Source organism: Mesocricetus auratus, unplaced genomic scaffold (assembly GCF_017639785.1).
Source record: "Mesocricetus auratus isolate SY011 unplaced genomic scaffold, BCM_Maur_2.0 Super-Scaffold_100015, whole genome shotgun sequence".
NCBI lineage: Eukaryota > Metazoa > Chordata > Mammalia > Rodentia > Cricetidae > Mesocricetus > Mesocricetus auratus.
In genome coordinates this window covers 25320130-25896845 of record NW_024429198.1, presented here as the reverse complement: position 1 = coordinate 25896845, position 576716 = coordinate 25320130, and the positions used below count along the sequence as shown (strand labels likewise).

The window sequence follows — 576716 nt, the reverse complement described above, 5'->3', positions numbered from 1 at the left end:
ATTTTCAAAAATATATCCACATATATAACATTAAGACCAACAGAGAAAAGAAAGGAATAATACTGTAAATCGAGGCAGCCACAGGAAAACAACTTCAAAATGGCTGAGAATTACTTCATAACAATGAAGGTACAAATAGAAAGAAATAAAAATGAAAAGGCTATGTTTCTTGCATGTTGCAACAGACCAGGCAAATAAACAAAAATTGAATTGAAACAGCGAGTGTAGGCTAAAGGCAGAAGGATGTGCTGTGCGGTCTCTGTTTCGTGACAAATACAAGGCAAACATTAGCTAAGAGTTTGAGCTTGATCTGGGCAATATAGTAAGATCCCAGTTAATAGAAGGATATGGAAAATCATCCTGGGTTCTACAGTTGAAGTCAAAAGACAAGGAACCATGTGAACAAATAAGCGAGTGAAGACACCTGTCCTGTAACTGTCTATCCAGAGACACTGGCTAGACCATAGTGAAGATAGAGTACATTCTCGATTATCAAAAACTGAAAACATTCACTGACACCAAACTTTGCTAAAGTATTCTGAAGGGCATAGTTTTTTAAAGAAAGAAATTGAAGAATGTACATCCCAACCAGTTTCCCATTCTATGTTGGCTACACACATTTACTGTAGTGCATGCATGACTTCAAACAAAATTGCTTCCAATTGCAAAAGAAAAGGTCTGGTATTTGGCTGAAACAATCACATTCGTACATTTCCCATTACATTGACACCATTTGTGTGGAATTTTTGTTTTTAAAAAGTCTGTTTCTTTTAAAAATAGAAGCTAGAAGTTTCTTGTGCTCAAAACTTTATAATGGTGATTCCTCAGACACACGACCTGGTCGATCTGACCCATCTCCCAAGTTCCATCCCTCCATTCCTAGGGACCTTAACATCATGCCTCCCAGCTTTCATACCTCATATAGAGTGCTGGTCACAGTTATCTTTGGCCACCTGGATAGCAATGCTGTGCAGTAATGAACCATGGAAAGCAATAAGTTAGGGGAGAGAATAGAAATAAAAAACCTCTGGGGGTCTAATTACAGAAAACAACAATGACTGTCAGCACTGGTGGAAGGTAGAGTTTAAAGAGATGAAAGATGGACTAATCTCCTGAAGATAGATGGATTCCCATTCCCACCTCCTGCAGACAAAGAAGAAAAACATTTGTGGGAATTGACACCAACCAGATTAACCATCTGGATTTACAGAACCCAGGGTCAAACATCCTACCTAACAAGGGATCTCAAATAATGTGAGGGTGGAGATGATGTCAGCTAAGGCTCTGGTACCCAGTTCTGTGAATTCAGGATGAGTGCAGGAGTCTGGATGCCTTTTGTTTTTCATCGCTTTTTCATAGTGTGTGAGCTCCAATCACAAGAGAGACATGCTAAGCCCACTCACTTGACTAACTCACTCAAGAGCTCAGGGTTAGGGAAAGCTTCTGGGAGAGATCTCAGGTGTGATGAGTGCTCCCCAAACTTGGATACCAGCCTAGTACACTGTGGAAACCCTCAAGAAATGTGTAGAACGAACAAGTTTACACACACAAAATATCAATACATGATGCTACAGAGTCTGTATTGCTACACAACATGTGCCTTGACAAAAACAGTAGCAGAGTTTTTTGGAGGCTAAAAATGTAACTCTACCTAGGAACCAAAATCTGTGGCCTCAAAGCAGATGAGACATGATGGGGAACTAGAATTGATTAAGAGATGACTGAGTTTGCTTTGAGATGCTGTATGTGCCATTCTGAAGGTATCTTATAATCAAGGACAGATATTATCAAGTATTCTCTCTGTAGCTCTTGGTCCACACATCAATAATTAAATAATTTAAGAAAATGAAGAAGCAAGGTAGGCCAGGTATGTGGCACACACCTGCACTCTCAGCAATCATGAGCCTGAAGTGGGAATGAAAGTGTGGGTTAGGGAACCATCTGAGATACTTAGGGAGTCTAAGGCCAGCTTGGGTCACATAATAGTGAATGGTTACTGCAAATAATCCTAGTAGTAACTGCTGCAAAAAATCAATGCTTGTCAAGTACAGTTCCAGTTAGTAAAATACACTTGATATGATTTAACAGGATGGAGTAGACCTTGGGGTATAAATCTCTATATATTTTTCAGAGAAATTCAATAAGACAAGCATATGTATGTATGTATCTACTATCTATTTTTCTATTATCTCTCATTTTCTATTTATTATATATATAATCTATCTTTCTATCATCCATCATCTATATAACTATCTACCCTCCACCTCTATCTGTCTGTCTGTCTGTCTGTCTGTCTTCTTTACAATCATCTATCATATCACATCTCTTTTTTCAGGATATTATTTTTTAAATTTTTATTTTTAAATTTAAATTAGAAACATAGTTGCTTCACATGTCAATTCCAGGTCCCTGTCCCTTTCCCTCCCCTCCTCCCACACCTCCTCACCATCCCCCAACACCCCCTCATTTCCTCAGGGAGGGTGAGGCCCTCCATGGGGGTGTCCATAGTCTGTCATTTCATCCAGAGCAGGGCCTAGACCCTCCCCCAAGAGTCCAGGATGAGAATGCATCTCTTATTGTTAGATGGGCATCCCAAGTCCATTTGTATACCTGAGATAAATACTGATCTACTACCGAAGGCCCAATAGATTACCTAGGCCTCCTCACTGACACCCACGTTCAGGTGGTCTTGATCAGTCCTATGCTGGATTCCCAGCTATCAGTCTGGGAATTAAGAGTTAACCTTTGTCAGGTCAGCTGTTTCTGGGGTTAAACCAGTCCAGTCTTAACTCCTTTGCTCATCAGTCCTCCCTCTCTGTCCCTGGGTTCCTTGAGTTCAGCTCAGTGTTTAGATATGAGAGTCTGCCTCTGCTTCCATCAGCCATTTGATGTAAGTTCTGTTTCCCAGACTCTTTGGCTGTGGGATTGTAGGCTTGCACTCCCCAGATCTATGTTTAAAATCCATATATGAGAGACTACATACCATGTTTGTCTTTTTGTGACTGGGTTACCTCACTCAGGATGGTTTCTTCTAGTTCCATCCATTTGCCTACAAATTTCAGGATTCCATTGTGTAAATGTACCATATTTTCTCTATCCACTCTTCAATTGAGGAGCATCTAGGTTGTTTCCAGGTTCTGCCTATTACAAATAATGCTGCTATGAACATAGTGGAACAGATGTCTTTGTTATATGAATGTGCATCTTTTGGGTATATGCCTAAGAGTGGAATTGCTGGGTCTTGTGGTAGGCTTATTCCCATTTTTCTGAGGAACCTCCATACTGATTTCCAAAGTGGCTGCACGAGTTGGCACTCCCACCAGCAGTTGAGGAGTGTTCCCCATTCTCCACAACCTCTCCAGCATAAACTTTCATTGGTGTTTTTGATTTTAGCCATTCTGTCAGAAGTAAGATGGTATCTCAGAGTTGTTTTGATTTGCATTTCCCTGATGGCTAGGGATGTTGACCACTTTCTTAAGTGTCTCTCAGCCATTTTAGACTCCTCTATTAAGAATTCTCTATTTAGTTCTGTAGCCCACTTTTCAATTGGACCCTTTGGTGTTTTGGAGACTTGCTTCTTCAGTTCTTTGTAAATTTTGGACATCAGCGCTCTGTCAGATGTGGGGTTAGTGAATATCTTTTCCCATTCTGTGGGCTGCCTTTTTATCTTGTTGACTGTGTTCTTTGCCTTACAGAAGCTTCTCAGTTAAAGGAGGTCCCATTTATTAATTGTTGATCTCACTGTCTGTGCTAGTGGTGTTATGTTCAGGAAGCTGTCTCCTGTACCAATTCATTCAAGGGTACCACCCACTTTCTCTTCTAAGAGGTTCAGTGTGGCTGGATTTATGTTGAGGTCTTTGATCCATTTGGACTTAAGTTTTGTGCATGGCGATAAACATGGATCGATCTGCATTCTTCTACATGACAGCCTCCAGTTATGCCAGCACCATTTGTTGAAGATGCGTTCTTTATTCCATTGTATAGTTTTAGCTTCTTTGTCAAAGATCAGATGTTCATAGGTGTGTGGGTTAATATCCGGGTTTTCAATTCGATTCCATTGGCCTACCTGTCTATTTTTGTGTCACTACCAAGCTGTTTTCAGGACTATAGCTCTATAATAGAGCTTGAGGTCAGGGATGGTGATGCCTCCAGACGTTGCCTTGTTGAACAGGGTTGTTTTAGCTATCCTGGGTCTTTTGTTTTTCCATACAAAATTGATTATTGTTCTTTCAAGGTCTGTGAAGAATTGTGTTGGGATTTTCATAGGAATTGCACTGAATCTGTAGATTACTTTTGGCAGGATTGCCATTTTTACTATATTGATTCTTTCTATCCAAGAGCATGGGAGATCTTTCCATTTTCTGATGTCTTCTTTAATTTCTTTCTGTAAAGACTCAAAGTTCTTGAGATACAGGTCTTTCACTTGTTTGGTTAGTGTTACCACCAAGGTATTTTATTTTGTTTGTGGTAATTGTGAGACTGACGTGCTGCCTACTGCGCTAACGAGGCACCTTTGTTTGTGGCAATTGTAAAGGGTGATGTTTCTCTGATTTCTTTCTCAGACACTTTATCATCTATATATAATAGGGCCACTGATTTTTTTGAGTTAACCTTGTATCCTGCCACTTTGCTGAAGGTGCTTATCAGCTCTAGGAGTTCCCTTGCAGAGTTTTTCAGGTCACTTATGTAAACTATCATATCATCTGCAAATAGTGAAAGCTTGACTTCTTCTTTTCCTATTTGTATCCCCTTGATCTCCTTTTGTTGTCTTATTGCTGTAGCTAGAACTTCAAGTACAATATTGAAAAGATATGGAGAGAGTGGACATCCTTGTCTTGTTCCTGATTTTAGCGTTATTGCGTTGAGTTTCTGTCCATTTAGTTTAATGTTGGCTGTTGGTTTGCTGTTTATAGCTTTTATTATGTTTAGTTATGTTCCTGTTATCCTAGATCTCTCTAGGACTTTTTTCATGAAGGGGTGCTAGATTTTGTCAAAGGCTTTTTCTGCATCTAGTGAGATGATCATGTGATTTTTGCTTCTCAGCTTGCTTATATGGTTGATTACATTGTTGGAATTTCGTATGTTGAACCATCCCTGCATCCCTGGGTTGAAACCTACTTTATCGTGGGGAATGATTCTTTTGGTATGTTCTTGGATCCAGTTTGCCAGTATTTTATTGAGTATTTTTGCATTAATGTTCATGAGGGATATTGGTCTGAATTTCTCTTTCTTAGTTGTGTCTTTGTGTGGCTTGGGTATCAAGGTTATTGAATACTCATAGGAAGAGTTTGGCAAAGACCCTTCTGCTTCTATTGCGTGGAATACTTTGAGGAGAATTGGTATAAGCTGTTCTTTGAATTTCTGGTATAATTCTTCACCGAGGCCATCTGGACCTGGACTTTTTTTGGTTGGGAGACTTTTGATGACTGTCTCTGTTTCCATAGGGTTTATCTGTTCTTGATTTAATTTTGGCAAGTGATAGCTATCCAGAAAATTGTCCATTTCCTTTAAATCTATCATGTCACATCTCTTAACTATCATCTATCTTATCTGTTATCTTCCTTATCATCTAGTTGTTATCTATCAGTCACATCAGCTAGTGTCCATTTTCAGTTTATCAACTATAATTATGTCTCCATATTTTTCTTGTCAATTTAATTATAGTCAGGATTGCTATCAATATAAGAAAGGTCTTGTTTAAGACACAAGACCAATAGTATGTGCAATAGGGAAAGGGAAAAGATTTTCCTCTAATGTTGAATACAAAGCAAGATGTCCATTCTTTTTTTAATTTTTTAAAATTATATTAGAAACAAGCTTGCTTCACATGTCAATTCCAGCTCCCTCTTACTCCACTCCTCCCCACCCCCCTTGAACTCCCCCACCCAATCCCCACTCCATCTACCAGGGAGGGTGAGGCCCTTCATGGGGGATTTCCCCACCCAATCCCCACTCCATCTACCAGGGAGGGTGAGGCCCTTCATGGGGGATTTCCAAAGTCTGCCATTTCATCCAGAGCAGGGGCTAGGCCCTCCCCCCAGGAGTCCAGGCTGAGAGAGCATCCCTCATTGTGGGATGGGCACCCAAAGTCCTTTTGTATACCAAGGATAAATACTGATCCACTACCTAAGGTCCCATAGATTGCCCAGGTCTCCTCCCTGACACCCACATTCAAGGGATCTGGGTCAATCACCTTCTGGCCTCTCAGCTATCAGTCTGGGGTCCAAGAGCTCTCCCTTGTTCAGATCAGCTGTTTCTGTGGGTTTCTCCATCTTGGTCTAAGTTTCATATGGTTGTACAATTGTCATTGAGAGTGTGCTTAAGTATTTGGTAAAGAAACCTTTTAATAAGAAAGAGTTAAATAGTCAAAATAGCTAAGCATTTTTAATAAACTCACAAGAACTATTAAAATAACTCAATATTTTAAATAAGCTCACAAGAAGTAGGTAACACAGTAGGATGAGATATACCATAGTAGAGGGAGGCATTATAGGTTTGAGGAAAGGTCTGGCACTAGTGAAATTTCTGGAGATCTACAAGGATGACACCAACTGGCAAACTAAGCAATAGTAGAGAGGCTGTCTTAAATGCCCTCCCTGATAATAAGTTTGACAACTTATATTCCATCCTAGAACCTTCATCCAGTGACTGATGGAAGCTGAGGCAGACACCCATGGCTAAACACTTAACTGAACTCCTGGAACCCAGTAACAGAGAGGGAAGAGTGATGAGCAAAGGGTCAAGATGTCCATTCTTACCACTTTTATTCAACATGCAATTGGGAATACTGGCATGGCCTATTAGATAAGGGCAAGAAATAAAAATCACACAAATTAGGATGGGCAAAAGGTAAATCCATCATATATGCATCCTTAATGCATAATAATAATAATAATACATATTATTATATAGTAGTGATTTTCATTTACAAAGTTAATGTGACAACATGACTCTTCAAAAATCTTCTGAGATATGTAAGACATTCTCCCAAATGTGCCCATGTGTGTATGCTGTGTACATTGTTACAGTCTACAAAGATGTAAGTTTATGTTTACTTTCCTATGTTTGTTTATGTTTACTTTCCTATGTTTTAATTTCAACACTTGGTTGCTGAACTCTTACCTCTTCTCTCAAACGATTCATTTTAACATTGTATCGAGTATGTGTATATGTGTGTTTGTATGTTATTTGTGTACATATGTGTGTGTTGTGTATGTGCAAGTATATGCATATGTGTGTATATATTTATACATGTGTATGAATATGTGTGTGTCCATATGTGTGTGTGTATACATGTGTGTGTTCTTGTATGTACATTAGGGCTTCTCCATGTGGAACTACTGACATTTGGGATTGTATTATTTTGGGGTGTTTCCATGTATGAAGCACAGAATGTTTAGAGCATTCCTCCCCTGTACCCAGTATATACCAGCATATGTTCTACTTATGTCAAACAAAAGTGTTTGGGGGACACTGTTCTAAATGACTTCCCAAGAGACATCTTTTACCTCTTTTTCCTTATTGTCTACTTTACTTCAATAGACAGTGGCAGCATGAGACTCTCCCACTTCCACTCCCAGGTTCTGAATTCATCACGCTGCTGTGATGGTGACAAGCCAGGGAAGGCTCCTCAGTACCATGCTGCTGCCTTATAATGCTTTGTAGTCAATACTGAGAAATTGCAACACTGCCACACTGGGGTCAACTCCATGACCCTCACCACCCACTGTTAGCTCCTGCACATGCGCCTGCCAGCTGAAGCTGTCAGTCTAGGGACTTAGTTTGCTGTAATCTGCTGGAGATGAGTAATGAAAGAAACATTTCCTAAGGAATCTAAAAACATTGTTTGCCCCCAATCAGTCACTTTCTTATACAAACTGAAAATAACAAATCCACACATTTTCATGGGAAGTCATTTGGACAACCTTAAGTACTTGTACATTTTGACCCAGACATACCTTGTGGAAGAAGTGTGTTGATACTCTTCCACACAGTGCATTTTATATGTTAAACTATAATCAATGAAGCACAGCTTCTAATGGTAAAGTTTAGAGGAGAAACAAAAAAATTCTTAACAGGAATAAGTAAATAGATTATATCCATAAAATGTGGTGTTACTAAAATTGCACCCTGTGGCATACCCATTCATATTTTATGACCTAAAAATGTGTGAATATGCCATTCAAACCAAAGATAAGTATGAAGAATCAATCCTTAAGAATAAAAAGAATATCTGATTATGTACCAAAAGCCATAATGGTTGTAATCATTAATATAAAGAACATACTTCAACTCAAGATATATGATAGATTACAATTATGTCATAAAATGTTTTCAATTGGAGTAATTGAGAACTTAATTTTAAGTAAACTGGTACTGTGGAAACTCCAACACCACTTCCCCTGGGGTGTGGTTTCTGTTATTGTTACTCTTGGAAACAGTGTAATGAGAGCAGTCTAGAGAATCAAAGGTAGAAATCAAAAGTGCATACCAGACCAATCCTTCTGACAATTACCAGCATTTCATTCTGCCATGGGTGGATTAATTACTCATGAATATGTAGTAATGTTTAATGCAGTCTTAATTTGTATCTCCCTAATGAATAATTACTTGGGGCATCTTTTGTTCCCTATCTGAAATACCTTTTATAAGTTCACTTTCACAGTTTTGTTTTGTCTGTTTGGGGTTTTATTTTGCACTTGGCAGTGGATGACCAATTGTTTATTAGGAAAATAGTTCCAAAATATTTTCCCACAGTATGCAACTATTGAGTTTTCATTTACCTACAATATTTTCCCCAAAAGACATATATACTTTTTATGAATTTAGTTCAGTTTTTTCTCTTATGGCACATTCATATTTATTCTATACAAGGAATGAATGTTTAATTACAAGTCATCAGCGTGTCCTCCTGTCTCCATGTAACATCGTCATTATTATAGGCTTGTATTAGCTCTGAAGGGGATTAGAGGAACAAAGGTAGGCGGGGAAGGTAAAGGAGACTCCTGAGATAGTGGCTTCTTGTTTCAGAAAATGTTATGAGGTGAAATGCTGGGAAGACATGGGGAAAGTATTTAAACAGTATAAATAAGGGAAGGGTCGGGGCATCCCAGAGGTGCTGTAAAATGCCCAAGTCTTTCTTCAAGTCCAGTCTTGATAGGTCCTGTCAGGTAATCACCGCTGCAGTGTGTTAACATGTTGAACCTCTGTGTCAGGTTGGAAAGATACACCCCTCATCCTTTGACTTTTATGATTTTTTTTCTCTTCTTTGATGGTCATTGAGCTTATGCGGAGATAATCTAGACACTTTATTTAGGGGAATACCCCACAGTCAGTTTGGATAGGCTCAAAATTTTATCTAGTTAACATTAATTGCCACCAAGTGCAAAAACAAAAACACAACTCTTTGATCAAGGCTGAGAAGGGCATTGATTTGTGGATAGGAGCATAAACATTTAGAAGGAAGTTTGGCATGATGTACATTTAACAAACTCACTTTAGTAGCTCTTTCACTGGACCTGACTTCTCTAGCCATAGACTTTCAAGCAGGTCTGTAGCACCACGCATGAGTTCCCTCCTGGGGAGCATGCCTCAGATGCAATCAGGAAATGTTTGGTTACCTTTGTAATGCCACTATTACACCAATCTTGTATCTCCCAAAAACTTACGTAGTACCTTCTGAAACTATGAAAGCTAGCCATCAGGGAGGAAGTTTCCTGCTTAGATATAGTTTGTTTTCTCAGAGTCCTACAACCCAAGTATATGGTGTATTTAGTCATTGGGTAGATTGATCAAGGCTAGAGAAATGACTCAGCAGCTAAGAACACTGCCTTCTCTTCCAGAGGACCAGATCCCAACACCCACGTGGTGGCTTAACAACCATTTGTAAATCTACTTCTAAATCTGACACTCTCTTCTGGACTCCTCAGGTACTGCACACATGTGGTATACAGACATACAAGCAGGCAAAACACCCATACACATAAAAATAAACAAATTTAAAAATTACAATAGAGTTTTATGTTCTAGTCCTTGTGGGAAATCAAGTTATAAGCCACTTGAGCAGGAAGTAGGAAGAACCAACCCTTTATGAGATGGGCACAGGAGCAGACTTTCCAACAGCACTCAGAGAATGGGGCCAACCACCTACAGATGGGACTGTATGTTTTCTACTGCAAAGGAAGCTGTCAACTGAGCAAAGAGAAGGTCCCCATAACAATAGAAAACCTTTGCCAACTATACACCTGACAAGGGATTAATATGTAACCTATATAAAACCTCAAAATCTAAACATCAAGCAAATAGACAACCCAATCCAAAAATAGGCTATGAAGCCAAACGGAGTTCTCAGAAGAACAAATAGAAATGGCCATAAAGGAATTGTAAATTGAAATTATACTTTGAGGTTGCATTTTACCCCAGTCAGAAATGACTGTTGTGTTGATAAGATAACAAGTTAGAATAAATTCTGGCAAGGATGTGGAGACGGGGGACACATTCACTGTTCATGGGAGGATAGAGCGTGGAAAGCAGTGTGGAAGTCTCATAGAAAGTTAAAACTACTTTTCATTTCTGTCGCGTCTGCTGCGCGGCCTGTGTCCGAGAACACATGCGGAGGATGTCGGGGATTGACAACACAGAGACTTGTTCAATGATGTAAAGAAAACTTTAAGCAGGCTCCAAAAAGGTTCAAGAAAACTTCCTAAGAAAGGCTCCCACCAGAGAAGCTTCTGCTCTCTCCTCTACCCTGGCTGGTTCTCCTCTGACCCCAGAAACTGATATGGGCGTGGCAGAAGAGGTGGTTAGTCTTTGGACAAGGTCGAGGTCAGGGTGGTTTCTGAGGGCAGGCCTTTTCCAGGAACTTAATGCCCCCAGGCATTGTATTGTTTTTAGTAAACATGTCTTACAGCTGCCTACTCCCAGGCAGAAGGGGAAGTGGGTCTCTGCTCAAGGTCTGGTGTTCCCACAATTTCTCTCTCTGTCTCTTTCTCTCTTGCTCTTTCTGTGTGTGTGTGTGTGTGTGTGTGTGTGTGTGTGTGTGTGTGTGTGTGTGTGTATGCCATGGCCCGTGCATTAAAGTCAGAGGACAGCTCCTCTCCATTATTGCTCTCCCTAAAATGGGCACAAAATGCCACGCCCCTTTTCTTGTTAGCATAGGAATGAAATAAGTGAATGCATGTAAGTGCTTGGGACAGCAGTGCATGTGTAGTTAGAATCAGAAGACCATTGTCATTGTTATTTCCCAGTTGGAGCTACAGTCCCTAAGGGGAGATTGTGGAAGAAAAATAAAAGCAGACGTTTTAAAGACATCGGCTTATATAATAGAGCTTTAAGACAGAAAGAACTCAACGTGGCATCTAATTCAAAATCCTCACTTTGTAACGAGGAAAATTGTTTTGTTCTGCATATCCTGGCAAGTGGCCAGAGAAGCTGTAAAGATAATGTGCCAGAGCACACAGGTTAGTGTGGTCCCTGCCACACAGTAAGCACGCAGTGTGTGAGGAATCTTCATCCAACATCTGACTGAGTAATTCACTTGCAAACAACCGAGGGAAGAGAATACATCAGCTTATGGTGCGTGTGTTGGGTGGGATAGTCTTGCTTTTCTTTTCTTCCTGTAGCATGTTTTGAAAATTTCTAGTTTTCTATTTATGATAGAAACATAGGATTCCTGTGCCTGCTGCTCCAGCTGTGACATTGCCCAAATTCTCTCTAAATATCTTCAAATCTCATCTCTGGAAAAGAAAGGCCCTCCACTATGTGTCACGAAAAATCGCTACCCCCAACAGCACACCAAGCTGTGACAAGGTTACAGATACCACAAGAGAGACATTCTTGGCTTATCACTTAGGCTCCCTGGGTCTCATGGACTCTTGAAAACCAGTTAAATTTCCTTCAAAAAGCAGAGCACAGAAAGACAGCCAGACAATAGAACAGATGAACATGCTGTCTTTTAGGCCGACACCAAGCGTGTTCTAGATGAGCAGCCACGCGTTGAGGTCAGAGGTCGTCAGGAGACCCTCTCCAAGATCCTAACTCTTTAACAATCTGAGAAGTCTGTTTGTCTCTAAGGAAGCTGAGGAACAGAGGAACGGTTATGTGCAGGGCTGGCCTTCCTCAGGAATACAGATTGCCTTTAGGCAGAGCAGAAATACCTCTCTGACCTCAGCTTCTCCCAGGCCTGTTGTCTTTAAAAGTCTAGCCTCCCCTCTGTCTGTCAAATGAGTACTGAGACTTTTCCTGCCCTTTCTTTTCCCATCTCTGCTTCCAATAACGGAGCCACAATTGGGTATGTTTGAACCCCTGTGCTCTCTCTCACAGCTACAGGAGTACGTGAGATAGAGCCCCTCACTCAGGATGTCTCAGAGGGTCTCAAGACCATCAAACAGCAGACATGAGGGCAGTCTCAGTTCAGGACACAGCGAAGCACAGGCAACATCGAGTTACCAAGTACACAGAAACACAGACTGACTAATGGCCTTTAAGAGCCCATGCTTTAATGGCAGACCAGCTGGAGCCAAATTCTGCTTCTGTCCCCATGGTTCACAACCCAGTAGAAGCTGGTTATCCATATCTAAAGAACTCATTTTATTCTCATTACATCAGGCAATAAAAACCATAATAATCACACATGTTATGAAAAAAGGCAAACAGTAAAAAGAGAAGGCATATTAGAATCCTTGTATGCAGCCTTCCACAACCCCATCCCTGGAAACACTCTGCAGCTGAGTGTTACGTTAGTTTCCCACATTGCACAGCGCTACCTGGGAAAGGGAAGTGCAGCATGGTTGTTCACTTCGTTTTCAAGTTAATTTAGCTATAGGAACAGGACACTCAGTCCACTAATTTTCATCTCCTTGACATCTGTTAAGGGTTATGACATTGACATTCTTCAGTGGCTTTCCTGTATCTCTTATGAACATCTTCATATCCTTTGTGAATTATTTAATATTTCTTTTTTCTGTATTAATTTTTAGAATGCTGTAACTGGAAATATATTTTTGCCTCATTCGTATTCTGTTATTTACTCTAGAAAATATGATTTATAGTAAATCAAATTTGATATGTGGGTCTTAACTTTTCCTTTTCCTTTAATTTTTTTCACGTTTGTTGATTTACTGGGTTATGTGTGTACATGCCCCCGTGCATGTGTGGAGGTCAGAGGATAACATAGATTTCTTCTTCCATCGTGTGAGTTTCAGAGATAGAATTCAGGCTGGTAGTCTTTATCAGTGCCTTTAGCCACTATCAATCCATTTGCTTTGATAATCATTTAGATGTTTAGTTTTTGTTCTAGGGTTCTATATTATCTTACCCCTCAATGTCTGTGCATCTGTCATTATGTTATTTTATGTGTGTGTGTGTGTGTGTGTGTGTTCTTTTCCCACTAGAATATAGAATTTGTATGTTTTATCGAGTATTGTATATACTATAAGGTCATGAATTAGCCTTATGCATATTCTGTTTTATAAATTTTATTTAAGTCAGAAACAATCTTATTTTACATACCAATCCCAGTTCCCTTTCCCTCCCATCCTTCCATTCTCCCCACTGACCCTCCCCCCATCCCATCTCGGATCTACTACCCAGGGAGGGTGAGGCCTTCTATGAGGGATCATCAAAATCTGTCAAGTCATTTGGGGCAAGGCCTAGGTTCACCCCTGTGTATATAGACTAAGAGAGTGTCCCTCCATGGGGAGTGGGCTCCTCAAGTCCGTTCATGCACTAGAGATACATCCTGGTTCCATTGCCAGAGGCCCCATACACTGCCCAGGCTTCCTAGCTGACACCCATATTCAGGGGGCCTGGTTTGGCCCTATATTAGTTCCCCAGCTGTCAGACTTGGGGTTCATGAGCTCCAACTTGCTCAGGTCAGCTGTTCTGTGGGTTTTCCCAGCATGGTTTTGACCCCTTTGTTTGTCACTCCTCCCTCTCTACAACTGGCTTAAATGCCATCCTAGAGCCTTCATCCAGTAGCTGATGGAAGCAGAAGCAGAGATCCACAGCTAAACACTGAGAGTCTTATGCATATTCTAAGCACAGAAATATCAGTAGAAGTATTTGGTCAACCTCATACCTCATGTGACTCATACAAAAAGGCAAAGAAAGGTAATTTGGGGTTGTGGCAGATGTCACAGTGATGCATGAAAAGTGTAGCTTCACAGCACAGGACTCTTGGTCTTCTGACTCATCTTCTGTCGCGTCTGCTGCGCGGCCTGTGTCTGAGAACGTGCGGAGGGTGTCGGGGATTGACAACACAGAGACTCGTTCAACGATGTAAAGAAAACTTTAAGCAGGCTCCAAAAAGGTTCAAGAAAACTTCCCAAGAAAGGCCCCCACCAGAGAAGCTTCTGCTCTCTCTTCTCCCCTGGCTGGTTCTCTCTGACCCCAGAAACTGATCTGGGCGTGGCAGAAGAGGTGGTTAGTCTTTGGACAAGGTCGAGGTCAGGGTGGTTTCTGTGGGCAGGCCTTTTCCAGGAACTTAATGCCCCCAGGCATTGTATTGTTTTTAGTAAACATTGTCTTACAGCTGCCTACTCCCAGGCAGAAGGGGAAGTGGGTCTCTGCTCAAGGTCTGGTGTTCCCACAATTCACCCCTTTTTATTTTTAAATGAGGCACTCCTGGCTTAGGTCAAGTAGGGTCACCCTCCCTTTCCCGTCCTTGGGGGACCTTGAACCCCTGTCTTAGGCGGGAGGGGGTCTTCCCCACAAGTTGCCCGTCGTCGGAGACACCCCAACTTTAAATCATCTGTAACCAACCTTCATGGCTATTGGGATTGCCATGGGCTAGGCTAAGCAATACTTGGTTACGGATCTCTTGCCTCTGGAACAAGGCACGTTTGAGCCCGGCATAAAGCCAGAATGCCTACCGCCATTGCCACCATTCCCAGAACCCCATTGACATAGCGCCTCTCCATCACCCTTCCCATCACCAGATCTGGGCCATAACATTCTACCAGCCTTCATCTGTTACAAGGGTAACATGTACGTGATTTACATTCTGTTACAAGGGTAACCCGCATGTGATTTACATTTACAATTTGATAAAGTTTACAATTGTTCCAAGATCTGCTCAGGAAAGCATTTAGAAAGTGCACTTGCACAGATACATTAGGTACAATCATTGATGTTACACATGTAGCATTACGAAAAATATGAACAATAGGCTTGTTGCACTATCCACAGAGCACCAATTTGTTCCTGTGGTGGTGCAGTTTGTTGATTTAACGTCAGCTGATTATGCGACTTGAGTCAAAGTCTCCTTTTTGTCGCATTAGGACAAGTTGAATCTCTCTAGAAAAATACACTGGCCTAGTCGTGATTCCAGAAACAGGAACCATCAAGTCTGATATTTCAAGTGACCATGTCCTGTTCAATTACTGAAAAGAGGCTTTTGCCCCTCATCACAGTCCATACGAATGTCCAAATGTTTTAAATGGGTCCTTTTTTCTCTGTTGGCTTCACGATGAAAACTCATGGGTCCGGAAGGTTGATGCAGCAGGTCTGTTGAGAAACTGGAAATCTCGAACCGACTGTTTTCTTTCTTTCTTGGACTCTAGATTCGATGACAGCAAGGGTCAGGAACACTGATTTAGGAGATCTCACTCAAACTGGCTTAGGTAGACTCCCATGGTCTCAGGTCCAGTTTTTCTCTGCTCCATGCCGAAGCTTTTATTCTTTTCCTACAAGAAAACACAAACATGCCCTCGACCCCAAATTAGGGTCTTCTCCACTGTTTAGTGCATGGATGTCTCCATTTGACCTGAGCAATGGTTGTTCAAGTTCCATCATGCCAGAATCTGTCTGAAGCTCACTGGCATTCACATTATAAAAATTTTAAATGAGGAGTGTATTATTTGATGAGTCATATGGGGACTGGGGACATTATTCCCCCTTTTTTATTTTCTAAAAAAATTTTTTTGAACTGTTGCAGCTGGACCATAATAGTAGAAGGATTTGTCTACCCTCCTTGGTTGACTATCTAGGTAAATTGGGATTATTACTTAGATTATTTGTAGATGCCCATTAAAAAGGACATATCCATTAAATATTTCCCAAAAACTTCTGAAAATCACTCAAAGATTGTAAACTATAATGTGTCCAAATAACTTGTGAAAATTATTTGAAGTCTGTGAGCAGTCTTTCCCAATCTAACCTGTAGAGCTCTCACTAGCTGACAAGGCCTCATTTGCATCTTAAATTTTTCTGTAAAAACATTAACAGACTGGCTGGATGTTCCTTTTGTCTATATTTAAAGCAATCTAGGTAGCTTCTTAACTATTTTTGAAGGGATTTAAGTATCCTTTTAATCATATAAGCAGTTCACACTCATGCATTCACAATCACATTTCATACATACCGGTGTGGCCACACCATACATTCAGAACATACATGCATCTTTCAGTCATCCTTTTTCCCTAGGTCATGATTAGTCTGTTGCAATGAAGCTTCCTTAATTGAAATCTATGTAAAAGAACAACTCCAGCCAATCCTTGAACTAAGAGGTTAAAAAGTCCTATATGTTCTTTATCATTCCTCCATTTGAGCTACAGTCATGGGGTACAGCCGTACCTACTCCTTGTAACTCTGTAGATGCGAGGTGGAGAGGTCAGGCTTTTGGCCAAAAGTTTTTAGAGATGACTCACAAAATAGAATTTAAATGTAAACAACAATTTTTCATTCCATATACCTTTGTCTTTTTCTTTTTCTTTACTTAATACCAGTACCTCTTTACTGTTACAAATTTTTTGTTTCACCCATTTTTTTTTTAAATCAGGGTTTCTCTGTATTGTTTGAGGCTGTCAGTCCAGCCTGGCCTCGAACTCACAGAGATACGCCTGCCTCTGCCTCCCCAAGTGCTGGGATTAAAGGCGTGTGCCACCACCGCCCAGCTTGTTACCAATTTTTTTTTCTCTGTATTATTTGGAGGCTGTCTTGGAACTTGCTCTGTAAACCAGGCTGGCCTTGAACTCAAGAGATCTGCCTGCCTGCGTCTCCTGAGTACTGGGATTAAAGGCGTGTGCTGCCAACGCCCGGCTATTCACCCATTTTCAATCCAACTTTCAACCCAGGATGTTCCCTCATGCAAAAAGCCTTAAGATTTACACAATCCACCCTCCAATTGAGGGCAATCTCTGGGTTCCCCTTTTTTCCCCCGACCTTAGTGTCAGGCTAAGGCCTAGAGATTTAATCCAATCCCCCCTCCAACTGAGGGCAATCTCTCAGGGTCCCCTTACTTTCCTGACCTTTGTCAGGCGAAGGCCTGGAGATTTAATCCGGTACCCCTAGCTTGGTACCCCTTTTTAACACATCCACATAGCCTTACTGGCTAGCCTTTTAGATCTCTCAGTTCCCCTTTACTTTCCTGACCTCAGTGGATCAGGCAAAAGACTGGAGATTTTTTATTTCTTATTTTACCCTTTTTTTATTTCTTTTTTTAAATTTTTTTCTTTTTCTTTTTTTCTTTTCTTTTCTTTTTTTTTTTTTTTTTTTGAGACTGGGTTTCTCTCTATCCTTTTGGAGGCTGTCCTGGAACTCGCTCTATAGACCAGGATGGCCTCATTCCTTCCTATCTCTGCCTCCCGAGTGTTGGGACCAAAGGCGTATGCCACCAACACCCGGCTCTTTGAATATCATAGCAAACATCCTCCCAATCTGGGACATTTAAGCCTTCCCCACTAATGAACCATGGGCTCCCTCGTTCAATCCATTTTAAAAAGCCTGCCATGGTTGTAGTCCCCTGTTCTTCAAGCAACTTTTTTACGTGATACTGTAATTTAAACTTCCAGGGACTATTTCCCATTGTTTCTTTTCCTATTTTCCTCCATCTGTCCTTGGCTGGCAAAAGGGACGACCCCGTCCACTTACCTCGCTTTCACGATCTCGGTAGGACCTCCAATTGTCGCGTCTGCTGCGCGGCCTGTGTCTGAGAACGTGCGGAGGGTGTCGGGGATTGACAACACAGAGACTCGTTTAACGATGTAAAGAAAACTTTAAGCAGGCCCCAAAAAGGTTCAAGAAAACTTCCTAAGAAAAGCTCCCACCAGAGAAGCTTCTGCTCTCTCTTCTCCCCTGGCTGGTTCTCTCTGACCCCAGAAACTGATCTGGGCGTGGCAGAAGAGGTGGTTAGTCTTTGGACAAGGTCGAGGTCAGGGTGGTTTCTGTGGGCAGGCCTTTTCCAGGAACTTAATGCCCCCAGGCATTGTATTGTTTTTAGTAAACATTGTCTTACAGCTGCCTACTCCCAGGCAGAAGGGGAAGTGGGTCTCTGCTCAAGGTCTGGTGTTCCCACAATCTTCTTTTCAGCTCTTTGGAGAAATTCAGTAGTATCTTTCCCTCAACAAATACTTCTGCTGATGGGACAATAGGACAGGGGAGGTTTATATACCCACCTCATCACAAGAATAAGGAGGTGAGAGGTTGTAGAAGGTTCGAAATGTGTAACTGTGTGTGTTTGAGTGTGTGTCTATGTGTGTGTGTACATTCGTGTGATGGGTCTGTGTGTGCTTGCATGTGACTGTGAGTGTAACTCTCTCTCTCTCTCTCTCTCTCTCTCTCTCTCTCTCTCTCTCTCTCTCTCCTCTCTCTGTGTGTGTATGTGACAGAAAGAGACAGAAACACAGAGAGACGGGGGAGGGGGGCAGATGAGATGAGTGCACAGGCATGAAGGGGCACATTTGTGATTCTGCAGATGTTGGGGGTGGTGAGGCTGTGAGGATACACCTGAGTGAGTCAGTATGTGTAATCTCCAGCATCCGAGAGAGTGGGTGTGGCAACAGGACCTGTACAAAGGGAGTGTTGGTGTGTGCTTCAGCCTGAAGTACAGCAGGATAAAGATGGGGTGCAGTGCTTTCCTAGGGAAATTCAGGGACTGAGTTCACAATGCATGTTTCCTGCTGGAATTTCATACTTCCTCGGGGGAGCCTGGGGAAACGGTGTGGAAGTCTGCAGACTGCACGCTGCAGTTTCGCTTTGTGCTCTCCCTTGTCCTGCCCTGTGTGCAACTCGGCTCTGAGTTCGCGGTCTAGAGTTCCCTCATCTGTGAAAGATCTCGGCTGTAACAGTCCCAAACATCTCCGCTATTTCTTCACTTCCCAGTTTGCCCTACAGGACCCCCACACTCTCATAAGATGCTGAGACATCTGCGGGTTACATCATCTGCTGACGGAGCTTCTTCAGGCATTTTGAGCAACAATAAAGGGGCCCTTCACTGTGCGGCCTCTGCTTCATCCTGCAGAAGCTTCCCATAACCGGGCATGCGCAGTTTGGAAGGCTGGCAGGAGAGATTGGGTGAATTGTTCCCCTCCGCTGAAGAAGCGGTCCTTTCAGTCAAGGCTTTGGGGGGCTCCTATGGAGCAGTTCAAGGGCAGCCGTGGGAGCCCTGTCTTCTGCTGAATTTCTTGGAGGGAACAAGAGTGGCAGTGCTTAACCCCCAAGATTGTCTCTCTTCTACCAGGACTTCTCATAGAGATGCAAAAGGCATTCCTTTGGGGATAAGGCCACCTGCACAATAGGAAGGAAGACAGACTGGAGCGAGCATTCCAGAGATAAGGAGCACAGAGAAGACTTGAAGCTTCAGTTTTCAGTTTTCCTGTTAAATGTTCAAACTTTGAAATCTCATAGCCCCCAAACGAAAAGTGCTATACTAAAATTTTTTGAGTCATCCTTATTCACAACTCAGCACGAGAAAGCCCGCGAGCTGCAGACACGATCTGGACCAAGGGCGTTTTTACCTGAGTCTGTTTCCATGAGCCTGAGGCTACCAGGCAGTCCTAAGCACCGGAATGAGACAATTCCATCCCTGAACGGTCCTCTGGCTTCGTCCTTTCTGTTGCTGTTCTTGTCCTGGTAGGTGAGGTGACCTACAAAGGGGAGCATTGGAGCTGAACCTGGGAACTCATTTCTGGTTTTCTGTGGCATCAGCTGCTTTTCCTTTTAGGAAAAAAAGCAGATAATGTTATTCCCATATGAAACATATTCATGATTTGTTTCTGAATTAAATGCTCATTTGTGATCTTCATAGTTTCAGATTCAGGCCAGAGCAAATAAAAAAAAATACCCAAGAAACTATGACAGGCATTCAGTCTTACCCAGCATCTTAGGGGCCAGGGTGTATTAATCTCACCTGCAACAGAACTTTATCCCCTGACCTTCTCATGCTGATTTTAACACACTTAGATTTAGAAGGACAAAAAGAGAAGGAATGAAATCCTTGCATTGATCATGAGTATTTTTCACTGGTCAACTACATTCAAATGATGAAATATCTATAACTTCTAACTACATTTTTATATCCAGTTAAAAATGATCTTCTTTAGCTATAATAATTGTTTCTATTTAAGCAGTTTTCATTTTAAATAAAATTTCATTAGAAACCAGATTGTTGGTTTCTAGTGCTAAAAGCCCAAGCAGAAATGTTGTATAGAGAAAGAAGTGTCACATTGCCAAGATGGTGTACATTCCATTGTCACAGGATAAAGTAAGTGGAGTACTTTTAGAAAACCCAGAACTAATGCTTTTTTTTCCTTTTTTAAAAATTTTAAATTAGAGACAAACTTCTTTTATCTGTTAATCCCAGTTCCCCCTCTCTCCCATCCTTCCCTGCCCCCCACAGGCCTCCTATCCCATCCCCTTTCTGCTCCTCAGGGAGGGTGGGGCCTTCCATGGAGGGGATCTTCAAAGTCTGCCACATCATTTGGAGAAGGGCCTAGACCCTCCCCTGAGTGTCTAGGCAGAGAGAGTATCCCTCTATGTGGAGTGGGCTCCCAAAGTCCATTTGTGTCCTACGGATAAATACTTGATCTACTACAAGGGGCCCTATAGATTAACCAGACATCCATACTGACATTCACGTTCAGGGTGTCTGGAACAGTTCTATGCTGGTTTTCCAGCTAACAGTCTGGGGTCCATGAGCTCCCCCTTATTCAGGTCAACTGTTTCTGTGGGTTTCTCCAGCCTGGTCTTGACCTATTTGCTTATCACTCCTACCTCTCTGCAACTGGATTCCAGAGTTCAGCTTAGTGTTTAACTGTGGGTGTCTGCTTCTGCTTCCATCAGCTACTGGATGAAGGCTCTAGGATGGCTTATAAGGTAGTCATCAATCTCATTATTGGAGAAGGGCTTTTAAGGTAGCCTCTCAGACTATTGCTTAGATTGTTAGTTGGGATCAACCATGAAGATCTCTGGACATTTCCCTAGTGCTAGATTTCTCTTTAAACCTATAATGGCTCCCTCTATTATGGTATCTCTTTTCTTGCTCTGCTCTATTCTTCTCCTGACTCAATCTTCTCGTGTCCTCCTCTTCCCCCCCCTTTCTCTTTCTTCTAACTCTCTCTACCCTCCTATCATACTCCTAATTAGCTTAGGAGATCTTGTCCCTTTCCCCTTCTCCAGGGACCATGTATGCCTCTCTTAGGGTTTTCTTTGTTTCTTAGCTTCTTTGGCGGTATGGATTGTAGGCTGCCACTCCTTTGCTCTAGGTCTAAAATCCATATATTAGTGAGTACATACCATGTTTGTCTTTTTGTGACTGGGATACCTCACTCAGGATGGCTTCTTCTAGTTCCACCCATTTGCCTGCAAATTTCAAGATTCCATTGTTTTTTTCTGCTGAGTAGTACTCTATTGTATAAATGTACCACATTTTCCCCATCTTTTCTTCAGTTGAGGGGCATCTAGGTTGCTTCCAGGTTCTGGCTATTACAAATAATGCTGCTATGAACATAGTTGAACATATGTTCTTGTATGACTGTGCATTCTTTGGGTATATGCCTAAGAGTGGAATTGCTGAATATGTGGTAGACTGATTCCCATTTTCCTGAGGAACCACCATACTCATTTACAAAGTAACTGTACGAGTTGGCACTCCCACCAGAAGTGAAGGAGTGTTCCCCTTTCTCCACATCCTCTCCAGCATAAACTGTCATTGGTGTTTTTGATTTTAGCCATTCTGACAGGAGCAAGATGGTGTCTTAGAGTTATTTTGATTTAAATTTCCTGATGGCTAAGGATGTTGAGCACTTTCTTATATGTCTTTCAGCCATTTTTGATTCCTTTATTGAGAATTCTCTATTTAGTTCTGTAGCCCACCTTTTAATTGGATTGTTTGGTGTTTTGGGGACTAGTTTCTTGAGTTTTTTGTAAATTTTGGAGATCAGCCCTCTGTCAGATGTGGGATTGTTGAATATCTTTTTCCATTCTATGGGTTGCAGTTTTGTCTTGTTGACTATGTCCTTTGCCTTACAAAAGCTTCTCAGTTTCAGGAGGTTCTATTTATTAATTGTCGATCTCAGTGTTTATTCTACTGGTGTTATGTTCAGGAAGTGGTCTCCTGTACCAATTCATTCAAGGGTACCACCTACCTTCTCTTCTAAAAGGTTCACTGCGGCTGGATTTAAGTAGAGGTCTTTGATCCATTTGAACTTAAGTTTTGTGCATGGCAATAGATATGGATCTATTCTGTTAGAACTCCAGGGACTGTCCAGTATAGTTGCCTGAATACTAACAATGGGGACTAGAAAAGCAATGAAAACAGGAAAGTCATGTACAATATCAGTCATGATGTTGACAGGTGATCCGTGGTAGGAAAACAAAACTGGCAGTTAGAATTAACTGAATTTTGAATGAACCTCCTGTACTTAGAGCTGTGTTTGAGAACTGAAGCTAAGGACAAGAATGGCTGCCATGTTTCTCCAGATGTAGCTTAGTCACTCTAGTTTTGTCCTCAATAGACTTACACCTGAGACACAGGAAATTTCGTATGGTCTATATTCTGAAATGAGTAACTGAACTGGAAACTCATGGGAAAGCATTGCATCCATGCCTGCCTCAGAAAAGCCAATCAAATTAGTTTTTATACTGGATCTACTTACTTAAAGCCCTTGTCTACACATATCCTGAATATTTGTTATATGCATAAAACAATATACAGCAAAACATGCAAATGTACATATTAAAAGTATAATCACTAAATAATTAATACTGAATATTCGAATCTTTAATGAATCATTGCTTTTTTGTTCTCTGATATTTGATGCTTGTGGCTTTGTTCATTTACTTAATGATTAACATTCATTACCAGTTATTAGCAAAATTGCTAAAGGCAGTCTCATTCTGAGAAAAATAACTGCTTAAGAAATATGAAGCCGGCTCTTCTCTCTTATCTGTATTTTCCCCTAAGATATAGCGGGCTCCATAGGCTCTTATAAAATGTCATACATTATATTATTATATTGCAACTGAAGTAGACTTTAAAAGGAATAGCTCAATTTTTTTAAACCTTTACATGCATTGATATGCTTCCTAGAGGCACACAGTTTTGCATACAGATAGCTTCAAAGGTAGGGTCAGATTTCACTCCTCCATGATTATGAATAAGGAGTGAGAATGCACTCCCTTGTATTGCATATGGTGTTGACCATTCTTGGAATACATAAAATCTCAAACTAATCAACAACTGTCTTTGTTCTAATAATTCATCACAGTTAACATGCCAGTCTTAATTTCTAAAGAAAACAAGAAAACCAGCTCCCAGTGTTATCAATGCTTGTTGCATTATGGATTTTTCTTTTAAACAAATCCACTTTTCCCAGTACACCTTACACAGTTTCTAATAAAAATGAAATGTTGATCTTTAGCACAAATTTTCTGATACAAGATAAATACAGAACAAAACAAATTGAATTCAATAATTGTCTTTCACCCATTCCTCAGCGACAAAGATTCTAGAGAAACAAAATTACTGTGCTAAAGGTTATACAAAAAAAGAGGACAATAGAAATCAAACAGAAGAAAATCTGCCCTGAATAAATATTGCTCAATGATATCTTGGTATCTTCTCACTTCCAATGTTAAATAATGAAAATGTTCTACAAAGTGCCTTTACTGCTCTAAAAGCAAGTTAAGGACGCAGACAAAAGAGCAGACAGGTGAGGTGGCTACAGCCTTTGAGACTGGCACCAGCATTGGCAGGATAAGTCCTGTCTGTTATCTGCCCTGAGTCCAAGTGCGCTTCTGTGTGTTCTGTTCAAGGTTCTGGGTCTGGGAGTAAAAGCATCATCTGGACTAGGGCAGATGTGTCTTCTGTGTCAGCACCACTTTCAGGATGAAGAGACACACCAGACAACAAACATGGCAGAGAATGTCCTCTCACTCTAGAGTAGGCAATGGCATGATGGAGAATCCAAGGCTGTGGCATCTGCACCAAGAACAAGTCTAAGATATTGGGAAACGAATGACAAGACAAACTTGTTTGTGCTAAAAGAATGTATCTGCCGCCTTTATTGCCAGGAGAATGCATGTATGTATGTGCCGCATCTGTATGTCTGCCTGTGTGTCTGCCGTAAGGAGTGAGCAGCCTTATATACAGACTTACAGCACAATGGAGAATCCCCAGGTGTAAGAGCTCATGTTTTCCTCTTGCTAGATATTGATGCAGGTGGGCAAGGCCTGGGCTGTAAGTCAGGACTAGGGAACAGGATGCACCTGTGGTTATCAGCAATGATCAGAAATATGTGGGAACTGGGACCCAACACAAGGGTTTCAGCCTTACAGGCATACTCAAAGCTCTGCTTGAGTTCAGGGGATAATAGGCAAACCCCTCCCTGGAGCATCATCTATTATTTTTTATAAGGACCAATTGGAGAACAGAGGCTGGAATAGAGGAAAGTGTCCTAAGTGAACAGTGAGCCAATGATGCTCTACTTCCACCCAGATCAAGGTATGATCCTATGGGCAACCATGCTCTACTTGGCATATTGTCCTAATGGGGACAGAATATAGCTGAGTACACCCAGCCTCTTCCTCCCTGAGTTCTCCCACAGCCTTCAGGAGGAGGAGGGCTAGAGAATCCAGAGATCACTCAAATGAGTCATAAATCTGGGGATGAAAGAATTAGGTTGCCCAAAGCATCCCCCACTCACATTTGCTTTAGAGTTGGCTTCACCTGACCTTGACTACAGACCTCTATCCATTTAAAGGACAATGCTTGATACCCAGAGATCCTGTCTCCTTATAAAAAGTTAGACAGGGAAATTTAGTAAAGGAGCATGAAATATATAAAATACTCAATAAATTCTGAGCCACTAAGAGCTAGTACAGGAACTATCTCTCTGAAACAAATTTGTACCTAGTTCCCAGCATGTAAACATCTGCTGGTTACAGTTCCCACCACATTCCTACTGCATCCTCTCCATCTGTGGTTACTTGGATGGAATCTAATGTCATGAGCAAGGATGATGGCCTGTCTGCAGTTAAGACAAGCATGTGAACCATGATGGTGCCCTGAGCCAAGCTGTTAATGCTAAGATTAAACCTGGAGGACCCACTTGCTGAATTCCTCTGGACTCTTTCCTCTTGAGATTCCTCTCCTGAGGAATCTTCCTTTTAGGTCTGTATTGTGCTCCTCCTCTGCATGGTAGACTTGTCAAGCCATCCCTTTGATTTTACCCTAGTCAAGTTTGACTACTATTTTGACTTTCTTAAAATTATTTGATATATTTTTATATTTTAAATTAAAATATAATTACATCACTCCCTCTCTCCCCTTTCCTCCTTCCACCCCCTCCCATGCTCTGTCCTTCCAAGTCCTCCCATGCCTCTCCCACTCTCAAATGGAGAGCTTCTTTTCCTTTGGTCACTGTCGTTACCTGTGTGTATAAACCACTAGGTTCGTTTTACTTGTGCCTATGACTTCAGAGCTGGTCATTGTACTGGGTACCTAGGGGAGGGTAATTGTTCTTCTCTCACCAGTCACTAGTTGCCTTATAGTTCTTGTCTAGGGGTGGGGCCCTATGAGATTTTCCCCTTCTACATTAGTGTGTCCAATTACATTGTCCTTGTTCAGGTCCTGTTTATATAACCATTACTAAAAGAGACAGCCCCACAGCAGACCTCTTGATATCCTGGCTTTTACATTCTGTATGTTCTCTATTCCTCAATGGTTCCTGAGCTGTATATGTAGGAGCTATGATACAGATGTATCCCCTAGGACTGGGCTACCCACAATATTGGTCTTTGCATTGTGTCCTGTTGTGGCTTTCAGTGATAAATCCATTTGTTGTAGTGAGAAGATTTTTTTGATGAAGGATGGCAGCTGCTCTGGACGAAATGATGAAGACAGTCCAGTCTAGTTTCTGAATCCCGGTCTACTCATTACTTGGAGCAAAAATGGCAGTCCCCGAGGGAGTGCTCCATCCCAGAGCTGCACCCTGCTAGGTACAGGCAGTTTTCATTTAATGTTTTCACAGTGTCCAGTCTAGACCAACAGTCTCAGAATCCTGAATCAAAAATGAACATTATCAACTGAATATTTGCTTTGTATGCATTTCCTTCCTATGTCCTGCAGATCCGTGTAGAAATAGGACAAGCATGTAATCGAAGTTGAGTTGCCATGCATCCCAGGGCCCAGGGAAAGAGAACACCACTGTCCCTATGTCCCTTCAGTCTTTTGACTTTACCAAACCTAGCTTTACTAAGTGTGGCTTCTTCCTCTCAGTTCTCCTGTTCCTGACTCCACTACTTCATACAAAGCAAACCCACTCTTATCATCAACTGTAAACGCTGTCCATTCCAGGTTTTCTCATCATTTCTCTTCCTCACACAGTTGAATGATTGCCACATTTTCCTTTGCTTCAAATTTCTGTAATCAAACTTACACAAAGAACCATGTCTCCATTCATTTTACCACCCATTCACTGATCAAATGGTACCTTTTGTTACTTCCTTGAAACCATTTTGATTTTGTCACATTCTTGGAATTGCATCTGCCAAGGTCAACAGTGGCTAAGGGTTTATTAATGGGACTTTTCCTGTTCAAGATTACAGTCTCTAAATAGCTTGTCGGAATGGTGGTAGTGGGGCATTGTTTGGCCTTTGGCAAGACCCATTCTCTCCCTTGACCTCTTGCTGACAGCTCATCCTCCATCTTGTATTTAAGCTCTTGCTCTTCTACTCTTTCTTATCTGGTATTGCTCTTAAGTCTAATGTGAGACCAAGTTCTTTTAGCCTTCCACTTTAGCACTCTGACATTCCCATATATTTCCATCTCTTTTGGTACCATTGACAACTTCTAGACTTTTCTTCAACTATTGACTTTGTTCCTAACTCATACAAAACATTTTCCTTGTTTTTCTTTAAAAAATCAGTTTATTATAAGCTCATACAGAACTTTCCATAAAAATATTCTAAGACAATCAGTTTAAATTACTAAAACCCTATCTCATAATCAACAATCACTCTTATAACTCCTGTATGGAAACAGGATTTAGATGTGGGCATTTCTGCTGTTACAGAATCTTGTAGTGAGAGTGTTTTCTGGTTTGTTTAAAACTCTTGAGATGGGTGCTGATTGAGGAAACTACATTAAAAAGATGGACTTAGTAAATTTTTGACATCAGAATTTTGTGATCTTGGGTACATTTTAGAAGGAAGGAAAAGAATAGTATCTGAGTGGGGGAAGAGGAGACCACTGTAAAATGGGGAGCTAGGGTGCAGCCTGATCATCAATGTGTGGGAAGATAGAAGAAAATCTTAGTCTCTGTACGGCATCATGTGTTGTGCAAGGCAAGCTGAGTGTTGCTGGTTAAGTATTTTCTATCTACTTTAGCAAGTGTTTTAGAAGAGGGGAATAAGGCATGATCTGAAAAGATACCACAGCAATGAGGTGAGGCCTTCCTTGAAGTATACAAAGAAAATTGAATTCACAGAGGTAATAATTTGGGAGTGAACACAAAAAGTTACAGACCTGGTTTGAAGTTAGATTTATGGAGACTTGATCTTTCTTGAACGTTAGATGGCCAAAATATTCCACTGCAATGGGTTTCCTCATAGTGTCTAGTAGCAATATTCCTCTCCCTAGGCTGAACCTGTTGATGTACTCTCCTCATCCTTCCCCTGCCTTTCTCTTTGTCACAGGGCTGCATTTCACACCTTCATCTTGACAAGTAGTAGCTAGAAGGGAGCTTGAGTGGGAAAAAAAAACATCTAGAGAAGAAGCAAGAAACTCGGGAATTTCTTTCCTTCTCTTATACTTCAGTAGGGCCCAGCAGTCAGATGGAATGCTGTGCTTACTCCTGCCCCCAAGGATACCTTTTGCCTTTCCCCCTCAACCCAAGGGACAGCACTTCCTTGCCGTGGCCCTACAAATCACAGCTTACTTTGATTGTGACTTTTCCCGTCATGTGTGTAACCAACACTGTTGAATTTTTCTGTTTAGAACGGTTTTAAAACTCACAAAATATTCTTGTTGGATGCACAGTGATAAATTACTCAGTCCCAATGCCCTCAACAGTGAGGAACTTCACTGTAGATAGTGTATTCCAGCAATACCACTCTTTGAATATCATATGAAAAGGCTACCTAGAAAATTAAGTTCGACTGTATTCTAAACATGTTGAGTATGGAATAGCTTTGGAATATAAAATGTTTTATTTAATACTTGGAAAACCTGGGGGAAAGGAATGCAACTATTCACTCACTCATCTCTCTCTCCATTGTTGCCTCCATTTATTTAGTAAACATTTAGTAGTGCCCTTCACGAATCAGAAAGAATTCTGTTCTGTTCTTCAGGGGGAGGATGTGAGTAGGGATATGTGATATTAAAACCACAAGTAACACAACTTGTTTCTGCCTCTGAGGGGTTCAGATTCAATTGCAGAGAACAAATGCTTTCCCTGACTGGTACCTCCTCCCACAAGGTTATGCACAGTGTGCATATTAGTGCCAGCTAGAGACAGAAAGATGACATAAGTAATTTTTCTTTGGAGATACAGAAATGTGATTTCAAATAAGCATCATCTTCCATATGGCTACTATGACTGCAATTCCATTTTTCCATATCTTCTGTCTGACGCAACTAAGCCTGTTTGCTGCTCACCCTGGATGCCTTGCATTTCCACAGCTGGTGAAGGACTCAAGCCTATGTTTTTGTGTTAATTTCATTTATCAATATAGGAAATGAATGTATTCATTGCAAAATACCAGAGCTTCCACATAGCAAAACCTATTTTTAAATTGACTGACTCATACTTCTTCTCTCCAACTTATTGAATATTTCCCAGAGCAGGAATACATTTAAGTTTGACATTTCACAGATTTATCTGTGTGACACCAAACATGCTACCTCATTTAATTTAAAATTAACTGCAATCTAAGCTGAAATCCCACATCTTTTATGGAATGCTGCAGCATGAAGCAAGTTTTAGAGAACCACAGGCTATGATTGATGGTCTGTGAATCACCTTTACATCTGGGGACACTGGAGAGCCAGAAAAATCCCCATGACCCATAGCTCTGACTTAATTGAGAAGCAGAGGGCACAATGACATTTTTAGAACCAGTTATTAAGACATTGGATGTCTGAGTGGATAGTGATAAGGCCACAGACAGAACCAGACACCTGACCCACAGTCTGGAACACCCAGCCTGGACATCGACAGATCTTCAGTGGCAAGTCTAGAAGTCAGTGTGCTCTGGGGAAGTGAAAAACCAGACCAAGGACCTTAAAAAAGAACCTGGGGTGTCAGATCTGCAACAACTGAGCATAAAGGGCCAGAACTTGACAAAACCCCAAAACATTCCTTAGTTTTCACTCCCCTGTCCAATTAGAATCAACAGGAGACAGCCAGATACATGCCTGTAAACATCCCATAGGGCACCTATATGTGGCTGGCCTGCCTGCAACCCTCTACTAGTAGCTTCATGTCAGCCTCTTGCAGAACACGCCCTGTCTCCTGCCACAAAAATTTCCCTCCCCTCTGCCTGCTTTTGACTCCTTGCCAAACAGTGCTTAGCTGTCTAGCTGTATACCTGTCTGTGACAGACAGAGGATCAATAGCTTTTGTTCCTCTTGTTGGCTTGCTTCTCATTTGTTTCCACGTGTGATTAATCTGATCTCTCTTCCGACATGCATCCAGTTTGCTAGATCTGACACTCAGTGATGATTAGAGCTTCAGCAAATCACTTCTGAGAGAGGCTGTGGAATGTCTTAATATAGAGACTTAGCACTCAACCAGAATATGTCTAATAAGCCAAATCAAAGTGCCAAAGGAGGTTCCTATTGAGCTTAGATCATCTATGCCAAGAAGACAAGCACATTCTTATGAAGAAAACAGGTAAAGGAATGAGTTTAAAATGTGTTCAGAGAGGAATCTACCATCCAACAGACATAACACAAATAAGTACAACACCTTCAAGGAAGTAGACTGGGCATTGGAGCTGTGCTCAGGGTCAGGGTGCGGGGAGTACAAATAGAAAGGACTAGTTAAAGCAAGTGAGCGCTAGCTTCCATCCAAAGCAATGAGTAAAACAGCCATTATGGCACTGCCTGCATCCAAGCACTCAGGAGGAAAAGCATAAGAATCAGAAGTTTGAGGTCATCCTCAACTACGTAGAGAGTTCAAGTTCAGCCTCAGGCACCTATTAAAAAAAGAAAAAACTACAGCTTTAAGAAGAAGGGAGGGGAATGACCTTTGTCCATCAATAGCAGAGGTTACAGGATATCTCAGTCTCCATCACAGATGTATGGCCTGGGAGAGAGGAGACAGGAGATACTTTAAGTGATGTTCAGAGGTAGAGAATGTGACCAAAATGTGGAACAAGATGGAGAAAACTCACAAACCTCTTATTCCCCTGCTGTTATTTTAGTACACCATTGAGATGGCTCAGTAGGTAAAAGTACCTGCCACCAAGACTGAAGACCTGAGTTAAATTCCCTGAGTCATGGTTATGAAGAGAGAAGTGAATCCCACAAATTGTCCTCTGACATCCACATGCACTTGGCCCATGGGAACACAAGTGCACACTCATACACGAATACACTTTGCTCAGCCTGCTCAGGACCACAGATCAGACCTTGGATCCTCAGGAACATGTGCACAAGAGATGCACTGAGCCATCATGTGAAGATGAAGGATGGGGATAGAAGGAAGTTAACATCCCTATCACCAGAACAGGCAAGCCAGAGGAAGACATATATATTCCTAGAAGAATATTCGGTAATTCAGTCATTCTCAAAACTGACAAGGTCATCACAAACGAGGGGAGACTGAAGAACTGTACTGACCAACTGGAAGGGGGAGAAGCCTAAGTGCTAAGTGTAACATGGCATCCTGGATGGGAGTAGGAAAGGTTCTTTGGGTATTCTAGTTACCCGTGACTGTCATCCTGACAGTCTAGTGTCACCTGAGATACATAGCCTCAGTCGAAGAATTGCCTAGATCAAGATGTCTGTAGGACATGATTCTAACTACTGATTGATGCAGGAGGACCCAATCCACTGTGGGCACTACCATCACTTGGTAGGATGTCCTGAGACGTTTGCAAGAGCTAACAATGCATGAACCTATAAGTTAACCAGAGAGAAAGAAAGAGCGTGCTAGCAAGCAGAATTCTTCTGTAGTGTCCACTTGGGGTTCCTTTCTTGGATTCCTGCCCTGACTTCCTTCAATGATGGATTATGACTTGAAAGTGAATGCCAAAAAATATTTTTCTCCCAAAGTTGCTTTTGTTCAGAGTATTTTGCCACAGCAACAGAAAAGAAATTAGAACACTGGGTTAAAATATTAGAGAGATTGGAATAAAGTTTGGAGTTACAATAATATGCAACACGGACACCATGCTAATGTCAAAGGAAGTCATGGAGAAACCATGTGTTGTCTTCTCCATCAGTCCTTAAGTCTAAGAATATAGCATTTTGCAAAGTAGTTTAAAGCACAGAAAATGTTTCCTCATAGGTTTGAATTCATTTATCATTAGGTGCCTGAGGCACAGATATTGCAAAGAAGCGGTAATTCTCCTTCCTTGTCCCTTGTAATAACATTTGCTTACCAACCTGTGCAAAAGATGCTGACTCCTCATTGGAAGTGCAGCTGCTCACCACACAAAATACTGCTCAGTTGTGAAGTCACAGATCTCTACTAACAGGCAATATTTCATCTGCTTAGGCTGGGTCTGAGAAGAAAGTCCATCCTGAAGCAGATAATACTGTGAGAGCCCAGTGAGTGCAGAGGAGTGCTGAAGAACTGAACACATTTCCTGAAACCCAGGAAATAAATCACTCCTCTCCACAGACGATGAGGAATGAAATGCAGCCAAACTAGATGTCTAAATGTCTTTAGACACAGTCAATACTCTGACAGTTCTACCATCACTGTTTAAGAATGATGTAGGGATTCTTATCACTGCAGTGTTCTAGAATATTGATAGTGGAGCATGGCAATAATAGTGAGAAAGAATACAGATAGTTCATCAGATGCAGGCTCCCGCCCTACTTACTGGGAGTGTGACCAGAGCTAAGGTATTCTATCGCACAGTTCTCCTGGTTTGGTCCTGATATTTATTTTTCTGTGCAACTGAGATGCAAAAAGCAACTGCCTCACAGGTTTGTTGTTTTGCATTTATCATAATTTCAATTCTAAACACATCTAGTGAATTTTTAAAGTTAGTTTCATTATTTTAAGTTAGTTTTGAAGGAACTACAAGAAGAACAAATCAATCATTCACTTACCCTGTAAGCCATTCACAGTCTCCTCCTGGATTCTTAGGCTTATAGATGGCTTCCTTTCCCTTCAGTCTGAAATACAGCCATTAATGTTTGCAGTGTTCACTGGCTGCTAACACACGGCCACAGTCATTGTTAGAGCGAAGATGCACAGCTTTTGTTATTATGCAATGACTATTTGCTGTGGTTTGAATCCTACTTGTTCTTCAAAGGTTCCTGGGACAGCAGCTTGGTCCTCCATGTAACAATGTTGTGTAGAAGTTTTCTAGGTGATGAAATTGGCAATCTTGAGGGGAAGCTCCTCAAGTCAAGGATGTTCTAAGGGGATGGGGTGGAGCATTGCATCCTTTAGGGGAGCTTGTTAAGCTTAGAAAGTAAGCAACACAATAGCTTCCAGAGCTTCCCCAAACTGACCAGATTCACCAGGCCCCTTCTTCCCCAAGTATATATAAGTTGTAAGACGTGCTGAGGTTCCTGGAAGAGGCAGGGAGTAGCCATGTTACCTAGAAGAGGCTCAGATACCTGAGTTTCCTGAAGGAGACTCTCCAACCAGTCAAGCTGACTTCTGGTTGCACAGTATGCTCTGGATTTCCAGGGTTTGTGAGCCATTGCCCATGGTGATAATATGGCTATCTGAATCATTTCTGTCTCTGTAAGTGACTCCTCATCCACCCTATTAATTAGTTAACTCTATAAAACGCATTAGTTCACCAAGTTGGACTTTGGTGGTATCCTTACTTTTGGTCTGTGGTGGTTCCCTATCAGGGTTGAACAGACATGTTTTCATGTCTCTCCAGGAATGCTGTCCCTCCACAGTATGTCAAGACGTGAAGGAGGACTGTAATGGGAGGGGATATCTTTGGTGCTGTGCTTTGAAAGAACAGAATGTTTCTTGCAGATTCTTCTTAGTTCTCAAGGAAAGGTTGTTCTAGGAGAACAAGACTGGACCCTCCGGGTTCTCTGACTACCTGTCTTGGAATGTGGCCTGCCTCCCTCACCTGCATGGCTGGGGTGATACTGTTATCCAAGATGGGTAAGATATGGGAGCTCCCAGTCTTTCTGGGAGATCAATGCACATACTACTCTCAACCTTTAACACTGTCAGCCAAACTGAGCACTTTTCTTCATGAGTGAGGCATCCTAGGTACTTTTTTAGCTGGACCGGGGAAGGAGAAAAAGGGGAACAGTAGCGTGAAGCCTAGAAGCCATTTACTCAAGGGCATGGTATGGTAAGCCAGGATCATTTGTTTGCATCAGGACAGTGAGGTCCAAAGAGCATCTCAGAAATACAAGGCACTGTCCCTCATTCCAGACTCAGAGGCTTAGCAGCGCACGATGGCTGCTGGGGACCACTGAGAATTCTCCACGGCCCATTGTACATACTAAATAGGATTTTGGCTCTCACTGAAGCATTCCGTCTCTGTACCTGTGGTTTAGCTGGGCCCTAGCAGATTACCATGAACTTCCTATTTAAGTATATGCATGGATATGGGACAATATGCACACATGTATTGATAGGATGCTGTCTTCTCATTAAACAGCACAAACTCGTATATGTGTTTTAATGTGTAGGAGGCTCAGTTTTTCCATTTTTCCTTTATAGATGAATTTCTGCAGTAGGCAGCAGTGCCCTTCTGTAGAAGTGTCCATGCCCAGCTTCCTGCCTCATGTATCACATCCTCCTCTGCTCAATAACATGGAAGAAAAGTGGCACTTGGTGCTTCCAAGCTTTGCTGTCTGCTCTGATAGACCCTTCTCCATGTTCTGCATTTTATCTGTCCTCCGGCATTCCAGAGAAAGATGTGCACCTGGCTGGGCTCTGGCATGAGCATGGCAAACACGCAAGGATAGACAATGACCCCACTGAGGGGTGTGCGTGAGCTCTGTAATAGGGTGTGGCAGTCCTTTGTTTTAAAGTTAGCATACCCTGATGGATACCTTGGTTCGCATACAGATATATTCATCAGTTTCAGAAGACATCATCAGATTTCATGACATTTTACTAGATGTCGAGGGGGAGTTTACTAGCTCATAGAATAATTCAAAATAATAGACACATCTATGTTAATGAATCTTCTTCAGGCTCAGAATCTGTCTTTCCAGTTATGTAAATCTTCCAAGGGGCCATCCAGGGGCATTTTCATTTCTGTTACAGCATAATTTACTGCAACCTTTTCTTAATGAACAGTATGTAATTATTTCTATCTTTAATCTATTAATAGCAGAGTACTGAAAATATTTTACACAAATATTTGCCATGACTTCTAATTATCCTTCATTATAATTGCATGGAGCAGGAATACTAAATTAAAGTTAATGATGATCTTGAACCTCCATCATTTTCAAATAATACACTAGAAAGATTGTGTAGATTTACCACTGGCAGTGTGACGTATGCTGTAATTTTAATGCAGTCTTACTCATATTGAAATTTATCTTCAGTAAAATGTTCAGTGGATAGACAGTGACAGAGACAGACAGACAAGAGAAGAGACAACATGTGTTAATTTGTGTATTCATGCATTTGTATGTGTGTGAATGTATATGCACAAATATGTATGTATGTATGTATATGTCGGTAAAACATCTCTCCAACATAGATATAAGATTTAAACCATATATTTAAACCTACACAGTGAATGTACAGACCTATACTTCCATGAATTTACATGTTAGTATAGACTTATTTTTTGGCCACAGATTTCTAAGGGCATTAGAATCCAGGGGTTTTGTTTGGTAAAGTTTGATGCAATTAACATGGCTAATTTTGTAGAGCAGAACAGTTAATTTCTCCTCAAGCTCTCTTTCAGCTATGTCTCAAATGTCCTGATCACTGATGGAAAGGTTTGAACATGTAAGTAGGTCACATTGCAACTCAGGACACAGTGGTATGACTAGTCCTTCTTTTCTTCAGTTTTTTTTTTGTTCATCTTACTATTTCACTTTTCCACATGAAAACATAGTTTATCAAGTTTAATTTCAAAGCATCAAAATTTATATAGAAATATTTTTTAAATGTACAAACCAATTTGTATAAAATTAGCACGTTTATTTTGGTTGTTCCCAAATCTCTCCATTGTTTTCACCTTCTTTTCATTTTTACTATCATTTTATACTTTTTTCTACATGTAACTTTCACCTTTTATGATTTTTTTCTTAGTGGGTATAAGTGAAATGCTCTGCTTCTTCAAACTCCTTCTTTTTTCCAGAGACACATCCAAGTAAGGTGTGTGCATGAGATTTAATTCTATCAAAGACAGTCAGAAATTTTTCTTCTTTTTGTTTGCCTATTTAAAAACAAGCTCCCTTTCCCCATGATCCTAAATATTTCATAGCAGTGATCTGTGGTCTTGTGGACGGTTCTGGAAAATGCGGTTTCCACATTTCTGAAAGCTGATATGAAGTTAGGATCTGAAGACATAATCATACTTACAACTGACAGAGAGCCAGTTAGGAGGGTGTTGGTGTAGCATGATTTGTTTTCATCATCTCAACATTGTACCTTCCTGACTTTTCCATTGTTGTGAATGTGACCCCAGCATTATTACCATTATCACTGTGTGATGTAATAAAATAATTACTCATAGGTCACAGGAATAAACTGGGTGCTTGGATGATCCTTTAGTAAGCACACTATAAAAGTCTTTAATACCAACAACCAACTTATAGATGCTAATCAACTTTCTATGTAGACATTAAGCCTATAGAAAAAACAATTCTGATTTCTTCTTTTGCAGTTTCCATAGCACTTACACTGACATCTCTGTGCATTGGAAGGAACAGTTCATGAAATATGCATACTTGTCAAATATCAGGATGCTAAGGGGCAGTGAGGTTCTTGATTTTATTCTTTGCTTCATTGAATGACTTATAAACAGTAATATGGTAATATGAATAGAAATATGATAGTTTCTTTTTCTTTTTTGAAGAACAACCGTACTTCAAATTATGTCTTTCAAAGGTATGACATCCCATATGTGTCTGATAACTAGCCCTTACCAGGTAGTGGAATTTTCATTTTATTTAATAAGATTTATTTCTTATGAGTGATGTTAAAGTCTATTAGGTATTCAATATAGCCTTATCATAAATCTAAGACTTAGAATGTCTCTTAATATCAGGGATTCTTTGTATGTATAAATCCTTTGCACTTCCAAACACAATTTAGAGTAGGCTTAGTGTTTCTACAGCAAAATTGAGATGAAGGAAACCTGCTGGGATTTTTAATCCAAATTTATTTGTAGGGAGTCAGTAGAAAAGTTCTTCCCAAAGAGGACCCATCCCTTGTCAGGTGGACTTGATGTCAGTTGACCTCCAGACAATCGGGGGAGCTGACGATGGTGACCTTACATCAGTGTTCTGGTTTCCAACAGTTGTAAGCTCTGGAGTTATTTCTGTTCTGGGCCTGCTTGTGTTAGTCAACTTAATGTCACTGTGACAGAATGCCTGTGATAAATTTTGTAAGAGGAGGGAGGTCATTTTGCTCATGGTCTTGGGTTTCAGCCAAGGCTGCCTCCACTACTGTAGACCTGAGGATGGCAAGCGGCAGGATCATGTGATGAAGCAGATCCAGTTGTCTCATGATAACCAGGAAGCAGAAAAACAGAAAAGGATTAGGGACATCATATGCTTCCCAAAGCCATTCCCCTTCTCCCAGTGGTGTACTACTTGAAACTAAGCTATGACCATGTCCCATTCTGGTATGAATGTGTCAAGTCAGTAATCCGTTAAGGAAGAGACTCCGTGATCCAATCACCTCTTCACCTCTCAGAATGCCATCAGCAGGCAACCAAGACTGTATAATCTCTGAGCTCTGATGGGGACAGTGTTATCTCATAACAGATCTAGAAGGACACTGTCTCTGATACATCATGGGAAAGCAGCTCTCCTTCTAAGCCAGACTTTGTCAGCCCGATACTCAGGAAATGCAGAGAGATACTGTCTGCTTATAGACAGGAATGTCTCAGAAGCTTCACACAAATGCAAACTCTATGGCTTTTTATTTTCAAAGCAGAATCTTATGATCTATAATTTGAACCAAGACCCAGGGTCATACCCTTTTCAGAACTGTCAGATACCCTTAGAAAAATCACATTCAGCACACATTGAATGAAGGCATCTTTGTCCACACAGAATGCCACTTCAGCTATTCCTTTACCTATGGATTATCTTTTATTTTTATTCTTTGGCTTTATGTGATGAGTTTCTTGTTTTCTGATTTACGTGACAGAGGTAACAGTTTGTCACTATTGCCTTCTGTTAAACACAGGAAGTTGATAGCAATTTGAAATTAAGCATTTGGCAATTGCCCAGAATTGTGTTATGATAACTGGCCTTTTAGAGATTTCTGAGTTTTGAGGTGAATATGATGATTGTCAGAATTACATAATTCATCGATACTTTCAATGTCAGCAGAATAGAGAAGCTCACGGCTCTCTGTTTGTGCCATTCTATGACTCACTTTGTTTAAATCTTCATTCTTTTACTTGTAACTAACCAGCGATTTATTTTATTGGCTTAAATATATAAATTGCTTTTCATCTACTTTCAATTTGCATTTAATCTCCAAATTTTATTGTATGTCTTTGCTTGAATGACTTTAATGTCACCTTTGTGATTTTCTGTCACTATAAGTGAATTCTACTGTATTAGTTGCTTTCCTTGTTGTCATTACAGAATACCTGAGAAAGCCATGTAAGGAAGCGAGGGTTTGTGGTCACACTTTAAGAGTACAGACCCACATGGTGGGAAAGCAGAGAGAGCTGCTCACATTGGATCTACACTAAAGAAGCAGACAACAGTGAATGTTCAGCTCACTTTCCCCTTTTTCTCCAGACCAGGAATCCAACCCGAAGAAGGGTGCCGGATCTTCCAATTTCAAGTAACTCAGTACAGAAACTTCCTTACACCAATACCCAGAGGCTCTCTTGTAGGTGGTTTTATATCCTGCCTCTTAATGTTAACCACAAGTCTACCCCTTGTCAAATTGGCACCCAAACATACCACCGTTCCTCAGGAGGCTGTACAACAATTGTGTGTCAGGTAAGGAAGTGTCTTTCTCAGGAGGGGAGTATGTATGTATGTATGTATGTATGTATATATGTATGCATGTATGTGTGTACATATGTATGTATGTACGCATGCATGTGTGTATGTATATATGATTGCTTGCAAGCATTATTTCAATTAAAGGCCCAGAGTTGTGAGCCTGATACCAAGTCACTTGGTGGTCAGAAAGATGATCTTGTGCTCCCTCAAAAACTCATAAATGTGCTCTGTAGAGCTGAAGGAGGTTCCGGCTGAGGAAGAAAGGTGCTGCACTCTGAACATGTGTGGTAGCTGATTACAGTAGTCACTGGGGAGACTATCCACATGATCCCTCCTCAGTAGTTGATTTCTAATCAAGTGCTTGTCCCATGCTGCCATCTCTTCATACACATCTCAGGACACTTGTCTGACATCTGTCTCCAGAGAATCCATGTCTAGGTCAGAGGATGAGCAGAGAGATGGCCTTTGATTGACATGTTCTCATCTTTGGAAACATGTTAGAGTTCTTTCAATGCTCCAGTTGTTAGGTGGCTTAGATGGTTCTCAGGACTATCAGGCCTTCCTTTCTGTTTATCCCACCTTCAGCTTACCAGGCCTCTCCCCTCTGCTTCCTTTCTACCCCTCCACCAAACTCCCACGGGCTTCCTCTCTGACATAACCCGACATCTCACTCACTCATAGCACCCCTCCTCTGTGAGCCACCGTGTCCCTCTTTGTGGATGCAGCAAGACGCCGTTCCTCTACTGGAACGTTACTCCCCATATCACAAACCACCCAGCACTCTATCTATGGCTAAGAGCGTGCTCACACACTTCATGGTCTCTCCTGATCATTTGATGATGGCCCTAGGATAAAGGAAATCTCTCTAAACCTCTGATGAGTTGGGCTTTTCTAACTTTTCCATAAGCAACACTCGATTCTCATAGTGTGAGTGTGCTCCATAATCTTCCCATTCTGCCAGAAGTTCATGAGTCAGTTGTATTCTAGAAAGCCCCTCATCTCTAGGTTGGGCAGATGTGAGCCATTGTTCTCTGTATCTGGCCAGATATGCTACTAAGATAGTTCCTAGACCATCCAAAAACCTTGACAAGGCAGTCACTTTTGAAGGTTTAAGACATGATTTTCTAAGTTCTCCTATGATCTTTCTGGCTATATGTCTTACAACTGCTTTCTGTTGATTAAATTAGAGTCACCATTTTTCTTTATCTTGTGCAATGCATTTATGTCTTTCCTCTTGTCAGGAATAAAACGCAGGGTCATAGGAGCCTGCTGATCGCCATGGGTTACTTTTACATCATCAGTAAATAGTTGGAGCCAAAGACATTAAGAGAGCCATGTTCAGGTCTACCAGCTGGAGTTCTCACCACACCCCACGTGGGTTCTCAGCCTCTGTGTGGAGCATAAAGCACCACTTTCTTTTTTTTATCATTTTTTATTTTAATTTTAAATAGCTTGTTTTACATGTCAATCCCAGTTCCCTCTCCCTCCCCTCCTCCCGCACTCCCCTTCCCCCCCAAGCACCACTTTCTTTTGTGATGACATGTAGACATGAGTCAGTACAGGTTTGTGATCAGGGTAATAAGGGTCAGGCAGGACTTCCCAGCTGCTGTGTGCAGCAGAGGCTGCAGGAAACAGCAGAGCTGCAGACTTCTGTAGTCATGAAGCAGGCTTAGGGCAGCATAATGGTGGCTCATCTGAGACTTAGAAGGCTCACTGTAGCTTCTGATGTTGGCATTGAAGTGACATGCTATGCAGGCTGCCCAGATTGCTGTGAGCAGAGGAACCACACATCAAGGCAGGGAAATACATCCTATGGAAGCCTTGACTGCTCACTTCAGCTCATATACAGCTGCCCTGCTACCACGAGCTCCAGCAAGTCATTCAGACAAAGACCGCAGACCTCACGTGCAATGGTAGCACCTGTCACAGGTTCCTTACCCCAGTGACACTTGACAGCTGGCATTGCTAGTGGTCCTTGATGCATATGGCCTGGCCTGTCGCTGGTGCAGTGTAAAATCAAATACAATTATGCATTCGTTTGTCTGAATCTGGGCACCTCTACTCATGTGGGGATTATAACATGGCTATTGACTAACTGATGTCAATGAGTGTCACCTCTTTGTCACATACTCATAGTGGCTCTGTGGTATACTTTTTATTTTTTTGATATGAACTTTAGTTGTAACTGATCAGGCTGAACAAAAACCTATTGTTTGGATTTGGCTTTAAAATGTGGTCCTGGGAGTCAGTGTCATACTCAGGTAGCCTCTGTGAGGGGAATGTGACCCGGCTAATGGCTTTAATATATTTGTTTGCAGGAAGCTAAATAATATTCTGGGGGGTGTTTTCTATGAAGTGATGATTGTGGCTTGTTTGTGAACTGAGCAAGGTAGTTAGGATTTTGTTGTAGCAGAAAGGCATATGAGCTATGAAAACTACTAACAGGCTACTCTTGAAGTCAGGGCTGAGGTTCAGTTACTGTGAAGACCAGAAACCTCTCGCCTAGAATACAGTTATGTTGATTAATTTGATGGCTCTTCTTTCAGTCTTTTGATAGGTAACACAGAAACCATATGCGCAGAGATTTGCACCAGAAGCTCAAATCATGATGGAGCATTCCAAGCTCCAGTGGCTGTATTCAACCCCATGGTTTTCATTTACTTATTTTGAGGTCTGGCATAGAGGTTGGAATGCTAACTATTGTTAGCAAGGGTTGTGGACCCATGGTTTCAGGTAAAGTGAATATTGAGTAATGAATGGTTGTTCCAAGATTCTGCCTTCATAATACTAAGATAATTCTTTTTATATAAATTTTTCTGATTTTCTCTTATCTTCAAATGAATCCACTTTCTGGATTAGTGAAATGCCCTTGCCTTTTTCCTTCTCTCTGAGATGAGTTACTTTACCTAATCAAGAAGAAGAACTGAGGAAGTGAAAAGACAAGAATTTAAAAAAATATCAGGAGTACTATGGACATCCAAAGGCTGACCATAAGGGTGGGTCTGCCCCCTTCTTGTAGGTTTTGACTTACTATGGGAAGAAGACATACTGGCTTATCAAGATGTTTCCTGTCCATCTGTGTTTTCTACCCACAAGGAGTCTAGTGGCTTTTTCACTACACAGATTTAAAGGCTTGAGTTCTCACGCTCCCTCCTAGAGCAGTACAGCTGCGCCTTCCACCCTTTCAAGGTGGGCTGGCGTGTGAGTGCATTTGGACTGGGAATGGGGATGACATGACCTCAAGTAGAGTTCTTTACAACAAGTGTGTGATACCCCATATCCTCATTCACCTCTTTGGCAATTGTGGTGATGTGTCCTCACACAAGACTTTTATGAGTGTGGACATGGAAAGACTACCACAGTCAGTGTTTACTTGCCAGACCATGTTCTGTGTACAAACATTTTTTTTTCGAGACAGGGTTTCTCTGCAGCTTTGGAGGCTGTCCTGGAACTAGCTCTTGTAGACCAGGCTGGCCTCGAACTCACAGAGATCCCCCTGCCTCTGCGTCCCAAGTTCTGGAATTAAAGACATGTGCCACCACTTCCCGGCCTGTGTACAAACTTTAGCTGTGTTAAACCTGAGGTTTTGGAATTGTTAGAGCATCTGTATCTATACAAGCTCATGAAACTCCCCTGGGGACATCGAAAGTATCTTACACACTACCTTGAGTATATCAGTCAAGGGTAGTGATAATCATGAAAAAGATTATTCCAAAGGAGTTTCACACACACACACACACACACACACACACACACACACACAAAACTGTTGTTAACATGTGACCACTATAAAACAATGACTTCTTTTGGCAACTTCTAGAAAATGTGAATTCCAAAATTTTCTGAAACTGAGGTCATAAATGAGCAGTTATATTTCTAGAATTATTTTCAGGATGTGGACTTTAAACAGCACACAGCAAAACAATCAACTGAGCTGCTGTTGATACAGTTTTGTGGTGGTCAATGGTTTAGACACTGATGGTGATAAAATCTGTAGGAGGAACTTCATGAGGATTTAATATACCCCTAGTGATTTTATCTTGTCAAGTGTATTGCTTCATGTTTGAAACTTATTATTAGTATATACTTATAACAATTAACTAGGTAAATCGCTTTCAGCTGAAAGTCAAGGTTAAAAAATTGCATGGAAAACAAAATTATGAGGTTCATCTTAGACACCTGCTTGCTATTGAATGCTGTACTAATAGGGATGTTTATCCTGTGGGAGGAACTTACATTTGAGGCTGCAGGAATATAGGTGGGTAAGCTAAGATAGAGAAAGGAAGAACTACTGCCAATTAAATATCAGGTATCTTCTGAACCTCACACGCTACCTTGGGATGTTTTGTTCATTGTGTAATGAGGGAACACACATTTGGCTTCTGGACAATGCCACCCTGAATTAATATAAGTTGAAAATTGCCATTGCAAGTTGAACAATATGCCAGTCATCTGAAAAGGAAACTCTTATATTTTTGCTTGATGTATTCCAAAATAAGGTGATTGCTGTTTGAATTTGGAACATTCTTAGACCAAAACCTTAATCAATGCCATGTTTTTGAGTTGGGGCCTTTAGGAGACAATTGGCACGGGAGGGCTCCTCCCTGACAAGTGGATTGCTGTTTTGCAGGAGTTGAGTAGATATTCTGAGGAGGCCTTTTCTAGAAGAGGAATACCCATTCCTACCCTCTCATTCCAGGCTCTCATCAGGCAACACATATGCCTTAGCCACTCTTCCCTTGTTGTGAAGAGACAACTTAACAAAGGAAACTTTTATAAAAGGAGGCTATTGACTGGACAGTGGCGGCACATGAATTTAGTCCCAGCACTCAGGACGCAGAGGAAGGCGAATCTCTGAGTTCAAAGCCAGCCTAGGTTACGCAGTGAGTTCCAGGACAGCCAGGGCTTCACAGGTATAACCCTGTCTTGTAAAACAAGAAAAAGAAAGCATTTAAGTGGGGGATTTTCTTACTGTTTCAGAGGCTTAGTTCACTATTATGGCAGAGCTATATATACATCATGATTTTCAGGCAGACCCACAGATGGGGATGGGGGGAGAATAGAGGATACTGTGTCTGGCAAAGTCTTTTGAAGCCTCAAAGGTCACATCCCAGTGTCACACTTCCTCCAACAAGGACAACCTCTTAATCCTTCTAATCCTTCTCAAATAGTACCTCTACCTGTTGACACAGCATTCAAATATATGAAACTATGGAGGGCATTCTCATTCAAACCCCTGCAACCTCCTACCACAGTGTTATAGAGTAAGAAGGCCTCAACTTGCACTGTCTGCAAGAAACCAATCTCTATCCCATATAAATTCTCAGGTACTGTATGTTAATAGACAGAACTAAAGAGGTAATGGTAGAGTGAAATCTGCAACAACACTGTGATCTCAAGTCTCACAGCAAAATGCACCTCCTGTTTTTCTCGCCTTCTTCTGTTACACAGCTCATCCACTGCTGTTTCCCAGAATCAAAGCCAAGCCTGTCACCCATTGACAACCAAAGCCATGCCTTTGAGGGCATCACATTGCATTATGTGTACGTGCCTGATAGAAGTGATGGATAGAACTGAAGGGAAAAGAATCCCTTGAGTATTCTCAGGAACACTTTTCTGGGCATCCTGCACAGCACAGAACGTAGAGAAATTGCATCGCAGGTGCTCCGAGGCTGGAAGCAGCAGAGTACAAGGGAATGAGGCCTGGAGGGGACATCAGCCCAATGAACAGGGAGAGCCAAATGCCAGGGAGGACACCCAGCCCCAGGACAATGTGCTTCAGAAGCTTGCTTAACTGTAACGCTATGTCATGCACTCTTCGTTGCTCAAACAAAATGTCTGGGGAACTCTAGAGAGAGTCTAGCAGAGTCTTCTCATGATTTACATCAACGGTTTTCCTGTAGCCTTTGAGTATTGCCCACAGTGTTGTTTGAATGCGGGTTCTGCCTTCACAGCAGTGTAAAGGGTGCTTAAATGCTGCACCAGCTCATTAAGCTTATTTGTTGTTTACCTATAAGCTAAGAGGAAGAATAAAAAAGATAAACGAGGGTGAGAGCTTTTATTAAAGGAGGTAGGTATGTTTATTCCTAGAGATTCAGGTTTTCTTTCCTTTTATGGCTTCAGCAGAGGTGCCTCAGCGTGCCTGGGTAAGCTCAGTAGAAGACCATACTGATACCATCCAGCTTACACTTCCTGGTAAAGCAGCTATTTGGAACACTCCTTGGTGGTCTTCATAGGTGTTCCTTACTTCATGACCCCATAACGAAGCGGATCACACGAAGCATGGAGGTGCTTTACCCTGGCAGATTGCCTGTGTAGAGACTAAGATGTAAGACAGAGATTGCCTGTGTGGAGAATAAGATTGCCTGTGTGGAGACTGAGGTGTTAAGACCGAGAGAGCAAAGAGGTGTGTGTTGTGTGCTCTCCTGCATCTGTGCTCTTGAGGTAGCCGTAGTAAGCCTGACATTCTGCCTGTATCATAAGCTAGAGATGCCTGAAAATAAGCCCCATGCCAGTCAGGAGGGGTACCAAGAACCAAACCACCTACCCAGATAGTGTAAAAATGAAACAAAGGCAATGTGTTTCTACATTACAGATGAACAGGCATTGTGGCCTCTGCATTCTGAGGGGCCGCTTCACAGACGATAGTCATTGCCATGGCCATGAAGGTGGAAGAGAACATGGATAGAGGCAGAGAGATGCATTTGGCTGACAGCATGGATGTTAGGGCTTGCACAGTTCTTGGATGGGGAGAAATTCCAAAGGGCTAAGACTTCAGCACTCTGTCAAGGTTGCCTTAGGCACATAGAATGAAATATGGATTGGTTTATACCACAGACTTCCTGAAAATCCCACACCATTGAGGTAGGAATGGACAGGAATTCCTGAAACACTTAGTGACATGGACCTGTGATCCTTTAGAACTTTCTCTCTTCTTTCTAGTCTCTCAACTTCCCAGCAGACATATGTACCCTAAGGAGAGATCCCTGAGCTCCTGAAATCAGCACAAAGTATAATAACCAAGTTATCAACATTTTTTTTGGTTTTACAAGACAGGGTTTCTCTGTATTGTTTTGGAGGCTGTCGGTCCAGCCTGGCCTTGAACTCACAGAGATCCGCCTGCCTCTGCCTCCCGACTGCTGGGATTAAAGGCGTGCACCACCACTGCCTGTCTACAAGTTGTCAACATTAAAGGAGGGGAAATTACTGTTCTATAAAATTTCTAAGAAAACACCCAAGTTCACATACCAGGTGACTCTTACAATAATGGCGTAGCATGGCATTCTATGGAGGACTGTCATTTTTCTAGGGAGCTTTCTGATGTTCATCTAGCAAAATAAACATTAGGAAGAAATTAGAAAGCTCTCTCAGTTGCTTCTTCATAGCATTTTTTTTCAAAAACACACAGTACCATCAATCTAAGCAAAGAATTTGAGTTAAAAAAATCTCATAGATTTTTGAACGAGGGTTTTAAAAGTGTGAGAAAAGGTAAAGATTGTAAACTTAACACAATTCATCTTGAAATATCCTACTTTCTTCCTATAGAGCCCGAATTGGCAAAAGGGCAGATTTTCACATTTAATTAAATGTGGAGTTCATCCTTTTTACCTCTGCTCTCACTCCAAGTGCCTTCTTTTCTTAACACAAAGCTCATTTTGACCTTCTCAAATAGCCATGCCCAGTCGCTGGAGGAAGGTCAGGGAGCACAGTATGATGAATGTCACAGGTTGCCAGGGGAAATTCACTTCTGGTTCTCTGAATCTGGGTAACTCTCCATCGTGGGAAAGGACGATGGCTGGGTAAGACAGCAGACTAGAGGCTGTCTGTGTGTGAACCAGTAAAGGACGGAATCAGAACAAGAGAGTGTAGACTACATCTGAAAGGGACAAGGAGGAAATGAGAGGAAGGAACAGAAAAAAGGTCAACACAGTCTCAGCTGCCGCGTGTCCTAGGTTAGAGGAAGGGAATCAGCGGGCCTTCTTCAGGCTGCCGGTGAAGAAGGTTCTACGTAGAGAGCGTGAGGGTCCCTCGCCCACTAGGCCAAGTGTGCCCGTTCAAGCTGGAAAATGAACTCCAGAAGTGCGTAGGGCAAAAGAACTCACCTGCAATGGGCAGACAGATCACATTAACTGAAAGCTGGAGTTTCACAGCTCGGGTTCCGAGGCCAGTGTGTGGATCAGGGGCACCTATTCGTCCTTCATGTGTGTAGAGTCCAGGAACTCCCGGTTCCAGAGGTGAACACGGCACTACAGCTGTGTCCTCCAGCAGGATTGGTGAACTCTGGGGCTCTTGAAAGTGTGGAGATAGATCTTCCGCTTGTCGGGCTCTTAGAGTAGTTGTTCCCAACACTCCTAGCATGTGGCTAATGTACCACTCAGCTAAAGTATCAGTGCCCGCTGGGGGACGTACCATCTGGAGAACCTCAGGAGACGGAGATAAACTGAGGAGCCCAGACGGGTACTGCAAGAGGAGAACGACAGTGGTGGAGAGGGATCTGGCAGACATGAGATTAAATACCCGATACAGACTCAATGACACATGAAGAATGCATTCCTTCCTCGTCCTGCAGAGAACTGGTGTGCTCTCATCTCCTAAGACCTAGAGGAAGCTTTCCCAGCACCTGGTCACTTTTGTACTTCGTGTTTTATACCTCCCTGCTCCTTTTAAACTACACCTTTAGCAGGATTTCTACTTTGCTCTGTTTTAAAAAATTGCTTGTGTTTTTGTTATTCCCCTTCATACAGACATCTATTTTTGTTTGCTTTTTGCTCCTTCTTTGGGAGGCATTATATTTTTATGTTTTCCTAAATTTTCTCTTATTTCTCTCTTGCTAGCTATGCTTTATCATGGCTGCATTTAGTAAAATGTTGTGGTTTGTGTGTGTGTGTGCCTGCATTTGTATGCATGTGTGTATGTGTGCATGGGTGTGGACATGTATATGTGCGTGTGACTTGTGCATGCATGTGCGTACACATGCATTCATGTGTACGTGAACATGAGCGCATGCTTTTGCACATGTGTGCACGTGCATGACTTCATGAATGCATGTGCACATATGGAAATGTGTGTGTGTGTGCACATGAGCTGTGCATGTATGTGTGCATTAGTGTGTATGTGTATGTGCTTGCACTTGCATGTGGACACTGGAGGACAAACTATGGTGCCATTGCTCAGGAGCCATCCACAGTTCTCTTTTGAGTCTGGGTCTCTCTCTCGCTTGGAAGTCACCAAGTAGGCTGGGTTGCTTGGCCAATGAGCCCAGGGTGGCCTTCCCAGCTCTGGTATTTCAAGAAAACACCACCATGCTAGACTTTTTAAACATGGGCTTTGGGGGTCACACCAAGGTCTTCATGTTTGCAATTCAAGCCCTTTATTAATTGAGCTATGGCCTTATCCCTAGTATTGTTTTGACTTTACATTATTGTTTGAAATATTCATATTTTATTTTTATTGTGCTTGTTATAATTCTATGTTTTTTGTATTGGGAATACTTAGCTTGATTTTTCTTTCAGGTTTTCCAGGCTCTTAGTCTTTTTCTCTTCTAGTTCATAACAGTTCTCTCCACTTTTCTTCCCTCTCAACTTCATTTACTTAACCTTTACCTGCTCTGTTTCTCCCCCTTTCCTGTTTCTGTCTTTTATCTCATTCAGTAGGTATTTCTAAAATTGTGATAAACCATTCTCAATTTTATAGGCATTCTATATCAGTTTTCCAATGGCCACTGGTGATGTATCAGTTGGCTCTAATTCTTGTAAAATGAATTTCTATTTCTTTTATGGTTTGATGCTGTTGCTGACGCAGTAGTAGTTTTCTCAGCAGTGAATGATACTGAGTATTGATTCTTCAAGACAGGATGCTTGATAAGAAATTCTCTCTCCAATATAGAAGAAATAACAAAACCAATAGAGCACACATCACAACAAAGAAATACAAGAAACACAAAAGTTCAGGCCACACAACTTCTGCAAGGTCATCATAAGGCCTCAACTGATAAAGTCAAAGATCTTGAACTGGATTAAATGCCTAGTGAAGATTTCAAAAGTTTTCAGGTTAATAAAAAGATCAGTCAGTGAGGAGGCCTAGGTAATCTATTGAGCCTTGGGTAGTAGATCAGTATTTATCCTGGGTATACAAATGGACTTTGGACTCCCATCCAACAATCAGAGATGCACTCTCACCCTGAACTCTTGAGGGAAGGTCTAGGCCCTGCCCTGGATGAAATAAATGACAGACTATGGACACCCCCATGGAGGGCCTCACCCTCCCTGGGGAAATGAGGGGATATTGGGGGGGTTGGTGGGAGGGCAACGGAGGAGAGGAGGGAAACGGAGAGGGACCTGGAATTGACATGTGAAGCAACCTTGTTTCTAATCTAAATTTAAAAATAAAAAAGTATATCTATAAAAAAAGATCAGTCACCTAGGGAGGATACAAAGAAATGGATAAATTCAATAAAGGTGTGGAGAGGAAACATGACTAAAGATGAGTCAGAAACATAGAATAAATAATCAGCAAGAAAACTGAGATTTTTTTGATAAAATGTGTATTATGTATTTATACACATCGATTTTGGAAAGAAAAAACTCAATGAATCAAATACAAGCACAGTTGAAACCATGTCGAATAGACCCATTCAAAGAAAGACTATCCATGGATTCCTCACAGGACAGATAAAACACTACATTCAAACACTGGTAAGAAAAAAATATAAGTGAGACTAACCACAATGCTTAGAAACACTTGAGATACTGTCAAAATAGGTATTACCAAACGAGCAAACCTACAGATCTGCAAAGAAGAAAAAGGAGGGGAGAGAAACACTACAGGCACGGAGAATCTATTCAGTGAGACTACAGCAGAAAATTCCCCAAACCTAGAAAGAGAAACAGCCACTCCAACACACGAGGCACTGGAACCACAGACACATGAGATCAGGGAAGAGCTCTCCTTGACATTTCAGGGAAGCAAGAGAGACATGCTGTGCTAGGGCTGAGGCCTCATTATCTGCTAGACCAGGGTCTGTCTAAGTGGTTAGACCCTTGACCCACCGTGCGTAGCACAAGACTCAGCCCCTCCCTACCATCCTGAGAGGGAAACCCTGTCTGCTGAAAGAATCTTTGCTAAAAGTTGCAAAAATACAGTAATGGTTAAATAAAATATCACCACTTAAAAGCATTGTTTTGGAGAGCACTGATTGCACACTGTGGACTACGATATTATTAGTTCCTGTTGCTGTCAGTGGAAAGGCGAATAGAGTAGTGGTCAGTATTTGGATAATAGAGAAAAGAAGGGAAAACAGAAAAGTGCATAGAAGAGGGGAGATTAGAAACAACATAGGAGAGAATGAAGCCCTTTACTAAACATAAGCAGAGGAAAGGATTGGGGATGAGAACAGAGGCGGTGGTGTATATGGTGGATGTGGAGGAGAAACTGTGGCCAGGCTGTAAAGTAAATAAATAATTGAACAAATAAATTTAAAAGATAACAGTAAAAAGATGGGCCTAAAGAAATGTGGTCAGGTGAACTAGAAATGATCCCACACTTCGCAGCTGGCACACGGAGAACCCCAATCAGGCCAGCCTGAATTCTGTGGAAAAATCAAAAGGAAAAGTGAGAAAGAAAAGAATAGAGGAAAACGAAGCAGAAGAAAGGACGGGGGAGACAGAGAATGAGGAAGGAGCAGGACAGGGCTGGGCAGAGCTGGCATGTTAAATTGACATTGGGCATTAAATAAAAGATGGCCGAGAGTGCAGAAGAAAGGTCTGCGTGAGTAGGGACAGAGTCTGATGCAGTGCCTTGCTTGCTTGCTGGTTCCAACATTAGCCTTCCATACTCTTTTATTGGCTTCTACGTACTGGTCACCATAGTGCTTTTCCTCTGAAAGCCATTAAATTAGAGAAAAGTGCCCTCTCTTCATGTGAGTGTAAGGTTGGGTAAGGGACAATGGGCCAGCCGTAGGAGTTTCTTCCCAGTGTGAATTGTGAATGTTGGTCCTTCTGCTGGGCAGTCCTCCGCAGCTCACAGCTTCTTCCCTATGTTCATGCTCTCCTGAAGATTCGAACCAGGTTTGCATATCACTGAATACTTCACAGCTCTGACCCAAAGTTTCTTCCCTTTGGTTCAGAGATTTTCCACTGGCCAGGTTTTTGCATACAGTCCCATGAGGATGAGTTTCCGGAGAGTACAATTCATGTAGGGTCTAAGGCTAACAAGCCTGACTCAAGTAGGGACCTTTGTTAAAAAATATGTCAATTAAATTTTAATTTTTTTCATTGTTTGGGGATGTAGTTCAGTGATGGAGTACACTGGACCATGACTTCAATCCCTTGCATTATCGAAATAATTTCCTTTCAAACAAAAATATTATATTCAAATCAGTCAATGATTATAAGTATGGGGAAAATACATATTATTAAGGTGTTAAGTTCTTAAATGTTCCCTCCTTGTTCCTTTACATATGGCCTATTCATACAAAGGCAGTGTGAAGTCTATTCTTTGATGTCAACTTAGGGCTAGAGCAATACACCTCTGTGTGTGTGTGTGTAATAGATAAACAAATTCTGAGGGTCTGTGACCTAAATTGTGAATGAATCCTATGATGCATTATCCCGTGGTAATTATGGCACTACTGGAAAATGGTACAAGTAGTGTAAATAGAAAGTAGGGTCCTTAGAGAAAGTGGGGCATTGGAATGAATCTTTAGGGCTGTATCCTTCCCATGATCATTGCCATAGACTCCTTTTCTGCCTTGCTGTGTGAAATTGTGGCGGTTTGAATGAAAAATGTCCTGAATAGGCTCAGGTATTTGAACATGTGATCTCCCGTTGGTTTTGCTATTTGAGGAGGCCGTGGAAGCTTCAGGAGGCAGAGCTTGCTGGTGAAAGTATGTCACTGGGGGTGGACTTGAGGATTTATATCCTGGCCTTCAGGCTCTGTTCTCTCTCTGCCCCATGTGTGTGGATGGAAATGTAGCCAGTTAACTCACTGGCTCATTGCCATGCCATGTTTTTCCTGACACAATGGGTTCTAGCCATCTGGGACTGCGTGCCAAATGAGGTCTTCCATTCTCAGCTTGCTTTTAGTCATGCTATTTTATCCCAGCAACAGAAGAGCAACCCATATATTGATGTAAAACATCTTTTCACCATGCCCTCCCTACTATAGTGGACTGACACCTCCCTGTAAGTGGCTTTTTCAGTTATTCTGTCATAGTGACACAATGCTGGCACTAATGGCATCTACTTCCTACATACATGAAGGGAATAATAATGAAAAAACCCTGATTTTTCAGGGTCTTTGAGTTCAACAGTGTAGGAAAAGGAAACACACTTTGTACTTGAACTTTCTTGAGTGGGTACAGCCTCTGAGTCATGTTTAACCTAACTCCCTGTGCTGGCATCGTGAACTCACCCTCATCTTATACAATCATCAAATAACAGTCAAACTTTTTATACACTCACATATGTAAGGGAACATATCAAACTGGACTCAGGGCCACAGTGACTTTCCAAAGAAAGTCATCACTTTAGAGACAACTACACCCTCTAACATGTTACACTGTTGCTGTGTGACTGTCCCCTTTACATTTGACTGGTCAGTAAACAAGTAATTTCTGCCTTCCATATGGACCTCAGGTGAAATCACTACATACACTCTAGGAACAGTCCAATTGCAGTAACTCTGGTAATGTGTGACCATCAGCCCATGTGGCTCAGGACCCTAAATTTAATTTTTCAGGTGAAGTAATGGATAAGAAATAATTATACAGTCACATTCCTGGTTCCAATCTTGCAGCTAACCCATATTTGGATGATTTTAGTACCCATTTTAATCTTATGCCCCACACAACTCCTGGACATCTGTTACATTGTGAAGCTGTGACAGGAAGTCTTGTTCTGTGTTAATAGGGAATGCAAGGAGAACAGGGTAACTTGTAATTCCAACTCCTTTCAAAATAACACAAGACTAAGAAAGAAATTGACACATAAAATAGTAGCAATGTCCTCTGCATATGTTTCCCTCAATAAAATGAGACAGATTTCAGGAAGATTTGTGTTTAAACACACCGACTAAGAGCAAAGTCAATATTGGCCTTGAAAATACTATATTGTTTCTTCCTAAGAAGATTTTTCAAAAGTAGATTTCAAACCAACAGCAGTAAGGAACAAGCCAATTTTATTTAACCACAGAGGAAGTTGAGAGGTCATACAGAAGCTGGGGTAATGAGACAGGAATAAAGCCATTTCCCACCTGTGCAAGTCCTCACCCCCAGGCCTGGAACTCTGGAGCTGCAAGGCAGAGTGACCTCCTGCTGAACTTTCCATCAGTGTGCCCTGGAGCATGCTGTGTCCCTCTTCATTTGTGTGAGCTACACACCCTCTTACAGTTGAAGACACTATGTAGCACCGGTTTCCCACGAGACGGCTCTGTGCTCTAGTATTTCTAATTGGCAGGACTGCTATGGATCAGGGAACGATTTGAAGGCCCGTTCCCTTTCTGAGAATTGATGTCCATCAATCTTTCACCTTTGTATGATGCTGCAATCAAAGGAAAGATGCAAAGCACCAGCAAATTAAGGGACTCTGAAATCTGAACCCCTGCCAGGTTCTGTCTGTGCAGGTGAGATTCTTTGTTCTCCACACAAGATAATGAAGGACTTTTAACCAAGTGGGCAGATCCTAGTGTTCTTGTAACTGATAACAAACACATTAAAGATAGACTGCTTAGCTGCTACATTGTGTAGTATTGGAATCTTATCTGCATATACTGTGAAGCTCTTCAACAAGGAAGGGATCAACATTATGAGCAAGGAAGTTAAGCATAGTGCCATGGAAAAGCCAAACAAAGCAATGGGAAGCTATTTCTTGCTTTAGTTAATTGCTCTAAGGATGCCTGCAATTGGAAACAGGGCCCAGAAAAAGACCTGGCTCTTGAGGTCACTTCATCCTGAAGACCTCCAAGCTACTGAGAGGGAACAGAATGGAGGGTCTTCCCCAGGCTTTTGAAGATCAGGTCAGAAAACAACGTGAACATCACTTCCCCATACCCAATTGGATGAAAGTCAGCCATGTAATTGCATCGACAGAAACATAGGCATCAGAATAGTTGCACTTTGGAGGTTATGCTTGGGTCTTTGGTGGCTTAAGAGCTGTCTCTACCATAGACACCAGAGCATTCTCAGAAAATTACATGCAGGACTACTAAAACAGTATCTTGTTTTTAGGAGTCCAACCAGAAAGTCAAAATACCCCCAGATAGTTAGCTTTGATTATTCAAAGATCAGCTTCTACAAGTAATTACCATTGGAATAAAATTATTCCTCATATTAAAGGAAGAGCAAAAAATAAAATGTTCATGTGTATGTAAATGAATGTGAAGAAAATGCAGGAAATGTCAGTATTTATTAACAATGGATCATCCTTAGTTAATTAAGTTCTTATGTCTGTGACTGAGATGTATAATGTATTTTTTATGAAGTACCTTCTTTACCAAATGTGATATGTAAACTTTGCACAAATCTTAAGGGCTCATTTCAATGACTTTCACAACTGTGAAACCAGCCCCCTGACCCAGGAAAAGGAACCATTAATCACCACTCGGTCTTATTTAGATTTCATGGGCACAGCATGTTATTGTTTCTCCATCATTTCTAGAAGACACCATCTCATTGCAAACATCCTGGTCTTCTGGCTCTTACGACCGTCCCAGCTCCCTCTTCTGAGATGTTCCCTGAACTTAGGTTGTATTACAGATATACTAATTGGAGGTGGTACTCCATAGTTGTTAAATCCTCTACATTTTGACCACATGTAGATATCCATAGTGTCCTTCATCTACTTCAAAAAGAACGTTTTTTTTTTAACCAGTTTTTAACCTCTTAGAATCCAGAAGTTTGAGATAATGCTTTCTCTCTGCAAGGTTTCCTATACTTCTGCTTGGTGCTATATTCTCACATATACACCTCAGCCAAGACTTCTGCTAATGACACCTAGGTCTATTTCATAGACACCAAATCTATGTTCTAACTTCAGCTTCTTCTTCAGTGGGGTGTGGCCCTATAACTACATTTAAATCAATGGCATATGAGACTATATAGTGTCTAACACCTGCAAAAAATGATCTGAAAAAATCTCTTAAAATTCCCCCTTATTTTTTTTCTGTCTGCAAGTGCAGCACCTTGGAAGCCACAAAGTTCAAAATGATGGAGGCAAAAATGAAGAAGAAGCTGGGCTCTTGAGCCACTGCTTGGAGGAGGACACCTGTCAAAGAGGAGCACCTTCTCAGATTTGTGTGAACATGAAAAACAATATGGCCATTTACCTATGTTTCAGTATGCAAACATGTTGGGATGGTCTACCTTGCTAGAGATTATTCTCTCTCTCTCTCTCTCTCTCCCTCTCTCTCTCTCTCTCTCTCTCTCTCTCTCTCTCTCTCTCTCTCTCTCTCTCTGTCAGCTGAAGCTAAGGTCTCCTCTACTATTGCACCTACCTCTGATGCCTTCACAACTGTGTGGGTTTCATAGGCTTTCTGAGCAAGCCAGGTCCAGAACAGGTCCTATTTCTCTAGCCCAGTAGTTCTCAACCTATGGGTCATGACCCTTCGAGGGTTGGATGAATCTTTCACAGGGGTTGCTTAAGACCAACAGAAACACAGATATTTACACTATGATTCACAACTGTAGCAAAATTAGTTATGAAATAGCAACAAAATAATTTTACAGTTGGGGGTCATCACAACAGGAGGAACTGCATTAAAGGGTTGAAGCATTAGGAAAGTTGAGAACCACTGCTATGGCCCAAGCCAGTCTATTCCACTGCACTAACGGCATGACCTGAAAGTCAGCCTGGAGCCACTCCGATGTTCTCCTTAACAGATCTCCATATCCCCTTCTCATGTGATGCCCATCAGTGTCGATTTTAAGTAGTTATTGTCTTTCATCTAAACCTCTGTGTTACTTTTGAGCTTCTTGTAGAGGAAGCAGTTTCTATAGTAACAGTCTGAAAAATCATTGTGAATTCTTTCAGTGGTCCTTAATTTCCATGAAAAATGCAAATATGTGAAGCTGGGATTTTTTTGTAGCACATACAGCATCACCTTTGGACACATCTCTTAGCACTTTTCCAGGACTTCATCATGATGTCTCGATGCAAAAACCAATGACCTCATTCTGTGACCATTCATATTTCCTGCACATGCCATCACAACTGCTTGGCCTGGGATTTCACATACTAGCATTCTCTGCTTGGCATACTTCATGTCAATTTCTGCAGAGTTACATGTGATTCTTCCAATAAGGAAACCTAGATACTGCAGGCTGAACCGTGTCCTTCTAAAATCCATACATTGAAACCCTAGTCCCCAGAGCCATGATGGTATTTGGAGAGGAAGCCATTGGGAAATAATTCAGAACATAAAAGGTCACAAGGATCAGTCTTGTTGACTTTATGTAAAACAAAAACAAAAGGAGACACCAGAGCCCACTCTTCTCATTATGAGATGTACAAATACAGTCAGGACATCTGTACATTTCAGCTTGTAATCAAGGACAAAGATTCCTCAGTGGGAACCAACCATACAACACCTTGGCATTGGACTCCCAAAGCCAGACTGTGAAAATATATCATCATCATCATCACCATCATCATCATCATCATCATTCGTTTATCAAGACAGGATTTCTCTATGTAACTTTGGGGTCTATACTGGAACTAGCTTTGTAGACCAGGCTGGCCTTGAAACTCACAGTGATCCCCAGTGATGGGATTAAGTAAGTTGTCTATGATGTGTTCTTATGATGCCCTAGGTTAGAATACTGACAGGTATATTACATAGTGCTTAAAATACATTTTTTATAGAAGCCTGCTTTTATCCCTCATGTGTACTTATCACCTCATTTGTGCTTCACTTTCATGGTAGAACTAGACACACTACTATAAGCATACCATGGAAGATAATTTTGATGTCACTGTCAACCCGGAGGACCTGCTCTTTGTGTGCAGTATTGTTTTCTGAAAGGCCCCTTTATCTTGCAGGGTTTGTAGACGTAAGTGTTTAGTACAGCACATCTGAGAACTATGAACTGTGTATTAATGGGCCTTGAATGAAACTTTAGTTTACACATTGCCCTCAACCCTGGAGCAAGATGAGTGACACACCAACAGCACCCGCACAGCATTTGAACTGGAGGATTTGAGTCAAGCCAATTGCTTGAAAACTGTGATGCTCAACCAGCAACAAAACAGCAGCATTGGTAACATGGCCTTTCTACCCTTGAGTCCTTTAGATACCCTACTAGCCCAAGGTGAAGAAAGACACCATAAACACAAGATGGAGCATGGGGAAAAAGAGCAAAACAGTGGTGATTAGTAAAATCAGTTACCTCACTGAAGCCATGTGCTGTCTAACTGAGCCTGAAAGACAGCCATAGATTGCGCCATGGATTCAAGGACTAGCCAGAGTTAAACTCATTCCAGGCTATCTAAGGCACCAAGTACATAGCCACAGGAGTATGGAGATGCACTTCCTTCTGATTTTAGTAGCTATTATTCTTTAGTTTTTATGATTTCATAATATATTTGATGTAGTGAGATCATACTCATGTTGTTATTCTCTCTGGTCCCCCTCCCACTCCTGAAGCTCACAACTTTTTCCTGGTACCCTCCCCACTTTGATGTCTTGTACATGCATGTGTGTGTGTGTGTGTGTGTGTGTGTGTGTGTGTGTCTGGCCTGCTGAGTGCACTAATAGCATGAGTGTTAGAGATGTAGTTTAGATGCCAAATGTCACAAGACCAACCCTTGAAAAGGAAGCCAGGGTTCACTCGCAGAAGAGCATGGTTGTCAGTGTTGGGGATTTCCTCATACACAAATCTGGGTTTCTTCCACAGACTCCAGAGATATCACACATCTGCCACCTCTGAGTAGACTTGTATCTGAGAAAGCAGTCACTTTTATCCTGCAGAAGAGTAATGATGTGTGTGTGTGTGTGTGTGTGTCATTAAAGAAAAGGAGTTCAGAGGCTAGAGGACACAAATTGGAGAGATAGAGCAAGGAGGGTATGTGGGAGGGACTAGAGGGAAGGAAGGGAAAGGAAGAAAGGATGTAATTATATTTTAATTTCAAAGTTCAAAAATTTTTAATTTTAAAAATTAAGTCTCCATGTTGAAAATGTCTTGTTTTTTTTTTCTTTTCTTTTCACTGTACTCTTATTGTCTTCTTCCCCTTTCTATCCCAGTTTCAGCTAGGGTCATATTGCTTCCCAAGCAAAGCTTGGATGGTTCTACCTCCAAAATTATTCTTAGTCAGTAGTCCCTAACTTGTGACCTAGTTGCACTAAAAGCATGTCCTGCCTCGAGAATCCATGAAATAAGACAAGCATATGCCTTTGGTGGCTCTGTAAGTTGCTCTTTTGTTTGCAATTATCTCTGCCCACTGGTGTAGCTCAACCCTCCTTCCTGTATCCCCAAGTCACTGTGCTCTCATGGCAGTATCGAGGAGTAGTCAGTTTCACTGGTGAGGTGTATGTTTCCTTCCTTCCCTGGTTTAGCAGTTAATAGGTTTCAAACTTAATGAACCCATAATTCAATATAAGTAATGTTTCATCTTTTACATGATTCACACAGACTCAGATTAATGAAATAAGTCTAATATTTTTCTACCTCATTACTGGGTTTATTTAGATAATTAGTTTCCAAGAGAAAGGCTGGTTTTCTACAGGGTACATTAACTTATCTTTATAAATTAACCTTGATGTTGTCTGTTTAATTTTTTAGATGCAGAATGTTCTGTGTATTTCTCATCTAAGTGGTATCATGATATTATAGAACTGTTCACTCCCAAATTATAAACTACAGAGCCAGTACACGATGAGGAATAGCTAAACACTTGTCACATCCACCACACACACACATACTATTAAAAGATAAAAGTAAGATATTCATCTCTGTATTTATAAAAACATGTACATACGCCCAGTGATAGAATCACCATTGTCAAAACAGACAAGCTCTAAATTCTGATTTTTCTTGTCATCTCCATTCATGGATTCACAGTTTCCATTTCTATGGTCCTATATCATGCACAATGGTGCTTGAGTTCAGGAACTTCCTTCACAGCCATGAGCAGATCAGTGGGTCTTGAAAGATTATTCAGTGGCATCCCATATCCCAACACTTGGCAGCCAAAATGAATGGACAAGAGGTGGTTTACCAAATACTTGGTTATGACTGTGATGTAAGTGTAGTACCCAAAGAGCATGATGTTTAAGATGATACAATAGATAAACATCATATTGTTGTGTGTGTAGATAAGTATCTATGTGTTTGTTCAAAGACCATTGCATCTTGCAGTCTTCCTCACAACCATAATATTTGAGTCTGGAAAGCAAGTGTGTATGAAGTTCACATATGGCCCCTACCCCAAAGTTTTCCTACCAGCTAGCTGAAAGATACTTTGCTTTCAGGGCCTGAGAATGGAGTTTTCAGTTCAGAGGCCCCCTTTCCCAAGGGCCAACAGTGTTACACAAATACAGCAATGGTTCATCAAACTGTAAAATAAAACTGCCATCTGGACACTTGATCTTACATCTCTGAACCAAGACATAAGATGAAGCAACTGGGCTGCTTGGAGGTTATGACCCTGATAATTGAGGGAAAATCCCATCCCTGCTGTACAAGGGAGGGCAAGAGAGATGTGCCTCACATGTGGAGCATTGCTCCCTGATGGTGTTTGGCACTCCCACATCTGATATTAACAGTTAATGCAGAATTATAGTAATTCAAGAAGAACTCTTGAAGAATTATGGTTTGGATCCCCTCACTACACAGAGAAAGCTAGACTGCTTTGATTATTACTACGGAGAAGAGAAACATGAAAAGACTAGTAGAAGATACACACAAAAGTAAAAACTTGAGAGACATCAGTTACAAATGAGGCTGATTTTAGGAATGTGGATCATAGAAAATTTCTAATACTTATGTTGTATGTTATCAACATATTTTATCTTTCACTCTTAAATCTGTATTATGTACAGGCAGTTTGAAGGAACTTTGCACATAGAATTTACACATGGCAGCTCTAACTTTTCAGACACCGAGTCATGTGAGCATTCATTCAAGTTTAAGGACACACACAAGGGTGCAGATGCAAGGCAAGCAGCCAGGGAGGTTGTCTTCTCCACACTGATAATTTACCGGCCTTGGCGCAAAGCTCATCCTCTTCTCTCATGATTCTGGATCTGAGTCTTTTAAACATTTGTTCACTGACCCAGAGGGTACTGAAGGATGACTGTAATAGGAACAGAACAGGTTTCTGTCAGGGATGCCCAGTTCTGTCTCTAGCAGACTGCATGTGGACCTCGGGAATTCCTGGCCAGCCCTACCCTATGACTGCTTGGAAAACTGCGCCGTAAGTGAGTTGGGTTGTCTGCTTGTGTTGTGTCCCATTAGACAGAATGAATACCAAGTCACAAATAAGTTTTGTCAACAAAGTTCGGCTCTCAGCCCTGGGGAGCATGGCTATTAGTCCTTTCCTTAGATAGTTCCCCGTAGTCCCAGCCCTTCATTTTCAATAATGCATGAATCAATTAGATAGGCAATCAAGGGTTAGGAGATTTAAAGAGGGAGACAGCCCCATGTACAGAAGGAGTTTTTAGGATAGGTGATGCTAGGCATAAAACAATTCATTGAAACCGTACACCGAAAGACTGAAATGTATTTTGTAAGCACAGTGAATGAAAATGAGAAATAAAAAGTTTTTTAAAAGTATATTCATGTTTGAAAATTAGATAAAGTATTCATAAATATTTACCAAGATGTCACAACATATGCTTAAGTGCTTTGTTTAGAGTTGATTTGTGTGAAGTAAGCATCAAACTTTTATCATCTGCTGTGGACATTCAGTTTGCCCAAAGTATTTATTAAAGTTCTCACTATTCCCACAATTGAAATCAGAAAACACTTGTGATGATTGTAAGGATTCAGGCGTTATCCTGGCCTGCCTCTGTCACCTGGCAGAATGCAGTCAGGCAGAACCCTGGTCAACCCAGAGTTCCATGACTACTGTAGTCTGCACAAGGGTGCAAAGGACCCCTTTAAAAGACAGACCCCGCCCACTTACGCTCTTTCCCTCTCCCTCCCCCCTCCCCCGAAGATCCCCTGGGGCAGACAGGACTTATCTTGTCTCCCTCTTCTGTCATCTCTCTGTCTCTTTACCTTTTTTCTTCCACTTCCCTCCCCTTCCCTTTCTAATAAAACGTCTCACTCTGTCTGCCTGGCATGTTTGTCCCCACCTCGGTCACCCTCGCCTGCCATGGATTCCGCCAGGGGCCCACACAAGGTTCCCTCCCCTTGGGCTTTATTCATAGCAATGATAACATGAAATTGAGCAATTGCAGCCAGCAAAGGCAAATGTGAGCTGTAAGCACCACTATTAAATGATGGTTCTCGAGGCCACAGCTTACATTTATACCTTTTTAAATCAGGAGAAGATGAACAAACCAATGAAAAGCAAACAGAAAGTAAAAAAAGTTCTTTTAAATGAGAGCATAATTAACCTAGAAATAAAAAATATTGAAAAATTAACAAATTTGTTCTGATCTTTAAATATGTTTGGTCAGCAAGGTTGTTTTGGTATTAAAAACAAGAGAAAAAAATGTTTCATTTTTATCTTATTGTGTTTAGAGTCTGACTGTAACCCTGGCTGGCTTGGAACTCACAATATACACTATGGTGGTTTCAATGTATTATTCTAATGTACTACAATAGGTTCTACTGTATGCAAGGCTGGATTTTTTTTATAAGAACTATCCATTTAGCACCCTTTTTAAAGTATAAAACTGTTACATAAACGCTTCTAAAGAATGAAAACATTTTAAACATAAGCGGATTATTTGAGTAGGCATCTCTCCAAAAAAGATATAAAACTAGGTCATAATAAGATACTCAGCATCATTACTCATTAGGAAATTGCTGATCAAAACTATAATGAGATACCAGTTCACATATAATGACTGTAATTTTAAAAACTGGGAAATAGAAAATGGTTATCAAATTTTTAAAAATGTCAGTACCTTCTTGAATTCTTGGTGGAAAGGTAAAGTGATAATTCTCTGAGTATCAACTCCACTCTTCACGGATATTACCATGAGCGGAAAATGTGTATCCATTCACAAACATGTATGTTAAAAATACAATTTTTCAAAACACAGGGAGTCAAGATGTAACCGCCATAGGGATAAGAAGCCCGGAAACTTCTCCTGTAAGAGAAAATACTTAGATTAGCAATTATGGAATAAATACTTAAGTCAGATCTAGCCAGTAAGAAACAAGCAAGGCCAACAGCTTCATAATTAATACAGTGTCTTGTGTGTTATTTGGGGACTAAAATGAGGCAGAGCCCAGGTGACTGGCGGGTGAAAACCCAAGCCCCCAAGCCGCTGGCAAGAAAAAGGCTTCTCTTTACATAATGGTGTCAGAGCAGGATTGAATTTCCATGTAGAATGACAAAAGCTTTAAAGGAGTTTTAGAAACAAAAGAATGGAGAAAAGCATGGGTTCTTGGTAGCAGCATTTTTCTCAGGTGGACTCTGTTTTGCTAGTGACAAGCAAAGACTCATGTGGCTTGCTTAAGGGAGTCTTCCTGACTCAGCATTAAAAAAAAAACAAAAACAAAAACAAACCAAAAAAAAAAAAACAACCCAGTAAGGTTCTTTTAAAAGGCTCTGCTAACAATTAAAAGGTGTGTACGTACAGCTGGAAATGGTAGTGACCACATCTCTAAACCGACAGCTTTTGCTGGATGTCAACATAGACTAAGACTGTCAGCTGGAGTCAGGCTTATGCCTGCCATCTTGGAAAAACTGCAGTTTAAACTGCCACGGTTTTAACAGATAAGACACGTGGCCAGAAAAACATAAAGATTTACAGTAAAGTCAGACATGGATAAAGAAAGACCTCTAAAGGTTTACAGTGTGTTTAAAAATATATGTAAGATTGAGAGAGAAAAATAAACGGCATAATGGTAAATAAGTAGAGAAGCCGGCTGTGGTGGCACATGCCGGTAGGAATTGCTCCAGAGGCAGAGGCAGAGGCAGGCAGATTTCCAAAGAGAAACCCTGTATTAGAGAAAAATAAACAAAAGTAAAAGAAATAAAGTAATAACAGATAAATAAATAAGCCACGTAAAGACGGAAAATACACAAAAAGCCTGGATACTGTATGCTATTGTGTTTTTCAGTTTTTTGATTGCTAAGGAAGGAACAACTGCTAAAGTACACTTGATTATAAATGCTGCTGAATTAATTCAACTTATATCTTTTGAAAATGCCTTGACTTCAAAATTTAAGTTTAAGGATATGTTACTTTGGAAAGGAGTTATTGTTTATGTTTCTACAGAAAATAAAAAGCTGAGCATTCCTTCCAGGCTTCTGTGGTTTGATGAACCAAGACCCCTGGAATCAATGGCCCAAGTGATTCAACATCTAAAACAGCTAAGATGATGCAGTCTTACAGACCCTAAAACTAAGGACTTATACAGGTTTCTGAGTTTTGTCATGATCCCCATGGTATGAACAGTGCCCCCTTCCAGCACGAAGCAGTTTGGAATGAGCGACATACTAATTCCCATCTTGTTTATAAATCTTTGTTTTCATTTAAATGGGATTGTTTATAATTGGTTAATGATCACAACCAATCTCTTTTTATAGGAAAAAGGGGATTATGGTATGGAAATGAATGCTTGGTATGGGTATGGTTTTTCATTTATTGATACAAATCCAAGGTCAGTTTTGTGATATGTATATTTCTCCTCTTGATTAAGTATTGTGCTTATACTGATCTTTTAAAATGTAATGCATAATTGAATACAGACTATAGATAGTTACTTATAATAGTCAGAACTTATAGTTAGGTAAGTTAGGTTTTCTAGATATACAGAAATATATTTGAGATAGATAGTCTTCAAACCTTTCAAAGACCTTCAGATAATGACATTTAAAATGGTTTAGGGTTTTTCTTGACAATGGGAAATGTCTGCTCCTGGCAGCACCAATTAGGTCTGAGAGGAAGATGGGCATTGAAGAAACTCATAATGAAGTTTGCTTTCAACATGGCAAGATTAGCCATTTGGGCAAGAAACTGCTCTTTCCTAGACTGCTTGACTGTTGCTGTAAAACTGGATATGCAGGACCCACAGGAAAGTGACTGCTGAACTCAAATAGTCCTTCAGGGTTCCTGCTTCATTGAAGAGTCTACAAGACTTTCTGCAGGACACACAGAAAAATGACTGACAGACTGCCAATGCAGATGGGCAGTTTGAAATTTTCTGCTTTGCTGAGAAATCTTCTGGACACATTGTGGCCTATGGGCTGAAGATGGATGCCCCAATGTTACAGAGGAACTTCGGGTGACTGTCCAGGCAGTTAGATGTCTCTGTCAATCCTAGTGTTTATATATTATCCTTCTGTGGTCTTTGATAGAGTTGAAGGCAGATAGTTATAATTATAGTTTTTCTTAGTTATGATAAAAGATAAGCTACATATAGGACTTTGGACTCACAAGGATGGGATGAATAATATTTTCTTTAAATCTTGCTAAATGTTAAGAGACAAAATATTGTAACTGTGCTCTTACTTGATAACTGTTCTGTTATATATAATTTGACTATGTTAAAGTTTAGAACTTTCTTTTTGTTTAGACAGAAAAGAGGAGATGATGCGGAAGTCCTGTGTATATGTCAATAAAGCACTGTTGGCCAATAGGGAAGCAAGATAGGTGGGACTAGGAGTCGAGGAGGACTCTGGGTAAAAGAAACACAGGGAGTCAAGATGTAACGGCCATAGGGATAAGAAGCCCGGAAAATTCTCCAGGAAGAGAAAATACTTAGATTAGCAAAATTGGGATAAATACTTAAAGTCAGATCTAGGCAGTAAGAAACAAGCAAGGCCAACAGATTCATAATTTAAAAAAATACAATTGTTCATATCAGTGAGAAAATGAAAACACCTTAGATTTCTTTCAACTGAACAGTAAAGAAGTTTGATATATTTTCCGCACGATGAAATATTGTCCAGCTGTACAAAGGAACAATATGCTGGTACATGCTGCAAGCAGAATGAATGGAAACTATTTTTGATGAGAGAAATTGAATACAGAAAACAGAGCTATGTGATTCCATGACTGTGAAGAGCAGAGGAGCAACATCCATGGGGCAGAGGTAGGGCATGTGGTGCCAGGGGCTGAGGTTGGCAGAGAAGGTGCGTGGAAGTGTGTGACCCCTGGTGGGATCCCCGACCCGCGGAGATGAAGTGATGAGGGCCGCTACTAATTTGGTGGGTCTCCACGAGCAGATCCAATCTTAAAAAGCAAACTTCAAGAGGTTAAGGAAAACAGACTCAAGACAACTTTTGCTGATCAAGAGCGTTTATTCCTGCGGGCGAAATGGTTTTTATAGTAGAGAATCTCAGGGGGCAGTACAAGCATGTCAATCAAGTCTCAACTCAAATATACACCAAATAAGGTAAAGATTAAGCTGTAATTTTCCATCAGTTGCATTCCACAAATGCTTGTCAGTGTAAGCCAGGTGCAGGAATTAGGAAGGGGTAAAAGGTATTCAAAGGAACTCATTAACCCTATGCCAACAAAGGCAATTGTTCTATAAAGGTTACTTCCCCCTGGCTAGGCGGGTAGGCTGCCCTGTGTAAATTTAACTTTTGTGTTAGCTTTTTTCCTTTGTCTCAAGGGCATGTGTGCCTGCAGTCACGTAGGCAGAAGGCCAAGAAATGGTTGACAGACTCCATTTTGTTCAAGGTTCTTAGCAGTCCCCAACAGAAGTGCATGGCCATAGGGAAGGCTGTGTGCAGGGACACAGGAAGGGCTGCTTGCAGTGAGTTGGGAGACACATTTTAGACACATAGAGACAGATGTGCTCAGAGAACATGGGGTTGAGAGAACCCCAAGCAGTTGGATATTTCTGCCTCCATTTCAGTATAGCTACTTACACTGCAGATATTATTTTACCACTATAACTATGTAATTACACTTTTATGTCTCTTAGAATTATATATATATGGTAATCATACTGATTAACCAGTCTTTATTCTGAATATATTGGCAAATAAAGTTAAGTTCAATAATCTCTTAAATATAATAATGGATTTTAAAATGTTGTGAAAAATATTTCACTAAAAGCGATTCGTTATTATGATTATGCAGTGAAACTAAGACTTAATCCATCACTGTGGATGAGTGTAATTGGTAATATTTTTATTTCAAATTTTTTATTTAAAAGTTTTTCATCATTTTACAATCCAATCACAGTTCCCCGTCCCTCACTTCTCCTGCTCTACCCCTCCCCACTTTCCCCTCATCCAATCCTCAGAAAGGGTAAGGCCTCCCATGAGAATTCAACAAAGTATGGCATATCAAGTTGAGGCAGGACCAAGGCCCTCCCCTCTATCTAGGCAGAGCAAGGTATCCCACCTTGGGGAATGGGCTCCAAAAAGCTAGTTCATGCACTAGGGATAAATAATGGTCCTATTGCCAGTGGCCACACAGACTGTCCAAGTCATACAACTGTCACCCACATTCATAGAGCCTAATTAGGTCCTATGCAGGTTTCCCAGCTGTCAGTCCAGAGTCAGCTGTCTCTGTGGGTTTCCCCAACATGATCTTGATGCCTTTGCTCCTATAATCCCTCCTCCCTCTCTTCAACTGGACTTGCAGTTCTTAGCTGTGGATCTCTGCATCTGCTTCTATCAGTTACTGGATGAAGGTTCTATGATGACAATTAGGGGGGTCACTAATTTAATTAAAGGGGAAGGCCAGTTCAGGCAACCTCTCACAAACGATTGGAGTCTTAGATGTGGTCATCTTTGTGGATTCCTGGGAATTTCCCTGGTACCAGGTTTATCCCTAACCCTATAATGACTCCATTTATCAAGTTATTTCTTTCTTTGCTCTCCGTCTCTGTCCCTCCCCTAACTCAACCATCCCATTCCCTCATGTTCTCTTCTTCCCTTCCCTTCCCCCTTCCCTTCTCCTCCTACCCTCTCCCACTCCCAGTTTACTCGGGAGATGTTATTGTTTCCCCTTCCCATGCCATCCATGAATGTCTCTCTTAGGGACTTCCTTGTTACCTAGCTCTTAAGGGTTGGAGATTGTAGCCTTAACCAGAGTTCTTTAACTCACCAATGAGGTCTTCAATTTGAGGCAAGCTACATGAACTCCAAATTCACAGAACGTAGTAAAATAAAAGAGCCTTAGGCAATCAAGGGGAACAAATATGGGCATTGAGAATACAGAAGACAGGAGCTATCAAAGCCTTGTGTTATCCCCACACCCATTGCTTCCTAGCTGCCTCTCCATACCGTGTTGTACAAAGACATCTGTCTGCATGCTGGGGCGAGGTAGAAAATGCCATTTCAGAGCTCTTCCTTGCCCCAGCAGCAACATATGTTTTAAATCTCCAAGATGAGTGTTAGAAACAGTGACTGCTTCGGGGAAGTGCAGGAGTCTTCTACAGTGAGCAAAGTCCCTGTTGACTAAATTTTCAGGGCAGGAAGGAGGAGCTCTACCATCATTTCGAGGAAACATGTTGACACCATCTTTGTGTGCATGGTGGACAGTCTTCTTCGCATTTGTGTGTATAAAAGAGTGGGGTGTGACTTTTGCCTTGCTCAGGCTAATCTGTTGCTTCATCCCTCTTGGGTGCCCTTATGTGAATTAGCAGATAATTTTATGCAAGGTCACTGAGTGATGAGTTAAGATGGAATGAAAATTTTTCAAATGCATTTTGTCATCTTACTATATTAAAGAGAGTCGTTGCCTTTATCTAAAGCAATGGCAAGGAAAATATGGGCAACATATATTCCAGGACAAGTGAAACTTCCACATATCAATCTTTTAAAAAAAAGAACATAATGCTTTATGCTATAAAAATGAACTATTCATTGAAAATAATACTATTGGAATAAATATTTAAATTGTTCAGTAGGCTGAAAATCTATATGGAAAACATCCACTTTACTCTGAGTTTAGATATTCTTCCTTCCTATAAAAAAGCCACTGTATCTAACACCTGGGTTTTATAAACAATAAATGTAAATTTTTCAATTAGAGATTGGAAGCACCATGTCTTGGGAGTCATTAGCATCAAGGCCATTTGTCACCATTACGCAGGTAGTAAAAAGAATCTTCCCACTTTCCTACTAAAAAGTTATTGCTCTGCAATAGAGTAAGAATGACATTTACAGGGGGAAATGTGTGGGTAAGAAGAGACCACTAATCTTGGGATTCAGTAACCTGAGCTCAAATTACTGCCAAAGTCACAAGCTACTCAAGACAACACTCAATTTTCTCATTCTTAAAATGGTTCCAAGATTTAACAGAGTTCTGAGCAACCTGAAGAAATATGTGTGGGATCTGGAGCAATGAGGAGATGACTTAGTGGTAAATTTGAGCATTAGGACCTGAGTTCAGATCCTCCAGCACTGACATTTTCAGAAGCCGGGCATGTGTGCACCTGTAACCCAGTGCTGGGAGGTGGAGGCAGGTGGATCCAGGAAGTTCTCTGGCAGACTAGTCTAGTGATACCCATGGCTTCCTGGTCCAGTGAGAGACCCTGTCTCAAGAAATAATGTGGATGAGCAATTGGGAAAAATATGTTAACATCACCTTTTGGGTTCTGTAAGTGCCCATATAGCAACCCCCCTGCATATACATACAAGACACATATACAACACACACATACAACACACACACAACACACACACACATGTGATAAAATACAATAGAAACAGGTGAATCCCCTGAAAGGTTGTTTTGAGCAGAGAATAGGATGGTGTACTACTCTGAACACAATAATGTTCTTTACAAAATTTGTTAATTTGTTCATCAGAAACAAGGAATGGAATGTGGTCAGGCATTATGTTCTTTTCTGGATCTGACTGAGAAATTCTGTCACACCTGTGTCACTGAGAAAATGTGTCACATGGAAGATCAGATGACACAGGCCTCTCTCTTACCTAAGTTTGCTATGATCCTCATTTGCTTGGTAACTTCAAAATTCTACTTCATGCTCTAACAAAACCAGGCATGACGGCGGATCTAGGCTGAGCACTGCTGCCATCTTGGAGAGACATACACAAGAATTCTCTGGGTTACAATCAGTGGTTTCACTCCCCTCTGTCACTTGTGTCTTTTGTCAAATTTCCATCACAATCCAGCCTCCTTCATGTGTATATTTCCATCAGACTTCATGCCTACTGAGCAATCATAGGGTGTTGGGAGCCTGCGAGCCCTCTAGAGACCCTCACTGGGAGACAGTCACCTTTCCCATGCTGAATCAGGAATTCGGTTATCTCACTCTTGCATGTATCTCAAAGGTAACGAAAAGGCCAGGACGGTGAGGTCAGTACAACTACAAAACAAAACCAAACCCTTTTCTGACTCTGATATCCACTTCCCAATGCTCAGAAATTTAAAAGCCCAAGGAAGAGAGTCTCATGAAACAAATGATACATGAAGAAGGCGCCTTGTTCTTTCCCGATGATGGCTTGGCTCACTACCACCTCGTCTACTACCTCCAACCTCCATCACCACCTCCTCCACCAACTCCATTACTGCCTCCACCCGCCCTTCTACCCCCTCCACTCCGTCCACCACAAGAAAGGAGAGATTCCCAGTGGAGCGAGTCTGGGAAGTTTACTACCAGGGAACTGTTCCCTTTTAATTAGAGGAAATCCATTATTTCCCCTCTCTGTACATTGGTCTTTACTCTGCTTTAATGCTCAAATAGGTAGGAAAAACTATTCCCTGGGACTTGATGAATATGCAAATGAATAGCAATACCAACATAGAGTCAATTATAATTAAATTTATCATGTTCCCAGCATGGTCTGATTCATTACGAGAAGGTAAGTTTTCAGGCAACCTTGAATTAATTCTAGAAAACAATTTTGGCCTCCTTTTCCTTCCCTAGAAACACTATTAGGAGTCAGCCGGTGGCTGTGATTTAAAATGCATTTGGTTTGGAAGTCTGACAAGAAGAACTCGCCCACAGAAGTAAGAGGAAATATTTGGCATTTTCATTGGCTTATTTCAGATGCTTAATCAGTGTGACCCCTTGAAAATGCATCTAAAATTAGCCTTCAAATCTTGGTACTTCTGCGGTCACATTTGCAAATAACTTATTGAACTAACATGCCTTCCAAAAGTCACACAAGTATCTAAACTTTTGACAGCCTGAGAAATCATGTAACAGCGGAGATCAAAATGCTAAGCGTGGAGGAGAGAGTGTGTGTATCTCCCACAGGGATAAACATACCTGTGTTAATATGTGTGAGTGAATTGGGAGCATTGTTTACAGTAGCCACACCTTGACTCTTTCTTAGCAAGGTGTTCTTTTTGTTTTCTTCTTTTCCTACTCACGAGATGAAAAATAAATGTCCTTTTGTTGCATTAATCCATAAGCTTTCCAAATTAGCTCCAGTGCTACCTTTAACTTCACTGTAAACATTGCCCCAAAAATGTCATCCTTCCCTCTGGAATCTTCTGTGACACATTCTCTTGTATTTGTTCATTTAGTCCTTGACAGATTCATGCATGTCTGCATTTAATCATTTTCACCCCTATGATCTCATCACCTTCCACACTCTTGCTGAGCCCGTCCTTCTGATCGAGTTCCCTCCTACGTCCCGGTCTTGGTCTTTCTGCTTTGTTTTGCTCGTTTGTGGCCCACTCTGTTTTGTTAGTGCTGCTTGCATGCACATAGGCAGAGAAAGCTTTTCCCAATGCTGGCCACCCTGGTAACCTCCAGAATGAATGTGTACTGTCATGATGACCTTCCCTTCTTAGGTGCTCTGTGCTTTACCCTCCCCAGAACCCAGCATCTCACTGGAGCAACTCTGGGTTGCTTTCCTTGCTGAGTATCCTTCCTGTCCTGGGAGCCTGGACGGCCTGTTGCAGGAGAGTCCTTGGGGGAGGGGTGAGAAGATGCAGCACCAACAACTCAGGTATGGGGAGTCAGTGAGTAGCAGAGCATGCTGCAGACTCATTTATTAATGAAATTAGACCTGCCTTAATAACCCCTCCCAAGGTCCCATTGGCTCATGCGACTGACTATGCTGCATTGTCCTTTCCTCACTGGTGTCTCTGGGCCAGATGTCTCTCTGTCAGAAGTCTCTGGGTATTGAGGCAGGCTTGGCAGCTTGGCTCAGGAAGGAAGTGCCTGCCCCATGTGCACAGGTGGCCTGGCATGGGCACCGGGGCAGGGCGATTGTGGCTTGGGTAGGCTGGCCGGAGTTTCTCCACTACTGCACACAACTGCCCACATCTGCTGTCTGGAGGGTTGCCCGGCTCCTGTTGTTTGACTTCCCCCAACAACTGCACATTGTATTTTCTGTGAGCCTGCACAAATTAATCAATTTTGTCGAGATACATTTTGAAAGGTGAGCCTTATTGCTTCAGGGGACCTGTTCTCTCTCAGGTTTCTTTAACAGGACACAAGAGTTATAGGATGTCATAGCTAAGGATGTCTATGGTTTGCCTTCTGTACCAGGGAAAGGAGCTAAGAGGGTGCAGCAGTAGCTACATGGTGCAGTTCCTGCTTCTCGTGGGTGCTCCAGGAGCTAATTAACTCTGGACCTCTGTTTTGTCATATGAGAAATAGAATGATGGGACCAACTTTCACAGTGCAGAGGTAATGATTTAATGTAACACGGAGACTGGGACTCCTTGGCTGAAGATAGTGGGGCTCAGGAGGATGCTGTCTGTCGAGAAAGGAGGCATCAGAGGGCACATCTGACATGAGAAAACTTGCCCTGTAGGCCTCTGTTTTCTGTAAGCATTTATTGTCGAGGCCTTTCTGGGGTCAGTCCAGAGAGACCTTTGGTTTTGCCTTTTCCTACTATGTGCAGTGGAGCGTGTAGACAGGCCTCAAGGAGAAGAAAGATTAATGTAATTACAAGGTCTCCACTAACCTCTACAGCACTCTTCCTGTAGGAGGGACCCCTGAGAGCCAGTAGCTTGTCAAACACAGAGAGAGTGCCCACCGTGCAAGGCTGCTGGGTTGAGCATAGCTGTCTTCAAAAGTCCTGAGCAGGTATGGCTGAGGATAGAAATAGCTCACATCTAGACACCTCAGCCAGCAATCCTTATCGTAGGCTGGGATGAAGTGTAAGATTGCGAGAGGCAATGGTCTGGATTTGGTTTAAGTGTGTCTTCTCCCAAGGTTCCTTTTGTGGGTCCCAGAGTAGCAGCAATTGAAGACCACTGTAGGACCTTTTGGGAGAGGGGCCTACAGAGCAGGCTGGCAGCATAGTTCATTGAAGAACAGCTCTTAGAAGGCAAGAGCTCTTCCAGGGACCAAGTTGACCCTTCTGATGGTGACCTCACTGTGAACTCTCCCCTATACTCTGCTGTTTCTTTCATTAGGCTGCAGGTCACAACATGCCCCCACGCTGTGTGTGAACTTTCAGCATCTGAAACATGAGCCAATGAACCTGCTCTCTGTGAGTTACTCTACATCTAGTATTCACTGTGTGTGTGCAGGGTGGGGGGCAACCTAGACTTATTTTTGTTCCTGTACTCAGGATCTGTCTATTGTCATCAACCTTACAATGACTCTCTTCAGGAACTTAGACCAACCAGGGAATAAGAGCTAGCCAGGGAACACCCAGGTTCCCAAGGCTCAGAATTACTTGACAACTGGCTAATTGGAGGAGACAGTGCGATGAAATGGCCTCTCAACTAAGCCACTGAAAGAGTAAAATGCTGCTCTCTCTGCCACATGCCATCACAGCCTTTGTCAAAACATTTCTAAGTCAAGAAAGCCATATGTCCTTTCAACAGGGCTTCCCTGCTGCAAAGACGGAAAAGGATATTTATCTAGTGAATGGGAAGCTACAAAATGGAACAGGAAATCAGCCAACACAACCACACTCACTTCAAAGTTCGTCACAGAACAATTAAGGCTATTCTGCATTGTCAGGTGGTACTGTGAAGAGAAAATCCTCTTCCTCTTTTAAGTCTCCCCTTCACAGCATGCAGTTGTTGGCAGCCATGATAGAATGATTTGTAATGTAGCCAAATAGTTCAGAAGTCCTGTTTTGATAATGTGCAATCAAAGCCTGGATTGTTGTTAAATATTGTGCTTCCAATGGCTCGCACATCAATACTGACAGCAATCTCGCTATCGGTCCATGGTCATTAAACATTTACTATTGAATTACTGATTTAAATGCATTTAAGTTGTATGCACTGAGGGCCATTTCTCATAAATGGGGAAAAGTAAACTCTGCCAAAGTCAGATATTATAGCATAAACACACTGATAAGTCTACATGAATACTGTGATTTTTGTAGAAATGACATTTTAATGTCACTATAAATGGTGAATACAGTATTTTGGGCATGTTTTATTGGGGTGTAAATGCCTATACATTAATGTAGGGTATTGGAAAATAGATTACAGGAAGAAAGGCCAAAGACATATTCAGAGAAAAGTGATGGTGCAGGAAACACGAAACTGTTGCGTCTGCTACGCGGCCTGTGTCTGAGAATGTGCGGAGGGTGTCGGGGATTGACAACACAGAGACTCGTTCTACGATATAAAGAAAACTTTAAGCAGGCCCCAAAAAGGTTCAAGAAAACTTCCTAAGAAAGGCTCCCTCCAGAGAAGCTTCTGCTCTCTCCTCTACCCTGGCTGGTTCTGCTCTGACACCAAAAACTGATCTGGGCATGTCAGAAGAGGCGGTTAGTCTTTGGACAAGGTCGAGTTCAGGGCGGTTTCCATGGGCAGGACTTTTCCAGGAACTTATTGCCCCAGGCATTGTATTGTTTTTAGTAAACATGTTTTTAGTAAACATTGTCTTACAGCTGCCTACTCCCAGGCCGAAGGGGAAGTGGGTCTCTGCTCAAGGTCTGGTGTTCCCACGCGAAACCCCGTTTGTAAAAGTCAGACAGATGTGAACTTCCTGGATGTGAGGCCTTGCGCTGAGACTGTGGCATGGCCATTCCATCTGGTCTTCACACTTGCTCAAGAAAGGCGTCATGATGCTCAGTGCCTGGAGAAACACCAGCCTGAGTGTGATTGCTCCCATCCAGACTGTGACTAAGTTGCATGACATTCTGGCCATCCAGAAAAAAATCTGGAGTGAAATCACTTTCTTTTCTCCTTCTCTCTTCCCCTCTTTTCCTTCCTCTCCTTTCCCTTCCTGCTTTCTCTTTTCTTGAAGTATATTTGGTGGAAGTGTTTCAAAATTAAAATTTTGTATTTACACTTAGTAATATATTATCCTAAACTATAAGATTATTTATTTACCTCAGTTATCTTCATGTTTAAGCACTAAGCATTGACTTCAGAAGATATTTTAAGCTTCAGATTCTCAACCTATAGAATTACTATGTCCTAACATCACAACAAAAATAAAGAAAAAAAAGAAACTGAGGTAATAGAAACTGCTGAGTCTTAAGAGAAGGGATCATGTTAAGTACAAGCAAACATACACATAAGAAATTAGTATGAAAACAACCATAATGCTGGTGTATAGATATTGCTAATTTACCATACCACTCTTATGAAGTGGAAGATTCTTGACAGTTTTATGAAGTCAGGTAAGTTTTATTACTGTATTGAGATCAGATTTTCAGAGCTCCTAGAAAAATGGAGTAAATGTGCTAGCCACAGATTCGGTGTGTTCTTGAGATGCGTGGTTACAGAATTCCATATTGAGAGGAAGTGGTTAACAACACATCTTCCAGGTGACTATCATCTGGGTAGCTGGGGGGTGTCACTGGAGGATGAGACACCATCTGCCTTTTTAGCAGGAAAGTGGTCCTGGTTTCCCTTGCATGTTTTATAGTGTGGGACACATGGTGGCAGAAATGTGAGTCAGTTGGACATGGAACATCAACCATCAGGGAAGGACTGGGGGAGTGCACAGAGAGATGCACACAGAGCGACAGAGAGGCAGGGGATTACTCATACTCGGCTAGCTTTTTCTCTTTTTGTGCAGATGAGGACTGCATTGTTCACACCTGGTCTGGCTGGGTTCCTTGTGGGTTTGTTTATTATGCATGACAGTCAGATGAGTGAGTTCACCCACAAACCCTTAGTCAAAGCAGTGCATACACAATCTGCTCACTTATGTGTGCTCTGCATTGTGCAATGATAGAGACTGTCCACTAGGCAGCAAAACACATCTCATTCATTTCAAATATTAACCAGGCACTTCCTGTTATAAGACACACACACATACACCCTACCCCAGTGGCAAATAGACACCCATCACAGAACATTATTGTCTCTGTACATCATGAGCTCTGACATGGTATTTTTCAATTTGTATTTTACTTGGAGGTGTAATTGGATCCCATGGAATTGTGCCACCCACACTTCAGGTGGGTCTTCCTACCTTAATGAACTTGGCCTGGGAGTCCTAGATGTGTTCAGAGGCTTCTAATCTTACAAGTGCTAACCCTGCAACTGTTGCACTGGCTGTTGTGCTTACAGGGATCCAATCTGTTGGACACCAAATGATAGGAAACATTTTCTTCCAGGTGGAGATGCTGAAACATCCAAGTTACCAACTTCTTTGAATCTTGTGGTTCATCTATCCCAGAATAGTCACTTAAGAGAGACACTTAAGAAAGTACTCAACATTCTTAGCCATTAGGGAAATGCAAATCAAAACACCTCTGAGATATCATCTTACTCCCGTCAGAATGGCTAAAATCAAAAACATCAATGACATCTTACCCTGCAGAGGATGTCGAGAAAGAACACTCGTCCATTGCTGGTGGGAGTGCCGACTTGTACAGCCACTTTGGAAACCAGTATGGAGATTCCTCAGGAAAATAGGAATCAGTCTACCACAAGACCCAGCAATTCCACTCTTAGGCATATACCCAAAAGATGCCCATTCATACAATAAGGCTATCTGCTCCATTATATTCATAGCAGCATTATTTGTAATAGCCAGACACTGGAAGCAACCTAGATGCCCCTCAACTGAAGAGAGGATAGAGAAAATGTGGTACATTTACACAATATTCAGCAGAAAAACCAATAGAATCCTGAAATTTGCAGGTAAATGGATGGAACTAGAAGAAACCATCCTGAGTGAAGTAACCCAGTCACAAAAAGACAAACATGGTGTGTACTCACTCATATATGGATTTTAGACATGGACCAAGGGAGTGTCAGCCTACAATCCCATTGCCAGTGAGTCTGGGAAACAGGGATGTTCGAAGAGAGATATGCATTATAACCCAGGGAATTGAAATGAGGCAAGATCTCCTGAGCAGAAAGGTTGAGTCGGGGTGAGAATAGAGTAGAGCAGGATGAGAGCTACCTTAATAGATGGAGTCATTATAGGCTTGAGGAGAGAGCTGGCACTAGTGAGATTTCCAGAGATCTACAAGGATAACACCAACTGGCAAACTAAGCAATAGCTGAGAGACTACCTTAATAGCCCCTCCCTGATGATGATAAGATTGATGACTACCTTATATGCCATCCTAGAACCTTCATCCAGTGACTGATGGAAGCAGAGACAGATACCCACAGCTAAACACTGAACCGAACTCCTGGAATCTAGTGACAGACATGGAGGAGTGATGAGCAAAGGGGTCAAGACCGTGTTGGTGAAACCCACAAAGACAGCTGACCGGACAAGGGGGAGCTCTTGAACCCCAGACTGATGGCTGAGAGGCCAGCAGGGGACTAATCCAGACTTCCTGAATGTAGTTTCAGTGAGGAGGCCTCAGCAATCTCTGGGGCCTTGGGTAGTAGATCATGTTTACCATGGTGTATGAATGAACTTTGGGATGCCATTCCACATGGAGGGATGCTCTCTCAGCCTAGACACATGGGGGAAAGGCCTAGGTCCTGCCCTGGATGAAACAACAGACTCTGGAGATTCCCAGCAAGGAGGGCCTCACCCTCCCTGGGGAATGGCATGGGGATTGGGTGGGGGGCTTTGGAGGGCTGGTGGAGGGACAAGGGAGGAGGGGTGGGGGAGGGATCTGGTATTGACATGTGAAGCAAGCATGTTTCCAATTTAAATAAAAACATATATACATATGTATATATATGAGATATATAAAAGATATTTTACCTTAAAGTTAGAAATGTAATAATTGTGGAATTAACTGCAGTTGCAAACTATATTAGCTTATTTTTCTGATTAGCATTCTTTATATTTGAAAGGATAGCAAATTATGCTATTCAGTGCAGATATTTGGCAAATATTTTTTAATGAACTATTAGCATAGACAGAAATAGCTGAAAAATTGTGTCCTCTGCTTTCTGTGTTGGAACCTGGTATTTTGAATGAAGAATTAGAATTTAGATATGATATTGATTGTCAATCCAGAGCCACTGCATAGCCAAGTCTCTAAGCAGTCCTTTGAGTGGGTTTCTAGATAGGGTGAATTAAGGGTAGGAATCCACCCTAAATATAGGTGGCACCATCCTATGAGAGAGTTAATTACTAACACAAAAAGAGAGAACTAGGTGAATACCCACATGCATCTGTCTCTGCTTCCTGACTGTTGATGCCCCAAGACCAAATGCTTCATGTGCCAGCTTCCAGGCCTCTCCCGCCAAGATGGGCTGCATAATTGAACTATGAGCCAAAGTAAACTCATCCTTCCCTAGGTAGTTTCTTATTAGGTGTTTTGTCACTTCCCAACACTTAAGAAACATTTCTTATCAAACTGGAGGTCATATTGACAAGTATGGTTCTTTTTATGTGTATGGCACTTGTAATACTACATGCACGACTAAGTGCAATACTTTTAAACAAAATCATTTCTGGAAAAACACTAAATATTTTCAGAGTATAATGTAGTCCTGAAACTTTCTATTTTGATAAAACTGAAACAGAAGTAAATAAATATGTAAGTGCCACATATATCAATAAGAGTAATTTTCACTAGTGGAGACCCTTAGCCAAATTTAAGAAAATTATTCTGACAGCCAACAGTATTCATGTAGGGAGCCATTTTAATATGAGTATTAAATATTTAATATGAGTAGATCCATACAATGTAAACCGAGATGATACAGGCTCAGTATACCCTAGAGGGCCCACCCTGGCACAATGAATGGGTTCTGGAGCAGTTTCAAGCCATGATTATGAAATAAGAGACATATAGTCTCTGTATGTCCTGGCTCTGCTGCTTACCACCAAGTTAAGTGACTCTTGTCAGTTTCCTCGCATTTAACGTTGGGGTCATGACGATGCCTACAGAGTGATGCAGTGCCATGATGGGAACACGAAAGGAGAACTGATGGTTGACAAGTTCTCCTGCTGATGACTGAGGTGGCAAGTGAGTTGTCATAAAGTCCTCTCTCTGGCATCATGGGCCTCAAACACACATGCATTCAGAAACCTAGGAAGCACACCTGAGGCCATTTAGAAATCCAGGCCTGCATCTAATCTAGCCATATCTTCTACAGCATTGTGAACAGACTGGGATCTTGGTAGTACCTTTCCAGCTGTTACACCCTTCCATGCCTATGTTCCACACAGTCAAGTGCCACATCCTTTATATGGCTTATTTCGCTTAATGTTACTTCCTACAAGTTCACGTATGTTGTCACAAACAGTTTTTCTTCATTTGAAAGTTGTTTAGCACTTCCCTGAATACATACACCACACCTTCTTAATCCTTTCCACCTCCACCATCAGTGAGTACGTAGGTTTCTACTTCTCGACTATTTTGATTATCACAAACAACACGAGCATGCAGATTGTGTCAATACACAGGCATTACTTCCACCAGATGTGTCTAGAAATAAGATTGCTGAGTCATGTAACTGTTTTTCTGTTTTGTTTGTTTTAGAAAACTCTATACTTCCCTGTAGTGGCTCTGTCATTGCACGTCTGCCCATTTCATGCTTGGGTTGTCTTTCCTCCAAGCTCTCATCAGCACTATGATCTGTACCTTATTCTATGATAGCTTTCCAATAGTGCAATATCGGTTGGAATTGGTGGTCAAAGGATGCTAACTTGGAGTTAGAAAATGCACAAGTTCTGGGGACCTAATATACATCACAGGTATTATGGGTGGGTTCAGTAATTTGATGGGGCAATCATTACATAGTGAATATTTCTACCAATCACCACCATGGGACTCCTCAATCTCTTTCAATTAAATCCTTTAAAGAATGAGACCAACCGTGGGGGATTCCCAAAGTCTGCAATTTCGTCCAGGGCAGGGCCCAGGTCCTTTCCCAAGAGATCAGGTTAAGAGAGCATCCCTCACTGTGTGAGGGGCACCCAAAGTCCATCTGTATGCCTGGGACAAACACCAATCCACCGCCCAAGGCCCCACAAATTGTCCAGGCCTCCTCACTGACACCCACATTCAAGGAGTCTGGATCAGTCCCATGCTGGTCTCCCAGCCATCTGGCAGGGGTTCAAAGCTCCCCCTTGTTCAGGTCAGCTGTTTCTGTGGGTTTCACCAGCCAGGTCTTGACCCCTTTGCTCATCATTCCTCCCTCTCTGTCCCTGGGGAATGGAGTGGAGATTGGGTGGGGACCTGGGGGAGCTGGTGGGGAGATGGGGAAGGAGGGGATGGAGAGCTGGGATTGACATGTGAAGCAAGCTTGAAATTAAAAAAAGAAATAATAAATGAGTGAAAGTGTGGTAAAACAAGCAGAATGTTATGTATATGATATCAGGAAGCCTCCTTCCCAGACACTGTTCTCTTCTATGGGCCATCATTGCAGAAAGAGGCTCTGTTATTCAATTATTTGCTTCATACATGTCAACATGCCCAACACAGTACTTGACACATAGATGCCACTCTTAGAACTAATTTCTCAATGAAGCTGGGAAAATTCCTCATTATAATGATGTATGACCACAAAATAGGAATAATTGGTTTCCTTGGTATTTAAAAGTGCTATTATGAAAATGAGAAATATATTGCAAGAAGTCATATACTATATGATGGATGTGGGAAAATATTTTAGCAAGCAGTCATGCGCTAGTGATGCAAGTGAGAGAACTGATACATCAGTAACAAGTGGATTCTTCAAAAGAATAATGGTTTTTTAATTCATACAAACTTTCCGGGATACCCTCCAAACTACGATTAAAGTAGAAACCTATATTATCGTGACTAAAATCGGGAGCTAGGAAGTTTTCTACAGGGCATTTCTTTTATATCCATGAAAGCTAAAAAATTGGTCACAGTACTGGATCATTCTTTCTTAAAAATAGGCAGCAATGGCAGGAGGGGTGGGAGGGGAGAGCATGATAGGAATATACTGTATGAAAATATTTCACTTAAAAATAAACATGGAGGCAATAAAAATAAATTTAAGTTCTCAAAAATAATAGGAAGCAATAACCATAGCAAATATGAAAGTCACATAAACAGAGATAAATCTTTTTAAGTTCCTTGAATTGATAAAGTAGATGCCATGGATTCATCTTCACTTCTCGGAGTAAAAGGAAGAAGCATTTTGCTTCCCAGAGGAGGTATATTTCTGTAGACATCAGTGGTTACCACAAGTTTCGGGGAGAGAATTGGCATTGTACTGGGTAGAAGGCAAAACTACTCTAAACATTGTTACACAGGCAGCCTTCTTCTATAAATGACTTTATGGCCCGAAATATCTATAATGCTGAGATTGAGAAAATGAGATATAAAATACCCGTTGAAGATTGACTTGGGAAGAAATTTGAGCACATGAATGTATTATCCTACTGACAAGTTTACAAGTAGTCTTAAATTCAATAGAAATGAACCCTGAAAGATACATAAGAATTTCATAGTGACATCATTTATAATGGGAAAAAATGTGAAACTACTTAAATGGGCTATCAAGAGTAGATATCTAAATAAAACATAGGCTATTCCTTTAAATTGTGGGATGCTACTTAGCAGTCATGATCAATACACACACAGAAAAAAAAATAACCTAAGACAGCCTGACCAACACAGAAGGAAAAAGGCACCTTGAGAAATTTGCTTTATGATGGTCCTCATAAAAATTTCAAAAAATGGCTGAAACAGAGCCAGAGTACATGAAAGGAAGATAATATTTTCTGGCTGAAGGAATGGAAAGAGAAGGAGGAAATCGCTAGTGCATAACTGTATTTGTGTGAGCATTGCAGAGAAAGCCTCTCTCTTGACTGTCCTGAAGCTATGCTTTCTAGTCAGTTTAGCTAGATTAGATTTGATGGATGTTAAGAAAAATGTCTCAGAATTTAATTTACAAAGAAGAATGTCATCGTTTACATTTATGTTGTTGTCAGCATTATTTACTTAGGAATTTATGTTCCTTAGAAGAATAGTCTATGATCTTCTTTTATGTTTTAATTTATAAATTAAAATGTATACTTTATGGGATAGCATATACTCATATACTTAATCACACGTGTAATATCTAATGTTCACGTTGGGATAAGATCTTCAATCATTTATCTTTTGTTTGTCATGAAAGCATTTAAAGTCATTCACTATGCTCTCCTGGAATACTCTGTGCATTGCTACCAATGGTCATCCTACTATTCAAGGGAGAGGCAAAACTCACTTCTAATCGTAGCGCAGCATCCATGGTCCAACCTGCTATGATCCTTCATCCTCTTGTCTCATCCAGATGCAATTTATCATTTATCTTATCATGTAGCATTTGTCTTTCTGAACAAGTTTTATTTCACATAATTAATACTCTTAGAAGCTAGCAGGTTGTTTTGCATCAGAAAATAAACTGACAACATAAATTTTCCTTTTGCACAGTATTTCTGATCTGAGTAGGTCAAAGCACACCAGTGTCCTCTCCCACACCTGCTGCAGTGTTCCTGATAGAGTGGTCAGAGCACACGTGTGTCCTCTCCCACACCTGCTGCAGTGTTCCTGATAGAGTGGTCAGATCACACCTGTGTTCTCTCCCAAACCTGCAGTAGAAAAGCGCTCCTTCAGGAAGCTTCCTGCTGCCCCCACTGAGCACACCAGAAAGCCTTTCCCTCTTCTTTCCCCCACAATGAACGTGAGCTCAGTTTCCCTGGCACATCCTTTCATACATTTAACTTTAAAATACATCCAATTTATTCTTTACCTAAAATGCTCTCATAGAAACCACGATAACTCCTGGGACTCACCACTGTATTTCATGTTGACAAGAAAATTACCTGTTTATATGCAGAACCCATATCTAAAATACATGAAACGAGCATCTCATTCTTTAGAAGGCAATTTAGTTGTACTGATTGTGAGCAAGTGGCTCTATACACTTACAAATTGGCTTATGTGTATTTTAATCTTCAAATAATTTTCTATGTCCCCTGACTTTGACTTTGGTGAAAAGACCCTCCCACTTCCTGCTTTCTTCATTTTTTTCTTCACCATGGAGAGAAACTCAGTGGCGAAATTCCATTTGTATCACAGGCATCGCCGTTCTTACTCCATTCTCTTCCTGAACAGATTGATGTCTCCTGGCAATCACCACACTCCAGGACCAAAAGCACCAACTAATTTACAAGCTCCCTTGTAGAAATCTGCTTTGAACTAGCTTTACAATCAAGAGGCTAAAGATATATTCAGGTGAACTACTGCCATCAATTGTTGATATTAGGTTGACACCACTTAAACAGACGATTAAAATAATATTCAAAGATTTGTCTTTTCTTTTACTTTCAAGGTAGAAGAAATTATTGCAGGTTTGCTTGAGTGATAACAATATTGTCATTAGATGATCTTTATCATTGTGGCAGTTGGTCATGAGGGGATGCTGCATGAAGGGGATTTGAGGTCTGGTCACATTATTTGAGGTGGGAAATCATCATCCTGGAAGTAAAGGCAGTGTGGTGAGGGTGGAAAGGCCCAGTCTGAGTGAGTACTGTCTGGAATTATGTGTATCAGGATTTCACCTCTGTAATGTGGAGGGATCTTAATGATCCCCCATGAAAGAGCTATTGGTAAGTCTACCAAAAATTAAGATCAGACGAAAGAATTATGAGGTTTCCAGAATTTATTACTGAGAAACCAGGAAGGATACACAGTGTGCTAAAGCCTGGGGGGGGGGTCAGGGAATACACATTGGTTAATATGATAAAAAACCTAAAAGCAAATCCTTCAGAAAGATAGACAAATCATTAGATTTCTCACATAGTACTAAAAAGTTTTTTTTGTATGCAATCATTAGGAAGTTGAAGAGACTCACCTATTGAAGGATCCACGACAGTTTTCCCAGAATATTACGAGAAGCCTGAAGGATGAGAGAAAGCCACTGGAAGATCCCCATCTGAAAATCATAGTGCCCTTCAGTGGCTCTGTGCAATTGGTGCCTGAGAGGAGGACACAGATTCCCTACGTGGTTATTCAGCTATGTAAGCTAACTAGCTTATAATGAAATAACACAACACAGCACAACATAGCACAACACATCACAAACAAAAACAATATTTACCAAGAAAACAAAACTTATGCTATGAATTCCAGAAGAGGTCATGTCTAATGACTGTAATGGAATGAAAACTATAAAACATAAGTTGTGTTGTACTGTACTCTGATACGACTTTGTCTCCTAAGGCATTAATCCACTCTTCAACCAACAACACGGTTGTCATTTTACTGCCGGTATCCACAATACTTACACCATTTGTCATGAGTCATCCCAGGGAATCTGGGAAGTGATGTCATGGTGTCTTATTTAAACAGAAAATATTCTGAGTCTTCATCCATTTATCTAAGCTCAACTCACACACCAAGAATAGTGTAGACTGTAATCGTGATGGGCAGGAGGCAAGCTCAGCATGGTTCTAGATCCCTGCTGCTCTAACTCCCCATTGCTCATCACTTGGAATATTCTGAAGCTGAAGTCTCTAATCTGCTTCTACTGAAGACTTTCTTAATATAGTCTAGAAACTCCTCCCTCTGGGAGTGTCTTTCCACTAAGATACATTTAAATCAACACTTGTAATAAGGTCAGCGGAGAAATGTCCACACAAACAGGCAATAACCACATGTGAATTCCTTGACTATAAGATGATGTAACAGCAGCGTGCATTGTACACACACACACACACACACACACACACAGACATATCACACATAATACACACACAAATCATACACACATATCATGCACACACTACACCACACATACACACCACACACACACACACACGCACACACACACACACACACACACACACACACCACATTGCACACACATCAACTCAGGTATTTGAATTAACAGTGAAATACAGAGCTCATCAAAATATAGATTGCCGTTGCCTATGCCAGAGGAGCAGCGAGTTGCAATTGAAGTTCCAGGTGTCAGCCTACCAGAAGGGAATCTTCTGATGGGCCAATCTCATTTAGGCAAGGCCACAGGACTACAGACCCTGAAATGTCTTTCGTTTCTTCTATGACTTTACATGTTTATTGCAGCTCTCTTTCTCTGGTATCTAGCACGGTGTGAATGGACATGGAGAGATCAACATATTGTGGGAAGCCTAGGCACAATGGCTACATCTACATGGCAGCTCGGCATCTATAGCTCTAGAAAGATTATAGAAGCCAGAATACCAAGAAATCTGCGATGAAATGGTCTCTCTGAGAAATGGTTGCAAACAAGATGTGAACAACGGCAATATCAATGCGCATATTAACATGGAAGGAAGAGAGTTTCAGTTGGTCCCACCCACCTCCAGACAAAGGACTATAGTCAAATGATTACTGCTGGCAGAGGGAGAATTAATGTCTCCCAGGAATGAGCCCCTTACCTGTTTTTCCAGTGCAAAATGGTCAGCCCTGAGACCCCATACACACAGATAATAAAAATTAACTCAGCTTGCTGTATTTATGGATTTGTATATGCATATATGTACACATATACACATATGTAACAATAAAGAAAAATTCTATCAATTTGAGAGTGATGGGACATGGGAGGGGCTGGGAGAGGTTGTAGGGAGAAAAGAGAAGAGGGTTAGCGATGTAATTACATTTCAATTAAAATGTATAAGTTATTGTTAAAAATAAAAACAAAAGAGTATCTTTTTGAATAAGTGGGTGCCAGGGAAATATTTCAAACATTTCAAAGGAAAGCTATTGGAGTGGAATAACAAAAGTGTATTATAACAATGAGCACCAGTGGAGAAAAATTAACAATGTGAATAGTTCCAGTGAGACGCATTTTTGAGTGCAATTACTGTTATAGAATTCTAAACTTTCAAAGGTTAAAACCCTTTGTTCTCATTTGATGTGGACAATCTAAAAATGTTACAAAGTGAAAAATTGGATTCCAAAATGATTTAATTTATGCTAACTAGGTGAACATTTAGAATCTATTCTTCAGCGTGCTTACTGAGGAAAAATTAATAAGTCTAGCACTATGGTTCATCTGTGTGAGCTGACCATATTCTGGTGCTAACTAAAGACAGCTGGGAAGCATATTTCCAGCATTGGAGAATGTTAATACACATTGTAAATATAGACCTGTGGTTGGCATGTCCAGGATCATGGGAGTGTCTTCCCAATCATGATACAAGTACCTCTGAGAATCACTGTTTAGGAAGCAATCTTTTATTAATTAATCTTGTGATTTGACAATTATGTAATGTATATTTTTTATTACTCTCCCTCCCATCTCCCATCCATCAGTTCCCTTCTCTGCAGCTCTTAGAACAATAATTTTATTTAGACTTTAGATTCATGTTTCTGCCCCTGTGCTGCCAGCAAAGACATTACGTTGATTACATAAACTCACCTAAGTTTTCTGTAGATGGTCAAAGGGAGACATATAGGTAAGGCTCTATACAGCCATGTCTGTGATAGCTATTCTTGGTTGTCAACTTAACTATATCTCAAATGAACTGTAATCCAGAAATGGAGGGCATATTTGTGATCCACATCTTAAGGTGGGAAGACCAACCAGATCTTGAGGCTGGAAGATACAGGGTTTTGAGCTGGATCTTGAGGCAGAATGACACAGGCCTTGAATCCAGATCTTGAGGCTGGAGGACACACCTTAATCTGGACCACAACTCCAACTGGGGGCCTATATAAGGAAGATGAAAGAAGGAAGGCTTCCTACTTCTTCCCCTGCTTGCCTTCTCCTTGTCAGAGCATCCATCCCTTGACTGATATTGCAGCAGATACAGAAGACCAGCTGAGAAATGAAGCCTTGTGAGACTGAGCAACTACTATATTCTTTCCTCTTTTTTTACACTATAAGGTTTTATTAATTTTTGAGAATGTTACACATGCATATTATATATTTATATGATGATCACCTGCCCACCCCTCCCCTTACTTCTCATATCTACCTCCAACTCCCACTGGCCCCTAAATGTGAGTTCTCTTTTTGTCGTTTTTTTTTTTTTTTTTTTTTTTTGTAAAAACCACCAAGTTCATTTTGCAACTAGTAGATTCTTGGAGTTTCCACTCACAGCTAGTCATTGTGGGACTGCCTGTAAGTCATTTCAATAAATTCCCAAATATGCATGTGTGTATATACATGTACACACACACATATATGCAGAGAGAGATTAATTCTATAAGTTCTGTGACTCTCAAGAAGTCTGACTAGTACAGATTTTAGTACCAGAATGGTACATTGCTGTGACAGATCTGACCATGCTTTTGTTTGAAGGAATACGGACCTTGGGACAGTGAGTTAGAAAAGCAGTTAAACACATTAAGTGCTGCTTAATGGGCCATCCAGATAGGAACATGGAAGACAGTGGTGCTGAGTGCGATTTGAACTGTGGGTGCCTGGATCAAGAGGTTTCAGAGGAGAAGAATGTTAGTATGTGGCCTAGAGACTGGTCTGGTGATATTGTGATGAAGAAAGTGGCTGCTTTTTGCCCTTGTCTGAAGACACTGTCTGAGGGTAAAGTGAAGAGTTTTGGATTATTTCCATTGGCAGGGGAAATCTCAAAAGAGCCAAGTGTAGACTCTGATGTGTCGTTATTAGTGGCAACTCTGATGAGCATTTAGAAAGAAAAGGAGCAAGCTGAGCAGGGTGAATTACAAAGTGTAAAATTTGAGAAGAAACGGAGCACCGGGGAGTGGAATGGAGCTAAATCTTTTGTTTAAGGAGATACACAGATTGAGACACAGAATAGAGGGAGTGGTGACCTCAGGGTAAATTGTGAAAAGGAATTAAAGAAAAGCTTGGAGCCAGGTGTGGTGGTATACACCTTTATTCCCAGCCCTGGGAAGGCAGAGTCTGGGGGATCTCTGAGTTTGAGGACAGCTGGGTCTATAGAGCAAGCAGAACCAGAACGGCCAAGCTTTTTTATTTTTATTTTTAAATTTAAATTTAAGTTAGAAACAAGGTTGCTTCACATGTCAATTCCAGTCCTTCTCCCTTTCCCTCCCCCTCCTCCCACACCCTCCTACCAACCCCTTTAATATACCCTCATTACCCATGGGGGTGCCCATAGTCTGTCATTTCATCCAGAGCAGGGCCTAGACCCTCCCCTGGGAGTCCAGGGTGAGAGTGCATCTCTCATTGGTGGATGGGCACCTAAAGTCCATTTGTATACCCAGGATAAATACTCATCTACTACCCAAGGCCCAATAGATTACCTAGGCCTCCTCACTGACACCCACATTCAGGGGGTCTTGATCAGTCCCATGCTGGAATACCAGCCATCAGTCTGGGATTCAAGAGCTAACCCTTGTCAGGTCAGCTGTTTCTGGGGGTTAAACCAGCCCAGTCTTAGCCCCTTTGTCAGTCCTCTCTCTCTCTGTCACTGGATTCCTTGAGTTCAGCACAGTGTTTAGCTGTGGGAGTCTGCCTCTTCTTCGATCAGCCATTGAATGAAGGTTCTGTTTCCCAGACTCTCTGGTCATGGGATTGTAGGCTGGCACTTCCCAGATCTATGTCTAAAAATCCATATATGAGAGAGTACATGCCATGTTTCTCTTTTTGTGACTGGGTTACCTCACTCAGGATGGTTTATTCTAGTGCCATCCATTTGCCTGTAAATTTCAGGATTCCATTTTTTTCTGCTGAATAGTAGTACTCCATTGTGTGAATGTACCACTCTTCAGTTGAGGGGCATCTAGGTTGCTTCCAAGTTCTGGCTATTACAAATAATGCTGCTATGAACATAGTGGAACAGATGTCCTTGTTGTATGAATGGGCATCTTTTGGATATATGCCTAAGAGTGGAGTTGCTGTGTCTTGTGGTAGGTTTATTCCCATTTTCCTGAGGAATCTCCATACTGATTTCCAAAGTGGCTGTACAAGTCGGCACTCCCACCAGCAGTATAGGAGTGTTCCCCTTTCTCCACATCCTCTCCAGCATAAATTGTCATTGGTGTTTTTGATTTTAGCCATTCTGACAGAAGTAAGATGGTATCTCAGATTTGTTTTGATTTGCATTTCCTGGATGGCTAAGGATGTTGAGCACTTTCTCAAGAGCCTCTCAGCCATTTTAGACTCCTCTATTGAGAATTCTCTATTTAGTTCTATAGCCCACTTTTTAATTGGATCCTTTGGTATTTTGGAGACTTGCTTCTTGAGTTCTTTGTAAATTTTGGAGATCAGCCCTCTGTTAGATGTGGGGTTAGTGAATATTTTTTCCCATTCTGTGGGCTACTTTTTTGTCTTGCTGACTGTGTCCCTTGCCTTACAGAAGCTTCTCAATTTCAGGAGGCCCCATTTATTAATTGTTGACCTCACTGTCTGTGCTACTGGTGTTATGTTCAGGAAGCTGTCTCCTGTACCAATTCGTTCAAGGGTTCCACCCACTTTCTCTTCTAAGAGTTTCAGTGTGGCTGGATTTATGTTGAGGTCTTTGATCCATTTGGACTCAAGTTTTGTACACAGTGATAGACATGATCTATCTGCATTCTTCTACATGCCAGCATCCAGTTATGCCAGCACCATTTGTTGAAGATGCTTTTTTTATTCCATTGTATATTTTTAGCTTCTTTGTCGAAGATCAGATGTTCATACATGTATGGGTTAATATCCGGGTTTTCAATTCGATTCCATTGGCCTACCTGTCTATTTTTGTACCAATACCAAGCTGTTTTCAGGACTATAGCTCTATAATAGAGCTTGAGGTCAGGGATGGTGATGCCTCCAGATGTTGCTTTGTTGAGTAAGGTTGTTTTGCCTATTCAGGGTCTTTTGTTTTTCCATAGAAAATTGATTATTTTTCTTTCAAGGTCTATGAAGAATTGTGCTGGAATTTTAATCTGTAGATTGCTTTTGGCAGGATTGTCATTTTTACTACATTGATCCTACCTATCCGAGAGCATGGGAGATCTTTCCATTTTCTGAGGGCTTCTTTAATTTCTTTGTTTAAAGACTCTTGCGATACAGGTCTTTCACTTGTTTGGTTAGTGTTACCCCAAGGTATTTTATGTTATTTGTGGAAATTGTAAAGGATGATGTTTCTCTGATTTCTTTCTCAGCCCTTTTATCATCTGTATATAGTAGGGTTACTTATTTTCTTGAGTTGATCTTGTAGCCTGCCACTTTGCTGAAGGTGTTAATCAGCTGTAAAAGTTCCCTGGAAGAGTTCTTTGGGTCATTTATGTAAACTAGCATATCATCTGCAAATAGTGAAAGTTTGACCTCTTACTTTCCAATTTGTATCCCCTTGATCTCCTTTTCTTGTCATATGGCTCTAGCTAGAACTTCAAGTAGAATATTGAAAAGGTATGGAGAGAGTGGACAGCCTTGTGTTGTTCCTGACTTTAGCAGAATCGCATTGAGTTTCTGTCCATTTAGTTTGATGCTAGATTTTGGTTTGCTGTATATAGCTTTTATTATGTTTAGGTATGTTCCTGTTATCCCAGATCTCTTCAAGACCTTTATCATGAAGGGGTGTTGAATTTTTTCAAAGGCTTTTTCTGCATCTAGTGAGATGATCATGTGATTTTTGTTTTTCAGCTTGTTTATATGGTAGATTACATTGATGGATTTTCATATGTTGAACCATCCCTGCATCCCTGGGATGAAACCTACTTGATCGTGGTGAATGATTGTTTTGATGTGTTCTTGGATCCTATTTGCCAGTATTTTATTGAGTATTTTTGAATTAATGTTCATGACGGATATTGATCTGAAGTTCTCTTTCTTAGTTGTGTCCTTGTGTGGCTTGGGGATCAAACTTATTAAAGCCTCATAGAAAGAGTTTGGCAAAGACCCTTCTGCTTCTATTGCGTGGAATATTTTGAGAAGAATTGGTATAAGCTGTTCTTTGAATTTCCGGTAGAATTCTGCACTGAGGCCATCTGTACCTGGGCTTTTTTTGGTTGGGAGACTTTTGATGACTGCTTCTATTTCCATAGGGGTTACAGGTCTATTTAAAATGCTTATCTGTTCTTGATTTAATTTTGGCAACTGATAGCTAGCTTAAGTGGTGGGAAAAACCTCTAAAACACATAGCTGGTAAAGATGAAATTGAACAGGAGGGGCATGTTCTAGACCCAGCAGGCAGCAGAGCTTGGCAGCTTTGGCCACATGGTTCTAGCTTTGGAGTCAAAGATTGAAGAAAGGCACTGAGGCCAGGTGTGTTTTAAGGGTGTCCCTGAATGGAGGCCTAGTAGAGACGCCATTTTGTGTAACTGTGAAGGTGAAGCCTGGATTGCCTTGGAGACCCCCCAAGATGTTGGAGATGCCAGGGCTATGGGATACCTGTTGAATAGAGCTGCTAACAGGGAGTGGAACCAGTCCAAGAGAAAAAGGTGTGTTACAGTCAATAACACTGAGAGGAGTTGGAAATCTGAAGAACAGTTTGACATCAAATGTGGAGATGCAGAGTTTGGAGTGTTCCCAGCTGGTCTTTGGTCTTGCTTTAGTCCAATATTTCCCCCATTATGCTTTCTGCCTTATGTTTTAGAATGGTAATGTATATCCAGTGCCATTATATCTTGGAAGTATATTATTTGCTTTTTGTTTTTTGACTTTATAGAGGACTACAGTTAAGAGATTGCATCTCAGAAGGAACTTTAGACTCTTAAATAAGCTTGAGACTATTATAGACTATGGGGATTTTTAAAGTTAGACTGATGCATTTTTATATTATTATATGACTACAAGTATTTGGGGGCTAGGGAGTGGAATGTGATAGTTTGGAAAAAATGGTTTCCAAAGGCAGTGGCACTTTTAGAAGGTGTTGGAGAAAGTGTGTCACTCTGGGCATGGACTTTGAGGTCACATATATGCTCAAGCCATGCCCAGTGTCTCAGAATATTTCCTGTTGCCTGTGAGTAAAGATGTAAGAACTCTCAGTTCTTTCTCTAGCAACATGTCTGCCTGCATGCTGCCTTGCTTCCTACCCTGACAGTATAAGAGCTGGCATGGTCGTGGTGTCTCTTCATGGCAATAAAAATCCTAAGACAATCTTCATATGGATAAGGGTATGAAACTATTAGAGGCTGTATTTGTAAGTCAAGGAAAGTCAAAAGTTGCTAGAAAATTAGAAGCTATGAGTGGAATAAGTAGAAGTAACTCGTGGGCTTTGACAGGGGCACTGGAGCTTCCAGAATCATGGGTCCAGAACTCTGCCTCCTAGAATTGGAGTGCAATGATGTAAAGCATGAAGTTTGCCAGGCGGTGGCGGTATACGCCTTTAATCCCAGCACTTGGGAGGCAGATGCAGGTGGGATCTGTCAGTTCGAGGACAGCCTGGTCTACAGAGCAAGTTCCAGGACAGCCTGCAAAACAATACAGAGAAACCCTGTCTTGAAAAACAAAACAAAACAAAAGCATGAAGTTCATGGTACTTTGTTAAGGAAGACTGAGGGTGTGACTAGAAAGAATAAAAAGAATAGTCAGCAAAACAACTATGTTCGACCTGTCTGAAACATTCCAACCTTCTGTAATTACTTTTAGTGAGAGGACTGCATTTGTTGCTCTCATGTAAATGAAGCGAGAAGCATTAGTGCTGCATTCTCTGCCTCACATCCAGCTGGTGTCAAGGATGTTTTTCTTACCTTAGCTATGTGTGAATGGGTCCCAAGGACAGCAATGAAAAGAAACACAGTAGACTTTATTCACTGTTGGCTATAAATTGGTGTAGCAACTGTGGGAGTCAGTGTGGGGATGTCTCAAAAACCTTAACATAGATTTTCCATATCACCCAGCTATGCCTCTTTTGAGCACATATACAAAGGACTCTCTATATGTTGCTTTGGTGATTTGGATAAGAATGGCCTCCATAGACTATTAGATTTGAATGCTTGGTTGACAGGGAGTGTCACTATTAGGAGTTATGAACTTGTTGGAGGAAGTGCGTCACTGTGAAGGTGGGCTTTGAGGTCTTAGATGCTCATGCTGGGCCCAGGGTCACTCTATTTTCCTATTTCCTGCTGATCTGGCTGTAGAAATCTCAGCTACTTCTCCAGCCGGATTGCCTGAGTGTCACCGTCTTTCTCACCAGGGTGGTAATGGACTAAACTTCTACATTGTAAGTCAGCCCCATACAATTAAATCTTTTCCTTTATGAGAGTTGCTGTAATCAATAAAACCCTAACTAAGACGACTACCACACAGAGACTTTCATATCCACACCTATTCTTTCTCTAGATCAAGAATTATAATCAACTTATATGTACACCAGTTAATAAGTGGATAAGAAAAATGTGGTACATATGAATAATGTAATTTTACTCAACCCTAAAGAAAAATAATAATAAAAATTGCAGAAAATGCACAGGCCTGGAAAATATTACATCAAGGTTAAACTAGGGCTCAGGAAGGCCATGACCTCATTGTCTCTCTCATATGCAGATCTCAGCTTCTAACGCTTACAGTGTGCATTTGTGCAAGTGTTCAGGGGTAGAGGTCAGGAACTGAAGAGATCCTTGGACAGTGGAAGAAGGGTAATGGAACACATGTGACATGAAAGTGGAAAAGGGAGCACTGAGGGAGGAGGATGGAAAGAGGAGGAGGTGGGAGGAGGAATCAACCAAAACTAAGTATTATAAAAATGCCATAGAAAAACAAAACCCTGTTGCTTCTCGAGCTAAGTTAGTGCAAACTATACATAAAAGTATTATTAAATGCAACAAATGTCAAGCAACACATGATTGTACTTGATTAATGCTTACTATTATAAGAAGCAAAGTGAGTAGAATAATATGAGGTACCTCTCACGGTCTTTGAGATAATATAGAGCATGGGCATTTATTTCAAGTGCAGGGACCTGCTTGCTTGAATCTTCATTCAGACAATCCATGCGTGAATAGTTAAGCTTCCAAATGACCCAGGGTAGTGGGCAGAAATGCAGGTAAAGAGAAGGTACGCATCACTCAGAGCTATGGCTGAACCTTGGATAAATACATTTCTTACTGGCTTGAGAAATAGACACAAGATTCTAGGTTAACATGGCAGCTAGAAAGTGAGGAGGGAATCCTAACGTAATGGAGAGGTGCCAAATTTTGTTCATGAACTTGGCAGCCATCTCTAGTCAGCTATTTAACTAGCCACATGCAGGAAAGAATAACTACATTGAGGTCGGTGAAGAGAGCAGAAATTATAGCTGATATTCATTCAGTGAGAAAAGGTGGGAATATTTTATTAGTTGACAAGAAAGAAGAAGACATTAAGGAATATATTATAATTTCATTTCTACAGTGGTTCAGTCGGGATATTTGAAATACATTTAAAAAAGCAAGCCATAGAAGAATCATAGACAGTGAGGAAAGCTGTCAACTGAGCCTTCGCTGCCTGCAGATGCTATCAAACAGAATGCGAAGAAGAAACAGGCTCAGTCACAGCCCTGGGCTCTCTTGCCAGCCTGTCCACCAGCCTCCCTTCTCATTTTCACAGGCCCACCAGCACTCTGTGGTTCTTGCTTCTTTCCCTCTTGGATTCACACATGTGTGTTGACTATGAAGGCAAGGGCAAGGAGCATCTGTGGAAAACAACCAGAGGCAGGGAGGCAAGCTGTTTGATATCCTCGGTATCTGAGTCCTTTAGCTCCCCCAGTTTGATGGTTCAGGGTTTAAGGGAGCTGTTTGGAGAAGCTCCTGGGCTATGATGTTCCCACAGTTCATTTGTTAGACTTTTGTAGGGCTGAGGAAAGAATGTAGCTGTTCACTTGCTGAAATGTGTGCATTGTCTCCACTCACCCCTTGGAATTACTCTAGTTATTACATTGATTTGACTCTCCAAGAACTACAGTGCCCTCAGGAAATCAACAATTTCATTTCCATTTTCTAAGAATTAGTTCCAGAAAGTTAAAATACACAGAGAAGCTTAGCAACACGCCATGTCATGACTCCCAGCTCACTGTGTTTTACACATCTACATCTTTCTACCAATTCTGTTATTAATAAAGTTAATTTTATCATATACCCACAGGTTCCAGGAATTGCTCAGGACTGGAAGTATGTTAATAAGCATGACATAAAAGGCCACTGCCTTCAATTTGTACTTGCTGTTTTGTCTTGGAAGCTACATATCTTCCGATCTGGAATTATAATAAATTAATATGCACATCATAATTTTCCTTTATGAGAAAGGCATTCCATTTGCTGATTTTCCTAACCTGCTGTTTCCCTAAAGACAAATGTCTGCTGACAGTAGTGACAACCAGAGTCACTTCCAACCATTACTTTCTTCCATTTATAATGTCGCGGTCTGTCTTCCACTCTTGTGACAACCGACCCATGGGAGCAAACTTCAAACTATGCATGCTACGTTCTACAACACAGTTTATATTCCAGAATCATTTAGACATGTTTTACCCTCTGCTCTGTACACAAGAGGGAAAAAATAACACAGGAGAACAGCATTGGCCACTACTCTTCTTTTTAATTTTGCAATGGACTTCATCATTATCTAATAGAAATTAATTTCTCAAAATTAAAAGTTTTATATTTATTTTCATGATTATTTTGAGTAATTCGTAACACTTAGTACTTACTATGTACAAATATTAAAACTTTATACAGCTAAATTCTAAGTTCTGACAGGAACTAAAATCATGTGATTATCATTTTAAACTGATATGAACAGATACTACACTTGATCTTAGCCAAAAGTCTGAGAAGCGATGTTTATTGTTTTAAAGTGAATGATTTTTAAGTGTGAATTGTATTTATGTATTATATCATTAAAATGAGCTAATGAGTAAAATTAGTACTCATTTATTCCTAAAATTCATGTATTTAAATTTGGTCTCTTGTGCTATTCAATACTCAAAATCCAAAGATTCAGGATAAGTCGGGCAATACTTCAAATGCCTATCTATCATACGTCTCTTCAATATATTTAGAAGAGGCTTGTTAATGAGGCACTGTTGAATCTACCAGACTGTTAATCTGCATAACAATAGATGCAAGCCATTTCTTAGCAGGTTTAATCAAAAGCCAAAGGCGATTTTAAGATTCTCTTTAAAGATTCCCATGCTTTTACATTTCTAAAATAATTCGTCATTTCTGACAATAGAGATCTAGTCAAAAGAGCAGAGTGTACCCAAAGCATCTTCCATTTGCTCAGAAGTGGGACTGAAAATGAGGATTAAACACTCAAATTCCCAAATAAGGAAGGTACATATATTCACTAAATGAACCCAAATATTTGTGCCCAAAGGACACTTGAATTCGGACAAAAGTTAGAGAGTCAAATGCAGCCTACTTTTCAGCAGAAGCAACAGGATACACACACTTCCTCTAGAACACAAATGAACTCCCTAGAACTTGAATTTTTAAAGACAGAAATGACAATTGCTGGTTCTTGAGGTGTCATCGGGGAGTAATCTGTTTCTCATGACAGGGGAAGAACCAAAAACTTCCACACAGTAGGGCCAGGATTCAGTCTGAGAGCTGGCTCCAAGAGAGAGCAGAGAGGTACCCTAGGAGGAGTCCCAGAGTGGTTAATACAGGAGTTGGCTCTGCTCCAGAACAGTGCTGCCTCAACGTCCCCAGCAACAGTGAGCATGAGAAAGAAATGGAAGACGTCATGAGGTATTGAGGAAGATTAACCTACACAGGATAGAGATGTCACATGATATTTTATTAGGAGAAATCACTTACATGAGAAGTACTAAGGAAGATTAACCTACACAGGATAGAGATGCTGTATGATGTTGTATTACAGAGAAATCACTTACATGAGAAGCTGAGAAGCCAAGGCAGTGCTCCACTGTTCTCCGAAACCTGACTGGACCCCCAAGAGAGAGCGAGTCCCTTTCCTCTCAGCTCTTTATCTCCCCCACTCCCCACCCCTGCATCTTCTGCTTATCTGTGACCATGCCCAAACAGGCATAGTTAGAGCTACAGGTACCTAAGATCTCTTCCTACAATTCCCATTTTAGTCTAAAGAAAAGATTTAGACTTGAAACAAAACTAAATTGTGTCAATATACAAAATGTCTCAAACATATATAATGCATATGTACATAGAAGATGGTAAGGATATTTATGCATCGAATGTCATGAATGGAAGTAACACTTTACACAGTATGATGAATTATGATAAACAAATTATGAATCAACAGAAGATATAATAATCTACCTATATCCTATCTTAAGCATATCTATTCCATCTAAACCCTAAACTTATCTGAAAGAGATGCTCAAGTCTGAACATCTCCTTCCAGTCCCAACCCTATACAATTGAAAACAGTTAAACCAGCGTAAATTATACCTTAATGTCAACAGTAGGGGAAGGGGGCGTAGTATTCTCAGAATTACTTTCTGCTGAAATTGGATGATGGTAACCACATGGGATCCTGTAGGAAAAAAAATGTTAAAGTAGTGAAAGTCTAGAGTGGACTAGCTACATTTCTGCACAGTCTCTGTTTGGTGGTAGATGCTTGATTGAAGTTCTTATCTGAGGCTCTGGCCAGAGTATAATAAGAAGGTAAACCATCTCAGTTAGCTAGTCTGGAGTTGTCTTGAGCGATGTAGTCCCAAACTGGTTTCAGGGTGGTAATTGTCAGTTGAGATGTATCAAGTTGTATCAGATGGAATCAATGAAGTGGGACCCCATTTTCTTTCTGTAGTGTTCGAAGACTGGTGTTAAGAAATTCTTTGTTCTCTGTGGAGGACTTATACATTAATGTTATCAAAGAAATGCCAACTTTTATGGGTATGCATACTGGGAAATGCAACAATAAGGAAAATAATAAATATGAGGGAAATTAGGCTTCCAGAGAAAGAACCAAGTATGAACAAATGACAGTTCCTAGATTTTGTTTTCTTCTGTTTTACATCAATTGACTTATTGACATAATACAGAGACTCCGAATTTATTTTAACAACATGCTTGGATTTAGAGGAGGAGAGCCAGGTCCAACTCCAAAGCCAGCAATTGTTTCTGTGAATTGGAACTAAAAGAGTACTAGGAAGTAAAGAGAAATAGATTTTTGCAAAGATATAGGTTAAGAGAATTAGACATTGATACCAAATATCAGATTCTTCTTTGTTTGATGGTTCTTTTTGGCTAGCCATCCTCTTTTCTTTAGGTATCTACACGTTCAGTATCTTCTTGCTGTTTGGAGATTAGTTTTCCTGTTAAGACAACGCTTCCCTTTCCTTTTGTGAAGTCTCCATGCACCACATGGGATATGACTTTGTGGATGACCTGTCATCTTTCCTCACCATGAGGTTTCTCCTATTTGGATCGAATCTTTATCAGTTTTGATGGAATCCAAAGCTTTTCTTCTGCGGAATCAAAGTGAAACCCCTTCCCCAATGTAACACATGTCCTGGTTTCCAAACTGAGGTCATCACATCCTTGAAATACATTGGCTGATTTAGTTAAGAAGTTTTTTGCTGTTGTCCAGTGTCTTTCTGAAGCTATTTGTCCTTTCTCATTAGCATTAAGAAAGTTTAAGGTTAATAAAGCATTATGTAATCTGTGTTTGGGCGTCTTTGATCCCCCTGGCTGTTATGGAGCATTTCTTTTAAGGTACAGTTAGATCTCTCAACCGCTGCTTGTCCTGTGGGATTGTACGGTATACCAGTTATGTGCTTGATGTTACACTATTTGAAAAACTGTTCCAATTTGCTGGAGATATATGCTGGAGCATTGTCAGTTTTTATTTGTGCAGGTATACCCATAATGGCCATCACCTCTAAAAGGTGTGTGATAACAGAATCAGTCTTTTAAGAGCTAAGAGCAGTGGCTCATTGAAATCCTGAAAATGTGTCTATGATATGGTGCAAATATTTTAAATTTCTAAATTCTGGAAAGTAAAATACATTCATTTTCCAAATTTCATTTCTATGTATACCTTTGGGATAACTGCCTGCTGATAATGGGGTTTGATTATAGAATGAACAGGTAGGGAAGTTTCTTATTATTTCCTTGGCTTGTTGCCAAGTGATGGAAAAGTTCTTTTTTAAGCCTTTGCTATTTACATGGTGGTTTTTTATGAAATTCTGAAGCTTCTAGCACACTTCCTATTTAAAAAATGAGCAGTCTCATCACTACCTTGTGCTAGAGGGCCTGGCAGACCTGTATGGGTTCTGATGTGTGTTACATATATAGAATGAGTTCTATACCTGATAGTTTCCTGCAATTGTGTAAACAACAAAGTTAATTCCATATCATCAGGAATAAATTCAGTGGTTTCAATGTGTAAAACGACTCTTTATGCATATTGAGAGTTAGTAAGTATATTGAGAGGCTCTGTAAAATCCATAAGTATCATGAGAATGGTGTACAACTCTGCCTTTTGTACAGAGTTATAAGGGCTTCAAACTACTTATATTTCCTGATTTATATCTTGTTTTTCCTGATTTGCTTGCATCAGTGTAGAATGTAGGGACTCTAGAGACTGGTATTTTTCTAATATGTGGAAGGATTCAAATTGTTTTCTTTGTGAATTTGATTCTCTCTGTTTTAGATAATTGTTGCTAATCGTTCCCAAAAAGTTACTGCAAGCCCTTTGCCAATATTCATTATCTTCCATAAAGAGGAAATTTCCTCATTAGTTAAAGGTACTATAATTTCTTTTGGGTCCTTTCCAGTTAGTTGATGAAGCCTTAATTTTCCTTTCAAAATCAAATCAGAAATCTTTTCTATATATCATCAGTTTTTTATTCTGTTTATGTGACAGAAATATCCATTCTAATATTATATCTTCCCTCTGCATCAAAATTCTTGAGGGGTATTCTCTACATGGTAAAATAACCAGAATACAGTCTAGTTTTTGTATCCACACAGTTCACATGTGCTTCTAGTATCCTCTTTTCTATCCATTCGAATTATTTTTCAGCTTCAGCTGATAATATCTGTGAACTATTTAAGTCCTTGTCCCACTTTAAGGCCATTTTTAGGTGTTTTAAATCATGTCCTTCTACTCCAGTAATTGTGTGTAGTTGAGAAATCTCTCCTAGTAGTTTTTGACGATCATTAAGAGTCTGGTAACAATCTTTCCTGATCTGTACTTTCTGTGGTCTAATTTTTTGTAGATCTATTTTGTAACCAAAATAATTGATAGAATCTCCTCTTTGTATTTTTTGGGGGCAATCTGTAATCCCCAGCAAGGTAAAATTTCCTTTACTGCCTCAAACATCTTTTCCAACGTTCCTTCCTTTGAATCAGCCAACAATATATCATCCATATAATGGTAAATTATGGATTGTGGAAATTGTTTATGAATTATTTCCAAAGGTTTTTGCACAAAATATTGGCATAGAGTAGGACTATTTAACATTCCCTGTGGCAAAACCCTCCACTTGTATATCCTAACTGGCTGAGAATTGTTATAGGTAGGCACTGTGAAGGCGATATTTTTCTTGTAAAGGTATAGTGAAGAAGCATTCTTTTAGATCAATGACTATCATAGGCCATCCTATAGGTATCAGAGAAGCCAATGGCATCACAAGCTGTAGGGAGCCCACAGGCTGAATTACTTTATTGATGGCTTTCAGGTGTGTAAGCATCCTCCATTTACCAGATTTCACTTCGATAACAAATACAGGAGAATTCCATGGACTAGTATATTCTTCAATATGTCCAGCACTTAGCTGTTCCTGAACCAGCTTTTCTAAAGTCTCTAGCTTCTCAGAGGTCATAGACCATTGCCCTACCCAGACATGCTCACCTGTTAGCCATTTTAGGGGTAGGATTTTGGTTCCTCTGTAGGTTTGGCACATGTATTCTGACTATGTACAGCCTGGGTAGTTGGCATCTGTTTTCTGTTGTGAGTTCAGTATTTTCCTGACATAGGGAGAATGAATACCATAAGAAACTATAGCCTCTTTGATTCTCTTCAAGTGTTTCATCTGTATTGGCTCCCACTGATACACAATGAATACCTTTGGGTGACTTTTTTGTTGCTGGTTTTTCAATCTTGGATATTGGGAAGACCATAAGAGAGGGCATAACAACCCAAGGAAGGGCTTCCTGGTGTCTGAGAGGTGTAGGTAAACCTCTTTCATGACCTGTTGCTTGTATCTATCTACCATTGTTTCACTGAGTGCTTGAACTTCTTGTGTCAAATAAATTTCTAATGACTTCATAGAATTGGACAATTTTTTTTGATTCATTATTTATACATGATTCCAAACATTTAATATTCTCATCCTCAGATATTATCTGAATGGCATGTAAGTTGCCTTCTAGAAACAGTGTTCTGTCTGCTAGCTGGTCAGTATCCTCAGACACAGAATGAATTTTTTCTGTAAGTTTGCCATCTGAAGTTTCAGTCTTTGAGTTTTATTAATCAAGTCATCAGACATGGAACAAGTTGTTCCTGATAGCCTGTTAATGTCATCTTGAATTGATCCTATTTTGGTCATTAAAGCAGCGGTCATGGAACTAATCCTGTCTTCTAGGTGGCCATTTTTACGTTCTAAGTTGGTCACTCTGTTGGTCATTTCCCCATTGTCCTCAATATTCTGAATCCTTCTATCTAATTTACCAATAGTTTGCACAACTTCCTTGTCCTTTGCCCTATTATCAAACCCTCTCTTGCAGGATATGAAGCTAATCATTAGCATGAGATATAGATAAATTTTGGGCGGGTCATAATCGTCTCCCAGGATGTCATCCATATAAGAAGCATAAAGATGCCTAACATTCTGCATTGTAGGATTATCTGCTATTGGTATAGAATAGTTAATCTTATTTATTATTGCCAGCTTAAACTACAGGAATGCAATGTTTACCTTTAGTGATTTTCTAGTCTCAGACTGAGGTATGGATTTTACTTGCAGTAACTATGTTTGGCCAGCAGGTGGCACAGGTGTACCTCCAAACACAGTTCCGACGACCAGGATGATTGTTAATGTTCCAAGTGGAATGTGAAAAATTCTGAATGAATTTACAGAAATTTAGCAAGCAGGATTTTGTTAAAAGGGGGCTTGAAAATGAGCCCCGAAATCACATGCAGCAGGGTGCTAGCTTTGCAACACTGCCAGCCTCTGGTTTTTGGTGGCGGTGTCCAGGCAAGCTTCTGACGGTGGGACACACACCATATAAGCCATTGGTTTCTGAGCAGCTGGGTGTGTGACCACTGGGAGGGAGGCTGGGGCCCACGGAGCGGTGATGCAGGTAGGCTGGCAGCAGGTGGTGAAAGCAGCAGCGGGAGTTGTGCTGCATGGGGCCAGCAGTTAAAGTTACTGCAGGGGTGGTGGGTCATGAGCTGGGCATGCTGGCAGGGCAGAGAGCACTCACCTCACCTGGATCAAGTGTGGGGACTGAGTGAGCTTACTTCCCTTCTGACACCAGATATTGAGGAAGATTAACTTACACAGGATAGGGATGTCTATGATGTTGTATTAGGGAGGAATCATTTACATGAGAAGCCGAGAACCCAAGGTCAGCGCTCCGCTGCTCCTCGAGACCCCACCAGAACCCCAAGAGAGCATAGTTCCCTTCCTCTCAGCTCTTTATCCCCTCATCTTCTAAGTACCTGTGACCATGCCCATTTGGGCGTGATCAGCGCTACAGGTACCTAAGATCTCTCCCTACAACGAAGAAGAGAATGGCATCCATAAAAAGGACTGGATTTGAATATTAAGTCAGAAGACATAGGCAAATAAAGTAAACATGAATTGAAAAACGGATGAGGGTGTTCAAGTAGACACAACAAAGAATAGTAATAGAGAGGAAATGAGAGGGGAAGCGACAGAGGGAGGGGGAGGGAGGGAGGGAAGGAGAGAGGGAGGGAAGGAGGTGGGAGAGAAAGCTTCCAGTAGAAGACTGAATAAGATTTAAAGGCCCACCTACAGTCCTGAGAAGTTCAAGAAAGAAAGGAATTGCACAGCAAATGGGAGCAGAGAAAGCAAGCAACAGAGAATGGCTTAGAAGTCTTCAGAATAGGTTTTAAACCAGATTTAAACATAGATAAAACGTCAGCTGTTCTTCCTAAAGCATCCGAATCTGTGGCTAGTGAGGAACTGTCTCTAGATACCAATGAAATGAAACAGGTAGTTATAAAACCATGGTGATGTCTTTTTCACAGAGCAAGGAGCTCCTAGCTTCTCCACTACAAGGCAGAGGCCAGCTTCAGCTACAATGGAGGCTTGCATCTTCTATGTGTTTAAGGTAAATGTTTTTCTAGCAAAAAATGTTAAGCCTAGCCTGCTAGGAGGAAGGACCTGTCAAAAACAGGCTAAACCCCAACCACTTGTATTTGCTCATCTATGACGAGGCACTTTTATTGTCTGTGGGTATTTTTATTTTATAATTCAATAATCAGTTCAATAGTTAGTTGACATTTTCCCGGCTTCTCACCATCACACAGACTTCAGGTGAGTAAGTCTCCTCACAGAGCATCTGAATATGGCATTGTAGAAGGTGCAAGCCTGGGCTGCAGTCTTCTCTCTCAACCCAGTCTGGTGCCATGTGGTACTAGACTTGCCCTTAGAAGCCAGCAGCATGTTTTAAGGAGACCCCGGCAAGTCTGCTCTCCAATCCCTAAAACTAAAAGACCAAAAGGAGGGGGTCTGCCTTCAGTTCTCAGCTGAGAGCTGAGAGCTGAGGAAATGAATTCTCAGACAACTTTGACCCTTGGTCCTTCTGTAGCGGGACCTGGATATTGTGCAGTAGAGACCTGGATATTGTCCCTGATGTTCTTGGGTTGAATTCCATACTTGCAGAATCTACTTTTTTGGAGGGCACTTTCCCATAATTGTGTAACTATTTGTGATTTATATCTCTTTATAATTTACATAACATGGATTATTTTGGCCTCAAGTATTTAGGACAATAATAAGATTTATTGCTTTTCTTCCAACACTTTCTTCTCATCAGGGAATAATTTTCCAATGACCTTTACTTTGGCATCTTTTGGCGGAATACATTTGATATTTAACTTCATGTAAATAAATTGTAGGCATTTTTCACACCCATGGTTTGTGGGGATCATTTTTCATTAAGATTTATCGTATCTACTAAGTACAGCTGGAGCAGCATTTCTTCTCATTTTATACTCAAGCCCAGGGTTAATTCACTTTTGCTTTCTGAAGGCGGCTATGCACTGATGCTCAGCCTCCATCCTTACAAAGTCTAGTCTCCAAATAACTACATTTCCACAACCAAAGCCAAGCACTCCAGTTATCACCCAGACACAGGGAATTAAATGTGAAGTGAACCCCAGACTGTGTACATGAATACTTAAAAAAGTCTAAAAACTTATTTAAAAGGAGGATGTTGCATAAATTCTAGTTCTATAAAGAGCCATGGCAAGGTGGTTTGGGCTGGTCTTACTTGTAAGAACAGATGACTAGAATTTTGTTTCCTATGACATCTTTTCTGAAGTTTGTATGACAGATGCCGGCATCTAAACATGATATCATCTGCAGCCCCATGGCTGCTGCTCACGGCTACATCACACCAGTTTTTCCATTTCATGGACTTCTCTCTACTTCGTTACTTCACACGTCAGGGACTTCTTATTTCCTCACCTGACCTGTCAAGCATGCATTTCCAGACACAGCCTAAGTGCCAGTCCTTCAGGGGAGGCTTCAGGTGGTAAATTTTAATGCTGTGCTTCAATTATGAACTCTACAAGTTCTGCTGTGGTCAATTAAATTTCTCTGCTGTAACTTAATTTCTTTGCTAGAAACCACGACACAGAATTAAGATGTGGTTGAACACCTGGGGTACTAATCAGACTGATGAAGATGAGGCATCAAGATGAGATTGGTACAACAGAAGCCTGGACGGTTAATTCCTCAAACTCTATGGGGAAAACTTTTCTCTAAAGCCCAGTAGTATTCTTTCTTTAGTGAATAATTATGCATTTCCCCACAAATTCTCGTCATTTGTAATACAGCTCTAGCTTCTTGACAAAAAAACTGTTTCCCTGTCCCTTTGTACCTTCAAGTATGTTTTCTTCTCCCCTTTTGCTCTCTTGAACAAAAACTCTAGAAACAGAGTTTCGTTGTCCTTCCTAGTTTTAGGTTGACTTAACACAGTCTAGAATTATCTGACAGGATAAATCCATGTCTCAATTTCGCAATTGAGAAAATGCACTCCCATAAGACCCAGATGTACCAGTAACTGATGGAAGTAGATGCAGTGAACACAGGTAATTACTGGGTTGAGCTCCTTGAGTTCATCTGAAGAGAGGGAGGAATGATGATATGAACAGGGGGGATCAAGATCATGATGGGGAAAATCACAGAGACAGTTGACTTGAGCTAATGGGATCTCATGGACTACGGACTGAGAGCTGGGGAATCTAGACCCTCTGCATGTGGGTGACAGATATGTGGCTTGATCTGTTGGGGGGGACTGGCAGTGGCACCAGGACCTATCCCAGGGGCAAGAACTGGCCTTTGATACAGGGGGGATGGACTTGGTATGCCAGACTTTGTTGATTCCCCAAGGAAGGCCTTACCCTCTATAGAGAATGGGAGGGGGAGTGGGAAGGGGAGAAGTGGGGGGAGAAGGGAAGGGAGGTAGAACTGGGGTTGATATGTAAAATGAAAAATGAATTTAAAAAAAGATCCAGATACACAGAATTTTCTTCATTAGTGTTAATGGGGGGAGGGCCCAGCCCATTGTGAGTAGTGCTATTCTTGGACTGGTGGCCCTGGGTTCTATAAGAAAGCAGGCTGAGTAAGTCATGCGAAGCAAGCCAGTAGGCAGCACTCTTCCATGGCCTCTGCATCATCTCCTGACTCCAGGATCCTGCCCTGTTTGAGTTCCTGTCTTGACTTCTTTCAACAATGAACAGCAACAAGGGAAGTTTAAGCCAAATAAACCCTTTCCTCCCCAACTTGCTTTTTGCTCATGGTGTTTCATCACAGCTATAAAACCCTAACTGTGACAATTACCATAGGCTTTCTTATTTACAATGGAGGCAGGTGCTGCCAGTTATTTCAGTGCTACCCAAGTCATGGCATCTGTGAGATGTGAAGTACGCATGATAGCAGACTCTAAACCTGCATGCTATGTGTGTAGTTCATTATGTGGCACATGCAGCTTTTACATTATAATGGCATAACAAAGGTTCTATTATCAAAAGTGTTTTAAGACCTATAAATTGCCTTATTAAGAACTAGGGAGATGGACTAGTGAGCAGTGGTCCTTGCTGAAGGCAAGCATGAAGACCCGAGGTAGACTTCCCAGCTCCCATTGGGGAAAGAGCCAGGAGTAGATACATGCCTCTGTAGCTCCAGAACAGTGGGGGACAGAGACAAGAGAACGCCTGAGAATTGCTAGCTCCAGGTTCAGTAACAGGCTTGCCTCAAAGGGTTAAGGTGGAACATGACAGAGGTATCATGTCTCTGCCGCTGTTCCACTCAGGGGCTGACTATGGCATCTCTTAGGGCTTATTTTAACCTTCTTCCTATCAGTACAGACATCCTTTCTTGATCCTGACATCTCATTCCTCTTGGGCACTAACTGAAATAGCAGACACACGTCAATTTTCTGAAATTGATGACTTACAAATAGCTGTAGTTTGCTGGTACCCTCATTCAGGCAGGTCCTTGGACAGCATCAATTTAAAGGCTAGAAGAACACTCACAGCTTTGTGGGGAATATCAACCATGGTCTCAAGGGAGATAAATCCAAAGCACATGTGCTGTCATGTTTTCCTTAGGTTCAGACTTTGTGTTGTTGTCCTCTACCTACAAAGTTTGTGATAACTGGTCCTCTCTGTCTGGCTATGCAAACTGTTATATCAGGAGTCTCCAGGAAAGAATGCACTTAAGTATATTCTCCAAGGAACCATGCAATTTAAAAACAGTTCATTAGCAGCAGAATGTTAACTAGGATATTAAAGAAACATTTCAAATTATTGAGTGTACTCACTGTCTCTTAAATTATGCCAATAGAAGAAAAGTCAAGTCAATGGTTTCTCTTATAACATAATCAATTATGGCCCATTTATAGACCTGAAAAAAATCAGTGAGTAATAAAAGTTGAAAATGTATCTGAGAAATATTTAAGGAAACATTTCACATTTGTGACCTCATAATTTTTACTAACAAGGGCATGTTTATGTGTTGTCACCACAGGGAAAAACAAGCTACGTAATTCTGAGCACTCTTTCTCTTCTCTCACTGCTGAAAGCTTCATATTCCACAGAAGCACTCTGAGCTTGCTAATTCCAAATGGATTAAGGTCATTGTTAGTAATGAGGCATCTGTACTGTCCTGTCCTTGGGGTTCTGACAGGATACGCCTTCAGCTGCAGTCACTAAGAGCACCACCTGTGCACATTCACTATGTTCCCTTTTAAAAGGGCCCTGCCCACCTCCCATCTCTCTCTCTCTCTCTCTCTCTCTCTCTCTCTCTCTCTCTCTCTCTCTCTCTCTCTCTTTCTCTGTTCTCCCCTTTCTCCCTCTCTCTCCCCCTCTTTTCTTTCTCCTCCCCCCTGCTGCTCTTGTCTCTGGAGGCTGGTCTCCCTGCCTCCCCTTTCACCTTTTTATGATCCTTTCCCTAATAAAAACCCTCTGCTTGAACCCTCTCCCATGATGTCTTTCTCTCATGCTCCCTGTTTATTAAATTACAACAGTCATGATATATTAAACTAAGTTAGCAGGTACTCTCTCTCCCCCTCCACCTAACTCTTGCTCCATTCCTTTGAAGGACTACTCACCTCATGGCTTGCCTTTCTGTAAGAATTTAACATGTTTGCACCTATAATTAGTATTTCTTTAGAGCAGAGGGAGGAAATTGTTGAGGACAACTTTTATATGTGTTCTCATGAAACGCAGAGCTCAATTGTTTTGGGGAGAGGGGGCAGAGCAGGATGTGTACAGGATATGGGACCACATAGAACCCTCTATACTACCTAAGAGCCCCTGTTTACTTTTCTCTGAAATAAAGTCCGGTATGGCTGTAAAAGAGAAAAATGAATTTTGAGTCAACCAGGAGCTCATAGGTTCAGAAGGCAACAGAGGGAGGACTCAGATGGGTAGCACTGACTCTAGCGTTCCCCAGAGTTAGACTGCTCAGTGAAACATGTACTTCCTGTCTTTCTGAAGAGAAACCTGATCTAGTGCTTCTAAACCTTACATATACACACACACTCTCACACACACATACACACAACACACAAACACACACACACACACACACATTTTAAGGACCCATTGCTTTCCTGTTGGTAAAATTATTTTAAAAATTGCTGAATTTTATGTATGCATTTAGTTTGCAAGCATGTTTGCTATAGTATTTTCTATCACTTCCTATGTATTTGAAGACAGAAAATGATTTTACCACTATTCAATATTTAATAAAGCACTGGAATTTTACTAGATTGTCAAAAAAGGAGAACACAAATGAACATGGTTTTTAAAGTGTTCTGCATGCTTTATGTAACTTGTGAAACAATGCCTGGAGGGATGACCTCTACAAGCTAAGCAGAGGTTTACCCAGGACTGTGACAGTGCTTGCTTTGGTAGCACACAAACAAACAAAACAAAACAAAACAACAACAATAACAACAACAAAACTGGGACAACACAAGACTGTGAGGAGTTAGAAGTAAATACATTGGCAGGCTTCTCGAGGTGAGATGCTAAGGATTTATTCTTGGTCACTATCACAGTCACTGCTGTATGTACTGATGCTGACGTCCCTGCATTGATACTGTGATTCTTTGGGCTTCAAAATGGTGGCTTCTCACAGGTTGGCTGGTCTTAAAAAGTGTTGCCACAAAGGTGAGCTGTCATTTGTAACTAAAACTGATTCTGGTGGTTGCTGTGATCACAGGGCCAGTCATACTCCCTGGAGAGTTATCACAGGGGCCAGTCATACTCTCTGGAGAGTTAGACATTGGTATTCAGATTGTCCCTTACCCAAAGTTACATCCACAGATACTGATTACTGCCCGTGCTTATCCTGAGTGTTGCCCCTCCTTTCCCACCACAGTGGACTCTGTTCCTCTGGAACCATAAGCCTGAATAAACCCTTAAGATGTTTTTGTCAAGGTTTCCTATCACTGTTGGAGAAATGTAACTAATACAGCATGATTAAGTACAGGTCAAATCACATGACTGAATTAATTTTGTTTGTTGTATAATAAAATAATAGGCTTTTTCTAGCTAATTCTATCAGCCCACCATTTGTTCATGATAAGCAATTCTTAGAATAGCCTTGATTGAGATATATTTTAATAGCTTTAGTTGTTTTTTAAAAAAATAACCATTACCTGATATTAGCTAACCAGAAAGAGGCAATGTACATGACAGTTCTTAAAACTTTGCCCATGATATCTATGAAACTATGAATTTGAGTTTTAGTGACCTGTGGAAAAACCCTTGAGTTAGGTAAATTACTAATATTTCCTAAAGAAGGGGTTAAGAGAGAAATAAATCATATCCACTGCTAAAAGTTGTGACCTAAGCAGTCCTGAAGAAGCCTGCTCCAGGCATGTAAGAAAATCTGTTTCTGAGAACCTCAGGCACAAGTGGTTTTCACACAGTTTCCTGTTTGTCTGGAGGATCTTTGGTTTTTATCCAATTTGCAATGGCCATTTGCTTCCAGGATTCCTTAGAGATCCTAGATTCAGATCGCCATTTACTGGACATGTATCAAGCCACACATGTTTATAGTTGTAGATCAGCGCTTGTCTCTAGTCCAGTCAGAGAAGTTTCCTTTTTCAGTGGACAGTGGTTCATGCAGAGACACATGACTGTCAACAGGCCAGGAAAAAGATGACAATGGTGAAGTGTTTGCCTCTAAATTGAAGCTAGAGGATGGGAAGGATGTTGTAAAAGAATGTCTCTTGGATATGACCAGCTTCTGTCCTCATGAATCCTCAGCAACTGTAGCTGCCTGCACAAAACTTGAATAATTCATCAGGATGGGTAGGAGCTCCCTGAGAGCTATTGACAGTTATTGATTTCTGGAGAAAGCAAGAGATGTTCTTCATTGGTGCAGCCACTTGCAAGTTGCTCATGATCCCCTGAGTAGCCTCCCATCCATATTATGCAGGAACCCTAATCAAACTCGGTGGGTCACAAAGACATACTCAAAAGATGTGGAATTAAGAGGGGGACTTGCTTAGAAGAAGACAGCTTCAGCGGGGGTAGGGAGGATGAGACAGGGCAATATGATTATTCATTACGTAATGTAGGGTGACTCTGAAATAATTAAAAGATATATCTACTGTACTGTCCCCATTAATATTTGAGGTGTTATTTGTTTATTTATTCTAATATTCTCTCATATATTGCATCCTGGCCATAGTTTTACTTCCTCCTCTGCTCTCAGTCCCCTCCACATGTTCCCTCCCAATGCATTCCCCCTTCTTTCCCTTGAGAAAGGGCAGTCCTCCCAGGGATATCAACCAAACATCGCATATCAAGATGCACTAATACTAAGCACCCCTCTTCTCCCAGTATTAAGGCGGGACAAGGCAACCCAATAGGAGAAAAAGGGTCCCAAAAGCGAGAAAAGAGTCAGGGACAACCACAGCTCCCATTGTTAGGAGTCCCACAAGTAGACCAAGATACACAACCATAACATATATTCAGAGAGGCTAGGTCATCCCTTCGAGATGTTATTTTAGTAGAAAAAAGTAAATAAAGATCAATTTACAACATTTAAATGCTTACAGAAAGCTGTGGGATTTTGTAACTACACCTGATTTAAAAGGCCCTGGAGTTCCAACCCAGGACTTTGGACATATTACACAAGCATGTGAACACCACAGCCTAACCATAACCACACTGCACTGCTTACATCATCCCCACTGAGTGCTACTGTCTGGCAGCCAGCCATCCTCCTTCCTCACTATCTTGACCTTGTTTGTTTCAAGGGAAGTCTGCTAAATTGTTCCCTACTGCTGTTCCCTAATTGCTCCTTTGATCATCATTCTCAGGATCAAATGTTGCCAGGAGTTCCCAGTTTCAATGAAAAACTGGTGAATTGAGGAGGAACCATAGCACACTGGCTTCTTTTCAACTTCCCTGCCCTGTTTCATCCAGGGGACTCCCCACATTGTCCACAGTGTTCCGTGTTATAAGCAATTGAGTATCCTTAGTCCTACTTTCTCAGATTCCTGTCACTCTCAGCTCCATGAAGAGGACTCATCTGTGTTTCTGACTCAAATAAAGCTTTCTAATTATTGTTCCTGTGATGTACCTCATCACCACTCACGCCTCTGGATAGCAAGTGCACAGTGGTGCATTGGGAGGAAAGGAAAACTTACATTTCTTCCTTCCTGACTGTGCTCTTGGGTGATCCGATTTTATGTCTTTGTTAGAAAATTCAGGATTCAAAGGGAACGTCTGAGAATGAACCGCGGAGGCAGGGAAGCACCTTCAGAGGGCCTGCTTCTCTCTACACTGCTTTGTGGTATTGCTCTCTGTGCAGCATCTCTGGCAGATTATCACCCCTCAAAGAAAAGACAAAGAAGCCACACACCCTTCAATCACCTCACAGAGCAGGGTATGGGAGCAAAAGTGCCTCGTTGCAGCCCTCTGTTGCTGAGATGGGCTTGTAGAAGAATATTGAATAAAATAAAACCCTGCTAAATCTTATGCACATCAGCAACTTTAATTTACAAGTCAAATATTTGTTTCCTTTAAGAAAACTTAATTCCAAGTCAGCATTTGTAACATTAGGAAGAAAAGATGTCCAAAGAAAACTCAGCAAAAGGGAAAGACATTTTTTATGGTTCAAGGGGCAACTGTGTGGTGAGCATATATGGATAAAAGTTTTTTGATTCTGTGGCCTTATGATTTTTCTCCTGGATTTCAATCTAGACTAATATAATTTAAATGGATAAAAAATCCTCTTCCAGAGAAACAAATAAAACAGCCACAGTACCACATCCTTATTTCCTTGGCAATAGCTGCTCAGTGATTCTTATGAACACCTTCCTAAAACGGCTTTCCACAGTAAGATCTGTGCTCTCTTTTGGGGACATTCTGGGTCATGCATCATGGAGAACTGAGGGCAGCTGTGAATTACTGCATCTTAACCCCTACCCTAGACATAGGAACATCCTCCAGTTGCTTAAAAACTGTAAACTCTCAAATATCTGGTAGATATCAAGACAACCAGTGTTTGTTGCTAACAGTGTGTGTATGTATGTGTGTACATGTGTGTATGTGTATGCATGTGTGTGTATGCATATGTATGTAGGTGTGTGTATAATGTATGTGTGTGCTTGTGTGTGTGCATGTGTATGCAAGTGTGTGTATAATGTATGTGTGTACTTGTGTGTGGCATGTGTGTGGTGTGTCAGAGGATGGCACCTCATGCCTTCCTCCATTGTCTTCCATTTTGTTTACTTTTCGGGATGGTGTCACTGGTCCTGGTGCTCACTGATTCTGCTAATCTGGCTTCCCAGTGAGCGCCTATTAATCTGCTTCCCCCAGTCCCCACTGCCATTGCTAGGTAGAGATGCACACTGTCTCTCCTGGATTTTTATGTGGGTACTGGAGATGCAAACTTGGGTCCTCAGACTTCTACTGCAAGCAGTTTACTAATTGAGCCATCTTCCTGACCTGTGTTTCTGACATTTTGATTGATGAAAGAATCAAATTTAAAGCACTCTTGTGCCCGATGTAGTTACCTTTCCTTCTCTCTCTTGCACGAGGAGCAAAGTGACTTCCCAGAGTCAGGGCTGGCACCTCTGTCTTCCTGATCAGCAGAATTTCCTCTTCTGTCTTAAAGGCATATGATGACATCTCACATTCGGCCTATCAGCCTGTTTGTGCAGACCTTCCCTCCAGTGTTGCCTCTCACATCTCTTAAGTGTCCTGCATCCTGCAATGTTACAGATGCCTCTTTATCAGGACCTGTCATCTGCACATCTGTTGCTGACATACAAACCCATCCTTTTTTCAGGATTAAGGAGCAGTATTAACAGTTTATGGTGTACTGTTACATGATGTTAGTATGAGGTGAATATACAATAAATACACATGTTTATTTATTCATATAAGTATGCAGTTTATGTGATGTTTATGTATATATGGAGACAGGGGAGGGAAACAGAGAGGGAAAGGAGAGGAAGAGGGAGTGAGGGAGATAGATAGATAGATAGACAGACAGATAGACAGACAGATAGATAGGAGAAACAAGAGGGCTAAGAAAAAAAGGAGAATTCTTCAACAGAAGCTAGTATTCTGGCTAAGCATGTCTCTAGGGCTTAATTTTGAAAATACAGTAAGAACACCTTTTCACACCCTGGAAAATGTTGTCTCATTAATACAGCAGGGACATGCATGGGCTGCTATTACCCTGCTGCTGATAGAGTTGACAATTAAATGTCTCTGAGGCTTCTGCAGTTATTTTATTCTTTTCCTATCCAGTAACTGCTATCAGGATTTCCCATGGGCAACATCCTTCACCTCAGATAGGAATTATGTCCTCCAGGATTTCATCATTTGTAAGCATTTTAGTAAAAATTCATGGGGAGATATGATAAATCCGACAACAGTGGTTGATGTTACATCCTAGTTCAGAAGACAGGAAGCCATCTTCCTTGGAGATTCACAAGGAGAAAAACAGATGGCCACATCTTCATTTCTTCTTAAGTCTTGTTAGTATCTTACTAGTAAGGGCCAACTCTATACTAGGGGCACTCCTACCAGTCAAGATAAAGAGATCTTCATGTTTACACGGTGTCACAAACATAAATCCATCCTGTTCCATAAAAGTCAGTTTTTCACTTGACTGTGGTCACCCCCCCAGTCTGAAAATAATTATTCCTGTGAAAGTCTTATAATAAAAATTTGGTTCTTAAAATATTTTAACAGATTTAAAAAGGGATATTAATTTTTAAGATTATAATGTTAAGGGGAGTTTGGAACAGTAACCTTGATTTGTCTTACTGAATCTTCAAACATGTAATTCCTCCCATGCTCCTATGAGAGTCTTTATTCCTTCTTCATTATGGGTCCTTATCATGCTAAACCTCAGAGTTACTATGGGATGTAGAGACATGAAGGTACTGAAGAAAGGAGATGCGCCAGGAAGTTTTACCACGGATTGTTTATTTCTCTTTAGTTAGCATGTAATTTTCTCTTTTAGATTGTGCATTTATAGACAAAACCACTCTACCTTATTTTCATATCTGTCATATTTAATACACCTGGGCTAAACAACAGCCTTTAGATTCAAGAGGGTGGGGGAAATGACTCAGTGAGGGTTAGAATGCTTGGTAAGCAACCAAGAGGACCCAAGTTTAATTCTAAGCACCCACATAAAAAGCAGGTAGGTCCTGTAACTCCAGATCTGGGTTCAGAGATGGGTGGATCCTAGGAACTTGCTGATAGCTAGAATAACCAAGTAGTGACCTTAAGGTACAGAAAGAGATAGTTTTCAAAAAATAAGGTGGGAAACTATAGAGGGAGATGCCCAGTGTTCTCCTCTGGCCTCCACATGTCATGCACGCATGTACTTGTACACCATGTGCCTATACAACACACCCCCAGACATACCCCTTCACACACATCTTATTTATTTTTCTATTTGGAATCCCTTTTCTCAGCCTGTCTCTGTGCAGTATATTCACCATGTGTGTTTCCAGCCATAGATACATGGCAAGGTGATGTGAACTGCTTCCACACTCTAACCAGACAAGTGCAAGGCACATTCTATACAAGCTCTAACCTTCAGTGATGGACCATAGTCATGGCCAACCCATGCCCGGTAGGCAGCAGAGCCTAGGAAGAAGTACTTACATGTCATTTTCATCTTATTACCCAAGCTGTCCTAAGCTTGGACTCAACAGAGCAACATGAAGCAGTCCACAGAGGTTGTCTGTGAAGGCATGGCACAGTGAAAGGGGAAGGAGCAGATGGGGCATGCATGTGCAGACCTCTGGCTTCAGGGTTCTCTTCAGAGGGAGTCCTCAGAAGGCAGAAAGGACATAGTCTTCCCACTGAAACTGTCAACTTCTGGAGGCCAGCTGCCTCTCAAGCACTTCACAACTGCCTTGTGTGACTGCATCAGGAACAGAGGTATCTCACTACTTGGTATTCTTTCAACACCCTAACAGATACTGTGTATCCACAGCATGCACTAGAAATGTGTGCTGGCTGAATACATATCTAATGTACTGGCATCAAAATGCTCAGTGTTCATGTTATGAAAGGCTCTGTGATCCACTGAAGAAGAATAAATGTGTTCTTGCAGACATGCCCCTGGCATTGTGTTTGTTTCTGGTGACAGTCTCACTCTCGTTTTGCATTTGTAAAACAGCATCTATAGAGCTTCCAAGGCACAAAATCTTGCTGCGTTTATGAGTACAAAAATCTCTCTGTTGTTTGCAACTATGATTTGTTCTTCATAAAAAAATGACAACCTATAGAGAAATTGGTCAATGATGAAAGATCAATCCATACCCTAATTTTTCTTCTGAACTGGCCATAGAGCCACAACTCTTTTCCAAATATGGAGATGTCCACTTGGCCATTAAGTCTACTTTTATCTAGTGTAATAGAATATTGGTTAAGATGTGCTGCATTTGTTTATGCTGTGGAATATTTGTTTAATGATGCAAAGATATGCTGCATTCTTTGGTTGTGAGCCTAGCCTTTAACGGCTGAGCCATCTCTCCAGCCCGATATGCTGCATTCTTTATGTTGCATTTGTTTAACTCTGTGAAGCTATGCTACTTTGCCTGTCTAAAATACGTGATTGGTCTAATAAAGAGCTGAACAGCCAATAGCAAGGCAGGAGAATGATAGGCAGGGTTGCCAGACAGAGAGTATAAATAGAAGGAAAAAGGGGGAGAAGAGAATAAATAGGAGAGAAGAAGGAGAGAGGACAACAGGGGCCTTCCTCCCAATACACAGCAAGCCACAGAATAAGAAGTAGAGAAAGGTTTATAGAATGGAGAAAGATAAAAGCCCAGAGGTGAAAGGTAGATGTAATAATTTAATTTGATAAAATCTGGCTAGAAACAAACCAAGCTAAGTTCAGGAACTCACAAGAAAGAAAAAGTCTCCAAGTGTTTATATGGGAGCTGGGTGGTGGGCCACCAAAGAAGACAGAGAAAAAACCCTAGCAAACTAGTTTCTCTAAATTAAAATAAGATTCCTATTTGGGAAGGTTAACACTGTATTCATAAGACAAGGTGTTAAAAAAAAGCCCATTTTCTTCATATGCAGTGCTGGTGGTCTTCCTGGCTGCATGGTGTTCTTAAGGTCTGGGTTCACTGGTGATCCCCATTTGTGCTTGTTGAAAAGAACATCTATCCATCCCCCTCCCTGCATCTCTCACTTGGCTATGTCTACAGAGTTCTCTGCACTACTTCACAGAAAATCAAAATCGGACTGTCTCCTTGAAAGTGAGATAAAGAGCTGATCATACTATAACTGTCCACAGCTGACACTCTACATGCTTGGGAGAAGTGAAGATGTGTTTAATTGCATTCTCTCCTCACAAATGCCCATGGAGTGTGTCAGCTTGAAAAAGGTGGTGACCATGAACTCTTAGTCTGAGTCAAGCCCATTCCTGTTGTGTGATCATGGGAATTCTTCTTGTATTGGATAGTGTAGAATCCTTCTTTCTTATAGAACCCAGCACCACCAGCCTAGGAGTGGGCCCACCCACAGTGGGGTGCCCGCCCACATCCATCACAAATTAAGAAAATGCTCCACAGCCTTGCATACAGTCAGTCAATCTATGGGTGGTTGAAGTTCCAGGTATGGAGCCCACAGACATTCAGACAGACTATACATCCTTATTCATGCATTACATGGTAGGAGATGTAGGGGCATTTTTGTTGAGCTCCCTGCCTCTACTTCTGGCATAATTCCAGCCATGAGTTCATAAAGAAAAATACTCTGTTTGGGACCACCCTGGCCTTATGTGGAAAAAATAATGCAGAGAGCTCTCTTCCTAGAAACAGCAGAGAGCAGAAGAAGGACCGAAGGAGTCTATCCTGAGCAGCTCTGTGCTGGCCTTGGAATGGCAGTTTTCAATTTTCTTCTGGGAGACGAACAGTCTCTTGTTACTTTAAGTCGCCTTTCTTTACAAATCTGGGATTACCTTCCATTCCTAACTGGCTCATTTTGGCTAATATCAAAGTGCAAATCCATTTGAAAATACATCCACAGGCATATGCCTGTAATAAAATAGTTCAGAACTCATAAGCGGCGGGATGATGTGTCTAGACAATCCCCAAGAGAAGATTAATGAGTGCTGGCTGGCTGACTCTGGCCTCTCGGATGCCAGCCTCTGGATGGCATCCCTTCCCTTTCCAGGAAAGCAAGTAATCCAAGTCAAACATCCCTTACCATTAGACCCTCCCCCTTGGGTTTGACTGCTTTGGTCCATCACTTTCCCCCTGCATCCAATGCCTTTCTCAAAACACAACCTGCACTTCTCACAGTAGAACACGGGGATGATTCTCCTTCTTACCTCTTAAATCCCATCTCTGGATCTGAGCTTCTGGAAATTAACATCTGGCCTCTCCTTCTTCCTCTGGTCCCACCCATTCACTGTCAAGAGTCTTGTGACAATACTCTTGAAGTGGCTGGTGCACTGTGACACTAATCTCTTCTCAGGTCCTTCACTTGGGACCACAGTTCTTCCCTACCCCACCCTCCATCCTCATACTCTGTGTCCGTGTCCTTATTTTCAAAAGGATTTGTCACCAGTCATGCCAAAATACACACATTAAAAGTCCTTAAATATCTTTAATAAAAAGCAAATTTTGATACTGGGAGAGATGACTGGAATTGGGGGGCATTTCAGGGGCAAGGTATAAACCTAGTACAAGAGAAAGGCCATGGAATTTATGAGAGTAACCCTACAAAAGATTCCTAGTAATGTGGGGCATGGAGCCTGACCCTCAAGTGGAGGGATTGGGACTCCAACCCAGCCCCAAAACCTTCAACGTACAGCTTGTCCTACCTTCAGAGTGTTCTGGGACCAGGGTCTAGCAGAGTCCTCGTCAGAAAGACCAGAGAGATTTCATACAGCAGCTGATGGGCTGGATGCAGAGTCCCACACTAAAGATAATTAGGCATAGCTTGAGGAGTCCTGTGGAGGAGGGAGAGGACCCAGAGGGGACACCACAAGAACATAGCCCACAGAATCAAGTGATCCTGAATCATGGAGGCTCTCAGAGATCAGGGAGACTATAGGGACCTGACCTAGATCCTCTACATGTATGCTGTGGCTGAGTAGCTTGGTCTTCTTGTGGGACCAAATGGTGTGCGAGGGGTAGACCTCTGACTCTTCTGCCTGCCTGTGGGACCCTTCTCCACCTACTGGGTCACCTCTTCCAGCCTATGGTGGTATGTGCCTGGCCTTAATGTAGCATATTATGCCATGTTCGCTTTATGACCCTATGAAGCCTGTTCTTTTTGAGGGGAGATGGGGGGAGGGGGGGAGTATGTGGGGGGTGGGGGTGGGGGTGGATCTGAGAAAAGTGGAGATGGGGCTACTGGGGGAGGGGAGGAAGGGGAAACCAGTCCAGATGCAATATATGAAAGAATATAAATGAATAAATAAGTAAATAAGTAAATAAAAATTGAAAGGGATTATATACATCATCTAAAATCCCTTTGCTAGGTTTAACTTCTAAGCATGTAACTTTTTCTTGTCAACCTAGTGGGCTGGGAATAAAAAACAGGCATTTCTGTGAGCTTATTAATTATTCTGGCTATTTCTAGGAGTAATGTTTGGGAGTCAAAGATGTAACCTGAATAGTTTGAATGCCTTTTTCTGGAAATACAGAACTACTTCAGGAAGTATTGCACAGTTATGTCTAAAATTTGGAAAACATTATCCTTCAGATTAAGATAAAAAGAATAATGCTATGAGGGAAGGAGAACGTGTCCATCGGCTGACTGTCCTGACAGTTCACACATGCATCCAAGCACCAGAGTGTCCGGCGTTTACCTTCTCTCTGCCCAGCTGGTCTCCCCACAGGAATACCTTCCACACTCAGCCGCTGAAGGCTGAAGTGCGTTCTCCTCCAGCCACACTGACTTTATTTAAATTTTTTTATTTCAGTGGGACTGGAGACTAGTCATGAAATGGCTTTCTTGACAATTGTCTTAGTTAAATTTTGCACATAGGATCAGCATCTTCTGTAAAAGTGTCACAACATCATTTTATCTTGTCACAGGAGGACAAAGGAGAAGAGTCTCGACAGTAATGGTGACTCCACAGCAGTAGCAGTCAGTGAGTGAAGAATGGAGTGACCAGATAGGCTCACTGAGGGTCAGCAATGTTTCTAGAATCTCAAATCATGATTTCAGCATCTCAAGGGATGTCTCAGAGGAGAGACTTGGATTCTTCTTGGGAAATGTTGAAACTTTTTGTTGGTTTCTCTTCCATGCATGAACTCCAAGAATACAAATAGTAGCACTCACAGGTGCTTGACAGCACAGATTCAATAAATTTTCAGGGAATTTTTGACCTTGAAATGTTCAAAGACAACATGGAAACTGGCACTTCAAGGAACAATGTTTTTTTCTAGTAAAGTTATTTGATTATTTCAAAAGCAAACTCTGTAAGTTCAAGTCCTCTTATGAGTAAGCACCATTGGAGCCCCTCATCTGTGAGGATTCAGGGAAACCAACTTACTGGCTACACAGCAGTCTTGAGAGATGCAGCAGTTAATTTTTAGAAGCAGTGGCATGTTTAAATTCTGGAGACTTGGGGAGACATTATAACATAAAACATTTTATATCTGCTAAGGTAAGCCTTAACAAATAGACATCAAATTTTATAGTAGCTCAAACACCTTCCATATTTGTTTGTTGTATTGATACTGCAAACCCACAAATGAATCTGGAGACAATTACGTTGAATCTTTGGGTCCCCTTGTTGGTCACTGGGTAGCTCTCAAGGAAACAGAGGGCACCTCCTGGTAGCTGCAAGTCTCCCACCAGAGACACCAACATCATGTCCTATTGTTCACACTTCTTTACCCGGTCAGTAATTTGCCTCCTCCAACCTCTCTTATAAATGGAGTATCAATGTATGATTGATATTGTAGCACCTTTTATATTTTATGTTCAAAGTTATATAATTTGTTCTTTCGTAGCTCACACTCTGGCATTAACATATGCCCCAAGTTTTCTCCTAAATGCTTTACTCTTTCCGCCAAATATCTAAGCCTTTTTTATGTGATGGACTTTGATGGGCTCCCGTGGAGGGCTTCACTATCCTTGGGGAGTGAATGGGGAGGTGGGTTAGGGGTCAGTGGGGAGCACGGGAGGATGGGAGAGCGAGGCAATGGGGGGATTGATATGTAAAAAGGAGTGCTTCTAAAGTAAAAAAAAATTAAAAAATTAAACCGATGTAAATCTACTTGAGAAAGTCCAAGATGGTGCTCAGACTGTTTCATACGTTGCTTCCCAAAGCTTATACTCTCATGTTCACTAGTCAGTATATGCTAAAAACTTCCCATTCTTTTTCTCATCGACTCTAAAACTTCATGATTTCCACTGGTGCTGCGTGTGGCGTCTTCCTTCAGTTCTAGCTGCTAACCTCTGTCTTCATCACTAATTTCCTACTACTACCCAAGGCTTGTAGAGATAATTTCCCAGAAATATTTGTTTTTTTCCAGATTTCAATGGTTTCTTTTAATTACCCCTTTATAATTTCCTTCCTTTCTGCCTGCCTGCCTTCCTTCCATCCTTCATTTTTTAATATTTTTGTGGCATTAGTGGTTGAATCTAGGGGCTCAGTAATGATAGACAAATATCCTATCAATGAGCTACATTTCCAGTCCACACCATCATTTCTTTGCTTACTTTACAGACTGCACCCTTCCTCTTAACCAAACTTACTGCTATGGTGTGATGCAGCTTGTGTCCTGCTATCACCCTCTGTGATTAATTGCAACCCCAGGGTGGCACTGATGCCAGGCTGTGGAACCTTTGGAATGTGGGACCATCTAGAAGGCCCTTGTGTTGTAGAGGGTCTGGGGTAACTTGTGTGCAGCAGCTTAGGAGAGGAGAGTTTATATACTGGTTTCTTTCTGTTCAGAGTCCAAACAATTGGGACTACTCAATGATGGGGCTTTAAATTTCTACCCTTTGGTTTTTTATTTTTACTTATTTTTTAAATTAAACCTAATTCCCCTAATGTCTCTTATGTCTAATCCCAGATACCTGCTCAAATTGATGACTAATTTTCTTTGACTATTATATATGAATAAATATATAAATACAGACTATTGAATCTGTTTAGTGTTGCTTGTATGCATTTGATTTCAGGGCTGAGTACTTGTTATTGGATAACCAGTTTTTTTGCAGGGTTGGGTGCTCCTCCCTGGAGAGATGAATTCCTTCTTTGTCATCAATAGTCATAAGATATAGTTCTTTGTCTAGGGATGAGACCTTGTGACATTTCCTCCATTTGAGATAGCATGCTTATAGGCATTGGCATTTTCAAGTCTTATTTAGGCAGTTGTTTTGTGGGGATATCACGGTTGTAGCTTAAACATCTAACATTTTGAACTAGATCTCTTTTATCTTTATAAGCTTGCTGCTTCATGTATTATTATAGTAACACAAAGATAACACATTTGTTTTCAGTTTTTCATAGAATTGTGGTTTCAAATTATATTAACCAAAGTGATCACTCTGAATCTTTCCAAGATAGATGGCCTCCTTTTTCCCTACTTCAAGCAGAGGCTGTAAACCAGGAGACAATTTGTTCTATTTGGCAGAAATTTCTTTATTTTGTTTATGAAGGAATAGTCTAGACTTTTTCCTTCTTCATTTTTCCCCCTTCTTTAGGACAGGACTTCATTTTGTACCTGTGGCTGCCTCCAACTCACTGCTTATCCAACTCTTATTTCACATTCATAATCCTGGTTTCTCAAGTCCTGCTGGGGTTGTAGGTAAACAACAGCTCTCCTAACTTCCACCTGTATTGCTGAAATTTACAAATAATACAAACTAAAATGTACAAGTAAATTTTAAAATAAATTTAATTTTGCCAGTTTAAAAATTATAGCTGTGACAGCCTAGTTCTGCTACGGAAAACATTTCCATGTAGTTCTTGTGAAGAGACAATATACCCCCTCCCTCCCCCCAATTAGGCAGGCCAGATTCTCTTTTTCTGTCACCATAGTTTTCTCTCTTTCAGAATGAATAGAGTCATGAGGCATACCGTTTCTTCTAAGGGAGACTGGCTTATTTTACTTGGTATAATGCTCTTGGCTTCATTTACATTGCAGTGTCTGCCAGTATTTTTTCCTTTTATTGCCAAGCCATGTTCCATTTTACGGTATACCACAATCTGCTTACTCATCCACTAATTGCTGGACATTTGGACTCCTTCCAGGCTTCTTCTACCATGAATTTTATCCTATGCATTTGGCGTACAAATCTTCCTGTGGACATATGTTCTCGTTTCTCCCTGAGTAAATATTTAAGTATTGCAGAGCTATGTAATAAACATGCAGCTTGATAAGAAACCGTAGAACTGTTTTTTAATGTGGCTGTTCCATTTTGATTATCACCAAGTTTGCATTTCTCTGAGATCCAAATCCTCCCCAACCATCAGTATTGTCACAGAGTTTAAGCACTGTAGCAGAAACACAGCGGTATTTCAAGTGGCTTAATTCACCTTCCCCAAGTGAATTAAGAGAGAGGAGAAAGTGATGATGCCAATCACTTTCTCCTGTGTGTGTGTTCCACGTGAATGTTTTCTTTGGTGAAGGCTATGTTCAACTCTAGTTGTATTAATGAGATAGGCTTTTTAATACAGCCTGGCACAGAGTATTTATACTGAGGTTGTTGTTGTTGCTGCTGTTTTTTCAGAACATGGCTGACTTTTCACATCACTAACGATGTTTTTCTGGTGCTGACAAGATGGCTCAGGGGTTAAAGGAACTTGCTGCTTTGGAAAGGACTGAAGTTCAGTTCCCAGCACCAACAAGAGGCAGCAAACAATTATCACTAACTCCAGCTCCATGTATTAACACATATACAAACATAGACACTTAGATAATCAATGAAATGTAACAGTACCTTTCCTACAGCACAGATGTTTTTTTTTGTCATAGTTTTCCTTTATGGATTATGTTTCCTGTATCGTCTGGCATCTTTGTTTCCCAAGGTCACAAAAATTTTAGTTTGGAAGCTTTATGCTCTCAACTTCTTACTGTAGATAAGGTGATTTCTGAGTTAATTTATACACATGATCATTGTATTATTATTATTACGGGTTTTTTTTTTGGTTTTTCGAGACAGTGTTTCTCTGTGGTTTTGGAGGCTCTCCTGGAACTAGCGCTTGTACACCAGGCTGCTCTTGAACTCACAGAGATCCGCCAGCCTCTGCCTCCCGTGGGCTGGGATTAAAGGCGTGTGCCACCACCGCCTGGCTATTATTATTACTCATTTTGGTTACTGTGATCAAGTATCCTGTCAAAGGCCACTTAAGCGAGAAAAATCTCTTTGGCTCACAATTCCAGGTTACAAATGGACTTGAAGGAACTGGTCACACCCCATGCATGGTAAGAGCTGTGGTAGCCTGTCTGTATTGAATCAATATGTACATGTTAGTGCGGAGATCACATTCTTCCTGCTCATTTCAGGGTCTCCTGTTAAAGGAACGGTGCCACCAGTTAGGGGAGGGGGCAGGGAGCGTCTTTCCATCTCAGTTGGCACAATCGAGTTAGTCCCCACGCCATAACCACAGTTCAACGTGATCTAGACAACACCTCCTCCGACTGGAGCTCCTTTCTCAAGTAACTCTAGATGTTTCAATTAAAATGGACCACAATTTTGTTACATGTTTTCCCATATTGATATATCTAGATTTTTCCAGATTCATATTTGAAATATGATCCTTATATCAATAAATCACATCTAATTGGCAGAAAACATTTACTTTAAGATGCCTTGAGCATTTCGGAGGACTTTCTGAATGGTGCTGTATTAGGCAGCACTTCTGTCAAGGTATTTTTTTGGATTTAGCTTTGGTGTGAGCAGTGTGGACGGTGGGGCCAGCAGGCAGACATTTACAGTGCAGTGGACACAGCCCTCAAGTAACAACCAAGCACTGTTTCTAGGAGAGTTCCTCACGCACACACCTCCTTGTTCAAAGACTAACCCAATGCAGTATTCCAGCCTAAATCTATTCTGAGTTACAAAACACAAGCTTGGTTTTTTTGCTTTATGCTTCAAGAATTTTGTCAATAGAGGTGGGTGCCCAGGGCTGGCACAGTATGGCTGTGGGATTGAGACCAGCCACAGATTTTCCCCTAAATGTGTTTCCTCTGTTGTTTCCATCAGTCTTACTAACCTCGGCACGGTAGTGAGCTGTCACCCCAGAGGTTGCTGGAAATAGATTCAGATGCATGTCTGCTGAGGCAAGGCGAGATCTCATTGTCTCACGAAGCCCTGCACGAGCCCCAAATGTCATTATACTACGCAGCAAAGGGGTTTGTTGTTACCATGGTTTTTCTTTCACTTTTACTACCCTGTTGAAACTTAGAAGTAACCTGACTAAATTACAGAATGTACAATGATGAACTTAAAAGTACACCAGCTCATCACTAAGCAAGATAACCTCACCATATTCTGATTTCCTGGATTATCTAGCTGACTTTGGCTGGACTCACTGGCACAGTGTTCAGAGCCAAAGTGTCAGGCTCCTGACCAAGGGGCGTTACTGTCTTGGCACACTTCTCCTGTCTTCTCACTCTGTAATGTTGTGATAGGCTGTGGTTACACATCCGGGCCTGTGAATGAACAGCCTCTCCCACTGGTGTCCTGTCAGGTGGTGATTCCTCTAATTCGTGAGAGGATTTGGAGGTTCTATGGATGATTCCAGCCCCTGCCCCGCATCATTGTTCTGAAATATCCCTCTATACCTCCATCTCTTCATGACACTGGCCATGGTAGGAGAGACCTGGTCACCAGGGGACACATGGCTTCTGTAGGGGCTCAAACAGATCATGTAATGTGCATGTACTAACAGGGAACAGGGGGTGACCCAGCAGCTCTTAGGTGGAAGAGAAGACAGTGCAGAGGCAGAAAACTACAATGAGTGCTTATACTTCATACCGCATTCAAAGGAAATCTAGCCTGTGGAACATGACCGCATAAACAACCTGAAAGCATACCTTCACAAAAACCTGACTCACTTATGCCTGCATGTAGATAAAAATCACAGTTCGGCTGTCACTCTGCATTTAATGTCACTCTGCATTAAAATATGAATAATATTCCTTGATACTAGAGATTTCCTGGGAGTTCTGGTTGATTGCATGGGGAAAAGCTTAACATGGATTATCTCCAAGCTACCTTTGTCCTTATCTGTTTGTAACACGCAGACTAGACTTTACAAATGCAAACCTGTAGCTCTGTTCCTAGCTCTGGGATTGCTGAAATGGGGCAACAGCTTCAAGGGAAACGTACAAAAGGCAAATTAAAGAAGGAACTCACTCTCTGGCATCATTTTCAATGTGATTTAATGAAGGCACCACTTAAAATAATAATTTCAGGAAGTGATACTTTCAGAGACTATTTTAAGGTTAATTTGCTCTTCCATTAACTATTTAGAGCTATGGAGGCCATGCATTCCATTATTTCTGCCATTCTTTTTCAACTAGCCTAAAGAGGCACTTTAATAGAAAATTACATTATAAATTTCTAGGAGATGCAGAGTTATTTAAATCCTATTTCAACTTTAGTTTTTAAAGATCAAATGAAGACAATTCTAAGAGAGTGTGAATACATGAACAGTGTGAGACTATCAGAATATGTATTATATGTATTATAGATATCACAAATGATAAAAAATGTAAAAAATAAAATTGAGCAACAGTATATTGTTCCTACTTAAAAAAACTAATAGCTAAATAGAAATTCTTCATGGGATGCTTTAAAGTTTTGAATAGCTTATTACTTGGGGTCAAAGCAGTTTAATCTTTATAACTATTGATAGCTTAAATTTATATAGCTTTATTGTATTATGTTCATATTTGACCTCTATATTAACTGATCTGTTTTGGGGTTTTTGATCCATTGAAATATATACACATGTTTATATAAAATAATTGGAGCTATGTCTGTTTATAAGTACATGCCATATGTGCACATATAAGATACATAACTACATGCACCTAATTTAAATATGTAGATAAATATAAATATACTGAAATATTGTATGGATATTGAAATATGAGTATCTAGCTATGTTTGTGCTCTCTGCATGTCATCGGTTCATTCAAAAAGACCTCGTTAGGCAGCCGCGAGTGAGTAGCATCTGATGTCAGTCAACCACTGTATATACTTCTATCACAGTCAACACCTGATGCTCACACCTTAAACAGAGGATTGGATTGGCTTTCCTTACCACACAGCTCCAAATTACCACAGGAATATTCATAAAAGTTGGTTGCCACATCTGCGTGAGTCTGCGTGGTTCTGTTCTGTGCATCATCAAGAGACCCAAGAAGAAGGTCAAACAAGTGAGTTGTGCAGGTTCACCTAGAGGGTCATCCGTGCCCTTCTGATGAAATCTGATCCTCCAAGTAGCCTTACCACATTTTGGGAGGCGATGGAAAGAAAAATGCAACTGATTGTTTCCTAAATGGCAGAGTTTATTTCAATACTCACATACAACTGAATGAAGCAAACTATTTACACAAAACATTAAGTACAAAAAATATAATACAATTTATCTGTACATAATTACGACTCTCTTAGTTTCCACAAAATGTTGGCAGAGTGGGATTGGGAGGAGGTTCTAGGAAGGGAGCAGTGTTGTGCTCTTGGCAATATGTAGGACCATTTCACGACTTCATTGTTAAAAGAGATGAAGAAAGTGGAGACATAGATGCTGGGAATGCGCCTAGGGCAGTCATACAAGATGACATTTTCACTTTTATAATAAGTGCAAGTTTCACCTCATTAATATGTTTGGTTAGACAGGTGTGAGTTGGTTTTGGCTAATTGTTTGGGAAGTGCCCCTGCCTGCCTCTTTTCGGAACTTCCATAATTGGTTCAGTGATAGACAGAATGCGTTTCCTGCCTGGGTTGACACAATTAGGGTCTTAAACTGATTTCTGAAAACAAGATATCTGCCAGGTATCATAAGCAACAATTTGAGGCAAGGAAGAACATAAAACCAGTGCATTAACGAGTGAAACAAAATGATGATGATCACAGAAAACTACCAATGCATACTCTACTGAGCGTTCAGGAGAAAAACTGACAGCCAGACATAAAGACCGAATAGCATGGACTGCCCAATGTCTGAGGCAGAAAATAACCCAGGTGCATTCCCACACATACCCAAGTGGCTGCTTTCTGTTAGGGAACTGACCGAGGAATGCAGAGCTACTTCACTCTTGAAATGGCTCTGTAGTAGCTAATACATATTACCTTTGAAGTTTAAATTTTAAGATTGGTAACAGTCTGCAAGTTTACCAAAGGCTGAAGTTGGCCTAGGAGAAATTTAAATGAATGGGAAATGAAACAATCCCAAACAGTTTATTTTGTATCACGAAACAGACAAGGAGGCATAGCAGGTATAAAATCGAACCAAATGGGGTAGCACACGTTTGGTCCTATGTTTTGCAGAATCTTACACTGGGACAAACCGGTGTGTCTTACAGACAGATGAGGTGAGCATTCTGGTGAGTCGGTGGTTGGAGGCTTTCACCGCGCATCTTTTGAAGCAGCAGACCTTGAAGCTGGATGTTAGTCCACAGTGATGGTGTAAGAGATGAGTGGTTGGCTTTAACATAGAAGACACTGATAACATTTTAAACCAAGTAGAAGGTATCAATTTTATTAATTTATCAAGCAGTTCAGATACTGGAGTTGCAAAATAAGACAAAACAACCCACAGGACATTCTGGTTGGTTCTCATTCCACATTCTGTGTCACTGTTGGTAACCTGCATCTGTTTCCCTTGTACCTGTTACCCTCCCGAAGGGCAACAGAAACAAACCTTGACTTCTACACACACCAAGTGGACTTTCTTATCAAAGGACAGGATCTAGCATGTTTCCATGAAGATTTAAAAATTAAAGCAATGTTTGTTTGTTTGTTTGTTTGTTTTTGCAGACTGGAATAGGGTCCCCTCATCGGGACACACCCTTGTTCCTGTTCGGAGAGCAAAACCACACCGGAACATGAAACATTTCTCTCTCATTTTCTGTTCCTAAGTTCAAAGACACACACAAGTAGTTTTCCTCAAAGTGTATACAACAAACCCTCAGCTTCTGATTGGAACGATCAATAACCAGGAGAAACAACAGTGCAGAGCTTACAAAAGGCACTGGCAACTTTGTAAGGAAAGTCAATCACCTCCTGCAGATAACAGACCTCCTTTAATGTCGTGATGGAAGAACAGTTTCTGCTTATCACAGCCCAGGCTTAGCTTTTTGCTTGCATTTATCTAACATTGGAACCATCTGGTATTAAATTACCAAAAAGCTGGGAAAGATAAGGATTATGTTTGGCCTATCAGTCTTAGGTTCTTGACTGATTATGAAGGGATGGAGATTTTCCTGCCCAGCTTACATTTTAGTGATTTCCATCTCTGACTTTCTCTTTCTGATCCAAGAGTATCCTTGATTAGTTTAGTCAATTTTTCTCAGTGAAGCATGTCTGCTTGGGGGCAGAGCTGATATAAGGTCTGGTCATGGAAAATAAGTTTAAATGGCAGAAGATCATGTTTTGTGGCTGGGATCTCATTATGAACTATACTATTTGTGCCAGGCTCCAGATTGGTGCTTGGGAGACTGCACATTCTTTGCACATTCTGTTTTAGGAGACTTGTTTCCATCAATGATGCTTCAGTAACATGCATCAAAATTCTGATAATGTAACATTACAATGTGAATGCAACTTCAATATACATTCACAAGGAAGTGTGACTTTTGCAACTTCTGTCAATGGTTTCAAACTATGTATTATCCACTGGGTTTCAGTTTCCCAAAGGGAACTGCAACAAACTGGAAAATAACACATTTCCTTCCTTTCATGGGATTATTCATAGACACAACCTGAAGGCCTCAGCTTAGTATTTATAGAGCTGTGGAATCTCCTTACATCATTTAAATTAATGATAACAGCTGAAAAGATAAGCTGGAGAGACAAATGATTTCTGGGCTCTGGGCATTAATCTCTCACACAGTATTCCCTATGGTATGTCTCTTAGGTCAGCAAGAACATTAACTTAGGTTTTCCCATCTCACATGCATTTCTCAAAAAAGCAGAGCACTCAGGATGTCCTAGTGTTTGATAGTAGATAATATCAAATACCCATGGCTAATAACAGGTTTTGAGAGATTGACAATGATGTGTCAACATAAGGTTCTAGATGCTCCATGAAGTAGTGAAGGTACAGGAATGAATGGGTGAGCTGGGCATGTTCAATACCATCTTTAGGCTCCAGTAAAACAGCAGAGTTTGCAAAGGAGTTGATCTATGTTTACTGTTTTGAAACCTCCATGGGCCTCAAGACTCAGACATAGCCTGTCACTTGAAAAGGAGTTTGAGCTGATGCTGACAGAGTTCACTATATCACCCATTGGTAAATGGTATCTGGAATTTCTGGTTGGGGATCCCAAATTGTCTTTTGAGACAGTAGTGCTGAACTTAGTGGACTCCAAAATGTGACTTAAGACATGAAGGACTCACTGGAGAGTTTAGGTTACATCAAGGTTAAAAAAGTTGATGACCCTGTGGAAAAATTGATAAGGAATTTGGCTTGACCTATTGGGAATTATTTGTGGCTTATTCTAAAAGCAAGAAAATTCAGCAAAGAAACGTGAGTATATACACATATTCATATACCAGTAGGCTGTATTTAGACGAAATGAGCAAATGCAAACCTGATGCATCTTTATAGTAACATCTCTTGGGCTATCCAATCATACAATAACGTATCCCTTAGGCGAAATCCTCTTTGATGAAAAATTGTCCACAGTATTGAAGGCAAGATTCCTGTGGAACATTTGCTGACAGCTGTGTCAAACTGGGTCATTTTCATCCCTTTGTAGATAACCCTTGACTAAGACTCATGCACCCAGAAAATATGATTATAGAAGAGTCCAGATGTCAGGATCATAGTAGTTGGTTGTGGGCCAGATCCTGTTCAGGGCCTATGAAGTGTATTCAGTAGAGAGTAATATAACCCTCACCTTTTCATCTCACATACCACAACTGTTTGTCTTTTCTTCAGTATCGCCTGTGAGTCAACAGCATTCACACCTAACTATGTTAATTGACCCTTCCTAGTGACAGAGGCATCTCAATGGCATATGCCCTCACAAATATTTACTAATTATGGCTTATCTTCAATTCCTTTACCGAAAGGTCAACGTCAATTCTCGGTAGAATCTTCTTTAACATGTGTGTTGATGTATCCAAGAGGACCAGGGATGCTTGGATACCACCAGTAAGTTTTAAGGGGCAGAGACATAAAGATGCCTTGCTTGCATTGGGAAGTTTTGAAGAAAAAGCCTTGAACTATGACGACAAAAGCTTGTGTGTGTGTGTGTAGCTTAGTCTCACCCAATGTCCCAGAGTTCCTTAGAACTCAAATAGTTCAGTCAGTGGCAACAGAGGCCCCAGTTCCAAGAAAGTCCCCAGGGTATTTGGAAATGTCTCAGTATGTGCAGTGGGCAAAGATTCTGCAGAATGTCAGCACATAGCAGGATTGACGATGGTCTAATCAGAGAGAGAACTCTAAAAAACATCAGGACCAACTCCCAAAGTATGCAAGCATACAACTGAAGCCAGTTTCCTAATGAAAACCAGCCAAGCGTGAACCCAATCTCTAGAAAATAAGCTGATTAATGTCATTTGACAACAGGTTCAGCCAGATGTAGCTTAAAAATATGAATTCCTTCATGTGTTTCTTGTATTAAAGGGCAAAAGGAAGCAAGGAAGAATGAAGGAATAAAGGAAGGCAATAAGGGTTAGAGGGAGGAATGAAGCAGGGAGGAGGGAAGGAAATGAAATTGCCAGTCTGGAATTTAAAACATAACCCACAGGTTGCAGTCTAACCACAGACAAAGAGTCCCCAGGTAGAGCAGATCTACTCTGAAAAGGGGGTCACAAAGAGGGTGGCAGGTTCTCTGCATATCGTGTGTGTGTGTGTGTGTGTGTGTGTGTGTGTGTGTGTGTGTGTGTGTGTGTGTGCTAACAAGAGGCCTGGAATATAATATGGCATGCACTGTACCAGGAGTAGCAACAATGCACCTTCAGAAAAGAAGTCACATCACTGGAGGTGAAAACCAGAATATAGCTGTGGCATTCCTAAGCAATTGTTCCAATTGTCTAGCTAAATAAGAGCAAATGCCTGGTGGTTGGGGATGGAAATTTGAAGAGAACAAGGAAGTAAAAAATGAAGCTTTAAAAAGGCAATAGTAATGTCAAAATATTGTCTTGTTTCAAACACGAGAATTCTGACTTGGGGTTACAATATCAAACTGATACAGACCAGACTGGAGGCCATTCAGAAAGCATTATCAAGTTTAGCAACAACTTCTTGAAACATTTGCACCCTCCTTCCCAGCAGAAAGAAAATGGTCTTCCAAGTTAGAGAAATACTCAAGAAGGGAAGCTTATTTTTAAAAACAAGAAAATTTAGTGCTACACCAGGAGGATTTATTCTTTTCTTAAGAGAAAGTAATGAGATGAGTTGAGGCATTCAATGAAAATCTGCCCCAGAGACAAGGAATAAATCATCTGACACATCTATTTGTTGAGTGTGGAGTTTTCAAATGTGTGTGCAACGGAGGCCATGTACACTGTGGAAGAAGTGTGTGAAATGCCACACGATGTCCCACTGGGATATTCCCATATGCCATTTCTTCACAATCTGACACATCTCCCAGAGCCCATCTGCTGCTTTAATTTCAGTTTTAACACAGAGTTATGTCTGAAAAATGTGTTTAGATGAGAATAATTCGTGATTAGTCATGGGATTTTCAGGGGGAACATTTTCTGAGATTTTATATTTGATAGGGGAAAACACACTCATAAGACCCTGTAATCTTTACCCCGGTGCTATACATTTGCATAGGCATGAAAGTTTATTTACTTATAAGAACACGTATGAAGGCCTACTCAGGCCTTTATCATAGTGTCTCGTGGCACAGACAAACCATTTTGTCTTTGCTTTTAAAAAGCATTAAATCGGTACCCATATATCAGCTGTTAATGGATCTTCTTTACTCCTCTGAAGACCAAGGAATGGCCTCACAACATTCCATCACGAGTGAGCGCAGAGGGTTCACTAGAGCCCTGACCTTCTAACCTGCTACCTCTCAAGGTACCTCTTGACAGCTACTGCCTCAGGTGCAGAAGTGGGTCCGGCTAGGCTGGGTGAACAGGAAGGCAGCACTGAGGTAAAGACACCAGAGCCTCTCCCTCCTCTGGCCTGGGAGCAGCAGGGGACAAACAAGGGGACCATGGTAACTGCAGTGTCACTCCAGTGTGACTGTGCTGAGCTCTAGAGGAACAGCTTTACACTCCTTTAATGCTCTTGATAGGGGCCCATTGATGTACATTAGACACATCAAAGATGCTAAATACAAACAATGCGTGTCATTAAACATTAGTTCATTCAACACTGCGTAACACAAAAAATAAAAAATAAAAAAGAGTAGCTTTCAGTTACAATTTGGTACTTTCATTGTTTTCCACAACTGGCATCATAATGTCCAAGAATATTCTCTCCAGGGAGGGACAGAGGGATGTGGAGTCTACCCAAATGCTAAGATTGGCTCTTCAGCATATTCCCACTGCCCAGGCAGGTGGCCTTCAGGCCCACAGCATGGCAAGGAGCTCCCCGGAATGCCATGGAGTCCGAAAGTCAGAGTAAGGCTAGTTTCACTGCAAGCTGCAGAACACTGCTGTGTGTCTCACTGTCTGTTCTCTGTTTCATGTGTTCACCACACGATGATGACAATCACTATCCCAGGGCACAGTAAAGGGCCTTGGTGGACCATGACTACAGGTCCAGGGCAGGTGGGAAGGAATCACCCCAAGTGCAAACAAGCTCTGTCCAAGAACAGCGTTTGGGGAGTTGGTCATAGTCATATCTTCATTCTTTGAATTACTATAGACCTGTGGGGGAAAGGGATCTCTCAGATAAAGTGCCTGGTTTTGCTTCTTTGTTTTTTAAATTAAAACATCATGAAGCTCTACACTCAAAAGATGTAATGTTTCTGAAGACACCTATCTAACGTGGTTGGCACATTTATGAAATAAAACTCATGAAACAATAGACCAGTTAGAGTTTTTGTTGGACACAATACAAAACTTCACACCATGGCTCACTGAGCAACAATCAAATGTTTGCTACAGACCAGATTGTCACAACACCACATTTAGGTGTTTATGGGTGTATGGTTTTGTTTTTGTAGCAATGGGAAAGTCCTGGCTTGAAATGCACTTGCAATGAATCCACACATCATCTTCGAAGCCTCAGAAATAGGGGTAGTCATGGAGCACGGCTTCGAGGAGCAGAGAGCTTATAAGGAACCAGAAATAGAAGAGCGGCTAGTATTCATCATAATTGTTGAGATCTGTAAAGTAGGCGTTGGAATAGGTCTTCCCAGTGAGATGTGGGTTGAAGTATTTGTTTCTCTCCTCTAGGATCAAGTTGTTTTTGTTAAATGCCTGCAAAATATGTTTGAAAAGATTTAGAATGTTCAGTAAGTGGTGTTTCTAAAGGGGAAAAAAAACCTCAGGAGATGCTATGCTGAATTTGAGCTCTCTCTGAAGGCTCTATTAGTTTGGAAGGTGTCTTCTCATTTACTGCCTTCTCAGCTCATTTGCCTCAAGGAAAACTTGGCTAATAGCTGGATAAGGCTGGCTGTCTTCCGTAGCATCTGGCCTACTTTAGCACTTTAATCAGGAAGGAACCAAGGGAGACAGGACCAGAAATCCAAAGTCTGAATGTCTAGAAAGCCTCTAAGACTCATACAAATTTGTGTATACTTCCCAAGTTATTTTCCATACCTGGGGATATACTAATATGTGTCTAGACTTCCATGAAGAGCTACATACATTATGTTGATTTCACTAATTCTTTGAAAATTTTATAAATGTATTTTAGTCATATTCACATTCCATCCCTTCCTATTCTTCTTTCAGATCCATTCCTACCTACTAAACCCTCACCTTAATGTCCTATCTTTAATCTTTTAAAACAGATAATCCAATGACTCCAATTTATGCTACCTCTATACTCCTGGGTATAGGACCATCCCCTGCAGCGTGGAGTAGGAGTCACACTCTTAAAGAAATCAGTCTTCCTCCTCCAGATGCCATCAGTATTTATCAAAGAATATAGAGCTTCTTTAAGTAAGGGCATCTGTCTCAAATGCCATAGTCCATTTCCATTCTGCACTCATTAAAACATGTCCGCTGTGGCCATCTGTGACACAGATGCCCTACCTCATTAACTGTCATTAAAGTCACATGTAACTTCAAAGAGATAAATTATACCAAGTAGAAAGTAAATACTGAGAAGGCCAAGATTAAGATGAAACAGGGTAGGTGGACACTAACTTCAAATAATTAGTTGAATAAAGTTCTTGAAGGATTTGTTGTAGACTAGGCAGACACTGGTGTTTTTTCTTCCCCTCATGGCAGTAACATTTCTAATATCACCTCAGAATGGGAGACTACCTGAGGCAAGAACACAGACCAGCTCAGCTACCTACTGCTGATTAAAGTAGCAAGACTGCAGACATGCTGATATGTTGGCATCAAGCTATAGGGGCTCTGCAGTTTTGTTTGGAAAGCCCGCAGCTCAAATTTTCTGATAGACTATGAACAAGTCCTCTGTCTTTCACTTTATTCTTACTCCATCATCTAAAAGGTGGGAGCTAGTGATAGATCCAGAGTTCTGGTTCAAGTTGAGTTTATAGGTTAAGCAAACAAACAAAATGAACCCACCCTATCCCTGTATGAGTGGCAGAGAAGGAAGTGAGGACCTTGAGTTCGGGGTCATAAATCTGCTGTCTGAGTCTGAGAAATCTAAATGTGATATACATTCTGCTTTTTTAATTGTGGATTTCATTGCGTTATTTTTTAAAGACTTGATTTTTCAAAATTTTGTACAATTAAAGCAATCACACAATGAAGTATGCTATCTATTCTCCCATTTCCCATTCCACCTCCTCTCATATCCCCCAACATTTTTCTCTCCAAGCTTCATGTTTGCTTTTTAATAGCAGACTAAGTCTGGTTAATGCTGCCCATGGGTGTAGGAATGTCCATGGGAGCATGGAAAACCCACCATGGACCATATCCTCAGTAGAGTGATTCTCCATGTTCCAGCAACTACCCACTGCCAGTAGCCCCTCAGGATAAAGTAGGACCTTTAGATCATCTATGACCTATCTATGCCTTGATCTTGTGCAGGTAAGCACAGCTTTGGTGAGATCCTGATTGTGATGGATAGCCATATCATATCCAGATGACTACAGCACAGCACTCCTCTGTGTCCCATGGTTTTTACATTCTTTCTGCCCCCTACTCCACAATGTTCCCTGATCATTGGTGTGGCACATAATAATATTCTTACAAAAGGGAATGCTGTTGCAAAGTTAGTTATCATGACAGGGAGAGAGGCTATGCCAATGTTCACTAAATTGGTTACAGGAAACAACTAACTCAACAGGAACACAGAAACTTAGCCTTGGCTTGGGAGACTTCCCTTCATGAGTGTGGAAAAAAATGGAAGATGGGTACAGCAGACCAAAGCCCCTGATGTAATTCTAACCCCACCCTAACTTCTCTTACAAACACAGTAAGAACAGCAGCTAACATGCTAGCCCACATGGAAGGTCACTGAAATCTCACAACAACATGGAGGTATGTGCTATCATACCCATTTTATAAAGGGGTATACTGAGGTGATAGGAAACTCAGGTCTCCCTGAAATGGACATGAACATCTGGGTGCCATAATGCAGCTTTTATATTGCTGCTTACTTATTCATTTGGTCGTATGCTGAGGGCTCTTTGTGGAATGACCTATCTTCAAATGCAAGAAGCATAATTGAGGCATAGCTAGACACTGTCCAAGACTCACTAGTTCCCAGAGTTTTATATATCATTGTTTTCCTTGAAGACTTTTGTTTACAATAGGAATAAGTGAACAAGAAAAGCAAAACTCCAAAGACCTTCCTTCCACCCCCAAAAGTATCCAGCCAATACTTGTCGACCTCCTACAACTACCACAGGGGATTCACCAACACCTACAGGTTGTCTACACTCACCAGAGAGCACCCAACCAACACCCAAAGGTCGGGGGTACCCCAGCTCTATCCACCAGTGAGTGCCACCACCAATGAACCTCTCTGGCAGCTCCAGCATCACCTGCCTTTGGGGCCTACCTGGTGGCAGCTATCACTGTCCATTTCTTACCTTGATGGCCTCCACTGAGTCATATTTGTCCAGTTTGTTGATGTGGTTAGTTATGCTGCTGTTGAGAGCGGCAGGAGAGACAGGGTGGATGACAGTTGCATCATGGGACTGCTGCTGGTACCGCTGGCAGTAGGTGTAGACAAGCAGGGTAAGGAGGCAGCCGAGGATGGAACTGCTGAGCCCCACGGCCATCATGTGGAACATGTTGAACTCTGTGAAACAGGGTCAGTGTCATACTGCACTTGAGAAGAACAGGCTACTTGCCTCTCAAAGTGCCCCAGTGAAAGGAAAGAGAAGAAGAGGAGCTGCACACTCCAAGGTACAGACAGCACAGTAGTTTTGTTCTTAGAAGTGACAGGGCCATGTAAGAACTTCCCCTTACTGAGCAGCTTAGTTCACATTGGTGTTCTTACGGATTATCATTGTTTCCTCAAAACCCTTGAATATTGTTTGTTTTGCCCCTGAAACACATTTGCTTTCCTCTGAAGCCCCCAGAGAGCCTTCGAGAGCACAGTGGCCACTGGCCTGAGGGTTGTCCGTGGGTGGTGTGTCTGGGGAACTTAACAGACTGAGCATCCATCTATCCACCGTGACTGCAGCCTATGAGGGAGAATTCACCTGGGGTTCTCAGTTGTTGCTTTCTCTTTGTTTCATTTTATTTACATTGTTTTCTATGTACATGAATTCTGTACTTTTGCAAATACAAATTTTGTTCAATAATTGAAACTTTTGAAGATTATGAAGCAGATTCTCTTCTTCCTCTAGTTTTGGCTGTGCTTTTCTAGAGATAATGCAGACTTATTCTCTCTCGGTTCTAAGAATGCAGATACCTCACTGGGTTCCCTGTCAGCAACAATCAATACATACTCCTAAATGAACAGATAGTGAAGGTCCTACCATAGATTTCACAGAACTAATGGCTGGATAATCTATAGAGAACATTCTAGAAGAATCTGCCTCTTCCTGACAATTGAGTGAAGAATCACCTCAATTCTTCATTGCTAGCTCCATTTGTTCAAAAGCAAGATCATAGAGGGACATTACAAACCTTGGATGTGTCTTGCTTTGTCATAGAGACTGTGATGGGGCAGGGCTCTCAGCATGTGACTGTTGTATAAGTCATTCTGCACCCTTTGCAACAGCAAACACTAACATTGTGCTGTTTTTACGGAAGATGGAGGCTGTAGTGAAGTAAAGCAAGGCTGATTTCATGTGAGCTCTCCTTTTTCTTTATTTTCATTGCTAGGACTCCCCGGAGTTAGTGCCACACACTGCTAAAAATACTTTCTACTGTGCTGATAACTCATATTTCATTGCTGCATATGGAAGATGTACAATGGTCTCCATATGCAGATGTGCGTCATCAGTCACATGAATTATTCCTGCAGGTGCCTGGGGAAGCTGTGGCCAGCTGACATCTTTATGACGAGATTACTCAGTCTTTGTGTCTCCTGCAACTAAGAATAGCTAAGCTTAAAGATCTCAACAGGAGGAAATTCTCTGCAAAGAGAAAAGCAGTGCCTATTAAATCTCTTGGGATTCTGTACAGTGTGGCACTTCCCTAAATATATGCATTATCTTTGTAACATTTACTTGTGTGTGTGTATGTGTGTGTTGTGTTGTGTGTATGGTGTATGTATGTGCATGTGTGTGTATATGTGTGTGTAGTGTGTGCATGTGTGTGTTGTGTGTATGGTGTGTGTATGTGCATATGTGTGTATATGTGTGTGTAGTGTGTGCATGTGTGTATGTGCATGCGTGTGCTGTGAGTGTGTGCACATACACATGGGCAGGTAGCATTACATGTACACGGAGGTGAAACAAGGACTTCAGGAGTCAGTTCTCTTTCTTCACTACATAGCACCTTGGGATGGCACTCAGGCCATTAGTCTTGGTGGCAGACATGTTCCCCTCCTAATTCCTGTTATGAGCCCATTTTTTCCTGGCTTTTGAAAAATAAAAGCTAGAATAGACACTAACCATTTAGTTGGTTCAGTTGAATTGATTGATTTTTTAACTAATGGAGATAAAACATCTAAACCTCCCTAACATTTAGCTACACAATCAGTTATGCTAAACTTTAGCTTTACCCTAGGATCCATCTTACTTGCTTATGCTGGAACATCAATGTCAGTAGCTTGAAGGTTAAAACAATCATTTTCCTAACAATGCACAGTAATTACAGTTTATGAGATTTAGCCAATAACATCACCAGGTTAGATGCTGAACTTGTTCAAGGCCCTTAAAGGGCTTGCACAGACCCAGCTATCCTGCCAGAGGAATAAAAAGTTGAGAGACTCTGGTAGCAAGTCTGGATGGCCAATCAGTTCCACTGAGGTGCCACCTATGTGACCCTCAGGTTTAGCTTGACCTCTCTGAAGACAGAACACAATTTCTGCACTGTTGCTTCCCTAACCCACAGCTCCTTAAGGTTAGCACACAGTCTGGTCTGAATCCTGTGCTGACCAAGAGTATGACCCAGACATGGCTGCTGTGGAAGCCCCCCCCCCCCCACATCTCTCAGGGATCTACTGGGCCCCTTTTCCTATGGTGTTTTTAATGTAAAACTCCTGCCACATTCCCCGAATCCCTCACTTATGACACATGCCGACCTGAGGCAGTAGCCTCACTCACCTCATTGAGTTCCATGGTCCCCACCTATTCAACACAGATGAAAACTGATGCCTACTCTCCCTTTAGTACAACGGCCAATATAAAAATCTTCGGAAACGTTTATTCCTTACTCAGCTGGCAGAAGAAAGTGACAAGCTGACTCCTTGGACCCAAATGCGATGACAGCATTGCTAGAGAGGCTAGTTCTGAACAGCACTAGGGCCTATGGTGGTTGAACAGTATTAGTCTATGCCCTATGTCTCCCAACTGGGATCTGAATGTGTTCACTTCCAAAGCCTGTCTCCAAGTGTCTCACACAAACAAGTGTAGACGGTGGTAGCTTTGTGAGATGCTGATAGGACATGTCTGTCTCTAAAAGCATTTAGTGGCATGTGTGGCATATCATGACCAATATGAGCGGGTGTTCAGGGGCTTTCCTGCCCAGCCACACATGCCCAACAGCAGAACACCCCTGGTAGAGGAAGGTGGCAATTTGTTAGAGTTCCAACAAGAGCTCCATTACACAGGAGAACTCACCTCCACATCTTTTCTCTTCTACGCTGCTGGATCTTGCTACAGACACTTCTGGAATAAAACAAAACAAAACAAAAAACAAATCATTATGCACCTTGGAGGTGGGAGGAAAACTTGTATCCATGCTTCATTTACAAACACTAATGACTGTGAATTCAATATAAATCCAAGGTTCAAAAACTTGGTTAATTATCAAATTTGTTGACTGTTGCTTTGTTTTAATAAACCTGAGGTGGATTTGACTATATCATCTTGACTAGGAGATTATCGTATTCAATACCAATAAAGAAAATGCCATGGTCCCTCAGCCTTGAAAAAGAGCCAAGTATTGATTTCTGCTATGACATGTCTCATTAGCTAGGGAGCCCCAACCACATCATCCTGTATTGTTTTCCTGGTGTTGCATTCTTTAAGAACTGAAGGTTGAATCATCAGAGTTCAAGGAAAACTCTACTCAGAAGCCCAAGTATTCCCTTTCTTGTGACACATGTGAAATCCATAAGCAGGATGTGAATGAGATGGTAGGTCTTCTGAGTGTGTTAACACTACCAGTGTTTGGAAATGCCAGACTCTCCCACACTGACTTTTCATTTGATAAGAAAAACTAAAAGTATTCTAAACAAAAAGTAACATCACTCACAGGCTGTATTCGTTGAGGTGCCTTGTAAGGGTAGGCTGTGAGTGTCAGCGAGAAGGCCTGGGCAACCTATGGGGCCCTGAGCTGTGGATCAGTGTCTATCCCTGGAATACAAACAGTCATCGTGTGCCTATAGCACAAAGAGGGATGCTCTCTCAGCCGAGACTCTTAGGGGAGTGCCTGGGCCCTACCCAGAGTGAAATGACAGACTCTAGATATCCCCTATGTGGAAGGATTTGGCAATAGGGTGGGAGGGTGGGGGGAAGGGGAGTGTGGGAGGAGGGGAGGGAGAGGGAACTGGGATTGACATGTAAAACAAGCTATTTAAAATTAAAATAAAAAATGGTAGAAAAGTTAACAGTTCTGTGTAAAATGCTACTATTGTTTCCACAAGTCAAAAAAATGAATGAACTGTGCCTCTATAATTTAATCTCATTTTTCACAACAGTTTACTCTTGACTTTATTCCCACAAATCCAGGGGGGATGGTTGTGTTCAGGGAATTATACATAAGTAGAATATCACCCTCTGGAGTCATTGCAACAAGTTATTGTCCCCTGTAACAACTAAATGTTGATTTCCCATAAAAAAGGCTGTGGCAAGAGGAGCTGTCAACCTTATTTTCAAGGTAACATTAAGGACAGGCATCCACATGCACCAGTACATTGAGAGTTACACGAAGACAATGACCCCTTTCTCTGTGCAAACAAGCACACAACATTGCCATAGTAAAGTATTTATACTGATATAAAAACAAGCAGTCAGCTGCCAATTTGTGCAATGAAATCCTCACACCACAGTAGTATCAATAAATTATATAAGACATTGTACTAAATTCCAGTCTAAGTCTACAAGGACCTGAGAATCTATATCCCAGTCCCCTTGAAAACACAACAGTTGATAGGAACATTTTTAATTCAGTAAAGGCAGCCTCAAAGAGCAAATAAAAGTCTGACCCAAGGGGTCATTTCCTCTCTGGATATTGCAATGACTTTGTTCACCCTGATAAACATCTCTGCCCTTACCTGGGATGAAATTAGAGTCAAAGACACATGGCCGACTCTCTGTGGTATTTCCGGAACACTGGCTGCCCACAGGAAACAGAAGAATACACTGCCGGGCACGGACCTGGATGCCAGAGGCATCACACACGGACCAATCGGACCACTCTGACCAACTCTCTATAGAGACCAGAAGAGGGGGAGAGGTGGGATTACCTGATGATATCAACCAATCACAGTCAAGTCACTCTGAACTTTTAACTTTCACATTGTGTTTTTAATGGCCCTATGCATAAATAAGATGTGGTCATAGTTTCTTAGCAATCCAGTAAATAAATCCACACATGGATAATTAATAGTGCTAAAAATTTTAATCAGATAAATTGTTTTTAAAGTAAGTGTTCCAAGTCTCAGATCATTTCAATTCTGTAAATGATGTTATGTAAAATAGTCAACAAGGTAATTCTGGAGACAAACATGAGCTCTGAGAGTCAGAAATTATCACTGCAGACACCATTTCCTACAGAGTAGCTACCCTCCACACCCTAAAGAGGCACTCTGATTGTTTCCTGGACATTAACCCTGGATCCTTGTTAGCTAGCACCACATGCTAAAATCCCTGGTTTCTGACTGGGAATATAAAACATCACTTTTTTTCTGCAATAAAACCAACTCTGCAAAGTCACCAAAGCCAGGCCAGTCAGGCAGAGTTCATCTTACTCCAGGCCTACTGACATGAATAAAGTTGAATCCTACATTCTTGGTCAAAGCCAAAAGATGAGCAATGACAGGAACTTCTTCCCTAAGGTGAAGGACTTTCTGGAATGCCTTTCAACCCATCCAGGTATACAGATGTTCAAAAATAGGCCTAAGACTCTAAGTTAAGGAATGAACTCTCCATATTATTTATTCACCGATATAAGGAGGTCATTTTCTTTTTTCAAATTTTATTTTTTTTAAACTTAGAAATTCAAGTTGTGCATTGATCCACACAAATGGAATAACCATTTCTCTCAAAGACATAAAAGAGTGGTTTTTTTGAATGATTTGTCAGAATTTGTTTTTGAGGACCCATTAAATATAGATGAAGTTTTCTAGAAAGATCTGTGCAAGCACACTGATAGTTTTTCACTGTCAAAACTAAATGTAGAAGGGTAACTCTTTTTTACCCCATGAGGTCCTGTCTGTCAGAATTCCAGGTTACCTCTTGGGTAAAGGGCGATCTGGAACATCCTACATCAAACACAGAGCTCAGAGCTCCCCCATGCACAGTTCAGAAGAGGCTCACTCCCTGCTGTCACCACTCCAGTTGCTTTGCTTTGATCCTCTGATAGCTGACTGGACTTCTGCCCTGCCCTTGAGAATAGTCCTGACCCTGAGAAAAGTGGCCTCCCACAATGCCCACTATTTTCCTCGAACGTTTCTGGGATAATCCAAGCATACAACAAGTGCTGTGCCCGGACAGGCTGTGAGACAAGGAGCCACAGGTGATTTTCTGTGCACACCAGGTGGGGGCTCTACAAGTGTTTTCTTCCTTTCCACTTCCTTCAACCTTCTCTCTCTTCCAGCAAAGCAAGATGCTACCTGAGAGTCATCAATGTTACTCAGTGAGGTCAAAGGTGAGTTGGGGTGTAGTTCCCACATAGGTAGTCTAGACACTCCAACATGTATGCACTTTCCCATTTATGATGAAAATGGAGTACAGTGTGAAAACCATTTTGTTGTAGAACAAAGTGCTATTAAATCACATTGGGCAACAGTGTGAGATTGACTTGTCACCCTTTACTCTATTTTCAGTATCTACTGTGACTTGCCATCTTTAACTTCATCACTCATAATTAAGAAAGGTGAGTTTGCACTAAAGCTGTACAGTTCCCAAGGCTTTGTGTACCTGGACAGGTCTGTGTGTTGCAGACTGCCTCCTCCGTGTGCAGTCCCAGGCAGATGTCTCCTCCATAGGCTGGGGCTGGATTCGTACACGAGCGGGTCCTCATGTAGTGTCCGCCCCCGCAGGTTGCTGAGCATTTTGACCAGGATGACCAACAAGACCACATGCCATCCACTGGAAAAGGACACAAAAACATAGCACATCTGAAGTCCCCACCAGACCAATATGACATAGCTAGAGATAAGATAAGCCACATACAAGACAGCGATACATACACCAAGAAGCCACTAATGGTGTGGGGACATCTGTGGTTTCCTAGATACAGATTTAGAGAATCCTTCCAGAGTCCTTCCACTAACTAGTTCCCTTGTTTGCTCTTCAGAAAAAATATTTCTAAACATATGCTGGTAAGCATCGGCATGGCATAGATGTTCAAAGTATGTGACTTGAAACTTCTAGCTCAGGAACCATGAATTATGTGCTGTAAAAATTAGTATGAAGCACCCGGCTAGGCCTCACCATGGCTGGTTTTACTACCTAGTTGGCTTGAAATGACGTAAGCTAAGAATCAATAGCTCAGGCAACAGACCTCCCTACAATCCACATCATGTCTGACATCCATGTTGGATTCTGCCCAGGGTTTGAATCACCATTTAATGTATTCTAAGTAAAACTGGCTCATGAGAAGATCAAACACCCTGAAGCTTAGATGCTTATTTCTTCCAAGGGAAGAAAGCAATTAGTTACCGAGAACTACTTGTGCTGAAATGAAATTTATATATTAAGTATCTCAATGGACAAGGAAAGAAAACCCTCAGTCTTGCAGTTCTAGTTAGAAACTCGACTGCTGCAATAAGATAAAAACAGCGGTGAAGTCACAAGATAAAGCTGCATGACTAACCCCCAAATACCAGTCACACTGTGGGAGATCCAGTGGACAATGTGGAGCATTTACAGCCTCTCAGCTCATGGGAACATATGGTGATGATTCCTCAGCCTGCTGAGCCGGAACCTCACAGGTCTACACTGAGGAGGAGCAACGCTTTTCCTCCTCTAAAGGGACATTGAGAAGTCTCTCTGTCTCCCCCTGTGGAAGCCCAAGGATACTGCAGATAGAAAGCACACTGTCCTCAGGGTCCCATGGGTTTCTCTATTGTTGCCTGGAGAGGCCACACCTGCCAGAGTCCCCAGTGTGATTCACTGTGTCCTTTCCATCATATCCTTAGTGTTCCTTTTCCCTGAACCTTGTTCTTTACAGAAGAAAGAGAAATGGAATGCGCCGAGTTAAATCGGATCAAATGAACTTATGTTACGCTGGGTTTTATGGGTGACGAAGTGCAACTCTAAGTTGCTTTTGTCTTATTTGAATACACATGGCAACAAAGAACCAGCTGTTGCCTTTAGCTTTGCCAGCTAAGGTTTGCAGTCTTGGGTCTTTACTGCTGCATCAAGTGTGTCAGGAGAAAAAAGTCATGATGAGAAACAGTCACGTGGCTCTCAGTTTTGAGATAAATCATGCAGGGGCAGGTTCAGAAGGTGAAGAAGAATTGTCTTAGCAAGGGCTTGTCTTTACTATTATATACTTACTTCTTTACTTAAGTTAGTGCCACAGGCAGAACCAGAGTATCCAGAATTTGAGATAAGCACTCCATTGCTCAGCTGTATCCCCAGCCCAGCTAAACCCTCATGGGCATGCATACAAAGACCAGAGTAGGAAACTGGGTGTCTTCTACTACTATTCTCTATCTTATTGTCTTGAGGCAGGGTCTCTCACTAACCAGGGTCTCTCACTGAACCAGACCACCATGCTGGCTAGGCTCACTGGTGAGGGAGCTTTTGGGAACTGCCTATTTCTGCCTTCAATGTTGTTGCTACAGGAACATGCAGCCATGCCCATTTATGTGGATGATGAGAATTCAAATGCAAATCCTCTTGTTTTCATAACAAGTACTGTGACCACTGATCTGCTTGCAATCTCTGAGAGTATTTTTTTAAAAATGACAGTGCACCCTGGTGGTAGTGGTGCATGCCTTTAATCCCAGCATTCAGGAAGCAGAGGCAGGCAGAATTCTGTGAGTTCAAGGACAGCCTGATCTACAAAGGGACACAGAGAAACCCTGTCTCAAAATATCAAAAATAAATAAATTATGGTGCTTTTTGTAATAGTTCACTAGGAACCTAGTACAGTTGAAAACATCACTTTATTTTCAAGAATATGCTCTAAGTTATGTAAAAATTACCCTAAATATGGATTCCTTTGGTCATATAGCTCAACCTCCACAGTGCAGGCGGGTTTCCCACCACCTCATATCTGAGTTACAGACTATGACATTTTTAGAGTTTTATGGGTGGTAGATGATAAATCTGATGCTCACACATTCAACCTTGAATTTGCCAGTCCCTTGTGCAGAGACATGAACAATTCTACAAAGGAATCTTGTTTTTTAAAAGAAAACCAAGGACAGAGTTATTTTTAAGATATGCAGGCCATGTACACATAGTCTTGGCTCAACAGAAAGTCAACAAAAAAATTTTAACTATCCACAGATGATTCTATCAGAGTGTCCTAAAGATGGACAAGAACATTTACCCTCAGGGACCAGGACCACATCCAAGCATCTCTAGGACTCCACATGGCTACTAATGGACACAAGAAACTAAGCTTGGAGTCTAGAGAAGACAGAGTGATGGAGGGAACTTTACATTCCTATGTCATTCTCCTTGGCTCCAATTCACAGCCCTGATTATTGAGATATCGCCCACGCTGCCTCCAAGCACCCTGGGGAGGAATCTTTCCACATGGGCTGTGGGAAAGAACAACTCTGTGACCTTTCCCAGCATCTTAGCTTCAGTTTGGCTGGGAAAGTTGTGTGGTTTGAAGAGGAATAGCCTGAGGCTGGAGAAATTCAAGCATAGAGGCCTCATGGGATCAGTAAGTTGTAGGAGCAAAGACATCGTTGAGAATCGCTGCTACAGGTAAATGGAAGGAACTAGACAACATCATGTTGGGTGCTGTAACTCAGACCTAGAAAGTCAATGTTGCATGTTGTCTCATGTCTGATGTTCTTAGCTACAAATTGTCAGATGTGATTATATAATCTGCAGTAACTATAGAAACCAGGAAAGTAAAAGGGGACCATCATGGAGTGGTTGTAATGGGGAGCAATAGAGAAGGAGATCTAGAGTACAAGTGATTGAGGGGAGTGGGAAATAGGGACTTTAACAAGGAGAGGGGAGGAAGACAAACACAGAAAGAAGGTAAAATAACAGTAGGGTGTCTGAAAAACTCATAAGGAATCGTAACTATTAGCTATGTACCTACAGATATCTATAATACATATAAGTATATATACATAAAATGTAAACAAAAATTTCCCATATGGGCTGACAATATTCCCCCAAGAGCCATAGACTATCTAACAAAAACCCAGTGACAGGTCTAAAAAACACTCTTTTGAGTTGTTGGTCAGGTTATCCAAGATAATTTTCAAACACTATAGATTATTTTTGTTGCCCCTGGTTGCCTTCTAGAGAAGTAACATAAGTCCCTATTTCTGAAAATACCCATTTACTTTAGACACAGGGTCCACAGGATCTGAGCTGATCTGACCCAAAATCCTGCTCCCTGAGGACTAGTTTTTATGATACCCAGAAGGTACAAGGGAAGTTTCCAAAAGAGACAAGTAACCAGTAGTCTACTCATCTGTGATGCTACTCATCTGTGATGCCTATGAACCACAATGAACATCATGGTTCTCTAATTCTACGGGTACAGTAGTTACACACACTTTAGCAGTTACCAACAGCTCTCTCATTGGACTTCAGGCTGACTCAACAAGAGGGAAATCATACCTGGTATTGGAAAGCTAGCTAACTACCTCGGACTAGTGAAGTCAGGGATCTTGGAGGATAACATACAACTGTTAATTTACTAAAGCAGCACAATTGCACAAATCCCAACCATATTCTAAATATTTATACGAATAGCCATAGATGAGTATAGTTGCCTCATCAAGAGTATTTCTCTTTGTAACAGACACACATTATTACAGCACACCACAATAGATGAAAATACAGAATTGTGGAGCTCAGTCATAGTGGATAACATCTACAACACAAATATGCACTCAAGGCTCAGGTGGAATGGTGAGGAGGAGTAAAGGCTGTAAGAGTAAGAACATCGGGAGTTAAGTGTGAGATCAGGGAGTTAAGTATGTCCTAATAATTTCACAAATTACATCCATTAAATCTCACCAACAAAATGGTGTGCCCAGGGACAAGGCTATAATGGCTTTAAGACTCTGTATTAAAGAGTCTGAGACTATGAGAACGCCATATGACACACAGCCCTACTAATGACCAGAAGAGAAGCCTGTCCTTAGAGGGTTTCATTCATGAGGTGGGCCCTCTATGCAAAAGGTGAGATGGAACAGAACTGGCTGGTGTCTCTGTAACATTGTTGCAGCCATGACTCTATGGACTTGGTAGAGGTAATATTGGAAGGGTTGGGTCTATTTGCATCCTGAAAGTGGCTAACATGTATTTTGGAAACAACACATATTTCTGCAAGCTAGTGACTGGGCTTAGATTGTAAGACTGGCATATGTCCTGCATAGTTCGATGTCAGTTTGATACATGCTAAAGTCATCTGAGAGGAACCTCAATAAAGAAAATGTCTCCATAAATTCCAAGTACAGACATGCCTGCAGGGAATTGTCTTAATTAGTGATCAATAGGGGAAGGCCCAGTCTATCATGTGTGGTGGTACCATCCAGAGGATATTAATCTTGGGTTTTATAAGAAAGCAGGCTGATCAAGCCAGAGGGAGCAAGCAAGGAGGCAGCAGCAGTCCTCCATGACCTCTGCATCAGCTCCTGCTTCCAGGTTCCTGCCCCATTTGAGTTCCTGCCATAGCTGCTTTTGATGATAAACTATTATATGGAACTATGAGTGGAATATACCCATTCTTCCTCATGCTATTTTGATCATGGTGTTTCATCATAGCAATAGTAAGCCTAAGACAAAGTGGTGTATGGGGATTTGTGGTTTCTTGCAAAATCGAAAGAAAATAGACATTAATCATTCTACCTTGTGTTTGTCTTTGTGCCAGGAAATATGGGAGGAGAACCTTGCTAGGACTAAGCTAGCTGCATGCATGCCTAAATAGAGACTAGAGGAAAATTTTAAACTAGTGGGAATGATTTGGGACTAGACAGCTAGGGTAGGTTAGGAATCCAGGCCTCTTCAGTTATACCTGTTTCTTTCATCCTGTCTATTACCAAGAGATACCACCATCACCCCACACATTTTCTTAAGAACATACCATATATATATATATATATATATGTATGTATGTATGTATATCCAGTAGCCTCCAGTGGCTTTCAGTTCTTAAAGGCTACAGGCATATGACTTTCCCAGTCTTTTTAATACTGTGATCTACTTACCTGGGCAAGGTAAAATGTTGCATTCCTGGAACTCCAGGGATGGGCCAAGGCATGGCATGCCCCCATACTTGGGTTCTGGGTTGTTGCAAACACGCTTCCGGTTCCGAATGCCCCTGCTGCAGTCTCGGCTGCACTGTGACCAGGAAGTCCAGGCTGACCATGCCCCGTTGACGGTATGGGCAGAGTATCTGCCTGCTCGTAGAAAGTCTGCAGAAAGTCCTGCCAAGGAAACCCAAGATGTGACTTGCAGGAGTTTTTACTCCTGTACAGGCTGTGTGCTTCATGTCTAGAAATACCCAAATATTCATCTGAACTCTTCACACCTCTCTGTAGCAGAGTGGAAGCCTCCTATAACTCAAGCCTGTTTCCTGCAGCTGCTATCTGATTAGGATGCGCATGGTACTTTATCTGAATGTGCTAACACATTTGCAGCCAGTAAATTCACACTGGTAATTCTCCTCTTTGTAGACACCTCTAAAGAATGCCCCTGCTTTACTTCCCTTAGGAGTTCTACTGAAAACTGTCCTCACCACCATGGGGCTGGTGCTACAGGAAGGACACTCATCTGGAAAAGGGGACACAGCTTAGACCTGTTCCTTTACAGTTAACCTTTTCAGTGTTAAGTCACACTGTAAAGTGATCAGAGTTAATCCCTCTTGATTCACAGGCCATGAAGACAACAGTTTGCTCCTGAGAGATCACCCAGATCCACCCCTGAAGAAGCTTGCCACGCATCTTATGATGTTGCAAGTATGGGTAGGGAGTAGGGGTGCTGGTGGGGGATGGGGCAAGGACAGATGAGCATTATAAGGATACATGAATTATTTTTGAAGATGCCTTGCATGTCAGGCCTGCTCTGAGCATTTTAACTTGTTCAATCAAACTCAGTCAAAAATTTGCTTGAAGAAGATACAGCCTGACTTGCAATATTAAACCCATTCAGTTAGTGTCTCACAGACAGTGATGTCTTCTCAAACACCTTGCTAGCTCTTTGGTGAGGCATTGGGCAATTGCTCTTCCAAGCAAGGAATACCCAACACCCACAGCCATTCCCAAGCTACTCTCTGGTTTGGTGAAGTGCGAGCAGGATGATCATCTGAGACAAGGTATTAGGAATAGCTTTCTGAACCCAGCCAGTGTCTTGTGGGCTATCAATAAACAAACAATGATGGGCAATTGAGCCTCCTTTTGTGTGATCAGAGGCACATGAATTCAATTTCCAGTTTTCAAGACATCAATAGCATTATGTGAGGATTAATAAGAACTCAAAGTCAGCAAAACATAAGACTGTTTGCATGTCTGTGTACCATGGGCAATGCTTAGGGTTTTAATAAAATAGAGGCTATCTTTTTATAAATGTGCTTTTACAAAAATGTATACATTTTTATAAAATAAATTTTTTTCATGAATACTCTATACTATTAATATTCAAACACACTAGATTTGATTTTATTTGTATCTCAGGATGGAAAGAATAAAGAATTACATGTTCGTAGAGGAAAATAAAGTCAATTGTAAAGATATATCATGTTTCATTTCAACATTTCACTTTGGTGGTACAGTAAATAAATGTCAGGGCCTGTACATAATAAGGATGTAAGTAAATTGATAAAAAGGTTGCCATACCCAACAATAAAATGAAGGAAGATCAGCTAAATAACTTAAGATGAACAATTAATAATATTTTAGGATATGTGTTTTCCACTTAGACTTCAAAAGACTTCGTAGGGCATAGCAGTATTTAAGACATTGTATGTGATATGATTTAGATATTATTTGGGATATAATGGGAAAAACTGAAATAATATCTGAAATTCATCTTTGTAGTCTCATATTTTATCCTACAATCCTGACTAAAATGAGATCACCCTTTACAGAATATACATTTTTCAACTGGACCTCCTGTTACCCTTCTCTTGGAATTTCAAGTAAATCTTTTCTTCCAGCAACAGCAGGTTTTTATAAAAGAAGCCAGAGTGGCTGTTATTTGCTGCTCCTATTTCATGTGATGGTTTTAGTTCTAAGTAGTGCATTTATTTTCACAATACCCTTCTTCAGAGTAGAACCTTTCCCTCTTAAGAGACACCTGTATTCTGTTGTTAAAACAACTGTGTCTTGTTGAACTGTAGGCATCAGTGATCTGAGATATGTTCATACCTGCACATATAGAGGATGGATGGAGAGGGGTGCTTTGGAAGTGAATAATTCTCAATAAAAAATGTTGCTCCTCAGGTATCCAGGCAGGCTCCCAGAGAAAGCACGGGGATCTGTGACACAGGGTGGGCAGTGTGGCCCATCCCTTAGAGCTTGACTGGAGTCCTCTACCAATGTGACATATCTAATCCGCCCTGTGTCTGAAGTCAGCCTGTGAACACCAGCACTCAAGTTGGGAGAATCAAGGAAGATCACACTCACAGGGCTCTAAGAAAGCTCGTGAATGTTCTGTTACAGATGTAACTGTCTTTCTCACGACGCCTTCCTCTGGACACTCCTGTATGACTGTCCCTTTCCTTTTAAGAACTAGAATATATTCTGTACAATTAGATAAAAGTATTTTAAAAAGGGAAGAAGAAAGCATATAATGAAGCATGGGGAAAAGGCTCAAACATTCCTGCAGTGTCCAGGAGTGAATTCCAGGGAGAGATCTGCCAGAGAAGCTGTCGTGGGCAGTGTCCGGGCCGGGCAGAGCACAGGACTGGATCTGCCTTGGCTCTCCACACCCACATTCTAAGCATTCACAAAACCACTAGTACAAAGAACTATCTATCAGCGTAGTTAGATCCAATGTTCTATTTAACAGAAAAATCACTTTATAGTATAAATAAGGAAATGTGCTTCTAATGCCTCTGTCTACTTTAGCACCCTCTCACCTGCCTCCAGAACAGGGTTTCTTGATGTGACAGCCTTGACTGTCCTAGAACTCACTCTGTAGACCATACTGGCCTTGAACTCACAAAGATCTGTCTGCCTCTGCCTCTGCCTCCCGAGTGCTGGTGTTAAAGGCATGTGCCACCATTTCCTGGCTTTTTAAAAAGGGGAAAAATCTAATTTTCAGCTCCGATTTTTATGACAGTTATTCCTTCATCATATTCTCTTATACTAAATCAGTCTCAAAAAACTATTCTGAATCCACCATAGGCATAACATTGTTTGAACTGGGGCTCCCCCTAGTCTTCCATTGCCTTAGAGACAAGGTTAAGGGCTTTGCAAGGAGTGGCCCCACCCACAGAACCTCCTTACCATCCGTGGAGCAGCCGCTGGTCCCATCACTAGAACAGTACCGCATCTCAATCCTCTGCCTCCCCACTTCCAGCAAGTTTGGGTCTGGTAGGCGAGCTTTACAGGTGTATCTGAACCGCTGCTCATAGTGACCACCATTGTCCGAGATGTTGACAGGTGTCCATGGGGTCCACGGTGTGGTCTTCTTCAACTCTGGGCATGCATTGGTGTTACAAGGCTGGTACTCCTGGAGGAGAGGATGGATAACATGTCTTACCGTCCCCTCCACTGCATGCAGTACACAGCTAGCTCAGGAGAGTCCTTTTAAGGTATGCCCTTGGTCTTCAAAACTTTGGGGCCTAAGACACTTGAAGCTACTTCACAAAATCAAAACCATATTTATGTTAAACGGTCACTTAACAGACACTTAATTTTCAAGTTACCTTCAAAAGAATCCTGTGGTTTCTCCTATATAGACAATGAAATTGAGAAAACAAACAAAATTGCATGTGAAAAAACCATGGCAACTACATAAAATGACATGTTCCTTTTTCTTAAGAAGTTATTCACAATGCTGTTTATCTTGGTGTTAGTTTAGCTATCTTACTAAAACCTTAGAACCAGAATATGCTGTTTAGACCCCAGAAGTTTTAGTTTGAGAATGATGGACACTAGAAGCCCTGGTAGAAGATCCACATCATCAGAGTGGGGGAGTATCCATATGGCACAGGGCATGATGTCCGGCTGGTAAGATTTCCCCTCTACTCCCCCTATGAATCTGTGACACTACTCAGTTTCTCCTCCATCCTGCTGTACCCACAGATAACCACAGGTTGGAAGGTTTGGGATCTCAGTAGAGATGTGAAGATCTATAAAGTGAGACACACTGTCTGGGTGGTGTGTAAACAGGACACAGGTGATAGAAAGGTGTCTGGCACACTTACTTATGTACTTTGCGATAAATACTATGCATACTGAATGCATAGTAAATAGTAGACCCTTGAGATAGTTCTGTGTCCCAATTCCTACAATTAGCATTAAGGTTATTTCACCAGGAAAAAACTAAAAACACAATGCACCTACTCATGAACATACTGTAAAATTTCAAATTTATGCTAAATCAAGTATAAAGCAGGAGCTACGCCATTTTCAGGACACAACAGCAGCATTGCACTCACGAACTCACAGTGGCTGTGGCTGTGTGCATGAAACCTGCACAAGATCAAGCCAGCGTGGATAACAGAGAGGCTAATGAAATCCTACACCTACCTAAAATACTATTGGCAACTGACGACTGACAGGGGGAGTCAGTTTTATTCAGGGATGTGACTCTTGAGAAGCTACCCATGTTCCTGTGGATACTCCAACACTCAGACATTTGTAGCAAAGTCCACACTAAGTGGACACAGCGGGCTTTCTAAAAAAAAGGAGCACATGAAGTTTGGGGGCAAATGTGGTGGGGAGATGGGAGTAAGTGAAGGGGAGGGAATTTGGGGTAGATTAGAAAAAGAAACATATTCCTGTATGAAATACTCAAAGAAAAACCAGTGGAAAAGCAAGCATAGCTATATTGCATGCTCTGTATTTCTGTGCTAGGCCTTTTTTTCTTTTTTCTTTCCTGTTGGGGAAGTCATCATTTTTCTTAGATGGCTTCCTGTTTGCTGGAGTAAATCCTGTACTGGCATTCTTAAGTAAGGTCGCCTTTAAGACAAACACCCTCACATAACATTTTCATGTGTTAATCTATGCGTAAACAATCCACATGTGTTCAGATATTGGTAGAGATTTGAGGTCGAGAATGAATTTCCTTCAGAGAGGAACACTTCTTGTGTTCCTATGTCCCAGTGACACAGCTGAAAAGTGCAATGTTAGCTGATTAGCTACCTGCGTTTGCATCATTTGCAAAACTATTTTAACTTATAAATTGATTTTAACTTATAAAGCCTTATAATTTTTCATGTTTTAGAAATTTTCTTGATGGCTTTGACATGAGATTTCTATCCCCCTCCTTTGTTCTTGTTGAAATTTCTATCATCTATATATGATCTCTTGGTTCAACTTTGATTATCTCATCTCTTATCTCTCTCTTTTTATTTCATTATCCCCTCTTATATTTCAGGGGAGTTCCAAATTCATTCCTTTTTCTATTGTTTCCATAAATAGTTTGGGAGTACAGAGACAACTTTTATGCTCAGCCTGGAAATTCCTGAAACACAATTTCTAAATGCCAACCAATACCAATAGGCAACTGAGAAGCAGGTCCCTCTAAACCTGACATCTGGGTTGGTGGCCATGTTAACTCTTTTCTGCACAGCTCCATCTCTGTCAGTCTAGATTCATTTATGTTTTCACTGAAAATAATGAAGCCTTTTCTTATTTTTTCTGTGTTTCTGGGGTTAGAGCTTAGCAAACCAATCTCCCTAATATAGAACTAGTGAGTTTTTAGTAATGGTCACCCCTGTGGGCCCGTGACAGTAGCTTAAACTGAAAGGCTAATGCACTATTATCTCATCATGGTTCTAATTATTCCAAGTAGTGCTCTCATAATTTTCTTCCTTTTTTACAGTGAGAAATACTCAGGAGGTATGCTTGTAACACAAGAGGAATTTAACACAGAATGTGTAAAACCACTATAGGTGTTCCTCTGACTTGATATTTGTAATCATTCCTACCAGTTCACATCAGCCTCACGCCAACAAAACTAGAAAGATGTGTGACTTCACTTTTCCCTGCGAACAGAAAAGTTTGGATGCTGCCTCTTAAATAGAAGAATAGACCCAATAAATTCTATAAACCCACTTGGGTGAGGAGCTGGATGCAGCATGTGCGTGTTGTCTTGCATAGAGGCTGTCAGACAATGGGGAATAAGTCTCTATCTTAAGCCTTCATTGCCTATTGTTAGGGGTTGCTGGATTGAGAGAACCATACAACACTATTGTCTGATGCCTCATGTCAGCTTGGCTGGGCAAGCGTTCAAGAATCATCTTGACTTAAAAAAGCCTCCAAGGGGTTGACTCATGAACTGTGTAGTTCTTAAACACCAACAGCTTCCATGTTGCTTGTAGAACAGTTGTGGTTTTCTACCCATGAAATTACTCCCAATCAATAATTCCTATCTTCTTTACAGCAGATGTTATCCGACCTTTGAAATCTGTGCCTGGAACTTGCATTGGAAAGTAGGTGCCAGTGTCTGGGTTGGCATGGTGCAGAAGGACAGAATGACACACATCCCTATGAGTGAGTATAGCTGCTCAGTTTGGATTCATTATACCCAGGTCTCCAACAATGCATCTGTCTCCATGTTTGTATCACCTCAAAAGTTTAGCAGGCAACTCAGAACTTGGCTCACCTGCCTCTGAGGCTGGTTCATGCTTTGCATTTTGTGTGAATTATCTGATTATGGCTAGGAAACAGTGAGACCAATCTTTTTTGTCTTAATTCCCCAAATTAGCCAGTAATTCAATTTAATTGTAACCCTTAGATGGTTTAACTGAATCTGTATGCTACAGTTTACTGTTGCAAAGACTATCCAAATTTGAAGGCAACATGAATGGCCAGCATGCCATGAAACAATAAAGAGATATTGACTGTTAAAAAACCATTTTAAGGAGTTAATTGCTATTATTGGCCACACACCAGTCTTACTAGTCTGGTAGAAATTAATAGACAGGAATATCTACTAACTCAATTTTAAGAAACTCCTCCTAATGTGCCCCCATGGATTCTCCGAGTCAGCAAGGATAAAACCATCCATTTAAAATTTTAATGGAGAAATCTGTGAGATACTCAGTTGCCCTCTGCCCACTTGTTTGCTAAGTCCCGTACGAGTAGCCTCCTGAGTTCATTTCCTGGCCCCATCTTAACCACCTGTCTTCTCTTTCAGAAGACAATGGCCATCACTCATTACACCAGGCTCCTGTTGGAGAAACAAGGCATGCACTCCATTAATCCTTGATTATCTGTCTAAATTCCACCTCCATTGCTACACTGCAAGTTTTCATGGAAAAAAAGAACCTTAACATTTTTATCTTACACCATCAGTTTCAAGCAGTTACACAATTTGCTTGGTGAATGGGCAAACCATATTGAACATGGTTCGGACAAGCCTATTTAAGGGGAATTTGCATACATTTGGGGAGCAAATACAGATGGTTAAGTGGAGCCTCATGCTTTGCTGTTTACTTTTTCTTTGAAAAATCTAAAACAGCTTACAGATTAAAAGTGAAGTAGAGAGATGGAGAAGATCCAAGAAGCAGTTTCATGCTGTATGCGCAGCACAATGCGGGAGCAGCATCCTTGACGTCATTGCATCAGGTGCTGAATATACAAACCAGTTTATGCTCATGTAGAATACTTGTGGTTTCTGTGTGCATCTATCAAGCTCTCATTCAATAACTTAACTTGGCATGCAGAGACAGAAAGCCAGCCTTCATAAAAGAAACAACAAATCAATCCAATTGTGTTAACAAACTGCCCATTGCGGGTGCCTCTGCAGGCCAATAGACCCAAGACCACAAAGAAAAGATTAAAAGGGAGTTCTGAGAATTAGTTTATTGATACCTAGAATGGTAGGCAAGTAAGGAAAGTCATTGATTCAGACAAACATGACCATGGAGTGGCCAGATCACCACCAAAATAGAGCAACAGAAATTAAGTCTTTTGTCAAAATAGTCCAAGGTAACATGAAACAATTTTTGAGATGCTAGGTATGGGTGAATGTGGGAATTATTACTGCATGGTGATAAAAAATGGAAGGAACTTCAGGTGGACAGCAACAGCCCTGAAGATGTTCCCATACAGGGGCCCAGGGAATGGAAAAGAGTCTCAGGTGTCACACCTGAAAAGAAGTGGAGGATATGGAGTTGGGATCTGGGGATGCTAAAATGGCTTTAGCCAGAAAGGATAGATGTGCCCAGGAAAAACAAAACAAAAACAAAAAGCAAAGCCAACTAACCGAAGAAACAAAAACCCCAGAGATACAGACAGTTCCTCCTCCAACTATTCATTCAGATGAATGAAAACGAGCAAACAGATGCTAAGAAAGTTCACAGAAAGCTGGGCGGTGGTGGCACACACCTTTAATCCCAGCACTCGGGAGGCAGAGGCAGGCGGATCTCTGTGAGTTCGAGGCTGGGCTGGACCGACAGCCTCGAAAACAATACAGAGAAACCCTGTCTTGTAAAAACAAACAAAAAAAAACAAAAAAAAAAAAAAGAAAAAGGAAGAAAGTTCACAGAAGCCAGGAAGACCTAAAACACTATACCTGGGAAGGAATGGCATATCCACAAAGATCCAACACACCTGACAGGCTGCAGTGCCAGCTCCCACAAGCAGGGCAGGACAAGTTTTGAATCCTAAGGCTATTTAGGTACTAAGGAGAACTTCTCTTTTTTTCAGCGAGGAAAAGTTCCCAGAGACAAAATGTTGTCCTGCTTTAATGAAGAGCTGCAAAAGGAAGAACCCAAACCATCACATTGGATTTACATAATTCAACCATATCCCAGCAAAGGACTCTGGTAAATTTTTCAAATAACAAACAGCACAGAAGTAGGTCAAACTTACAATATTAAGCATCCATTCTAAAAATTACGGTTTAAAACAAGTTAAAACCCTACAACCTATTAAGAAAAGTTGACACTGATGCAGAAACATCACAGGCGACAGAAACTGCACTGGATAACACTGATGGACTTTTAACTCTGTTCTACATGCTTCACATGCAAAGAGAAAGACTGCACATATTAAGCAGTGAGCTGAAGGGTATGAGGAAGTGTGACGGTGGCATGGTAACTGCTTACAACACTTGCAGATTACTGCAAAGGATAGAGTGAACCCTGGCTTACTTCATGAGAGCAACTGTAATATGACATCAAAACCAGACGAAGAGTCTGCAGAGAATGAAAATTCAAGCACACATCATCAAAGATGCAGACGAGAAAGTTCTTAATAAGACTTTACTAAATCAAATGCAAATGTGCATATGTCTACATTCTGTGCACATACATAGCAAGTCCTTGCACATGTTGATATCACAGTATTTTTCATGTCTTTAGTACTTGGATGTTTCCAACTGAATAGACCCATTAAGTCATCATAGGTAAAGGCTTCATAAGTGTAAAGTCTTGACTATCCTTTCCACTGTCACTTGGACACACCTTTGGTGTGTCTTGTGTATTCCAGTGATAATATCTGACTTTACACAAGTGGCACTGTTTTTTACCACATAATCAGCCAGCACGGCAACTTCCTGCCACAGCACGTGTGTGTATGTGTGTGCGTGAGTGAACACATTCCTTCTCCTTTAAGCTTACATAATTCCTTTGTAATCAGTTTCATTGTCCACCTTCCATAGGAACTGGAGCGGTACACAAGTCCCTGAGAGGAGGTACAAGAGCAGGCCTCCCAGTAAGTTCTTACTCCATGTATAATCTTTCTGATATCATTAGACACCTGGAACTCCTCATCACCTGCCAGCTGAGGACTCAGGCATGTTGGTCTCCTACCTAGATGGATTTACACACCAAATCTTAGGTTTGAACAGCTGTTCCAAACATGAAGTGCATGCCTTTACATGGGGCTCAAAACATGAAAGGAGACCCAATGATCAACACTAACATTAAACCCTGTGCCCACTGGTCACATACAGTGGTGATGTACAGATCCTAAAGGCTGTTCAAGTTTTCTTGCTACACTGTTACTAGCCAGAGAAGCACAATGGAAAACAAATGAAATGTGAAAATTGCATCGAGGCAGAAGTCCCTGTCCCTCAGAGTGGCATCAGTTCATTAGCATCCCTCAGGGTTGCAGTATACCTTATGAAGACTCATAGGCTTTATAACTTAAAATTAGCCCGCAGAGTGTTAGGTGTCATGATGGCATTCTCAAACCACGTGTGATTAGTAAATCCTCCACCCTCACCCCCGCGCCTACCCCATTTGTGTCTTCCCCTAGTCTCAACTCCACTTTTATTTCCACGGCAAACCCATAGTCAACATTATACTAAACAGGGGAAACATAAGCTGTTTGCTTTAAAAGCAGGAAAGAGAGCGGAGTGCCCACTCTGATTTCTCTTATTCAATTTAGTGGTTGGAGTCTTAGGTAGAGCAGTAAAGCAAAGAGAAGACTGAAAGGAGAAACAAAAAGGGGGTTTGCTGATGAAATCATTTTACTGTCAAGGATTCCACCAGAAAACTCTTGAATATAATAAACATTTTCAGTAAAGTTGCAAAACAACACACAACCTATACCACACACTAGCCCTGCTAGGTCTTCATTGAGTCGTTTATCTGCAAAGCAGTTTCATGGGTCTGTTAGCTTCCATGGCACAACTGAGGGGAGATGAGTATTTCAGCTTTAAAGAGGGAATTGAGCCTAATAGCTCAGGGGTTTCCATGGTAAAACCTGGGAGTGATGGGCATTACAATGACCCTGAAACGGGACTGAGCAAGCCTAGCATTCACTTCCTACCACCTCCCCAATCTGGATTCTTTCAGGTGCAGAATAGCAATAATAACTGTGCTTTCTTACAGAGAAAGGATGTAGACTGTGTGTGTGTGTGTTTGTGTGTATGTTTCTGTGTAAAGTAGAATATATATGTATGCATATAAGAGTAAGCTGGTTTTCCTTCTCTCAAGATGCTTTAGACATTCTTTTCTGTACTGCTGTTGTAGACATATCAAGAGAATACAAAAATCAATGGTGTGCTGGAATCCTTCTTTATTGCTAAGGCTGTGATTTGTAGGTACTTTTGCCTCTGCAAACTTACATCTCAAATGAGAAGATCTATCTATCTACTTTATTCTCTCAGTGAAATGGCTTTAAATTCTTATTCTCCAGGAATGAAAGGCAAAGGTGCAGACATCTTGCAATTAGATAAGAAAGTCCTTATGGGTAAAAGTAAAAGCCACCCTGGAGGGAAGTAATTGGTGACCTTGAGCTCAGATGCCCGTCCTTTCCTTGGATGCATTTGTTCTTTCAGGGACCATGCTACACCCACTAGAGAGCCTGCACAAATTTTAATCATTCTTAGGGTTTTGAGGGTTTTTGAACGAGATAAGGTGAGGTTGTCTTAATGAGACAGGGCTTTGATAGGAATCTCTTGGATCTTGTCTTTAAAAGAATACTTGGGAACCATTGCCCCAGATTATAATAGGGAAATAAACAAACCCAGACCAAAACAAAACCTGTGTAGTTTCTTACCAGAAAGAAAATGTTTGTTGTGCATGCTTCACCATACTTAAAGCCTTCTTCATTTACAAAATTGTGAACGACTGTATGTTTGGATGCAATGGGCTGGGCACTCTGACATGAAACCACAGAAACAGCTTGTCTATAGCAGTTCACCTGGCATAGGCCCCTTGACAACTTGATTATGGTGCCACAGCTCTGATCGTAAGAGAGCTTTCATGGTGAGCAGCCACTCACACACAGGGAGATGCAGGTTCTAAGAAGCCTTCAGGATTCCTCTCCCATAGGCCCTACAGTCTGTATGACCCTACTCCCTCAAATGTTGGTGAGATTTGTGATAATGATGTTGGGTACTAATGTCCTTTATTAGGTCACAAAGTCTATGGTCTTCTAAGAGTAGACAAGAGGGAGATCGTTCTGCTCTCTGAAGAACCAAGATTCCATTAACAAACCTTTTCCTAATTTGTGGCTGTATACAAAGCTAATTGGTGCCACGGAAACACTTAAAAAGATTTGCTTTTCTGACTTTATTAGCATTTATTAGTTGTAAGAAACATTTGGCTTCATTATAGACATTTAATACTATACTCTTACCATCTTAAATCTCCTATTGTCATATCCTGTCTTCTGCCCCAGCTGGTCCCCTTCTTCTACCTCCAACCCCCCCCATATCCATAAAGACAACTTTTGTCAAGAAACATCAAGAAACTCTGGCTTAAAAAAAGATATGTGGAATTCTTAAAATGAGAAATAACAGAGATGGCACGGGAACTGTTCTCAGAAATGTCCATCAGGGTCAAATCAGGACCATGACTCCAGCAACTCAGCTAAGAGTCCCCAGACATGATGCTACAATAGGATAAAGAAGTTCTCCAAGGGACCAGTGATGCTGTTGTAGGGCTGGTTCCACAACTGATTTCATTGACTCAAACAAAAATCAGGACTATAGTTCTAAGGACTGAGACTAATGGAAGTAAGTGTTTTCCACTAAATACATGTAGAATTTCAATATTGAGAATGGAGTCATTTCTTAATAAAATTTGTAGTCTATTAGATGAGGAAGGTCATCTAAATCCTCTTCTCCTTCATGACTTCCCAGTGAGTGCTGAATGTGCAGGGAAGTGGTACTTCATGGTCTTTTCAACCAATGGGTTTTCTCTTCTGAGTAAGTTTATTCCAGTTTGCCAAAGAAGAAAGGTTGGCCAGTCTTTACTCTGAAATTTTGTTCATGCCTAAGTTTATCTGTGACAAGCAGGAGAGCCTAGCAGGTTCCATCCAGTGCTCTATTCCATTAAAACCTCAACATCATAAAAAGAACAATATATTTGTGACTTGTAGTTGCCAAGTACAATAATGAGTTTATACTAAATATCAGACTTGTGGTATATACGGCGCCTTTGTGCTGCACAGCTGCCTGGAAGCAGACACATCACACAGAACGTGGAACTGCTGGGTGTTCTCCAGACATGGTGACTACAGAAGCAACTATCTGTATAGTTGGGCTACATATGGCATAATGTATTTATCTAGCTGAGAAAGCAAGTTTAAATTTAACTTGCACCCACATTCTTATGAGAATCATTTCAGTCTATCTGTGATGGGATCATGTGGTAGAAATTGATTGTCTTCTAAATTGACTCTCATCTTGGTTTACATAAAGCTGTCTTCTTACAGGCTCATAATTCAAATAAAGATTTCATGCTCTAAGAAATAGCAGTAGGAATATTTATTTAATCTAAAAGCCCACATCATGAATCATGCATCTTGAGTATACACAGCTAAGGTCAAGGCCTTTTTGCATTTCATTTCATTGTTGGGAAACACTTAGAACTTTTTTGATGTTTTATGCTAGATTAAATTATTTGGAAAATTAAGAACATACTTTAAAATTGACATATTTCCCCATTAAAAATCCCATGGAATGACATTCCTTTTTGTTCTTTTGGAAATTATACTATGGGAATTTTACTATGTTCTTCTTAAGAAAGAATATTTAAATGACCTTACTTTTATAAATGGCATTGATGAAATATAATCCTATAACATAGGCAGTCTTTCCTGCCAGGACTTAGAGATAATGATCTAAATACATAAGCTTAAGCTTTTATATTTTTCAAAGTAGAAGCACAAGCAATACTGCCCACATAATACTTTGTTTAACAACACTTAAGAAAATAAAAGTTCATGCTTTCCAGGAATTGATCCACCATATGTCTCTCTTTCACTGTTTTGGGAAACCTCTATTATGACAAATGCTGTACTGCATACTCAAGGATTTCTAAATATTAACAATAAAATTTTAAATTATGCAGGTGAACTGGCCCCTCTCCTTATCTGCCCTATGGTGGTGTGGGCTCGGGGAGAGATGCCCTCCACCCACCACACCTCACCATCTATGGCAGGTGGGAGAGATGGCCCTGAGGTCATAAGAGTGGGAGAGCTTCCCTGCCCCTTGTCAGCTGCAGTATTCTGGTATTGGTGACCTTGAGCTCAGATGCCCGTCCTTTCCTTGGATGCATTTGTTCTTTCAGGGACCATGCTACACCCACTAGAGAGCCTGCACAAATTTTAATCATTCTTAGGGTTTTGAGGGTTTTTGAACGAGATAAGCCTGTACCTTACCCATCCTGATTACACAGTCACCACAGAGAGTTGTGGTTAATTCTAAGACCACTGTTCTGGGTGGGGCTCCCTCTCCACATCTATGAGATTAGAGAAGATTATCTGCTAGCAAGAGATGTTTTTTCTTGATACCAAGTAGACTGCTTACAGAAAATGACATCATAATAGAACAATTTGAACATTCTGGATGGAGTTGCTTCTAAGTGTGCATTTTTTATCTCTCCACCGTAAATTGTTGTGGCTACCCTGGAATTGAGTATTCATTCCAGCCATTCTTTAATAACCACAGGTTCCACACTGCATATTGAATATATTATAAAATGTACACTTTTCACAGCATATGACATGCTGCCTTTGTGCTTGTCACTAATTCTCAAACAACAAAGTGTAAGTGTTCATGGAGTAATCACAATGGAGTAGATACCGTAATTAACCTAGGGATTTTAAAACATAGAGGAAGATATGCATAGGCTATATGCAAACACTATGCCATTTCATTACAGAGATGTGGGTAACTTTGGGTTTTGGTATCCAAGGGGTTACTGCTCTTTAACCAATCCCCTTCAGTTACATAGGAAACACTGTACTGATACCATTGATACATTGGATTGCTATTCATTTTTGCTGCATCCTATTCTTTTCACATGTTGTGACCTTACTTTCATTTGTTTTAATTTGTCAGGTAGCATTTTTGTGGTCTCACTCTCATGGTCTTCTCTCTATGCCCATCTGTGTGTAGTGTATCACTTACTTCTCTGCTGATGTGACAAAAATACTATGACCCAAAGTAACTTAGGGATGATATAGGTTTATCCAAGCCTGGAGCTCCAGAGGAGACAAAAGTCCTCCGTGGGAGGAAAGGCATGACAACAGGAGTGTGAGTCTGGTGGGCATTGAAGGAGCAGAGATATCCATTTCATCCCAACGCAGCAAGCAGAGAGAAACAGAGAAGAGGGAGTGGGGAAGGGCTACAAAACCTTAGAGTTAGACCTTGGTAGTGCTTTCTCCAGCAAGGTTTTGTCTCCAAGAGGCTCTATGAGCTTCCAGATAGCAGCAACAGCTTGGATCAAGGCTTCAAATCCAAATCTACAAGGAAGAGATTCCATCCAAACCACCACGCTAGGAAATAGATGCTTAAGTCTACTGGAGGAAGATTCAGAAGGAAAGTCAGATAACCAGATGCGAGGGCACCTGTTGAGTGAGTCGGCAAGATCCCTGCCAATCACCTGCTTCCCTCACTGAACTGATGACAGTTTGCCATGTTTGATGCAGCTGCTTCCCCAGCGAGGATGCACCATACTTAGGGTGCTCAGGATGCCTCACTCGGATTTATAAACTGAGAGCTTCCAGACTTTAAAGCAGTCTGCGTATGACGATGATATAGATCAGCTTATTGACCTTGACATTTTCTATGGGGTAATTGTCCAAATTAGTGTTTACAGGCTATTCCAGACTACTTTAAATAGGACTTGGGAATCTTTCCACTCTATGCTCCTAAAATATTAAGTGGTGATTAAATAATTAAGTAAACTTCTAAATCCATATGTCAGTCACAGATATCTAAATGCTTGCTTTAAGTATGTTCCTAATTTTCACATGTATAAGACTTCTCCCTTTACACACACACACACACACACACACACACACACGGAGGGGGTGATACATTATTCATGAATTGAATGTAATACATGGCAGGCATTGGTGTCACTATTTATACATCTCTGTGGCTTCATACTATTAGTGAGGCATAACCCAAACTGCTAAATAATCCAGATGTTTCAAAATGTCTGCTTACCTACAACCCAGTCATTCCTGTCCTCTTGACCAGTATGTGCACTGCTACTACCATCAAGAGCTATAGGAAATGAATGCTGCGGTTTCAGGCCTCTGCAACTCTGCTGGTGTTGCTGTCTTCTCTGTACTCCATCCCTTGCTTACATTAACTCAAAAAGATTGCATCTTCTGCACGCTGCCACTGCTGTCTAGACCATTGGGAAGAAACGCCGCTCAATGATCTGTCTGCACAGGCATCTCCTTTGTGGATTTCGAGATTCAGATAGTGACAATCTGGTTCTCATTCCTTTAGTTCTAGCCAAGCATTACATACTTGCTGCTTATCGGCAGACACTTGGCAAGCATCAGTACTCACAGCCCTCCCTTCCTCAGTCAAACATGGCAGTAATGTGGTCCAGACACAGGAAGACAAACCACAGTTCAATGGGTGACTTATGATGACTTCACAATGGTACCCACCAGCTTGGGAAGCACTGAGTAACTCTTCAGATGGTCAAAGGAAACAAAGATAAAGCTCCAGTGGGTTAAATGGGAAGAGTCAAGAAGCCCATCCATCCAGAAAGCCCTTACAAACTGTGACCTGTTGAGGCTCAGTATATTCCTATTCACCAGAGACTGTAATATAGAATGACACATGGCATCTAATGAACAGCCATTACCTAACACTCTTTGGCCTTTTGGATAGAGGTTAGAGAGCTTGTAGGAACCTCTTGGATACGCTATGCCCACCTATCACATTCTTACTCCTTTTAGTTTGCCTTGACGTACTGAGTTGTCTGTGGTCTCCAGTGTTAGCAGTAAATACTGCCAGTGCTAGCAGGAAACATCACCTCTCTCTCTGCTTGAATTGAAAGGCTTCTATTGCCGTACACTTCTCATGGGCATCCTTTAAGTGGTAGGAGAAGCTGCTTTCTCTCTTATTGTGCTTCTTCTTTGTATGTAACTTCTCATGAATGAGTGTTGAATTTTATCAACTGTTTCCTCTGTGTTTATTTAAATTACCACAGTATTTTTCCTTTCTTATTGTTCTTACTAGAAGATATAGTCTTCACAATAGAATCCATTTGTCTAGTTGGTCACCATAAATATATTGTGACTATGAATACATGTGAAATGTGAACATATTCTCTCTGTGTGTACACAAACATACATACATACATACATACATACATACACGTACATGCGTGCGTGCGGTGCGTAAGTGCATGTGTGTGTGTGTGTACGTGTGTGTGTGTGTGTGTGTGTGTGTAGAATCTGGTGAAGTGAATTTGCTTTGTACAAGAGATCTAAGTCTGTGCATTGCATAAAAGGAGATCCGTGTGGAGATACGTGAGAGGGCAGGAGCTAGAGAACCATGAGACTTATGCATTTGTGTAGGGCTGTGTGCACTCACAGGACAGGGCATTTAACCTTTGTTCTAGAACATGCTGACTGTTGACAAGACCTAGGCCTGGGGTGTTGGGATGCTTGGCAGAAGAGAGACATTTTAATATACAACCTTGCAGATTAGGTGTGCTCCTGGCCATGTCTCCTTTTAAACCCCTGGCCCAGCATTATTTACTTAATTCCTGTCACCCAGTCACTGGCCAAACCAACACTTGTTATAGAAGCCTTTGCTTTCAAACACAATTCTCTCTGCTCAGACTCCTGCAGCTAGTTTTGTTAATTAGCAACACTAGCTTTTCAACATCTAATGCATTAACCATAGTCCAAAGGTGACCAAACAAAGGCTCCCAACAATGTAAATGAGGCAGCTATTCACATACAGTTTAAAACATTGCAGCAACTGCTGCCTGCAAGCCTCCTTACAAAGGCAAAGGCTGCTCCCATACTCTGAAAAGACAATGGATTGGTTTTACTGGTCCTACACATGGGGCATTTTAACCTTTACTGGAATGAGGTCACCTTCTCATTTGACCCAATGTGCAGTTACCTCATTCTGGGAACTGGGTGTTAAGTGAGCCATGGAGACCAGATACTTGCACCTGGGACCCTGAACTCTTCAAGTGTTCCTCACCTAGTGGTGAAGAACATTCCAGCTTTCTGCCCTCTCCTACCTCCTGTATCTCCACTTTCTCCAGTGAACTGACCTGGAAACAGTCAAAGGCATAGGGCTGTGATTTAGAACTTACAAGCAAATTCCTGTCATACAAAGAGCCAGGCTGGGAAAAGCCCCTGTTATAATGTCACCTTATTGATGTTCAGGTAGAAAGCCCCTCCCCTGCCTCTTCTTTCACTAAGTACTTACAACTGACTTTAACTCAGCTGCCTTCCAAAGAAAAGCAAGGAAGGTGGAAGGGCAGTAAACTCAGGTATCCTGACAGACCCCCTTACTCAGAGGCCTCTCCTTCAACACCAGTCAACAGCAACGCCATTTGCTTAAGTCAAGTAACAAGGTCCATCAGTTACATTTTTGGCAAAAACAAGACAAAACATAACAAAAATCAACCAACCAACTAACCAACCATCCAAAACAAAACAACAACAGCAACAAACAAAACCCCCAGTCTGGAAAAAGCATCAGGCAGTTGGCAAAAGTTTGCACAATTACTGCTGTGTACCATTGAAAAGGGCATTTCCTCACCCAATTCCCCTGGCCACGCTGTGACTGAGGCCCATTGTAGATCAGGGAATCTGTGAGAACTGGAAAAAAACATCTAAGTCCCAAGGGCCTACGGTGGAACTGCATCTGCTTGGTGGCATCAGATAGCGTGGATTACAGAATACCAAACCATTCCCAATGGGGGTAGTATTTGTATTTCCATTTTAAGCACTAATTTGTTAAATTCTGGCTGAAAGACATTTTGTTATTTGTTTGTTTTCAGCAAGACGAGCAGAGCATGGGAAACCTTCAGGAAAATTCCTATTCTGTAAACCAGAGGAGTTTCTCAGTGAACCCTGACTGGACCTGTAGAGGCAGATTACCCTAAAAGACTCCTGGTGGAATATCAGTGATGCAACTACCTGGTTTCCAGTATCTTGGGGGGCACCAGACACCTGAGCAGAACATTGAATGAAAGATCCTGGGGAGTCCTTGTAGGAAAAAATCTCAGCCGTCATGTAATGTAACAATGGGACCTGCTTTCCCAGGGAATTCGTTTTGGGCACTGTAAACGTGGTGAAGGTACTAACTTGGTCCTCCTGTCCTTACCTGAGAACTGTGACCTGCATTGTCCCATGATGTTCTCAGTGGGTGTCCCTTTCCCTGAGACCCTGTTATTCTTCCTGTTCCTTCAGTAATGACACCTTCAGATCAGAGTTGACCTGCCATACTGCAAGCTCAAACACAGACAGGCTAGGACTTGCCCTTTGAGGGGACCATGTAGGACAGGTTGGGTAGCTGTGTATGGACAGCAGTGAGGGAAGGTGTTTGACGAGTGCAGAGGTGATGCTCCAAACACATCTCAAGGCTGCTGCATTTAAAGTTTGTTTACAAGGAAGGGCTCAGACACTAGGATGTGTACCACTGTGAAGGGCTAAGCCGGATTTTACGGGACACTCTGTATTACTGATGCCTACTTAAGTCTTGCCTCTGGGGGTCGGATAAAAATCTTGGAAAGTCACCACCAAAACCAACTACTATCAAAAGCAACTTTAACATTCTAAAAACAATAGCTATTATCAGTATTATGGGATGGTCCTCTTTGGAGTGGGACTAAATTCCACTGCACATGACACATGCCAGAAGAGTATTTACCTTAATTGTTTTTCAATTTTCAAAGTACCTTTTGAGGAGGCAGAGATAGAACTTGTAAGTGAAGTTAAAAGGATGGCAGAGATACAGTGCATATTGCCTACATGTGTGTGCACACACGAAGTACACATTGATTTATGTGTGCAGACACTGAAAGTACATATGACTACATGTGTACACACACACACACACATTTGATAGGTTCTTTGAAATCCAACATGACTTTGTAATTACTAAAATTACATTAAAGATAACATAGCTTGCATACGCTGAAAACATGGAAGAAGCTATACTCTAGAAACACTAAGCAGGGAAAGCTCCAATGGTGTAACTGCAAGAGCACCCTCGGTGTGGGCAGGCAAAGAGCCTGCTTGGTACCTTCATAAATGTTGTGAATGACTCTCCAAGGTTGAGCATGGCACATCCTTTTGTGTATCTCAGAACTGTACATGGCATGCTAATAGCTCATGGCCTAAATCTCAGTATGGACAGACCCTGCCCACCCACAGGGTCCTTGACTCTTCAGGCATAGGAGGTCCATCCCTCTTAGCTCTCACGCACCTCTCTTAATTTTTCCACTGCATCTGTGACTTCACTTTTTTCAAACTGTTTGACTTGTAATCTTTTCTCCTAAGCAGGAAAGGAGGCTTCTCAATGCTAAATAACCTCCCTTTATCCACCTGCTTTGATCACACAGCATCAATTCTTTACAAAGAGTAGGTCTAAGGACTCTCCTGGTGATTAAACACAAAGAGGCTGATCTGAACATTGTGCACAGCACAGGGCCATGGCAGGCGTGAATCCATCGTGGGGGATTTCGTTTTCTTCCTCATGGAATACTATTTATAAGGGAACAGTAACAGGGGAGAACACTCTAAGGAGTAGATAATTTAATTTTCAAATAAGAAACACATAGCAGGCAGAGTTCTTTTCTTCTTTTTCAGTTTCAGATGTCAAGGACTTATCACCAAAAGCTCTTAGCAGTTACAAAAAGATAAGAGAAAGAAATCCATTAAGTAAGCCTACTGAAACTGCCTGGCAAATGTGAGAGGTTTCTGCTTGGCATCTGGATTCTCTTTGCTGCTACTCTGCTACTCTTGGCCCTTACCCTGTTAGCTTTGAGAAGCTCTGGTGCATAAGCTTCTGGCTTCAGAGGTGTAATAAAATTCTGGAAAGATTCCAGAATTTCCTTCCTGAAGCCATAGCTATTTTTTTTCTCCCACAAGATGACAACAGTGTTCCTTCCTTCATGGACTGTTTTCTAATAGTCTCACATTGAGCAATTCCTGGGATTAGCATAGCCTAGGGCAGATGTAGAATATGTCTCACCTCATAATAGAAGCAAGATGCCACGTCAGCAAGTCACCTTGTGTGGATGTTCCCATCTCACATGGTGTGGTTTGTAAGACAACAAACAAGCAAGAATGTGATGTGGAGTGAGCCAACTCCATCTCCAAAGGTCTTTGTTGCAGCTGTTTCTTTCAAAGAAGAACATAATGAAACCTTGCCAGTAAGGCCTAGAATATCATGGTGTGAAGTGACATAAAGAGACACCTGATCTCAGAAACTCGGGTATCATGACACACCACTGGGCCAAAGAGCAGGTCAATTAATCATTTGGGTTTTAACTGACAAAGTTTAATTGCTTCTAAAGGTTAACAGGGTATTCCAACTCAAAAATATTAATGAAACAAGTTAAATAGAGCAGCTGTTGTTAGACTGTGTGTGTGTGTGTGTGTATGTGCTTGTGTATGTGTATGTGCTTGTGTGTGTGTGTGTGTGTGGTATATTTGTGTTTGGTGTGTGTGTGTGTGTGTGTGTGTGTGTGTGTGTGTGCGGGCGTGTTCACATTACAAGTATTTGGTAGCAGGCTTGGGTTGTTGGGATGCTTTAGGATTACTAAAGTGAAGCATTAAGAAGAGACGATGGCATCTGTGAAAAATATTCAATGTTTTAAAGCATTTTTTCATGCTCCAACATCTGTTGCTTCCTTCTTTAGTTAATTATAAGTTGCTTTGAAAATTATTATGTATGTGAATTACTTTTAACAACTAAAATTATACATGTTAAATAGTAGCACAAAAGGCATGGAAATGAAATAAAAACAAAGATGAAAACCTTAAGCAAAATACATATTAAAGTGTATTGTGGATATAATTAAACATTGAAGTTACTTCTACAACAGAAGAGTGGTCTGCCAGGAGCCAAAAGTAGACCCATCTACAGTGTGACCAAACTTATTCTAAAATCCTCCAGGTCCACTTGCATTTATGGGGGCAATTTTGTAGCATAACCTCATCTTTACTTATCGAAACTAGTGCTAACCAACAGTACTCACAGAATCCCGTCAAGATCCTACTGTCCCTTGGGGCACTTTGGTTGAAGATCATGAGTGGGTATTTCTCTCTCATTCACCCTGGTTTTAAGACCTCCCATTTCTGGGCAGATGGCTTAATATTTATTGTGTGAATGACAGAGAGAACATGGGGAGGAGTCACACTGCTTAGAATGTAGGCATAGGAGCATGAAGTTCAGGCAAACATCTACTAGGATTGGGAGACACACAGGCCTTTCTGAGAGGAAATTGATACAGACAATAATGCAGGCAATACAGTCTAACAAGGGGTAAAGAAACTCTTATCAGAGGGATGGCTGTTTGCTTTGATTATTCTTGGTCTCATAGAAATGTGTCCACGAGGTGATATGCTGGCCCCTACAGCTTGGACCTAAAGAGGTCAAAACTTTCCTTGTCTTTACCTTTCCTATACATTGGTTGAGCAGTGTCAGTATTCACATCTCAGATGGGACCACACTGTCCAGGCTACCCTACAGGCATGAAAATTCAGACTAGCATCTGTGAGTGTAGCAATAGGATGTAAGGAAATATTTAAAGATGTAGTCTATTGAAATTCAGGAAGTATCCTCCATATTATTAACAGGACTTCCTGTTCTTCTGGACTATCCACAAGAAGGGCACCAGGCTCTATTAACTGGAGGTCTACTTGTGATACATGACATCTTCTTACAAATATGTACCAGAAGAACTGCAAATGCAGGCTTTTAATTTAATTAACAAATACCCAGTAAGGACAGAAGCAGATGAGTTGAAAAAATAGGCTACCAACTTGGACATGAGACATCCAATTGACTAAAAGGTCCAGTGAGTGCTCTACACAGATCATCTACAATCAGTGTGATACCAGCAGGGATGTCCTCAAAAAATGGAGGACACAACTGGAAAATAAGATAATTTGAAAGTGTTTAAAATAACTTCTTCAAATTACTTAAATATAGAGCAAAAACACTTCACCTCCTCATGTACAATATTCATGAAACCTCACTCCTTGTTAAAAAGCTTTTGACAGTTGATGGTTGCTATGACAGAGAGAACACTCAATTTTTTTAAGAGTGTGGTCCTTGGTATGGTAGGTCAGTCATGTTCTAGTGGATGGCCTCAAAATCACACAAGGGGGGGGTGGCTAGTAGAAGGAGTTAAGGGAAGAACTGGATGAATATGATCAAAATATAGTCTATGCATGCAGGAATTAATAAAATAAATGAATAAAGATTATCTTAAAATAATATGAATTCACTTTAGCTGAGAATTGTATTTGTTATGCCTTTATAAGAATCTACTCACTCTGTAGGTACTACGTATGCACTAGACCTAAAATGGTACTCAAACATGAGGAACTACTGTTGCAGGGCTTCTGCAACTGAACTTTAGGCATTTTAATATTAATTATTAGAAAATATCACATAATTCATTGATGAACTCTAAAGGGAAGGTGTGTGTGTATGTATGTGTGTGTGCTTGTGCTCATGTGCACATGCAAATGTGTGAATGTGTATTTGTGTATGTGTGTGGTTTATATCTTATATGTATTGGAAACATTTTCACTATGAAATTCTTTTTAATTAGTTTTGCCCTCGCAGTATTTGGATCATGGAAGACAGAAAAGAAAAAAAACAGCATTTTTCTTTACAGAATAAAATCTGTGCAACAGAGCTTTTAACTCTATAAATAAAACATTTTTTTGTGTGTGAAATACTCCAGATCTCAGAACCAAAAGCAATTTCTGAGACTGTAGATGATTATTTATATGTCCTGCAGAAAGAGTTGTGATGGATTAATTCCTGTTATCCATCATTTTTCCTTTTCTCTCCATCTGTATTATGCATCATTCTTAAACTTGATTGCCAAACTTTGAATGCCAGATTTGAGAAAACATATACTCCTGTGGCCATTTGCCCCACCACTCAGTTTTGTGTATGCACAGTAACTTTTACAAAATGCTCAAGCCTCTTCTAACAACAGATGGCGATTTCATTCTGACAATCTTTCAATTCTTAGGCTTTTAGCTGAGGCATTCCATAACAAAAGGAACCAAGTTTTACATTTCCATGCTAAAGAAGATGTAATTTTCAGTTTGAGCTAGGGATGTCAATCATTTCTCTTGGGAAGAATACTTGCAAGTATAAGTGAACTCCCTTTACAAACAGTACAATGGAATAGTCCGTCATCTGATCTTCACGAAGGGCAAGAATATCCGTTTGGCTTCCCTAATAACACATCACGTGAAGATCCTTAAACCAGCTCATTCAGTTACAGTGGTTGTGAAGGAACCACATGCTTTGTCTTTTCAGTTATTAAGTGACATTAGAAGGGCAGCTTCTTTTAAGGGAAAGAAAAGGACACAGCAGTTAAAATGAATTGGATTCAAACCAGCTGAAGCCATGAAACGCTTGACCTCATAGGTCAGACTTCATCCTGTGCATAGCTAGGCCAGCTTCTAGGAAGAAAAGCCCCTTAAAACCTGCTGTTCCATCCTGGCTTTGCTCTTGACCCATTCAGGATGTCAACGAGTGGGCAGCAGCTACAGTTCAACTTTCTGGTACCAGAATAAAGGAGCCTTACCTTCGTGTGTCTCTTTCTAAGACCAAAGTGACCTTGTCTGGAAATTCTAAGCAGCTTTTGTTTTCCATGTAACCAAGAAAAGAAACAGTTCCAAAGGATGGAGAGAGTCACTGTGATGCACAAAAATGTCTGCTGGAAAATGAAATGATATGGCCTAGTAGTACATACTCACAACTCTTTGATGGATGGAAATTTCCCAGGGGCCAATGGGATGTTGCAAGGCAGGAGGGCCCCAGTATACTTTAATTCCAACCATTGGATGATAGCTTCAGAACTCTGTTCTCATTGGTTTGTTCCAGCAAAGTTGGAATTTCTTTTGATAAAGTCAGATGTGGCACGTAACTTGATCTCTCTTTACTGCTTCGGAAAGGCAGTGTGTAGTTTATATCTACCCTCACCCACTGGAATACAGGTGGCTCTTCATGTTGGGTTTTCTCTCCAGTTCCAGGAGACTGTGGGATGCAGCCTGGTAGCATCCTTCACTCAAGTGATCCATGAATGCCAGTAACTTTTAAGAGGCACTTTCTGGCTTCCCTGCTGCAAAAGGCAATCAGGTCTTTGTTGCCTACATCAGTGACCTCAATAACAGGTTATTCCTCTCTCCATTTCTCTCTCCCTCTCTGCTGTAATTTTATCTCTCAAATAATCTTTTTCTCTAAGACCTTGTCTGGTCTCCTGTTCTACTTTACACAGAGCTCAAGCTAAGATGTGATGCTTGGTGCCTCCAGTAGCTAACTGTGAATCATAATAGGATCATAAATAATGGTGAGGCCAAGATGTTTCTGAGGTTGTGAAGAAGTCAGAACAGGACTGGAGGGGCACCCTTGCACACCGCCCATCTTCGGAGTTATGTTAATGTCATTGTGATATGCAACACCTCCTTAGAGCTATGTAGTGCACTGCATGCCTGATGCAATGCAGTAGCTTCAGGGAGACTGGGGAAGTCCTGACATTGGTGCTTTCCCCAGGAACCCCAGTTATGCAGATGCTCTTTAGCCACTGTGTGTTTAGTGGTCTTTCAGTGTTTCACATCGCTCACCTCACCTCATTAGGTGTTGATCATACTCAAGTAGCCAAAGTTGACTTCTCTATGTTGGATCCAAGAGGAAACCCAAGTTCTTCCTCACTCAGTTACCTTTAAGATGTTAAGTGAGGTCACGCAGTGCAGAGGAAAAACATGTGGGCTGCCAGCTCAAATAGCTGGTCTTGAGCCTGTACACATAGCAGGACCCAAGCCACCTTTCTTTTTTGGTGCCAGGCTTCAAAATACATAAGATAGATATTCTAACATGAATTCCATGTCTCTGAGTCATTGAAATAAGTAATAAATTACCTTGCAATTCCATTAGGCAAAACCCACCAATATTATTATTTTATCTATAATTTTTCTTTGAATAGAATTAGAATTAACTCGTTGATTGTAGGTATCAAACTTTAGGAAAAATATCTTTTTACGTTTATAAAATGGTGCTGTCCCAAACAATAGATAAAATTTGTAATATCTAAACCAGAAAGGTCTTTGGCTTGATTAAAGAAAAGCTTCCAAACGAAGCCAATGGCAGCTCCTGAGAACAGCATAGACATGCCGATGCTTGTGAGTGAATTTCTGGGGCAGCAAATAAAAATTCAGAAGTTGATCTAGTTCCAAAGTGTTGTCATTATCAAGTAACCCACGCATATAATGTAAAGTGGTTGCTGGAGGGCAGTGCTTGCAGTGTAGGGTTCAGTCTGTAAAGGGGATCCAAGCAAGCAAGAGTGTAGAAGAACACTTGCCATGCACCTCCTTACAGGGCTTCTGCCGTGCAAGTCAGCACCAGGGTTCCCTGGGCAACCACTGATCAAGATGAGAAAGCTTCCAGCATCATACAAAGGACTCTAACTGTGCTCAATTTCTGTTATTCCCTGGAATAATCAACTGACTCAGAGAAAGGGATTATGTTAACTCATCATTTCAGAGATTTCAGAACCTCATTAGTTAGTCACTCTATGCCCCGAGGTGAGGCAGTATATCCCAGCAGGGCAAACAGAGGAGCAAAATCCGTGTTATGGAGAGGAGGTAGAGGAGAGAATAAAAGAGGGGTAGCCAGTATCCCCTTCAAGGGTGCAACTCCATTGATCTAACATTTTCCCATAAGTCTCACCCCTTAAAGGTTCTGACTGTGAGTTTGGGGATGAGTCTTCATTACACAGACAATTTCAGGGTACTTAAGACCCAAATTACTATACTGAACTCACTAAAAGGAGCCAACCAAGCAATGTTCAAACCCTGTTCAAGTGTATAAACCTCAGTTTCCCAAGTTCTCTTCCTATTTGTGACACAGAGAAGTAGCACTTTCCTATCTGAAGAAAAAAATAGATAATGCTGCAAAGAAAATGTTGTAATCTGATGATATTTTAGCCCCAAAATTTAAAAAGTTTCTGCCAAGCATCGTAGCACTCTAGGAAGAAGGAATAGATTTGTCTTAAAATGGTTATTGACTTGCCTGCACAACACTATAATGTTGCTACCTGATCCAGATATCATTGTCCCTGATGTCAAAATTCTGTCAGAGTTTAAGAAACTATACCAAAAAATTCTTGGAAAATATCTGATGAAATATACTATAAAATATTCAATTCATACTATTAGATTATTTACACCCAGAAAAAATGTTAGTAGTGTCAGAAGTTGGGATGAAAACATTTTTAAAAACAAAATTATGAAGATGGTCTCTAGTGTCCCTCAGAATATTGTCAACTTGCAGACAGTAAATTTTTGAAATCACCTTAAATTTTTGAAAACACAGGAGCGAAGGGAGAGGCACAGCAGGTGGCCTTGTTCTGAACCCTACCCCTGAACCAGCACAGGAAGACAAAGCTGGTGAACAGGCAGCACTGTGTGCACCTCAGACTTAAAACTGAATCACAAACATCTAAAATAGTTTCTGCCCTGATAATGGGGCCCCTTAAAACTGACCTGGATTATACATTTCTGGCCTGAGTAAAAGTCTATGGACACACTAGAAATAAAAACTCGAGTTCAAGGCAAATATAGAATGTGTCTATTTAGGCTCCTTTCCCTGGGCTGGTGGGGTGGGGGTGAGCTAGGAGCTAACACCCCCATCCCCAGCCTCAGTGATATGTGCTCTGGAAGGACCAGCATGCACAGGGACTACTCAGGAACAGGGTAGAAACGCTGAACAGGATCTTTCTCTCCCATCTACTGGCTTTCCATGGTTCTTGATTTTCTCATTTGGGAAATAGCAAAAATATGAGGTGTGTTTTTGTAGATTCCTGTGTGCTAACACAAAAAACAAGGGGATATGTAATCCTTCCATTATTTTGTCCATCAAAACCTCCCTAAGTTCCACTTGCCAATTTCACTAGCTTCCAAATGTATTCACAGTGTCATTCCTGGATAAAAACACACCTGTATGTGTTCAGCCATCTCTGATTAACTGTCACAGAATCTCTTTGGATGGTATTGATTTCAAGGTCTTTCTTCCTGACATTACTGGGCCCTTTGTGACCCCCTCTTACATCTAGGACATAAATATGTCCTTTGTTCCCTGTTGATATTTTAGATCAAACTTCTGGTCCATTGCTTCATTCTTTGTGTGGTATTCCAGTAAGAAATACAATGCAGACAACATTCAAGTCTATTTTACTCTTTGAATTATTTTTGCTGTATGTAAGGCTGCCTTTACTTCTCCATTATAAAGCACTTACTGCCCTTTCAGGGGATTTGGGTTGCGTTAACTTAGGAAGCAACCATACTCACACAATACAGCCTTTGGCACTTTGTAAATTCTTTCTTTCCTGTGTTTTAACCTTTAACCAGACCATCGGATTGATATTTTTTTACATGATTTTGTTTCCTTTTCGTTTTATTCTCAGAGTAATCTCCTTATAATGTTTTCACGGTAGGAAGGGAGAAGCAGGACACTATTATTACTAAACTCAAGAGTGTCTAAGGCATGGAGTTATTGGAAGTGGGTAGTTACTGGTAGTTTTCCCTTACTCCTGTGGATGGCGTCACACCATGCACACATGGGCAACAGTGACTGAATTTAGTAGGCTTCAAAAACAGGACATAATTTTGAGAAACGAGGTGTATTAGGGGATATAGTAACAATTGGAGGGGATAAATAAGGGGTATATATTTTGCATTGTACACATGGGTGATATTCTCAAAATAAAAACAAATAAAAAAACCAACAGTGCTTATAAATGATGGATCAAAACATAAAAACAAGACAAAAAGTAAAAAAAATGCTTTTCTTTCTTTTAAGATATGGTTCATAATAAATAAGAACAAAGAAAAGTCAGGTTTTTTCTCCAAAACATTATGTAAATGAAGTCTTTACATTCTATTTATGTCAGAGCATTAGATCTGGTCTAGTAATCTACTGATTTACTGACATCTTGTTATTGGACAGGCTCATTAACTTTTCTCAAGTTGAGCTTTCTCATCTCCCAGGTAGAGGCATTAATGAAAACCACCTCTCCTAATACAGCAAAATAGAGTGCATTTTATTTACCTTTAGTGCAATGTATGATATATGGAAGGTGCTTAGTAAGAGAGAACCATCTTATTATACAGCAAGAATTCAGGCTATCACTACATTCTACATGACCCCAATGTGTAGAATGTGATTCAATGTACATAGTTACCATTTAATTCAACTGTGCCCTAGTTACCTTTAGCTGTCAACTCAGCACAAATCTAGAGTCACCTTGGAAGAGGAAACCTCATCTAGGAAGAATTGCCTAGATAGGACTGGTCTATGGCTATGCCTGTGTGGTGTTTTCTCAATAAGTAATTGAGAAAAGAGGGTCCAGACACTGTGTGTGGTACAGGCAGCACTGGACAGGTAGGACTGAGTGGTAAGGTTTCTGAGAAAGCCAAAAGAAGCAAGCCAGAAAGCAGCATTCCCCCACTGTCTCTGATTCAGTTCCTACCTTGGCCAGGACTTCCATCAGTGATGGAGTATGATCTGGGAGTTGTGAGAGGAAACATTATCTTATTCTCCCCACGTTGCTTTGGCCATGCTGTTTATCACAAAAATATAAAGCAAGTGGGAGTGTACAGTAAGCTGAACTTGCAAATATAAACTAAGATATTGTGGTTACTACTTATTATGAAAACAGGTGGACATAAGGATAAATACGGGAAAGACAGTCAACACAAACTACTATTTGTATGTTAGCAAAGTATTTATATGTATATTATACTGAGATAATTTAAAATGAAATGACATATAAAATGTGTTCTGCTGTTATATTTTATTTCTTTTCTGATTAGGTGTTGCTGCCAATAATGGTGATCACATTACTTTCTATTTGATTAATGGCCACGTTGGCTTTGGCACTAGACAGAACAAATGAAAACATAGTGTATTATATGAAATCAAACCTCAGTGTTTCTCAGATGCTAGAGGCCTATGGTTCAACAGAAGATGTCTACCTGAATGTGTACACAGCAGCACTCAATCAGGTCTCCAGGGAACACAGAAGCAGAGCCTGGATGGGAGGGGCTCTACACATACACCTAGCTCTCTCACTTGCCTTGCAAAGAACAGGCAATTAGAGAGGAGCCCAGGAGCCCCAGTGATGCCTTGGTCTGGAGTAGGGATCTAACTGCTTCCTCTCCTCATTAAGTATCCTAGTGTCGAGGTATGTCACATTCCGAGTTCTTCAAAGAGCTGAGTCATCAGGGAGGAACACTGTTGGGCATGGTCAGTCATTCAGTTGAAAACATGTGCTCCAAGGTCCATAGAAGGGGTGCTGGAGTCACAGAAGATTCCAGACACCGACTTGATCCTTGAGGATACAGGAACCCAGAGGCCAGTGAACATGACTCAGGTGCACACATGAGGTGTAGGTCTCCTCCGTGTGTCAAAAATTTGTTCCTCAAATATGCTTGAGTTTCCATGACCACCATACTGTGCCATACAAATAAACAAATGCCAACATTTTGGAGAGCCTTCAGTATTTGTATTTGCAATCAAACCTATCACCTTCACAGGAACCTTCACAAGGGACATGCTTCCTTTCCATTCACAGAACTTTCTGAGGATCAGTCTGTCTGTTAATGTCATTATTGGCTGTACACTGCTTTCTGAGTTCTTGGGTCTGCAACGTGTTTAGAGTGCAGTTGTATGATTAACTCAGGGCACTCCTTTCATGCTTTTCTACAGTAAATGTTAGGTGCAAGGACAGAGTCCACATGGATGGCACAAGAGGAGATGAGTCAGTTCAGCAGTGAGTAAAGGGTTTCCATCAGATGAGCAAGTCTTCAGGGATTGTATACTCATCATCTGTATCCATCTGTCCTTCCTTCCTATCTATCATCTATCTATCTATCTATCATCTACCTATCTATGCAACTTACCCATATTATATGAAAATTTTTATGATCACAAGTGAGCTCAGGATCACGGATGTATTGGCTAACAACACTACAGTAGCTTTACCACTGTGAGGACGAAGAAACTTACTAGCAAATCCTAGCCAGCAAAGCCTCCTTGTCTGGTCTAAGACCTGATACAGCACCTCATAACCTTCTGCCTGTTCCAAAGTCCCATTGACTCTCTGGAGTTTCTCTGGTTATACATTTCACAAAACAAGCTTCACAGCAGCATAAAAGATATTGGTTAGCCTCAGGAAACGAGGGTGGAAGTATCAAAAACCTAGTTGCAAAGGTCACTTGGAGAATGTCAAGCCAGCACGTCCCACGGTGAGTGTCTCCACCCAGCACTCCCCACCCCGCCTCACCCAGACTGTGGCCAGCATGGGCTCAGTGCATAGCCACCCTAAGAGAAAAGCAGGGTGCACAACAATGGGCCTTTGGAAAAACATCCCATGCACGTTGTTTTATTTGTCAGCTTAAAATGTTAAAAGAAATATGTGCTACTAAGGCAGAAGAAAAACAAAACCAGTAAGTGGTCTTTTACTCCCTCTGATGTGTGCCAACTCACCTTGACAATGGTGCCAGTTTCTCTGTCACCACACAGTGTCACGTCCACATTGTATTCTGTGTGCCTGGGAGCCCAGCACAGGGTAATCATTCCTTTCCTTAGACCAATCAGAGTGACCAAAATTTGCTAGGTGCAAGATTTTGCCACAGCTCCTTAGAACTAGAAGATTTCTCAGTTTATTCCATATGTCAATACTTAATTCAGGTGACTTTAAATTTCCACCATGCCCTCCACATTCTCATTAACAAGAGGTACTTGTACACGCTTTAAAGTCTCACAGCCTGGGGGACTGGAACAAAACAGATCTAGTATTTACAGAACATTTGATGTTCATAAAAGGTATGGTGTCTGCAGCAGAATTGACATTTAAAGAGGAGCCGGTGTGTGAGATCACAAAAAGGAGCATTCAATGTCTGCCCATTTCATGTCTATACAACATGCAGGTTCTGTAGAGCATAAAGATTTGCAGGCTATCTGGTGTAAAATGCATCAGTGTTCGCCGTGGGTCAAGTGTGAGCATAGTCACTATGAGTGCACATGGCCTAGTGCTAACGTCTATTAAGAGTGTTGACCTTCTAGTATGCTGGGAGCATCTTGCATGCATAGAACTTCCAGGGGGTTTTGAGTCTGGGTACTGGGCTCTGGATTGTGGGTTGGGAGTGAGGTGGTAACTTACCACATTACATCCTGCACAGTCAGGCCCATTTTCACAGGTCCTACGGCGGGCTTGAATGCCACCCCCGCACTGGGCCGTGCACCGTTCCCATGGTCCCCAGCCTGTCCAGAACACGTGTGGTGGGCAGAGCAAATGCTCATTGCAGTATCTGTAACAAGGAAAACCCAGAGGAAAAGGAGACTGTTGAGTGCCACAGGAGGCCACCGGCCATGTTGTTTCCCATCCCTGTGCCAGATGTTGGACAGATAGGCATGCTCTGCATGAAGGGCTTTCTGTGTCTGGAGTGCTTGCACCATACAGGAGGCAGAGGGGTGCTGGCCATGCTGAGTGTGCACAGACAATGGGATTCATGGCAGACAGCAAAGAGAATGCTGAACTCACAATGCAGGATGGAACTTCCTGTGCAGCCAAGTAAAGGAGAAACGAGACAGAACAAAACCCTTCAATAGACACCCCAACATAGGTGCAAACAGAAAATATCGAGGTAGGACATTTATCTGCTAGGCATAAACATCAAAAGATAGCGTAGGTTATGAATTCAAAGTCAGCACAGCTTCACTTGGAGTTTCTTATCTTTCAGTCAAGTAAGTTGATAATCTTTTGAAGACAAAGACTTAAAGCATTAGCTTGGTCTGAAGGCTCACAACACTGGCTACTGAGCTTATGTTTTTAAGTTTTTCGTTTAGTTTCTCAGAACAACTTTAAGTGATTTCCAGTTAAAAGAGCACAGATGACTAAATATCTGATTACTATATTTTTACAAACGTTAGAACTATTTTACAGATGCTAATTCCTGTACCTATATATAGACATTCACTTTGCCAGTTTTGAAGTTAAGTACCCCTCTTCTTCTCTGGCCCTGTGATGACTTAATTTCTCTGAAGTCTTTACAATTGCATACGAAATGGAGTGAAGTGAAAGAAACAAACACAAGAGGAAATGGACTGGCATTCTACACGTGGTAGCACACATGGAGGAAGAATTTAACTGTGGAATGTAGCCAAATTTAATAGCAACTTTGGTGATTTACAGGACTATTTACATTCATTTGTCTGCCTACTGAGTCTAACTTACCATCTCAGGAGTATCAAAACATAAGACATTTTCCCCACAACTTTCTCACTTGCAAGGCCATCTCTTCCTTAAGAAGTAGCCAACAGAGCTTCAGACCTTTGGGCCTAAGCCAGTGACCCTCATGTCACCATTGTGAGTAACAACTGGATTTTGTAGAGTGCTCAGACCTTTGGGCCTAAGCCAGTGACCCTCATGTCACCATTGTGAGTAACAACTGGATTTTGTAGAGTGCTGTGCAACGTGAGTCACAGAGGGCTTCCTGAATAGGTGCTCACAGTCTCAGATAAATAACGAGAGCAGACACACTCTCTAAATGTGCACAGCATAAGACACCATCATGATTCATGGTGATACTTTTATCATTTAATGTACATTGAAATTGAACTTGAAACTCCGGCTAAAGTGAGTTTAGAAGCAGAAAAGATGAGGAATGGTGAGAATAATCCTTGGAGAGGAACTGTGTGATTTCTCAATAGATACTCTGGTAGGGTTAAGCTGTCTTCCATAAAATGGACGGGAGCCTGATGGAGGACGGGAGACCTTGGGAATGAGTACACGGTGTGTGGAGGAAAGGTCAAGGTCAAGGTAGAATATGATGCTGGGATGAGGTGTAGGGAGTAGTTGCTGGTGTTTTGGATGTTAGTTAAAGGCACAAAGGGAAAGGCAAGCAAGGAAGGGTAACAGTGTTGAAAGGAGAACAGAAAGAGATGACACGAGATGGAATGATCCACCTTTGCCAAATACCAAAAAAACTAAAGAAAGCCTCATAGAACTCCGCAAGCCAAATAGAACCATCAGAGTGAGACTGAAGGCTCCTCCTTTATGGCTGGCACCTCATCCCACTGGTGGCCACAGTCCCAAGACTTGAGAAGCCCTCTGAGTTCATTAGGAGCCTGGACCTCAGGGGAGGTCACAAGCAGGAAGTGGTAAACACTAACCATTGGAGTCTGGGTTGCCGCAATGAAAATGAGAAGCACTGTAGGTTAGATAGGGCGGTGTGGACAGATGGAGAGGACGAGAAATGGATGGCACTGGGCATGGTGGAAACATCATAAAGCAACTGTGTGAATGAATGCACAGAAGAATAAGCAGTGGGCTCCAGAGTCAGCATCTCACTTCCAGGGAGAGGCAGAGGACACTGCCATTCCCGGAGGAGCCTCTTCATACTTAAGTATTACCCAAGATAGCAGGCTAGCATCTACACACTTTGACATATCAAATAGCCAATGGTTCTGTGTATTTGTCACTCTTTGTCTTTTCAGTATTTACCACAGGAAAAATATGTGGTATTGCTCTAAAGAGGGCGGCACATACTCCTGATGCCTGGGCTCCTAGGGTCAAAGACACTGGATACTCTAATGTGTCCATCTGGAGAAGGGTTTATTTAAACATGGGGGAGAGAAAAACAGAGGGAGACAAACAGACAGAGACATACACACACACACGTGTGTGTGTGTGTGTGTGTGTGTGTGTGTGTGTGTGTGTGAGAGAGAGAGAGAGAGAGAGAGAGAGAGAGAGAGAGAGAGAGAGAGAGAGAGAGAGCTCTGGAGTACAGTAAGTAGATTTTCATGTATATGCCAGTTACCAGTGCTTGGAGAGTTCCAGGAAGGAGCAGCTATTTATTTTGAGAACAGGTTTTGAGAAGTCAAGAAAATTCAGAACATTGCACATTTAATTCAAAATATCCACATGTAGCTCACAAGAGGGCCAGCAAGAGAAAGAAGACATCTCACATTCATAAGCCGACTGATACTTTAAATGTATGTGTTTTTCACACTGCTTTCCCCTAGTTTCCATTTTCAGTGAACACCGATGTGGGTGCACACACACACACACACACACACACACACACACACACACAGGAGAAGGCACAGGAAATCCTACTAAAAATGCCTATAAAACCCTTGACTTTTAATAAAGCGCACAGTAGCAGTGCTGCCACATCCCCAGAGCCAAATAAATCAGTGTGCACAAATACTTTCTTGTATTCGCCTGCAGCAGGCCACCTCTGAGAGCGCTCAGCTTGTTATTACAGTTAAAATCTCCGCAAGGTTAACTGCACATGCAACTCTGGACTTTGAACCAGTGTTAATCAACTATCCCTTGGGCTGGGACTTACGGCCACCAACAGCCCACCTCACATTTTCTTTCATTCTCTCTCCACAGTTCTCCTGTGAAACAAGCTACGTGGAGATTTGTAGAGGTGATGTCCCTAATAAGGATGGTCAGAAGGAAACAGAAATGGCTGGGCTGTCTCTTTATGCAGAATTCCAAATTAGTGTGGTTGGTTAGAGTCTGGACCCTGCCAAGGCCCTCAGTCTGGATTCTATTCCGTGATGTGAAACACACTTTCTTTCTGAGCCCCCTTGCCTAACCCATGCCCATACATATAGTCTCCTTAGTGAATTGTACAAGCAGCAGTCATACTGGTATCTCTGGTTGTTCAGACCATTGTTAATTATGGATAAATATTTGCCCAATGGGCCAGCATTCAGTTCCCATTTCTCCAGTCTTCTGGCTTTTTAAAAAAACAGGCTAATGCCTTTAGCATATTACTGTCTCTATTGGGTCTTCAGTGTCTGAAAGTCACAGGCACATTTTATGACGCATTAAAAATTAAGATTTTAATTTTCTCATGATTGCTGTTATTTTACATTTAAAAGCTAACTAATAACCTAACATTGTCTTCCTATAAATCATCCAGTTTTCCACAAACCTACTTTCTCTAAAAATACTGATATTCTATAATCCCATCGAGGCTAGATTTACAGCACTGACTGTCTTATCATATTTCCTTCTAATCTAGTTGAGACTATGCTGGTTCCTCATGACAATTTGCTAGCCCCACCTAACGGAGGCCTATGAGGGGAACTGTTTTTCTTGCTTCATATTTACTTGGTTCACAGAAACATACCAGAAAAATTAAGTCTTTTATGGCACCAGATAACTAGATACCTATTAAACACACCATGTTTAAGACAGCACATAGGAGAGAGTAGAAACTTCCATATTACACATCACTGAGCAATAACATTTCCAGTAACATTAGAGTCAGATACAATCTCCTTAGCCCCCGAGACCCTTAACTTGATAACATTTTGGACAATCTCTGATATGAGCCCATGCTCTTTACCTTTAGGAAATCACAACTCATGAACTCCCCTGAATATGGGTGTAACTTACAGGGATCAGGACAGGCAGGTGTCCCTTCTGTGGTTATGACACATAAATGTTGAAATAGCTTTATTTCAAGAATACCTACTCTTCTGACTTTAAAGAAGCAAACAATATGGTAAGTCAGGGGCCTGATGGTGGCCTTGAATTCAGATGCACCAAGAAGCTGAGGTCCCCAGCCCGATAGCCCTTCAGACAGGAAGGCTGCCCACAGCGGCACAAACACAGAAGCAGACCCTGGTCCAGGTGTTCCTCAGGGGACAAAGCTGTGACTCCTTTATTGCAGCCTCCTGACAGATTGCTTCCAAAGAGGTAGGAAGATTGTGTCCAGGCTAGGAACTCACAGATGCACAAGCAATTTACACCATCAAGTTTGTAGTCATAATGTGCACTCTGAAACAGACCAGGTACTGTGGAACCCAGTGCTAGTGTAAGAGGCACCAAAAAAAGTGCTGGAAAGGCTCTGAGACCAAGAAATAGGTGGAAGTGAGAATTCTGAGAAGCAGAGGCAGGGGAAATTCTAAATCACTTCAAATGACGTATTAGAAATTTACACAGGAAATAGAATGAGGAACTACAACAGAACAACAAAAAAGGTAGCTCAGCTAGAAAGTAGGCAAACCAGAGGAATGGAGACATCTTCCAATCAGATGTATAGTAAGCACAGGAGAGGATACTCAGCATCATGTAGATGCTGGTGGAATCCAAATCCAAACGACTTCTTCATGTCAAGTAGGATGGTACAAACCCAACCCGGACATAATAAGCATTGGTAGGATTGTGGAGAAGCCAAAACTCTTGTGCTCTGTGGTGGGAATAGGCATGGCGAAGCTGGAGTGGACAGTAGCCTGACATCTAAAACAGTACATACAACCATCACTTCCACTCATAGATATTTGCACACAATAACTGGGACAGAACTTCAATAAGCCAGTGTTGATACTAACACAGTTTAAACAGGCAAGGGAAAGAAATGCCGTGAGTCCATTCATGGACAACTGAACAAGGGAAATGCAGCTGTGTGCCATGCAAGAAAAGGGACTCAGTTCTGATATAAGATGCAACACTTATGGCTTGAAAACATTGTGCTAAGTAAAGCAAGCAAGACACAAAAGCGTAGGCATTACAAATTTCCAAATACATAAAATACACAGAATAAGTAAATTAATGGGTTGAATAGTCAGCAGGGCTTCCAGGGGGCTGGAGAATGATGGTATGAAATATTATTACTTAGTGGTAATGAGAAAGTTTTGGAAATGGGGAGTTATGATGTTTTTGCACAGTAATGCAAGTTTAATTAATGTCAATGAATTCTTCACTTAAAACTGCTAAGTGGCTAATTTATATTGTTTATAATTTACCATAATAAAAAATGTAAAAAGAAAATGGAACAGTTTTTTTTTAAGTAAGTAGTTAGTAGAATGTGCCTATAAATTGTCATCTATATGGATATGAGAAATAGGACATAGAAGTATGGAGGAAGTTACACAGATGAGGACATTTCAAATCAAAGTGTTAAGGCATTACTGGATTCTTGCAGCTCACAGTACCGAAAGATTAAAAAAACAAGGGGTAGATTGTGAAAAGAACAAGGGCCAGGTGGTACTTGAATTAGATTTTTCTGATGGCAAAAAAAAATCTAAAATTAAGAAATAGCTCCCAAGCACTCAAGTGTTATGTCTTAGTCACTGTTCTGTTGCCAGGAAGAGACACTATGACCAAGGTAAATTATAGAAGAAAGCACTTAATTGGGGTTGGCTTACAGTTTCAGGGATCTAGTCCATTACCATCATGGTGGAGAGCATGGCAGCATGCAGGCAGGCATTGGAATCATAGTTGAAAGCTACATTCTAATTTATAGGCGAGAGAGAGAGAGACAGAGACAGAGACTTGGCCTCGCATGGGCTTTTTAAATCTCAAAGCCCACCCCCAGTGACCAATTTCCTTCAACAAGGTCATACCTCCTAATCCTTCTAATCCTTCCAAAGAGTTCCACTCCTTGATGACTAAGCATTCAAATATAGGAGTCCACAGAAGCCATCCTTTTGCAAACCACCATCTGATGCCAAGCAAAGCTGGGGCATGCCTGTTTAACTTCTTGAGGAAACATGGGCAAGATTGAAGAATGGGGGCCAAGTGTGAGCATGCACAAAGAGTCCAAGAACAAGGGTATGACTCAGGGACCATCTAAGTCTCACAGAAGAAGCCCAGCAAGTTGCCAGCTGTGGTGTTCTAGCCACTTCAATAGGACAGCAAGGCAGAAAAAGGCTGTCACAAAAAGACTGTGTCTTTGGTTTAGAAGAGCAAATCCCGAGGAGGCTTACCTAAGCCTTTTAAAGTTAATCAGAGAGTAATTTCAGCAACATAGATGGAAAGAAACAGGAACTGCGAATGAAGCTCCATTTGGTAGCTCAAATCTACTGAGAGGAATGAGGCTGATGCAAGTTTCACCAGTTTCAAACATCTGCCTTTATGGCAAAGGGAAGATATTTCAGGAAACTGATCTAAGAGCCCACAAGGCTGACCCAAGGTCCATGGAGCAGGATACCCATATCATTAGCAACTCCCAATAGTCACCTGTCAACACTGCAGGATTCCTGTGGATAAAATGTTTAGTGACTCCCACTTCCATTTTTTAAAAGGAATAGGCGTAGCTGTCATCTGTTGGCCACCCCGACTGCTGTATAGTGTGAATGCTGATGACAGGTAACTTATCTTTTTGGATGGAGATTGACAGACAAAGAAGTGCTACAACAACCTAGCCTCATGTACATCTTTCTTAGGCAGTGGCTCTTTGAGCTTTGGGAATATAATTTAACGGAGTATGACACCAGGAGCCCTGTAAATAGATGAGCAGCATTCTGCAGATGGGAAGGGTGTCAGTGACTTGAAGACAGAGAATTGTCCACGATAGATACATTCTAAAGTGACATTAGTGAAACCAGCTCCATTATGCTACAATCCCCTGCTCTGCAGTGTGGGCAGAGCGCATGATCTCCTTCTTACTAGGCCATTATGGCCAGACAAGGCTGTGTCTTGTGAATATGGTAATTAGTCCAGATGTTCAGTTTGAGGTGAGATGGAGGCCATGCTAGGAAGGCTAGGTTGTCAAGGGCTTGGGGTAGTATCTGGCTGACAACTTGGAGACCTTGGCGTGAGGCTCCTCTGACAGAGTGGGGCAATAACTGCATGTTGTTTGTGTTTGAGTCAACAGAGCCACAGTGACAGAGCATTAGAAAACAAACTCAACTGCACTTTTATGCTTGTACCAATGTCTGTTTCATCCCATCTTGTTGCTGACCTCTGGAAAACCGGTACCTACAGTAAGCTCTTGCTCTTCAAGAAACCCATTCCAAAGAAACATCAAAAATAAAAAGAGTATTCATATATTGTCTTGCACATGTTAAAAAAAGAGATGTGAAAAGCCAAGGAGATTTTTCTTAAGGCTAAACTCGCTGTAGATTGAGTTACACACTGAAAACTTTTTGTATAAATCATTAACTTTGTTGCTGGCATTAATTGAATTTGTGGAGAGAATTGATTCATTTAGATGTTGCCATTCTGGGCTTCTTTGAATTTAATGCTATCTAAATACCATAAAATGTATTAATCATTTCTTATGGCTGTTCCTGGAATCCTGTACCCTACACTCCCTTAATCCAATAATCAATTATCTCCACTGCCTGGATCAGGATGAAGTTTCTCTGATGTGTGATCTCCCCATATAACAGGGCAAGAGATATAAGAACTGCTTGTTTAACAGAGACCAAGGTACATCAAGTATTTGGCTTTTCTGCAATTCCTGGTAGTTCTCCAGAAAGCATAGTTACAGAGAGGCATCAGTTTATAAAAACAATACATACTCCACATTCTTACTATCTATCTCTTTGTTATTCGAAGTAAAAAGCTTTCCTCTAGTAAACAATCCATTATCTAACACCCCATAATATGCCTCATATAAATGAAGAACATGTTAGGTGTGAGACACCCAAACACATTAGTCATAACTTTTAAAGTCCTTTTCTGAAAGTGACTTTATGAAGTCAGGCGTACAGACAGAACATGGTGTGTTTGGCCACAGAGGTTGGCTGCCTTGTCCTTCCAGTCTGTTCAGCCAGGGGAAGGAGAGGGTGTGTGCAGAGTGCCTAGATGCCATAGAAGTGTTTGTGCACAGCCTGAAGTGACTTTGCCCAAATGGGATACACAATGTGACAATTTAAAATCCTTCTAACTAGTTTAAACTCTTACAAGCCTAGGGAAAAGTACAAGGAATATTTCTCTATGTTCAGCTTCCTCACCTATCAACTGGTGCTACATGGAACACTGCAGACCAGCACAAGACTGTTTCAGGGCCACTTCAAAAGTGGCAAATCCTTTCTGTACCTGACAGTGGCCTTCCTCTCTTTCTAGTCAAAAGGAATGAAATCTTAACTAGTAAGAAAGACACTGGGTGGAGGAAGAAGCAAAATGGTCTTTCTAATTGCTTTCAAGATGTATTCAAGACCTCAAAACTGCGTGAAAACAAACCAGTGTGTCTATCCTCTGTTTACAGAAGTACATGGCCACATAGGAATAAGGCATTTTTAGGGGACTCCCTGAACCCATGACACTGAGCAGGAGTTCACATTTTTTATTAAAAGGCACTGGAAGCCATTCAATTGGATGGTGTGTGTGTGTGTGTGTGTGTGCGCACGTGCGCGCATGTGTACATGTGTGTATGTGTGATGTCCTAAAAGTAACGTGAACTTCACCTACAAGTTTTCACTCTCAATAGTGTCAGAATGGGATACGCATTCAGTAGGCAAGGGAGAGAAAAAGAACAGAGAGTAGATTTTGGAGTTAAGGCAAAATGGTTATTCTATAACAAAACAATAAAAACACCTTGTGGCAGTCAAGTCTAAGGTGAAACGTCCTGATAGAGCTCTAGACAGTGAATGTCTTCATGGAAAGCAATGTCCACTGTGGCTGCTACTGTCTGCAGCTCAGGTGGGATGTTTATTCACAGACTAGAGGGTAGAGAGACACAACCTTCCAGGTGTTCTCGCTTTCCTGCACCTCAGCCCGATCGGAACTTCTTTATCTTACCTGCCCTATCACCAGGACCTGCTGGGGTTTGCAGTCACTGACACAGGACTAACCTACTATCTCAACAGCCATCCTCCAGCAAGCTCATGTTCTGGATGCACAGAAGCCCAGCACACAGGTGCCTTTGGCTCCTGAGCATCCAGTGACTTGAGAACGGATTCCCTGGGCCAGTTGGAGCATACAGGGACACAGGACCAGAACTGAAGGATGTCAGAAAAGTAAGGTACAGGTTAACCTTAACAAGAGAGGAATGCCATAGACAAACTAAGCTAGATCCCAAAGTGAAACTGGCTGGACTGGGATGGCGGGAAGCATGAGGATGCTGGCATAAGAACATGACTGGCACCTACCTTTCCTCCCGGTTTTGACCCACACACACACGGCCTCCATGCCTGGGGGTGGGGTTGCTGCAGGAGCGTTGCCGCACCTGGAAGCCAATGCCACAGGTGGTACTGCAGGGCGACCAGGAGGTCCAGGGAGTCCAGCCTCCATTCCTGCAGGAGAGGAAATGATTCAGCATTTGGTCGAGTCAGCTCAGATTCTGAGCCCTGTCTGCTCCTATTGCAAACAGCCCTACATACTGTCAAAGTAACTCGCTAGATTATTAGAACTTTACAACTTAACTTCAACCTCAACAACATATTTCTGCTTTTAAATTTTTTCTACCTATGAAGACAATTGTTACATAACACAGAAACACACTGATTTTAATATTACTTTTAAAATTTTAATTTTCTAAGCTTTAAAAATACATGGAGCTTCATGATATATGTGATTTATAATTTGAAGACCATGTTGCATATGCAAAAGTAAGTAAATAAAAGTGTCTAAAACTAACAGGACTATCAGAAATTGGGAAATAAGTGAGGCAAGCTTCTAAGTAAGTCTTTATTATATGAGCTTAGCTTTGCACATTTCTGGAAGCTGCTGAGATGCAGTTGCAGGTAACCACAGAGCCCCATGAAGTAATGACAGAGAGGATGGCAGAGGCTTACAATGGAGTCAGTACATGGCCACGTGCCTACACTTCCACAGCTTCACTGAAGCAGGCCGACTTACTTATGATTTTAATCTGAAATAAGACACACTGTAAGCTTGTTTAGAGGGTGATCTTCCAACAGGAACTGCAGGCTAAGGGACAAACAATTTCAGCCCAGAGATCCAGTCTTTTAGTAATGAAACAGCAAGAAACAGAATCCTTGTCATCTTCAAAATAAGTCCAGTAACCTACGGCAGGCACTCATGGAATCCACCTCCTTGAATAGAAATTATGTGGAGCAAGATACAATATTGACACACCTGTGTTCTCTGTTTTATTATACAGCCTTATCTTTGTGGCCCTCCTTGGCGTCTTTAAACTGTATGGGGGTAATTGGACTCACCCTATGAAAACAGCTGACAAAAACAAGCCTTGCCTTCTTTTTGTCTGCACATGCTGCTCTGACCACCCTTCCCGGGCATGTTAGGTCTCCCTGCCTTTCATGCAATTCAATTATCCCAACCTATCTTCAGCTAGTGGCTTCGTAGGTAGTTTCCCCTCATTGTTTCTGCATTTTAGACTTCTGAGAAGCATGTAAGATTTTAAGAAATGGCCTGTTAATAATCAAGTGAGGAAGGAACTTGGCAATGGATTCAAGAAGCTCTCCTGATGACATGGTGTACAGAGGAAGCAGGCAGGACGAGCAAGTGCAGTGAGAAACGACCATGAGGCAGCTCAAATGACCTCAGTGGATCCTGACATGCACATTGTTCGGGTTACCAAGGGTTTGAAGTCGGTAGAGCTGGGGTATGTTGAGTTCTGATCTACCACTGCATAGAGCAAAGATTCCTTCTAGATAATGCATCATGTTCCACCAGTAGGGTTTTTTTGGCCACATGTTTCAGAAAGATATTAGTTACAGGTCATTTCCCTCAAAGAAGCCAATTATATTGAGTAAATTAGTAATGTTTACCTATCCAATTGTGAGCTTATAAGCAATTTTAGTTTACAACGTAACTTACAGTTTAAAAATTTCTTCCACAGATGATTTAATAGTTAAGTGATGGGTATCCCTCCCTTTCTGCCACCTTCATCTGCTAAACGGATGGCTTGTATTAAGAGTGACTGCCCAGATCTCACCACACTCCGAGATGACATGTGACTGCACATTAGAGGGACCCGAGGCACACACCTGGAACAGTTGGCGATCTCCATTCTGGGTCCCTCGCACTGCCATCCACCACACTGTGGAGCTGGGCTGTCACAGGAGCGGGACCGGCAGAGGCAGGATCCCACAGCAGGGCCATCCGTGTGTGTACAGGGTGTCCAAGGAGACCAAGGGCCAAAGCTCCCATCCACAGTGAGATTTCTGGTCTGGAAGGCAAACACAAGCAATGGTGTTAGAAAGGGTAAAGCTGCCAAAAAACAACCTGAAAACACAAGATCCCATCCCAAGCGGCAATCATAACGTTTTCAAAATATTTAAAAAAATTAAAACTGGCAGTTTGTGTGGGAATATTTTAAAGCCATGCAGCGTAGCTCACTGCTAGAGATGACAAGAAGGATGGAGTAGAGAAGAAGAGAGAGAAAAGGAGGGAGGAATGAGGATCAGGGGAAGAGGAAAAGAAGAGTAAGAAGAGGAGGTGGAGGAATAAAGGCTAATGACTCCGGAATGAGGGTTTGGCGGAATGAGCCACCAATGTGGGAAACCTGAGGAATAAGAAAACTCCACAGATGTACACATCTGGTGGATGGTTTTACACACCCTAAAACAACAGAAGTCCAAGAGGGATTTATCCTGGTTTGGCCCAAATGTTATTTGAACATGACAATGGTTGATGTCAGGCACGTCCATCTAAGTGGCTCTGAGTAATGAGACTGCTATAGTTCTCAGGCTTATTCTGGCCAAGGCTATGCTGTAAGCACCACTCAGAGTTTATATGCTGGCCAGGACAGGCTTGGCATATGCTTATGACCATATGTGACAGCTACTAAGGGCACTGGAGGACTGTGCTGCCAAGGATGGACAAACTTGTAGGGTACTTGTGCAGAGCTGTTCAGAGTGGAAAGGGACGGGTAAGGCATCTGGATAGGACCCTTGATGCCAACAACAGCTTTAGTGATTACAGAGGAATACTTGTGTAGGAGGATCACATGACTGGGCTCTTTCTTGTCACTGAGAGTCAATGGCAGGTGCTTTGTTGTCATTGTGGATATAAGGAGTTCAAGGCAGTGACACCGAAAAAGAGCTGAGTGCACAGTGATGGAGACTCTCACACAGTGATGGAGACTCTCACACAGTGCTGGAGACTCTCACACAGTGCTGAAGACTCTCACACAATGGCGGAGACTCTCACACAGTGCTGGAGACTCTCACACAGTGACAGAGACTCTCACCCAGTGACAGAGACTCTCACACAGTGCTGGCGACTCTCACACAGTGCTGGAGACTCTCACACAGTGACAGAGACTCTCACCCAGTGCTGGAGACTCTCACACAGTGACAGACTCTCACACAGTGCTGGAGACTCTCACACAGTGGCGGAGACTCTCACCCAGTGCTGGAGACTCTCACACAGTGCTGGAGACTCTCACCCAGTGACAGAGACTCTCACACAGTGCTGGAGACTCTCACCCAGTGGCAGAGACTCTCACCCAGTGCTGAAGACTCTCACACAGTGCTGAAGACTCTCACCCAGTGCTGAAGACTCTCACACAGTGCTGGAGACTCTCACCCAGTGACAGACTCTCACACAGTGCTGGAGACTCTCACACAGTGCTGAAGACTCTCACACAGTGACAGAGACTCTCACACAGTGGCAGAGACTCTCATACAGTGGCAGAGACTCTCACACAGTGCTGAAGACTCTCACACAGTGCTGGAGACTCTCACATGGTGGTGGAGACTCTCACACAGTGACAGAGACTCTCACACAATGCTGGAGACTCTCCCATGGTGGTGGAGACTCCTGCAGCTCACTGAAGGCAGAATGCTGGGCTCTGGCATCATCTGTCATGTGGTGATGGGTTCCCATGTGGCCTGGGACATCAGTGTTTGAACAGTGAAGAGTGAGTAACTTTCTGATGCCATAAGAGATCCCTTGAGAAGGGAGACTCATGGGGCCAAAGGTTAGGCTCCGTATCCAAGGACTAAAGTCCCAGCCTCTATTTTAGTATGAAGACAGATGAGTCTTCATTTGATGAATTCTGATGATGAGCACACTGTGTATTTTCTCTTTGCACTCTCTGACTCCAGACTGTCTTCTCAGCCAGTCATTACGTGAAAGGCACAAGCCTCAGAAGGGACAGCACTTTTGATACAGAATTTCTTTAAGTACTATGGGAAATATTTGCACATTATTGTGGTGGTTTTCTCTGATATGCTGGCTAATTACAATCTATTGTAACAGAAATGGCTCCGCAGTGTGGTTCTCTATTCCTTCTCTTTTTCTGTCAACATTAATGGTTTTAATTTCCTAAGGTGGGTGGAACTGAGCTCTCCCTCCAATCTCCATTGCTTCTGTATTGACTGTGGGCCGAGGGAGGATGTGGAGGTGCCCTATCTGAGAGCAAGTTTGAACATGAGTAGATAAACAAAGGCACATTTCCCAAGGGGAAGCTCCTTCCTCCCCAAAGTCCCTATAACACTCCTGGCCACAGGTCCTACTTGGACCATTGGGTTCCATGGAAACCATGCACTTCTGAGGAGCACCATGCCTTGCATGACAAGATGATTCAGACCTTTGAGCTGACAGACTCTCTTGCTAAATCAGCAAAGGACCTTCTTTGGATATCTTTCACATTTGTGTTCCAACCTCCTCCTGGTACCTATCCATTATGTAACTAGGTCTATGATAAGAACCATATACAGTCTTTTGCCGGCTACATAAACACTGATTCTTGTTATCAATGTAAAAATCCTAAGTCTCTCATTCAGGGAATGAGAGGTTACGTGTGGTGATTTGTGTTATTTCTATACACATAGCCCACACTATCCTGACTATTCATATATGCCATTGTAGGCATTGCTAGAAGGTACTGACTTCTGAGACTGGTGGAGATTCCCTGGGAGTCTGCAGAGTCAGCTTTCTCCTCCCCTGTGCCCTAGGGCATTGAACAGGAGTGAACATCTCACTAATTCGGCCACATGCCTGCCCAGGTGGGGAGATTCCAACAAAGAAATGAGAAGGGATAGCAACTATCTACCTGTGGGGTATTCTGGGGGCTAAAGGAAGAGGCACATGTGTGTTTGCATGGCAATTAGCCCATGGCTTCCTTGAGCAGTAGACACATCATCAGGATGAACGCTGCTGTTCATCCTGGATGTGCAGATGAATGAAGTGTACATGCTTCTGCAATGGCATTTTTGTGATCATCAAGGCAGAGTAGATCTGGATGACAGAAAACTCTTCTCAAGTGTTTACAGACCTGGCTAGAGGGCATTTTCTGGGAAAGGGAATCCAGGACAAAAACTGATACTATGGGTAAGATAAAGGAGGGCCAAAGCTATTGTGGGTGTTTTCACATCGGAAATAGTGGATAATTTTAGAAATCATGGATAGGTTTATACCATTGGCTAGCATTGTTCAGGAGTGAAACAGGAGGCCTACAGAGCAATTGCTGAGCAGATAAAATGCAAAAGAAAGGCCTGTTGAGCCAGAGCTTCATGATGCCTGCTGGGGTTCTAAGACTGCTCTGAGCATGACAGACCAATGCCTGGCCCATTTGGAAAAACCAGCTATACATGAAAACAATATGTCACACTTCTTCAAATCTGATGCAAAAACCTAAACAGTGAATCTAAGCAAATGTATAAATCAAGACAACTCGAAAAGCTCCAAACAGTAATACACAGAGCACCAACATCCAGGCAGTTTAAAACATTACCCCAAATATAAAATTTTATATAAAAATAGCTCTTCCTTGTATAAAGCCTATTTTTCCATTTATTAGACCCTGACCTAGTCCTGTTGTGGGAGAAGGAACCAGAAGCCTCCAGAATATTAGTTCTGTGTCAGGGAAAAGCAAGCCTACAAACAAAATGAACAAACAGAAAAGCCTAGTCATTGGGGCATCACACTGAGAAATACACACATGAGACGTCTGTCATGACTCTGCCAGGAAATAGAATGACAGTCTGTAGGACTGTGCAGGGAGGTGACAAGACCAGAGAGCTTTGGGAAAATATCAAGAGACGATGCAGAACCAAGGGACCAGCTGGGCAAGGAGACCCAGCTGTCCTAAGCTTGAGGGTTAGAACGTGGGTAGCACTGCTGGAGCCAGGTGGGAGACAGAGCTAGCTAGGTACCATCGTGTATGCATGGCCTTTGTCATGGAATCATGGAACTGCTGGCAGGAAAGCTCTGAGCTGAAGAAGGGGCAAGGGAGATAAACCCCATGCTCCTTCCAACCGTCATGACACAGCTGAATCCAGGCCAACAATACAATGCTACAGAAGTGGGAGGAACAGGCTGAACACCTGTACCAAGGAAGGGAAGGCCTTAGCATGGACAGCTCATGGAAGAAACTGAGCTCCTTTATATGGTTAGTCACTTGAAACATCTTACTTCTCAGTGAAGGAGTAAAGGATAATGTAAGTTATGAATGACCTTTTTCCTTTTTTTAGGATATCTGAATCCTCTAAACATTAATCAGAAACTCTGAGAAGAAGAGATGATTGGAGGGAAATTAGGAGATTAGGGGTAAAGAAAATTCTTTCCAAGTTCATCTCCATTGTGTTTCTCCTTGAAAATACAAATACAGAGCAATGGCTTGGATAGTTATCTGTCTGAATGCTACATAGAAAATTCTAATGTTGTGAGACCAAGAAGAAACCAAGAAGAAATAGAGCATAACAGTAACAAAGAAAAGAAAATGGAAAAAGAAACCACCCATAGCTCTACCCATGTGCTTCCTTGAAATGTATCTCTTGTTCTGTAGGGAAAATGCAATTCTCAGTTTTGCAATCCAAGGAGCCCTGGATAGGAATGCCACTAGAGTAAATAAGTTTTATGCAAGAAACACTGAACAAGAAGGGCTTGGAACTCCTTACATCAACTATTGTCCAACATTATTCAGGGCAAACACTAGCATTTAACCCCAAGGCTATTGGTGGATCCTAATTGATCTAAGACAGACTAGAAATATTCCAAAGACTTGCATGTTAAAAACTTGGTTCCTAGAGTGTAGCACTATTGAGAAATGAATGGATGATGAGGGCAACATCATTACTAATGGATCACTACAACAAATTTAGTACTTGATGGGCTGTGAGGTGGTAGGACCTATTTGGACAAAGTGAGTCATGGGTGTAGGCTGTCCTATCCCTGGAACTCTGTCCTCTTCCTATTTGATGACTTCCAGAAGGCTGGCAGCTTTGACCATGCAGTATGTTCTCTGCCATCAGGGTTAGTCTTATCTCAGGCCCAGAATCAATGGATGCTAATGACTGTGGGCTAAAACCATGGGGCATAATACATTTGTTTCCTTTCAAGTTTGCTTTCACAGTTACTCTATAACAGCCGTGAAAAGATAAATGACACACAAGGATTTTGTGACTTTAGTCAGTACTGGACATTCAGATGGAATTCTTGTGAAAGACTCAACAAGGAGAGTTTTTGGAGCATCTATAAAAACTTTTTTCCTCCAGCTAAGAGAGAAAAGTGTTTCTGCTTTTTGAATTCTTTCTGCTTTGAGTACTGTCTTGTGAAGGTGGAATGTAATAAACATTTACCTTGTATGTCATCTTAAAATGTCCCTAGGTATTTCTTGGTGTCCCTGGCAACCATCTCCCTTTATGTCCTACCAAGATTCACTACACTAGACATTCTTTGTTCTTTCTGACATCAAAGAGGGATTTAGGCAGAGAGATACCATTAGAATTTCCTTCCTAAATATATGACCAAAGCAAAGATGAGCTGATAAGAATGGCATAGAAGACAGGGTGGTGGTGGCACATGCCTTTAATCCCAGCACTTGGGAGGCAGAGGCAGGCGGATCCCTGTGAGTTCATGGCCAGTCAGGTCTACAGAGTGAGTTCCAGGACAGGCTCCAAAGCTACATTGAAAATCCCTGTCTCAACCCCACCCCCCTAAAATAGGTGGTATAGAAAAGTGGGGAGGTTTACTTCATATAAGTGACAATGAGTAAAGACCAATGAAACATGGTAGTCATTTCCATAAAAAAGTAGAAGGGGAAGGAGCGGCAGCCACGGGTCGGGAACACACAGGAGGTAAGAATGCAGCTACAGCGACTAACGTGCAGAACGAATATGGCTTCAGCTCTGTCTAGCAATGAGGAGGCTGAAGACAGGAGAGGCATCTTCAATCCAGAGTTGTTTAAGTTTGTCACAATACATTCTGGAACCAGAAGAATGTGCAAGCCTCAGGGTAGCATGAGAGCAGTGAGCAAACTCCCTGCACAGCAGTTAGCCACATGTCTGGTTGGATTCTGGATGCCTAAGATTGAGAATCTGCCTAGAAGACAGGACTAGGAAGAATGGTGTACATGCTGGTCTTAAATTTTGAAATTACGATATTTTAAGATTTTCATAACTTTCTTTAAAAGGGCACAAGTGCTGGTGGTTGGCCCCATGAGCAGATGCTTGGCTAGCATAGACAAGGTCTGGGTCCCGCTCCAGCACTGGTAAATGTGAGGTGAAAGAAAGCACTCTAGAATGAAATGTCCAACTTCTCTCTAGCTTTCTCCCAAGTGACTTTCTTCTTAAAGCCTGTGCTTCATGCTATCAAATACTAAGTCAGAGTAAAATATGCACCAGTCATCCACAGGATGTGACAACCACGGGGAATTCATTGTGATGCTTTCTTGAATCCTCATCATACCCCAAGTGAGATGTGTCTGTAAAAGATCCAAGAACCAGTGCGAGAAAATTGGTTGGGGAACCTGTGCTGTGCTATCAGCTGTGCTTCGGTAATATGGTTTTGTTTGTCTTTTTTCTGCAAGAGCCTCCCAAGAGTCAGGTGCATGCAACTTTACCTCTCCAGACACAGAAGAAATAGTTTCCAAGAATTAGATAGAGAGGATCCATTTTTGTTACTGAGAATTATCCTTTCATGTTGACTCATTCATTCACCAGGTCTCCAGTGACCCAGTGTGCATGTGTATTAGTTGAGAGCACAGGTACGTCTTTACACTCTTCTTACATTTGACCAATATTCTTTATTAAAACATTTAGTTCTGTGCTTTTATTAGTGTGTGTATGTGTGTGTGTATGGCGTGTGTGTGTGTGTGTGTATCCATATGAGGCCAGAAGAAGATGCTGTATCATTTGGAATTAAAGTCACTCATTCAGACATTGGTGCTGGGAACCAAGTTCACACCCTCCTGAAGGGTAACAAGTGCTTTAACCACTGAGCTACATCTCCAATCCCTCTAACTACTGTCGTTTTATGACTAAATTGGCCTTAAATGTTTATCTGGACATGTTTTCTTCAGAATTACTAGATCTTTCCTTATTTCCTCAGTCTTTGATATCTACTTCCAGTGTCTGCATGAAGCAGGATATTGGATAAGCTCCTCAGGAAGTTTTGGCTCATGTTATGACATCAATTTAATATCCACCCCAAGCTTATCTCTTCAGATGAGTTATAAGGAAAGACTGTACCTTTGCAGAGGATGCCGCTGCAGTCCTGTGTGGCATCTAGTGGACTAGGGAATAGGGGCGATCTCTATCTGGTGCCTGTGAGTCCCAGTTAGTTCATCACTAAAATGAAACAATAGTGCCCATCCATGGACATCACCATGGACATGAAACAACCCACCAGCCAAGTAGGAAGTAACACTTGCAGAGTCAATAGCACAGATCCCAGAGGTAGAATGACACTTAAGGGACATCCCTTCTCAGGAACGCCATAAGAGATCTCCATATCTTGGGGTAGTGAAAGCTGTGAAGGAGCATATGGATCCTGTCCTGTGGGTTATGCCTTAGAAAAGGCCATTAGTGAGAAGTACCTTTCAACCTTGGGTGGGATCAGAAGCCTGGCCCAAGCTCAGGCATAAATAAAAAGATGGTTTACATGAACAAAATCCCCTTCCTTGTCCAGGAACAGATGTATCTCTCCTCTCCTCTCCTCTTCTCCTCTCCCCTTCCCTCCCCTCTCCTCTCCCCTTCTCATCTCCTTTTTCTCTCCCATACGAATTTTTATTGCAAAATGCAGAAACGATGTCTCATCTACTCTCTGAATATAAAGGGCAGGTTTGGTCATTCTTCTCTTTTTCATTCCGTCATTTAAGAAGAGGCAAAAATGTGGGAGGTCAGATTCCTCTAGATTAGATCCTGCCAGAAACTCAAAATATGAAGTCTGGCTTCTTTCCTAATAGTTATAGACCCCTAGGGAAATATAACAGAAGTTCATCTGTTGCCATCTAAATGTAGGCTTTGGTTCCAGCCACTGCCTAAGTACATTTTGATCTAAATAGCTAATTACACAGTTGTCCTAAGTAGAACCATCAATGGGAGACACTGAGATGCTCATCTGGTCCATGGGTTTTAGTGGTTCTTACAGGGAATATTTTGAAATGGAGATTCATTGTATTGTATCACATGATATAGTGCATATACACCAAAGGACATAAGCGAAGCCCAGGTAGATTCCTAAGACTACAGGAACCCTGGTTCATAACATTGCAACTCAGGAAAAGACATGTACTTGACCTTGGTCTGTATATGCCTGTTTATGTATATACTCAAGCACCACAACTCTCTTAACTGGACAGAGATACTTTTAATTATAATTCTTAAGGAAATAGAATATTCTACAGCATGGAAGCAAACCATTTTACAGTCTTCTAGAGTAAAATGTGTAGGCATTTTAAAACTGGTCCTCTTTAGTGGAAATAAGTGTGCTTTTCAAAAACTAAAGCCCTAGAGAATTCCTGCTATGGTTTGAAGTGCCTCTTCCAAACTTCAAGTGTTGCCATGGTGATAGCATTAAGAAATGGGTTGCTAAGAGCTGATCAGGGCATGAAGGTTTCTCTGTGGAGGGTGTGCTACCTGCTTTTTCTAGAGGAGTACCAGCGTGACCCTGGCTCCATTGCTCTTCTATTTTTTCCCCATGTGGGCACCCAGCAAGGAATTCTCATGAGAGCAAATGTTGGTGTCTTGATCTTGCACTGTTTGGCTTCCAGAACTGTGTGTAATAAATGTCTGTGTGTTATAGATGACTTGGTCTCAGGTATTCTCCTAGAGAACCGCAGCCAAGCTAAAACAGCTGTAAATCACACGCAGTATGTGGAGTTTGACTGGAACATCCGTGATGGGACATCCACTGTTGACAAAGTGATTTTTCAAGATTTATGTATTTTAGTTTTAGTTATATATGTGTCTGTGGGGCGGGGAGTACAGGTACCCATATGGGCCAAGACGTGATGCTAAGGAAGTTGTGGGCCTTCTAATGTGGGTGTTGGGAACTAAATTTGGGTCATCTGCAAGAGCAATGTACATTCTTTAACAGTTAACCCACCACTCCCGTGCCTGACAGAGGGGTTTGGAGATGTATTTCCTAGGTGGGTTCATGTAAGTGTGTCTGGGGTGTTACTTCCTATCAAGATGCCTTTGACTCATTGGATTCAATGTAATAAGATCATTTTTCTTTCTTTCAACATGAACTTTTACATAGACTATGAAATGCTTGTTTTTCTTTAAAAGGCTTCAACTTATATAGAAAGTTCTACTTGCTGTGTGTAACGATGGAGGCAAGCATCCTACAGAAGGAACTGTGTCTAAAACAAACTGGCATCTTAGAAAGCATTCAAGACTGCACCTGCAAGGTCGGACACACCCTGATGACACAATGCTGGCCTAGCAAGGTTTAGGCCTCAGTATGGGAAGTTCAATTAAAGAGACTGCATTAAAATGACAGCAATGTATAAAATACACACTTTAGAATCAATATCATATCAAAATCATGAAATGTGGATATCACTGATTTTTCTAATGAATGTAATCTTTCCTTTTAGTGAGATAAAAGAGCAAATAACATAGACATACTATTTAAAGTAAAAAGTTAAAACCTAAGTAATATTATTGCTGGTCTTATTTTTTTCCTTTTAATATTCTTCACTTGCCAAATCCATTGGGAAAGAGGATGGGATTCTATACAATAGACACACCCATGTCTAGGAAAACAGACCTTGTTATGTATAACTGACACTAGGAATGTGGTCATATTTTCGGGCTGTGATTTAAGTCCATGCTGTCTTGTGGATTTAACTGTATCACTTTGGTCATGTCTTAAACATTGGAGTCTTTCATTTCAATATTTTTCTGCTGTAGAATACCCAAGACATGCATCTGTTATAAAGCAAATGCATGGGGTGAATTTCTCTCTGCATAATCATGCTAGCTCAGTTGCTCACATATTTAGTCATAGGTGCAGGAGAAATGTTCTAACCATTAGGACAAACTGCAGTTATGTTATATGCCTCTTACACCCCTTTTAACCATTGAAATGGCCAGGACAAAAGTCTGCAGGAAGATGCACTGACTGTCTATGAGGACGTCTATACAGACTGACACTTGGGATGCCGCTCATTGCATTTTTGCCTTCTACATAAAATTTAAGTTGACTGCCTTTACACTCCTAACATGTTTAAAACTGAGAAAGGATTTCCTCAGTTCATTGTTTTTTCCAAACCATTTTCAAGAGATATGGAAGAGAAATTCATTTTAAAATTCAAGACCTTGCACTACGAAGCCAACAGGTCTAAGTCAGTGGTTGTAAAACTTCCTAATGCTGTGACCCTTCAATAACCAAAAAATTATTCTCATTGGTACTTTATAACTACAGTATCACTACTATTATTAATCGTAATGTACATATCTGATATCCAGGATATGTGATATATGACTCCATCTTTTGACCCCTGAAGGGGACTCAACCCAGAGACTGAGAACCACTCTTCTAAAATTAATCCCTGTTGGGAACACTGGACACCTAGATTTGATGATGTCCACCCCAACTCCTTTGTGTGAAGAACTCATCACCCATAGGAACGTTTGGGAAGGATGCTTCCAAATTTTACTCTGCTTCATTTCTTTACAAGTAGAAGGAAGGACAGGCTTCATTAACAGGTGGTTTAGATAGGAAAGGGACACTTTCTGGAATTTGTATTGGCAACTCAGAAGCCTGAGGTGTGTCTAATATATCCAGGGAAAGCAAAACCCCTGCCTTGCAGAGTGCTCACAACCAAGAGGCAGAAACCCACAGCTGTATGACACAGAGTGAATAACACACTTTGAGTACATTAGTCTTGGTAGTTACTGTTCATATGCTAGGACATCAGAAAGAAGAAAGAAATAAAGGAAAACTGGTTTCTCCAAGCAGTGATCCAAGCAGACACACTGAATAAACAGAGAGATTTGCTTTTCTTGGATTCAGAGCTTGGCTGTAAATATAGGCCAGTTTCTCTTCATTCCTCAGGGTCCCATATGGGAATGTGCACAAGTCTGCTTCTTCCAGGCCTTCCGTTGACCCTGACCAAGGTCTATGAATTTGCTCCACATGGGGCCACAGTAATATCCTTTAACTTATTTTTCAAACCTTTACTTATGTCAACTTCTGGAATTACAGCCCCCTAGGGGAATGAAGGGGTGCGGAAGTTCACAGTTTATTGGTGTAACAGGGACAAGCGTCCACACGGAACTCTGTACCAAAAAAATAAAGATAAAAATTGTAAAAAGGAGGATCTTATTATGTTCAACCGTGCTGTTGAATCTTTAAATCAATGTAAAGCAAGTAAGATTATCCTGCAAGCCAGGAATAGAAGAAAATTAGAAATCACAAATTTGCTTCCGGTTTGCAAAAGCAGATCCACTTGCTTTTGGAAGCTGGATGGGGTGGGCACATACCGGACAGGTGGAGATGCTCTGCTCCCACTGTGTCATGCTCAGACTCTCCTCCAGGCTTGTACACTTCTTCATTACCACATCCCAGCCACAGTAAGGGTCCTGGGCGCCAATGCAGGCACTGAAAACACACATGAACACGTGCTGACTGTGTAGATCATTTACTGTAGGAACACACCCACAGGACATTTCTGAGGATATGGACATCTTTCAAGTGTGACCTGTGAATCAGACATAGGTGAGATGGGGATCTAGGGAGGGACTGAATGACTCCTGCTTCCTACTTTGACATTGCCTGGCTGTGATAGGCTAACTGGTGCTGGGAGTGAGCTGGTATTGAACTAGTTCAAGGTAACACATTTCTGCTTGTAGTCCTCAAGAGAGGCCAGCGAGTTATTCCTCATTGACAGAACGGCACACCAAGCATGCGCCTCACCTTGGGATCTGCTCTGTCTGTGACCCCACTTTCACCATTATGGGTGACCACAGCACAGCCACAGTTAAAGAACCATTCAAAGGGCTCAGGTTCCTTCTTCGTCTTCTGTTGTTGTTGTTTTTAGTAAAGTAACATGACCACCAGGTAAAATCCAGCTTCCCTAAGGGAAGACATCTGATGGACTTCCTCTTCTGCTCGGGGCCTCCTATCCTGCAAAGCCACTTGGGGACAAAGCTTCTGTACTAGAGTGAAGGGTTGGGCCCTGAAACTCCGCCTGTAATAACAGTTATCTTTCTACAGGGCTGAGGGTTCTAATTGTTTCTAACGTTCCATCTCTTTACATATTACAACTGTGGTCCAAATACAAATACCCATTCAGCAGAAAGTCACCAAATTATAATTTCCTCCTCTTCGATCCTAAACCGATCACTATGACATTATTTTTGGAAGTTGGATCCTTCAAAGAGGCTATATGGTAAAGATGAGTTTCTGATGGGTGTAATGAAAGTGGCATTTCCATTTTAAATTTTCATTTCTTTACTCTTTAACTCAATAAGAATACAAGAATAAGGATTAAAAAATAATGAGTTTGAGGTACTTGCTTGGAAACAATAACATCAACATGGTGAAAAACTTGAATAAAACCAACTATTAGTATGACTTTATCTGCTCTCTTGACAATAATTGTGTCCCTTAGGTTGAAATAATTGCTATCCTAAGACAAAATATTAATATTTAATATACTACAACATAATCTTCAAGTGTAGAATTGTTACCAGGCCAAGGAATCTATAGTAGCAGAAACATTTTAAAATAGTTCTGTCAGTTATGAAAATAGCATCCTACTGTTGAACAAAGCCATTTTCCCAAAATCTTTTTTTTTCTTTTATTTTCCAGTTTAAATTTAGATAAGAATCAAGGTTGCTTCACAAGTCAGTTCCAGGTCCCTCTCCCATTCCCTCCCTTCCTCCCGTGCCCTCCCCCCCCCCCCCGTTATCCCCTCATTTCTCCAGGGAGGGTGAGGCCCTCCATGGGGGTGTCTATAGTGTGTCATTTCATATAGGGCAGGGCCTAGACCCTTTCCCAAGAGTTCAGGGTGAGAGTGCACCTCACATTGTTCTATTGGAGTCCAAAGTCCGTGTGTATACTTGGGATGGGTTATTATTCCTCACTACATATAAAAGACAGGAGATTCTGGCAAAAACTCACTTGGGAGGTGCTCATGTGGATGGGATAAGAGAGTTTGTAGCAATAGAGGCTAGTCTCTAAAGTCTGATGGAGTATCAGAGTTTGAAGCAATAGAGGCTAGTCTTTAAAGCCTGATGAGATAGCAGAGTTTGAAGCAATAGAGATTAGTATCCAAAGCCTGATGGGATAGCAGAGTTTGAATCAATAGAGGCTAGTCTCCAAAGACGAGGACCAAATCAAGAGCTTTTGAGAACCATTGAAGACTTCCCTGTAAATACTACACACCTCAAAGGGCAAATGAAATGCTGAGAAGAAAGCACATTTCTAGCACACATTGGAGTCTCTTTATTTGCTCAGAAAGATAAAGCGCTTGGTGAAGAATTTGTGGCACAGAGCAGAATCTTATACACTGGGTGCAGCTGTGTAAAAGTAACCTATGAACCTGTCAATTCATCTTCAGTTTGCTTCAGCCTGCCCTAACTTACTGTGCCTTATTTGTTTATGTGTTTTAGTTTGTCTGTACGTAGCCAAGCCTGATCTTGAATTGGATATCCCACTGCCTCAGTATTCCAGGTCCGGGGACATTAGCAAACACTGCCACAACCAACTGGAGTGTTTATTTTTTGACTTGTAGGTGGAAGACAGAAAGGTTTTGAAGCCAATTTTCAATGGAGTGTTCCTATAGTACAAAAGATCACTTGTAGGCAATGTCATTACAGAAGGACCTATGCTAACTGACAGTAACACTTCATCAGGGAAGAAAAGGAACCCTGTTGTACTGAATTCTTATCTTGTGCTAAACTATTGTGTAATATCAGTCTCTGCTGTCACTGTTATGACCACAGACCCAGAGAGTCAGAGTTCTTGCTCACGGTCACATACTGATATCTTCACAGGGTCCCAAGTTCATAACGTTTTTATACGTAAAGGGTTTTCATGGGAATGGTTATTCTTAAAATCAGGAGTTCAGTAAATTATACAGCAATAAGAAACCCTGTCTCAAAAAACAAACAAACAAACAAAACCAAAACAAATCTTAAGGGGAGCTCGGTCACTGTTGCTTTTGGAGCAGGTTGGAAGCCAAGGATGCTACTGCAGATGTGGTTTTTCAAGGGACTGTCTGCACAGCTAGAACCTGAAGCTCAAAGGTAGGAGGGAACCTGCGCAGCCATTGAGTAGACACCTGCATTCTTAGTAAAACCTTTCAGCTGTGTTTCTCCACTGATGTACAAAACTACCTAGCTGACTGGTTAGAACTCACTGATTGCTTAGATTTCCATTTAGACCAGCATCACCATGTCTTTATTTATATAATTTTTTGCATTTCTTTCTTATTAATTTTTTACTTATTTTACATACCAACCATAGCCTCTCCTCCCTCCTCTCCCTGTGGTCCCTCCCCCCATCTTCTTCCCAATCCCCATCTACTACTCAGAAAGAGTAAGGCCACCCATGGGAGTCAACAAAGCAGGACATATCAATTGAGACTGGACTAAGCTCCTCTGTCTGCATCAAGGCTGAGCAAAGCATCCCACCACAGGGAATAGATTCCAAAGAACCAGCTTATGCACCAGGGACAAATCATGGTCCTACTTCTAGGGGGTCCCACAAACAGATCAAGCTACACAATTCTCACCACATGCTTATGTCAGTTCCATGCAGGCGCCGTAGCTCTTAGTCTAGAGTCTGTGACCTCAGGTCAGCTGTCTCTGTAGCTTTCCATGTCATGATCTTGCCCCCCCCTGTTCACATAATCCTTCCTCTCTTTCATCAATGGACTCACAGAGCTCAACCCAGGACTTGACTGTGAATCTCTGCATCTGCTTCCATTACTTACTGGGTGAAGGTTCTATGATGACAAATTATGGTAGCCACCAATCTGATTACAGGAGGAGACCAGATTAGTCACCCTCTCTACTAGAGCTGGGGGGGGTCTTAGCTGGGGTCATCCTTGTGGATTCCTGGGAGTTTCCCTGGCATCAGTTTTCTCCCTAACTCATAATGTTCCTCTATATATCAAGATACCTCTTTCATTGCTCTCTCTCTCTCCATCTATCCCCCATCTTGGTCATCCAAATACCTCATGTTTCCATCCCCTTCCCCTATCCCAGTTCCAGTTTATCTGGGAAATCTCATCTAATTGCCCTTCCCAGAGCATCTTTAAATATCCAACAGGAAAGAGAACCCCAAAAGATTGACAAGCTAACGCAACTAAGGGAAACTGAGAACCTATAGGAGTCAATTTTACCTGTATTTTTAGAACACTTGACTGTTCTTAGAAACCTGTTCACTGTCCCCACCACTGTAGCAGTAACATGATCACACTAAAATCATCACAAATAAGAGACAGGGAAGAAAATCACTTGTGATTCAGAGACATAGGGAGGAATTCATGGTCCTGGAGAAGACGGGTAGACCACAATGCCTCTATATGATGCTGTGCATACATTTTGTTTTTACTGTGAACCTGGACCAATATTTGTTATTATTGCTGGAGGCAGATCCATCATGAAATGGAGGCTCACTTCATGAGACCCAGTAAGGTGATCAATCCTAGGGATTTTTCATGTATAGCATTACATTACCTTTAGTGAGATGCCTATTAACTAGTGCATGCTTCATATCCTGTGTACATTAAGCCTGTGTCTTTTCCCAATCATTTACACAAGGCACAATAAGATAATGTGTAATTATTAGCCCTGGTGGAGGTCAGAGAAGTTTTTGTTCTGCTTTCTAAAACATTTTGGAAACTTTCTCTTTACTTTGGCAAGGTTCAAGTAGTGTTACAATAATGCTAAAAAATATTTTGTTCCAGCATGAGCCCACCTGAGATCTCTCTTACAGAGAGCTTTGTACCACTATAAGTAGCATGTGGGTACATACGATTTCTCTCCCCACTCTTTATTTAGACAGTTACAATCATTGCAAGCACGGAAAAGTGCCACAGTCACTATTTAATGGCTTCAGAGTAATCTACTGTGTGAAAAATCCATTGAATCTGTCTGTCATGTCCTGGTGCTTAGTTCTAGAAGCTGAGAAAAACCAGTTATAATTCAGATATGGCTTAAAAATAATTGGACATCAGTTGAGAGGATTAATTCCTGGCATGGTTTAGGATCAGGTCTAATGATAAATCCATTTTGGAATAAAATGTAATACAACCCCAAGAACTTTGACTCGGTTTTACATTAGATATTCAGATAATTTTATTTATGGCAGAATTTCTCATTAGACTCGGAGCCCTACACAGGCAGGGTCAGGGATGTAACATCTGTCATCATACACTCAGGAACTGGCTTCGTGTTTGGAATGTAATAAATGCTATCAATACTTGTGAATGAACTGATGAAGGAAACACAGACTTCACAGGCCAAGCGAATGAATTCCACTGTAGCTAAAACTTCAGGACACTGAGACTTGGAAACCCATAAATTAATTGCAGAAGGAGAATATTTACTTTCATCAGAAGGTCCTCCTGGATGCTTGTACGATATGCAACCTGTTCACTGAAGATGTATCACTAGGCCCATGGAGGATGCTGTTATTTTCTCTGCTCGCAATAGGCTTTCCCATGGTGCACATAGTGTCTTCAGAGACCATTTAATTAATAACGGTGACAACCTATTAAGTCTCCCTTTGCAAACGTTGCCCTTTAAAGAAACGAGTGTCCTATAGTATTTAATTTCCCCACTAATTTTCTTAATGAGGTATTAATCCTTTAGCTTAATAACACTATTACACACTATCTGAATTAATAGTGACTAGATACAAGCTCTGCCCAGTGAGGCCTATGACTTTTTCTTAATGGTTCTATCTTTCTTTCTAGTTTTATCAAATACAATTCTAGAGGTGTCCGTTTACCTTTTTATATATGGGTTGTGTCTGTTCCTGGACTGGCTTTTCTTTTCTCCCCAATTATGTCATACAACAGAGGGACCGAAGGATAATGGGCTTCCACTCTTCTCGCTGTTTATATCACCATACCTTTCTACAATTTCAGAAAACATAACCCCTCACCCACTAGGTTATGAAAAGAGCAGAGGAGGCAGAAGCAGGGTCTATGTGTTAATTCATCAAATATGTACCGAGACTCTTTTAAGGTGCACATAGCGCCAGAGGCCAAAGGAACCTGGAGCCAGAGACCTATCAGGCCTTCGGGTCAGGCCTCTGCAGCAAGACAGAACCTGTGCTGTTCTTAGTTTCTGCTCTAAGACTGCAATCATTGCTGCTTACACACGTTCTCTTTGATTCAGATGGACCCCTCATATACAGAATGCAAGCTCTATGGCTGGTGGGCTAATCTTTTCTCACAAAGTGCAGAGTGTCAAGTAAAACAAAAACAAAAACATTACATGAGTTTTCAAAGCATAGGAATTCTACGAGATTCAGAATATATTTGGTAATGTATCCACAGCTTCATAATTTATTTACTAAGTTTAGTAACTTATACTCGCATGTATGTAATAGAAATACATCCAGTCAAAAGACATATTGCTTTAACTGAGGAATTATTGAATAAAAGTCTATAGACCACATGTACCCTGCTGTGTTTTACTTAAACACAACACCCAGAGGGACATTTTTCACTCCAGCACCCTGATGAACATTTATAATCCCATCCAAACCATCAGGTATGGCTCAGCGGCAATGGACCATCATAAACTTTGGTGGAATGCCTCAACATTGAAATCCTAGAATACAGTGGTTTCCAGGAGTTTCTGTAGAGCCATGTATCCCCTTCCTGCCTCGCTCCTCTGTGAAGTCTAGGGTTGATCTCATGCATTTGGTCCTCATCACTCTGCTCACCTCTTTGGGGTTCTGTAGAGGCGCTGGCTTCCTGTCTTGCTCCACTTAAGGAACAGTTGCGGGTTCTTTAATGGTTCAGCTTCTCAGGGAACCCCTTTGGATCTGCAGGCACCTTGGCTGTCCTGTAGCACTGGACCCTGGCCCTTTATGCTTTGGTATCTTTCTGTGGAATACTGTGTTGAAGGCCTGAAGTTCTTTTCTGGTCTCGGTTGGTTGAATAAGTCAAAAATTGAAATCTAAAGCGGCTCATGTATTTTACCTGTATGTTCATTGTCAAGTTTTTCTCAGTCCACAGCCTTGGTTCAGCAGGATGGCCACACACCATGGTGAAGCTCCTTCCTTGCTACAGAAATTTTGTGCTTGGAATATTTTCCCTTCTTTTTGCAAACAGAGTTTACTGAACTCTGGTTATGATCCAGTCAGGGCACACTCCTTTAAATGACTTCCACAGTGTGTGTCCTACCATTAAGCCCTCCCTTCCAAGCTGTCATTTGCTGAGACCTGAAGAACTGTAAGTGTCTTAGGATGTGCCAGACAGCCACAGGTGGGAAGGAGATAAAAGCCTGACTTCTAGATACTACTGGGAAAGCCTGAGTCTTTTGGTCAAATCTGCTTCCTGACATGGTGAAATGGGAAGTCTCCAAGTCCAAGGGTCAAGTCTAGCAACACTCTAATTGCCAGGTTATGCATTTGCTCTGGAATATAAGCCAGGCAGTGATTTCGTTACTGGCTTTTCTGTCTGCTCCATCCTGTGCTCTGCTATCAAGAACTCGTTTTTTTTCTTCAGAGGTCACATTCTGACACTGGCAGTGTACACCAAGAGCTCAGGCGGTGACACTCATGAGGTACTGTCAAACACTGATTGACACCTGGGATGCTAGATCCCAGGTACCCCAAAACCCAGCAAATACCAGCTCAGGGTATGAAGTATATAAATATATGTGATCAGTTATTGTAGAAACAAAAGGACATTTAAAGAGATGACGTCAACTCCAAAGCCCTGGGTTTGTCTCCACCATCTTCGTGATTATCTATGCTGTTTATTAAGTGGCAGCATCCAAACATGCTAACATGAAAACAAATGCATTTACTCAGGTTTGTGATAACATTTGACTAAGCTATAAGCTTAAGGTATTTTTCTTCTAAAATAACTTCTAGAAAAGTCCCCATGCTACCATGCTCTTTGTGAGCTACAATGAAGATGAGTCACATGTAGGATCATGCTGAGAGAGATGGGAGCAGATACTCAGCTTGAGGTACTTTGAGGAGGTGCCATATGGCAGATGGAACCAGCAGATGAGGAAGCTGATAAGAAGACCTCACTGCTAGCACGTTCCATGTTCCTGGTCCTATACTATCTGTCTTCACTCCAGCAGCTCCACAGGAGATCCAACCCTATCTGTGGTGACTTCTCTGCACCAAGAGCAAACCTGTCAGTATAACATGGATTTGGGGGGCATACAGGCTGTCCATGATCTCTGTGTGTCACTGAAGGAAGTATGTGTCTTTAAGCAGGGCACTGACATGTAGACTTCCATACCTTCATCTGAACAATGGGAATGGAATAGTACTTTACTTTCAGAGTTGGCTCAATAATCAAGGAAACTGTTAGAGGAATGCAAAAACCACTGTGAAATTGTCTGAATTGTCTTTGGAGAACAGAGAACCAATGAAAGGAAAAATATAAAGATTTTGTGATGCATATTTCCTCTTCAAAATGTCTTATTTACACTTCAGGCACATTATTTACATAAACTTACTTTCTCTTTTTAAATATTGCAAGATTTCATTTCTGAAATTGATTTCCTAAAGATAAAACCAAATTATTGATACTTTACTACAGAATGACATTTGGCAAAGAAATTAATCAGTGTGCTTCATTAAGCACATTTTTGGAAATTAAATTTTTTTCTAAAAACATTCTATTTTTTCCTATAATTTGTTAAAAAAAATCCCAAGCACGTAATGTTTACAAAACAGAGACTTCTTGTGAGTTTTAACTGGGTAGGCTTTCTCATCCTTCCATATGAAGAGGACCCTTAGAGAAGCCCATTAGAAGATACACAGAGGGATGCTTGGTTCACAGTCTTGAGTTGTCTTCTCAGATGGAATACTAAGAAGCAAACACAAGCCTCCTAACTGTGGCACACAGAAGCCCAGTATATCAGCTCACAATGGAACTGTGCTCTCTTGCTGTTTCACTCTGAGCAAGTGAAAAATAAACAGAGGAAAGACTGAGCTAAGAGAGACTGAGTGTCACCTCTCCTGTGGGGGCCAATGAAGACATACACGTGACCTTATTCTCCTCAAAGCAAGCAATAACTGCTCACTTCTGGCATCTGCACCTGGTGGCCCAGCCTCTGAGGATTCAAGATGGTGCTGATGGACCATGGCATGAAAGACAGTGGGCACCGTACCTCTCTTGGTAATAGGACTGTCTTGTTAAGGGTTTTAGTGCTGTGAAGAGACACCATGACCATGGCAACTCTTATAAAGAAGACATTTAATTAGGGTGGCTCATTTATAGTTTCAAAGGTTCAGTCCATCATCATCATGGCAGGGAGCCTGGCAGCCAACAGGCAGATATAGCTGAGAGTCCTACATCTTGCAGGCAACAGGAAGTCAGTTGAAACACTGGGCAGTATCCTGAGCATAGGAAACCTGAAAGCCACCCCCTACAGTGACACACTTCCTCCAGCAAGGTGATACCCACTCCCACAAAGTGACACCTCCTAATAGTACTACTCCTCGTGAGATTCAAACTACCACACTGACCCATGATTTAGTTTACTGAGTCGAAGAGAGCTGAGGTGACCTACACTCAGATGACCTGAAAGAAAGTGTAGAAAAAGCAATAGATTGTGTCATGCTTTGCAGCTGTGCTCCTATTTAGTGCCAGATACATGTTTTCCTGTCCAGACCCAACAAGTCCCAAGGAGAACTTCGCTCTAACCGAGCAAGCAAGACTTGGAAAGCTGGTGTCCTTCCAGCCATACTCATCTAGAATATTGCTCTGGGCTATTCCACAATGTCCCTGTTACCTACTCAGGAAGCAGTGACATCTGCCTCAGACTAGACTTGTGGAAATATACACAGGGACATGTTTCAGACAACAGTCATTGGTTAAAGTTAGAAACCAGACTTACACAAAAGAGGGTGACTAATAAATGTCACTATCCACTCACAAGGTTGACGATAGACTTACTCAATAAGAGTACCCCGATAGTATTCTCTAGGTCTTTCTGATACCAAGGAATGGCATACGGATTTCATTTTATAAAATAATCCTGGATGGAACTGTGTAATAGTTACACATAAAAATAAAGAAAGAAAGAAAAACTTTCCTTCTACATAAGAACATGCAAAGACATTCTGATTTTACAATGTATATGTCATCCCATTTGAATCTATAGGAATTTACATGTGTGAGGTGAGACAGTGAGGCTAAAGTCTACATCAGGTATGCTATGAATTTCCTGCCTCAGGATCCCTGTATGGAAACAGAATGAACTGTACATGGCAGAGTCTTACAAGTAGTACAGTAAAAATGTCACTTCTACATAAATCTTTGGGTATGCCTTACTCAGGGGAATGGACATGAATGAACAAGGCTTCTAAGCCCCCCTAGAGCAGAACTGTGTTAGAGGCCAGGATACATTTCCAGTTTCCAACACGGCAAACATTACAGTACTAGTCAAGTTCACAGAGTTCACAGTCCCCTCCATTTCCTAAGCACCTGGGCCTGCGTGTTTCCAAACTAAACTTCAAAGCACACTGTGGTCAACATTGGATACTCCTTAGAAAATAAGAGGCCAGGATAGTGGGCGTGGAGAGCCCTGACAGCACTTGGCTTCCCCTGTACCGCCAGGATCTCCTGGAGTGTAAGATGCATATAGATGTACGTTCCTACACACTTCCGGCTGTAGGATATTCAAAAGGCTTCTTGGCATAGGTGTTCCCACCCTGGGGATTCCTCACCTGCGTGTCTGGTGGAAGTGGCACCTCTTCAGGGGGATCTTGGCCACATGCTCCTGCAGCCCCACGAACAGGACACTCTGGCTATGGAGGATCTGCAGGCTCCTGATGGGCTCCCTCCTCCTCTCTGGGAAAAGCTCAATTTCTTCCAGCAAACAGCTGCCCGAGGTCTGACTCAGGGGAGCCCGCACTTTCTTAATGGTGCCATAATCTGCAAAGACAAGACCGGAAGGAAATAAGACTTGTAGGTAGCACAGCCATGCTCGGATAAGCGAAGTATGTGCAAAGCACACAGGCATGGTGACCAGCCCATAACATCATTTGAGCATCTTTCAATAATGCAAAGTCCGCTTCAATGGGCTGAAAGCAAGGATGTAATGATATCACTAGACCCAAGATAAATGATAAGGGTGTTTATTGGGGACCAATTACACAGAAAAATGCAAAGAACCTCCAGAGCTTTTCCTGTTCCTCCTACCAGATCTGCTGACCCACCAGGAAGAGCACTCAAAGGAAAGCCACGCCTTAAGCTCCTCTCTTTCCACTTCTGTCCACCTGAAGCCACACCCAAAGGGGGTGTGGCCACTGTTACAGGTCCACAAACCAGCTGCCTACCATGGGCCCCTCTGGACAAAGGGTTCAGGCACCCGTTTGTCAAAACTCCGCAGTGGTACAATGCAACAGACTTGAGAACAGCTCATCTACCACTGGCCTCCTCAGTAGCAAGCCCAGGAACTAGGGCCATGCTGACCCTCATTGCCGATTAAAACAGCTGCAGAATACCAGGAGAGAAAAATTACAAAGGGACAATCCAGGGTCCCTGCTGTGAGTGTGCTGACTGCTGCCCACGCATGGAAGATACAAAGTGACTGGAGACTCGGAACGTGAATTCAAGGTCATTTTTTGTGAGTTTGAACTTGATCCAAGTCTGAACTGATCCAAGTCTTCCTGACCCCTGGTTCAGGCATGGCAAGGGTCCTCTGCACCACGCAGACTCTGCAGATAAGTCATAGTGATGCCAAGCAGGCTCCTTTTAGCTCAGTGGTTGGCAAACGTCCTAATGCTGTGGCCCTTTAATATAGTTCTTCACGTTGTGGTACGCCCCAACCATCAAATTATTTTTGTTGCTTCTTCGTTACTATAATTTTGCTATTGTTATGACTCCTAATGTAAATATCTGATATGCAGGGTATCCGGTATGTGACCCCTGCGAAAGGGCCATTTGATCCCAATGGGGTTGTGACCCACAGGTTACGAACCTCTGTTTCAGCTCACTCATCAAGGGTTAGTGGGGATAAATATCCCTTGTCACAGAGATGAATGGGAGCTTGAAGGCCACTGCTTCTGGCTTGCAAAATGTCCAGATGTCTTTAAGCACCTCTAATAAGCATAACTGATAACTGTAGTCATCTTGAGTGCAAAAACTGAATAAATACACCATGGTTTCAAGTTACAAATCAGTGATTCTTAGTCTATAAACACAGAACCAGCCTTAGACATTATTTTAAAACAGAAATGAAACCAGGAAGCTTTGGCTTGAAGGAGCTTTAAACGAATAAGTAAAAAAGACTGAAGGAAAACTACTTTACACTTTTTACCTTTATGGAAGTCCTTGGAAGATAAGAATATGTACATTTAAAGAGAAAACACATGTACACATATATATTAGTGTAACCTTACTTAAAATGTAAATCTGAAATATCTCTAATGAACATGTTCCTAAAAACTGGCTACATAATCACGTATACAGTATTAGTAACAACAACAACTAGCTGGTTAAATATATTACTTTTGAAAAATATCCATCATACATGGAAGACTGAAAGGAATGTGTCTGTGTGCACTAGAGAATGGGCAACCGTGTCCATTCAGAAAATTCATGATTCACAAACATAAATATGAAAGACCATTTTGATAATGCCTTTATTCTATAATAAAACTTCTTTCTGACTCGATGATCAGAGTTCAGGGCTTGTGAAAATTCAGTCAGCCTTGGTGATTGCAGTTCTCTCTGCACAGGGCAATGGAGAACACCAGTAAACAGCACGGAGGCCTAGGCAGGGTACCGTGGGAGCTTTGGGGACAAGTGGTGATTTGAATTCGGACTTCTCAGTCATAGATCTCTAAAACTTCCCAAAGACACTGGCAGATGGAGCTTTCAGCATTCCAGGGAGTAACACAGCCTTCCACTCCACTGTGGAACATAACGGCAACAGAGGGGTGTCAGTTTAAGTCAGTTCTCTACTGGGGAACATCACAGCAACAGGGGTATGTTAGTTCAAGTCAGTACTCTGTTGTGGGATATCACAGGAACAAGGGGATAACTTTGATATGTGACATGACTCAAATAGTAAGAAATCACTAGGGTAAAGCAGAACCTTCTAGCCAATTTCTGAGTCAGTGAGGGACAGGACAGGTAAGAGTCCAGCAGCAGAGCGACCGGAAATACTTTGTGAATGTGGAACCCCAGCACCATGTGCAAAGCAGAGGTTTAAACTAGAACATAGTCAACATTTAAACCAAAATCCCTTCTACTGATGATTTGTATTGTTTATGAATTAACAACTATGAAAAACCTGCCAGAGTTAATAACAGCTCTGGAGTCAACCTCCTTGGTATTTAAAATTATTACAAATTTGCAGAAAGAATCAATTTTTATAGAGATTTAGTAATTTGATTCCAATAAGCCACCAATGTTTTAAAAAAAATTCAGCACGTTATTTTTTTTTCCTTTTCACACTCTGTACCCAGTGCTCCAGACAATGGGATCTTAGCATTTGAGTGAAAGATGGTAAGCAAAGATTTAAATATTGGTATGACCCAAGGTTCTGCTGTCTCTTTTTAGCTATGGGCATCTAGTGATACGATGATTCCATTGTAAATTGTCATTCTCTTGGTGTCAGTATTATTATAGGGTGATTCTGAGCCACACAACAAACGCTTAAGTCCATAACCTTCCTCCCGTGACTGAGTCTCATCCATGCTCTGTGCTCACCCACTTCATCATGGTCTTAGTGTCTCATAGTGACCTTGAGTAGGACACCAAAAGGTAAGAAGCCATGTCAATTCCCTGCACTTAACTTAAATTTTATTTTTGCCTCTTAAGCATCCACTTTTCTCCATTTCCTATGCATTATATTGACCTTTCTTTAGCTTTAAAAATTTTTTATGCTTTGCTCTCATCCTTCTGATGTTTATGTACTTTTGTTTTCATATTTCTCAATATTATTTAGTCACTTTTACCTGCTGTTCTTTTCTTACCTACTTCATGGCATTCCTATCCATTCCATTTGAGTACTAATTGTTTGTGTTTTTTTTTCTTTCTCCATTAATATTGCCCTTTATTTCACTCAATTACTGTAACATGCATTCCTCCCGCCAGCCTGATCCTAGAGCTGCATCAATCCCAAATAACACACAGAGACTCTATTAGTTACAATGCTGTTGGCCAATGTCCAGGGCTTCTCATTGGCTAGTTCTGTCTTAACTATTAACCCATGAATATATATATATATATATATATATATATATATATATATATTTGAATTATATTCCCATCTATCTTGCTTCCCTATTGACCAACAGTGCTTTATTCATCAATCAATAAGAGAGATATATACATAGAAGCACTTCCCCCATCATCTCCTCTTTTCTGTCTAAATAAAAAGAAGGGTTTAACATTAACATAATAAAATATATAACAAAACAGTTATCAAGTAGAAACTATAGTTACAATATTTAGTTCATTAACATTTAGCAAGATTTAAAGAAAGTATCCTATCATCTATCCCTTCTGTGTGAGTCTAAAGTCTTATATGTAGCTTATCCTTTATCAAAACTAAGAAAACTATAAATATAACTATCTATCTTAACTCTATCAAAGACCACAGCAGGATAATATATAAACACTAGAATTGACAGAGACATCTCGATACCTGGACAGTCACCCAAAGTTTCTCTGTAACATTGGGGCATCTAACTTCAGCCCATAGGCTACAGTGTATCTGGCAGATTTCTCATCAAAGCATGAAATTAAAACTGTGTGTCTGCATTGGCAGTTAATGTTTGAGTTTTCCACAGAGAGCAAACAATTTCCTAACAGCAATCTTCAAACACTCCAGAAAAAAAATGGGGCTCTACTTCATCGATTCCACCTGATGGACTTGATGCATCTGAACTAACAAGTACCACCCTCAAACTGGTTTGGGACGACATCACTCTACACAACTCCAAACTAATTAACTGATATGGTGCAACTTCCACACTCTGGTCAGAGCTTCAGACAAGGGCTCCAATCAAGATTAGAACTTCAGTCAAGAACTTCAACCAACCATCTCCTGCCAAACAGAGATGGGTACAAATGTTGTAGCCAGTCCACTTGAGACTTTCAATACACTAACATTTTCTTACCACAGGATCCCATGAGGTTATCAGCAGGAAGTAATTTTGAGAATACTATGCCCCCTTTCTCTATTGTTGATATTACAGGATAATTTATACCTGTTAGTGTTAGTTTTCAGTTGTTTAGGATTGGGATTGAAAGGCGGTATTCAGACTTGAGCATCTCTTCCAGACAAGTTTAGGGTTTTGATGGGATAGATATATTAAGGATAAGATATAGGTAAATTATAATTAGTTTATTATCTTCTATATATATGCTGTATATGTGTTTGAGACATTTTGTAGATTGACACAGCTTAGTTTTGTTTCAAGTCTAAATCTCCTCTTTAGACTAAAAGGGATCTCATGTACCCTTAGCACTGGCCATGCCCATTTGAGCATGGTCACAGGTACATGGAGGAGGCAGGGATAAAGGGAGAAGGTACATTTGGCTCTCTCTTGCTGGGGATTCAAATCAGGGCTCAGAAACTGCTGAGACCAACTTGGGTTGCTGGTTTCTCTTGTAAGTACCTTCCACAATAAATAGCCATCCTTACCCTTCTAAAGCGTGCAATTCATATTTCAGGAACAAATTACTAATTTTATTTTCTCTTTAAATAATGTTTTTATAAAATCATTGAGCATTTCATACAGTGTTTGATTATATTCACATCTCCTTCTGCAGTTCCTCCCAGATCCACCCTCCTCACCCTCATGTACCTAACCACCGAAATTTGAGTTTTGTTCTTTTATTTTTAACACATTGAATATGATTTGTGTTGCCCAACTACTCTTGGAAGTGGGTATAGAATATGGTTGATCTACCAGGATTCATATCATTAAAGAAAAACAGCCCTCTTTCTCCCAACAGCTATCGAATGATAATAGTCCTTCAGGAAGTGGTGGGATTTTGTGCCATCTCTTCCCTATATAACCTCCATGCTAGGATTTTGTTTGACTTGAGTTTATACAGATCTTGTGTGCACTCTCAATTGCTGTGTATTCCTGAGTACAATGCCCTGTTGTGTCTGGAAACCACCGTTCCCTCTGACTTATTTCTGGCTCTTACGATCTAACATACTGTCCATTATCCATGCTGTTTTCTGCCCTCTGCTTCATAAACCAACCAACCACTCAAGTGGCAAACACAACCACAACTTTGAAGAGCACTGAGATATGATCAAGAGAACGCATGTAAAAATCTTTGGTGAACACATAGAATACCTAGTTACTGAAATTAATGCAGAAATCTTTCAAGCATATGGAAATATAAGTATATATAATATTTTAACATGTATATATAACACTTATACATGTACAATATATATATAATATAAATAAAGCTTTGAACTAAAAATAGATGTGGTTAGGTCTACATGACACATTATGGTTAAAGTTGAAAGACTACAGAACAAAGAAAGAATATTAAAACCTACAAGAAAAATCCCTTAAGTTTATGAAGACTAGCCATCAGAATAGCATCAGATCTCTTAGCAGAAGCCCTAAGCACAAGCAAAGCTTGAAAGAATAAAGACATGGCTCTGGAAGAAAGTGAAGAACTACCATCCAGGATTATCACCTCCAATGATGCTGTCATCTGAAACTGATGAAGACATTTCAAGAAAAGCACAAACTAAAGCAATTCATGATCTACCTGACACTGCAGAAGAAAAATAATTCATAGGAGGAAGAAAGTTTCAATCTTGGGGCATTAGAAGAAATATATTCTTTAATAATAATAAAAAATAAATCAATCACAACCAAATCAGCAAATTATAAAATTGCTCATAAGAATGTTGAAGAATGGAAGCAATATATGTTTGTTTGGAATCTTTTTACAGAGACTGAGTGCTTGGCCTGGATTTGTCTAAAATGTTTTTGTCCTGAAAGTACAGGCAGAATGGTAGAGACTCTCTCTAACTGTCTGTAGGTCAGCTGCAGCATGGCTGGTCAGTGAATGCCAGCTGAGAGTGAAGAACCTTTGGTGAATGGTGACTACTCGAGACAGATCTGAAGCTTTGGTTTCTGGACCTGTGCTTGTCTTCCAGAACTCACTACAGGAAGAGCCAGCGCTCCTGTGATGCCAACCCCAGGGCATGTCTGACTAACCCATGAGCAAATGAAGTAAGCAAAGCAAGAAAACCACTTCACAAAAGGAAACAAAGAATAACAGCAACACCCCAAACCAAAGAGAACTACTTCTGTGCCATTGTAAAAAATCAAAGACTTAAAGATTTGTATAAATGCTAAAGTTTACAATAAAATACGGCCTGTGTGTAACTGTTTGCTTTGATACGTAAGGTTTAATGTACAAAATTTAATTATCAGTGACTGAGATTTAATTGTATTTTTTACTTTGGGGGAAAATAGCAGATCTTTTCTAATTTTCAGTAATTCCAACAAGATTCTATTTTTCACTTAGACAGCATTAGTCAATTTAAATATAATCATTTGTAACCATCTCCCCCTCATGAGCAAGTGTGGCTTTTAATAAGTCAGGGACTGCTGCTATGAACTCAGCTGCATCCACCCAAAGTGACTGAAGTCTAGGTTCTCTGTACCTTGGGATGCAACTGTGTTTGGAAAGACAGTGTTTTAAAATGTAATTGAGATAGCCGGGCGATGGTGGCGCACGCCTTTAATCCCAGCACTCGGGAGGCAGAGGCAGGCGGATCTCTGTGAGTTCGGGGCCAGCTGGACTGACAGCCTCCAAAACAATACAGAGAAACCCTGTCTTGTAAAACCAAAAAAAATGTAATTGAGATAAATGATAAATGTGGTCAGTGTAGGTCCTTATCTGATGTGACCAGTGTCCTCACGAGAACAAGAGGCCAATACACACACACAGAGAGAGAGAGAGAGAGAGAGAGAGAGAGAGAGAGAGAGAGAGAGAGAGAGAGAGAGAGAAGAGAGAAAGAGAGACTCACAAAGATGAAGGCATTTACAAGCAAAGGATACAGATGTACAGATGTGGGATGAAGGAAGGAAGGAAGTCTGGAGCATTTCACTATTGACCTTGGCCCGCGCAGTTGTTGCCAGAGTTTCTAGGATTAGGATTAATTCTGGTGATCCCAGTAGATTCATATATATACACATATATGTATATATGTGTGTGTGTGTGTGCTCACGTTTGTGTGCAAATGTATACACACACACACACACCTGTGGCATAGAGAAGTTATAGAAGGTGGTATAGGACAGGTATAATTTTGATAATGTGTTTGGTTTAAAATATAATTATTCCCTATAGAAAATGTTATTGATCAAACCTTTGTGTTGATGTCTCCTGGGCTTTGGGGGTAAATCAGTACTAAATGAGTATTCACCAGTGAACTTTGAAGAACCTGAGGAAAATGTGTGTTTATAACATTCATATACATGCATATGTGTGAGACAGAGAGGGAGTTGCATTGTGTGCATGTGTGTGTGTGCATGTGCGTGTGCTTGTGTGTGTATGTGAAAGAGAGAGAGAGTGAGAGAGAGAGAGAGGAGGTGGGGGTGAGACAGGGGTGTGTGTGTGTATGACAGAGAGAGGAGTGTGTGTGCATGTATGTTTGTAAGAGTGGGTATATGCATATATGTGTGTGTGAAAAAGAGGGTAGGGTGTGTATATGTGTGTGTGTGTGTGTGTGAGAGAGAGAGAGAGAGAGACAGAGACAGAGACAGAGAAACGGAGAGAGAGGTATAGGTCAGCAAGTTCATGGGCACACATGCGGAGGAGGCTATTAGGGAAACAGCTCTATCCCTGTCTGTTTGCTTTCTTGAGTCAGGCACAGGGTGTCTCACTGAATCTGGGGCTAGGCTGGCAACCACCAAGCTTGAGCACCTCTCCTGTTTCACTTATTCTTCTGCAGTGAGGACTCCTATCTGGCTAAACCATGTCCCCAGCACTAGACTGAACTTCTTAGGACACAGCTTCTAGGATTTAGTTTTGCAAGCATTTCAAAAGTAACATAAAACATATTTTGCAGCAAGGGGATGAATGATGGAGAGGAGAAAGGTAAGGAAAAGAAACAGTCAACAAGCAACATTTGTTATCACTGTGTGGAAAGAATTCTTGCCTTTTATTATTTGGGGATGATCACATAATCTTCAACTTACTGCATCTTAACCATGATGAAATGGAAAGCTCAAGACATACATGAAAATCATACTTTATGTGAAAAAATTGACTAATCTTAATACACCTACAATGAAAGATGGCTCAGTAAATTTAATATATTTTAAGAACAGCAGCCAAATATTCTTCCTACACATAGGATACGCATGTTTCATCTGATATGTAATAATGATTTTAGAAGATGGAGATGTTCAAGACACAGATGCATGGCTTCACTTTGTAAGTAAAGGACAATAATCCTGCCAACAAATAAAGGTAAAATTCCCCAGGAAGATGGATAAAGATGGAGGTATTATCACAAAGTGCTAAGTTCATTATTTGTACTCTGTTCTTTATCGCATCTCCAAAGTCTGCCATATTTTAAGGGGATGTTTTCTAGTCAAGTGTCCATGAACTGAATACATAACAGAAGTAAAGGCATGAACAACAGACACCTGTGATGGGCAGAGATTCTCTGTGGACTCCAGGACACTCACCCAGGAAGCTAAGTGACTTTATTTCTCATTGTACTCTAGGCTCGGCCTACTTTTGTGTCACTGTGATGCAGAGGCATTTTTGTCTGTGTTTGTTTCATCGACCCAGTAACTGCAAAGATGTAGAAAGCCTTTGTATTTGCATCAGCTACCATCCAAGCATTACCAGTGCAGTAATGATGAAATACCTCCTCCCACTCACTGGGCAGCCTGTTACTATAGCAACAGATCATTATATAAAGATCATTAATTTAGCTAGCTCTTATCCCAATGTGGCAGACAACTAATACATTCCCGAAGTTCTTTCTCTTAACTTGAAATCTGAGCAAATAGATTAAATGGCTCTGGGCACTCAGAATCAGCATTGCATTTATATAGCAAAGGTGAATTCAGGGCAAAACCATAGGTCTTGGTGGCCAGTCCTGTAAAATCTGTCTAAAAAACAGATTTTAATTAATACTTTTTTATCAGATTCAGATTATTTTTCCCTAAAAAGAATATGATCACCAGCTGAGGCATTTCAATCATGTATTACATGCAATATTCTTTAATTTCAAAGAATTCTATTCAACCACAGTCTACAAAGCCAGATGGCATAGCACACAGGCTGCCTTGTTCATTGTATCTTTGCTGACTTGCAGAACAGTGTTTTACACACACAGTAGGTACCCAGTAAGTGCACACAGTTCATAGGTGTAATAGAGACTAACTGCCTAGACCAGTCAGCTAGCTCTAACAATTACAAGCTGTGTAACCTCCGTTTCTCAGCCAGTACCCATTCCACAGTGATGGGTCCACTAAGTGGATTTATAGAGAACACGGAGCCATCGTGCCTTTCTTGCTACTGCTTGGCCTGCAGGGGAACATCCAGCCCAGCCAGCTTCCTAACTCCATTAGTACTCACTCCACATAAGGAGAGGGAAATGATATTTCTTTTATAGCAACTTTGATTGCCTTGCAAAACACAACTTCAATGGCCCTTTCAGTAGGCTGAATCATAAGCTGGTGCTCACAGGAAATTTACCACTGGAGTTTCCTGTGAATAAAAACCATATTACATTTAAAACAAGAGTGCAATTAATCGAGTCCCATGGGTATCCTTTCTGAAGCTCTCATCTAAGCTCACAGCTTAAATCTAACTCCAGCCATTCTGTTAAGGAAGCAATTCGGTTTCTAAGAGGAAATTACTTGCCTTGGATTTATTGTATCTGAATTACAAAACAACCACCCAGTTGGCAGCCCTTGTCTGACATGGACCAGACAACACTGCAGTCTAAATTATCCCCTCACCCCCAGTTGTAAGATATACACTCTGTCTGTTCCCATTAGTTATCGATTAAGATAGTTAAGAAAATCCGTGCTAAGCGCTTTTGCACCTATGAAACATTAATTTAAAAGAAGAATGGTAACTCTATCCTCAACGAAGTAGGAAAATTATTTTGTCATTCTTTTCAGTTGCTTCATTATGCCCATTACATAATAATGCATTATGAACCAAGCTGTTTGAAAGCCCAAGTCTGGGATCTCTCTTCAAGCATGTTTGTATCCATCTGTATATCTATAAGACAAGCGGAGTTCTCTACTACTGGACTAGAACTCTCCACCCAGGTTTAAAGAATTTGTACCTCCCGCTGAAACCTAGCATGCACAACAAGAACTCAGGGCACAAAATGGAACTAAGGGTCTCCTCTTCGTACATAACCTGTCTCAGCACCAGATATCAAGGATTTGTGCTAGGATGAAATGCTCATTTGGGACCATCCCAGCCCTCAGCTTCATCTCCTTCCTCCCCAGCCACAGCCCCAGTGGTCTGATTGCCTTAGCTCAGCTTCTCAAACATGCAGACCCCTTCTCCAGCTGCCTGTATGGTCTATTCTGCACTTTCTCCCGAGAAGACCCTCCCTCCACTCTTCCTCAGGGAGCACCTCTAGGAGATGGTACCTTTCACCTCTACTCCAAGCTGCTTTTGACCTGTAATCTGGGCACCCATGCAAGGTAATTCTTGATTCAATGCAGGCAGTCTGTGAGATCAAACCACAGAACAAACATCTATATTTTTATATGGTGTCAGCTTCCCTTGACATCAAGTGGTAACCTTCTTTCTCATCCCTGATATTCTGTCTGCTGAGCACACAATAGGGTGCCAGGTGGGATTTACTCAACGAAAGAATCTTCCAGGTTTCCTATTTCTGCCCTAGAAGACATTCCTCTGAGTTCAGCTTAGAACTTCTCATACTTCTATTGTTTGTAATCCTGGATATCAGCAGAGAAGCACGTAATTAAAATTCTGCCATTTGTTTGAGGAACTCGGGTAGATACATTGTCCATTTATTTCTATGCACCTCTCTTGCTATATTTTTTCTTGAAACACAGCAGAAAGCTAGAGGGCTGATAGAATTAGGGAACCGGATTTTAGAAAGGAAGTTGTGGTGAGAGCAGACCTCTATGTATAGCAGGCTGGTTCCCAAGGTTTATATTATCAGAATGTATATTCAGCTTTTCTTGAAGTAGATATTCCCAGTGCAGCCCTGGAGACTAGAATTCAGGGGGGATGCAATATGGAAAAGACCAAAGTAACTAATGCCAACTTCAGGTGGACCTACACAAGGAGTCTAAGACATAACTAGTGATAAAAGGCTATTGATTTTGGGCCATATCACCATGGATGGCAACAAGAGAGTCATGGAGTAGAGAATAGGCTTCTAGAAAAGAGATTTCTTAAACATCCCTGTGCTCCCAAGGATGCATCACATAAAGCACTGGTCTCAATTATTGTACCTTCTGTACATTAGCCATAGTCGTGACACTGATGACGGGGAGGAGGAGGGCACCAGGGCCCTATTGCAGAAATAATGTCTTGGATGTTAAAGCTCCCACAGAAACAGGAAAGAGCAGTAGGCAGGGTGTGAACATCTAGTTGTGGGTGGCAGGAAATGGACAGGCATCTCTTCATTCTAATGAGAAACCATGCAGCAAACAGTGTGCTGTGGATATCACCCATAAACTTGTGTGTTTGAACAGTTGGTCCCCAGCTGGTGGCACAGTTTTTGAGAAGTTGTGATATTGTTTGGATATGAGTCCTAGCTGGCAGACATAGGCTTCTAGAGGTAGAACTTAAAGGTTAGAGACAAGCTTCATTCCAGACCAAATCCTCTCTCTGCTTCCTGGCTGCCACAGGGTCTCCCAGATACTTGAACTGTAGCTCAAGCCTCATGCAGATTTGAGAGTTTTTACTTTTTTTAGGTATTTTGTCACACAGTGGTTACAGCACTTCCCATTGTCCTCTGTCTCATAAAGGTGAGGGATAAAGTTAACTCAACATATGCTTGAAAAGCAGGCTAAAATATTCCTCCAAGCCATGTTGTTCATTTCTTTTTTATAAAGACCTCATTTTGTACTAATCTCCTCCATGTGATGAGGTGCATTAGCCAATATCAGAAGAGTTGTATTTAGTGTGGATTTGACCCATTATTCTTAGCAACTCAGCTTGCAAATTCCTTCAAGTCAAGGGCCCAGTCTTCAGTTATACTCTGTTGAAGACTTACAACAATAATTAACCGTTGGCAAAAACCCAAAAGAAAAGGCAACAGGCATACTCATTAGCTTGATGGTGCAATTTCACAGTGCACGGTGTATATATACATGTCAGAGTATCAAGTGGTGCACCTTACACACGTGTTTTTCTAAAGTGCTGCAATGGAACCTAAGGTCTTAACCGTGATATTAGCACATTGCTCTGCCACTGCCCCAGATGTCTAATACATATAAAATCCTTAGGCATAGAAAAAGTTCACTCTGTAAAAATGCTTGCCATACAAGCATGTACATTTGAGTTGGATTCCCAAAACCTACTTGAGAAGCCAATTGCTGGCCAGCAAGCCTCTTTTAACTACCAAGTTTCAGGCCAATTGGCTTCTCAAAAACAGAGTAGATACCACTTGAGGAAGGATACTGAAGTCTGAAATGCGGCACGTACTTGCATGTTCATGCACACACGTATACAAACACAGATAATTCTGACATAAACATACACACATGTATGTACCCCACATGAACACACATATACTGCTTAGGTGTGAACTCTGATCAAGACTGGTAGTCTAGTTGTCACACCTGTTAGTATTTAGGCATTTGTACTGGCCTGTCTTTGGAGACCTAACAAGATAGGCCCTGGGCTGCAGCCACTAAGAGCACCACCTGTGCCTATTCAATATGTTCCCTTTTATGGGCCCAGCATGCTTCTGCTGTGCCACCCTGCTTACACAGGGTGTAAGCTTTTAAAAGGGCCCTGCCCACGTCCTACCCCCCTCTTTCTGCCTCTCTTTCCTATTTCCCGATGCTCCTGTCCCCAAAGGCCTGTCTTCCCTCTCCCCATTCCCCCTTTCACGATCCTTTCCCCTTAATGAAAACCCTCCACTTGAACTCTGTTGCATGGCGTCTTTCTCTTTCCAGTCGCTTTTTAAAAATTACAACACCCCCAGGAAAGGACAGCACTGTTCTATAACAAAGGACCTATAGATTGCTCAGCTCCTTAAGCCAACCACTCAATATTGGCTCATCACCAGACACTGCCCAGTTCATTTCTGACTCAGAATGGTCAAGCATTTGCATTATACAAGAATCAACCAGTTCATTTGTTTATTTACTGATGTCTGGGATCATGCAACTGCTAAAACAAATTGAACTTTCAGATACTTTCTGTTGTTTGGACTCTCAGGTCTGTGCCTCCTGATTTCTCGGAACGAAGAAAGGTATCACCTGGCAGAATTACTTTTCACGTGCTAGCACTGTATGTGGGAGGTACGAACCGCAGTACAATAAATGTATTAGATGGCAGTGTGTGGGCCAATAATGGAGCTGAACAATTTTTATTGTCTAGTCCTTCTCCAATAGTTTCTGAGGTTCAGATGAACAAATAGTTCCATATAAGATATGGGTTGGGATTTCATTGTTGTCTTTCTAAGAGGAACAGGACAAGGGAATGGAAAAGGAAGGAAATAAAACAAGAAAAATGGCAGACAGCTACCCATCCCTTAGGAAACCCCAAGTGGTGAAGGGCTGAGCTTGCGTGTGACCTTCAAAGAAACACCTTTACCAAATATGCTCAGGATTAGTGAACACAAACAAGAGGCTTAATTAGCACAAACTCTGGGGAGTCTTGTGCACTTCTAGGCCTGGAATCAGGAGTCAGGAGCCTGCTGGTGTGTGTGTGTGTGTGTGTGTGTGTGTGTGTGTGTGTGTGTGTGTGTGTTAGAGGTGGGGGTCTGAAATGAGGATCTGAGAGTCAGGAAAGCCATATTGCTCCAAGAGTACAGGCATGACACATGAGCTTAAACACATCACATGTGCAGAATAGCTCTAAATTGTGATTCCATTACCAAGATGAAAATCTGGAATATTCAGTCACTCACGATTCACCCCAGAATGGACACAATTTCCAGGGCTCTTCTGGCCACTGAGTTCAATGGTGATTTCCAATCTGGCTCTGTAAATCTTTCTATGACTGTAGGCTTATTAGTAGCTCCAGTATGTGACTCTCTAAACCAGGAGCACTTAGAAGGCAAGTTACAAATTCTTAGCCAAATTTGCTATATTTTAACCAAAATTTGGAATTTGGGTGGGTGTATAAGTACCTTTGATCCAAATCAGACACATCTGGTCATCTTAAGTATCAAGGAAGAAATTGGACCAGGAAATAAGATGTAAGGGTCTAGAGATGGGACAGAAGGGGTGGCATTTCCCCCAGGATACAGGAATGGTCCTCTGCTAACTGACATGGGGTGAACCGTAGTTAGAAGAACAACATTCAGTGCCCAAGCACAGAATTTCCCACAGGTCCATAGGACACAGGGCAGAAGTCAAATACCAGGTCACTGGAACTGGGTAAGAAGTCAGAGATGAGCAAAGACAAACATTGAGTCAGTGCTGAGTCTGACATCTACTGCATACTATACCCTGAAAGCCAGGAAGGTTCTAGATTCTGAGAAACTCGGCTGTAAAGACCACAGACTCCCTGAAACCATCTGCCAGGACCTCTGCCACATGTCAGGTCTTTAATAAAACCCAACCTAGTCAGTTCTTAACTCAGTCAGAGGAGGGTGAGCCTTCCAGAGATGCTGTAAAGTGCTGACAATATTTGACCAACAGGATCCTGAACCAAAGGGGAGAATTATACTTCATTTCAAAAAACAGCCGCTTGTCGTAAAGCCTGGCCTTTACAGGCCCAATTTGCCAAACAAAGGTAAGTCCAGACCTCTGCAATGGAAACTATTTCCCTCCACTTTCAGCCTGTGCTCTGATAAGTGCAAGGTCAGAGCTTTAAAAGTAATCAAATGATCATATCACTGAGGGCCCAAGTGAAGCCCTGAACCTAGTAATTAACTTAGATATCTTCAAATGCTGTGAGAATTCCTTGGGGATGTGCAAATATTCAGATAATGACCAGATTTTCATTATTGTCTTAAATAGATGGGAAAAGTCACACGAAAACCTCTGCTCAGTTCACAATGCAAACACTCAGGTATTTGTTGTTGTTGTTGTTGTTGTTTGTGTTTGTTTGTTTGATTGTTTTTCTGGGCTTAACTAGGACTTTCATGGACTCTTAGTAATTGATGTCCCTGTAGTAATAACGCTACTCCTATACTTCTGAGTTCTAGAAATTTCTTTACTCACTGGCAACTCTGACCCAAAAGTTTTAGTTTTGTCTTTCCATTCTATCACAGCAACAACAAAAATAATGAAGAGTTTCTTCCATTGTTTTCCCAATTTGTAACACCTTTTTGTCTGATAAATTTTTACTTTGTCTATAGGTGTGAAAATACCTATATGGCTTAAACATTTGCTTGTAACAAATCATGATGATTTTTGGAATGTAATTCCTTGGTATACATATAATTCTCACTAGTTATTAATTATGAAAGTAAAATTTGCATAAACGAGTTAGAAATGCTTGTTTATTTTTATATAAAGAACTAAACTACAGCTGAAATTTTTTGCTGCATCTTCATTTCCTCAGATATTTTGATTTTATAATTATCCATTTCTAGAACATTGCTTCTCATAAATATGCAGTACAAAATGGAAGAAGTATGTTTAGAGCCATTTCAGAAATTATATTTTAATGGTTTCTTATGAAACCCCAGTCAACAACTCAAATAACAGTTTTTCAAATATTCTCTTACAATACAAGCTAAAGATGTACTGATGTGTACTGAAGAAGGCCAGTGGTAAGAGAGAGTTAAAATAATTTGCTTTCCATAATTAAACCATTAGGTTTCTATAAGGTCAATACATTTCATATATATAGCAAGATCACTATAATTTATAACATCTAATATTCTCGAATCTATGTGGCAGTGTTTTGGGCAGCATTCATGGTTGTATATGGCATGACGGGCAGCAGCAGGCATAGTGTACAGCTCTCATGAGACGTGTTTGGAGCCCAGGCTGTATTTAAGCTGTAAAATGCGACATGGCAAGTGCTGACAAAATGACTCAGGCTCACAGAACATTTGATTTTAAATTAAATTTTGATTGCATGTGCAGAAAACTTTTTATCATCACAGCACTTTCTATAACACCTACATTCAATTCTAGGGTGCTACTTATAGTTTAAGAAGCTAGAGTCTAGCCACAAATCAGGAAATGGAGAGCGAATGCACCTCTAGAATGTACCTCATCACTTGGAATACACAAGGCTCACCTCTTCACTAAAGAACCAAGTTCAGATTGAACAGAACTATCCAGTCAAGGTGATAAAGGCTTGCTTCGCAGGGCTTGGGTCTGGGAGTGATTGTCATTCCAGCAGCAACAATGACAAAGTGACAGAAGCTGAGAGAGGAGCCAAGGAAAGAAATGCTAGATTCATTGGAATAACAGTGCTGGAACTCTGTTTGGTCAAATAAACAGACATGTAAAAACTGAAAGAAAAAACACAGAGCAGAGATGGGGCATGTATGTTTTTGGACATCATTGTTCTACAGAGAGTTGAGGATGTAATTACTACGGTAAAAGAGATAGATGGGTGAGCGTATGGTTCCCTTTCCTGGCAGCTTGGGTGGATGGGGAACTGGCTGGGGAGGTGGAAGATCTGGCTTTTGAGGACACTCCCACAGGGGTCCTGAGGGCTTTGACTAATCTCCCAAGGAATTCAAGATACCACTAGTGTCCAGGGGAGGCAGTGAAAAACAGGAAGTAGGGTATGGAAGATGTTTGTCAGTAGGGGAGTGTCCTTGGGACTCCATCTTGCCCTAACTTTATCTGTGTTCCCTGTTTCTTGTGTGCCAAGAAGTAATGGGCAGCCTCCATTTCAACAGGGCATTCTGTGTGTGCTTTACCTTAAAGATGCTGTCATCAAACTATGCCATGCATTCTCCCATCTGATCAGAGGCCTATCCAAGGGAAAACAAAGCTTGAGGTAATTTTTAAGACTTGTCGATATTTTCCACCAAATGCTGACCATGGCAAATGGATTGACAGGACCTCTCACTGGGTAGTCCCTGCTACCTATGAGAACCTATATTCTCAAGAACATGAAGAATCCTTTCATCATATTATTTTGTGCATCTGTCACTAAGTTAATAGTCTGCTGGGCCTTCTCTGTGAATTATCCCAGGATAAAACACCTGGTAAAACTTATCTGTAGTGTCTTGCCATATGGACTCCAATAACTGGTGTGCCACAATGGAGCTACTTCCTATAGTTTCCACAAGAAAAGAGTGTAGAACAGACTTTCACAGAAATAGAGGTCTATATTAGGCACATCAGGGCACAGGGTGTGGGGAAGGAGTAGGGGGAAGAAGTACTGGGACATTGTGTGACATTTTCTCACATAGAAACACAGCCTACTAATAAGGTGTGTTAATAAGCCAGGGACAACTGCAACTGTTTGGGAAACAGGAAACTACCCCCTTTCTAATGCTTAATTTATATCAATTTTCAGTAAGACTAAAGGGGTTGTATAAAACTATCTACCAAGAAAGATCCATAGGAGTAACAATTTGTATTTTGATTTTTTGGTTGTTCAAAGACCAAAATCTTTACTACTTGAGGCAATATTCAATCAACATTGATCACATGAAACTTGAATGATGCCAAGCACCTGCTGCCTTAGGCCGATCTGAAGTAAAGAGAGGTAAAGAGGGAGAAAGTGTACCACAAAGAAAATAGTAAAAATGCCTTCTCCACAAAGGTAGACATTATCTACATCCCATTTAGAATGATACACTGAGGAAATTACTAACTCATAGCTGACAACTTAATATTATTCTGTTGTTAGGAAACTAGCATACGCTACCAAAATTATACAGGAAACATGCTTGAAAATAAAACCCTAAAATAAAACAAGTAATGTCTCCATATTTAATCAAACAAAACAATTAGCTGTTTACATAGTATTTTAAGTTGTTTGGCATGTATTGCATGGTTTTCAGTAGTAGGGTGTTTTTTCTAATTGGGCCTAACACAAACTAATTTTGTTCACTGAGTGTAGGGCATTGAGCAATTGTAGAGTGTAGTTTTCCCCACCAGTATCCTGGGCCCTGCTGTGCTGTAGCAGTCCCCAAATAACACACAGGACACTATATTAATTATGAAGCTGTTAGCCATTTTCTTGGTTTCTTACTGACTATCTCTGAGTTACGTATTTAACCCATAATTGTTAGTCTAAGTATTTCTCTTACCGGAGAAAAGGGTCCGGACCTCTTACTCCTCTTGCAGCCTACATTATGTCTGCCTTTGTCTCTCTTTCCCATAGTCCTCCTCAACTCCCAGTCCCACCTATCTTGCTTCCCTATTGGCCAACAGTGCTTTATTCAACAACCAATAAGATAAGCACATACACAGAAGGACTTCCCCCATCAGAGCAATACTATGGAGTAAAGAGGAAAAGCTAAAGGGGAACAGCCAGGGGGCAGGTTAAATTTGGCTCTAAGGACAGATCTAAAGTGGCTGTCTTCATGGACCTATCAGTCTTAGTTTTGGTGCTGGGCAGATGGCTCTGCAGGCACATTAAGCACTTGCAATGAAATCGTGAAATCATCAGACCTCAGATTCCTAGTCTGTTTGTAAGCCTAGTGTGTGCAAAATAGAGGTGGGGTCCCTGAGGAAGATGGGAAACTTAGCCTAATCAGCAAGCTCTGGGCTCAAGGGAGAGATCCTGTGTATGAGGGATGGGGGAAATATCAAGGAAGATACCTCATGTCTCTGGTCCCCACTAGAGCACCCAAATGTACACATGGCCCCCATATGCAAATATGCATACATACCCATTTTCATCAAACACAAGCAAAACATACCAAAGACAAACATATCACATTCTGTGGTTGTTAGGGTGACAGGAACTTTCTCTCACAGTTCTGGATGCAATGATCTGGAAATGAAGTCTTCAAGGATCCATGTGCCTTGGACACTGCTAGTGTTCCTGCCCTATTCCTGGGCCACTGTTGCTTGAATTGTGTTGTCTGGCCCCCGCTTATTGTGTAAGCAATCCAGTCATTTTGGATTAGAGGAAACTAAAACACATTTAACCTCATGTTGGCTTAACTAAGAAAATCTTCAAAGACTCCATTTCCCAATGCGGTCACATCAGAGATTGTGGGAGTAACGAGTGTGTGTGTGTGTGTGTGTGTGTGTGTGTGTGTGTGTGTAAAACAATTTGATTCAGCCCTTTTTTACTAGGTTTCTTTTTCTGTACTATTACTAATTGGTGAAAGTATTCTCAATAAATTCAATCTTATTTATAAAATAGACACTCACACCAAACAGTGTCTTCTTTTAATTGGTAGAATCTCTTGCATAAAAACCCATATATAATACAAATTACTTGTAGATTTAGAATTTCTAGTGCAAAGGATAGAATTTTTAGCCCCTTTTAGAAACTAATTTCAGGATGACTGTTGAACAACACAAAAACTCATTTGTGCTTATTAAGTAGTTGTCAGTTGCTGATAAATACTGAGAGTTCTCAGCAGTCATAACAATAGTAAGTGAATTACTTAATTTCTGTTACCCCAAAAGAGAAGGGAAGTGAAGGGGAGAGAAGGGAAAAGGGAAGGGAAGGAAAAAGGAATGGAAGAGAAGGGAAGCTTCTCTCCAGTGAGGCTCAGGCCAGTCAGAGCTACACAGAGAAATGATAACTCAAAAAAGAAAAATAATGCATACAATGGTCATTTTACTAACCTTGCCTGGCAAACCCACTTCCTCCCGTATTGTTTAGGTGTGAAATATTCTTGTTCACTGTCTTGTTTTCATTATCCAGTTTGGTACAGTTACATCTAAAGTACCTATTTATTTTGCATAATATTATAATATTATGGCAAAATAGACTGGCAGACTAGAAAATACTCAGAAGCTCTATCCCACAGGTCACCTTGTATCTACACTTACTGTTCTTCAACTCTTTTCCTGGAGATTACAACAAGAAGTTGCCAGACTCTTTGTTTATAAATTCGTCAGTTATCATTAAACTTGGGTAAAAATATAAGCTTCTCATCATGAGTGTAAGGCATATGCATTCAAGCCTGTTCACATAAGACGCTATGCCACTCTACAGGGCTGCATGACTTCTAGCCATTTCTGGATCCCTTATTGTGACTACCTGTTGCTGTCCCAATATGAATGCAAGCTTAGTGTTGTATGAATGGAAAGAAAAGGGACAAAGAGAGAATGGTGAGTGATGCTACGTGCGAGTATCCTCCTAGACACTCTTCATGGTGAGCCACAAGGAGGCATTCCCATGGGAATCTTGACTCAGACCACACCTTGGGAGAAAAAGAGATGTACTTTCTGGTCTACCTATCATTGGCTCAAGATCACCTTACAAGGAATTCATCCATGTCTTACATATCCCATGCCCAGTGCTAGGGTGTTTCATCCTTGGTCAAGATATAGGAAGAAAAGCCAGACTTCTGGAGACCAGCTAGCCAGCATCAGCTGGAGAGGTGTCATTTTTCCCCCGGCCACAGCTGAGGCAGAACAAATAGCTGAGGGTTAACAAGAAAGGGATGGAGAGAATCTGAGGACACCGTTACAGTATATCTAGTGAGCTATGCTTGACTATGCTTCTATGTGCATTGTAATCATGCCAGCCTGCAGTCATGATATAATGCAACTCCTTACTTCTTTGTCAGATGCTAAAACAGACTCTCAGCCACCAGCCATCTCCCTTCCTTCCATGACTTAGTTGCTAATTGTTGTTGCTATGTTTCGTCTAGAAGCAGAGACTTCCTGGATTTAAAAGCAGTTATAGGACAGGTGTTATGTCCATAATTTCTCAGTGTGTATTTACTTTTGAAAGAAAGATTAGCTTATAATAAATCACTTGAGAAATGTTCGTTTCCGTGCTTTGAAATGTTCTGTTCTGCTTAAACTCTGGGGCTCAGTTCCCTAGTCTTGCTCTCAAATCTCCGTCTCTGGCTGAATTTATCCACTAATTAGTCTCGCTTCATGTTCCTAAAGATCCTCGATACTGCTTTGTTTAAAATTTCATTTGCCTTCCTGTTGTCTTTATTCTTGGGGTGATCAGAATATTTTCAAATCACACTTTAGTTTTCTTAGAAAAATTTTTAGATGTTTCATGGACTTAGGCAGCTGCAGAATATTCAAAGACCCCTCTAAACGGTTTTTCATATTGGTAAGAATTTTATCTCTTAATATGTCTCTAATTCTTTACCCTTCGAATTTGAAAAGCTCTTCATTTACTGGCTCCCAATGTGAATGGGTTTTTCAGTCCAGAGAAATGATCTCAGCATCCATCTTCACGGTTCTAAAGCAGTGAGTTTCCCTACTACACAGCAAACAAATGTAAAAGAATAAATAGCAAGTAGCAGGCAGGAAGATTGGTAAGCAGACAGTTGTCACTATGGAGATGGATTTGAATGAGAATGTCTCCCATAGTCCCATATATTTGAACACATGGTCCCTAGTAGATGGCATTTTTGGGGGAGGCTTAGGAGGAGTGACCTTGCTGTAGGAAGTATGCCACCAGAGGCAGGCTTTGGGAGTTTAAACCAGTGGCTCTCATGCTTCCTAATGCTATAACCCTTTAATACAGTTCCTCATGTTGTGGTGACCCCCAACCAGAAAATTATTTTCATTGGTACTTCATAAGTGTAATTTTGCTACTGTTATAATGTAAATATTCTTGGAGACAGAGGTTTGCCAAAGAGGTTGAGGAGCATTGGTTTAATGACTCACTTCATTCCTAGTTTGCTGTCTCTGCTTTGTGTTTGTGATTCAGAGAGTGACTTATCAGGTTATACCTCAATCACCATGACTGCCATCTGCTGCCCCTGCTCCTCCATCATGACTCTAATCCTTGGGAATCTTAAACCCAAATAAACTGTTCTATACATCATGGTGTTACACCACAGCAGCAGAAATGTAACTCATACAATCACAAACCAGGCACTCAAAATATCCATCAGAAGTCAAGTAGGGAGGATCCATTAAAGCATTCAGCTCTGATTCCCCATAGAGCAAGTATCAGGCATGGTACAACATCCCCTTAGGTTGTCCCAAGTAAAAAACAAAGAGCAGCAAGGGACACTCTGTGGAAAATGGTTCACTTTCGAGCTGCTCAAGGGTACATGTTTTATCTCTGCAGCTGGTCTCTCCTCCATTTCAGAGTTATGAGGGAGGACCACCCATCCTCAGACAAGGTCCCTTAAAGAACACGTAAGGACAAATGTGCTGAAGTCTGAAATGAGGGTGGGGCAATCCCACCCCCAGAACCAGCTTCTCAGGAAGTGCAAACAGCACATGACAGTTTGCAACGTCTCTGGGCCAGGCACACCGACTGTTCTAATGGTCTGTATGTCCTTCCTGTCTAGAGTCTGTGTTATTTCTCAGTGTATGCACTCACTCTGGTCATCTTCCCCTGTGCTTCAGTTGCCATGGTGTTAGGACAGAATCACTTACCTCCACAGTAGACATTTCACTATTCCCTTCTCTCTGTGAGTTTTCATCATCTCCTCCTGTATGCTTTATCATTCTATTCATGGTTTTTTCCCTCTGTCACCCTGACTTGCATATTTATCAAAGTAAATTTGTGGCCAGTAGACTTTCAATCCTTTAGTGGAGGTTTTGGTTCAGCCTATTTTTCCATAGCCTGTTGAACTCAGGTTTTCTCTATTAAAAGTCCTGGGCCAGATCTGTTTTCTGGGACTTTTTAATAAAAATTTCATTGTAAGATAATAATCCAAAGCTGGAGAAAGCAGGATTATATTGCTGGTACTCAGCTAGAAGCATTTAAACTTGGGGGGAGGGGCTTCTTCATGCCCATCTGTCTCCTGCTTTGAGTTCTCTAAGGGAATTCTGCAAGTTCATAATGTTAAAAAAAAAGTTTGACAATGTTTGTTTTTTTCTTTATTGGTGGCTTTTAAATAAATGCTTGTGAATAATCCATTAATGGAGTATAATTTGTATGCCAGGAAATTGACTCTGATTTTCACACTATTCTGAGATGTACAACAATCACTACAATCTAAACTTAACCCATTTTAGAGTTACATACAATTTAGCTTCAAATAATTTCCATACACCAGAACTGAAGTTAGATAAAAATAAAATGGCCACAGCCAATCCTAGAAGGAAATGATAAACTGTGAGACTGGGCAGGAATGTGGAATAAGAACACCCACAGATAAGCACTGAGCTGAACTCAAGGAACCCAGTGACAGAGAGGGAGGACTGATGAGCATAGGGGTCAGGACTGGGCTTGTTTAACACAAAGAAGCAGCTGACCTGAACAAGGGGGAGCTCTTGAACCCCAGACTGATGTCTTGGAATCCAGTATAGGACTGATCCAGACCCCCTGAATGTGTCAGTGAGGAGGTCTAGGCAATCTATGGCGCCTTGGGTAGTAGATCAGTATTTATTCCTGGCGTACAAATGGGTCTCTCTCAGCCTGGACTCTTGGGGGAGGGCCTTGGCCCTGCCCTGGATGAAATGACAGACTATGGAGAGCCTCCATTGAGGGCCTCACCCTGCCTGGGGAAAGGAGTGGGGATTAGGGGAGGGGGTATGGAGGGGATTGGTGGGACAGTGTGGGAGTAGGCAAGGAAGAGGGAGAGGGACCTGGGATTGACATATGAAGCAACATTGTTTCTAATTTAAATTTTAAAATAAAAAAATCGATCCCCCTCCCCCAAAAAGAATACCCATAGGCCAAGGCTGAAGCTGAGCACCAGATCAGCATGAGACAAAGGAGACTAGTGAGGTCTGCAAAGTGCCTTCAAATAGTTGAGTCATGTCAGGATGTGTGGGGTGCTGGACGCCAGGGAGGAGGGGATTCCAGACGACTGCATCCAGGGGGAAGGAGACTCAGACTACTGTACCCAGGAAGGAAGGGGACTCCAGACTACTATGTACCCAGGGGAGGAGGAGATTCCAGACTACTGTACCCAGGGGGGAGGAGATTCCAGACTACTGTACCCAGGGGGGAGGGTATGCTAGACTACTGTACCCAAGGGAGGAGGGGATTCCAGACTACTGTACCCAGGAGGGGAGGGGATTCCAGACTACTGTACCCAAGGGAGGAGGGGACTCCAGACTACTGTACCCAAGGGAGGAGGGGATTCCAGACTATTGCACCCAGGGGAGGAGGGGATTCCAGACTACTGTACCCAGGAGGGGAGGGGATTCCAGACTACTGTATCCAGGAGGGGAGGGGATTCCAGACTACTGTATCCAGGGGAGGAGGGGATTCCAGACTACTGTATCCAGGAGGGGAGGGGATTCCAGACTACTGTATCCAGGGGAGGAGGGGATTCCAGACTACTGTACCCAGGAGGGGAGGGGATTCCAGACTACTGTATCCAGGGGAGGAGAGGATTCCAGACTACTGTACCCAGGAGGGGAGGGGATTCCAGACTACTGTACCCAGGGGAGGAGGGGATTCCTGATTACTGTACCCAGGAGGGGGAGTTGCTAGAATACAATGTTCAACTGGACTTGGAGCCTGATATATTCAAGATTTAGCCAGTTAGAGAGTCCTGTCACAAATGATCTAAAGGATCTGCCATCAGAAATATACCCCAGCTCCAACTCAGGCCACCTCAAGGAAGCAGCTTGCCATCCAGTCAGGCTTCACTTTGGCTGAGACAAAGAAGGAAGAGATGAAGACACAAGAAACAGACTATGAAGGAGCCTGAGGTGGGAGGCAGGCAGCGGGGAAATGGCATGTGCGATGTACTACTCAGCATCAGGAAACTCGGTGGATCTCTGTGGATAGCATGATGGGGTGAAATGAGCCAGCTTCTCAAGTGGCCACTTCCAGCAAGTGGTCTATTCGCAAATATGAACTTCCACCAATCAGAGTCTGTTCTCACGTGAAGGAGGAACTCGGCATCAGCTCCGCTACTGTGAGTGGAGTCGCCATGCTCTGCCCTTGAGAATCTGCGGTCATGGTGAAGTAAGGGGAAGAGTGTCCTTGTCTTCACACATGGGCAAGGCATAAACAAGACACGAGATATGCATCAGCCTGGTGAACCAGGAAAGTCAAAATCACTGTTCCTTACATTTCAGACTATCAGGAGTCAGCTATATCTGTGCAGCATTAGTTAAAGGCAACCTGCAGCTTGCTTTTTAAAATGGTATTTCTCATAATTCATTTATACACTGCATTACCATAGAAATAAGAGTAATAGCACACTGGAATATTAAATTAATTTTTATTTGAATTAAAAATTTTGAAAATACATGGGCATACTGTAAGAGTTAACAAGCCTTCCCAGGGGTTAATGGAACATCTTTGCAATTCATAGAAGTTCCAAAGCTAAACTTGTCAAGCTAATCTAAACAGACCTTTAACTTTTACTGGAATGCTCTATGCTCATGTCTGAGTTGTGTGCCAGGCTTAGAGCAGGACTCTCTACAGGATCCCATCATTTCAGCCTGGCTTCTTACTGTAAAGGGTCTTCAGCCATTGAAAACTCCTTCTGAGAGAAGCAACTTAACTACTGTGCAATGGACACTCTCTAAGGTCAGTTACAGATAATGGTACCTTCATCTACCAACAGGACCTGTGATTGCAAATAGAACAACTTGGTTACACATGAGGACTGGGCATTTAAATAGCAACAGATTAAACGGAAACAAAATGTTAGGTCAGTAGAACAAAAAGGTCATCACGGTGTGACTCGTTTGGTACAGAGGACTACACCTAGGCACAGAGTCAAAGCCTGGGCTTTTCTGCAGCCCACAAGACTAAGCTAACGCTAACATGCAAAGCCCTGCGAGATATTATGGGTTTGAGTCCAGACAATTCAATAAGGAATGCCACAATACAGCAACTCATAGACTTGTATTGCACCATAGTCTGATAAGGGTACAACAGTACTTGTCTTAAAAATGCACAAGCTTAATTAAAACTTAATACAATGCTGTTAATCATATGAACTGTGAGAACAGATTCACAGGTAGACTCATTCAAAGCAGTACCGCCAAAGATAATCTATCTGTGGGTGTAAAGTTAAAATGCAATTAAATGAGGTACATTTATGACATGGGGGTGGTGAGGGCTGGGAGTAGCAAAACCAGGAAATCATTCAAATTAGACTTCTGTGTGAAAACTTCTAGAAGCAGTACCAACTACTTTTAAACCCATTTAAAAGTGTTTAATAACCAAGTGATGCTGGTTATGGTTTCATCCCTGTAATTTCACCATTTGGACTATTTTCATTGTTGTTCAAAGATGTTATTTGTAATAAAGATCCTTAAATATTATACTCCTATAGGGAGGGAGTTCTCTGTGCCACCTGAATTCATGTTGATAGTCTCAACCCTAAAGTGATGACATTAGCAAGTAGAGCCTCTCAAAGTAATCAATTCATAAGGGTGAAACTTTCATAATCAAACCATTGCTCTTTTTACAAAAAGATACATCCTGGACTCTGGGAAGCTGAGGCAGGAGGATCACAAGTTTGTGGTCAAGTGAAGCTATCCAGAGAGTTTGAGGATATTGATATATCCAGACTATTTTTCAAAACATTCAAATAAATAGTCACAACACAGAACTCTCTCTCTCTCTCTCTCTCTCTCTCTCTCTCTCTCTCTCTCTCTCTCTCTCTCTCAAGGATGGCACAAACAAGTGACCATCTATGAACTAGGAAGAGAGCTCTTCCTGGACATCATCCAGCTGAGACCCAGCCTCAAGAACTAGGAACTAAGGGTTCCTGACATTTGCCCTCCCCTGTCAGTGGTTCCCTGCTCCAACCAACAATCTGAAATGATGGAGGCACCCATCACAATCACAGTGGGATTCTTTCGAGTTGTCGACAGAGCTCACAGATGACCATATCGAAGGTAAAGAAAGAGAATAGGTCAGAATCGCTTCCTCTCGGGGGAAGAGGACAGGAGGCTCCACCCTTCAGCATCCCCTACCTCAGGGTCAGATGAGGACCTCAGCTGTCTCTAGAAGTCCAAGGAGAAAATTCCCCTATGTCACATTATCCTGAAGCTTTATGATGAAGAAACTAGGAACACCTTTGGGAAGACCCAGCCCACTTGCTCTGCACATCTACCATGTGTCAGGAAGTTTTCTGTTTTTAATGACAAACAACACCATAAGGAAATATAATCCCTCAGTGACAAGGAATTTCTTTTACTCTCTTAAAACGAACATCAAGAAGAAAAGAATTCTTCTTGACTTCCCATGAAAACTGGGAACCTTATCAGTCACCCTCTTCTGAGTCAGTTCTGCAAACTGCTGCTCCTAGCAGTTATGTCACATGACTTTCTCCTTAAGATCCCTCTGCTACCCCCCAGTCTTCCTTCGACTGGCCTCTACCTATCCATGTCCCCATCCAATGGTAGCATCTCTCTTTGCGTTAGCAGGACTGATCCTTGCTAACCAACTCTACATCTCCCAGTGTTCACAGTTTCTCCCTAAAGTGTGCAGCATGTAATGCTTCTGGCACTGGGGGACACTGTCTCCCCAAGAAACAGGAGCCTTTAAGGAATATCCATCACCACACCCATCTCATTGACTCTTCATCATTTTTTGGTGATGCATTTTACTTACCTGCTTGTCCCTTTAAGAATGTGAGCCCTGAGAGAGCAGGCTGCTCTCTATGTACCCCCAGTGTGCCAAATTAATTCAACAGACATTGGGAAAACAATGAGTCATTACAATTTCATGAATACAATAAACCAAGTGATAAATGCACAATTGCAAATTGAGAAATCCTGCAAAGGAATGATACAGTATTCATAACCACATAAAAAGGTAACCACGATTTGTGAGGAATTGCCAAGTATACCTCATGCTATACAAAGAATCGGAGGCACCCATTCCACAGTGAAGTTACGCTGTCTGGGCTAGGCAGGTGGAGCTGAGACAGCCCCTGAGGCAGGGCTGCACACCCTGCACTGTCAGAGTCACGCAGTGAGTGAGAGCGTGTTGCTATTTCTCACTTACTTTAAACTCTGAAGAAGTCTCCTAGTTATCTACAGTTTGATAAGCACCGTGGCTTACCCTACATATGAAATGCTGTGCTGTGTATGCTCTGTTCCTCAAATGTTCCCACGGACCTTTGTCAGGAACAGCTAGCTGGCTAGGAGCACTGCTGTGCACCAATCAGAAATCAGCATGAAAATCTCTGGAAAACATTTCATCCGTCAGTATCTTCTAACAAAACTTCTGTTGTCTTAAATTAGCCAAATATAGATAGATGGTCATGCCAAGAACCATTGGAGAGAAAGAACAGCTAAGAAAGAATTGCCTCTCTAGTTAAAATTCTAGCAGCACAGAAAGAATGAAAGTAAGATTTCTGAGAGGACTTACATAGGTTGACAAGAATAAGCATACATCATGGGTTCTGCTTGTGACAGAGTACAGACACATGACTGTGCTTGAAGGTGAGTGTTGGACTTTAAGACATGGAATGAGAAGATGGCATTAAGAGTTCCTACCTGTGGCCAGATAGATGATGTGGACGAGTGTGTCCCTGCCCTGCACCACGTCGACGGCCACATGGGAGAAGCGGCTGTTGTCCTCCATGAAGGAGGGCACCGTGGTCACTGGCTGTACCACCTCATGCATCAGAATGAACTTCTGAGCGTCCTGTAGGTTTCTTTCTGTCAGGTTTACATACAGGCCCTGGTCCACGGTGCCACACTGTAAGGGAAGACAGGCCATGTTACAAAAGCTGGCTACCCAGATGCTCACAGTTCATGTGCCTACCAGATAGAGAGGTAGACAGACAAGCTAAAAGACAGAGTAAGCCATGATGCTTGAGGGAGTGTGCAAGTCAATCTCCCTTGACCTTCTCATCTCTCCTGTTCTCCCACTATAGATGGAAACTCATCACATTTGGAATTTCTCAGTGGATGGCAAAGAGAATATGAGACATTCTAAAATGGAGTAGGCACAGTTGTTGACTCTAATTTGAACAGCGGGTGCAGAGAATCTCTTCATGGTCTGTCGAGTCTCTTGGGAGATGTCCATAGAATTGCGATACAATAATATCTGGTGGGGGAGGGGAACTGACATTGAATATGAAGCTGGTGAGCACATATAGATGTGTGTATTTTCTTGCTATCACAGTGGGCTCATAAGCAACCGTGAGCTCCATGGCAATGCTCTGGTATTTATCTTAATCTGTAAACAGTATCAGTCACATGGGCTACACAAACAGTGTGACTTGTCTAAATGTATTTGAATTTCCTGTTAGAGGAGAGTTTAAAGGGCTAGGTTAGAGCCTGAGAATTTGCAATACAAGATGGTAAGTTGGTAATGGGAGAAGAAGATATAAGCAGTGAGGACAAAAGGGGTGAGAAAGGTGGAGAGAAGGGGAAATGGAGAAAGAGGAAAGAGGGAATAGTCTGCAGGGAGGGAAAATATCATGAAGATGATCCGGTACACACAGCAGAAAGGGCAGGTCAGAAAGTTTTGGATTTGATCCCTGAGTTGTGCTGGAAGGAGGCTGACAGGTAAGAGGGCAGGTGGGAAAGACAGCACGGCATTCTCAGAGTCTAGCTCAGAATCAGAAAACTGCCACGGCCTTTCTCAGTTCCTTTATAAACCTTAAGTCTGGTACAAGAAGTGAGGCTTCTTAGCAGCACTTCATATAAGCAGAGTTGATGGGGTCCACACGGCCTGAAACGACCATTTACAACATGTCACTCCCAATACTTGGTTTTTATAACAGGTTAGAGGTCCAGAGTATAAGGTAGAAATTGCTTTTTTGAAAGTAAATTATGTTTTTGTAGCATTTGATAAAATACCCTATATGCCATAAACTGATAGGCCGATTGTGGAGTTAGAGAAACCTGGTGTTAAATGGACTGCACTCAACTAGCCTGGTGATTAATTTAATGTTACATTTGAGTTAGAAGCAGCTGGACATCATGTAAAGGAAGTGTTCATGGTTATGTAGGGCCTGCAGCAGATGACCTGTGCCCTCAAGGGAGGCCCGGCCTCTCAGCTTGTCTCCTCAAATGCTAAAGGGTTGCAACACACCAGCTCTGCTCCCGTCTCCTGTCTCCTGATGTGAAGACTGAAGTAATGAGTGGAAGCAAAACATTCATAAATTAAGTCCTTGTAAATGCCAGGAATAAGACAACATTCCTGATAGTGCACAAGCTATCCAGATTGCAAATGCGTTTTTCTAAAAGCAGGCAGGATGTTCATGGTCTGTGGAGCTTTGGTGTCCAGTGGGAAATAAGAGGATAAATAATGGGACAGAAAAAATGAGCAAGTAATTCTACATGTAGTTGTTTGGGGTCTGGGAAGACTGTACCAATGGATTTTTATATAAATAGTATTTAATAATAATACTCTAAGCATAGACACATTGCTTACCTGGAATATGGGGTTTTGTTTTTTAATTTTTTTAATATTTTAATTGTTATTACCTTTAATTGTGTGTGTGTGTGCATGTGTGTGTGTGTGTGTGTGTGTGTGTATGTGTGTGTGTATTAGTGCAGGAGCCCAGAGAGGTCAGAGATGTCAGATCCCCACTGAAGCTGGAGATACAAATGGGCAGATGGGTGTTAGCTACTTGACAGGGCTTCTGACAATCAAACTTGGGTCCTTTATAAGGCAGTGTGGGTTCTTAACAACTGAGCCATCTCTCCACACCTCTAGGAACATTTTTTAAAAGTAAGAAAGATGATTACCTGGGCTTGGTCTGAAACCTCTCCAGGCAGGTGCTAGTTCTGAAGATGACTGTGTGTGGTGGTCAACTTGTACTGACATCAAAGGCAACACTTGAGGGATGGGTGGAGACAATGACCTACTTGCTGACTTCAATTGCCTAAAGCTACTGTGTATATATGCTGAAAACCTGGAGGTATACTCTCAAGGCAATGACCTCCTGCTGCCCTTAAAAACAGATATAGGTGACCCAGGGGGCACTTAGAGTGGTAGGATAGACAATCTTTTTTACTATACACAACAGGCCATGCTTCCTGTATGTTGTCTGTCTGTATTGTCAGGAACTGTATTTGAAGTGTTTTCCACCATTCTTTCCTTTTGCCATCCTATAATGAATATCTCACCCAAGGATTCTGTTTCCAGTATTTTGAAAACTATTCAGATTTACTGGATGTATTTCTTGCAGAATAGCAGCTCACTAAGCTCCCTAAGGGCTGTAACTTCTCTAGATGAACCTTCTACATACTCTGGTCTCCCTTAGTTACTGTCAGATTCTGTGCTACCCTGGGGACCATGTACAAGAAGAAACCACAAAAATAGAAAAAGCATAGCTTGTGTCCTCATAGGGCTTACAGCCTTCAATAACTGTCATGCCAACGCATGTTCAAACAAGATCAGTAATTCTATTAGTTGTTAGGAAAATAATAAATGCTTGTGTATTATCTGTTTCAAGCACAGTCCATCGATCCCCATTCCAGCACAGCAGCACTTAGCGGACAAGCTTAAAATGGGCTAACTCTACCCTTTATTACCTGTCTTCCATGGTGTTTCTGCACACTGGTTCCCCTGCTCCTACACAGCTTGCTGCAATACAAGCGTGTATTCACGGACCCTCAGGATGCAGCTACATTTCAGCCTGCATTTCCCAAGCAGTCTTCTTACCTGACTGCTCCTGCACTCGCATGTTTCCATTTTGGCTGCATCATGTCTGATTGTTGATAATAAAACTTGTAAAAACTTTTGGAGCCTGTCACCCAGCTGTTCTGCTGCAGCATCTACTGTGTTTTAAGTGGCTGAAGATCTTACGGGGCTCAAGATCTCCTGCCTCTATCAGGGCAGACAAATAGCACTGAGGGTGTGGAGACTGGGGGTTGTTTTGTGGGTTTTCACAGGGATTTCCACATATGATGTATTTCTCGACTTGAATCAGTGACTGCAGTTAGTTTCGTTTTCCTATTGTACATGTGCTACATAAATGCTAATTGTCAAGAGGAATACCAAAATGGAAAACAACAATAATGTTAGCAATAATAAATATAAATATTACCATTGGTTATTGTCAGTGTTGGGACACTTACATACGTCTAATGTAGGGATCTTTGGTACAAAATGAGCTCGCATTCTCTGCCAGTCTAGGTGAGAGCTAGAATATCAGTCAGGCACCCATGACAATGGGCCTATGGAGCACAATCTAGAAATCAAAACCTATCTATCTATAGTAGGAGATGGGGACACACACACACACACACACACACACACACACACACACACACACACACACACCTCACCACCACCACCACCACCAGAATTATAACTTCAGTTTGCTGGAAGTTTTAAAACTATGCCCAGGGGATGATGTCAGTTGAGCTAGCTTCTTGCCTGGCATGTGTACCACCTACCTCTACACATGCTTCCTTCACTATTCATCAAGGATTTATTCTATCAATAGAAGAAAGCAATCCACTCACGGTGATGTGGGCATTGTGACACTGGGACATGAGGGGACTTGCTATGTTATAGATGTATCTAGATGCATAGGCTAAGATACACATTGTCTGAAGTATGTAAAGGATTATGAAGCTGCCTGACTCACTCAGTTTATTGTGAAGAGCTGCAATCCAACACTATAATGCAATGGAGGGTGTTATAAATATAAGCACCTTTGTTTTTCAGTGCTTCAGGACCTAAACACCTTTTATAAAGGGACAATATATTTCTTCTTTATATGAAAAGGAAGAAAAACAGTCAAAATATATACAATTACTCAACATGGAGGACACAGAAGACTCCGGAGTAATGGCTCCCAAGGTCCTTCCAATCAAACGCTCTGTACAGCGATGAAACACACTGATACATCCAAGTTTATTCATATCTCTCCTTCCCCTTTCTATCAAGGAAGCCATGAGAGGATGCCAGCACTTCACCCAAAGAAAACAGTAAAAGCCAGATATGACATGCAAAGTAGTTATCTTATACTTAATCCCATTATCTGTCGAAAGTCTTAAAAATACTGAACAAATGAAAAAAAACAGGTTCAATTGCAATTGATCAATGCTTACTAAAATCTAAGTGAAAAAGTTCAAACTTTTTCTTAAGTCCCCTTTCTTTGAAGTCCTCGATTTGATGATGTGGGATGATAAACCAACCGGATTTGGAAAGGCTCAGTTCTATCACTGATCAATGGTTACTATTAACAGGAACTCGGTTGGGTGAGATCAGGGTTTTTCCTCTGTTGGTAGAGATAGATTTCACATGTGAAATCTCTTAGGATGGCAGTAGCTGAAGACAGGACCCCTAGGAAGCTTTCAACCTCATAGGAGTCATACACTGACCCGTGGGATGGAGCAAAAAACACTAGGGATGTTTCTTTCTTTCAAGGGAGGCAGCAAGGAAATCTGGCCATCTTCAACAGCTCACCAGAAGAACAATGATCCTGCTGTCATATTGCTCTTGAAGATGTAGGCTACAGAACTGTGATAAAATATGGTTCTCTCACATGGCATGTACTCTCTCATATATGGATTTTAGACATAGATCTGGGGAGTGCCAGCCTACAATCCTATGGCCAGAGAGTCTGGAAAACAGAAACTACATTTAGTGGCTGGTTAAGTACTGAGCTGAACTCAAGAAAGCCAGTATCAGAGAGGGAGGACTGATGATCAAAGGGATTAAGACTGGGCTGGTTGAACCCCCAGAAACAGCTGACCAGACAAAGGTTAACTCTTGAATCCCAGGCATCAGCCTGGGAATCCAGCATGGGACTGATCAAGACCCCCTGAATCTGGGTGTCAGTGAGGAGGCCTAGGGAATCTATTGAGCCTTGGGCAGCAGATCAGTACCCATCCCAAGTATACACATGGACTTTGGACTCCCATAGAACAATGTGAGGTGCACTCTCACCCTGAACTCTTGGGGAAGGGTCTAGGCCCTGCCCTATATGAAATGACAGACTATGGACACCCCCATGGAGGGCTTCACCCTCTCTGGGGGAATGAGGGGATAACGGGGGGTGGGGTGGGGGGAGGGCACGGGAGGAGGGGAGGGAAAAGGAGAGGGACCTGGAACTGACTTGTGAAGCAACCTTGTTTCTTATCTAAATTTAAAAAAAAGAATAAAAAAAATAAAAAAATATGGTTCTCTCTCTGTCTCTCTCTGTCTCTGTCTCTCTGTCTCTCTCTCTCTCTGTCTCTCTCTGTCTCTCTCTCTCTGTCTCTCTAAGCTATGGTATTTTGTTACAGTAGCCCAAGCAGATGAATACACCCACTGTCCAGACAAACGAAATAAATAGCCTCATCCCCAGATCTCTGCTGCTCTGGACATGGGAGCTGGGATGGTTCATTAAGGCCATTGCAGCTTGGCCATTCTTATTGGGTGACTGAGAGATGAATCAATACCAGCTAGGCTTCTTTTCTCAGCAGCCACTGCCACAATCCACCCTTCCCAACAGGGAGCCTCACCATACTTGCCAATTAGAGCTCTAATTTTGTTTGTCAAGACCCATTGCTCTGTGCCCTGGGCCCTATTCATTGGGACATCATTCATTAGGGATCAGAGATTTGGGGGACATAGTACATCATCATTAGCAGTAATTGAAGCCTGAATTCCTAGCCCACTGCAGAAGATTGGCCTTTTTCAGTTAATTATCACTCATCACAGCTCACAAAAGGCCCCCTTTTCTTGTCTAGGCACCATAGTCCACAAAAGGCTGTGTTCTATTGACATTAGCTAAGCCTAGGGAGGTGCTCTCCCCAGGAGCCAGGAGACTACAGCTGCAGTGCATGCAGCCAAGGTTTAATTGCTCAGACTTGTTATGCTGGGTTTCTACATTCTTAATAGAGAACACTCACAATGCAGTCTTCCTGAGATTACCTGAAAATTGGGGTTGGGATTGGGATAAGGCAGCCAGGCTGAGCGAGAGTTCTCTTGGTACTTGAAAGGTCCATTGAAGGCCTGTGAGATAGCACTCAGGTTGAAGACACACACAGCAGAGGCCGCAATGCTGTTCCTGGAGAATGAGAAAGGTGAAGGAACAGGTTGGTCAGAGCCCATGAGTGACCACTGACCTCCATTGATCACAGAAGTAGCATCTACCTTTAGCTTTTTCAAATTCAAAACTCATGTATATACCAAGGGGTTAGAGTCAGGCCAATACCCGGGGCTGCCTTGTGATTTCTTCATGTAAAAACCAAACATTCAGATAATTAAATAAGGTAAGTAGCAGATATGACCCTGCCAGCCGCAGAATGAATTCACTCAGCTACAAAAGAAGCAATTAGGAATTTTGAAAAGCTTCCTGAATTTTCAGTTCAGGAGGGAAGAGGTTTTATCTTCCAGTGGGCGGAGCCATCCATTCATCTTGCATGACTTCCTCTTTCACATATCTATCCGGTTACTTAGGTGGCAGCAGCCAAACATTTTTTTCTTCTTAAATCTACAGGTATTTGTGTTTGTCACTCTTTACAAAAATAATAAACTGAACGTATTTGACAAGGAATGCCTGTCAGATTCATCTTATTTATTATTTTAAAAGAACTGTAAATCTAAAGGGTCAGCAAGAAAAAAAAAACTAAAAGAGCACTTACATGAAATTCTGAAGCCTTAATTTAGAATTCACGTTCTACTAGAAAACTGTAGGCAGAAAGCTATGGAAGGTCAGTGCCCTTTGACTAAGCACAGGGAGGGCAAATGTTTCTTCTCAAATTTGCATTTCAAGTTGAGCTATGGTTCTCAAAGGAAACTGTAGATCAAATGAGGGGTGGGAACATATTTTGCATATTAATGCTCCCATCCAGTATTTTGTCAGAAAAAAGTCAGTGTTTTCCCTACATCATAGAGTAGAAAGGTCACAGGGCTTCTAAAACTTCACCTCTAACTTGTGTTTATCTGGCAAACAACCAAGAGGGAAGGTCACAACCCTACAGACTTCCCTAATCCCAATACAGTCTTAGAATCTTCAGGGTAAAAGTCATGCCTGTGTAGGAAGATGAAGTCTGCTCAATGAGATCCTGATGCCTGGCCATAGATGTGGGGAAGCATCCTGGCTACTTTGCAACAAAGATCTGGATTTGAGTACTTTGTGAGAGTTTTCATAGATGAGAAGCAGAGGGCACTAAAGAACATCTTATAAAAGGAGAACTTGTTCCTAGGAGTCGAGGACTGAGAACAGAGTTCCATGTGGAACCCAGCTGCTTCCACTGCAGGAAGTTAAAAAGAAGTGGGTGCTCAATGTGGGTGTACTCATTCTGCCGCCTTTTCCTTCTTCTCATTGTCTTGGGGGAAGCAGAACATGAAAGTCAGCTATGTCCCTGTCTGTGTGGGGAGAAGCTGATGCTGGGGGGCTTCTGACACAGAGGATACTGGTGATCCAGAGGACCACTGACACACTTTCACTTCTTTCTAAGTGGCTGAAGTATAGTACTTAGAACTTTTGAAATGGGAGCTTTTGCTGCTGTTATTTCTGGCTTAGAGCCAACAAACAGACAGCTAAGTAAGCCAAGCTCCCATTGTGTCTAAGATTGATGTCAGCTGAGCAACCAAACATTCCTCTTGTACAGCCAACACTATCTCTTAAACACAGTTTTGGGGAGAATATCAACTTTAGAATCCATAAATTGATTTTTTTTAATGAAAAAAATCCTCAAGTAGTCAAAACGACCTCTGGCGTGGAAAAGCAGATGTACAACAGGAATGGCCACCATGAAGGGAGTGGTGGCAAGCTATCTACACTAAACAGTTTCCTAACTTCATGCTGAAGGAAGACAGTACACTGAATGTTTATATCCAGTGAGCATGAACACTCGTCAGTAGTGGTAAGAGTAGAAAAAAAGAAAAGCCATTATATAAGGGACTCTTCAGGGATGCCATTTATAGGCAGGTTTCTGATACCAAAGTGATATAAGCAAAGGAGAGGCTAGAGAGATGGTTTGGTGGATAAAGCATTTGCTGACCTAGAATGAGGCATGGAGACTAGAACCCTGGAACCCATGGAGAGCCAGGCAGCCCTGGTGGCCACCTACAATTCCAGCACTCAGAAGGCAGAGACTGGGATCTCTGGGAGATACTGGCTAGCTAGAGTGCCTAGGAGTAACTAGTTCTAAGTTCAGTATGAGACCCCCCTCAATAAATAAAAGATAGCAATGGAAGAAGATGTCCAACATCAACTTTGGGCCTCCAAACTCAAACTCAAGCACATACACACAAAGGAACACATATGTACCCACACATAGGTGAATACATATGTGTGCATGTATACATATATATCACACATACATAAATATTAAAGGAAAATGATGGGAGGCCTTTCGTCTATATGTATCTTTTATTGGCTAATGAATAAGACACTGATTGGCTGATTATCCAGGCAGGAAGTGACATAGCTGGGCAGAATCAGAATATAAGCAGGGACAAATAGGAAATCTCTCTCTGTTCTTCTCTGCAGACACTCTGAGCAGTTGCCAAGCAGGACACCAGAGGAGTAAGAGGTCCCTGGACTGTTCTCTGGTAAGAGAAGACTACAGGGAAATACTTAGATTAGCAGTTATGGGTTAATAATTAAGTCATAGAGAACCAATAAGAAATCGTAGCCAATGGCCAACAGTTTCATAATTAATAAATGGAAAGGATTGCTTAACCTTTGTCTAAATTTTTGGGTTTCTAGGTTGGTTCTCCAAACTGGAACCTGTACTGTAGAACTACAGTGGCACTGCTAACAGAGGAGTACATCCCAGCATCCCCACATGGTCCCTAGTTCCCAGACAGTCAGGAGATGCTCTTGGGAGGTTTTCTCACAGTAGAATAGCCAAGGCCTTGGAAGTCAATGCAGGGTCCTGAGACAGTCCACTTAGGAAAGACTGAATGAGAGCTCTGGAAACTCCCCAAGCTTTGCTAAATCATACAATGTCTGTTGTTGAGGCTAGGAGCATCTTCCCAAGAAAACACAAGGTACTAAGAGGGGAAAACAGCAATTGCATTGCAAGTAAACGCAGAGGTCCAGGCAAGAATGATGTGATTGCAAAGCTTAGCCTTTCCAGACAATGCTATTTTTATTATGCAAAAATGTATGGCTTTTCCTACAGAAAAAAATGCATCTAACATGTATCTGCACTTCACAAGCAAAGAGCAATTCATAATACAATAATTTGATACTACTTTTTCCTGAGGACAAATAAAAAATATTTTGAATTAGCTTTCCTGAAGTAAGTCCCACAAAGCATGTATCTGTACTTAACATTTAATTCATGCTGAAAAGACTCTTTCTGTTGTGCTTTGGCTGGTAGCCCAGGAAAATAAGAAAAACTTTCTCTAAGGCAACTTTAAACCCCCAGAGGTCCAAGAACAAAAGACTCATTCAGGAAAAGTGGAAGAGAAGGGAGAGAGAGAGCAGGTTGGCTACAACTACGTACACGTTGGTGGTGAAGATGCCATAGATCAGGTCCAGCTCTGGTAGGAAGAAGGTGCCCTGCAGCTCATTGTAGTAGAAGGGCACCTCACCGGGCCGGGAGCAGTTGAGGCGAGCCTTCATGAAGGTGGTCCAGGTGTCTTCCAGGAGAAATCGCCCCCCAATGTCGTTCTTGCAGACCCGGGCAGCCCTGGAGAACACAGTCTTCCCACAGTCGTGCTCCACAGCATTTTCTCGGAAGAAGAAGTAGGTGAAATTGCCAATGTCATAGGAAGACACAAAGTTTGGCTCTATAAACAAGAGGAGAGAAGAAAACATCAACATCATAAGCCACGCCTCTCTTGGAAAGTCTCATCTGAGGATTCTTTTTGACGACAACTAGTCCTCACTAGAAAAAAGAGAAACATGGGAGATTCTGAAAGCAGCTGACTAATGAGTGCTGCAAGGAAATACACGGCTGTGCTTGTGTCTTAGTAAAGGTTCAACAATGTGGTTCTACTCTCAATCACCCTGCTAAATCTACACTCAAGCTCTCAAGGCAATAGCGCCATTAAAAGCTCATGTATTTAGGAACATATACATATATATGCACATACATAGGCAACAACAATTAATGAGAAAAGAGGCCATAGATTTAAAAAACAGCAAGGCGGGGACAAATGAAAGAGTTCACAGTAAGGTAAGGGAAGGGGGAAATGCTCTGATTGTACTATTATCTCAAAAAAAAGAAACAAAAAATTAAAAAAATGAAATAGACAAGTGAATAGAAGAATAGGTTCTCAGATCAATGAGGGTTCTTCTGTTTGAAAATCCTTAAACTTTAGAAAAAAGAAGAAAATAAGGTACAGAGAACAGAATGTGTTGGGGCTTTAACAGCATATGAAACTGAACCATACTTGCATGTTACTGGACATAATTTACATGCTTTCACTAATGTCCTTAAAATGATTTTTGATAGCAAAAAACTGAATCAAAACCTCATATGGCAAGGTTGATACCCTGAATTAGCTTTAGCATCCGCTGTTACTATGGTGACCCTGCAACTGTGACAATCAAGCCTTGTTTTCTGATTTCTAGGTCACCAAGGGAATAGACAGAGAGGGACAATGAGTGTCGAAACAGAGTCTAGAAGCTTTACGGTCTCACAATCAGCTGAAATATAGGCATGTAGAAATGTTCAAATCAAGGCAAAGCCTTTATTTAGCTGTCAGGCTTATTAGGACTTTGGGAATCAGAATTTTACGCTTAGCATTTAAAGAGTTATCTTCTTAATTTGAGACTAAGCCTAATAATGGAGATGCTAGGTTTTCACACGCTTACATGCCCTAATTCTATTGCTTAAAAACATCAGCAAGCAGTTCCACATCTGATTCCTTTATCTATTTCCAAGGCACTCAGTTCATTCAGTAAACATCTGAATTTTATGGTGTGATTAGGACAATTATGGCAATAACCTTTGATATTCAGAATTAATAGGAGGACACAGCAGCTACATATACAAGGATCCCTTTTAGGGATGATTTGCTTTATTGTGGGGCAACTCACCTGGCCTTGTGCTTGACAATAACTTATTGATTGCACCAGTTTGCCTTCTATTGGCAGGATGGCTGAGAGCAGCCCTGCCAGCAATATAAGTGCTAGGATGGTAATAGGACACAAAGCAGCTCACCCAGGATCTGGGACAGTCCGGACACAACATCAGTGCTGACCATACCTTTAGTATAGCCAGGAAAACTGCCACCAACTTTCAATCATCTCTCTCATCAAAAAAGTCCTAATATGATCTCATTTTAAAAATAAATAAATATCATAAGCAGCATTTCTATTCTGCTTTTTCCTCTAGCTTTCTATAGTTCTCTTATGCTAATTAAGTAAATCAAAGGATACATAGAAATCTTGACAAGAAATTATTATAGTTTCAGTGCCACCAAGCTTTTGTTTTCTAGGTCACGGCTGCTTTAACCTGAAACAGACATATTAGAAATAAACAGACTGAACTGCACTAGAGCATATGACCTGGATAAAAGATGTGTGCGCAGATACTGTACACTTCAGGATCCTGGAGAGACACTCATTAAGTCAAGTGTCTGCACAGGACACAAATAAAATAATGAGGAATTTTTAAGTGATGCCAAGTAAGGATCTCTAAGAGAGAACTACTGCAGACACAAACACTAAAATGAAAGACAGGGGCCGATGACAAAACTACATTCAGTGTTTAAAGAGTCATCTGTATGCAGAGCTTCATGGAAACGGCCTCTAAGTTATTTCAAAAATGTATCCTGCACCCAGCTTAAATGGCCAGCCTACAGTTGGAGAGGTATACTCCAAACAAGAAAATCACTCATCACCACCCCCATTCCCACCACCACCATCACCACCACCACCACCACCACCACCACCACCACCACCACCACCACCATCACCACCACCATCACCACCACAACCACCACCATCACTACCACCACCACCACCATCACTACCACCACCACCACCACCATCACCACCACTATCAATAACAGCAATAAATCCTGTGTTAACTGGAGGAGATGCAAGGTGAAGAAATGACCTAGCACTCTGCTCTTTCAGAAGGTCCAAGTTAAGCTTCCAGTATCCACATCACGGAGCTCACAACTACCTGTAACTCTAGCTCCAGGGACCTACAACCCTCTTCTGGACTCTATTACCAATGCACTCACATGTAAACATCCACACTCATTTGCACATAATTAAAAACAAAATGAATGTTAAAAAATAAACTTGATAAAATACAGACAACACTAGAACAGGCTAAGGTTAACAGTACTCAACTGGAAAGGGTGTGGTAGAATTCACTGAGATTTATCAAATATCCTCACAAACAGTCACTTCAGCTGTTAATAAGGGATAAATGTGTGAAAATGCATGCTGTATATTTTTAGTACATGAGACTTGTGAAGAAGTGGAATAACTACAAAGGAAAGGCTCCATCCTGTTTATTGCATTTGAGTTTATAATGAAAATAGCTGCACTCAAAGGAACTAGTTCTTGAGCTAAGCTGTGTCTGTGCCACTAAACTCACAAGGACCAGAGAGATGGGTGACATAGTAAGATGTTACTTCATAGTGGAGAACACTAAAGGTTTAACAACTCGGTCAAGCTTACAGAGCAACACTGTGGGTGATGAGACAGGAAGCCAGGAATCAGGATGTCTAACCTTAGAACCTGCATATTCATTCATATTCATTTATAGTTACAAAGGAATGAAAAGGAAACACTGTTAAAAAACAAAACATAATATTCTATCAGCTCTTCAAAATTGGATTGGGGACTGAGGAGATATCTCAGTGAGTAAGAACACTCATTTTTAAAAGAAGAGGACCTGAGTTCAAATCCTATTCACCCACGAAACAGTCAGATATGGCTGTGTGTGCATTTGAGGGAAGAGACAAATGGGTTCCAGGAGCTCACTGGCCAGGCTGTCTAAACAAAATGTTGAGTTGCAAGTTCATGGATAGACCCTGTTTTAAAAACTAACGGGAGAAGAAGAGAGTAAGACATTCCAGGTGTTTCCATGACCCCTACATGCTCAAATGTAGACCTGTGTAGCTCCACAGGTATGTGCACATACACTGCACATGTAATGTACAAATACACACACACACACACACACACACACAATAACAGGAGTGGATTTTTGGTCAGTGCTCTTGTAGAAGAGCCACAACCTTCAACTGACAGTGCTAAGTAGGTTTACTTGGGCACAAACCGAAGAGGATTTTGAATGGACTAGAAAAGATGGTGAAATGGCTAGAGGAAACACTACCCCTCAGCTCTCAGGAACATTATGATGAAAAAGGAACAAGGAAACGCGTGAAGAAGAAGTCAGCTGTTCAAGGGCTTCATGAACAAGAATACCATTGGTAATGAGTAAGCAGCCCCAGGGTTGCAGGTTTCAAAGGAACATCTCCGGCTGGCCATTAGGTGCTCTGCTAGCACGCTGTTCTCTAAGTCTCATGCAGTTTTCCCATAGGAAATGTAAGCATTTTGGGCAACAGCTTCACTCTCCCACCGAAACCCCCACTAGTATTCCCAAGCCTAAATGGCAGTGATGCCTACCAGTAGAAATGCTCAAATGTACCTTTCTTTCTCATTTGAGGAAACAGAACTTGTGCTGAGCCTGTAGTAACTGTTGCTCTTAAGTTTGCTACACTGCAGGTCATCTGGCATGAAGACTGAGTCTGTTTGGAAACAGGTCCTGCCTCCCTACAGCGAACCTGGGGACAATGATGGGCACCGCACCGTGTGACCAGCTGCTAAATTAGGAAGCTCAATTTCTTGGAAATCAGGTCTTTTGGAATTCATCTAACATCCTGTTCCTTTCCCAAACACAATGGGAACACCAAAATACTGATCAGAGAGGCAGCCAAGAATCCTCTGTGTGTGTAGATGAAGACACCAACCTCAGCACGAAGAATTTCAAGGTGCACATTGTTTTTCCCACATTATTTGACCCTTGTCTCGTTTTAAAACACAATTCACTGCAAACTAGTAAGTATCATTCTTTTTTTTTTTTTTTTTGGTTTTTACGAGACAGGGTTTCTCTGTATTGTTTTGGAGGCTGTCGGTCCAGCCTGGCCTCGAACTCACAGCGATCCGCCTGCCTCTGCCTCCCGAGTGCTGGGATTAAAGGCGTGCGCCACCACCGCCCAGCAGTAAGTATCATTCTTGAAGGGAGTGAACAAGCCACAAGTTGGACCTTGCTGCCTTATCTATGACGGGTATTATAAAGACTTACCTGAGAGATCATTTACACGTCATTACTATTAGGGCTACATTACAGAACAGAAGTTTTCCCGCTGGCTCATGCAGAATAGAAGGAAACATGTCTCAAGGTGAGCATGTCTATAAATATGCAAATGGAGAAAGTGACTTTTCTCATAACTTTAAAACATTGAACTGCAGATTACAGGATATTACACAACATATGCCAGACAAATGAAGAGGGTTAGCCATCATGATATAGGAATAGTGTTACATCTTACAGAATGATGACTGTAGCAAGAAAAGACTCTGAGTATAAACATACATGAGTGGTTAGAGGCATGCACAGCAACAAGCATCACAGATGAGCCCGGCCGTGGAAAATAAACAGTGACTGTCTGGATGTCTCCTAATTTATAATCCTACTCTAATGCACTCACAAGGGAATGTAGTATTCCCAAATGGCATAATCTGGGGACTGCTACCCTGGTAGTTACTGACATAGAATCAATGAGAATAGATATGAAAGAACTCTAATTTTTCAAGTTTATGAAATTACTACTTGACTCAAAATCCATGAAAACCACCACTTGTAAGCAAAATAACTCTCAACAAAATGAATGTCTAAGCAGAGTTGGCATAACCGGGGATATGTTGTGGGGTACTGCTCTGGACTAAAACATTGTCATGTTACATGGTCTGCCATCCCTAATGACTACTGAGGGCACTGGAGACAGGGTCTGGTACTTAGTGAGATCACAATAAGTGGTGGCCAGTACTATTGTACCATCCTTTATTCTTGCTGTTCCTTTCAGACTAATTTGTTTTTGACAGCACTTCGAATGACACTAATAATGAATGAGCAAACATATCCCACATGTATTAAGCTTAAAGATGATAAGGGTATGAGAAGCATAAATGCAGTTAGGCTGACTTTTACCAACACGGGGCAATTTCACAATTAGGAAAATGCCTTAATGGAAACACTCTTTACATGTGACATAGCAGATAGTCCTAATCTATAGGTGTCACTCATTATGAAGCTATTTCCATACCATTTTTAGACACACCCTTATTTTTGACTTTTCTTCTTTTGTCATAAGTACAACAGAACATCCTGCATAAACTTCCATAATAAAATTTAATTTTTTAAACGTATTTAGACCAATTTCATGTAGGTACTTAGGTAACTCAAGTAAAACTTAGTTAAATGTTCTTTTACCCTTAATCAGTGAATACAGCTCTTTTCCTGAGATTTCATCTAAATCACAGATAGATAATTCATGTATGACACACATCTGTATGTATGTACAGTACATGTAGGTGTATGTGTGTCACATACATGCAGCACTGAGGCATATGTATACTCAGCTCAATACTTCCACCTACTGGCTGTACAAACTTTTTTTCAACTTAGTTAACCATTATTTTCCCTGATTTAAAATGGCAGTAATGATATACCACTTGAAATATCATTGTGAGATTCAAAGGGAATGTGTATGCCAAGTGCCAAGCACTTGGTTGGCAACACAATCAAAATACAGGATGGAAACCATAACTGTCTCATTATGTAGCTGAATAAACACATACATCAGTGAACAGATCATTTCTATTCACTTGTCAGCCTTACTCATTAAGCAACCATTTTGCTTATGAAATTAGGCCCCCGCTGCTTCCAATTAGTCTGGGGCAACATGGTGGCAGGGACTGTGCTGTACATGGAGCCTTCAGTGTCAGCCGTAGCATACCTCCCTCACTAGCCTGTTGAACAGCTCCTATACTGTACAGAGTAATTCTGGGATCCTCTGTAAAGAGATAACAATGCCCACGTTCTAGAACAAAGCCAAGGAACCAGCAAGCCAGAGCCAGGTGAGTGATTACAATAGCAATGGTAGCTAGGACCCTGAATATCAATAGAGTACTATGAAGTCAAGGATTGGCCAGAAGGAGTTAGGGGAAGGACAGGAATGAGGTCAGAAACAACCACAGACCAAGAGCAGGGTGAATATGCACACCTGAGTGAAGGAACAGCTTGAGAGAGGATGGTGAGGGTAGATAGGAGCCAGTGTCAGGACAGAAGGTTTGGGTCAGAGAAGCAGGACTGACGAATAATCCAGATCAGAGGGTTGGGGCTTTAGGTTCATGTGGGACTATTCCGATTTTTGTGGACTTTGAGCTGTCAGTAAGGTATGGAAGCTCAGAGCCAGCATATCCTTTGTTATCCTATCTAGTCACGTGACCATTGCCACCGCAGGAGCCCAATCTCAGAAAGCAAGTCAGAAGAGAGGTGAAACTCTTCTCTCCCCCTCTTGTGGGCAATGTAACCCATTATAATACATCCTCTGCAGGGTTTTGCTGGTTCCAGGAGTGACTGTGCTGCCTACTCACTAAGGAAGAGTCACACACACCTGGGGCCGGCCATGAGAAAACAGCTGCTCCTTCTGGGATTTCCCCTTCTGGTGCTGATGGGAGACTCAGGATCTGGGGATTTGCTTTTTCTCAGAGCACAAAGCCAGTGAGGTCCATTGTGCATCTACCTTCAGTCTAGGCTCATAGCCTCTGGAGCCTTCATCACAACCCTTATCACAATCCCCAAGCCACGTGTTTCCAAGTTTCTTACCTAGAACTAATTTCATGAATAGTTCTAAGCACTTAAAGTTGAAAATTTCTATTCGCAATGTGCATTTTGTTTCTGATTATTTTTTTTGACATTTTGGGTTCAAACTTAATCTGAATTTTTTATTTGGAATGCTTAGTTGAATTAAAAGACAATGGGAAATATGCCCAAAGTAAAACACATGAAATTAATTTGGAAGATCATCTCTGCTGCAACAGTGTGCGTTTTTTTTTGTTGTTGTTGTTGTTTTTATCAAATTTCTTCCTGACAAACTACAACAAAATAAGTAAAACCATATGATGGCTTTGTGTCCTGGTTTGGTTGGATCCAAGGAAAAGCACAAACAAAAACAAAGATAAAACCACAGAGGTTCAGCTGTCTGCTACGTAGCTATGAGTGAACTAAAGTAAGAAGCCATTCACTAGGGAAAGCAAAATCCGTAACACAATGAGAGACAACTCACAGATGTATGCATCTTACACCGAGAAGTAACAATATGATTTGGATCAAGAAGACGGTCCAAAGAGGGACCCTTAGTAGATTAGAAAGGAAGCAATATTTACAGTCAGCAGGGGAGGAACAGGAGACCCTCACAAGGAAGCTGCTACGACTGCGAGACAATGAGCGTGCAACATTTCTGTGATTTACACCCATGCTAGTAAATGCCTACATATTTTCTCTGGAGAGAGATCTCTTTCTTCCAGCGTGGATTCTAATGCGGAGTCCCATGTAAATCAGCATGCACTGTTTGTGACTTTACTGAAATACATCCCCCTTTCTCCTTTGAGATGTGCAAATCAAACCCACAGGTTCTAAGTGACTTGTTGGCAAGTACAGGAACTCCCGGAGCAGGCAAGGACTCTGAGACTCCTCAGCTTTCAGACACTTGGTGCTCAGTTAATGTCATATTATTTTCAAAAAGCAGTATCAAATTGATTTCTTACATCCCATAAAGGACTGTGTTAAATCAACCTGCCAGCTTGTCTTCTTGGTTGGGTAATTTCAGTTCATTACATCTTTTTTCTTGCAATGATTCAGCAATAAAGAAAATTCTCAACCTTTTCTCAAAGTACATATGCCTCTCTTCCATGGCAGTTTTGCATGAAGATATATATATATATATATATATATATATATATATATATACACACACATATATATGTCACTGGAGAGGAAGAGCCCATTTATGATGCTAGTATTTCCTAATGTGTAGTCTAAACACAAAGGGGGTTGGTATCATGTGGTAGGGTACAGGCTATGAGGTGGGATCTGTTTTCACATGTGAGGTTGTCATTGGGTGTGGTTCAGGAGTCGTTTCGACATAGAGGGCCAGAATCTCCTTTGAAGGTCTGCAGGGAAGACTACCAATGAGAAGGATGCAGGGTGTCCCTTCTTATATTTTTGGTTGTGAGCCTAGCCTTTAACGGCTGAGCCATCTCTCCAGCCCAGCGGGGTGTCCCTTCTAACTGGAGTGTTCTACCCAGTCTTTGGGATTCTCCCATATTCCTACTGTGGCATCAAGTCTGAAGCAGGTGCACCAACATGCAGGTTGTGTGGAAATAGAATTTATTAAGATATTTTTGTATGTTATAAAGATAATCATATATAATTTGCAAGAATTTCCAAAATAAATGGATTCTGCACAGCACGTTCATCCTGATACATCCATCTGATGACTAAGATTAGGCACGAACATTAGAAAAATTCATTGTACTGTTGTGTGTCACATATGTGGCATACTTTGAGACACTCTCTACCCAGTTTAAGTTTCAGGAATCATATGGGTAAAGAGAAAGCCCTGTTCACAGCAAGGACAATTTTAAACCCATAGGCATATATTATCAACTGTATAGGTGACTATGAGATTTATTTTTATTCTTGCTTTATAGTGTTTTTCTTTCCCTTGACAGTAGCTTGGATTTTTCATTTTAATTTTGCCTATCAAGCCCTCTTTACCATCATGTTCCTTGGTTTCTATAGTCTGCTCTTTTGGGGGGAATTGTTAGCTGCAGTCAGTAATGATAATCTAGATGAACCAAGGAATTTCCCTCATTCTAACACTTCACTGTGTAGACACTACAAGGCAGACCTTCATTGCTCTCAGAATGGAGTCCTGTCTAGCCACACTGGCTACCAGGAGCTGGCACAGACTTTACAAGGCAGGCATGGATCCTTTCAGGGGAAGGCAGAAACTACTACTCTTTGACATATGTACACAGATCTCCTCCCCCAACAGAATTATCTTTAATTAGTAAAATTTAATTACCATCTTTAAAGTCTCCAGTGGGTCTCCTGAAGGCTTGGTAAGCATCATAGATATATATCACAATGGGGAGCATCACGGATATATACCAAACCGGCGTGGTTCAAGTAGGTCACCCAAAAAGTTTTCTGCACTAGAAACATGACACCTCACAGAATATGATACTTTCACTTTGAGGATGTTTATGGCTCTCAAGCGAGTCCTCCAGGGGCAGCAGGCTTAGTTATCTGAGATTGGAGGAAGCTGAGGAATTTGCATGTCTACCAGCTGGGGCAGGCAAATGGCTCTGCAGAGGAGTAAAACCAGCAAGTCCCTGGGCATTAATATGATAACATCCACAGGGAGTCTCCTGGTGGCTTTTCAAAGTCCACTCAGGGGTTTGTTATCCATGTTGTCACAGTGGCACTAAGCTCCACAGATATACAACTGGCTCAGTTTACAAACACAATCGTACGCATGGTATTCTTTTGGACATACCCTCTCCTTTTTTTCCCATTGCTTTTCTGTTTCTGCAAGTTGACAGTCACTTTCATGAAGGCAAGTTTTATAGCTTCTATTTTAAGCTTTGGCTATTAAACATTTATTGCCCTGCCTTACAGTAATCATTTAATAAGGGTTAGTAATGATTAATATTTTAATGCATTAAAGCTGTTAAGAAATTTCTCTAAACATATAAATTTGTTTTAAGAGTAATTTTGGCACAGAGGGAAAAGAATCTGGTTTTGAAAAATCATGTTCAGTATGAAACACATAATTCAATGTTCCAGATGCCTGCATATTGTTATTCAGCCAATTACACTGGCTATGATAAGTGAAGACATAATGACTGAAGCAGAGGCAGAGGAGATGTGGGTGAAAAGGAACATCTTCGAATGTTTGTGGCTGAGCCACTTGGAAACATACAAGTCTTGTTTTGGTGGTTGTTGTTGTTTTGTTTTGAGTTTTTGATTTCTTTATGACTGTGGGTTACAACTGAGATATGTTGCCTATGTAACAGCACCATTCCTTGTTCTTCTCTTTGTCAAATGTTCTTTTCTCCTACTAATTCCACAAGCACTGACTAAGCCTGAGGTACTGAGGCCACAAAGGCAACTCTTACCTAACCCTGTCCCTGAAGAAATTCACAAACTAAGCAGGGCATTGGTGGTACACACCTTTAATCCCAGCACTCGGGAGGCAGAGGCAGGCAAATTTCTGTGAGTTTGAGGGCAGCCTGGTCTACAGAGCGAGTTCCAGGATGGGCCCCAAAGCAATACAGAAAAACCCTGTCTCAAAAACCAAAAAAAATTTGAGGGAAACAAAAGTCAATTATCCCCTGTTTGTGTTGCTATGGCAAAAACACCAAGTGGCATAGTATAAAGAATAGAAATTATTTTCCCAAATGTCTGCATCTAAACACTACCAGTCAAGTTACCAGCATACTCATGATGGATGAAGGCTTACTTCCAAGATCTCATGTGATGAAAAGGTTAGAAAGCTCTCTGCATTATAGTTTCTTTTAAGAGGGCACATAAACCTTCATGAAAATCATCTTGCAGACATTTCACATGGGGGGAATAAGATTTTAACCTGTGAATTCTAGAACATAGACTATGACATCCATTAATTTATGTATTCAGATATCATCAACCAAACATTTATTACATAAACTCTTCAAGTGTAAAATAAACCAATACACAAGAGAGATTAACTCCAATGATTGGTAAATGCACCTTTTGTTGAAAAATGGAAGCAAATGGTAAACATTAAATAGTGGCTAAGGCTAAAAATCGGACACAGTAAAGAGTCATGAGGGCAAGAGAGGAAAGGATGCCATTTTAAAATAGCGTGGAGAAGGTGATGTTTGAAGAAAGACTCGTATCAAAGCAGCTGACCAGTAGGAAAAAAGTTAGTTGACTTTTAACTCTGTAAACTTTAGCTAGTAAAAATTGCCAATACATAGGAAAGCAACTTAAAGACACCCCAACAAAAGCTTCAGGGACAAGAGGGGGCTGTCCACAGGGAGGACGTTGGTTAACTTGAAATAATTTCAAAAGAAGGAGAATGAGGGAAGTTCAGTTACTGTTTCGGTTTAGAAAATTATTTTCATTGCCCCTTAGAAACAGTAGAGTCAACCAAGCAGCTAGAGGCAAAGTGACGGTGGCAGGGCTTTCCTATGGGGATGTTCTAAAGACAAACTGTGATGCTCGGCTTGACTGTATAATACAACAATTCCTTGTGAGAGATAAATGGCAGATGGATGATAGAAAGATGATGGATAGATAAGTGACTGGTAGATGATAGATGCACACAGACAGATGGACATTAGATATTCCTAAGTAAAAGTTAATAGTTCTCAAGAAGAGACAATGTCCCCTGGGCAATATTTGAGAACGTATGTGTTTACTTTTGCTTTGTAATTTATAGGGGGGAGGAACAATTACTAGGCTCTAATGGGCAGAGATCACAAATGACAATTAACAACATTCACAAAGACAATGCCTTTCCCATAAAAAGAATTACCTGAACACACAAGTAACATCAGTGAGAGGGAGAGGGACTCTTTTTTATAGTTTCTCAAGACAGGGTTTCTCTGTGTAACTTAACAGTCCTGACTGACCTCGAACTCACAGAGATAGATCCCCCTGCCTCTGCCTCCCAAGGCTGGCATTAAACATGTGTGCCACCACCTCCCAGCTAGAGAGGGACTCTTATTTACATGTATAATTTGTGATGGAAAGAAGGCCACCAAATCTTCAAAGATTTCAAAAGAAGTATTATACTAGCAAAGTCAAGATTGCACCTTTTTGCAAACTGTCAAATAAATGCTGAGGTGATGAATTACACAGTGTACGAGACACCGCTCTTGTGAATGTGGCCACATTCTCATACACAAGGAGGGTTTTTGCTAGCACCCAGGGCTTTCATACAGTGACCCACATCTGTATAGCTGCCTCTCTTCATTCTCTGGCTGTCTAGTTAATAGGTGATTTGTTTCTTGCTTGTAATTGACTGGTCCTTTCCCTTAGCTTCCACTTTCTTAAAAGAGAAATAGACACAACTGTGGTGCTTCTCCCAGGGGATACTGCCACATCTAGAAATAGGTTTGAGGTTATAGTTATGATTCTGCATCTGTGAGCTGAGCAGAGCTGCTCTGATGACCAACTTGTCATTCTGTGGTTGGCAGAATCTCAAGTGACAAGACTTGGGTCCCGATGAACTCTCAAGGCATTGATTTAAATTTTGAAGATGCTTGCCCCAAAGTGATAGACACATACACCGATGGCAGTTTTAAAATTGTCAGATTATTTGGAGTTACTTGCAGGCAAATGGGTGCTTTATACTGTCTGAAAATGCCATGAATTGGTACTAACTTCTGGTTCAAAATATATTAAGTAGACATTAAGAAAGAATACATATGAGACTACACATGTCTATTACATAGCATTCAATTTCCTATTTTCAAACAGCAACATAGGCAGAAACTGCTTAACACTGACGAGTCCTCTTGTCAGCATCAACTGACAATATAGGCCTATTATTGTGACTTATAATGTTGGGGATATCACTCCTCCTCCTACTACTAAAGAGTACACTGCTAACTATCAGTCCTAAATGTCTTATACCTTGAAGATGAAAATTTTGTTCTTCTTTATAAAGCATAACTATATTTTTAAGCAACAATTATCCAGGTATCTTAAACACAGCCATGGGAGGTTGGGTGCATGAACTTACCGTTCAGCCATTTGGAGTTGTACTGTGCAGTTCGAAGAGGAGGTAAAGTGCCCAGACTTCGGTAAATGGCTGGATCTCGCCCTGGGAAGTCCATGGCCGTGGCAGCATAGAGCTCCCCACTTGCTGTGAGCAGAGCTGTAGAATTGTGCTGGGGGCTGTAGGGACAGCGGGCCATGCCACTGATCTGATCATGGATCTCAGTCAGGTTACTTAACTATTGGTGAAAATGAGAGGTAAACCAGTTATCCTTGGGAAATCCATTGAATGTAGTCATGTCCTTCACCTTATGCTACTGCCAGCCAAGTGTGTCCCAGGCACACTTTGGGTTGTGTGAGATGAGGAAAGCTTTTCTAACTCTGACTTTATAGATACAGTTCTCTGCAAGCTTGGCCAGAGACTCCATTCCTGTGTTACAGAACTTCATAATTCCAGTGATACTATATGTAGCAAGATTATATATATATGGCTTCGATGTAGGATGTGTATTGGCTGTTTTCTACTTTAATGAAGAATCTAACTTTAATATTTATAGATTTTTGAATCATAATAAGGAACCATCTTCACGATACTAGTCTGATAGTTTAAAAAAAAGGCTAGCCTTAAATACTAGTGATAAGCATATGCCAATATTCTGTACGACGCAATACACATTTCTTTTTCTCTTTTTAAAAAAATTTCCCCTTTTTAGTCTTGAGAAAGCTGAATGTATGTCAAGTGTCTGTTTGGCTTGGCAAATGTTGGTTGCCAACAAATACAATATGAAAAGAGTTGTTTGTTTGTTTGTTTGGTATTTTGATGTTTTGACAAGGCTCAATTTCAATTTGGTTCTTGACTTTTAACTGAGTTAAAAAATAGTTAAGATGACTTATGCTCACGCTGTCCTCTGCTGTTGGAAACATGGTCCTGGGGAAGTTACATAAAGTCTTTATATCTCAGAGTCTTCCCTTTTCAAAACTAACCCCCAAAGTAACAACCTTATGTTGTACATGTTGGGGATTGGGTGTTTATAATGGGGTCACATGCTGACAGCTGCATATGGGCAGTAGGGAACTGTCTGTGACCACCACTTAGCACTTTCCTCCTGCTCTTTGTGTCCAATAACTGAATACAAATTTTAAAATAATAAACAGTAAGCCTAGATGATAAGTTAAGGTTTTAAGAGAAGTTGTACTATCCATAAATTAACATAATGGTGTTTCCTAGTTATATTTCTCAAGGAAGATTAAATTAATATACTGAATTAAGAAGATAGCATGCATGTCTAATGACCCTGCTATGCTTCTACAGTGGGATTTGTTAGATGAAACTCCCTGTATATAATAATAGTTCTGGCATACCTACTATCCAGCTTATATACATTTTCTTCCTATATGAATTGTGATTTTAGAGCATTTTAGTAATTGATAATATTTCAACCACAATGAAAATAAGAAAGAAGTACATGTTTGTGATTGGTGATAAAGGCCATTCATTGAGAAAATGCTGACTGAAGTAATTTCAAAGCATAACTAAGTACACAATATACAATTAATTTCTGTTTCTTCATATACATGACAGAAGACAAATCAAGCATTTACTCAATGGAGCAATGTTGCCAAAGGTGTTTGCCTTTGGTATACAGTGACACTTTTACATGGGGCTTTGAAGGCATCATATTTGGCAGCTCCTGGCATAAGTTTATGGAAGTCTAGCATGAACACCTTACCGAGCGGATGGTACAGACAGGTGTGAAAGCATTGGTCCCGCAGGTGAATAGCCGGTCCCCGCCCACTAAGAGCACTCTGATATAGTTCTGACATTCCTCCTGAAAATCAAAAGCATAAGGAACACATTGAGGAGTGCTGAAGGCAAGAGGGATGGTGAACATGGATATACAATGAAAAAAATTAGTCCTTCCACAGTGTTGACTAAAGTCAGCAGTGAAACTATTGACCCTAATATTTGCTGAGTATTTACAATGGTAAGTGTGCATCCTATTACATCTTCCAAAGATGTCTTTTGACAAACATTAATTCAGTTTGAATTTTACTACAAACTTAAATTTTACTGGATACATAGAGGAAAATATATAAAATCAACCCATTAGATGCTTCACATGAAAACACTAGCTGCCTTATAAAGTTCAATCCTATGCAAAGAACTTTATGCAACCAAGGAATACAGAGAGAGGGAGAAATAGTCTCCTTAAGAAAGAGCATAGCAATTGGTTGTCTGATACCAAGTGGTCAGTCCTGAACACATACATGCCAGTAACATTACATGGACTCTGTAAGTGGTATTTATGTATTTAGGAATATACTCACACACAGACACAAACACACACACACACACACACACACACACACACACACACACATATATATATATATATATATATATATATATGAATGAGTTAATAAAAACTGGCCATGAATTTGAAAGAAAGGATGGGTATATGTGAGAACTTTCAACTTCTTTACAAGTAAACATATGACTAGCAAGGAGGTGTTGCTCAGCACGTTTGGGACAGAGACTTGGGCTGAAGAATGACCTACAGGGGCACAAATCTTTACCTTGAGCTTTCCTAACAAAGATCATCACAGCCCCACATCAGTGACACATGTATGAGCAAGTACTAACTTAACAGAGTTAAAGGAACAAGGGAAGAGGATAGAATATTATTTCAATTGCACAATATAAGATGGGACTGTCAATAAGCAGGGTCATGTGATGGACCCTTTACTATGCACTCACTGTTTTGAACCCCTTTTGCTAGAAGTTATTGCTTTAAACAGGAAAGACTAGGACCATAGCATTATTCCAAAGATATCCACATGTTGTAATGATAACATTACTGCATAGCTGTCCACGTACTGTAATAATATTCACTGCATAGATGTCCATGTGCTGTAAGGATAATATTACTTCATAGATGTCCACATGTTGTAATGAGGAAACACTGTCTCTACTGCTCTAAAGGGGAAGGCAGACAAGTGTATAAGAAGATTTCCTGGGGAGGAAGTTTAATGGAAGAACGCGATTTCTTGGGGTTACCAGGTAGAGGTGCATGTAGGAGCAAAACCTGTTTTTGTTCCCAAACGGAACAGGTTGGGAGAGTTCCATGGAGCAAAGAACAGCACTAAAGATTTCAAAGAACCATCCCAGGGGTGAAGGGACTAGGGCATAGAAACCCAGGAATTTGTAACAACAGGATCAAAGGGAGGACTAACACAGGAAACCAAGGCATCTCCAACAAGACCTTCTAGAACAAAAAGCCTGAGTGTCCTTGATGGAATTAATGGATATACTGTCATGATAATAACCCTATAATAAAGACTGGGATGAAAAATTGCAAACAGTGTAGAGGGTGGACTGCTGCCTTTTGAATTCTTTCAAGAACAAGATAAGATGTAAAAGAGATTTTCTTCTTGAAGCAAGTGGCCACCCCAAGGAGTAGTGTCTCACTACAGGAAACTACTCTGCTGTAAAGAACAAGCCAAGGGAAGATTGTTGCAACTGAGGAAGAGACCTGATCCACTGCTAGTTCCTGCAGACCTGTCCAGAAGAAAGCATGCAATCCAGTCAATTATGAAAGAAAAGGCAACAACAGAGATAATACGCAGTGTTTATGCAAATCCCCCAAATCTAAACACACTGCTAGTGAGACAGAAGGCTGCCACCTTCTTCAGACTGAAGGCCTGTCGCAAGCCTGATGGGGAAGCAGCATGTCAGCAGGGTGTGTAATGCAGAAATAAGTAGAGAGGCATAGAAATCTCAAGTGGCTCTTTAATCAAAGAAATGAGGATGCGAGAGCACAGGGAATTAGTTCAGTTGGAGCAGAAGGTAAAGGAGTTTGCTCTGATAATTAGAACTTCGAGAATTCACTAGGCCTTGACTAGTTTCCCCAATTAAATGTTGGAAAAGAAGGGAGTCATGGAAGGCCCAAGGTGGTCAGAGGAGGCCAATACATCATCTCTCTGACAAGACTGAAAGATGGACTTAGCCCTTAGCAACCTCAAAGGGCTTGTGATGAGTGGAACCTACTGAGGGTAGTATAATACATTCTAGAAGACTCCAGTCATATGGACTTCCATCCTGATGGAATAGAAAAAGGTCCGTGAGTAGTTACCAGTTGGACCAAACCAAGCTCAGTTCACCCATAGGTTCTTCAAATGTGAAACCCAAAGGAAGTTACTGCATATCTTCAACACTTTAAGACCCAAGTTCACCTGTGGTTTACTGAGCTCAACTCCTGACCTCGCTGTGTGCCTCCCTTAATGATTCTCTCCTCTTTGATTCACAAACTGCCACCTCTGATTCGAAAAGAATTGGGTGTGAAAAACGTATTCTTAAAACACCTCAAGTTCAAACAAAATAAAATGCAAAAAAAAAAGAGGAAGGAACACAACAGAGATGCTTAACTTTGGGGCCTAAGACACATTTCAGGATTAAAGAATTGAAGTCAAGAATAGACAAGTTGGCTAGCGTGACAGGGTGATAACAGTTGGTCCTGTGACAATGATTCTAAATCATAGAATCTTGATGTTAATGCCAGTAGCAAACTGTTTTTTATAAGTTACTTGGACTTGCTCAAAACAGTGCTTCAGATCACCACTTTGAAACATGGCAGATGTGTGGGTAGAAGACACTTCAGGGGGTTATTTTAACTATTTCTCTTACAAATGAGAATATTGAAATGTCTATGATTTCTATACTTCACCCACTTTCCCCCTTTGCTCCATTTCTGTACTGTGAAAACAGATGGAGATGACTTAATGAATCCCAATTCTCCAGCAGTCATAGGGCACAGCTCTGATGCCCTGGAAGCCAGCTGCCACATGGCCTTGTGGTTAATAATGACAGTCATCTATCTATGTTTGGATAATTCCACTTCAACACTAAAATGGCCCACATGTGTCCGTGGCCCACAGGTGGGTCAACTTGTCCTTCACTTAAAGAAGATCCTGTTTCAACTGATAGCTGAGAAACAAAGTCAAGTTGCAGAGAGACTTCCTGATGGCAAACAAACATTATCTATTGTTACAGACACATCCTCCAGCCTCCAAGAAAGAAAACACACGCTGCATTTTAGGGCATTTCCTATTTACCTGGTTTTGCCTTACAACATTTCATCACTTCCTCCTCCCCTATCAAATATGTTCTGTTTATCAAAAATGTGCAGCTATGTGCAGATATGACTGTTGAGCAGGGTCGACCTGCTGGTGTCTCTTAGCTGCATCATGAATTTCAAAGAGGTGAAAACAAGTTTGGGAGGTTGACAGTTTTATGTTACCCAGAGTGATCCTGGTAAAACATTGTGTCTTCCTTTTAATGATACATTGCCTTTATGCACATATAAGGTGATGAGGAGGAACAATATATGTGTGTGTATCTATATTGGTGTGCATGTATAGATGAGCATGTATACAAGTTTATGATACAATCCAGAATAAATCCCATGGTTATATGACTCTTCTTAGCCAACAAAATATAAGGATACTCAAAACCCTCATACAGAAATATGTAGTATTTGCCTCTAAGCTGTATATATTTTGCTATATGTTTTTCATTATCTGTAAGTTATTTATAGTACCTATAGAATGCAAATGCTATGCAAATAGATCTTGTATTATTTGGGGAATAATGTAAAGAGAAACTTTTAATTAAGAAGACAGTCACACATACACACATTATCTGGTGTGCATATTCTGCAGGAGGTGCCTTGTCTAAGATGAAGGTTCAGAGTTCTGAGAGCAATGGTGCAGCAGGCAGGCACATCTAGAGCATTCTTTGCGAGCAGATAAACTCATTCTAAACTTTGACGTTATAGGTAAAAATGTCAATCTTCTGCCCTCCAGGTTCCCAGGCAGACGGTGCCATGCATTTCTTTCCCCAGTCACTAGAGTTGACCTGTTTACAAGCATAATTTGGCAGTGGGACCACAGGACACATAATGAACAATAATACACAGAGCCTTAGATTCTAATCCAAATTCTCCCACCAAGTAGCACAATAATTCTAGGAACTTCATGTCAAAAGTACTGAAATGAGATCATGAACAAGAACATTTTGATAATTGTGAAATGTCATAAAAGCACAAAGCAACTCTTTCATTCCTTTAATAATAACTTATGCTTCCTTTGTGTGGTCCCTAAATAGCATGGGGAGGCAGCTGAGTCCAGACAGAAGAACCAACAACAGACAAGGCACTCTTGTTAGATGCTGAAACAACTAGCTATTTGTGTCTAAAATAATATTTATGTGAAATGTATTTAAAGTAAGAGTTCTAGAGTTTGATTTCAATAACACATATTTCAAAACCAATGAAATGTAATGGATCTTGTTGTACTGCTTTTGCATCAACAAAAATGGATTCTTTCCCTGGCTTTAATGCATGTCAGCCATAGTGGGTAGAAACATCTAGAAGCAAGTTAAAACCAGACCTCACTTAGGATCCTTAATCTCAGCACCTATTTTTCTTGCAAACCTTGATCAAAGGTTTTGGTAGCTTCTTGTGTCCTTGAGTCCCTAGGTTATAAATTTTATGTCCCCACCACACAAAAGGATGTGTTTGCACTTGACCCAGTAGTAACACAGGAGGAAAGTTGTCACGTTTATTATCCTGAGCTCTGCATCCAGTGAAAGAAAGTTGTCACTAAACAAGAAGTGGGTGCAGGCAGTAGCCCCCCTTTTGGCTCAGTCACCTCATTCCATGCATCACATCTTAATGGCCGGGCAGCGAAATGCATTGTACTGTATAGAACACACAACTTTCGGGGACAGTAGGAAAGAACTGAGATCAGTTAAAACGCCTGCATTGTTCTCATTTTTAAAATGTCACATTTCTGCATTGTTCTTCTCATTGCAGCGAGAAGGGAGACTTTGTAATTCTGTGCACATTCTCAGAATACTACAGCACAAGCAAATTTATTAAGTATTTGAATTTTTCTCATAAATTCATGACCACTAAGGAAAGCATAAATCCATTCCTCCGAAGAGACACTCTATTCTAGTCAAACTGAAACATTACTTGATTTGGATTCTAGGAGCTGTCAGCTTGGGGATCTTTGGAATGTCTGAAGTCTGAATTCAGGGTCTGCCTGTTTTCACCACTTTTGGTGTGCTTTTTCCTGTTCTCACAGACTGTCTTATTCTCTCTCTTTTAGGTGTCCCAGGAGCTGGGCTTGGGTTCCCCACTTGATGGTAAACATGCCAGTGCCCGTTTGAGGGAAGAACAAGAGATAGGAACTAAGGAAAGAGGACTTCAGGATAAGGCATCATTTGCTCTCACCTCCTGGGCCAGGTTACAGTGTTATCCATTCTAACACATTAGTGAAGCTAGTAACTCACTTTATAAAAATGAGTTCCTACTGTCCATAGTTCCTGATGTCTTGTTTTGTTTTTGAGATATGGTCTCACTGTTACACCAGGCTGTCCTCGATCTCTAGGACTTTAGTCATCCCACTGACTTAGCCTCTCCAGAAATTAGAATCATAGGCAGAGATCAACTCAATGAGCAGCACCATAAACTAAATTCTATTTCAACGGAACACTGCTTTTTAAAGCTCTAGGTAAAATTTATCATTATACTTAATGCAACCTAAAATAAAATGTGATTTATCTTGCACACAATATATGGTGTTTGAAATTTATCTTCATTTGTTTTAATATATTAATCTTAAAGATCCAACACACAGAGTTAGAATTAACTTATAATTACCAAGATTTGCCATTATTCCTAGTTCATTAAAAACCCAAATAATATGAGCTATCAAGAGATGACTTAATGTGAGAACGTTTGTTCCCTCATTCCTCAACTTAGTGTATTGACAATTTGTTCCTTCATTGGATCAGGGGTATATTATGTACTGGGCATGGATAATACAATTGTATTGAATTAATTCCTAAATACAAAATTAACCAAAGGTCACAGCTTGAGGAGAGATGTAGATTGACAGGTTCAGTCGAGCAATTTCCCCAGTAGTAATAACACACTAGGAAAACAAAAGCACCAGGATGCTTTGATTAAGGGTTTGTAATACGCTACAGAGAAACCTCTGGATGGCTAAACAGGTCTTGTTGTTCTAACTTACAAGGACCACAAAGAGCTAGAAGTCCAGGAAGACAAATGGAGTTAACTTTTCTTAAGTCTGGAAAGGAAATATGTAGATACCTTCCTGGTGAAATACAGAAATAATCTCAGGGATTAAAAAGTGAACAATGTAAAAATTGCCAATGCATCTATCACGATAGATTGAAGCACTGATTCTCTGGAAATGTCTGGAGCAAATTTGGTTATTATTGATTGCCATGCTATAGTGGACAGAGGCAGGTAAGCTGCTAAACCTACTGTATGAAAGAAAGTCCCCTTAAAAAACATCCCAACCCTACCATCAAAAGGGGCGAGGATGACTAACTTACCAGATCCACTGGAGTGAGCATAGTGTGTTCATTCACTCATACAGCACTGCCAACCTCCACCCTGTGTGCTTCCGGAGGGCACTATAACCATACAGAAACCATTGGCACAGCTCGTGGTCCAGGGCTGGGTAATTTGGACAGTATGAAAGGGCATAGACAGATGGCCACAGGGGCTTTCCAAGATGGATAACTGATGGAATGAGGGTCAGAATACATCAGCTGTGCCCTAAGAGTTGAACAAGGCATGCTGGGAACAGTGGTCATGTCAAGAGCACAGTATTAAGGGGATACTCTGAGGTCCGAGGTTAACAAAAGCTAAAACAAAAACCAAATTTACAGACACAGACTCTGTGACAAGCGTCAACACACTTCATTGTAGGGTATTTGCTTACCAGTGCAACTACAAGCCACAGGAAATAAGAACATAAGTGAGATACACTTGCCAGAAGCAAAGGTTAAGTAAAAAGGGAAGGGGAGAGGAGGGGAGGGTCACAGCCCAATGGAGGAGAAAGAGCATCCAGGTTACCAGCCAGTCTGGAAGGAACTATGTCACCAGGCCAAGCACTGTTAGAGCTGAAGCCCTGGAATGCAGCCCAGTGTGTCCCTCAGTGAGCAGTGAGTCTTCCATTTCTCTATTATTCTCCAGACTCTGTGTAACCTGCCTCCCTCAGTTTGCTGCTCAGGGTAGGGGGCGTTCAGGGAACTTTAGGAAAAGGCACCTATCTCCTAGAGATTGTAACTATCCCTATTCATGATTCCTCCTTGCAAATGATCTCTCACTCATGCTCCTAAAAGTAAATTTACTGGTTCACAAAGTGCAGTTTGGGTGGAATCATTTCTTTTGTCTGTTGATGGCTCTCTGTCTAGGGTGAACGGATGTTTGTCCATGACTCCTCAGGAAAAACCACACAGCAGAATGTTGTGTCCTCTGAATACATGGCTGCTAGCAATAAGTAAGAGTGTTGGGATGCCTTCAATGCAGGGAGCCTCTACATCACAGAAGGGCAATGGCAATGGAGAAGCCATACCTCCAAATCTTGCTATATGTTTTACAGAACTCACCAAGCAAGTTAGAAAGTTCTCTGGTATTTTTTATTTATATCATTTACACTCATTTATTTGAGAGTATTTCATATTCTGGTTCTTTGAAACCTGGAGCTGCCAGTATTGTTTGATACATTTTTAAGTATTTAGCTCAGAGGTATTTTTGATGATTAAGTACCTTTTGGTAAACAATGTCTTTGAATTTCTGCATTCTCTCCTCTCCTCCCTCCCCCCTCTTGTCTTCCTCCTTTTTCTCACTCGTTCTTTCAGCCCTCCCTTCCCGTCTGTATCCATGTGTTTCACCTTAGCTAAGTTTGTGATTTAGTGCCCCTTCTTTCCTTCCACACTTCTGAGATCTGCATCATCACCCAGTTCTCAGAACCATTCTCCTCAGGGGCAGGGAGTAAGTTCTAACCCCTGAGGAAAAGACAAACCATCACACTCGTTATCAAGTTATCAACACACGGATGAGGGCTCCCTCCATTTGCTGTTCCACAGGCTCTTGGCCCTGTGGCCAACGCTGCTCAGCAAGCTTCCTCCACTCCTCTGCATGTACCAGTGTTTCCCCATGGACCAAATTGCAGTCAGCATTGGGAAAGGTGCATGTTCCTCTTTCTATTAGTGTGTTCTGCCTTTGCTGGCATGTAGACTTTTGCAATGCTCACTGCACACATGGAGCATCTGCAAGGGAATTTCCTCAGGGAACAAAGGACACATTTCCTAAAGACAGACAGAGTTTCTGGAAAGATACAGTCCGGTGTGTTGCCAACTTGTGTGAAAGGTCTGTGTGTGAGTGCTAGTGCACACCCCCATCCTCAACCATCAGTGTTCTTTTCAGGAGACACTGGGAGTATAGAGTTCAGCATTGACACAGATAGAGCAAATCACAAGGGCATGCTAAGAACATCAAGATTACATCTCATGTAATTTTGGTGCAGTGATTATATTGGGTAAGTGTTGAATATTTGTTTAGTATGTACAAGACCCTGGGTTGCATTTCTGCTACTGCAAAACACAAGATAATACAACTACTGAACAGCCATCTGTAGGCAACTGCAAAACATAGAAGAGACAAATTAAATGCCATTAAAATTTTTTTCCTATATTTTTCTAACCATGTCATAGCTAGTTTGTTTTGAAATTTATAAAGTGATTCAAAGTACAAATTAGGTCTTAGTTTACTTTCTGACGCTTTGTGAAATGACTGTTTCCTGTGACTCATTTTCACTGAATGATAAAACATGGAACATTTATCTTCACATACATCTCACCTTGCAGGAAACCCTCCTATCAGGAATCTAATGTTTTATGCACAGTTCCCAGCACAAGGTGGGGTACCTGTAACCCCTGTTCTCCTTACCTTCGATTTGCCCTTGCTGTAACAGGCCTTCTTGGTAGCTTCATCACACTCCCACTCCACAGCCTACAAAGAGAACAAATGCAAACCTTTAGGGTTTTGAGGGAAAGGGGAAAATAGGAAGGTAATGGTAGTTAGATCAGATCACTGGTGTATCCATGTGCCAACCCCTTCATAGTGGTATAGAATAAGCACCAAATATAGGATGTCAAGTCATGGGCCTGCATTTAACTTTAAAATTAAGACATTTAAGAGATTTTCCATTACAATCTGCTTTATAGTCAAAACAGCAGGACATTCAGATGCAGTTACTGGTAAACAAAACTTGTTACTAGAGGGAAATAGCCAGGGTAAGCACCCAGCTTAGGAGATATTCATCATTCAAATCCACCATGAGTCATGCATCAACACTCATGGATATTACCAGGCATGACTCTGCATATTCTAGCTACAACAATATGTACAATATGATGGCCAGGATATGATTGATTCAGGCACAAAGCACTGTGACTATTTCCCTTCTCTACGTGGCTACTACCTCTATTAAGAATCATGATGATTAATATTTTTCAAACTTTTCAAACCTAACCCATAATCAAGTTGACAAATGTGTTAGCACATCTAGTCACAAAGAGAACCTGTGCCTGTTTCACAAAGAGAGGTGATTCACAAGCTATGCTTGCAAGTCATTTAGCACCAGTTTAAGCACAGAAGTATTGTTCTTTTCTACTACTTTGTGGTGTATAGACTTTCCATGGAAAGTATTCCCCCTCTTTCTTTCATATCTCCTTGTTGTAATATTTTTCTAACTACTAAAAATTAGATTTCTGAAGATTCAGAGTTGCAGGCCAGTGAAATTATTATTAGAAAAACATGTAAGGAGCAATCTTGTTATGTCAGAAAATGTCAAATAATAAACTAAACTAAACTCAGTATAAAGTAAAGTAAAATAATATGTAGGAAAATACTGCCTCTACACACTGCACACCAGGTAGAGTTGTTTCCCAATTCTCCAAAATGTAGGTGAATATACATACAGTCAGGCCATTGTTGTTAAACACTGCTGCACAACAGGGAAGTCATTGTAACTATGTGCCTGAAAGCTTACCCTTTTGATAAACATGAGACCATGAGAACATTATCCACAGAGAACCACCCTGGTCTTCCCCCAACATTAACAGTGTCATGTCTGTTTATGATTGTATGGAATTGAGAATTTGGTCAATATTGACCTCCAATAAGAGGATGTGACACTTCCCTGGGTCAATGTTGGGTGGGGGCAGTGAAGGTACAGTTAATCCATGTCTATGCAAGTAACTGCCTGGAATGCATTCTGGATGTCAAGTATTTCCATGAAGACATCACACAGGCAAGAACTTCACACACAGCACATGTGACATGCAGATACAAAGAATGAAAATTTAAGCTTATATTACCAAAGGGGTTGGTCTTACTTAACAGAAAGGGAGGTTACAGTCATGCAGGGATGAGCACATCTGTACAATGGAACACTTTAACTGAGGAGGTGCTGTCAGTGGCTCTTGTTGACTGGTGATATTGTTAAAAGTTAAATTTTGGGGAATGGAGTGACAGCCATGTTAGTAAAATGTTTTGTATGAATCACAAGGACCTGAGCTTCAGTATCATTTTTTAAAAAATGCTTAAGAAGTTCAGATCTGAGGAAGTGGAAGTGGAACAGGAAGGACCCTGGAGTTTGCTCCCCAGATGGTCTAGCTTCATCAGTGAGATTCAGGCAAGTGAGAGACCATGCTTAAAAAGAACCAAGATCCACCAAACTAGGCCTCGCTAGAGAAATGATAGAACAGGTTGACTACACACACACACACACACACACACACACACACACACACAAACACACACATACACACACATATTCATATGTATATACACACATATGTATACCTGCATACATCTGATTCATGTGCACACCAGAGGCACACAAGACTTAAACACTAATATACATTAGGCAGAAAGGATCATGAGGTTCTGCTCTACCTGGGCTGTATAGGAGGTATGTTCAACCTGGGTAATATAGTGAGTCCATAAAACAGAGAGCCAAGGATGGAGCTGCTGCCTACCAAGTGGAAGACCTGAGATTCAATACCCAGTAACGCAAGAGAAAAGGTAAAGTATTCATAGTTTGAATAAGCATAGGAGGTCTGGGTAGCAGGGTGAGCCCCAGGATTAAGGGAGAATATTAATCAAATGCCAGCAATGTTGTTAGACCTTACTGCTGCTGCCAGTAAACAAAAAGCTTCCCAATTCCACCTGGTGCCCAAGTAGCCTTCACATTCTCAAGATAAATATTGGCCAAGGACCAGGAATAAAAAGAAATATAAAAAGGAGAAGGAGTTTTCATAAATATTTTATTACTTTATTCAGAACACTGAAAAACAGCAACTGCTCACACAAGTTTATTAGATCAGTAGAGAAGCAGTCCACACATAACGTTTCTATTATTTGAAGTAGAGGAGTGACTTTTGGAGGCATTTCATCTCTGTATCAATAGCATGGCAACCATATTCAAATCCAAAATTAATTTAAAATTGTGACTGTTTAGCTTCACATTATTCATGAATAGAGGGAGAAGGAAATTACATACTAATGGTGGGATTTTACCAAGAGAAGACAGTGAGAGAAACATTGCTAGGCATTGCAGAGCTATATGAGAAATGCATTGGTAAAAGAGACTTTTCTAGATTTATGTGAGAATTAAGAGCTCTGGATTAATCTAACAGCGTTTTCCTTCTCATCCACCAAAGCAGACTGCCTTGTGGGTCTTCTAGCAGCTATGAAAACATGTTTCCACAAGAGAAAACCACAGGGGTTAATGGAATTATCTCGCATTAGATTTGACTTTTCAAAGTTTCTACTCTTTTGTTCAAGCTCAGCTTTCTTTTGGACTCGTTTTTAATGTCCTTTGTGTAAGGAACCACCTTTGTCAATGAAAGGCTTCTGACTCAAACTTTCTATCTAGTCTCACTGAAACTGGTTATTTGTACCTGTATCGTTATTTTGGAGCAAAACCCACAATTGGCTTAGGAAGTGTTCTATGTACTTGTCTTCACATTCATTCTACATACTTTTCTACCCACTCAAATCTATTTTTTCTGGCAGGCAAAACAAATGCAAAGGCTCTATACATTTCTAATCTCAGTACAACTTAGTCTTATGTCCTTAATTAAAAAAATTAATCTTTACTTTTTTGTTATCCTTTATCTTTTCTACTACAGCAGAGAAAAAGAAAAATGATTACTCTATTATTCTACACTTAATGCTCAGTAAACATGTCAGAAAAAAACATAAAACAATAATAGTGGTTACTTGAATCTTCAATGAATCAATGACTTTTGTAGATAAATCAATCTAAGTTAATAAAGAATAAGATTCATACATATAGCCCATTCTTCTATAAAGACACATAAATATTTTCTGTGATATTAAATAGGTTTTAAAAGTTTTGCTACAGTTTTTATATGATGCCTTTTTTCATTTAATATTTACTAAATATCTCCTAAGTGTAATGCATTGTTAGACAACATTTGATGGAAGAAGATAAAGAATAATTACATACATCAAGTATTAACTTCAAATAAGAGTATTTTTTCAATATCTTGAAATAAAATCACTTCAAAATTTGAAAAAGTGTTTACTGCATGGTGGATCAGATCACACAGGGGCACATGTACTCTTTTCCTGGTATAGTAACTTCATGGTGGTGCACTTCAAGTCCAATTAAATGCTTGGACATTCTCAATATTTGGCATGTCACAGTGCTACAGACACATCTATAAAGAAGCATACAGGAGCCAGGCGGTGGTGGCGCACACCTTTAATCCCAGCACTGGGGAGGCAGAGGCAGGTGGATCTCTGTGAGTTCGAGGCTGGGCTGGACTGATAGCCTCCAAAACAATACAGAGAAACCCTGTCTTGTAAAAACCAAAAAAAAAAAAGCATACAGGACAACAGAACACTGTTTTTAGATCTACAGAGACCCAAGGATGTATGGGACTTCTTATTGTTTCTCAGAATATACAATGTATGCCTCACTATACTGCAGGGGAACATGCTCTAGTCATGACAAATGAAGCTGTGATCTCAAGAGTAAGTCAGATGTTGGAGAGAAAAGAGATTGGCTCTTTTTATGTACTTGATGCATATATATAAATCCACAGTTCTCAGAAGTGTGTAAACAAAGCTGTGTATTATCACATTCCACAGCAAGAGAAGTTAATTAGGTGGGGACTAGCAGTGGCGGATGCTTTTCATAACAATGAAGAGAACAACATTCCAGGCAGATGGGCCACTGCTCTTTCAGCAGATGGCTCTGCTAATTAGATACTGGCAAAAGATAACATTAAAAAAAAACTAGTTTAATTACACAGCACCAAAAATTAACAGCCACCTGAGGGCTTTTGTTTTTTTTCATATGTTTGCATTTATACTCTTATGTCATGTATTTCTGTGACATACGAAAGTGTTACATTGTCACCACCATTATAAACAAATTGTCAGGGAATGTGAGGCCATATCTTTGTTCAAGAAAAAAAAAAGGCAAAACTCAAATGAAATCTGAAACAAGTGGAGATTTCACAGTATTTGAAAAGATTGTCAGTCTAGACAGTCTTGAATATGGCTGTCTTCACTAGGTATCTTTATTTGGCATTCATGTCTGCTACAGAGGGACACAAATCTCATTGTTCAAAGGGAAAATATTTTAGTGACTTTGGGAAATCTACTTAATGCTCATCACCATCTTTATGTCTTATGCTAAATGCAATTGTTCATTTATCATGTATCCACATGTGCAGGATACCTGCCTTCCTGACTGGTCAGAGACTCCAGTTGTGTCCTGTGGGCAGTCCCTCAAAATCACTAGGCTAGAAAGAAACTTCCTCTAAACTTAACAATGCATTTTTGTGGTTTCTTTTAATTCTTTCTATACTAACACCAACATGTAATTCAGTTATATACCTTAATCTTAGAGAGCCAGTAAGTCTTAAAATATTTATAAACACTATACTAAGACCTATATTCTTTTCACATAATACCAAAACAATGCCACTTTGGCTAAATGCATAGTGGCTCCAAACATGCTTAATGTCTTTTGTATATTTGGATTCTTAATTATACTAGATAATGGTGTAGTTTGCTAGGGCTGTATGACAAACTGTGATTTTAACAAAATAAATTTATTACAGATTTTACCCTGTTCACCAAACAATGTCCGGAGGCATCACCATCCCTGACTTCAAGCTTTATTTCAGAGCTATAGTCCTGAAAACAGTTTGGTATTGGCACAAAAATAGACAGGTAGACCAATGGAATCAAATTGAACACCCCGATATTAACCCATACACATATGAACACCTGAACTTTGACAAAGAAGTTAAAATTATACAATGTCAAAAAGAAAACATCTTCAACAAATGGTGCTGACATAACTGGATGTTGACATGTAGAAGACTGCAGATAGATCCATGTCTATCGTCATGCACAAAACTTAAGTCCAAATGGATCAAAGATCTCAACATCTCAACATAAATCCAGCCACACTGAACCTCTTAGAAGAGAAAGTAGGAGGTACCCTTGAATGAATTGGTACAGGAGACAGCTTCTGAACATAACACCAATAGCACAGACTGTGAGGTCAACAATTAATACATGGGACCTCCTGAAACTGAGAAGCTTCTTTAAGGCAAAGAACACAGTCAACAAGATAAATAGGCAGCCCACAGAATGGGAAAAGATATTCACTAAGCCCACATCTCACAGAGGGCTGATCTCCAAAATTTACAAAGAACTCAAGAAGCAAGTCTCCAAAACACCAAAAGATCCAATTAAAAAGTGGGGTACAAAAATAAATAAAGATTCTCAATAGAGGAATCTAAAGGGACTGAGAGACACTTAAGAATGCATTCAGCATCCTTGGCCATCAGGGAAATGCAAATCAAAACAACTCTGAGATACCATCTTACTCCTGTCAGAATGGCTAAAATCAAAAACACCAATGACAGCTTATCATGGAGAGGATGTGGAGAAAGGGGAACACTCCTCCATTGCTGGTGGAAGTGTCGACTTGTGCAGCCACTTTGGAAATCAGTATGGAGATTCCTCAGAAAAATGGGAATAAACCTACCGCAAGATCCAGCAATTCCACTTTTAGGCATATATCCAAAAGATGCACATCCATACAACAAGGATGTCTGTTCTACTATATTCATAGCAGCATTATCTGTAATAGCCAGAACCTGGAAGCAACATAGATGTGTCTCAACTGAAGAGTGGATAGAGAAAATGTGGTACATTTACACAATGGAGTACTATTCAGCAGAAAAAACAATGGGATCTTGAAATTTTCAGGTAAATGGACAGCATGAGGATAAACCATCCTGAGTGATGTAACTCAGTCACGAAAAGAGAATCAAGGTATGTATTCACTCATACATGGATTTAGGCATGGATCAGGGGAGTACCTACAATCCCACTGCCAGAGAGTCTGGGAAACACCTGAACTTTGACAAAGAAGTTAAAATTATACAATGTCAAAAAGAAAGCATCTACAACAAATGGTGCTGACATAACTGGATGTTGACATGTAGAAGACTGTAGATAGATCCATGTCTATCGTCATGCACAAAACTTAAGTTCAAATGGATCAAAGATCTCAACATAAATCCAGCCACACTGAATCTCTTAGAAGAGAAAGTAGGGGTGACAGACACCCACAGCTAAATACTGACCTGAACTCCTGGAATCCAGTGACAGAGAGGGAGGACTGAAGAGAAAAGGGTCAAGACCAGGCTGGTTTAACTCACAGAAACAGCTGACCTGAACATGGGGGGAGCTCTTGGACCCCAGACTGGTGACTGAAAGGCCAGCATGGGACTGATTCAAACCCCCTAAATGTGGGTGTCAGTGATGAGGCCTAGGCAATCTATGGGGCCTTGGTAGTAGATCAGTATTTATTGCTGGCATAGAAATGGACTATTAGGTGTCTATCCCACAATGAGGGATGCTCTTTCAGCCTGGACTCTTGGGGGAGGACCTAAGTCCTGCCCTGAGTGAAAGGACAGATTCTGGAGATCCCCCATGGAGGGCCTCAACCTCCCTGGGGAATGGAGTAGGGAGTGGGTGGGGTCATGGGAGACCTGTTGGGGTCGTGGGGAAGAAGAGGAGGGAGAGGGAGCTGGGATTGTCATGTAAAGCAAGCTTGTCTCTAATTTAAATAAAAAATATTAGAGATTTGAAGGCTGGGTATCTTAAATCAGGGCAGTAATGGGTAGCTCCTTTTGAGATAGGAGGACTCTATCTTGGCCTTTGTCTCAGTCTTTAGCAGGGAAAGATTTTTGGTATTCCTTGGTTTGTGCTTATAGCAATCCTCAGACATCACAAGGGCTTCTCCTATATTTGAAATAAAATTCCCTCTTCCTGTAAGGTTACTAGCTACTGGATCAGGGCCCAACACAAACTGATGGTAACAACCTAATTATAATGCAATACTAATTATAATATACATACAAGACTTATTTTTATGGTGATATATTGTTTATGATCTAGTAATGCCTACCTAGAGATCAGAATGCAAAGATAGCCACAGCCATAGAGGGCAGGCAGTTGTAGCACACACCTTTAATCCCAGGACTCAGGAGACAGAAGCAGATGGGTCTCTGTGAGTTCAAGACCACCCAGGGCTACATAAGAGTGAATCACTCTAAAAGAGAAACAGAGCTCTTGTCTTCAATCCCAGCACTAGGGAGAATATAAGGAGCTCAGTGCTATCTCCAGAACAGACTGGGGTTTTCGGTAGAGAGCAGTGCAGTCTGGAGATGCAATCTGAGGACACGATCGCCCCTTCACTCTGAGCACTGTTTGAGGTGAGAACTCTCTAGTGACTACCTGTTTTACTTTTCTGATCTTCAGCTTGAACCCCAATATGTGTCTCTGCATTTTTATAATTCATGCTACATATTTCTAAATAAAGCCACAATTTGAGATTCATGGTGGGCTTGACTAGGATGGGCAATAGTAAAACCAGTACTGTGTCACATTTCAACTGACAATGGTACACTAATAACAGCTATTGTTCTGGGTGAAATTAATTAGAAATTAATCTAATGCAAAAAAGACAATTCTTTGAACTTGGATGTACTAGCTACAGTAGCAAGTTTTTTGCTTTTGTGTTTGTTCCCACATTTATCTTACTTAGCTGTCTGTAATTCATGTGATAAGTAAAATTACTGTAAGATTTTGGTTGAAGATAATGTCTGGGTATTTGCCAAAGCCCCAGTGATTTCACATAGTTCACTAACTCTGAAATGTCATGGCTTAGATTTGCGCCTGTCCTATCCTGCTGCTAAGACGACAAAGTTAAGTCCCTCTTGGCTACTTGATTCTTGTGGTTTCTTTGTTTCTCTTTGCTACAATTCTGAAAAACACATACCGGAAGCACACAGATTTGTACGTGTCCAAGGCCAGAGCTGTTGGCATTCAGTATATTATTAATCACAAAATCCATTGATTCACATGTCATGGAAGGTATTCATTTTTAAAACTCTGGACCCACTCACAGCCCAAGTATTGATTTCAAGCAGCTCGTGATTCATGTAGTGCAACAGCTGCACAGACAGGGTGTGACCTGCGAAAGCTGGGCTGGTTTTGAGAATTCAAACCCAGTGTGATTTCTATGGAACAGTAGAGTTCTATTTCTTTATCGATGCCAGGTGACACCATTTCTGTGCCCATTCCACCAGCAATAAAAGACAAAGATATCTAGAACATTCTATCATCTTTCCTACTGCCTCTGCTGACTCTGTTTCAGGAGGCTTATGATGTTTACCATGGTCATAAATGCAGACCTGATTTGGACGGCCTGGCATGTGGCCTGTGGATTGCTTAAGAAGCCAATATAGCCAATGCCCATGTCTCCTGCACACCTATGCTCAACTGTTTATAACCATATGTGCAGATTTCTGCCAAGATGGAGGATTTAGCACAGTGTCAATCACTTGTGCAACTTGTGAGAAGTCTTTAGTTCCTTTGGGAAAATGTCAAAAACAAGCCCGAAATCCCAAAGACAAACAAAACTTGCCTCTCCTGTCTCCCAGTAACCAAACTGGAAAGGAGGCCAGTTGCCTGGTTTGCTTACTTATAAGTGGTCCATAGAACAATGATATACACATAGAATCAGCAAACACTTCACAGTGGTGAGAAAAATGAATGGATATCAAATGTTCTACACCAGTGACAAAGCTGGACCCAGAGCACCCCACCAACTCCCAACTTCCACCACGAGGAAAAGGCACTTGGGAATGGAAGCCTGGGAGCTGGCTGAGTGAGTTCATCACATATGGCCACGCAAACAGTTCCTTCTGACTGTGGGCAGGGAGCACACAGGTAGCTGCTGCATGAAGAGGGGGCGGGACCATGATAGAGCAGTCGTTGCTGTTATTTAAGTAACATTATAAACCACTCACAGAAACGGAGACAATAAAGCTAGGATAAAGGTGTCCTGTATGCATTGTGTTACAGTAAATCTCTGGGAAAGTGGGAGGCTGAGTCGGCAGTTTTGTGCCACTTTGCACTATCCACTTACCAGTTTGCTTTGTTCTGACTGACTACTCCTGGAAACATACACATTTATACCCCCCAAGGAGGAGGAAACAATGCCACCTTGAATGTCTTTTGTGTGACAGTGAGATCTGAGGTGGTATTAGATCCATTTTCCACAGGCAGTGCAGTAAAGAAAGGTCCCCAGTTAATGTGACGACAACTTACTGAGGGATGCCTAAGTGAAAATTCTGTACAAGTCATACACAGGCACTCTTGGAACTGTAGGGTCTCAGGGAGCACACGTGATAAACCAGGGCTCTTTGAAACAGATGCCTCTGGTGACTGACATCAAGTCTGTGGACACAGGACAGGAGACAGAGGAACGGAAGGATACAGGGTGAGTTCCACAGACTCTCTCCTCAGCAGGAGTGAACCTCCTAGGGTGGTGCTGTGAAGGAAAGTAATACGTAGGTAGCCCACATCAGAAAATCTTACACTCTCTAGAATAAAATCTGACGTCATGGTGGACAGACATGGTGGCATCAAACAGATGTTGCGCTTCAGAAGCAGTGCCATTCGTGAAAGCCATATTTGGAGGTGAGGATGGCCACAGCAGTGGCTCTTGGCTACAGTTTTACAGAAATACTTTTGGTTCCAGAGTTTCAAATAAATTATTTCCATAGATTCAAGTAGGGCTGCCGTGAAATATGGCCTTGTCCATTCTGTAAGCTTTAATTTAGTGAAAAATCCAATTGCTAGAGGAACGAGTAGTTTTTATACATGAGTTCCTGAAAGTATTAATATAACCCAATGGGAAATCAATCAAGCATGGATAAAGTACTGACATCACAGGGACTGCTCTGCTTATCTTAATAGTTCCCAAGTATATCTGGTTGTAGAATCATAGTTTTTAATGCTTTCTCTTAAAACATTTAACTATGCCCTGTGTTACAGATAGTATAACTGTCATATTTATTAGAGACTAGCAAATGAAAACTATGTTTTATCTGAAATACTATTCTGTTTCTATGAAGAGGAATCCTGAAAGGATTAAGGTGTGCAACTACTGAGCATAGGTGAGATTGATAAGATGATCTGAATGCGACAAGGGACATGTTCACGAGGCCTCTATAACAACTGTTAAAATTTTTCCAAAGCAGCATATTTGGATGGGCTACTTTTAGGGACAAGTAACTTGGTCCAATGGAGCCTGGATCAGGGTTGTATTCACAAGGGTGTTTGTTGTGTGGTTTTTGTCAACAGTTTCTTTCATAAATCTGATGACTATCAGCAATCCTAAGCTAACACTGTTGAGAAAAGAAGTAGAAATAAACCACTTGAGCCATGTGATGAGATTCATTTCAGACTGACTAAAGAGTTCTAAAGGGACTATATCTAACAAGAGATCTGAAGGACCCTTGTTGGGAGGCAGAACGAAGCAGACGTGGCAAGGGACATAAACAACGAACAATGCGGGGACAGGGAATGCTGCAGGTGTCCTGCCCGCCATTGTCTGTCTTCATGACTTATTTTACTGATGCTATTGGAGTGTCTTGCGTTTTCAGAAGGACTGTCTAATATTTCATTTTGTGTGATCGTTTCTCAATTGAAATGTAAAGTCACCAAAGCTGTGGTCACCAGTTTGGTTTTTATTATCAAATATCCTGGCTAAATCCTAGCTAAGTACTTCTGTCGTGAACTCTCAGATCAATAGCCAATATAGATGCAAATATATGGGGCTTTGTCTCCAGCTTTGCTGTGAATCTCCTATATTCTTCATTTTGTCTTTGTCTGACACTGGCAGCAGGCAAACAAACAATTCTTGAGATCTTATTAATTTTCTCTGGAGATCTGGGGTAGAGTGGGCACTCCACATTCACCTGAGTGCCTATAAAGACAAAATTATGCAACCTTGCTGGGGAATTATTTTATGCTTAGAGAACCACTCAGAATTCATTATTCAAGTCCCACACACATGCTTTTTGAGACGCATCTTCTACAAAGATTGACTTTACTTCCAGCATGAGAACATATCGATCTACTTGTTCTCAAGATATTTGCAAAGTCTCTCTCATGAGCTTTGCACTGCATTGTTCCTATTTGCTTTCAGCTAAGAGACATGAACATTTAAAGGTGTCTTCTGGTTATATTTGGCAGACACATTTTACTCATTTTTTAAACAAGAATGCATAATGAACATTTCTGTTCAAGGAAAGCATTGGCTACAATTCTGTAACAATGTAAAATGAGAACTTCAGGACAATTGTGGACATATCTATTACCAAGCCAATATTTAAAAAGTTGATGAATATTCACTTAAGCTTTCTAAATCAAATGAGTCAATTACAATTAAAACAATTTTGTCAGTTACTTTATCAAACATTCTTTCATTTATATTGTAACCTGATTACTTTTATACCATGTCTTAAAATATTGCTTCTACTAGCAATTTTTTTCAAAGAGCACTTAAAAAACAAAACTGTTTGAGTCAAGGAAATTAGGAATTGGTGATTTTTTGATATTCATGTCTATTTTACTCCTATTGACAATACATACACTTTTGTTAAATTCAACCTCTCGTTCCTTCTAATTTTTAGTAGCTCTTTTCTTATGTGATGGGTCATATTTGGCAATTAATTGTCAAATTTCTCATCCTTACCCAATCTCCCATGAAATGAGTTTAATTTTGGGGTAAATGAATTGTATAGTTTAATGAATTTTGGTGTATGTGCAGGAGTAGACTCTTAACGAATATTTACCTTAGGATCTGAGAGTAAAATTTTGAGTTAAGTTAATGTCTTCCCCACAAAACACCCCACCAACAGCTTGGGTCTGTAAATGGTACTGAGAGGGAAAGGGAAGGCTTTGCAGATGGATTAGAATACAGATTTTGAGTTGAGTCAGTGAGGAATGTAAACTGCATACAGGAGAAGGCCGTGTGGACACAGAATGGAGTTCATATAGCCACATTCAGAGAAGTCTGCCAGGCACCCAAAGCTAAGAGAAACCAAGGAGGTGCTCTACTGAAATCTCTGCAGACACAACCCAGCTGCCACCTGGGCTTTTGTACCAAAAAAAAAATCATTTCTAAAGGTCTACTAACGTCTACTAAGAATGAGTTCATGTTGCCATGAGTCTCCAAGTGTGTGTGATTTGTTACAGCCTCTCAACATGTGTGCTACAATCACTTTGGAGTCAACCAACCCTTTCCAGAAGTCACCTAAGACCATCAGAAAGCATAGATATTTACATTGTAGTTCATAACAGCAGTTATGAAGTAGCCACAAAATAATTCTATAGTTGGGGTCACCACAGCACAAAGGACTGTATTAAAGGGTTTTATCATTAGAAAGGTTAACAACCACTAGCCTAGTCACTCATATAGGCGTAGACCTTGAATTCCATACAATGAGTACTAACATTGCTTTAAGGCTACAGAGTAGGTGTGTTTGTCTTTGTGTTTCTTCCAAACTTCAATGCTACTAATTAAAACACATCTCCCTGAAGCTGTGCCTCTTTGGTATGAGTATTATTTTGAACTGGATATTTTGGGAAAAATTGAGAGGAATTCTGAAAGCAGAGAAACTGTTTTTTTTTTTTTTGGTAATAAGGACTTGTACATATAGAGAGTCGGCTCTTTGCTGGGTTTAGATGGAGACACTATCAAAACTCCAATCCTCAGCTATCTATTCAGTTACTCTTTCCAGATACCTACCATGTATACATGAGATACGCTTGGTGCTAACCTTCTTTTTGCTGCTGTCTTACAATCTTTATTTTATTATAGGCATTCCAGCCAAAATCTTGGAAAAGTAGAAGAGACTTTGTACTTTTCTTACTTACACAATAAGTATGAAAGACAAAGTCACTGGTATGGAGAACTCCCAGAGAAAGCTTTGTCATGATGTTGAGATACATGAAGGGGGTATCTAATGCAGATGGGAATATAGCAAATGGTTAGAGGGTAGTTTTTTCCCAGCAAGTGTGATGATTAATCTCAATTATCAGTTTGATGGGATTTGGAATCATCATGGAAACCAACCCGGGGTTTATCTAGGATTACCTAGATTAGACACTACTGTGAGCTCTCTCATTGCACGGATTGTGGTCCCCGAAAGTTGATTGTCAGCTTCCGTTACTCGATGCCCCCTAAGTCTGACACACTGCTATCAGATGCTTGAAGCTCCTGCTGCAGTGACTCCCCCCACCCCATGATGCACTATACTCTCCACCTTAACCTAAAATGAACCCTCCCTTCCTGTAGTTGTTTTTGTCAGGTATTTTCTCGTATCTATAAGAAAACTAACTTACACAGCAATAACCAGAGTGTCCTAGTTAGGTTTCTAGTACTGTGATAAGCACTAAGAACAGCCTGGGGAGGGAAGGATTTGTTTTGCTTGTAGCTTGTAGTTAGGAGAAGAACCTGGAGGCAGGAGCTGATGTGGAGACCATGGAGGAATGGTGTTTTATTGCCTTACACGTCCTGGTTTGCTCAATCTGTCTTCTTATAGCTCCTAGGACTACCAATCTAGTGATGGCACCACCCCTGTGGGCCCTTCTCATCCGCAGTGAATATCAGCCAAGAAAATGTACCGACACAAGCTTGTCTACAGGCCAGTCTGGTGGAGGCATTTCTCAACTGAGGATTCCTTTCTCAAAATGATTCTGGCCTGTGTGGAGCTGACATAAAGGCTAGCCATAGCAGGTTTTAGAAGATCTAAAGGACCTGATCAGAGAGTAAATAATAGAAGGGAAATTGTTTAAGGGCAGCAAAGAATACAGCTAGTGCACTGGTCTGAAAGAAGCAGTATAGTGAGACAAAAACCAAGGGTCATTGGGATGAGGAATAGCCAAGATGTGCCACCACAGGCAGGCATGTAGCCTGGAAGGAGTTGCTGGGCCACTCAAGAAGTAAGGTGTGTATGTGTGTGTGCACGTGTGTGTGCACGCGTTGTGTGTGTGCGTGTGTGTGTGTGTGTGTGATGTGTGAGAGATGTGGGTATGTGATGTGTGTGATGTGTGTGAGGGATGTGTGTGTAGGAGAACCTGCTGACCAGCCCACCCAAGCCACAGGTCAATCTGCATGAGCATGCGAGGCAGGCACTTCCTTCCTGAGCCAAGCCTGCCTCTGTGCCCAGAGACTGCTGATGAAGAGACACCTGACCAGAGACACCAATGAGCAAAGGACAACTCAACAGAGTCAGCTGTCTGAGCCAATGGGACCTTAGGAAGGGGTATAAAAGCAGGTCTAATTTCTTTAATAACTGAGTCTGCAGCATGCTCTGCTACTCACTGTCTCCCAGTGCCTGAGTCGTTGGTGCTGTGTTTTCTCATCTCCTCCCCCAAGGGGTGCCCAAGCAGGGTCACCCGAAATGTGTGTGTGTGTGTGTGTGTGTGTGTGTGTGTATGGAGGAGGACAACAAGAAGGGGAATAGTAACAGACCACCAGGTACCTCAGGGACAGAGGGAACCGGATTTTGAAAAGTTAGAAACATGGACAGAGTAAGAAAGCTCAAGTCTGGCCGACATGAATTCCCACCCCTCCCAAGCCAGCTCTGTAGATTGAGTCTGAGTGGCAGGCATACTATGCCTTCCCTCCCCATGAGTGAAACACTGCTGGTCATAAGAAACCATCTTATAATTGGTTCTAAAGAAAAACATGACAGGAAGGCAGACCTACTTCCAAACTGCTTAACTGAAAAAGACCAAATTCACACATATCTACCACACCTTTGAACAAACACACTTTAGAATTTAGTAACACATTCTGGTTTTCAGGGGAATGAAAAACCATATTAATCACATGACAGGTACCTCTAACATCGCAGGAATTCAAAAGAGTTCCACACAAGACCTTTTCTTCAAAGTCATGCCATAGTGATTTATTTGCTTGGAATTTCATGTCTTAAGTCAAGCAAATGAGATGATATAAAAAATGACACAAACAGAAATGAAAAATGAGGGGAAACTTGTAACTCGCCATCTAGGACATATAGCAAAGCTAAAGAGGTTGGAATTTATGAGCGGAAAAATAAGGAAAGCCGAGCAGCAAATTATATTTTACATCTGTGAGTCTTGCATTTCTCTTAGAATTCTGAAAAGAAAATGTTACTAAATGCTAATATTACTTTCTTCTGCCTCCAATCTACTCAGGAAAGGGCATTTGGCCTTGCCAGCCAAAATCACAGCTCTCACTAGAATTCAGGATTTCAGCTAAAGTATGTCCCCGTTGACACTCCTGAATGCCAACAACAAAATTCAATGCTAGTTATGGTCCTGGGAGTTATGCTGACTCTCAAATTTGGACTATGAATGGAATTTACCTCTATCAGCTTTCGCATAAGCATTATGGATTTAAACAGACTCCACATACAGATGTGTGAGACAGAAACACCTCCCTTGAAGACACCCTGCTCTAAGGGCAAATGGTGCAGGGGAAGCAAAGGACTTACAGAGGCTGAACGCCAAGCTAACAGTCCAACACCAGACGGGACTGGAGGAAAGATGTACTAGAGAAATACTCTAGACTGCCCTTGTACCAGACGACTAGAAATGACATTGTGTCCCTCTGCCCATCTCCATATTGTACCCTCCAAGTCATCCATGGCTCTGGCATGAGTATTCCATTCCAATGATGCCTCAAGGCGACTAGGCTACTGTCTGAATAACACAGACCTGCGACTGAGGCCAGCCTGGCTCCAGGATCTGTTAGCCCACATGCAATCGTCTCTTCATCACTGAATTGCCTGAATATGCTTTGTTCCTAGGTCCCTCCCATTTTAAAGAAGTCCTGTTGAAAGGTTGGGTGTGCCGGCTATGAATGAGCTATAATACGGAACACATGCTGCTTTCTCCTTGTAGTAAAAGAAAGACAGACTCCAGCTAAGAACGTGGCTAGGGAGACATCTGCCTCCTCATGCTTTCATGTCTGAGATTTTGACAAAATGGTGGTGATGCATCAATGCTTATTCCTCCCCCACCTAAGTTCTCAACATTTATGTAAAACCCAAAAGTAAACTTGACTGAGATCATTTTGTGATTACAATCCTATGCACTTATCCAAAACGACTTGTAGGACACCCAGCTCCAAGACACAGGGAAGCTATCACTGTGGCTTTGTGGGATAGTTTAGCTTATTCCCTCTAATGTAATGTAGAAATTCAGTTTGGGAATAGACTTCGGTCCATATTTTCTGTCTTAAGTTTTAAAATCTTTGCTCAGACATGACAGGTCATCAGATAGGGTCCATAATTGGAGTTAGAAGGATGTCAGACAAAGACAGCCCACTGGAGTTCCAAGATCAGATCCTGAGTCTTTGTATTCTTACTATATGGTGATGTCAAGTGTCTGCATCCCCAAGGGGAAGATGATAGCCACACACATCCTCCCACAGCACAGACCTTTGATACCTTGGTGCTGGTGCAATGATGTTCTCTGAGAAGCATCTTTTTCCTCTAGCATTTGTAGTGTTTCTGCTGTCCTCCACACTGGAGAATCCCTGGCTATCATGTGGATGATCTCTTAGCACTTTGGGTAAGTGCTATACTCTGACAGGGTAGCTTGGAGACCATGCAGGAACCCTAAAACTCTCTAAGATCTCTTTAATGCAAACATCTGTTTGCCACATTCCCTAAGTATGGCAGTCTGATTAAGATGGATCATTACGAAAATCTGCAAAAAATTCACAAAAATAAGAAGAATATATGCATATATTTTTTTTTTGGTTTTACGAGACAGGGTTTCTCTGTATTGTTTTGGAGGCTATCGGTCCAGCCCGGCCTCGAACTCACAGAGATCCGCCTGCCTCTGCCTCCCGAGTGCTGGGATTAAAGGCGTGCGCCACCAACGCCCGGCGAATATATGCATATTTAAAAAGCTAATTTATATGTCCAAATAGGATAACTTTTCTTCCATATGTTTACATATATGTTTTCACTCCATAGGAATGATTTAATGAATTTTGATGACAGATAATTAGGTCTCTCAATTATACGTAAAGAATGCCGTAGCTGTGAAAATCATACTTCTCATACATAGGATTAAATATCAGTTATAAGATATTTAATTGCTTTTTAATTTGTTTTCTTTATTTTAAGAACATCATACATATATTCAATGAACTATGATCATGTCTGACCCCATTCTCCTGTTCTACGTCTCTGCCTGCCCTACATCACACTCCTCCCAACATCATGCCTTCATGATGAAGAAGATGCTGATGATCATCTGCTTAGTCCAGTTAGTGCTGACCATAAGTGCACGTGTGGAGGACCAACCACTGGAGCATGGGCATGCATGGGAAACCTACTGGTGACCACAAACTCAAGAAAGAATCATTCTCCCTCTCTAGCAGCTATCCACTGCTAACAGTACTTCAATGAGGCATCAACCCTAGACATTGTCTACCCTGTCTGTGCTGGAATTGTAGATGCTGTGGGTTTATGAAGGTCTTGCGCAGCTATCACAGCTGCTGTCATGTCATGACTGAGACAGTAGCATCATGTGCAGAGACGGGACTTCACAGCACTCCTCCCTCCCCCATACTCTGGTTTTAACATTATTTCTGCCTCCTCTTCCACTGTGTTACCCAAGCCTTACGGTGTGGTAGTGTTACTACAGAAGTCTTTCCTAGGGCTGAACACTGATTCTCCTAGTCCTAGAGTTCCCACCAGTTAAGCATCTTTCCACTGACTGTTGTCTACTGCAGAAGGAACCTCCTCCGACCAAGAGTGAGAGATATTCCAGTCTATAGGCCCAAGCAAAAAGATTTAGGGAACCATTTAAAAGTGTTGCTGTTTGGCTAAATAACAATAACAGGTTCTAGCCTAGAACCTAAAACCTCCAAAACCATGGGCTTTAACCAGAATTATAGATCCAGGCATGAAATTGCTTCCTGTGGAGCAGACCTCAAACCTAATCAGAAATCAGTTACCTCATAACAATCATGCCACTACTGTACATCTTACCTGGAGAATTGATATTGTTGCGGAAGGGTCAAGCGCTGGGTAATGCCCCTCCCCGCTTTTTTATGCCAGCAGCCTACATAGTACCTTCAGGTTCCGTAAAATTAACCAGCAGGGAGAAAGTTCCAAGTCAGTTTGAAGTGACTTCTCTGTGTCTCACAAGCAAAGGGTGTGGTGTCTCCAGTGGAAGAGTTTTACCATATGCTTACAGTAGGCAAGTCAGGGCAGTGGCAATAGCCTGTTATGTTTTGGAGACCTCTGAGTCCTTTAGAAATGATGTCTGGCTTTGCAAATTATCTCAGTCTTCAAAGTTTTCAATGGTTTTCTTTGAACAAAGACTTTCCAAATTTGTAACTATTCTGATAAGTCTACCTTTTATGGTGTTTGGACAAACACCATTATCATCTCTTAAATTTATAGTCACACTAATATACAATCCATATGCTCAATTGCCCAATTTTAAATGAAGCTATAAAATAGAGATCTGGAAATTCCAAATGTGGCATTAGGAAAAAAATACATCATAATCTCACCTTCTTTGGCCATCTCTGTCAATCTCTGCATGTCCTTTAAATAATCATGGGTCTCAGAGAAATAAATTCTTAACATGACAAAGTGGGTTTGGCACTGCATTTATGTCAGTATTAAAAAATTATTATAATGTAACATTGCTAAGTTGTAAAAGCAAATCTAAGCTTTTCCACAATAGCAATAAAGACATTCCTTGAGGCCCATCTATGTTTAATGTTAAAATAAACTATATGAGAAATAAATAAAAGCCTATGCTGACCTTATCCTATCATTTTATCAGTTCTATGCTGAGAAAATATCACAAAACAGGCATAATGAATACGGAAGTGTGTGTGTGTGTGTGTGTGTGTGTGTGTGTGTGTTCCTCTTCAAACTGGAAACTGCATTCAACTGATATTTACTGAGGTCCTATTATGAGAAATGATTCAGGATTTTACAAAGGCCATCTAAAGCCTCCTGCATTTTAGAAATTCTCAGCCTACTGGGTGTAACAGATAAGAAATTCTAATACAACTTGAAAGTAAAGAGATAGCTCTGTCCTTTGGAATCTGAGGCAGATGGATTCCAGATTCCCCATGAATATCCAAATATGCAGATGCCCAAACCCTAGATAAAGTAGTATCATAGTGTCATGCAGTCACATACTTTCCTTTGTGTTTCAAATGATCTGTAAGTGACCGGGAGCATCTATGGGGTTGTAGTAATTGTTACAGTACTTTGTTTAGGGATTAATGACAACAAGTCTGCACATATTCAGAATAGACTCCCTTCTACAAAGGTGCTTTCAACACTCAGTTGAGTCTACTGGTGCAGATCCCACAGACACGTGGCCTGGCTGCATTTCATGAACACATATCACTCTGCAGGAAGAGATGGCAGATACCATAAGCAATCCTAGGATGAAAGTCATCTGAGCAGGAATGGAGGGACAAGGGATGCTGATAGAAAAAGATTGCAGATGGCTGATGGAAATAAGCAACACCATGGGTAAGGTCTGAGGAGCAGAAAAATGTGTTATATCCAGAGAAACACAAAGGATGTCTCTGATTGAAGCTCAGGCAGGATCAGATAGTGGGTGTATCAAATCTTGAATCTGGAAATCATAAAACAGGAGGCCTGAATATCTCTTACATGATGTACTACTGTAGAATAAGATTTTAAAAATTGTGGGTTTTAAGCAGTAATGTGATAAAAAACAATTTTCATATATTAAGGCAGTAAACACTTTGTAAGGAAGGAGAAACTGAGGAACATTGCACACAATTTTCTGGGTCAGAAAGTACTAGAAAGAGCCAAATAGCAGCAGAAATTTGTAGGGAAAGCACAGAATACAAGAAACCTGCAATGCAAGTCATAAGCATCTGTAGCTGAAGTTCCTGGGGATAAAGTGTGAAGCTGAGTTCAAGAAACTTCAATGGGGTGGATCGCATGCAGGCTGGACAGAGGGGGAATAAAGGCACAAAAGGTATCATGGGTTGCAAAGACAGCTGGCAAAGGCATCTGGTGTTCCAGACAGGAGGGTCTGAATCCCATCTCAAAGGTTAGTTTGAAGTATTCCATCCAAATAGGGTGCAAGTTAAATTAGCCTGTTGTTTAGGAAAGAAGCTGAATAGAAAATAATGATAAGCCCTGGATTCTCTTCATTTTACTTGTACTTTTGCTTGAGAACAAAGTCTACTGATGTACATATGGCTCTTGTGTTTATTTGGCTTTATGTTTTGCTCATGTTTGGGGGAGATGGAAAAGGAAAAGAAGTCAGTCAGAATAGCTCACAGATGGATGAAGTTGCACGCACATGGCTGGTCAATATATAAGCTTTACATCAAGGAGCTGCCTGTATCATATATATAAAATTAATCCAAAAATCTCATATGAAACTCTTGGTCACAGGAACAAATGATTTATCCAAACATATAACATTAAGAAAAAAATCCATTAGCATCATCACCATCATCATTTTTTCGCTCTCTGGAGAACAGAGAACGATGTGTAACCTAGCATTTGACTACTAAATGAAGCTATTTATTAAGGATCTCTTAACGATGCCATCTGCCTAGGTTTTCTTCCTCATCCTCAGATGCAGCTTCCCAGCCTCCTTGGCCTGTGGCATGCCCCTGTATGTGCCCAGGACCATTCTTTTCCACTCTTTCTCTGTGGGGAGCATCTCTTAGTCTGCACTATCAATTCCAACTCTCTCTTGGTACGTGTCCCAAAGCGTCCCAGTTATTAGCTACCAAAATCACATGTTTTCCCTCCATGCTCCAACTTGTCTCTCCCCAGAGTTGATTAGATAACCACCCCTTCCCCAGTGGTTAAACATACCCTAATAATTCTTGATCCTCTTGTTCTCACACTGCCAGCATCCATTCTACCACCCATTCTGATGACTATAGCAAGGAAATAAGCTAACCTTTCTCACACCCTTCTTCCATGAAAACACTTTTGTACCTTCAATTATGTCTTGTGGATGGAAATTAAGTGATGTTCAATGCCTTCTAGCAACTCGCCACCATCTTAGAGATGAAATTCAGAGGCCCCAACTTCATTCACAAAGCCTCATTTCTCTGTTTTATGGCTTTCTTCTGCCACTTCAGCACAATGAAGGAGAATTTCAAAACCCTTTAGATGCTTTCAGACCACCAGATTCTTTTCCTGCCCTATCTTGTGTATTTACTCATTCCTTCCCCCAAAGGGTTCTTTCCCTCATCACTGCCCAACTCCCTATCATTCAGACATAAGCTCAAAAGCCACATACTGAGAGTAGCTTTGCAGCAGGAGCATCTTTAAAAGATACCATGGACATTCCTGCCTCTTTGCATTCTTGGCAGCATGCTCACACTCATCACTCATCAATGCTTTTCTTAATTACTGGTAATTGATTAAATGTTTGTCTGACTATACAACTTCTCACAGAAGAGTCCTGTAATGTAATTCAATAATTGATTATTGAGCATTAAAGATATGGCTGCCCCAGAACACAGCTTCGTTAAAACCACTCTGAAAGAATGGCAAATCTGGTAGCATAAAGGGACCATGAATCGCTTTCTGAAGGTGGGTGGCACAACCTGAAGATTTGAAACTGAGAGGTCCACCACATTCCTCAGTGACAACACTGGGTTTTAGAGCTTCCACTCACGCTGGCTGTGAAGTCTGGGCGAATCTACTTGCATTTCTGAACTCACTTGAACTTCTACAGAGCAAGAATAAAGCCTGCTCTTGTTTCCTAAAGTACTAGGCGGACTTATCAGTGTGCAACTAGTTATACTCTATAAACTCCAGGCCGGTATAGCTCAGGAGGAATCGTTTGACCTAGAATCTTTTGTGCTCAGCAACTGAAAAGTTCCATAAAGGGACCGGCTGATCTGCTTTTTGTTTTCAATGGGCAAATGGTACACTGGGGAAATGGCCACACACACATAGCTCTTCTGCCCACTGGACAAAACAGTTCAGACTACTTATACACTGTCTTTACTAATCCTTCACCAATTTTCTTCTAAATATTCAAATATGATATAAACATCATGCTCTTCACTGAAAATACACACCTGTACAGCTGTGAGTGGGGACTCTGGGGATCTAAACAACTGATACGTCTCCTCACTGCATAGGCAACCACTGAATAAGAGTGAAAATAAACAAAATTCTTCTCACTGCCTTACTCTCTTTCCTCTCTGGTGAGTAGCATCACAAGTAGTTCAGAGGTCAGTTCTAGAATTAGGCAGCAATATGGGGGTGGCTAGTGTTAGGATTAGGGTTAGGGTTACATATGACAACAAAGATAACAACAAAGAGAGGGGTACAAGAACAGCTTGGAAATGAGCAAGGGAGGGGTTGCCCTAGAGAGCTCCAGAAACCAAGGCCCTGGGGACAGCAAGAACCTTAGGACGCCCATGTCAGAGATTGCGTCTCCATCAGAGGCTGCAGATGATCCAGGGGTGCTGGAAGCCAAGCAAGAATTGGAGTCCCTGACCTGCAGACTGTTTATCTGGATTGAGCATGGAAAATGAACTGTGAAGGACTAAGAAAGGGTATTGGGGAGATGAGATGCCAAGCAGATGTTATGTTACTAATGGAAGCTAGAAAGACTCTTATTGATCTGCAAGGATTATGAAAAGGAGAAGTTATAGACATTTCCATCCTCTCTTCACATATCACTAGCTGAAAAGCTACTTCGAGGCATAACCACATTTTAATGTACATTCTTAAACTAAAAGGCTCATCAAAGCAAAATTGTACTATGCCATAAAAATTTTGGCATCTCAGATAAAAATGCATTGATCAGACTTGTGAAGTCTTGGGACTGGTTTTACATTATCTAATGAAGATGGATAAACAATTGGGCAAGTTGTTGATAAGGAAGGCTTGTTAATCAATCATCTCCCTTTCAGGGTCAATAGCCAGACCACTAGCATCCTTGGGGACTTGACATTTATAAAGGACATGGGAAAAGAAATGAGACCATAGGACCCTAGGGTGACAGTGGGTATGGAGAGCTAGGCTAGACACTAACTAAAAGGATTAGTCTGATCTTTTTGTTTTTTTTTCTGTTTCCCTCACTGTTTTCTTATTGGCTGCTGGAAACAATACATAGCAATGACAACAAAGTGTCTTGCTGAGGACTAAGGAGACTATACTTAGCATCTAGTACAGGGTCTATACAGAGTAAGCTTGCAAAGTTGTTAACCATGTAATTACTTTAATTGTTTAAAGAAAAGCCCCCTTTAATCCCATTCTAATCTTTTATTTTATCTGCCTTTAACTTGGAAGCACAGTGGGAGGGAGAAATGCAAACTGCTACTGGGAATGATTTGGTTTTAATATTCACAGAAGGTCCATAGTAACAATATCTCCACACGTGTTCACTGAAAAATTAGTCTTTGCTTTGAGGGAGCTTTAAAAATAAAATTCCAAATAAATGCCTGTGTGATTCCAAATGACTTGAAAAGCTAAATCCATTCAGTCAGGAGGGGGTGGGTATACAGATGTCTGCCAACCAAAAAAAATCTGTTTGGAATATTAAGTTCCTTATTGCAATATTTTGAGAAAGCTGGAATAATGCCACACATTGAGAGTTTCTAAATTATTTGCTGCCCATGAAAGGAATAGAACTGAACTGAATGCTGGCTTTCTTCTCCATACCCAAGGTTCTAGAAGTTATTAGAAGGCTGTATTATATATACCCTCCCCCCCAGGTGTGTGTGTGTGTGTGTGTGTGTGTGTGTGTGTGCACAGGTACACATATTTGTGCATCTTGAAGCCAGAGGTCAAGCATGGGTGCCATTCTGTAGGAGCTAACCTGTTTTTTACAGTCTCTCACTAGCTTGAACCACTGCAAACAGATGGATGCTCTTGCTTCTATCTCTCCAGAGTGAGCACTATGAGAGCGCACCACCACAACTAGTTGGTTTTTTCTTTTTTCTTTTTTTTTTCAGTTTTTCGAGACAGAGTTTCTCTGTATTGCTTTGGAGCCTGTCCTGGCACTCACTCCGTAGAACTGGCTGGTCTTGAACTCACAGAGATCCACCTGCCTCTGCCTCCCGAGTGCTGGGATTAAAGGTGTGAGCCACCGATGCCTGGCCACTAGTTATTTTTTTATGAGGGTGCTGGGAATCAAACACAAGTGCTCATGGTTGTACAGGAAGAATTTTACTAAGTAAGCTACTTCCCTAGCCTCCAGCTCAGTCTTTACCTATGACTTGAATTAGGTAGTAGCAAGACACTAGAACAGGATTCTTTACCACCAGTGACTGCTCCAAATGCTTACATGATCAGATTGAGTCATCTTCACAGAGGACCCTTTGACTTTTAACCATCACAGCTGCTCTGAAACAGTGGCTTCCCTCAGACTAAAAGTCCCCTATTTCTGGTGGTGATTTCTCTGTATGTGTCCTTTTGAAAAAGTGATCACAACCTGTAATGATTTATCTTTTCTCAAACACATTCTTGCCTCATCTCAGAGGCAAGAAGTCTCCCCTGCAGAGTGTGATAAGACCCAAGCTTAGCTGGCCAATCTATTTTTGTGGTTTCTGTCTGTTAAGCTAATTTAAAACTGGAAACTCTCAAAGAGTGGCTTTGTGCCTAGTTTCCCTTTAGGAAATATGGAATTACAATGGCAGATATAAACAAACCTAAACAGAAGACTATTTGGAAGAACCAGGTTGTACAACCTGAAGAAAATAAAACATAGCACTAAAAAACCATTACTTTCAACTTGATTCCATTGTCCCCCAGTTAAGAATGATGCACATTTGTGCAACACTCCATCGACTAGAGTAACCCAAGTTTTAAGACCACTAAGAACAAGTAAGGAGAGAAGAGTTTGGGATGAGCAGCAGGAATGGATATAGCAAAAGGAACAGGGTTCAAGAAATTTGTGAAAACCTCAACTCCTCTCACCTCCAGTGAGACCCACAGTTTGCTTCAATAATATTCTAGGTAAATCCCAGAACTGTACCCCAAGGTCTTGTGATTAAAACAAGGCCATTTTATTTTTTTAAAAAAGGAAATGGGTGTTTGTGCAAATGAAAACACCCTGAAGTGTTCAGGTTTGCAGCCCTAGAGTGTGGTTGCGAATGCAGTTTCCTCACACTGACACTCACACCGTGGGTTTAGCTCAGGTATGCTCAGTACAGATCAAGAATGGAATCACACAAAAAGAAAGCACATATCCGAGTTCCTACATCTGAACATATATTGACAGTCAGGGAAATCTAGATATAGCTCTTAGGTAACACACCTAATCATTCACCATTACCAGATGTGTGATCTCCTGTAAATATTTTCAGCTTTGGGCACGGAGAAGCACAAACCAGGATTCATGCAATGTGGGAAAGAATCGTGTAATGCTCCTAATTTTGAGCCCTAGAAAAGGAAGTTGCAAATTTCCTCATCTGAAATTCTTTCTAATTTAATTCTTGGGATTCTTTTTATATATGCATGTGAATGTCAGGAAGAGACGGGGGAAGCACTCATATGTGAGCCAAGTAACCGAAGCTGTGTCTGTTATGAATGAAAGAAGCCTACCCCCCAACCCTCAGCGCTGTGATGTGTGCCTAGGATTAACTCCCACTGCCAGGTGCTGCCTCAGACCTGTGAGAAACCAGAAGGAGCTTAGAGCACTGCCCTGAAAGTCTTTTTATCCTAACACTTATTTCCTTTGCGTTGGTGGAGTCTGCTGACCAAGTAGTTCTGCTTTCCAAGGGACAAAGTCCAGCTGATTTTATTCATAAGTAGAGAGCTTTGGTCCTGACTAGCCTGTGGGACTTCCCTGAACAAATGAATTACATCTCCCACTGGAAATGAAGGCCTGCTCACAGAACCTCCTCTGCAGCTCCTGGTTGTTCCCTGCGTTTTCAGGTATGACCAGCATGGATCCATGCATGATGTAAATCCTATTCCTGCCCCAGAACTCCAGTCAGTGTGACTGATTAAATGTCCATCTTACGGTTCAGAGTTGGAGGTCAACTCATTCATCCCTGTGACCTGATGCGGGTGACCATCCCCAGATGACTGGAGGATCGAGGTCAAGTGAGCTGCCTGCTTGGCTTCGTCTCAGGTCTTCACAAGACTGCTATCTACCTACCCTGCATGCCCAGGATCCACACACAGGCTCCACGGAGGGGTAAGGTTTGCCTGGTAGGCTGTGAAGCATTGGTTACAGTGCTGTGCTTTCATGTTCAGGCCTGGCATCTGAGAAATGCTGGTAGGAGAAGGGCAGATTTTTGTGGAGGAAGATTAAAGAGGAATTACTAAGTTTTAACATTCTTTGCCCCACCTTCCAAACCACTCCCACATCTCCTACCCCCACAAAACATCCACTTAGTGCACACTTGCCAAATTACGAACAAAAGGCGCTAGTGCTCCTTGCCACCCAGAGAAAGCTCTACATACCATGGCTCACATCTGCCCTGGGGGCATCCTAGGATACTGGAGATCTCTATGCGGGATGTAAGTGTAGGTGATGCTGCTGAAGGACAGAGCCTGTGTGTGTTTCTACATTTGCTCTGTTGTTTCATACAACAGTGAATGTGAGATGATGAGGACTCATCTTGAAGCACATGGGCTCCTCTCCTTCCTGAGGATCCCGTATGCAGAACGTCTGTGCAAACCTCTATCTTGAGGCCCTATTAATAAAGAGAACTCACAGAGATGTGATTCTGGAGAGTGCTGTGTTATTTGTAGCAATCTCCAGAGGGCTGTGGTTCCACAGATTTTAAATGTCTCTGTCATTATAATGATGTATGCTTGGTTGAATAAAACATCATTGTTAGTGTAAAGTTATATTAAAATAGACATATTTATCACGTCAGTTAGGATAGTACAAGAAGACAATGTTTTCTTTTTTTAAGCAACCCCTTCCTTTAGAAAAAGAATGCAAGATGCTTATGAGATATGAAATAACTACGACTGTTCTCTCTCAATGGAAAGGGGTTGGCACAGTTCAACTACTTTTACTCGTGTAATGAGGAGATCTCTATCTCAACACTGCACCTCTAGCATTGCAGAATAAATTCATCAAAATTCATCCAGACCAAAGGAGTTTTAATGTGCAGAACATGGGAGACTCCAGCTGTGAGCAAACAAAGGCTGAGAGACACCTTGAAGCACCAACTATAGCCCAGAGGGAATGAGGGAGACTTTAATTATTGCTCTTAATTTAACCTCCAGACAATTCCTTAAAAATCCCAATTACAGATTAGGAAGTTGAGATTCGTTGAGCACTTATGCTTCACTGAACTGGGGCGGTGCTGAGCTGGCCCTCAGCCAGATCCAGAAAAGTCTCAAGGTTATTGGCTCTCGTTCCAGACCCTTCATGCAGCACTGCCTCTACACCACAAAGATGAAGGCTTTTATATGATTTTAATATTCACAGCATTCTAGATTCTTCACTTTTATGAAAACTGAGGACTTGAAGCTGAGCCAGGAGATTGCATGATCAAGGCTTGACTGGGCTTCAGTGAAACAAAGACTTCTGGGCAACTTATTGAAGTTTCATTTAAAATATGTGATTTGGTTATCCAATACCAAATGGTCAGGCCTGAAATCATATATACAAGTAACATTATACAGACACCCTGTGTTTTACTTATTCATGTATAGATATATGTATATGTATAATATATATAACAACAATTAATAAAAAGGAGCTATGAATTTGAAAAAGAGGAAGGATGGGTATATGGAAGGGTTTGGAGGGAGAGAGAGTATGGAAAATTATATAATTATATTATAATCTGAAAAATTAAAAACAAGTGATATATGGGAGAGGATGACTCTTAGTAGGACTCATTAGGAGCTGACTCTTTTACTGGCTTTTGAGACCCTATTCCTCATACTGGGTCGCCTTGTCCAGGTTAATACATAGAGAGATGTTCAGTCTTACTGCAACCATGTTTTGTTGATATTCACGGGAGTCCTGTCCTTTCCTAAACAGAAATGGAGGAGGAGTAATTTTGGGGTGGGGACAGGGCATAGTGGGAGACTGAGTGGAGAGGAGGGAGGGGAATCTGTGGCTGAGATGTAAAACAAATAAATAAATACATTTATTTTTCAAAACTCCCAGTTATTTGAAAGCACCAGTTCATCATTACTTTCCATCTTTTTTTTTTTGATTTTATGAGACAGGGTTTCTCTGTATTGTTTTGGAGGCTGTTGGTCCAGCCTGGCCTCTAACTCACAGAGATCCGCTTGCCTCTGCCTCCCGAGTGCTGGGATTAAAGGCATGCGCCACCACTGCCCGGCTATTTGGCCAACCTGATATAAGCAACTGTTCCTTACACAGAATTGGTATTCATCTCATACTTTTTACTCATGATTTCTCTTCCTGTGCCTTGGAGATATGGATGAATTCTTTACCCACATCCATGTTAGTGCTCTCTGCTCATCTGTGTGCCCTCAAATCATCTTCTGTCCCTCCATCTAAGTACACCCAGCTTCTCGTACCACATCACTGATTCCTGCACCTGTCCTGCCTCCTTCAATCTGATTGCCTACACTTTAAAGTACAGAGGCCAAACACACAGTAAACCAAGCAATGCCATGTCATCAGTGATGTGTTTCTGGGTAGCTGGGGACCAAGGGTGTGTACAGAATTGCGGCCAGATTTGCAAAATATGACATTGACAAGATTTTTAATTGACTGATGAGTACATAGAGTTTCAACATAAATAATATTCATTTTACTTCTGTGTACATATTTAAAAATAAGTAGTTTTTAGTGTGTCATTCAAAAGCACGAATGATCCTTCAGCTATGATAGGTTCTATTATAGAATGTTAACATAGCATATTCAATATCATAATAAGGTACTTTTTGTATGTATAATGTGTAGACAGAGCCGGTTTTATATGGAGGATTCTAGGACAAACAGTGATAAGCCCACCCATTCATTGAAAAAAATCAGAGAAAATGGGGTCCCAAGACTCCCAGAAAATGAAATATAAAACATGTTTTATCACTTCTATTTTACAACTTAGTCTAGACTCTGTCAGTAAATGGTAATATGACAGTAGCATACTGAAATGTGAAAGGAGCTTAATTACATTGGGAGTAAAAATGTCATCATAATAAATATCATTGTCCCCAGCAGTTAGAGTCAACACAAAAGTAAGACATATTGAATACAGAAGTGAGAGAAAGATAATTGGCTATTAATAAGGAATTTATTTTCCTTCAACTACAGTGAGTTTCATTTACATCACACTTCATAAATAATCACCTCCAACACTTCAAAGATTACAGCAATTTATCACAGATTTTGAAATGCTACTTAGTATAGATAATTAATCAGCCACAACAGATTGATCCGTAACCATTTAATAAGTTAAAGATAAATTTTGTTTGTGTTTTAAGCACCATGATTTATTTTTAAAGAAGGTGTATTTCAATTCATTTAAGAAGTGATGGTGACTTCACTGTAAAGGAGTGAGTACAGTGTGCATTTATATCTGGAACTATCTTTGTGGCTGTTACATAAAGGCACTGCTCTTACTCCCACTTACAAGAACTGCCTACTAAAGGGACCAAGGGAAATTAGCTAAATGTAGAGAGGGGACTAAGCAGACAGAAGTGTGCCACAGAGTCTGAACACCTCTCCTGCAGCACATCAGTTTCCCAGCAGCCCCCGCTCTTCCCCTGTGTGCATACAGATATGTTGATGCGTAAGGACAGAGAAGACTCAGGTAGATGATACAGGGGGAAATGACAAATAGTTCCTGCAGGGTTTGGTTTCAGGACCTTGAAATATGAAGATGCTCAGGGCCTTTATATAGATACATACAACATTTTCACAACACACACACACACACACACACACACAGACACACGTGGGCTCTGTATTTTAATCTATCCTCACTGTCTATAATTCCTATAATGTTCTTGCTGTGTAAATGGCTGTCATAGTTTCCTCATTTACACTAAGGAGAAAAGAACGATCCAAATAGTCATTACAGTTCTGTTTTTTTTTTATTCTTGAGAATATTTAGTCTGGAGTTGGCTGAATCAGCAGATATAGATTTTGAAAATACAGAAAAGACCCATTGTGTGATTATTTTTGTATATTTGGGAACAATGAAAAATGTGTACTGTGTTTAAGGTGCGACTTGTGTCTGCCTCAGAAGCCAGACTCCGAGAAAGCTGTGGGATTCACAGACAGAAAAATGGTGCCTGCATTCTCTTTCACTTTGATCAGCTATACAACCTGGGGTAATGAATTTGTTTGCTCACACAAAAATATGGTGAAAGTAACAAGGAATGTAATGTCCTTGAAAACATCATAACACTTTAAGGATGGAGCAGAAATACTCTCAGTATAATTTCCCCCAAATTGTAAAAATATAGGTATAGATTTATCTGATAATAATCTCAAGGCTTGTTTTGGATCTATCTTCTTACATGCTGGACTTCAATAGATATTAAAACATGTCAGGGCCCAAAAACATAAAACAAGGATTGGGTCTGAGGTTCACGGTCCACTTCTACTGCAGGAAACCAATCCCATCAATAACACAAGACATTGAGCTCCAGTCATTCAATAGCTGTGGAGTTGTGTCAGCAGAGAACGCTGGGGCTACAGTCCTGCTTGCACAGCTGGCCCTGAGCTGGTACCTGGAGCTGGCATTTACAGCCCAGTCTGTCTAAATGCAAATTAGATGGTTAAAAAAAGCACCTACTCTCCTTCTACAATATGAAAATTTTATACCTTCCAGGAAAAGATGTCCATGTGGAAGTCCTGGGCAGGGGATACACCTGGCAGGCACTACTCCAATTTTACTACTAGAGTCACAAAGCACAACTCTGTGACCCTACGGGGAACTTGGAAGCTTGAGCCTGTTCCTGCTGCCATCATCTGACTTTTGCTACATGCCTTCACCTTAAAGAATCAGTCATTGAGATGTTATCCATGCTAAAGTATTAAATTTCCTAGAGAAACATTAAACCATGGCGTGGGCTCTGTAGGTTCCATGATCATTCCACATGAAAAAGAAAATTTCAGTGAGAGATGCCCCAAAACGTGTCCTTAAGTCCACCTGACACAGCAACTCTTTCCAGACTCTGGATAGAGATGAGGACCTACTGGCACTGACGGCTTAGAAAGTGGACAGTGGGCAGCAGCAACACAGCACTCAATCCCTGGGGCCCTCAAAGTCGACTGGAGGTGTTTGTGATCCGGAGCTCATGAACACCCCTCATGCACTTGACCCCTTGGGAGAAGTTTCTTCTGGACGAGGTTATAAAGTATTGTTTAACCTGGAACTTCTTATTAGGGGGGGGGAGAGAGAGAGAGAGAGAGAGGGAGGGAGGGAGGGAGGGAGGGAGGGAGAGAGAGAGAGAGAGAGAGAGAGAGAGAGATGCAGAATGGACACAAAATTGAGTGGGAAGACTTTGTACCATAGCTCTGGCAGCAAATGGATTACCTTTTTTTTTAGATTTCCCACTAAGAATGGTTTGAAATTTAAAACTATCATTGAGGGCTTTGTATAAACTGTTTTCTCCTGTCAGATAAAGAGATATCTTTGTTTTTATCTCTTGGCTTGCAACATCTGAAATATTTAATTCCCTGTCCTGGAAAGGGGTTATGGAACCCTGACGCAGACTGGCAGGTGATGGAGGGACAGGGTTTTGAAACTATTTCTATAACATGTATCCTTTTCTCAGAGAATTTCCAGGTTAGGAATAAGGAGGCAAGCACACAGACATCCAAAGCCAACCGTAATTTGTGCACTTTGTATATTGACACGTTTCAAGCTCTGGATTGCATGGATGGATCTTTATTTTATACCTGTTGAAACAGGTAACCCCCTATTGATATTATCAGGTACATTGTTAATGCCTATTTCACCATACCACCCTTTCTAGATTCTGACCAGACATGCAGAAATTTCCTGTGGTTGTCACTTGGGATCAATGAATTATGGAAAATTCTAAGAGGAAGAGATCTTTAGGACCACCACCAGCATCATTTCTCCTGATGAGAAAATCAAATGCATTTCACATGTTCTAGGCATGAACAGAATCATGTTCAAAGCTGAGAAACACTCAGCCAGAGCCTCTGCTTACTAGAAGGAGTCTCTGCCCTCATAACCACTAGTGTCTGTGTGGAAGACACAAAGCCTTATCTACTGGACCAGCCTCAAATCATTCCAGAAATGGAAATACAAACATGTCACTCAAAGTCTAATTACCCATTGTAAAAGTATGAAGTTCCTAAGACTCCACTTACGTTGGTGGGCTTGCAAATCAAATACCTCTAAAATACACTGAAATTAGAATATAAAAAAGCAAAGTAAGATTTTAAGTGCAGAATACAGAAGCTAATTCAGTTTGCTATGATGAGATGTTATCAATCACAGCAACAGTTATCTATCTTCTCCAGACATGGATATCATTGATCTGATTGTTAAGAATCATACTTTTAAAAATAAACAATTTATCTGTGTGGTATCAACATTTATACTATGTTATTTCCTTATTACCCTAACTCAATTCTTCATGAACAGTACTAGTTATGAACTGAAAACTTCCAGACACCATGAAATAAACCTTAAAAACCTTGTTTTAGCTGTGTAAATATCCCATGGGGTATGTGTCATTATCATGTCTGTTTTCACAGAAGGCCAACTAAATTTATTAATACAACTGAATTAAGATGAGTTATAAAAATTTAATTTCTAATATTCAATGTTCCAAGTAGGATTAAAAATACATAAAACACAGAACAATAATTGTACTTTGATAACGTGTCTTTATTATCATTAGGATAAAATTTCCATTTTCCCTCTAGCGCAGACTTTATCTGTACTAAAAATAAGTACTTCGACTTCATTGAAACATTTAATTCAACCCAGCTGACAGCTCCAATTCAAAATCTGTTTCCTCTATACTAAAATTAGGATTATACTGGTAGTCCCAAGGGAAGATGGGTGATTTGCCTCTCCCTAAGAAGACATTTGCCAATGTCCTCATTTTTTTGTTGTTGTTATAGCTCCAATGATGGGTGGGTACCACTGACATCTAGTAAGGCTGGGGATTCTACTAACAGCATGCAGTGCTAAGAAGACACTCCACAACAGAGAATCAACCAACCTCCAATGTGAAATTGTGCTCCTTTAACTTTGAGAGATGTGCTGGCTCATCAGGTGGGTCCAATGTTACAAGCATACTACTTCACAACATGGAAGTTTTGCTCTTCAAGGTCAAAGGCAGAGTACCTGCTACTATACACCTGAAGGTTGACACAGGTAGGACAAACCTACCCAGAAGAATCAATCCTGATTATCACAGTGTGATATCAAGATATATTCATTGGTTCTGCTCACACTCAAGGAAAAGAACTCTTGATAGCTTACCCAGCAAGGGCTTAGTCCTGAACAAAGCCAGATTTCTGCACACCACATTCACTCCAACGTATCTTGCTAGCTGGGACCTGCCTAATTGTCTTTAATCAATTCCTTCAACTCATGCAAGTTAAGGAATTTTATGTTCTGACACAGACATGCTCTGAGTCAGGCAGAACATGACCAAATAAAGACATACCTCTCAACCCAGTGACCATTCCTCAATTATTCGTCAGTCACCTCCTATGTTTCTAAGAGTAATCAAAAATTATCTCATGGTCACAGCAAATAGCACAGAACCCAGAGATCATCTGACTGATTACAACAAAGAGCAGTGAGCATGAATCATGCTGGTACACACTTGCACACATACATTATACATACATATATGCAACGTATAATGGCTTTATTTTTCTGAAATTTATTCTCCTGAATGAATACTCTGACTCAAATGAAATACATTTCAATGTATGTATCAGTCATTTTCATTTGACTATAAAAAGTAGCTAATAAAGAATTCTGAACGAAACTAATCGTGACAAGGCCAAAGTAAATGGCCTTCATTTTCATAGTGTAAACTCAAATCAAGATTGGTTTGCTTCAAAATTCTCAATGTAGACACATCCTGAATGAATTATGTTTTAAAAAAAGCTACCATTTTTAGGTGAACAAAGAGCCAGTGAAAATGGACCTCGGAGACTATGATTACTTCCATTTCTTTTTATAAGAAATAATGATTATTTTGATTAAAAATCTACCTTATTTATTAATTATTTTAACAATAATCATTGGTTGAATTTTTCTCTGTATTTCAAAAATCAAGAACTCTTTTCTGGGGTAAAACTTTGAGACAATCACAAATGTTAAGGACCTAATCACAGACCAGGGCCAACACAAAGTTCTCTTATAGAAAAGTAGGAACAGCTTTCTTTTGTTTTCCCAGTCTTAGCTACTTGCACACAAAGGATAAACTTAAATGAAAGACTGTACCCCATGCCAGTCCCACACATTGCTTCAATTACTGTTCTATTCTAGGAGTGGGGGAGGGAAGGTCACTGTCACAGCCTGAATCAGGAAGCAGGACCCTGGCACAGGAAAGGGCATTCTCTTGCAGCCAGATAAACTGTATCAGTCTAGGGCATAGTGCCCATCAGGACACTCATTTCACATCCTTCTATTCCAATAATAACACCAAAGCAAACAGAGGAGGAAGAGCTGTCTGCAGCTGTGCACAAAATTCCTTGTGCCTCCCCCCAACACAATTGAAGACTCCTCTCTGCAATTAGAAGTATTTAGACATGGTTCCATAGTCTCCTTTTCCTTCCAACTACTGTCTAGGATGCCTTTTGATGCAGAACACATTTTGTATTGTTTCTTGTTTGAAAATATCCCTGACCCCCCCAAAAAACCCTGCACTTTGCAAGAAAAGTAACCCCACTCCAGGGTGTAGGATGGCATTCTGCAAACCACAGGGACCTCAAGCACCTTCCTGAGCTGTGAGCTGACATAACCTATCCACTGTGAATTCCCTTAAAAGACTTGAGATCCCTGGAGCCCTTCTTCCGCAAAGAGACATACCACTAACAAGAGAGCCTCTCAGCACACTAGCATGAAAATTAAACACAGCCTAGTTAAAGCCAGGCATGAGATTCAAAACACCTAGACTCGGAGCTTCAATTTGCCAAACTGAAGAAGTGTTTGGCATGTTCCCAAAGCAGCTGTTTCCAGACACCTAGTCAATTAGGGGATGGATCATGGTACCTTTGGGGGATTCTAGAATGTACATCTGTAGCACAAGATGAAGACCACCAAGATGGGGATGGAAGCTTCTCAAATAGCATAGGTGGCTGGGACCTTGTAAAGAATCTTGAGCCAAGTGCTTTTCCAGACAACCCAAAAAGTGATGATGAAAATGCACAGATGTGGACGGGAAAACTGAGGCCAGAGGTCCAAGCCTGGAGAGAAGCCTACCACAGAGTGCCATTTGATGTCACCTACTTTTTTTGTATAATGCTTACAAGAACACTGAGGTCGGCTCCACCTCCTGACCACTGTACAGGTAAAGGTAAGGAGGTGACATTCATCTGGGATATCCTGTGAAAGACAAGTGTGAGGAGTGCCTATGGAACCAAACCTGACAACCTGCTACGCATATCCTAGGTGTGTGAGTTACTTCTGCCTGGAAAGATACACTATCAGATCATAACATTCTGAAGACTGATAGCTACACTTATATTACACTGAATGCTTTCTTTCTTGCCATGCTTGGTTAATTTATTTGCTCCAGACTCTGGGCCCTGATCCCATTCTTTCCTCTGTATATCTAGAAATCTTAACCAGCTTCAGCAATATTTAAATGTCATCTGGGTTCCATTTCCCATGTGCTTCCTTGGGCAAAGGAAGCAGACTTCTGAGGTTCTCTGCAGAGTTCACAATGCTCAAGGTTGGGAGATGCTCCTTTCTAGGCACCCCTGGGTCATGGCAGCACAGCCAGCTTCCTTGCTCAGCCATGGTAAAAACTGCTCATGCATATATGTCAGAATCTCCCCTTCTTCTACAGACATATTCACGAGAATATGATTTAGCACTATGAATACTGAAAAACAGGAGATTAATCTCAATAAATATCCAAAGTAAAGCCAGACAGCAGCAGATAAAGCATAGAGGGGCTGAGTGCCTGGAAATCCCAGCAGGGGCACCACCTGGTCCTGACTCTTAGATTGTTCAATCTTTTAACACAGCTTGGCATGCTAATTGCAACCCAAGTAACAAGTGATGGCTGCATATTTCTGCTTTCCTTTCTACATTCACTCTATACAATAAGGAAGATGGTGTGTTAGCCCTGTGAGCTCTCATTTCAGAGGACAAGAATCAGTTACCAAATTCTCCTCCTCTCCTCTACCAATTCTTCATAAAGAGACACAGGCAAATGTTCACATGTACACACACCCTTACACACTGACACACACACATACGTATACACATAATCACATACATACTCACATATACACACACATACACAGACACCTACATATATACATGTACACACACAATCATATATACCTTACACATGCATACAGTCAGAAACATATACACATACAAGCACACACTCACAATGAACACATACACATTCAGACAAACACTCATGCAACACATGCACAAACTTACACTTGCACATACACATGTACACACATTTGTACATACACATGCATACATATGCACACAGACACTCACAGACATTCACACTACATATACTCCCACACTCTACACACTCATACAAATACACATACACACATGCATACATGCACAAATACACGCATACACTCACACACATGTGTGTGCTGAATGATTATGGACATCTATTTCTCTACTAACTTTAAGCATTAGTATAAGTTACAAAGTACTATGTAGTGACACTTGCTAGTTAAGATTAATTAAGGGCTACTTAAGTATTAACTGTATCTAATATTATTTTAATATACAGCATACTATCTAATTCTTAAAATAGTACTTAATTCAATTACAATAGAAATCTCAAGTCTTTTTACATACAATATGTGTTACAAATAATTCATACAATATAATATTTATCTGCTGGAATATTTATAGTGAAACATAACATTTTACTAACTGATTTAAGTAATTTAAGTGTTAGAGATTTTTAATTTTATCCATTGCACTAATTTATTATATATATATCTTTAGAGAGAAATATCCATTTTATATGTTTTCTTAACTACTTATAGGAATTGCAGAACTTAGTCAAAAGGAAAACCCTGGCCACCAGCTATGACAAAGTGTTATTGAAATTCAACATTCAGGCCTTGGCTGTGTGGGTGTTTTGCCCCATTACAGTTTAGTTCATCTCAGATCATGCCACTTTCAAATCCTCAACATACACTACCTGTTACTCTACAGATCAAGTTTGCTCACCACTCTTCTCGTCAAATACGGTAAAGTGCTTAGAAAATAATTTTTCATCAAACTCTAAATAAAAAAATATTGCCATCATGTTAAAAAATGCTACATTATTTCTGAATGCCTCTTTCTTTTCCTCTGAAGAAACATTGATGGAAAAGATAATTAGGAAGAGCCATGTAACAAATTTAAAAACAGCACATAGCATGTATACCCTCTAAAAACACTTTCAGAAACCTAGGGGAAATTAGAATATATTTATAGAACACTTCACTGCTCTGGGAGCCTAAAAGCAATGGGGGACATAGGTTCATGAGATGATTTGAAGATTTCCTAACAAGAAGGCTATCCACAACGATACAGATGGGGAGAAGAAAAGACAAGGGTTTCCATGAGCACAAGGGGGCACTTGGAGGACTCTGGTGCCTTAAGGAAGGGGCTGGGCAGAGAACAATCTAGGCCTGAACCCAGAGAAGCTGACTTGGTAGAGACCACAGTAAACCATAGGGGCTTCTGTTGGTCAGGCTGCAAGGGATCCTAACCTCCAAGGAGGCTACAGAACTCTAAGCCTTTCTCTATTGGTCCTATCCAGAAATCTGGGGCAGGACCATGGCAGCGGCCTTAAAGGTTGTGTAGTGGAGAAGAGGGAGAGGGACAAAAGAAGAGGGGACAATGGGGTGAAGGTATAGGAAAAAGTAAATGTGAAACAGTTTTACATCTGCAAACAAGTGCAGTTTGGTGGATGAAGCTCATTTTCTACAGTCAGGGCAGAGGCGAGGAGGATGATTGTGGCATCTACTTGTAGTTGCTATTTAAACTGAAGTCAAATTGATTGTAAACCCAAAATTACAAAGCATAATTTTAAGTCACTGTGTAATCATATTGTGCTATTAAGTGAAGATTTTTAAAAAGCTTTTGGTTTATTAGATTCTAAAGTATCATTTATGTTGTTGTAATATCTCCCATTTTATCTGGCTCCTGGATTTAGCAAAAGGCAGTTGCAGGATGAATAGGCCGGATGCAGAGGTCGTCACGATGCGATGGACCCAGCAGTAGTTAAGGTGGCTGTTTAATTTCACTGAGGACACATTTTGTTGAAACTGAGCTTAAGTGAGGAAACAAGGCAAATGCGAACCACTCAAGTTTCTAATCCCATTCTCCAAACACAGGACAATTCTTTTTCTCTTTTTACTTTCTACAAATTACCTACATTTGTGCCGGAAAGAGATTGTTAGCCAAGTGACATTTTCTTCAACTGTAAAAGTTTCCAGAGGACAAGTTGATGGTGGACATAACACATCGTATTTATGAGTCCTGTTGCACAGATATTTCCGAAATTCCATCTTCACTGCCCTTCACCCTTGACATTTGCTTTCAATCAACATGGATTTCCTTATAAACATAGTACATGTGCCTTTAATTACATGGTGGAGCATACAGTAGTTCAGGTACACAAACAACTGGGCAAGTATATGTTCATAGCCTAGTTACAATGCATCTGTCTTTAAAAGAAAGGGAAGAAGATAAAATGGGAGATATTACAACAACATAAATGTTACTTTAGAATCTAATAAACCAAAAGCTTTTTAAAAATCTTCACTTAATAGCACAATATGATTACACAGTGACTCAAAATTATGCTTTGTAATTTTGGATTTACAATCAATTTGAGTTTAGTTTAAATAGCAACTATAAGTAGATGCCACAATAAGACATGCAATTGTAATTCCATTGTTGGCTGCTTGTCTTACATTACAATAAACTAATTTCTAATGTTATTTATAAATATATAATTCTTCCCATTTAAAAATGCCTAACATATCCCAATCCTCAGTGACATCAAAATCTTTAACATCAAAACTTATCTGATTTTTACGAAGAGGAGTTTAATGTACACAGAACCTTCCGTTTGAGCTTTAATAACACAGGTTAAAACCATACGTGAAATATTTGATACAATAATGTCACAAATTTTTAAATGTGGTTTTCAAGATTGTTATTATCATAACACCTGCCATTTTCAACAATGGATTCTTTAAGTCTTGAAACCATTGAAGGCTGTGGTGTCTCTTCTACCTTGCTCTGCCTAGCTGCCCAGAGCACAAAGGTAGTGTTAAAATGATAACATAGTGTGTGAGCCCCATCTTTCATTATCAAATGTCAGTCCCCCATGTTTGCTCATCCATTGTACAACCTCAAGCCATTCACACCCTTTCCTGAGAGTGGACTCCGAACTCGGCAGCTGCTAGTATGAACCTGTTGTATGAAATTCACAAATGTAACAAGTGTACCAAGGACAAAACCTTACAGAAATCTTTGTTATTCCAAAGAAACAGATTTGGTGAGTTTAAGAATTAATAAGCTGTCCAAAGCCATGTGTCCAGTAAAGTAGAGGAAGAGGGAACACACTGTGCTTTCTTCTCTCTTCCTCCCACCCCTCCTGTGCTTGTGTGTGTGTGAGTGTGTGTGTGTGTGTGTGTAGCACACACAGTGCACTTTTGGAGGTCTTAAAAAATCACCTTCCCTTCCATCTTATTGGAGACAGGATCTCTTTTTGTATCCCAGACTAGGTGTCCTGCAAGCTGGCAGGAATATTCATGTCTCTGCTTCCCACCTTACCTTCTTTCTTTTAAAACAAAATAATTTGTTTAAAATTATTTTATGTGCATTGGTGTGAAGGTGGCAGATCCCTGGAACTGGAGTTATAGACAGTTGTGTGTTGCTATGTGGGTGCTGGGAATTGAACTCAGGTCCTCTGGGAAAATAGCCAGTGCTCTTAACCGTTTAGCCATCTCTCCAGTCCCTGCCCATCTTACCTTCTAGTGCTGGCATTAAAAACTCAATGCTACCATGACTGAGTTTACATGTTTTCTGGCGTTCTGATCACAGGTCCTCATGCTTGTATGGCAAGTTCCTTACCCACTGAGCTACCTCTCCAGTCCCCCAATGCTTTCACTTTGATTGACTTTTGTTATTAGTAAAAAAAATTATACATAGAAGGACAGATGTATTAAAATTGCTTCATTCCACAAACCAAAGGGAATTTACAGCAAATTAACTGCAACAGAATTCTAGACTGGTAATCTGTTTTCATGGTGATTTATTAACAGAAGTTGGTGTAAAAAATCATATTTGTCTGAAAATTTACACTCAATTCCTTAGCAATGCAAAGAGTAATCATCTGTGTGAATTAATTGTATGGATAACTGAAAACAAAAGATAGCCGGTGTCAGCGCAATTCATTGGCTCTCAAACAGGGGTGATTTCATCCTCAGAAATGCATGGGCATTTCTCGAGGCGTCTTTATCAAGGTAAGTGTATTGAGGAGTCACAGGTACCTACTGAGTAAAAGCTACAGATGCTGATAAATACCCCGTAATTAATAGGCATTCCCCCATAGCCAGGAAACTTACAGCCAAGCCTGGGAAGGACCAGGCTCTAGACAGTAATTGACCTACCCCCACCCTGCTCCACCATGGCCAGTCCTTCCTGTGACCAAAGGCTGTTCTTGAGCTCCCACTGCACTGTTTCGTGCCACACTCTGGAAGTTAGCCACAAAGTGCCCGACAACAGCACCACCCCTAAAGTGGTTAGTGTTCAACCTCCTAAATCTCGGTACAGGAGTACCGAGAGAGACCTTGAAGTGGCTTGTTGTCTTAGCAAAATGCAGTCTATTTGCCAAAACAAGTTACCTTATAATGTGTACATTCTGGAAGACTGCATATGAACAACTTAAAGGAATTCCGGAAATCACGTCCTTTTTGGAAAACACCTTTAACTTTAAAAGTCACCACTTATCCTACCTCCTTGCATAGGACCAGGAGAAAAACAAATGTTCTCTCATGTCAAATTCCAAGAGAAAATTGCTACAGGAAGAACACAAATGTGAGCTTTTGAAAGTAGAGTTGTCAACATTATAGTTTCACAGTGACTGGGTGGGTAATCAGTAATTGCTACCTTTAGCAACATTGCAAATCTAATTAGCTTTTTCAAGTTCAAATTCTACATGATTCTTGAACTCAGTTGGTCACAGTGTGTATAAGTTTGATTTTATATAACATCTTTTGCTATTTTCCTTCCTTTGTTTCAATGATTAAAACTAATGTAAACCTGCTGCAAGAACATTAGCTACAGCTCATGTTGCATCCATAAGATTAAAAGAGGTTAACCTAGTTTAAAGTATCCCCAGAGAATCACATTATATATTTTCAAAAGATTTGAATGGAAAGAAATTTTTAAAAATTCAAGTATCATCCCATACTTTCTATGGTCATAAGTACAGCCAGCAGAAAAGATCACTGTCTTCATTTGCTAAATAACTATCTATATCAACCCATGAACACTGACCCCTACTTAAAGGAATTTTAATGGGAAGATTGTTGTTGTTAAGTATTTAAACTTACAAATACCACATGCTATTTTTAAAAGGGTTATTACTGGGTCGAGAAAACAGAAGTGTAACACACAAGGAAATAATGTCTACAAACAGCAAACATTTCCAAACATTATAAAAAATTCTAGCCATCAAAATAGTCAATTTCTAATCTCTATAGTTATATAGAGGGTATTAGTATCTTTGGGAATGTCCAACTGCTCCTCAAACATATTAGCTGTAATATATGGCCATTTGCATCAAACAGATTATGCCAAACTGGTAAAATACCAGTTTCTTGGAAATAGATGTCAAGATCATGATGGAGAAATCTACAGAGACAGCTAAACCAAGCTCGTGGGAACTCATGAACTCTGGACTGACCGAACTAGGCCTCCCTATGTGAGATACACTTGTGAAGCTTGGACTATCTGAGGGGCTCCTGGAAATAGGACCAGGACCTATCCCAGGTGCATGAGCTAGCTTGTTAGAACCCATTCCCTATGATGGGATGCCATGCTCAGCCTTAATGCTGGGGGCGGAGGATGCTTGATCCTGCTCCAACTTAATGTGACTGACTTTGTTGACTCCTCATTGGAACCCTATACCAGTTAGGAAGCGTGGATGGGGGCTGGGCTGGGGGGAGGTGAGTGGATGGAAGGAGCTATGGAAGGGAGAAATGTGGTTGGAATGAAATTTAAAATAAACAAACAAATAAAATAGATTGACATATTTATAAACAGAGTCCTCCTAACCTCAGGCTGAGTGTATGTGTGACAAAGCTCTCATTGTGATATTCAGAGTTTCTTTGGAAGTGGAAAATTCTTTGTATTCCTATAAAAAATGTTCTTTCTACAAACGTATCCTTCAAAAAAATTAAAGTATTGAAATTCTCAAAAAATAAAAATAAATACAAAGAAAGAAAAAATATATTAGCCAAAAATGGAGCCCTCACCACACAAACTCTGTGTTCATGGTGGAGTGTCATCTCACCATATTGCTGCTGAGGAGTTAGCAGCCACTAGCATTTTATTAGAGTAGACATAAACCACCATAACCAGCTTCCTTATGTAAAATGTTAGTTGGAGGCAGATGTACACAAGGGAAGATGGTGTGAAGACATTCTAGGAGGAAATGGCAGAGTGATTGGAGTTCTGGGACTGTAAGTCAGATGTAAAACAAAAATTAGCAGCCACTGGAAGGTTGAGAGGCAGAAGGACCGGCCTAGAACCTCCTGGGAAGATGTGTTCCTAAGTAAGATCCAGACTGGCCACCTGGGTGACATGACAGTGAATTCCCATCTAAGTGATCTAATTTTTGTTACTTTATTATAGCTTGCCTAGGATCATAAGACAGATGGGTAGAATAGAAGAATCATAATGCAATTATTCTATTTTAATCTTTATCAGCTCTTTCCCAAATAAACATATAAAATCTAGGAAACCAAATAGTGCTGTGGTAGTAATGGATATTAGATATGAGGTCTGTTGTATTTGGCACAGATTTTGAAAAGAGTTTGAGTAAAAATATCTGCAGATTAAAGATCACTTTTGATATCCCCGGGATAGTCTCTGAAATGTGTACATAGCATAGGAGATTTGAAAAGAAATAATAAAATTCAAATACTTTAAGATTGCTTCGAGACATGGTCTTCAAATGTCATTATCATTAATATCTTCCTAACAAATTTCTGCTCTGTCCAGTATCAAAAGAAAGCTGCTAGTCTAGGTAAAGTCATCCCCCAAGAAGCTACTTGGAGGGTAGAACACATTCAGTGAGTCATTTAGACAAATGGTGTAAAGCAAGCCACAGATAACCAGCCACTAAAAGCACACAGTGAGTTAGACTTGCTTTAACTTCAACATTAGCTAATCTCTGATGGTAAAGGCCCAAAGGGAGAGCACACATTGATAGCACCTGGACACTCACATCTCAACTAAATGGCCCTTGGAGATCACCTGGCAATCAGTTAGCCCTCCTGGAGTAAGGAAAAACTGATTAGAACATGGGAACAGGAAAACTGGCTGATGAACCAGTGTGGCATTAAAGGGGTTAATAAATAGCATGTGTGGCAGTGGCATCAGCAGACTGAAGCCAATAGGTTCTGAGCTGAAGAAAGGCCAAGGAGACACAAGTGGAACGACCTAGTGCAGCTGGAAGAGAACAGGCAAAAACCAGGTCAGAGGCAAGGTGGGAGGGAAAAACTAAACGGAGTCTTCAATGAAAACTGTCCTCCATAGGCTTGTGAATTTGAGTGCTTGGTCCTCTGTTGGTGACACTGCTTAGGGGAGGTTATGGTACCTTTAGGAGGTTTATCCTTGCTGACGGAAGGACATCACTAGGGAGCGGGATTTAAAGGTTTAAGTTTTATTCCACTCCCAGCAACAAAGTAATAGATACGGCAGCCTTGCCCGGAGGAATTTCATCAGAGATAACCTCTCTTTTTTAACAGCTTCCAGTCCTATATGGACACTGAGCAGGAAGTGGGGAGGGTCTCTGAAAGAGGACTTGGCAGGAGAGCTCCACCAGTATTCCAAACCAACCTTGGCAGGAGCCAGGCTCCAGTGTCAACAATGGATATCCCTTTATGTGTAAACTCTGTGCGGATTTCATTATTTACAAACACTTGTCACTGGAACAGATTTTGGGAGGGAAGGCATCACTGTGTGGCACGTCTCTCTGCCCTCTTGGCTGAAAATGTAACAAATCAGAACTGATTTGAAAGGAAGACCAGGCAATGTTCAATGTGAAGGTCACAGACGGGCATGGAATATGCACTTCTTCCCTTATGGGGCTTAGCTACAGTTGCCCAAAGGCAGATGAAATGTCACTGCAAAGTTCTTGAGACCCATCATGGGTCCAGTTTGGGTGACAATCCCAAGTTCCCAACACTGCCACATATTGAAGCAACATTCAGAGAGAAAAGGGAAATGTGCCACTGACAAATGCAATTACTACAGCCCCACCCTATCTCAGAGAGTGGGAAACCCTGTGGTACCCTCTAGGTAGTAGAGTGAGTCTCTGTTATGAGGCCCTTCCGAATCATATTTCAGGGTGCCTAAGGCATCCAAAGAAAGATCCTGGGTGGGTTGCAGTTACATTCAGATTCCATGGCACTCTGGTTTATCCAGACTTCACGCCTCCTACTTCAAGTCTGAAGAAAGCAGAATTCATATAGATTACTGGGACCTCCCATTCCCTGCCTTTCTTGTCTGACTTTCTTCCAGAAAGTCATTATTGCCTTGGTGATGGAAGGCCCACAATTCACCTCCAGGTGTTTCTCTGAAGAGACATTAGCTATATCTCGACAGAATTTTTACGTAACAATGGCAACAGGAATGTTACCTCCTCTACCTTATAATTGACAGTGCACACAAGAGTCCCCAAGAACATAAGATAGTTGCCATGCATGTCCATGTTGGTGAGGATACATACAAAGAGGAAAAACCTTTGTGTATGTTCTTTTAAGCCTGACCCAGAGAGAAAAGGCTCATATCACCAGAAGTTGCTAAGATCTCTTTTAAACAATTAAGCACAGAAGCCAGAGAGGATTCCTAAGAATTGTCCTCCATATTGTCTGCACCAGTGTAGAGTACATCTTCCAAAAATCCACTCGTTTGTAATCTGTCCATGTGAACCTATTTTGAGGAAGAGTCCTAGCATGGTACTTATACAAAGGGTGTGGCTCTGTCTCCAGTTACTTGTATCCTAAAAGGAAAGGGAGGTTTGACATTCTCAGACACATGTAGAAGTTCCTGTGAAGATGGAGAGAGAGCTGGTCTAATAAATGAAACAACAGGCCAAGGACCACCTAGAGTCAGAGCAGCTGAACAATCCAATGATGCCCCCCATCCTGACTTCAGACTTCCTGTGTGTAGAATTGTGAGAGAACGGGGCTGTGTAGTTGTTAGCCACAGACTGTGGGATATTTTGTTATGGAAATCTTAGGAAGATATTATTCCATAATGGACATTGTATTCAGATTTAGTTTGTATTCTTTCTTAAGATCAAAACTAGATTGAATGTGATTTCCAAATAAGCTATATTTACATGCTAAATGTGTTGTTATGAGCTAAATGACTCCTACAATCAATGATGAATTCCAGCAAAAGAAATTCACACATGGCACATAGATCATACCCAGCAATGACGGCAGGGCCTGATTTCAAACAGTTGACAAATTACAGGGAGCAAACTCACATTTCTCAGTTATGTGAACAGTGCCAATAAAAATCCACCTTAGGGAATTTTAATGTGAGTGTCTTTCAGAATAAAAAAACATATTACCCAAGCCCTTAAGCATCCCTTTCTTGCAGGTATTAAAAACTTCAAATGGAAATAGCATAAGCCAATAGTAATAATAATAATAATAATAATAGTAATAAAAATGCGTAACTGAAAAGCAGAACTTGTGAAAACAAGATTCTAGCCCAGACACACCCACAAAATTCAAAGTATCCCACAAAGATTCAGGGCAGTCAATTCCTAGAAACAAATGACCTCTGTTGAGTTTGATTCCAAAACAGACTCCACATGGTGACAAGGCTGCAAGTTGTCTACAGCTGGTACCAACCTTCCTGCTCAGGCCTGTGAAACCAAGAGAGGGCTCCTGGTTTTTAAGGGCACATGGCACTGTTATTAGTGAGAACTGAGACGGTAACCTGGCATCATTTACAGCACCCCCCGGCCAAGCAAACCTGGCTAATGCCTTTTTCACTGACTTGTCCAAATGAAAAACTTGTATAGGAGTTGACAATGGCTTCTGTGATGAACTACCATAACCATGGTGGTGTAAGTGAACGTAATTATAGTCTCTCCCAGTTCTGGAGAGGAGAAGTCAGAAATCAGTATTACAGGGGCTAGCTCAAAGTGTTTGCAGAACTGTACTCCCCTCTGGACACTTGAGATGATGACCCTGTCTTTCCCCGTTAGGGTCTGGCTGCCACTCCTATCTTAGTATGGACCCATGATTCTGGTATTCAGGCAATGTCTTTCAAGTCTCTGCCCCGGATTTCCCTATTTGTGTGTGTGTAATTCAGACCTGCAAAGCTTTCAGAAGTACTACTGAAACATACTTAGGGGTCACAGAGGTGCCACAGGATGCCCCTTGTATCTCAAGCTCCTTAATGGGGGTCGCAATTTCATGTGGACCCATGCCAGATCCCAGGGATTGGAGGGCCACCAATTTCCTATCTGCTATAGTATGTCTGAGGTAATACTGCCAGCAGCACAGGAGCCTGAACCTCCAGAGAAAAGAAGAACAGATGCTCTAGACAAGCTAAGACATGGGTCTTCACTCAGTTAATCATACTTCTGCTGTCTTCCAGGTACAAAGATATCCCTACAGACGTGAAGCAGCACCAGGGACATGCAGAATCCCACACTTGCTTTTCCTTTGTAATAGGGTCAGAAAGCTAGTGACTGAGACAACACATGTCACACCCCACTCATTTCTATGCACATAACAGTTGTGCTCACAAACCTTGATCATTCACCGTAGTGCCTACTCTAGAAGTCATGGACCATCAAGACATGGGTATCAGAGTAGAAGCAGAAAAATACCATTGGTACTGGAAATATTTGGACAATGAGAAGCCATTATAAAGTAATGCAAAATCAGTTGTTGCAAAGATTAGAAGACTCAAGTTGCATATGGGGGTGCATATGGGGTGGGGGAGTTGTACGGGGACGGTAAGAGGCAAAAGACACATATTCATTCAGCATTTTTACCTAGACCTAAAATCTACATACATGAGAGGACATGAACCCTGGCAAGCTATAATTACAATGCATAAAAAGGTTTCAAACTAGGTGTGGCAATTTTGCATTTCTTTATAAACTTGTAAATTATGCATCCATGTGCATATATAACAACACATATGTGAGACAATTTGGGAAATTATAACAGAATATGAAAAGAAAATCCAAACTATGGAAAACATGGATATGGCCTCTTAACATTTGCTTTAGGAGAAGGAAAGGGAGACAGGGAAGAATGGAGAGAAGGAGGGAATGAGGAAGGGAGGGAGGAACAGAGAGAGAGAGAACGTGTGTAAGAAAGCGAATACACGGGGTCAATTTGACAAGATTGACTGCATTTTGCATTTCTTAATCATACATATCAGGTCCTACAATGTCTCCACAATACACAGGAAACAAAAAGAACCTGCAGCATAGGAGTCAAATCATCGAGGATAAGGATTATTTTTCAATCACATTTCCTTATAGCACACATTTATAGTTGATATTCAGTCAGCGTTGAAAGAAGCCAAAAGCAAACATTGACAACTACATATAACAAACCCTGTAGACTTACAAAAGGAAACACAGAAGCGTGCTTGCTCTTAGTAAGATGCTGAGTGAGGCACAGAGGGGAAGGCTGAGCCTGGCTGAGGCAACACATCCCAGTCAGAAGACAGAAATCACATGTTGGGGAAAAATAATGTAGACATCATGGAAAACTGATAGTATCACAAACTATAATAAAGCCCGAGAAACCACACACAGATAAATACTGGAATCTTTATAGTCTGCACAAATTTGCTCTCATTGCTTTTATCCAAACAAATGTTGAGCATTACCACCTATGAAATTTGCATTTGGGGCACACTTTCCTGGTATGTCTACTTTCTGTGATATAGTTTACCATCCCCATTTTCCCAGGGTAATTTCTAATTGCAATGCTGTGTTTTGTATTGATATAATAACCTTTATATAATTTGCCACTCACACATTCTTTCTTTATTTCAGAAAGCATCTAATTTCTTTTCATTGTTTTTGATGAATTGTATGCATGCGATACACTTCATTTCCTGCAGTCCCTTCTTGGACGTCTTTGCATCATTTCATCTCAGCCTTTGCATGTCTTATTGACAGAATATCTTCTGCATATTATGACTTTGACTAATGTTAACCCTGTACTTAATTGAAAATAAATCTATATGATTTAGAATAAGCTGTGGTTCATCTATAATTGGTTCACAGTACGAACTCTGACTCTTTTACTGTTTAGTTTTCATATTTTTCTTGAAATCTAAACAATAATGATGGCTAGTGTGTGTAGGTTTTTTATTAAGTTAGGAATATCACTTACTCCTATAAAAATCGATTTCATTTCCCTATAAACTCATTCTCCATTTCCCAAATTCTCAATACTGATCTATCTTAATTCTATTTAGACATGCTGTGTTTACCCACCTGCAACTATGTACTGTAAATATTACACACAGATGGTCTTGGAAACAAGGCATGACTGTATTTTTCTCAAAATAAATTTTCTCCCTAAAGTTAATATCCTTGCTGTATGTGTAGTCACTTCTGGTCTGTCTCACTATGCCCACTTGCAAGTTGGTTTTTCCTGAACATGAGCTAACAACTCAGGTACTCACTATCATTGGTTTTCTAGAGAATAGCCTTTGGTGGTTCTGTCACCCATGTTGTCCTAGGGCCTGCAGTGAACCCCGTGACTCCATCTTGTGTACAAGCCAGCTACTTCAGTTCTTTGCCAATGGAGTCTTTGTGTTTTGGACTTAATATCTTAAATCACACACTGTTCATACAGTCCCCTGCATTTCTTTATTTTTCCCCTCTTTTGACAATGGATTTTTTTCTCACCTAATATATCCTGATTTCAATTTCCCCTCCCTCTACTACCTGTTTCTCCCCACCTCCCTGCTCGTCTGGATCCACCCTATTTATGTCTCTCATTAGAAACAAACAGGTTTCTAAGGAATAATTAATACAATACAGTGGTATAATACAATATGATAAAACAAAACTAACACATTAGAATAGCAAAAAACAAACAAGAAAGAGCCCAAGAAAAGGCATAAGAAACAGATATAGATGCAGAGACCCACTTGTTCACACACTCAAGAGTTCCATAAAAATACTCAACTTGAGGCCATAATATTTATACAAAGGACCTGAAGGATAAAAAGGTAAATATATATTAGAATAAATCAAAAAAGAAAGAAGGAAAAAGAAAAAAGAAAAGCCTGACAGCACATTGTGAGACAGGCAATCCCTAAGGATGCCACTGAGCTCTCTTTCTGTTGGGCATCTGCTGTGGGGCAGGCAGTCTATCTCAAGAGAGGTGCGTTTCCCTACTAGACACTTATAGAGTAAACGAAAATTTCACTTGCAATTGGTTGTCAATTAGAGATAGCTCTTAGGTTAGGGATGGGGCTTGCGCCCACTTCTGCTTTCATCTCTAAGGATCCCATCTGGTGCAGACCCACGCAGGCCCTGTGTATGAGTTTGTATGTGTGCCCATCATGTTGATTTTCTTGGTGTCCCCCATCACCTCTGGCTCTTACACTCTTTCTGCCTCCTCTTCTGCCAAGTTTCCTGAACTCTGAGGAGAGGGATTTTATGGAGATATGGCATATATAACAGCAGGTATCAAGGTCTAAACGCTCTGTGTCCTGTCTGGCTGTGAGTCGCTGTATCATTTCCCATCTGTGCAGGAGAAAGCTTCTCTGACGAAAACTGAGCAAGGCAATGGTCTGTTTCCTGGCTGGAATGGAGTCCCTTGATTTCCTGTCCCACAACTTTTCTTTCTCTTTTGGGATTTTATTAAGTTCATTTTCTACATTTGCCATTGCTCATATACTTTAAAATGGTTTCTGAAGGCTTTTCAAATAAACTGAGTCTTTAAATAGTTTCCCTTTGCTTCATGAATGTATTTTACTGTCTTTCTGTCTGTCTGTCTGTCTGTCTCTCTCTCTCTCTGTGTGTGTGTTTGTGTGTGTGTATCATACTTCTCTAGTGAAATTTCTTTTTAAAATAAGTTCTGTCGTTCTGTCTGAAATTTCCTTGGATACGTTGATCGATGCCATTTGAAGCCATTTTTGGCTAACTTTGCTGGTTGGACTAAATGCAAGCATTGTTCAACTGTTTGTTTAAATCTGTCACAGTGTCTGCCTGTTCTTGCATTCCCTCTGCTTTCCTGCACCAACACAGTAAAGGTAAAACACATTGATAAGTTGACTGTTCTGAGTGTGGCTGAGCTGAAGATGGGGCACAATTACCTCAGCCGAATGAGCACTGAATGAATCCCAGACAAGGTTTACTCTTGGAGCATTGACATTCAGCGGCCCTTTATCTGTTGTTTCACTTTCCAAGATTTTAGGTACATGAAATCATCTGTGGTTTGAAAATATTAAATGGGAAAGTTCCAGAAATACAAATTAATGAAACATTAAGGAATTTTAAAAACTGTTTTCCTTAATTTTCATTTATTTTTAAATTTGAATATAATTATATATTCCTTGTCCTCCCTCCAGTCTCCCCTATGCCCCTTCCTGATGCTCTTTTCAAATTCATGATTTTATTCTGTAATTGTTATTGTTATATAATGCAGATAAGCAATATATATTCTGCTAAGTCTAATTAGAGTTGCTTATATGTGTATTTTTAGGACGAAGAAGTATGATTCAAGATTGTGTCTTCTGTCTATGACAGGGAAATCACACCTGCAAAGTCCCAACAATATGTCTGCTTAAGCAAGACCTGAACAGTGACAACATCAGTTGACACACTGACAAGGATTGGGAAAACTGAATCAGGGTGAGCCCATAAATGTTCTTCATCTACAGGCAGTTAACAAATGCTCATAGGGGAAGTATTAGACTTCCCCAGAGATGAGCACACTATATGAACACAATCATGAAGCCCAAACTTTCTCCCAGGATGCTATCTATGATCATGTATGATCTCTCCTACATACATGAGAGTAGTCTCCAACCTCTGAGTTGCTTACTACATGTCTCAGTTATAAGACAGAGGTGGTTTGGGGTGCCTGTCACCCATGTAGAAAGGGAGAGACCATATACTTCACATGCTTTTGTCACTGCATATCCTTGCAATTGTATGGATTCATATAGACTAGTGTGTGAAGAATGCATGTGTGTGAAGGGAGTATGGGGGAATAGAACTTCATACAACCTTGGGGGACAGAACTCAAAATCAGATACCCTCCTACATCTCTTTCCACCATATTGTATTATTTCTAAGCTTGGTTGACCTGGGATCTCCCAGTTTCAACTCCAAGTACTGGGATCAGGAGCATATGTGCAAGCCAAACTCTTATGTGGGGCATGGGATTCCAAAGTCAGTTCTTAATGTCTATACAGCAAATGCTGTAGCCTTTGGGTGATCTCACCAGACAACTGTACTATTTCATTAGTGCTTCTGCTAACCAGTTATTATGCCTAATTTGTTAACTAAACTTGCTATGATTGTGTACATGTGGGAAAACGAAGTACTTATAGGATTTATTATGCTCAAGTCAGTCACCCCCTGGGTGACTCGGAATGTATTTCATGTGGATAAAACATGTTAGCAATACTTTCCATTCACCTTAGTTCCTAAGATCTGGCTTTTCAGTTTTCAATCAAGAATATGCTTGCAATTTACATTTTCAGAATCTCAGTAACATGGTTAAGTAATTTTACCCTGTTTGAGACTAGAAATTTTAGAGCTGAGCCCTCAGAATTTCAGAGTTTAGTATTTATTACAAGAAAGAGGCATCATGTGTTCACGATGAGTTGAGACTCCAGTGTACATCTTTACCTTACTGCCCCTGTCAATATACGGGTCCTCTTTTTCAGAGGCAGTTGGCCTATCAAGGCTTAGCTTCTAAGAAAGCCCAATAGTTTTATACTGTTTGAGTTTCTTCAGTGAGGTAATGGCCTTTAAATCTTTTCTATTGCTCCAGCATGACATATCTGGTGAGAGCCACAGTACTCACTGACATTCTGTCTTCCATCTTGCACTGAATTGCTGGAGCACTTTGCTGAATGCCATGAATGTCGGGCTTTTAATTTGTGCCATTGTATATTCTTTACACCGTGTCTCTTTCTTCTGAAGTAATTATCTCTAACCATTATCTAGCTTTCTTAATGCATTTTAGTTTACAATTTTCTGCATTCCATTTACAAAGAGAGGATGCTTTGGGTTCTTGAAAATTTTTACATCCATCATCTATCTATGATCTGTCTAGTTGGTGAGCCAATGCCCCCTTCTCTGTCTACATATATAGTGTATATACTCAAAATGTGAAGACTTCTTAAAGGATATACATTCATATATGTCTATATGTAAACAGATAAAAAATGTTCTCTTTCTTATGTTCCTAGATGATTCAGAATTAAACTACTTGCTGAAAAATAGGTGATCTTTAGTTATAGATATATTTTCTTAAAAATTATATATTTGAAATTTAAGTATTTATTCAAATGATGATTGAGATTATTTTAGCAAAGAGCTATGTAAGTATTCAACTTATTAACATAACATCCCCTAAATATTTATATCCATGTTTGTACAGAATACACTACTCTCAGAAGAGAATTCCTCCATTCAAACTTCTCTGTGTGTTCCCTAGAGTATACCTATAGAAAAGTTGAGTGTGCCTAAAAGTTGAATATGACTGAATTAAAATAAAAAAGTTAAATTGCTCACTCAAACAATATAACATCATCATGTGGTATTATTACTTAGTGTCTTAGTTAGGGTTACTATTCTTGGGATGAAACACCAAGATAAAAACAACCTGGGGAGGAAAGGGTTTATTTTACTCACAGTTCCATAGGACAGTTCATCACTAGCACCAGTGCAGACAGGAACATGGAGGAGTGGCCATGGAGGAGGGCTGCTTATTACATTGCTCACCTTGGCTTCATCAACATGCTTTCTTGTAGAACATAGGACCACCAGCCAGGGACTGCACTACCCACAATGGCCCTGGCCCTCACCTATCAATCACTAATTAAGAAATGCCCTATCACTGGATCTTATGGAGGCATTTTCTCAACTGCAGTTCCCTCCTTTCAGATGACAGTAGCTTGAGTCAAGTTGACATCAAACTAGGCAGACCACTCGGTGAAAGGAGAATAGCAGTGAAGACAGTGAGACATGATGTAAATAGACCGAGAATTTTTATCTAATAAAGAAGCAACATGCATAGTCTTAAAGCTGGTATGGCAGAAGTTGTATTTGGCACATGATCTAAGTAAGAACAGTGCCTAGTACAGTTGTATTCAGAGTTGCTCTGTCCACTTCTATCATAGTGCTGAATAAATCTAGGATGACAGATGGCTCATGGGTTCATAGTCATCAGATGAAGAGTTTCAATTCATTCACTCTAAAGAGTGTTAGGACCATGTGACCCATTGTTTTTCATTTATTTTTCTCTGGGGCTTCCTTTTCATTTTTTTTTTACCTACTCTTTAGGCAACTGGAAACTCCCAGCTTTCACAATATATATTATCTTACCCATATAAAAAGTGTATTATCTAAGTTGGAAACAATGAAGTTTCCTTGTGTGCCAGCTTAACTCTGAGTGTCAGCATTTGGGAAGGGGCAGAACAAGTAAAGGAAATGGGATCATGACAGAGAAGCCCAAGTCTGCACCACATCCTTTAGCAGTTATGTCAGGTAGTGCCAGGCCATTTTTAAAACTGAAGCAGAAATATATTCAGATAACTGAATTAACCCTCTACTTATCCACTGCCTGGGAATTGTCAGACAGTATTTGCTATTGGCTTATAGATATTTCCTGACTTCATTTCATGAAACTAATTGATCTACACAGCTGAGGAAAAACATTCACATCTATCTATCTATCTATCTATCTATCTATCTATCTATCTATCTATCTACCTATCTGCTTATTTATTTATTTGAGACTGATTGAAAAGCAGAAATTCAAAAAACGCCAGAAACAAAGACTTCAAAACACTTCATTTACTTCTGTTGTTTGAGGTGAGTGGTTTTATTCTTGTGTTTGTTGTTTTGAGCAGAGGTGACTGTGTCTTCACAGTTGAGGATACGAACAAACTTAAATAATATTCCTGAAAACTCTGAGCAGTATCCATCATACTGGATGAGTTGGCAACCTGTCATTAGCTGAGACTCCACCCCTTCTGGGGAACCACTCTTGACTAGCAAGAGTCAGGGCACTGGAAAGTTGTGTCACTATGTCTCCAAACAAAGCAGGAAGTAGGGTTAATTGAAGGGCATCGGAAATTGTGGGCAAATGATTATCCTCTTTCCCTCAATAGCATGATAATAGGATGAATCTGGATACTTAATTCCCTGTATGATCTGACAGAGGGTGAGCTCCAGCTCCAAAAGCAGCTTGGCCTGTTCCTTTACTTAGCAGTCTTCTTAAATTCCCACCTCCTGAACCCTTATCTTCAACAGACTGCACATTCTGACCTTAAACTATAGCATAAATGGCATTACAAAGAAACATTTGCAGTCATTTATAAAACAAGGGTCAATATAGGAGTATCATAGACAGTTCCAGTGAGTACAATGCTAGATAGAGATGAAGCAGCCACTTTCCGCCATACCCTGGCTGAAATTGAGCTTGACCACATACGAATTGAGCACCTTGGTGAAGCCGCCTGTGCCCTGAGCATGAACTAGTCAATGAGATTAAATTGCACCCAAACCTTAGTGATTTTCTACAGCCGAGACATTGCTTTCTTACAACTGAATGCAGGGAAGGGAGCACAATAAACGTGTGGTCATTCTTATTGCTGTGATTGGCATTATTTTTTCACCACGATTACATTAAATAAATACCAAATAAACACCAAACCAAGTTCATATAGGAACCATGTTTTTAAAAGATAAAGAAGCAGGGGCCATTCAAGCTACGACTGAAGGAGAAGTAAGCAAGATGCTTAAAATTCCAATGCTGACAAGGACTTCAGGGATAATCCACAATTTTTGAATCTCCTTTTCAAAAATGGACTGTGGACAAAATTGAGGTCCAGAGAGGTTAAGTGGCTTGTTCAGAGTATCATGCATATTATTCAGAAAAATGTCTGAGGCATGACTAAATCTGTTTGTGTACAGTACAAAAATTAAAATAGGTAGGTAGTTTGGAGGAAAGGAACACAGGACATTCTTGGGGACGATCTTGTTTTCCTAACTCTGTAGTTATTCCCTGCTCATGTGCGATGCCTGCATTTTCTGTTGATCTTGGCCAGTTAGTGAAGTGACATTTCTCAGCCCTCCTTGCAACTGTTTCAGAACACAGTCAGTGGAATTTGATTGAGAATGGACGCTCATGCAGATCTCTGCTCGCTCTCCCAGTCTACTCTGAAAAATGTGGGGTGAGGGTGGGGTCACCATCGACTAAAACTCATGGTGCTCCCGAATGTCAACATGAAACAGAGCCCCACAAATCCTGCCGTGGAATGTCAGACATGGAGAAGTGAGTCTTATGTGTGCTCAGTGAGTGAGTGAGGAGAGGTTGTCTGTTCATGGGAGTCTACCCAACTTGGTGAGTATATTCTGGAATTGGTGAAAGCCCAGCCAGGCTCAGTGTGAAGCACACCTACTCAACTGCAAATCCTCCAAGAAGCTTCAAAGGGAGTGGAATGAAATTATTTGAACAAACTGGTATATGCATAGTGTTTGGCTGGAATCCTGACCAGTGAGCAAGACAAAAGAGACTAGAAGCAGATGAGGAAGGAGGCCTACTTGGTTTCCAGGCTGCTGGTCAAAGTCTTCATCTGAGTTTGTATCATGTAAGGGAGCACAAAGAAACTCATCAACCAAACACTGTGAGAATGTAATGCAATAACAGCAAAAACATAGGACCCTCACTCACATTGCATTCATTCAGCTTTCTAGTCAGTCAGAAAATATTCATTGAAAACTTGCTATTACTTGGACATGTGAATAAAACACATATTGTTAACAGATGAAAGTGTAACTGCTTCAGATTCTGCTGATCTATGTTGGGACTACTCAAGCTCTCTGATTAGCATTCACAGATAGTCAAGATTCCATGCTAATGATATTCAAATGAGCAGGCACAGCTATGTGTAATATAACTTTATGATGGACATGCCTAATTCATTGACCCTTGAAAGGATATTATCAAATCCTTCTGCTTCCAGAAAAGTATGATTTTAAAAGCATGTGATAAAGACAAATGGGAGATGATGTTTTGGAGTCATGATTTCTTGGAGCCATGTGGGAGATCAAAGCTCTCCCAACTCAATAAATACAAAGCATTATTTAAAAAATTAATCAATGTGACTATCTCTTTGGAATAATTATTCTAAATTATTAATTAGTTAATCGTTCTTTAGATTCTAGAGCTTTCCAGTGGAGGGTAGTTATATAAGAGCATTATGACCCATTAGAGTGTGTGTTATAAATTGACTTAATTCATTTTAAAACCTAATCTCATATTTATAAAACGAAGCAATGTAAACCCGAAGAATCACAACAGATTCTTTAGGCAATGTCACCAAGGGTTTAAACTTGTCTTGGATTGTGTAAAGAAAATCTAAAAAGATGAATTCCCTAGAATATCATAAATCTTCTAGATGTAATGAAGTAATAATCATTGATTTATGAATCAGAAATCTGTCATATTCAAAATATGTGATAACTGAGGTAGCAGAAAATGGGTGCAGTGTTGACAATGAGTCATGCAAAATGGAAGAATGCTTTGGTGGGTGGGAGGCACTGCTCTACTCAGAGCATGACATATACAGACATGACCAGGAAGAGTGTTCCTAGACATTGCCACATACTTCAGCTGGCATTGACACGAGCTGAGAGTCAATTTCCAATCACGGATAGGCAGAAAAAGAAGTTGATACCTACCATAGCTTCTGACAATGTTTTATGCCCATAGTGACTAACTGTGGAGTGAGAGAGACCAGACATTTGAAGTCACAACAGGCCAGGGGTGAGAGAACACACAGATTTCTGTTTTTCTGCCTATCCTCACTGTTGTGAGAAACAGCCAGGGAATTTATTTCTTCTGGAAACCAAGGGCCGCAAAAGCAGATTTTGAGCTATTTCCCTGAAGATGATGAGGGGTGAACTGAACTTTCCCTTTTAGTCTTTTGGCCCTGTCCAGTGGGATTCCATATGGTGGCAAAACTCCAGACTGGCAAATGCAACTATTCAGTTCTCTGGGAAGCTGTGTTGTTATATTTTTCTGAAATAGTTCTGCCCCTAAAACAAATGTCTTAATTGAGGCAAGAATAAATATGATGATATAATCTCAAATCAGTTATGATAACACAAAGTGGAAGAGACAGAGGCATATAATGGTAGACTCTTCCTATGCCAGGAAATGACTGGTCTTCTGCAGGCATGGCTGAATAACAGCATGCCAGAACATCTGCCACCATGTCTAGTTTGAAGAGGTGCCCTGTAAGGGATATAACACTAATGCTGGATTCTCAAGTCACTGATCAAAAACAGGTTCAATTTCTGTTATTAAAGCAGCTCTTGGATGCTTCTCTTTGTATATTATAGTATGTGTGCCTGAACTAATAGTGAATAATTCACATGAAGCAACTTCTAGGCATATGTATATATGGATGGATATTCTTGTGGCAACAGTAGAGTTTTGCATCAAACACACCATATTCATTCAGTGTATGTAAAGAAGTGACTATATTCCCATCTCTACTCGAGGCTTTCAAAGACTACATTGCTGATGCCTCTGTTAACTGGTAGAATAAGGCAGAAGTGTCCTCCAATTGGCAGTATTTGTTTATTGTGATCCAGACCCTCGCATAAGGTCTCCCAGGAAATATGACCTCATAATGAGGTTTCTCTTTGTAACAATCCCACAGAATATTTAGAATTTCATCAGGGGTCCACAAAGATAGATCAATACCAGTAACTGTAATGGGTCTTTTTCCATCCCACCAGCCAGCTCCCAAATAATCATATGGAGACTTTTAATTATGAAATCTTCGCCTATAGCTTAGGCATTTTCCTAACTAGTTCTTATAACTTAAATTAACCTATTCATATTAATATATGTTCTATCACATGATGTTACTTTTCTTACATCTTGCCACGCCTGTGTCCTATCCATGTCTCCTGGCTTCTCTTGTGTGTTTATTTCTCTCCCCAAAAATCCTGCTTATACCTCGTGCCTAGCTATTGGCCATTGAGTTTTTATTACACCAATCACAACAATACACCTTCAAACAATGTACAAATATCTCACAACAAATAACAATGTTTGACTGACATCATACAGTGAAGAACACCCTGCCCCCACTGGAGTTTCTTAAACTCTGTGAAACTCACTAAGAGAGGAGAAGAGGAACATCCTTCCACAGGTGCTGGTTCAGCCTTGATGCTTATCCAAAGTCAAGACTTGACTGGAATCTGAGACAGAGGAACTGTATAGAAGAGCAGAAAACATAGAGACTGCAGGGGCCATGTGAAGGGGTGAGCATTTCAGAGCCTGCTCACCCTAGCCCTGAAATAGTCACAGGACTGAGAGAGGACATTTTCAATTGTCTCCTTAGGAGCATTTCTGAGTCTACCTCATACCTCAGTAATATGAACTTTAAAAAGACAAAGAAGGAACTGGCAAAATGGATCAGGGCTTGCCATCATCTCTGAGGACTTAAATTCTATCACTAGGACCCAAACATCAAAGGAGGAGAACCAACTTCCTGGGATTATGTTCCGATCCTCCCACATGTCATGGTATGTGCACAAACACCCCCACCCTTCACACATTGTAAATAAATGTAACTTAAATAAAGATAAAAAAAGAGTGAAACATACTACATGCCAAGAGGTTAGAATATGTGTGACTGTGGTTTATATTCTGCCTGGTATCCTAATGTAGTGAACAAGCAAACTGAGAGAAATAAAACCCAGAATGATTGCCATATAATGAGGGAATACTGATTAGAAAGAGAAGTTATAGTTCTGAGAATCCCTTCGGGCCACCAGTCAGCCTTCCTAAGGTGATAGGAATTTCCTTCTGTATGTATGTTTTTCTTAATGGCTGATGACTGAAACACCATTGGCCAATATGGCAGGAAGATAGGTGGGAATAGGAGATGAGGAGAATTCTGGGAAACATAAGCAGATGAAGTTGCCATGTGGAGACCAAGAGGATAGGATGCACCAGATTTTCTTTGGTAGGATAAGGCCATGTAGAAATGCATAGATTAGTAGTTATGTGTTAATAATTAAGACAGAGCTAGCCAACAAGAAGCCCAAGCCATGGGCCAACAGCTTTATAACTAATATAATATCTGTGTATTTATTTGGGGCTCAAGGACCTCATGGGACAGAAAGCTCAAACAACAGTTAGGATGATGGAATCCAAAGCAAAAGATTGAAGTGAGGATGGAGGATCCAATTATTTTTGTCCATGAATAAGTCAAGAGAGAGCTACAAGGGAAATACCAGTGTTTGGGGAACCAAGAAGCAGCTTGACACCATCAGAAGAGGCAGACGTGTCGAAAGTAATGGGGGAGATGTGTAAGAAACTTGCATGTGAAGGAGGTCATGGTCTAGCAAAGGGAGCAACAGCAAGCCATGCCCAGCCATGCATAGAGCCTGCAGAGGAGCCAACTTCATCGGCATCCCCTTGACTTTGACTTTTCCCAAGAATCTCTGCATCTATTACTACATATAGTCAAGAAGTCTTAAAAACACTTGTGATTTTTATCCCAACTTCCCCATTAGTACATTATCAAAATAATCACTTTGTACGTGTTTGCAAGAACTGCACACATACAACTTAAGTCGCTCAAGAGTAACTTGCAATTGAAGCGTCCTTTATCCTTTGGTTAGTTACTTTTTATTTCGCTGTGATGAATTACCTAACAAGGTGAAATTTAAGTGAGAAAGGCTTCATTCTGACTCACAGTTCAGAGAACCACATTCATTCCCTCATGGATCATGGCAGGGAAGCCTTGGTGGCAGCACCAGGAAGCCTGCCATTCATGCTGCACCCACAGTCAAAAAGCAGAAAGGAACCAGAAAGTCAAGCTGGCTTAAAAAGCCACACTCCCACCTCCACCCTCTAGCCCATTGTCCTGGCTTTCTTTCTCTGGCATGGCTCCATCTGTAAATGTTCCACAACTTTCCCAAACAGAACTACCAGCTGAGGACAAGTGTCCAGACACAGAAATCTACAGAGGATGCATCATATTCAAATTATGGCAACCCCATGCATTTTGTTATGGTTTGCCAAGGAATATGGGCATTATCTTCCATAACACTTACTATTAAAATTAAAAAATTAAAGGAATAATATTTGTATACTTATAAAACACTAAGATTCTATCTTATCTACTGACCTTCAAGTTTTTGACTTGTGTCAAAGTGTCACTTATAGTATGAAAAAAGTATGCTTTAAAAATCAGTTTGGACTAAGAATTCACTAGATAGACATTTTTATATGTTCTCTTTTTGGATGAAGCAACTCTTTATTCAAACACACGAACACCATATGACTATAGTATCTGAAAGGTCGAAACTTGATTTTTGTAAGATGTTTATCTAGGCTTGAGGGATGCTTCTATATGATGAGATTGTTAATAGTTTTTGATGGGTTGCCATGGAAACCCTGCTGCATCTTCAGTATAGAACTATCATAGACACTTGGTCCATTACTACTGAAGTCATGATATATTTCTTGGTTATAGGTTCACAGTAGGGTTCTTCAATGTCAAGGTGCAAGGTTTCCACTATCTTGATAAATGCCTTGAGAATGTCAATACCCTGGTTGTCATCAAATCCAGTTGATACATTTACCACCCAAAGATGACGTTTATGTCATGGAGTTTTCAGTGTGACAGTTGCTAAATCCTAATTTTCTATTAAATTTTCCCATCAATATTTTAGTTGCTTTTTTGCCTGTTTTTTTTTATTTTAACACCAACATAAGCTCAAGAATTCTTATCTGATTCAGTGTCCAATAGTCTGCTACTCTAACCATCTCCTGGCAATCAATTTCTCCATTTCTGCAGGGAGCCCACTTCCAGATGGTTCCTGTGCCCTGCCAGATTGTCATCTGTCTTCAAACACCTCCTTCCTTTCTAAAACTAGCTCCTTCAATCTGATGGAACATCACCCTTTCTCCATCTTGGAATCATCACTTCTCCAAAAAATACTGGCTTCCCACAGTGGGGGCTTCTGGTGGTAGATTTGTTCACTTTCCTGGAATTTAATGTTTCCAGAATCCCTAAACCCTGAGAGTTAGGAAAGGAAGAAATGAATAAATAAATGTGTTTGTTTCTTGAATACTTCTCTGCACACAAATGCACACACAATCACTGTGTGCCTGTGTTAGGGTGTGTGCACATATTCATGCCTGTGCAGATACATAATTCTATGAGAGTCCCTGTGTTCATGCATGTGTATGCATGTGGAAGATGGGACCACCACAAGCACAATTCACCTTTTATTTTTAATTGGTGGCTGGGTCTCTACTGGTCTGGAACTCGTCAAGTAGGATAAACTTTCTAGGCAGCAAGCCATGGCCCAGTGATCCATCCACCTGACTCCACTTCCCTACCATTGAGATTACAAGAGCCCATTACCCCTGCCTTAACACATTGGTTCTGCAATTGAATGTGGGTCTGAATGAGCCATTTCCCCAGTTCATGGCCCATGTTCCATAGATGAGAAGCTAGATACTGTAGGATGCCATAAGAATAGAAATGGACATATTGAATGGTCTCTATTTAATGAGGTTACTCAATACTTTTTAAAAATTCTGTTTAAATTTTTGTTTTAAATTGTCACTTGGTTCTCAGTAAAAAATAAATTATATACTTACATGAATAAAACATGATTTTATTATATGTGTACTCATTGGGGAATAGCTTCAAGCTACATAATCTGTGCATTACCTGACACATTTATTATGATTCTGTGGAGAGAATCTCTTTTCAACAGTTTTAAAGTACACAGTACATTTATTAAAACTACAATTATCAAGCTGTCTACCTGGAATTGTGCACACTTTGACTAACATCATTTTAACCCCTTCTGTATCTTCCCAAACTTCAGGATCCACCATTATATTCCCTGCTGCTTTGAATTTGTCACTTTTAGATCTACCTATAAGATATATCCTTCATTCTGTGCATTTCTGTTACTATTTTGTTTAACTTAAGAAGTGCCAGTAGCTTGCTAAACATTCTGGTTCCTTATTAATAACCTCACAGCTTTAACAGCCCATTAGATCACTAAGGCTATACACTGAACTACCGTGAGCAGGCAATTTTCTGTCCAACAAGATAAAACCTTTATAACGATTTATCCACTGTTGTCACTTAAAAAGCAAAAGTTACACACAACTATGGGACAACAGCAGTGCTCCCCTCCTTCAAGTGATTCCAGTCATGCTTTCCCAGACAGCATATGGGTAAGGTAGCTTTCAATTTTGTCAATGAAGAAACTGTGTCTGGCACAATATCCTAACAGACTAGAGGGAGAAAATAAGTGCTGGTGATTAGATCTGCCACTAAAATAAACAAGCACAAGGGTATCAAGCTTGGACTCCAAGTGGCAACAGAAATAAATTTCATTTTTCGTGGTTAATATTTTCTCTTCACTTTACGTGGCTTTTAACCCATGCATTTGTAGTTATGTAATGATGAACAATGGCAAAAGGTGTTGCATAAGAACATGATAGCCAGATGCTGCCAGCTGAACAATCAATACCTGCTCTAACTAGAGGGAAGAGATGCTTCTAGGCCTCAAGGGATGTGCCTTGCACTGTTATCATCTGATGAAAAGAAAGTCAGGATGATGTCCAGGGAATGAAAAGCCCACATTCAGGAGGAAATGGCTAATTGGAAATTAGAGGTGGTGAGCACATCAGGCAAGTCAGCTGGGAGTCCTGAGGGGGGCCACTGAGAAAAACGAATCCTGTTCACTGTGAGTAACAACTTTGCATGCCTCTGTCTTCAGCTCCTTGAGGTAGAAAACAAAAAATTAAGACAAATACATTGTACCTACCTGGATGAGAGACAGATCCTCAAGCTGTAATCTGAAGAGATAGTTTCTGCAAAATACAAACAGAAGACAGGTTACATTTAATAGGTCCCAAAAGTCAAACTCTGTAAGCACCATGAGAATGGCAGCTAAAAACAGGTAACGACATGGGGGACAAAGCTGCATCCTGCTACTAACATGGGATACAACTGTCTGACTTCTCAAGAGATGCGCACCTGAGGCAGGGGAGAGAGCAGTGGACTGTGCTGTGCGTGTGAGAGAGATAGATGTATGCTCCCACTGCCTGTTAGGGTTGCTGTGAATTAGGAAGAGGGCATGGGCACTTGATTCTGAAGATAAGTTTACTGTAAGGAAGATGACACAACTCTCCTTCCAAGGTCTACTATTGCTTCTTACCAGCATTCACTGGGTTTTCTTCTTAGACCCTGACTTCTAGCTGTTCCCCAGAATCTGTCTTACTGGTTGGGTTCAGCTTAGAAGCACAAACTTATCGGTTTGCCCAAGGAAATGGATACTGTCAATAGTTCGATAACCTTTGCAGTTCATATGTGATATAGAAATCAGAGACCAGAGAAGTACCAATTTCAATAAGGAAATGAGCAGGGGACACAGCAGAGCACAGACAAAGGACAGCAATATGAGGTACCATAGCCTCTGGACTTGTAGCTTTTGGGCAACAACTGATTGGCCTCTATCACAAGTGGTGCTTGTGCCTCCAGATAAAATCATGAAAGCCTCAATGGTATCAGGAAGAGGAAGCACAGTTGTGGATGAGAAACTAGCCATGCCAAGAATACTGGAAACGGGGGGTTATCCTATCTTTATTTGAGAGGGAGAAGCCACTTACATGAGAAGCCGAGAACCGGGGTCAGAACACTCTGATCTCCACACCAAGAGAGATGGCTCCCCAAGAGAGAGCATGCCTCCTCTCCCCAAACTCTTATATCCTGTCATTACTATGTACCCATAACTACTATGCACCTGTGACTATACCCAAGCAGGTGTTGTCAATGGTGCAGATGCCTAAAGATCTCTCCCTACACACCAGGGCAGTAGAAACATCATGAGAAGAAGAGATAGTCAACCCAAGTATACCTCAGGAGAAAACAGAACACAAAGGAAAGCCCACCTTAAGATACAAAAGGTGAAGAGGGCTCAGAGAAGTCAAAGAACAAAGATGTGTAATAACAGCTTGGTTTAAGGTTACTTTTGTGGCATTAAGAGAACAGTAACCCCTACAGTAATAAGAAACAATATTCACTGTCGAAGGGAAGAGTGTCATGTACACATAAGCTATAAGAAATAGGTACACCGCTCCAGGAATGTAGACAAGTACCAGCCAAAGCAGGTCAAAGTATAGTTTTGAGAGGGCTGCTTCTGCAGCTGTAGCTAGAGACAGGTAGACAGAACACTGAGGAGGAAGGCATCCAGTTACACAGATCCTGGGGAAGCAAGGGCTTGGGCTACTGTCATTCGTGCTGCACACGAGTAAGTGACTGCTACCAGGTTTTTCAAATGTTTTCTGAAAACTGTTTTTCAAAACACAGTAGTAGCCTGTTCACTATATTTTTTCTGTCTCTTCATTTTTTTCTCTCGGTATGCTGTGGAAGAAAGTTCTAGAAACCTTGGGTAGCAAGCCCCTGTGTGCAACATCAGACTTGAAACATTTTTGAAGAAAGGGAACACCATGTGTGTACCATGAAGAGACCAGTTTTCTAAAATGAATGTCCAATGAAAGGGGCAATAAGGACATCCCGCATATGTGTAAAATGAAAAAGACTATGGAAGCATTCAGACTTGCCAAGCATATGATCCCATGTGGTGACAGTGACAGCAGGACAATCCTAGGAAGGAAATTGCGAATCTACACAAAGCTGAGGATTTTAGACAAGAAGTTTAGTCAAGGCCCAGCCGTGCCACTCCCATGGTTTCTCTAAGCATTCTGCTGAACAGGACCTCCTAATTGGTGCTCTGACTGCCCAAGGCTTCCCTTCTATTACTGCAGTAACCTATACTATAGGAAAGCTTATGCAAAAGCTAGGACTGTGCAATAAGTCAACCCTGCCAAAAAAAACTGAATGACTGTGCTCTAGTTTCCTTGCCTATAAAATGTCAATAATCATCTTCAGTCCTACACTTGGAGAAGCTTTAAAGCCAAACACAAAACAAGAAACCATGACTGACCCTTTGTAAGCATACAGTTGGCTGTCCAAATGTCTAATCTGGTCATGAAAATGATTAAGAGTTCTCAACGGATCAAAGTTCTCAGCATATGTTCCACTGTGCAGGGAAATGGAGGAGCATCAAAGGCAGAGGACAGGCAAAGCCAACAATCTTCTCTGCTGGGCATCCTGGTGAGTTGTTGGTAGGAATGGGAATGGTGCCATTGAGTATTCAGAGAGTTGGCAATATTGTTTCTCTTGTCATTGGTTCCAAGATCAGTAAAGTTGTTTTTTTTCCAATTTAGCTAATTTCAAGTAAATATCTTCAAGTATTAGCAATATTTTGAGAATCATCATGTTCACAGATGTCTTAATATTGAAAGTACAGTACTGATCTCAGAGGATTGTTCCAGAAAATAACCCCATATCCAGAGAAAAAGTGACACATATCCTTAGACCAGGGGAAATTGCAGATGGTGGTGCCCATCTGACACACTGAAGTTTTGGGCATGATGGCTGGGAAAAAGATTCCAAGCCTTTCTCTATTTGAGGTAGGGATGAGAGGAGTACCAAGAGAGGAATACTACAGTCTCTGGTTCTAGTTGTCAGTGTTTTCCATAACAGAAGACACCCAAATTAAGATGATCATCCATATCATTCCAAACAAATTCAAATTTCTAACCACTGTTTCCTCTGCTTCTCACCTGTTGGTAGCCTTTAAAGTTAGTTCAACTCCCTTTAGACACTGCCAGTCAATTTCAGTATGCAATTTTTTTTCAAAGTGCCCGATGACTATGGCTTCCTCCCCACCATCTCCTAGATAATAAATTTATATGGCAGAGGTACTCAGCAAGTGATAAGTAGGGGCAGAAAGGAGATGATGTCTTCTAGGAACAACCCCACATTCCCTTGAGTCCCATCATCATCACCATCTCTACTCTGCTGCCCTGAGGAGGCATCAAGGAAGAAATGACTTGTCCTTGTGTAGTACTTCCTGAGTTATAACATGGGCACTGATGATTTTTAACTCATTTTCAATTTAAAAAGTACTCACTGACTACAAATCTTCTGGGAGCAAGCCACTAAGAAATAAACACCTCAAATTTGTAGAGGAGAAATGTTCTACAAATGGAGAGATGTAGTACAAATGGTTCAAGGTGGTAGAAAGTCAGATAAAGACCCTATCTTTATTTACATCTGTGTCTGGGACCTTGATAATCAACCACCCAAGTTCCTCTTCCTCATTTCACCTACACCCATCAGAAGCAGAAGCAGCAGCCCTTAGGATGTAGTCAATTCTCATCTCCAATTCACACTTACAGACACATTGACACATCACTATAAGATGATCAGGCCCCTGTGCTGATCATAAATGCATTTACTTCCAGACTATAGACCTTCACCTCTATGACTATAGTCTGGCTGTGACATATGTCTCCCCATTAAGAGAGAACAAGTTGGTCTGACGAATTTGATTACATGGAGCCTCTCTCCACCTTCATTATTTTCTTAAATTCTTCTGTGAACTACCTGCCCACATCTCATTTCAGGAAGGACCAGGCTCTGCTCTTACAAAACAGGAGAGTGAAGTATACAAGCTGCCAACATACTCAAATAATTGACAGTCCTTTAAATTTTACTTATTTTTTGCTTTTGAGATAAAATTGCATCATTTCCCCTTTCCCTTTCCTCCCTACAGACCTCCTCTTGTATATCCCCCCTTATTTTCTTTCTGATTTGCAGTTTCTTTTTTCTTTAGTTGTTGTTACTGTCATTGCTGGTTTGTGTGCATGTGTTTCTTTAATCCTAAATCATGTTCCTTTTTATTCAAAGGAACCATAGTGAATAAGTATAGGATGGAAAAAGCATCTGTTAAAGTGCATAAGCATGAGGACCTGGGTCCCGATGCCCAGCCATCGTGCAAAGTGCTGGGGAGTGATGCTGTAACTCTACAGCCTACAGTTGGTGTGGGAGGGGGAGGAGTTTGGAGATGGGATTTCTAGAACGCATTCATCAGTCTAGCCAATTGGGGAGCTCTGCGCTCAATGAGTGGCATAATCTCAAAAAATGAATTGGAAAGTAACTAAAAATAATTTCCTATCAGTTTCTGGCCTTACATACTCACACAAGCACACGTTACACAAAAAGGCTAATTAAAGAAAATGAATAACTAAACACCTATTGAAGTGACTGAGTTAATGAGTCGTAGAGTTGCATGAACATCTCAGTAATTTGGACAGGAAGTTTATTCCTGTGCCCGTGTGCTGAAGCCATGGTACCAGCTATGGCACAATTGTGAAATAGAGGATCTGTTAAGGGATGTGGTCATGCAGTAAAATGTTGGGTCACTGTAGGTGTGTCATTGAAGGAGCTACTAGGACCCTGGCCAGCTTTGATCTGTCTGTAACTTTGTTTCCCAACCAACACAAGGTGCAGAATTATCTACTACAACCTCCACCAACAAAAAAGGTGAAAATGGGCACAGCTGCAAGTAATGCAGTTGTGAGGTAAAGAATTGTCCTTAAATTATATTAACGACTTCAAGAAGTTTGTTAAAAAGCAATGGAAATGTATCCAACAGCCATTTAACAAAAATAAAATAAAATAATTAAAAATAAATATATCAAATGAATTCAGTAACTTCTGACAACTAGTTTAAATGGATAAATTTCCCTTAAACAACATTCAAAAACAATCTTATCAGATCTGATTGAACCTCATCATGTAAAACAGGGGAGATGGCTCTATTTGCACAAGTTCAGTTAATAAGTACATATGACAATATTTATAATTCATAGTGTTTTTCTTTTATTTTTGAAATGATAATATAGTTACATTACCCTCTTTCTCTTCCTTCTCTTATTTCTCCCACATACCCATCATTTTTCCCTTGAAAACTGTCATCTCTTTTTTATTAATTCACAAATTGTTGTTGTAGTTGTTCTTTTCGGTAGTGTCTGTGTGTTTATGTGTATCCCTAAATATAGCCATAACCTGCTTAGCCTGAATAATGTTATTTATATATATGTTTTTAGAGATGACCATTTGGTACTGGATAACCAGTTATATAACCTTGCACAGTACTAGTATCTACTTAAAAGTATATTTGTATTTTAGTTGATTGCACTGCAGTGGGGTTGGGTTCTTTTGTTGCATTTTTTATTATTGTTTGTTGGTTTGTTTGTCTGAAAGGCACAGTGTAGTAGTTGCTTTTAAATGTTTGTTTAATAAATAATGGGTTACAGAAAATCCAAGTAATTACTCAAATATTCTGATGGTTCTTTCTATCCTGCAAATATTTAATGCTGCACATTTTAGTGCTCTTCAATAATAATGCCCAGCTATTTGTAAGACATTTTATAAGACTACTTCCAAGTGAAGTGATGATGGGATTCCTTTAATCCCTTCCACCCTGGACCAAAGGATCTGAAATAAACACTTTGGACCCTGTGAACTTCCAAATTCTTTCTTAAACTACTTTTCTTCAAGCATAGATTTAAGACTGCATTGGCTACACAAAGTTCCAATCCCACTACAACAAGAAGGGCCTTAAATCTCTCAAGACAGCTTGATCTATTACAGTTTAGGTCAGTGACCTATGAAGTTAAAGGTTACAAAAAGAAAGAAAATCTTCTAAAAGGAATAAAAAAATGATACTCCCAGATGTTGGTCCACTCACACCACAAAGTAAGATCTATGTCCCCTGCAAATGGCTGTTCTCCAGGGCACTGCAGAGGAGGCACACACTTTATCTTGCAATTGTGTGAGCACAGAGGTAGGAAAACAATATATGTGAGGTCCAGGAGAAAGGCCACCAACCTTTCCAACACGAAAGAGTAATGTATTGGGCTCCCAGCCAAGCAGGGATGCTAACCAAATGTTTCTCTTAGCATCTGTTTCTCTAATAGGGCAATTTGTGAGAAGCTCAGAGGTGTAAGTATTCCCATTGATCTTCATAAAACCTCTAGATGTAAATGGGCAGCAATGAAGGCCACAGTCATTCTTCAAGGGAGATGGGCATTGGTGCAAATGATTAAGACGTTAGGCAGTACTGTGTATGGTGACACAATGTAAGGAAATTGTTTTGTTTCCGTATTTTCTTCTCATTATAGAAATAAGAAGCCCCAGTTTGCTAAGTGGTAAACTTGGTTTGGTTTTTATGGCTATACTAGGTAAAAGTATAGATTTGTATCTCCTTGCTATTTCTGGAGTAAAATTAGGCACTTGTTCCCAAGGTCTTGAAATAAAATTAGATATTATACATTTAGATACAATAAATCAATTCAGCTTATGAGTAATGTTATTGGAGGAGTCCACAAGATTCAGACAACTAAGTTAAATCACATGTCATTGCCTTTGACAGGTGCAGGTTTTCTCTATCTCTACTGGAGTTTTTAATCTTATTGACTCTAGGACTAAAGAACTCATCATTGGGTCACATCTCATCCCCCAGTGGAATATTAGCAACAAATCACAAAACACAACAATTCATTCTCTGAGGAAACAGTTCAGTCCCCAACAGATGAAGCTGAATGGTGGTGTCATGTAGAGTACTGTAATTCAGAGGCCATTAAAGAAAAGGTTGAGCCATCAGGAGCATATTAACTGAACGACTCATTTCATCTAGAGACACCATAAAATGTAACTGTGACCTCCATTAATTATGAAAGACACAGGTGCTTTAAGATGACATTCTTCTAGAATAACTCAATTGGCCTCTGATGAATATGACCATAAAGGCAAAGAAAGAAGTCTAAAGTCTTATTTAGCATGTTAAGGTAGAAGTTTGCTTGTAACTGAGAAGATAGTGAGTGAGGGAAGAAGACATGGGCATTGCACTAAGGAAAATGGAGACTGAAATGCAGATGCATACATCTAAGAATGGACACATGAAATGGTTGTTGTTTATCAAAAGTTTAGCCAGAGGTTGACGATGGAACAATTAGGAGGCCAAATGCATTTCATATAAATAATCACTATACCAGCCAGTCTGAGAAGCTGCTGTTAATTGAACCTTCTCCTGGCTTGGACCCAGGTCAAGGTCTGCATTGGCAACAGCACACTTTCATTGGAAAGGCTGTTCAGTAACCCACCAGCACACAGCTTGACGCTTTGTTATTTGACAGGATGTCCAGACTTTCAGTTGTATTAATAGATGTGAAGTTTTAAAAATGTGAATCAGTTGGAAACTGAAGAACAGTGGTAGGTATGCAGTATTAAACACAAAATGATCCATAAAAAATTAACTGTAAATCCTTAACAGAGCTAACTTATTACCAAATGCAAGGAACATGAAGACACTTAATGACTCAGCTCCTCAACCTGTTAACATGGCTATTTCTGTTTTCCTTGTTTTTTTTTCAAGATGAAGCAAAGGCTTTTACTGGTAAGAATTCATCATAAATGATTTTTAAACAAATTATAATTTATACTTAATCTTTTTTTCCCAAGGGTATTTATGTCTTTTTTTCCTTTTATCTTTTTTAAAATTTAACTTAGAAACAAGCTTGCTTCACATGTCAATCCCAGCTTCCTCTCCTCCTTCCCCACCCCTAACAGCCCCCCAGCCCCCACTCCACCCCTTCTACCCTCCCCAGGAAGGGTGAGGCCCTCCATGGGGAATCTCCAAAGTCTGTCATATCATCCTGGGTAGGGCCTAGGCCCTCCCCCCAACATGGGCAGTTCTAACTCTTTATGTTTACTGACTGCAAGTTCATTCTAAACACCTGTGTGTTGTTTTGAGGTCTTAATCATTCTAGAAAACATTTCTCCTTGTTTTTTATCAACAGTGGCAACAAGATAAACTTGAATTACAAATATGTTTGAAGATTTTTTTCATTCTTTGGTAGTTCCACACAGTTAAAAAAATGTATATCGATTATATATATCCATCCACCACTACCTCCCTCCGGCTCCCTCTAGAGTCCCTCACCCTACCTGTCTCCCAAAGACTAAGAGAACTAGTAGTGATCCAAAATACTCTACTCTGTTGTTTAGACAACTACACCTCACTAATATCACCCAGATATAAAGCTTCAAACCTTAGCGTACTGGAGCACCTGTACGCAGCCAAGTGGAGACAGACCCTCTATTAGTTTAACCTAAGCATTAAATGATGGCTCATCTTAAACCATGTTAATGAAGTAAAGCATCTAAAGGGCCAATGCATTTAATACCATTTCCAAGAAGGAAAAAGACAGGTAAAAACTGTAATTAAATCCATAAGTAAAGGTTCAGGTGAGGTCATATAATAAAAAAGGGTAGGAATGAGCAGCGTTGTCCCTCTTTCTGTCTCTAACTGCTTCTCCTAAGTCATAATTAATGCGAACATAGATTCCTAAATGTCATCCCCTCTCCTCAGCTTTCTGTACATGGTGGTGCCACTCCTTCTTGGATTCACGCCCAATCACTGATTTCATCCCCTTGGCACATGTTACCTTTAATTTCATAAGCCTTACTAAAATACATACTTCAAAAGCAGGAAGTGATTCAGCTGCTGGAAGCTGAACTATTGATCCTATAACCATTTCTAGGTTTTCTGTTAATGATATGGTGTTTCCAGCAGGTTAAATCTTGCATAAAATTTCAAGGCAATAGGAGATTATTGCTACCTAAAAAGTAGAGAATCGCATTAGGCAACAATTTTGGAAAAGTAAAGTTTATCTGAATCTAAAATACCCCCACACCCCCACACACCTTGATTTGAAGTAGTAGAATATTTGTTTTGTGAGGGGAAAACTTGTTTTAACTCAACAGAAGCCTGACTTCTTATTTAGCACAGTCTTACCAGAACAGGTACTCTCTCCAAACAATTCATCGTGATGTCATTAGGGAGATGCAATTCCAGAGTCCTGGTTTCCTGTGCGAACAAGCCAGAACCAACCCAATACAAACCAGCATATGAACTGCTTAGCCTGATAGGAACTACAAGATAGCCACTATCTAGGAACATACAGTTCAACTAACTATATACATTGTTTTCTTGTTTCAAAGAACAACTTATAAAACTGCCCTTTCTTGTCTCCCCAGTCACACACAGGGAAGAACTAACTTGGTGGTCTGGGATGCCCAGGGTATGAATCTGTGAGTGTCCCATGCAAATCTAGAATTTCAATGCCTTTAAGATTTTCAGCAATTCTGAAATTCAACATCAAGGAAAGTGTGTAACTCTTTCCTTATTTTAATCCTCAGGTTTAGAGAGTTATACTTAAGGAAATGGTTAAACAATGCACCAAAATTATTCAACAACTCTGTTTACTGTGATTTCTGAAGAAGACTTAGCTCTGTGTTGGAAGCACTTGGATATTAAACTGAATTAATAATTATTTAGTTTGCTTATCAAAATATGAAACAACACAAAAAACTAGACTGTTTTCCATGCAGGAATATAAAGACATGCCATCTGCTATATAGAAAGATGTTTGCTGATTAGAATGATGATGCAGTGGCTGGAATGATGGATTAAGTGTGCAAAATACACACTAATAATAGCTGAACAGCTATGGATGGACCTGCACTGAGGTCAGCTCTGTAGATTGTGGCACTACTGGCTGGTCCTGTGTTTAAGGAGACTCACACATACCCAGCATCTGTCTACTTGGTATAGTTATACCATCACTATTTTGTGCAAGATTTCTGATAAAATTAAAACCAGATATTTCAGTTTAAAGTCTAATTTGTTAGATATTAGGATTACTACCCCTGCTTGTTTCTTGGGTCCATTTGATTGGAAAATCTTTTCCTAACCTTTAACTCTGAGGTAACATCTGTCTTTGAAGCTGAGGTATGTTTCTTGTATGCAACAGAATGATGGATTCTGTCTTTGAATCCATTCTGTTAGCCTGTGCCTTTTTATGGGCGAGTTAAGACCATTAATATTGAGGGATATTAATGACCTTTGATTGCTCATTCTTGTTTGTTTTGGAATGGTTGATGATGGTGTAATTGTGTGTGGATTTCTACCTCTTTTCTCTTTTGGCTGTTGATAAAGTGGGGTTATCTATTACCTATGTTTGTCTGGTTGTAGGTAACTTCCTTGGATTGGAGTTTTCCTTTTAGAACTTTTGGTAGGGCTGGGTTAGTGGATATGTATTGTTTAAATCTGGTTTTGACATGGGATATCTTGTTTTCTCCATCTATAGTGATTGAAAGCTTTGCTGGGTATAGTAGTCTGGGCTGGCATCTGTGGTCTCTTAGTGTTGATAGAATATCTATCCAGGACCTTCTGGCTTTCAGAGTTTCCATAGATAAGTCAGGTGTAATTCTGATAGGTTTGCCTTTATATGTTATTTGACCTTTTTCCTTAGCTGCTCTAAGTATTCTTTCTTTATTCTGTATGCTTTGGGTCTTGATTATTATGTGGTGAGGTGACTTTTTTTGTGGTTCACTCTACTTGGTGTTCTGTAAGCTTCTTGTACCTTCATTGGCATGTCTTTCTTTAGGTTGGGAAAGTTTTCTGCTATGATTTTGTTGAATATGTTTTCTGTCCCTTTGAGTTGGGTTTCTTCACCTTCTTCTATATCTATTATTCTTAGGTTTGATCTTTTCACAGTGTCCCAAATTTCCTGGATGTTTTGTGTTAGGGATTTGTTGGACTTAAGATTTTTTTTGGTCGATGAATCTATTTCTCCTAGTGTGTCTTCAACACCTGAGATTTCCTCTTCCACCTCTTGTATTCTGCTGGTTATGCTTCCATCTGTAGTACTTGACTGTTTCCCCAGTTTTTCTATTTCCAGCATTCCTTCAGACTGTATTTTTTTTATTGTCTTCATGTCAGTTTTCAACCCTTGCACTGTTTGAATTGTTTCTTGTAATTTTTGCTTCGTGTTTTCCTCCCTTTCTTGCATTTGTTGGAATTTTTGGTTTGTTTTTTCTTCCATTTCTTTAAGGGATTTTCTCATATCCTCTTTGAGGGCCTCTATCATTTTCATGAAGACCTTTTAAAGGTCATTCCATTCTGCTTCATCTGCACTGGGGTGTTCAGGTCTTGCTGGTATAGAATCTCTAGACTCTGGTGGTATCATATTTGTTTTTCAGTTGCTGAGTGTGTCCTTATATTGCCTCTTTCCCATCACTTCTTCCGGTGGGTGTAGAAAGAGCCCTTTCCTCTCCTGGTGGGCAGGCAATCAGGGTTCCCTTTTGGTGGGTGCAAGCCAATCGAATACTCTCTGGCCTCATAAAATAAATCATTAAATTTGATCATTAAATCATGATCATTTTCTGATCCACATATAAGGTTTCTGGGTCCCAATTTCACCACCTTATAAATACAGATGGTTGAGTCGTCTAGACTGTGGGTTGACTTGTGAGCACCAACAGGGTCTTTTCTGAGTAAAACACTACAGGCTACAAATATGCCCATCACATAGAAAACTGTAGGTGAAGAATAAGATAGTCAGAAATTAAATATAGAAAGAAAATAAATGACAAGCAATTTAAAGGAAAAATATCTGGATACATATGGAACTGTGCTTTCATTTAAAAAGCCACTTTGAAGACAAATGTCCAAATACCCACAAAGGAAATCTGAATTTATTCCTTGTTGTTCTTTGGCAAAGACACTTAGGGCACTTTAATGAGGCTCTCTTTCATGACAAAGGCCCAGCATTTTGTATTATTAAATGTAGCATACTTGCAAATGACTAGTTCCACACATCCTGCTGCGTGCCCCAAGTTAGCTGTCATTTGCAATCGTCGTTCAAATTCAACACATGGCACAGAACCCTGTGACTCAGGATCATCTCTTGCTGTCCCTAGGATAGAATCTGAGGCACAAGAACTCATTTGCAAAATAAAAATGTTATCTCTCTCTCACACATCTGTCGCTACAATTCCATCCCCAGCAAACTGAGGCTTGTAGCTTCTAAAGTATTGTTACTGTCATTCATTTTCACAATTACCCACACAAAACCCTAAGCAATTGCATATTCTTTTGCTTTGATTTTCTTTTCTTCTTTCATTCCATGCAATTGATGTAGGTGGGTATTGTGACAAGATGCATACAGTCGCTTGAAGCATATTATCCTAAGAATGGAAATGCATGGGAGTCAAATACCACAAGCAAATAACTGAAAGGTGAATAGTGGCTGTCTCTGGAATGTTGATTTCCTTGTGTCTTATTTTGTTTCCCAAACTCCCTTAAAAGGAAGATGGCCAAGTGTTATGGCTGCAAATATGAACATTAATACATTTTAAAGAAGCAGGAACAAAGCAGGATTTGAACGCCAATACGTTTAAATTCATGTGAAAATTCAAGAATGACACCAACTAGCATTAAGGCTATCTTAAATGCCCTCCCATGATAATGAGATTGATGACTACCTCACATGCCATCCTAGAACCCTCATCCAGTGGCTGACAGAAGCAGAGGCAGACACTCACAGCTAAAATCTGAATTGAACCCCTGGATCCCAGTTGCAAAGAGGAGTGATGAGCAAAGGAATCAAGACCAGGCTGGCAAAACCCACAGAGGCAGCTGACCTAAACAAGGGGGAACACATGGACACCAGACTGATGCCTGAGAGGCCAGTATGGGACTGATCCAGATACCCCCCCAAACCTGGGTGTCAGAGAAGAGGCCTCGGCAAACTAGGGGACCTTGGAGAATAGAGCAGTATTTATTCCTGGTATACAATTAGACTCTGGGAGTCCTTTCCACATGGAAGGATACTCTCTCAGCCTAGACATATGGGGAAGGGCCTAGGCCCTGCCTGGGATGATATGACAGACTCTGAAAATCCTCATGGAGTCCCTTACCTTCCATGGGAACAAAAAGGGGATGGAGTGGGGTGGTTGGAAGGATTGGGGAGCCTGGGGAGGAGGGGAGGGAGAGGGAACTGAGAGTAATGTGTAAAAAATAGAAAAAAAATCAAAGAAGACAAAAAGAAAGAAAAAGGAAAATAATTAATTTTCCACTACAATTAATTTATAAAATTATACTGTAATTAATAAAAATCCCTTAAGGAAGGCATTCTGTATTGCATCTGTAATCTTTTCTTAAAGTAACAGTGAAATAATGCCATGCATGTTTGCTAGATTATGAAGCCTCAAACCTACTTATTGAGAAGAATCCCCTTAGAGATTTCTACATGCCTGTGGTTGTTTGAATGAGACCCCCACCCATAGATTCATACTTTTGAGTGCTTCATTCCTCAAGTTGGTGGAACTGTTTGGGATGATTAGGAGGTGTGGCCTTGATGGAGTTTATCTGTCACTAGGTTGAGAAGTTATCTCCTGCTAGATCCAGTTTTCTCTCTTTCTGCTCTTTGTTACTGCTTCATTGGCATGACTGTCTGCCTTTTGTCATGCCCCCACGATGATGAGAACTCACCCTATGGAATCAGAATAAGTGCTATGTTTTATAAAAAGGAAAGAAAATAGTAACCATACACCTTGAAATGGTAAAGGAGTGAACCCGTCTAGAAATTGCATGGATTTCAATTCAAATAGCTTCAGGTGCTGTAGAAGCACAAATAATCTGAAGAGGCATTCTTTTCTTCTCCTGCACCATAAGCTCTCCTTATCAAAGAGTGCTAAGGCTGTTTAACCAACTTCACTCTGGAGGACATGAAGCACCCCTAATAGAAAGGGAAACTGGCCCGGAAATGGTCTCAAAATATCTACTGCAAACTATGAACAAAATAAAGAGACCTGTTCTATTTTTTCCGCAGCTCATATTTTTAAACCACTACTGGTTTCTGAAAAAGATGCACATGTTATCCAAACTTGTCTTGCCTTCCCGAAAAGAACCTGAGGGCTGGGCTATTTTTAAAGTTTTATAAGGGGTCAGACTTCCTCTCAAATGTGCTGAGCCTAATCCCACCAAATTTCATAGATGAAGTTAAAATTCCTTGCTCCATCCTTACCTGCCTGATGTCAGTATGTGTGTGACATGGACTCATCGGGAAAGTCCACAGCTTCCTCACACTGTGGCTTGCTGGCAGCATGTTACTGTGGCAACAGTTTGTCATGGACTATTTCATTAATCCTCACAACAGCTGGAAGCGTGAAAACTATTATATCAATTTTAAAGATGAGAGAATTAGAAGTAGGCTCTGGGTCACAGTTTAGGAAACCCAGCCTATTTCTTCCTTCCTCATTTATCAAGTACCCACATGTATTAAATGTTGTTCTAGAATATAAGATACACTCTGTGTCTCTAGAGTCTGCAGGCTAGCAAAACACACTATACAACCTCATGGTTTGTTTCTCTGAAATTCAGCTGTCACTGACCTACTGTATTCTATCTGCCTTCCTTCTGGATACCACATTACACTGCCCACTAGGGTGACTCAGGTACTGATCCATTCTCTTCCAAAGGAACGGGTGTTAAGAGAAGCTTTTTCTTTGCTAGCCGCTTTGGTTTATCACCCGCCAGTCGCCTGGGCTCTGCCGCATTGTAGTCCCCAAATAAACACACAAGACACTGTATTAATTATGAAGCTGTTGGCCTTGCTTGTTTTTTACTGGCTAGCTCTGACTTAAGTAATTACCCCATAATTGTTAATCTAAGTATTTCTCTTACCGGAGAATAGTTCTGGGATTCCTACCCCATGGCGGTTACATCTCGAACTCTCTGTGTTTCTCCTTCCCAGAATCCTCCTGGACTCCTAGCCCCACCTATCTAGATTCCTATTGGCCAGCAGTAATTTATTAACATATACACAGGACTTCCCCAACAAACAGGGCTTGGAAAGCAATGCTATGAAAACTAGCACAGCTGTTCAGACAGGGGCACTTAAGGACAACTTTCCACAGAGCACCATCTCTAGCTACTACTGCTCCCAGAGTAGGAGCAGGAAACAGCCTGTACCATCTTCAGTTTACTCCATGTCTTCTCACGTCTCTTAAGAGAAGCTGGTTTTTGACCAAATGTTAAAATGTTTCAGTCCTCCAGAGATGATGGAAAATCTTGAGTTGAGCCTATGGAAAACCTTTTAAAAAGGTTTGAAAGAAGACTGGGCAATGCAGGATCAACCCTGGCTAGGGCCATGTTTGCTCCTGCTTTTGAGGAAATGGACTCTTCCTGTTGCATCACAGTCAAAGGCAAGCTGTAAGGTGTACAGCCTGTGACCTGCTCACGCTCATTCCAAATGTAAGTATCTGGAATAATCCTGAGGTCATTCTAATCCTGTTTTCTCAAAATTTCCCCACAGATGCATGAATGGACCCATCAAGTCTTAAATTAAGCATATTGGAAAGTCTGATATTTTTAGGTTTCTGCAAGTGGGAAGACACTATGCTACATTTTAATGAAACAATCAAACAAATAAAAAAGGCTTAACCCATACTTTGTTACCTAGGAAAAACATGACACTTGTGAAGAAACAATACAATACTCTCAACAGCATAGTCATCAAAGTAGACCCTTGGAACTAATGGAACCAGCCAAAGCAGGCAATGTTCACAATCAGTAGAAGATATTGAGTCAGGCCCTTCTGAGTGAGAGGATGTAACCAAGAAGAAAAATTTGGCATGGGTTGATTGAGGAATTAGCCAGTATTAAAGAAAAAAACTTAAACCTGATCCCAAAGGAAAGTTACTGCATAGCTATGGGAAACCTGAATAATTCCATAGGCCTAGACCATATGGGAAATTATGAGACAAGGCATCATGTTAGCAGTCACACTAGTGACTCAATTCATGGCCAATGGTGTTCCCAAATGTAGCCATTACATAAAAATAGGACGTTAGCTATGGTTACAAAAGGAGAAGAATAATCTAGAGGCCAGGAGGCCAATATAAAACCCTTGCCTTGTACAGCCCACACTCTGAGCAACGGAATGTGATGAGATCAACATCAGAAACCCCCTTGTCATAACAACAGTTCAAAGAGAGAAAAAAGACATCAAAAATCTGTCTGGCTCACACTCAGTGTCTTCACAAGTGTGCAACACAGCACCCCCCCAGCATTGTAGTCCATGCCACCTCCTCTCCTGCTATGTGACCCAGGCCACCTCCTCTCCAGCATTGTGACCCAGAACCCCCCCCCCAGCACTGTGACCTAGGACACCTCCTCCAAGGCACTTCTCTGATAGTTATAATTGCATATCATGCTACCTGCATATTGAAGACATGTCAGGTTTTCTTACAAACAACAGATGAACTGTGGTCTATAGAGTTGAGTCAGTGACCCTTTATTCCCTCCCAAATGCTCTGACATAGGCTCTAAAAGGAGATGATTCTCAGAGACAGTCTATGTTTATCTGCAAGAGCCAGAACACAATTTAAGTCGAACTTCACTCTGGTCTACGGAGGAATTTTACAAATTTTCCTTCTACAAAATATGTGTTTTATAATGTAAAATGTTCCTGATATAAAAGATGCTCAAGATACCTTCCTCAGGTTCCAGAAGAATCCATATTTATATATGGCATCTTTCTGAATGCAGAAATTACACACATTTTTATTAATTAATTTTTAAAATTTCATTTTACATTGTAACCACAGTTTTCCATCCTGATGCTCCTCACTCCCACCCCCTGGACACCCTCATCATTTTGAGATTTATCATTCAAACGATGGAGACAACTCTAAACCTGTGGGTTGGCTTCCTGAACCCAGAAGCACACAGGTCCTGACTACACACAGGTGTCAGGTGTCTGATCACCCCAAGGAGAGTCATGGTGATATTTCTCTTGAACTCTCAGCTTCCTGGAAATGGGATATTCATAGTCATGCACACACACACACAGAGAGAGAGAGAGAGAGAGAGAGAGAGAGAGAGAGAGAGAGAGAGAGAGAGAGAGAACGAGGGAGGGAGAGAGAGAGAGAGGTAACGGTAACCTGTGTGTGTGCAGAGACACAAACACATCAAACACATGGAGGCTTATGGTCTCTTGAACTCTATGGAAAAACCCACAGCAGTCAAGAACATGTTTTCTTGGGTCAACGTGTCTGCCTTGGAAACTGGAACCAACTTTCATAGGGTGTTTGCTTCTGGACAACAAGTTTATTTACTTTTGGCCTTCAAGTTTATTCACTTTCCTCATCTATAACTTAAGAACAGAACCCAGAAAGAACCCTCCTTGGGTTGAATTCAGATCTGAAGACTTGCTGCAGGAGGGAGGGGCTGACCCATGCTTGCAGCGAGGAGCCCGTACCCTCCCTTTCTGGGGATGCACCACATGGCAGGCGCATAACACTTCATTCTCAGATGAAATCACATTATTCAGTGCACATTGATTTCAGTCAAGAAACCTGGGTGTCACGGCACAGATATACAATGAAGTCATAAAATATGTGTGGGAGCAAAACGCATTGTCTCACCTTGCTCCTACGATGAGTTCTTTCTGTCCCGGGTCAAATGTTAACCGCGAGAAATCCACAGCATTCTCTGCTCTGAACTCCCGTAACCAGGGGCCAATTTCTAAACATAAAAAGGAGAAACAAATACAAAATGTAAAAATGAATGATCTTCCTTCAGGATGACAGAAAGGGCAGATCAGATAGCAAACAGAGCAGCAAGGCCTTGTGGGGGGTGGCCTTGGTGGAATCATTAGCTGCCACTGGAGGGTTTTTTTAAATCCAGATTTCAAATAATCCATACATTAACCCTGAACAACAAAGAAGGTGTCCGGCCACTCAGTAAAAAGCAATGCAAACATTGTGGTTTGGCTGTGACTTATAAGCCAGATGGGCGTGTTGCTTTCGGCTGCAGGAGGAGCATCCACACTTCACACTACCCATTCAAAGAATAGAGAATGATAAAGACCTTTTCCCAACACTCCAGGACCAAGGTCAGCACACTGACCAGTCCCACGAGGCATAGAAGCAGGGACAAAAGCACAGCACCTCTCCCTCTTTCAAATGAATACCTCCAATCCAGGCCAATTACATTTATATTTTGGCCCTGAAAATTAGACTTGTTAAACACATTTGGTCCTTTATGAATGAGAAATTTGTAGCTACTCCTAGCGATCATTGGCATTGTTTCTCAGGGAAATCAGGAAACAGCCAATCTAAGGGGCCAGGCTCTTTGTTGTTATGTTTTCAAGAACTGCTAACTCTGATTAGAAGTTAACCTATCAGAGCCTATTATGATGAAATGACAGCGTGTGAAGAGGGATGTAACACTGTTTCTGAACCATGCCTCATTCCTGGCACTGAAGAAACAGGCAGCAAGTGCTTGCCTGTTTCAGGGTACCTTCTCCTCTTCCTTGGCAACCAACCAAATAATTGGTTGTTCTTTTTCTTTGCTTTAGTGTTTGAGTAATATCATGCTGACTAAATGGGCATATGCTAACTGTCAAACCAATGCTGTTGTTGTTTTAAAGAAAGGCAAGACTCTTTGAACAGACACTGAAGATAAAAACAGATCTAGTACAGAAAACTCTTGTCATGTAACACATGCAGCATTTTACATACATAGATTTTTTTTCATGCTTACCATAAGTCAATTAAAACAACTATTCATTTATAACTATGTATACACAAGACATCAGTGTGGCAATATGTTATTAGTAAATGATCCTTCTAAGAAATTATAATGCCATTAGGGCAATAGTGTTAATGTCTCTATAAACATAAATATAAATCATACGTGTCTATTTGGTTACAGGAATTATACAGCTACAGAGAGGAGAGGCTGATGGGAATAACGAAAGGGAGAGTCATCCAGAATCACAGAACATATGTCTTAGAAGAGCAGGTAGGGCTAACATGCAAACCTCTGAACCAACCTCATATGAGACCACACTTTTTAAAAACATACTTTGGTTTTGTTTTGCTTATTTAAATTAGTTTTACTTTGTGTGTTTTGGTGCTTTTCCTGCATGCATGTCTATATGAGGGTGTCTGGCTGCCCCCTGGAAATTGAGACAGTTGTGAGCTGCCATGTGAGTGCTGGGAATTGAACCAGGATCCTCTGGAAGAACAATCAGTGCTCTTAACCACTGAGCCATCATCTCTCCAGCCCAACATCTAACCATCTTATTTCGAACATGAGAATTGTGGTTTCCATCTGGCCCCATCTCATCTAGCCATCCTCATTCCAACATGAAGACCACAGATTCCTCTCTGTATCTCATACAATCATCCTTACAATTTCAGTACTTCCAGGTGATGGGAGGTGAAGACCGAAGCTCTGCCCTCTACAGCACAGAAGCTGTGCCTTGACTGTGGTGGCTGCAGAGTCAGGTGTGAAGCTAAAGTTTAGGAATGAGTGGTACTTTTTCAGAGTTAATGAATTAAGAAGGAAGGGGGAAGGAGGAAGGATGAAGAAAAGAAAAAGTAACAGCAGCTTAAGAAATGCTGGACTGCAATCCAAGAGGTACATACATGTAAACCACAGGGAAATTCAGCTACAATCTGTGACAACTGGGCTTCATAGAAGATGTAACAAGAAAGCATTTGCAAGTTTTCAAGAGAGCACTTAACTTACTGAATGAAAGATCATGGGAATAGGAATGTGTCACTGACAGAGAGAATGCTGTGGAAAGTATAGAGAATGAGAGTAAGAATGTTAGATACTAAAATCAACAAATATACAATGTAGGCAGAAGCCATGTAAACAGAAATGTAAGAGTTGCTGGGATGGTGTTAGTTGGACTGGTGATTAGAGGTGAGACCAAGGGTGGAGGGGTTTAAGAAAATATACATTTTCAGGTTAAACCAAGGAGTCAAGGGTCAGAGGGCATGACTTGATTCACTGAAAGGTCATGGATTCAAGTGCAATCTAAAGAACATAGCCCACTAAAGCAGACAGGTAGCAGGTGAGCTTCAGGGGTAGTTCTACATGTCACTCAGACCAGAAGAGCTGACATGATTCTTAAACCCAAAGGCATCACCATTTAGATGAGAAGCCACAAACAAAGAGCCTTGATCCAGACTCCAGGCTGGAGGGAGTGCATCTCACTTCATTAATTAGAACTTGCAGACCCCAGAGGTGAGAACTCAGATCCTGTCCAAAATGCAAGAGGGAAAGATCACAGAGACAAGGCTGACCTTGCTTGCTGGTGGAGAAATGCCACCCATGTAAGAGCAGAAAAAAATTATCACCAATATCAGAAAATAATCAGCTAACTTGTTCAGCATGCATTTGTCAGTTAAAAGGGGGAACGGTAGAGACAGTAGGAGCCCGATGAAAAGAAGCATTTCAGCTCTAGGCTTCTATTCTAAGGAACAGCAACAATAACAAAACAAAGGTGCTTCTGAAAATATCCCCAAGAAGTAAAAAGAAGCTGAGTAAGGAAGGAAAATGAGTTACCAGCATAGTGGTCAGTGCTGTAGCATTTCATTAATTGAAATTCAAATGTGTTCCCCCAACAAAAATATCCTGTGTACTTTTATGGGGACAACAGTCAGTCAAAGCTCAAACAAACTGTAGAATTTCTTCATTTAGATTTTCTGTTGCATTTCTCATCGATGTTTGCCTGCCTCAACTTTGCGTATCACACACCTTTACCTCCTACTGAATCTATCAAGGTCTCCATGTGAGAATTTCTACACAGACAAACTCTCCAACTAAACCCCACTTTCACAAACCACGACTCCTCAGGGTTCTCCTTCCTCTCCCGAAGACGAGGGCTCTGATTTCCACAAAATCCCATCTCTTTACCTTCATTATTCTCTTTCCTATGTCAGACTCGTTGCCCTTTAACATCTCCAGTGGAACCAAGTCAGCACCCTTGAACATACACAACTTAGTAGGAAATGTTCTCAAGCTTTTTTGGTTTCAATATTTTGTTATTAAAAGCACATAAGCTAAGTGCATAATGAATTCGAACATATGGCACGACAAGATTAGATTTGGGTGTATTTTGATCAAATCCATAAGGAATATATAATGTAAGCATTTCATAAGTTATTTCAGACAAAAAGGGAAAGCTTCCCAACTCAGGCTGAGGTTGTAATCATCATGATAATCTAGGTAGTAAGGCTGAAATAGTAGCATTATAAGAAATGAATCTCAGAGATCAACTGAGAACACAGCTTAAATTATGCTAAAGAAATGTACATAGTATCAGCAAATCTGATACATGTGTGATGTACAGCAACACATGGAAACATATGCATATTCATATACACATATTCAAATGCACATATATACATGAATGTATTGATATGTGACAAAGGTAATTAGGCTTATTTAAGAAATGGAAGAATGACCCTGTGATTCCAGCATCAGAAAATATGTAATTTACATTCATGACAACATATGTCAATGACAGCAATAAGTCATTGTCAATATTGCCTTCCAAAATTCATAAAATTAACAGAAACAATCTAGCTAGGAAAGTTCAAATTGGGGAGGGGCAAGAGAAGACCCTCTAGAAATGGGATATATCAGAAGAAAACAAAATTAGGGACTGTCATCTATGGATTTCTTTTTCTGAAAGTCTAATTTCCTTCATGTTTACTATCTCCTTTATTGTTGCCTTTTAAAATTTTCTTTGTTAACATTAATGTTTGAGTTTCCCAGAGAACAAGGAATTTCCTGACAGCAATCTTCAACCACTTCGGAAAGAAAATGGGGCCCCACATCATCGACTCCACCTGACAAGCACCATCCTGAAACTGGCTTGAAACTACATCACTCGACACAACTTCAGACCAATTGATACAGCGCACCTTCTAAAATCTGGCCAGAGCTTCGGACAAGAGCTTCAATCAACACTAGAACTCCAGTCGAGAACTTCATTCAAGCATTTCCTGCTAAACAGAGACTGTCTAACCTACTTAAGATTCTTATTACACTAACATTTTTCTTCCCACAGGTCCCCATGAGATTGTCATCGTCCCATTTCAGCAGGAAGTAGTTTTGAGAATTCCACACCCCCTCTCCCTATTGTTGAGATTGCAGGATAATTTACACCTGTTAGTGTTAGTTTTCAATTATTTTAGGGTTGGGCTTGGAAGAGGTGTTCAGACGTGGGTATTTCGTTCAGATAAGCTTAGGTTAAATGGGATAGATGTTTGAGACATTTTGTTCATTGACACAAGTTAGTTTTGTTTTAAGTTTAAATATCTTCTTTAGACTAAAAGGGAGAATTGTAGGAATTGTAGGACTGAAAAGTGAGCCATGCCCACTTTGGGTGTAGCTAGAGGCAGGTAGGGAGGAGGTAATAAAAGGCACTGCCAGAGAGAGGCATGCTCTCTTTTTGGCTTCCGGTTCTGGGGCAGAAAGCTGCTGACTTACCTTGGTTGCCCGTTTTCTCTTGTAAGTAATTTCTTCAACAAATAGTTACGTATACCCTCATCAAGTGTGCTGTTTATTCTTACAAACATAGGTAATTAGGCTTATCTAAGAAATGGAAGAATGACCCTGTGACCCTGTGATTCCAGCATCAGAAAACATGTAATTTGCTTTCTAGTTGATAGAAAAACAATCTCTGTGATTGGTCAAGAAAGGTGAAGAATAGACTAGACAGATGATGGGATGCAAGTTCCACCATAATTACTATGCTCATTGCTGCAAAGGGCTGATTGTCTTCCTTCCTCCTCTGATATTGCTGAAAGATACAAATGATGGAAGGGACCTTAAAAACAACAACTAACAAGACCATTTCTGGGAATTGAAGTGACACAAAACTTGAACATTCCAACCGAATATCTGGTGTATCATTTATGACACCTGACGAACACTCTGGAAGATACAACCTTTCCACGATCACGATTATTGACACATGTAATGATTTTCTGCCATGAGGTCAGGTGTGTTGACTTTTGAGTTCTTAAGACAACATGAGCTCACATATTATATTTTGCCAATATTTTACCAAAAACATACAAATTTTGTTTTTAAAATATGTAGCTTGCATTTTAAAGAAATCTATTTCATCAGTGTGAGTGACAGTTAATAAATCTGGTCAAAAGTAACTGAGAGCGTCAACCTGCATGCTGGCTGGGTAGATGCAAGTCAGAGCTCCTTCCTTATACAGGAATGGTAATTGGAAGACTTCTTATTCCAGAGATAGTCCAGGTAATAATGCCTTAAGCTGATACCTGAAAATATGGCCACAAGAGGATCCTCTTGCTAAGAGACAATTGTAAATCCACAGTAGGTGGGCTGTAGCCTGCAGCACCAACTCTCAGCAACCCAACTTGGTTAGATTTGTCAAAGTGGATAAGGGTGGATAAGGACGGGAATGGCATAGTTCCAAAATCATCCCACAGTCTTTCACTCTTCAGTGGGGATTTTAATCCACACTGAAATTAGAATCACAGAAAACAGTTAGTGAGGACTGGAGATGGTAGGAAAATATTCCCGAAGCCACAGACAGAAAGCAACTTGTATCAGACAAAAAAACTGAAGGACTAAGCAAAACCTACTGTTTCTATGTCTCGTGAAGGTACTGGCTAACTCTCTGGCATTGAAGCTATGCATGGAAAACACACAACAGGATCTCTGGCTCCAAATGTGCTAATGTATAATATAAGCAAGATGGTTGGTTCTATGTTCAGATATAAGCATCTCACACATCTGAATCTCCACATTTCTCTTCATCAAAGGTGAGAACTTTGAAGCATGATGAGGCGAGTCATATCAAAAGCCAATAACAGAAACTCAACTAGTCATGAAGCTGTATTATGAAAACTCAATAGACATAAAGATGCAACGGCACATTTCCAAAGTTGCAAAACAAAAGGAAAACCAGCAACCTCTGCATTTGAAAGGTAAATTTATTCCTATTGATATGTTGTTAAGCAAAATCAATACCTGCTTGGTTCTCAACTGCCGACTACAGAACAATAAAATGAAACCTTAGAAAGCTCAGCTCATAAAGCCAATATCTCCTCAGCCTGCACAGAGCATCTACTGATTTTGCTATTGTTAATATTAATAATGATCTGTCTATCAATTGGGATCTGAGGGGGAACACTCTCAGAGCTGGAGAGAAGGTCATGCAATTCTGACAACCTTCATTCTTCTGACTCCCAGAATCCACATGAGAATTCCTATACATCAGGGCATGAATCTGCAGTGCCAACACTCCTACAGGAAGGTAGGTGATAGAGGCAGAGAACACCTACAAACAGGAGGCACTTTCTCAAACAATATTAAAGGCAAAGACTGACACCAAGGTTGGCCACTGATCTCCACATAAATGCCATGGCACACACATGCACACACCTGTTCACACACACACACACCATTTACCATGTCCATTAGCCAGGTTTTAGGATCCAAATGTCTATTTTAAGTATTAAGGATGAAAATACCAACCATGTGCAGATCTGCTTTATTGTGAGGGAGAAGATTCCACAATGAGAAGATAGGAATTGAATAATTTGAGTTGAATGATTTAAGATCTATGTAGTCAACCATGAAGTGCAGAGGTGTGTATGAGTGTGTGAGAATGTGTGTACGGCAGTCACCCATGAAGTGCAGATGTTTGTGTGTGTGTGTGTGTGTGTGTGTGTGTGAGTGAGAGAGAGAGAGAGAGAGAGAGAGAGAGAGAGAGAGAGAGAGAGAGAACCAGACACTGTGCTGAGTAAGTGCTGGCTCTGGGCTGTTGTGCAGGGCAGAGTACACCGAACACTCTGGAAAGTCTTTCTCTGACCTTTCCTATGGTGTAAAAAGATAATCTTACCCTAAAGTTAGTTAATACTCTTTCAGGTTTGTGGACTTTATTTGCAGCTTCAGTGCATTGCACAACCTTCCCTATCAGCATAATCTAAACTAAGCCTATGATTAAACCTGGGCAATGAAATGTTTTAAAGCTATACTAAGTATTGGGTAGCAGGTCTGTACTGGTTTGCTCTACTATCTCCTGCTTGATGAATGTTACCTCTCGTTCCCTACAGCACCCTTTTTTAGATAGCACCCTGTGCCTTATGCAAAAGGCAAGTTCCCTTTGAGCTGTAGTCAATGTCCCATGTTAAGAATCACCCCTAAAATTTGACTCACAAGGATGCCAGCCCCCAAGTTCTTCCTGAAACTCTTTAAGAGACTATAGAATATTTCAGTCTCCAAGCCTCATGTGTCTGTCTGTCTAGCAGCAAGTCAAAACACAACATTTCACCAGGGATCAAGTATTCATCACAGAATCTACTGCCTTCTGCAGACGCTCTAACTCTGAGATTCCATTCGTTTCTGTCATTTCTCTGCCCATATGGCAAATACTTGAGCTATACTAAGAGCTAAATGTCAACAGCAGGAGAGTTTCAAGCAACTATTAGACCAGGTACTTCTGAGTTATACTTGGTTCCCTTGGGACACACCTGGTAAGAAGTAATAATGGAAAGTTCTCAGAACAATGTGTCAAGGAATACTTTACGGATGGGCATTGCCTTTTCTTCTGCTTACTCTGATTAAGACCTTTGTAATTTTCTACTTTACTAAATCCTTCATCGCAATTTCCTTAAGATAAAGACGAAGGTGGTCGTTCAGCAGCAGGCTTTTATTGCTGGTAACTCTCACAAGAAGCAATTAATTTATGCTCTGCATTTTAGAGAGAGATGGCAAGAATCAATTTGCAAGGCAAGATCTTGAAATTCTAGGCTGGAAGCATCTGGAAACCAGTCACCACTCCCCACGAAGCTAGTGCCCAGCCTGCTGCATCTTAAACTTGTGAGTCTGTCTGGCAGAAGGGTCTTCATCTTGCATTGTGACCCATAACATATGACTGTAAGCTATAAAACCTAATTGCAAAATCTTAATGTTGTGCCAGGGGACATTAAAAAGTAATTTCCTTTAGATTTATGACTTTAGAATTACAAATGCTGGTAATATGACTAAAATCAGGAAAAACGAGTACTTCAGATTCAAAGGGGACTATCTTCTCCCACCACCTCTCTCCCACCCACCCCCCAGTGCTAAAAGTAGCCAAATAGCCTGCCATGTACTGCGGCCATGTAAGCCACAGGAACTAAAATGTTTGGCAAGTGGAAACAGAGCCACTCAGCTCTAGGTAATATTGTGGATTGCAGAAAACTGTTTGAAGACTTCTTAGTTCACATCATCTTCTGCTACATTCACCAATTTGTCAGATCTGGGCTTTAAAGAAAAAGTTTACTTGTATAAGCCATGGTGGTCCATTTCAACCCCATCTTAGGACCATAAGCTCTTTTGTTTTCTTTCTTCTGTTACCTGAAAATCACATTCTAATGTAATCCACCACCTCTGCAGAATTCAGAAGCAGGCTATGAGAACTCAAGAGACATGCCACATTATTAAAAGGCATCTCCCTGCTTGGAGAAATGTCTAATAAGTCCCAAGGTGGCCTCTTTGCAAGAGTAGAGACTCCAGGCATACAGCAGAACCAGAACATGTTTTCTAAGATAGACTCACATTTCCCCCAGAACTTATCATTACAACAGTGTGCACCAACAATACCAGGGAGCCCACTTATTTATGTGGCCAGGAATATTTATTGAGTCCCTACGATATCAAAGAAACAACTGCACTTAAGACTGGGAAACAAAGTCACACTGATAATTTAGCTTCAAAACAATAGATACACACAAAAAAGAAAGAGAGGGGGGGGTGAGAAGTGGAAGAATATATTAGTGAGTCCCATGAGGAAAAATAAAGATAATAAAGGCTTTAATGAGCTTTGTCCAGCAAAGATGTTATACACATCATTTGGAAAGTTTTAGTGACCAAGTTTAGGATGTAAAAATGTATGTAAATTAAATCATATACTTTAACTCTATTTACTAAGAATATTTTGACTTTACCCAAAAGAAATTTACTGTGTTATTTTTACTGCTTATTTAAAACATCTTGTAAGTAATTTCTACAATAAACAGTTACCTATACCTTCAACAAGTGTGCCTTTTATCATTACAGCAACAAAGCCACCCTTTCCTTTTATGATAAACACCATACATATTGAAAATGCTCTTGAATTTCTGGATGGTATTCAAATAGCAGCGATTGGTTTAGATGAGTCAGAGATATATACAAATTACTGCTCATCTAGGTGATTATTTAAATTATCAAGAAGAGATCCAGGTTCTCTTAAATAGAATTACCTGGATGATTGTCTTGTTAGGGGACATAAGCCAGATCCAGAAAGACAACTATTGCATGCCAAATTAGTTACTCTTCTGTTGTGGTAAGGCACCACGATCAAGGCAACTTGTAGAAGGAAAGGTTCATTTGGGATTATAGTTCCAGAGTGATAAGAGTTCATCACTATAACTAGGAGGCAGCAAGCATGGCAGCAGGGATGGAGGCTAGAGAATCTGTTTGAGAGTTCACATCATGAAACCACAAGCACAAAGCAAGAGCACGGGCTAGATTCCAGGCTTTAAACTCTCAGAGGCAACACCCAGTGACATTTTATTCCAGCAAAGTCACAAGTCCTAAATCTCGATAAATAGTGCCACCAACTGAGGACCAAGTCTTCAAAATGAGCCTGTGAAGGATGTCTGCACTCAAACCACCACATGGGGTTTCCCTCACGTAAAGGTTATATATGCATATGTATAAGTATGTGTATATATATGTATATGCAGATATATATGCATATATATACATCAGAGAAGATGATGATGAAGACAGACAGATAGATTATATATAGATAGATGATAGGTAGATAGACAGACAGACAGATAGATAGATAGATAGATAGAAGACAGATGTGAGCATGTTTCTATATATGCATACATATATGCATGCATACATACATAGACAGACAAGCATAGAGCACATGAAAACAAAATGGGGACTGTTTGGGAAGCAGAAGGATGCAGTAAGAGGTTGGAAGGTAGAACTGGAGAGACAGCTCAGAGGTGAAGCACACATATTAATCCAGCAGAGGACCTGAGTTTGTGTGACAAAACACGGTCAGATGTAATTCCAGCTCTAAGAGACCCAACACCCTCTTCTGGTTTCTTTTTATTTAATTATTGTCTTTTTAATTTAAGAACAATTTTAATTACATACCAACCTCAGTTCCCCTCCATTCCTTTCTTCCCCTCTCCCCAGTTTCCACCTCCATCCACTCCTTAGAGGGGTAAGGCCTTCCTTGGGGAGTCAACAAAGTCTGGCATATCAAATTGAGGCAGGATCAAGTCCCTCCCCCTGCTACAAGGCTGAGCAAGGTATCCCACCATAGGGAATGAGCTCCTAAAAAGCCACTTCATGACTCTGGGGTAGGTCCTGGTGCCAATGCCAGCTCCTCCTGCCTCCAACAGATCAAGTCACACAACTATCACCCACATCCAGAGGGTCAAGTTCCATCCCGTGTAGGTTCCCAGCTGTCAGTCCATAGTCTGTGAGCTCCCACTAGCTCAGTTCAGCTGTCGCTGTGATTTTGCTCATCATGCTCTTGATCCCCTCTCATGTGCAAATACCCACAGATCACACACATACACATACAATTAAAAAAAAACTTGGAAAGAAGAGGTTGGACAGGAGGTAGGAAAAGTGAAGACAAATTTTATGAGTGTATGAAGATGACAGAGTGAAATCTTTTATGTGGAACATTTTAAAATAAAAAAGAGTAAATCTTAACTGGCTAGTCGATAGACCCAAGGTTGCCACCTTCTTTCCCGGGGCGATAATAGGTTTGTGAATGGAAACCAGAGCAATGTCATCCATCATGTACTTAGTAATAGTCATTGTAATTTCTCTTCACATGATTTATACAATTCCGGTTTCAGGAATGGTGTACGGTGGATTGGACATTTATTTTTTACTTCAGATGCTTGCATTAAAAACCAGTAAATTATCAACAGACTACACAAATTAACAAACACTCCATTCCAAATACCCATTATTCTATTAAGTACCACTAAAACTCAAGTAGAGAAAGCCAGACTGCAGTCTGTGATAGATAAATCTTTCAAGGGAGTTGGAAAATAAGCACAGTTACATCCAATGCCATGTGTGTCCCAACTCATTATGAAAGCGACACAGACAGAAGAAATCACATTCCTGGAGTCTGGTGGCCCCATAGACCTCCCAACATATGGACTTACTCAAGGCAGCCAATCCCTAGCAGCAATCCACACACTCTGCTTACACTCACTTTCTTTGTTCTCCCAGTTCATGCTGACACCACTGTCTGGGGTTCAGTGACTCTCACAGCTACTTTTCACTTCTCTGGCATCACACCCTCAGAAGACTACTTATAAAACCTAGACGATAAAGCATACTGCAATTGCTACTGCCTGTTGCATTCATGGCATAGGTGATAACGTGTAAGTATCTGGTGATAGGGACTCTTCTGACTCTATAATGATACCTTGCTGTGTGAGGTTTTAGCAAGCCCTCATTAATATCAGTCACTTAATAAGGAGTTTAAGTACATGTATCCAGAGCTATTTATTTATTTATTTATTTATTTATTTATTTATTTATTCATCTTAGTCTCTGTTGCTAAAAGATCATTTATTGGTCACAATATATGCATTGACTCAGTGATCCTGCATGGTAAGGATCCACGGGTGTGTATGCTTTTGTTGTTGTTGTTTTGGTATAAGATTAAAATAGTAAATGTTCTAGACTTTGCATATCAGAGTATTTTTCTAACATAGTATGAACATAGCCATGGCAATCTATGGGCATGGCTGTGTCTCCATAAAACTCACTCAGTGAGATGTCACTATAGGTTAGTTTACGAAGAGCTTCAATCCCCAGACATGTATGAATTGTCACATACCGCATGCCAACAACTGGGAGTGGCTACGCAGAATGATTTATGCCATTGGTTTATAGAGTAGCTGTAAATGTCTTTAATCAGCTATGAGGAAGACATGGGTAGAATCATTACTCTTTTCACTCAAACAATTGTTGATCATTCTCAGCAGTCACACACAGGGTCATTTGAAACCACGGTTAATTATTATTGTTTCATTTCATCTGGGAGAAAACAGCAAGCTGTCTGGGCCCCCAGCTTGGCATATTGGATATTAATCTATAGTCCCATGAGTTGCATGCCTTGCTCACAGGTTTGCTTGGCCCTAGCAGACTCAAATCAAACACCTCAGATGCTTAAAATATATTTTTTGAACATGAAGCATGAAGCTGACATTTACAACTTCAGAAGTTTTATTTCCAGGAGGGGTAGATTTCTGCCATGGCTTAGCACCCCCAAGAGAGCTCTCTGCCTGCCCCATCCCTTCCAATCACCGACTACCACAAACAGGTCCACAAAGAGTTGTGGAAACTAAATGAAATTTTGTTTTTGCTCTGCTCTTTAAGTTTATTTTGGTGAATCTGCGATTGTTTTCATTTCCCGGGACTAACCTGACAGGATCCATAAGCCTGGCCTTGTAACAGCCACTCCTTCATCCCAGCAGACCACACAGCCATTGTTAGGACAAACCAGAAGCTGTATTTATGGCATCTTTGAGCTCCTTGGGGTACTGTGAATTCAATGTCACAGTCCCATTCCAAAGCTTGTGTTTAATACCTTTACACGCGTATGTACTTACATCCTAACATAACCGAGAGGACTTCATACTCGAAGCTTCTCCTTTTATTGTACTTACCATGGTCACTACCCTATCCCGGTACCATTTGCTCAGTAGACCAGGCCCTGCAGACATGATAGCCAGACATCCTTTCTATTTTTTAAGTAGTCAATTCTAACCAACTCTAGGATGTGAGTTCACAGTATGTCTTGGATGAATGTGAAACAGAGTATAAGAGAGGGCCACCTTCTTCTGCAGGTGACACTCAAGATGGAATGAGAACAGGAAGGAATAGCTGAACAGAAGGCTAAGATATGCCGGGCATTGGTGGCGCACACCTTTAATCCCAGCACTCGGGAGGCAGAGGCAGGCAGATCTCTGTGAGTTCGAGGCCAGGCTGGACCGACAGCCTCCAAAACAGAGAAACTTTGTCTCGTAAAAAAAAAAAAAAAGGCTAAGATATGTGATTCCTGGAGGTGCCCCTTGGCAAGTGGATCCAAGGGTGATTGAAGAAGTGTAGGAGCATATTGAGAGAAAAGCTGAGAAGGAGGCAAGCCCAGTCCACGCATCATCTTACAAACCAAAGTAAAAGGCTCTGGCTGCTGTCTATGACAAAAATACAGCCTTACTGCTACAGGGTTATGTAATATCTTTATTTAACAGGAATATGGTCATGCCCAAGACTACTCAGTTATGCTGTTGCTACCACAGACAACCTTGAATGGATGTATCTGATTTCCAAACAATAAGATTTCTAGTAGCAAGCAGCGGGCGCCTTTAGCTGTGTATTTGTCTCCTATTCCTGCTATAAGGCCCTGAGACATCAAGGTACACAGGTGAGGACAGAAAAGACCTGCATGGCATTCTTGAAGGTTCTGATGGCTGTCCTGGGAGATACAATCACTGGCTTGGGGGTGCTCCAGACGAGACAATCACAGATTTATGAGTGGCACCCAGGTGTGCAGTAGAACTTCTCAACCTGCCATCCCTCTTCTGACATGGGGACAATAAAGGGAGAACAGGTCGGGGAACAATTCAATAGTTCCTTCCTATAGAACTAAATGGAGCATCCTTCTAGAAATCCCAATAGGTATATAACATATAGGTGCTGGCTGCTTCTGGAACTCTCAGGTAGAGACGTGAGGAAAAGATTTGATAGATGTTAAGAAACAAATGGTCTTTACTAAAAGACTACACAGGCTGTTCCTCTGGGTAGGCTAGTATGAGAACAGACTTGATGGGTCAGGACAACTGACATGTGCATCGCTCAGTAAAGAAACAAGTGAATATTCACAATGATGAATAAACAAACCCCATACTCTTCATGAGAGGGGTCAATTTATCCTCTGTAATTATCCAACATTTATAGTCCACAGAAGAACTTCAGAATGAATAATCACCATGGCATTGATCTAAGAATTAATCCAATTGTGTAATCTCACCTGCAGACTAGTATGTCATTTATCTTCATATGTGCATTTACATGCCTCCAAATTGGATCCTGTTTCTAAACATAAAAATTCTAACATGCTTCCTCATCCAAATTATTTCTCCAGGATTCACATTCCCAGCCAAGTCCTTGGCCACCTTTACAGTTGTATTTCTTGCCCCCTGGGCTCCCTTGAAAGGCAGGCTCCAGTGGTGGTAATTAGATGCATAACTAATAGCATTTGTGAACCTGTTGCTAGACATTTGTTCTGATTTACTTTTGTCTTTTAGTCAGAGCAATTTTCTGTACATAAACAAAAAGAATTTGGGGGTTGCAAACACAAACTCTGGTTTCTGCCTGCTGGTGCCTCAGGGTATGAAATTCAACAGATAATTTTTTGCAGTTTAACAAAAAGACAGAGCGGGTGAGGTGATAATTTTTTTTTTTTTTTGCAGTTTAAGAAAATGACAGAGAGGGTGAGGTGAGCTGACTTGTTGACACTTTGGATCCCAGGGAAGGGGAAAAGAAGAAGAAAATAATGCCATACAGAGTTACAAGAAAGTATAAGTGAAAGCAAACCCCCATGGAGTTCAAAGGGACGTGTGTTTAATCAGACAAAAACAATTTTTATAGCATCAGGAGCCCATGTGCTGTGCAAGGAAGCTGAGCCCCGGGATGGCTTGAACATGCAAGCCTGCTTGCATTGTGCTATTTTCTTCTTCCTTTGTTTGCAACCAGCCTTCAAAGAAAGTCTCAATACAAACCAGACCCTGAAGTAGATCAGACACATTAATTAAGATTGTCATGAAAAGCAGCTTCATATTATATCCACAATTACAAGTGGCCCATCAAATAGAGGTATTGAGTAACAATAGACGTCTTTCTTCCAGGGGTTCCAGGATATCACCTGCTCTGCCTCTTGCAGTGACTCTCTGGTGGCTTGTAGGGCCTCAAAGCAGTCTCCTTTCCTGGTGTGCTGAAGGCAGGTGTAGCAAGAAGAGACTCCTTTACTTCTGCAAAAGCATCTCCTCCTGAACCCACTCACAGACAATTTTGTCTGTGTCTTACCTGAAGGTCACAGACATGGCCAAATCCCCATCTCATTAATTATAACTCGTGGCAAGCCATTAAAAAATCTCATTTCAATTCACCAATCACCCTCCCTTTAACTGACTTTCCGTAATTATAATTCTATTTTTGATATACTAGCCCTATTAAATTTAATGCCACACAGAGATCTGAAAACTCCACAAGTAAAGATGAATTCTGGACTGCGTCTACTGAAGACTAAAGAGAACTCACATAGAATCATGACATGGGCAAAACTTCTGCACATTCTATTTTCATGCGTAGAGGAAGGAAAGTCCAGTTAATTACATATGGTCGGTATAATAACACAGCCCTTGCACAAAGACTATAATTAGCAAACATCGTCTTCACAAACAGAACCAACCAAGCCGATGAGTCCAGGCTGCATTTGTTATTTTTTCCCTTAGCAGTTATAAACATTTCTATTTTCGTTCTTTTCAAAACATAAACATAACCATGGTAAAGATGTTTGGGGTCAGGGTATCCTGACAATGAGGCTTTACTCTTTAGGGACAATGACAGCTAGCTTCTCTGAAAATTCTGGTGCTGTCGACAGGATCAGGTAGAGAAAATTTGGAAGGAACTGCTGCCAAGAAGTAGCCCAACATTACGATGAAAGTGTTCAGCTGAGTGGACTTCTGCGGCTGTGAGCAGCCTGACCCATAGAGGACAGACAACGACGAATGCAGTGTAAAGTTCATGTTTGCAAACACACACGGGGAAGTTATTAAACCATAGATTACGTGGCACATTAATGATGAATAATGAAGAAAATTCTAGTTAATTTTCAAGTGGCATTTCTAACTTGTGTTATTTGGGCAGGGATTATGAGAACTGTCCTTTCCGGAAGAGAGAGAGAGAGAGAGACAGAGAGTGAGAGAGAGAGAGAGAGAGAGAGAGAGAGAGAGAGAGAGAGAGAGAGAGAGAGAGAGAGAGAGAGAGAGAGACTCTTCAATGCAAATGAAGTACCTACATTTTGTCCATTTTGTCCTACTGAGCCTGGAACACAGTGTTGTGTCCATTTAGCTGTTTACACTCATGTCATTTTCACTAAAGGTGAGATGGACTGCAATGCCACATTTACACAATAAATAATAAGATGTGTTCAATAAGACTTCTATAAAGCAGCTGCATTTCAAGAGTGACTTTTAGGCTGTAGACATTTGTGACTCAGTGGCTAAAAGAACATAGTTCTCTTGCAGAGGACCTGAGTTGGGATCCCAGAACCAAGTCGGTCAGTTCACACACGCTTGCAGCTCTGACCTCAGAGTATCCAATGTTCTCTACTTTCTTTTTTTTTATATTTTATTTTCCAGTTTAAATTTAGAAAAGAAACGAGGTTGCTTCACAAGTCAGTTCCAGGTCCCTCTCCTTTTCCCTCCCCTCCTCCCGTGCCCTCCCCCCCAACCCCCACCCCCGTTATCCCTTCAATCCCCCAGGGAGGGTGAGGCCCTCCATGGGGGTGTCCATAGTCTGTCATTTCATATAGGGCAGAGCCTAGACCCTTCCCCAAAAGTTCAGGGTGAGAGTGCACCTCACATTGCTCTATGGGAGTCCAAAGTCCGTGTGTATACTTGGGATGGGTACTGATCTGCTGCCCAAGGCTCAATAGATTCCCTAGGCCTCCTCACTGACACCCAGATTCAGGGGGTCTTGATCAGTCCCATGCTGGATTCCCAGGCTGATGCCTGGGATTCAAGAGTTAACCTTTGTCTGGTCAGCTGTTTCTGAGGGTTAAACCAGCCCAGTCTTAATCCCTTTGATCATCAGTCCTCCCTCTCTGTTACTGGCTTTCTTGAGTTCAGCTCAGTACTTAACCAAGGGAGTCTGCCTCTTCTTTGATCAGCCACTAAATGAAGTTTCTGTTTCCTAGACTCTCTGGCCATAGGATTGTAGGCTGGCACTCCCCAGATCTATGTCTAAAATCCATATATGAGAGAGTACATGCCATGTTTCTCTTTTTGTGACTGGGTTACCTCACTCAGGATGGTTTCTTCTAGTGTCATCCATTTGCCTGCGAATCTCATGATTCCATTATTTTTTTTTCTGCTGCATAGTACTCCATTGTGTAAATGTACCACATTTTCTCTATCCACTCTTCGGGTGAGGGACATCTATGTTGCTTCCAAGTTCTGGCTATTACAAATAAAGCTGCTATGAACATAGTGGAACAGACATCTTTGTTGTATGAATGGGCATCTTTTGGATATATGCCTAAGAGTGGAGTTGCTGGGTCTTGTGGTAGGTTTATTCCCATTTTTCTGAGGAATCTCCATACTGATTTCCAAAGTGGCTGAACCAGTTGGCACTCTCACCAGCAATGGAGGAGTGTCCCCCTTTCACCACATCCTCTCCAGCATAAATTGTCATTGGTGTTTTTGATTTTAGCCATTCTGACAGGAGTGAGATAGTATCTCAGAGTTGTTTTGATTTGCATTTCCTGGATGGCTAAGGATGTTGAGCACTTTCTCAAGTACCTCTCAGCCATTTTAGACTCTTCTATTGAAAACTCTCTATTTAGTTCTGCAGCCCACTTTTTAATAGGGTCCTTTAGTGTTTTGGAGACTTGCTTCTTGAGTTCTTTGTAAATTTTGGAGATCAACCCTCTGTCAGATGTGGGATTAGTGAATATTTTTTTCCCATTCTGTGGCTGCCTTTTTGTCTTGCTGATTGTGTCCTTTGCCTTACAGAAGCTTCTCAGTTTCAGTAGGTCCCATTTATTAATTGTTGATCTCACTGTCTGTGCTACTGGTGTTATGTTCAGGAAGCTGTCTCCTGTACCAATTCGTTCAAGGGTACCACCCACTTTCTCTTCTAAGAAGTTCAGTGTGGCTGGATTTATGTTGAGATCTTTGATCCATTTGGACTTAAGTTTTGTGCATGGCGATAAACATGGATCGATCCGCATTCTTCTACATGCCAGTCTCCAATTATGCCAGCACCATTTGTTGAAGATGCTTTCTTTATTCCATTGTATATTTTTAGCTTCTTTGTCAAAGATCATATGTTCGTACGTGTGTGGGTTAATACCCGGGTTTTCAATTCGATTCCATTGGTCTACCTGTCTATTTTTGTGCCAATACCAAGCTGTTTTCAGGACTATAGCTCTGTAATAGAGCTTGAGGTCAGGGATGGTGATGCCTCCGGACGTTGCCTTGTTGAACAGGGTTGTTTTGGCTATCCTGGGTCTTTTGTTTTTCCATACAAAATTGATTATTGTTCTTTCAAGGTCCGTGAAGAATTGTGCTGGGATTTTAATGGGGATTGCATTGAATCTGTAGATTGCTTTTGGCAGGATTGCCATTTTTACTACATTGATCCTACCTATCCAAGAGCATGGGAGATCTTTCCATTTTCTGAGGGCTTCTTTAATTTCTTTCTTTAAAGATTCTCTACTTTCTTTACAGAACATGACACAATGCCCCTGTGCCCCACACATGATAGGCATAGGTAAAACCTTTAAAGAGTGAATGCACACCATCTCAAGGACAACTATACAAATGCATGTTGACTACATGGATGACCAAATAGCATTAGTCAGGAAGTCCCCACTGTTTGAGGAAAGAAATGAAACAGAAAACCTTGGGTGTTGGGCCAGAGTGCTTTCAACTACATTGTGGAAACTGCTTTCCTGCAATTTCGATCATTCATTGGAACCCAGAAAGTGGTGTCTCTTGCCTTAGGAGATGAGGTCTGCCAAAACTGTGCAAGGAGCAAATCACTGATTTGAACTCTCTTGGAAATATTTCAGCCCAAATGGGTAGTCCTGGGAATCTGGGAGTTGAGCACGTGCAAGTTGATTAGGGTTTAATACAGTCACCTTTTGATGCATGCCCCTGGTCATCCACACTAGCAAGCAACACCCTCTGCTACCCCTCAGAACATACAATTGCACACACACACACACACACACACACACACACACACACACACACACACCAGGCAGTCCCAAAAGTGGCACAATGGAAGCTCCTGTCTATCACAACTAAATGACTTTTGAGAACCTGACCATCAGAGATGCTAGTATTCTGTACCTTGTCCCACTGACAGTACACTGTGGGCTGGTAAGCAGATAATGTCTCCTAGTTCAGATTCTCAGCTACAAAACTGGAGCAAAAGACAGTCACCGGGGCACATAATAGAGAATATACATTCACTGGGGAGACGAGGTTGTAGGAGTGTGAGCATGTGTATATGTGCACACATTGTAAATTGTAAAATAATGGTATTTTGTGTGTAAAGTTGTTTACAACTTCGTAGTGACACATGGAACTTTAGATCCTGACCCCTGCTTTATCAGGTAGCCAGAGAAGGGGTTTTCCAATGTGTTCAGACTTAAGGTGAGCTGGCAATAGGGCTGCTGTGGATCAAATTAGAAATGAGTCAATCCCTCCTCTCCTGGAGGTTTCCATGTAACTTTTTAGCCAACAATCAGTATCAACCACCCCCACTTCAAAGCTTGTCCAACCCTTTAGAGAATTCAAATAAGGTTAGTCACAACTTCTTTTGTCTTTTATATCTTGTACCATACTGTTGCCCTGTGGGTGACTAAAGTATTCACGTTAGCATGCCTCTTAAATGGTTACTTCCTGGACTGTAAAGGGGGGAATAAATCTAGTAAAATTATGTTTTAAGAGCCAAGGGATGACCTAGTTTCAAGATCAACACCACTGAAATGGAAGGAGGGAAATGCTGTGGGAACGAGAACTGTGTTGACCTAAAACTTTTATCTTGGATAATGCTGGGTAGTTCCTTTTCCTAAGATTATGATGCTAGGATTTACAGTTTCTGTGAAATCTCCTTCTATGCAAGGTTAACGAGAGGGTTTGGTTCATTCATTCTTAATTCAAGAGAAGCAGTAAACTTGACTATGACACGGTCTCTCTCAGGAGTAGCCATTGAGCCATGTGTGTATTTCAGTGAGGTCCTTTAAATGAACTTCAGTTCACTTCAGTGTTGGGCTCTCCTGTCTCACCTGGGCTGTGGCTCATTCATCAAGGACAAGCACCAAGCATGCAAACAGCCCTGGAGGTAAGGCAAGGAGCACCATGCAGAGGGTTGGGGTTCGCTAAGTGCTGACTGAATGCAGCAGGTGATCTGATGAAACTTCCTGTGAAGTACGCAGATATGCATCTCGTATTCTAAAAATTGGTAAAAGTATTTTGCCAAATACGTATGCTTGGAGAAATTAAGCCACTCTAGTAAAGAGGAAGCAAGTTAACAGTTAGTAGCATCCCCCACCCCCACTTCAAATTGAATTTTTATCAAGTTATGCAACTTGTTACAATAGCTTTCAAAGAAACACATCAACTTTGCATCTCCACTCCTGAGGAGTTCCATTCAGATTAAGGTAAAGGTAAAACGATGATGAATATAACACCAGCAATCATTGCATTGAATCTATATGGAATTCAGAATTCAATAACCACATGGATCACTTACAAGTAAACATTTCTGGAATCTTTACCATGAAATAAAAGGTCAAGAAGAGCAGGAAACACACACTTCAGACCTTGCATTTTGTTTATTTTCTCTAAACAATTTATGATTTATCTTGTGAATGCCAAATGTCCTATGTGCTTTCCTCTGTTGGAGAAAGCAATATGCTTCTCAGAAGTGGATAATTTAGCATGTAAGCATTCTTTCCACTTACATCTATGAAAAATGCCTTGAGGAGAACAAATAAGACAGGAATCTCACTTATAAGTCAAATGTGTAGATCTAATCTAATCTATGTACATACTTTTCTCCTTTAGATGAGAGAATTATGGTTTTGTTTGTAGAGAAGGGAAAAGTTATTTAAAATATGACATGGCCTCTCCCTTTTCCAGTATCTAGGACTGAGTCATTTATTTGCACGAGTAGTGAGACTTAGGTAAATGATTATGTAAACATCAAACTCTACAATCATCTACCGGCTAATCTGTGCTTCTCTAAGTGCTACATGCTCAGACTCCTTAGCATTGTCTTCCAACTCATGAGACTTGTTTCCCTGGGTCTGTTTTTGTCTGCATCGCCCATGACCATGGCTCTGAGGACCGTGATTGTACATGGGTATGTTTTGCATCTCGAACCTGTTCAGGGCTGATGTACCACAATGGTGTTCTGTCATTCATGTTTGATGCCTTTCTCTCCAGGACATATGCTGTCCCATAGGCATATAGTCTTTGACTCTGAGCCCATCACCACAGATTTGTGCTACCCCTGTCTCAGGAACTATGAAAGCACTGCCATTGAGACATACACTAGAGGGCGTGCTCTCATCCCACAAACGTGCTGCTTCCGGCTTGGTCCTTCTTCCTGGAGAACACACTGGTTTTGGTACCCTGTGGGGCTCCACAGAGAGCTCACAGTGGCCCAGTTTCTCTGAATGTGGTAATTTCTACTTCAGACAGGTTTCTCTGCTCTTCCTAGGATGTCAATAGGCAGTTCTTGTAAACTTCCAGTTTGCAGACAGAGTAGTCAACTGTGGGTGGCATTCCATAGAAATGAGTTTCTACTGTCTGTGGATGTCATACCCTCCCACATAAACACATACATACACAGTCATACAAACATCGACATACATGAACACACATGCACACAAACACAAGCATGCACAAAAATATAAATGCACACGCACACATATATGTATGCATGCACATTCTTCATGGTGATGAACACACATGCACATATACACAATCAAACACTTACACACACACAAACACAAACATGCACAGAAAAATATAAATGCACACGCACACACATATATATGCATGCACATTCTTCATGGTGATGAACACACATGCACACAATCAAACACTTACACACACAAACACAAGCATGAATAGAAAAATATAAATGCACACACACATATATGTATGCATGCACATTCTTCATGGTGATGAACACACATGCACACAATCAAACACTTACACACACACACACAAACACACACACACACACACACACACACCATGCTCCTCTAGTCTCAAAACATATTTTAAAGCTCTAACCACTAAAATCTTTGAATTTATATTTCCTCTCATCTTGGGGTCTCCAAGACATTTTGGGCAACTCTTTATATTTCTTTTTAGCCTGTGATTTTAGAGATTCCCCCACTGCCTTGCTGGATACCTTACATATGAATTGTCTCCTCTGTACTTCCAGTCAATCCCAGAGTCACTAGGGCATTATGCTAAATGGGAAGAGAGAATTAAATCCCATGTGATTCCAATGTTTTCATGTTGATAAAAAATCACATTTTAAACCTCATAGGGAGAGATCATGGTTTTTACTCCCTACTTTCTATTTCATAACTGATTCCTTAAAATAGAACATGAGCTATTAATAAACCTCGGATAACAGTTCATTCTATCTCAAAGGGAAAACTGAAAAACTACAGTGATCACAAGTTTGTCTGCTCTACTTGTCTACTTGAGATCCAACCCACACATTTTCCAGTCTCTTTAGCATGGTTCCATGCTAGAGATAAATGTAAACTATCAGGTGATTTCTGTGGTGCATAGTTGCTGCTAAAGCAGAAATGGTTATTCTCCACCCAGGTACCTGTAATCTCCAAGCAAAAAATGCCAGGTCTCCTGGAAAAGATCAAACATCTCAGGTGGCCCCCAGGGTTTCCCGGTAACTGTCTGATCATGTGGGGTAGCTTATTTTTGAATGCAACTAAAATTTTGTTTCATTTTTAAAACTTCATTTATTTTATGCATATAGAAATTTTGCCTACATATATATATATATATATATATATATATATATATATATATCTGTGTACCTCACCCATGCTTCTGGAGGCCAGAAAAAGGCATTGAATCTCTTGAGATTGGGGATATAGACAAGTGTAAGCCTCCATGTGGATCCTGGGATTTGAACTTGAGTCCTCTGGAAGAGCAGCCATTGCTCTTTCCAGCTGAGCCATCTCTCCAGACTTGTGTTTCCATATTTACAATGTTAGAAAACTCTCAAGTAAAGACTGGTCCAAAACACATCAGACATTCACAAGCATTCATCATCATATGCTCTTTACACACAACCTCATGTGGCCAGGGAAGTCTGGTCTCTAACTACACAGGGAGTAAATCTTTTATTGTGTGAATGAACACATACAGCACAAAGGGAGAATCATTTTTGATTTACTCTATCTGATGAAAACTCCTATTTAATCCACACACACCTAAGAGATAATGTACAAATCATAACGAAACAAACAAATGAATGAACAGAGCAAGAAGCAGATTCCTCATGAACTGCAGTTAGGGACTGTTACCCCATCTACCGCAGCATGAAGGCAGGATTATCCTTAGGGCATAAAAATAAGTCTGAAGCAAATTCCACAGATGAGGAAAGTTCTAGAAAGTCACATGGTGGAACTGACTGTTAAAAAAAAAAGAATTTTCAGAGCAAGTAAATATTTTACTTTGCTCAACGTCATGGAAAGAGCCACTACTACACAATAGAATAAGTCCTTTGGGAGATACCTTCCTCTCACTTGAAGTGTGAAATTCTTGGTGATATCAACTGGAGCTTCACAAATATGTGGAGGCAGAGGAAACTGGAGACTCTGAGAATTACAAAGCAAGCCACAGAATACCATCCAACTGTATCCCTCCCTCCCACGCTCCTCAGGCAACAGTTACACAGCCCTCCCTTGCCAAGAGCCACAGTACTGCAAAGGGTCAGTGGCTCTGTTGCTGCCAAAACTATTTTTAATTTGTGCACTGGGTGGCTGAATCAAAGAAAAACAAAAGAGGCATCTCAAGAGGCCAGGAAAAGAATGGGGCACATAGAAGTAGGCAAAATGAAGCAGGATATAGCTAGAGAAAACACCATATTTTATTGACTGCCTTAGAATTGGTGCTAAAAAAATCCTAGGATGTCCATGTTTGGCTCCCGAGCAAGGGAAGTCTTAAATAAGAAGGGTAATGATAACCACGTGCGAAGTTCACTACAGATTTTCCACTTCTATTTTCACTGCTGTATAAGTTAAATTTTTTTCATAGCAGGCATCTTTAATAACCAACCATATATACTTATTATTTCCATATGTTCTCCTTTTTCATCTAAATTCCAAACATTTCCCTCAAGAGCTTTCAAATTGAATTAAATTAGAGAAGACAGGGAGCAATTCTGTATAAACACCTTGAGAATAAGAATCCCACATGTATAAATGCCATGAATAATACATCTGGTCCCTAATACAAACTTATTTCACGCCTTGCATGTAATTCTCCTTCTGTATTTGTATCAATCATGCCTCACAAATGTAGGTGAAAATTTTTTGTATAAATTTTTCTTGAGAGAGCATCACATATTCACAAGGACTATCCCAATGGAATTTTGAAACTTTTCCAATGAGAAATATCTTACTTTGGAACGTTCCCCTTGAGGGAAAAACAGCTTAAGAGGTTTCAAATAAATAGCTTATCAACATCAAACAGTATTTAATCAGATCAATGATTTAAGCTGTAGAAAGGGTAAATTGCTTTATGTTGGCTTTCACATTGTTTAATTATAATATCCACAATTTTATGCCCTAAGATCTTTCAGAATATGCTTAGCCATTCTCCAAGAGCCAATTTCCCATAATCCCTTTCACAAGACATCTGAAAAGCACTCCCAAATCATTCTGTTCTCCCCAACTGTTCATGTATAACCATTAGTCATTCCTATTCATTTTAACATATGATGAAACACAAGAATTGGAAACTATTGCTTTCCTTTCAGGCTCTCAGATTTAGTTGGGAACCAGCTGACTGGGTGGTTTTCTGGGCAAATAGATTTACTTGTCAGTCACTCCGTGAAAACATACTAAACTGTCTTGTTAGAAAAGATCCTGTGTGAAATGTGAGGTACAGTATGCTTTATAGACCCACCAGGGTTCAGACAGAAAAGGAGAGATTGGTGTACTCCATGAGACATAAAGACACTCAATGTGAATATTCACCAAGAAGGGACACCAGAAAATACACACACCAGCACTTCTTTGATAAGCAGTTCATCTAAACAAATCGGGCTGGTTTAAAAGCAAGGCTGAAGACTCCATCCATAGGGGGCCATGCAGATGGTAACCAAGACAAACAACGTTGCTGTAATATTATAAAGATGGGCATTAGTGCATCAAAGACCATGCTGAGCAGGGGATGATGGAGGCTTTATGGGGCCCTGGAGCCATAATAGGACTCAATAGAAGCCTGCACTAACCCTGCCGTTAGTGAAATGATTCTAGTACCATCAATTTTCTCACATCATTTTTCATTCTAAATAATGCTTAAGTTAAGTTGCTGGGCTTTGGAAGAGACTGCTTCTCCTGTCTCTTCCAAAGTCCAGACGTCTAGGATTCAGAAGAGACAAGAATAACTTTTCCCATTCCTTCTTAGCAGACACTTCTTTCTACTTTACACCTAAGGGCATTGTAGCACAGGCCACTTACAAGTAAGCAATCCTGTTTCCAGGGGAGATCTTGCTTGTTGATGGCTAAAGACATTTGTGATCCCCAACATGTGCTGATGACTGGCTCCAAATGCTGCCAGCAGCCATCCAAATTACAGAGGTTGAGACCTCACTGTTGAGATTATGGCCTAACCACAGACACTCTGTCTTCCGTTCAGTTAGGGGTCCACCCCTATGCTTGTGATTCAGATTGCAGTTAAATCACTTACACATGGACCACAGCCAAAATAGGTCTAATTGATATAATAGCTTAGAAGCCAGAGGGCATTCAGGCCAAGCGTTTATAAACTTTACTACATTAATGAATCAAAACATATGTGTTAGTACTTCAACACTGTGTTCTTTGAGGCTAGATAATAAAAAGGATGGACTAACTTTAGAGCAGAATGTTGATATCCTGGTATGTAATTAATTTGAAAATGCAAACAAATGAAAAAGCAACCAATCTTTTATATTTAAGACCTTAGTTTCCTATTAAACATGCCAGTATCAATAATGTTAATGAAATAGAAATTTATATTTCATTTTATAATATAGAATCTTACTGTGCTGGTGCTTGGGGACCAAGAGATGAGGGAGTTTTATTAGAGAGACTAACTGAAGAATATTGCAAATGTGTGTCTTTGCAACTATTTTGATGTCTACCTTGATTTTTCATTTTAGTGGTATTGATGAAGAGCAAATATTTTTAAGAGTACTACCATTGAAATTGGCAAATTTGTGTTATGGACTTCTTAAAAACAAAACAAAAAATTTACAGTCTACATCAGTTGAATTTGTACATTGAGTTGGCATTCATAGTCCACTTTCTATAAGTGTATATAACATGAGTATACATACATATACATATATATATTCAAGTATATATATATGTGTGTGTATAAGTATGCATGTGTGTGCTCAGTGTTCCAATATCTCATTATTAGGAGAATAACACTTATTTCTTCGATGAATGACCAATGAACACCACTGGAAATTAATTGGCAACACATCTATGACTCTATTTCATCTCTCTCTTCTTACCTAAAAGAATACCCACTCTATTGTGATGTAACAGCAATTTAACAGAAATGATTGGGTCATGTTGCTTTTTTCTACCAAAGGTATTTATGTCAGGTAGGAACACACATATTTCCATGAAAGTTTAGCAGCTAGCATTTAATTTCTATAATTAGAGCATAACAAGATTTTTATTTACAACAATCTATGTATCACAATGCATAGAATGGGTCTTGCGGCCTTAAGTCTTAGCTTGTCCACTATGCGCTCATCTCTATGGATTTACATAGTTTTCAATTTGGTTGGAGCTTTATGGCATCAGTTCATAGCTCCTGCACACACCTTCATAAATTCACACTTGAGATGCCAGTGAAAATGATTTAAGTTGGTATCTATTAATGCTTGATACCATCATACAGAGTAATTGAATTTCTTATGTGCACTGTGTACTCTGGAATTATGAAAAGCATACTTGCTTCAAAAGGTTCTGAAAAATGTCAATTAGGATATTTCATATAGCAAATCTTTTAAAACAAATCTTAGCTTTAATGTTTCCCTCCTAATCTATTTTCACTTACCTAATTATCCAAGATATTATGTTGACGGTAACAACAGACTTTACTACCAAATGGGAAACTCTCTGTGGGGAAGGCACCAGCTTCCCACATCTGTGCATCATGACAGAGACTGAGAGTTTTGTAAGTGCCTTTCCAACTACCAAGGCAACATTTCTGATCCTTGGTTTCATTACTTATGTGTTGAGAATTTTATGTTTTCATTGGCTGAGATGAATTTTACTATAATCAAACAAGGCATTAATTACATTGATTTCATTCTCAAATATAAATCTTTGAAATACTGCCCATCTGTGTTTTTATGGAATGAAACCAACTTGGGAAGGTGCATGGTCCTTTTTACAAATCTGTGTTCAGTGGTTTAAATGATATTAAGGATTTCTGTGCCTAAGTTGATGGGAGATTCTGCTCTTTTTACGACTTGGTCTAACTTCTCTGGCTTTGATATCAAGTCGACACCATCTGCCTACCATTCTATCCCTCTCTGCTCTCCTGAAGATCTTGTGGAACTGATGAGTTTTTCCTATAATTTCTAGTAAAATCCATAATATAAGTAAGTCATATGAGTTTGAAGTTATGTCAAATTTTTGTGGTATTAAAGTTGAACCCAGGGCTTCACATATGCTAAGGAAATGCTCTATCATTTAGTTATACCCCTTGCTCTATTTTTACATTTTATTTTGAATCATGGTCTTACATACACATACTGATCTTGTATTTACTCTTAGCAAAGGCCTTGAAGTTAAGCTCCTCATGCTTCAATCTTCTAGCTTCTTGTAGAATTCTAAAGTATCAGTTTATTTCTTCTAATATAGAGTTAGGACCACTATGTTGTATAGGACTAACTCAAACACCTTGTTTAAGTGAACTTCCTCCCTCAGCCACCAAGTAATGAGACTGCAGGTGTCATTAGTGAAACTGCTAGACTGTATCTTACAAAAATTTTTCTGTTTTACTTAAGTTGTCTATCATTATCCATTAGGGCTCCATCCTGGTACCTCTGGGAGTTCCTAATTTTAAATAATATGTCCCTTCCATTTTCTCTCATCAATTTGGTAAGAAATTTGTTGATTTTTGTGGTCTTATCCAAGAAGGGTTTAAGTTCCTCCCTCCCTCCCTCCCTCCCTCCCCCTCTCTCTCTGTCTCTCTCTGTCTCTCTCTCTCTCTTTCCTTCTTTCTCTTTCTGTATTTACACTCAGCTGGTTTATACTCTTACGTATGTGTGTGTGTGTGTGTGCCACATACGTATGTGAACATATGTGTATGTGTGTGTATATGTTGGTGTAAGTATACACACATATGAACTTCAGAGGACAGTCTCAGGTATCAGCTCTTGCCTCCTACACTAATTGTTGTTGTTGACTACTTTGCAATCCAGGCTGGGTGACTCTCAAGCTTCCAGGGATTCCCTGGTTTCTGCCTCCTTTCTCACATCAGGAGTTCTGGGGGGATAATTTTGAGTTGTTATGACCTGCTTTACAAGAGTTCTAGGTTTGAATTTGGGTATTTACATGATTATGGCAAGCTCCTTACCCACCAAGTCACCTCTCCAGCCCTCGTTTTACTATTTTTTTTAATTTCTTCAGTTTACTTGAGTTTAATTTGCCTTTTAAAATATCTCTGTATGGGCACCTAAAATCACTGATTGAAGCAGCAAGAACTGACATTGCAAACCACAGATTTGGATAAATGATGTTCCTATTGTTATTCACATGGGAACAATTTAGATTTTCCCTTGAGATTGTTCTGAGCTGTGAGTTATTTAGAACCATACTTATTATGAGGTAATTGTACACTGTGTGAAGATACATTGCTGTTTTTGGCTTAATGAAGAGCTTAACAGCCAGTACGTAGGCAGGAGGTATAGGATGGACTTCCAGGCAAAAGAAGAAGTAGGAGGAGAAAATCAAGGCATAGGGGATTCACTGGGAGAGAGAGAGAGAGAGAGAAGAAACAAAAAGCACAACATGGAAGAGAGGTAACACCACATGATAAAATGTAGATTAATACAAATGGGTTAATTTAAGTTAGAAAATCTACTTGAGGCAAGCCTAAGCTATAGGCAAGCTTTCATAAATAATAAGTCTTCATGTCATTGTTTTGGGAACTGGCTGATGGGACAGAAAAAGACTCTTGGTTACACCTATTGGTTAACTGTGAAAGTGATTTTCACATGCTTCTCTGTAGCTGAGTTTTAATCTGACTCTATGTGGTCCTAATGACCTGCGTGGTCCCCATCCACTTGTGGTCCCATCACTCTTTCACATCCCAACAGCTGACTTTCGTGTTTCTCCTCCTGAGTGATCGCACTCCCACCACATCGTCTGCCTGCTGTCCATGGTCTGCACTGTTTACTTTTAACACTGGCTGGTTTCCCTTTAGTTCACAGAGCACTAAGGTAACATCAGTTCCCTCTTTCCATCTCACCCAGATGGTAAAGTACTCTATGTCATATTCCAACTTCAAAAATCTGTATACCAGATCTTGACAAACAAGAGGAATGTGTTATGGGATTTCTCTGACAATCTGTCCTCAATTTGCCCAATATTAGTTAGTATAATTAAAAATTCTGCCACACACCCACACACAAAAAGGAATTTATACATACATATACTCTCTATGTTATATTTATGTACTCAAAACTAATAATTTGTGTTTGGTTTGAAACTTTGATCAATGCATATATTCTCTAAGAATTTGTTTATCTATTATGGAATGGAGGACTTATTACTTCCATGCTTGATTGTTGTAGATATGTTCCTTTTAAATGATAGAATTTATGCTTTGGAATAAAAAAATAAAACAATTCAAATGAGTTTTAAATTTAAATAAACAGGATTATATTTTTACAGCCTTTAAGAAAATTCAGGTAAGGATTTAAATCTTATGACCTGTGCATGCAATGATTTTACAATTTTCCTTTAGTCCTAAATGAGAAATCTCCTACATATCCTTGTATTTTAGAGTGATTAACATTGAAACACACATAGAAAATTCATCCAGACAAATCATATTCTCCAGTTTCTCTTCCGTATCACCAGTGATGGGTTCTCAATTTACTGCATCTTACAGAGTTTTCAAAACGTCTTACACTTGAGAGAGTTATGGGGCCCTTATGTGAGATCAGTGCTTTCTGATTTTAACAGTGGGTATACAGATGTCTGTTATATTTTTGCTTTCACAAAATGCACAAACGTATACAGTCTAATTTCACCTACTCAATAAACTACAAACCTTATGCTGTCATCTTGTTTTTGTTTTGGTGGTATTTTGTTTTGTTTTATTTTTGTTTTGGGGTTTTTTTGTCTGTTAGGTTTTTGTAAGTATAAATCATCAAGCAGAACTCTCTTATGTGCACACTCTGACTAAGGTAAGGAATATAATTCTAAAACTTCCCCTCATAAGATCATCTTTTTCACCACACCTTCAGAGCAGGTTAAAAGTGACGTTAAGTGGCCAGACCAGCATCTTGATGTTTATTTTTTTATATATACCAACTTCAGTACAACATTGCTTCTTAAAGAGCAGTAGGCCAATATATTAATGGGAGATTTACAAGTAAAGATAAATGGCTTGACCATTAGCAACTAAAGTATTTGAAAGATATTCATTTGCAGTAGGATTTCACTATGGAGGTAGGCCCATCCCAGGCTTAAAAACTTTCAGGTCCTTTAGTTCTCATCTCTGTCAGGCAATCCTTTTGGCTTCTGTTTTCTCATGCTGAGATCCATGTTTCCAGTTACGCTTCCCCATCATATTTGCTGCCTCATCTCTCCAAAATCTATCTTCTGACTTGCACCAGGATCTACTCACCCCAACTTTTACCACTAATTCCACAGCCCTTTCCCTAGGTCCCTCAACTAATAGTGAATGGTAAATACCTCCCACAAGTCTAGCTCCACCTACGATTGTTCTTCAAAACTCCAGGTGTGTTTGTAGCATCTTGAATTTAACTTATCAGGTGTTGAGCTCTGAAACTCCTCACACAATACCTCAACTGAATTCTCCACCTCATTCAATGTTCTGTGGCACAACCAGAAAAGGACAGAATCAGTCCTGCCCAACTTCTCTTAGAGCACACATATATAATGAATGCTAGTAGTTTTTATTCTGCCTCCCAAATAAATATTACCACTACTGTTCACAGTGCCCACTCATATCCTTAGGTAAGCCAACACCATCTCCAACTAAGATTAATCAACATCACCCAACTAGTCTCCCTGTACTGCATTCATTCATGATGGGGGATATCCTTCTGTATGTATGTATGTTTCTCTTTTTAGTTGATAAATAAAACACCAGCTGGCCAACAGCCAGGCAGGAAGATAGGTTGCGCTACCAGACCAGGAGAAGGCTGAGGAGAGGAAGGCAGAGGGAGGCCACGAGGAGATGCCATGCTACAAGTGGAGTAACATGCCTGATTATGGGTAGCCACAGCCTTGTGGCAAAATATAGATTAATAGTAATGATTAATTATTAAGAAACAGCTAGCTAGTAAGAAGCCCTAGACATCAGCCAACATTTTATAAATTAATTCAAGTCTTGGTGTACTTATTTGAGGTTAACTGGTTGCTGGGCCAGGCTAGAAAGAAATTCCAGTTACACATTCATCTGCCTGTAATTCAGTTCATCTTTAGCAGACCAAGTGATCCTTTAAAATCTCAAAAAATTACTTCGTTACATTACCCCAATTCTTCCATATAGTGTCAATCTTTTTGAAAATAAAAACCAAAGTAGTGAATGATCCCAATCTACAGACTCAGAATTTATAAACCCTTCTCCGCTTGTATTTTCTAGAGACTGGAACACAGATGGGAACTGTGGCCTCTGGAGTCAGCCTGCTCCTGGAAGCGCACGGGCTATGCCCCTCTGCCCTTGTCAGCTTCTGTTGGTGTCCCACACCATTCACAAATACCAACAGGAATCCAAATGGTAAGGAGCCTGAACCATGGCTAACACCCTGACCAGATTCCAAACAGAACAACCACAACAAAAGGGTGGTATAACAATGTGCCCTGTATTGTATAATCAAAAGAGAGATGCCCAAAGGTATATAACATATAGAAATGGTAAAAGTTTAAGGAGAGGAAAATGTTAATGACACACTATGGTTTTTAAAAATGTTTACACAGTATACAAATACGTACAATAACTACCTGTCTGTTTTAAAGAACGAAAAGAAAAGATCAAATGGCGGCTGAGATGCAAAGGGAAACCATCTGATACACCTAGTTACCATGGTGACAGCTGCAAAACCCTCCTTTTAACCCATCACTGCTTTACATTCTCTCTCAGTTCCACAAGGGAGTCCACTCAATATCAGCCCTATTATTGGCTGTCTCCCTAATAGAGCAGAAAGTCAGTGTGGGCCACAATTTATCTCTACGTTGCTGACTGGGATAACCCCAGTGACTAAAACAATTTCCAGGACATAACATACACTCACTAAATATTGACTGAATTATTAATGAAATGGACCTCTGCTTTTATCTTCAAACAAGCAGAAGCTAAAATGCTCCCCATGCTAAAACCAGAGCATTGAGTGGAACAAAAATCAAAACTGCAAACAGGAATAATAATCATTCATCAACTTCTGATGGCCACTAGAAGCACTCATCCAGGCCACTCTGGGCATCAAGGTCTCACTCCATTGATTTTAGCTAATAGGCTTTGCAGTCTATATCACAGGATGCCCAGCAGTACTTCCAAGGTGGAAATAGTCAAATACCAACACAAATCTTTGTTGAGCTTGAGACGGGAGGAATCTGTCCATTTAGCTCTAGAGTATACGTCGTCATGAATGTCAACATGAGATAAGTAATGCTCTCTGTTATGAGTAGGGAAAGTCCCTCTCTGGAAGAGGGCCCTGAGATTAGAAAAGAGAAACTTAATGTTTCCAAAATGTTCAGTTCACCCCCATGGCTCTCCTTCATTCCATATTGAGGGAGACTGAAGGAAACAAGAGTTCAAGTTTGACTAAATTAGAAAACAGGCTAGCAATATTTAGGGAGAAGCTAGATAGTCCTTTCCTTGTCCCTCTGGTAACACAGACTTTCAGCACTGTGGTGGGCATGGTAGAATAAAGCTGTGCCTCTCACTTGTAGATGCAGCTGCTTATTTTGTTCAGCTATTATAAGAAGAATGACAGGCTCCAAGAAAGGTACTACCTAATTAAAAACTTCCCCTCATTTATCCCCAGCTCTGCCCTCACAGAGCAGGAAGGCTGTGTTTAATCCTTACTATAAGAAACAATTCAGCTGCCCACTCAGTGCTTAGAAAGAGCATGATATGCTTAAAGATAAACACGTCAATGTCAAGGGAAGTCCGTCTAAATCAGAGGCCTGATGATGGCAATATAAAGTCTTCATCCCAGGACACATTGGATCATGCAGAACAAAGCAGTATATTTGACGTAATAAAATAATCCAGACGCTGTCCTAGTGATAGGAAGTAATCAGCTACACCTTAGATTGTGTCTGAGGATGGAATAGAGATGCTTGGACTTAGCAGTTACTCATCGGGGACCATCAGATGCAAAGTATGTGACAAACATCAATAATCTTCAGGACTAAAGCCTGAACAAGTGGTACGTTCATCCAAGGCCTCCATGGTGATGCCTCACATGCAGGGGCTGACAAACTACATGCTTTATACATTTCTACAGTCAGAACACTGACATGTTTTAACATCAGAAGCGCTTTCCAAATAGCTTAGCGGCTTCATTTGCTTTGTGAATTTGACATGGTATCACACGAGGCTTCAGTACTGCATGTCATCACAAAGGGTCCTTAGTGATTGTGCCCCACTCTTACTAAACACTAATGTCCTGAACTGACACCAGAAAACAAACATGCTTTATGAAAACTTCATTTCTGCAGGGAAACAGTTCCATTTAGGACAACTGTCAACCTTAAGCAGTCTCATATTTTAATTCATTTCTTAGGAAACAGCTATGTTACACATTTGGAGAGTCAGAAGTTTGCTATTCATTACAAGATAATCATAAGCCTTCAATTCTCCTATCCCAGCCTCCAGAGCTGTGAGGAATGCAAATAGGCACCACTAATCCCAAATGTATACAAATGTTAAAGGTGTTAAAATCTATTACTGTGATACATTTTAACTAAATAAAATTCCTAATTCCACCTCCTAGGGACTAGAACACCATCATGCATCCCACCCCCAACACACAGACTTCTAAGGGCCTGAGGCTAGACAGAGATGAATACTGGCTGTAATTTCACCACTGGCTTATCAATTATCAGTTTTAAGGTGATGAAGCTTGTAGTACATTATAGGGGTTCTCATCATGTCAACCCCTTTCCTGGCTGGGGAGGCTGAAGCCAGGCAAGACCTTAGACTCCAGTCATGTTTTGTTTTGGTGTTTTTTCATTTTTTATTTGCTTTTTTATTTATTTATTTTCATTTTGTTTTGGAAAGATAGAGACAAAGAACATGAAGTTGAGTGTACAGGGAAGATCTGGGAGGAGTTTGGGAAAAGAAGACTATGATAAAAATATTATTTTGTATTAAATAAATAAACTAGTAAAAGACTCCAGCTACCCAAAACCCAGAGGAAAAAAAACAGTGTGTTGATGGATACCTTAGGAGGTGTAAGGCAAACATGAAACCATGGGATACTCAGTAAGTCATAGAAAACACAGCGTCAAGGAAACATAGAGATGGGGAAGTCAGGAGGCATGGACTCATGAAAACATGGAGTCAGTGGACACACACGAACATGGAGACCAGGGAGTAGGGGAGCATATATGTACATGTGGGGCAAACATAAAATCATGGGATACACACAGAACCAGAGAATGTACACAGAACAGGGGATGCACATGGAGTCAGGAGACAAACATGGAGTTGGGTGCACAGATGGAATCAAGGGATACGGACCCTTGGTCACACATGGAACCAGAGTACACCCATGGAGTCAGGCTATGGGAATGGAAACAAAACACACAAGAATCCAAAGGCATACCTGGAGTCAGGGGGCACAGATGGCAATAGGGCTCATACACATAGTTAAGGAATATGCATGAGCTTTTAAGACACACATGAACAAGGAAGCACATGGAGCTGGGGGGCATGCATGATGCCCAGCAGAAAGCAGCCTTCTTCTCATACCTGTTTCTTATACTCCTGTTTGCTAATAGAATACATTTCGTTCTACCCTTGAGTGTAACTGAAGCTGACTGGGTTATATCTTCTCAAGCCATAATCGGAAGACTTGGCAGGTCAACCAGCACCAGCAGCCAGTAATAAAAGGCCAGCCAAGCCCAGCAGGCGAACAGTCTATGGTGCTGTCAAGGCAAGAATGGGAGGAGGTGGGAAAGTGGGTTGCAAAGGTAGTTAACAGAAAGAAAGGGAACTGGAGCTCAGTGTCATGGGGAGAGAGAAGAAAGCAGCTCTCGGGGGGGGGGGGGCAAGAGCCTACCGGTCACCAAGCACGATGAAATGTCATCCTAATAAAGACATGCTCTGTATTTTTCTCATCATCACCTAACAACGCAATGCTTCTAGCACATGCAGAAATGTGAAATAATTACATGATTCAGAAAAAAATACATGTTCATGAAAAGTAATCACTCTCACTGTGGTACAGGAATAAAAGTCCAAGTTCAACAGCATTTGACCACTTAAGGCCTCATGCTCAGATAAGGAACTATTCATTCCCAAGCTTGGACTCAGTAATGATCATGGCTGGAAAAGACAACCCCCTTATTGCCCTCCCCAACCTCTTAGGGCAAAGTACGACTAATCCTCCATCGAGCATCCATAGACTTTTCCATAAATTCTGACATAATTTTTTAGCTCAATCAATACACTTCTAAGTAGGAAGACATTCTACAAGATCACTAAAGAGTTAAAGATAAAGATTGCAGGAACCTGGGAGATGAAATCAATAGTGCCCTGCCTGTTACTGCAGGCAGAAGCAATCTGAACCATTAATAGCAAATGCATCCAACAAAGACCCTGACGAAATGCCTCGAATCAGTCACAATTTTACGTCCTAAAGCTCTGCAGAGTATGGAACATCTCACTCATCAGTGGTCTTTCTTCCTGCATAATGGTAAATTGCTTGCCGTAAGTACATTTCAATCAGCAGAGCACGTTCCCTCCATAGCCAGCATGCTGGGTAAACTTTAATCAATAAACAAACAAAAACAGAATAAGGTACAATTGCCTCAAGTCAACTTGAAACATTTAAGGCTAATTCCGATGATGGTTATGGGACTCAGGGAGCATGCTAAGAAACATACACCTTGAAGGGTCACTATTTTTCCCTTTTATTGGAACAGATGACAAGCACATCAACATGAATGGAATGTTGGCAATCAGTATTTAGTCACCACTGAATATTCATGGATAAATCTTCCAGAGCATGCAGTCAAGTTGGTGGCAGTCTTCAAACCCAGTAAGCCATTAGGTCGTATGAAGCAAAGAACTCAGTGAGAGAGGAGTGAGAAATACTTCATGGGGGCTGGAAAATAAGATTGTATAAGAATTTTCAGTCTGTCCAGGTACTTTCAATCAAGACCCTGACAAAATGTGCTTCATGGCATTAAGGTGCTGTGTTGGCCTATGATTCACTTCACTAAAAGCCTGTTATGCAGAATTTTGCCAAAGTATAACACCAAATCATGATACTTAAAAGAACCATGTGGAAATCAAGAGTTTAAAACAAGACTATGCAATTCCTTCATTTCTTCCTGGTCAGTATTTTGGGACAATTTCTCAAACTTCCATGCACAGTTGGTTCTATATTCCAAAAATGAATTTACGTGATAGATAAAGTAGTGACCAACTGTCACCTCCAGGATGAGCTATTCTCATAACATCCACGGGGCATCTTTTGTGTGTTTTATAAGCAGTCTTATCCTCTGTTCAAAGCATCAGTTCCTTCCGGGAGCTCCCAGTCTTTTGGGCATCACCTGTCTACTACCCAGGAACTCCTACCCCACCTCAACCCACTCTCTGTCCTGCATCCTGGGTTCCTGGCACCCTCCCTTCAGTTTAGCTCACTGGAGGTGGAATGTTTCCTACCAGAGAACCTCTCACCTGTTCCCAGGACCCCCCACTCCTACAGCTCAGTGCCTCAGCCACACTGATTCTCTCCCCCTCTCTTTTCTTTCTTTAGCCTCTTCCTTCACCTGGCTTTTCCCCATCTTCTCTAAAGGATTATTCAATAGCGCTCTTTTCAAAACTATTTCCTGTCTTCCTGTCCCTGCACAACTAACATTTTTCTCTCTTTGGAGCCACACATTTATCGTTACATGAAATGTGCTTTACTTCTTCCTTCTACACAGCCCTGGTTAAGCAACACAAAATGGGCTCTGCTGGGGCCACACAAAACCATCTACTTGAGTGTTAAACAAAGGCTCCTGCAGATGTGACACAGTTTGAAAATTGCTTTTTCCAGATGAACTGTTTGAGACCAGGTGAGGATTTGAGTTATCCCTAATAAAAAGTGACACGGTATAGCAAGAGAAGACAGAAAAATACACAGAGAGATTTTGGAGAGTGTATGCCTAGGAGACTGGGCAATGAAACTGCAAACCAAGGCAAGCCACAGACTACTGCTGAGTGCAGGAAATGAAGTCTTCTTAGAGTCCTCAGAGAGACTATGGCCTCATTCACACTGTCACAGTGGTCTTCTGGCTAACACATTGTGAGAGAAGACAACATGAAATTACCCAGTTGGTGGTCATCTTGCAACAGCCCTAGGAAAGCAATACCCAAATACACCACTACTACAAGAGCTGCTGAAATGCAGTTCAACTGTTCAGCTTTTCAAATGCACAGACTTCCAACACTAAAAGACCCAGGACATCAAGGGTAAGGTGCCTCCTCTGCCTTCTGAGCCATGCTGAACTTGGACACTATGTTATCAGACTTCCATAGCCAGTCCTGTCTATGAAAGAATACATCACTGAGATCTGGATTGTCTTGCTCTCAGCTAGATCCTTCCTTCTGGGGCTCACAGGCTTCTCAGTCCCTCACATCTGCCTCCCTTGTTGACCATAATTGGAGTAAAGATCCAAGATCCTAGATAGCAACAGAGCTTCCTAGTCTCTTGGGTTCTCTATCCATTATATCATCAACTATAGCCCTCTCCAAGTTCTAGAACCACATTCACTTATGCTTTCTTTTATTTGTGTTACCATCTAGACCTCAGTTTCTCCTTCTTGCTGCCTTTGATCACAGCAGTAGCCCGAGAATGACCTTGCCTGATGGTCACAACATTTCCTTCCTCCCAGTGGAGGCTAATCTTCAGATATCTCACCACGCCATGCACATCTAAGCCCTCCATATCTAGGATATCCTTCGCCACTTCTCTTTCCCTTTCACCTAGGATGTTGTGACTCATTCTGGTACTGTGTGTTTGCTAGGACGGGGATGCAGCATCCCACTCTGCATCATTTAATTCTTATCCACTTCCTTTCTTTGGAGTATCTCCCTTTTGCAAGGTTCATAAACTGCTGGCAGCCATATGGGACCCAGCTCTGCCGTAAGCTTTTCCTAGAAACCTTCCATAAATGGATCTGGGGCTGGGGCTGCCTGACTCCCATGTTCCTCTCCTGGGTTCCATGTACATGACACAAACACCTAACAGGGTGTTATGTGAAGTCCCTTTCATTCTAAGAGATTGGACCTTGGCCTCTGTTGAGTCAAAATGTAGAACCCGATGTTGGCAAAAGGCACTCATTAAAAGTTTGTTACACGTTCACCAAAAACTAAAAATAGGCAACTTAGAGATGGGTAAATAACCGAGTGATGGAGTCCTTGCCTAGGACTTGGTAAAAGATCATCTACAATAGTTTGACATGGCATTTGTGAACTGTGGAGTGGACTCAAATCGCAAACCCTAAGAGCATACTCCACTGGCAAGGCTGCAGGGAACAGATCCTCAGGCAATGATATCTTCATCAGGAAGAATCTGAAATGTGCATCCAAAGGACCCAAGCACTTTCACCCTTTAACCTAGAATTCCAAATTCATGAAAAATCTTCCAATACATCTCTCAGTGGTGGGATTTAAACAGGACTAGAACATGTAGCAGAGCATGTGTAAATGTGGACATTCTAATGCCAGGGTTTACTCCATTATGCAGAATTATATACATACCACCTTTTATGAAGGACTACCAAGTTTGATTGTTTGTATGTTTATGCATCTTTGTTTGAGATATGAAAGAAGAGTAAACCGTGAAGCGTAAGTAAAGCTTCATATAAATGTAGAGTGGTAATCCAGAAGAGAGGACAGACACAAAAGACGATTTCTATGGACAACTCTCATTCCATCGATTTTACTTTAAGCTCTATGAGAATCAAAAGCAAAATCTAGGAACTGAAATAAACTGAGATCAGGGTTGTTGGCATAACTACATAGAATGAGATGGCTTTCTGGGACTTGACAGTGGTAATTTGGTTTTAATTCCTCAGTGAGATACATACTCTGAGGACCAAAGCAAAGAAGAAAATATGATCTGGAAGGGTTTTCAATGAGTCCCAGGAACAATGGGTTATCTGGAATTGCGACTGTGGAAATGACAAAGTGATAGTGCATTCACTGCAATGTAGAGTGCAGTGATGGGGTGGTGGGGCATGCACTGTATGATGGAGTGGGGCATGCATTGTATGATGGAATGATGGGGCATGCACTGTATGATGGAGTGGGGCATGCACTGTATGATGGAGTGATGGGGCATGCACTGTATGATGGAGTGATGGAGCATGCACTGTATGATGGAGTTGGGCATGCACTGTATGATGGAGTGATGGGGCATGCACTGTATGATGGAGTGATGGAGCATGCACTGTATGATGGAGTGGGGCATGCACTGTATGATGGAGTGGGGCATGCACTGTATGATAGATTGATGGGGCATGCACTGTATGATGGAGTGGGGCATGCACTGTATGATGGAGTGGGGCATGCACTGTATGATGGAGTGATGGGGCATGCACTGTATGATGGAGTAATAGGGCATGCAATATGTGAAAGGGACAGAATTAAGTGTTGCTCTACAAAGGTACAAAGATTTTGTATAGGAACAAGAAATAGAGGGTAAGGTGGTAGATATTAAGGCCCTGAAGCCTATAGATGACTTGGAAGTAGTAGGCATTCTTAGGGTTAATTATCATGCATTTTTCCGCTAGGGTTGTTGGCCAAAAAGCCCTAACTGCCAGTGCTCAAAGCAGCCTGGAAGTACTATTCCCAGAGTGACATGAGGAAGCAGGTAAGAGAACAGCAGCATCTTTGATCCAAGAGACTGAAAGTTATCACTGAGCTCAAGATGCTATCCTAAGCTGAAAGGGCATCGTTCTAACATTCCCAGGGGCAAAAATGTAGCAACCAATTAAAGTCTATCAATTATATTAAAATGCATGTATTGATATCAAGCTGATCAGCAAAAAAAGAAAAACAATAGAAAACATAACTTCTCCGATTCCCTGGAGTGACAAATGAATAAACCTCTGGATGCCAGGGAACCTACTAACCCGAGTAAAAATGAAACAGAACAAAAGCTGGGAGCGGTGGGGAAACTCGGCTCAGCCTTCCTCTCCCAGCTGCACTGATGTGGGGTTCAGAGAGCAGGCGGAGCACTGTGGTGGATACGGAAGTGTTCCAACTGTGGGATGAAGAAAAGATGATACAAAGAGATCAGGCTTGCTCCCGTTAGCTGGTGGCTGTAAATCTCCGACAACTGTCCACTGGACACTGCTTCACTGTGGAGGCCACATCTACTGGGAAGTCAAAAGAGATGCCAGTGTGAATTTCCTAAGGACCCGTGTCACTTCAGAATTGCCAGTTATCGTGGATGTGAGACAACTCAGATGACACAATAAGAATGCAGTGAGCATAGGCCACACTGGGTGAGTGAGTCCCTTTCTTTAAAAGATGTTTTTTTTCCATGGGAAATGAAAAAAAATGCAGCAGAAGATTTAAATACATCCAAGAACTACCCAAGAAAACTGTACTGTTTGGAATTCAGGTAGAACCTTGTTTGACCCTGCAGAAATCACGTCCTCAAGAGACCGTGCAGTTCATGGTTTTAGGAAAAGTTTTATTTGGTAGCTTTTCCATGTCTGATATAACAATAATATCATCAAGTCCTTTTCATTAACAGTTACAGACTGAAATAGCATAGACAAAATTATATAATATCCTGAATTTGGGTCAACACAATTTGCCAGATGTGGGACAAGTCAGAAGTAGGTATTTAAATGAGAAAAAATAGAGTGAAAATTGGTAAATGTGGGGCTTAGATTATTGTTTATATTTCATATTGACATATGAAGTCTGTGACACAAAGCTTCAAAACTAGCGACAGACTGTTGAAATCAGTTAATAAAATGCAATGTCTGATTTGGCCTGATAATAGAGGCATCCTGAGGACAGATGCATGGTTTTTATTTTGTTTTGTTTTGTTTTCCTCTCTGTGAATTGTTCAAGTGTCCAGGCTATAAAGACCTTACATAACTTTTGGTAGAGAACAGAAGAGTGAATGTGCCCATCAACTAACTAATGCCATTACACTGAGAAGACACTGCAGACAATAATGGATTCCACTGCATTGTAATGCTAGATGAGAACCACAGGGCTTGTCACGGCAAGACCCTGACTTCATTAGGAAATGCCAAAGAAGAATTTCTTTTCTTTCCTGTCATTTTACTGCTTACTGCAGTACCGATGCCAAGGTTTCAGCCTCTGACTTGAATGTCTGGGAGCTCTGCAGAACCTGCTCAATGAAGATGGGACAATAACACAGTTGGCATCCATAGCAATCCCATCTGGGATGCTTCACGAGTAAGCACTCTGCTATACCTGAGATTCTTATGTAGAAGGATCTTAGTGCTTGTTTTCATCCTAAACAATTACCAGGTGAAGTCATAGAACAAAAAGGAGTATCCATCTTCTGTTTTCCTGCATTAAATGTGGGATTTGCATTTACACTATGGTCTTATTTCTTTCACTTTATTTCTTCCTTACCTTTGTAGGATACGACAGGATGCTCAGCCCTCTGGCACTGGGTTGGATCCTGGGTCTCAGGGTAAGCAAATCTCCACAATCCCAGGCTTGAGAACAGCCATGCAAGGATGCAGGCTCCCTTCATGGTGGGCAAGGGATCTCTGACTCTGGGAACGTGTCTTCTACGAAGCTCACCTTCTCCTCATGTGTAAAACGTACCTACAACACACAAGAGAATGGTCCCGTGAACATGAATTCATGCTTTGTTTCCTGATGGATAGCATTTTGTAGAAGTCCCATAAAAGACCAGGGATGTTATAAAATACAAACATATTAAACTTGATAGTAGATTATGCTTCAGACAGTGGGGGAGGTGTGTATACATGTAAGGTTCTGTGTGTGTAAGGGTGTGGGGATATATTGTAAGATTGTGTATTGTTCTGTTGTATATGTGTGTGTTTGTGCTTATGTGTAGTACAGATTATGTGTACATGGGTATGAATGTGTGTATTAGTTTGTGTATATATATATAGTGGTATGTGTGTATGTATTGGTGTGTGTATATGGTGATGTGTAGTAAGTGGGTATATGTGAATATTATAGATATGTGTGTGTTGGTGTGTTGTGCATGGTATGTGTGATAGAATAGATTGTGTATATGGGTATGGAAGTGTCTGTGTATTAGTGTGTTTATTTTATGTGTGTGGAGAGTGTGTGTATATTTGTATGTGTATAGTGTTGATGTGTTTGTATAAGGGTGTGTGTATATGTATAGTGTATATATCTATGCATGTGTATAGATTGTGTGTGCATATGTGTGTATGCATGTACATATTATAGGTTATGTGTGTATGAGTATGGATGTGTGTGTGTGAATGGGTGTGCATGAATAAATGAACTAAATCTGAGATAATCCAAGTTTAAGCAATTCTAGGTCACACCCCTCTCAAGTAATGGTGATTAATCTCTGTGATCATTGCTGGGGCTTTCCTTGTAGATCTGTCTTGGCCTGCTTGTGCAAATAAAGTTGACAAGTAGTAACTCCATTACTCTTTATCATCCATGAGGCCCCGTTTAATAAGGATACAGCCTTTACCTTTTACCAACAATCTGATTAGCATTATGGCTCACAATTCTTGTCAATCATTCTAATGAGAGTATAAATTTGTGGTTAATCTATCTGCAAAACCTGTGACCAAGTGTGAGTCAAACAGAACATAAACTGAGCAATACCAGGTAGAATAAAAGGATGAGGCTAGAAACTGAGACACTTTCGAGACTATGAGCAAAACACTCTTTAAAATAAGGCAAGCTTGTACAAATAAAATAACCCAGGCTCTTAGCTTTAAAAGAAGTGAGAGTGCATTGGGAGTGAGGGGAGAGTGTCCTGCCATTTAGAGGGATCAAGGATAGGCACACAGGGGGGTCAGATTTGAATTTAATATTGAAGGATGAAGATGATTTCAAAAGATAGGGATTTCTGGAAAGATGTTCCTTACCAAGGGGAGAGGATGAGAAAGTATCCTGAGGAGTGAGTAAGCAGGAGTTTTATTGCACTTGGTGTAGACACCAGGTAATGTAAAGAGAGAAGAGGAAGAGTTGGGATAGGGGTTATGGTATGGAAAGTAAGTTGTGGGAAGGTATGAGGTCTTAAAGGTTAGACCACAAACTACTGTAGTCTATTCATCATAGAAGGAATATATAAAGAAAGGGAAAAATAAAACAGTCTGGAGAGGTAATTACAGTGAAAACAACAGAGGGGCGAATAAGTTGATTTGAAGTTACTGCAATTGTTCAAAAAAATAAAAACAATTGTGGCTTTAGATTTTGTCCATCGTGAGCAAAAAGCAGAGGCAAAGCATAACTAAGGGGTATAGTTGGTCAGAATGGTCACAAAGTCCAACTTTCACCCCGGTCCATCAGGATGGCGCCCTCTACCCTGTTCATCTGGGTTGCTCTGCAGTGGCACTACTCAGCAAACCCCACAGCAGAAGCCACAACTTCTAATTACCAAGCCAGACCCTACAACATGATGGCTACTTCCTGTATCTAGAACACATGCCCAGAGAATACAAGGAGTGGATCAGAAGTACAACTCCCATTCATGTCTCAGGAGAGAGACCAGTTACGTGGTATGGGGGCTAGAGCCAATAAACCCCAGCTTTGCAGTCACCATTGCTGAGACTGACCCTGAAGCACACTGAGGGTCTTTAGTATATGTCACAAGCATAGCTGAGCCCTGCCCAAATCCCTGAACATCAATGCATGAAATATATTAAAATGGTGATGGTTCTCATCTATGGGATTTTGGAAACAGAGACAAATTGACTCAAAGTGATATAAATTACTATAAGGATTTGACTGTTATTCGTTTGAATAGCATCCACTAAAAGTCTGGTATATATGAAACTACAATATTTGGTATGTATATGCCAGGATTATGATGCTAAATGAATCATTTGGAAAATGCTATAAACTCCAGGTCAGGTGATGAGGAGATTAACTAGAAGTAGCATAGAAAGCTTAGGAAGGTTGAAATGATAAATGGGGTTGATCTTCACTAAGGGGAGGCATGATAGGCAAGGAAAAAGGCCATGTTAGATGGGAAAGATCGCTGGATGCTGCCCAAGGATTGTCAGAAGTCGGGGTTTCCACCAAAAAGGAGACAGAAGCAGTGGATCAAGAAAATAAAATTAGCAGACCTAGAGATGTAGAACAAAGTACAGCTCCCTCTCATGCTAGATGGCCAAAGAAAATGCAACAAAAACAAGATTAGCAATGAAAGGCTCAGAAGTGTTAAACCCCAGAAAACAATTGGCAAACGAGCACATACTGCAATGTTTTGTCCCGTCCAGTGGCATCTGAATGGGCATTCAGGAAAAATCAAGGCTGTTTTCATGAAAGGAAGCACTGCCAGTGGGCTGCTAGAGAGGCTGCTTTAGCCTCTTGGGCGTTTTGCATCTCTCTCCTATGCATGCCACCTTGCCATGTCATGCACACCACTGTGGATGATACAGCAGAAGGACCCTCATCCATCGCCTCATCCATCGCTACTTAGCACCCTATACAGATCTCAACTGCAAATGGATCAAAAACCTCAACATAAGACCAGATATACTGAACCTGATACAAGAGAAAGTGGAAATAAACCTGAACTTACTAGCACAGACTTTCTGAATAGAACATCAATAGCAAGGGAACTAAAATCAATAGTTCAACAGTTAATAAATGAGACCTCCAACTGGGTAGTGGTGGTACATGCCTTTAATCACAGCACATAGGAGGCAGAGGCAAGTGGCTATCTATTAGTTTGACACTAGAGTGGTCTACAGAATGAGTTCCAGGACAGCCAGAGATACGAAGAAAACCTTTGAAAAACTAAAACTAAAACAAAGAGGAGGGGAAGTAGGAGGAGGAAGAGAGGAGGACAAAGATGAGGAGGAATTAGAGAAGAGAAGAAGAAGAAGAAGAAGAAGAAGAAGAAGAAGAAGAAGAAGAAGAAGAAGAAGAAGAAGAAGCTTCTGCACAGGAAAGAACGTCAATTGATTATTGTTTGGACAAGGTTACAGACTATAAAACAGGACAAGATTTTTACCAAATACATGTTGATGGAAGCATAATATTAAAAATATATTAAAATTCCTGCAAATTTCAACATTACATTATTTTTTTCCTGATGAATAGTACTCCATTGTGTATATGTACCACATTTTCTCTATCCACTCTTCACTTGAGGGGCATCTAGGTTGCTTCCAGGTTCTGGTTATTACAAATAATGCTGCTATCAACATAGTGGAACATATGTCCTTGTTGTATGAATGTGAATGTTTTAGGTATATACCTAAGAGTGGAATCGTTGGGTCTTGTGGTTGGCTGCTTTTCATTTTCCTGGGGAATCTCCATATTAATTTCCAAAGTGGCTGTATGAGTTGGCACTCCCACCAGCAGTGGAGGAGTGTTCCCCTCTCTCCACATCCTCTCCAGCATAAATTGTCATTGGTGTTTATGATTTTAGCCATTCTGACAGGAGTGAGATGGTATCTCACAATTGTTTTGATTTGCATTTCCTTAATGGCTAAGAATGTTGAGCAATTTCTCAAGTGTCTCTCAACGATTTTACACTTCTCTATTGAGAATTCTCTATTTAGTTCTGTACCCCACTTTTTAATTGGATCCTTTGGTGTTTTGGAGACTTGCTTCTTGTGTTCTTTGTAAATTTTGGAGATCAGCCCCCTGTTAGATATGTGGTTAATGAATATCTTATCCCATTTTGTGAGCTAACTTTTTGTCTTGCTGACTGTGTCCTTTGCTTTACAGAAGCTTCTTAGGTTCAGGAGGTCCCATTTGTTAATTTTTATCTCAGAGTCTGTGCTACTGGTGTTATGTTCAGGAAGTGGTCTCCAATTCAGGGGTACCTCCCACTTTCTCTTCTAAGAAATTCAGTTTAGCTGGATTTATGCTGAGGCATTTGATCCATTTGGACTTAAGTTTTGTGCATGGCAATAGACATGGATCTATCTGTAGTCTTCTACATGCCAATATCCAGTTATGCCAGCACCAAATGGACAGCACTAGAAGAAACTATCCTGAGTGAGGTAACCCAGTCACAAAAAGAGAAACATGGTATGTACTCACTCATATATGAATTTTAGACATGGATCAGGGGAGGACCAGCCTACAATCCCACTGCCAGAGAGTCTGGGAAACATTAAAGAACCAAAGAGAGATATGCATGGTACCTCAGAGATGGGGAATGAGGCAAGATCTCCTGAGAAGATTGAGAGCATAGGGGAGGGGAGTGGGAGTAGGAAAAAAGAGAGGGGGAGAAGAGGAGATCATGGGGGAGCAAGAAGGTTAAGTTGGGGAAAGAATATGGGAGAACAGGATGAGAGATGCCATAATAGATGGAGTCATTATAGGTTTAAGGAGAGATCTGGAGCTAGTAAGATCTCTAGCAATCTGCACGGATGACACCAACTGGCAAACTAAGTAATAGTGGAGAGACTGCTTTATGCCCATCCCTGATAATGAGATTGACGACCACCTTATATGCCATCCAAGAACATTCATCCATTGACTAATAGAAGCAAAGCCAGACACCCACAGCTAAACACGGAACTGAACCCCTAGAACCCAGTGACCGAGAGGGAGGAGTGATGAGCAAAGGGGTAAAGAATGGAATCATGAAACTAACATAAACAGCTGACCTCAACAAGGGGAAGCTCTTGGACCCAGACCAACAACTGGGAGGCCAGCGTGGGACTGATCCAGACATGTGTCAGTGAAGAGGCCCGGACAATCTATGGGGCCCTGGGAAGTAGATCAGTATTTATCCCTAGCATACAAATGGACTTTGCGTGTCCATAACACAAAGAGGGATGCTGTCTCAGCCTAGACTCTTGGGGAAGGGCCTAGGCCCTGCCCTGAATGAAATGAAAGACTCTGGATTTCCCCTATGGGGAAGGGAGTGTGATAGGGTGGGAGGCTGGGTGGGCTGGTAGGGGGATGTGAGAGGAGGAGAGGGAGAGGGAGCTGTAATAAAAAAGCAATGAAATTAAAAAAAAGAAAGCAGGTTGAGTAAACCATGAGAAACAAGGCAGTAGCAGCACCTCTCCATGGCCTCTGCATCAGCTCCTGTTTCCAGGTTACTTCCCTGCTTGAGTTCCTGCACTGACTTCCTTCCATGATGAACTATGATGTGGAAGTGTAAGCTGAATAGACCCTTTCCTTCCCCCCCAAATATATATAAAAAATGAACGTCAAGAAAACAAACTACCAAATTTTAAAATGGAGAACACATCTAAACAGTGAATCCTCAAAAGAGGAAATTCAAATGTCTGAGAAGTATTTACAGAAATGCTCATTCTAGGTCATCAGTGAAAAGTAAATGAAAATTGCTTAGAGATTTCATCTTATACAGATTTGAATGGCCAAGGTCAATAATATAAGTAACATGTCATGAAGGCAAGAATGTGGAATAAGAGGAACATTCATCCATTGCTGGAGCGAGTACGAACTCATACAACTACTGTTGAAATCAGTGTACCAGTTCCTTAGAAAGGTAAGAATCAATATCCCTCAAGATTCACTTATAGCACTCTTGGGACTATACCCAAAAGGTGTGTCATCCTACTTCAGAGACACTTGCTCAACCATGTTCATTGTTGCTGTATTCATAATAACCAGAAGCTGGAAACAACTTAGAAGTCTGTAAGTGGATGAATGGACAGAGAAAAACGTGGTATATTTACACAATGGAATATTACTCTGCCTTCAGAAAAATAAAATCATGAAATACACAGGTAACTGGGTGAAACTAGGAAAAGTAATCCTGATAACCCAGACACAGAAAGGCAAATGTGGTATGTGTTTGTTTATATATGTATATTAGCTGTTAAGTCAGTGATAATCGAGCTACATTCTGTAAAAACCACAGAGGTTAGTTATAGCATAAGGGGATGGGGAGAACACACCCCTTAGGAAGAGGAAATAGAATGGATATTGATGGATAGATGAGAAGTGTGGGCTGGAAGGGGAGGATCAAATGGAGAGGTGGGAAAGAGGGGGACAGGATAAAGAAAACAGAGAGACAGCTAAAATTAAGGACCATTTAAGAGATCATATGGAAACCACATGAAGGAGAATATGTATGTATGTATGTATGTATGTATATATGTATGTATGTATATGTGTATATATATGAAGGTGATCTAAATGAAATTACCAAGTAAAAGGGAGACTTGGCCCCAATTCGACATCTCTAATCACCAGATGAAGATTTGGTACTAATAAGGAATTACATCTTATCAAGTAGTTGCCCACATGGGTTCAATGGAAGGAATTTGGAGTAGAGGGGGCGACATGATGAGAATATGCGCTTGCCATGGTAAACCTGGAGAAACACTTTAGATAACAGTTACTTATTGGGGGATGTGATTTTCAGAATTTGATATCCCCTTTTTTTCTAGAGTAAACTAAACTGCTAAACATTATCAAGTGGTAAAATGGCAAAGACATCCACAGTGCTCATGTAGAATTTGACTTTTCTGAGTATCTACCATACAAAGCTAGCACCTGAGAGATCTCATGCTGGTAGCCTCAGCTTTGAGTAGCAGGTAGGTCTTTCTTCACAATGGCAGAAGTCTCATCTCCTAAGGAGCCATGGGCTCTCTTGCCTCAGTGATTGGAGTGCTGTCTGTTGCAGGGTGCTCAGTATTACTTCTACAGATATTGCAGCAAAGTGATTCTCTGTCCAGGGCCACTAGGCACATTAACCAACATCCCATGTCTCTACCTATCTTTGACAAGCAAAAGCACTTCCAAGCATTGCCAAATTGTCCCTTGCTGATAACCAGTCATTTAGATTTGTCAAAACCTCTCTCTCTTTAGAACTCAAGCTATCGTCACTGCACAAAAATATACTTATATACATCTCCCGACAGTTTGTATCGCATCATTTCAGTACTTTGTCAGTAAAATTGAAAGCCACATTAATTATAACTATTTGCTGCATTTTGAAAACTTTATTTTGAAAGCCTTTCTAAGAATCACTGTCACAAAAAGTTTTTTTTCTTATAAAACACTACCGACCCAAATAAATAGATATTAAGCAAGTTAATAAAAATTGCTGTGTTGTTATGACGATGTATTACAGAAGACAAATCTTGACTGTGACATCCATACATCTCGGAGAATTTACTTCCAAAGCCCTGAAGCTTTTCTTTGGTTTCCTGGTGTGGGAGGATCATTCTATAAGCTGGATCTAAATAAGCACAACTCTGTATAGAAGTGTTTGTGCACTAAATAACATTTCCAGATCTCACCCACACTGCAGCTGAATAGACGTGGGGGACAGAAAATAACTGTTCCTTTTAGAAAATAAAAACGCTGTCAGATCAAAAAGAAATCAAAAGAATGAAAGCTTACCCAGGGAGCTTTCCTTAGGGAACAGTATCTAACCAGTTATTAATAAAAACAGATCCAACACAAACTCAATGTACGTCCCTTCAGGGGAGCCCAAGCAGCTTCTGAGCTGTATTGTAAAATTAGATATGGCCAGACCTTCTGGCCTGATTCAGAGACATAAAGCCCTCCATGACATGTGCCTTACCCAGTGGTATCCACAATCTCCCCAGTGGGAGGGTGAACAAGTTGAGAGAGTGAGCTAACCCAGAGAGGTGGCCTCAGCAAGGACTCGAAGCCATGCCCCAAACTTGTCCAAAACACAGCAGTCCTGTCACTAGATATTTGAAACTGATGAGTGAGATTCTGTCTATGCCTGTGCCATGTAACTGCAAGCTACAGATCTTGTCACCTCAGAAGCACAAAGAGGCAGATTGATAAAAGGGGACACAGAGAACTGCTGAAGTGCCTATATTTCAAACAGCCATCCTGTCCCTTGGCACTGTTCAAGGGGATTGGGCGAACTGTCCATCACGCACCATCCAAACATGTCTCCCAGTACAAGCCCTGCACATGTCTCCCAGTACAAGCCAGACAAGGGGATTCTTGCAGTTTGCAGCTGTTGTTAGGGCATGAGCCTGCCCTATCTCAAACCCTCCAAGTTCTTCTCCTGCTTCTTTCAACTATTCCAAAAATTCTGCACCTTTTACTAATAACCACATCCCTGCAAACTGCATCTCATCTGAACATCCTGAAAGCCTCCTAGCCCTTCAGCCTCTCTAGAGAAACTCACAGGAAAAGGTGAATCCTCCTTTGTATGTTACTGATGCCATGCTGCTCACATCAGCTCAGGTTACCCATGGGACAAGGAGGAAGGAATTTTCTGCCTCCACACCAGTCAGCCCACGTGCTCCGTACCTGGCACCTGCCCAGACCAGTTAGCCCGTGTGCTCCCATCTAGAACCCCATCATAACAACTCTGCCTTGCACTTAACCACTAGAGATTTATTCGGACAGTCTCAAAACAGTTATGTGTCTATTCCTTTTCATCAGAAGTCAAGGTGTTGAGCTCATTGTCTGGCTGCCAAGTTCATGTGCTCCTGCATGCTGAATGGGCTGCATGGGGAAGTCAGACAGAGCTAATCTTTAGTTAGCAGTTGTGATTCAGCCCTCTCTTGCCACTAATGCAGTTGCACTGTGATACGGCTTAGTGTCTTGGTCCCCATGAGATAGTAAAAGCATCAGTCACTCCCAGAAGATGGGAAGTCAAAAAAGAATTCAAACACACCTGCCTATCTATTCACTTTGTAACTGATAAAGCCAGACCCCAACCACATTCCATAATATGTAAGATCAGATGTGAGTGGCAAGACACATAAACATGGGTCCAGAAACCTGTGGATTTGTGCTGACTAAGCTGGCCTCTCTGTTTGAGCCTATAAAGCTGCCCACTTATAACCAAGAGACTAGATGGACTGAGTCACTTTGGTCATGTTGGCGAAGTAAATACCAGAAGGTGAGTCACAAATCCAGGGAGGTTGGGCACTCTCTAGGCATTGTTAAACCAAGTGGCCATATTAAAAAGTGTCCCTCAGAGCTGCAATCCAGAGCTGGGGTGAGAGAGGAAAGGACAGTGTCTCAGTGCTCCCACACAGGGTTTACAATTGTCAAACAAGTGAAAATTTATTTCTTAGGTATTCTCTTCATCTTTTTAGAATAGGTTATTTGTGCATACTTTGGTAAATATCAAAGTTCAAAACAAAATCTGTCAGGAAGGAGTTCCTTTAAATGGAAATGAAAGACAGAAGCTGTGGGTGTTCTTTTGTTTGTTATGTTTGTTGTTTTTGGTTTTTGGTTTTTGGTTTTGGTTGTTGGCAAGATTGGAATGAAAGCTGTGGCAGCAGGAAGAAAGGATCCAGGAAACTCTAGCTCTCCATCCTCAGCATAGGAGGACGATATCAAATGAGTCCGATGAGACCCTGCTTTCTCTTTGCTACAGTGTCAAATATTCCAGGTACTTAGAAATCACAATTAAATGGATAGTGGCAGAAGCATAACACTGAGTTAACACAGTGTCCAAGCCAATAGACATTGTAGCACTTTCCCAAAATGGTGACTGGACACTAGTATTGGGGAAATTCACCAACATTAAAGCTTCTAAATCTTCAATTTTTACATCCATCTTTAAAAATTGGTATTGCTTTAATCCCTGTACCCTAACTGTCAGGGTTCAGCCAAAAGTGATTTATCATATGCGGATTAGTGAAATGATTTTAAGGATATGATAATGAAAACACTTGTCAGACCTACATGGAGAAAGATAACAGGCTGCACCTCTCAGCTACTGAATAAGAGTCAGTTGTTATTCGGAGTTCCACCATATCTGAACTCTGATGAGAAGGGATTTTATAGCTGTATAAAATGACCTCATGGTATAAAATGAGGAAAAGCAAACATTAAGCTATTTTATACAATTCAATAATGGTTCAGCTCCAGTGACCTTATTTCATGCCTCTCTTCCAATGGAACTGTTACTATGCTTCTGCCTCCTTCCCCCTGTTTAGCTCTCGATTGCCCCGAGGAATGATAAAAATAAATGAAGTCCATTAGATAAAATTATTATTTGTGCAAAGACAATATTAATTTTATCTGTCAGCAGGTTTTAAAACTAAGTGAAAGTTCATTCATTTTATTTCTGTTAGCTAAACCAACAAGAACACTTTCTAAGAAACAACTATATACTTAAATAATGGAGCCTTCAGGCAATATGACTATATGAACAATTTCCAAAGGACTTACATGGAGACATTTCCTAAGTCGGGGATTCACAAGGCACACTGCAGTAGTCAAGTTGTGACTCTCACTAGTGAAATATTATAGGTCACTGATCACATTTTTTTTTCAAGTTAAGACAACGTTGGGGACAGAACCTTCTTGTGGCAATCACTATGCATATTCTCTATGGGAACATGAATGCTCAGACCGCCATGTTTGGTAGAAAAGGGCTTTGTGGTGTCTTTAGGGTCATACCATTGGTTACTGACCTTCCATCTAGTGACCTTATGCCACTGGACATCTCCATGCCCTGGTGATGTACTCTTTGCTGATGGATATTTCCTAAAACCTTTAGCTGGGCTCCACAGTACCATAATATTCCTCTCCTCCTGCTGTGTCTAAAACTTCCCTTCTCAGCTTCTAAGCCCTCCCTTAAATGAAGGTACATATCCAGCACTCCCTTGTAATGTGCCTATTCAAGTTTTGGTTTCGAATAACTAGGAACCCAAATGTAACCCCACTCCATATGCCTATAAAAAGTAGAGGGCATCTCCAAATAAATATGTAAGCTGGACTTGATCTACTAGGAACCCCCATGACACAATTTCTTTCACTCCTGTGATACATAACAGACAAGAACATATATATTCAGGCATCCAACTCACCATCCAGGAAATCACCCACCATTCCCATTCTTTATCTTTCCAAAACCCCAGCCATGTCCCTCTGTCTCTTATCTCTGGAATTTCTTCTTTTATTATTGGGATTACTTTCTCTGGCCCCAGTCCTTAAGTGTCATGTCTATGTAGTCATTCCTGGTGTTTCTTTCTGCCTTTTTTTCCTTCACCCATTAAGTATATTAGCACTTATTTCTCTATAGGCTTCATCATCCTAAGCTACAATTACTGTGCTGGCCTCATTCTAATCAAGACTGTGAAGCATCGGTTTCTGGGCAGTACTGAGTACACGATCAGCATCTGATGACTGAGTAAATGGAGACATACATACAACCATCGCTAGAATGCATATGCTTCTATTAAAATGCTATGCATGCTTGCTTTCTTCCATGACTCTGCCATTCATTGTCACAGATGTTTTATCCCCTATTAAAATACTCTCAACATCTGGTCCAAATACATGAATTCCCATGGTTTTGAGAAATGTCCTTTCTAAATGTCATAATATTCCAGGAAATGGTCAAAGGGATGAAGGGATTATTACAGGCAGATGAGCTAAAAAGAGGAGTTCTCGAGGGCCTAGAACTGTGAGAGCAGAAGGGAGTTGTGGCCACGTACACAAGCCCTTGGGGTCCAGATAAGTAATTCCAGTTCTCATCCTTCACCAGAACCCCATGAAACAATGGGAACAAAGAGGAGACATTAGCATTCTGGGCACAGTCACTTTATTAAAGTAATTTTTCTAGGTTGTAATATAAATATCATGAAATATTATCAGATAAAAACAGACTGCTAATGCACTTAGAGAAATAAACTATTTACCGAAAAGTCACCTTACTTGATGTTTTCAGATTTTACCTAGGAAGGACATAGTGCCTACCTGATACCAGACATTGAAAGCTAATACATTGTTTATTTGAATCTGTTACAATCCTGTGTGTCAAAATAAATCATACCTCAATAGCATTAATAAGCTTTTGGCAAGTATGTGCAAAAAGAATAAAGTGTGCATCATGAAATGAAAATTTATGAGATCTTAGTCAAAGTCTGAGATTCTAGTGGCTAATGAATAATAATGTATATGAAATAGCAAAATAAGTTGTAGGTGGAATTCATTGATGTGTTTCTTATCCATAATCTCATAACATATGCAGTCACCCTTTCTTATTTTTCAAACAGAGATGTGAGTCAGTGAAGCCCCACAGCTAAACAGAAAAGCCAAAAGGTTCAGGCAGTATGTCTCCCGCCATGCTGCTGTTCTAAAAGTATGGTCTTCATTTCCACAGTCAATATTGGTTTCAATGGGGATGGAAGTAGCCACAGGATCATTCATTGATCTGGAGCCAGGGACCTCCTTGACCAAGTTTCAACCTAGAGTGACCTGTCAGAGTTCCAGCTCTTGCAGAGTCCTACAATGGCTACCTTATGGTGATATATTTATTTATAACTTATTAAAGCTTGCCTGAGGATTCAGAAAGCAAAGTCAGCCTCAAGCTAATGAGATCAGGCAGTGGTGATGCACACCTTTCATCCCAGCAGCCAGAAGCTAGGATGTGGCGGTACACACCTTTAATCCCTAGGACTCAGAATTAAAGAGGTAGACAGATCTCTGTGAGTCCAAGGCCACCCAGATCTACACAAGTATGATCCAGTCCTAAAGAGAAACAGCGCACACAAAGATGATCTCAGCACCTAGGATCACACACCTTTAATCCCAGTACTATGGGGTATAAAAAAAAATAGGATCAGGGTTTTAAGTGGTCAGTCTCAGGCATCCATGCTCCAGCCACATTGATGATAGGAAGACACTGAAGTCTCAGGATTCTCCGGCCACACTGAGGAGAGGCAGCAGTCTGAGGTTCGGTGTATCCAGAATCTCCTTTCAGTCTGAGGTAGAATGAGAGCTAGTGCTCCACTGCTTTGCCTTTCTGTCTTCAGCTGGAAGTTTGAACCCCAGTGTCTGTCTCTGGACCATTACTTTATCATGCTACACTACCTCAGTGTCCTGCTATCTTCTATCAATTAGTGACCTATGCCTGAAACCATGCCTATTTACTTTTTCATATGTGCTTCCTTAAGACAAAGTAATGTCTCCAAACTAGCCCAAACAAGCCACTGATACCACCACTCCTCAGCCCAGTTTTCTGCTCAAGTCTCTCATCAGAGTAGGAGTCATATTTTTTATTGTTCTAACATGCCCTCTAATATGCTTCACCGTGAGGAAACATTGTCATTATTGCTCCCAATATGCACCAGACCGTACCCTTCACTCACTTTTGTGATTACAGTCTCATTGTGACCCTGTTCTCTTACGTCCCCTCTCCCTGGTTTGCAGAAGCCTTTTCATTTCTCACTGTGCTTTGTACTTCCCCCAAAATGATTTTTGTTTTTGTTTTTGATGCTACAACCAAAGAAAAACTACAAATGAATTGGAGAAAGTGATTGTAGCTGTTTAAAATTCTTCAGTAGTTAGTTCCCCCAGGGAATCTCCAAAAAGTAGAAATTGCTGACCCCAGCAAAAGCCCCTTTCTGTGGCCAGCCCAATAATTCCTGCATCTTTTCCAGGCCTCTCATTCACCATTGGCTGGGCATACACCTACACACGTATGTACATGATCGTCCTCTTGCCTCTACATCTACTGGTTATGCAGAAGCACTGGTTGATTCTTAGACTAAAGTCAAGTATTGTCTAAACTCTCCAAGTTTCTTCATATGACTCGGCTTTTATCCAATGAAAATCCCAAACCAAGCAACCTAAACCTGACTGTTACTCCTACCCAGCTAGGTTACCATCTTAGTTTCATATCACTTGAAACTACATGAATCTGCTTGTTTGCTTGCTTGATGTATCAGTAGGGTATTTTACAACCTGTCACATAATATTCATTTTAAAAGAGGTCATAATCCCCATAATTCATCCACATAATATATGTATATTAAAATGTTAATAATATATGCATTTTAAAACATTATTTTTCATTTTAAACATATGTAATAAACAATAAATAGATTAAAATATCTTACAAGGAGAAAGAAAAAGTACCCAGTATCTTCAAAGAAGGAAAATCAAGCCAGGAAGGATACAATTGAGGGAGTAAATGAGAATAACATAAAAACATACTGACTTGGCCAATGACAGCAAACTTGTCCTCAGGCATCTCAACAATGCTGAGAGAACCTATGACATTTACATTTGGCAACCAGTTGATATCTTTGCTTATATACTATTTAACACACTGGAATATAAACAAAGGGGAGGACAAAAACTTGCTTTTATTCTTTGTAGCTCCCTAAGACTTTGGACACAGTAGCACACATGTAAGTATTATGAACTGATTTAGTAATCCCTAAAGGAAATTAATATTAAGATATCCAGCTGTTGGGTTATCTCATTGTGAAGGTCTATGTCCTACCAGGTGAAAAGAAACCCGGTCAGTTTACTTCAGTCAATTGACTATACTTACAAGCAGTTTCACAGTAGATTATACAGAAAACTGCCAGAATCTCTAACAGCCTACTGGTGAGACTTCAAAAGCAGGTCAAACAGACTGGATGGCCACAAAAACATCTAATTATTAGCCCATTTGTGCAGTGCGGTGACATCTATATGTCCTGGGAACATAAGGCACTGTGTTCTTCAGTTCATTATCCTGGAATATGGAAAGGTCACATGGATATTGCACTAAAGGTCATTATGGTTTGAAAGTAATTCCCAAGCATTTTTGCATTCATATATCAAAATATTAAAAGCCAAATGATGGCATAGAGGTTAATGAAAATACAAAAAGGGTAACTCAAAGATGTAATTCTGGAAGGGATGAGGAAATAGTGCACAGACTGTAAAGGGAGGGCTGCAGGATGAATGACTGTCTACTTATGGCATCTAAAATTTAGGCATCATCGATGGAGTAACTCAGTCTGCAAAGCCCCCACAGTAGACTGCCCTGCCTGTGAAGGCTGGTACAGACAATACCAGTGAGAGTGGAGTACTTCAGGTGTGAGGGCACCATTGCTGCTATCCTCCTGTCTCAGTACCCATCTTCTATAACATGTTGTTAAAGAACACTTAATTTAAAATCATACGAGCCTACTTTAAAAAATTCAGGCTGCTCCTTAGCAATTAGGAATCAGTAAAGAGTTGATGAACATAAACAAGCAAGACTATGGGCAAAAAAGAAGATTTCTTTATATCTTTCCTAGGAAACAAATTAATGCCCTACTAAAAACAGACAATAGGAGCAATTTGGTGTTTTGCAACAGCTGTGAGTGTATGCCATCCTAGTGTTGGGAAAATTCCACATCTGCCCAAGAAACACATAACAATTCATAATAGCACTGTTCGTAACAGCAAAGTCTTAGATTCAGTGTCAGAGTCTCCTGTCCACCGGAAGCACAGACACCTTCATGGTGTGTCATATCACAGTCAAAGGATGGGCAACAGCTCTGTGCCACACATGTAAATGCCCCAGATATAAAACTGTCAGAAAAAAATAGTCACACATAATAAAACAAATCAGTAGGTATCAAAAATAAAAAGAATAAAAACACTAGTAATATTTGAATTGAATAAAGCTCTACACAGGCCAGAGGAGACAGAAACAAAAGCTTGAGTTTGCTGTGGGAAGAGATGTGTGCTGTGTGAACAAGAAGCAATTATCAGAAGGAAGCACAGTGACAGTGCGGCCATAAGACAGATCCCAGGTCTCTCACTCTCCCTTCTGCCCAGGAGACACACCACCAGGTCTACAGCCATCCTTGGAAGCCCAGATCAGGCACAACTCCCGCACCTGCATTAGAGCTCATCGGTGCCCCAAAGAAAAGTTTTGATGGAAGGAGATGCTGGATTCTCTGACGCGTAGAAGGTGCATCCATGTAGCCTGGCTTCTTCTGGCTTGTGACTTAATGTCCTCTTAGCATGGGAAGGGTTACTCATTACAGTGGACCTCACTGTTCAGTATTTGCTCAGAGAACCAACCACACAAGTCACAACAAAGACAGGAAGGAAGGCGCAGGCTAATGGGAAAGGAGGTGTAGAGCCAGTCAGCTTTGTTATTATGGGAACCATGTCAATGGGCTAGAAACAAAAGTAGCAACTCCTGGCAAAGGGAAGCTGTAAAGTCTCAGGTCGGAAGTTATTGGGGTGAGGGGGAGAAAACACATACTTGTTTGAAATGAATAGACCAAAGTTCTAAGTAATGAGATCCAATAAGTTATGATGTATCCATACCATTAAATATCATGCCGCTTGTAAAACCAATGCAGTAAAAGTCAACACTCTGGCATATAAATCCAATAACAATATAGAGGGAAAACAAAAATGTGCACATTTATCAACAGATGGAAAAAGAGAGAGAAAATCCAATTTTTGACTGAATGAAAGCAAATAAATATTTTACATTTGTAGGTACAAAGTCAATCACGTTTACTCCAAGGTAGCAAGAATATGTTTTAAAATATTCTTATATATTGACTGAATTCCAGTGAGCATTCATTACTTTTACAACTTAAAGCAAAAACAAGTACTTACTTACAAACTAATTGAGTGAGGAGAGATTATTTTACGAGACAGCTTAAGGAGGTATTTGGATTCAGTTCAAACTTGCCAGGCTCTGGTGGGAAACTGAGTCATGGAAATAGACTAACTGCAAGAAATATGAGAAGGCTGAGTGGGTCTGAAGAAGAGTGGCCAGAAGGTATGCATGTTGACAGGGCAGAGGCAAATGGTGCGCTCTGTAGACAGAACAGGGAATTCCCACTTACAGGTAGGTGAAAACTAGTTTAGAGACTATCTGCCATACAACTGGAAGCTGGGTCCCAATGAACGGTATTCTCAATACCAAAACCTCTTTCTCCTTGTTCATTAGCTTCATCTTGCCTGGGTGAAAACTTCCCCTTTACTAGAGGAAATGAAACTGGTTCATCAGACTTGTCAGATCAACACTATTACATAAAGCCCTGAGGTTCTATGAAGAAAGACACAGGAGTAAAGGTACACAGGCAGGAACAAGCATATCCACTCTGACATGGCCACACCTTGCTTTGATGCTCAAAGTTGCCCCTTCGGCATGACAATAGCAAACTTGATGTAGAAAACACAGCACACAATTTTTCTTTACCTCTGATGTAGACTTCATTTCCATCAAAAAAGTAGTTAAAGGCAGGGTATGGTGGGATAACTTTAATCTCATCAGTTGGGAGAGGCAAGCAGATCTCTGTGAGTTCAAGGCCAGGCTAGTGTTTGAGTTCCAGGACAGCCAGATCTACATTGAAAGACCGGGTCTCATAAAAACAAAACACACACACACACACACACACACACTTTTGCAAACACATACACACACACACACACACACACACACAAACACCACATTAAGAGTCACAGTCACATGCCTGCTAGAACATCCTGGTTAGAAGGTAGAGTGTTGGGCTCAATCTTACCCTTCAGGAAAGCACCTGCAGTTTCCTTTGATTATGGCCTCAGCCACCCAATAGTGACTTATTAATTGCAAAGAGGACAGTGGACACAACTGGTTCTGCTCTCAGGGACAGACAGTTCACTCCCACAGACTACATGTTTCACAAGCACAAGTGTGACCCCCATGAGATCACTCCTTGAACAGGCAGACAAATTTCGTGTTCAACCCCAAGGCATCTGCCTGCCTCTCTCACTTCCATTCTTTAGAAATGGAAAGCCTGATGAAAGCCTGATGAAGGTTTTGGTGCTAGTCCATTCTATGCTGTTTTACTTCTCAATGGTCCCTTCCCCATGTGGCACCTGCCTAAACACAGCTGTATCCCCTGTGTCTGTAACCTTCACTACAGTCATTTCCTGTCTCCTGTCTCACTGTAACTAACTAAAAGCAAGTCCAGGAACAGTTTTCACACAGATTCCAGCAAACACTTAAGCTGGAATATATCCATCCTTGTCCAACTACGCGGTGCCAGCAGGATCTGAGAGCATCTACAGAAGTGTTCAGACTTCTGATGGTGTGACAATGACTTTTAATGCTACAATGGTACAAGAGAGATGTGCCAGTGCAAAGAAGCAGCACTTTGCATTTTGACTTTAGATCTTTTTCCATTTGGTCCTATCTTCTCATGAGATGTTGGTAAACAGAAGTAACCCTCATCCCTAAGTCAGCCCTCAATCACCAGGGGAAACAATCAAGATGTTACAGTATACATGTTGCTAAGTGATGGTGCTCAGTACTCAGGGGCACTGAATGGAGGTTAGACTGACACTATCTTCAAACACAATGGACTTACTGAGCCCTGATCTCCCCATAATCAGAGGAATGACTAGATGAGGCGGCATTTAAAGACACGATGCTACTGTAAGATAAAATTTTTTGCATATATTCAAGATATAATATTACATGTTTAAGTTGGAAAGCAAACACTGCATACAACATATAAAAAACATATTCTGAATGGTAAGAGGGCTTTCTTTGTAAGAAAGAGGAGTTGGGATCTCCAACATCTGCTTAAGAAGCTGAACAAAAATGTATGATCCTATAACTCCAAGCATTGGGAGAAGGGTGAGAAAATGATGGATTCCAAGAGGCTGATGGCCAATCAGCCCATTCCTTCCACAAAGAACACAGTCCTGAGTGACCCTGTGTTGAGGTAATAATGTGGAAATTAATAAAGGTATGTCCAATAGCTTTCTCTTCTCTGGCCTGGCATGAGTACAAATGGGTACACACAGCTGCACACTCAAGTATGTGCGACACACAAACACATCAAGATATTGTCATGTACATATCCAGATGCCCTCATGTATATGCATATACAAACATTCTTAAAGAACATTTACACCTATGAACAGCCAGCCTCAAGTCTGTAATACCAGTACACAGAGGCTAAAGTGTGCAAACTTTTAAGTTCGGGATCAAGGAGGATGACAGAGTGAGTTCCAGAACAGCCTAACTAGAGAGTGAGACCATGTCTCAAACTCCTAACAACAAATTCTTATTAATCCTAGAGTCCTGGTCTTGGGCCCTGACTCCTGGACTGCAAATTCCAGCTCAGGAACTATCTGATTGGATGGCTTCTGTTTCCATCTCCAAACAGAGTTAACCTTTGAGCTTTCCCATGAGCATGAAAGCATCTAACTAACAAACCAAGTGAAGCAGAGAAGTGCAGGGCCCCTTGGAAAACAATAGTAACTGTTACACATGACAGATGGACCTTTATTGTTTTGATTAATTTCTTTAAAAAAACATGCCTGGCCATCAGAATGTTTTAGGATATTCAATTCTGCATAATTTTTGGTATTTGGGAGTATTTTAGCATATATACTCCAAGCGGGATGGAGAAAACTATAATATATAATTATGACATAAAGTATATGACATATTATGTTTCTATGAAAATGTTACAGAAAATAACCAAGAGAAAATGGGATCCTATGCACACTCACTAGTTACCATCACAAGGAGGAAGACGGTGCTGCTGATTTTTTTTCTTAAATGATGATTCCGTTATCTTGTCAAAGATGGATCATGGTCCCAAAGACATTATCCTAACAGGACACCAAGACATGCAGGACCCAATAGGTTGGTTGGCATCCAATCTGTTTCAAATCTGAGGGGGAGAAGGTCCATTATCAACAGAGAGAGGTAAAATAGAACCACATGTTATGTCTTCTCTCAGGAAGTCCTACAGGAATACAGCAGGTAACTGGAATTTAAACTAGTGGTTTTTTTTTTTTTACCCAGCAAGCACAGTGATCACAGACCCATTCAGGGAAGCAAAAGAAGAAGTACACAAATCAAGAAAAAAACATTGCACAGCTCAGAAACCTGGAAAAAATATGATCCTGGTGTAGCACCAAATTCCAACCAAATTAAGTACATCGATGGCATCCATCTGTAACTCCCTAAGTAGAAGTCAGAACTAACTTGTTCCAAACACCATGGTCAGCGTCTCCATTTATCATGTGAGTTTTTCCTACACATCATGCTGTAAATAAGACACAATGAGATCAGAACCCTCAAAAGTATTTTATTGTCCAACATCTATCTCCAATGTTTAATGGTTATTCTTACAGATTACAGGGGGAAGGTTAAAGGAAAAGTCAAGGCTGCACGTGTATTGAGAAACCAATTTCTTATGAGAGTTACAGTGGGCACAGATGTGAGCTGTGTCCAGCTGCAAACACCTTATGCCTTCCAGGTAAAAAGTGTCCTCCACAGACAAGTAGAACATTACCATTTTGTACACAAACACACAAATAGATAAATAAATAAATGATAAATAATTTTTAGGGGGCATAGTCCCTATAAACACAAACTACAGTGGCCCCATAATTCCACTCCTATGCACATCCCTAAAAGAAACAAAATATTTCTGCAAAAGCTTTTCTATGAATCTTCATAATGATATACAAACAGTAAGATGGCCACTTAAAAACCAGTGCAAACTTGACAGACTTATTCAATAGTTTCAGCTCAAATCCCATTTTTAACTGCATTTCATCAACCAGTTTGTTAACGCATACATATTCATGAAGGAGCTGATTTTACCAATTAGTTTAAACACCTTGCAGTACTTTAAATTGCCAAGTATGTTACAATTTATATTAGCTGATATTAAACATTGCTTGATAATTTATGTTAGCTATTTTAATCTTTTTCTTAAAAGCTCTATGCTCAAAAACTCATCTCCCAAACAGGTGCCACACAAACCCTCAGACAGTCCCCAGTGCCTGTGTGCAGACATCTCCATCAAATTCAACACAGTAGAGATCTCCTCTTGCCTTCTGGCCTTTTTCCTCGGTTAAAAAAAATTAAAGCAGATAGGTAACAGAACCATTATTTTTTACCACATGAAGAGCAAAATGGAAGAAACGATAAGTATGAGAGTGGACAAACTGTATCTACAAAACTGAACCAGAGTCTCTAGACATTGTGACAAATCACAATGCTGATCTTCAATGGTGCAGAGGCCACAGGGCTGCACTTTAGGCAAACAGAATGCTTCCTACTGTGTCTACTCTTGACTCCTACAAAAGTTCTTCTGGAATTATGGAGCCATCACAGGAACCACATGTGTTTTCTTCTTGATTCAAAAGCCTAGTCACATGACACCTACACATGGGTAAGGACTCACAGATGTTCAGGGGCCTACTGTCCAGCTCTTACAGGAAAACCACCCATCTTCCACTCTTCCCACCGCAGGAGGTTGCAAAGTAGGTCAAACTGCCAAGAGTAGTTCAGATCACAAAACACTTACCCATGCCCTAAATCACCAGCCTGTGAATCCCTAACTAGCATCTCTTGACAAATTAATGCCTTGACCACTAGGCAGGACTTCTGGTCATACGAGAATGTTTCTGAGAAAGACTCTCATCCCTTGAGAATTTTCTTGAGGAATTTAAAGGATGAGAATTGACCCAGAGTTTCTATCTAAGCCAAACAGAGTCACAGAAAACTGCTGCCTTTCTTTTGACTCTTGACATCTCCTACATACCAATGCCTCTAAGCGGGTCAGCACACTAGCTGTCTCGTGTAGTATTTAATAAAGTCAAGTATAAGCCCACTCCATTAGAATTGAGCCCCGTGTATGAATTCTTTAAGACAGTTGTCTCTCCTGACCTATAACATGGAAATCATGTACTTATTTGTACAGGCTTACAATAATTAACCTTGCACTCCCCACACACACAAACGCACACACACACACACACACACTCACTCACCTTATGCACATAAACTTATACCTCCCCCACACACAAACTTCTATGTCCTCCTTTTCATTACTGTCAGTCATAAAAGAACATAGATGAACAGCCTAGATTTCCCACAATAAACAACGTGATCTAGGTCATGGCATGAACTAATTAGGTGCGTTATAAACATAAGAACAGATCTTAAAGGAACTGATTTGAACAATTTCTTGACCATGCATATATAAATACTATTCCCTAAGGTTCCCTGAAGGGTCATATCTTAAAATTAATTAGCTGGAGATATGTCTCAGTTGTTAAGAGCACTGACTGTTCTTCTGGAGGACACAGGTTCAATTCCCAGCACCCACATGACAGCCCCTTGCTGTCTAGAACTCCAGTTCCAGGAGACTCACACAGACATGCATGCAAGAAAAACACCAATGCGCATAAAATAATTTTTTTAAAAAAATAATCAGACATGGCTTAAAATATACCTTGTTTTCATCTTTCCTGTCTCTGGAGAGTTACTAACCTTTGCCAACCCTCTTGTCTCATCCAACTATATCAACTTTTGTAAGGAACAAATAAACCTGTGCTCTTAATAGTCTCAGCACACAAAAATGTGTATAGTAATTTACATAAATATATGCTTTATTTTCTGTGTATATGCTATTACATTTAGAGTGTGACATCGTAAAAATATTCTCCACTGCTGTGTCCCTTCCATCACAAAAGAGCTCAGGTCTTAAATGTCACATGTGCACAGTGGATGTTTGTAAGACAGAATGGAGAACAGGGGAGATTGTGGAGGCTAGCTCTCTATCAGTGAAGCTAGTTTAATCCCTTCATTGTCTCTTTCTGGCCCTGTGACATGCATGTGTTAATACTCTTTTGTAAGGCTCAATTGCCTGATTATGAAACTAGGATATTATTTCTGTTTCCCTGTAGGCTGCTGGATGAGTATATTAGTGAATTTTTCACAAGTCTCATCTCACTGTGACTAGCATGCAGTGATTAACACATACCCACTGCCACAATACAGTGAGGATTTGAACCTTCAATTTCAAACCCATACTCTGATGAAAAAAAAGGGCATTTCTCTTTGAAAACTCCTTGTGCTTGTGGAGAGGGTTAAGCGTTAGAAACAAACAATGTAATGAAGTGCAAGAAGAGATTAGGAAACAAAGAGGATCAGGAACTACAAGCACAACTCTCCTGCTTTCAGGGCTGATAAAATCACTATAAAGTCCAAGGTGTGACCCTGTGGTGTTTCAGCAGTGACTCTCCTGCAGGGGAGGCACATCCCTATGCGATACGGAACTGTCCAATATTCCCGATACGTGTATTCATTAGCTACCCAACAGGAGGCTAAGCCAGAATGAAACAACGATTACTTTTTGTGATTTAAGTAAAAAAATCAAGTGGTTGAAAATAAATTTGTAACATTTATTATATTATACTATATTATGTTAAATTCAAGAAAAAATGGACTACAAATTGTAGTTTAGAAGTCCATAATCTTATACCAGCAATAAATGTTTCAATCAAGGCTAACCGTTTACAGGCTTGGTAACACAGATCAAACTTCTAAATCTATTATCATCAGGATCCTTTTATTAATCAAATTACCTCAAAATGCATTCCCAATGGTGAGTGACTAGAAACTTCTCTTTATGAAAGACCATTTGAAGTGCTACTGGCAGCTAAGAATGTTGAGCGCATAGAAACACCCTTTCCCAGAGAAAAGCATGCCAATTGGCCATTGAATACCAAATGGTCAGCCCTGAAAACACATATTCAAGGTAACATTAGATAATCTGGGTAGGTTGTATTTAGGAATATATATATATATATATATATATATATATATATATATATATATATGTGTGTGTGTGTGTGTGTGTGTGTGTGTGTATATATATATATATATATATGCTTGCAATAACAATTAATGAAAGGACAGGCTACCTGACACAGAGCATGAAGGGGCATATTTAAGGCTGGGTGATAGTAGCTTCTCATAGCTAGGTCACAGGTCACAGAATGGAAATAGAGGAAGACAAATTAAGAGACAACTGTTAGGTGGCTGTCTAGGTGACACCAAAGGCTAACTTCTTTTATGACCACAAGCCAACAAGCAACAGCACACTGCCTCCCTCCTTCTCAACAGGTACTAAGTTCCAGAATAGATTATCTAGCCACCCAAAGAAAGGGTGACTCAGGTAAGCATTTCCCCAGGGCACGCTCTCTCACCTCATTTAATGAGGAGCCCTGTGATTTGGAAGCCAATTCTAGAGTCAGAGAATGTTAAGCAAGATATTATTTTACCACTCTATGAAACAACAGGCCCCAACACTGAGACCTGGAATGTTCTAGGAGTCTCTGTTTATGCATGTCTGGAAACAAATCAGTATGCAAAACAGCCTCCTCATTAAAGCATTTCTGTCCTTTGCTCATTTCTGGCCTCATGGAAACATAGACTCCCCAGGGTCTGAAACGCCCACCATTTGGACTGCACAGGAATCCTCATAAATATTGCTCGTGATTTTTAACTCCCGGCTTTCCATCCTTTCCATACATCCACAGCACGTTTCTGGGTTTTAACAAGAGTTAAAGTCCAGTATTCTGAATGGCCTGGGGCAACATTTCTGCTGGTCTGGGTCATATCCATCCTCATCAGTCTTACTGGCTACAGGAGATTATGTTCAGAGCAGACATGACTGAGTGTGCAGCTGATGATCAATATTATGAATCTAGTTCCTTTTAAAGGGAGGATTTCAAATACGCTTGTTTTGTGGATGAGCTGTTTGCTGTCGCTGTGACAGAACACCAGGGTCAAAAGCAGCTTTATAGAGGGAACCTTTTGTCCTGGTTTTGGTTTACAAGGGAAAAGACACCGTGGCTGAGAGATATGGCAGCAGGTGGCTTGTGTAGGAAGCTGAGAAAGTACATCTTCAACCACAGCAAAAGCAGAGAGAGTGGACCTGAAGTGAAGTGAGAAAAAGATGCTCAAAACCTTCCCTAAGTGAGGTACTTCACCCAGAGAGGCTCCTTGCCCTAAAAGTTCCATGACCTCACCAAACTGTAGCAGCAGCTGGAGATCAAGTTTTCAAACATGAGCCATCACAATAGATCACTTGCAAGATGTGTGGGACACAGCCAGAGTGAACACGTTGAGCTGATGTCACACACTTGACAAGAGAGGCCAGTAGAAATGCAGACTCTAAGGGTTCATTTTGTACCCATCAGGAAGCAAAGGAGTTTTGGCTTCCCACTCCCACATACAGTGACACTGCTATATTTATATTGCATTATTTGGCCAAAGAAATGATAAAGAATTTGCTAGAATGAATAGAACATAGCTAAAGTATCATCGGCAAATAGGGTCTGTCTCAAAGGATATGCAACCATATCAGCAGTATTTGTCAAAATGTTAATATTTGCCTAATGGCAATCTCTTACTGTCAAGTTCAGCAGAGAAATCGATATTAATTTATAACATGTTAAATAAGATAACATTGACTTCTGCAAGGTTGGCTATGGGGAATATTTTTATAGATCATACTCTGGATTTATCTTAAACTAAATGCAATAATTAAAGTCCAGGAAAGTCTAAAGCCAGAATTTTTTTCTCAAATACAAAGCAAATCACCGTCATGTCAGTAATAAAATCCAGTGAGATTTGAATTCATTTCTGCTTTAGAAAAAAAAGAAAAATACCAATTTTTCTTCTCAATGAAAAGAATTCTATATATAAAAGCAACATTCTTAAGTTACATATATATTGAACTTAAGCATAAATATTTACTGGCTATTTAAAGTATGTACATCAGTAGGCTATATGTTTCTTATGTAATGTAAAGGTGAGGGATGAAGAGATGGCTTGATGGTTAGGAGTACACACTGCTCTTGCAGAGTTCAGTTCCCAGCAGCCCACAATAAAACCTTAACTGGCATAGAAGCCTACAGGCACCTGTTAGTTTTCTATGCTATCTGAGTGGCAGATACTGCAGAAGTCACTAGGGGGAGAAAGGAGAACCTTCAGTCCATCCCATCATCACTATCAGCATCACCCAATGGATAACCACCCTTCCTACTATCTTCATCTCCATCTCCACAACCACCGTCATCAGGACCATTACTGTTACCACAATCACTTCTACTACCATCACTATCGCCATCAACAACACCATTTCTACTCCTACTGCTATCATCAGCATCAACATCATCACCAATACTGTCCCCATGGTATCAATGTTACCACCATGACCATCTCTACAAAATTGCCTCCATAATGACGATCATCACTGTTGCCATTGATGTTACCATCATCACAGCCCTCACTGCTAGGCACAGCATGAACCACAGCCCAAACACACCCCTCAATGCACATACATAAACACTGACCAGCACATACTTCCTAACTGTGTGACATGTCCCCACTTCAGGGGCATCTACACCTCTTGCCCAGTTGTTCCATTGGCTCACAACAACATATTAAATGCATCTTTAAACATATTGGTTATGCAGTAAATATTTGAAATGCTCACAAATCCAGATGTTATTTCATGTTGTATTATGAAATCAGACCTTCAGCGGTTAAAAACATTTGTACTTTGCTCGTATATAGTGTTTAATGTACGCAAGCACAGTTCTAAGTATTTTATCGTTATCAACTAATTTAGCCCAATAGCAATAGAATAAAATGGGTATTAGTAATCTTTTTGTCATAATGATGGGAAAAATCACTGTCATGAAGTATTAAGAAGTAACTAAAACACAAAGCGAAGTTCAGGGCTACACACCAGTGTCTTCCAAACCTTGGAATCATTAGGGTTGTAATGTAATCAAACTGCAAGATAAATTAAAATGAAAACCAATTTGGTTTAAATTATGTCTTAATAAGTAAGTGTTTTTAACAAGAAAAAATGCTGGGTACCCTCCGGGAATATTTAACTCTTGACTTTCAACTTTCTAATAACAAAACCCCATTTTCAAAGCCCTTGGGTCTACCTTGTTTCTTCTCCAAGCATTTATAGAAAATCTGGGGCTAGGTTAAGCATCATTTTAAAACCATCCATTTGACTGGAATAGGCCAGGCATTCTGATTGTAAACGATGCCCTGCAACTAGCCTTTGACAGTTCACAGAAGTATAGTCTCATCTCTACCACTGAAGATAGGGAAAGGTACGTGAAATTCACCAGGAAAAACAATAGCTCTCTCAGGTTCTTCAGTGCAACATCCCATGTTGAAATCTGAGACGTAAACTGTACCTCTAACAGTTCTTCATAGAGAACCATGATCAACAATTAATTGACTAGGCAAGTTGACATAAAAGACATTGTGTAAAAAAAAAAATTGGTAATCTGCCAGGAGGAGCAAGAGTTAAAACCTCAAGTCGCTGTGGCTATGTACTCGGTGTACAACCCAACCTCATCTTCTCCCTCCCTACCCTTACCTGTGAAGGGACAGTCATCTACCTGCATGCATGCCAAGAAGGCTCCCCACCTGCAGATCTGTAACTGATTTGCTGACTGACCTTTAGACCTTAAGTTCAGTGACTAAGTTTCTCCCTGTGGCAAAGCATACTTCTCTCTCTGGGGACTGAGAACTCATTAGTGCACCTGGATGCAGATTAAGTCTTGCTCAGACACAGAGAGAAACATTAGATGGTGTCACCGGACCCCTAGCATTCAAATAGCCACCCAAAGTCGGTGGAGACAAGACTTCTGAATGTTGTAATCTGAACAAATGAGAACCTCCACTGCTCTGGTTTCATGTTAAGTATGCAAGGCTACCCCCACTCAGTGTTCTTCCCACTCTCAATTCAGGTACACTACAAACCTGACAAAACAGTTTATCTAACTGCCCTAGAAGATACCAGCAATGACAATTAATTAGTAAAGGAAAGTTTTATGTTAATTTGAGTTTTTATTGTAAGAATTTTAATGCTTCAAGAAAGTAGAAGTTAAAAGTTAACACTTGAAATATTGTTTACCAGTCCTTCATAGCATTGTTTCCTTTTGGATTTTTAAATGTTAAAATGGGTGGGTCTATTATGAAAGGAAAAAAATCCACTGAGGAAAATAGTAGCAATACACCAAAGCTAGCTACTAAGAGAGGATTAAAATTACAGTATACATAGAATAAAATTTTATTTGATGACACATAAAATTTAAAGACTTAGGGCATTCTCTTTATCTACTTTTTGAAAGCATTTTGTTCCATGCTTCGGAAGCTATTTTACTGCCTGATTTCCCTGGGCATTCGGTAGTCAGTCTTTCCAGACTAGGATATTCTTTTTCATGTCTTTGGTCTTTAACTAGTAAAGCATCCAAACTCCTCTTTTCTGTGATTATAAATAAGTAAACAAAACAATCTGTAAGTACACTGGAGACATACACGCTGCCTACATCCCCACTACAGAGCATTCTGCACCTCCTCACTATATTTATTCTTGAGTTATTGAGAATGACAACTTCCATCTGGACTTTTTTTTGTAAAGTCATTTCTCATTTCATTCTGTGATAATTTGAAAAAGTATGCACACTTTGTAACCATAAATAAAGTAACTTGCAACACTGCTCCAAAAATTATTGTCAATTTCCATGCATACAAAGCTAGTTATTTCTGTCCAAAAGAAACAGGATCGGATAGCAGCACAGTGGAGATGTGGAGATCAAATAGCGTGTCTGGCATGTTCTCTGTGCCACTGATTATCTGGAAAGGCCCCTGGATTTAATAAATCTTCTTAATTGAAAATCACTTAGCTCTGATGTGAGGCTAAAATAGACACATAATGTGAGATTTGCACATGGACTCTATACTCTTGCATTGCAGTAGCCCCTACTTCTAGTCCCGACAAGGGCATTGTTTCTCAGTCCATAGCCAGGAACCTTGGACTGCATTAAGTACATACAAAAGTTGGTCCCTAGCTTCACATCCATGAAACACTTCCAAGTATCCTTATGAAGTCCCTTTACAAAGTCCCCAACCAGTATAGTGCTCAGCTCTCTCACATCACCCACAGAGTCAAGTCCCCTCTCCACAATGCACTACCCACTACTATGAACATGCCCGAATAAGCTTAATGAATCAAACCATACTTCTGACTTATTATCAAGGAAAGGTTGGAAGAAAAAAGAATCTAGATCCACAGAAGAGAAAACTCAAATTAAGTATGCTGTGGTGGTTTGGATAGGTATGGCCCCTGTAGCCCCATGTGCTTGAATGCTTGACCTATAGGGAGTGGCTCAATTAGGAGGTGTGGCCTCAATGGAATAGGTGTGGCTATGTTGGAGGCAGTGTATTACTGTAGAGGTGGGTTTTAAGGTTTTCGGAAGTTAGGCTTAGTGCTACAGTCTCCTTCTGCTATAGGCAGACTAACATGTAGAACTCTCGCTCCTTCTCCAGCACCATGACTGCCTGCATATCACCATGTTCCCACCATGATGATAATACACTAAACCTCTGAAACTGTAAGCCAACCCCAATTAAATGTTTTTCTTTATAAGAGTTGCTGTGATCCTGGTGTCTCTTCACAGCAACAGAACCTCAACTAAGATTTATGCCATCATGATTAGCAAAGATTGCCATTTGTAACTTATAGGAAGGCAAACTGAATCTGTCTGAAACCAAACAAAAAGGGAATTCTGGTGTAATACATGAGACATGTGGTCTGAACTAAGGCCAGGCAAGCTGGTCTCTTCCTTGAAAGATGCTATCTCCTCCAAGAAGGTAGCATCATGTCCCTGTAAATCCCAGGCAGAAAAGCAAATTTATCATGGATTCCAGGTGCCACCCTCTCCTTTTCCTCACCCTTTTTTAATGACTGCTGTAATTAAGCTTATAAAGTTATTTCAACCAAATAAGACATTATTTACCATTTCCTAGGGTATTATGCAATGTTTTTTGCTTGTTTGTTTGTTTTTACTTGGTTGACATAACATTATTTAGCCTGTCAGATCAGGAAGTCTATAAAGACAAAAAAGGCCTACTTTTAATTGTTTATTTAATATATTACTTTTACCAGTATATTACAAACCCAGTTTTTTTTCCTTCTGGAAATAAAGCAAGTTACTATAATAGAGCACTTGTACAACCAACCATCAGTAGTATCTGCTGTTTCAATTCTTTATCATTCCAAATAATCCACCATGTGAAATCCACACAAAATGAATGTGGGCAGGGCTTTAAACAAAGCCACAATCCCCAGATAAAGGATCTTGATCACACAGTCTGGTATAGGCTCTTAGGAATCCAAACTTTGGGAACATTGGGTTGTCTACAGGAGAACTGCCAGAGATGTTCTAAGAATACAGGAGAGGAATTAACTAGATTCACACCATCTATGGAAGAAATAGACAGCGCTGCCCAAGACACATACAAGGCAAACAGGAAATGAGGAACTGAGCAGTGGAGCAGTAAGAAGGATGCAACTGTCTACTCAAGGACTATGCAGGATTTTCTTCTGAGTGTCTCAGTGTACAGCTGATATCCTGGTACTTAGAATTGTAAGTTCAAGGTCAGCTAGAGCTACACGGTCAGACCCTTGTCTCTAAAAAATCAAATATGAGAGAGGGAGTAGAAGTGAGGAAGGGAGTCAGGAGGGATGGGTAGAGGTTGAGAGAGGTGGACAGTGTTCCAACATGTATGCAAAGATCAAAGCAGAGTGAGGGACCACTGTAAGAGACTGGTGCACACTAACAAGGGCAGAAACCCCTTGGTGCATCACAGAGGATCTGCACAGTGAAAGGTCTCTAAGCCCTGAAGTATCGGGATTTGAGGAGAGTGGTAAGCTCTCCTGGGGTGTGTGGCTGAAGCAAGATGAACATGGTGCAGTTAGGAGAAAGTCCCAAAATGAGTGTTTGAAATTACTACATAAACTGGAGAGATTAAATTACTACCTGAGCTTCCTCTTAACTAAGTATCCACAGTGACAGGAAGAGGCATATTTGACAGGATTTGTCACACTGCCATATATGATGACAAAAGCCCAATGTGCTTAATAAAAACCCAATCCCAAGTATTTCTGAAACATCCCTGTGGTCTACATCGTCCTGACAGCCTAGCAGTCGCAGGAAGCTCCCTCTCTGCTTGGTTAGATGAATACTGGTACAGTCAAGTAAGAGAGATACTCAAATAGATGTGTGAAATCTTCACAAAATCAAAGGGACCCATCAGAAAAAAATGAGAGTAAATTTGTTTTCTTCATTTAAAGGATCAGGTGTGTAATTATCATCCAATCTATTTCTGACCTAAATGGGTGAAAGTTAAAAGAACTCTTGAATCTTTTCTTAGTGTGATATGAAGATTGATTACATAATTATTTTAAGAAAACACATATTATAGCAACAAACACATCTTTGTATAATCATCATATATCATGCTAATAATATTTGACTTCCAAGGATATTCTTGAACTAAATTAACTTCCTTTACAATAAATGAAGCATGACACAGAAAATTACTCAGCTGCCTTCAAGATCTAGTTATTCAACTGTATGTAAAACAAAAACATGTTTCATATATGATAATTTTTCTTTGGTTCTTTATACTGATATCTATGCAATTCAGTCCCACTAATTGAGCATCAAATAAAAAACGTTGTCCCTCTGATTAGGTGATGGGATCTCTGACAACAGTTAGAGCACTTGATATAGATCAGTATTAGTTAGTTCAAATACTAGTCTATAGTCAGTCCTCTAACTACCAAGGACTTTCCATAAATATCAGCAGAAAGAAACAGGTGCATTTGCAAATTATTAGAGGACATTGACTCTACCCCTTCTTCTACTTTCAACCAATCACACTATGAGAACATTGGGTCTTTCTTAGGAATATCCCTGCACATACAACAAAAACCTTATCCAAAACCTTAACATAGCCTACTAGACCTGTTAATCAGAAGAGAATATCAACCACGATTATGTCAGAACCAAGAGAATCGAAGTGTTGAGCATTTTCCAAGGAACCATGAGCACTGCCCTAGGGTTAACAGACAGAGGGATGAATCCCTGCTATGCATGTCTAGCTTGTGAGTTACCTGACTTCTGTGCCTCAGCTTCATAGACTAGCAACAGATCGCCTTTGCCTTACACAGTTTCCATGATGACTGATCCAGGGCATGCACGAGGCACCTGCGCAGTGTCATGGACTCTTTCACAGACAATGACTTCCCCATTGTACCATCTCAGAAATGACTCTCACTGTCTGTGAGAGCCTTGACCTCCTTTATACCTGATTATAAAAAGAAGACAGTGGTTAGATGTTTAATCAGGTAAGATATTTGACTCAATCGGTTATTAATTTCAAATGGTAAGTTAACTATTACTAAGGAATTCTTGGACAGAGTGACTATGAAAACACAGGGTTCCAAAGCCAGCTTTGCGTCAGAGAGGACAAGGGGTCTCTGTGAAGAGAAGAAGCAGCATTGTACTACTCCTGAGCTCTCAGCTGGTCACCTGACGTTCCTTTGGAAGACAGAGCCCCCCCTACCCTAATAAAGCAGCTGTGCTGACTGAACACCGACAGATGTTCTGGGCACTGGAGGTGCGAAGTGAATAGCGTCAACAAGGAAAGGAATCCAACTGCTCCTTCACATAGAGGGTACAAATAACTACCTAAGTTTTAAGGCAGCTTAATTCAACTCAAAACATACTCTGGAAGATGAAAAATGCATTTCATTTTACCTTAATTGCATTAAATCAATATTTTTTTAATAATTTTCGTAGCCCCTTTTATTTTTGCTTTTGGCTGGCCAAGTGTCCAAAGTCAAGAGAAAGGAGAAGTATTTCCAGATGGTTGGTCTAAGCAAATTGGGTGGAATTTTCCTTAAAGAAAATGGAAAATATATGTAGTAGAAGCCCCACTGAACACCTATCAAATCAAAATGACTACCGTCGGCATCGTTATAATTCACTTGCTGGTTTATAGCCTCACTGTATTTCAAAGAGTTTCCCCAGCTTATATAAGGCTCATAAAATGTTCTGTGGTGCTAGAACTGGCATCGGATCCCAGACTTAGCTGGAAGACACAGACTGTGAAAGCTTCTATTGTTGTACTACTTTCTTCTTTGGGGCATAATTGAGGAAGTTGAGCAAAAAAATAATGTGCCACATCAAAGGCAAGTTTAAGTTGCGCTCGAATTCAGTAAAAGCCACTACCTCAGGGGTAAGAGAATGCTTTCCATTCACTGATCCAGGCACACACTTTGCATGACATGGTGTGCTATTTGACAGAACCTTGAGACAAAGACGGCAAATAAGTGATGGCAAGAGGGGTCATCAGATCATAAAATTAACTCAAACTTCCAGAGAAAGTCTCTGGATTCCTCTCATTAAAGGTGGACTTCATTTGTTCTGCTTTCCCACTACCCAGGCAATTAATAAAGAGCAATGTGCAGGTGCTGGGCAGTGATGCTTTGGGGTCTAAGTAAACTTACTACAGATTACAGACTTTAGGAGAGAACTTGGAATCATCCATCAACATAGGGCAGCCTTCACTCTTTCCAGCAGTGAAGCCCAGTGGGAGGGCACCATCCACAAACCTGAGAGCAGACGTCACAGGGAGACCCCACTTCTGCAGCAGCTCTCACATGCCTGCCACTGCTGCACAGTCACCATGACAGATTGTAGTGTGTCCAGTCCATAACTTGGCCTTCACAGATATATGACAATACAGATACACACATCTTCATGACCTACATCTTCCCTTGTCTTAATCTCATAAGGACACTCAGACTAATGGCTCAAAACAGTGACTTTCACTTCTTCTCCAAGAAGAGTTTACAGTATCTAGAAACATTTTTGTCTGTCACAAATGTGGATGTAATGACAGCTAGTGAGCATGGGATGGAGGTGCTGAAAAACATAATACAGAAAAAATTTCCACACAAGAAGGAATTTCATAATAAAAAATGTCAACAGAGCAAGGGTGAAAAGCACTACATACACGCACGCACTCATGCACTTGCAAAGGCACACTCACATGCACGCGTGCACACACACTCACCGGTACTCCCATGCCCACAAGTGCACGCGAGCACACACATTTGCATGCATAAAAACAAGCAATGTGGGTAATATGTTGCTGTATAAGAATGACAGGAACTGGAAAGGCAGATGCTCTTAGCCCTGAAGTATTTTTCTGGCTTCTAAAATCAGAAGCCTGACATGGTCATTGAACAGCTAGACACTGTCTCTCTTTATTCTCCTATGAATACAATAAGAAAATTGGTACTTAGCATTAGAACTCATGGTGTATGGTTGTAACATGCTACAACTTTTACATTTTATCCAGAAGTTTCCATAGGACTGGATGCAATTCTTAGACAAATGATATAAAAACAGTATTTTTAGCATTGTGTTCTGTAAATTCTAATTAAACATGTGGCCTCACTGGGTTTTAAATGCAGAACCTATTTACCACCTATTTATGCACACCATCTTCACTGCTTTTAACGTCTCATATAAATATATGTCTTTAAGTATTTACATTTTTTAACTTACATGCCCTCAACTGCTGGTTGGATCCACCTCTAATTTGCTAAGTAAGTGCCAAGGATTACTGATGGTAATTTGCAAAGACACAAAAAACGAAAATGACAGTGGTCACAAAGGTTCCATTTCTGATTCCAGAACCAGCTGCTCCTCCTAAGGGTCTATAAACCCTTTGCCTGTCCACCATTCAGGGTGACAGCAGTATAAGAAGAGCCTCTGTAGCAAATGACAACAGACTGGATGGGTTGAAAACACAAATGCACTTCTCAGTTCTAGAGACTGAATGGTCTAAGTTCAAGGTAGAGGCAGATTCAAACTGTTGCTGCCGGGTTTGGAGTTGGATGTCTCCTTCCATCTTCACAGGGTAAAGAACAGACAGCAGACTGCACACTGTCTTCTACAGGTGCTGTTCTTTCTATGGAAGTGCACTCTTGTGATCAAGTCACAACTAAAACAATTAAAACAAGCAAATACCCACATCTCATCATCATCAGAATGAGTCTGAGAATCTCAAAGTCTGCCATCTTTGAGGACATAGACACTTGATTCCCTGCAATTCCTACATGCAAGACAGACTGGAATCAGGGTTTGCTGTCCACTTCCCAGATGCTCTCCCTCAATAGAAGCAGTATTTAATCTCAGCTAGTCATGAGTTGATCTTCCCAATGGGTCAGTCAAATCCTACTCACCTTCACAAAGTATTCTCTATGCTGTACATCTGACAGTCCCTCCACAGTTCACAATTACTGAGTGGATACCAAAAGTAAGTCCCCATATGTGAACTAGAACAAGAACTCTCTCTCTCTCTGTCTCTCTCTCTCTTATACACACACACACACACACACACACACACACACACACACACACACACCAAAGAGAAAGAAAGTTGAATATGGTTTGTGTATTGATAAGACAGTACATTAACCTCCCTGTGTGTTGGCTAGGGCATATGCCCTCAGTTACAGAGGTGGGAGAAACATGCAATCATGCTGACCAACATAGTCAGTGAAGAAAAATCTGCAATTCTGAGTCCAGGAGAAAAGGAACCAGGAAATGACGATCACTAGGTGCTGACTGTCCAGCTGCTGTCCTTCACAGTATCCACTTAAAACATGATTACACCAGGACAGCCTCTCGATGGTACAAACCTCCAGGTCCTGATGGCTCCAGCTCTCCCTTAAGGTGTTCAGATCCACACAAGTGTCGAGGAGACAGGTGATATTATAAATGACACCTAAGTGACTTGTGTTTACTCATCTCTGAGTTCTTCCATTTTTCTTATGAATGGAGGTCTGACAAGGATTCAGTTTGGTGAAATCCACACATAACTGACAAATCCAAGACAAGTTAAAGACAAATCAGAACAACTGTCATTCATCTGCATTGTCATGCAGGGAAATGAAATGTCTGGAGAAGACACTGTTTGCTATGTACCCCCAACATCCCATTAATACATTTATAGCCAGACAAACAGCCTCAACACATTGTCTGTGGGGCCCTTGTTGGTTCCAGATGCAAATGAATCATAAAAGGTCTTTGTAGCTAGGCCAAGGCATTTTGCTTCTCTGTGTTACTTGCTGGGACACGAGCACACAAGATGCCCCTGCAGGAGACACAGGGGATACACAGCAGCTTGGCAGAAGGACCTGTTTCAATCTACTCAACCTCATGGGTACCACCCCTTTGTGAGCTATAGCAGCAACATTGGCCAACAAAAGAGCTATGGCCTGGGGTAACATTAGAGTCAATCTTTCTATTTATCCATCTTTTGAGTAAACACTTAGGCATTCTCCATTAGAATTTACTTTAATGATAGTATTCATCACCACCCATAACACACAAGAGAATGTCAGAATGTGACACAGGAAGCTTTCTTGATTTGCACAGGACTGCTCATGTAAAGGAAGTATCAGATATCTTACTCCAAATGCCTAAGGGCAGACTGGCAGGGTCTTAATCCTCTGAGACGACTTGATCTTCTAAGAAGGTAATGTTCAAAGGAGAATGCCTGTTGTCAGAAACATGACTCTTGATATATGGAAGCAGCAAGAGTCAGAGTAGTCTATGCCCCTTGTGAAAGTCTCTGACCATCAGAAGAAATGGGAAGGCAGTCTGGCAAGTGCACTTGTAGCTGGACTCTGAGCCAGAATATAGGTAGAACCACAGCCCCTTGCTTCCTATGCCCTCATTTGTTTGTAACTTCTCTACCTAGTTCAGGGCCATCTCTTTGGAAATCACTTCACCCTTCACCTACATGTTAAAGCATATGGATACCTTCTGAGATGTTTCCCAAGTTCATGTGGTCACATACAAATGGAGCATACATACTTAGGGAGAATTTGTTTGTAATTACAAAATGGCAAAATGGAACCCTCTTCAGAAAGTCCTTTCCTATACAAGTATCTTTAGGGTACTGCTTACGTTTTCTCCTAGAAATTTTACTGTTCCAGATGTCAGAGTAAAGTCTCTGATACACCTGAAAATATCTTTGTGCAGGGTGATAAAAGTACAGGTCCGATTTTATTCTTCTGCAAGTGAACATCCAGGTTTCCCAGACCACTATGTATTGAAGATCCTCTCTTTTCTCTGGTCTGTGTCCTTTGGTCTCTTTGTCAGATATCAGATGGTTATAGTTAAAAATATTCACATTTGGGTCTTTATTTTATCCCATTGATTTGGTTGTGTGCCAGTAACATATTGTTTGAATTACTACATATATTGAAATGTGGAAGTCCCTCCAGTATTAAATTTTGTGCTGAGGATTGTGTTGGATATCTGGTTTCTTGTATGGTTCCAATGAATTTGACAAGTTTTTCCCCAAATTTTTTAAAGAATTATGTCAGTGCTTTGATTGAGATTGCATTGAATGTGTAAATTGCTTTTGGTAGGAAGGCTATTTTTTCAATATTTATTATACTGATTCATGAAAATTTTTAGTGTCTTTCTCAATGTCTTTGGGACATGAAGTTTTCGTTGTAGAAGTCTTTCATCTCTTGGTTAGGTTTATTCCAATATACTTTATTAACTTTGATGCTCCTATAATTTTCTTGTGTAATAAAGTTAGGAGCAATGATATAAACTATTCTATAATGGATACATAACTTCTAAATCCATCAACTTCATCTTGCCCTCGGTGAGTTCATCAGCACCAGTGACCACCCATCAACTTCATCTTGTCCCCAGTGACCTTCGCACTTGTCATTTGTGCATGCATTTTCTGGGACCTGAATGCCACCATGCAGCAGAGACAGGGAAACACACACTGAAAAATCAGAGCAATAGACAGGACTGCTTCATATATATTTGTCCAAATGGATTTCTTAAGATGATTCTCAATTTATAAAGTATTAGGTGTCAAAATATTTAAATATTTGTTTTATTTTATGTGTATGAGAATTTTGCCTGAATGATTGTCTTTTTACCACATGTATAATTGTGGTGAAAATATGTAACTCAGGGAAAAGGTGTTGGATATCCTGAACTGCAATTTGATGGTTGTGAACCACTTCATTGTGTTGGGAACTGAACCTGGATCCTTGAAAATAGCAACAAATACTTATAACCACTAAGTCATCTCTTCAGCCCCAAGTGTCATGAATTTTTAAAGATCTAAAAAGCTAAACTCTGCAATTGCCTTTACTGATGACATTATCCAATGAAGGTAACATTCACTTATTACTTTACCGATGACATTATTCAGTGGGGGTGAAATTCACTTGTGACTTCATTGTCTGATTGCTTGGATCACTAATACTTGTTATTATCCTTTAAATGACACATGATAAGACTGAACATGTTATGGGGTATAGTATTTTAATACAATTCTCATATACATATATAATGGTCAAATCAGGTTAATGGACCTTTTCAATTTATTCTCATATGGTTTAATATGTGTGTGCTTGGAATCCAGTTCTTCCTAAAATGCATAATGTTGTAAATCTTAGATGCCCCAGAGTGTTGCAGAATATCAGATCTTATCTGCTGTAACAACTGCTATTATTGGATCATACTATTATTATAATTCTATCTCCCCACCCCCAGTCATCACTATTGTACTCTTTTTTTAGATCAAGCTTTATTGATTTTACAGATGACTAAGAATATACAGAATTTGTCTTTGGGGCCCTGTCTTACTCCACTTACTGTCTTCTCGTTACATTCATATTGCCACAAATGAAAAGATTTCTTTCTTTTTCACAGTTGAAAAATAGTCTATTTTTCATTTTACATATTTTCTTTATCCATTCTTCTGCCACTGAACATCCCAACTGATGTCATGTCTTGCCTTGTGAATGGTGTAGCAGTGAGTAGGGATGCAGGTACCTCTCAGGTAAGATGACTGACTTTTCTTTGCCTTTCTACAAAGGACAGAGGTTGATTGATGAGGTAATAATTCTATTTCACCTACTTAAGAAACATCCACAATGTTTGGTGCTATGGAATTTAGATTTCCACCAACAGTATGTAAGGTAAATGGGTTTTTTTCTTATGACTGTTATCCATTTGTATATTTTCTTTTAGCAATGTCTATTTCTATCATTTGTACATTTGTAATCAGATTGTTCATTCCACTGTTTTTGTTGTTGTTGTGGTTGAGGTTATTTTATATTCTAGCACACCCTGGCTATGGGTCCCTTGTCAGACTAATACTTTCCTTCTGTTTTTCTTCTAGTCTGCCAGTTGTTGCTTCATTCATTGTTTCAACTCTTCCATTTTTTCCAATGACTGTGTAAATGCTTCATAGTCCCAAGTTTGATTCATCTCATTGTCTGTTTGTCTACAGCCACAATTCAAAGTGTTTCCTCTATGTTTTCCTCTAATGGCTCCATTATTTTAGACTTTGCATGCAGATCTTGGAACAACTTTGAGTTTATGTTACAGAGAAGAGATAGGGGAACCCAATTCCATTTTTAGTGCTTCTGGACGTCCAGAAGAGCAATCACTGCACCTCACAAATGAGGCATATCCTATTGCCAGAGCACTTCTCTAGATTCTGGAAGTTCACAAGCCATTACTTCCTATCACCCAGCTACAGCCTCCTTTTCTGCAAAGTCCATCTGCCACAGGGACACAATGGCTAGCACTGCATCTCATTTTCACTAACAATGAGAAATGTGGAACATTAGCTTTACATTGATAGGATGGATTCTTTCTTCTGTGATAGCAAATCAAGGTTCTGTACCACTGATAAAACCCAGGTGACATGACTTCACAGGACAGGTCTTCTTACAAAGGTGTTGACAATGTACGCAGGGTTAACTAAAATCTTTCTAAGAATGCAAACTCTCAGCCTCCTGCCTGCACTGCCACGTGCTGCATTTTATTAAAACACTAGACAAGCCTCCAACCCATCATATCAAAGCACTTGCGGAGATTTACACTGCCAGCAGGCATACTCCTGCCAGAAAGGAGATCAACGACCACATCCACAGCACTCATCAGGCCTCTCCCCACTACGGGGTCCTTTTCAAGGGAGGGGCTACATAACAGATTAAAAAGTCAATTCAGGGGCTTGAAAGATGGCTCCTTAGTTAAGAGCACTAGTTGCTCTTACAGAGGACCTTGGTTTAATTTCCATCATTCACTTGGCAGCTCACAACTGTCTGTATCTTAAATAGAGAAATAGATGCCCTTTCCTGACCTCTTTGGTCACCAAGCAAGCAAGTGGTACACTTAATTAAGGTTTCTACTGCTGTGAGAAAACACCACGGCCAAAAATAAAGATGGGGGAGGAAAGGGTTTATTTCCCTTAAACTTCTAATCATAGTCCATCATTAAAGGAAGTCAGGACAGGAACTCACACAGGGCAGGAACCTGGAGCCAGGAGCTGATGCAGAGGCCACGGAGAGGCTACTTTCTTACTTGCTTCTTCATGGCTTGCTCAACCTGCTTTCTTACAAAGCCAGGACCACCTGTGTAAGGGTTGCTCCACCAAAAATGGGCTGGGAGTGGGCCCTCCTCCCTCAAGCACTGATTAGGAAAATGCCCTGCAGACTTGCCTACAGCCTGATGGTATGGAGGCATTTTCTCAATTGAAGCTCCCTCAGCTCCAGTGATTCTAGCTTGTGTTGACATAAAACTAGCCAGCATATGCACAGACATACACATAAGCAAAACAATTACACACATAGAGTGTGCAGTGGACACTGATATGTTATAAATGTACAAGCTGATAGCAAGTTGACTGGAAGGCCATGGAGCCTGGGCCTTACCTTGACCACGGTCTCCCTGGACACAATGAGAGTTGGTTAGTAAAAGGGGAGAGTAATAATAAAAGGAACCCACTAAGACACTCACCATAGGAGCCTGTTATGTCCCCTATAACCTGAATGGGATCCAGAGGTAAAACAAGAGAATCAGCTGCCAAGATTTTGAGTGGCATGTCTCAAGAAGAGAGATACTTCTGAGGCTATTAGCCACCTCAGGTCCTGGTTGTGGGTGCTTGGAGGAGGCTCTGGCTGTGAGGGTCATTTAGATTACTAGGTATCTCTGTTCCTGGTTGTAGGAGATTGGTATGGCCTGACCCAACAGGTAATGTAGATGGCCAGGCTAATAATCACTTCAACCCAGCATTGTCTGTGGAAGAACAGGCCTGTTTTTGCATCTTTCCCTTTGGAAAGACAATCGTGCATTCTTAACATTCCTGGTTCCTCTGGAGATCTGTAGGGGCAAAGACCTTCTTGTGCTCCCAACAACATTCCATGCTTTATTTTTCCATTGAGTACTCAGCCAGAGTAATACAAACTCAATCCTTAAAAATGCTAACATTCACTTTCTTCTACCTCCACCAAGACACACATGTTAAGACTTTTCCTAGGTCATCGCTCTTTCCCTCCTACTTTATGGACAATTGTTCCAGGGCTAACCATGACTATTTAAATTACAAATTGAAAATGCCAACAATTCCTGTCCTACCACCCTCTGCAAGCATTTCCCAAAACAGTAACACAATAAACACATAAATTTCATGTCCTAGCTGACAAAATCCTCTCCATACTGTGAATACTGTGATTGCTTCTTCTTCTTCTTTTTTTTTTTTTTTTTTTGGTCTAATTCAGGCCATTCCTCCTCCTTCTCTACAAGGAGAAGATTGTCTTTTATTCATGCTCTACTACTCAAATCCAGGTACAACCCATCTCTTGTTTATTGTAATTGTTACAACTATTTAATGCATCCTGAAAGCCAGGAATAATCCATCAGCATCATTCATCACTATATGACCAATGCCTCCAGCAGACTCTTACAGAGTGTGCTCAGAAAACATCTGTTTGGGGAAGAGGGAAAACAAAGGCTATTTCTCACCATGAATTTCAAGAAAAGTGGTTAGTGGCTTACAGCAATAACAGAAACCTGATTTCCAACCAGACATTAATTGGGATGCCTGCAAGTCCTTGGTGACCCCATGTCCAGGAAGAGATGGGTCAGAAGCACCATTTATTTACACAGATGTTTGTGCATGTGGGATTTTTATGTGAAATCAACCACCAATCTTATGTCTTCTGCAATATAATTATGCAGTAAGGATGAGGTCCAACCCTCGAAATATTTGCAAGCTCCAAGAAATAAAACTAAATTTCTATTTGTAGAAATCTATAGCTGGCTTATTTAACAATAACATTTACAATAGTTGGGTTTAATAGTTTTTGGTGGCTTTCTTTCCATAATACTCTTCCAAGGACATTCCCTTAAGAATTTTTTAAAGCAAAAGCAGTGAAATGCATGCTAAGTTAAGAAGTTAGATAATATTTACTGGGCTCAGCCATCTTAGTGACCTTGGCATATTTGTTAACATCTACACAACTTTTCCCAGTCATCTCTGAAGTGAGGATAACATTAGTTAGGATGAGTAACACTTGATTGTTGAGAGGTCAAATATATGTAGATCAGTCAACCTGTGTTTGGGGTGCTGAGAGCACTCAAATGCCAGCCATTACTATGAACAACTTGTCAGTACTCCATTGTTTCAGAGTATGAGATTCTAAAATCCTTTAAGTGTGGATTGTTGTTACCATGAATGTACCTTTATTTCATTTATCCACGTGTGCACATACATGGTGGTCAGATGACAACTCGCAGGAATTGCTTCTCTCTTTCCACGGGGTAGGTTCTGGGTAAGAACTCATTCCATTAGGCTCAGCAGCACATGTCCTTAGCTATTAAGGCATCTCACCATCTTGTCATTGCTATATTTTAAGGAGTCCTTTAGCAACCTCTGTTCATGAGCCTTTTTAACCCTTTCTTCTTTTCACAACATGGGTGACTTCAGGAAGCAGGTGTGACAAGCAGTGCCAGTCCTTGTACTTTCTATGTAAGGGAGATGTGTCGTGGATCCAGAAAAGAAAATGCTGCCCCCAGATCAATAATATTCTCATATGTGTGTTCATTGGAAATGTTAGCCTGACATGTATCTGACCTTCTAGGATTTACTCCAGAAAACAATTCATTGCGAATAGTCTGCCATAAATACCAAACTCACTCAACACTCCCTATGAGGATATACACAAACACATTATGACTGGAGGCTAACCTAGTCAAAATTCACTTTTTATTGTCAATACTGTAAGACATTCTGGAACACACTTCTAAGGTATCATTGATACCTTTTACAATTGAATTATAGCATTATATTAAAAGAATGAATCATAATATATAAAATATAAAGTTTCTGGATGAAAGACATTGATTAACAACTTCAGTAGCAGAGAGATAATTTATTGTACCACATTGGTTTAAAAAGGAAGAAATTCTAAGAAAAAGCAGAAAAGTAATGGATATTTGGGTATTGAAAAAAGAAGAATTGAATAGACAACCAGCACAGTGTTATAAGACTGTAATCCCAGCACCAGGAAGCAGAGGCAGGAAAACTGCAGCAAGATGAAAGCCAGTCTGAGTAACAGTGAACTCCAGGCCAACTTGGACTAGGTACCAAGCCCTGCCTTCCTCTGCCTCACAGTCCCCCAAAAGTAAATGTGTCCTCCCTAATAGATGCTAGTGTCATGACAACATCTCAGAAGAGCATAATATGTGCCTTTCTATGCCTCACCAATGTTCCTTATTATCTAGTGGACACAGTATTCTAGAGTAGCAGATACATCCCATCTGTACCTCACTGCTATGACAACAATTGGCATTGTGGCCCAGGAATGGCTGATTAAAAAGGGTAGTGGCTATATAAATGCTGTGTACTTGCATACACACATCTGCCTATGCAAATGTACACATATGAGCAAGTCAGTGAATATCACTTATTAAATAGGTACTGTGTAGCACTGATCATTCTGCATCAGTCTATTAAATAATGTGCCAGGATTTTATGACTGAACTGCCTAGCTGAGTCAGATAATATTTACTGGACTAGTCACAGTGTGCCTTGCTATCCTTACACATTATCCATTTACATATATGCATCTACATAGTCAATAATAAATATCTACCTATGCCTATAAATACAGATGCTCTAGTTATTTATCTAACCATTAATCTATTCATTAATAATCACCTGTCTGTGGGGTTGACCCCAGAGTGTGCTTGCTTCTGAATAGTATGTTCTCTGGACATGAACATCCTGATAACTGTGCTACAGGAAAAACAACTTCAGAGTTCTGAGCTTGGCTCACCCTGTGACCTGGAAGTCATGCCATTCTGTGCTATTTTTATGTTTAACAAGATAGACTCCTTGAAGATGATACACGAACTCAATCTATGAAATGTTAGACACCAAGAAGGGACTGCCACCTGACCCCATGGTGAGGGCTGGACCATTCTGGGCTATGTCCATTTGTATCTTACACCCCCACCTCCTTTTCATTCCCTTTCAAAATGAATAGCCAAACTATGCACAGCAGTCTAAAGTTAAAAATCACAGCACCAGGGAGGCTGAAGCAGGAAGATGATGAGTTTGAGGGGAGCCCAGAATGCAGAGCAAGAATTCTGCTAAAAAAACGAAGCAATGTTTGTTAAACAAGCAAGACAAATACTTTAGAATGATGTGAAGGCCATCTTACCTTTGATATGGCTAAGAAGGATGCTCACTCATGTTGTAGAATAGCAAAGGCCATTCACAAAGGCAGAAAAGAGTTCAACAACGTGGGGACAAGCCTGAGATGCTCACAGCAAATTTAACTAATTTTAATTGTAAAATCATATAACAAACATATCACAAGAATGGTAGCACACTCAGGAGTCTACGAGAACACATTTTATTACACTTCTAATCGTTAGATAAGACAAGCTTTACAAGATTTCATCTTGGTAACTTCATTGAACAACATGTATGACACACACACTTCAGCACCTGCTGCATGACAGAGTACCTGGAACTGAGGACGTAAACGCAATAACTAAGCCAGGGTCAAGTGGTTTGTAAAGAGTTAAACAGATGTATATACAAAATATGACAAGAGCTACACTTTACATCTCCTTTGTATAAAAGTGCAAGGGCAACACACTGCAGATGGGGTAAACTTAATTCATCTGGACATGAAGACAGAGGAAAAACCCATGCAGGAGAGGGACTTGACATCTAAGGATTGGTGAACAAGCAAATATCCACCTGCTAGACAATAGGGGGGAAAGCACACCAAATTGGCCAACTGGTTGGGATTCAGGAGGAGTCCTGTTCTTCCTCTTTTACACAAGCCGACAGATGTCCAACTGTGCATGACCAAATTAGAAAGAGGTCTTTATCCATTCTGCTTGGAAAAATCACCCCTCCCCCTGCAACACAACAATTATCCATTTATCAGTGAATCAATCCATACATTAAATAATTACTGACAGCCAATTTCATTTTGAGGAGGTTATTCTCATCCTACAAAGGGTGGAGTAATATGTGAGTAAAATATCAAAACACCCTTCATTAGTGGAACTTACACTTGGGGGAGGCCAGAACATAGACAAACTTATAAAACAATATATTGAATAAACTAGAGATGGCTAAATTCTTGTAGGAAAAGACAGCAAATGAGAAAAAGAAAATAATGAGATTGTTTAGATTAGTAACTTTGTCAGGAGTAGGCCCAAGGAATTATGATTAAGAAAACCTGAAATGGGAGTTGCCATAGCAGTCATGTTGATGTTCAGACACCAGATATACCAGATACCAAGTGCCATGGTCAACAGAATGAAATTCGTAAAGAGCCAATGACATATCACACTATAGAAAGAATATGAGATGAAGCCAGTGAAGGGTGAGGAAGAGGATGAACAAGAACACAGAGCTTTACAGGCAATGAAGGAACCCGAGCATAGCACTGCAGAGACAACCAGGAGGCAAGAGGACATCAGGGGGCTGGAAATGTAGAAGAGGTGAGGAGACCAGGAGGCACAGAATAAGAGGACAGGAGAGCATGAGCAGTCTATTTAGGTCACTGAGAAAAACATGCTTGCAGGAGAGAAGATAAGGGTAGCAAGGAAAGTACTAAATTGTGGTAGATTTTAGATAGATGGGGAGGTTAGTGATGAGATTTCTTGACAGCTTGGATATAGTACAGGATGCAAAGAGCAGAACCAAGGAGTATTTCACACATAGAGCTTTTGCAGCTAGAAGAATGCACTTGCCTTTAGTATAATGGAGAGCACACAGACCATGGGACAAAGAAAGGATTTTGGGTTCAGCATGCTTCTCCAAGGCATAATTTGTTATCTAATCTGGGAGACCAAGTAAGCATTTACATGGACAGTCCTAGGGCTTGGGATGCAGGTCCTAGGAGGGGTAGTAGACATGGGAGATGAGAGTCATCAGTGTTTATGTGGTACTAAAGCAACCAGACTCCATGAGATGCTGAAGCAATGAGAACTGTCGATCGAGTTACTGAACCACACAGGACTCACATGGTTGAATGGCAGAGAGGTGATGAAGAGACAAAATGAGTGGAGATGTGAGGTTAAGACCAAATTGTTAACAGTTGTTTGGGAAGGCGGGCTGGCGTGCAGCCCCTGATGAGATTCACCTGCTCCAGGAGGCCATCTCTCAGTTAATGCTCAAGCAAGATACTCTAGTTGAAAATAGGAGGGGGACTCGCTGGGAAGGATTTCAGTGGGGGAAGGATGGAGAAGAGAGAGACGATTGAAGATGGAGCGACAAAAATGTACTGGCAAACAATAAATGAGATTTTTAAACAGATGGGAAAAATACTTCAAGGAGGGACCAAGGGCACAAATAATGCTGACTTCTGAGTGTGAAGCCAAGTGAATCTCCAGCGCCAAATTTAGCAGCGTGGCAGTTTGGTCCTCCTGACAAGGCAGTGCCAGCAGATGATAAAGGGTGGGCTCCAGAGGGACTGGAGAAAGGACACTCCATGGAGACAATAGGGGCAAACACTTTCAAGGAGCTTTTCCTGCTGATATGTGGGTTATAGGTGAGTGAGCACATGAGCTAGGACTACACAAATTAGGGTTCGCAGGTCAATGGTTAAAGTTGAGAGGATTCCACTCTTCCTAGAATGGTAACAGGACATGGATCATAAAACCCAATGACCTCCCCAAAAGAGAAGAACTGAAGAATGATGACAGCAAATAAACACAGCTCAGTCACATGCAGGTCATCACCTCACCCAGAATACACCCGAATAGGCACCAAGTGGGCTGTTGTAGATTGCACAACTTGATGGATGCCTGTCTTTTCATGATGCCTGTATCAGTGAAACCTCCTGCATACAAAGGAGAAGCAATGGTCCTCACAAGGAATATGGTCTCTGTGCAAAGAACAGGGCAGTCACCCAAATTATGCGTGCTTGGAAAAAAAGGCTAAAGATCTTAGGCAGGTCAAATGCCTTAGGTCTGCCCACTTCATTTCCCAGCGATGAAACGTAAGGACACTGTTATATGAAATCACAGTGGTGTCTACTTCTGAGAATCATCCAGCCATCTTCCCAACTGTTGCTTTTTCTGCTTTGGCTTCCCCTGGGTGATCTTTGCCCAGGCTCTAAGCAAAAGCAAATGAGGTGAAATGACATCCTTTGTAGCCTGATTGACAGAGACACAGACACACAAAAGCCACTTGAAAGTATTGGCAAAGCATGCGCTGTTCAGGACAGCACCCCTGCAGTAGAGAAGCCTCTCCAATTATCTGATGTGGAAACACTGCAGGAATCCCCTAAGGGCCATGAAACCTACACACCCAAACACCGGCACTTACCCTTTGGGCACATTCATCAAAGGGTCCTCCTACACATAGTTCAAATGAGGAGGCACATGCAAATATTCAAATCCCAGCAATTAACCCCACAAAATCAAAATCTGGCCCACTAATGGGTCTCTGAGTCTCTGAGAATAAATAGCACACACGCGCGCACACACACACACACACACACACACACACACACACACACACACACCACTCCCTGCTTGCTTGGAGCAGTGCATCACAGAATGAAAACCGATAATGGACTTCACCACACGTCTGTGACAATTCACAATGTTTAGAGCAACATTAGAGCTAGTGACCTCCAGGCCGAGAGCATGTTTTTCAGGTGCTCACATAAACACAAGAGGAAGGAGGCCACAAGCCCAAACAGAGGAGACCAGAATAGGAGGCCAGGCTCACAGGTGCCAGGATGAGAATTCTGGAGCACTCTATTGTGGATAATGAGAGCAGACAGCCCTCCTACTAGTGACCTTTGGTAGCATAGAGAGCATAGTCACAGGACTAACAGACCGGTCTGCACAGGCCTCTCTGGATCACATCACAGAGATTTTCCACTGGATGGACAGACAAAAGGACAGGCATAATAAGGAGTGACATTATTCAGAATGGCAGGCTAAATCTCTACCCACAAATGCAATCATTCAGCATATGTAAGCAAGAAATGTACTCTGTCCCAGCAATGTACATGCAAATTCCAGGAAATAAAACACCAGCTTGGACAAGGACATCAAAAAAAATATTTCCTTCAGTTCAACAAATCACTTTTAGTATTTACTATCTTTGTCAGTGCTCTCTCTGGTATAAACAATTTAATACCTATGTAACAGCTACTAAACCAGTATCCTTCAATTCCCTCATCTTGTATCCAAGAAACAGAAAAAGGTAAGAATTATGAGCTGTGGTCCACTCAGAGAGTCAGCCTCCTGGAGACATAGGGATCTATGTCCCAACCATCACCACAAGTACATCATGGTTAGCATCAGAGATGAGTGACTGAAACCGCATGGGTGATTCCAGCTTCACATATGAGGTTCACAGCTTGGTCTTAGTGTTTTATACATGCCACATAAACACCGACGGGAAGCTATACACAAGATAGAGACAGAAGCAAAGCTGTGACAGTGACTTAATCGGTATTGAAATATATATGTGCATGCATGGAAATTCTACAGTGGCATATTGTGTATCATTAAAGTAAGCTAACAAAACTTCAAAACTGATGGCCAGCATAATGGATTATCTATTGATGTATATTTATAAATATTTATTTTATGCTTAGACTTACAGTTTTTAAAATGATAGGTAAGGATTGCAGAGCACGCCAAAGTGTAGAAGTTACTCTTTTCTGAACCAAGGGGAATTAAAAAATATCGAAGGAATTTCAACATTCTATCTCTCACATGGGTCTCCACCTTAAGATGAAAGAAAGTAAAACGTAATTCTTTCCTACTTGCACAAATATTGAAGTGTCCACACATCCTTAGACACTAAAATTGGATACCTATTTTGTTAATAAAGAAGGGAGAGTCTGGAATGATGGCTGAGCAGTTAAGAGCTCTTGTGGAGGACAATAGTTTAGTTCCCAGCACCCACACTGTGCAGCTCACAACCACCTGTAACTCCATCTCCAGGAGCATCCAACATCTGTGGCCTCTGCAGGTACCTATACCGGTGCACATACTCACACACACACACACACACACACACACACACACACACACACACACACACACACACACACACTTTAAAATGATACAATAACCTCTTCTAAAAAGGAGACAATGGGATAAGACAAAGAAAGCACCCTGAAAAGCCTCATCTATTATAATTAACTTTCTCTTGAATCAAAACATGAAAGTCTTTGTTTTCATCAGGAAAAAAGGAAAAATAAGCCTTAGATTTCTAAGCAGTGACTGAAGTAATTACAAAGAAAAATTGACACCATTAAAATAAACTTTAAATTTAAAATGATAAAGCTAATGAGCAAAAGAACATAGAAAAGCCATTAGTGTGTGGTTTAAAAAAGTTAAGCAATAAAAAGAATGTAGCAAACAATGGCAATGAGTTAATATCTATCCTTAGGCTTTCGATATGGTCTGGCGGTGGTGGTGCACGCCTTTAATCCCAGCACTAGGCAGAGGGGGGCGGATCTCTGTGAGTTTGAGAGCAGCCTGGTTGGTCTACAAGAGGGAGTTCCAAGAGAGCCTCCAAAGCCACAGAGAAATCCTGTCTCGAAAAAACAGAAAACAAAAACAAAACAAAACAAAAAAAGATTTTCAATATGAAAGCTCCTCACAAATCCTTGGAACTTACTAACTAGACATATCCAAAAGCATCTTCACATCTGCTTGTTTCTTGCCTTCATCCTAGCGCAGCTGCTCATTAGCACTTAAATAACATCAACCAAACAAGAAATAATAAGAATACCAAAAAAAAAAGAATGAGTGCCATCCTACTGAAACAATTATTAATGATGCAACTCAGCGGGAATGATGTTTTATCAAAACAAACTCACTAGTATATTGTTCATGAAGTGTGATTATCTGTTAACACTTCTAAAAGCCAACTGGCAGTCTTACTAAGACCATTATTTTGAAATACTAAATCAGCAACACTTATTCTGAATCAACCCTCAATTAAATAAAGACTTTATGTTGATTGTTAGCGCTCATGAAGCACAGCTTATGCACCAAATATCTATGCTGCACAGGTAAGATGACAATGCTGCTTGCAAATATTGGAACGGATGCAATTCAGTCATAGGGGTTATGGACCACCAGCCCTCTCCATGTTCACTCCAGAAGAAACTGGTCCAGCCAAACAGAAGCATCAAATTACATGACAGTCTTTTCATGATAGAATACTATATATACATTAAAATTAGGCTTATCAACAATCTATCATACTATGAAGCATGCATATTATAATGACTGAAAAGTTTCAACCAAAACTGAGTGTCTATGCTACTTTAATTCTACAAATTGCTCATAGGAAGCATACTAAAAGAGATCACATTAAATACTAGCAGTAATTAACTTTCATATGGCCTTTATTGGAATCTATCCTTTTCAAACATATATTCCACAGTCATTATTCACTACACTAAACTAGTTGGTTCATTTTATCGAAAATATCTGTAAAATGAAATTGCTTCGGGGTCCACAAAATGACTCAGTGGATAAGATCACTTCCTACTAACTCTCAAAATCTGGTCTGTCAATTCCCAGGACCCAGAGAGAGAGAAACTGTTTGTCCTTTGACCTCCACACAGGCACTGTGTCACATAGACACACAACACACACACACACACACACACACACACACACAAGACAAATAAATGCTATAAAAATATTTTTAAGACTACAAACTCCTCAACTGAAGAGATACAATATTCAAAGTATAACTATATATATAGTTCACTAGGCTTTACCAGATACATGAACTGAGTATGGCGATTACTTGAGTATAAACACATTTTAAGAAGAATATAATTAAACTAATTAGTATATTATTATTTACTTTTCCCAGTTAATAGGTTGTAATAGACAGATATTTTATTTCTATAGTTGGAATTTCAGTTTTTTAAATCACTGTTACTAACGTCAAAAGCACATTTCCACGTGTATGGATTTAAGAATCCAGACATGAGTGGCACCTTGGCAAAGGCATGTATGCAAAAGTTGTTATAGGGGTTTAAGAATGAGTGAATTGATGAATAGAAAAAAATAGAATATGACTTAAACTCCTCTAAGAAGCAGAATAACTGGGATTCCAGTAACACAGTACAGACAAATATGCCTTAAGGTATTAAGGTATCCTTTTAAAAGAAAAATAGTCCTTTTAAATTATTCCTTTACTTTTTTGAGATTGTGACATTGCATCCCTTGCTTCCTCTAAGCCCTCCTACGCCTTGTTCTCTTTCAAAGTCATGGTTTCTTTTCTTATTTATTGTCATTACATGCAAATATATGTCTATCCCAAAGACATAAACAAAACCTGCTCAGTTTGTACAATCTAACTTGTATGTGTAAATAGTTGAAGAAAAAAAACAAAAACACAAACAAAAATCACCTATTTGCGTGCATATGTAGAGAGTATTTGCCAAGTTATTTCTCGTTTTAAAATATGTGACATGTAGCCAGGCGGTGGTGGCGCACGCCTTTAGTCCCAGCACTCGGGAGGCAGAGGCAGGCAGATCGCTGTGAGTTCAAGGCTGGGCTGGACCGACAGCCTGCAAAACAATACAGAGAAACCCTGTCTTGTAAAACCAAAAAAAAAAAATATGTGACATGTAGACACCATATCTTTGCTCTTAAGAAGTGCAGCTGATAGCTCAACATAATTATTTGACAGCCGAAAATACCTGCACACTGGTTCTACATGTATGCATACTAGTGGGAACAGAGTACAGAGCTGAAATGGCATGAACACAGTTAATTAGAAAATGGTATGGAACTACTGTGTAAATGAGTTATACATGCCAGATGTGTAACACAGCATGCCAAGTGAATAATGTTTTCTCAGGCCTTAATTTGAATACAGTTATGGTTTACATACCAAAATTTAGCTTAGCACTCTTGGGGTATGTAGACTATGTCAAGGGAAGGATCCCCGGATGCCTATATTCCCAAGTTTTGCAGCCACAGCAGGGACTTCATTAAAATATGCGATAAAATTCTGTGCACCCGAACTAAATTTTGTTTAGGTACATGATGGCTACAGATATGTTCTCATCCTCTCTACAATGAGATCTTTAAGCACTCCAGACAACCCATAGATCAAAGCTCAGCAAACTAGAGCCTTGGGGACCACATCCAGCTTCCCTCCTGCCCTTGTAAATAAAGATTCTCTGGAACATAGCCAGACTCATTCGTTTGCTTATTGCCTGTGGCTACTGTCACATTGCAATTGCAGAGATGAGATGATGTAGCTGGGATCTTAGACCTGTAGACACTAACATGCTTTTTCCCTGTCTCTTCGAAAGAGGTTTGTCAATTTCTGATTTCAAATTAAGCTCGGAAAACCAATTCCTTGATACTTATTGTCTACTCTCCTTTAAGAGCCCCAGTATTTCCAGAGGAACAACAAAATAATAGTGTATGTCAGGTGCTAGAGCTGAGAGTCCTAAATCAAACCTCTCTCTACTTCTGACCACTTAGTGAATTTCTGACACTTTCTGGGCCTCAGTTTGCTCATCTTTAGAGTAAGGATCATGGAAGCATCTTCCTTAAAGAGTGGGTGCAAAAATTGGATGCCTTTCCCTCAGCACAGGACCTGTAACTCATGAAACCAGCAAGAACTGATAATACCCTTCCTGCAATGTATTGACAATTGCACATCCAAATCACAACTACACAAACTCTGTAACATGTCTATGGCTCTGTGGTTCTCCATGAAGGAGAGATTGAGTTGCCCAAGTGCTGGAGTAAATTGTACTTCAGTTACCATATGAATCTGAACTTATGTGGGCTACAGAAATACATAAAATGTAGATCCTCAGATTGCCACACTGTGAAATGCAGGGATTGGAGAGTATATCATCTCAGCCAAGATTTTCTACATACCTCGAAGCTGAACTCTAAAAATCTGCTTAGTATCCATCAGGATATGAGACAACAGGGAACTGGCAACATTGTCCCACAACTGTGACAGTCAACAAGTACACAGATTTTATGTATGTCATTGGCAATTTCTTGTAACTGGAAAGCAGAATAAAACTGCCCACAATGAGACTTAATTGGGTTGAAAGACAATTTAATAAAGTGGCATGTTCCCAGTGACTAGCACATACAGGGAAAGTCCTTGTCTCTTTGTCATTCATGGTTCTCATCCCCATTCTCTTTCCTCTCTCTCCTGCTCCTTGTGAAGGGTGGCCACAGGTATCACAGGAGTGGTTACCATTCAGGTCTGAGACACTTAAGATGGGTTCTCACAAAGGTAGAACAATTAGCTGGATGTTAGAGGCTCAACAGCAGGACTGGTGAGTGGTCGTTGGCTTCTGGAAGGTGTGACGCTGGTCTCCATGTTACCAAAATGCTACTGGAAACAGGACAATATACGAAGACTAGATGAGGCAGATCCCTGAGGACATCATGAGGAGTTGTGGTTTTTTTCCATAAGATATAGGATACCTCAGGAAGTCCCACAATAGGAGAGTAAAATGATAGTGGGACATGACACAAAATAAACCAGGACACAGCACAGAGACAAAATTGAAACCTGGTAGGAGTTGCCATGAGTCACCAGTGCTCTTCCTGGTCTCGAGGCTCCCGAGTGACTTCACAGTATGGTCAAACCCAAATAGCTTTTCCTTAAAAAACATCCTCTTTCTGGAAGCTGTCATTTACTGCCATTTTTAAGAGTAAGGCATCTACATGTGTAGCTTTCAGTCTCAGCACTTTCCATTCAAGTGTCTCACTTACCGAGGAGAGAGAAGGGAGAGCTGTGTTCCTTCCGTCATGAATCACACCGAACGGCACAGTCACATGGGCACCCAAGCCAACTTTTCACACACCAGCCCTTCAGCAAAGAAAAAGAGAGAGAGAGAGGTCCAGTTAGCACATATTAAACTACTGTAGCCTTTGCTTATAAAGGCTAGGAAGTTCCATTGATGCCCAATAACCAGTACAAGAATATCCAGTGATGCAGGAGACAGAGAGACTGTACAGTTGGGTGATCACCAGTGTCAGAAACCCAAATTAGCATTATGGACACCACTTTGTAGATAAACTCAAAAAACAAAAACCAAAGCTGATTGCTTTTTTCCAAGAGTTATTTTAGTTTGAATCCATTTTCTCATGGGGAGGTGTATGTGCCACTGAGTGTGAGTGCCATAGAGGCCAGAGGTTTCAGAGTTCCTACAACCAGAGTTATAGGCAGTTGTGACCTTTCTGATGTGGGGGTTGGGAACCAAACTCAGGTCCTCTGCAAGAACGGTATGCTCTCTCAACTTCAGAGCCATCTCTGCATCCTGAGAAAATAAAAATTTTAGTGCTCTTCAACACATGAAAAAAATCTCATAAAACATCCAAAGGGGCCATTATTTCAAAGTCACTGGAATTACTTCAAGCACTTTGAAAATAAAAATGTGCCCATTTTAATGGCTCCTTCATTGCAAATCTTAGGTAAAAGAACCTAGAATAAAGTGTTTCACTAGATGGTAAAGGTAGTCACAGGCTGAACTACACCCAAGTCTCAGTTTGTGCTGTCACGTGTTCATGTGTTTCCTGCACAGTTACAAGATTTAGTAAGAAGTTATCTGGTATCACAAAATCAATTCACTTCACCTAAAGCCAGAAAATGTTTTGTATCTCCTCATAAATGTATTCTATTAAAGCAGGAGAACCATATTGTAGTGCCAAACATGTACACAAGAGCTTAAAGTGGGTGACTCCCCACTTGTCATCCAAGCAGTCACATGTCTGCTATTGCTGAAGGACGTCTGTGACTTCAAGTGCTACCCCTGTCCTTCCCTTCCACTTATTCATCGTGTCTTTCTCTTTCTCCTCTCAGTTTCTGGCTGTTGTACATGTGAAGCACCCTGATGTTCACTGTCCTCACCCACACGCTAGAGAGCAGCTGTGAATGCTGATGAGAAAATGAGACCTTCCAGAACATTCTGCAACTCTTCCACTCAATGAGCCCCATGTGGCACATGTCATCCATCGATGATCAAAAGCCAACCAGCCTCCATAAAAGAGTCCAAATTTTAATATAATTGTTGGAAGTTTACAAAAAGTAATCTGCTGAAATGCCTTCAAGGGTGTCCTACGTTTCTGGGGACACAGAGCTGGGACATAGTGACAATGCCATTATATGAGGCTTCCAGTTTTCTAGGAGAGGACTGTAGAAAGTATGGAGAATTTGAGAGAAGCAAGGAAGTGACAGCATTTGAAAGTGCTTGCCATGAAGACTCCAGAGTAGCCCAGGTGCAATTCTACCCTACAGCATTGCCAACTCCAAGGCCTCACTAGGCTCTTCATGACCAGTGACATCATCTGTTGGAAGGGATAAGGTACAGATGCAGATCTTTGAGGCCAAAGGAAAGGTGAAGGAGCTTTCCCCGAGGTAACGAGGCATGCTCGGTCGAGGAAAATAATGTAAAACAGTCCATTTATTTTTTTTCTCATCACCAATAATATGTCCTATGGGTACAGCCATAAAGTGCTGATTAGGACATAATATTAAACAGCATGTTTGAATAGAGGAGTTGTTTCTCTTGAGCCCTGCAATCTACTTTATAACAATTACTACATAAATTCTCTCACATTTACATGTCTAGATCATAGTCTAAGTTTAACTAACAGAATTGGAGAGATATACTCATTCCCAATCTGACTCTGTGGCTATGTCTAGTAACTAACACCTGAGATTTTTAAAAATAGGTGGTAAGTGAAGATTTAGCTCAGTGGTAGAGTGCTTGTCTAGCAAGCATAAGGTCCCAAATTCTGTCCTCAACTCTGGGAGGAAAAAACTACATCACAGATTTTCTAACCCCTCTAATGGTGGTAAGACACACCTTTAATCGCAGCACTTGGGAGGCAGAGGCAGGCAGATCTCCATGAATTCAAGGCCAGCCTGGTCTAAAGAACCAGTTCTAAAATAGCTGGGGCTATACAAAGAAACTTTGTCTTGAAAAACCAAATGTCTACATATTGGGCATCCAATCCTTCCCAAGAGAAGTCACAGATAAGTTCATGTGGAGCCTCTGCTGGACTTAGAAATGACATCCCAAGAACAAAGCATTTTGTTAGGCAAAGAGGATGAAACAAAAAGGAATTTGAGAATTAAGGACTGATGGGACAAACAGAGCAGATAATGCAGCAGAGAACATCTCTGCTTTATCTAAACAGGGACAGCCATAGCCAGGACAGCCAGACAGTCCCAAAACAACTCTTCCTGTAAGACCTGCCTCTTTCTCCTCTGGGAACATTCAGCTGTGATAGACAGACCATCTGTGGTTAAGAAAAACACAGCTCCCTTCAGAACCTGACATGTGAACAGAAAGGCCAGGGACAGGATTCAGGCACAATGGGAAAGCATCCTGACTGTGTGCAGAGTTTGCACCAACAGTGAAGGGGGTGTCTACTAGCGTTATGCCTGACGGCTAAGCTAGCAACAGCAAGACCCTTCTCCTGAAGTGATCCAAACAGGCTTTGAACCAGTTAGGGAATCTACCCAACTCAAAGGAACACCTGCCTGGGCAGAGTTGCAAGGGCTCAGGTGCAGCAACTGCAGTAGCATTCCAGCCCTTAGCAGGAGCCACATTCTAGGAAGATTCCTACAGAGGGAGAGGCCCAGCTTGCTTATGGGACTTGATCACCGTGAAGACATAAGTCACAGAGCACTCAAAGATATTCCTGAAAACTAAAGCGAGTCCAAAGTAAAGAGGCTATACTGTCCCAGAGGCATGCCCGCCTGATTTAGCAACATCAGTTTCCCCATTTGTCTCAATTTCTCACTGACATCACTCTTTTCTTTTTTAGATGGTATTGACCTTGATACAAACAATCTCTGAAGTTTAACAGGACCACTATGGGGAAAAACATAAATCTACCTCTAGGAATATGAGTGCAGAATTATCACTAGCACTCTTGTTGATGCACAAATAATGGTTCCCAGAAGTTTCATCTCATGACTACCTCCATGGGTTCTTAAAATGTCTCCATGTGAAAATGACGAAATGAAAGGTAACCATCAATCAGCACGTACTCAGTGCCCATCAGCGCAGGGCTTTGAACATAAATCTGCTTTATTCCCTCTGGTCACCCTGCTCAGCAGGAGGCAGTGCGGATAAATTCTGGTGGAGACCAAAGTCCAGCTAAGCAGCAGCCTTTACTCTACAATTCCCAGAAATAAATTCACATTCTAGGCAGAGTTCAAATTGGGGTTTCCAGAACACGAAAAATCACACTGGAAATCAAATGAAAATAGAAATGAAATAAAAATAGACACACTTTCCACTTCATATCACGGTGACTAAAAGAAATTCGACAAGATGGAGATGTAAAACTAAAAATGGCCAGGCTAGGAGTTCCCAACTTGGAAGGTCTAAGCAGTGGCAACGACTTGTCATCATTGTGTAGGTCCCATAGCATCTGTGTACAACACATCCTGGTGGCCATGTTTACGAAGGAGCTAGAAAACAGTTCAGGAAGGAGTCTCGCTCTCAGGAGATCACACAAAACACTGTATGATTCTTCTGTTACAAAAATCAACAAATACCATGGAGCTGGAGGGAAGGGAAGTTAATGGCAGTGAGGTGTACAGCAAAGAGAAACGTGCTTCTCTCTCAGCATCCTCATCGCAGATCCAGCCTCCCTCTATTAGAGGGGAGTCACCTCAGCACACAGCGGCTTGTACACAATAAACAAGGCTGAGAGCAAACACAAAAGGGAAGACAGAAACAATTTCTGAGAGTACTGCCCAATCCTGAAAACATTTGGGAAGAAAGAAATCCAATTGTTTTCCACTTAGTCTTCCTGGAGATTACCCTTCCGTGAGTACTTGGAGCCAATGGTAATTGCTGACCCTGGAGCCAATGTATTGCCTCAATAGCTGGGATAAAACTAGAGAAAAACACTTGCTACTGAATGCTTCCCAATGGGGCAATGCAGTGAGCTATGTTCTTGGCTGCAAAAAAAGGGCATGGGAATAGACTGAAAGAGAGGGGGCCAAAAATCACTATCGAAGCAAACAAGTTCCCAAAGATCAAGCAATGGTTCAAAATAAGAAATTTTCAAAATTGACTTTCTGAGGACAACAAGGTTTCATAATGGTGGGTATGTCCTTATTTAGGTTACTATATGCCTGATTTTCAAAGACAAGCTTGCTTTTCATGCAGGCAATTCTGAAGAGTTTGCACAAAGTGGTTAATTTGCATGGACAATTGGGCTCTCAGCTTTTATTTTGACAGCTAAATTGATCCATCCTTACAGGCTAGCATCTCAACACTCAGAAAGAGAAGGGAGGTTGAGGCCCCTTCCACACTGTGGTGGCCTCTTTGAGTGTACAGACTCAGAACAACACATCCAACAAGGCTCTGCTTGTGAATGGCAGTTTACAGCAACAGGAGATTCTACCATCAAGCGCCAACTCTACAGGGCTGGGGTTAGAAGTCACTGGTCCAGCATTCACCTAGTATGCACAAGATTAACAAAACTCAACACTGAAAAACTCAACGAAATTCTGCTGAACAGAAAGATAAGAGCAGGATGTGCTCGCGATAACAAGCCCCTGTAAATGTATAATGTGCAAAGCCAGGCATAAGGCAGACAGACATCTGCTACTGGGGGTGCAGAAGGAAAATGGAGGCTTACTTAGCCTTGGGAAGTTGGCTAGCTGTGAGATTTCCAGTGAATTGTGAATGAAATGACAAGTGTTAAATCATTCAGTTCAGCGTTTTCCTACAAAAACAACAAGTAGGAGGTTTTAAAAGATGTTTCTAGCGACAAACTCAACATAGAAAACTAAAAGGATGTTCTCCTTCCACTCAGGGCAGAGCACGACAGTCCAAATCCGGGACGACTCCCTGGCCCTGCGAACACAGTTCTGATCTCTCAGCATCTTTGCTTGTCTCATATGTGTGAACCCACGTGTCACTGCTTTAAGTAGATAAGTTAATTTGCGCTCGCACATTGTTTGCCTGGAAGACTGTACGACACGATGTTTCCATACACCCAAACACACAGTGAGAAGTCTTTCCAGAATATTCATCTCCCCAAAGACAGGGAAAATAAAACTCTCAACTTAATTTTAGCCTGGTTGCATGCAGTCAAGTTGCTTGGGAAAAGAGTTATAGCTACCCAATGTTCACTCCCATCTTATCGAGATGATAACCCTACACGGGTGTCTTGCCTGGCCAAAGATGCCATTCTGAACCTTCTGTCATCTCTCAACAGAAATTAGTGATAAGAATAAGAAAAGGCTACTCTGCAACAGACCAGCTGGTGCCTTACCCTCCCATAGACTGCTGTGCTTTCAGTTTACACTTGTTGGAGACCAACAACAAAAACAAACAAACAAAAAAAAACATTTTTTAAGATTGCCTCTGAGTCATGTCATCCATTTTGTCACCAATTGTACTGAAGCTTCCTTCCCAATGAAGACGCCAAGTAGCTTCACAAGTGTTCAAAAGTACCTGTGCCACCTGCCTTTGATGACTGCCATGTGTCTGCTCCTGCCACAGAACATGTCTTGGGAGTTCTGAGCAGAGCAGATACCCTACCTGTAAGTTCTAGATTCAAACCCTCTGAGAAAGTGACGCTCCTCTACGTGACTCAAAAGGATTTACATACTTCTTTCCTAATTTCATCCTAGGTACGGTCATTATAGGTCATTATAAAATAGCGCATGGAGGGTCCTTAAAACTGGGACCACCGCATGGCCCAGGATTCTCAATGCTGGCCAAGCATCTAAAGGGAAGGGAAACAGTATGGGGAGGGAGACATATGAACCCTCACATGTAGTGAAGCAGCTTTCATAGCTACAGGAAATGGAAACAGCCAAGCTTCTATTGATTCCTGGATAGTTAAAAGAACACGAAGCAAGTATCCTAGAGTACTTACTAGTCAGCTGTTAAAAAGAGTGACGTCTTATCATTTGTGACAACCAAGATGGAAATAGAGGGCATTGTGTGAACTAAATAAACTAGGCACAAGCAGACGAACATCACACATTCTCCCTTGTGCAAGTTTAGAAGTAAGCTGACCGTAGAAGTATTGGGTAGAGCAGTAGTTACCAAACAGTAAAAAGGAGGGGACAGAGAGAAACTGGTTAATGCGGGAGAGACAGCAACACAGACTCTAGCATCAAACATGTGGCAGATGACAATAACTAACAGTCATGGATATAAGAGTTGGAATCAGCTGGAAGAAAAAAGGAGGCAGATATTCCCATAAGCTAATAACCCCGATGTGATCACCACATGGTGAGTACTTACGTGAAAAGACCATGCTGCGTTCCATAAATGCAAACACTTACTATGTATCAATGAGATAAACAATTGAAGCTTGAGCTAACTGTAAATTCCCATCTTTGTCCCTTTAGCCAATCTTGTTGTAGTGCAGGTTAAAATACAAATACAATGATAAAAAGCTGAAGCATGCTCACAGTTCACCCTAGGAATCTTCTTAGTTTAGCAGTTATTACAGGAGCCACAGTGAATCTTGAACGGCACATTTGAGCCATGTCTGCTCTACTGAGCGAAATAGAAGTCAGGCAGTCGAGCAGACAGCACAGAGAACCATAAAAATAGAGAAGGGGTTTCAGTGCTTTTAGCAAAAGTGTTCACACACATTACCGACACCTGGCAGACACCCCCTGGAACTGCTTCCTCCTGCTCTCCAGCCAAGCAATAGGATAAGGAGGAGATGCCCCACCCTGAACTGTCCATCTTCCTGGGAGTGAACAGCAGAAACTGGTCTTTGGAATTGACTTCCCTGTTTTTCGTTTGTTTATCATTTTCCCATCCACTGTGTAGCAACCTGGGGGGTGGGGTTTGAAACCCTCAGTGGTACAGTGAATCTCTTACACTGACTGCATCCCCAAAGTTGCCTTTCCTGCCCTTTCAGTTATATCACTGATTCCCTTCACCATGGAAGTCGTTCCTCCTGCCAGCCTTTCTTACTGGCCCCCTGAAAGCTGCATGTCTGCAGTGTTGTCATGCCAGGCATTTTTCTCTCTCCTGCAACTAATGCCTCTAGCAGATACTGTGCTCATTCCACTCTGTGATCCCACTGACCTTCCACTGAAGGAGGGGACCTTTTCCTAGTCAACTTTGGATCCTGAAACTATGCCAAAGGAACATGAGTGTTCAATGAAGACAGCATGATGAGAATGCCCCTTCGCCCCTCGAGATGGCTGCTAATATTCCCAGCATAGTTCAGCCCTGCAGTATACCTCTAAAGGGATCCTTCCACTTGAAAATCATTTTATCCAGTGAGATCTCTGATTTCATAGAGATACAGAGAAAGCCTGGTGGAATCTTCTCATGCAGATCTTCCAGAACATACTGTTCAGGTAGGCGTTCAGGCAAAATTTGCCATAACTATTTAGTTACAGATGATGACAGCAAACCCAAGTCCCAATCTCGGAGGCTCTTGTCTCAGCTTGGTCCGCCCTTGGCTTGAAGGAAAACTTGCCTATTGCTCTACGCAAAGAGGTGCACCTGCTTTCATTACTGCTGGCCTGTGTCCTAGCCAGTCAAGAATGAAATCCCAGCTCCCAGCAGGCACTCCAGCACACAGATATTAATGTCTCCCTCTGCTCATCCACAGGTCTGATAGATACATACATGGACCCTCGCCCCTGATGCTGCTGGGGACACATCCCCAGTGGTCTGAGAGTCTCTGTGACTGGAGGCCTTTCCAAAGGTGGCACATGATAATGTACAAAGAGTGACTGAGGGCAACTTTATGGCCCCACCATCCAGTAGGAAAACATGTTCTTCCAGAAATATAAGCACTGGCTTTGAAAAGCTTTCTTGCTCAACTTTTATAACTCCCTCAGCAAATCCATTTGTATAAATATCAGGGTAACTGATGAAAGAAAACTATTCCAGTTAATGACACTCAGTGTTATAAGATTAACTTCATAGTGGCCATGGATAACAACAATATATCTAGGTTTGTCAACCTTGTTTGTTCATGTTTGTAACTCTGGGATTAGAATGCATGCCTTGCGCATACAAAACAAGCATACCACAAATCACCTTCAACTCCTGCTCCGAGATTCTAACTTTGCTCCTGGGCTCCCATTCTCTGTCACAATGGGCTTCAGGATCCTCACACACCAATGTTCTGAAATCACCCAACCCTTGATTTCTGGGTGCCACGCCAATGCTACTCATCAACCTCCATGCTTCTTCCCAGCTAGTCACGCATAAAAGACACATTTTTACTGCTTCTAGTACTTTTGGACAAGACCAAATATAAAAGTCTGGAGATAGTTCCTGTTCACTGTACAGTTCCAATTTTACATGTGGCTTTAGAAGAAAGGCATGTGTTCTTGCTAAAACTGAACAGACATTACTATGTGAGTCATTAAATAAAAAAGTTCTTGCAAGTATTTTAAGTACCCTGTACTTTATTCCAAATGCATTTACTAATCTTGACTTTATTATGTGTTTGATTTGGTTCATTCACAGCTAACAATGCTCATCAGTCACTTTTTGGATATATGGACACAACAGCACTCCACAAGAGTAATAAGCCTGAGCCTGGACGCCAGAGCTGCAAAGGAAGACTCATATAACTCTCTAGGCGAGGAGGGAACAATCATGGGGGAATGGGGGAATAAAGGCAAGCTGCCACAGTCCAAACAATTTCCTTTGCTCTGGGACCGCTTCCTCAAACTGTATAAACTCAAGTGTTAAACTACAAGGCTCCAGCCACATTATGCTTCTCATCCATCTCTTCTTCTGGACCAGCAGACATCCAGCAACTCAGCAGATTGCTAATATAAAACCTGTCCATCTCTCCTTGCACATCCCCTGAGAGAAACTAGGGAATCACAGGCCATCCTACTGTTGTGGCAGTCACAGAAAACACTGGGGAAATTAAATAATGAACCAAGGCTCATATTTAAAGAGAAAGCTGAGAGCACTGAGGAAGGGGGTGGGAGGGGAAAGAAAACGTTTGCAAAGAAGGGCATTGCTGTCCTTACTGCTTGACAATACCTAACCCACGGCCTATTTTTAAGTGCTGCGTGAGATATAGGTCTGGGAAAATAGCATGACATTTGGGTGAAGACTGCACAGTTCAAGGAGCTCTAAGGTGACTGCTGGGTCATGAGCAATGACATGGTGTTTGGCCAGCTGTTGATAACCCACCTCCTACTCCTCCAAGTCTGCCCTCTGCTATTTTCATATTCCAGGGCACATAGAGTCCTCCACCAGCAGCCGAGAGAGAAAACTGAGTATGGCAATTTTGAAATGAATGAAGAGTTTCCTGAGTCCCCTCTGATATGAACCTCAGACAGTGTCTGCTACCTTACCACCTTCTCTTGCTTGGTCAAGGGTGACAGACCTGCCACTTTCTGAGCAGACAGGAAGGTAGGATCAGCAAATATCAGCCATGGCCATAGCAGAGGAAGGACAGAATAATTTTTTAGGACATACAGTGACTAGGAGGTTGAGCATTTCACCTAATCCACTCGGTATCACAAGACAAACCCTGACTATAAACGGACTCATCTTTCACCACCTCTGTGTGCATGGCCATCACCTTGCTGCTGTTTGTCACTGCTACAGCTCAGGGTAGCTTGCATGTCTCCCACAGCAAAGACAACCCTTTAAAGAAAGCAAGGACATAATAGAGGGACCCATCACAGGTTTAAAGAGAAATCTGGCACTAGGGAAATGTCCAGATATCTACAAGGTTGACCCCAACTAATAATCTAAGCAATAGTGGAGGGGCTACCTTAAATACCCTTCTCCAATAATGAGACTGATGACTACCTTATATGTCATCCTAGAGCCTTCATCCAGTAGCTGATGGAAGCAGAAGCTAAACACTGAACTGAATTCTGGACTCCAGTTGCAGAGAGGTCAAGACCAGGCTGGAGAAACCCACAGAAACAGCTGACCTGAACAAGGGGTTGCTCATGGACCCCAGACTGATAGCTGGGAAACCAGCATAGGACTGTTCCAGACCTCCTGAATGAGGATGTCAGATTGGAGATCTGATTAATCTATGGGGCCTCTAGTACACGAATGGACTTTGGGAGCCAACTCCACATAGAGGGATACTCTCTCAGCCTAGACACATGGGGGGTTCTAGGGTCTGCTCCAAATGATATGACAGACTTTGACAACCCCCTATGGAAGGCCTCACCATCCCTAAGGAGCAGAAAGAGGATAGGATAGGGGGTCATCGGTGGGGGGCAGGGGAGGAGGGGAAGGATAGGGAATTGGGATTGACATGTAAAAGAAGCTTGTTTCTAATTTAAATTTAAAAATGGAAAAAGAAAGAAAGCAAGGACAGAGGAGTCTCAATAACAAGAGCTTTGTTCCTCCAAGGACACTCACTCCAGACACTGTCACTGCACAAAAGACATCTCCATTGTGGCTGAAATCACCAGAGGGAGTCCCTTTCTGTTCAACTCCAGTGTGCTTTGGCAGAGACATGATTGTCAAGGTGAGCTCACTGCCCGGGGCTGGATGCTGTGCAGCAATTCCAAAGCTGTTCTTGCTGATCATCAAAAGTCAGGGAGGGCAAAGCAGCAGTTGAGTCTGTGTCGGCTCTTTACTCTACAGCCCTTGACAATATACACTCTTCAAGCCAAACATACATCATCACAGATCTCCACCCCATCTCTGCCCCTAATTGCTCTGTACAGGTCAGGGAGACTGGCATGGTGATTTGGAAGGAAGTCTCAGGGCTACTTGAGATCAGTCATGTTGGGTTTCCATGAGTTTGGCTACTGTCTTTACCATGCACTAAACCAAACTTTCTTTTAGCTTTACCAACACTCACTCCCCTTACAGGAAGCTCTCAAGAAGAGAAACAGGAAATACAGCATTAAAATGTAAAGCAGGAGGTACCCAAGTTTCATTACTCAGTCAGCTCCTGAAGATGCTACAAAGTTCACCACTGTCGTTCAGGCCAGTACAGAAGCAATGAGGTTCTAGCATGGTGAGCCTTAGAAGGCAGCTGTGGAGCTAGGATTTCACTTCACAGGGAGAAGGAACATGCTCAAAGTGAGTCACATATGATTCTCCTCAGATGATGCTCCAATGACCAAGGCTAGGGTCACACAAAGAATAGCTATCTTTGCTCTCCTACATCTGAGCACAACTTCCCACCTTGGTATCTCTAAAACATCTCTTTCATAGAGCAACTGAACTTCATGGCAGGGAAAGGCAATACAGCAGGTTGTCCTTACCCATAGATTCTGTATTTACAGATTCATCTGTGAACTGAGACAAGTCTGTGCCTTCTCAATCAATCCAGCTTGAACCACTTCAATAAGCTTGAGTCTTCCAAGCCCACATCTGAGTGGAGGTCTAAGTGCGTTCCTATCGCCAGGGTCAAGAGTTGTGCTTGGTGACTCATTAGTTGCACTGTGTGTGTGTGTGTGTGTGTGTGTGTTGTGTGTGTGTATCCTTGTGTTTATATGTGTGGGTACACATTGTGTGTGAAGGTCAAAGGTTAACCCTGGATATCATTCTTCAAATGCTGTCACCTTATTTTTCAAGACTGGGGTTTAGTTTGATTGTTGGTTCTTTGTTTAAGACAGCATCTTACTATATAGATGTAGCCCTAGCTTGCCTGGAACAAACAGGGATCTTCCAGCCTCTGTCTCCTCACTGTTGGGATAAAAGGCATGCACCACCAGGCCCTCCTCAAAACAGGGTGTCTTAATTGGGCAGAAACTCATCAATTAGTCTAGGCTGGCTACATAGCAAGCTTCTGCGACTTGTCCATCTGATCCTCCACAGAGATAGCATTACAGTCAAGCATCGCCACCCCTGGCCCTTGGGATCAACTTTGGGTTCACATACTTGTGTGCCAGCATCTTATCAACAGAGCTAGCTAGTCAGACTCATGGCAGTATTTTTGTTGTTAGTGATTAATCTGTTCAATGGCACCAAAACAGTGCTGATAAATGTTCCAGTATTTCTGAGTACAAGTCTGTGATGACCCTTACCAAGAAAATTCATGCTAGGCAAGCATCATTCAAATAATAATTATCATTCAGTTGCTCATGAGATTTTATTTAAGTATTTAGGTCTGGAGAGATAAGTCAGTGGACAAGAGAGGATCCCAGCTACAAAAGAGCTGGGTGTGGACATGACACCTATGATCTCAGCACTAGGGGATACAGACACAGGATTGCTAGGTCTTGCTGGTCAACTGGTCTACCCTAAACAAAAGGCCAAACACTAGGCTTAGTGAGAGACTCTGTCTCAATGGAATAAAGGGGACCACTGTGGTAGAGGAGAACATCTATGTATTCTTCTGGCCTCCACATACATGGACATGGACACAAAAAGCACTATATAAGTGTGTATATACAGTGCCTAACAAAAACACCCAGAGAGACTACTCAGCGGTCAATTGGTGCAAATTTTGTGGAGAATCTAACCCCACAGTTTCCCTGGAAACAATGGCTCAGTATTTGCTAGTTCAGGATTTGAAGATGCTTCAGAGAAAACAACACAGAGAACAGAATGGCTTGTGTATGCTGAAGGGCACGGGCGACAGCTGAGAAGGAGCACCTGCTCCCCAGCTCCGCACGGAGCATCGCAGGCACATGAAGCAAGACTGCAGGACTGCAAAAAAAAATGGAGTGTAGATCATACAGAGCAGCAGCCAGCTCCGATGCACAGTGGAAGACAAGGGGTCACGGGACAGAAGCTCAAGAGGCACAGCTGCCTACACATCCTCAAAGCAGCCTGTGGCTGTGGGCCTCAGAGGGGCCCATAACTCACCTTGCTAACAGCAAGCTGGGCGAGCCCTGGGAGCCTGACGGTCTGGCACTAACCACCATGGGCAATGACCTTTGTGAAGTCATCCTGCAGTGAAAATTAGGCCCCTCAGAAACAGAAATCCAGACGGTTAATAGGCATCAGGGAGGATGGGCTGGTGGCTAAGGTCACCAGTGGAATAAGAGCCCAGGCTTTGGCTCACGGGCCTTCTGATGGCTTTAATTACACCAATGCCATGTGAACCACCTCTTCTAGGTCTCATTAGAGAAGGGCAATCTTTGTTTCCTGGATTTAAGCAATGATTACAATCTAAAAGAGTTGATTGTGTCTCATTATGCTGGAGATAATATATTCCTGATGACACAGGCCATTAACCTGAACCTCTAAATACCAACACAGGTCATATGGCACCCCTTCAATGTATTCCCGTCTGTTGTGTGTCTGATAGCAAAAGGTGTTCCTAACACACAGGGCATCAAAGAGAAACTGAGAAAGCAGAAGAGAACAGCAAGAACTGGCCCTTTGTCTTCCACTCCAGGAACATCTTCTCTTAATTTAACTGAGCCCCTCTGGTACAGCCAGATCTTTAACTCTTAAGCAAAGTGAAACAAAAAAGCAAAGAGATGCAAAAACGGTACAGAGTAGAACAGCACAGAGCTTAGCTTCACCACTTCCTGGTCTAAGCTCTCAGCCCCATCTACCCTGCATCACAACCCCAGGAACTGTAACCTGTAACCACTACTTCTGGGCGGAGCAGGGTGCCTATTAAACCAACCCCTTCCACTACGGTGATTTAAAAAATGAACAAGCAAACAAAAAAAAAACTGGGTGTCATTCTCCACTTCCATTTCTACACTGTCAGTTTCCAAAAATGGTGAACCGAATTAACGGAAGGAATCCACGTGTGCCAATGCAACTAAAACCAATTCCAAGAGGCTGGACCCACTTTTCTTCTGTTGAATAAATAATTAGGATTGTGACTGCAAAAACAAAACTTTGCCATGAATGTATTCATAAAGGGAATCAAAATTTACCAGATCTCTAAATAATACCTCAAATTCTAATATTTTGAACAGGAATCAGTTGCCAGATTTTCATTCAACCTACAGCACCAGAACGGGCTTTGCCAGGTCGCATCAGTCTCCACGGCTACAATTAAAGCAACACTTCCCTCGGGTTCCCAGTGACCATTTCAACACAGTTGAGCTACAGAATGCTGTTACAAAGGGGACTGAAGAGGATCTCAGAGCTTTCAAACCCGCATCCAGCAGTCCTGTGTAAAAACATTTTTAAAAGTAAGCATTCTATGTGACTTTTCCATCCAACCTGGCTCTAAAGTTTTCTCAAATTCTAGCACCAGATGTGTGGGACCATCAGTTAAAAGGTCTATAAACAGACTCGGTGACAACAGAAAAGGAAGGTTTCAGGCCCACACACTAAAATTTTGTTACAAAAAGCAGAGGGATGGTTGATGATCTGACTATAACCTGCGGACAACATTTCTTTCTAAAACTCAAGGGTGAGTTGACAGGACACGCACTATCTGATGGCTGCATCATTCCAACTAAAACAAGTCTTTCTGGACTCCCTGCAGAATTTCCACTAAGAGGGATAGATGTCTCTGTGCAGCTTGAACAAAAGGCTAGTCTCTCGATGGCATGGTCAGGGAGAGAACTATATGTCTCTATCACACTTTGCGTCCTGGGAAGTTAAGATACTCTTCTAAAAGCAACTGTCAGTGACCTCCCAGAGAAGTATCTGGGTCTAGATTCCAGGTAAGAATTAGTGCTGCTATGAGGACCAGCCTTCAGCAGCTAAGAAATTGGGGGAATCCATACAGTCAGCAGACAATCAGAGGGAGTAAGACTTAATTCTCTGGCACCAGCAAGAAGGGCAAAACTTAATTTTCTGAGGTCAGCAGAAAAAGGGACACACACACAAACACACATAGCTTTAGGGTTTTTATAATTCCCCAAGGAACAAAAGCATCTTAATCTAACCTTCCTAACAATTCTATGTGTCTAAATTCTTTCTAAGGGTGGTGGTTGAATCATTAATCTCTTCTGGCAACAATTCTTCAGAAAGTCAATCACTATTATCGTAAGTACCAGTAACACTGCCCAGTGAGGGGCTAGAACCCCCTGAGAGTTTTCACACAACCCACAGATTATGAGGGTCGTGGTGACCACAAAGGCAAGAATCAGAGCTGTGTTCAACAACAGCATTAAGTTCTCAGGACATACAGTCCCTCAGCGCTTTGCCTCTCCAAGGCTCACCCAGGTGTGGCCTTGCCAGCTGCTCAACCTTGTTCCATGAGTTCCAATGCTGCCTCTTGGTCCCCTTAAATGGTCCCTAACAAATTAGGATTTGAGGAGGTTGGAGGTGATTGGAACCAAAGTAAAAAGCATACCAACACAAGGAAACAAAAAGGAAGAGGGCAGAAAAGGAGGACAGAGGGGACACCAGGAAGGAAGGGCACCTGTAACTGTGGAGCTAACCAATAGCAGATGTGTCCACAGTTTTGGACTCCCATCCCTTTAGCCCAGTCTTCATGCAGCCAAACTGGACCTCAAACCACAAAGTGGCTGGAGGAGGAAAAAAAAATGGAGGTCTGAGTCAGTCAGTCAGCTGCAATAACACAGGCAGAGGCTCAAACCACAAAAGCTTTTAAAAATAAACACTGTAATTCAAGGCAAGGGGCAGCAGAGGCCATAAGCAGGTCTGGGGAAACTATGAGAAGCACCGGATCCGGATCCCATCAGACATCATTTCACAAAGCCACTAGAAATCGCCATTCAAAGAGGGACTTATAAGACAGCGGAGGGGCCTCCCTTCCCTAAGGAGGACAGCATTACAGTGCTCTTCCTAAGAGCCCTGCCTGTTCAAACTGCTCCACAAACCCCCTTTCATCTCCCAGTGAATACGTTGTCCTCAAAGCCCCAGGACACTCCAAGCATCTAGAGTTGTATATAATACCCTTTCCCCCAAATGCCCTAACTCAATCCTAGTGAACTGACCCAAATACAAACCAACTTCAGCTTTGAGGGAAAGAAATGGTCTAAAAGTCCATTGCTTCTAAATTTTATACAAACTCTGGTACCAAATTTTCCTGATACTCAAAAGAAAGAGAACACACCAGCCAGCCGGCCACAATGTCTCTAAAAGAGTATTCTCTCTTATTGCAGGATATTCTGGGGAGCTTTGCTAAAAAAACAAAAAGAAGAAGAAGAAGAAGAAGAAGAAGAAGAAGAAGAAGAAGAAGAAGAAGAAGAAGAAGAAGAAGAAGAAGATGATGATGATGAAGATGAAGAAATGGACCCGTGACCTGAGTTCAAAGGTCACTTGTGTGTTTCATGCAGTGGAGATGTTTTGCTGGCTTTCTGAACTTTTCGTTCTACAGAAAGGGAGCCCCAGCAACCAGATCCAGGTTATGGGGGTTTCAGGGTAAGCATGCCATGTTTCTGTAGCTCAATAGACCTTCAACAGATTCTGAGTATACCAAACAGAATTGTTTGTGACTCTGGGAGGCAAAGGCCAAGGCTGTGAGAGTTATCTACTTTATGGAGTGTGTGCCAAGGCTACCTTGAGCCCCCTTGATTATTACTTTAAAAACATAAGACATTTCTTTAACTGAGAATTTCATTTCTTCCTTAGTGCTTTGTGATTACCTAGTCTGACTCAGTTCCTACCAGGAACCTTAATTCTTTCTCCTTTTCGAAATGAAAATTAAAAACATCAATTTGAAGCTCTTTTCATCACATGCTTTAAAAGGCTTTTGGGATAAGACTTTGAAATGAAACAAAAGGAAAGGAAATGTACCGTCTGGAAGCTGGCACTTTTATTGTTTGAGGATGGACAAAGCAGTGGCAAGCCACAGGGCATAAAGGTACAGAGCAGATGATATGTTCTTCCTCTAGTGATAGCACCTTCGTTCTGAATCTTCAAGTCAATGACCTTCAAAAAGTCTGAGCCTTGCAGCCTTCTCAAGGTTTCAAGACATGGGAAGAAAACACCCTGAGATTAAGATATGCATTTGTTAACTATGCCCTTTCCTTGAGATCTAGCTGTCCAATTATGTAAACATGTAAATGTGTAAGTAATAATAAACTTGTTAACAATATCTGAGTGTCAGGCACTCAAACACATGGAATCTAGAACATCTGCACCGGGGATTCATGCAGAGACTTGAGCGAGCCACAGAAGACAGCTACAGCCCTCTCTGGGGCTGGATGAAGGGCTGGACACTGAAACTCCAAGAAAGGCTGAGCGTGGGAACTAGAGTCCCATGTTTGCTGTAAAGTATATCAGAAGCCTGAACTGCCTTATCAACTTGGGCACCCATGAGCATCAATGTCTTTGAGATCCAATGAGTTCTAACAGTGAGATGCCAAAAACTGAGAGGCATCACAGCAGAAATTCTCATTTTATAATCGGATCTATATTGAATGACACCCTGTAAAGACCCCATAGAAGACTTGCAGCTTCATTGGGTGAAGTGAGCTATGTCAAATGAAAACTCGCACCAGGAATCTTAGAAGATTCGCCTGTGAATTAAATATCAATTTTCTTAATAATATAGGGAGGGATACACAACACCAAAGACCTACTCTAAAATGTAATATGGATACCTACTACTATAAGAACATACATACACACACACACACACACACACACACACACACAGTGTGTGTGTGTGTGTGTGTGTTAAAATAGAGTTACCTTATAATGGTGCATCAATGATCCTACTAGACACTAGAGAATAACAAATAAAAACCCAAGTACCAGGAATAGGTAACAGTTTTGGACTTGTTGGCCAGCAAAATACATCAGACACCCAAATGTCACAGGCTATTATCATTCCTCTTGGCTCCCCTACGAAACGTGTCAGTAAGATAAATATAACACTTCTAAAGATACAAGACATCTGAGTCATTAAACATGGAGAAGTCACACTGGTACTGACCTGGGAACTGCACCTCCACAGGCTAGCATTCTTAGTGCTGGAAGGCACCATAAAGACTACTAGAGGGGGAAAGTGATCATGAGTCCTATCCAGCTGTAAACACATTGAAGTACAGTAACTACCTACTTAAAAATATGGGACCACTACTGCAATAGTGGTACCAACACCATAGGAATGGACAAACACATTTTTAAATTGGGTTAAAGTTCTACCTGCCAAGCTGAAACCCATTCTTGACACCATTATCTGGCTAAGAACCAATGGCTAGACAGGTTATAGTCTCTAGGGGAGAACCTATTACTATCGTTCTGCTAAATGGACACAGTATAAAACTGACTCCTAGTGACTTATTGTTATATCCGTAGATTGCACAAAGGCTCTGCATTTTAAACAAGAAACTTTAGTTCAAGAAAGACATAGTTATATAAGGGGATTCTCAAGAGTAGAGTTTCATACACAGCTACCACAAATAAAAAATGAAACAACCAGGTGAAGGGAAATTTTGTTATAACTACACTGAGACAGTTACTTAGATTTTGCAAAAAAAATAAATATAAAAATAAATCCTAATGATAATAACTGCCACACTAACAGATGTCAAGAAGGTAATATACTAGGAATCACAAATTATTTTCAGAGTATGTCATTTCTTTTTTAAGTACACTCAGTTGCAATCTACCTACCAAGGAAGGATCTTTTATTCTGGGCCTGCAGTCATCATAATTGGGTTGCTATAAAAATCAAGCTGGCAGAATGTAAACTGTATGAAGCATAAAAACAGAGGGAAACCAAACAAGAGATCTCCGTTGAGCTAAACATGGATCCTCTCATTTTGCAGCAAAATTATGGGTTTATCAGGTATTCCAAGCCACCGAGGCTGACACCACCAACGCAGCTCTGCTCTATCCAGAGCAGTCCTCCCTCTTCCCAGAAAACCGAGGAGTGCACATGCGAGGTGCACTAGCCTTGCTGGTAACAGATGCTGAGTGTGCTAAAGCTCTTCCCAACCTGCAGATGGAATGGCCCAGCCTGGATGCAATGTGTTCCCCCATCTGGTCCTGGAGGAGGCAGAGCACTGAGCCCAATGGTGTGAATTTTGTGGCAATCAGGGGAATGCTGTACATGTTAAAAACAGGCTTATCAGATATACACTAGGGCGACTCCAGAGCGCCATTTAAAATCACCGAGGTTCCAGCCAGGTTTCTCAATCTCACAGAAACCAAATTACGTGACATCAGATAATTCTACCATGGGTGTCTCTCTGGTGTGTTTGAGGTGCTAAGCAGCATCTGTGGCTTTGACTGCTGACGTACCAGTAGAATGCTTCCCCACAACAAAAACATTAGACATTGTCAAAAGTCCTGCAGGAAACAAAATTACCCCTTGTTAGAAGGCACTGTGCTTGGCCTGTGTAATCAAAAACCTTCACATGCAGCACAGAGACAGTCTGTTGATGCCCTTAAACGATAGAGACGAAGCAGTTATGTGAGGAGACAGAAGTTAAAGCACTGTCTACTCCAGTCTTCTAAAGGGATGCCCATTCCACCTGCTTCAAAACAGTGCAAACAAGTAAACAAACAAATAAAACAAACAAACGGGTATTGCTAATACTCCTGTCTCCAGAGAGAGATGTAACCTACACTTTTTCACTCTGAATTATTTACCTCTCCTCCCATCCCCCTTTTCTCTCATTTTTAAATAATTTGAACAAACTTTCACATTTTTAGCATCACGGTCAATGTATTCATGTCCAATGTATTTTTAAACACTATGTGCTTTGTTTTGAATTTAATTTTTAGTAAATTATGGTGCTCTCCATTTAAAGTTCCAAAGCCTCAGCAGAGGGAGGCTCCAGTGCCAATTGGCCAGCTGCAGCCTCAGCCCTGGCACTGAGGCATGTTCCCGTCACGGTCTACTCTGAGTGGAAGCTGGAACACAGGAGATGGTGCCAGGAGGCACATAGGTGAGCACTTGCTGTTTGCTGATCTATTCTTAGTCCTGAGGGATCAGAGTTGTCTTGAAAACAGGTGGCATGTCCCGCCTGTCAGTCTTCAGCTCAGCTATTGGTGATGGCGAGTGGTCATGTGAACGGATGGTCTACTGGAGAGAGGGTTGCCTGCGGTGCTCAGGTTCCCAGGAGATGCCAAATCGTTTTCAGCACATTGTTCGTTTTAAAGCTCAGCTCTTTCTGTCCAGAACGAACTACGAAGCCGTGTGATGGGTTCTGGCTCTCATCCAAATCACGAAGGAAATATCAAATCGTAGAATCAGAGGGCCACCCTGGGCTCACTGATTCGGGAGATGGGAGAAAGAGGACTGCGACTCTTGGTGGCAGCAGATTGCCAGACAACCTGTGACTCTGTTTCTCTGTGAGTGCATATTAGAGAATGTCTTGAATTTTCATGTGAGAATCAGAACCTGTGTAAAACAGGTTGAAATTCAATACCTTTTCCAAAATAAATGCCGTGGTTAGCTTGAAATTGTAGAAATGCACACACTTAAAAAATAAAGGTGTTTGCTAACTCCATGATGTGTCAGCATGCTACATCCTGAGACACAAGAGTGAGTCAACCCCTGGAGTGACAAGGTGACATGTGACCAGTCTCTAGAATTCAGAAAGGAGTGAGCCCAGCCCTGAAGAAAAAGAAGATGAACTTCTAGAACTTTAGTGTGAAGCTCTGTGTGATTGAACACAAAGGGTACTAGCAAGGGGAGGAGGAGAGGGAGAGGAGAGAGAGGGAGGAACAAAGGGAGGGAGGAAAAGAGGGAGGGAATCATGCCCTCTACTGATCAAGATGGCCCCGCTGTTCCTCTCAGCTTTAATAAACTCAACAGAGTATATTCTTGACCTAAGTCCCTTACTTTCCTTCTCTTTAAGCCTTTAATTGAGAAAGCTTGCCATAGCAAATCTTTCCTCTTGCCCATTCAGGACAAAAACCTTTCCTAGCCTCTTGCCAGGTGTACAGCCTACATCCCTTTTCCTCATGGACCCACGAGCCACCACTATGAGATGTCAGTCAAAAAAACATAACACACCCCTTCTCTCAACCTTGACGGGATGGCAGGACCAACCTTTGATTAAGCACTGGAAGCAAACGCAGATGTCGAAGACAAGAACCACACCTGCAGATAGCTTTCCTGTGTTCCCTCAGCAAGGTCCGTGCCTGGAAGAGTTGGCCCAGGTGTTTTGTTTCTGTGCAACTGATGTTGACCGCTCCCCTGTTGCAGCAGTCCCAAGGTTTCCTACCTCTTTAAGTCACCTGGTGAAGTTTTTCTTGATAGCATTAAAGGGCTATGCAAACAAGGAAAGTCCATTTCTTTTTCTACAGGGGGAAAAGTCAGGAGCTGAGGTTACAAAGACTGCCATGTCTGACCCAGGGATCATGTGCACACAAAAGTGGGAAGCAAGAATGAGCCAGCAGGAGAAAAAAAAAAAGCCAGTAGGTTCAAGAAGGAAGGAACTGTCACACTGTGAGTATGCTTGCAGAGGATGGGAGGGTTCACGGGAGCATCTCTGAGGCATCTTGCTGATCCATAGAGAAGTAGTGGGGTTCAGAAGCAGGTTCTGGGATTTTCCACTTGGGAAAGTCAAGAACTTCAACTAGCAGGGAGTGATTAAATGAAGACAGCCTGCTATTTAGTTACAGCAGAGATTTTTTTTTTGTTTTTCGAGACAGGATTTCTCTGTGGCTTTGGAGGCTGTCCTGGAACTAGCTCTTGCAGACCTGAGCTGGTCTCGAACTCACAGAGATCTGCCTGCCTCTGCCTCCCAAGTACTGGGATTAAAGGCATGTGCCACCACCACCCGGCTCAGAGATTAATTTCAATGTTTATCGTAATACTTTTCAGCTAATGCTCTAGATTTAGTTTTTCCTAAATACTCAGCTAAATTTTCCCATTCCTCCTACGAAGCACTCACACACAGAGAGAGGTTCTAAAACACTGTCAGTGTGGTGTCCGAGGGGAAGAGTGCATTCTGAGGTCAGTGTGCTACAGGTTAATCCCAGTAGTGGGCAGATGATTGAGCACAGCCGAGGTGACTGTTTCTCCTCCTGCTAAGTACTTAAGAACAGAGGCAAAGGCACCCTCATTGGCCAAACAATGTTCTTCCCAGAGACAAAACAGGAGCTATGAGAAACCAAAGGATTCACGTGCCAAGAACAGAAATGCAAGTTGCTAAGAACTTTCCGGGTCCCAAGAAACTTCTGTTTATTTCCAGGTTGCTGACTGAGCAACAACTCCCTCCAAGGCATTCACAGGGGGACACCGAGGTGACATCTGACCATGCTTCAAGAAAATGCTGTACAGCTGGCCACAGGAATCTACCTGCAGGAAGGGTTTCCTGGCCGAGACTTGACGGCAAGCCTGGGTGGCTTTTGCCTTATCAGAATCTAGTAAATAAGCCCCTAGAGCCACTCAGAAAGAGTCAAGCTGGGGCAGGCAGCAGCAGTCCTAAGCCTAGAGGCAGGAGCCCAGGTGGGTGTAGGGGCTAGGCAGGCCTCAGCCTGCTCTGGCATTGGGCCTGCAGAAGTCTGGTTCCACCTGAGGAATTACTAAACACTACAAATAAGGAAACCCTGCTGTTGAAGCTCTACAGCTCTATTAGTAATAACACCATTGGGGCACTAAGACTTCAAAGGCCTTTGACAAGTTCACTCTAACTAGCTGTTAGAACACCTCAGGGTGCCAGCTGAGCAACCAGGGAGGATGCGCCCCAGGGAGAGAGCAGGGAACTGTAAGAAGCTTCTTCAGGTAATGGAAAGGCCAATGGCTTCTCTCTCAGTCCAGACTCAAACAGCAAGTTTCCCTTTGCCTCGAATGTGTTGTTCCTACAACAGTCTGGAGGGAGGCACAGACAGAGCAGAAATGAAGAGAAGTAGCATTGTGTGGTGGCCTCATTGTCAGCAGCGGTAACTCACTGACAGAGCAGAGTGGAACTTGAGAATGTCAGCATCCGGATCCAGCACTACCACTGCAATGTGGATTCTTTGATTCTGGCCAGACTCCAGCATCGGCCTGTCTCCCTGAGGCACCTGGCAACACTCCTACAGTCTAGATCCTTCCAGCACAACTGGGGAGTTAAGTGTGGGTACTAAACAATCCTCAGTGTACGGTGTTTGTAAAATTCTCCTTTAAATAAATTACAACATTTTCTGAATGCTTGTTTAGTTTATTATAAAATTCCTCTGGATTATACAAAAATAAGTAGATAAAATAATAATGAGTCATCTCTGTAGTGGCATGTGATCCCAGGATACACCAGGGCATTGGCCAACTGGATATTTTTATAGTGTAGGTACATCACTATCATGTAAATTTCCAAGTACTCCAGCTATACCCAAATCTTTAAATAGTATTCAAATGTCTGGCTTTGAAGACAAAGAAAAAAATCTATGAGATGGCAGTGTTCACTCACTCAGCCGGTCTTGCCCGGCATCTCAAGCAAGTCACAAAGCAGCCATAAACGGAAGCATCTCTAGTCTGAATCAACAGAGATCTGAATGTCATTTTCACGCTATGACCTGACCCAGTAGCACTGATGTTGATGAGTCATTTATCATTTTAGGTCAGCAGAACCACAAAAACAATACTAATTTTTAAAATTCAAAATGTTAAATATAAATATGATGAAAGCACCACCAGTTAGAGTAGCTGGCTGAGGAGAAAGACAATGGAAAGTTGAAGAGGCAAAGTGTTCAGTGAGAAACTAGAGTCTGGTTTCTGGTCAGACACAGCCAGGGCTATGGAGGTGTCTGATTTACAAACCAGGAGAAGCACTTGCCCAGGCTCCTCTTTCCATTCAAAGGCTGCAAGGAGAACCTTGAAGCCGCAGGAGGTGAGGCCTGACAGGATGTGCTGATTTCTCTGTCATATTGATGGTAGCCAAGAAAACATCCAGAGACACATTATCGAGGGGTCCCTAGAGAGAATAAACATGCCTCTGCCTGGCACACTCAGATTCTCCAGGTCCACATCAGGGACTGGACCAATTAGGAAAGACATAGCACGGCCCCTACATTCCACGAATCACTGGAAAGACTAGAAGGTTTCTGTGCCAATGGAAGTGAGAACAGAGGTGTTGACCATTCTAGATTTCCTTCTGGAAAATTCAAATCATATCTGTCAAAGCCATGGCCGCTGTTCAGATTAGAAAAAATATGAGGCATTTTGAAATATCTAAAACATGCATCATTAGGCTTTTAAGTCAGTGGTTTTATGGTAAATAACTGTTGGTGCTAAGAGGCTTCTCAGCAATGAGTCAGTGTGGATCCCCTGTAACAAGACTCATTACACACCATGCAGAGAGACACAGTTACGAGCAAACTCATTTGCTCAGAATTAAATGCTCTGTGGCATGTTTTTACTTTCAGTTTTGCTTGAAGAAAGAATGCAGAGAAGGTAGAAAAACAACTCCAGCACCCTTGAGTGACTGGATAACGCCCAGGGTGGAAGGCGGACAATGCAAATTACAAAGAACAACTCATTGTTTCTGCCTCTAGAAATGGAAACAGCATCCCTCTCTTTCCCAAAGGTTTCCATCCTATGAACACTTTTGTAAAGCACAGCCGTTCCTGCTTTGTTTTGCCCTTGTTGTCTCCTGCCTTCCTCTTGGCAATTAGGGACACAGGAAGGTTATCGCCTTGTGTTCTGGAATAACATGGGTTTAGCTTTGGCTATTCTGCGGCACCCCTGGTAGTGTTGTGTTTTTCTGGAGACTAACTCTGTTCTGAGCATAAGGAATGCAATGAAAAGTTCCCCACTCTGGGTTCAAAGGACACAGTGAGCTCTGTGGAGTCTTTATCAGCTCCCTGTGTTCTAGCAACACAGACAACTTCTCAGCTCAGTTGAGGCAACTGCCAATGAGAATAAAGAACAGAGCAGATCCAAGAGAGACAGGAGGTTGGAGGCAATCAGAAGCAATGCTTTGTATTAGTACTTTCTTTTCAAATCCAGGTATTTTATTAATGTCTTCCTACCTCTATTTACAGGTAGAGTCTTTTTAAAATGGAAAAAAGATTATAGTCTGCCCAACAAAGGCAGGTGTGTCACTATTATACATTTCCTTGTCTGTTCTCTATTTATAATCAGTTGTAGAAATACAAGTGTGTATGGCATACATAAATTACATTTATGTTAAATTTGTATTTAATGGATAAGATTCACATAGGACATAACCCACGCATACACTTTGAATCCTTCTAACTTAGGATTTTTAATGTCTACATTATATTCACATCACATGGCATTATGCATCTCATCATTCCCCAACAGTGGCTATTCTATTTGTTAAATTGTTCTCTTTTTTCCCCCTGTCTTTTCTATTTCTGTAACAGCAAGAATAACAAAAATCAACAAGAAAAGGAACTGTTATAGTAACTACTCATGTGGATGGTTTATTATAACAATACAAAAGAACATTAACTGCAAATAAATAGTTTTACTGGTGGACTATATGACTTTAATTAGTGTAACCTATTGACTAAGTGTGGAAATTAGTAAGAGAAACAGAGAATACTAATAAAGCAATAGGCCCAGTGAAGACCAGTAAAGTTGAATGTATCTCCATGTCATGTAACAGGGCATGGGACAGCTATCCTATGTCCAGTGAGAAAGAGAAAGGCAGTGTCTTACCTCAGGGGCAAAATGGGGTGGGAGAAAAGGAGGACATATAAAAAAGGTGACAGAGGGGACAGAAGACAACAGTCATAGATGAGGGTAAGATAAGCTGAGAAGGATGGGCTCAGGACATGGTCATCATGGCCTAGGTAGATTGGGATAAAGACTCCTAGAGCAGATAAGAATCAACACAGTGTGTGGAGGGATCAGCAGGAATCTGGGATGAAACAGACCAAGAGTTAATAAAGCATGTGAGAATCACACTTATTTCCCAGGTTGTCAGAAACCTGATATTTACCAGAAAGGTTCTACACTATTTTAGAAACACACTAAGGACTCAGGAATGGAGTACCAACCCAACTATGGACAAGGTAGAGTGGAACCCATCTTCATTATCTCAGAGTTCATGGGGTTTTGACAGTCATCTAAGAAGAAATTTCACCATCAAGAGAGAAATTGACACTCCCACCCTGCAGGGGAGTCACTAATGATCAATGAAGATCAACCTAAAATCCACTGTCTCCTGCCATGTGGCATCTCATTCAGGACACTCACAGGCTACTGCAGTTTGTTGTTCCTGCTTTTGCTTTTTTTCCTTTTGTTGTGGTTTTGAGATAAAAATCTCACTGTGTAGCCTTGGTTAGCCTAGAACTCCCTATGAAGGCCAGGCTGGCTTTGAACTCACAGGAATCTGCCCGTTTCTCCCTTCCAAGTGGTTGGATTAAGGGTTTGCAACACCATGTCCAGAAGCCCACTGACTTTAATCACAGTGAAGCTTCACTTGCATGAAGAACGGCACCTGATGGAATTCATTCCCATTCTTGGACCTCTGGCCTTCTGCCCTCAGAGAGACCTTCTTAGGCTGCACTGTGAGTATTGTCACTAAGGACATTCACCAAACACATTCCCTCACAGTCTATGTCTCAAGTTTGTTTGTCATCTCTTTCCTCAAGTGCACTTCCAAAATATAGACAGGACCATATCACCGAATGTTAGGCACTAGTGCACAGTCTTTTATCTCAACATTTCAAACCATCACATAATAAATATGTTTAATGAATAAAATAAATTTAAAATGTTTACCTAGCATATCACAATATTTTAAAGTGATTTTAGAAATATGTATGACTGTTTCCCCTCTACAAAGCCTTTTCACTTTATATTAACTAAATTGTCAAGAATGAGAGAGTAATGAAGGATCCACAATTATAAGATGAGGCAAGCATGGATGATAACTATTGCTCCCAACATCTTGTTCATGTGTAAGCAGAGGACATGGAAATTAATGAGTGCTCAATACGTGAGCTTGAACCAGTGAGTTAACTTTAAAGATTTAACCTAAGAAAATTAAAATTAATATCATGTTCCTTCTTCCTCTCAAATCCAAATCACTTTCCAGATGCAGAAAATGAAAACAGCTTAGTGTTTATTTTTTCAGACACCCCCCGCATGTATCCTCTAGAATTTTTTCTTTGGGGCCACCAACCAGCTCCCAAATCATGACACTGAGATTTCTTATTAGTTTTCAATGCTCATCCTAGCTTTGGCTCATTTCTTGCTAGCGCTTAACTTAACCTGCTTCTTTTCATCTGTGTTTTGCCTCAGGGCATTTTATCTTTCCTTTTGTATGTCCTACTCCATCTAGCTGGCAGGCTGGCTACTGGAGTCTCCCTCTCTGTCTCCCTCATTCCCCCCTCCTTCTTCTCTTCCAGATTTCTCCTTCTACTTATTCTCTCTGCCTGACAACTCACCTATCCCTCTTCTGTCTATCTATTGGCTGTTCAGCTCTTTATTTGACCAATCAGGTGCCTTAGGCAGACAAAGTGAAACAAATGCAACACACCTTTCCATAATTAAACAAATGCAGCATCAACAAATGTAACACATCCTTACATCATTAACGAGGACAAAGGGCAGCATAAACAAATGTAACAACTCTTTACACAGTTAAATATGTAAACCTTTACATAGTTAAATTCTGCAACACATGTATGTGCAGTCAAAAGTATCCAAAGGGATGTGGGGCTCTGGTGCTCATCATACATGGTGAGTTCACCAGTGCTTCACTCCACGCTTCGATGCTCACAGAAATAAGCCTTGCATACTCTGTAAGGCGCACATACTACACCTTACTTTATTTAACCAGGAATCTAGTTTGTGGGCATTTAGGATGCTTTCTAGTAGTAAAGCCACAGAAATGTACTATTGCATAATTAGGTGGGTATTAATGGAGAGTAAATCCCATGAAGCAGAAATGAGGCTCCATTAATGTCTATCAGTGGCTGTGACAAGCACACCAGTCCTTGCACACACTGACCATTTTCCCAGGGTTTTTCTTAACTTTTTGCCTTTGCCAGTGGTATAGGTGAAAGATAGGTGACAATGCGTGTTTCTTTATGCATGAGGTTGGCCGACTTTTCCTGTTGTTGCTTGCATTGTGTACTTTGTTTTGAATTTTTCAAAACCATACTTCATGCATAGATTCACATTTATTACTTCATGCATACTTTACACATTAAATAACAGAAGAGTGATTTGATATAGTTTTAAAAGGGCATAAATCCACAAATTCAATGCAAAATTGAATACCCATCAAAATTTCAACACCATATTTCACAAATATTGAAAAAAAATCCAAGAATTCATTTGGAATCACAAATAGATAGAGCAATGCTAAGGAGTGTGAACACAGCTGGAGGTATCACTATTCCTGATGACAAATTATACTACAGAGCTAGATTAACAATGGCATCCTGGTAGTGACATAAAAAGAGATAATTAGACTAATGAAACATAAAAAATCAACTGTAAATGACCCAACAAAGTTATGACCACCTAATTCTTAACCAGAGTCCAGGAAACATGCAATAGGAAAGAGATAGTCTACACCATAAATACTGCTGGACAAACTTAATATCCTCCTTTAGAAGAATGAAATTACATTAATATTGTTCACCTTGTAAAAAAAGTCAACTCAAAGTGGAACAGGAGCTTTAACTTAAAATGTGAAATACTAAAACTGTAGTGAAATATAGAGAATGTTACTCAAGACACTGAAGTAGGTAAGATCTTTCTGAACAGAACTCCAATGGCACAAGGTTCATCCCCAAGGACCAGCAGATAGGGCTATATGAAATTTAAGTTTTTTTCACAGCAAAGGAGAATATCAGCTGAGCAAGTAGACACCCCACAGGATAGGAGAATTCCATGACCAGCTATACTTTAGACAGAGCCTAGTAATTCAGAATTTGGAAAGAACTCAAAATCTCAACACCAGCAACAGTAATCAATAAATGGGCTATTAAATAGCTAGTTTCAAACGAATAAAAATAGGTGGCTAGTCATGAAAAAATAAAAATTAAACTACCTTGAATAATCTCACCCAATTCAAAATGGCTATCATCAAAAAAACTGTATTTGTGGATCACAGATAGTTAGGGAACCCTCCTTGCTCAGCTTTGAAGAGATATTTAAAAAGAAGCCCATGGACAGTAGGCAATGCAGGATTACTTCTATGGTCACATACTGCTCAGCCAACCCAGAACCTCTGCCTGTCCATCTAACTGAGTCTAAATCTTCCCTGTGTAGTATCCCTTATTACTTTTAAATGTGCTCATGACTTGAGTTGATATACTTCTTTCTTCACCATAGCTTTCAAGGAGCATAATAAAATGTTCATTATCAATAGCAGCTGAGTTCCTTAGTCAAGATTGGAGGACAGCAGAATTCTGGACAGAGGGACAGACATATGCCTCACCATTTCTTAATCTCAAACACTTCATTGCAATGAACACTGTAGGGATGTTTTACAGTTAGAAAACTACTTATCAGGTAAACTGTTAATATGACCCAGAATAGAAATGGTTATTGCTAAAAAATGATGTACCTTCATGACAAGGTGTAAAACTCCACTTCAGGTATAAGTTGTGCATCCTTTATCCAAATTCCTACAAAACTGGTTGGGGTATACGCATGATATCACAAGTGAGAAACTCCACACCTGACTCTGTGACAGGTCATATACAAAACACAAGTGCACCAAAAATATTGTATCAAATTACCTTCAAGATGTGGGTTTGAAGTGTATATGACTATCATATTACAGAGTGGGTGCCATCTCCAAGAAACTATACTATTTTTGTTAATATTCAAAAGTCCATCAGACACACTTTTGATCCTGAGTATTTCAGATAAGGGATACACAATCTGTCTGCTATATTCCCCAATATGAGATGTGAACATAGTAAACTTCCTTGTACCATACCTCAGGTTGGGAAACAACCTGATGATGCTGCCTCCTCACTAGTGCTACCTCCATCAAGAGATGCTGAGAATGGAGAAACAGAAGAAAAGGACACCTCACACCTCATAATTGGTACCCATATAACACTGTTTGATGGGAGAACAGGCCCCACCCCTTGCTCACCCTGGCTGTAAGGGGTGAACTAGTAGGGGCAGTGCAGGAGAGCTCACCCTGACTGTGAGGACAAGGAAGCAATAGAGCGCTGACCAACCCTGTAACTCCCCAGGCTCAGAACCAGGGTTACAAGTTGGAGCATCCCATCATGCACCCTATCTGTGATCTGCTGGGGCACACGAAGGGTGTTGGGGAAGTCCTGTGTATTTGTCAATAAAGCACTGTTGGCCAATAGGGAACCAAGATAGGTGGGACTAGGAGTCCAGGAGGACTCTGGGAAGGAGAAACACAGGAAGTCAAGATGTAACCACCATGGGGTAGGAAGCCTGGAAATTACTACGGTAAGAGAAATACTTAGATTAACAATTATGGGGTAAATACTCAAGTCAGAGGTAGCCAGTAAGAAACAAGCAAGGCCAACAGCTTCATAATTAATATAGCTTCCTGTGTGTTTATTTGGGACTGATGTGGCTCTGGAACCAGGATGGCGGGAAGGCTTCTCTTTACAGAAGGGACTGGTCCTTGCAGACCCAAAGCTGCAGGATCTCCACAATGCATGGCAACACCAGGCTAAGAGGAGTCCCAGTGAGAACCCAGCATTGCTAGTGCAGCAGAAACCAGAGGCCTCAAAGCAGACCAATGACTCTTTGCAGCAAACACGTGCAAGTAAAGATGTATGGACAAAGGGTTCACTGCTTGACTCAATGTGTCACACTACAGCTTCCTTGACGAGATTCATTTTTCCTGTTCATTTGCTTCCACTTTTCTCTTAAATTTTGTTTTATTTTCTTTGGGGGTGTGGATATGAAGGGATGAGAAAATGAATGGTCTGGAGATGCATGATATGAAAGACACAAACAACAAATAAAAAGAAAGTTAAATTTAAAAAGTGCCTAAATCAAAGAATGAGCAAATGTTCATCTTCTGTCTTTAGAGTCAACTGCAGGTTCTCATCCCTGGCATTGCCAATGTGCAAACCAAGACAGTTTCCTCTTTGAGTTTCTATTAGTTCTTTGGGATCTTTGTACAGTAAGTTTTGATCATACTCACCTCTCCCCCAAGTAACTACTTTCCCGACAACTTAGAGTCTCCCCACCCCAATCCTGTCAAGTTCTCCGTTATGGAGGACTATCCAGTACACTATCCGCTGGACAGGAGTAGCCCTGAAATCTACTCACTGGAGACTATTACCACACCCTCTCACCAGCTGTGACAGTTAAAACCATCTGCAGACTTTTATTTCAACAAATCTCTTGAAAAAGTAAGCCCTGGCTAAGAACTATTGGTATAGACTATTAGAAAACAACCAGATATATTTTACACTCAATACAAAAAAATTACAATGCTGAAAATAGCTTAATTTTTATGATGCTCTTGAATCCCCAGCCGTCTTGAAAGCTAAGCCAATAATATAAGCTACAAGTTAACAAAGTAAGTCATCAGGACAATTTACAACTGATTGGAGAATATTAACCGCTGGAGGCAAACCAGTCATTAGCTGAGGCTGATCTAGAGGGGACATAGTATTAATAATTCAATAAAGGAAAGACTGCAGCCAGGAAAACTTGGAGTTATTTATTTAGCCAATTAGATGCATTTTTTGGTGGCGACCCTGCTTTGGGGAATATGAATAAGCCATGCGTATTCTTCAATTAATCAGGAAAACTGTACATCACAAATCTGTTCTTCCCTGCCTTCCGGATGGAAGAGGTGCAGTGCAGTGGTCCTGGAGCCTGAAGAGACATGGGACACAGACTTCTGAGAGCAGCAGGCTCATAATTCACACCCTTTCCCTGGAACAGACTGACTCTCAAAGAGGCCTGTAAATTAGACGCTAGGCTGCGGTCTTCACTGTTCCTCTCCTTTCTCATTTTCCATCCTTAACACAGGCCCAGGTCGGGATGAGTTATACCTGGTAAAATTTAGAGCCATAGGCATGTAGGAATTCAGTATGTTATTTTTAGTGATGAGCAATCCCCTGGCAACTCTGAGGCCTGGGTGAGGTGGCATGAAATACACGCTGCGGCAGCCTCGCCATCACTTCTATGTAAACTTGCCTCTCAATTTAGGAACCTTCCTGTGGCACTACTTGGTGCTCAGTTTTGTCCAAGATCATCCCAAAAAATGAGTCCCTATCACTAGGTTAATTAATCTGGCTGAGTTCTTTGTGTTTGGGGGGTGATCCCCACTAAAAGGAAAAAACTATCAAAACTTGGTTAGTCCCGCTCTTTGGGACAGACCACCACAAATTATAGAGATTGCTGCCTAAGCTATTGAAAATGTTTTTCTTGTCACTTGGAGTGTCTATTACTGCACTTGCTTATCTCTCTGTCTTTTCCCTTTCTGTCTCTCTCTCCTTTTACATTTTACTCAAAATCTGTTCCTGTTTTCATTTGTGAAATCCTTCTATCGGTTCAGATACCTAATTTTGATAATAACTGGAGCTGTATGCAAGAGTATAGTCAGATACCTAGACCAGAGACTCATTGAAATGGCCCTGCCAAGTGTCCAGAGACCAAGTCCCTTGACTGTGCCTTGACCTCATAAGCACACACAGTGTAGACCTCTCATAGGAACGAGCATTTCTGATGCCCCGTGTATCTATGTCAGTCTCTCTGATGACCCCAAATTAGTCAGATGATGCCTGAATTGAAGTGATGGAAACTGGTTTTCAAAACCATGCTCATTTCACTGACATTAACATGAATGATTCTCTAAGTAAAACACAGAGCTTCAGTCCCCACTGATGCTCTAACTCTTCCTCCCTCTCTCCCTCCTCCCTCACTTTCTTCCTTTCTCCCTCCCTCACTCACCTTCTCTCCCTCACTCCTCGCTACCTTCTTCCCTTCTTCCCTCCCTCCTTCTCCATCAATACAGCAGTCACCTAGAAACGAGGACACTGATTAAACCAGGAGGAACTGAGGGCCCAAAGTTGCATTCATTTACATATTTATCCTACTGGAAAAAGCATAGGAAACCCCTGTCTTCCAATGGGGTGATAGGAAAACCATTCTGTTCTGTCCACACAAACAATCACAGTGTCTTGGAAAGATAGTCAGGGGTCTTCCAGGATAGGACAGACTCTTACAGGAATGGAACCCAAGGCAAATAAATTCTGATTGAGGAAAGAGGAAAGCAGAAACCAAGACTTCTGGAGAGGGTAATCCCTGTATGGGAATGTTCACCTAGGGTCAGATACTGGCCACGGGAAGAAGTGTGCTTCATTCTTCTGACATTGGTGTACTCTCTAGGACGATGATACTTTTGTTTGTACTCTCCAGGAAAATCACTCATCACTCCCAGGAAAAGTCACATGACACACGTGGGCACAAATGATCATTTATTCTCAGAAACTGAATGAAGTTGCATCCCTTCATCCTTCTAGTCAGCTTCATCAGGTCATAGGAAGCAGCACTTCTCAAAAGGAACACAGGATAACTTCAATCCACACCCTAATGACTTTATTTTCCCCTAGGTAACTCCATTATGTTAAATACTGCATGGAATTATCATGCCAATTTCAATTTATAAACATAGACTGTAAAGAGATGACTCCTCGATACCCTTCACTGACAATTGTCCCATTCTTGTTCTCAGGCTCCATCAACTGTCTCTGTGGTCCCCTCTTTTCTCTACCACTATTTGCTCTCTCTTTTCAGTACTGAGTACTGCTTCCCCTTTTTCCCAGTCCCTGTCTACGTGTTTCTCTCTCAACATCTTTATCTATTTATTGTCTCCTATCTCAGCAATGAAAATAGCTCTAGATCTATCCTCATAAAGCATTTAACAAACCAAGGCTTGGCTTCTAATCGTATTTAAGGGAGTGACACATAACACTATTGCCAGGAACAGTCAAAGGAGCACCAGCACAGAAAATAACCTGCAGAGTGAATCATGACCAGCTCTCCCTGCGCAAAAAGGTAGAAAATGCCTATAAAGGCTCCATGCTATTTACCAAAACCAAGTGATGAAAACAGTCTAGAAGCAGGTGATGGCAAGCCATCACTACAGAAGGAACTGAAACCTGGGTGCTCACAAATTTATTTCTGAATTTTCCTTCTCCTTTACTTCCCAGTACATGCTACCTAAGCCTTGGAGTCACACATTGTTATGCATCAAAGATGTAAATCAAATCTGAAAATAACACAGGAAAGGCTACAAAATGAATATAATATATATATATATATGCAGTCATAAAGACAGAATATGGCCCAGGGCAGTGTGTGTGTGTGTGTGTGTGTGTGTGTGTGTGTGTGTTTGTGCTCATGGGTGTGCATGCACCATGGCAAGGCACAATGAAAAGACCCAATGCTCCATATCCTTGTATACATCCAGAAGAACTAAAATAAGGATACCCCAGAGAAACTGTCACCACTTGTTCACCAAGTCAAATTATTGCAGTCAAGATAGAGAATTATTCGAGGTGTCTATCAACAGACAAGTAGGTAAAGAACATGATACATAAGTATACATAAGCATATACTTCATATATATGACATATACACACACATATATATGGAATATTATTCATCCATGAATAATGGAATCCTATCAGGTCAGAAACATGGATGGAATTGGAACAGTGTGTGTGTGAAGTGACAACCAGGCACTGAAAGAGAAATCCCACACAATCTCGATCACACATGGAAGTGAAGTAAATCAATGTCACAGAAGTGGAGAATAAAGCATGGGTCACAGTGAGGAGGTAGGTGCCTCCAAAGAGGTCAAACAAGAAGTACCCAGACTCAAGCAGGAGTGATGAGTGCTAGTGTTTTGTTGTTCAGAAGGGTGACAGTCATTTAGCCCCCATTTTATAATGAACTAAAAGAGGGAAGTCTAAAGGTGTCCAAGGCAATGACAAATGCTAAGATAGAATTGTTAATTGGCTTAATTTGATCATGAGACATTATATATGTATCAAATTACAGCACATCCTTAGATTGCTAGCACACAACATCTACTCATTCCACATAGCCAATCTGTGTCTAGACAGGTAAGCCACATCAGGAGTTCAAACCTGAGCTGGTTCTGTGGACAGGATCTGATTGTTAAGGCAGAACAATCCCTGCTATACCATGTTGACAAAAAGAAAAAAGGAAAAACAACAAAAATTGTCAGTGGTCATGGTTTTTACAGAAGAAAACTTGGAGTTCCAACATGAAATCTTTAAACACTGGGATTCTTTTCAAAGATTCAGGCAAAGGATATGTTCCATGGTCCCTTATTAAAGAAAACTAAAAGCTTTGTTTATAGCTTTTATAATCATTTGACAAAGATGTCAACAACAATTAGCTGCAACCACTATTTTTCCTTGGCCACCCACATTCAGGGCAACATAAAAATTCCTTGTGAGTGCTCCATTTTAACACACTAGTTCTCACTCAGTGTGACACCAGGAGGCTATAAGCAAACAGCTAGCTTGCTAGCTGTCATACTCAGCATGTAACAGCCTTGAATTCAATGACACTAAAAGGAAATGTTGTACATGTAATTAATTAAAGAATGTGTTTTAACAATGCCACGGAAGAAGTAGTTCCTATTCCAACCTAAGCGCCAACTAAATAGATTCTGTGACATTTTAAGTGTTATTCGTGGTAAAGTGTCATTATATTGATTATGAGAAATGAACTCACAGTCCAATGTTATTGAGAAATCTCTGCAGTTCATTTTGAAGTTAGCATTAAGAAAGATACTCATCTATGCCAAGCAAGTTAGCCTCAGTTGAATTAACATTTCACTTGATCATGGTCTCAGGAGGATTCAATCAACAGGGCTGTATGCTAGGATTCTTTGAAGCCCTGAAAACATGGTCCTCCCCGACCCCACCCCAGCACAAGAGCCCATGGTGTTGGCAGCATCTGTTCCACATCTGGTCATGGTTGCCAGACTCACAGCAAATAGGAATCCAGGATTTGCAATGGGATTTGAATTTCAGATAAACAACAGCTTTTGGGGGCTCAATGTAAACTTTAGAAAGATTTACTTAGCATAAACATAAGTCAGCTTTATGCTAACACAATTATTCATTGTTTACTGCGATTGTAAATCTGAAGACCCTGTATTCCATCTCACCTCATGGAGACTCTAGGGATCCTTTCTAGTCAGAAATCTGGCCTGGGGGGGAGGTAACCATGGCTATCTGAACATACACGACTTACTCTTCTCCCATATATAGGACCCTGGAAATAACTGGAAGGATCAATGATTTCAGAATTAAACAAGGGGGGGGGGTAATAGTAATTTCTCAAGCCGGGCGGTGGTGGCACACGCCTTTAATCCCAACACTCCAGAGACAGAGGCTGGCGGTTTACACAGCAAGTTCCAGGACAGCCTCCAAAACAATATAGAGAAACCCTGTCTCGTGAAAAAAAAAAGCAAAACCAAAAGTAATTTCTCAAAGATGGCAGAAAGTAGATCTTTCAACAGAGGAACCACATCCTCACACAGGAACTGAAGAGTTGCTAGGAAAAGCTGTACTGCCTCCAAAATGCTCCAAATTTAGACACACGGGAAGCAATGACCAAGACAAACAGTCACTGTAACTGGGGAACCACACCCAGAACCTCTAAGCAAGGATGCCTACCACATGCATCTGGTGTCCAGTGCTGTTCAGGTAAAGCTACCAGTGTGAGTATCTACACTGAAACTGCAGGGTGACCAGTGATGAAAGGGGGCATACCATAAATACAGCTCCCTCATGTTAAGTCAAGGAACACCACACAGGGGAAGGAAAGATGCCCGAGAGATAGCTAAAAAAACTCTCAAGAATTTTAGGAAAATCAACACGAAGAGATGCTAAAGAGGAAACGTGACTAAACAGTTGAAGCAGATATCAGTAGACTCCAACAACAGCGTGTTTGACATGATCAGATGTTTGAGGGACCATATTGCATGTGGGAAAGACAAAAGTGGAGTAAATGAGCTAAAGAATCACGAAATGAGAATACCGACAATTAAATAAAATGAGAACTCCGGGGAGCTAAATTAAATGAACACAACTAAGTGTCAACTTGACTAGCCGCAAGATAAAAGAGACTAGGAGACAGGGAGATGCGTGAGCCACAGAATCCATGGGATGGATGGCCAGAGAGGAAGAACAAAAGGAATAGATGGGAAGAAATACTACAATATAGGCACAGAAGCAATAAATACTGGAGTGTGAAGAACAGAGGCTTTAGAGCGCAACAATACGCAGGATATGTGAAGAAACTATGAGTAAAGTGATTAAATTCTTCAATGAAGAAGAGGAAGCCTGAAGAGTCTCCTAAAGGGAGAGAGTCAGTAAGTCATGCAAGTCTCACTTTGGTTGTTTCACGTCAATTCATCCTTTTTTCACACTACTTCACACAGGTCAGATCTTCCTCCATCAATATGGCCATGTGCACGGGAAATGCAATGAAGACATAGTAACCAACCCCAAGATCACATCACCTCACAATGTATCCTAGATGTCTGAAATACAGTTCCACACCACTAGACTGCCTTACCCAAGGAAGTGCCCATGGAAGAAGGCAGACCTTACTGTTGATGTTTTACACTCTACTTTCTTTAGGCGCCCTGGGGTGATGTAAATCAATGACTAATCTCAACCTTGCATATGTTGACTATGGACAGCAACGCAGGGCACGCACATGCCTGCCACACACCTAAGAACCGATCCTAGTGAAGGTGAGACTCTCAGTATATTTGTGGATCTCCACATTACACATTTACTTGTTATGATGAAGAATGAAATTTGCACCTAGGGCGTCTCATCTGAAAACAGAAATATTTACATCATCTGAAATAGATACTGGGTATAAAGATTGGGAAGGAAGAGGTCAAGGAAGAGGTCAAACTTTCACTGTTTGTAGACGATATGATAGTTTACATCAATGACCCAAAGAACTCTACCAGGGAACTCTTACAGCTGATTAACACCTTCAGCAAAGTGGCAGGCTACAAGATCAACTCAAGAAAATCAGTAGCCCTACTATATACAGATGATAAAAGGACTGAAAGAGAAATCAGAGAAACATCACCCTTTACAATTGCCACAAACAACATAAAATACCTTGGAGTAACACTAAACAAACAAGTGAAAGACCTGTATCGTAAGAACTTTGAATCTTTAAAGAAAGAAATTAAAGAAGCCCTCAGAAAATGGAAAGATCTCCCATGCTCTTAGATAGGTAGGATCAATGTAGTAAAAATGGCAATCCTGCCAAAAGCAATCTACAGATTCAATGCAATCCCCATTAAAATCCCAGCACAATTCTTCACAGACCTTGAAAGAACAATAATCAATTTTGTATGGAAAAACAAAAGACCCAGGATAGACAAAGCAGCCCTGTTCAACAAGGCAACGTCCGGAGGCATCACCATCCCTGACCTCAAGCTCTATTACAGAGCTATAGTCCTGAAAACAGCTTGGTATTGGCACAAAAATAGACAGGTAGACCAATGGAATCGAATTGAAAACCCAGGTATTAACCCACACACATACGAACATCTGATCTTTGACAAAGAAGCTAAAAATATACAATGGAATAAAGAAAGCATCTTCAACAAATGGTGCTGGCATAACTGGAGACTGGCATGTAGAAGAATGCGGATCGATCCATGTTTATCGCCATGCACAAAACTTAAGTCCAAATGGATCAAAGACCTCAACATAAATCCAGCCACACTGAAACTCTTAGAAGAGAAAGTGGGTGGTACCCTTGAACGAATTGGTACAGGAGACAGCTTCCTGAACATAATACCAGTAGCACAGACAGTGAGATCAACAATTAATAAATGGGACCTACTGAAACTGAGAAGCTTCTGTAAGGCAAAGGACAGTCAGCAAGACAAAAAGGCAGCCCACAGAATGGGAAAAAATATTCACTAATCCCACATCTGACAGAGGGTTGATCTCCAAAATTTACAAAGAACTCAAGAAGCAAGTCTCCAAAACACCAAAGGACCCTATTAAAAAGTGGGCTGCAGAACTAAATAGAGAGTTTTCAATAGGGGAGTCTAAAATGGCTGAGAGGCACTTGAGAAAGTGCTCAACATCCTTAGCCATCCGGGAAATGCAAATCAAAACAACTCTGAGATACCATCTCACTCCTGTCAGAATGGCTAAAATCAAAAACACCAATGACAATTTATGCTGGAGAGGATGTGGTGAAAGGGGGACACTCCTCCATTGCTGGTGGGAGTGCCAACTGGTTCAGCCACTTTGGAAATCAGTATGGAGATTCCTAAGAAAAATGGGAATAAACCTACCACAAGACCCAGCAACTTCACTCTTAGGCATATATCCAAAAGATGCCCATTCATACAAAAAAGATGTCTGTTCCACTATGTTCATAGCAGCTTTATTTGTCATAGCCAGAACTTGGAAGCAACCTAGATGTCCCTCACCTGAAGAGTGGATAGAGAAAATGTGGTACATCTACACAACGGAGTACTATTCAGCAGAAAAAAATAATGGAATCATGAGATTCTCAGGCAAATGGATGACACTAGAAGAAACCATCCTGAGTGAGGTAACCCAGTCACAAAAAGAGAAACATGGCATGTACTCTCTCATATATGGATTTTAGACATAGATCTGGGGAGTGCCAGCCTACAATCCTATGGCCAGAGAGTCTGGGAAACAGAAACTTCATTTAGTGGCTGATCAAAGAAGAGGCAGACTCCCTTGGTTAAGTACTGAGCTGAACTCAAGAAAGCCAGTAACAGAGAGGGAGGACTGATGATCAAAGGGATTAAGACTGGGCTGGTTTAACCCCCAGAAACAGCTGACCAGACAAAGGTTAACTCTTGAATCCCAGGCATCAGCCTCGGAATCCAGCATGGGACTGATCAAGACCCCCTGAATCTGGGTGTCAGTGAGGAGGCCTAGGGAATCTATTGAGCCTTGGGCAGCAGATCAGTACCCATCCCAAGTATACACACGGACTTTGGACTCCCATAGAACAATGTGAGGTGCACTCTCACCCTGAACTCTTGGGGAAGGGTCTAGGCCCTGCCCTATATGAAATGACAGACTATGAACACCCCCATGGAGGGCCTCACCCTCCCTAGGGGAATGAGGGGATAATGGGGGGAGGGAGGGCACCGGAGGAGAGGAGGGAATGGGAGAGGGACCTGGAACTGACTTGTGAAGCAACCTAGTTAAAAAATTTATATAAAAAAAAGATTGTTGGAAGGAGAATGTTAGACTTTGATGAGGACACTTCTGGGCTGAACTGTTTTCCAGGTGCCTTTATTTGTTGAGTCTATACGTTCTTGTCCTTGAAATTACATCTTGGAAATACCCAATGGTTTGCTTACTTGATTGGTGTTGTCTCTAGTTGATGTTTACTTTATGATTCATTACAGAATAGGATCCGTTAACATTTTCATAGCTGTTGGGCCTCTCTAAATAATCTGAAATCATGGGTAAATATGCATGCTATTTTCTGCAAGGCTGTGTAGGCATTCAGCAGTCATTACAACAGAGGTATGTTCTCCAACAGCTTTGACCCATGTGGAAGAAAATACTTGGGAAAGGAGAATTGAGCGACCACTGGGTTCCTTGAGTTCAAGTGAAAGGTGTCCAAAATAGAACAAAATGTTAGCTTTTCATAAAACCTGTTTTCAGAATGATTACTGCCTAGCAGGGGTTGTACTAGGCCTGGAGCACTAAAGTATCTTTCATCCTAAGTAAAATGGGGCAAAGGGTAGAAAATGTCAGAATCTCAAAAAGGCATTTGCCTGTAGAATTCTTCCTAGGATATAGACCCTATACCAGGACACAAGTACAAGGCAGGTAGAAGCTCACAGAATTTACGGAGGTCATAATAAATGTAAAAAAAAAAAAGTGCCAGAAATGGTCAATTATGTTGTGAACATGTTGAATCCTCAATACCCACCATAAGCATCAGAAATTGTGAGGAAAATTGCTCTTCAAATAACACGGTCAAAAAAGAATCAGATGGAATTGTCTAAAGTGAAGTAGGTGTTTAACACTTAAAAACAAAAGGATTCCTGAAGTGGAACTTGGAGGAGGCTAGAAACAGCTCTGAGTGGGAATGGCTGTTATAAACTGCATATTGATGGGCACATTATTCCTAACAGTGCCATTCAAAGTACAAATTTCTATCTACCAGGATACCCAAGTGAATATTAGCTTAAGTGGACTATTTTCAAGTACCACTCCAAACTTCTGCTTTTGGGCTATGTGATACTAAATGTTCATTAGCAATACCCTACACTCATGAACTTATGATTCAAGCTGTTGATGCTGTCCCTCTCCTTGCTACAATACACAAGTAAAGCAGTCGACACACTATCTGATATACCACACCAGGGACTTATAACTAGAAATGGGAATAAGTCTTGTTGCTCCCCAAACAAACTGAATTTCTAGCTAATCAAAAGTATGTAAAATATCTGAACAATTTTTTCATGATTAGAGACTGTAATAAATAAAATTGTCTCTCCTTCTGCTTATTTACATAAGAACATAGTCATGTTTGCAGTTTGCACACATTGTTTAAGGGGAAAAATGTCTAATTGCACTTCACAAAAGACCACACACAGAAAAGAGAAGTGAAGACAAGGACAGTAAGCCTAATTTAAATCGACCCAAGCTTTGTTTTAGCATAGTTCATCCTTACATTGCAATTTTTGAAGAACATAAATCTCATTTTCAAGAATAAGAGAGGTGAAAATAGAAGAGAGTCATTTTCTCCTTCCATGGGTCCCATCACTTCTTTTGTGGCTTTAGAAATGAAACCGTTCCAACCTTGATGTCAATATCCAACTTCATGCACTAACAGGTGTTCGTTTTAAAGCAAATACAGAATAGACAAATGCCAGTGTATAGTTATTGTAATCCCAAAGTCTGGGGAGACAATTCATGTGCAACTCTCAAAATAGTCTGTGAAGTTCTGGGGCAGATGGCTAAGGCCAGGATGTAGCCTGAGAAAAGGACTCTCTTCCCTAGGCTCTACCTGCACCATCTCGGAGAAGATTTATTCACAGAAGAATAAGGGGCCAGCCTTGGGGGTCAGTATTCTCGACATTAACCAAATTCTCTTAGAGTTGTTAATGGCAACCAGTCTTCTCCATTGCCAAGTCAGCCTATCTTTCCACTGTTTCCTTCTAGAACATAAGGTTACAACAGATATTCTGCCTATTTTTTCAGCAGTATGAAATAGCTCATAAGCCAGAAAGCTGCCCAAACCCATTGGCAGATCAGCAGAATAGAAACAGAGGATTGCCACACACAGTATAGCCACCCCATGTAGGCATCAATGACAGGATCAACACTTTATTCTCCATGGTGGCCTCAGGTTCCTTTGACTCAGTTTTCCACAAAGGACATGACTGAGATCTGAGACCCATATGCATCTAAGTGTCTGTCCCACTCCAAAACTTTGCTCTCGGCAGCAAGGAACTTCACACTGGCATGTCTGGAGGTGCTAACCTTACGACTTCATCAAATGTCCACTACATACACTGGAATCCATGAAAACACAGGGGAAACATCTGGGAAGGTAATGGCAATAACTACTATGACTTAAGCCCAGGTTAGGCCCCCACCATCATCTTTATGTTCTGTCCCAATCTGATCATCTTTCTATCAGCATTCCCAAAACAATGGGGAAATTAATAATACACATAAAATAATAACAAAGACTTAAAAGAAATCTTACTGCCACTTCCATTCATCCATCAGAGAATGGTATGTTACCCTAATGTCCTAATACACTAAATGGTATGATGATCACTAGTGGATATCTTTAATCAATATATTCATTGAGAGAAGGAATCAAAGAAAAAATTAATTGGCTTGCCAATAGTGGTAATCAGTAACTAGACAAACACTTGCTGCCATCTTTCTGGGTCTCTGTGGTCAGTCTTCCTTGAATTCAGTGGAAGACTGAGAGAAGCTCCTGTGCAACCCATGAGTTCACTTGAAAAGTACAGCCATTCAACAGCTACCTAGTAAGAGCCTACTGCATGTGATCACTCAACCTTCAGCAGTCAAGTTTTGCCCTGTAGTAGATGGGACCCAAAGAGACCCATAACTACACAACTTGAAGAGAGGGTGGAGTGCTCAGCCCTGAATGGGATGTCCTTATCATGCCTCTCCCCTCTAGTTGCAGGCATCTATGTGGAGGGGAGGGGTCAACAGATGGCAAGAGCCAGAGGTCCTTAATGGCTTTAAGGACATTTTATTTTCTATACACTACTGATATGATGCACATATGAAATCACAGAGGTGGTGACAGCATGCCCAAGACCTGCACAAGCTCAAACAGACACATTTCCCAGCATAAAGGAGGGAAAGATGGCAAAAAGTCCCACCCCTAACTAAGAAGCTTTTCACAAATGGTATATTTTGGAGGAGGGAAAATCAATTGTCTCCAATAGAGTGACGCAGAATATATTAACCATACTCCAGGGTAGGACCCATGCTAAGGAGTAACCACCACAAATCAGACTTCGTGATTTTAATAGCTTTTTTCTTTTTCTTTTCCTTCTTCTCTTTCTTTTTTTTTAAGAGAGAGAGATCATGAAGTTGGATGGGTAAGGAAAAGTAGCAGAATCTAGAAAGAGTTGGGGAAGGGGAAAGAATACACTAAAAAAATATACTGCATGAAATTCTCAGAGAAGAAATTTTAAAGGGGGGCAGAGCCTACTGAAAACATGACATTTTTCTAGGTTCTAGGGAATGAGACAAAGAAACATATTCCCCTTGGATTTTATTTATTTAAGAGATGGGAGAGATTTAAGAACATTTATAATGAAGTGGTACAGTGTGTAAAAATGATGCTTCATGGAGAATCACAATTATTCACTGACCCATATTTGTACCACAAAAACATATTTTCAATACAACATTAATGAACTCTCTGAGAAGAGAATGCAGCCGATCAGGAAGATTTGGGAATTTTCTAAATTTAAATAAGTGCCAGCAGGGCTTCTATGATAGCAATTCCCTGACTAAGATCATGATTAGAAGAGAGACCCCAATGATTGTCTGAATGGCTCCTGTCCCCTATAGCCACAGCTAGCTATGGATGGACTGATAAGAACCAAATTCACATGGACCAACCCCTCAGTACTCAAGTTCCCTGTGACAAAACACAGGATAAAAGCAACTTAGGGAAGTAGGGAAGGTAGAACTGACTTGGGCTCACAATGGGGAGGTACAGCCCATCATGGAGGCAGGCAGGGCAGCAGGAGTGTGAGGGGGCTGGTCACATTGCATACACAGTCCAGAAACACAGAGACAAACACTAGTTCTCCATTCGTTTTCTCCTTTTTATTTAGTCCCAGACCCCAACCCAAAGTTGATGCTATCAACTTTCAGGATGGATTTCCTACCTTAGGTATGCCACTCTGGAAACGTCTTCATAGATATACCCAGAGATTCATCTCTTAGATGGTTCCATATTACAGCATCATTGTCTCTGAGACTGTGATATCGTGCCTCCAATTTATTTTACAGTTTTGCAAAAACTTTATTTAAAAAACTTCATTTGAAGGATTCTATTGCATTCATCAGTACCAAAGTAAGAGAGCAACCAAAGTGCCCTTCAGAAGATGGATGGAGAAAATGTACTCCATCCTGATTATGGAAGGTTATTTATCACACACACACACACACACACACACAAATTAGCTATCAAAAAAGACATGATGTGACCTTAAATGCATATCACTAAGTGAGAGAAGCCAAACTGAAAAGGTTACATGCTGAATGTGTCCAACTATGTGACATTCTAGAAAAGGCAAAACCATGGAAACCAAAATATAAGTTTAAAAGGCCAGTGGTAGTGAACTACAGAGTAGTAAGGAGGGACAAGTAGGTTCAATCGGGGGCCTTTTAGGGCAGTGAGTCTGTTCTGTATGGCACTACAATGCCAGTGCATGCCATTCCACACCAATACAAAGTAATAGCAAATGTAACACCAAGAGCAAAGACTAATATCAAAGATGGTGCTAGGGTATAAGAGTGCCTCAATGCAGACAAGCAACATGACAATGTCTCAATGCAGGTAAGCAAAAGTAACAATGTCTTAGTGCAGGTGAGCAACAGTAACAATGTCTCAGTCTAGGTGAACAAAAGTAACAATGTCTCAATGAGGGTGAGCAACAGTAACAATATCCCAATGAGAGTGAGCAACAGTAACAATGTCTCAATGAGGGTGAGCAACAGTAACAATGTCTCAGTGCAGGTCAGCAGCAGTAACAATATTTCAATGAGGGTTAGCAACAGTAACATTATCTAAATGGAGGTGAGCAACAGTAACAATGTCTCTGCAGATGAGCAACAGTAACAATGTTTCAATGAGGGTGAGTAACAGTAACAATGTCTCAGTTCAGGTGAGCAACAGGAACAGTGTCTCAATGAGGGTGAGCAACAATAACACTGTCTCAGTGCATGTGGGCAACAGTAACAATGTCTCAATGAGGGTGACGTTATCTCAATACAGATAAGCAACAGTAACAAGCAACCCAGTTCTGATAGAAGTGTGTCCAGAAACAGGGAGATGCAAGTAGGCATTAGACAGGCATTGTAAGAAATACCTGGACTTTCTCCACAGTTGTTCCGTGAACATAAAACTGCTCTTTTAAAAGGCTTATTAATAAATATGAATATACACATGACATCAAAAGCTTAATGGCATTGCCATGTATTCACAAAATTATAGACTCACAGACTTACATTTTTATGCAATGGCTTCCCTATGTCTTACTCCCTCATGCCTAGTTTGATCACTGTAAGACCCCACAAGAATATGCCCTGGTAAGATTAATTATTAATTGTTAACTGATTATTTCTATGGGGAGAATGTCAGTACAGTCTCCTATTTATAAAACAGAATTGAAAGCTGTGGGGCAAGGGAATAAGGAAAGAAAATCTAATTAGGGGCCTGACAGCCTTTGATAATGGAATTAAAATTATATTCCTCCTCACTACAAATATGCAAAGCTGATGCTGTTTTTGTCTCTTCTTAAAATGTGTGTTACCCGTTGCCTCCCAGGAACTTTTCCCATGCCACATTGTCTCTGATTCCAGGAAAACCCATGAAATTGTCCTTTAGTAACTATGGCGGAAGTGAATCAAATCCTTGATCAGTTAAAGTATCTAAATCTGTGAATGTTCACGATGCTCCTTCATACAAAATGGCATCACATTTGCATAAAATCCACACACATCTTCCACTGTACATTAAATCACAGCCCAATGACTTTCGATGTATAAAGCAACAAGATGCTGAGCAGAGAGCTGATTTGTGTTATTAGGAGAATAATTACAGGAAAGTAGGCCTTTGCTTGCTTAGTGTAGATGCAGCTTTGCCCAGAATATTTTCAATCCACATTTGGTTGAATTTCAAGTCCACAAACCTGCAGATTCAGAGAACAAAGTATATGATGTCTTTGGCACAGCAAGATGCCAGCTTTACAGAAAGTGACACAGACCAGCAGTCATTTAGACATGACCTTTTAATACACTGAAAATGTTTTCTAGCACAAATTATCTGTTCGAGTTCATCTCTTAAAATGCCCACATTCATTGCAACAGATATAAGGTTACTGTAACCTTATGAAGGAGAAATCTATTCCCAGTATGCCCCAAATAGCATACCTGTTTGTAGCTGAGATTTCAAAATATGCTTTTTATATGAAGAGATCATGTTCTTTTCTAGGTCTGCACTTACAAAAGTTCTCCATAAAGACTGCACTTAATTAATCCCTTTTAAATAAAGCCAAGTTCAACCAGCAAGTCTCTATAATGCTCTTTTGCATAATTAGCCAAGTGTTGTGGGAATAACAATGGCTAACAGAAATTCCAGAGGTAGACCTTGAACTCAAAGTGTTTATTATGGAGGCAGCAGGAAAGACTAGAAGACTGTCACAAAGTTTATTCAAAGCTCAAACTCAAGACAGCCACAGAAACGGGGTTTCAATGCAGTTCAACCTCCATTCTAAACCCAGTGAGAAGCTGATCTGTGCCTGCATAGGAGTGTGATCTCTGCTCTCCATGTGGGTTTCTGAAGATCAGACATGTAATGAACACAGAACCTGTCCAGTATATATGCTGATTATCAGCAGTTGAATGGTCTCACAGCCAGGCTACTCACCCCAAGCATCTAGGAGGTCTGAAAGCCTACCCATCAACCCTGGTCCAGCAGCAGCCTCTGCTCCACACATTGCCATGAGTAGGCTTCAGACAGGTTTCCTCTTCAAAGCCTCCCCACCAAACCAACACTCACACAGCTCTTTAGACTTTGCAAGGTGTCCTTGATCCTCTCTGTTTTGGTTTTGTGCAAGAGATTTATTTCACCATTTAGATGAGAAAACACAGGTTTTTAGTAAGAAATACGCAGATTAAATGCCTACATATGAAACCTAATTGCAGTAAGGAGAAGCACCTGCTATCAAAGGAATGAAATAAGTTTTAATCAATAGAAATCTGGCCATTTCTTAGACCTTACCAGGTCTAGCTCAGATTAGCAATTGAAGCACAATTGCAAATATTTTAAAATAATTTCTTGTTAAACACTTTTATTTATTCATGTATATGTGGTGAGTAATAAAACATTAGATGCTCCAATTTCTCTTTTTGCTACTAAAGTTCAAGAACACACTCAGAAGTTCATTCAACACACATTTATTCTTATGAGCCTGCTAAGTAGTAAACATGGAACTGGATATTAGACGTGAATGGCCTGGAGATGTTTGTGGTGTACAGTGACATCGGATAATCAGTCACTTGGTATGAGTAAAAATTGAGTAACAATGCAGGATAAGAGCAACCTGAGAATGGTGATCTGTGGGGAAGTAAACTCTTTGTAAAAGTTCAATAGGGATGGTCAGATATATTACGACAAAAGTGGATGAAGTCATCAAGGAGAAACTGTGACACATTCAGAAAAGAATTTTCCAAGGCTGCCTTGCCCTGACCAGAGGCACTGGCAGCTTTTGTCCCAGATTGTCTTTTCAAGGATGTTTGTTGAGTACACAGCTTTGAAGACAGCAAAGGAGACTCCCTGCAATGCAAAGGGCAGATTTGTTTACTGCTCTGGAAAAGAGAGAAAGAGAGAGAAAAGGTCTCATGCCTGAGCAAGCAGTGGATAGGTAGTTTATTTGCAGCCATTATGAAAGATTTTGACTTTTGGAAATTGGTGTTTCTTGGGTTACTGTGGTGCCATCTCCTGCATGACAGCACTCGCCTCTGCACATTCTGGATATTTGGGGGATACTGACAGTCCATGTAAGAGATGAAGTTCTTTACCTGTGGCTCAGTTGTCATGACTAGCCTGCCAGGATCCATGAAACCATGGTAGCTGAACCCTGTAAGTGGAGTAAGCGCTCAAGTCTGAAAGCTTCTGGCAGTGAATAGTGCCTGAATTCTCTCTTTCTAAGTGTGTGTGTGTGTGTGTGTGTGTGTGTGTGTCTACATGTATAAATGCAGGCAACCACACAATAAAGTATACAGACCAGTGGACAACTTTTAAGGGGTTGGTTATGTCCTTCCAATGTGGGGTCTGAGGACTGAACTTGCTAAGCCATCTCCCTGGCCTAGTGATGGCATTCTTTAGCCACTATATTCTCATAGCCATGAAGTACAGACTAGTATGCTGTCCTCATGCCCATGCAACTGGTTGAGAGCATTTAGATTCTAACCCAGGATAGCTCTGCCACAGCTAGTCTGTCTCATGTGCTTGATGCTTTATTTCTCCATGATATTGGCAAGGAGTTTGAACACATGGTGTTTACTAAAGGATCTAATATTATTTGGAAGGGAAGAAAGTGAAGACGTGAATGATTTCTTTCTTCCTCTGAGTACAACAATTTCTTACTGTGTAGATGAGAGACAAGGTTATACACAAGACAGAAACACTTTGTTTTATTCTTTATGATGTTTGTATGGAACTCACAACATTTGTACTTGTGTTTAAAAATGAAGGAATATGGGTATTTTTTAAAACATCCTTGGTTTTGAAACTAGAATGCTTCTGCTCTGTGATATCAGCTTAGAGATAGCCTTCCATAGTGCACAGCATTGGCACAGGGGCACCATCATCTTTAAAAACCAGAGGAATCTATAGGGGGGTGACAGCAGCTTTGCTAAAGAGATCCATCATTTATGTAAATATTTCTATTGAGTAATTTTGTCATTTGACAACCTAGTGTATTTATATAATATATTATGACCGCTGCATAAGTATTTATACAATATAATTTAAATAATATGATTTCTGCCTCTTCCATTCTTCTTCTTACTCCCCTCTTACCATCATCAACCTCCCAATAATTCTACCAGTCCCATCCCGAAAATCAGCATCTCTGTTTTGATTTTGTGGCATGTCTTGTTTAAGTAACCATTGGATTAAAACTATCTATTAGAGCTGAATAGGACATAAAAGGATACACAACTGAAGACAATGATCCTCCCCCCCCACCGCCAATATATTACTAGCAAATAGTACAACAGTGGAGGCCAAGACACCATGCCCCGTCCATCCACGCATGACTACTGATGAGCCAGTTCTTACACAGACCCAGCGGGAATATTTCTAAAGCCCATACTAACTACCAAGAATGACAAAGTTCTGAGCAGGTCATTTGAGATAATCACTCCTCGTTTGTTTCTTGATATGCATGGATAAAAAGGTCTTAAAATAGCCTTGCATGTGAATTCAATATTTGTCTTCTAAATTGGCTTATCCGGTGCAGTCTTCCAATATAACACCTTATTAAAGAGCAGATCTCATGAAGTCTGTCTCTGACTTCCTTTAGTTGAGCGCACTGGAGGCTTACAGGGACATAGCTTCTCTGGAAACTCTTGGAAGCAAGTGGCAGACACCACAATGATGTAGACTATCAGCTTCCATTGCTGATGGAGAAGGAAAACTGACCTGGGTATATCTGCCATCAGTAACATCTAAGGGAAGTGTCAGCATCACCCACATTGCTTCAACACTTACTTTCAAGCACCTTTTTACTTAAAAATAAAAGTTTTGCACACTTCCTATGATTTCTGGATTCCTTTAACGTTCTCAAGGGCAGGGTCCAGCTGCTGGGACGCACTTGCTGGAAGTAACTGCTGTGGTGGTGGTGACAGAGCAAACCAGTTTCAAGTACTCTGTCCTCAGCCATCTTAATGATGAGCACACCTTGAGAAATCTGAGACATGAAGGTCTTTTTTTTCAGCCCAGAGCCTTTGCTAAAGAGGCACGTTAAATGTATGTCTTATTTCTTACCACCTGATATGGCTGTTGGGTTCCTGGATTTTACTCAGAGGCAGAAGCCCTCTGTGGGTTCTAGGATGGTACATTCTGCACATCTTAGAGACAGAATCCAGGTGAAGTTGTCCACAGAGACAACACTCCAGACTCCACATTGTCCATCTGAAGTTCCATATAAGGATACAGGTGAATACTTCTATCTATTATATTAGTTATCTTATAAAATTTTCTGACTGTGGGAGACAGCTCTTCCTTGGACTAACCAATTATTGCTGTAACATTCCCAAATATTTTAACAAAATGATCTAAAGCTACATATCCATCATCCCTCCATACTCCAGGGATGGCACTTCTCAGTATTAATCACCCCAAAAGTAGCACCTGTCCCTATAGCCAAGAGACAGTAAGTATCAAGACCAGCCAATCCGAACCTGTGCCTTCTGTCCTGCCTTCCTTGTTGCTTCCATGGAAACATGAGTAGAGAGTTGATCCTCCTCTCCTTGTTGTCCTTCTCATAATCATCCTGTGACCCTGCATGAATGGCTGTGCCTCTTGTCATTAGGGCCTGTATGTATAACAAGCTGTGTTCCCTGAGACCCTCCTATATCTAATTAGGTACACCACAGAATATAAAATTTGAGTGTCGTTAATCCCAAGATGAAAATAGCCATTAAAATGAGGCTTTATCCTCCTCAACTGAAAGATGCAGAGGCTTTTAAAACTGTTGAACAACTAAAATAAATTTGTTGCCCTTTAATTTTGTTGACAATTTCTCTTAACGTTATTTTTAAGTGACTGTGTAGTTGAGACAACTGAGAAAGATTGCGTTTCTGCCACTACACTCAGATAAGATTCCCAATCCCTTTCTTATTTGGCATCTCTCTGCCCCAACTATTACTCAGAGGAGAGTGGACCCGGGCAGCCATGAAGAACACAGCAGTGTTCACATCCACAAGTGTTTTAAGTGGATGTGTTCTGACAAAAAGGGACCTCAGTATTCTCCTAGAAGTCAGATGACAGGCACAGGGTGGAGACTCGGCCCTGTGGGGCCACTCCATTTGTATAGGCATGGACTCCTAGACTCCCCCCCCCCTCTCTTTTGGACCACTGGGGAAGCTTGGTGTCTACTGTGAGGCAAACAGGTCCCAGAGAAGTTGGCTGGATGGTACACACACACACACACACACACACACACACACAGAGAGAGAGAGAGAGAGAGAGAGAGAGAGAGAGAGAGAGAGAGAGAGAGAGAGAGAGAGTTCACCTACCTGGTCTTTCCAATCTTTAATTTAGTTCCAGGTGTCTTTTTTTATGATTGGCAAGGCACAGGAGAAGACCTGAATGCTGGTGGGTGACGGAGCAAGCTTAGCCTGCTTTGGTACTGAGACATCAAGATCATTCTCCTCCAGCTGATGCTGTCTTGCATTGATTGATACATGGTAGACAGAAGGGACATGGGAAACTTGCAGGCAGTGGGGGTGGCATTTCTGAGATGGGGGTAAAATTCTTCCTGAGATTAAAGCATTGTTTCATCTGGTCTTGGCTTCAACCACTATTCCTTCCAGAAGAAAGCCAATGGCTGATCCTTTTATAAGGGAATCAAATGTTATCAAGTCCCTTTCCATCCTCCAGTGCACCAAGGGTTGACATGAAGTCAGCCGTGATAAAATAATCTAACCACTTATCTGGACGTGACCATTCTAGAAGCTGCATGCAGCCACTGCCCCGACAGCACACGCCTGGGCTCATGTTCAAGCTGCATCTATTACCTCCAGTGCAAGGCAGTTCTTAGAATAACAATACATTTGTGATGAGCATCGCTATCATGAATAAACAAAGTGTCTGAAATACAGCAATGCCTCTCAGAGAAAATGTTCACCATCCACTCAGCTCTGGAGAAAATACAAAATTTTATAAGACATACATATTTCACTGCAGCAATGCATTTTTAAAAGTTTCATGCAAAATTTCTAGACATTATAACAATTTTAAAAGACAATTTGATAGGATTTTTGTTTCTTTTATTTCCAAAAAGGGTCACACTCTGTAGCCCAGGCTGACATCCACCTTGCTATGCTTCTGCCTCAGCCTCCTGAGTGCCGGGATTACAGGCATGAGCCATCATGCCTGGTATGTAGGTATTCTTCTGCTTGCTGAGAACATTATTTGTATCATACAAGGAAGGAAGTAGCACCAGAGGCTCTTCTGTATTACATGCTCACAAGTCTGTTTCCCAGTCCACAATAATGCATCAGGTAGCAAAGCAGCATGGAAATACTATCACATTGGTAACACCCTCTACTTGCTTGTTTCCTAAAGGATGTATATACAAAGACAAAAGTCACCAAGTCTGTTCCAACATCTTGTCTTACCTGGAAACATTACAATTCAAGACTGGATATCTGAATTGTCCCTAAACAATGAATACCACCTGGCATTTTATGTATGGCTTGCTTGGATTGGATATGTAATAGTTAACATGTGTATGTTTCTGAATTTATCTCATTGTGTGTCTGTGTCTGTGTGCAATTAACAATTATAGAATTCACTCTATCAAACTGATCTATTAGTTACGGCAAATGATATAGAATGTGATGACAAGGTATGCATGCTACAGTTACTATGAACTGGGATGATGATGGATGCTTGCAACAATTATGCTAACCTTTAACCAAATGAGTCCACACAAGGCAGAGATATAAATCTCAGCCCAGAAGGTAAGGCTGGATCCCCAGGATAAAGAGGACACTCCTGCCACTGTCAGGTGCCACCTGGTAGAATAACAGAAAGGGGGAAAAGGATCCTAAAAGTGATGGCTGGGCCTGGCGAAACTTTCAAAAACGTTAAAGGTTTATGTCCATAAATTTCTGTGGAATACTTAAAATTGACTTTAAGGGAAAGTATTGAATTACTTCATGTTCTTTATTATCTTTCTATTCTCACCAAGTCCCTTTTTTTCTACAAGAAGTCACTGACTTAGCTTTTAAAAAGTGAGGAATGAATAAGAATCATTGGTGTACTAGGTGACAAATGTAATCCAAGACCACGGGAATTTGTACTGCTGATCACACAAAGGTTTGCTTCCAAGGGACCCTGCAGAGTATCCACTGGCATAACTGTTTGACTATGCCTTCTCCCCACATTAAATCAAACTTTCTGGAGCCTGAGAAATGTCTTCTCTGGACTCCAGACCAGGCCTTACAGACAGAGTGGGCCCATGGACAAACATGAGTGGAGGAGCGTGAGACATGGCAGTGGGTATCTTCATAAAACACCAAGAATCAGACCATTTGGTTCTTTTGTGAATTAACTCTCTGCTATGAACAAGGAACCTGTAATTACAGCCAATTAGCAGCAGCCATGATCATCAATATGCGACCACCACCATTTACCCTAGCTGCCTTGGCTGGTGAGGAACTGTTAGCTTTCCCCAATCAAATGTACAAGGAATGCAGAGCACAGGAACTCTTCCATCACCCAGTGATGCAACAAGAAAAAAAAACTGAGGTAGGAGGCACTGACCAAAACGAAAAAAAAAAGCATAGCCACCCTTAAAAGGGGTTGATTGACAGAAATCTTTATAAATAAATAGACACCAAGAAGGAGAAAATACACAGAACAGAACAATGCATCAGCAAGCATGCAACTGTTATCTCTCTTTACTACTGCAACAGAGTGCACGCCTCTGAGGAGAAGTGTTGCTATGGTTCCAGGGGGATGAGCTATTACCGCCAGGTCCAGCCTGACACTAGCCGGATGTAAATCCCAAAGTCAGTTCATCACCAGTTTATGAAGTCCAGACTCCTCTTTAGCTCGGGTTCTGTTATTTATGATGCACGGTTAAATGTGGCTAAGACATTCATCTAGAAGTTCATCACATACGGTTGACTAGAGTAAAGAGGCTGTCAACCTGGAGGGCTTGCAAGGGGCTATTCTTTCTAGATGGCGAGGAAACATGGAGCAGATGCTGCTATTGACTACTTTGCACCCCTTTCCTGAGAAAGCGGTAGGGTCTGCCTCAATCCCCTTCATTAACTGCCTTCTTCTGATGAAATACGACCTGGTGGTAGAGATGGCTCTCACCCTCTGACGGCCAAGCATGAAGACAAAAGCCATACACCAAGATTACACAATAAACACAAAAGGAGCTAAGTTCGAAAGGTCACCCCAAGGACTATGCACATGCGATTGGACGCATGACAAATTTTACTGAACTAGTCCCCCACAAGAGAGCCTCCAAGTATACACAGATAAACATTTACCCAACTCTTACAAAAAAGAAAAACTTTCCATTAACCCATATACAAAGCATGGTTTCTTTAACTTCTAAATTGTTCCTGTAAATACAAGCTATGAAAAAGAGTGGATGCATCTTCATGGGGCAGTACTTTAAACTACCAGAGCTAGCACAGAAACCAAAGTGTCTAATTATGAGCACTGTAGGTCAATTCTCACACTCTGTCCCTATATTTTTTCAATAAAACTATTTTGAAAAAACTGAAGTATCCAGGTTTCTGAAGACATTCAATATATCCTCGCACTCACCAACGGTTGTTTTCCCCAAGGTGGTGGAGATTAAAGAAAGACAGGAAGAAGTTCCATGCCTAGTTGGGCTCACACAAAGGCAGTATACATTGCCTTCCTCTTTGCAACAGGAGCCAAGTGTTCTTTATATTTAAGGAATTGTCCCATTGATGTGTGTGCAAGCCAGAGGAACCACTTGCACAGTAAGAATGCATGGCCATGCCAACCCAACTGGTGCCCTTGGGATTTGCACTTGCAATTTTAAGTAACTGATAGCCATGGCAAGATGGATAGTATCCATTTCACCCAAGACAGAGAGCGTTGGCTGGCCTGGAGCCAGGCAGGCAGGGCAAAACTATGCATCTCACGGCTTAAGGAGTTTCTACAGGCTTCCTTATCCAGCCAGCCCACTCCTACCTAGAAACGCATGCCTCATCTGTCACTTGCCACTTGGCGCATTCCCAGAGAAACCAGAAAGCATGTTCCTGCTGAGAGGCCCTCATGCTACAGGCCTCAACTTCAAGGAGAGCAACAAACCTTTGAAATCTATCAGACTGGATGCAGGCTACAAAGAAAAAAAGAAAGGCTACCCTCCTGCCTCTGAATATCCTTTTCTGGAGGGTTCTGACTGAAGGAAGACAGAGAAGAAGAGAGAGGAAGTGAGGCCAGTGTCTGGGCCTGCAGTTTGATCTGTGACTTCCTGGACTGTCCCCTACTGTCATGCTGGATCCAGTGTGACCAGAGCCCCGGTGTCACTCTGTTACTCTGGAGAAGCCACTGTCCTGAACTTTGTGCACTGAACACGGTATACATTGCATGCCCCAAAGCCAGTGCAGAGAACACAGTAACAGCTGGAACATGGCTGCAGGTGAAACACACAGCACCTGGCTGGCTACAGTTAGCTTGGGTTTGGGTTTTGTTAATATACATTTTTGAGAATTTTAAACATGAGTATTGTATTTATATCATCCCAACTTTCTCCTGATCTCTCAAAATATTGACTCTTCTTCTTTAATTATACACACATAAAAATACACATAATACATGTTTCATATTATATTATACATAGAATACAACCTAATTAGTCCATTTGCTACTGAGAGAGAGAGCTCGAATATGTTTGGTAAGTAGGTAACCTATTAGGGCCTTGTCCCTGAAGAAGACAAATTCTCCCTTTTTAGCATCCCTTACTTTCCTGTAGTCTTTATCTAAGGGTGATTTTCCCCCATCTGGGCTGGCATAGCAACTGGTGTTACCGCTATGCAGGTCTTGTTTAGGTAACCACATTCTTACAATTTGATAAGTACAGCTTCCCATCATATATAGAGGGCACTATTTGACTGCACACTTCCTGGTTCTCTGGCTCTTACCATTTTCCTGCACCCTCTTTCACCATGACCTCTACTTCTTTGGTGTAGGCATTGCATTGTAGATGAATCAGTTGGGACTGAGAACTTCATTGATGATTATTCGCTGCATTAGAACCAGTTGTGAATTTCAATAACCGTCTCCGTCTACTACAAAAAGACACATCTCTTAAGAGGGGTGAGATCTACACTCATCTGTAGGTATCATGGTAAGTTTTTAGACTTCAACCTGGAAAATGATTTAGGAAAATGGAAGTAATTTGTTCTTCAGGATTCATGACCTCACCAGTGTGTTTATTCCACTGCCATGTGCTACTGAGAAAACCACACATAGGCTAAGGCTAACTTTGAATAGGTGAGGTCATGATCCTACGTTTAAACAACATCCTAAAATTGTTATGTTCAAATTTGTTTAATTGAACACTTTCAACACTGTACACTCAGAAATGGAAAAAGGCCAGCACTGCAGGGCCACCCTTATGACATCAACTTCATCCCTGGGGATAGGACAAATCATTGCCTCAAATGCCAGAAATGCTGTGAGTTGCTTGTTGTAATAGGGCAATAATAAATGTCATATATGTTTTTAAAATCCAAACATTTACTACTATTTAAGACCATAAGTGTATAGAATTATATCTAGCACATAGACTGGGCTCAGTAAATGACAGCTGGCATCAACTATTGCCTTTCATTATTGAATATTTTTCTGTTTATAGATTTTAAATTATGATCTTTCCCCTTTTGCTAATGTTAGGAAAGCAATAAAACATGAATTTTTGTTTTTACATGTATAATTGTCACAAAGTGCAACATAAATTCTTTCCATTGTAAGTATTTAACAAATTCAGGGCATTCATTAATCACCAGAAAGTGCTGGCAGCCAAGGACAGCAAGACAAAGTCCGCATTCTGCATAGATGAGTTCCCATGAGGAGATAGAGAATAATCCAGGGCTACCCTTATTATATCACTCTTGTCCAACACTATGTAATGTAATAGCAGGTCTCAATAAGTGGAAAACAGAAAATGGATGGGACCGAGATCATGTGCTATGGCCTTAAATATAGCAGCTAGTTCAACTCTCCAGGAGGTCTGAAGAGATGGAAATATTTGCAGAAGGGAAAGCCACTATTGCACTCAACAACTGGAAGGACAATGTCAATGTTCTACAGAATGACATCTGTAGGAATGACCGAAGCAAAGACACAAGGGAAAAATCAGCGAATGAGGACCAGGATGGAAAGAAGGTATGGTCATGTCACCCACAATGAAAGAGATCTCATGTTACATTACTTATGTTATTGGATGGCAGCAGAAGATGTCAATAGAAAGATGAGGGACAAGCTGGTCCCTTCATAGCACACACACATCTGGCATCTCTACCAATGCTTTCATGAGCATAAATGAAATGCTTCCCATGTTCATATGCCTGGTTTCCAGACAGATGTCCAAGTGTCTATCCCTAGAAGTTCCCTGGGCCTGGTATGAGGACAGATGTCCAAACATCTATCCCTAGCGTCTCACAAATAAATTTTTGATTGCACATAAATTGTTATTTGGACCAAAAAGAATCACAATAACTTGGAAGAAATTCTCTGGAAATACCCAGTGCTAGCACAATAATGATTAACAAATGTCATATTAGGGAAACTAAGGATGTAATGACCAGTTTCCTCTTCCTCTCCTGGATCAAGTTAGCTCACAGAAACCAAAGGAAATAGCATTTCATTTTTACAAAAAAATATCAATTATAATTGGTTTTTCTAAGGAGGAAATGCACTTGGAATTTTTAAAAATCATACTTCACATGTGTATGACTAAAACTGCCATAATCCCATACTTTAGCACTTATGATCACTAATTTCCAGTTGGTGACCCCAGATATAGCCTGTTTGAGAACAGGAAGTAGTGTGCTGGATTACATCACTGTATTCCCCTAGGGACAGGGACAAGATCCACAGGCTGGGAATGGGATGCTTTGTGATGACATGGTAGCTCTTGTAAGCCTTCTCGGCACCTCTGACTTCTTTCCTGCAGAAGGTAGGAAATCACTCAATCTTCTCTTTTAATAAAAAGGGAAGTTAGAGTCCCAGTGACCAGACTCACGTCACCCCAGCCCTTGAGGTATAAGGCTGCGATGAAGCAGTGTCTTGGAGCTATAACCAAAACTTCTCTGCCAGCAGAGTTTTCAAAAGACCAGCTTGCTAAAGCTCAGATAGTGTTTTATTTCCAACTGCCAAAAGAAAGGTCAGTGCTGGCTCCTGAATGCACAGTACACATTAACTTTCTACTTCATAATTGCAGTAATCAATATTAAAAATAGTCTCAAAATGAGGTGCTCAGAAATGTGTCTTATAGACCAAGCCTCACTGAAGCACAGATTTATCCATAGTCACAAGACAGGATAGGGTGAAAATGCCAAAAATGAAACTAGAAAGAACAAGGAAAGCTACCAAGCAGACCTGCCCCCTAGGCTACAGGTCTTCAACTTCACACAAAACTTTTTATTATAATTCGGTCAACACATCTACTTGGCATAAAGTACACGATAACTGCAGAAAGACAAATGATAATAACATAAAGACCAGATAATCCAGGATCCCTTTTAGCACAGTTTCAAGATGACTTAAAATTAGAGATAAGCCTATTCATTTGGAGATGTTTAATTTTCTATTAGCCGTAATGGAGACATTGTGTTAAGCAATCATATACATTGGTTTAACTTCTAACCAGTTGTTAAGAGTTCTGAAAATTACCCAATTTCTTTGTTCATATCTACATTGAGCTGCCATAAAATGTACTAATATATACTTAAAGTTTCAATGGGCTGTTAAACAGCTCTAACGCTCAGGAAGATTTCCAAATTATTAAAAAATAATTAATGTAAAGGGTAATTGAAACCTTTTACTTTAGGTCACAAATAACTATCCAGAAACAGTGTAGCAGTTCAGTTGTTAGACTGCTGCTGGGAGAAACCATTTAAACAGGAAGCTGTATTTAAGATGTCAAGTAGTGCTTGCCCTTGGAACAGCATGTCCTGCACCATAAAACAGATAGAAGAGGTAGGCCAAAAAAGAGGTGGGTAAACTCCATGTGTTATGTTGTGCTGTTATTGATTCCAAGCATGACAAGTGAATGGATATGGTGAGAACATGATAAAAAGTTTAAAAGCCAAGATAAAGAGGGTATATCAAAAGAGCTGAGTCCAGTTACTGAGTCCCAGAGTACAACCAACATCAATTCTGAGATCACATTCACACTGAAGTCATGCCCTGTGCTGTAGATGCCATTCATGGTCCCTGCTGGGAGCCCCTCTCAATAACTACCCATAAACATGAGCTTGTCCCAAAGAAACCTTAAAATGAAATAATTACAAACACATGTTAAATTCTGACCTTGGGGGTGGCTAAAACGAATAAGAAAATCAAGTGAGTGATTCTTTGTGACAAGATGCCTATTCTTGCTAGAAAGAATAAAATGAGAACACAGACTACATGATGTTTAACTAGGAAGGGGATAATTTCAGTAAATTACAAGGGTGTGTTGACTTAATCGTGTTTTATTACTGAAATACAGGTGCAACTGCATCCAGAGTAAGGAGCCAACAGTGCCCTCACAACTTCTCAAAAGGGATAGTAGTCCTTGCTCTGCCTCGGCTACCTTCAAATAGGTTTCAGCTTACACTTTGGTGAGGATTCCCATGTCAGTAGGCTCCTCAGAGACAAAGTGCATGCAAACTCTTAGAGAGAATGCGGGGTCTGGCACAGAATGGCTCCCCACTAACAGTTTATCTGAATGGCAACATTACCTCCTCAGGACTTTATCACGTCAGAAATGCTTTCTTTGCCTTCTACACAATATGGCGTCAATGAATCATGACTCTTTGAAGAACCATTCACTGCTTCTTTTCCTCATTTCTGAGCTTCCACAAGGCAACTCCCAAGAAAGACTTTTCTCTAGCAGTCTTGAAGTGAAGGAAACTTGCAAAGATCAAAGAGCAAACCAGACAGAACTTGGATTCTACCCTAGAAGTATCTTTCATGACAGTGAATACAGAAACTTCAAAAAACACAAGACCAGAAGGAGTTTCTCCATGCTCAGGAGGTTCATATCAGCAACTGATGAGTCACTGAGCTGAGTCTAAAGATACAGAGATTTGAACTCATGCCCCATTCCTCACTACCACACTCAGCTCTCTTTCTTTTCTCCTGCTTTCACCTTGGACACTCCTTTACTGACAAGGCCAAAAGAAACATGAGTACCCACAGTCTTCTCTCTTTGTCATGAAGTCTCTTTCCACCACCACAACCAATCCTATGCATAAGGCCTCCTAATGCATATAAATAAATGCCTCACATGTCTCTGTTTACATCCTAACAAATAGCAGCCATAATAGTAGAGTTGGTCTACAGAAGAGGCTTCTCAAGCCATCTTCATGTATATGACCTTGTCTTCTTCCAAAACATTTTCCAAGTGCAGATAAACATTCATATGGATGCCACCAACTGCTGGATGATTACTGGTCAGTTAGACTGTTATTCAGATCTATTCTGACAACTTTCAAACCTCCTGCTTTTTATAAGGAGTCCTCTCTGGCCTAAACATCCTTCCTCACAATCCAAGTGGGCTGCCTCTCCTTCTCAGGGAACTAAGAAATGTCCCTCCCCTTCCTTGCAGGGTGGTATGAAGACATCTCTCTCTTTCCCGGCTCACCTCTGCATTATTTTCAGCCACTTTATACTAGCTATCTTCCTGGACACAACAGAAGTTCTGAGAGGTTCTGTGTGCCTGTCTTGTCCATTGGTATATTCTCAGGGCAGGCTAAATATTTTTTTAAAGTATTATCAATTAAAAGTCATAACAACAGATAAATACACAGTAAAACAAACAGAAAGAGGCTTTATCAAAGCACTCCAGGTCTGACCTGGTTTCATGTCTGTTCCCTTAACAAGAGACTCAAGGAAAAGCAACTTAAGGAAGAAAGGGTTTACCTGGCTTTCTACTCCAGGTTACTGTCCGATATTGTGGAGAAGTCAGGACAACAACTCAAATAGTCACATCACAGTCAAGAACACAGAGAATAACCACATGGATAACTGTTTGTTTGCATGCTGTCAGCTAGCTTTCTTCTTCATTACACTGTTCAGGACTGCCTGTCTAGGGAATGGTACCACTCACAGTAGGAAGGGTCTTTCTACATCTAACAAATAACACAAGCTCCCACAGACATTGTCACAAGCCAAAATGATCTAGGCAGCCCCTCATTGGGATCCTCTTCCTAGGGTATCCTAAGTCAAGCTGATGGTCAAAACTAAGCAGCACAGATAGATGTCTTACAGTAAAAATTCAGTGTTGGGCAAATCAATGCCTCAAAATGGTAATGGAGACCAAGTATTATACAGCAATTCAATAATTCTTCCCAAGAAGAAGGTGGGGGTGGAGGTGAAAAGTACAGCCAGCTAGCACTCTGTAGGGCATAATTATTAAAAGAAGAAGTAGGCAACCACTGGGACTAAGGGCAGGAGGACAGGATTTGCTTACACAGTTTCTATGAAGCACTAGATGCCCTTTGCCTGACACTTAGCTGTCATTCTACTTGAAATTGAGTGGATAGATGCTGATTTGGAGATCTGAGGTATCAACCCACTGTTGCTGCTGTTTTCTTGAACTGCCAGGTCCCACAGCCCCTTCAGCCCCAAATAGGCATACAAAGACTTATAATATTAAACTGTTGGCCAATGACTAAGGCCTCCTATTGGCTGGCTCTGTCTTAATTATTAACCCATTTCTATGAATCTATGTATTTCCACATGGTCATGTCTTACCAGAGAATGCACAGACCTATTACTCCTTTGTGTTCTACATGGTGACCTCTTTTTGGCATGTCTCTGCCTACATTTCCCAGAATTCCACTTGTCTCCTATTCCTACCTATCTTCTTGCCTCTACCAGCCAAACAGTGTTTTATTCATCATCCAATAAGAGAAACATATACACAGAAGGGCATCACCCACCAACCAACCCTCATTGGCCCAAAGTTTCAGCATGCAAGTATTGCAAATTCTTATAAAGACTTAGACTTTTATGTTAAAGTTTAGTTCAGGATAAGGCAACAGGCAAGTCAACTCATCTTTCACTAGATCATGACTCTTAAAATTCATTCAAGACATATTTGTTCAGAGCCTACTACATTGGTGCATTTTTAGTCACCATGACAAAATACCCAAGATAATCAACTTATAAAGAGGAAAAGGTTATTCTGGTCTGTGGCTTGGAGATTTTGATCTATTGTTATTATGTCTATTGTATTTGGGCCTCAACACACTGTATCATGGTGGAGCAACAGCAAAGGAGACCGCTCACAATAAGACAGCCTAAAGGGGAGAGAAAGGGCAGGGTGGGAGACAGAGACAGACAAACAGATATATACAGGAGGGGGGCTATCCCAATATACTAAGGACACAAAAAATTTAATGTCTTCAACATATCAGACTTTGGAGAACATTCAGGATCAAAACTATAGTGGGTAGCACCTACTAGTCAGTCTTTGGTGAAACCAGAGAAAGATCATTGAGCAAAGCAAAATGCCTCTGACCATGAACCTTACTCCAGAAGCTCAAAACACAAGGAAAACAGTATGAAAAGCACATGATTTCTAACAGTGATGAGAGACAAGTAACAGTGATAAGAAAGAGATAACTAATGCTAGAGGAATAATCCACAAACTCAGTGGATTTGTAAGAGAGTGATGTGTAACTTCAGGCAGATCCCAGAGAACTGTTTATGGCACTCCAGAGGCTAGACTACACTTAATGGGGGATGTGCTTCTGCATATCTTTTATTGGTTGATGAATAAACCACTGTTTGGTCAATAGAGGCAGGAAGGTAGGCAGGACTAGGAGACAAGGAGAATTCAGGGAAAGGTAGTCAGAGAGGCACCATGATGAGACACCATGTAGCTGACAAAGGAGTTTATAGGTCCAGACCCTTCTCTGGTAAGATAAGACAATATAGAAATACCTAGATTAGTAATTATTGGTTAATAATTAAGAGAGAGCTAGCCAGTAAGAAGCCCTAGCCATTTGTCAACAGTTAAATAATTAATATAGTGTCTGTGAATTTCTTTGGGACTAAACAGCTGTGGGACTGGACTAGAAAGAAAAACTCCAGTTGCAAATACTAACTCCACAGTGTCCACAAAGAACACTAAAAGGAAAGGCCTTATGATGGGAAACCATGCCAGTTTAGTCTCCACGCCTCTAACCCAATGCTTCGCCCAGAAATCTCTCTCCTCCACTCCTTCAATCTTCCCTTCTCTATATTATCTGATCTATTCCCCAGGGAAACTGAGGATTCCCAGGACAGCAGCCACTGTTGTGGCTCAAATTCTGTGATAGGAATGTTTGTTGTATTTACAGAGGATTAATCTGAGTTTGAACACATTAATAGCTCCAGTAATTAACAGATATTGACCTCAACATGGTAACCCCTATGACTCATTGGTAATGGTATCTTCCTGGATTGGAAACAGAAACTATCAGGGATTAACAGGTTTTCCAAGTCCTTTGTGAATATGTTCTCAGATGTATCATTATAAGATGTCAGAATTTTAGTTAAAAGGTACATCATCTCTGAATTACAGGACATTTTTTAATGATTTTGTTACCTGTTAGAGTAACAAAAAACTATTTATAATTCTAAGACTTTGCTCAATTTAGTGAAATTACAATATTCCTCACGTATAGTTATGTATTTGAATGTCTTCCATCATCTTCCTAATTAGGATTTTGACCCCAGAGTTATTTTTCTAATCCTTAGAAAAAGAGTTTTAGATTACAACTTCAGGGGCTGAGCTCAATGAATTTGGAGCACAGATTTGATGGCACGCCTTTACACATATAAAAATTGTCACAACAACTGAACTGTAGTCTGTGTGATTAGATGTGAGCAGGTCCTAAGCTCTTTCACACAACCATGGATATGCTGCACCCTTGAGCATCAATCATACTTTTCTAGAGACATTCATTCCAGTCAGAGAGTCTGGAAGCATCCCATGCACTGAAGGCCTCTCTAGACAGAAAGATTTCAAAACAAGGATCTTACTTTGTCCCCAGGAAAATCATCAAAGTTGTACCCTGTTAGTAACCAGGAAACAACATGAAGGGAAAGTAGGATAAATAATAGCACACAAAGTTCATATAAGCAATACCACTTAGCAAGGGTTACTTCATTGCTTGGTCCTTCCTTACAGGGACATCTTATTCTCAAAGACAAAATCCACAGTCTTAGAAAGCTGTTGTTATGCACTTTGGGGGATGAATGAAGGCACAGTTACATTCATCAGACTGAGGTTCCCGGCATTGGAGCTAGAAATGCACGATTGTGGTTTCCAAAATGGAGAAGAAGCTGAAATAGACCCAGACCCATTTTTGTGTTTCTCTGTGACCCTACCAAAGAATAGAAATAGGCATAAAAAAATCTCCCATCCCATCTTACCAGCAATGAATAAAACAACTTCCTAATTAAGTACCCCCATTGCTCATGACATATTTTACTATGTCCATGCATCTTATTATTGAGACCTCCAGAAACCCAAGTGGTAAGCAGAGTAGCTCCTGGCAGAAGGAGACACTGAAGCTCAGTGCATCAAAGGGACTGGCCTCAAGTTACATGGCTAGGAAATAATGGCTCCAACAAAGAAATCTTGTCATTTGATTCATAATGCAATCTTATTTTTCATGTTTTTTAATTAGGTGCTCATAGTAACTGAGCTACCTCTTAATGCACACAGAATGGCTTTTTAAGTCAACATTCAGGTTCAATTTGGCTGCACTCTGCAAAATATTCTGGAAGAGTCTCAAGAAGAGCTTGGTCCCATGCCAGTAGAAGCTCTGTTATGCTCCTGCTTTTCCTTTTAAGGCACTTAGAATTCCAGGATGCTTCAGATAGCATTTCTCTATCCCACCAAGGACCAAATCCCTCAATGAAAACACCAATTTCATCAGCAGCATGTTATTTTTATCTAATTTTGAAAGTCACATAAAAGTAACTTGAACAAATGTGTTCTCCTGCACACTATTCTTGAACTCCAGTCAAAGTTGTTGAGTAGTTAAACATTTTTCTAGAATGTTGTGCATTATGCAATGTTTGTGAGCCAAGGAGCGGGGTGGGTCACTAATGAAAAATGAAAAGTCAAAAGGAGGCCAAATTGAAGTAGGAGAAACACTGCCTTAATTCACAGAGAGAAGGAAAACCAAAGTAAGGGAGCAAAGGAACTCTGGTGCTATTGGTGTGAGTTCATCCACTGATGTGTTTGAGAAGCAGATGTCTAAGTTCAAGAAGACAATTCACACCATCATCAGGGTGACAGGTGTGTCTCAGTAGCTCTAGGGACTTTAAGGAGACCCTCTTGAGGAGTGTTATCTGGAGTGCCTCATTATCCTTTGAGGGTAGACATAATCAGGCCTGCCTTTCATCTAAAATGACTCCAGCTCCTTTAGATTCCCATAAATTTATTGAACAGATAAATATTCTTGTTTGACTTTTCTTCCAGGATGCTCCACAATCTTTCACTAAATCAAAAAATATGCAAAGTCTGTAAAGTGGTCTTTCAGAAAACTTGAAGCAGCTGAGAACCAGTTTTATGCTTGGGAGAAAGAGAGAGGGAAACAAAGGAGAGAACTTGGAAGAGAAGTGGATGGTTGGGAAGGAAAGGGGAGGGCTGGGAAGAGTGAGACCAGAAGGAAACTCAGGCAAATTTACAGTCATTGACTGTCTGATATCATGGTGTAGTAGCTACATGGTAAAATGCTAAGGAGCTTCAGAGTACAGGAACCTCCTACTTCTGGAGCCATTGAAAACAATCAATACTCCAGAATCAACTGCGGCAATTTCTTGCATTTTAATTCTCCCCTCATTTGACATTGAAGATATTAATTTCACAAAGTTTTTATACACTTGAATATTAAGAGTAATTTTAAAATTCAACACCTTTAAGCCTAAGTTTACTGTTTAGATACAAGAGGGGTCTATTACTTTCCTGTGTAACAAACTAACACTCCTGGTATGGACTTAGCAGCATAAAACAACTCAAGTTTATTCTCTTGCACTCAGAAATCCAAAATGGCTTTCCAGACATGCTCACGTTCTGTCCAGTAGCTCTCTCAGGGTCTCGGCACCCAGAACTGCATTCTTGGACCCTTTGTTGGAGTTGCTCCTTCATCCTCAAGGCCAGCAGTATAGCATTGCCAAAGCTGTCCGTGCCATTCCCACACTGCCCTCTCTCCACCCCCACACTGTTCTCTGTGTCACCCCCTCATGCTCTCTTCTTCCAAGTATGCCTGTGGTTATACTGAGGACAGAGATAATACTGGATAATATCTTGCTTCCAGACTGTCAATCACATCTAAAGACTTCCTGTTGCCATATGAGGTCAATTTCTGCAATTTCATGAGTTGAATATCTTTAGGGCACTCTTCTACTCCCAAAGTAGAGCTGGCTTCTCTTCATGTCAACTACTTTAAACTATTCCCCAACCTCCTATGCAAAAGAAAATATGGTTTTGAAAGTCTCTTTTAAAAACCATCTTTGTAGTCTTTTGTAAATGCAGAGTCTATCCAAACTTAAATTTAATCCTTATGTACCATGAACCATTCAGAAATAAAAATGTGAGATAGGATCGTTGTTTTTTTTTCATTCTTCCATCAGAGATATATGATTTCAAGTGATATTCCTGAAAAATGTTCTCTTCTATATTCAAGCAAACAAATTAAAAATAGAAATTTCACTCATTACCTGCCCTTTGCGGAGTGTGCTTAAAAAGCAAAGACATCTATAGTAATTGACTAAATTCTGAGATAGCATGCCTAGACAAGACAAGAATCTGCTACAGTGGACAAAGTAACAAACATCTGTCTTCAGCATGTTGTCTGTCCATCCTGCAACCCACTGAATGCTCAGACAGAACCGAGAGGGGGAAAGAACAAATTTACTCTTCCTGAGCTGGGACATTCACCTTTGACCCTGTTTATGGGCTCTGCTCGTTTGGGGGCTTTGGACTTAGACTGAATTGGACCAGCACCTTGTTGGCTATGCAGCATACGGAGAGTAGATGACAGGGTTCCTCAGTTTCCGTAACCACATAAGTCAATGCTTTATTTTACATGTGCATGAGAGATATCTGTATATCCTATCAGCTCTGTTTCCCTGGCAAGCATTGATGATGCCTGGTTTTGGAGAGTATCAGCCAGAGAATCATAGTCCTGAGGCTAGAGACAACCCCCCTCTCATGCATCCCACATCACAAAACCCTACTTGACTGTAGACATCCCTTTGGTCCCATACATTTAAAGCACAGATATCTAAAAGTAATGCATGCGGGGCCTGAGAAAACCCAGTGTGACTCATGTGAGACTAGTTTCCAAAAGTCATTAAGTCCATTAAGCAACTGAAAATTAGCAACTCTTTAACAACTCGATGGAAAGCAGCTTATGTAACATTGGGAGTGTGTGGAAAGTCTTACAGAGATGCATGAAATAAGTGTGAAACACTCATGCCTAATAGACCTATGGCAACAGAAGACAGGCTGAGAGAAAGTGCAATATTCCCGACTACTCCTAGATGATACAAGGACTGCACAAACAGAAGACCGCTTAGCTGCAGACAGCAGGACACACATAGGTTATCACAGCCCAGGTTAGTTCCCAGGAGTGCTGGCAGCCAGCCCACGATCATCCCGAGACAACAGCTGTCTACAGGGTTCTCAAATTGGCTGCTGAAGAGCAACCTTCACAAAAAGAAAAGAAGAAGCAGTTCAAAGAGAGCATGAGATCTAAACATCATGGATGGCGTGGTTTTAACTCTTTAGGCTTCCTCAGAGCGGCACACTGGAGATCCAGATGTGACTCTGAAGCAGAGGGTCCTCAGAGGACATCATCTCTGTATCAGGAGTAACCAAGGCTGTCCTACACGTGGATACTGACGGGACCTCGCTCTTACTGAACCATTTGTGCATTTCTGCATGCAGTTGCTTGACCTTTATGAAATCAACTTGAACACAATCTTTTTTTCTGCCATCCATACCACTCTTATACCTAATATAATTGAATTAACAAATTAACTGCCAATGGTGCTTCCTATCCATTATGGGTGACACGGCAATGAATTCAACTCAAACCCTGCCTTTATAGAGGAACAGGAACACATACACAGATGACACCCACACATGCGCCATGTCATACACACACATACATCCATGAACGTGCACACACGTATCTATACACACACATACACATAGCAGAATGAACACACTGCTCATTACATAAACATACACTTTTTTCTTATGTTGAAAATAGATCTTTTTCATATAATGTATCCTGATTACAGTTGGCCCTTCCTCTACTCTTTCTAGCTCCTCCCCATCTTCCCTCCTACCTAGATCCACCCCTTTCTGACTCTCATTAGAAAACAAATGGTCATCTAAGAAATAATAAAATAAAATATAGTAAAATAAAACAAAAAAGCACATGGGATAGGACAAAACAAACAAAAGGAAAAGAGCTGGAGAAAAGACACCCACAAAGAAAGAAAGAACAGACATAGATGCAGATACCAACTAGTTTACACATTCAGGAATACCATAAAAATGCAAAGCAAGAAGCCATAATATATAGGGTAGGATATGATAAAAATAAAAAGAACACAGATATTCACTATGAAATCTCCATCATTCCCCACAATGGCAGAATACGCATGCTATGTTCTAAGGGTGATCTGCCACTCCAAATCCTGATGCTCTCACTTCAGCTTGTTTCCAGGAATGAGGAAAATGTCAACGAAAACACAGTTCACTCTGCTCCTTGCATATCAGCTGCTGGCTGCTTACTTTCATATCAATTACAGTAACATAGGAAGCTCAGCCAGAATATGTTCTTCTCAAACCTGAGTGGAAGTGAAAACTTGCCCTCATGTCATCAAGAGTTCAACTACTAACAGGTCAAAGGAAATTCAAATTCCATTAAGCCTATTGATAAGTATTGAAGCCTATTGATAGCTACCCCTTTTTTCCTCAATAAAGATCCGTGGATTGAGTTTAAATATTTTAGAGCCTGCTCACTAAAAGTCTATGCAAGAGCCAGCTCCAAAGAGGATGTGGGCTGCTCCCAAACTACTTGTAGCATCAGTACTTGCTACTCAAGCTGAGATGCAGGAGCAGCAGTAGCCCTGAAATCTCTAAGAATTTGGGGATCTGAGACCCAGCCATAGCCTGCATCAGTACCTGCATCCTCATAGCATCACCAGAGCTCCTGGACCTCACCGTGGGAGAACCTACAAACAAGACCTCATGGTGAGAGAACCTGAGGGTTAGGGCAAACAAGACTAAAGGTGCTTCTCTCCATAGTCCCCTTCTCAAAACACTGACAACTAAGTCCCATAAATAATTAATCTAAGGGTGACTTGTACCTCCTTGCCTATCCAAAGGGTTCTTAATGTAATTAATACATGAAAAGATCATTACACCTAGAAAGTCTACAGTGAGTGACTCTTTCCCCAACTTTTTGTAAGGAAAATGTCCCCCAAAGAACCCAAGGGATGGCTCAGTGAATAAAGTATTTTTGTATTGTCTAAGCATGAGGACTCATCTTGAATCCCAAACACCTACATAAAAGCTGGGCATGACTGTACCCTAATGCAACTCCAGGGCTGGAATGTGGGGTGGAAACAAGTGATTCCAAGGGCCTCACTGGCCAGGCAATCTAGCTGAAAGATCCAGTGTTCTCTCTCTCTCTCTCTCTCTCTCTCTCTCTCTCTCTCTCTCTCTCTCTCTCTCTCTCTCTCTCTCTCTCTCTCTCTCTCTCTCTCTCTCTCTCTCTCTCACACACACACACACACACACAGTACACATACAGAGAGACTGAAGATCACAGCTTAACCATGTGCTGATTCCTTGTTGTCTGTAACTAGAGCTACTCAATTTTCAGATTGGAACACAAAAGAAACAAAAAACTAACATAAAGGGTCTTACTCTTTCTGCTCATGGTTTTGGTATCGTCAGGTAGGAAAGGCTGAGAGAAATGAAGTTTTGCATCATCACAAGGAAAGTGCTGCCTCTTCCAAAAATAAGCAGTAACTATGGAAACTAGACAAAACTCAGAAATGCCTTGCCATTTACAAAGGGCAAAGTAACTCTTTCACTTGCAAAACAATCAACCTGGTATGAATCCTCCCCAAGATGGAATCCAATATGCAGAAGATAATCACACATACCTATTACCTAGGCACCATCATGAACAGTTCAACTTGCTTGCTGTGGAATCCCAAAAATATATATGTTTCTACATGTAGGTTATGAGTCAACCCCAAGCTACATTTTCATGTAGCCAGAAGATAAAAATGAACCTATTGTGGAAAATAATATATGTTTAACTATGTAAATATATGCTGCATTTGTTTGTGTTGAAGAATTGTTAACTAAGTAAAAATGTGTTGCATTTGTTTATGCTGCAATTGTTTAGCTATGTAAAGATGTGTTGCTATTTCACATTGCCTGCTTAAGAAAACTGATTGGTCTTATAAAAAGCTAGGTAGACAAGGGATAGGTGATGCTGGGGCAAGGGGCAGAGAGAATAAGTAGGTGGAAGAATCTAGGCTTGAGAGAGAAGAGAATTAGGAAGAAAGAAAGGGAGATATCAGAGGCCAGTCCCAGCCAGCCAGCCACAGAGGAAGTCAAAGCCAGAAAGTAAGACATAGTGAAAGAAAAGTAAAAAGCCCCAAGCTTAAACGTAGATGAAGATAAACATGGTTAAAATGTAAGAGCTAGTGGAACAAACCTAAACTAAGGCTGGGCATTTAGAAAGAGTAACTCTCCATGTCATGATTTGGAGGCTGGAGTTCAAGAGCCATCTTTGAGTCAGCTAAATTGTTTCCTGAAAGACACCTCCTTGTGGAGGTGAATTAACTACTGGAAGTCAGGTTGGTAGCATAACATCAGCTTTAGACGAGAATTTTCTAAGGTACATAAATGACATATTGAGAAGATGAATGGCTTCCAAGATCTCAGCTGCTGTGCTGACCAACGCGGTCCTCTAAATTTCTTATGTAAAAACCAAAATAAAGGTGGACATTCTTTGCAGAGAAAAGGGAGCAGAACCATATATTGAAGCCAACCTCTATGCATGGATCACCCCCGAATCCTGCCTTCCGAGCCACTCTGCCTGTGTGACTCTCTAAGTGCCATTCCTGCATTTACCTGCTCATCAGCTCCCACTAGGCTTTCACATTACATGTACCTCTCTGTTCATTCAAACATGTGCACTGCTTAGTGTGTGCTGGGGACAACAGGAGAAAACAGCCACTTTGTTTCCAAACAGGCAAGATGATGAGTCACAGAGGAAAGGAGCAAGGGGCTGCTTCAAGTGTGAAGCTCAAGAACAGTGTCGTAGTCAAAATGGCATGTTTATCTATAACCTATTTTTTTCTCATTTCATACAAGGCTGGGAAATGCTTCTAAGGTTCCATGGATGGAGGCTCATTTGGGGTCACCTGCAACTTGAATTAGCTACTGCCATGGCTAAATGAGTAACTCTGGCATATTACAGAGTCATAAGATAAATTGTGAGTTCCACTCTTCCTAGCATATTAGGTGAGTGTTTTCTCTTTTTGTGTGTCTGCTTGTCTTGTCTTCCATCCCATAACGAATGTCATCACTAGTCATCCCTTCATTGCTGCACACTGACTGGCAGGTAGAGAGTTAATGTCATGTGAAATCATGTTCCAATCATGACCATCTTAAAACAAGTATCCCACTTTCAACTGAAATCTAAATACAATGCTAAAACCTTTGCAAAAAAATGTTGTACAGAGCAAGTTGTTAACGGAGTGACCAAAAATAAACAAACACATGTAAGTATGTGAGCACATAGGTGGGTGTGTAAATTTGATAGGGCTCCCTCACGTGGTGTTCAAGGAGGAGGAGAGACATAAATGCTTCATCACCCAACTCTAAATCCAGAAAACCAGCAGCATTTCTCCAAAGCCGAAACCAGCTTTAGCCAGCTACCTTGCCTGTTTCAGCTGCATTTTTATTCACTGCTAATTCTCTAATTTACCCATTTATTTTTCTCAAACCACGTAATTAATGCTAAAGGAAGTCTTTTATAGGCTCGCCACTGGGCACTCTGTGTCTTAAGTAGAAGGGAAAATTCCTTAGATATGTTTCCAATCAGCATCATGTATTGAAGCCAAGAACTAACAACCCAGCACAGTAAACTATTACAAAATCCACACAATTAAGGGCTTGCCAGCACAGGCCAAGGCTGAAAAGACCAGGTTCAGACCAGCACATGCTTTTTCAGGCCTGCCCACCATCCTGTGCTCCATTCATCCTATTGCATGCATGCCCAGATGTCCCTTCTTGGGTTCCCTCTGGCACATTTTCCCTATTAAAGTGCTTGCTAATACTTGTATATCATGTGCCTCTGCAGAGGTTGTTAGGACAGTGGCCATAACCAACACTGGCATCTCTGTGAAGAAATGTGCTACAGGGAGAAAAGTGTCTCCTAACCCCACAACTCTTGACACATGAGCCATGAGGAAAGAGAAATGAATGTGTCAAGTAATACTAGTTCACACACCATGGCTTCTCAGGGAGTGCTGTGGGAGCCCAGAGTGAGTCTACACACACTCAGTCACACACACACACACACACACACACACACACACACAGAGAGAGAGAGAGAGAGAGAGAGAGGGAGAGAGAGAGAGAGAGAGAGAACCATGCTGTGCTGTGAAGCTGTGGCCTCCCCTCTTACAGCCCTCAGCTGTTTAATGTCTCCTGAGCACCTTCTCACTCCAGCAGAGTGTACATCCTCCTAGGAGAGACTCTAGAGGACACAAATCCTAAATAGGTGAATTATACAGGAGGCCAAGGAGCATCGGGAAAAGAGTGAGGGGGGTAGAGAAGGGAGGGGGAACTTAGAAGGGACTTTTGAGGAGGACACTGAAAAGGGCAGTGAGCAAGGTTAGAGTCATGGGGACTTGGGAAAGGTCAGGCACAAAGTGGAGGCTGAGAGGAGAGAGGGATTGGAAGCTGTTCCACACCATCAGGGAAGTCACACTGAAAATGTGCCCTCATGCAGTGATGTGACCACGAGGACAGTGTATGTGTGTGTGTGTGTGCGCGCATGCAAGTGGAAGCCCTAGACCAATGCTGGGTGTCTAGCTTATTGTATGAAGATGGGCTCTCTCACTAGATCAGTGTTGGGTATCTACCTTATTGTATGAAGATAGACTCTCTCACTAGATCAGTTGTTGGGTATCTACCTTATTGTATGAAGATAGACTCTCACTAGATCAGTGTTGGGTAGCTAGCTTATTGTATGAAGATGGGCTCTCTCACTAAACCCACAATAACTGGATAGTAATCTCTAGGAGTTCTCCTGTGTTTCCCCTCGCCCCAGTTCTGGGATTACAGTCATGCATCACCACACCAAGCAAGAGACCATGCTTATGGGATCATCTGTTTATGACAGTCAAGTTACCAACTGAGCCATCTCCCTAGCCTAGGAGACCTAAGCTGGGACGTATGGCAGAAGGAGAGAACTGACTTCCACAAACTGTCTACTGACCTCTGTCAGGCATGCCCACACACATACACACATGTACAGAGAAATAAAATGTAAGCCAGTTCGTTAAAACCATAACTGCAGTCTAGTCAAAATGAAAATTTCGTACAAACTCAACTGTGAAACACTGTGCGAGTTTCCTGGTTCAAGTTCCTCCAAACCATCAGGGTGACCAAAACCAAAGTTTGAGAAATGATCAAAGACTGGAAAAGGCAGAAGACTTGGTGAGTAAAAGCCTCGTGATGTCTTAGATGGGTCCTGGACTGAAGACGAATGTGAGGGTGCTCAGATCAACGAACTGTGCTATCAAAATGAGGAAGTGTCAGAGAAACGCAAGCAGAGTGAGCACAGACACCATCAGAGCTCAGACCAAGGAACGACACCACCATAAGGAGAAAACAGTAGAGAAACTCCGGTAGAGTGAACAGAAGTCTCCAGGTCAACAGTAGCTTTTCTACGTTTCTCAGAGTATTATGAAATGTTGTTGACATTGCTTTTTGCATAAAATATCCAAAATCTTCTGCCCACAATACTGATTCTAGACTTTAAAAAAATGTGTTCAACAAACAGACAAAAAAGATGAATGCAAAATGACTTCAGAAATTAATCATTCAGGAATTAATGCCATTCAGTGTATTCTTGGTAAGTGGGTTATCAAATCAATTAGAGGAATCGGGGCCTGTCACTGCATTTCCTTAAGGCTCTGAATTATTAAGTGTCCACTCCACCACCACTGTCACCCATTGATTCTAGCTCTTTTCTCTAGGCCTACGAAGTACTATGGAGACTTCTTTTCCTATCAACTGTCCTATTCACAGTCTGAGTCCTCGCCCACAAAAGCCCTTTCCTTTCAACACTGCAGTGCTTAGGGCGCTCAGGATGCTGACCCATATCCAAGGAGGTGACTCGTGCACCTTCTAGAAGCACTCATCAGAGATGACACAGGTCACACATAAGATTTGATAATGAAGTACTGCTCTCTGTCACCTGTGCTATCAGGCTCTCCACTGTCTCTGTGTGTTCAGGCATGGGTGAGATGCCACCAGACGGCTACGTTCCAGAAGAGTCCTAGGCAGCTTCTCATGCAAGTGACCTCATCTACACTGCAAAAAACTCTTTAACTCCCTGCTTCCCTCTGTCGTTTCTGCTCCCTCACATATCATACGCACCCACAGATTACTCAGAGACAGATGTTGTCAGCATGAACCATCAGGCTAATGTAGTAAAGAACCACACACCTCCAGAGCACTCAGACTTTGTGGACTACAGAGAAAACAAGGAAAACACAATAAAAGGAAGCCCAGGAAGATGGTATTCCCAGCTCTCCACCCCAGGGTTTCTGCTCCCTGCCTTCAGAGAAAAGAAAAAAAAAGATTTTCAATTGAATATTAAGTCAAACCCTCTAGTTCAGCATAAGCACCAAACTAGTGACGTTTAATAGACACATTAATGGTACATATCCAATGGTTTCTGAGCAAAGGTACCTGTGTGACTTTAGGTCACCCCTCTGCATTCTAGGTGTAGAATTCTGGTCCACTCATGACAAAATTGGTTTTCAATTGAAATTGAGTCTACCCAGATGTTTATACACTTGGACAGATGCAACTTCCCTTTGCTTGTTATTTAAATGTTTTTTTTCTTATCCAAAGACCATGCAAGCATACTCTTAGAGTTTTTGTATTGTATCAAATTTGATAAAGCAATTAGTGAGTGATTAAAGTGATTTAATTTGCATAGCTAATCAGAATGTTTAATACCTCCTCAAGAAATCCATTCTTTATTTATGTAACAGAAACTAATGACTTCAATCCAGGAATTAAGAAGGTTGGGAAGTGAAGCTCAGAGGAGAGAGCAGTGAGGTGACCACCTGGTCCTAGAGGTCAAGGTGAATCCAGCAGAAGTGAGCAGAGCAGTAGCTCTCGATGGGCTGTTTTAAATGCTGTGACGTGTGTACCCCTACTCAAGCCTTGTCACAATCCCATGAGAGATGTGAAATTCTTAGCACGGATTTGGTTTCTTCAAGCTCAGCCTGGTGGCGGTGCACACCTTTAATTCCAGCACTGGAAGGCAGAGGGAGGTGGGTCTCTGAGTTTGTGGCCAGCCTGGTCTATACAGTGTGTTCTAGGACAGCTAGAGCTACACATAGAAAACCTATACCAAAAAAAAAAAAAAGAGAGAGAAAAAATTTTAAAGTAAGAACCTTCATAGCATTTTCATGTTGTAGCTAAAATTACAACATGTCCACGCTGTGGGTGAAAAAATTACTTACAAAAGCACAGAAATCAAAACAAATGAAACATAAGCCCTGATGTTCACACATAAATGCAAAAGGCCAGAAGACAGGCCAAAGGGAAGGAAACAGGACTCAGTATTTTATCAGCAAGTCAGAAATTACCACTGAATAATCACTTTCCTCAACCGTATCTGACAACAGTTGGCAGGAGAAGGAGTAGCACACAGGCAAAGACACTCTGAGGAATGCTTAGGAAGCAGCAGGCACTTCATTCTTTGAACCATATCCAGTGCAAGGAAGCTACTAGGCTCCTCGGGGACAGGAAAGCTCCTAGGTCCTACCAAGGTTTACATCACAATGCACAGGGTTCCTGCCTCCTCCACCAGGGACATGGCCATATGATTAAGGAGGTTCAGGGAGTCTAGTAGTTTCCTTACACACACACACCACATTTAGATGCACTTGGAACTTCAAACACCATGCTGTTTGTAAATAGGATATTTACAGATGCAATTAATTAAACTACAATGAGGTCATGCTGGATTAATATGGATCCAGTGCCTTTTGTCTCTGTAGGGAGGCCATGTGACACAAGCCACACACGGAGATCTTCATGTGACCACAGATACAGAACCTGAAGCCATGTTTCTATGCACCAAGGAATTCCAAGGACAGCCTCCAACCACTAAGAGAGGGGCCAGGGTGGTGCCAGGCACTCAGAAATATCTTCTGAAGGTACCAACAGGAAGCATCTGATTTTGAACTTCTGACATCCAAACCTGAGAGTATTAACTGCTGCTGCAATCAAATATGGGGTAATTTGCTACAACAGCCACGGGAAAAAATATGGAGATTAAAGATAACTACACAAAATAACAAAGACCTTTTGGTCAGATGAAAAGGATTTTTTCACACTCTCAACTATCAACACAATTACAAACGAATAAATATGAATGTGTGTGTGTGTGTGTGTTTGAATGTCTGTGTGTGTTAGAGTTCAAATCACTTGTTTGTGTGTTGGATGTTCAAATCACTGAAAGCTTTGGATTAAACATCAGGGATGTCTAAAAGCAAGTTAACAAAACAGAGAATAGAAAGATGAGTAGAAATGGCATACATAGTTCTGATGGTGATAAGATACACAAAAAACAAGCACCTAGCACATATTAGTGGGGATTGACAAAATGCCAAGAGTGTACCATCACTGAACTACTGAAACAGATTGTTAGAAGGTTTTAACAAGAACAGAAAACTGTGGTCTGCCAACGAAATCTGGCCTACAGCTGTTTGTGTAAATAAAGTTTTATTGAAAGATGACCCCGTACACACACACACATCTCCAAGCTGCCAATAGCTGCTTTATGGAACAAAAGCAGAATTTAGCATGTGGCCCTTGCAGCATTCAAATATCCCTGGTTTAATTCAACACTTATATCTACTGACTGGTGATAGCACAAAGAACAGAATTTTAAGGCAATATGAAATTGATGTAAGTCTTTAACTATGTGTCCACTAATTGTTCAGAGGTGACACAGAACCTGAGAAAGGGCCTGGGGGCTGATGGGATTGGTCATATGTTGGTTCAGATGTAAAATGCCCCCCCACTGACTCATGTTCTAAAGGATTAGTATTGGGCTGCTGGCACCATTTTGAAAATATGGGACTTGTGGAGCTTGACTAGCAGACATGGGTTGATCAGGAAACGTCACAGAATGTGACCCCTCACTCCTGTGCTCTCTGCTTCCTGATTCACTATGAGGAGAGGATCTCTGCTACACACTCCTGCCACCTTGTCCTCTAAGCTGTCTCTGTTTGGCTTCAAGGTCACAGGATCCAGCAGCTCACACTGGGTAAGAGACACCCATCAGCAAGGGTGGTGAATGATGGCAAAGGCTTTGCATTTCTCTGCCACAAAAGCCAGGGAAACTCAAGCAGTACGACACCAAGGAGCACACACGCACACACACACACTTCTTTGCACACCCTGTCCTCCATGAGAACTTTTGAGGAAGCTTTGAAGGTCCAATTTCCTTGGGCAGGAAACTGAGAAATACCACTTTTCTTTAAAAGCAGGGCAATATAGGGATGGACAGGGGATCTCAGGAATTTAGAAAAGTTTATTCGTGTGTGTGTGTGTGTGTGTGTGTGTGTGTGTGTGTGTGTGTGTTTATAACAGCATCTCGAGAACAACGTGAATTTTTGCAATCTCTAATCTTGAATAAGGTTTGAACAGAAAGATGAAGAACTATAATGACTGCAGGAATCCTATTTTTAATAAATATGAAGAGACCTAAACGCCCTGGAATCCCTTCCTATTACTGTCAGACAGAAAACATGTGGAAAGTTGTTTTTCATCATTAATAAGCCACATGTTCCATTAAAGACGTAACTTCTACAAAGCTTGGACTGAACATCTCACAGCAACTTTCTCCCTGTTGAAAGCCAATTCCAGGAGTGTGATAATGCAAAAAGGCAGAGAAGACTGAATCTAGCAGCTCCCTCTTTCCATTCCCTCAGACTATTGAAAGCTTATCAAAATATGAGGATAAACATTTAAATTTACGATTAGCTAAAAGCCGAATGGAATGTGTTCACATAAACCAGGTTCCAAGTAGATATCTGTAGGTTTAGATATAGGAGATTAAATGTTTCTTAGGTTGTCATCAGGTAACATAGTTTACCCACTTTATCAAAATTATTTCACACAGTGCCTTCAGTTATGCAAATAGCTATCTACTGTCTGATAAAGATGTCAGCTTGGAACTAAGAATTATCTAGCTCAGGGAGACCAACCAATAGCATCCATGCTCCCAATTTCTCATCATCACTATGCTGGCCTCTGTCTCCTTTGCTGATTTCCTCGAGTGGCCTCTGCAGTAGTAGTCTTGAAAGCTACAATGGACTGGAGGCTCCAAGAAATTCTGGGGTAATGCAACTTGACACTGTGGGTTCTGGTCCCGGATTCCCTTCTTGCTGATAGACAGGGAGTGATGGGCAAGGAGCAGTCAGAGGCCAGGGTTTGGATCCTACTCAAAATCTGGGAAGGCTACTTATAACAGTGGCTGAAAGATGGACATCCGTCAACCTCCTCACACACTAGGGAAGAGTGGTATTCTTAGCTTCTCCCTCCCTTCCCTTTGCTTGCTGGACCAGATAACACCAAACCAAAGGGATGCAGACGCTGAAGTCAGTCAGCCTGCAGGGGCAGATGGCACCACACTCCGTGTGAGTATTGTAAAGAGAATGCAATTCCAGGGCTGTGTGAACACAAGAAACAATTCAGAGTCAGCGTGAGTAACAGAGCTTAGCAGCCACTTGGGCCAGATGGGGCAGGAAGATCACTGACCAGACCTTGAATGTGCTGAGTCTTTGGGTAGAAGGATCCAGCTACACCCAGCTGTGGATATCCCTCAAGTCAGGAGCCCATTTTCCTCCCTTCCTCTCTATAGTTGCCAAGTGAAGAAGTCAACCAGAATGTGCTCCAGAGCCTGGCATCTGCGGAGGACCTGGTAGGGCAGCAGTATATAAGAAACCAGGAGGCTGCCCTTTCCCTAACATTGAGCTGTCTGCTCTTATGCAAAGTGGAGCAGCAACCCCCAGCTCTGCTTGTATTTTTAGCAAATGTTGCTGCCTTCCTCCCACCCCTCCCCTTTCTCTGTGAAGGTGTTCTTGTGTGCAGTGGACCTAGCCGGGGAGGCAAACCAGCTGCATAGTGAATGTGTTTCTGAGCAGAGAAAGACATCAAACCGCAGTGCAGAGATAACAGATTCTGTTCACTGGGCTCATGCCAAGAGTCAGACCCACTGGTATTACAAACTGCTCGCTGTGGAGGATGCTAACATGCTAACTAACATACATGAATAGTTTCAAATGATCGCAGAACTAGCACAAGCCAGGAACAACTTAACAGATATCCAAAGTTCCCCTTCTCGATGCATGCTTCAAATACAACCTGCATCTGAAATCCTCTCTCATGACCACTAAAGATATACTGTCTTATCGGTATATTGGAACCACCTAGAAGGCAGTGCTGCTGCAGGAAACCATGCAGCTAATATTCATGAAGCAAAAGCCACCAGTGTAAAAAGGATGCCTCATTCTATAATGTGTAAGTTTGGCATTCACGTGTTGTGTGTGGTTGAGTTACCCTGTGCTAGCTCCCACGCCCTGTATGCATAGGAAGGTAAGTGTGACTGACTTAAGTACTGGATGGCGTGTAATCTTTTCAGTTCCCAGACACTGCACATGGGCAAAGGAGTGGCAGATGGCCTTTCCCACAGATGGCCTATGCACAGTCATCACTCCCACACACGCCTCTGCAGTGTGCTTTGCCCCCCCATTTATCAGGGCACACTTAATTTCTCCAACCCTGCACGTCTGGGGAAGCCCTGGAACAGTGCAATCAAAAATATTCAAAGGAAATAGGCCTGTGCCAGTTTGGGGGCACAGCCTGAAAACTTCCATTTCCTGCCTCTTGAACCTTTCTGCATAGAGGAGAGAGGCCATAGGCTGGTGTGGAGCCATATGTAAATGAGGCATGTCTTACACCCAGCTGTGAGAGGTCAGGTGTGCTGACACCAGGGCCAGCAGATATGAGACTGCAACTGGATGAGACCCAGGAGACTATCCAGTGGAGTCTAGGCCACCAAAAGGACTGTGCAGCATAGTAATAAATGATGGAAGCTTGAACTATAAAACTATACTTGCATGTAATTATTGATTTATTGATTTAATTTTTTTTTCAAAAAGAGTGAAAAAATAAGAAGGTCCTGCTGAAGAAAAGAAGCACCTTCACTTAAGCTCTAGACATCAACACAGGGTTTCAGGACAGTGAAGACACCGTGCTGCAACAAGATGTCAGGCTAGGGCAGTGTTTAGTCGTGGTGCTTTTATTTGCAGAAGTTGGTACTTATGGAAAAGCCATCAAGTGCTGAGGCTGTTGTGGCACTGCCCAGATGGTTCTGGTTGTTATCGTCCTCCCCTTCCAATTCTGAAAGCACTGCCAGCCGTCAGCTACACCAAGCCTCAGGAACCGCGGACGACAGTGACCGTGTGCTATGGGGATGGCAGCCAGCCTTGAGTACAAAGGGCTTCCCATCTGAGCCCACCAACTCCACCTCGCGCCATTTCCTCTTTGCTTTACTGAAGCAAAAGTCCACAGCCTCCTCCCTGACTACCGGACCTATCAGCACCTTTGCAAGAGGTCAGAGGTCCACTTGACCACTCTGGTGAGTAGCCCACCCTCCTGGAGAGCTTCATGCATGGCCTGCCCTTTTCCTGCAACTACCCAGTCTCTTCCAACAACTGAGCCACTGAACTGAAATTACTTGATATACTTCAGGTTTTAAAAATTAAATATGTAGAGGGCCTGCAGGCATACATGGAGGCAAAATGTTGTATTCATAATAAATAAATAAATCTTTAAAAAATTAAATATGTAGAAATCTGACACCAGGAATATTCCAGACATTGACCCATAGTGTGCCAATGGTATGGACTGAACCGGGCCCAAACATTTTGGCCGCATTATAAACTAAACACAAGTTTTCAATTAATGCCTTCCTAATATTCAAATCCTTGTAAAATCCCATGAGTATATTTGAAAGTGACCAGGAGCTTGGTTTATTATTATTCATTTATTCTGCTTAAAGCTTTTCAGGAACAAGCTTGCTGGAGCAGAATGGATTTTTGAATGGAAGTCTTCTTGATAAGCTGTTGCTAAGCCAATGCTCGGGCACTCCTTTTGTACTTGCTAGTGTCATTTGGAACTTCAAGACATCATTTGGGGTGGATGTGTTTTGTTCCTGTCAACATGCAGGCTGAAGTTCAGCCGCCATTGTGATGGGACAGAGGAGTGGCGGTGCTTTTAAGAACCGATCAGGTTTATTTTTTAAGAAATATTTATGTAGTTCTTCCACAGAAGAGGCTGCCGCTAAGTTTCTTTTCCATCGTGGTCCCTTCCCTCTCTCTTCACCACATTTTACTGTGATGCCTCAATAGATACATAGTAGGCATATCCACTACAGGGAACCATACTCATAGACTTTCAGAACCATGAGACAAAAGAAGCCCCTTCCCTCTATGAACTACCCAGCTGCAGCAGAAAATCTGCACTAAGCCTTCTGAATGGATGCCTGTAACCCAAGCACCACTAAAACCAGAGGACATCACATTCAGACACTCAGCAGTTATTATCTTAGGTGGCACACTAGCCAACACCACTTCCAAAGAGAGAACTAGTGCCAGAAAAGCACCAGTAAGCACCCAGAAGGAGGCATCCCATCAGAGACACTTACCAATTCCCTTCCTTAGCCTGGAGCTCCGCCTTCACAGGTTTCTTAGACTTGAATGTACCTAGATGTGCACATCGGATGCAAAACTTTAACCCCTCACTATACTTGGCTTTTACTAAGAAGAACAGAACGAACAAGGGAGTGAAGTACACATAGATGTTGCTGATGGTAGAACTGAGACCCTCCCATCTAAATGACCATGCATCATTTAATAGGCCACATGTATATTTGCACATCATCTTTCCAGGAGCGTAAGTATGTATATACAAATTAAATGTCCAACACTAAAACACACACTCAATTGGATAACAAATCTTAAGTAACAATGCCCCTGCATAAAGAAGAGTTAAGGACTCCTTTACAATGATCTGTTCCTTATTTTAAAATGACTGGCCAAAATCTACCCCTACATGGCCCTCTCTCAGGTTTCCATACAGAGACAAAGGGAGTTGTGGAGGTCACTTCCCTTGCCACCCCTGTTGTAATGAGCTTACAAATTGGGAAGCAAATGCTGTGTGGCATCTTTCATGTTACAAAATGACACTCTGAATACTAGAATGAGCCCAACATGCCCCTTGGGATTTACACACAGGAAGAGCTTGGGAAAGACAAAATGATGTCTTCTCAGGAGCCTGGAGACTAGTTAGGGATCTTGACCACACACTGGACTCACTTTAAAGAGGAGCCTTCCAGTTTACCCAAACTCCCTGCTAATGAGCTGCAACGCAGCTAGGCTGGTAGACAGGGTATACTGCCCTCAGCTGGGGTCCATTTCACATCCTGAAGCTCTTTCACTTCTGGGAGGCTGTCTTCTTCATCCTGGCTGCTGTCTTCACACTGGGAAGGACATCCTGCCACAAAAGTGCATACGTGCTCTTTACCCCCCAAAAGAGACTAAGAAACTGGCTGAGCATTTGGGGACCCTGTGAGACAGACAGCAATGCCACAGAGACATGTGGAGCCCCAAACATCCCTGCCATCCACCAAAAAGAACCCTGCAAGCAGTACAAGATTTACCTAGTAACCCTGACGCTATTTTTGACTTAAGGCAACCTCTGCATGCAGAAAGCTGCATCATCAGTTATAATGTGCTCTCTGACAGACAGGGAGCAGAATGCCAGAGAGCCAAGCATTGACCATACACAGAGCTGCCTCACGCGAAGAAGCCACCAACCATTTGTTATGTTGGCTTATACTGTAAAGGACAGACTATATGATAAAAGGAATAAACAAGACTGGATGATTACCTCAGGAGTAGATCATAGAGCAGCTGAATAGCACACAGGAGGTCCTCAGTTCACTCTCTAACACACATACACACGCTCACACACATATATACACTCACACACACACACACTCACACACACTCATACACACACACACACACACACACACACAGAGGTGGGGACAACACTTCAGGAATGCTGCTTCAGGGAGCTTCCTGAAACACTAGGAAGGCAGAAACCCCATGTTCCTACTACTGCCCCCATTTCCCTGCACGGCACTTGAGCCCAGTGAGGAAGGCCACACTGAAGACAGGTTCTATGCTCCCCTGCTCCAACACCGAACTCTTCCTCTCTCTTCTTACCTCAGTGACCCTGCCTTAGGCTCCTGGCAACTCCACAATGTTAAACTGAATCCAGAACATTGGTTTATGTTCTCAAGGAACACTGCAGGAAAAAAATGGCAACTGTGTCGGGACAAGAGATGTCCCCACTGAAAAACTGGTGTAGAGAGAATAAAAAACCATGCCCGGCTCCTGCACACTGTCTTATAATGCCAGCCTAGAGCAGTAGCTAGGAAATTATCCCTGGGAGGCAAGATGGTCCACTCTGTGCCAGTGTTTTCAGGGGAGCTAGGCCAAGTAAAAAGAAATCGCTAGTCCAGTTGGTGAGTAAGAACCCAGTGTGAGCCCCTCTTTAAAATCATAAGAGAACAGCACCTCTCTGTGAAGGTTCAGAAAAGCCTGTCTGCACACAGACAGAACTGGAAAATCTCAAGAGTGTCCTCCAGGCACCGGGGTCCTGTGGAATGCCAGTATCGACTAGAGGCAGGCAGTATTCAACAAACCAAACACAAATGTTTCCACTCTACCCTTCTGTCTTGCCAATTTATAGTAAGGCAATGGAAACTGACAGCATAAAGCTATAGAAATTAGCTCATATTTTTGTAAACCAATGATTATTTTATAAACCAAAGAAAACCTCTTGGGGGTGTTAAATCAATGGATAAGGCAGAAGGGACAGTACTATACTATGTATCTGTGTGGTGGCGGTACCTGTCCCTAGACACAGAAGATACATGCATGCTTTCAAGGAAAAGGTCATGTGTGTCTAGGATGACTGGGAGCCACATGTGAGTCACAGATGTTTTCCCACGGGTAGCTGTATCCCTTCCCATTCCTACAGATGAAAGGCTGCCAGGACAGCCAGGTTGCTTCTGCCTTGGAGGGGCCCATCATCCTTCTCCTTGGACCTCTCTTTCATGTACATGGGATAGAAGAAGAAAGGATTTCAGATGTTCTGCATGCTCCCTCTCAGTGTCACAGAATGTCCCCACCATGTATCTAACAACCTTCTTTGAGTAGCTGGTACAGGTTCCAGTCATGGATAGTACACATTCTGTCCAGCTCCTGATTTCACAACTTCAGCTATCTTTGTCCACAACTGCAGATTAACCCTTCATCTTCTCCAGAGAGTTATTTATTAGTTTTAGCAAAGTCTATCATGATTGCGTTGGATTTCTGTCGACAATCCAATGATGTTGAATGTGAAAAACTGTCTGAGTGCCATTACTAACTTTAGATCATTGGCAGTCCCCCAGCCCTGAACACATTTGAACCTAATAAAAAAAAATAGTCCAGGTACCCTCAGAACACTTCAACCTACTGTGAGATCAACAGATGTGCTTCTAGTTACAAACTGGGTGACACATCCGGAATGCAGGAAAGAATTCCTTAAGGAGGTCTGGGGAATCTTCTCTAGGTTATTTTTTAATAGATGTCTAACTTTGGGAGTCAAAATAGATAATAGATAATTAACACAGGATTTAATGTCTACCATTGTAAGCAGAGGCTTTAATATAGCTTAAGCACAAAGTTCTCACTTGGGATAGCTACTATAAAATAATACAACTTGATGTACTCTTTGAGTCTCCAACTATTGAAATGTGGCACCTTTGGTCAAATAAATCCAACTAACCTAATTAAATTAATTAATGTGGAGAAACAGCTAACAAATTCCCAATCGCCTCAGAGGGGCAAAGCTTGTCAAATATTTATTTCAAACACTGATATATTCCTTCAGCTGTCTACCAGCCGCTCACTTGTGCTCCAATCTCTTTTATATAAATGCATCTATGATTTTAACTTTGCAAGCATCTTCAAAGACACAAAAGATGGATTTTTCTAACACTGATGTTCCTTTAACTCTGGGATTTTAAAATTTCAACCTTACTTTTTTTGGGTCATGCCACAATTATCAGGCCCAAGAAGCAGCTGACAGAGGTCAATACTGGTGGCCAGTTTAACAAGAGGGACAAAGCTAACTGTAGGTAATTCTAGGGACGCTCCACAAAGCAGTCTTTCCTAATGTGCATCAACTTGTTTTCATAAGGCTAGCCCCTAAGGCTTAATTAAACCCAGTAGCCAACTCTGTGTCCATTCAAAAGTGCAATTAACGAACAATCCAAGAAGGACACTTGGCCCTGAGGGCCTCCCAGAAGTCCCTACCATGAACAATGTGCTAATTACCCCTCTGTCCAGGTCTCTTAATGACAATCTGCCATGCTTCCAATTGCAACCCTAATTGTTCCATTTAGGGCCATCTCTAGCAACCACAAGGCAGGAAGAATGGTCCCAAAGGCTAGCTCTTCAGGGAATATATACTTTTAATTAACACACAAAATGCCAAACGATCATTGAAAGGTACTTAACAGCAAATCTTAAAACTATTATAGATTGAGGGTGAACTTACAACCAGTTTACAGGACACAGCAGAGCTACTCTGAGAAAGAGACTACCAATGTTTCAGAACTAACTAGGTGCCAAACTTGGTAGTGACTCTGAGAAAGAGACTGCCAATGTTTCAGAACTAGGTGCCAAACTCGGTAGTGATGCTTACTGGTTCTTCTTTAGGTAACAAGATCACAAACAGCTAGAAAGATCCAAGCTGTAATCTTTTCCCCCCTTTACACAAACCCCACATGTGCTTGGGAATCAGAGAAGCCAGAGGGAGTGGACCAGCTTTATTTAACTTTATAGTGAGATGAGACTAAATGGAGCCACCATTCTGCAGGGGGGGGGGCTATCTATTTTGGGAGGACCTTTGTTTCTCAAGACTTTCTCACACTGACCCCTAACCATCTTGCAAGTAAGCAAGCAAGGAAGGAAAGGAAAGTGACTCAATGGTACTAGGTGACCTGAGGGACAATATTCAAACAAGAGCTGAGCCACATCCCGCTAAATTTCTCTATAATATGACCACTGGGAGATCATGATTCTTTTCCTAGTAGAAAGAACAAGCTATTTAGACACTATGAGGGGAAAACAAAACAATCAACAAAACCCAACAACAGCACTACTCTAGGTTTCTAGAAGATTCACGCAAATCAAATGAGGAATACGGGTCAGGTCTTCCATATTCCAAAGTCTCTCCCTCTCCCCTCCACCAACCAGAACTTGACAATCAAATGAACCACTGTGTGGACCTGAAATACATGTTTTCTGTTACAATCTACATAATAGCATCTTTCATTTGCCACACTAGGAAGTGTTTCTTCCGATCAAAAACCAGGATTCGTTCTCCAAAGGCCAAGTAAGTCAATTTTCTCTCAGTACATAAGTCCTTTAAGAAATGTCTTCTGGGTGTTTTTACCACTGGGATACAGCATCAAGATGTCTTAACTTCTTCAGTTTACAGTTGCAAGAACTAAACTCCAAGCATTTAGATGTTGCTATGGTACGATGAAGTGGCCCCCTGAGGAATCACATTATAAGCCTGATCCTCCATGTGGTTGTGTGAATGTTGTAGGATCTTAAGGTATAGTGGGAGGTTGCTATTGTCCCCTCCCACGGCTGTGACTTCCTGTCTAATTTGCTCCCACCGTTATGATGCCACCTATGATGAGGTCCTCACCAGTGCCAAGGTTCCCTGGTGCCACTCCTTATACCTCTAGAACTGTGACCTTCTTTTCTTTATTATTTTACCCAGCCTTGGATATTACATTTTAGCAACGGAAAACAGACTAACACACTCTGACTCCATGATGTTTTAGCTAACAGGGAACTCTAAAAGCCCATCCTGCTACTCTGGCCTCTCAGATGTGTCCTGTTAAATTCTCCACTGTGACTCCTCCACTGGTATTCCCATGAACCAAAAAAAAAGTTCTGGGGAGATGGAAACTCAGCAGGTGGGCCTGGAGAAATTGCTCAAGTTAAATAACATTTGCGGGCAGGCATAAGCTTTCAAGTGAATGAGTCTCCTCGACTCCTCCGTGCCAGCCTGCACTTTCCTGAATGATATCTTTTTACAAGCTGGTGATGGGACCGAGGAATTCCATCACTGCTGGCAGACAGAAAGTAAATTTGGCTCCAGTCCTGACTTCAGAGTCGACTTGGAAACTGCAACAACTACGCTGTCTGGACTTGCACAGCTCTGCTAAATTCCTCCTCCTCGTCCCAGATTCCTCCTCCACCCCCAGGACCACGATCATACAACTTACATTCAGGGGGACAACCTTGGGTATAAAAAGCATTATGGCAATGATGGCTTCAATTATGCCAGGGACAAAATCCAGAGTGAGAAGGTGTAGGAATTCGGGCATTATCCTGGCCTGCCCCTGTCACCTGGCAGAATGCACTCAGGCAGTACCCTGGTCAGCCCAGGGTTCCATTACTACTGTAGTCTGCACGCAGGTGCAAAGGACCCCTTTGAAGGACAGACCCCACCGACTTACACTCTTTCCTGCTGTTCCCCTGGGATAGACAGGACTTTTCCTGTCTCCCTCTTCTCATCTGTCCTCGCTCTGTCTCTGTGTCTCTTTACTTATTTTCTTTTCCTCACCCACCTTTCCTTTCTAATAAAACTTCTCACTTAAGCTCTTTCTGCCTGGCGTCTTTGTCCCCTGCTTCAGCACCCTCGCTTGTCACGGAATCTACCAAGGTTCCTCACGAGCTTTTATCACAACAGTAGGGAAGGAGGAAAATATTTCACATCAATCACTGTCCAGCACTACCTCGTGTGACTTGGAGCAAGGGAGGAAAGATTGGCGGGAGGTGGGGACGCCCCATCTCTCTCTTTCAGGAGCCAACGGGGCTGAAGAACGGGGTTTCTATCCCAGCGAGTAAAGAGAATGTGACCCCAGAAACAGATACACCCTCCCCATCTGGGAAGCTTAGCACCAGCAGGAGGTACACAAATGAGACTGAATGGCCACTGCATTCCTGTCATGGACATAATGGACTTACGGTGAGTTGACACAAGCAGCCCCAGAGCTTGTTGTCACACCAGCTATAGCAGTTCCCAGATCCCTGGATCCTGACAAACATGGGCCAGCCAAGCTAGCCAACCCCGTTCTGCATAGCTGGGTAAGTGAAGATGACTGAGACAGATGGTTCCTGGTGAAGCTGGAGCGTAATAACTAAAAGACTGACTGTGGAGAAGTCTCAGACAGTCAAAGTGCTTGTTTCACAAGGCTACAAAACAGTTTACCAACAGAGGTGCACCCCAGCTTAAACTTTAGGGAAAAAAGTGGGAAGGAGGTGTCTACTGGTACAAGAGAATGAAGTCATTCACCCTTCAAGCTAGGAAGTGATATCCAGGGCCCTTTCTGATGCTTCAGCATACAGCAATAAAGTTAGGACCCCACACATCTAGTACCTAAAGATCAATACTTGATGTGAAATCTTAGATGCTATCCAGCTAAAAATCCATCCTGACAACACAAAAATCTCTCTCATGCAATCATCAGTCAGCCTATTTAAAAAGAAATGTCTAACTGCCTTTCTTAAGATTCTAGAGAATATTAGCTCATTGGAAATAAAAAGAAACAAAACTAGACCAGAAAAATGGTGCCTACATAAATAGCATTCTACTGACCCCTCAGAGCCATCAAAATGGGCAGAAAGAAGTATTATCTGACAGACTATGGACACCCCCAAGGAGGGCCTCATCCTCCCTGGGGAAATGAGGGGATATTGGGGGGCTGGGGGGAGGGCACAGGAGGAGGGGAGGGAAACGGAGAGGGATCTGGAACTGACTTGTGAAGCAACCTTGTTTCTAATTTAAATTTAAATTTAAAAATAAATAATAAAAAAGAAAAAAAGAAGTATTATCAGTATTATCAGTCTCATGAATTAAATCCTCATCACTTGCCAAAGCAAGAATTCATGACTGGCACAAGAAAGCATGGCCATTTTGTAAATACTGCTTTTTAAAAAACACTCTTATTTGCATATCTGTGCCCCAAATCCCTCGCCCTCCCATCCTCCAATGCTTCCCACAGAACCCCACAACCCACCCACCATCCACTCCTCAGGGATATTGAGACTCTCCATGGGAATCATCAAATTCCATCACATCATGTGGGGGAGGGCCCAGGCCCTCCTTTCCATATCTGGGCTGCAATAGTATCCCTCCATAGGGAATGGGCTCCCAAGGTCCATTTGTGGCCTAGGAATAAACCCTGGCTCCACTGTTAGAGGTTCCATAGACTGTCTTGGCCTCCTAGCTGGTACCCACATTCAGAGGTCTTGGTTTGGTCCAATACTGGTTCCCCAGCTTTACAACTATAAATATTACTTTTAATTTGTCTTAGGTTGGGAATACTTATGTGAGAGGAGACAGATTCAGAAGAAGTCAGTGAGAAATAATACTCTAAGAGGTCTATAAAAATACTGCATCTCAACTTCCCTGCAACCACAGGGACTGAAGAAATGAGACATTGAAGAAATGCAGTGTGCATCCCCGCACCATCACAGAGTTGAATAAAAATGCTTCCTTACTCAGGGAAAGACATCTGTGAGCTAGAGCATCAGCCAGCCGTGGCCAGATCCTAAAAGCCAGGCATGGTGTCTTGGAGCACAGACTGCCTGTGCCAAAGCAAACACTTTGTCACAAAGTCACCATGTGGGAACCAATGGGTGTGGGGAGAGCATGGTGCCCACAGGAGAGCTGGTCAGCCTGTGGCAGGGAAACAGATGGAAGTCATGATAAACAAGAGGAGAAGGCTAACCTCACTCACATCCTCCAGAAGATGACAATTGAGAAGGGAAGAAACTTCAGGCAGCAGGCGCTTCCCATGTGTTTCTACCCATATTCTATTCTCGGCTTTGCACTTTAACCAAATAGAGTGTGCCAAAGCAGAAAGCAGAATAGAAAGAGATAGAAGTGGCCCGTGACTCTTAAAAATGAAAGGTGCCCCAGTGTGTAGCATCTTGAAACTTGCCTGCTAGCCAGGCGTGAAGCCCTTTCACCTTGAGGACATGAACGTGGAAGACCCACGTAAGTTCAGGAGGTTGAGATAGCCTGGGCAACACCGCCAGGACCCTATAACAAAGGAAAACGGAAGAAGGGGGAAGGATATATGGAGTAGGGAAAATGCAAGGCGGCACACGGTATAAAATCTTGCCTTCTGTTTTAAGTACGGCTGTTGGAATTTACCCACTACTGGGCTACATGGCACAAAAAAGAAAACAGAAACAAAAAGTTACCTGCCTCATCCACCAGTTGAAGCAAATGCCAACTGTAGGTGAGCGCAGAAGCAGCCATGGCGAACTTGACCCCTGCAAAGTAGAGCACCCTCACTTGACGAAGAAGCTCTGTCCTGTGGGTTACACACTCCAGCTGAAGCGCTAACGAGCCATGGGTTCTGTGCTCTCCACAAACCCAAAACAACTGGGCCAGCAGCAAAGACCCATAATAAACCTGGGAGCTATTGGAGCCTCTCCTGAAGTAGCTAAGTTGGGTAAGTTTAGTTGATCGACGGACATGCTTATATGAGCCCATATATAAACACCCTGAGCTTACGTATACCTGTAACACAGACCACAGTGCCACAGACATCCAGAAGGAAGTTCTTTGTATCAAAGGAACTTGGTACATCTTACAGCCCAGTAGCCTTGACACTAACTCTCTAAAAAAATTATGCAAACCCAGAATAACCCCCCCCACTAAGTAAATTCAGCAGGAGCTATGTTTAGGTTGCCAGCAGTCTGACTTTAGAAATTATGCCCCAGATTTCCATCTATAGCCATATCCCTGGGGTATGTTACATGCTATAAAGCTGACTCGTTGTAGGTGTTCAAGTCAGTGAGTGTGAGTAGATGCACGCGTGGGTGAACACCCCCACAATGCACTGCCAGCCTCCAGGAAAAGCCAGTCTGCCCATCTCTCTCACTTCCAGTTATCACTGCCAGCCCCAGGCGACCACCTCCCCACTTCCCATCTTAGTTTGCCTCTTCTAGAAGTTTCTATAAGGAATCTAACAATGTGTGGTCTTCTGTGGTGGCCTTCTCTCACCCAGTTCCATGTTTTGAGGCGCACAGCTACTACAGCCAACACCAAGAGCTCAGTGGGGCCGTCGTTATCAGTAGCCCACTGCACAGACACAAACATTTTGCTGAGCCACTTACCTGGTTTAGCTTGTTAAGTATATACATCCAACCAAATGGCAAGGCTGGTTGCCCTGTTCTCAGGAATGAAATGAGAACGCCTGGCACATTTCTAAAATTTTCTGAAGTCATAATGTGTGAAAATATGTAATGAGGATACAATTTGTTCCCTGGAACTTTGTGTGGGAGGGGAGTGATTTTAAATAAGCAAATAACATCCTGAAGTTTCACTTTTTATGTTTTAATACACACAAAGTATTTTTATGCTAATTCCAAGCCAAGCAAGGGCATCAATTCATTTACCAAGTACCTACTTAATGTATAATGTATAATTAGCATACATTAGAATATATGGAGTACACAGTCCCCCTGGCTCCTGGCTTTCAAACACAGCTGAATTCTAACACTGTGGTCATAAATCAATTTGAATGTATGAGAACATGTTTCTCCCAATGAAAAACATAAACAGTTCTCATCATCCATGTTACCCATTTATCTAAGTAAACAGTCATACCCAGCCAACGCTCTGCTACAGGCTATAGCACATAAATGTGCTTGCCCATTTATTTACTGATCCATTGCAGCCAGAGTGCCCCGTGTATGCCAGGTACCATTTTGGGAATGGGGATACACAGATATAAACGAAGCAATCCCACCTCTCTCGTTTACTCTCTGCATTGGGGAAATCCATTAAGAAATGCATGCAACATGTGAGGCAGTGCTGAACACAATAAAGAGGAAAAGTAAAATAAGAAGACTAAGTGGAGGAGAAGGGACAGGGGGTGTTTTAGACTGTGTATTTGGAGACTCCTTCTGAAGAGGGAATGCTGGAGTGAAGACCTCAAGGCAGCCCGACCTGAAGGCAGAAAGGGAAACGCAGGAGAAGCCTTCAGTGCAGGAATGCCAAGACCAGGCTGTTAAAAGCAGACAGCAGAACTGGAGTCTGGGGGGAGGGGACAGTGGTAACAGTGAACAGGACTTAGAGCCATGCCATGAGGCCATAGAGACAGTTACACCCTCTCGACTCTCCCTGGAGATCTTGGGCTTTTAGACCCATTCTGAATGTCAGCGCCAGAGGGTGACAGTTGGAGGACCTGATGTGGACAAACAGTTCGGCAAGTTCATGTGGCCCCACTGTTGACTTCAAGGTCTGGGAGCTCTTTCTTGTGTCCTCATGGACTTCCCCAGTCCATAACCCAATCTAGTATTTTGTTTGCAGTGTCCTCTCTGATAACTGCCTCCCCTGCCGAGGAGTCATCCCTGGCTTCCCATCTCCATCTCCAGTCACCGTGTTTAGCTCTTCAAGGGCTGTACACAACGAAAATGGATGCGGGGTTCTCACCCGGCATGGCTCTTAGCCATCTCCAAGTCTGCCTGGATGGTTCAGCCACTCTCCTGAACCTCATAAAGCTGCTACCTGCATCTATGAGCCACATGGGGACAGTGGTGGCACCGTTCCTGCTCTACCTATGACACCCATTGCCCGTCTCTCTAGCTAGGTATTTCCTGACCACCACTCTCCATCACAGCAGGAGAACCATTGTTTCAGGAGCATGCAAAGTTGCCAGCAAACCCCAAATTAAAGGTGGAAGCTTTCCTGCTCCATTTCTCTACCAGGCAAGTTGCTTCCCTAAACCATGGACCTCTGGGAATTCCCCTAAAGTCAAGCACAGGGCTAGAACATGTAAGGATTTAAATAACAAGACAGTTTAAAAGCAAATCCTGTCTGGCTGACACATTTAGGCCAAGCAGAATGAATGAAGGCTGAATTGTATGTAGCATTGGCTAGACCAAAGAAGTTTAACATCTAGGGCAATTATTTTCCTCAATTTATGTATTTGCTTTTTTGGTGTGTCACCAGTTACAACTTCCTTAGCATTACAATCAGCACAGAAAACTTAAATATTCACTCTCTAAAATAAATTCAGAAATAAGTTGTGTTTCTAAAATCCATTTGGCTTCACCATGCTTCATGGCAAATGTCTCTAGGCATCCATCATGGTACAAACAGCTTTGGGAACCCTCTTCTGATACAAAGCAGCTCTGGCTCTGTCTGTCTGCCTATTTTTACAAAAAGAGATTTTCTTTGTATAGAATTGTGTTTGGATGGAGCTTATGAAGCTCATCTCTCCTGTGATTCGCAACAGAAGTTTTAGTGAAGCACTAACCATTTGGAGAATGCAGGCAAAGCAGAAGAAATTGCTATGTAGACTTATCCTTATTGCCTTTGACTGTTTTTCTTTCCATAGCTATATTATGCATCATTGCCAGATACTGGGTGAATGTGAACCAAATGAAAGGGACTCCACTGCCTGTGACCAAGTTGTCCTTGTACAATTCTAGTTGTCACCTGCCTACAACTTTTTTTAATCTTACATCTCAGCAAATACAGCATTATTTCTTCAACATTGCCGGCTGCTGATAGGATCACTTGGCTGCCTATTTATCAAATATATCTGTAATTGAATTACCCACTGCAGTAATGGGATTTACTCTCAGATGTACATAAAACTGCAACACAAAGTAGAATTGTTCCGCTGTGTGCTTCCTCGTCACTTGGCTTGAACTCCAGATCAGTCAGTTCCACAGAAATGCAGAGGCAAAGGGAATGGAAGACTGTGAGATAAAAGGTAGGTGGGTTCATGACCAAATACGACAGAAATCCATCCTGCAACAGTGGTATTCTCTTTTGAAATAGTTTCTCAGCTGTTGTTAATCAGAAAGGCAATCCTAAAACATGAGAAGGAAAAGGAGTAACAGAGTGACTTACTTTTCCACGTAGAATAGTGAGCAAATGGGGAAACATTAAAGAACTCAGGAAGTGGAATAACTTGTGCTCATCTTTGATCTTGTCAAATAACCATAAATTTGGGAACCAAATAAAAAAAGAAAGAAAGAAAAGAAGACAATGACAGCCATACTTTGGGCAAAGCTTTTTGACTGTTTGAGACCACTGCCGCATTGATTCCATTTTCAATGGCATGTCCCAGGTGAAATACAACTTCATCTTTGAAGCCGTGTAGCTTCAAACTACCCTGTGAAATTGAGGCCAGATTTCCTATTTCTAGGATCTTCCATAAAGCACCAAGTAACTATGTTAGTATCTGTGTGCTAAAATAAATGAGTTAGGATTCAGCATCTTCTCTGTGGTCGAGCTTTTTGTTTGCTGTGTTCTATCTCCCTTAGACTCTGAACCAAACAGCATTTTAGACAGACCTACTGAGAGTGGGAAGTCTGTATGTATCCAATGTAGATTTTATATTCCTTTCTCCTTTCTATCAGAAATAGATTTTGTGTACATGAATAGTCCTTGTAGTTGGTAAAGGCACGTGTGACCAAATCAAATGACCCAAATTTGGTCCTCAGATACATGGTGGAAGAACAGAATGGATTCCCACAACCTGTCATGTGACCTTCACACATTCACCATGTCATATGCAAAACACACACTCAAAAGCACGAATGCATACTCATTCACTTACAATTAAGTGTAATAAAAATGTAAATACCCCAAAATAAGTACCATATTTACATATATACCAGCTGCTTCCTCAAGCTACATCCCAAAGAACTGGTGAATACCCATCTCCATGCTGCTAACAATCTGTGGGAATTACAAACAGCAGAATGCCCTGTCTATAGCAGATATGTCTGCAGGGTAGTAGAGGCTTTAAAGCATAGTAATTTTCAACTAGACTTCTATCTTAATTTAGAAAGGATGTGGGGAGCATCTGTGAAAATCTCTATGTTGCCGACAACAGCAACAAAGACACTATAAACAACTTAGAAAATGACATATGCTCATCTGGGGATTCCACAAAAGTTAACTTTGCCGAATATAAATATAAATTTGCAAACAGGTGCAGGTGGGCAGAAATGGAGAAGCTTCCCTGTTAGGTACTTTATTGTAATTCAATTTGTTAGACACTGTAATTTATGTTTTCAACATTATTGAACATTAAACACAAAAACTTGTCACCTTGGTATTATAATTATAGCCTAAGCAATTTGTCTGGGTAACTATAGCAACAACTTCAGATACATTTTATAATACTAATTTGGTATAATTTTAGAATCAAGAATTATAGCGGATTTATTATAGAAAGCAGAAATGCTTTTCTCGAATGGTTGTACATATTCTACAGGAAAAAACCTTGCTACTTAGCTAGGACTTAATGTAAATGAATGAATTTATTCTTTATTGCATGTCATGTAATCTGGAACGCAAGCCTCTTCTTTGGGGTCAGGTTCTGATCTGCAGACTCTAGAGTTCTTGCTCACTCTATCATCTGATGGCATGTCTTGAAAAAGTTCCACCCTAGCCTCCTCCACCTTCCTGTATTTTATCAGTGGAAAACTTCTATTTCAGTGCCTTGATGATTAAAAGGACATCCAGAGCCCTTAAAAACCACTATCCAATTAATTGGAACTGTGCGATGGTTCCACTAGGTAGCCTTCTCAGGCATGAGGAGCAATTGATACAGCTCATGAGAAACTGTCATCTAATTTGAGTCAGAAGAATACAATACAGAGACATGTTGATTTTAGTGACTGTCGCTCAGCAAAAGGATGAAGTGAGGATAGAGAACAATATTCTATGAGAAACGGATAACTAGGGGGACTTCAGGTGGTCCGCCATACCCAGGCTTATGCTAAACTTGCAAGAAGACGCTTATATTCATCTTAGTATCATTGTCAACTAGCTTTAATCTTTGGTCTACATTTCTCTATTTCATTCTCTGCAAACATGGCTGGGAAGTTACAAGAGACAGACACAAGCAGGAACAAGTATGAGTTTACTTTTACCAGATTCTGAACACCACACATACTCTGGTCAACGATAGGCTCTCCCACCCAGAAGACCAAAGTCTTTGCTCTCAGCAGGGACCCCACAGCTGTTTGCCATTAAGACAATCAAAGGAACTGGCCACATCTAAGAGGCATAAAATAATGAGCATCATCCACCTTTGTGAGCACAAGTATGTGTGGAGACTAAAGACATCTAAAAGCAGACACCACCAGTTCATGGACTAACTCCACAGTTGCATGGATGCACATTGTGACTACAGGCAGCATCCTGGTCGAGCCACAGTTTCAAAAGCTTTTACAATAAACAAATTCAAGGGAAAAGAAATCTGTGCTTCAAACAATTAAACTTAGAACTGCTTTTTCATGGAAATCAGGCTTGCAGAAGAAATTTGAGTGGGCAGAAAGAAATGCATACTTCTTTTGGAGTAAACACAGGAAAGAAAACTTGCTTTGGTGATCTACAACAGACGGTGCCTGCTTACGACTTAAGCCTTAAGTGGAACTGTGAATGGAGTCCTCCCAGGGGTGGGCTTCAGCTTCTCTCAGAAAAATGAGAAGTGGCATTAATCAGCAATGAATTCAACGATCCTACCCGGGTGCTAAAAAACATTTGCTACTGAACTCTAGTTTTGTCTTCCTATGTCTCCTTTTAAAAGACTAACTTCATAATTAATAACACATCTGCTCTTCGCAAACTTGGTTGTTATGCCAGGGCCCTTCCAGATAAGCTGAACACACGGTTATTTTAAAATAAATATGAATAAATATGCTGAAATAACTTTTAACACTCCGTCATTTTAACCAATATGCTCCTCAGGAACCGACCTCTGATATTTCCTGATATTTTCACGCAATTTCAATTGCCTTCTTGTCAAATCCAGTTGTCAAAGGAGAAATGTGTAGACAGATGTGTAGACAGAGGAGTTTGCAGGAATTTGTCTTCCTGTTAGAGGGCTTCCGTCCAACTTTTCTGTCGCTGCTCCTAACTAGGTTGAAAGCTCTCCATGGTTAACAGAACAGCTTCCTCCGCTCTTCGCCTTTTGAGGTGAAATTATTGCAAGATCTTTGTTTTGCCACTACCTAGGATCTCTACCCTGTCTCCCAGGAAAGAAACACCAACAGGCTCAGTGGCAGCCTCTCACAGTCTCCGAAAGCTCTCTCTTGGCGCCCCCTGCCGGGCATCTCCCGGACGCCGCGGGCGCAGGAAAGTTAAAGCCCAACTCCAGACAACAGCATCCAGGTACAAACAACAAAAAGATGTGGTGAAAGCACTTCCCGCCAAAGCCAGAGAAACTAACCGCATTAGGGGACCAGGGGCGATCGCGGGGATCAATCCCCACCCCCAACAGTTCCTCCGAGCCCCGATCTTCGCCTGGCCCCAGACACTGAGTCCGGGTACGAAACGTGTCCGGCTGAGCCACCAGCGCACAAGGGCTCCGCGAGTAGAGCCCACCCGGCTGGCGGGTCCCCAGGCCTCGCCACCCCTGCCTCAGTCTACCGCAACAAAACAGCCTGGTGGAGCTGAGACCTAGTCCCACTCCCCCCGGATTCTCGCCAACACCGCAAAGCCCCTGTACCGAGAGCAGGAAAATGTTCCTGAGTCCACCGGGCTGCGAGGCAGGCGATTCCGACTGCCAGACCCGCTGCAGCTCCCACCACCACGCGAGCCTGGCTTCGCGCAGAATACGCGCACAGACCTCCACGCGTACCTGAGAGGTGCAGGCTCGCCCACTAGCCGGTCGCCCACTCGAACCCTCCAGCTCCTTTGCAGTGCCTGCTCGGATCCGGGCAAAGGCTACGACACAAACTTCCAGGCTGTGCTCTAGCTCCCCTGCGACCGCTCCGCACTGATGGTGGTCCTATGCCTGTCTCCTCGCGTGGCTGCCAAGTTGTCCCTACCCAGGTGCCTGCAGAGTGACCCGTACCGAGATCTGCACCACCCACAGACAAACCAATGCTGCCCCCAGGTCGAGTTCACCCGCGCAGGGTCTCAGCCAGGACACCCAGGGACGCGGCGGGGAGCGAACTCACCAGATGCGGGGAGCGTGCCTCCTGCCAGTCATCCAGTGCCTGGGGCTGGAGAGGCTTCAAGGGTCCTCTTCAGCGCGCTGCGAGGGAAGTCGAGGCAGCAGCCGCCACTGCTCTCCGCCACTTCTCCAGAGCTCTCCTCTGCTCGCAGAGCTCCAGGCTGGGGACCAGCTCCGCCGCCTGGAGCACGGAGTGTCCAGTTGTGCGTGTAGCTGAGCAAGCGGGCTCGCGCTGAGCGAGGGCGACCCTCAAGGTGGCAAAGTTGTGTGCCTTCTGCTTGATAGCCGCGCGTGGGAACACCCCCAAAGAAGGGTCGCACGAGCTGGGGCTATCCCGCACTGGGAAGATGGGATGCAGAGGACACCTCTCGGCAGGGGCCGCGACCGGCTAGGGTTTAAGGATCCACCCGCGACGGGAGCGCAGCGCCCGGGAGTGGGCACAGCGTGAGCAGCCGCCGCCGGCGCCGCCTTCCCGGCGAGTAGAGCGACACTGGGTGCGCGGGCCCGGAGCTCGGGGCGGGGAGCACAGGGCCGCCTCGCCCCGCCCCCGCCACGCCCCCGCCGCCGCACCTCCCCTTCTCCGCCCCTCCCGGGTGCAAACTGAGCGCCCCACCCGCCCCTGACCTTCCCAGGCCCCTCCTCTGGGCCCGCCTCTTTCTGAGATGGGACCCCTACGCACACCCAGGGGGACTGTCACCACACCGCACGAGTCCCATTTGTGCCTCCCGAGGGCAAGTTCACCCAAGTGGTGACTTTTTAGGGACTCTCTTTCTCCCAGAGACCTCCAGTGGCTACCCGCCCCCTGTCCAGTCGCTCCGACGTGGCTACTTCGCGGGCTGGGCTGTATAAAGAGCTGGAGGCAGCTTGGCGGGCGCAAAGCAGAGACGTGGCACTTCTACTAGGCCGGCCTAGGTTCCAGGTATGTGCGCGCCCCTCGGCAGATCACGGGTGGGAAGAGGGTAGGAGTTTAAGATTCAGTTCTTCCCTATCATCCAAAGAAGACCCGGGGCAGGGGAAGAGCAAGGGGGACGAGGGGCCTTGCCCCACCTCTTGCAAGCGAGTTGGGCCCAGGAGGCTCTCAGCTAATTCAGGCTTACTTGAAGGGAATAGATCAGGCAAATGAACATACCCTATCATCCAGGGAAACAGAGCAAGAGGTCCCCGCGTGGCCCTGATGGCATTAGGAGAGGGTCTCTTCATGGACAGAGCCTGCTAGGCTAACTTGCACTTCTGCAAGGATATCTGAGCCCGACAAAAAGTTCATATTGGAACAAAACGTAAATCGCCTTGGCAGGGAAGGAAGTGTTCAACTCAGGAGGTTTTAAACAACCTGTGGGGTTGTTGAATGGGAAAGTTACAGGATAAAGAGAACCAGAAACCTTGCATCCCTGGCCCTGTAGCCACGAGTGACCCCTTCCCTCAGTACAGGATGGGATGACAGTGGCTTCAGGCTGTTTTTTTCCACCCATCTTAGGCCTTGTTAGTGGCTTCAGGATGTTTGGCACTAAGGAACCTCATCAGTGACTGTCTTATCTGTGGGACTTAAGGATGTCCCCATGGGTCACATTCCCACCCTGGTAATTCGCAGGTTGCAAATGTGCTGGGGCTGGGGGCAGTTCAGAGAGTCTGTAAGGGTGCCATTGTGCTAAAGGGAGACATAGTAAGGGCTGGAATGTGTCACGGCCCTTCCAGGACCACCGAGATTCAAGAGGAAGACAGCAGAAGCCCAATTTGTCGTTTCTGTCACCTCAAATGAACAATTAAATGTAACGATTTTGAAAGCATCCCTGAGAGTCTATGCCAACCCCAGGGTGTACAGTGTCTGGAACAATGGGCCGGGAGGGTACCAGAGGCCCAACTCGGGGTGGGGAGGGGGCTCACTAGGGAAGCATGCCTCACAGCTGTTTGGCTGGTGTCTAGTTCTCCTGGAAGCTCCTGGTTTCTGGGTCTGGAAGGGAAAAGTTAATGGGTTTCTATGCTTGTCCCTGCTGCTTCAGGAGTGGGTGGGAACTGGCACCATTCCCAACACTCTCCTTGCCTTGCCTGCGTGGCACAAGAGCCTGAGAGGCTCCTGGGAGAAGGAAGCCCACAAGGGCCAATGTCTGGCTGGAGAACCTCAGCCTTTCTTGCCCTCGACCCCTATAGCCTTCATGTGGGCGGCTGGAACCTACAGGGTGAAGAAAGACAAAGAAAGTGTGTTTAGTTAATTTTTATCCTTACCCCTCGACGCTGCTGTTAAAAACGATTAACACTTTATTTTTTAAGAATGAAAGAAGTATGGGCATCATGCGTGTGTGCCCAGGACTCTGGTGGCAAAGGCAGAAGGATTGAGAGTTTAAGGCCAGCTTGGGGTCACCTGGGGAGACACTACCTCATGTAGCCTGACAAGCAGGCAAAGCAACTCGCTCTTAGCTTGGAGACCTAAACCCTGGGCACTGTGGGAATTATTACATAGACTCTCACCCTCTAAATGAAGTGTCTTTTGTGTCATTGGAACAGGAAATGGGCTCAGTTTTGCTGTGTGCAGACTACACTGTACCGTTGTTAAAATCCATTAGTGATAATAAATTAGAAATTTCTAGTAAGCAAGAACAGAAACCAAATCCTCATTTAGAATGGGATCTTGGTTTAAAAGTCAAGTAGTTCTGAGTCGAGGGTGATGGTTGTCACTGACTTGCAGGAAGTTTGTGAACTTTTCTGAGCTTGTGTCTTCTTGTGCAACGTGACCCCGTTCACCAGGCGTATCAGCCAGAGGCTCTGAAGGAGAAAGGAGCTGTTAAACAGAAGATATCTGAGGCTCAGCCCCAAGCAGGCACTCTGACATCTAATTGCTTTAAAGTGTATTAAATATTTCCTTTTCCTAGTTTTCCTTTTCAAAAGCCTTCCTTGTTAAAGTACTCAAATCATCAGATTGTAAAACTGAACTTGAACACTATTTTACCAAGGACTTTTTTTGCTGTCTTCACAATGAAAATCTCTCTCTCTCTCTCTCTCTCTCTCTCTCTCTCTCTCTCTCTCTCTCTCTCTCTCTCCCACTCTCAAGCATCACACACACTTCCTCTGTCTCTCTGTATAAAGCTCACATACACACACACATACACACACACTTTTTCTCTGTGTGTCTCTGTCTCTCTGTATAAAGCACACATACACACACATACACACACACACTTCTCTGTGTGTCTTTCTCTGTCTCAAGCATGCATTCACACACACTTGCTGTCTCTGCCTGTTTCTTGGTGTCTGTCTGTCTCTCTGTCTCTGTCTCTTCCTCAAGCATGCACACACACACACACACACACACACACACACACACACTCAACTGCTGCAGGTTAGCCTTATGTACAGGGTCAAGCTGAAAACAGCTATGGGACACAACCGTTGGTGAAAATGATGAATTCTGGGGCGCTGATCCATGTGATTTGAAAAACGCCATCCATTTCCTGACTCACCTCAGAATCCGTTCAGAAATATGAAGCAGCACATGACTGCAAACTAATGCAACTATTTTGTGTCATCTTTATATTCCCTCCCAGGGCCTGATTGCAGCCAAAGAATGGAGCAGGGAGGAGCTGAAGAGAGAATGGCCTGGGAGACATGAAGACAGCTGTGGACCACTGTTGACTTTCCCAAGAAGACTCACTAACTGTAGACTTTGATATGTAACAAGACTACTAGACTATTTTTTTTAAGTCCTAGAATCATAGCCTCCTTACATTTTATGTTTTCCTGTACATGAGTCAGGTAGATGTTATAGTCACCATTTGACAATTTTTCACACTAGTTTCAAATTTCAAAGATTGTCTGGTCCTTTATTTACTTATGCATGCATGCATGTATGTATGTATGTATGTATGTATGCATTTGTCTGTCTGTCTCTTTGTTTGTTTGCATATTTATTTAGATGGGATGCTCTGTGTGGTCCCAGAACTCACTCTGTAGACCAGACTGGCCTTGAACTCAGAGATTTGCCTGCCTCTGCCTCCCAAGTGCTGGAATTAAAGGCATGCACCACCATTGCCCAGCTAATCCTATCCCTTTTAACACAGCTAAGCCTTGGTTCAAAGATATGAAGTTTGATGTCACTGTAGATTTGCTCAGAGCTGCTCCAGGTTTACTTATTTCATAGGATTCTGAAGACCCATAGTTGTAGTTACAAATTACCCCATGATGGCCGTCCATACAGGTTTTCACAGCCCAAGGCTTTTGAAGGGGAGAGGTTGCATGAACTTTCAAAGCCTTCTCTGGTCTATTGGGCTTCACCGAAGACTTTTAAGGTTCCTATGCCCCAAGAAAGCTCTCTCCCCTTCAGTACCCATTCCCTGAGTGGTGTTAAGGAGACTAGTTTTGTTTAAAAAGAGCGTTGTACATGTCTGGAACTTGTCATCACACACACGTACACACTCACATACACATACACACATACATACTCACACTCATAGATAACAAACACAGACACTCATACACAAACTCACACATACACACACTTTCACATATACACAGATACACACACACTCTCTGTGTGTGTCTGTCTCATACACACATACAGATACACACATATTCTATCTCTCTTTCGCTATCTCTCTTATACACAAATAGATGCACACACTCTCTGTCTCTCTCTCTCTCACACACACACACAGAGGGAGAGAGAGAGAGGGAGAGAGAGAGGGAGAGAGAGAGAGAGAGAAGGAGAGAGAGAGAGAGAGAGAGAGAGAGAGAGCATAAACAGATCTGATAAAAGTGCAGATTCTTGGTCCTTAAGGTAAAGTTTCAGCTGTTCCACACTGCTAAGGTGTGTAAGGGAGCCTTCAACAAGGCCCCCTCCATAGTTTAATCTCTACTCAGGGTCTACCATGGCTTCCTAGGACTAATTAGAGAGATGTAACCATGAACTCTGTCCCCAGTTATTCCTGATGGTTGACACAGAGTGACCTGCCTTCATTCACCTCAAGTGAATTCTTCTTACCAATTACCACTCAAATTCAACCCACACTAAGAGTGACATCCTTTCACCTCTTAGCCATCTTCAAAGAAGCAGCTTGGCTAAGTGTGTGGGTGCCAGCCGTAAGTAGCTGCAGGGTGTACCCAGATGTACCCTTAGGAAGACATGCTTGCTCTCTGGATGGGGGTGGACATCGTTTTCAAGTTATTTTTTTTTCTTGACATGTTCAATGAAACTCCAAGAGTTTAGCAGGGCATCGCAACTTACTTCTGCTACATTCCAGAAGTCAAAGCATTCTGGAGATCTTCAAGATTTTGTTTCATAATTGTGTGTGTGTGTGTGTGTGTGTGTGTGTGTGGCTTGATTTATAGATATGTTTTCTGGCAACCCCAATTTCATTAAGATAAATCTGGTGCCTGGAAAGCAGTTCAAGTTGTCTTTTAGAAGCATAGTATGGGGAAAAGAAGAATGCTAAGTTTAAATGAATTTTGGAATACCTACGGGAAAGGCAGATGGTCTCTGGCATGAAGATAAAGCATCCTTTTAGTTTCCTTGGAGTTATTTTCTGACATTGAGACTCATATGTCTGGAGTGTTTGTAAGCAAAGAGTGACTGTGCTTATTTAATTTAGAAAGATATTTTGACTTATTAATTAATATCTCCTACATTCTTCTGTCTCTGAGAAACAGAGCTTTGAGGGGACATAAATAGTTTCAGAAATACATTTTTTAAATTATACTTAGATTTTGGAGCACGAATTTCCCTGTCCCAGTTTATTTCAATATTTACCAACTAAATTTACCATAATAACCTTGAATTCGATAAAAGGGATATTTGTAGAATTAATCCAAAGGGGGCATGTCTTGACAAGCAAATTAAGAGGAATAAAGGCTGTTGGGATCTTGTGGCCCTCTGTCAAAATTCATTGCTGACCTTCCGTCCCATTCCCACTATTAGTGCCTTAATTCCCTATGTCAGTTTCTCTCGCTCCAAAGACCAACACCTCATCTAATACTGACAGCAGTGATTGCTCCTCAAAGAGCCCCACACCACCCCCAATGAGGAGCATCGTCTTTGATGACACAGGACTGATTTTATTTGAATTGCAAAGCACCTGGTTTTAAAACAATAACAAAAAACAGAATTTTGTTGCAGCAGGATGGAGCCTTGCTATTCAGTTGGGGGCAACAAGGTGAACACTGTGTGAGGTTCTCTGTGATGTTAACTCACAGATTTGAATTTTTGCTGTAGTTTTGCTTTCCTCTTCTACCTGATTCTGCTCAGAACTTAATGTAGAGACTGAATTACAGACACTGTCTTAGCCTGTAAGAGTATATAAGCAGGAGCAGGATGATAGTGAAAAGGACACTTAAATCCTGGGGACCCAGCGGCTGCTCTTAACAGAGATTGTTGAGTCAACTGTACTGAGAAGAGATGGTGCTAAGAAAGTTGACCTATGGGTGTGTCTGATGGGGGTGGGGGCGCAGAATTTCCAGGGAAAATGAACTAAGGGAGAAAGTCCCACTCACTATACTGGCTACTTTCTGTTGTCAGATTGACAAAAATTAGAGTTGCCTAGGAAGAGGACAACTCAGTTGAGGAACTGCTTCCCTCAGATTGACCTGTGGTATATGTGTGAGAGAAACAAGAGCGAAAGTCCACAAAGAGGGAAATTTCTGTTAAGATTACTAAAGTTGCCATACGCTATTCAATAGTGTTCATACAGTTAAATAAGGTAAGACACTGAAATCAACAAAGACACGGGGATCAACAAAGAGAACAACAGAGCAGAGAGTCCGTGAATGGCCAAGGTCGGCTCTTTAACAAAGGTGGCATATAGCTCGCTGGGGAGAGGAGAGACTCAACACCAGAATCTAAGGCAATTGACTGAGTCATTTACCCCAAGCCATTCTTTCAAATAGCTTCAAAGCAGATTAAAGCAAAAATTAAAGGAAAACATTAAAAACACTTAGGAGAACACTTAAGCAGCTATCCATATGACCTCTGGCTAGGGAAGCAATTCTCAGAAGAAGATACAAAGACCAGCCATAAAGAAAAATCAACGCAACAAACCACATTGAAGTTCAGAGCTTCCATGCAAGGATACACAACTTAAAAGCAAGCCCTGGCTCTAGGGAACTTTCAGTGTACACAGATAACAAAAGGTGGTAGGCAGTGTATATTCCCAAGCTCCAATCAGCCCACTGGGAAAGAATTAAACCATGCAAAAATGGACAAACGAAGCAAGTATTCAGTATAGGCATAGTAGTATCATGCAACCCCTTTCCCAAATCACAAAAGCCAATTAAAATAATATATATATATATATATCTGACAATTAACTATTATCACATATTGGCAAAAAAACGATTCTGGAAGTGTGAGTTCTTATAATCACTTGGGAAGGCATTTTGGAGACTCAATGTTGAAAATGCACATTCCATTACATGCACTGGGCAAGGGACACATGGAAACTACTGTCAGTTTATTAATAAAAACTAATTGTAAATTAGTTTTGAATAATTTATGGATATATGCCCAATAGCTAAGTGTCCCAGACAAGATAAATGCTAAACTCATGACTTCCAGTTCTGAAGCGAGGGAAGATAGTAGAGAGGTAAACAAAGGCCACCAATTTTAGATGTGATCTTGATTTTTGATTAGTATAAAAATAAGAAATAGTGCAGATATTGAAAATGTTAAGATCAAACAGGGCAGCTTTGGTGGACGCTCATTAGATTAGCAGACTTTTCTGAATCCTCAAAAGATTTCCTAATTCAATAAAGAGGGTTAACGGGAAGAAAGGAAGCACAGAGAGCTGGTACAGGAAGCTCATTAAATGGTTTTGTCCTGAAGAAAAATAGTCTGTAACAGCTGGACGGACATGCGCACAGAGGACTATTCTATAAGTGGGTCACTGGGAAAAGGTTTTCACATTGCTTGGAATGCTTCTACGGACAGGGTCAAAGTATCTATGTAATAGGAAAACAAGGTAATCCCAGGACAAAGGCTTCGCTGAGCTAAGAGGCCATAGGATTTGTGTTTGGAGGGAGCAGGGTCCTCCTAGAATTACCAAGGGAAAGTGGACCAGCGCTGAAGTGGGGATTGAATCTTTATCGATGCACATGGAGACCTGATCCTTCTGTTTTCCTAGCATTGCATGGGCAAAGCTTTCATGTGGAGCAGGGAGCGGGTATGGATGTTAGAAAAGAAAAAGAGACTTGCAGAATAAATACTATGCACATCAGGAAAATGAACTTCCTGAGGAGCAGTCCTAGGGTCTCCACGGCTCCAGTGAGACCCATGTTCTTATGCCCAGATGCACTCCATCAGCAGCCTGGTGGGTTCTGCCCAGCATCTTCAGGCATCTCATCTCCAGTACAGGTGGAGGTTTTGGGGTGATAGAATACAGCCAGAAGATGATTTACTCGGATAACAGGCAAGAGGAGCAGGGACACAGGAAGTTTGTGAGAAGTACTTTTAGGAACACCATGCCATGTGAACTAGCTTTTAAACATCCAGAAACAAGAGTGGTGATGGTGTCAATGGGCTGGAATGTGGTACACTAGCTGGGATATAGGAACCATGGTCCCGGGAGCCTGGTTTTCCAAGGTATATCCCTGCCTTGGGAGTTATAAAGGAGAGGTTGGTGTTTGTTGAGAGTGATAGATAACAAAGTGTTCTTGGAACAGAAGATGAACATCTCAGATGTAGGATTGGTGTTGACATTAGGGTCTCTAACAGCATCTTTAGTGAGTGACTATGGCATTGAAGTTCAGCATATAATAATTATAGACAAAATCATTTTATAATTTTGAGTGTGTAATTAAGAGGGGAAAAAAGACCTCTATGAAGCAAATCATAAACCCAGGGAATAAAGAAGCATCCAGTCCTCACTCCAAACCATACATCCTTGCTGCTACAGCAGCCTGCATCTGCAAGTCTCAGCATAGTAAACTTTAACAAGCAGACAATGGAATCTGATGTTAATCTCCAGTGCCTCCTTGGCAGAGATAGCAGTAAACTGTAAATGATTGGACTGATTAGAAGTATCTGGAGACTTTTTCCAACCTTCAAAAGTCATAGTTGTGCTTGCACACATTGAGTCAGTCTCCATTGGATGGGGCCCAAACCTGTGACTGCAGAATTTGACAAGCACACTTGTTAGAAAACCATCACTTGCACAGGTCTGCACTAGATGGGGTCCTAGAGCTCAGAGATGTGGGCACAAGCCCCCAGCCCCAACCAGAAGCCCCAATTTCACCTTGATAGTAACCATTCACAAGTGAAAATTTAATTTTCTCCAAAGGAGTCTCACTGGGGAAACAAAGTACTCTTAAGGGTATGCCCCTTGCCCAGTAGTAGATGCCTAACAGAAAACAAATACAATAGCATTTTTGAGGTTCCTGGTCTCATAAAGTCATATCAGGGCTTTTTATATTATTTTTACATTTATTTATTTATTATTCATTCATTTATTCATTTTAACTTTCAGGTTTTTCATTTATATTATGATTTGTTGTTGTGGGGTTTTATGGAATTCCTGAACGTACAAAGGAGTGTGTGTCTGTATCTCTATCTGGTTTTTGTGTCTTTTATTGAACTCTTTTCCTTCTGTTCGTTTGTCTAGTCCTATTCCAGTACACTAGAATTTGTTTTATCCTATTGTGTTTTGTTTTATTAGTATCCCTTTGAAGCCTGTTCATTTTCTATTGAAAGACAAGAATGGGGTTGACCCGATGGCAGGGAAGATGGAGAGGAACTGTGAGGAGTAGAGGGAGGAGAAACTTTTAATTTTTAAAACAACCTTATTTTACATACCAGTCTCAGTTCCCTCTCCCTCCTACCCTCCCACTCTCCCAACCATCTCCCCATCCCTCCTCCCCATTCCTCCTCCCCATTTACTCCCCAAAGAGGGTGAGGCCTCCCATGGGAAATCATTAAAGTCTGTCACATCATTTGAGGCAGGACCAAGCAAGCCCCTCTCCCCTGGATTAAGGCTAAGCAAGGTATCCCTCCATTAGAAATAGGCTCTACAAAGCCAGTTCATGCACTAGGTATAAATACCAGTTCCACTATCGGTGGCCTCATGGACTGCCGAAGGCCCCAACTCTCGGCCATGTTCAGGGGGCCTAGTTCAGTCTTACGACTTATGCGGGTTCCCCAGCTGTCAGTCTGGAGTCAGTGAGCTACCACCTGCCCAGGTCAGCTGTCTCTGTGGATTTCTCCAGCATGGTCGTGACCTCTTTGTCATCACTCCTCCCGTTTTACACCTGGAAGGGAAAACTTAATCATGATATATTGTATGAAAAAAGTCTAATTTCAATAACAGAAGAATAAATAATAAATAATGAAAAAGATATGAAGTTAGTATGGGTTTGGGGGATGGATAAAGAGGGAAGTTAAAGTGAAGAAATTGGAGTACATAAGATCATATTTCATTTTGTGCATGTATAAAATTCTCTAAAATTAAAAAATACTGTAAGAATAATTAAACATCAACTCTCTTGCATGGTGCTGGCAGTCCCGAGAGGACAAAGGTGGCAGTGCCCAGCTGCCCTCTGGTCCATCTCTAGTGTTGCCCTGAAGGGTTTCCTGCCTCCTGCAGAGTGCCTCATGGCACCCAGGCTGCACTGAGTCAGGCTTCCTCGTAAGATTCTCACACAATCCAGGAGATTTCTCACACCTGATCCCCTGTTCAGAGGCCCATGAAAATATTGACTTTATCAATCAACTTAAAGCATTATGCTTATTAATCATATTCTCTGCAGATGTTTACATTTATGTCTTTAGGGGTATCTACATTCATATTATCTTCCCCCTCTTTCTCTTGCTCCTTTTTTTTCTCTTATACACACACACACACATACACACTTTTTTTTCTATTTGGATCAGAGTTCACCTTCTTACTTTGTTTGGTTTGTTTTAAATTGAGACAAGAGCTTGTTGTAACAGTGATTTTTGGTTGTTAACTTGACAGACATGGAAAGGGGGAACCATGTTGAGGAAGTGCCTCTATCAAGTTGGCTAGTGGTGTTTTCTTGGCTGTGAATTGATGAAAGGGGCCTAGCCTATTGTGTCCTGGCGACCCTGAGAAGAAGGTCCTAGGATCTATAAGGAAGCTGGCTGAACAGAAAAAAAGCAAGCCAGGGAGGAGCTTTCTTTCATGGTTCCTGCCCTGACTTCCTGCAGTGGGACCAGATGTATGAGCCAAATAAACCTTTCCCTCTCCGAGTTGGTTTTTGTCCTGGTGATTGTCACAGCAGCAGAGAAGCAAATCTGGATTCCAGGCTAGCTTCAGGCTGAATCCTCCTGCCTCAGCAGGAGGCTCTATTCTAGGAGTATGACTTCATTCAGAAGCCAAAGAGAGCTCTAGGGGTCAGGGGTATGGCCAAGAAAGGATTTCCCATTGAGTAGCAAGCATTAATACATTCTGAACATTGCTCACAAGTCTCTATCTGAGCTTTCCAGCCAGTTGTCTGGTCATGCCAACCCAAAAGCTACAGTAATGTGTATTGTGTCAGAAACTGCCTAGAGGGAATCCTGTCATTCCAACATACCCTGGAGTCCTATATGAGGATCTTGGGCAGTAAAGGAAAATCCAGTGATGCCTTCCAATGTCTACCATATGGAATACTGCTCCACTCACTGCTTGGGGAAAGTTGTCTTCTACTTCATGGGACCTCAAAAGTTTCACAGATAGAATGTGGAATTCTCTCAGAGATGGGGATGGGTCAATGTAATTATGAATTTCAGAGGATTATAGCTATGCCAGTGGCCAGACTGTGATGTAAAGGTCTACAAGGCTGACCTCCCACATTGACTGACTGTAATGGGACCTATAGCTGTCACCACCTTACAGATGAGTCCACTGAAACACAGACAGGCTTATGTAATTCCCAGGTTAGACCCTGGGAGGTGTAGATAGAAGCAGTCACACTACTGGCACCAAAGATCGGGTCCTCACAGCCTCCTCTGCATGAGATCAGGGCTGGCAAACGTTTTCTATCAAGGGCCAGGAAGTAAATACTTTAGGCTGTGTGAGTCAGACAGTTTCTGTTGCAACTCCAGACAGTCTGAAAACTAATTGTGTTCTAATAATAATTCATTTTTTAAAACATGCCAGATTTGGTCCCTGGTCACAGTATGTCCATCCCAACTCTAGATCAAAGGTTCTGAAACTCAACTGGGCTTTAAAGTCACAGGAAGGACTTATTAAATTCAGATTAGTGTCTGACAACTTCCCCTGCTTCTGATGTATTAGGTCACAGGCAAGTCCCCTAATTATCTGTCTTTAGTGTGTCTCTAGGACATGCTGATGCTCAAGGTGATGCCCAGCTTTTGTAAGCAGGGTGTCTGCTCTGGAGATGGAAACAGAACTTGGTTCTCTCTGTGTTCCCAGCCCTCAATGCAGTGACTTCCATGTGGGAGGCATTCGGGATTTACTTATGGAAAGAAAACAAAAATGAATGGCCATATTGCAATATTAGATTGTTTCCAACTATTCCAAAATGTGCCAAACTGTAACTCAGAGAATGGCATTGCCTAGTGTGGGGAACTCATCTGTGTTGTACAACAACTTATTTTTCCAAGCTTGTGCGTTTAAAGAAAATCCGAATTTTCCAAAGTCTTGGGTCTTGTTCAAGTGGCAGTTACAGTGCAAGGCTCTGATTGCATGAAAAAGGCTTTGCCCATAGGACATCATCCCTTAGAAACTGGGGAGGAAGGAAAATGCAAGTTACAGTATTTCACAGAAGGCATCGCTAGGATAGGCAAACGGGGATTTTCAACTGGTAATATTGGAATAAGGCTGGCTGGACACATCTACATTAGCTCAGTGACAGAGATGACATAGGGCATCTGTGACCCAAGTTTCATTTTATTTAGGGAAATGGGTGAGAAATTGAAATATTCTTTAAACTACTTTGATTTAGATAGAGGAAATATGTCATTTCCTTCAAAACATGAGCTCCCCTTCTATCCATTTTCAGAAAAAGTGAGTATAGGCATAGAGTGAAAAGACAGCAAGCTGTCTTTCCTCCATGCAGATGGGGCTTTCCTGTGTCCGCTGCTAATATGAACTGACAAAACATTCCAAGCACTTTAATTTCATTTTATTAAAAAAGGGAAAACTTAATTTCTAAGCTCTTTCATTCCAGAGTTAATGGGTTACAATCTTGAGGTCAGCAAGCAGATGGAACTGAAGATGAAAATAGAAAATTGTGAAGTTGTGCAACTAATATTACTTTGTCAAGGTGCGATTTAAACACTAGGAGGGACTGCCAAGACTTGTGAATCCTGAGTCTCACCATTCCTGCGAGGGCACCGAGGCTGGAGCGAACGTGCGTCCTTCCTGGCTTTGCAAATCGAACTAGAGACAGAGCTGGATCAGACACCAGATGCTCGGTCTCACTCTCGGTCTCCCAGAAAATGAGCTGCTCCTCCCTCCGCCCTCACCGCTGTCCTCATCGATGCCTCCTGAATGTGAGCAGTTCTGTCTTCATCCTTAGTGCTTTCTATATTAGTTACTTTCCATGTTGCTTTGATATAGTAACCCAATAAAAGCATATTTAAGGGAGAAAAAGTTTATTTTGGCTCACAGGAAAATCGTGTTAGTAGGAACCTGAGGCAGCTGGTCACATTGCATCAACAGTCAGGACACGGAGAGGAGTGAAGACCTTTCTCAGCTCATCTTCTCTTTTACATGCAGTCTGAGACCCCAGTCTGTAGAACAGTGCCTCTCACTCCCACCTCAATTAACCTGGTCTAGATCATCACTACCAGGCGGTCCTACAGAGGCATCTTTCAACTGCGCCTACCCTTAAGTGTATATAAAGAACGTAGCCACTCCCGCCCAAGGTAAATGATCCTAAGCTCACAGCTAGCTACTGTTTTCCCTCCAAGGGTGTCATCACATAGAAAACAGTGTTCTCTACGAGGTCTATAGTTGTCCCTCTCAGTCTAGGCACTACAAACGGATGCAAGGATTCAGCCCAGCCACAGACATCCATGAACTCCTGCTTGTGTGCTGGACATATCCTGCTGCTCTGCTGGCCTTCGGTTACCTGGCCGTACACACCCTTTGTCTACTTACCTCAAAGTGTGCCCTGCTGCCCCAGTGCTTCATCAGCCTGACCAAACAGGAATCAGAAGCAACTGGTCATACTACCTTGCAGTGAGGAAACAGAGACCTGACAGGAAGTAGGGCCAGGCTGTGTAACATCAAGCCCCACCCCCAGAGGTTTGCTTCCTCTGGCAAAAGCTCCACCTCCTAAAAGTTCCAAACCAGAACCACCAGCTGGCACCCAAGCATCCAAACACATGAGCCGATGCGGGGCATTGGCAATTGTTTTGCTGGCTGGCAATTTTATCCTCCCTCACATTGACTGCATTACACACAACAGGCTAAGCCAGATCGAATTGCTAGTATCTCATATGGCTTTACCTCCGAAGATGCGCTTTCATCTGGCTTGGCCCACTTCATTATACCTGAGTTATTCCATTGGACAGAGCTCTTCTGCCTGGTTGATTGGAAATCAGAGTTGACTTTTTAACTCATGTAGGCAGTGGGGCTGTGAAGAGTCACAAGGGCCTTAAATGATATTTCCATGTGAGCACAACTTGGTTGATTTTACAGTTAATTCATTGCTTTTAGAATAACGTCTCTGTAGTGATCAATCTAAGACATCAGTTTACAGAGTCATGTTAGACACCTGACCTCGAAATTTTGTGTGTGTGTGAAATATATCTCATGCACATGCAGAATTTTCTCAGTTTCATTTAAAAATATTAAGCATAAAAGGAAATAACTTTTACAAAATACAGATAAAGTGATTTAATTTTTCAGTCCCTTTAAAATAAAATTTAATTAAAAATGTCAACAGATATATACATAGCTAAATATCATGTGAAAATACAGTACCCGATTTTAAAATATGTGCTTCATATTGGAGTGGAGGAAATGCATCTCTCAGTTGTTCCTATGATTCTCAGAGTAGATAGAGAATAAAACCCAGAAACAATAGCTGAAACTTTTGGCACCTCTTGTCTAAACGTAGCAAAGGGGTTGGTGACTAGCTGATGTCATCATCTCTCTTTTGAGAACATTCTGCTGCACTTGCCCATAGCTTAGTAAACAGCATTATGTCATCAGGGAAGTGATGGTGGAAAGGATTCCTCAGGCAAGCAGCTGGATGTACAACTCTGAGTTCTGAATGAACATGTCTAGACAGAGGCGGAAGTCAGCCCTACTGATGCTCCCATTAAGTTGACCAAACAGAGAACGGCCTATTGCAGGGAATCATGCTAAGGTCATTGGTGGCCTTGGCAAGAGCAGCTTTTGTGGGGTAAAGGCTAGAAGGAGATGATTGATGTAATGGGAAAACCATATTCTCAGAGTTTGCCACAAGTTCAGTGCCAATGTTTAAATCTCAACTCATTGGAACCAAAGTCAATGCAAAAAGAGGCCCACGCATCTAAATATTCAAGAAGTACAAGAAATTAACCTGTTACAGAAGAGTACAATAATATAAGAAAAAGGGTGTTTCTTAAATAGGAAGAGAGTAGACACAGAGTAGATGGGATTTTTGAAGCTGTTTTCTTAACTCTACGGACAAGTATGGTCTCAATATGTGCCTCAAATTTATCATCACAATTAACTCAAGGGTTACAGAGTGATCTTCATGTGAACGACCAGGAAGGACAGGTTTGAAGTTGAGTTTCTTGGAATTTCTTTAGGATCAGGACTGTGTGCTTGCCACCAGGCAAGCAGGGTGGGGGTGTTGGTTTTCCTTCCCCAAGTGATGAAACATTTCAATGCCAAAAGGAAGCACAGAGACCCCATTCAAGGCTGTATGATCTCATTCCACTAGAGCTTAGACCTTGTGTGATTTCAACTTCTCCCTGTTGCCACCAAGCAGCCACCTGCAGTGTAGAAGGTGAAAAGGAAGTGAGGGTTGACAGCTGTCGGCAGTTCCTTGTCAAGAATGAAGACAGTCCTGATAACAGACTGTAAACCTCCTTCAGTTCTGTCTACCTGCCGCCATCTCAGTGATGCCTACCCGATTGTCTGATTTAAATGCTCACCCCTCTCCCACACACCTAGTTCCTTTTCTGAGCTATACTCCAATATCCTCTTTTCGGGGCACAATTGCCTTCTAACAATTACAGGTCTGTCTTAACTTACACACTGCCTGTTACTGAGAGTTAGAGAGTCACCTTGGTCCTTTGGCAAAGTTCCCTATGGTCAAGACAACTCCCCAGCAAAGATAAGCAGAGGCAGGAAGGGAGGTTAACCCAGCTTTAGTGAAACAGGAGCACTGCAAGAGAACAGGGCATAGTACAGACACCAAGAGAGATAAAGAGGGAGAGGAACAAAGAACCACTCTCTAGGGTTTTGTTCCTGGTGGCTGTTTATTGAGAGTGAAAGCAGAGTTGGGGTAACAGGCTCTGAGCATGAACATGGTCCCATGTGAGCAAAGTCCATGCTTCACCTTTGGGCAAACAAGGAAGCATAATTTCCTACTAACTGTTGGTTTTTAATTTTGCAGTTCATCAAAGGCTCTTTTGCAGACCCTAAACTCAGATGTGTTTAGATATGAGGCAAAATATAACCATGCCATCGTTACCTGTTTACCTATTAGTGGTCAGTTCAAAGCCGCTGCCATTGGCTCACATTTAACAGTTAAAATCCCCAAGCTGCTCTTCTAGTTCATGGTTAACTACATGGTGACAACCGGTTGAGGGTGGTGTGCTGAAAGGCCTGTGTTGGGAAGTTTAAAGATACCCTTGAGAACCTGTCTTCTTTATCAAATTCCTTGCATACCTTAACACACTCAGCCCAGGCAATATCACATCTCAGCCCCACAACACACTGTAGGGTGTGGCCTCAAATTATGGGTTCCACTGAATGCATAATACCTTTCAATATATATTTTGTGTGCATGAGAGTCTTACCTGCCTGCATATCTGTGCACCCTATTTATGCCTGGTGCCTGTGAGGGCAGACAAGGGTATCAGATCCCCTGGAACTGGAGTTATGGATGACCATAACAGGTCATGTGCTGCTGGAAAATTGTTGGAAACAGAACCCAGGTCCTTGGCAAGAGCAGCAGGGGCTCTTAACCACTGAGCCATCTCTCTGGCCCTGCATTTTAAATGTCATAAAATTAAAAATTGCAAGTTGAAGTACTGTAAGTCAGGAACCATCTTGCAAACTTTGCTTTCATTATGGCATCTGCACTCCTGTTTCACTAGTAAGTAGACTTTATAAGCCAGGAGTTTTTGTCTGCTCTGTTTTGGAAATAGTGTCACATCTGTGTTTAGTTCTCAATAATATCTGCTGACTGGACAGTAGGTGATACAGATGACAGGTGACACAGGACCTGATAAGTTAACATTTTCATGTCAATGGTTGCCCAGGAAGGCGGGGAATTACTGACTATAGATACATTTCTTCATGAATGCAGACCTTCAGTTGTACAGTGGCATAGTCCCAGTCCCCTTTTAAAAAGCAAACAATACACAGGTTTGCCATTAGGTAATACTAAATCCAAGTTAGCATGTTAATTATTTCAATCATGAGACCATAAAACAAGAATGTCACCCCCACCCTCCCCCACAAATGTCACCTTAGCAGAAAACTGCAAACAACAGAAGCTGAAGAGCTAGAGGGGGACTGAGCAGAATAGATGACATTTGAAAGGCTGATTTCATAAAAGCAGTCATCAGTCTCCAGTCTCCGTGACTGCTGTGTCATTTTAGCTTAGGATGCTCAAGTGGCTCTCACACTGATTGTCAAGGGAGATAATGACTGGCTTTGAGATGCTTTGCTTCTCAGGGACAGAGACTCAAGAATTGTCTGGAAGGAAGACCAGAGTGTTTGTGGAGTGGAACGGTTGGGGAAAGGGCTCCAGAAAGACACTGTGCTGGTTTGTTTGTTGTCAACATGACACAGCTATGCATACCTACGAAGAGTGAAGCTTAATTAAGGAATTACCTTCAGTCAGGTTGGCCTCTGTAGGCTGTCAGTGGGGTATTTTATTGATCGGTGATTCATTTGGGAAAACCGAGTTCACCTTGGGAAATGCTACCTCTGCACTAGTAGTTAGGGTTGTCTAAGAAGTCTCAAACACACACACACACACACACACACACACACACACACACACACAGAGTAGGCTAAGCAAACCTTGAGGAGCAAGGGGAGCAAGCCATTAAGCTGCATTCTTCAATGGCTTCTATTTCCGTTTCTACCTCCAGGTTCCTGCCCTGCTTGAGTTCCTGCCTTGATTTCCCTAAATGGACTGTGACCTGGGATATGTTGCTTTTGACCATGAATTTTATCAAGGTAATATAAACCAAACTAAGAGGTGCAAAAGGTGGGCGTTAGAAGAGTGGTGCTGATGTTAGATGTCATTGCTTTCCCAGCATTCCCAGATGCCCTGACCTAACTGATCCAGCATAGCTAGGAGCTCCAGACTTTCCCAGCATCCCCGGGTGCCGTGACCTAACAAAACTGTGCATAACTAGGAGCTCCAGACTCTGGGCAGCTATTGTCAACCTTGTGATTGTTAAGCTTCAGAACTGAGGAAGGGACAAATGGGAACCTACATTTTGTGACATCTCTGCCCTTTACGGTCCCACTGAGAAAGTTCTCGCCATCTCTCCACAGAATGTAACCTTGTCTCTTTTACTAGCACTCGGAACCAACATTATGTGTGACATATGAGCTTTCTTCTGGCTGCCTGCTAGAGCAAGATAAGAGAATAAAAGACATTGAAAAAAGAAAATACAAAAAAAGAAAAGTTCCCCTGCCCTGGTCCCTCACTCCCCAACAAATGTATCATCCCTTGCTTTAACAGTCTTGGTTCTGGAATTTGAGCCTTGTCCCATTGCCCCAGTGGTGAGGAAAGCCTCTCCTGCTGTATTCTGGATCATATCCTCTGTTTCTCGGTTCCCTGCTGCTGAGGGAGGCAGCGGTGCCTGCGTGATTCCACATGTGGGAAGAGAAGCCCATCACAGGGAAAATGTGTTAAGAAGCAAAAATAACCAACCACTGCTTGGAAAGGACCTGAATGTTCTGGGATGTGGGGCTGTGTAATTGATTGTGCTGTGCATCCAAAGTTGGGCTTGGAGTCCTGGAGCAGTCAGATCTTCAGCACAGTCTGCCCTGCCGAAGACTTGTGTATCAGGCCGGGGGCTTGGAAAGTGGTGGTCACACATGTCAAGGAGTTCATCCTCACTGCAACAACTTTGAAGGAATAGTAGCACAATTGAAGAAAGAAACACAAGGACCTCCCCTGGGATGGATGACCAGAAGGAGCAAGGTGACTCAGAGTGAGGGCTTGAGTGTGCTCCCTGCCATCTTTTGCTATGACACACGGGAACATTTATTGTGTCACTTTCCTCCAAAGGTAACTTCTATGACTTCTGCTGGTGTACTGTTCTCAGGTCTGTATCAAAGTGATTTGGAACAGAGTGGATGTAGGAAACTGTGCAAAGCCATGATCTGCAGATTTGGAGGCTCTTTGAATCAAGATGGTGATGGTTGTTGGTACGAGGTAGGGAATCGCTGTACTGTCACAGCTATTATCAGTGCAAACTCTGTGTCTCTCTGCCTATAGCACTATCACATTGCTTTCCCGCCCATGCTCAGACTCGACCATGTGATCTTCTTGCACCAGCTGCTGTGACTGGCTGCACAGGCTCCACCCAAGCAGAACCTTTATGCTCTGTGTGTTGTGGTCTTGACCTTCAGTTGTCCTATTTGACAATGACCATCAAGTCATCTTCAAGTCATCGGCTACACTGGAATAAGAACATGTGATGCTGAAGAATGTCACTTGGAAACAAGCCTGAGGTTTGACTAATTTGGCATTGTAGCAGAATACAGTGAAGATAGACAACTCTGGAACGAAAACTCACAGATCAAGGGAAACAAACGATACCACACCTTGAAGGTATTGGGTCACTATGGCCAGAGGATGTCATCAAAACTGTAAAAATCTCAAAAAGAAAAGCCTGGCAGCACATCCACAAGACATTCAGATTACTGACAAGTTCCCAAAGAAATGATGTGCCCTGCCTTATCTGTTTGACCACAACCATCATGCTAGAAGAAACCTTGCAAAGTGTGGAGACTTTTGACTGATACCTGTACATTTAGGAGGGATGTCTCATTGTTGAGTAGGTTCCAACAGCTCCCTGGGAAGGTCTCATTCAAGGAATGTTATATTTAAGTTAGTTTTGGAGAATGTTTGATGATTGATATAGTCCTTATTCTATTTATCTCCTTTGCCTTAATACTTTTCTAAAAATACCCACATGTATGCACACACCCAAGAGAGAATCACACACACACACACACACACACACACACACACACACACAGAGAGAGAGAGAGAGAGAGAGAGAGAGAGAGAGAGAGACCCACTAAACCTCACATTTTCAGTTACTGTACACATTGCATGGAAAACATATGAACAGCAGCAGGCTATACATAGAGGTTCAATACAGCCTGTCTCTATTCTCTATTCTCATTACAGCATCCATAAACTTGGCTTTGGGGAAGGAAGACTGAATGGAGACAGATATGTGGAGGGCTCAGGACAGCCTAGCTCCTCCACTGCCAATTGTGGGCACATTTGCATGACCCAAACTCAATGAATAGATGCTGCAAACAGAGCAATTCTTCCACATCTCACCAGAGCCTTCTCTCCAACTTTGTAGGTAACTACTAATCATTTTGCTAAAGTGACATAGTACTGTTTCATTTGTTTCATGCATGCGGGAATGACAGTATTTTCAAAAAATAATATTCATAATTTTCTGAATAGACCTCATCCTTTATTTGTGTTTAAGTCCTTGGGGTCACAGGTATTGGAAGGCTATCTTGAGTTGCAACTGATCAGAAAAGTGGTATGTTCAGATTTCTCTAAAGCCAGTTTGAAAAAAAGAAATGGTATACACATTAGGTTTCCGAAAATATAAATACTCTGCATTCCTTTAAATATAAAATAGTTCACTGGCATCAATTAATTTCCTTCGATAATATATTTGGTCTGTATAAATTTTCAGTGTGTTCCCATGTTTGTTATGGCTTGCTAGTCCATATAGCAAGCTCAACATTCTGTGGGGTAAAATACTGATTCCGTGATGGTTGTTGCTCCATCCCATGAGAAATCTGTTGAGTAGGGAGCTTTCCACCAATGTGTGATTCAAAGACCCCAAAGGCCCCATCTGTTGTTCTCCGTCCTCTGGATGTTGGGGCATTCCTGGGAAGTCCTCTGTGTTTAGCCTAGCAAATGAAAAATGGTGAGAAAGGCATATCTGGTCCTAGGTCCCCACTTTTGAAATAGGGTCAACAACTCCTCCTGTAGCTCATTGCAAAAACAGAAAACAAAACCTGGTTTATGGCAAATTCATGGCTAGATGTGGATGCAAATTCATCTGGGAAATGTGATACTCAGTTGAGAAAGTATTTGTTCTAAACAACTTTGTGCCATGGAAGAAATAAACATCTTTATGCCATGGAAGAAAGTGTGCCATTTTGGAGGAGTTAGCTTCACTTATATACATACCTTATGGGGCGATATTTTTGTTTTTCTTCTTATAAGACATGATCTATCTATGCAGCTCTGACTTTCCTTGTCATAGGCCAGGCTAACCTCAAACTCACAGGATCTGCCTGCCCCTGCCTCCCAGTTCTGGGATCAAAGCTCTCTGCCACCACACCTGGAAACTTCCTAAATCCTTGTTCACGTATTTCTACACCTTGCCTTCTCTGAATATTCAGTTATGTCAGTGTAATTTCAAAACTCAGGATGTGACTCCAACAATCAGCTTTGCAATATTAATATTCTGACTTCATCGCTTCAAACAAATCATCTGTATCCCAGTTCCCAAAGCATTGCTGTGTGACGCCGAGACTAATTAATATTCCCTTCATTCTCCTGAGCCCACTCGAAGAGTTCCAGAGTGCAGTTATGATTTGAGGTGAGGACACACAGTATCACACAAAGCACACACCACTTCCCTCGGAGAACATACAAATATTAAATAGGATGACCCCAAAATGGGTTCCTGGAAAAGAATTCTGATCATTCCCCACTGCTCCTTTCATTCTTTTTTGTTTTGTTTTTTGGTTTTACGAGACAGGGTTTCTCTGTTTTGGAGGCTGTCGGTCCAGCCTGGCCTCGAACTCACAGAGATCTGCCTGCCTCTGCCTCCCGAGTGCTGGGATTAAAGGCGTGCGCCACCACTGCCTGGCTGCTCCTTTCATTCTTACATTCATTCTGGAATTTTCTTGAATTAAATCTGTCTTCGGTGAGGTGAGTTTTTTATTTCTTCTTTTTTTAATGCCTTATTCAATTTGTCTCTAAGCTCACATGTCCCCAGACGATATTGCTTTATTGCTAAAATGAACCATTCCCTTCTTACATGTCAGACATGAAGTCCCATTTTACATCTCTCTACTGCTGTAAAATTGAAGTTAGCTACCTATGCTTTTTACTGAAAAGTTGTTAAGGACTTTCTGAAAGCTGAAAAAAAACTAGGTTTAATGTAATCTTTTCCTTGACATGTTCACCTGCTTCTGCATCTCTTCAAAGTACCATGGCGATGGCTGGATCAGACATGGATCCACCTGAAACACTGTGAGAGCTTCTAGACCTCTGGCTGTCCTGGTGTAAACCAGGTCACTGTGCCTCAGACGTCAGATTAGGATCCATCATTATCTAAAAGCAGGACTAGGGGGATATTTTCACAAACAAAGGCATGCCTCTCTCTTTATTCTGTCTCTCTCTGAGTCTCACTCTCTCAGTGTATCTTTCTCTCTCTCTCTCTGAGTCTCACTCTCTCAGTGTATCTTTCTCTCTGTCTCTCTGTCTCTGTCTCTGTCTCTCTCTGTCCCTGTCTCTCTCTCTCTGTCTGTCTCTCTGTCTGTCTCTCTGTCTGTCTCTCTGTCTGTCTCTCTGTCTCTGTCTCTGTCTCTCTCTCTCTCTGTCTGTCTCTCTGTCTGTCTCTCTGTCTCTGTCTCTGTCTCTGTCTCTGTCTCTGTCTCTCTCTCTCTCTCAAGACAGGGTTTTTCTGTGTATCCCTGGCTGTCCTGGAACTCACTCTGTAGACTAGGCTGGCCTCAAACTCAGACATCCATCCACCTGCCTCTTTTTCCCAAGTGCCAGGATTAAAAATGTGTGCCACCACCACTCAGTTCCTTTCTGTTCCTGGTCACCTCATGGGAAGGGGAAGGAAGTCCATGCTGTTGACTCCATGGTACAGTCAAATTTCTTTCTCACTTTGAGATTTGTTTTCAACCAAATCGAGGGAGAACTTAATTGAATTGTCACCCGATAGATCATTAAACGTGAGCCTGGATGATGGATCTGCAGTATGACTCCTGCAGCAGTGTTTGCAAGCAGTTCAGAGAATTGAGTGACAGACCTATTACAATTTGATTCTATTTCCATCTCTTTATATGGATGAATTTTCTAAGTGCTTGAACTTACAGAACTGAAAAATAGGAAAAGAATTAATGCCTAATCCCCTTTTCATTTTAGCAGTAAGTAATACCATCCAGGGACATGTGAGCCTAGGGAAAAATTGAATAAGGTACAAAAAAAGAAACAAAAAAATCATCTCACTAGGTACATATCTAGTTCAAGAAAATACTGTGTTCTTATAATTGCCAAAAATTTGTGAGAGAATTTTGCATTTGTTCTATTATTCAATGATAATTATTTTAATGATAACTATATTCAGAAATAATTATTCAAAATGTAGAACAAGACATTTTAAATACCATGTGGTATTTTAGAAAATTAAGCTTAAATACATACCAGTATTTATATTGTAGAGAAACATAATGGAAATGCAAATTCAATGAGAAAAAGAAATGGTGTAAAACTTCTGTAAAAGAGGTTGCTTGTGTAGTTTTAAAAATAGTCACTAGTGGGTAACAAAATAATTTAGAGTTTAAAATCCATTGGCTATATTTACTAAAGAAAATATATAAAAGTCTTATTTAAATTTCCTTTTGTTTCTAGAACATTTGAAATTATATCCATGCAATTATTGTAACTTATGATCAAATATTTTGGATAGTAACCTAAGGTGTGGTTTTTCAGCCCAGCAGTCATTT

The 576716-nt window shown here is 41.3% G+C and overlaps 1 protein-coding gene, 1 long non-coding RNA gene, 1 other non-coding gene and 1 pseudogene across 4 annotated transcripts; 2 read left to right on the top strand and 2 right to left on the bottom strand.

Moving 5' to 3' along the window:
* Positions 1-94377: 94377 nt before the first annotated feature.
* Positions 94378-94537, bottom strand: LOC121144408 (annotated as a pseudogene).
* Positions 94538-125370: 30833 nt separating this feature from the next.
* Sema5a (semaphorin 5A) lies at positions 125371-553126 on the bottom strand. 2 transcript variants are annotated; one of them, XM_040757698.1, is made up of 23 exons: positions 552638-553126; positions 453917-454013; positions 399839-400036; positions 357254-357353; positions 339828-339873; positions 275854-275916; positions 266755-266853; positions 265050-265263; positions 251717-252002; positions 248184-248319; positions 241850-242054; positions 212969-213176; positions 202564-202681; positions 190888-191069; positions 189067-189210; positions 179384-179531; positions 150555-150780; positions 147315-147533; positions 141871-142041; positions 140004-140159; positions 138346-138393; positions 135196-135407; positions 125371-132436 (listed from the first exon to the last, which is right to left on the bottom strand). In XM_040757698.1, the coding sequence occupies exons 3-23, from the start codon at positions 399960-399962 to the stop codon at positions 132317-132319; spliced, it is 3225 nt and encodes a 1074-aa protein (XP_040613632.1). In that variant the 5' UTR covers positions 399963-400036; positions 453917-454013; positions 552638-553126; the 3' UTR covers positions 125371-132316. The 2 variants fall into 2 exon arrangements, with proteins under 2 accessions (XP_040613632.1, XP_040613633.1); XM_040757699.1 differs by lacking the exon at positions 552638-553126 and adding an exon at positions 552316-552589.
* A 103-nt stretch (positions 553127-553229) lies between these two features.
* On the top strand, positions 553230-556431 carry LOC106022338. Its single transcript, XR_001197338.3, has 2 exons — positions 553230-553552; positions 556170-556431. It is a non-coding gene; the product is annotated as an uncharacterized LOC106022338 (long non-coding RNA).
* On the top strand, positions 556017-556086 carry LOC121144399. The gene has a single exon (XR_005881762.1). It is a non-coding gene; the product is annotated as a small nucleolar RNA SNORD123 (small nucleolar RNA).
* Positions 556432-576716: the final 20285 nt, after the last annotated feature.

What these genes read in the sequence shown, in the direction of transcription:
- Sema5a (XM_040757698.1), bottom strand. Translation starts at nt 399,962, where the DNA reads ATGAAGGGAGCCTGCATCCTTGCATGGCTGTTCTCAAGCCTGGGATTG. An exon ending in CAACTCCAAATGGCTGAACG is followed by an intron (nt 252,003 to 265,049) that starts GTAAGTTCATGC and finishes TCTTGTTTATAG; the next exon opens with AGCCAAACTTTGTGTCTTCC. An exon ending in CATCATCTATCTGGCCACAG is followed by an intron (nt 213,177 to 241,849) that starts GTAGGAACTCTT and finishes TTGTCTTTGCAG; the next exon opens with ATTATGGCACCATTAAGAAA.